This window comes from Vulpes vulpes, chromosome X, assembly GCF_048418805.1.
Source record: "Vulpes vulpes isolate BD-2025 chromosome X, VulVul3, whole genome shotgun sequence".
Lineage (NCBI taxonomy): Eukaryota > Metazoa > Chordata > Mammalia > Carnivora > Canidae > Vulpes > Vulpes vulpes.
In genome coordinates, this window is record NC_132796.1 from 88,818,186 (window position 1) to 89,394,901 (window position 576,716).

The 576,716-nt window shown below is 43.0% G+C and overlaps 12 protein-coding genes, 1 non-coding gene and 3 pseudogenes across 33 annotated transcripts; 9 read left to right on the forward strand and 7 right to left on the reverse strand.

The window, feature by feature from the left end:
• Window positions 1-9,522: 9,522 nt before the first annotated feature.
• Window positions 9,523-11,430, forward strand: LOC112910593 (S-adenosylmethionine decarboxylase proenzyme 1-like; annotated as a pseudogene).
• A 79,204-nt stretch (window positions 11,431-90,634) lies between these two features.
• LOC112910573 (uncharacterized) lies at window positions 90,635-113,392 on the forward strand. 5 transcript variants are annotated; one of them, XM_072744711.1, is made up of 5 exons: window positions 91,265-91,652; window positions 97,379-97,448; window positions 105,467-105,626; window positions 105,737-105,931; window positions 107,439-113,392. In XM_072744711.1, exon 5 carries the CDS (start codon window positions 110,699-110,701, stop codon window positions 111,434-111,436), a length of 738 nt encoding a protein of 245 aa, XP_072600812.1. In that variant the 5' UTR covers window positions 91,265-91,652; window positions 97,379-97,448; window positions 105,467-105,626; window positions 105,737-105,931; window positions 107,439-110,698; the 3' UTR covers window positions 111,437-113,392. The 5 variants fall into 5 exon arrangements, with proteins under 5 accessions (XP_072600809.1, XP_072600810.1, XP_072600812.1 ...); XM_072744708.1 differs by lacking the exon at window positions 91,265-91,652 and adding an exon at window positions 90,635-90,918 and having other exon boundaries at window positions 105,737-113,392; XM_072744709.1 differs by lacking the exon at window positions 91,265-91,652 and adding an exon at window positions 91,004-91,240 and having other exon boundaries at window positions 105,737-113,392.
• On the reverse strand, window positions 92,011-102,603 carry LOC140596265 (uncharacterized). The gene is made up of 3 exons (XM_072744707.1): window positions 101,955-102,603; window positions 99,462-99,507; window positions 92,011-92,528 (listed from the first exon to the last, which is right to left on the reverse strand). The coding sequence occupies exons 1-3, from the start codon at window positions 102,566-102,568 to the stop codon at window positions 92,214-92,216; spliced, it is 975 nt and encodes a 324-aa protein (XP_072600808.1). The 5' UTR covers window positions 102,569-102,603; the 3' UTR covers window positions 92,011-92,213.
• A 6,288-nt stretch (window positions 113,393-119,680) lies between the features above and the next one.
• On the reverse strand, window positions 119,681-131,676 carry LOC112910584 (uncharacterized). Of its 2 annotated transcripts, XR_003233272.2 has the most exons (4): window positions 129,849-131,676; window positions 123,312-123,357; window positions 120,792-120,930; window positions 119,681-119,937 (listed from the first exon to the last, which is right to left on the reverse strand). XR_003233272.2 is itself a non-coding variant. In XM_025986771.2 (3 exons), exons 1-3 carry the CDS (start codon window positions 130,679-130,681, stop codon window positions 119,821-119,823), a joined length of 996 nt encoding a protein of 331 aa, XP_025842556.2. In that variant the 5' UTR covers window positions 130,682-131,676; the 3' UTR covers window positions 119,681-119,820. The 2 variants fall into 2 exon arrangements, 1 of the variants encoding a protein (XP_025842556.2); XM_025986771.2 differs by lacking the exon at window positions 120,792-120,930.
• A 5,528-nt stretch (window positions 131,677-137,204) lies between these two features.
• Window positions 137,205-159,811, reverse strand: LOC140596214 (uncharacterized). 5 transcript variants are annotated; one of them, XM_072744186.1, is made up of 5 exons: window positions 158,978-159,113; window positions 153,155-153,224; window positions 144,986-145,145; window positions 144,681-144,875; window positions 137,205-143,173 (listed from the first exon to the last, which is right to left on the reverse strand). In XM_072744186.1, the coding sequence occupies exon 5, from the start codon at window positions 139,896-139,898 to the stop codon at window positions 139,161-139,163; it is 738 nt and encodes a 245-aa protein (XP_072600287.1). In that variant the 5' UTR covers window positions 139,899-143,173; window positions 144,681-144,875; window positions 144,986-145,145; window positions 153,155-153,224; window positions 158,978-159,113; the 3' UTR covers window positions 137,205-139,160. The 5 variants fall into 5 exon arrangements, with proteins under 5 accessions (XP_072600287.1, XP_072600284.1, XP_072600285.1 ...); XM_072744183.1 differs by lacking the exon at window positions 158,978-159,113 and adding an exon at window positions 159,712-159,811 and having other exon boundaries at window positions 137,205-144,875; XM_072744184.1 differs by lacking the exon at window positions 158,978-159,113 and adding an exon at window positions 159,390-159,471 and having other exon boundaries at window positions 137,205-144,875.
• On the forward strand, window positions 148,011-158,581 carry LOC140596213 (uncharacterized). Its single transcript, XM_072744182.1, has 3 exons — window positions 148,011-148,659; window positions 151,126-151,171; window positions 158,096-158,581. Exons 1-3 carry the CDS (start codon window positions 148,046-148,048, stop codon window positions 158,408-158,410), a joined length of 975 nt encoding a protein of 324 aa, XP_072600283.1. The 5' UTR covers window positions 148,011-148,045; the 3' UTR covers window positions 158,411-158,581.
• On the forward strand, window positions 158,487-243,001 carry LOC112934459 (uncharacterized). Its single transcript, XM_072743514.1, has 4 exons — window positions 158,487-159,874; window positions 224,360-224,418; window positions 225,869-225,954; window positions 232,637-243,001. Exon 1 carries the CDS (start codon window positions 158,487-158,489, stop codon window positions 159,612-159,614), a length of 1,128 nt encoding a protein of 375 aa, XP_072599615.1. The 3' UTR covers window positions 159,615-159,874; window positions 224,360-224,418; window positions 225,869-225,954; window positions 232,637-243,001.
• On the forward strand, window positions 189,378-189,499 carry LOC112934465 (small nucleolar RNA SNORA72; annotated as a pseudogene).
• A 7,741-nt stretch (window positions 243,002-250,742) lies between the features above and the next one.
• On the reverse strand, window positions 250,743-279,582 carry LOC112934440 (uncharacterized). The gene is made up of 5 exons (XM_072743515.1): window positions 279,552-279,582; window positions 278,510-278,891; window positions 263,692-263,762; window positions 263,152-263,285; window positions 250,743-255,056 (listed from the first exon to the last, which is right to left on the reverse strand). The coding sequence occupies exons 1-5, from the start codon at window positions 279,580-279,582 to the stop codon at window positions 254,967-254,969; spliced, it is 708 nt and encodes a 235-aa protein (XP_072599616.1). The 3' UTR covers window positions 250,743-254,966.
• A 2,961-nt stretch (window positions 279,583-282,543) lies between these two features.
• ZBTB33 (zinc finger and BTB domain containing 33) lies at window positions 282,544-291,106 on the forward strand. Of its 4 annotated transcripts, none has more exons than XM_026017911.2 (3): window positions 282,544-283,671; window positions 285,357-285,420; window positions 286,121-291,106. In XM_026017911.2, exon 3 carries the CDS (start codon window positions 286,123-286,125, stop codon window positions 288,139-288,141), a length of 2,019 nt encoding a protein of 672 aa, XP_025873696.1. In that variant the 5' UTR covers window positions 282,544-283,671; window positions 285,357-285,420; window positions 286,121-286,122; the 3' UTR covers window positions 288,142-291,106. The 4 variants fall into 4 exon arrangements, with proteins under 4 accessions (XP_025873696.1, XP_025873695.1, XP_025873698.1 ...); XM_026017913.2 differs by lacking the exon at window positions 282,544-283,671 and adding an exon at window positions 283,762-283,905; XM_026017912.2 differs by lacking the exon at window positions 282,544-283,671 and adding an exon at window positions 284,828-284,912.
• An 878-nt stretch (window positions 291,107-291,984) lies between these two features.
• On the reverse strand, window positions 291,985-344,482 carry TMEM255A (transmembrane protein 255A). Of its 2 annotated transcripts, XM_026017914.2 has the most exons (10): window positions 344,015-344,482; window positions 337,266-337,408; window positions 327,544-327,606; window positions 325,247-325,336; window positions 319,846-319,914; window positions 318,523-318,594; window positions 318,015-318,103; window positions 309,368-309,530; window positions 302,393-302,536; window positions 291,985-294,380 (listed from the first exon to the last, which is right to left on the reverse strand). In XM_026017914.2, the coding sequence occupies exons 1-10, from the start codon at window positions 344,070-344,072 to the stop codon at window positions 294,222-294,224; spliced, it is 1,050 nt and encodes a 349-aa protein (XP_025873699.1). In that variant the 5' UTR covers window positions 344,073-344,482; the 3' UTR covers window positions 291,985-294,221. The 2 variants fall into 2 exon arrangements, with proteins under 2 accessions (XP_025873699.1, XP_025873700.1); XM_026017915.2 differs by lacking the exon at window positions 318,523-318,594 and having other exon boundaries at window positions 344,015-344,339.
• A 46,511-nt stretch (window positions 344,483-390,993) lies between these two features.
• ATP1B4 (ATPase Na+/K+ transporting family member beta 4) lies at window positions 390,994-413,591 on the forward strand. 2 transcript variants are annotated; one of them, XM_026017920.2, is made up of 8 exons: window positions 390,994-391,171; window positions 395,277-395,559; window positions 400,022-400,150; window positions 400,413-400,517; window positions 403,828-404,024; window positions 404,668-404,724; window positions 407,169-407,264; window positions 408,003-413,591. In XM_026017920.2, the coding sequence occupies exons 1-8, from the start codon at window positions 391,109-391,111 to the stop codon at window positions 408,162-408,164; spliced, it is 1,092 nt and encodes a 363-aa protein (XP_025873705.1). In that variant the 5' UTR covers window positions 390,994-391,108; the 3' UTR covers window positions 408,165-413,591. The 2 variants fall into 2 exon arrangements, with proteins under 2 accessions (XP_025873705.1, XP_025873706.1); XM_026017921.2 differs by having other exon boundaries at window positions 395,277-395,547.
• A 34,546-nt stretch (window positions 413,592-448,137) lies between these two features.
• On the reverse strand, window positions 448,138-487,187 carry LAMP2 (lysosomal associated membrane protein 2). Of its 4 annotated transcripts, XR_011998088.1 has the most exons (10): window positions 486,863-487,131; window positions 476,018-476,136; window positions 475,153-475,366; window positions 470,826-470,984; window positions 469,286-469,473; window positions 467,992-468,114; window positions 463,881-463,944; window positions 463,200-463,364; window positions 449,553-450,892; window positions 448,138-449,463 (listed from the first exon to the last, which is right to left on the reverse strand). XR_011998088.1 is itself a non-coding variant. In XM_026017916.2 (9 exons), exons 1-9 carry the CDS (start codon window positions 486,924-486,926, stop codon window positions 450,750-450,752), a joined length of 1,239 nt encoding a protein of 412 aa, XP_025873701.1. In that variant the 5' UTR covers window positions 486,927-487,131; the 3' UTR covers window positions 448,138-450,749. The 4 variants fall into 4 exon arrangements, 3 of the variants coding, with proteins under 3 accessions (XP_025873701.1, XP_025873703.1, XP_025873702.1); XM_026017916.2 differs by having other exon boundaries at window positions 448,138-450,892; XM_026017918.2 differs by lacking the exons at window positions 448,138-449,463; window positions 449,553-450,892 and adding an exon at window positions 452,233-453,695 and having other exon boundaries at window positions 486,863-487,187.
• Window positions 487,188-526,627: 39,440 nt separating this feature from the next.
• CUL4B (cullin 4B) lies at window positions 526,628-564,650 on the reverse strand. Of its 4 annotated transcripts, none has more exons than XM_026017874.2 (21): window positions 564,428-564,650; window positions 563,133-563,675; window positions 560,869-560,984; window positions 551,159-551,262; window positions 550,591-550,660; window positions 549,724-549,797; window positions 548,751-548,913; window positions 548,523-548,612; window positions 548,145-548,227; window positions 546,745-546,812; window positions 545,592-545,710; window positions 544,641-544,833; window positions 539,724-539,828; window positions 539,131-539,241; window positions 538,601-538,686; window positions 537,417-537,524; window positions 536,419-536,532; window positions 535,486-535,591; window positions 533,986-534,158; window positions 532,276-532,428; window positions 526,628-530,562 (listed from the first exon to the last, which is right to left on the reverse strand). In XM_026017874.2, the coding sequence occupies exons 1-21, from the start codon at window positions 564,453-564,455 to the stop codon at window positions 530,467-530,469; spliced, it is 2,703 nt and encodes a 900-aa protein (XP_025873659.1). In that variant the 5' UTR covers window positions 564,456-564,650; the 3' UTR covers window positions 526,628-530,466. The 4 variants fall into 4 exon arrangements, with proteins under 4 accessions (XP_025873659.1, XP_025873658.1, XP_072600612.1 ...); XM_026017873.2 differs by having other exon boundaries at window positions 538,595-538,686; XM_072744511.1 differs by lacking the exons at window positions 563,133-563,675; window positions 564,428-564,650 and adding an exon at window positions 562,838-562,967.
• Window positions 542,331-542,433, forward strand: LOC112934469 (U6 spliceosomal RNA). The gene has a single exon (XR_003237951.1). It is a non-coding gene; the product is annotated as a U6 spliceosomal RNA (small nuclear RNA).
• Window positions 564,651-567,062: 2,412 nt separating the features above from the next.
• On the forward strand, window positions 567,063-568,313 carry LOC112934426 (small ribosomal subunit protein uS5 pseudogene; annotated as a pseudogene).
• The last annotated feature ends 8,403 nt before the right edge of the window (window positions 568,314-576,716 follow it).

Sequence of the window (576,716 nt, forward strand, 5' to 3'; positions counted from 1 at the left end):
CTCTCTGTGTCTCTCATGAGTAAATAAATAAAATTTTTTAAATCACTTAAAAAGAAACAACAAAATCCTAGAGGAGAACACAGGCAAAAAGGTTTGAACTTGGCCACAGCAACTTCTTGCACGATGCATCTATCAAGGCAAGGGAAACAAAAGCAAAAATGAATTATTGAGACTTAATCAAGATAAAAAAAACTTCTGCACAGCAAAAGAAACAGTCAACAAAACTAAAACAACCTAGAGAATGGGAGAAGATATTTGCAAATGACCTATCAGATGAAGGGCTAGTATCCAAGATCTATAAAGAACGTATTAAACTCAACACCCAAGAAACAAACAATCCAATCATGAAATGGGCAAAAGACATGAACAGAAATCTCACAGAGGAAGACATAGACATGGCCAACAAGCACATGAGAAAATGCTCCGCATCACTGGCCATCAGGGAAATACAAATCAAAACCACAATGAGATACCACCTCACACCAGTGAGAATGGGGAAAATTAACAAGACAGGAAACCACAAATGTTGGAGAGGATGTGGAGAAAAGGGAACCCTCTTGTACTGTTGGTGGGAATGTGAACTGGTGCAGCCACTCTGGACAACTGTGTGGAGGTTCCTCAAAGAGTTAAAAATAGACCTGCCCTATGACCCAACAATTGCACTGCTGGGGATTTACCCCAAAGATACAGATGCAGTGAAACACTGGGACACCTGCACCCTGATGTTTCTAGCAGCAATGTCCACAATAGCCAAACTGTGGAAGGAGCCTGGAGGGTATTATGCTGAGTGAAATAAGTCAATCGAAGAAGGACAAACATTATATGGTCTCATTCACTTGGGGAATATAAAAAAATAGTGAAAGGGAATAAACGGGAAAGGAAAGAAAATGAGTGAAAATATGAGTGAGGGTGACAAAACATGAGAGACACCTAACTCTGGAAAATGAACAAGGGGTAGTAGAAAGGGAGGTGGGCAGGAGGTTGGGGTGACTGGGTGATGGGCACTGAGGGGGGCACTTGCGGGATGAGCACTGGGTGTTATGCTATATGTTGGCAAATTAAATTTTTTAAATCTTACTGTCTCTGTCTTTTAATTGGCATATTTAGACTATTCACATTTAAAATTGTTGATATATTCAAATTAATATCTACCATTTTTTAAAGATTTTTATTTATTCATTCATGAGAGACAGAGAGAGAGAGAAAGAGAGAGAGAGGGGCAGAGACACAAGCAGAGGGACAAGCAGGCTCCATGCAGGAAGCCCGACGCTGGACTCGATCCTAGGACTCCAGGATCACGCCCCGGGCTGAAGGCAGGTGCTAAACCGCTGAGCCACCCAGGGAACCCCAGTATCTACCATTTTTAAAAAAGATTTTATTTATTCATGAGAGACACAGAGAGGCAGAGACACAGGCAGAGGGAGAAGCAGGGTTCTTGCGGGGAGCCTGATGTGGGACTCGATCCCCGGACCCTGGGATCACGACCTGGGCCAAAAGCAGACGCTCAACCACTGAGCCACCTGGGTGTCCCAGTATCTACCATTTTTATAATAATTTTCTATTCATTGTCATTTTTCTTAGTTTCTATTTTGTCTTCCACTCTTTCTCTGCCTTCTGTTTTTTTTAAGATTATTTATTTATTTATTCATTCATTCATTCATTTCTGAGGGACACAGAGAGAGGCAGAGACATAAACAGAGGGAGAAGCAGGCTCCCTATGGGGAACTTGGTGTGGGGCTCAATCCTAGGACCCTGAGATCACAACCTGAGCCAGAAGCAGACACTCAACCACTGAGCCTCCCAGGTGCCCCGTCTTCTCTGGTTTTATTTTATTTTTTTTTTCTTCTCTGGTTTTAATTGAACTTTTTATAATGATTATGATTCAGTTTTCTCTCTTAACATATCAGTGACACTTAGAAAATTTTTTTAGTGTTTTTCAATATACATCCACTTTCAAATGACACTAGGTAATTTCACTGGTAGCACAAGTGCCTTATACACAGTGTTCCCAATTCCTTTCTCCTGTCTTTTATAACACTGCTGTCATTCATTTCACCTATCTGTATACTATAATCACTGAATACATTTTTGCTATTATTATTTTGAACAAACTGTTATTTGTTAGATCAATTAAGAATATTATAAATAAGGGGCACCTGGGTGTTGCAGTCAGTTAAGCATCTGACCGTTGGCTTTGGCTCAGGTCATGATCTCAGGGTCCTGAGATTGAGCTCCATGTTGGGTTCTGTGCTCAGTGCAGTCTGCTTGAGATTCTCTGCCTCTCCCTCTCCATCTGCCCCTACCCCTGCTCTCTCTTTCTCTAAAATAAATAAATTTTGTAAATTAAAAAAAAAAGACTCAGGGTGCCTGGGTGGCTTAGTCAGTTAAGCATCCGACTCTTGGATTTAGCTCAGGTCATGATCCCAGAGTCCTGGGCTTAAGCCCCACTTCAGGCTCCCTGCTTAGTGCGGGGTCTGCTTCTCCCTCTCTCTCTGCCTCTCCCCCCAACTTGTGATTTGTCTCTCTCGAATAATGAATAAAATCTTTAAAAACAAAAAAAGACTCTCTCCCTCTGTCCCTCCCCTCTAAAAATAAATATTTTTAAAACATAATATTATGAATAAAATATTTCATCTCACCTTCACTTATTCTTTCTCTAACACTTTTCCTTTCATTATGCAAATCTGAGTTTCTAACCTACATTATTTTCCTTGTCTCTAAGTGCTTACAACATTTCTCGCAAAGCAAGTATACTGGTGACAAACTAAAATTTTTTATTTGAGAAAGTCTTAATTTCTCCACATGTTTGAGGGATAATTTTGATGGATACAGAATTCTAGATTAATGGTATTTTTCCTTGTCAAATGCTTTAAATATTTCACTTCACTCTCTTCCTGCTTGCATATTTTTCTGAAGAGAAGTGTAATGTGATTCTTACCCTTGCTCCTGTATAGGTATTTTTATTTTTCATCTGGCTTCTTTCAAGAATTTTTGAATATGTATTTTTTGTTATTCATCCTCCTTGATGATCTTTGAACTCCCTGGATCTGTTGTTTGGTGTCTGCCATTAGTTTGGAAAAATTCTCTGCCAGTATTACTCTTTTTTTTTTTTTTTTGGAAAGTTAAAAAAAATTTTTTTGGTATGGTTGACACACAATGTTTTATTAGTTTCAGGTGTAGAACATAGTGATTCAGTGTGGTCCCTATCAAAATACCAACAGCAGTGTGCCTGAGTATCTCAGTCAATTGAGTGTCCGTGCTTGATTTTGCCTCAGGTCATGATCTCAGAGTTGTGAGATCAAGGCCTAAGTCAGGCTCTGCCCTGGGCATAGAGTCTGCTTAATATTCTCTCTCTCTCTGCCTCTCCTGCTCATGCTCAGTCTCTCCTCCATGTCTCTCAAAAAAAAAAAAAAAGAAAGAAAGAAAGAAAAAGAAAAAGAAAAAAATACCAACAGCATTTAGAAAAAAACTAGAGCAAATAATACTGTAATTTGTATGGAACCACAGAAGACCCCTAATAGCCAAAGCAATCTTGAAGGAAGAACAAAACTGGAGGTATCACAATTCCAGATTTCAAGATGTACTACAGACCTATGGTAATCAGAACAGTATGATATTGGCATCAAAATAGATAGATGGAACAGAACAGAGAGCACAGAAATAAACCCATGCCTATAGGTCAATTAATCTATGCCAAAGGAGGGGCGCCTGGATGGCTCAGTTGGTTAAGTGCCGAACTCTTGATTTTGGCTCAGGTCATGACCTCACAGGTGTGAGATCTAGCCTCATGTCAGGCTCTATGCTGGAGTGTGGAGTCTACTTAGGATTCTCTCTCCCTCTCCCCCTCCTCACTCTCTCTCTCTCTCTCTAAAAAAAAAAATCTGTGCCAAAGGAGGCAAGAATATACAAAAGGAAAAAGACAGTCTCTTCAATAAATGGTGTAGGGAAAGCTGGACAACATAAGTAAGAATGATGGGTGTAGAGATTATATTACTTAAAATTTTTTTTAAAAGGCAATTTTCAGGGGAGCCTGGGTATCTCAGTTGATTAAGCTTCTGCCTTTGTCTCAGATAATGATCCCAGGGTCCTGGGATCGAGTCCCACGTCAGGCTCCCTGCTCAGCATGGAGTCTGCTTCTCCCTCTCTTTCTGCCACTCCCCTCCCGGACTCGTATTCTCTCTTCCTTGCTCCTCTCTCTCTCAAATAAAAAACCTTTTTAAGGGGATGCCTGGGTGGCTCAGTGGTTGAGCATCTGCCTTCAGCTCTGGGCATGATCCCGGGGTCCCGGGATTGAGTCCTGCTTTGGGTTCCTTGCATGGAGCCTGCTTCTCCCTCTGCCTATGTCTCTGCCTCTCTCTCTCTCTCTCTCTCTCTCTCTCTCTCTCGATCTCTCATGAATAAATAAATAATATCTTTTAAAAAAAACTTTTTAAAAAAGGCATTTTTCTGTTCTGTCACAGTGTTTTTGATTTCTAGTATTTCCTTTTGATTCTTTCTTAGTGCTTTTATCTCTTGGCTTACATTATTCATCTGTTCTTGCATGTTGTCCACATTTTTCGTGAGAGCCTTTAGTATATTACTCATAGTCATTTTAATTCCAGATCAAAAAATTCTAAGATTTCTCCCATATTTGAGTCTGCTTCTAATGGTTTGTCTCTCCAGCATATGTTTTTTTAAAAAGATTTATTTATTTATTCATGAGAGACACACAGAGAGAGGCAGAGACACAGGCAGAGGGAAAAGCAGGCTCCATGCAGGGAGCCCGATGTGGGACTTGATCCCAGACTCCAGGATCACGCCCTGAGCCGAAGGCAGACGCTCAACTGCTGAGCCACCCAGGCATCCCACTCTTAATACTCCTTTGGCATTTCAGGGCCCTTTGCACAATATTGAGTCTTTTACATCTTTTGTTTCCCCCAACATAGCTAGGTGGTAGTTTACATGTAACAACAACGAATAGGCAATATAACAGTTACAATTTTATAACAGGGCTTACTGTGTACCTGTACTGAGCTAAGCAACATGCACAAATTACCCTAAGCCTTTCCTGCAGACAAGGAAACTAACACAGGGAGAGGTTAAATAATAGGCTCAAGATCACACAACTGACTAGTGGCTACAATGAAATTCATTGAATTAAATATTCAATTCACAATAAATTCTTGAAATTGGAGAGAAAAATGTACTAGCGCATGTTTTCACATTTCTCTTCAATAGAAAAGATGGAAAGAAATTAAAAAATGTAAATTGTGTGTTTATTCTCAGTTCGTCGTAACATTTCATTAACCAAAATAATCCCATATAATCCAATAATTCATTAATCCCAATAAAATCACTGAATTAAGGATTTGCATTAATATATCTATATGTAGCATTTCTAGATTAACAGTAAGATGATTAGGGACACCTGGGTGGCTCAGCGGTTGAGCATCTGCCTTCAGCCCGGGCTGTGATCCTGGAGTCCTGGGATCGAGTCCCGCGTCAGGCTCCCTGAATGGAGCATGCTTCTCCCTCTACCTGTGTCTCTGCCTCTTTCTGAGTGTCTCTCATGAATAAATAAATAAATAAAATAAAATCTTTTTAAAAAAAGAGTAAGCATTAGGTACAAACCAAGTATTTCTCATTTCTTCTTGTACTTGCACCACTTAAATGGATTATCTTTTTTATGCTTTAAACTACCTTTTCTATTATTCATTCATTCATCTATCCATTTATTCTTTGTTAGGATTTAAGGCAATATATAAGATGCATACAATACAATAAGAAGAAAAAGGAAAAGTTGTTTAAAAAAAAACTGGATTGGGGCATCTGTGTGGTTCAGTGGTTGAGCATCCACCTTCGGCTCAGGGCATGATCCCAAGATCTGGGATTGAGTCCTGCATCGGGCTCCTTGGAGGGAGCCTGTTTCTCCCTCTGCCTGTGTCTCTGCCTGTGTGTGTGTGTGTGTGTGTGTGTGATGAATAAATAAAAAATTTTAAAAAAGGATTATTAAGAGTTATTCAAAATATCACTTGTAGGGGGTGCCTGGGTGGCTCAGTTGGTTGAGCATGTGACTCTTGGTTTTAGCTCAAGTGATGGTCTCAGAGTCTTGGGATCCAACCCCATGTCAGGCTCTGTGCTCAGTGGGGAGTCTGCTTGGAATTCTCTCTCTCTCTTCCTCCATCCCTCCCTCTGCTCACACATTCACATGCTCTCTCTCTCTCTTTTAAATAAATTATATATATATATATATATATATATATATATATATATATATATATATACCATTTGTCTATTGCCCAGGGGTTAAGGTCTTCACTTGGTTCTCAGGGGAAGGAATGGTGAGAAGAAGCAAGGTGAGGCTAATGGACCTCATCTCTGGCCTTGAATTTGGTTGCTACTTAGCTACCGCATAACTCTGAGCTCTCTTTCCTCATCTTTTCACACCCCCACCTCCACCAGGATGGTGGTCAGCTTTCTTGTTTCTTGCTTGGAATGAATGGACTGAACACTCTTTTAAGCTGAAGGTTAAGTGGAGTTTTGAAAACTATAGAATGTGTTTATCTAACAGGAGGACTGGTTTGGTTGTGGAGACCCCTTGGGTCTAAATCTCTCTCTATTTTTTTTAAGATTTTATTATTTATTCATGAGAGACACACAGAGAGAGGCAGAGATATAAGCAGAGGGAGAAGCATTGAGCCACCCAGGTGTCCCCTAAATCTCTGTGTTAAATAGATATCCGAAGAACCAATTTAACACCTTGAATTTTTTTAATTTTTAAATTTATTTTAGAGAAAGAGTGCATGCACGTGAGTGAACACTAGTGAGAGGAGGGGCAGATGGAGAGGGAGAGGCAGAGAATCTCAGACTCTGTGCCAAGCATGGAGCCTGGTGCTCATTTGATCTCACCCCCTTGAGACCATGACCTGAGCTGAAACCAAGAGTTGGACACTTACAGACATTTAATTGACTGAGCCACTGAGGCTCCTTGCCTTGAAATATTGTTGTCTGATTGCCTGTTGGAAAAGAGATTTTGATGTGATGGGTAGGCCTACAAAATTCATTGAATATTCTTGGAAATTTCTTCTGCATAAAATGAAAGAAATAGGACCCTTTTGGATTTTTCTTAGGGTGTTGGAGTTAGGAACCTGTGCCAGGGTCAATCCCATTGTGAGCCCCCCTCCCCCGCTCCCTGTTTTGACTTTTCCTCCTTCTTTATGAATATTTCAATACTGATGAAATTCCTTAAGGTGACGATTTGAGTTAAAAAGAGGGCAAGCTAGTGAGAAAAAGATCTGTTGCTTGACTTTATGGTGGTGGCTATGAAAGGAGATGTAAGGAACTCATTTGCATATGAACCTGAGTTCTGTTTTTCCTTTCTTTTGTATGCCCAGCTGGTCAGAGCCATCTCCTTGTGCCTGCCCCCGCGCCCCCCGCCCCCCCGCCCCCCCCCCCACATACACACCTCCCAGAGGAAGTGCAGAGCTGCCAGGCCCCCTCACCACCTAGCTCCAGAAACCTGATCTGGGCCCAACTGTTGACCTTGATTTCTTACCCCTCTAGGTCTCCACAGTCTCCTTTTCCATTTCCTAATTTTTTAAAAAGATTTTATTTATTTGAGAGAGAGACAGAGAGACAGAGAGCACAAGCAGGGGGAGGAGCAGAGGGAGAAGGAGAAGCAGGCTCACTACTGAGCAGGGAGCCTGATGCAGGACTGGATCCCAGGAGCACGGGATCATGACCTGAGCTGAAGGCAGATGCTTAACTGACTGAGCCACCCAGGCGCCCTCCCACTTCCTATTTAAAAACAACTTTTGTGGGGTGCTGGGTGTGGCTCAGCGGTTGAGTGTCTGCCTTTGGGTCACGCGATCCAGGATCCAGGATTGAGTCCCTCATAGGGCTCCCTGTGGGAGGCCTGCTTCTCCCTCTGCCTATGTCTCTGCTTCTTTCTCACTGTGTCTCTCATGAATAAATAAATCTTTTTAAAAAACCTTTGTTTCATCTTTTGCCTTCCTTGTTCCAGGGAGAAGTGGACAGAGACTCTCCCTTGCCTCCATCTTTCCCCCCCTAAACCAAGATCCTTGGGCCTGGAATAAGAGAATGTTGTGCTTCAAATCTGCAATTCACATAGTGGCTCTAATTTTGTCTGGGTGCTGTGCTTAGGATGGGTCTAGGCATCCTTTTTTGTAAGATTTATTTATTTATTTGAAAGAAAGTGAGCGAGAGAGCAAGTGAGCACACAGAGGGAGAGGGAGAAGCAGACTCCCTGCTGAGCAGGGAGCCCTGTGTGGGGCTCGATCCCAGGACCCCTGGATCATGACCTGGGCCAAAGGCAAACATCTAATCCACTGAGCCACCCAGGTGCCCCTGGGTCTAAGCATCTTGATTTCAAGGTCATGAGTTAAAGCCCCACATTGAGTATGGAGCCTACTTAAAAAAAAAAAAAGAAAAGAAAAAAAAAGAAGGGACGCCTGGGTGGTTCAGCAGTTGAGCCCCTGCCTTCAGCCCATGGTGTGATCCTGGAGTCCTGGCATCGAGTCCCGCATCGGGCTCCCTGCATGGAGCCTGCTTCTCTCTCTGCCTATGACTCTGCCTCTCTGTGTCTTTCATGAATAAATAAATACAATCTTTAAAAAAGAAAGAAAGAAAAGAAAAGAAGCGTCTAGGCATAACAATTATGTACCTATGCCTGAATGCCACCACTATCAATCTTTTGTGTCCCTTGATTTTAAAAGCAAGAGTGTGTGTAGAAGCCCGTTTTGTATTTCTAGAGTCTAAAATACTAGCATGTAAATGTTGGGAATTCAAATGTTCCCCTTAAGACCTACCCTTTGTGTATGTGTGGCAGGGATGGAGGTGGAGTACAGCTCATTGCATTCAAAAATTGTATTTATACCACTGCACCCAGGGTCCCTTCCCCAGAGCTGCATGATGATATCCGAGAAGGATCAAGCGTCACATTGATGAAAACAAACCATAAAGGATCAATTTCAAAGTGAAAATTAATTTCTTAATGACAGTTTTCAAACTATTAGCCTCCTTCCCAAAAAAGTTCATTCAATACACATGCAAAGCTGGCTTTTGCTCATGGGTTGTGTCATAGGTTGGTAAACTTGGCTTTGAAAGGAAATTGGGGGAAATAAGGGCGGTTGTAATGGAAGCACACTCCAACCTTTTGTGAAAAGGGTACAAACTGCATCGCTTTCTCAAGGCGATGAAATTGTCAACCCCAGGAGACTGAATGCCTGCAGGAGAGGTTGATTACTTTTCCTGAGAGGTAAAATGACTCAGTGAGAGGTAAAATGACTCAGGCTTTGGTGGGAGCTTCGAGTCTTCGGCCCTTTGAAGAGCAGAGTTGTAGGCAGGGTGGAGGTAGTAGGCGCTTAGGTACTGAACCTGAGCCAATGTGTGCTGTGTAGAGCTGGATGGTCCCCATCTTAGGGGAGCACGTGGCCCCTGAGAGCCTGATCTCCAGGATGAACTCTGCATGGCTTCTTGGGCTGGCCACTCCCCCACTCTGGGCCTACATCCCAAATCTGTAAAATGAAGGAAGTGGACTGGATGACCTTGAAAGCCCCTTCCAGTGCAGATGATACTGAGATTTTGTCCCTTAAAATGGATACAGAAGAGAAAGGTGCTTGGCTTGGAAGAGCCACATGACACAATTGGGACTGGTTCTCTGTGGATGCCAGCCTTTCACTGCATGAACATGAACATTTGTCTCTCTTGCCAAATTGAGAAATTTCGTGAGGGATGCCTGGGTGCGCAGCAGTTGATCGTCTGCCTTCGGCTCAGGGCGTGATTCTGGGGTCTTGGGATGGAGTTCCTAATTGGGATCCCCACAGAGAGCCTGCTTCTCCCTCTGCCTGTGTCTCTGCCTCTCCCTCTCTCTCTCATGAATAAATAAATAAAGTCTTAAAAAAAAAAAAAAAGAAATCTCGTGTCAGAGTTCCACAAAGGAAAATGAGAATATGCTTGCTAAGAAAGATGATCTGGCTGAGGCAAGGATTGGCTCTCACTGGAACACTTTACTGCTTTGGCTTAATGGGAGGAGGGAATGTTAGGAAAGTCTTAAATGAATTCCCAAATAAAAGTAATGGCACGCAGCATTCCTAGGATGAGGGGTATTTTTGTTTTGTTTTGCTTTTAAAGATTTTATTTATTTATTCATGAGACACGCAGAGAGAGAAAGGCAGAGACAGGCAGAGGGAGAAGCAGGCCCCATGCAGAGAGCCCAATGCAGGACTCGATCCCAGGACCTCAGGATCACGCCCTGGGCCGAAGGCAGGCACCAAACCACTGAGCCACCCAGGAATCCCCTTTTTACTTTTTACTTTTATTTCACTTCCAGGATTCCAACATTTCCTAGAGGTGTCATATCAGCACCAAATGACTGCATGGTAGGTCAGTACATGCCTCCGGGTGCTCAGAGCATGCCCAGTGAAAAGCACAGCACCCCACAATCAGAACTCTGGCAAATGGGGGCACCTGGGTGACTCAGTTGGTTAAGCTCTGACTCTTGATTTCAGCTCAGGTCGTGATTCAGGGTCGTGGGAACGAGCCCCACGTCAGGCTCCACACTCAGCACAGAATCTGCTGGAGATCTCTCTCCCTTTTCTTCTGCCCCTACCCAATCTCTCTCTCAAAAATAAATCTTTAAAAAAAACCCTGGAAAATAAAATATTTCTGTCCTTTTTTTTAAAAAAAGATTTTATTTATTTACTTATGAGAGAGAGGCAGAGACATAGGCAGAGGGAGAAGCAGGCCTCCTCCGGGAGCCTGAGGCAAGACTCGATCCCAGGACCCCGGGATCACAACCTGAGCCAAAGGCAGACACTCAACCACTGAGCCACCCAGGTGCCCCAAGAAATAGAATTTCTTAATGCAATTTTCCCAAATGAAGCAACATATTGTATGGGACGTATGAACTCTGACTGTTGGTACTTGTACACCTTGGATTTCCCAGAGACTTGGGTAATCAGTCAGCCAGATCAAACCCTGGAAATTCTGGTGAGTGAGCTTTTATGGACCAGTTCTACATGAAAGATGATGTTACTGCAAAGGATGTCACTCATGGGAGTGGAATTCGTGACGTGATACCAGGTTCTGTCATTGACGCCACATTGTTCAATCCTTGTGGGTATTTATTGAATGGAATGAAATTGGATGGAACTTACTGGACTCTTCACATCAATCTAGAACCAGAATTTTCTTATGTTAGCTTTGAAACAAATTTAAGTCAGGCCTCCTATGATGATCAGGAAAGTTGTGGAAGTCTTCAAGCTAGGAAAATTTGTGACCAACCAGTTTGTAAATCAGAGTTCTAAATGTCTCACAGTGCTTTCTTCACCTCAGAAGATTGAAGGCTTTAAATGTCTTGATTGCCAGAGCACTATGTTCAATGATTACAATTTTGTTTTTACCAGTTTTGCTAAGAAGCAGCAACAATAGCAGAGTTGATTAATAAAAATGAAGAAAAATGCAAAAAAAGAGAACACACATAGAAGGAGGGGGTGGCTGCTTATTAGATGTTAGTATCAGGGGCCATGCTCTCCATGACCACCACCTTGTAGCTGCAGAAAGCCCTAGATGTAATGATAGTGTAATCATTTTGAATTGTATGCATGATTCAAAAGTCAAGGAGTTGCTCTCTTCTGTGTTTAGGTATCCTATGCCACTCTTGCTGTGAAACTGAAGTGCATGTAGAAAAAACCTTTCACTATATGAAACTTTACAACACTTGTGAAAACAAGTCACTTTGGTTTACCCACAGTGTAATATTTCTCCAGGTAGCATCCAAAATTCCCCACAGACAAGGCTTTCGTCCTCATTAGGTGTTGGCTTCAGCCTAATCACCTAGGACTGTTCTCTTAAATTGCTGCCAGGATTTTACATCCAGCTATTACCTCTACTTTCTAGCACATATTCTCTACTACTATTACTGAAACCAGTTTCTACTTCATACAGATGTTTTTTGCAACAGCAATAGAAGTTTATCTTCCACAAGTCAAGTCCTCTCAAGAAAATGATTGCAGGGACACCTGGGTGGCTCAGCGATTGAGCATCTGCCTTGGGCTCAGGGTGTGATCCTGGGGTCCCAGGGTCGAGTCCCACATTGGGCTCCCTGCATAGAGCCTGCTTCTCCCTCTGTCTCTCTCTGTGTCTCTCATGAATAAATAAATAAAATCTTTATTTTTTAATGTTTTTTTAAAGATTTTATTTATTTTTATTATTGAGAGACACAGAGTAGAGAGAGAGAGAGAGAAAGAGAGACAGACAGAGGGAGAAGCAGGCTCCACACAGGGAGCCCGACGTGGGACTCGATCCACGAGTTTCCAGGATCAGGCCCTGTGTTGAAGGCGGCGCTAAACCGCTGAGCCACCCGGGCTGCCCTAAATAAAATCTTTCGAAAAAATCTTTTAAAAAAATGATTGCAGTTATCCATTTTATGTATTACTATTTTAACATTATTGCTTCCTGTACCTCTACTTCCTTTCATTGATTTTATTCCTCACCATGATGTCTTGCCTCCCAACTCCCCTCCCCAATGAAGCAATACGCTGTTAACCTTGTGGGTTTATACTAATCTTATACCCGGAAGGGGGAAGGGAGAGTGGACCCCGGGCTTAATTTTCTTTTAAGGTCAAGGGAGTTTGGCCTCTTTTTATATTGACATGGGTTCTTTGGGGAGACAGTGACAAAAATAAGCCTGTTGTTGATTAGCAAGGAAGACCCATAAATTTACATTAGGGTATAGTGGCAAAACTATTCCAAAAACCATGCCATTGTGTGTGTTCCCATTAAATGAGATTAGCTTCTCATGAGTACCGTGCCTTTAGTAACTTGCTAAGTAGTTGTATAAAAGAATTTTTAAAAGATTTTATTTATTTATTCATGAGAGACACACACAGAGAGGCAGAGACAGAGGCAGAGGGAGAAGCAGGCTCCATACTGGGAGCCTGATGTGGGACTGGATCCCAGGTCTCCAGGATCACGCCCTGGGCTGAAGGCGGCGCCAAACCCCTGAGCCACCCGGGCTGCCCTGTTATAAAATAATTTTTATCACTAAGTTTGTTAGCAAGGAAATTAAAGGTTGTAGTTACAGGATTTAATAAGTCAGCTCAGATGATTCACCTTTTATTTTAGCAGCTATCTCCAATCATTTTCGTTCCTAATATGCCATAAATTTTGGATGAAAATGGAGTCTGTCTTTGCCATCTTGTGACTTAAAGTTTTTTGATTTTGTGATGCATTATGATAGTGATCTGACTTTAACTCTTTTTCTTCCTGGTGTTCTTTTAACCATGATTTCATAGCATCAAGTGAAACTTTGCAGAATGTGAACTGTTTAGGTTATTCAGACATACACAATGAAACAAAATGCTATCCATAAGACATAAAATTCCAAACTGGTCAGTGGGAAATGACTAGAAATACAGGCTTTGAGGAGTTGGGATCTTTTAGCTTTATTTGCAAATACTGAGATTTAAGCAGCTGAGAAAACAGAAAAGTTGACTAAATTTTTTGTATTCTTGTCCTCACAAAATTTTTTTGGTTCTTTCTGGATTGATGCAGTGATGTTTTTGTTCCTTCTGTATTTGTAAATGAAACACGTTTTTAGTGTTTCTATTTTTTTAATATTTTATTTATTCATGAGAGATACATAGAAAGATGCAGAGACATAAGCAGAGAGAGAAGCAGGCTCTCTCTGGGGAGCCAGATGCAGGACTTGAGCCCAGGACCCCAGGATCACACCCGGAGCCCAAGGCAAACGGTCAACCACTGAGCCACTCAGGCATGCCATTGTTTCTTTTTCTTTTTTAATATTTTATTTATTTATTCATGAGAGACATAGAGAAAGAGGCAGAGACATAGGCAGAGGGAGAAGCAGACTCTCCATGAGGAGCCCGATGCGGAACTCGATCCTGGACCCCGGGATCAGGACCTGAGCCGAAGGCAGACGCTAAACCGCTGAGCCATCCAGGCGTCCCATCCCATTGTTTCCAAACATAAAATCTATTTGGTTTGAAATCAAGTGGTTGGAACGCAAATTTTGACTTTTATTTTAAGCATGTTGATTTGAAGTTTCACTGAAGAAACTTTCAGTCAAATGGATCAGTTTGATTCTGTAATTAGTACACAGTACCTAATGTTTCAGTACTATTTTGAGGACCAATGCGCAAAGTGGATTTTGTTCTTTTTAAAAATTTTTTATTTATTTATGACAGACACAGAGAGAAAGGCAGAGACACAGGCAGAGGGAGAAGCAGGCTCCATGCAGGGAGCCTGAGGTGGGACTCGATCCCAGGATTGAGGGAGGGACTACAAAATGACTGCTGCTGCTGAGGACCCATTCCAGGCCAAATGAGGCCAGGCCAAAGGGAAGCCAGGGCAGAAGAGGAACAGACAGCGTAGGCTGCCCAGGCGACAGTGGCTCCAGAAAAACCCATTTCCAACTGGGCTCCAGAACAAGGATGGCATATAGAGTCCATCCAAGATTATGCTCACAAGGTGGCCCAGGGTGATGGGGGCTATATTTGTATATACTAATACCCTCTGACATCTCCTCCACTTGACCCTCCTATTCTTAAACCAAACCTTCAATCAGAGGGGGAAAAGGAGACTGGTTTAGTATATTAAGCAATTAATTTCATAATAAAAAAAACCCTGGGGTGCCTGCCTGGCTCAGTCAGAGGAGCATGTAACTCCACTTCTTTGGGGCTTCTTCGGGGTCGGGGATCATGAGTTAGAGCCCTACATTGGGTGTAGAAATTACTGAAAAGATAAACAAACAAACAAAAAACTCCACAGGGGCACCTGGGTGGCTCAGTCAGTTAAGCATCTGCCTTCAGCTCAGGTCCTGAGATGGATCCCCACATTCCTGAGCAGGGAGCCTGCTTCTCCCTCTGCCCCCACCCCCTCATGCAAGCATGCACATGCTCTAATAAATAAATTCCTTTTAAAAAAAAGAAAAACCACCCCACAACATATGGCTCTTTATACCATTGAGATATCAAACTCCATCGGGAGAAGCTGTTTTTTATTAGTAAAATATTTTAAGGGGAAGCCCGAGTGGCTCAGTGGTTTAACGCTGCCTTCAGCCAAGGGCCTGATCCTGGAGACCTGGTATCCAGTCCCATGTTGGGCTCCCTGCATGGAGCCCGCTTCTCCCTCTGCCTGTGTCTCTGACTCTCTCTCTCTCTCTCTCTCTCTCTCTCTGAGTCTCTCATGAATAAATAAATAAAATCTTTTTAAAAAATAAAATATTTGGGATCCCTGGGTGGCGCAGCGGTTTGGCGCCTGCCTTTGGCCCAGGGCGCGATCCTGGAGACCCGGGATCGAATCCCACGTCGGGCTCCCGGTGCATGGAGCCTGCTTCTCCCTCTGCCTATGTCTCTGCCTCTCTCTCTGTATGACTATCATAAATAAATAATAAAAAAAAAAATTAAAAAAAAAATAAAATAAAATATTTTAGGAAATTACCACTGTAGCCCCTTCCCCTCGATTCACCCTGTGTGCTAAGCTTTCGACTAGACTTCCTGCTTTGTCTCTCTCCTCTCACCTTTAATATTTTTTAATGGTTTTTCCAGCTCTTGGTTGCGGGTCTAGCTGATGAACTGCATCCAGTAACCTGTTCCTGCTGCTAAGCCTGGTAACAAGATGAAGAAATGTCAGGATCTTGACAGCAGATCATCAGTGTCCAGCTGCCTCTGCCCCCGACCCCTCTAGGGACAGTGTTGCCCTGGTTGTGGGGGAAGCTAAGCATGGTGAAAGCTCCTGCAATTTAAAGTAAATATTCAATAGGAGCAGGTTGGATTTTAAAACAGGTTTCCCTCAGTTATCTAAGGGGTTAGTCACGCTCTGAAACCTCTTGAGAGTTAAAAAGATGATCTGACAAAGAAGGCCTGGTTATAGAGGGCCCTGGGGCATTGTGCTTTTTTTTTTTTTTTTTTTTTTTTTTTTTTGCACTGTGGCTTTTTAAGTGGAACAGAAGTGTTGCTGATGCCCTGACTACTACCTTGGCATTTTAGCTTGTAGAGGTTTTTTTTTTTGTTTTTGTTTTTGTTTTTTAGCTTGTAGAGTTAAGGAAAATTTAGAAGAACAGTCTAAATTCACTACAATTCAGTACTGCGAGATCTACATCCCATTTCCATGACTGCACTCACATATACATACCATGGAACAAAGCTAACAAACTCATCCTGCATTTTGGTTTTAATCAATACTCTCTTAATATAACTTACGATTTTCTCTGGTCTCAAATGGTAATCTTTTGACCTACAAATGAGACATCACTGCCTGAACAAATGAAAAAGTATTTCAAATCAAGAGAGGTAAGAATCTGGTCTAAATTGAAAGCTTCTCCACCAACACCAAATTCTGTAAAACCCGTCTCTTCAAAATAGTGCCATCAATAAAACGTATCCTTAGATGTTAGAAATTCCTTGAGAATATTCATTCGTAAAGTTCAGTTTGTGCTGTATCTGCAAGATTTATGTTTGTATGCAATTCTTCTCTAACCTCTTCCTCCTTCTTAGCTTGGTGAAACCTGCTTCAAAAATATTCTTACTGGGGCACCTGGGTTGTACAGTTGATTAAGCATCTGCCTTCGGCTCAGGTCATGATCCCAGGACCCTGGGATTCAGCCCTTGTCAGAGGCTCCTTGCTCAGCGGGGAGTCTGCTTTTCCCTCTCCCCTTGCCCATCCCCCTGCCTGTGTTCTCTGTCAAATAAATAAAATCTTAAAAAAAAAAAACCCATAAAATTGTTATTTCCCAGGTTTTAGCACCAAAAGAAAATTGTTCTCGTTTGCTTCAATTTTTAGACGAATGGCCAGTCTCCTCCAAGCCTCCACTACAATGTATTTTAAGCAATGTTTTTGGGACACCCAGGATGCTCAGCGGTTGAGTGGCTGCCTTCGGACTGGGGCATGATCCTGGGGTCCTGGGATCGAGTCCCACATCAGGCTCCCTGCATGGAGCCTGCTTCTCCCTCTGCCTATGTCTCTGCCTCTCTCTGTGTGTCTCTCATGAATAAATAAATAAAATCTTTTTTTTAAAAAAGCAATGTTTTCAGGCTGACACATGAAAGTATTTCAGAAAATTAAAAGGTAGAGCTGCCACTTTCTACAGTGCTTTACTACAGACTAAAACAGGAGAACTAGGCATTTGGACTTTAAAAGCTATCTCCCCGGGAAGCCCAGGGGGGCTCAGCAGTTTAGTGCCATCTTCCGCCCAGGGCCTGATCCTGGAGACCCTGGATCAAGTCCCACGTCGGGCTCCCTGCATGGAGCCTGCTTTTCCCTCTGCCTGTGTCTCTGCCTCTCTCTCTCTGTGTCTCTCATGAATGAATAAAATTTAAAAAATAATGAATTAATTAAATTAAATTTAAAAAAAGCTATCTCCCTATGGGGCCCCTGGGTGGCTCAGTGGGTTTAATGTCTGCCTTCAGCTCAGGACATGATCCCAGGGGCCTGGGATATCCAATCCTCAGGCTCCTCCTCCCTGTGCTCATGTTCCCTTTAATCCTCCCTTCCCCTCTCAAATAATTAAAATCTTAAAAAAAAAAAAAAGAGTCTGATGCTTGGTTGACTCTTGGTTTCCAGTCAGGTCATGATCTCAGGGTTGTGAGATGGAGCCCTGTGTTGGGCTCTGAACAGGGAGTCTGCTTATGATTCTCTCTCTCTCCCTCTGCCCTTTTCCCCCCTCAGATGCTCTCCCAAATAAAGTCTTAAAAAAATAAGAAATAAAAGCTATCTCCCTGCATCAGTCTCAGTGTAACTAAACAGATATTATTCATATAGTATGTTCTCTATTAATAATTCCCTTACCCCAAGGCCTGAATATTTATAAATCTACTATTTTGTGGATTTAGCTAAGAACTTGTGTCTAGTTTTAAATATTTAAAGTAACAATACAGGGGTGCCTGGTTGGCTCAGTCGGTTAAGCATCTGACTTCAGCTCTGGTCATGATCTCAGCATCCTGGGGCCAAGCCCCGTATCAGGCTCTGAATTCAGTGGGGAGTCTGCTTCTCCATTTCCCTCTCCCTCTGCCTCGCCCCCTGTTTGAGCCCTCTCAAATCCTCTCATAACCTAGGTCTTCCCTAATGTGCATACTTCCCAGATTTGACCCAGCCCCAACATGACTCCACACAGAAATACTCCTTGAATATGTTATAAAGAGTAAAACTTTATTTGTATTTAATTTTGCACAGGAAATAGGAGCAGGTTCTCTTTTATCGTTTTCCTTTAAGAAATCAAAATCCTGGTAATGGGCAATTTCCATAAAGTAGGGTTTACTTATCCCATTTTCCACTCACCAAAGCCCTAAACTTCAAAACTTATTTTCCAAACATGGAAAAGATAACCAAAACAACTTGGGAATGTGCAGAACAGAAGCATCAGACGTGAAGCAGGTTTTACGATTGCTCCCCAGGCAAATTGCTTTTTTCAGGTTTACTGGTTTCTGACACATCCACGCATATTGTAAGATCCTTTCTGAGGGAAGAAAATTGCAAATATTTAGTATCTGAAGTTGTGGATGAAATGAGATATACAATGTACATTTTGTGCTTGTTTTTAAATTCATATTTTCCACCATTCCCCAGCACACGTTTCTGTAACACCCAAGTCCGGGCTTGCTTTAGGGACAATTTTCCTTTGTGTGCAAAATTTAAGGGTACCTTGAAAAACTCAGAACTCAAAATTAAAAATTACAATGTATTTAAAAGACTAATGCACAATAAATTCCAGGACGACCAAGTTATCAAAATTTTAAATAAAGGCAAGATCCACTCCCCACGCTCGCACAACCGTGCCTGACTCTTATCCTGCTGTCACTCCTAATCCTGGTCTCAATCTGATCCAACAGAATATTATTTACAAAAACAGGGGCGTGGCCCGAGTTTCCTGACGACTCATTTCTATACTGCATGAAAAGATTTCCCTTGCTGCCCACTAGGCATCGCCCCCACCTTGGACGCAGCCCGAGCCCCCTAGGTAGCTCTGGCTCTGGAGGGAAGGGAGACCTGGGAGAGAGCCAACAGCGCCCCCGGCCGGCCGAGCCGAGCGTCCTAGAGAGCCGGGCGCCTGCGGAGCGAGCCGCTCACCGCGCGAACACGTCGGGGTATTGAGCGCGTTGGAAAACGCTCTCCAGCTCCTTCAGCTCCAACCGGGTGAACAAGCCGCGGTGGAGGCGCTGCTGCGGGTCCTGGGGCCGCGGCCCCTCGGCGGCTGCGGAGGCCTCGTCCTGCTGCTGCGGGGGCTCCTCCTCCTCCTCCTCCTCCTCGTCGCCGCCGCCGCCGCCGCCGCCCCTCTGGTTTTCGTCGTCCACGGGGCCGGGAGCTCCCGCGGCACCGTGGCTTTCTTCGGCGGCTGCCTCTGCCCCCAGCTCAGGTTCGGTCTCGAGATCCTTCTCTTCGTCTCCTGCGGTTACTGAGATCACCACAGGCTTCGTATCTGAAAAAAAAAAAAAAGAGAGAGGGATCTGGGCACTGGAGCCCAGGGTGCCTCCGACGACGGCGACCCGAGTCGCGACTTCGGCTGCGCAGCTGCGGCGTCACGTCCCCTGGCCACCCGCAGGGAAAGGACGTTTCCTAGACTTCGCCAAACCGACGTCCCGGTTCGGAGGCACTCACCAGGCCGTTCTCCTCGGAGCTCCTCGACGCCTAGGCCGCGGTAAGCGGCGCCTTCTTGGCTGCTCGCGGGCGGAGGCTCCATGTCCAGAGCGCTGTCGACGCCGCCGTGGGCCTCCACAAGCCCGCGGCGACCGACGAGTCCCGGCCTCTTTCCGCGCGGCGACCGGCTTACGGGGCGTCTGCCTCACTTTCGTCCGCGCGCTCCGGCTTAGATGCCAGAGACCCTCCAACAGCGCGGCGTGCGGTGGGCGGGGCTTGGCGGGCGAGCACGCGGCCGGGGCGTGGCCACGGTGTGGGCGGGGCGTCGGCCGGCAGGGCGCTGCCGGCAGGGGGCGCGCGCGGGTCGGGTGTCCTAACTCGCCGCTCAGCGGGCGGCTCCAGATTCCCGCGGGGCACCGCCCGGGGAAGGGGCTTTGGAGGGTGGTGCGAGCCCGCCGCGGGCGGGGAAGCGGGAGAACGGGACTTCCCACCACGGCCCCGGGCCCTGGGAGACGCTTCGGAAAATGGCTCAGCGCTCGGCGGCCTCGCGGGACGCAGGTCGGTGCAGGGCTGTCGCCCCGAGCTCCTCCAGGGCGAGGGACTCAGAGGTAGGGCTGGACAAGGCGCGGGGCCCCCGGCAGCCAAGCGACGGTAGTCCCGCTCGCCGTGTGGGCTCCGAGCACGACTCTTCCGTTCCGACCGGTGGACGACTAATGGGTGGGACTCCGGGTGGGGGTCCGTTCGCACCCAGAGTCCGCGAACCCCGCTAGTGATTCGGACGGAGCGATTAACGTGGGGGCTGCTTGCTTCCAGTCTTTGCAATAATGAGCTGAAAGGGAGCTTGGGCTCCCTGGGCGCTCAGGAGCGAGAGCTTGAGGCTGAGTTTGCAGAGCATTAGTGGGTGCTCAGATGCACGGTGTAGGAAACCCAACCCCTAGGACGCCTGGGTGGCTCAGCGGTTTAGTGCTGCCTTCGGCCCAGGCCGTGATCCTCGAGTCCCGGGATCCAGGCCCGCATGGGGCTCCCTGCGTGGAGCCTGCTTCTCCCTCTGCCTATGTCTCTGCCCTTTTTTCTGTGTCTCTTATGAATAAATAAAGTCTTAAAAAAAAAAAAAAGAAACCCAACCCCTCCCTTGTGAAAGGAACAAATACTTACATGTAGTAAGGAACTCACATCAATGGTACAAGTGTAGAACCCTGCCCACCGTTTTGCGCATCCAAGAATGCTTACGCAGCACAGGCCCTTCCTTTGGTCAAGGACGCGACCCTGGGGCTTACAACCTCTGTATGCTAAACTCCGCTACCCCGCCTCTGGCTGCAGGTCCTCTGCAAAAGCGCACATGTTTCTGTGCTGGGTGGGTGCTGGGGACTTGGGTTAGTTTCCACTTTTTTATTCACCTCCCCCGCCGTCCTCCTCTTCCTCCATCTCCCTTTGTCTAGAACTATCTTCCAGAGCTCTTGCTGAGCTGACAAATGTCAAATTAAGAAGATTGAGGGCAGACTGAGGGCTCTGTTTCTCCCTTCAAAAAATGTTTTACATAGTGTTGAATACCGCTTAATGACAGCCCATGCTCGCCCCTCTTCCCTCTGGCTACAGTTAGAAAAAATATATATGTATATGTAGCCAGTGCCCAATAACTTGCTGGACGTGATGCAAAGGAAAGCTAACTTACACTCTGATGCCGGTGATTACTCTGATCAGCAGTCACGCAGTGATCGGGTATCAGACGTCAGCATCTGATTCTCTCAAGGAACATATTAACTATTCAGTGCTGTCCTCTTGGATGACAAGATCCAGAGCCATCAACTTCTCATAAACACCTTCCACTCATACAATCCAATTTTTAAGAAGTCAAATTATTTTGATGGTTTTCAATTTTACCTATTTCTCAAGGATGGGTAATGAATTCATAGAATTTCATGAATGATAAAAAAAAAAAAGTCATGTTTTTAATTGTGTCCCTATGCTTTCTCTTTACTTTCATCAAGCCCCAGCAATCAGAGCTCTGGTCTCTAGAATTAAGCATCTATTAATAAATTCAATTTAGATTACCCCCTTGCCCCTCCCGCCCACCACAAAGGATGTTTTGCAGGTGGGAATGTGTTAGTATCTTGAGTATCGAGAATAGCTTCTAATAATGGGCCCCACGTTTGACAATGCACATGATTTATCCTACTTTTACTTTCTCAAGCACCATTGTCATCAGACCCATTTTTTATTTTTTTTTTTTAAAGATTTATTTATTTGATAGAGAGAGAAAGAGAGAGAGACAGAGACACAGGAGGAGGGAGAAACAGGCTCCATGCCAGGAGCCCGACGTGGGACTCGATCCGGGGACTCCAGGATTGCGCCCTGGGCCAAAGGCTGGCGCTAAACCGCTGAGCCACCCAGGGATCCCCTTTCAGACCCATTTTTTTAAAAAGATTTTATTTATTCGTTCATGAGAGACACAGAGAGAAGACAGAGACACAGGCAGAGGGAGAAGCAGGCTCCACACAGGGAGCCCAATGTGGGACTTGATCCCGGGTCTCCAGGATCAGGCCCTGGGCTGAAGACGGTGCTAAACCGCTGAGCCACCAGGGCTGCCCATCAGACCCATTTAATAAAATAAATGAAACCATTTTCATAGGCCCCTAAAAGTATGGGGGGCCTATTCACCTCACATTATTATAATTAATAATAATTATCATCTACTGTGCATGACAAATCGGGATACTTTCTCAGTGCCTCTTGTTCCCGCAGCGTGAGTAGAAAACCAGTTACTTGGCAATAGCAAGTGGTTGAATTCACTGTGAAAAATCTGTCAAGCGATTTCATTCCCACAACCGCTCCCTAACTAATCAAGCCTCCTCAGGCTGGCTCTTGCTGGGTTCCGCAGACCTCCTCCTCGCCTGGCTAGGTAGCCTGTGATCAGTTTTGGCTTGGGATCAATTATAGCATGAGAGAGCTACAGCGGTTAGGATCCTGGTGTGCATTAGCTTGCTAGAACATCCATTACAGTTCGGGTGGTATGCTCTCACATTTGAGATTTCCATGATTTACTCCAGTGCTTTCTGAACCAGTCATTTCTGTACCCCTTTGGTGAGCATTGCCTGTCAAGACATCAGGCAATGTAGTATTTATTTAAAAGTTTCAGTTGAGTTGATTCACTTCCTTAAAATCTTACATACCTGATTGAGCCTCATCTAAGTAAAAATAGGTAGGAATTGTGGGTTTGCTGTACCAAATTTATGAGGGCAGAGACCCTTGGAGTCAGACTGCTGGCATCTGTATACCAGCTTTGCTTTTCTGTTGCTAGCTAGCTAATCTGATGAGTTGCTTTTTCTTCTTATGCCTCAGTTTCCTCCTGAGGAATAAAATTGAATAATTATGGGGTTGCTGTGAGGACTATGTGAGCTAACAGAAACGCACACTTAGCTGGTTCTGACTGTGTTCCAGGTAATGTTCTAAGTGATTGATTTGCATTAACACATTTAATTCTCTTAACCTATAGACTTAGAGCTGCTATTATCTTCACTTTACAGGTGATGTTACTGGGTCACAGAGATATTAAATAACCTGCTTAAAGTCACTCACTTGGGAAATGTCCTAGCCTCCAAGTACCATCCCTCACACAGAGGATGTGTTCGGTAACATTTGCTATTATTGTACTTTTGTAGTTAATGGGAGATAGATAGAGATAAGATCATCTTTCAACTCAAAATTCTCTTTACTTGTTAAACTAATGAATTGGTACCATGGATGTCTAGTGGTACCTCAGTCATTCGTAACCGAGGGTTAAATGATGATATCCAGAATAAGTTGAAACCACGATGCCGAAGAAAAGTGGTTGAATTCAGGAAGCTAGATAACCCTCCTCAATACTACATTCTTGTCTATTGTTGATACCCAGGAAACGAGCTAGTTGGAGATAACTAGAGATCTGTTGGTGAAGCCAGAGACTGGAGAACACATTCTTCTCAGAACTCACTTTTTTAAAAAGATTTATTTATTTGAGAGAGAGAGAGAGAGAGAGAGAGAGAACATGCAAGCAGTAGGGGAAGGGGCAGAGGGAGAGGGAGAGAATCTCAAGCAGACTCCCCACTGAGTGTGGGGCTTACTGGACAAGACAGGATATGGGACTCGATGTCACAACCCTGAGATCATAATCTGAGCCAAAATCAAGAGTCAGATGCTTAAAGCTATGCTACCCAGGCACCCCAGAACTAACGTTTATATCTTGTTAGCATAATAAATTAGTTCTCTATAACTAAAAGTATCTAGGTAACTACTGAACCAAAAACAACTGGAGATAACTAAAACAAAACAAAAACAGAGAAGACCAGAAGCTGAAAAGCTCATCTTTCACAAATCCAAGTTCTTATTTATTGTTCAAATAATGAATTTGTAATATAGACATTAAGTGGTATCTAGGTCCATAGTAAGTAGAGTTAGCATGAAATAACCAGGAAAATAAATATTTGAAGCTATGAGATTTAAAAATCATTCATTCGGTAGAGCATACAACTCCTTTTTATTAAAGATTTTATTTATTGGGATGCCTGGGTGCCTCAGTGGTTAAGTGTCTGCCTTCAGCTCAGGGTCCTTGGATGGAGTCCCACATCAGGCTTTCCTGCATGGAGCCTGCTTCTCCCTCTCCCTTTCTCTCTTTCTCTATGTCTCTCATGAATAAATAAATAACATCTTTTTTAAAGATGTTATTTATTTATGGGGAGCCTGGGTGGCTCAGTCAGTTAAGCGTCTGCCTTTAGCTTAGGCCATGATCCTTGGGGGGTTTTATTTATTTATTTGAGAGAGAAAGAGCACAAGCAGGAAGAGGGGCAGAAGGAGAGGGACAAGCAGACTCCCCACTGAGTGTGGAGCCCAACACAGGGCTCAATCCCAGGACCCCAAGATCATTGCCTGAGCCAAAGTCAGATGCTTAACCAACTAAGCCACCTAGGTGCCCCAAGCACACAAGGTCGTGAATTCAAGCCCCACGTTGGGTTTAGAACTTACTTAATTAAAAAAAAAAATCAGGGTGCCTGCGTGGCTCAGTTGGTTAAGCATCTGCCTTCAGCTCAGGTCATGATCCCGGGGGCCTGGGTAGAACCTGCTTCTCCCTCTCCCTCTGCCTACCACACTCCCTCTGCTTCTGCTCTCTCTCTCCCTAAAAAATAAAATAAAATAAAATCTTAAAAAAAATCATTCTTCACCGCTCTAATTTCTTATTTCTTCTTCTAAAAATGAGTTAGTAGCATATCTCTCCAGTGATACCTGTTTCATTAAAATAAACATGAGGTAATTAGAACAAATATTTGAAACCTGCAAGCTAAAAACCAGTCTTGTAATACTGGGTTTTTATTCCTTGTTGGATTTTTGCCTTAAAACTCTAGATAAGTGCTGATATATAAAATAACTAGCTATCTAGAGAAAATTTAGTATATTGACTATCATAAGCCAGGAAGCCAAAACTTGTTCTTCTGAACTTTGAAATCATATTTCTTGATAGCATAATGAGTTAATATCATAGATAATTCGAGATTCCTAAGGAATGAGTAAACTAAAGATGACTATAGTAAGTAGAATAATTAGTTGAATCCAGGAAGCTGAAAACCATATTCTTCTCACCTCTGCCTTATTTCTTGTTGAAACAAACAGGTAATACTACAGTTAACTAAGTGTCCCTAGGGCACTAGATACCTAGAAATAAACAGAGATGAGTAAGAAAGACTTGTAGACATCCAGAACCTGGAAAATACATTTTGGAAAAAGTCTAAATTCAAATTACTGAAGCACCTGGCTGGCTCAGTTGGAGGAGTGACTCTTGATCTTGGGGTTGTCAGTTCAAGCCCCATGTTGGGTGTAGAGATTACTTAAACAGACTTAAATTTTTTTTAAAATTCAAATTACTTGTGGAAAAATTAGGGAATGGTATGGTTATTTAGTGGAACCTGGGTAATTAGTTAAATGAAAACAACTTGCAATAACTGGAATAAATACTTGAGACAAGAGTGTTGAGAAAAATATGATTCTCAAATGTTACTTTTATTTCTTGTAGTGATAATGAGTAATAATGAATAATGACCCAAAATTCTTATTTCTCATTGAAATGATGCATCAGTAATATAGATAACTAATAGTACCAAGTAACCAGTTTACCAGTTATCTTAGAACAGTTTGAATCTAGGCCACTGGAAAACATACTCTTCTCAATTCTTATTTTTTGAAAGTTGGTGGAGCATGTGACTCTTGATCTTGAGATTGTGAGTCTGAGCCCTGTGTGGGGGGTAGAGTTTACTGTTAAAAAATGAGTTAGTGGCACACCTGGGTGGCTCAGTTGGTTGAGCATCTGCCTTTGGCTCAGGTTATGATCCCAGGGTTCTGGGATCAAGGCCCACATTGGGCTCCCTGCTCAGCAAACCCTGCTTCTTTCTCTCCTTCTGCAGCTTGCCCTGCTTGTGCACTTTCTCCATCAAAAAATGAATAAAAATTTTAAAAATAATCAGTTAGTATTATCTATAAGTAGTGGCATTTATTTATTGATGGATTGATTGATAAGTAGATATTCCTTAAAAAAAATACTTTGAAGCCATGAAGCTGAAAATCCATTGTCACAACACTAAATATTAATTCTTGTTGCAGTAATAAGTTAGATTATAAATAACTTTTGATGCCTAGGTAATTTGTTTACTATGAAAAATAAATTTACTAGGAAAATGAGGAACTTGTATAAATAGTTGTAGTCAGAATGTGGAAACCAGGGCAGGCCGGGTAGCTCAGCGGTTTAGAGCCGCCTTTGGCCCAGGGCGTGATCCTGGAGACCTGAGATCGAGTCCCACATCGGGCTCTCTGCATGAGCCTGCTTCTCCCTCTGCTTATGTCTCTGTCTCTCATGAATAAATAAATAAAATCTTTTAAAAAAAGAATGTGGAAACCACAATCTTCTGAATGCAAAATTCTTATTTCTCATTGAAATGATGGATCAATAATATAGATAACTAGTAGTACCAGGTAACCAGTTTACCAGTTATCTTAGAACAGTTTGAATCTAGGATGCTGGAAAACACACTCTTTTCAATTCTTATTTTTTGAATATTCAGTGAGTAATGTAGATAATGACAGTTACATGGAGAGATTTAATAGAGTTAACCATATAAAAGCAGGATAAATATTTGAAGCCAGAGGGTAAGAACATATTTTTCTTATATACTTGTCTTAATCAAAATCATAATGAGGGGTGCCTGGGTGGCTCAGTGGGTTGAACATCTGACCCTTGGTTTCAGCTCAGGTTGTAATTTCAGAGTCATGTGATCAAGCCCCCTGTCAGGCTCAGGCTCAGTGTGGAGTCTGCTTGTCCCTCTCCCTCCCTCTGCTTGCATTCTCTCTCTCTCTCTCTCTCTGAGATAAATACATAAAATCTTTTTTAAAAACCACAATGAGATACCATTTCGCACCCAGCAGGATGTCTATTATCAACGAAACAGAAAATAAAAAGTGTTGGTAAGGATGTAGAGAAATTGGATCCCTGTGTGTTACTGGTGGGGATGTAAATGGTGTAGTCACTGTAGAAAATGGTATGGCGATTCCTCAAAAACTTAGAATTACCATATGATCAGAGCACCTGGGTTGCTCAGTGGTTGAGCATCTGCCTTTGGCTCAGGGCATGATCCCAGGGTCCAGGGATTGAGTCCTGCATCAGACTCCCCGCAGGGAGCCTGCTTCTCCCCCTGCCTATGTCTCTGTCTCTTTCTCTATGTCTCTCATTAATAAATAAATAAAATCTTTAAAAAAGTTACCATATGATCTAGCAAACCCACTTCTGGATCTACAACCCAAATAAAGGACAGCAGATACTTGAACAGATATGTGGGGGGTTTTTTGGTTTTTTTTTTAAAGATTTTATTTATTTATTCATGAGACACACACACACACACACAGAGAGAGAGAGAGAGAGAGAGTGCGCAAGGCAGAGGGAGAAGCAGCCTCCACGCAGGGAGCCTGACATGGGACTCCATCTCGGGTCTCCAGGATCATGCCCTGGGCTGAACGTGGCGCTAAACCGCTGAGCCACCCGGGCTGCCCTTGAACAGATATTTGGATACACATGTTCAGAGCAGCATTATTCACAATAGCTAAAAGATGGAAATAACCCAAATGTCCATTGGTGGATTAATGGGTAAATAAAATGTGGTATATACATATAATATAATACCATTCAGCCTTAAAAAGGAATGAATATTAGTTGACCATAAAGTTGAGGGTCCACTTTTAGATTCTCTATTCTGTTCCATTGATCTATGTGTCTGTTTTTGTGCCAGTACCACACTGTCTTGATGACCACAGCTTTGTATACAACCTGAAATCTGGCACTGTGATGCCCCCAGCTATGGTTTTCTTTTTTAAACATTTTTTTTTAATTTTTATTTATTTATGATAGTCACAGAGAGAGAGAGAGAGGCAGAGACATAGGCAGAGGGAGAAGCAGGCTCCATGCACCGGGAGCCCGACGTGGGATTCGATCCCGGGTCTCCAGGATCGCGCCCTGGGCCAAAGGCAGGCGCCAAACCACTGCGCCACCCAGGGATCCCAGGTTTTCTTTTTTAAAATTCCCCTGGCTATTTGGGGTCTTTTCTGATTCCACACAAATCTTAAAATAATTTGTTCTAACTCTCTGAAGAAAGTCCATGGTATTTTGATAGGGATTGCATTAAACGTGTAAATTGCCCTGGGTAACATTGACATTTTCACAATATTAATTCTTCCAATCGATAAGCATGGAATATTTTTCCATCTCTTTGTGTCTTCCTCAGTTTCTTTCAGAAGCGTTCTGTAGTTTTTAGGGTATAGATCCTTTACCTCTTTGGTTAGCTTTATTCCTGGGTATCTTATCCTTTTGGGTACAATTGTAAATGGGATTGACTCCTTAATTTCTCTTTCTTCAGTCTCATTGTTAGTGTATAGAAATGCAACTGACTTCTGGGCATTGATTTTGTATCCTGCCACACTGCCAAATTGCTGTCTGAGTTCTAGCAATCTTGGGGTGGAGTCTTTTGGGTTTTCTATGTAGAGTATCATGTCATTGGCGAAGAGGGAGAGTTTGACTTTTTCTTTGCCAATTTGAATGCCTTTTATTTCTTTTTGTTGTCTGATTGCAGAGGCTATATTCGACAAAGCGGGAAAGACTATCCACTGGAAAAAAGACAGTCTCTTCAGTAAATGGTGCTGGGAAAATTGGACAGCCACATGCAGAAGAATGAAACTAGACCACTCTCTTGCACCATACACAAAGATAAACTCAAAATGGATGAAAGATCTAAATGTGAGACAAGATTCCATCAAAATCCTAGAGGAGAACACAGGCAACACCCTTTTTGAACTTGGCCACAGTAACTTCTTGCAAGGTACATCCATGAAGGCAAGGGAAACAAAAGCAAAAATGAACTATTGGGACTTCATCAAGATAAGAAGCTTTTGCACAGCAAAAGAAACAGTCGACAAAACTACAAGACAACCTACAGAATGGGAGAAGATATTTGCAAATGACCTATCAGATAAAGGGCTAGTTTCCAAGATCTATAAAGAACTTATTAAACTCAACACCAAAGAAACAAACAATCCAATCATGAAATGGGCAAAAGACATGAACAGAAATCTCACAGAGGAAGACATAGACATGGCCAACAAGCACATGAGAAAATGCTCCGCATCACTGGCCATCAGGGAAATACAAATCAAAACCACAATGAAAAAAAATGAAAAAAAAAAAACACAATGAGATACCACCTCACACCAGTGAGAATGTCGAAAATTAACAAGGCAGGAAACCACAAATGTTGGAGAGGATGTGGAGAAAGGGGAACCCTCCTGCACTGTTGGTGGGAATGTGAAATGGTGCAGCCACTCTGGAAAACTGTGTGGAGGTTCCTCAAAGAGTTAAAAATAGAACTGCCCTATGACCCAGCAATTGCATTGCTGGGGATTTATCCCAAAGATACAGATGCAGTGAAACACCGGGACACCTGCACCCCGATGTTTCTAGCAGCAATGTCCACAATAGCCAAACTGTGGAAGGAGCCTCGGTGTTCATCGAAAGATGAATGGATAAAGAAGATGTGGTTTATGTATACAATGGAATATTACTCAGCCATTAGAAATGACAAATACCCACCATTTGCTTCGACATGGATGGACCTGGAGGGTATTATGCTGAGTGAAGTAAGTCAATCGGGGAAGGACAAACATTATATGGTCTCATTCATTTGGGGAATATAAAAAATAGTGACAGGGAATAAAGGGGAAAGGAGAAAAAATGAGTGGGAAATATCAGAAAGGGAGACAGAACATGAGAGACTCCTAACTCTGGGAAACGAACTAGGGGTGGTGGAAGGGGAGGAGGGCGGGGGGTGGGGGTGACTGGGTGACGGGCACTGAGGGGGGCACTTGATGGGATGAGCACTGGGTGTTATTCTATATGTTGGCAAATTAAACACCAATAAAAAATAAATTTAAAAAAAAGGATGAAATTCTGGGGCGCCTGGGTGGCTCAGTGGTTGAGCATCGGCCTTCCGCTCAGGTCGTAATACCAGGGTCCTGGGATTGAGTCCCGCATCAGGCTCCCCACAGGGAGCCTGCTTCTCCCTCTGCCTGTGTCTCTTCCTCTCTCTCTGTGTCTTTCATGAATGGATAAATAAGTAAAATAGGGGATCCCTGGGTGGCTCAGCAGTTTGGCGCCTGCCTTTGGCCCAGGGAGTGATCCTGGAGACCCAGGATCGAGTCCCACATCAGGCTCCCTGCATGGAGCCTGCTTCTCCCTCTGCCTGTGTCTCTGCCTCTCTCTCTCTCTCTCTCTCTCTCTCTCTCTCTCTGTCTCTCATGAATAAATAAATAAAATATTTAAAAATAAATAAATAAAATATTTTTAAAAAGGAATGAAATTCTGACACATACTACAACATGGATGAACCTTGAAGGAATCCAGCTAAGTGAAATAAGCCAGACACAAAAAAACAAATATTGTATGATTCCATTTATCTGTGATACCTGGAGTAGTTCAATTTATAGAAACAGAAAGTAGAATGGTAAAGGCACCTGGCTGGCTCAGCTGGTGAAGCGGTGGAGTGTGCATTTCTTGATCTTGGGGTTGTGAGTTTAAGCCCCATGTTGTGTGTAGAGATTACTTAAAAATCTTCAAAAAAGAAAGAAAGAAAATAGAATGGTAGTTCCCAGGGACTGGGAGAAGTGGTACTAAGCAGCTATTGTTTAATGGGTATGGAGTTTCAGTTTGGGAAGGTGAAAAAGTACTGGAGATGGATAGTGGTGATGGTTGGACAACAATGTGAATGCACTTAATGTTGCCGAACTGTACCCTTAAAAATGGTTAAGATGGTAATTTTTCTTTATCTGTATTTTATAACAATAAAATAATATTAGTCTTGGCAAATTGAATTTAAATTTAAAAAAATTTTAAATATTAGTCTTAATTCTTTTAAAAATATTTTATTTATTTATTTGACACAGAGTGAGAGCATGCACAAGCTGGAGAAGAGGCAGGGGGAGAAGCAGACTCCCCACTGAGCAAGGAACCTGATGTGGGGCTCAATCCCAGGTCTCTGGGATCATGACCTGAGCTGAAGGCAGATGCTTAACCAACTGAGCCACCCAGGTGCCCCTATTAGTCTTAATTCTTGTTGGAATAATGATTCTGTACTATGGATACTGGCACTAGCTGTCTAGTTTCTTAGAGATAGGTAGAGATATCTCAAACAAGTAGTTGAAGTTAGGAGCTTAAATGTAGATTCTTCTGGACTTTAAAATTCCTTTTTTCTGGGATGCCTGGGTGGCTCAGCAGTTGAGTGGCTGCCTTCAGCTCTGGGTGTGATCCCAGGATCTGAGATCGAGTCCCACATCAGGCCCCCTGAGAGGAACCTGATGCTCCCTCTGCCTGTGTTTCTGTGTCTCTCATGAATAAATAAATAAAACCTTTAAAAAATATTTTTTTCTCGTGGTGGATTAATGAGTTACTAATGAAGATGCATAATGGTACTTAGGTAACTAATTACCTAAATATTAGTATAAGGAGTTAAAGTCTTGAATTGGAAAATATTTCCTTCTTACTCTAACTTTATATTTCTTATTTTTCTAACTTTATGTTTCATGTTGAAAGAACTCAAATCTGAGATGAATAGTGGTTCATAGGTAACTAGTTTACAGGAGATATCTAGAAATTGCTAGTAGTACTCAATGTCAGGAAGCTAAAAAAGACATTCTTTTCAAATCTAAATTCTTATTTTCTTTTAGAATAATGAGTTAGTACCACAGATATGTAGGGGGACCTAGATTATTAGTTAACAATAGATAGCTCATGATAACTAGAATAATCGGTCAAAACCACAATCATTTCATGTTTTTTAAAAAATTTTTATTTATTTGAGAGAGAGAGAGAGAGAGAGAGAGAGAGCAGGAGCAGGGGGAGAGGGAGAAGCAGACTTCCCACTGAGCAGGGAACCCGATGCAGGGCTCAATTCCAGGACTCTGGGATCATGAGCAAAGCCAAAGGCAGACTCTCAACTGACTGAGCCACCCAGGTGCTCCTCATTTCATGTTTAAAAACTACAATAATTTCATGTCCCAATTCGTTTTTTTTTAAAGTAGGCTCCACAAAACCAATGTGTGGGGCTTGAACTCAAGACCCTGGGATCAAGAGTCAGATGCTCCACTGACTGAGTCAGTCGGGTGCCCCTCATGTCTAAATTCTTATTCCTCATTCTAAAAATGAGTTAATTGGGGGCACCTATCTGGCACAGTCAGCAGAGCATGAGACTATTGATCTCAGAGTTGTGAGTTGGAGCCCCACATTGGGTGTAGAGATTACTAAAAAAAAAAAAAAAAAAAAGAAAAAAAAAAACCTTAAAAAAATTAAAATGAGTTAATTAGAGCAGTCCCGGTGGCTCAGCGGTTTGGCGCTGCCTTGAGTCCCGGGCGTGATCCTGGAGTCCTGGAATCGAGTCCCGCGTCGGGCTCCCTGCATGGAGCCTGCTTCTCCCTCTGCCTGTGTCTCTGCCTCTCTTTCTCTGTGTCTCTCATGAATAATTTTTTATTTATTCATGAGAGACACACACACAGAGGTGCAGAGGATTAAGTTTTATTTATTTTTTAAGAATATTTTAAATAAAATCTTTATTCGAGAGAAAGAGAGAGGCAGAGACACAGGCAGAGGGAAAAGCAGGCTCCATGCAGGGAGCCCGACGCGGGACTCGATCCTGGGTCTCCAGGATCACAGCCTGGGCCGAAAGTGGCGCTAAACCGCTGAGCCACCGGGGCTGCCCATAAATAAAATCTTTTAAAAATAAAATGAGTTAATTATGTAGCATCCAGTTGGATCTAGGTAAACCAGGAAAAATGAGTTGTAAATGTTCCAGAGATTTCTGGGCTGACGAAAAAAAAACAATATGACCACAAGATGGCAGTAGGATACACAAGATTTATTGTGTAAATCTGACAGTTGTGGCTTTGGCAGTTTTGTGCTTGGGCGGGACCTGTGTCTGAGGCTGAGGCTCTTGGTTGCCATCATTTGGAAGAGGGCTGCGAGGGGGCAGGCAAGTTACCTCCTGCTGGAGAAGGGAATCAGCAGAGAGGGACTTAGAAGTCTGGATGATGTTATGTAACAGCATGTTGGAGAGTATCTGGTTCAAAAAGCACCAAAGGGGGATCCCTGGGTGGCGCAGCGGTTTGGCGCCTGCCTTTGGCCCAGGGCGCGATCCTGGAGACCCGGGATCGAATCCCACATCAGGCTCCCGGTGCATGGAGCCTGCTTCTTCCTCCGCCTGCGTCTCTGCCTCTCTCTCTCTTTCTGTGACTATCATAAATAAATAAAAGTTAAAAAAAAAAAAAAAAAAAAAGCACCAAAGGGCAGCAGTGGCTTGTGGTCTTTATGGCCCAGGGCTTATTTTATCTAAATGTTGGACCCAATTTCATGGAATCTGTAAAGCAGCTGGGTTTTAAACGGCTAAAAATGTGGTTATGGGGGGTTGCCTGGCTGGCTCAGTGAGTAGAGCAAGTGACTTTTGATATCAGGGTAATAAGTTTGAGCCCCACATTGGGTATAGAGTTTTTTTTTTTTTAATTTTATTTATTTACTCATGAGAGACAGAGAGAGAGGCAGGCTCCCTGCAGGGGAGCCTGATGTGGGACTCGATCCCATGACCCCGGGATCACGTCCTGAGCCAAAGGCAGATGCTCAACCAGGTATCCCTCTAGCAGGGTTTCAAGGAAATGGGTCTCAGCAGTAAAGAAATAAAATAACCGGGGGGCAAATAGACTGAGGCTATTTTTGGCTCATCTGTATAACATAAATTGAAGTCACCAAGTTGGAAAAATATAATCTTCTGAACCCACATTCGTATTTCCTGTTGGAATAAAATATGAGTACTGGAAATAACTAGTAATACTTAAGCAACTGCTTTACTAGTGTTAACTAGAGGTGACTAAGAAAATTGGTGAATCCAGGAAATTGTAAGATCACTCATCTCAACACTAGCCTCTTATCTCATTTAAATAATGAGTTAATACAAGAGATAGTTAATGGGGGGCAGCCCGGATGGCTCAGCAGTTTAGCACCGCCTTCAGCCCAGGGCATGATCCTGGAGACCTGGGATCGAGTCCCACATCAGACTCCCTGCATGGGGCCTGCTTCTCCCTCTGCCTGTGTCTCTGCCTCTCTCTCATGAGTCTCTCATGTGTCTCTCTTCTCCCTCTCATGTGTCTCTCATGAATAAATAAATAAAATCTTTAAAAAAAGAGATAGTTAATGGTATCTAGTTAACAAGTTAAGCAGAGAAATAAAGTGATCATGGCATGAGACCAGGAAATGGAAAACAAATTATATTCACATCTAAATTCTTCTATGTTGTTGAATTAGTGTATTAGTCCAATAGGAAATTAATCCTACCTAGGTATCTATTTTATCAGTGGTATCTAGATATAACAAGATGCACTGCTATGTTGTTGGTGTTGAAAAAAAATTCTCACATACAAATTTTCATGTATTTTTAGAATGTGAAAGTAGTACTATAACTAGCTAGATTTATCATGTTTGGTTTATTTTTTAAAAGATATATTATTTATTATTTGACAGAGAGATCCAGAGAACACAAGCAGGAGGATTGGCAGAGGGAGAAGGAGAAGCAGACTCCTCACTGAGCAGGGACCCTGACATGGGGCTGAGATCATGACCTGAGCAGAAGGCAGATGCTTAACTGTCTGGGCCACCCGGGTGCCCCCTGTGTTTGGTTTATATTGAGAATTATATACTATCTGAATGACTAGGTAAAGGCAGGAAGCTGAAAAACATATTTCTCAATTTCTCTTTTCTCATTGAAATGCAACAGTAATATAATTAGTGGTAAATGGGTAACTTTAAAGACAACTGGAAAAAAACTAGAAAAATAATTGAAATCAGGATGCTGAAAAGTAGACTCTTCTGAAGTGTAACTCATTTCTTCTTGAAATAAGATATTGGAAAGATAGGTAAATAGTAAGTAAGGCATGGAATGGTAGATAAAATTTAACTAGAGATAACTAGATATAGTTGGAAAACTTCTTGAAGCCCCAATGCTGAAAAACACATACATCTCATCTTTAAAATCTTTTTTAAAGGAAGAATGAATTATTGGGGGGATCCCTAGGTGGCTCAGCAGTTTAGCGCCTGCCTTTGGCCCAGGGCGTGATTCTGGAGGCCCGGGATCAAGTCCGGCGTCGGACTCCCGGCATGGAGCCTGCTTCTCCCTCTGCCTGTCTCTCTGCCTCTCTCTCTCTTTCTGTGTCTATCATGAATAAATAAATAAATCTTAAAAAAAATAATGAGTTATTGCTAGTAATAATTAGTGGAATATAACCATATAGTGTAAACTCTGGCTATCTAGAGATAAGAATAACTAGTTAAGGGGTACCTGGGTGGCTCAGCAGGGAGTCCACTTGAGGATTCTCTCTCCCTCTCTCTCTGCCTGTACCCTCTGCTCATGCTTACTCCCTCACAAGAGGCACACAGAGAGAGGCAGAGACATAGGCAGAGGGAGAAGTAGGCTCCTTGTGGTGAGGAGCTTGATGCAGTACTCAATCCCAGGACCCCGGGATCATGCCATGAGCCAAAGGCTCAACCACTGAGCCACCCAGGTGCCCCAATAAATAAATCTTAAAACAAATAACTAGTTAAACCTGTGGATGTGAAAAACACAACCTTACCAACTACAAATTCTCATCTCTTCTTGGAAAAATGAATTACTTCTGCAGATTTTCATTGTACTTTTGTAAATACTTAACTAGAGACAAAAAGATATAATAAGAATGACAAATTGAAGACAGGAAGCTAAAAATCAAATTCTTTGCAATTCTAAATTCTCTTTACATGTTAGTGCTACATATATCTAGTGGTACCTTAGTCTTTTGTAACCTAGGGATAAATAATGATATTCAGAATAATGAGTCAAAACCAGGATACTGAAGAAAAAATGGTTGAATCCAAGAATTTGATAATAGTTCTTTTCAACACTACGTTCTTATCTAGAGTGTGAATAGTGAGTGAGTACTACGGATAACTCCTTGTACCCAGGAAACTAGTTAATTGAAGATAACTACAGAAATATGTAGGTGAAGCCAATGAGTGAAAACACATTCTTTTTATAACTAACTTCTTTTGGGGCACCTGGGTGGTTCAGTAGTTGAGCATCTGCCTTTGGTTCAGGTCGTGATCCCGGGGTCTTAGGTTGTGACCGAGGGTCCTGGGGTTGAGTCGTCCCGTCTCCCCCCCCCCACCCCCCCCACCCCCCCACCCCCCACCCCCCCACCCCCCCACCCCCCCCCCCCCCCCCCCCCCCCGCATTGGGCTCACCACAGGGAGCCTGCTCCTTCCTCTGCCTATGTCTCTTCTTTCACTCTGTCTCTCATAAATAAATAAAAATCTTAAAAAAAATAACTTCTTCTATCTTGTTAGCATAAGCAGTTAGTTCTATGTCACTAGTTGTACTTGATAACTAGCGAACTGGAGACAACTAAAGATAACAAAAAAACAAACAAACAAAAAAAAACAACTGAGAGAAGCCCAGAAGCTGGAAAACACATCCTTCACAAGAATTCTAGATCCCTACTTTTAAAAAAATTTTTAAAAAATGACTGTATACTATAGATCAGATCTCTATAGTGGTACCTAGATGAGTGATAAAATAAATTGGAAATTACCAGAGGAAATATTTAAAACCAGAAATTGGGGGCATCTGGCAGTAGTTGGTAGAGCATGTGATTCTTGATCTTGGGGTCATGAGTTCAAGCCCTACATTGAGGGTTGAGTGTACTTTTTAAAAATTATATTAAAATAAATGAGAAATTGAAAATGCATGACTCACTACTCTAAGTTTTTATCCTTTGGTATAATCATGAGTTAGTACTATAGATAGCTGGTGTACTTTTCTCATCAGTTAACTAGAGATAACTGGATATAATTAGAACAAGTATTTGAAGCCTGAAAGCTGAAAAAGACAGCCTTGCAATACTTCGTTCTAATTCCTTGCTGGAACATCGCCTTAGAGCTATAGAACCTAGAACTGATACTATAGAACTAACACCTAAAAAATTAGATATCTAGGGGATAACTGGAGATAACTAGAATGACTATAGAGTAAGCCAGGAAGGAAAAAAGTATGCTTCTCAACTCTAATCATATTTCCGGTTGGGATAATGCGTTAGTACTTTGATAATTCATGACACCTAGGGAAACTACAGTTTGTGATAATTAAAGTAATTAGTTGAATCCAGCAAGTTGAAAACATATTCTACTCAACTGTTTCTTCTTATTTCTCTTTGGGATAATGAGTTATTACTACAGATAACCAGCTTATCAAGGGAACTAGTTAACAAGAAATAAGTGGAGATAAGTAGAAAAAATGGTAGAAGCCAATAACCTAGAACACTATTTCTTCAAATACACATTTTTATTACCAGTGGAATAATGAATAAGTAAGTAGTATGGTTATCTAGTGGTACCTAGGTAATTAGTTAACTAGAGATAAATAAAAATAACCATAATAAATATTTGAGATCAGAAAGTTAATCAAGACATTATCTCCAAATCCAACTTTTATTTCTTTGGATGATACTGAGTTAGTATTATTGATGATAGAAGAAACTATTTACTAAGAGGTAGCTAGATATACTGAGAAGAATAATTGAAGCAGGAAGTTTAAAAACCATTCTTATCACTAGTATATATTAATTCTTACTATTTTTTTAAAGATTGATTTGGGACACCTGGGTGGCTCAGTGGTTGAGCATATGCCTTTTTGTTTTGTTTTGTTTGTTTGTTTTGAGCATCTGCCTTTGGCTCAGGACGTGATCCTGGAGTCCTAGGATCGAGTCCCACATCAGGCTCTCCTTGAGTTGCCTGCTTCTCCCTCTACCTATGTCTCTGCCTCTCTCTCTCTGTATCTCTTATGAATTAAATAAATAAAATCTTTTTTTAAAAAAAAGATTGGTTTATTTTAGAGAGAGAGAGCATGAGCGAGAAGGGCAGAGGGAGAGAGAGTCTCAGACCCCACAACAAGTTCAGAACCCAATGTGGGGCTGGATCTCAGCACTCTGAGATCATGACTTGAGCAGAAACCAAGAGTTGGTTGCCCGACTGTGCCACCCAAGCACCCCAATTCTTACTATTTTATTTATATTTATCTATTCATCTAGTCATTTATTACTGTTATTTATTTATTCTTGCCATTATTTATTTATTTAGCACTCTAAATAGCTATTGTACCTAGGTAACTAATTTATTAGGGATAGCTAAAGATACCAGGAAATTTGTTTGAAAAACCATTTCTCACAATCCTGATTCTTATCTCTTATGGTCATAGATTTAGAACTATAGATTATTTAGCACTGGGCAACTAGTTAAACTAGAACTACAGATAAATAGTTGAAGGTATAATGTAGAAACTGCCATATACTCAGCCAAAAATTCTTATTTACTATTGAAATAATACCAGTTCCTCAATTTTCCAAGACTGAGTAGGAAAAGCCATCAGGTAGCTGGATTCTTCAGCCTTCTTTTTTTTTTTTTTTTTTTTTTTTTTTTATTCTTCAGCCTTCTATTGCAAAAAATTCTTTACTTTTGCTATCAAGCTATTCAGCAAGCCATAACGTTAGGGGTTTTTAAAAAGATTTTATTTATTTATTTGAGAAGGAGACAGAGGGAGCACAAGCAGGGGGAGTGGCAGAGGCTCCCCACCAAGCAGGGAGCCCAGTGCAGGGCTGGATTCCAGGATATGACCTGAGCCGAAGGCAGACACTTAATTGAGCCACCGAGGTGCCCCATAAGCCATAAGATTAAAAAGAAATAAAAACCAAGAAGTAAGGATCTAGCTATGAACCCAAAATAGTTCCCTGCATGACCGTATAGCAAGAGGGCAATAAGCACAATTTCTATGAAACATTACAAAATGCCTTAAGAAGCACATAAAATTAGGTTTGGAACTAAATGCAAATATGAATTGTGCTATGTCCAAGTATGTACTAACACAGAAAAGAGAGGTGGAATTAGTTACAAAGGACAGTTTATTTTAAAGAATTCTGGGGGATCCCTGGGTGGCTCAGTGGTTTAGCGCCTGCCTTCAGCCCAGGGCATGATCCTGGAGTCCTGGGATCAAGTCCCACATCGGGCACCCTGCATGGAGCCTGCTTCTTCCTCTGCCTGTGTCTCTGCCTCTCTCTCTTTCTGTGTCTCTCATGAATAAATAAATAAAATCTTTAAAAAAAATTCTAGTTCAGCATGGGAGGCATTAAGCTTTCTTCCATTTCAGCAGAATTCCTCCATCAACCTAGGGTGCTGGAGTTTACATTAAAATTGTCCTTACTCGATGAAAGTAGGACTAGATAAAGTACTAGCTGGGTGATAGGGCAGTAGCAAAGAAACGTCACCTTGAAATGTAAACTAGATCACTTAGGAAAATGACAAGGGCTTCTGTGCCATTCTCCTGAGCCTATACATCCATCTGGATGCTATATTCGGCTCAAAATCAATGGACTCTGTTATTGATACACATCAGGTGACCCACAAAGCATTCATGGTATTAAAATTAGCAATATAAGTGTGAACCTGAGAAAACAAAGTATGTGCAAAGCAGAAGCTCAACATGTCCTGGTCCTTCTAATCAGCCAGAGTAAAACCATGTCTCTAAGGGAATTAGGCAGAAATTAAAAATGGAAGGAATGTGATTAATATGGAGGCAATGGAATCTGGTCTTGAGAGAAAAGAATAAAACAATTCATAGCACAATTTTAATAAGGCTTCCACCTTCCCATTCTGATTGTAAAGAGTACTCCCAGAAGATTCAACAGAGATAGGGTTTTTTTTTAAAGATTTTATTTATTTATTTATTTGAGAGAGAGAAAGCACATGCGGAGGGGGGGCAAGGAGGAGCATAGGGGGAGGGACAAGCTAAGTAGGGAGCTTGACACTGGGCTCCATCCCAGGACCTGGAGATCATGACCTGAGCCCAAATCAGACACTCAACTGACTGAACCACCCAGACATCCCCCAACAGAGATGATTTTGATATGATATCTTGAAATGTGGTGTTGCTTGAAGATAGAAAGGACTATAAGTTTAACCCTAGACCCCCTGCTTGGGTAAGACTTGGAAGGAAAAAACAAATATTGAGTATTTGACTTTTAGAGTCTGGAGTATGTTACAATAATTAATATTCTCTTGTGTTCAGTTCCTAAATCTTACAATTTGTTCAATTTATATTATATCAGAATATGTACAAAAATGTCTTAAGAATGGGCACCTGAAAAAAAAAAAGAATGGGCACCTGAGTGGCTCAATTGTTAAGTGTCTGCCTTCGGCCCAGGTCATGATTTTCCCTCTCCCCACCGCTTGTGCTCTCTCTTGCTACCTCTCTCTCAAATAAGTAAATGAAATATTTTTTAAAATGTCTTAAGCAGTAGGACTGAGTGAAAATATAAACCACATTCTTATACCTTCTTTATGGAAAGAGTGAGAAGATAGTGCTTTTAACTTTCAGGAAGTTTACACTTCGTGTACTCCACAAAAGAGGGAAAACCATTTTATTTGCATATCTTGAGCAGCCAGAGTTAACTCAATTTTAATATAATCTTCCCAAATGCTGTCAAGAACATGGGTACCTATGTAGAACAACCAGGAAGATCATACAACATGGTACATTTTTTTTTACACCTGGACAAAATAGAGAATGTTAAGTTCTTCCTCTAAAGTCTCTCCTTTCCTGATGACTCCTCTGCTTAGCTTTGTTTCTTCTCCACTCTACTACAGAGATGTGAATCCAGCTTTGTTGTGAGTAAGCTTGCCTGAAAGTTTTTAAGAACAGCTCTTGGGGCAGCCTGGGTGGCTCAGTGGTTTAGCGCCGCCTTCAGCCCAGGGCCTGATCCTGGAGACCCGGGATGGAGTCCCATATCGGGCTCCCTGCATGGAGCCTGCTTCTCCTTCTGCCTATGTCTCTGCCTCTCTCTGTGTGTGTCTCTCATGAATAAATAAATTTAAAATTTAAAAAGAACAGCTCTTCTCAGATCCCAGCAACTCCTCTGGCTGGAGGAGGAAAGATTACAATGAGTGCAACATCACACAAATGATACCTGGTGTACACAGTATGTGCAGTGACAGGTCAGGGATATTAGTTTAGGAGAGGATAAATTCTCTCAAACCACCATAACCCTATTAAGTGCCCATTTCTCCTATTCTTTGTATTATCTGTCTGTTCTTTTTTTTTTTTAAGATTTTACTTGCTTATTTGATAGAGAGAGTGCATGCACACAAGCACCTGGGGGAGTGACAGAGGCAGAGGGAGAAGCAGGGGCTTCATCCCAGGACCCTGAGATCAGGGTCACAACTTGAAGGGAAGGCAGATGCCACCAACTGAGCCACCCAGGCATCCCTGTCTCAGTCAGCAGTTCTGGAACTCTCCTTTTGTAGAATATTACTTTGAAGTTACAGAAACACCGTCTTCCTTTTATACTACCTAAAATGTATGCTGTCTCCCACACTGGACTTCAGTACTTCATGTGTAGGGCTTGTTCGCTCAAACTGTCTTGTATTGTCCCATCCCCTAAGAGGTAATATTGTAGAGGCTCTATACACACACCTGTTAATTTATCCAGTGTCACCACAGCATGGCGGTTTAGAGCAGGGACTTGATGTCAGACAGACATAAGGTGAAGATTGAGCTCTGTCACTTGCAGGCACAGGGACCTTGGGCAAATCATTTCCCTTCTCTAACTCTCAGTTTTGTCATCTGTAGGCTGGGAATGATTACAGTAATATAGATAAGACATTTAAGGAACAAGATATGGTGTCCTGTCCTCACTTATCTGACCCAGGAATGAGATGTAACACGGGCCAAATCATATTCTTGCCAAAATAAGCTACATACAGAAAGCTTATAAAATTATTTTAAGCTATTTTCTCCAGATATCAGCCTTAAAATGGGAGCTGACTATAAATTAAAAAACAGGATTCATGATATCTAGTACCTTCAAGATCTGCCACATGCCACATATATTACGTATTTTATTTATTTCAGCTACTCTAAATTATAGATTTAGAGCACATGATCGAGGAAGCAAAAAGCTGGAGTAAATGAAGAATAATTATGTTACAACTGCGATGCCGTAGGGGGCGCTGTCTGATTTGGTTTCATAATCTATATCTTTAAAAAGAAATGCTGGGGCACCAGCCTGCCTGCCTAAGTAGAAAGAGCATGCAACTCTTGATCTGGGGATTGTGAGTTTTAGCCCCACATGGAGTATAGAGATTAAAAATAAACTTAAAAGAATAAATATGAGTACTGACATGTTCTAAAATAATTTATTTCTGCCATTATCTTTGTTTTATTTATTTTTATTTTTATTTTTTAAAGATCTTTGTTTTAAGATACGATTTCTTGTTAAGAAATCAGAGGTGGGCAGCCTGGGTGTCTCAGCAGTTTAGCGCTGCCTTCAGCCCAGGGCCTGATCCTGGAGTCCCAGGATGGAGTCCCACATCAGGCTCTCTGCATGGGGCCTGCTTCTCCCTCTGCCTGTGTCTCTGCCTATGTCTCTGCCTCTCTCTCTCTCTCTCTCTGTCTCTCATGAATAAATAAATAAAATCTTTTTAAAAAGAAAGAAAGAAATCAGAGTTCCGGTATCCCTGGGTGGTTCAGAGGTTTGGTGCCTGCCTTCCGCCCGGGGTGTGATCCTGGAGTCCTGGGATCGAGTTCCACGTGGGGCTCCCTACATGGGGTCTGCTTCTCCCTCTGCCTGTGTCTCTGCCTCTCTCTCTCTCTCTCTCTCTCTCTATGTGTGTGTGTGTGTGTGTATGTGTCTCTCATGAATAAATGAATAAAATCTTAAAAAAAAAAAAAAAGAAATCAGAGTTCCTTGGTAAAATGGCTGATCTTAGGTCTGGGGCAGGAAAAGTAAGAGTTGCTCAGGAAGTCTTTGTTCCAGAAAACAAATACATGCTCAAAGACCAATAAGGCCATGCCAGAAGGGATCACAAGAAGTTTAAAGGAATTTATATTATAGCAAGTGTGGGACAACTTGACCATTAAAGAGAATAATCAAAATAAAGACTGAAAAATAATGGGGGCATTTGGGTAGTTCAGTCGATTAAGCATCTGATTCTTGATTTCAGCTCAGGTCATATCTCAGGGTCATGAGATTGAACCCCCTGTTGAGCTCTGTGCTGAGCACAGAATCTGGTTGAGATTCTCTTTCCCTCTCCCTCTGACCCTTCCCCTCTTTACACTCTCGAAAAAAAAAAAAAAGAGAGAGACAGACACCTGAGTGGCTCAGTGGTTGAGCGCCTGCCTTTGGCTCAGGGCATGATCCTGGAGTCCCAGGATCGAGTCCCATATCAGGCTCCCTGCATGGAGCCTGCTTCTCCTTCTGCCTGTGTCTCTGCCTCTGTGTGTGTGTGTGTGTGTGTGTGTGTGTGTGTCTCACATGAATAAATAAAGAAAATCTTTAAAAATAAATAAATAAAATGTCAAAGTCTTAAAAATTAATAAAAAATAATGAGAAAATAATCCACTGGCTTTTGAAACATACGAGTCCATAATTAGAGAGAGAGGGAAGACAAGACAGAGTGTTAGAGGGAAGGAGAGTGAGAGAGATGAGAGGGCCAGGGATAAAAAGAAAGATTTCCTTTTAAAAGAATACCACCTCAGGGGCTCAGTTGAGCATCTAATTCTTGGTTTCAGCTCAGGTCATGCTCTCAAGGTTATGAGATCCAGCCCCACATTGGGCTCCACACTCAGTGCAGAGTCTGCTTGAGATTCTCTCTCCCTCTCCTACTGCCCCTCCTTCCCATGCTCTCTCTCTCTCTCTCAAATAAATAAATAAATTCTTTTTTAAAAAGGTTATATTAATTTATTCATGAGAGACCCAGAGAGAAGGCAAAGACAGGGAAGAGGGAGCAGCAGGCCCCCTTCAGGAAGCCTGATGTGGGACTCGATCCCAGAACCCTGGGATCATGCCCGGAGCCAAAGGCAGATGCTCAACTGCTGAGCCACCAGGAGTCCCTAAATAAATAAATCTTAAAAAAATAATTTAAAAACATGACAATACCAACTCACTTATCATGGTGAGCATTGTATAATGTATAGAATTGTGGAATCATTATGTTGTACACCTGAAACTAATATAGCATTGTTTGTCAAGTACACTTAATTTTAAAAAAAATGGATACCCTGGGAGCACCTGGGTTGCTCAGTCAGTTAAATATCTGCCTTTGGCCCAGGTGGTGATCCCGACCCCACATTGGGCTCCCTGCTCAGCTGGGAGTCTGCTTCTCCCTCTACCCCTCACCCTACTCGTGCTTGCTCACTCTCACTCACTCTGCCTCTCAAATAAAATCTTTTAAAAAATGGATACCCTGGGATAAAATTACATTATCCTTAATAAATTCTAGCTAGGCATTGTTGACTGTCACAGTCTCTAATGTTCAAAAAATTTAAAAAGATATAAATATAAAAACTACCAGCCTATAAAGGGGGAAACAACATTAACATTTATGAAGTCTTGTCAAAATGCTTAGCCTGAACTGATTCAATTATGTTGCGTGATCTACCCTTCAGTTGATTGGAAATATAGGAACACATTAAATGACACTATAATAAAAGAGTAATCCAGAAGGTGCAACAATCTACAAGATAACTTTTCAAAAAGCCAATGTCATAAGGGAAAAAGGTGGGAAATAGATGTGTTGTAGATTAAAAGAATATGAAGAGACATAATATCTAGATACAACATAAGTGCAATGCACGATACTTATTCTAAAAACTATAAAAGACATTTGGGACAATTGGGGAGATATGAATATAGACTAGATGTATAATGCTATTATGACATTTTCTAAAAGTTTTTATTTATGTGAGAGAAAGAACACAAGCCAGGGGGAGGGGCAGAGGGAGAGGAAGAAGCAGATTCCCACCGAGCAGGGAGCCCAACTCAGGGTTTGATCCTGGGATCCAGGTCAGGATCATGACCTGAACAGAAGGCAGATGCTTAACAAACTGAGCCACTCAGGCACCCCTATTATGACATTATTGGTTTTTTTTTGTTGTTGTTGTTGTTTTAAAGATTTTATCCATTCATTCATGAGAGAGAGAGAGAGAGGCAGAGACACAGGCAGAGGGAGAAGCAGACTCCCTGGGGGAGCCCGATGTGGGACTCCATCCCAGGTCTCCAGGATCACGCCCTGGGCTAAAGGCGGCGCTAAACCGCTGAGCCATCTGGGCTGCCCTATGATATTATTGTTAATTGTTTTTATTTTTTTATTTTTTTTTAATTTTTATTTATTTATGATAGTCACACACAGAGAGAGAGAGAGGCAGAGACACAGGCAGAGGGAGAAGCAGGCTCCATGCACCGGGAGCCTGACGTGGGATTCGATCCCGGGTCTCCAAGATCGCGCCCTGGGCCAAAGGCAGGCGCCAAACCGCTGCGCCACCCAGGGATCCCTGTTAATTGTTTTTAGATGTGGCAATAACATTGCGGTTATGAAGGAACATTTCCTTTTTGAAGGAGATGTCTGATGAAAATAGAGTTATAAGTGTCATGACAACTAATTTTCACAAGGTTCAGGAGACAGAGAAAACAAATATGACAACATCTAATTTTTTAAAAATATAGGTGAAAAAAATATATAGGTGAAAGATGTAAGAAGACCATTATCCTAGTATTCCTTCACTTTTCCTGAGTATGTGAAGTGATTTGATAATAAAAAGAAATGGTTAAGGAAAGGATATAAAAACAACTATTTCCAGACATGGTATATGTTCACATCATGAAATTCATTTTCAAGGAAATTATATAAAATGTCACTAATACTTGTAATACATTTAAGAGGATTTCTAAATAAATTTGAGGACTTTGTTAAGCACCAGATTTATGTTCTGCAAATTATACACCCCAACAAAGTTATTCTTGTGCCTGGGGAAGTCTGTATACGATACTGGTTAAAACAGGTAGAGGCTTGGGACGCCTGGGTGGCTCAGTGGTTGATCATCTATCTGCCTTCAGCTCAGGTTATGATCCTGGGTCTGGGGATTGAGTCCCCGCATTGGGCTCCCTGCAGGGAGCCTGCTTTTCCCTCTCTCTGTGTCTCTGCCTCTGTGTCTCTCATGAATAAATAAAAATCATTAAAAAACAAACAACAAAAAACCAGGTAGAGGCAAGATCACTAAAATCCTTTTAAGGATTTCCTCTCTCTGTGTCTCTGCCTGTGTCTCTCATGAATAAATAAAAATCATTAAAAAACAAACAACAAAAAACCAGGTAGAGGCAAGATCACTAAAATCCTTTTAAGGATTTGCTCTCAACAGAAAACTCAAGCATATCCAGCAGAAATATTGTATATAGCTAGTACATGTTATCTCCTCTTGTTATACCCATCAAATTTCTGGAGAGAAGGATGGAAATGAAAAACATTGGGACTATAAAACCAAAGAGAAACTCACTTCAAAAAGATCCAGTACAACTATTCCCTAATCTTCCCCTTTCCCTTCATGAAGGGTTGAGATAGGCAGGAAACATGACAAACACCTTTTATTTCATGCTTACTACTTAGTGTGGCTCATAAAACAAAAATACTTAGCAAGTGTCCTTCAGCTAAATAATTAGCAAACCTCCTGATAAGCAATAGGTACAAACCAAACACGGATGCTCGAAGTATAGTAGTTACATGTTCATGCTAGAACTGAAAATTGCTTATATTTGAAATGTGCAATTTAAAATGCTAAATGAGGGCAGACCTGGTGGTTCAGCGGTTTAGCACCGCCTTCAGCCTGGGGCGTGATCCTGGAGTACCAGGATCGAGTCCCACGTCGGGCTCCCTGCACGGAGCCTGCTTCTCCCTCTGCCTGTGTCTCTGCCTCTCTCTCTGTGTGTCTCTCATGAATAAATAAATAAAATCTTTTAAAAAATAAAATGTTAAATGATTTTTTAAAAATCCCAATCAACACCTGGTGCCAAACCCTGCACTCTATCACAAGGTCTGAGGTATGTCATGAAATGATTAAATATAATGAGAATTTCTTTTTTTGCATATTTTTTATTGGAGTTCGATTTGCCAACATATAGTATAACACTCAGTGCTCATCCTGTCACGTGCCCCCCTCAGGGCCCGTCACCCAGTCACCCCATCCCCCTGCCCACCTCCCCTTCCACTACCCTTGTTCGTTTCCCAGAGAGGATTTCCTCAGTTAGGTGATTATGGACTTATCACTGGGTTCCATTTAGTCACAAACACAAGGGACAAAATCTAAAGCAAACATTATTATATCTCTATTGAAATCGTTGAAATTCTTCTTTTATTCAGCAAAAGATTTACCTACTCAGGTTAACACAAAATGTCTACATTACTAGAGCCCCCCATCAGGGGTGCTGTATCCCAGGATAAGCAGGTCTGAGAACAAAATTAGAAGTGTGTGTGTTGGGCCTCGTAAGCCATCTAACTTTGAGTGTAATGTTCAGAACAATCAATGTGAAATTCACAGTTATGAAAGCACTTTGAAAAGTCATGCCCTCACACACTTTGGGCACAAGAATTTTACTTAGTGGCAATTTTCATTTTCCAAGTCTTTTTTTTAAAGATTTTATTTATTTATTCATGAGACACACACACACACACACAGAGAGAGAGAGAGAGAGAGAGAGAGGCAGAGACACAGGCAGAGGGAGAAGCAGGCTCCATGCAGGAAGCCCAGTGTGAGACCCGATCCCGGGACTCCAGGATCAAGCCCTGGGCTGAAGATGGCGCTAAACCGCTGAGCCACCAGGGCTGCCCAAATAAAATCTTAAAAAAGGGGGGGTGGGCAGCCCAGGTGGCTCAGCGGTTTAGTGCTGCCTTTGGCCCAGGGTGTGATCCTGGGTACCCAGGATCAAGTCCACAGGGAGCCCGCTTCTCCCTCTGCCTGTGTCTCTGCCTCTCATGAATAAATAAATAAAATCTTAAAAAAAAAAAAAGGAATAATTCACCAGAGATGTCCATGCCCAAATCCCCATATCTTGTGACTATGTTATTTTAAGTACCAAAAAAGGGCTTGGCTGGGGCACCTGGGTGGGCCAGTCAGTTAAGGGGCTGATTTCAGCTCAGGTTGTGATTTTGGGGTCATGGGATCAAGCCCTGAGTTGGGCTCTGTGGTCAGTGGGGAGTATGCTTGAGATTCTCTCTCCCTCTCCCTCTGCCCCTCCACCCACCCCCCTGACTAGTGCTTGCTTGCTCTCTCTCTCTCTCTCTCTCAAATAAATAAATAAATAAAATCTTTTAAAAAGGAGTTGGCAGATATAATTAAGGTTATAGACCTTAACATACGGAGATTATCCTAGCAGGGTGGGGCCAATCTAAGCACATGAGCATCTTAAAAGCAGAGAACTTGGGGTGCCTGGGTGGCTCAAACAGTTAAGTGTCTGCCTTAGGCTTAGGTCACGATACTGGAGTCCTGGGATCAAGCCCCACATGGAGCTCCCTGTTCAGCAGGGAGTCTGCCTCTCTTTCTCCCTCTGCCTGCCATTCCCCTGCTTGTGTGCTCTCTCTCTGTCAAATATATAAATAAAATCTTTTTAAAAAAGCAGAGAACTTCACCTGGCTGGAGGCAATAGAGGTGAGGCAGAAGGAGCAGTTGGAGAGATGCAGATGGTGAGAGGGACTCCGCCCTCAGCTGTGGCTGAAGGAAGGCCACACGAAAAGCATGAGAAGGAATGAGGGCAGTTTCTGGAAGCAAAAACTGCCTCCCAGCTGACATACAACAAGAAAATGAGGTCCTCAGCCCCCAAAATGCAAGAAACTAAGTTTAGCTAAAAACATGAATCAGCTTGGTAGTGAATTCATCCCCAAAGTCTCTAGAAAGAACAGCCCTGCTGACTCCTTGATTTCAGCCCCGCCACAGTGTGAACAGAAGATCTAGCAGAGCTAATTACCTAGACTGCTGACCTACAGAACCAGGAGATAAGGAATTTGCGTTAAGTGACTAAGTCTGTAGTAATTTGTAATGGCAGCAATGGCAAATTCATACATGCTGTGTTGGGGAGGAGGATTCTGAGCCTAGATCTGGGGACTGTGGGAAAATGCTTATTGACTGATCAAAGATATGTGCCATGGAAACAACAAAGACATGGCTTATATGGGTCTTCATTTGTCACCCACGATCTACATGCTGTGCTCAGGAGTAGCAATTACCTAGCTATTCCTTCCGCCTGGACAGCCCTGCCCCCAGATATCTGTAAAGGCTTCTCATTTTCTTCTGTCCTACACTCAAGACCAATTCACCATGGGTCTTTACTGCCCACCCTCACTAAAATTTCATCTCTTGGGGCACCTGGGTAGCTAGGTGGTTGAGCACCTGCCTTTGGCTCAGGTCGTGATCCTGGGGTCCTGGGATCGAGTTCCGCATCAGGCTCCCTGGAGCCTGCTTCTCCCTCTGCCTCTACCTCTGCCTCTCTGTGTGTCTCTCATGAATAAATAAATAAAAATCTTTTTAAAATTTTATCTCTTGACCTTCTGGAAACATTCTACTCCATTTCCCTGCTCCATTTTCCCCCTTTAGCTCTTCTCATCCCATCATATCCTTATTTACTTGGCTTACTACTTGTGTCCCCACCAGAAGAAAGTAAGCCCCATGCAATCAGAGGTTTTTGTGTCTTTTGTTTGACAGTTTATTCCCAGAACCTAGAACAGTGCCTAGAGCATAAATATCTGTTGAAATTGGCACCAAGATGAGGAGACCCTTTTTTTTTCTGGATTGTCAAGTGCACACATCCCAGCCTACCACAGTCATCTTATACGGAGGGACCCTCAAGGAGGCCGGTTGGCGCAGAGTACAGAAGGCATAACCTTCATAACAGTGACCACACATTCCCATGGTGGAGCTCTGCTCTTCCATCACAGCTGGCAGCATGGACGGGAGCAAGTCACCACACCCTCTTCAGGTCTAGGGAGGACTGGAGGAGAACGTGGTTATGATACACAAATGATCCTTGTTGCGCTAGTTCTTTCACCTGGAAGGAAGTGAACCACATGACAAAGTTGGCTGTCTTCCCATCCAGCTCTGCCCCCAATGCTGTAACACAGGGAAGCCCTTAGGATTCTGTGCCACTGCTGGTGCTCCGACATGTAAGATCTTCTCACTTCAAGTTGCAACCAAGTATGGCTATCTTTTGATTAAATGTTAAAATAACCAAATTAACTCAACTGAGGGATGTGGGCCGCAGACACCAAGCTCACAAAAAGAAAGGCTGGAGCATTCCCAAGGATGATGGGATTTCATCAGGTTTACAAAGTCAGTGGCCAGCATTACAAAATAACATTTGCCCCACCGAAGACTGTTGATTTCAGGGTGGATTTGCTTAAACCAAATGTGAGACACAAGCAGCCCTCTTGCTGGATAGAGAGCAGATTGAGGCCTGGCTCCAGGCCTGGGAATGTCCTGGTGAGCCCCTTAAATGAAGTTCTCCAGAAGCACGTTCCCATGGGGAAATGGGATTGGAAAGTGAGTTTTCAGATGGGTAAGCAGTTACCTGACTCCAGGTGGCCACTAAAGGGCACTTTGGTTTGGGGCAGTTGAGGCACTGAACTTGGTCCTACATGATCTGGCAACCGAAGTAGTCTTTTCAACAGTCCCTGCACATACGTGCTTATAGGTCAAGAACCACCTGCATTCACTGCCGAGCTTGAACCAGAAATGCAATGACATGGGTACACTTTTCTGATAAAGCACTTTTGCGTCTGATTTTGATCAAAATCGGAGACTATGTGGATCAGATTCAACAATCATACCATATCCTGCACAACTCTGTCATGTGCATCTTCTTTTGGACTTCTTCAGAGCCAGTTGCTCCTCTACTATATGTTCCCTTTTGGGAGGGGCTAAGGCTGTCCTCTGCATGTTTCTCTGAGCACTGTATTGACCTCAAAGGGGGAGATAATTAATGTTCAGATATTCAGGGGTCCCTTCCTTTTTTTAAAAAAAAGATTTTATTTATTCATGAGAGACAAACACGGAGAGAGCAAGGTAGAGACACAGGCAGAGGGAGAAGCAGGCTCCTTGCAGGGAGCCCGACATGGGACTCGATCCCAGGACTCAAGGACCACGCCTTGGGCCAAAGGCAGGTGCTAAACCACTGAGCTACCCAGGGATCTCTACAGGGGTCCCTTCCTTAAGAAATTACATACATGGGCAGCCTGGGCGGCTCAGCGGTTTAGTGCCGCCTTTGGCCCAGGGCGTGATCCTGGAGACCCAGGATCGAGTCCCAGGTCAGGCTCCCTGTGTGGAGCCTGCTTCTCCCTCTGCCTGTGTCTCTGCCTCTCTCTCTCTCTCTCTCTCTCTCTCTCTCTCTCTGTGTGTGTGTGTGTCTCACATGAATAAATAAATATTTTAAATTAAAAAAAAAGAAATTGCATACAGGCAGACAGGACTCCCATAGACATGTACATTCTTTTTTTTATTATTAAGATTTAAAAAAAAGATTTTATTTACTTATTTGACAGAGGGCACAAGCAGGGGGAGCAGCAAGCAGAGGGAGAGGGAGAAGCAGGCATGGGGTTTGATCCCAGGACCCCAGAATCATGACCTGAGCCGAAGGCAGATGCTCAACCAACTAAGCCAACCAGGCACCTCAGACATGTACATTCTTTCTATAGATTTCCTAAGTGCTTGCAGACAGCAATTAGCTGTGAGAAATTTGGGAAATTTGGAAAAGAAAGAATATGTTGCTTTCAATGCCTGTCTTATAACTTTAAAAAAATCATTGGTTATTCCTGAAACTCTTTTATTTTTTAAAAAAGATTTTATTTAGTTTATTCATGAGAAACACAGAAAAAGGCAGAGAAATAGGCAGAAGGAGAAGCAGGCCTCCCCCACTGAGATAGCCTGATGCGGGACTCAATCCCAGAACCCCAGGATCATGACCTGAGCCAAAGACAGATGCTCAATCACTGAACCACCCAGGCACCACCCTGAAACTCTTTTAAAATTCACTTTGTTACTTCTCCTTTTTTAAAAAAAGATTTTACTTATTTATTCATGAGAGACACAGAGAGAGAAGTAGAGACACAGGCAGAGGGAGAAGCAGGCTCCCTGCAGGGAGCCTGATGTGGGACTCAAATCCACAACTCAATCCCACAATCACAGCCTGGGTCAAAGGTAGACGCTCAACTGCTGAGCCACCCAGGCGTCCCAAAACTTTGTCAATTCTGTGAAATACTGTGCTGCAGAAGGAACTAATCATTACCTCTGCTTAGAAATGTCTGCCTGAATAGAACATCATCAAATGATACAAGAAAGAAACATCATAAATACACGAAATGTGGTTGAAAGACTCTACAAGTGCAGATTGAGGACAGTTTAGATAAGAACTATAGTGATGAGGGATTTTTATTTATTTCTCTGCATTATTTTATTTTTTAAAAGATATTATTTATTTACTTCAGAGAGAGAGCATGCGCAGGAAAGCTTGAGCTGCCAGAGGGGCAGAGAGAGAAGCAGACTCCCGCTGAGCAGGAAGCTAGACACAGGGCTCCATCCCATAACCAACTGAGCCACTCAGGCACTCCTCTCAGCTTTATTTTATTTTTTTATTTTTTAAAGATTTTATTTATTTATTCATGAGACACACAAACACACACACACACACACACACACACACACACACACAAAGAGGCAGAGACACAGGCAGAGGGAGAAGCAGGCTCCATGCAGGGAGCCCAATGTGAGACTCGATCCTGGGACTCCAGGATCACACCCTGGGCCAAAGGCAGGCTCTAAACCACTGAGCCACCCAGGGATCCCCTCAGCTTTATGTTAAGATGCATTTTAGGGATTGCATTAAATGTGTAAATTGCCCTGGGTAGCATTGACATTTTCACAATATTAATTCTTCCAATCCATGAGCGTGGACTATTTTTCCATCTCTTTGTGTCCTCCTCCATTTCTTTCAGAAGTGTTCTGTAGTTTTTAGGGTATAGATCCTTTACCTCTTTGGTTAGGTGTATTCCTAGGTATCTTATGCTTTTGGTGCAATTGTAAATGGGATTGACTCCTTAATTTCTCTTTCTTCAGTCTCATTGTTAGTGTATAGAAATGCCACTGATTTCTGGGCATAGATTTTGCATCCTGCCACACTGCTGAATTGCTGTATGAGTTCTAGCAATCTTGGGGTGGAATCTTTTGGGCTTTCTATGTACAGTATCATGTCATCTGCAAAGAGGGAGAGTTTGACTTCTTTGCCGTTTGAATGCCTTTTATTTCTTTTTGTTGCCTGATTGCTGAGGCTAGGACCTCTAGTACTATGTTGAATAGCAGTGGTGAGTGGACATCCTTGTCGTGTTCCTGATCTTAGGGGAAAGGCTCCCAGTGTTTCCCCATTGAGAATGATATTTGCTGTGGGCTTTTCGTAGATGGCTTTTAAGATGCTGAGGAATGTTCCCTCTATCCCTACACTTTGAAGAGTTTTGATGAGGAATGGATGCTGTATTTTGTCAAATGCTTTCTCTGCATCTATTGAGAGGATCATATGGTTCTTGCTTTTTCTCTTGTTGATATGATCTATCACATTGATTGCTTTATGAGTGTTGAACCAGCCTTGTGTCCCGGGGATAAATCCCAGTTGGTCATGGTGAATAATCTTCTTAATGTACTATTGGATCCTATTGGCTAGTATCTTGTTGAGAATTTTTGCATCTGTGTTCATCAGGGATATTGGTCTCTAATTCTCCTATTTGGTGGGGTCTTTGTCTGGTTTTGGAATTAAGGTGATGCTGGCCTTATAGAATGAGTTTGGAAGTATTCCATCTCTTTCTATTTTTCTGAACAGCTTTAGTAGAATAGGTATTGTTTCTTCTTTAAACGTTTGATAGAATTCCCCTGGGAAGCCATCTGGCCCTGGACTTTTGTGTCTTGGGAGGCTTTTGATGATGCTTCAATTTAATGCAATCCCTATCAAAATACCATGGACTTTCTTCAGAGAATTGGAACAAATCATCTTAAGATTTGTGTGGAACCAAAAAAAAAAAAAAAAGATTTGTGTGGAATCAGAAAAGACCCCAGATAGCCAGGGGAATATTGAAAAAGAAAACCTGCGCCAGGGGCATCACAATGCTGGATTTCAGTTGTACTGCAAAGCTGTGGTCATCTAGTCAGTGTGGTACTGGCACAAAAACAGACACGTAGATCAATAGAACAGAATAGAGAATCCAGAAATGGGCTCTCAACTCTATAGTCAGCTAATACTCAACAAAGCAGGAAAGACTATCCACTGGAAAAAAGACAGTCTCTTCAATAAATGGTGCTGGGAAAATTGGACAGCCACGTGCAGAAGAATGAAACTAGACCATTCTCTTACCCCATACACAAAGATAAACTCAAAATGGACGAAAGGTCTAAATATGACACAAGAATCCATCAAAATCCTAGAGGAGAACACAGGCAACACCCTTTTTGAACTCGGCCACAGTAACTTCTTGCAAGATACATCCACGAAGGCAAGAGAAACAAAAGCAAAAATGAACTATTGGGACTTCATCAAGATAAGAAGCTTTTGCACAGCAAAGGATACAGTCAACAAAACTACAAGACAACCTACAGAATGGGAGAAGATATTTGCAAATGACGTATCAGATAAAGGGCTAGTATCCAAGATCTATAAAGAACTAATCAAACTCAACAGCAAAGAAACAAACAATCCAATCATGAAATGGGCAAAAGACATGAACAGAAATCTCACAGAGGAAGACATAGATATGGCCAACAAGCACATGAGAAAATGCTCCGCATCACTGGCCATCAGGGAAATACAAATCAAAGCCACATACCACCTCACACCAGTGAGAATGGGGAAAATTAACAAGACAGGAAACAAAAATTGTTGGAGAGGATATGGAGAAAGGGGAACCCTCTTGTACTGTTGGTGGGAATGTGAACTGGTGCAGCCACTCTGGACAACTGTGTGGAGGTTCCTCAAAGAGTTAAAAATAGATCTGCCCTACGACCCAGCAATTGCACTGCTGGGGATTTACCTCAAAGATACAGATGCAGTGAAACACCGGGACACCTGCACCCCGATGTTTCTAGCAGCAATGTCCACAATAGCCAAACTGTGGAAGGAGCCTCGGTGTCCATTGAAAGATGAATGGATAAAGAAGATGTGGTCTATGTATACAATGGAATATTACTCAGCCATTAGAAACAATGAATCCCCACCATTTGCTTCAACATGGATGGGACTGGAGGGTATTATGCTGAGTGAAATAAGTCAGTCGGAGAAGGACAAACATTATATGGTCTCTTTCATTTGGGGAATATAAAAAATAGTGAAAGGGAATAAAAGGGAAAGGAGAGAAATTGAGTGGGAAATATCAGTGAGGGTAACAAAACATGAGAGTATGGGAAACAAACAAGGGGTGGTGGAAGGGGAGGTGGGCGGGGGGTTCGGGTGACTGGGTGACAGGCACTGAGGGGGGCACTTGATGGGATGAGCACTGGGTGATATGCTATATGTTGGCAAATTGAAATCCAATAAAAAATAATTAAAATTAAAAAATTAAATGCTTCTTAGCGGGGCAGCCTGGGTGGCCCAGTGGTTTAGCACCACCCTCAGCCCAGGGCGAGATCCTGGAGATCCCGGATCTAGTCCCACATTAGGCTCCCTGCATGGAGCCTGCTTCTCCCTCTGCCTATATCTCTGCCTCTCTCTGTGTATCTCTCACAAATACATAAAATCTTTAAAAATAAAATAAAATGTATTATGGGGCATTTGGGTAGCTCAGTGGGTTAAGCATCTGACTCTTGATCTCAGCTGAGGTTTTGATCCCAGGGTCATGAGTTTAAGCCCCATATTGGGCTCAACACTGGGTGTGGAGCCTACTTTAAAAACTTAATTAATTAAAAAAATAATGGAATGCATCTTAGGGAGGAAAAAGAACTGGATTGGTATTAGAGTGTTTCTGATTCTCTGCAAGCCTGTCTATCTAGATACTCTACAATAATTATCAGAAACAGAAAGGTAAAAAATACTGCTATCATGCTTACATTCATTACAAGCCCCCCAAAGAGTTTAACTTCCAGAGGGAAAGCTCACATTTCTCAAGTTTAAGCAATCAAAGTATAAAGCATTGGATCCTTTCTTACTTAAAAGTGGTTTGATCAATTTAATTTGGAAAGGAAATATGGAGGTTTTTCCATTGGAGATTTAAAATGTTTTTCAGGGGTGCTGGGTGGCTCAGCTGGTTAAGTGTCTGCCTTCAGATCTGGTCATAATCCCAGGGTCCTGGGATTGAGCCCCATATCATGATAGCTCCCTGCTCAGTGGGGGGCCTGCTTCTCCCTCTCCCTCTGCCTGCTACTCCCCCTACTTGTGCACACTCTCTCTCTTTCAAATACATAAATAAAATCTTAAAAAAAAAGATATGAGCCAGGAGTCCAACTGTGCCCGATCCTGTGGAGACAGAGACAAGAGTTTTCAACCCAAGTTAGGGGCTCTGGACAAGCCATCAAGATTCCCAGGGAAAAGGGCACCTGGGTGGCTCAGCGGTTGGGCGTCTGCCTTTGGCTCAGGACGTGATCCTGTGGCTGGGATCAAATCCCACGCAGGCCCCTTGCTGAGAGCCTGTTTCTCTCACTGTCTGTGTGTCTCTCTCCCTCTGTGTCTATCATGAATAAATGAATAAACTCTTAAAAAAAAGACCAATAAAAAAAAGATTCCCAGGGAAACCACAAAAAGGCCACATTTTAGGGTGAAAGAGTGTATGCCTGGACCAAGAGATTCTCCCTAAAAGAACAGGAAAACTGAAACAGACATGCTAAAAAAGGATAAATTTGTCAATAATATAACTACTTGCTAAAACAAACCACAACATAGTTTAGGGGAAAATAATAGAAAATCCAGACTATCGGAGCACCTGGGTGGCTCAGTGGATTGAGTGGCTGCCTTTGGCTCACGTCATGATCCCAGGGTCCCGGGATTGAGTCCCGTGTCCAGCTCCCTGTCAGTGGGAGGACTGCTTCTCCCTCTCCACCGCTTCTGCTCTTTCACTCTCTCTCTCTCTCAAATAAATAAATAAATAAAATCTTTAAAAAGAAAATCCAGACTATGAAACACATAATTTCCACAATGGTAAGGGAATGAATGAATGAATAAATGAATAACTAATGAAAGTAAAACAGTAACCCCAAATTCCCCTAAATTAGTCTGTATATTTATTTATTTTAAAGATTGTATTTATTTACTCATAAGAGACACACACAGAGAGAGGCAGAAATATAGGAAGAAGGAGAAGCAGGCTCCCTGCAGGGAGCCTGATACAGGATTCCAGGGACTCCATCCCAAGACCCTGGGATCATGCCCTAAGCCAAAGGCAAACACCCAAACGCTGAGCCACCCAGGCGCCCCTAATCTGTGTATTTAATGCAAATCCTGTAAAAATCCCAGCAATGTTTGTTGTAGACACAGGCTAGCACGTTCTAAAATTTATATGCAAAGATCTAGAAGACCTAAAATAATGTGTTTTTAAGTGGGCTCCATGCCCAACGAGGGGCTTGAACTCACGACCTCGAGATCAAGAGTTGCACGCTCTACTGACTGGGCCAGCCAGGTGCTCCAGAGCCAAAGGAAATTTTTTAAATTTTATTTATTCATGAGATACACAGAAAGAGAGAGAGAGAGAGAGAGAGAGAGAGACAGAGACAGAGGGATGAGCAGGCTCCCTGCAGGGAGTCCGACACTGGACTCGATCCTGGGTCCCCAGGATCATTCCCTGGGCTGAAAGCGGCGCTAAACCGCTGAGCCACCTGGGCTGCCCTCAAAAGAATTTTGGAGGGGATCCCTGGGTGGGTCAGCGGTTTAGCGCCTGCCTTTGGCCCAGGGCGTGATCCTGGAGTCCCGGGAACCAGTCCCGGGATCCAGTCCAACATTGGGCTCCCTGCATGGTGGAAATGTTAGGTGAGAATTATGCATTGGGGATATCACACACATTCAAAATTCTTTAACTACCAAGTGCCTTAGTCAATGTTCTGTTGAGATATTTCTTGCACCTCTGATTTTTATCTTCCTTTTTGTGGTCCTATTATGAAGACGCGATATGGAATTTGTCACTAGTGGGGGCTGATTATTAGCTCAGGCTGGATTTTTACATGAGTTAATTTGAGATACTTTTTCATTGGCTCAGTCAGTAATGGCTCATTTGTGGTTCAATAACATCAAGGGGTGATTGTCTGAGATTAGAAAAAAAGCTTAAATTGTCTCAAAGGATAATTTGAAAATAACAAAACAAAACAAAAAAAAGAATAAGAAAAGAGACACCTGGGTGGCTCAGTCACTTAAATGACCAACTCTTGATTTTGGCTCAGGTCATGATCTCAGGGTCCTGGGATGGAGCCCCACTCAGTGGGGAGTTGGATTGAGATTCTCTCTCTCTCTCTCTCTGTCCTCCTTCATGACCACACCCCCGACCAGCCCCGCACCCATACTCTCTCTCTGGCTCTCTAATACATAAATAAACATTTTTAATAAGGTGTTTTTTTTTTAATTTTTATTTTTTTTTATGATAGTCACACACACAGAGAGAGAGAGAGAGAGAGAGGCAGAGACATAGGCAGAGGGAGAAGCAGGCTCCATGCACCGGGAGCCCGACGTGGGATTCGATCCCAGATCTCCAGGATCGCGCCCTGGGCCAAAGGCAGGGGCTAAACCGCTGCGCCACCCAGAGATCCCATAAATAAACATTTTAAAAAAAGAATAAGAAAAAGAGGAAAAGAAAACTCAGGATAGGTTTGCTAGCTCTGCTGCATGCACAGTGTATTTTGTGATGGAAAGGGGCTGCAAAGTGCACATGGAGAGGCCATACAGGCAGCCCAACAAAGCGGGCCCCTGAGACCAGGGCTCCCAGGAGGTGTGGCCAGGGCTAGGGAGGCCCCTCTGCTCTGTCAAGAAGGCAAAGCAAACTCAGAGGAAAAGATACTCTTAGTGTGGGTGGGTTGATTTTTCCCTCCATGGGCTTGCATAGTGCTCCCTCAGTGAGGTTCTGAAAGGCAAAGGAGCCACAAGAAACAAATGAGGAAAAACACCTAATGTTCTCATCCATTTCCAAACTCTACAGCATGAATTTTTGAAGAAAAATTTCCCCACTTTTATTAAGATATAATTGACATGCAGCCCTGTATAAGTTTAGCAAGTAAGCATAATAATCTGATGTACATATACTGTGAAATGATTAGCAAGGTAAGTTTAGTTACCATCCATCATGTCCTAGAGATGCGAAGAGAAAAAGAAAACAATGTTTGTGAGAACAACCTTTAGGATTGAACCTCTTACTAATTTCCATATATGCCCTACAGCAGTAGAGCCTATAGACATGCATTGTTCGTTCATTGCATCCCCACTATTTATTTATCTTAAAGTGCAAGTTTGTACCTTTTTAAAATATTTTATTTATTTATTCATGAGAGACAGAGAGAGAGAGAGAGAGGCAGAGGGAGAGGCAGGCTCCATGCAGGGAGCCCAATGTGGGACTCTATCCCGGTACCCCAGGATCATGACCTGAGCCAAAGGCAGATGCTCAACCGCTGAGCCACCCAGGTGCCCCAAGTTTGTACCTTTTGACCACCTTCACCCAATTCCGCCTCCCAACCTCCTCTGGTAACCACAAATCTGATCTCCTTTTCTATGAGATTGGGGGGGGGTTGTTTTTGTTTCACATTCCACATATAACAGATGGTAACATGTTACTATAAAGAAAATGTTGATGGATCCCTCCCTCTAGCCCTCTAGTTGGCAAACACGGTAAGAGTTTTTTTTTTTTAAGAGTTGTTTTATGAAACCAGTATTGGAAATATAGAACTAGTGTGAGCCTGTACCTCAGTTGGCCTGCTTTGTGCTTTAGTTATTTATGCACATTTGACCCCCAGAAACTTAGGTCCCCCAAAATGAGCTCCAAGACACTGACTTTTTTAGCCAACATGCTCATGCAGCAGAAGGACCAAATAGGAAGACAGGAGAGGGGAAATGAATGAGGCAACAGACAGGGAGAGGCTTCAGCTTAGATACTCCATTGAGTCAGCCTAGGTCAGCATGAGGTCTCCTTTCAGTTGGGCAGCCCTCCACACCCAAACATCCATGTCACCAAGGCCAATATGAATCAGGGTAAAACCTCCTCTGGGGGTAATTCCTGCCTCCCACACTAAGTGTGAGGGGTCCTTTTTGTTTTTTGCACTATGGCTGCCAATTGTTTCATTTTAGCCCATTAAGTGGAGCTTCCTCCCTAGCAGAACATTGCAGGTAGCCAGGCAGCCTCCTTTTCCTTGGCTCCAGGGTTAGGTCCTTAGGGAAAGACAGCCTGGGCCTGGGCCTGGGCCTGGGCCTGGGTGTGTGTGTGTGTGTGTGTGTGTGTGTGTGTGTGTTGGGAGGGAATAGGGAGCCCCCCCTTGGCACTCCCATTTGACCTTTTCTGTCTTTATCACTGTGTGGGTGGTTACCAGCAAAGCCAGGGGTAAGTTGTCCTCCTGTCAGGGTGATATTGTGCTGCCTTCCCCTAGAGCACACCAGTCCTCCTCCTCATTGTGATCCCCTTTGAAAATACCCAATGCAATTGATAAACTTTAGGCAGACTCATTAAAAAGAGAGAGGACAGAAGTCAGAAATGAAAGAGGAGAAATAACTGACACCACAGAAATACAAGAATTATAAGAGAATATTATGAAAAACTATATGCCAACAAATTGAACAACCTAGAAGAAATGGATAGATTCCTAGAAACATAAAACCTTCCAAAACTGAGTCAGGAAGAAATAGAAAATTTATTTTTTAAGATTGTATTTATTTATTTATTTATTTGACAGAGAGAGAAAGAGAGAGAAGAAGCAGGCAGACTGACAGGGAGAGGGAAATGCAGGCTCCCCACTGAGCAGAGAGCCCCATGTGGGGTTTGTGGGACTGGATCCTAGTATTCTGGGATCATGATCTGAGCTGAAGGCAGAAGCTTAACCGACTGAGCCAGCCAGGTGCTCCAGAAATGGAAAATTTAAATAGACCAATTACCAGCAACGAAATTAAATTACTATTCAAAAAACTGCCAACAAGCAAAAGTCCAGGACCAGACAGCTTCACAAGTGAATACTATCAAACATTTATTTTTATTTATTCTTAATTTTTTCCCTAAAGATTGTATTTATTTATTCATGAGAGACACAGAAAGGCAGAGACATAGGCAGAGGGGGAAGCAGGCTCCCCACAGGAAGCCTGATGCTGGACTCCATCTCAGGAGCCCAGGATCACGCCCTGAGCCAAAGGCAGATGCTCAACCACTGAGCCACCCAGGTGCCCACTATCAAACATTTAAAGAAGACTTAATACCTATTCTTGGGACACCTGGGTGGCTCAGCCGTTGGGCATCTGCCTTTGGCTCAGGGTGTGATCCTGGAGACCTGGGATTGAGTCCCGCATCAGGTTCCCTGCATGGCGCCTGCTTCTCCCTCTGCCTGTGTCTCTGCCTCTCTCTGTGTGTCTCTCATGAGTAAATAAATAAAATTTTTTCAAAAAACACTTATTCTTGAACTTTTCCAAAAAAAAAAAAAAAAAAAAGAAGGAAGGCTTCCATTTTCATTCTAAGAGGCCAGCATTACCCTGATACCAAAACCAGATAAAGACACTCCAGAAAAAAGAGAACTACAGGCCAATATCTCTGATGAGCATAGATACAAAATCTCAACAAAATACTGGCAAAACACATCCAACATTACATTAAAAAAATCATTCATCATAATCAAGTGGTATTTATGCCCAGGATGCAAGAGTGGTACAGTATTCACAAACCAATCAACATGATACATCACATCAATAAGAGAAAAGATAAAAACATCATGATCATTTCAATAGCCACAAAAAAGTATGGGACAGAGTACAACATCTATTCATGACAAAAACCCTCAACAAAGTAGGTTTAGAGGGAACATACCTTAACATTATAAAGGCCTTATACGAAAAACCCAGAGTTAACACAATACTCAATGGTGAAAACCTGAGAGCTTTCCCCTAAGATCAGGAACAAGACAAGGATGTCCACTCCCTCCACTTTTTTTTTCTTTTTGGAGAGAAAGTACACAGGAGGGGCAGAGGGGGAGAGAGAGAGAGAAAGAGAGAGAATTTTATGCAGACTCGAAGCCCAGGATGGAACCGAGGTCAGATGCCAAACCCACTGGGCCCCGCAGGTGCCCCAACTCTCAGTGATTGAGCATCTGCCTTCATCTCAGGGTGTGATCCCTGGGTCCCAGCATCAAGTCCTGCATCGGGCTCCCAACAGGCAGCCTGCTTCTCCCTCTGCCTGTGTCTCTGCCTCTCTCTCTGTGTCTCTCATAAATAAATAAAATCTTTTTTAAAAGGCTCCCCCCAAAACTGCTAAAACTGAGAAATGAATTCAATAAGGTCGCAGGATACCAAATCAATATATAGGAATCTGTTGCATTTCTATATAGTAATAATGAAATAGCAGAAAGAAATGAAAAAAAAATCCCATTTACAATTGCACTAAAAATAATAAAATACCTATGAATAAACGTAATCAAGGAGGTGAAAGACCTGTATTCTGAAAACTATAAAACACTGATGAAGAAATTGAAGATGACAAAAACAAATGGAAAGAGAGTCCATTCTCCTGGATTGGAAGAACAAATGTTGTTAAAATATGCATACTACCCAAAGCAATCTACAGATTTAATACAATCCCTATAAAAATACCAACAGCATTTTTCACAGAACTAGAACAAACAATCCTAAAGTTTGTAGGGAACCACAAAACTTTTGAGTAGTCAAAGCAATTTTGAAAAAGAAGAACAAAACTGTAAGTATCCCCCAAAATACAAAAACAGTAATTCAAAGGGATACGTGCACTCCTATGTTTATTTTTTTAGTTTTTTAGAAGATTTTATTTATTTATTTGAGAGAGAGGGAGTATGTTCAAGCAAGCAAGTGGGGGAGGGAGAGGGTGGAGGGTTGGAGAGGGCAGAGGGACAAGCAGATTCCCTGCTGAGTGAGGAGCCTGAGGAGGGGCTCAATCCCAGGACCCTGAGATCATGACCTGAGCCAAAGCCAGACACTTAACCAACTGAGCAACCCAGGTATCCCTGCACCCCTATAATTATAGCTGCATTATTTACAATAACCAAATTAGGGAAGCAGCCCAAGTGCCGATTGATAGATGAATGGATAGAGAAGATATAGGGTGTATGTGTCTATGTGTGTGTGTGTATATATATATATATACATATACGAGTATTACTCAGCCATAAAAAAGAATGAAATCTTGCCATTTGCAATAACATGTATGGAGCTAGAGAGTATTATGCTAAGTGAAATAAGTTAGTCAGACAAAGACAAATACAATATGATTTCACTCATGTATGGAATTTAAAAAATATTTTTTGAAGATTATTTAATTAAAATCTTAAAAAGGGGGGGGATCCCTGGGTGCTTCAGAGGTTTGGTGCCTGCCTTCTGCCCAGGGCTTGATCCTGGGTTCCCGGGTCAGGCTCCCTGCATGGGGCCTGCTTCTCCCTCTGCCTGTGTCTCTGCCTCTCTCTCTCTGTGTGTCTCTCATGAATAAATAAACAAATAAAATATTTTAAAAAATATATAGACATAGAGAAGCAGAGACACAGCCTTGACTCTGGGATCACGCCCTGAGCCAAAGGCAGATGCTCAACCGCTGAGCCAACCAGGAGTCCCTCATGTTTGGAATTTGACAAACAATAGGAACAAACAAAGAAGAGATAAACCAAAAAACACTCAACTATAGAGAACAAACTGATGGTTACTGGGGAAGGGGGTGGGGGATGGAGAAACAGGGGATGACGAATAAGAGTACACTCATCTTGGTGAGCACTGAGTAAGGTGTAGAATTGTTGAATCACCATGCTGTACACCCGAAACTAATATCACACTCTATGTTAACCATACTGGAATTAAAATTTTTTTAAGTGCAGGCATAAGTTTTGACTCCTCCCAAATTTACCTACCTCTTGTTTACTGGAAGTCTTACTGATTAACAGGCGATTAATGCATATTTTGTATATATATGAATGTATCACACCCTGTGTTCTTACAGTACAGTAAGCCAGAGAAAAAACGTTATTAAGAACATCATAAGGAAAAAAAAAAGAACATCATAAGGAAGAGAAGATACTTTACCGTACTGAATGTATATTTACTGAGAACAATCTGTATGTAGGCGGGCCTGGCGGCCAGGCCGGGAGGCAAGGGGCGGGCGGGGGGGCGGGGGTGCTGGCGCGCTGTCCCGGTGGTGATGCTCTGCAGCCCGGGAGCTCTTGCAGCTGCCCTACCAGCCTGTCGCCCGGCGGCTGCAGCCCCACAGGAGCGCACTCGGGCTCTGGGATGCCGTGGGCCCTGGCGCCCTTGGCGCCCTCGTGGGGAAGGGTCTGAGCCCCGCCCAGAGCGTGGGGAGGTGCCCTGCAACCTGCTGCAGCCCGCAGCCTGCTGCATTCCGCAGCCAGCCGGGGGGCCTCCAGCGGCAGGGGGCCTGGGGGGCCCAGGGGCTCCCTGCCAGCGCTACCATTGACCTCCCGGGGTGTTCATCTCCTTCAGTCCAGGCTCCTGGCTGCCAGCCTCTGACGCTGGCCCCGACGAAGCAGTCAGCACTCGCGGGTCCTGCAGCCCTGCCTGCCCTGGGCGCCCCAGGACTGCAGCTGGCCCTGGTGGCCCCCCTCCCCCCACCCGTGCTCGGAGCGCAGCAGGTATGATGTCTGGCCCGACCTTACACTCAGTCCCTGGAGACCACTGGGCGGTTGTGAATAAATGGCTTGTGGTTTTTGCTATCAACTCTTTAAACAAATAAACAAAACGCATAGGAGTGGACCCACACAGCTAAAACTCTGTGTTTCCCTCATTTTGCCTGTCTTCGGAATCTCTCCTGTTTATGTGGATTCCCTATAGGTGTGCGATGCCAGCCAGAAAAAATTCTGAGAGGTAGAGAAAAATTTTTCTTCCACAAGAGCTGAGCACGACCCCAGCCGCTCTCCAGGTAATAGAAGATTAATGGGAGAAAAACAGAAATTTAATAAGATGTGAGCCTCCTCTATACATTTCAGAGAACCCCCAAAACTAAGTAACTCCCCCAGAATGGTGCCAGCCACACCTTACATTACCGTCTTCAACTTAAGACAAAAGATTATATTGGGGAATTGGGGAAACCAGTATTGTGAAGTTTTCCAGGTAAGTGCTGTGACTAGGATACACTTGTTATGCAGATTTAAATTGTACCTTCTCTGGCTGATTAGTTTCTAGTACCTGAGACACCCCCTCCTTCGAGCTTCTGCGAGGGAGCCATCCTTCAAATCTCCAAATGGAGATTTTTTTTTTAAATTAATTTTTATTGGTGTTCAATTTACCAACATACAGAGAAACACCCAGTGCTCATCCTGTCAAGTGTCCCCCTCAGTGCCCGTCACCCATTCCCCTCCACCCCCCGCCCTCCTCCCCTTCCACCACCCCTAGTTCGTTTCCCAGAGTTAGGAGTCTTTATGTTCTGTCTCCCTTCCTGATATTTCCCAACATTTCTTTTCCCTTCCTTTATATTCCCTTTCACTATTTTTTATATTCCCCAAGTGAATGAGAACATACACTGTTTGTCCTTCTCCGATTGACTTATTTCACTCAGCATAATACCCTCCAGTTTCATCCACGTTGAAGCAAATGGTGGGTATTTGTCGTTTCTAATGGCTGAGTAATATTCCATTGTATACATAAACCACATCTTCATTATCCATTCATCTTCCAAATGGAGATTTTAAACCTCTCTTATGAAAAAGCGGCTTCTGCTCAGGTTTCAGATTTTTTTTTTTTCCTGTGCCTGCAGTTTCTGAAAAATAATCATCCTAAAATAATCCTTATGCCAAACAGGCATATTTTGGGGTGGCAAATTCTGCTCCCCTTTAGTACTCAGAATCACCAGCTTAGCCATAGGAAGCTCCCCTGATGTAGTCCATTATCCAGTCGGTGGGGGTCAGCCCACCCGCAGGGCAAGGTCCACAGGTCTCCTCCGTCTAGCAGGGGCCTAGAGGGGGACAAGCCAGGAAGGCTGCCCTCCTTCAACAGGCAGCCTTGGGCCTGCATTCGCTCAGCTCAGGCACTACGCGTTGCCAGGTGACTGGGACATGGGATGAGACCACGACAAAAACACACTAGAATACAAGGCAGAGAAATGCGACGCCGAACTGAGATGGAGGCATTTACAATTAAAATTTTTTTTAATTTATTATATTTATTTTTTTTTGGCACTTCCAATTTAGACTCCTGACCTAGATCGTTTATTTTGCCAGTCGGCTAGCCTAATGACTGGGTGGGTTGATCCCTTATCAATTTCGGGATCATGGGGCAGCCTGGGTGGCTCAGCGGTTTAGCGCTGCCTTCAGCCCAGGGCGTGATCCTGGAGATCCGGATCTAGTCCCACATTAGGCTCCCTGCATGGAGCCTGCTTCTCCCTCTGCCTGTGTCTCTGCCTCTCTCTGTGTCTCTCATGAACAAATAAATAAAATATTAAAAACAATTCGGGATCACTTCCCAAATCCTTCCCTTTCCTCATGACCATTTGGTAGTAAGTTAGAGGAATCTGAGGACTGAGCAAGGAAAAGCGAGGACTGAAGAAGCAGAAGCACAGGGGAACTTCATTTGGGCAATGACTTGACAGGTGGACAGGCAGGGCAAGTTCCTTCTAGTTTGAGGCCTCCCAAAGGCTAATGTGGGGGGGGGGGGGCGACACCACCCCCAGAAGTGGAGGAACATGAGGGAAATCCCAGAGGAGAGACAGATGGCAGAGGGGACTTGTAAGTCTAGGTGACATCACTGCAACACAGTGCATGGAGGTTCTGAGTTTCAGAGCTCTGAAGGGCAGCAGCAACTTGGGGCTTTTTATAATTAAAACGTTTTTCTTGCTTGGGGTGCTTGAGTGACTCAGCCAATTAAGAGTCTGCCTTGGGCTCAGGTCTCCATCTCCAGGTCCTGGGATGGAGCCCTGAGTTGGGCTCCCTGTTCTGCAGAGTCTGCTTCTCCCTCTCCCATGATCTCTCTCTCTATCTCTCTCTCTAATAAATTTTAAAAAATTAATAATAAAAATAAAATATTTAGGGACGCCTGGGTGGCTCAGCAGTTGAGCATCTGCTTTTGGCTCAGGGCGTGATCCCAGTTCTGGGATTGAGTCCCACATCAGCCTCCTGTGAGGAGCCTGCTTCTCCCTCTGCCCGTGTCTCTGCCTCTCTCTGTGTCTCCATGAGTAAATAAATAAAATCCTTAAAAAAATAAATACGGGGGAATCCCTGGGTGGCTCAGCGGTTTGGCACCTGCCTTAGGCCCAGGGGATGATCCTGAAGTCCCAGGATGGAGTCCTGATTCAGGCTCCCTGCATGGAGCCTGCTTCTCCTTCTGCCTGTGTCTCTGCCTCTCTCTGTGTGTGTCTCTCATGAATAAATAAATAAAATCTTTAAAAATAAATAAATAAAAATAAAATATTTAACTTATGTATGGCTAGCAGAAGTTGAGTGCAGTTTCTTGGGATATGCAAAGCAGGGAGGCTCTACATGGTTAATGGTCTGCTTATTTGGGCTGTATTTACAACAACTGGACAGGTACTGTGAGCTAACAGGTCCTGGCTGGCTATGAAGGAGTGAATAATAAACTCCCAATATACAGAGGCCATCTTTGACTCACTTAAAGAATCCTGTAACATGTAAGTAGATGATGGGTAATTAGAAGAAATGACAATGACAGCATTCTGGGCAGGGCACCCCAGAGCGTACCATCCTATTTTGTGTTGAAGACAATCCCAGCCCAGGGAGCACAAGTGGAGCTTTTTGTCTCTCCCTGCCTCCTGGGTGGCTCAGTGGTTGAGCGTCTGCCTTTGGCCCGGGGCGTGATCCGGGGTGTGGGGATCGAGTCCTGGCATCAGGCTCCCTGCAAGGAGCCTACTTCTCCCTCTGCCTGTGTCTCTGCCTCTCTCTCTCTCTCTCTCTGTGGGTGTCTCATGAATAAATAAATAAAATCTTTTAAAAAAAACTAGATGTGGTAGACAAGGAGGAATTTAGCAAAATCTTTCTTTCTTAAAATTTCTGTCACGCGGGCACTGAGGTGGACACTTGACGAGATGAGCACTGGGTGTTTTTCTGTATGTTGGTAAATTGAACACCAATAAAAATTAATTAAAAAAAAAAGAAAAAAAAATTTCTGTCACGTATTTTCTGTGTGGCCCAGCAAACATTTCCTTACCAAATGTTTATAATTTTTCATATTTCTTTTTTAAATTATTTATTTATTTATTTATTTATTTATTTATTTATTTGAGAGAAAGAGGGAACACAGGCTGGGGTTGTAGGAGGAATAGATGGAGAAGCAGACTCCCTGCTGAACAGGAGCCTGATGCCTGATGTTGGGCTTTATCCCAGCATCCTGGGATCATGACCTTAGCCAAAGGCAAATTGGCTGACCCAGCCACCCAGGCACTCCTTTTTGCATCTTTCTTGAATGGTTTTCTTTACCTTTGAAGTCCCAGCCACCTACCCTCACCTCCTTAGAGCCAAATGACATATACCTCATTTGCCTATCTTTAGAATCTCTTATGTTTATGTAGCTTCTCTGTAAGTACGAATTATACTTGATTTCTTCCTGCCTCATGTCACTTTAATTCTTTTTTTTTTTTTTTTTTTTTTTGTCAATTCAATGCTAAAACCAGCCAGGTGAACCTTGAATCTGGGTAAAGGAAAGAAAGTAAAAGAACAATTTCCAAGAAAGTGTCCCTTTAACAAAGGGGTAGTGTTAGGTGAGAATATGCCTTGGGGATATCACTCAAATTCAAAATTTTAATTCATTGGTGAATATTGTATTGAGGAATATTGTATTGAGGAATAGTAAGTTGTGAGTTTTGTTGGAATTTGGGAGAGGGGTTTGAAATATGGGGGGTTTGAAACATTTGAAATATGTCAATAATAGGGATGCCTAGGTGGCTCGGCGGTTGAGCGCCTGCCTTTGGCTTGGGGTGTGATCCCAGAGTTGCGGGATCGAGTCCAGCATAGGCTGGGCTCCATGCATGGAACATGTTTCTTCTCCCTCTGCCTGTGTCTCTGCCTCACTCTCCCTGTCTCTCATGAATAAATAAATAGGATCTTTTAAAAAAAGAAAGAAATATGTCAATAATACAAAACAGTTAAAGAACTATTTTTACAATTTTTGAAAAATATTTATTTATTCATGAGAGACAGAGAAAGAGAGAAAGGCAGAGACAGAGGCAGAGGAGAAGCAGGCTCCATGCAGGGAGCCCGATGTGGGACTTGATCCCAGGACTCCAGGATCATGACTTGAGCTGAAGGCAGATGCTCAACCACTAAGCCACCCCCAGGCGTTCGTATTTTTAAATTTTTTAAAAAAGTAATCTCTACACCCAATATAGGCCTCCAGCTCACAATCCTGAGATCAAGAGACACATGCTCTATCAACTGAGCCAGCCCAGTGCCCCTAAAGCAACTATTTCAAACAAAGTTCCACCCATCTAACAACTGTGAAAGTGTTAGGTGAGAATAATGCCTTGGGAACATGGCTCAAATGAAAATTAAGCATCTGCCAAATGCATTAGTAAATATTCTATTGAGGAATTTCTAAAACCCCAGATATTTGTCTTCCTGATTGTGATTCTAGTATGAAGACATTGTATGGAATTTATCACTAGGAAAGGGATGACTTTAACCTCAGGCTGGATTCTTACATGTGGTAATTCCAAATACTTTCTCATTGGCTCAGTCAGTGATGGCTCATTTGTGGCTCAAAGGATCAAGGGATGATGGTTTGAAACCAAAGCAAACCCTAAATTGTGTCAAAGGATAATTTTGGGGGAAAAAAACACAAATAAGAAGAAACCAAAGAGGAAAAGAAAACTCAGGGTGGGCTTGTTAGCTCTGCCGCACGCACAGGGTCTACTTCTGTGAAGGAAAGGGGCTGCAGAAGTGGACACGGGGAGGCCACCCAGGCAGCCCAGCAAAGCAGGCCCCGGAGAGCAAGGGGCCGGGCTGCGGCGAAGCAGGCGTGGCCAGGGCTGGAGGCCCACCTCTGCTCTGTCAAGCGGGCCAAGCAAGCTCAGAGGAGAAGACGGACACCCTTAAGTGTGGGTGGGTTGATTTTCCCCTCCAGGGGCTTGCATAATGCTCTCTCAGCAGGGTTCTGAAGGGCAAAGGAGCCAAAGTTTAATTATCATCCATCATGTCCTAGAGATACAAAAAAGAAAAGAAAAAGGAAAAATGCTTTTTTCATTGTGATGACAAGTTTGAGGACTGACCCTCTTAACAGCTTCCATATATACCCTACAGCATGGGGCCTATAGGCATGTTGTATATTATATCCTCAGTACTTAGTTATTTTTAAGTGCAAATTTGTGCCTTTTGACCACCTTCATTCAATTCCCCATCCCTACCTCTGTCAGGTAACCATAAATATTATCACTTTTTCTATGAGGTTGATTTTTTTTCAATATTCCACATATAATTGAGACTGTAACTTGTGTGAAGAAAATATTAATGTAGGGGCGCCTGGGTGGCTCATTCAGTTAAGCATCTGCCTTGGTTTAGGTCATGAATCCAGAGTCCTGGGATGGAGCCACACATCTGGCTCCTGGCTCAGTAGCCATCGGGCTTCCTGCTCTTAGGGAGCCTGTTTTTCCCTCTCCCTCTGCTTGCGCTCTCTCTCTCTCTCTCAAATAAATAAGTAAAACTTTTAAAAAAGAGAAAATGTTAATGGAGCCCTCTCTCTAGTTTGCAAACACAGTAATGTGGAGGCTGAGAAAAATTAAGGCCATTCCACCTCAAGTTTGGCATTAGCACAAGTACAGCCATCTTAGGCCCCTGGGAATAAGAGCTGAACTTTACAGGAAAAACTGCAGAATGTCCTGGGTAGGGAATCCTGTATAGGAAAAACAATAAAGCTCAGAATGCCCTCGGCAGAGAATCCCATATCAGATCTTAAGAAACTCCCCCACCCCTTCCCCCATGTTGGAATGGAAAAAATTCCTCCACCCCTTCTGAAAATCCCTTAGACCAGCCCATAAAAAACCCAGCTGTGGGCAGCTCCTGGTGGCGCAGCAGTTTAGCGCTGCCTGCAGCCTGGGGTGTGATCTGGAGACCTGGCATCAAATCCCACATCAGGCTGATCAAGTCCCATATCGGGCTCCCTGCATGGAGCCTGCTTCTCCCTCTGCCTCTCTCTCTCTCTCTCTCTCTCTCTCTCTGAATAGATAAATAAAATCTTAAAAAAAACCCAGCTGTAACCCACTTCAGGGTCCAAGCCCCTGCTCTGCTGTGTGAAGTATACTTGGACCCAAGCTCGAGCTTGTAAATAAACCCTCGTGTACTTGCATCAGTGTCGGCTCCTTGGTGGTTTCTCGGATTTGCAATCTTGGGCACAACAGGTAAGAGTTGTTTTATGAAACCAGTATTGGAAATATAGAACTAGTGTGAGCCTGTACCTCAGTTGGCCTGCTTTGTGCTTTAGTTATTTATGCACATTTGACCCCCAGAAACTTAGGTCCCCCAAAATGAGCTCCAAGACACTGACTTTTTTAGCCAACATGCTCATGCAGCAGAAGGACCAAATAGGAAGACAGGAGAGGGGAAATGAATGAGGCAACAGACAGGGAGAGGCTTCAGCTTAGATACTCCATTGAGTCAGCCTAGGTCAGCATGAGGTCTCCTTTCAGTTGGGCAGCCCTCCACACCCAAACATCCATGTCACCAAGGCCAATATGAATCAGGGTAAAACCTCCTCTGGGGGTAATTCCTGCCTCCCACACTAAGTGTGAGGGGTCCTTTTTGTTTTTTGCACTATGGCTGCCAATTGTTTCATTTTAGCCCATTAAGTGGAGCTTCCTCCCTAGCAGAACATTGCAGGTAGCCAGGCAGCCTCCTTTTCCTTGGCTCCAGGGTTAGGTCCTTAGGGAAAGACAGCCTGGGCCTGGGCCTGGGCCTGGGCCTGGGTGTGTGTGTGTGTGTGTGTGTGTGTGTGTGTGTGTGTGTTGGGAGGGAATAGGGAGCCCCCCCTTGGCACTCCCATTTGACCTTTTCTGTCTTTATCACTGTGTGGATGGTTACCAGCAAAGCCAAGGGTAAGTTGTCCTCACTGCCTTCTAGAGCACACCAGTCCTCCTCCTCAGGTAATCCTCTGTGATTCATCTCCCCCAGCAGTTGAAGCTTCTACTTCTTCCCAGGCAGTGTCCTCACCAGGTGTCTGCCTGGCCAGAAGCAGCCAGGGGCAAAGCCCAGTGAGTCTGGTGGTTTGAAGCATCTGTTCAGTAGGATGGCAACATCCTTCCTGGGAGAGACAGGAATATCAGCTTCTCTGCCTGTAGTCACCTCAAGTAACACCAGCCAGCTCAGCCCAAGGGTTGAGGGTCTCCATCTCCCTCTGGGGAGAGGCTAGGATGATGTCTTCAATAGCAGACCCAGGGGTGCCTGGGTGGCCCAGTGGTTGAGTGTCTACCTTCAGCTCAGGGCATGATCCCGGGATCTGGGAATCGAGTCCCACATCAGGCTCCCTGTGAGGACCCTGCTTCTCCCTCTACTTATGTCTCTCTCTGTGTGTGTCTGTCATGAATAAATAAATACATCTTAAAAAAAATAGCAGATCCAAGTGTGGCAGTGGCAGATGCAGGCTGGCTATTTACTAAGGTGATTGCTCCAAGGGCTTAGGATTCTGGCATCAGCAGCCATCTCTGCCCTGCAGGCTCCTTTACCTGCCACCGAGGTCCCCAGGGAAAAGGAGGTCCTCTTGACTCAGAGTACTGTAGTGGAGGAAGGAGAACTTTCCCTTTACTCTTCTAGGTTTGGATGTGTAGGGGAACAAATTCTACCCCTCCTCCCAATATGTTTCATTGGTTGTGAATGATTTTAGGTAGTTATTTTTAAGAACCAGAAGACTTTTTTTAAAACAAAGATTTTATTTATTTATGAGAGACACACAGAGAGAGGCAGAGACACAGGTAGAAGGAGAAGCAGGCTCCCTGGGGGAGCCCAGTGTGGGACTCAATCCCAGGTCTCCAGGATCATGCCCTGGGATGAAGGCGGCGCCAAACTGCTGAGCCACCCAGGCTGCCCAATAAGTTTTTCTTTTTTGCCTTCCTGCTAACTGCCTAAAAGAATTTTATTTTACTTTATTTTATTTTATTATTTTATTTTATTGCCTAAAAGAATTTAGATGGAGGATCTGTTCCAGGAAGGGAGCCATTACCATACATTAATATAATATAATATAATATAATATAATATAATATATAATATGAACTGGGTATAGTAGACAAGGAAAAACCTAGCAAGGTGTGTTTCATTGTTTCTTGATAGCCCAGCAAACATTTTGTTTAGCAAACATTTACTCTTCCATTCTTTTTTTTGCCTCTTCCTTTCTTTCTGTGACTTGCCTTCCTTCCCTTGAAAACCCCAGACCCTGACCCCTTTCTACTTAGTCTGACATGACTTACATACCTCATTTTGCCTGTCTTTGGAATTGCTCATGTTTATGCGGCTTCCCTATATGTACATAATTAAATTTCATTTTCTTCTGTTAATCTCTCTGATGTCAATTTAATTCTTAGTCCAACCAGAAAGACCTTCCAAGATAGAGAAAAATGTTTTCCTTCCTAACACAGTATATGATATAAATGCAGTGTTATAGATTGCTAAATTTTTTTAGATTGCTAAATCTTTAAAAATTTAAAATGAGGGGTACCTGGCTGCCTCAGCCAGTAAAACATGGATTCTTGATCTCGGGGTTGTGAGTTCGAGCCCCACATTGGACATAGAGACTTATTTTAATAGTATTACACAAGACCCTCTCCCCCCAAAAAGCAACCAATGTATCCTTATCATTTAAAAAAACCTATAACACAAATGAAGCTTGTAAAATTATAGATATAATGTATTTCAAGCACCCATCACTGTGCTCAATGCTTAATACTTCCTAAAAGTTAGATCATTGAGGGATACAGGAAAAGCAAGAAGTATTATTGCTTTCTAGTTACTTTTCTGTGTGCAACCCATAATGTTTATGTTTTCAGTTAGGAATCTTTTAAAACTGAGATTGAACCTCTGGCTTTCATGCATTCTGTGTGGTATCTAACACAGAATACAAGCTTAAACATTGATGTTTTTAGAATAGGAATGACCACAATCATAAAACAACCACAGGCACAACCAAAAACCATTTTTAAATGTTTATTAAAAGGAGATTGTGGTTAATTCAAATAAAGTGTTTCATGTCCAACCTTAAATAGATTTACACATAGATTATGTGTAAAAGTGAAACTCTTCCATATGTATACATCAACATCACAGGTGACATCGGTATCTGTGAGAAAACAAAATCGTGTAGCATGATCTTTTATGCAGTCTAACTTTTGACCTGATAATGACCTTAAAAACATCTGCACTTTGTGATTTGCACTGAAAAATGGTTTGTGGGGCAGCTGGATGGCTCAGTCAGTTAAGCATCTGCCTTCATCTCAAGTCATGATCCTGGGGTCCTGGGATAGAGCCCTATGTTGCATGCTGGTGTCTTCACTTGGCAGGGAGTCTGCTTCTCCATCTCCCTCTGACCCTCCCCCTGCTCATGCTCTCTCTCTCTCTCTCAAATAAATAAATAAATAAATAAATAAATAAATAAAAAAAATACTTTTAAAAAGGGGGAAAAAATGGGCAGCCCAGGTGACTCAGTGGTTTAGCGTCGCCTTCAGCCCTAGGTGTGATCCTGGAGAACTGGGATCAAGTCCCACGTCAGGCTCAGCTCGCATGGAGCCTGCTTCTCCTTCTGCCTGTGTCTCTGCCTCTCTCTTTCTCTGTGTGTCTCTCATGAATAAATAAATAAAATATTTTTAAAAAGGGAAAAAAATAAAAATGGTTTGTATAACAACAAAGAGTTTCTTTGTATGAAGAGTCCTGTATCCTAATTGAGGTGATGGTTACATGCATTTTCACATGTGATAAAACTTCTTTTTTTTGTGATAAAATTTCATAGAGCAATACAGCACAAACAAGAAACAAGAACCAAACAAACAAACAAAACCCCCAAACAATTAAAAAGTACCTGTGAAGGGTGCCAGGGTGGTTCAGTTGGTTAGGTGTCTACCTTTGGCTCAGGTCATGATTGGCAGGGTTTGAGATTTTTGAAATTATTCATTGGCAGGAGTATAGGAGGTTGATAGCGACTCCTATTATTAAGAGCATGGAGGCAGTGGCTTGTGTGAGGAAATATTTTGTGGATGCTTCTATGGCTCGCAGGTTAAATTTTTTTATGAGAATGGGAATGATGGCTAATATGTTTACTTCAAATCCGATTCAGATTAATAATCAGTGTGAGCTTAATATTACAATTATAGTTCCGGTTATAATGGTTGTTAAGATGGCAATGAGAATGGGGGGTTTTATTAGTACGGGAAGGATATGAACCAACATTTTTGGGGTATGGGCCTGAGAGCTTAATTTAGCTGACCTTACTGTAGAATATGGTGTAAGTTTGGTAGCACGAAGATCTTTGAATTCTTAGGATTAGGTTCAAAACCTATTATTCTAAAAATAAGAGGGCTTAAACCTCTATTATTTACTCTATCAAAGTAACTCTTTTGTCAGACATATTTCTTATGTTTGGGGTGGAATGATTGCAGTGATAATAGGTAGGGTAACATGTCATATGTACAAGGCTAGTGTTAAGGGTAGGAATTTATTTATTTATTTATTTTTTAATTTTTATTTTTATTTATGATAGCCACAGAGAGAGAGAGAGAGAGAGAGAGAGGCAGAGACATAGGCAGAGGGAGAAGCAGACTCCATGCACCGGGAGTCTGACGTGGGATTCGATCCCGGGTCTCCAGGATCGCGCCCTGGGCCAAAGGCAGGCACTAAACCACTGTGCCACCCAGGGATCCCTAGGAAATTTTTTCTTAAAAGATGTATTAGTTGATCGTAGCGGAATCGAGGGTATGATGCTCAAATTCATAGGAAAGAAAAGGTCAGGAGAAGGGTTTTGATAGTGAAATTAATGGTGTAGAGTTCTGGTATGAATGGGTTATGAAATGCACCAAAGAATAAAATTGTTGTGAGAATATTTATTATAATAATATTAGCGTATTCTGCTAGGAAGAATAGGGCAAATGGGCCTGCTGCATATTCTACGTTAAATCCTGAGACTAGTACAGACTCTCCTTCGGTTAGGTCGAAGGGGGCTCGATTAGTTTCTGCTAGGGAAGAGGTAAATCATATTATGGCTAAGGGGTCAGGCAGGAAAGATTAGCCATATATGTTCTTGAGTAATAAGTGTGGATAATGTAAAAGATCCGTTTATTAGTAGGACAGAGAGGAGAATAATTGCTAGTGTAACTTCATATGAGATTGTCTGAGCAACAGCTTGAAGGGCTCCAATTAGGGCGTATTTGGAGTTTGAAGCTCATCCGGATCAGAGAATAGAGTACATGGCGAGGCTTGATATTGCCAGCATAAATAGTACCCCTAAATTTATGTTAATGAGGGGGTAAGGTATGGGGAGGGGAATTCACATAGTCAGGGCCAGCGATAGGGCTAGGATGGGTGCCAGGATAAATATTGATATAGAGGATGTGAGGGGTCGTAGAGGTTCTTTTGTGAAAAGTTTTACTACATCTGCAATAGGTTGTAGAAGGCCATATGGACCTACGATGTTAGGGCCTTTTTGGAGTTGTATGTAGCCTAGGACTTTTTGTTCTATGAGGATTAGAAAAGCTATGGCAAGGAGGATTGGGACAATTAATGAGATAATATTGATAAAGAATATTATGTTAAGGAGAGGAGTTGAACCTCTGGGGATAAAGGTTTAAGTTTTACCCCATTACCGGGCTCTGCCACCCTAACAAAACCTTCTTTCTTGGGCTTATGGGGAGATAAACTGGTTAGATTGAGCTTATTCCATGAATTAGTTCTAAGGCGCTTTTGTGAGGTGGGCCTTATTTCTCTTGTCCTTTCGTGCTGGGAGAAATTATTAAATAGATAGAAACCGACCTGGATTACTCCGGTCTGAACTCAGATCACGTAGGACTTTAATCGTTGAACAAATGAACCCTTAATAGCTGCTGCACCATTAGGATGTCCTGATCCAGTATCGAGGTCGTAAACCCTATTGTCGATATGGACTCTTGAATAGGATTGCGCTGTTATCCCTAGGGTAACTTGTTCCATTGATCAAAGATTATTGGATCAATAAATGATATAATATTTTGACTGGTAAGTCTAAATTTTAATCACTCGGAAGTTTTTTTTATATTCCGAGGTCACCCCAACCTAAATTGTTAACCCATAAAAATGGTAGTGTGTTATACCTGATAGGTTAATAAGATCCATGAATTTGGGTTAATTAATTAAAGATCCATAGGGTCTTCTCGTCTTATTGTATTATTCCCGCCTCTTCACGGGAAGGTCAATTTCACTGATTGGAAGTAAGAGACAGTTAAACCCTCCTGTAGCCATTCATACAAGTCCTTATTTAGAGAACAAATGATTATGCTACCTTTGCACGGTCAGGATACCGCGGCCATTGAATAGATGTCACTGGGCAGGCAGTGCCTCCAATACTGGGGATGCTGGAGGTGATGTTTTTGGTAGACAGGCGGAGTTTATGTTTGCCGAGTTCCTTTTACTTCTTTTAATCTTTCCTTGGGTGCATACCTGTGTTGATTAACAATGGGGTTGATAAGTATTTTATTTTGGGATTAATTTTATCATATTGTTAACTATCAGTGGTCTATCCGTTTCAGATATAAGCTTATGCAGGGAGAAATAATTCTTGTTACTCATACTAGCATTGTTGCTTCTATATTTAAATAGATTAACCCAGAGTAATATTAGGAGTTAATTTAATATAGTTGGAATTAAGTCATATTAATTGTTGAGTTTGAACGCTTTCTCAATTGATGGCTGCTTTTAGGCCAACTATGGTAGTATTAATATATACTCTCTAAGAAAGGTTGCATCCTTTTCTAAAAAGCTGTACCTTTTTAAATTATATTTTAAATTCACATTAAAATTTTAATTTTTTAAGGTAAATTTAAAGTTGAACTAAAATTCTGGTTTTGGGTAACCAGCTATCAACCAAGCTCGTTAGGCTTTTCACCACTACCTATAAATCTTCTCACTATTTTGCGACATAGATGAGTTGATCCTTGTAGATTGTTCATAGGTAGCTCGTCTGGTTTTGGGGGCTTAGCTTAAGTTCTCTTTGTTAAGTTATTTCTGGCTAATTCATTATGTAAAAGATAAAAGGGGTAATCTTTGCTGTTTTGTACTTTTAAAATATCTTTCATCATTCCCTTACAGTACTATCTCTATAGCTCCAATTAAAATTTCTATCTCCTATACTTTTATGGTTTAACTAAATGTTTTGTTTTATAATATTGTAGTACTTTAGATTGAGGTTTAGTTGGGCTAGCTTTTGTTCAAAGTGGTCATAATGTATGAAATCTGGGTGTAAGCCAGATGCTTTGGTTAAGCTACACTTTGGTTAATCCAAGCACACCTTCCGGTATGCTTACCTTGTTACGACTTATCTCCTCTCGTGTTTTGGTATAGTTAATATGATTATGTGTGAAGTTTTTACTTGAGGAGGGTGACGGGTGGTGTGTGCGTGCCTCATGGCCCTATTCAATTAAGCTCTCTATTCTTAATTTACTACTAAATCCTCCGGTTTTTAATTTCACAGAAACTTTCATAAGATGTTCTTAAAGTAGAAAATGTAGCCCATTTCTCCCCATCTCATGAGTTACACCTTGACCTAACTCTTTTTTGTGACATGATTGTGCTTACTACTCTTCCTTTTAAGGGTTTGCTGAAGATGGTGGTATATAGACTGCATTAGCAAGAGATGGTGAGGTTTATCGGGTTTTTTTAATCGATTATAGAACAGGCTCCTCTAGAGGGGTATAAAGCACCGCCAAGTCCTTTGAGTTTTAAGCTGTTGCTAGTAGTTCTCTGGCGAATTATTTTGTTATAGAATAGCTTATGTTTAGGGCTAAGCATAGTGGGGTATCTAATCCCAGTTTGGATCTTAGCTATCGTGTAGTCAGAAGTTTTAAAGTCACTTTCGTAGTATATTTTACGGTAACTGTAGCTTTTTACGGCTTAGTTAAGTTTTAACTTTAGTACGGTATTATCTTAACCACGCTTTATGCCGTGGGCCTATTTGGGTTAATCGTATGACCGCGGTGGCTGGCACGAAATTTACCAACCCTCTTTAGTATAGCTTAGTCGAACTTTCGTTCATGGCCTAGTTTTTATCACTGCTGTATCCCGTGGGGGTGTGGCTTAGCAAGGTGGTGTGAGCTACTTTAGAGTGTGCTTGATACCTGCGCCTTTAAATCCTTAGTGATTTTGAGGGCATTCTCACTGGGCCGTGGAGGCTTGCATGTGTAAGCTTACTAAGGACTAGTAGGAAGGGTAGGACCAAACCTTTGTGTTTATGGAGTCTTATGACTCATCTTGGCATTTTCAGTGCCTTGCTTTATTTATTAAGCTACATTAACAGGTGTTTTATGGTGTTATGTATTATGTTGTGAGAATATGGGTTTGGATTTTTTGTGAATTGAATGGAGGGGGTGGAGTCAAGGAAGTCCTATAGATAGATTAGATAGATTGCAGATTTAGGCGTATGAAATTATTTTGTTAAATTAACTAGAGTTATGATATAATCGTATGAAATTTAGACATGGCTTATGAGTGTTACATTTACTTAGTCCTGTTTTTGGGGTTTGGCGGGACACAAATAGGTATATTGTAAATAATATAAGTTTATGGGGGGTAAAGAGGGTTTGGTTTAGTTAATTTAATGTCTTGTGTATACGTGCATACGTGTGTACATGTGTATGTGTGTACGTGTGTACGTGTATACACATCCTGGGTCCTGGGATTGAGCCCTGTGTTGGGCTACCTGCTTGCTCATTGTGGAGTCTGCTTCTCCCTCTGCTCTTCCCCCATTCCTCCCCTTGCTCGTGCTTGCTTTGTCTCCCATGCTCTGTTTCTCAAATAAATTAAGTCTTTTTAAAAAAATGAAAACAGGTTAAATCCAAATATGTTTGGAATTAGAGTTAATATAGTGGATCTCAATCTGGAATGAGTTTTCACCTGAGTCACATTAGTAAATGTCTGGAGCAACTTTTATTTATCACCACTGAGGGAGGGTATAGAAACTACACCTTGAAGAAAATTTTTCTGAGAAGTTAAAAAGAGAGATGTTGGGGAATTGCCAGAAAGAGGATGCAATGTCAAGAGGAATTTTGTTTAGCATTAAAGAAATTTAAATATATTCATATACAGAGGGTAAAGAGACCATAAAGGAGAGGTTGAAGTTATAATACAATGGAAAACAGTGGAATAGAGAACCTCAGGGCTCCATCTTTCCCCGAAAGCAACTGAGATGGCAAAAGCTATCAAGATCAATTTTTGGTGAACATTAGAATTCAGCTAAAAACTCACAACAATCAGATGAGGCTTGGTATAAAAAGAATCTGCTACTTTGTGGTGTTGGGGCTCAAGGTGGGCCACCCTAAGTTAATCCACTGTGGCATATTGATTATTTTGACTTCAAGTTAATAAACACCCAGTGAAGGAACAACTCTCTGATCCACCTTTGTCTCCAGAAAGTAGGGAATAAATCTCCCATGTGAAAGTCACCCTATCTGCACCAGGAGACAGACAAACATTTTTAACATCTGAGACAGGGAATTCAGGGCCCAAGGAGCCTATATAAACAGACCTTGTAACTTTTACTAACTTACTGCCTCCACCCAAATTTTGCTTAGAATTCCTTACTTTTTAAAAAAGATGTTATTTATTTATTTATTTATTTATTTATTTATTTATTTATTTATTTATTTGAGAGAGAGAGAGCATGAGGAACAGGAAGAGGTAGAGGGAGAAGCAGACGCCCAGCTGAGCAGGGAGCCCGATGTGGGACTCGATTCCGGGACTCCAGGATCAGGCTCTGGGCTGAAGGCGCCGCTAAACCACTGAGCTGCCCGGGCTGCCCTGGCCAAAGCGTTTAAAGGCACAAGTACTGGCCACAGCATCTTGGGGCAAGAGACAACAGTCAGGACAAGCAATAGACAACTGAAAGGGTGGAAAACACACGACTGAGAAAAGAGGTATGTGGAAGAATAAAGGCTTGTAAAAAAAAAAGCCTTATGTATATCGAGGAGTCAAGAAGGCCATGTGTAGACACATGCTCAGAAAATAGCTGAGAATACCACAAGCTTTCACTTCTGGATGGTTCTCAAGCTTTGTGGAAGCAGCAAGTAAAAGAAAAGGTAGAGTTGTCAATGGTCTGGCTAAACATCGAAGGAGAAATAAATAAATAAATAAATAAAAAATAAAAATAAAATAAAAACATCGAAGGAGTGCCAAATATGGAGATAATCTCCAAACCTTGGGAGAGTATTATGTCTTCTTTTTCTTTTTTCATCTTGTTTTTTGAAGTATAGTTGACAGACAATGTTATATTAGTTTCAGATATGCAATACAGTGATTCAACATTATATACATTATGAAATGTTTACTACTCTAAGTGTAGTTATCATCTGTCACCATACAAAATTACTACGATATCATTGCCTGTATCCCCTATGCCATACTTTTCGTCACCCTGAATTACTTGTTTTATAAGTGGAAGTTTGTACCTTTTAATCCCCTTTGCCTATTTTGTCCATCTTCCCATCTTCCTCCCCTCTGGCAACCACCAGTTTGTTCTGTTTCTATTTTTTTTGTGTGCATGTGTTGTTTGTTTTGTTTTGTTTTGTTTTGTTTTTAAGATTCCACATATAAGTGAAGTCATACAGTAATTGTCTTTCTTTTTTTTTTTTTTTTTTTTTTTTTTATTTATTTATGATAGTCACAGAGAGAGAGAGAGAGAGGCAGAGACACAGGCGGAGGGAGAAGCAGGCTCCATGCGCCGGGAGCCTGATGTGGGATTCGATCCCGGGTCTCCAGGATCGCGCCCTGGGCCAAAGGCAGGCGCCAAACCGCTGCGCCACCCAGGGATCCCCAGTAATTGTCTTTCTATATCTGACATATTTAATAACATAATACTCTCTAGGTCCATCCATATTATTGCAAATGGCAAGATTTCATTCCTTTTATGGCTGAGTGATATTCCATTGTGTGTGTGTGTGTGTGTGTGTGTGTGTCATATCTTCTTTATTCATCTATTTTTAAAAAAGATTTTATTTAGGGGATCCCTGGGTGGCGCACCGGTTTGGCGCCTGCCTTTGGCCCAGGGCGCGATCCAGGAGACCCGGGATCGAATCCCATGTCGGGCTCCTGGTGCATGGAGCCTGCTTCTCCCTCTGCCTATGTCTCTGCCTCTCTCTCTCTCTCTCTCTCTCTCTCTCTCTGTGTGACTATCATAAATAAATAAAAAAATTAAAAAAAATATATATATATAAAAAGATTTTATTTATTTATTTGACAGAGAGACAGTGAGCACAAACAGGGGAGCAGAAGAGGGAGTAGGAGAAGCAGGCTCCCCACTGAGCAGGAAGCCCAATGTGGGCTTGATCCTCAGGACCCCAATATCATGACCTGAGCTGAAGGCATATGTTTACATGACTGAGCTACCCAGGCAGGCGTCCCTCCATTCATCTATTGATGGGCACTTAGGTTACTTCCATATCTTAGTATTATAAATAATGCTACAATAAATATGGGAAGGCATATGTCATATCTCTTACAATAAACATAGGGGTGGGGCACCTGGGTGGCTCAGTCAGTCAAGCATCTGCCTTCAGCTTAGGTCATGATCTTGGGATCCTATGATCAAGCCTCACATAGGGCTCCCTGCTTGGTGGGGAGTTTGCTTCTCCCTCTCCCTCTGCCTGCTTATGTGTGCTCTCTCTCTCAAATAAATAATAAATAAAATCTTAAAAAAATAAAGTGAAATATTAAAAATCACAAAAACCAAAAACATGGGGTTGCATACATCTTTCAAAATTAGTGTTTTTGTTTTCTTTTTTTAATTTTTATTTATTTTTTGTTTTCTTTTTTTTTTTTTTTTTAAGATTTTGTTTATTTAGGGATCCCTGGGTGGCTCAGCAGTTTAGCGCCTGCCTTCAGCCTGGGGCGTGGTCCCGGAGTCCTGGGATCAAGTCCCACATCGGGCTCCCTGCATGGAGCCTGCTTCTCCCTCTGCCTGTGTCTCTGCCTCCCTCATGAGTGAATAAATAAAATCTTTAAAAAAATTTATTTATTTATTTATTTGACAAGCAAGGGGAGTGGCAGACATAGAAAGAGGGAGAAGCAGACTCTGTTGAGCAGGGAGCCTAATAGAGGACTCAATCCCAGGACCCTGGGATCATGAGCTGAGCTGAGGGCAGACACTTAACCAACTGAGCCACACAGGTGCCCCAATGTTTTTGTTTTCTTCAGCTAAATATCCATTAGTGGAATTACTGGATTATATGGTATTTCTATTTTTAATTTTTGGAAGAAACTCCACACTGTTTCCCATAGTGGCTGTACCAGTTTACATTCCCACCAACAATGTTCAAGGATTCTCTTTTCTCTACATCTTCACCAACACTTCTTATTTCTTATCTTTTGAATACTAACCATTCTGACTGCTATGAGGTGATATTGTGGTTTTGATTTGCATTTCCCTGATGATTAGTGATGTCTTGTTTGGAAAAGTGTCTAAGTAGGTCCTATATGTCTTCTTTGGAAAAGTGTCTAATAAGCTCTCTGCTCATTTATTAATTTGACTGTTTTTTTTTGGTGTTGAGTTGTATGAGTTACTTATAAATTTTGGATATTAACCCCTTATCAAATATGTGATTTGCAAGTATCTTTCTCCCATACAGTAGGTTGCCTTTTTGTTTTGTTGATCTTTATTCATTTTTGAATCCAGGAATTGATTTAAATCAATTTTTTTTCACGTTCATCTCTGTTTATTGTTTTCAAAACAAAACTAAAAATCACCACTCAAAATGTTTGAGAAGAGTGCTCAGCTCCATCACAGTTAAAAGCTTTATGTAATTTGCAGCCAGAGCATCGAGGACTGGTGGTCACCAACGGGAGCTTCCGGTGTGGCCCGGACAGGGCCTGGGGCCTGGGGCGGCCGCTCCCACCCCGGGAGCCCCAGCTCGGTCCTCTGCACGCGCCATCCAGGGGCACCCACAGAGGACAAGGACAGCTCAGCCCCCACCGGGCTTGCCAGTTGCCCATCCGGCACCTCCCTCTCCCTCCAGAGGTCCCAAAACGTCCACAAAGGCGGCAGGCAGGTGGAAGCCCAGGTGCTAGTGCTGTCAGGCTGAAGGCCAAACCGCAGCTGGGCCGCCTGCGTGTTCTGGAAGGGGGAGCTCCCGGCTCCGGGCTCAGAGGCGGAGGAAGAGATCTGGTGCCATCATCGCTCGTGCTTAATGTTGGCTTCGCTTCGCTCCAAGGTGACCCCGTTGCCGTTTCGAGGGCCTTCCTTCTTGCTCCAATCCTTTTCAGTGTAAAACTCAGCTAGCACGGGGCAGTGCTCAGAAGCCACTCCGCCCCAGGACCACTTATCTGGTATTTCTTTCTTTCTTTCTTTCTTTCTTTCTTTCTTTCTTTCTTTCTTTTTTTTTATGGTAAGTATTTCAAAACACTAACTGGCCACTATGCTAATAGAACACAGACTTCAGTGGCTATATATGACAAAGAGTGCAGATGTTATGGAAAACAGTATGAAGGTTCCTCAAAAAATTAAAAATAGGAATATCATACAACCAGTAATTCCACTACTGGGTATTTACCCAATGAAAATGAAACACTAATTTGAAAATATATATGTATTTCTATATTTATTTATTTATTTAAAAGATTTTATTTATTTATTCATCAGAGACACAGAGAGAGAGGCAGAGACATAGGCAGAGGGAGAAGCAGGCTCCCTGCAAGGAGCCCGATGTGGGACTCGATCCCAGGACTCCAGGATCATGATCCGAGCCAAAGGCAGACACTCAACTGGTGAGCCACCCAGGCATCCCTGTATTTCTATATTTAATGCAGCACTATTTACAATATCCAAGATATGTGCTCGCTTCGGCAGCACATACACAATATCCAAGATATGGAAGCAATTTCAGTGTCCACCAATAAATGGTAAAGAAGATGTGGTGTACACACACACACACACACACACACACACACTAGAATATTATTTAACCATAAAAAAAGAATGCAATTGTGCCATTTGCAACAACATGCAAAGACCTAGAGGGTATTATGTTAAGTGGAAAACATCAGACAGAAAGACAAGTGCCATGTGATTTTACTTATATGTGGAATAAAAAAAACCCCACAAATTAACAAACCTGAAACAGACTCATAAATACAGAGAAAAATTAGTGTTTGCCTGAGGGGAAAAGGGCAGGGGCATGGGCAAAATAGGTGAATGGGGATTAAGAGCTAGAACTTTCCAGTTATAAAATAAATGAGTCAGGGCACTTAGCTGGCTCAGTTGGTGGAGCATATGACTCTTGAACTTAGTAGGGTCATGGGTTCAAGCCCCACATTGGGGGTTGAGTTTACCTAAAAATAAATAAATAAAATAAATGAGTCATGGAGATGAAAAGTACAACATAGGGGATATAGTCAATCATATTATAATAACTTTGTAGAGTGACAGATGATAACTACACTTACTGTGATAAGCATTTCATACTGTATATAATTGTGAAATCACTATGTTGAATGCCTGAAACTAATATAATATTGTATGTCAACTATATTGAAATTTTATTCTTTTATATATTTTTTCATTTTTATACTTAAGTTTTAAAAAATGAATACAGATATTACAAAAATAGCTTAGAAAGTCACTAAATATGGGTGCCTGAGGGCTTAGTCAGTTAAGCATCTACCTTTGGCTCAGGTCATGATTCCAGTGTCCTGGATCCAGCTTCCTGCTGAGCAGGGAGTCTGCTTCTCCCTTCCCTTCGCCCCCCTCATGCACTCTCTTTTCCTCTCTCTCAGGCTCACTCTCTCTCTCAAATAAATAAATAAAATATATTTTTAAAGATTTATTTATTCATGAGAGACACAGAGAGAGAGAGGCAGAGACATAGGCAGAGGGAGAAGCAGGCTCTATGCAGGGAGCCTGATGTGGGACTCAATCCCAGGACCCCGGGACCATGCCCCAGGCTGAAGGCAGGCGATAAACCACTGAACCACCCAGGGATCCCCAATAAATAAAATCTTACAAAGAAAAAAAGCAAGTCACAGGGCACCTGGGTGCCTCAGTCAGTTAAGCGTCTGTCTTAGGCTCAAGTCATGATCCCAGGATCTCAGAATCCTGGGATAGAGCCCCATGTCAGGGCCTTACTCAGTGGGGAGCCTGCTTCTCCCTTCCCCAGTCTGCTGCTCCGCCTACTTGTGCTCTCAATCTCTCTCTGTTAAATAAATAAATAAAATCTTTAAAAAAAGTCACTAAATAGGCAAACCTGGATTGTATGGTATTTCTATTCTGTTCAACCAAACAGGAACAACAAACCTAGGAGAGGGGAGAAAATGTGATTTCCAAAGTTGTTACTTTGTTTTCAACAAAAAACACAAGGAAAAGGAATTCTAAAATCATATGGAATTATAATGGAATCTAAATAGCCAAAACAATCTTTAAAAAGAAAATAAAAGGGAACCCTGGGTGGCGCAGTGGTTTGGCGCCTGCCTTTGGCCCAGGGCGCGATCCTGGAGACCTGGGATCGAATCCCACGTCGGGCTCCCGGTGCATGGAGCCTGCTTCTCCCTCTGCCTGTGTCTCTGCCTCTCTCTCTCTCTCTCTGTGTGACTGTCATAAATAAATAAAAATTTAAAAAAAAAGATATCTTTAAAAAAAAAAAAAAGAAAAGTTGTACGACCCAGATTTCTAAATTTCAAAACTTACTACAAAGCTATTGTAATCCAAACAGTATCATACTGGCATAAGGATAGACATAGAGATCAACAGAATAGAAGTCAGAAACTAGAAATAAACCCATACATCTGTGGTCAGTTGATTTTGGATAAGGGCGCCAAGCCCATTCAATTGGGAAATAATTGTCTCTTCAGGAAATGATGGACCACTAGATATCTATATGCAAAAGAATTATTTTTTATTTTTTATGCAAAAGAATTAAGTTGGAAATATACCTCACATTATATACAAAAAAATTAACTCAAAATGAAAAAAAAACTAAATATAAGAATTAGGATTATAAAACTCCCATTTAGGGATCCCCGGGTGGCTCAGTGGTTTAGCGCCTGCCTTTGGCCTGGGGCGTGATCCTGGAGTCCCGGGATCAAGTCCCACATCGGGCACCCTGTGTGGAGCCGGCTTCTCCCTCTGCCTGTGTCTCTGCCTCTCTCTCTCTCTGTGTGTCTCTCATGAATAAATAAATAAAATCTTAAAAAAAATAAAACTCCCATTTATATATAGTTATATAAAACTCATATACTGAGAGAGAGAGAGAGAGAGAGAGAGAGAGAGAGAATTATAAAACTATAAAATCCCTTCTCTTCAGGAGAGAACAGGGAAAAACTCATGATCTTGGTGTTGGCAATGGATTCTTCAATTTGACACCAAAGCATAAGCAACAAAAGAACAATTACATAAACTGGACTTCATCAAAATCAAAATCAAGGGACATCTGGGTGGGTCAGTGGTTTAGTGCCTGCCTTCAGCCCAGGGCATGATCCTAGAGGCCTGGGATTGAGTTCCACATTGGGCTCTCTGCATAAAGCCTGCTTCCCCCTCTCCCTTCCCCCCACCCCCGTCTCTGTGTCTTTCATGAATAAATAAATAAAATCTTTTAAAAAATTTACACAGAGAATTACCCTATGACTCAGGAAGTTCGCTTCTATGTATATAGCGGAAAGAACTGAAAACAGGTATTCAAACAAATAATTGTACATAAATGTATATAGTAGCACTATTCGCAACAGCCAAAAGGTGGAAATAACTCAAATTTCCATCAACTGAGAAATGCATAAACAAAAAGTGGCATATTCATATTACAGAATATTATTCAACTCAAAAATGGAATGAAATACTAATGGTTGTTACAAAGTGGATGAACCTCGAAAACATTATGCTAAGTTAAAGAAGCCAGACACCAAAGGTCACGTATTGTATGATTCCATAAATATTAAATATCCAGAAGGCAAATCCATAGAAACAGAAAGCACATTAGTGGTTGCCAATGGCTGCAGGAGGGAGGGATGGACAGTTACTGCCAAATGAGTAAGGGGTTTCATTTTGGGGAGATGAATATGCTTTGAAAGTAGATGGTGGTGATGGTGGAGAACACTGAATGTATTAAATGCCACTGAATTGTATACTTTAAAATAGGTGATTTTATGTTACTTAAATTTTACCACAATTTTCAAAAATAACATAAGGGAAAAAATCATTATGGAAAGATTGTGATAAAGGGCACAAGTGGAATAAGATGTGGGACAATGCATCAGTTTGAATGTCCTAAGCCTCTTCTATGTACTGCATTCCCCCAATCCAATCCCACTTTCGTTAAATCTAGATTGTTGTCTGTTTGAGTACATATTGATGAAACTGCCAAAATGGAATAAATACTGAGAAGAAAAGCCTTAAGGTAAAAAAAGGCCTAAAGGTATAAAGGAGCTAAATCTAAAATTTGTAATTCATCCTTTTATATTTTTCATTCTTCTTGAATTTTGTCTCAATTTTTTTTTGTTTTTTTTTTAATTTTTTATTTATTTATGATAGTCACACAGAGAAAGAGAGAGAGAGACAGAGGCAGAGACACAGGCAGAGAGAGAAGCAGGCTCCATGCACTGGGAGCCCGACGTGGGATTCGATCCCAGGTCTCCAGGATCGCGCCCTGAGCCAAAGGCAGGTGCTAAACCGCTGCGCCACCCAGGGATCCCTTGTCTCAAATTTTGAATTGTGGAAGGCTTAATATCTTTTTACCTGTGGAAAAATAAGATTTACTATTCAGATTTCAACATCAAGTAGAGCCTAAAAACATATGCTACGTTAGGCCTTACACTTTTTATACTGAAATTAATGCAGATAATGCAAGTAAGACTTTTTTTTTAAGATTTTATTTATTGGGATCCCTGAGTGGCGCAGCGATTTGGCGCCTGCCTTTGGCCCAGGGCGCGATCCTGGAGACCCGGGATCGAATCCCACATCAGGCTCCCGGTGCATGGAGCCTGCTTCTCCCTCTGCCTGTGTCTCTGCCTCTCTCTCTCTCTCTCTCTGTGACTATCATAAATAAATAAAAAAAAAATTAAAAAAAAAAAAGATTTTATTTATTTATGAGAGAGAGAGAGAGAGAGAGGCAGAGACTCAGGCAAAAGGAGAAGCAGGCTCCATGCAGGGAGACTGATGTGGGACTTGATCCAGGGACTCCAGGATCATGCCCTGGGTGGAAGGCAGGCACTAAACCGCTGAGCCACCCAGGGATACCCATAAGACTTTTTTAAAAAAGATTTTATTCATTTATTCATGAGAGACACAGAGAGAGGCAGAGAGACACAGGCTGAGGGAGAAGTAGGCTCCATGCAGGGAGCCCGATGTGGGACTCCATCCCAGGACTCCAGGATTACGTTCTGAGCTAAAGGCAGATGCTCAAGGGCTGAGCCACCCAGGCGTCCCGCAAGTAGGACTTTAAATGAGCAGTAAAAACATGACCTGTAGTAAGTCACCATTCCATCTGAGGTCTCCTGATAGTTACATCCGTTAGGATAGTGATGAGACAATTAAAGCCAGAGGACTGATGAATCCAGATAATTACCATTAAAAACAGCCAGATTCTCTGCACAGAATATACAATTATCGAATTACTATATTGTACAACTTAAACTAATATATCATTGTATATCAACTATATTTTGAGAATAAATTTTTAAAAAATAAAATAAAATTTAAAATAGCCAGTTTAACTCTAGCATATGAAACTATTAAAATACGCAAAGAAAAAGAATACTTTAATCTCAATCAAGGAACATAACAGGAAGTAGTTTCAAAAACTACTATTTAGGCTGCAGATCTAGACAATAGCCTAGTGTGTCTGAAACACTCCTCTTGAGAAGTTGGCTAATCTTCCGCAGGAACGCAATGATTATGCGGGAACTTTAGCAAGGCAGGCTGGAGAGGTGGTTCTTGAAGATCTAAAAAATGAAATGAATGTTTTGGTTGAAACGTTTCCATTCATTTGCTAACTGAAACTGATCAAAAAGGAGAAAGAAACAAATGCCTGTTTCTTATCAAAGTCCATATTTAATTTCATAACCACTGGACTATATTATATATTCAGGTTCTAAGTAGTCCTTGTCATTGGCTTATGAAGCTCAAAAACAAAATTGTTCTGGTTTAAGATATTAAAAAATATTAATTTGCTGCTTGCCTGTCCCTTGGCTTGTGAACGGATTATTATGTTTCATTATACTCTCACGTGAGCCTTGTATTTAATGGCAAGAAAGGTGAATCTAAAATGTTCGAGATAGGGGGTTATTTTATTGTAGTGTATGTTTAATATATTAAATATATACAATAAGACATTCGACTATTTTAATTACTGATCTGTACTACTGGTCACGTGTAGCAAAAATATTTCATACTGTTAAAAGAAATAGCTATTTCCACGCAAGGATCGTGTAGTCATAGGTGAAGATGGTGCCCCACTGGTCCTGAGAACACACCTCGAGAGGGAGATGCAGGATTGGGGCGAGGGCCCCACAGCTAAGGGCTGAGGCCAACCAGGTCTCTGCAGCGAGGAAGGAGGTGAGTCACGGCGCCGGCTACGCAGAAAGCCGGCGGCTTGGCCCGGCGGGGGGCGGGGGGGCGGAGGGGCGGGGGGCGGGGGTGCCTCGAAGGAAGGCTATGCTTCTCCCCTCCCGAGGCGAGACCCTGGAACCACGAGCGAGCGCAGGAGGGGGCCGCCCGGTCTCGGATCCGGGAGCTCCCGGACGCCTGGGCTCACAGAACCCGCGGCGGCACCACAGCCCAAACCTGGGGGACCGGGGGAGACATTTTGGGTGCACCGGCAAAACTCGTCCCCAGGGCTGGGGTCGTCCTGGCAACCAGAAGGGTGGTGTGTGCCAGTGTAAGTAACCCGGTCGGGCAACAGGTACACGGCCTGGGTTCCGCAGGAACCCCTCTCGCTCCCCAAGTCCGAGTGCACAAAAACCCGGGTCCTTTCTCCGCCGCGGGCTCGGAAGGACCGCCCGCAAGGACGACGGGCCGCGGCACCGATCTCGCGGAAAGCCGCCGGGCAGCCGGGAGCTGGCGACCGAGCGCCGCCGGGCCCCCCGCCCCCGGGGAGTGGGGGCGAGGGAGTGCGCAGGGCCCGGCGCTGGCCTTGACGGGGGGCTCGGCTCGCGTTCCCTTCGCGGACGCAGGCACCGCCCGCCCGCCGCCCGGAGGCTGGCGCCGCGTGTCCTGCACCGAGGGCGGGCACCGGCCGCCGCTCGCAGAGCACCGGCCGCGCGCGGGGCTGCCGCTTCTCCGAGAGCCCAGTGAGTAGCCCCTCAGAAGCTTCCCTTTCCCGCCCCCGGGGGGGCCTCGGCTCCTCACCGCGCCTGGGGCTCAGCCCCGCCGGGAAGCCCACCGCTCCCTCCCTGGAGGCCGCCGCCACCCGGGCTTGCAGGGCGCTGTGGTCCGGCTGCGGCGCGGCGGGGAGGAGGGGGAGCCGGGGCCCCGGGTGGGTCTTCGGGAGCCTGCGGGCGGGCCGTGGGCGCTTGGGGAACCTCACAGGTGGGCCCGGCCTCCAGGGACGCGGCCGCACGGACGCAGACCCCCTTGCCTTTCTGGATGAACGGCACCGGCCATCACACGGACTGACCCGGTCCCACACGCGAAATAAATACGCAGACAACTCATTCACAACTTTATTGAAGAGACAGAAAGAGACAGGGTCAGTGAATGTGCACTTCTCTTGAATACACCGAGCAGGCGGCAGGTAGCGCGCTGCTCTCCGTGGTGAGCTACACAGAATCCGCATGCGCTGCAAAGCGCATTTCCCGTGGGGAAAAAGCGGTCACGGAGGCCCTTTTCGGGGCAGAGGGCTTACAGCAGAACTAGGGATGGTAGGAAAGCCGGACCGGCCACGGGAGGGCCACGGGAGGGTAGCCGCACAGAGGGAGAGGTGGAGGAAGCCAGGGCAGAGGAGGCAAGAAGACCACAGGAAAGGATGGCACGAGCGGCTGAGGTGGCCCCAGCAGCAGTGGCTCCTGAAGAACCCATATGCGATTCGGCTCCTGAATGAGGATGCTATGGTAGGGTCCACCCAAGTTAATGATGATGGGGGGGGCCAGGGCCACGGGGGGCATGGTTCTGAACCTCACTGCCCTCTGGTGTCTCCTCCACTTGGCCCTCCTGTTCTTGAACCAAACCTAAAATCAGAGGGGGGGGGGGGGAAGGATGGGTTTAGTACATTGAGCACTGAATGTCATACGGCACAGCAGCCCACTCTCTCTCTGCCCTGCACGGTGGAACCTGCACCGGGGAAGCTATTTCCTTCTCGCTAAAACATCCTAGGGAAGTTAGGGACACGGGCCTCCCTGCAGCTCACCCTGACACAGCAGCACCCACCACGCGCCAGGCCCTGGCTCAGCTCACTGCTCTGACTCTGCCCTCCCACCCTGCATGTTGCTCTTGCCCCCTGTTCTCAGCAGCAGGTGTAGCGGGGGAACCGCGCCCCGTGCCTGCTGCCGCTGTTCCACCTGGGATGTCTGTGCCCTCACAGCTGACCACCAGCTGTCCAAGTCACCCCTAGTCACCAGGCAGGTGTCACGCCGCTTGTGGGGGAAGCTCAGGGCCATTCAAAAGTCCTGCTGAGGGGAACAACGCCCACCTTCCACGTACAGAAAATCATCGATAGGGACGCGTTGGATCTTTCCACGACAGCTTTCCTTTAAGGATGGATGGCTAAAGGTTTCATCTCCCGAAACCTCTCCCTAGCTTGGAAAGACGGTGTTGTGAGCGAGGCTTGGGCACGGAGGGCCCAGGAGCCCGTGGCCTGTCTTGCTGGGACAGAAGGGAGCCGAGGCGCTGGACGCGACCTGAGTATTTTAGACGTTGGGGGCAGTGAATGTTTAGACTAACTAGGACCGGATTTAGTGAAATCCTTAAAATCGTTGCCCAGCCAACGGGCTGAGGGAGAAGAGGCACACCACTGTCGCTGCTGTCAGTTCTGCAGCCTGCAGCCCGGACGTACCCTGCTCCAGGCTCTCCTGGGCTCAGCACCCGGTCAGCTCACTCTGCTCTGGCTACAGTTCCAGCACCCTGGACAGGACCCCTGCTGCCTCGACCCCCTCGACTCAGCCGGGAGGGCCCCTTCCCACCCCTTATTCTTGTTTCTGTTTTTCGCTGAAGGATAATTGACATACAATATTGTATTCATCTCGGGTGTGCGACATACTGATTCCACAGTTCTCTACGTCACAAGATGGCTCGCCGCCATAAGTGGAGTCACCACCCTTCAAAGCCATACAAAAATGATTACAGTGTTACTGACTATATTCCTTACGTCATACTCTTCATCCCCGGGACTGACTTATTTTTTTAGCTGACCTTGGTACCTCCTAATCCACCTCACTTATTTTGCTTGTCCCCCCCACCCTCACCCCTCCTCTCTGGCAACCTCGATTTTGTCCTCTGTATTTGAGCCGGTATCTGCTTTGTTTGTTCATTTCTTTTGTTCTGATGATTCCACGTATAAGTGCAATCACATGGTATTCCTGGGGTTCCTCGGTGGCAGTTGAGCGTCTGCCTTCGGCTCAGGTCACGATCTCAGGGTCCTGGAGTGGAGCCCTGTGTAGGGCTCCCTGCTCACAGGGAACCTGCTTCTCCCTCTCCTCCCTGCTCATGCTCTCTCTCACTACTTATTATTTCTCTCTAATAAATAAATAAAATCCTTTAGAAAAGATCATACGGTATTCTTAAGACAAGAAGGTGACACTGACATTTTAGGAAGACCGTCAACCACCGTGTCGGTGAGGAGTCACAAAATGGCTCCTCTCTGACACCTGCCAACTGTGAACCCTACAAATGAAACCTGTGCTTTGGAGGCCACTGTCCTCTCTGCATCCTACTTAACAGAATTTCTTTGTATTTCATATTAGACATTCCCAATTTGCAAATGTCACTTGAGACCAGGGGCCTCTACTCTCTCCGTTGACTCATTTTCCCTCTGCCATCTTCCTGGTTGGCCTGCATGAAAATGCAGTCTAACAACACCAGTGCTGTGAACCTCATCTTGGGGGATCCAAGTTCACCGGAGGCCAAATCTACATAAATGCAAAGTAGCCTACGTGACATAGTCACCGATACTAGTTCCATATTTCTAATACTGGATTCAGAAAACAACTCTCACTGCAGGTGGGGGACATCCGTTAAAATCGTCTTCACACAGGGACGCCTGGGTGGCTCAGCGGTTGAGTGTCTGTCTTTGGCTCAGGGCGTGATCCCAGAGTTCCGGGATCGAGTCCCGCATCGGGCTCCCTGTGAGGCGCCTGCTTCTCCCTTTGCCTGTGTCTCTGCCTCTCTCTCTCTCTCTCTCTCAATGTTTAAAAAAAAATCGTCTTCACACAAACACACTCTATGATCTCAGTTGTATGTGGAATCTAAAAATGAAAAACCCAACCACTTCATAGAAAATCAGATCAGATTTGTGACCACTAGAAGGGGTGGGTGCAGAAACTGCCTTGAAGGTGGTCAAAAGGTAAAAACTTGTAGTTTTAAGAGAAATAAGGACTAGGACTAGGAAGTAACATGATGACTATACTGAGCCCCGCCTTATGGGATATAGGACAGTTTAGAGATTCAATTTCAAGACTTCTAGTCACAAAGAACAAACTGTTTGCTTTCCTTTTTTCTCTTTTTCCTTTTTAAATCTCTCTCTCTAGGACATGATGGATGGTAACTAAACTTACCATGGTAATCATTTCACAATATACGTAAGGCAGATCATTATGCTATACACCTCAAATTTATACAAGGCTGTATGTAACGTGTCTTAATAAAACTGGGGAAAATTGGGCAGCCCCGGTGGCACAGCAGTTTAGTGCTACCCTCAGCCCGGGGTGTGATCCTGGAGACCTGGGATGGACTCCCACGTCGGGCTCCCTGCATGGAGCCTGCTTCTCCTTCTGCCTGTGTCTCTGTCTCTGTCTCTGTCTCTCTCTCTCTCTGTGTCTGTCGTGAATAAATAAATAAATAATCTTAAAAAAAAAAAAACTGGGGAAAACTTGTGCGAAAATCCATGCTGTAGAGTTTGCAAAGGGAAGAGGACATTAGGTGTTTTTCCTCATTTGTTTCTTGTGGGTCCTTTGCCCTTCAGAACCCCACTGAGAGAGCATTATGCAAGCCCATGGAGGGGAAAATCAACCCACCCCCACTTTTTTTAAATAAGATTTTATTTATTTACTAGTGAGAGACACACACACACACACAGAGAGGCAGAGACATAGGCAGAGGGAGAAGCAGGCTCCATGCAGGGAACCTGATTTGGGACTCGATCCCGTGACTCAGGATCACGCCCTGGGCCAAAGGCAGACGCTCAACCACTGAGCCACCCAGGCGTCCCCAACCCACCCACACTCAAGGGTGTCTGTCTTCTCTGAGCTTGCTTGGCCCGCTTGACAGAGCAGAGGGGCCTGGGCCTCCCCAGCCCTGGCCACGCCTGCTTCGCCGCAGCCCGGCCCCTTGCTCTCCGGGGCCTGCTTTGCTGGGCTGCCTGGGTGGCCTCCCCGTGTCCACTTCTGCAGCCCCTTTCCTTCACAGAAGTAGACCCTGTGCACGCGGCAGAGCTAACAAGCCCACCCTGAGTTTTCTTTTCCATTCTTTCCCTCTTATTGCTCTTTTTTCCCCCAAATTATCCTTTGATTCCACTTAGGCTTTCTGTGGTTTCAATCACCCCTTGATCCATCGAGCCACAAGTGAGCCGTCCCTGACTGAGCCAAGGACAAAGTCTTTCCAGTTGCCCCCGGCAGAACCCAGCCTGAGCTAAGAGCCAGTCCCCACTAGTGACCAATTCCACACAATCTCTTCCTAAAAGGACAAGCAAAGGACGATAAAAATCACAGGTGTCAGACATTCCCAAACGGAATCTTCACCAGTGCATTTGGTAGTTTCAGAAATTGGAACGTGAGTCACATCCAAGAGGCACAGGTCACGCCTTATGCTTCCACCTGTGTTAGGATGGCTTCCACCTGGTTAGACTGGCCTCCACCTTTGTTAGGTTGGTGGAACCCTGTTTGAAATAGTTGTTTCCGTTTCTTTTGTCTTTTAGACAGATTTCAAAGGTTGCACCGGGGCATCTCCACCATAATGCACAACCTACTGTCTAGCAGTGTTTTCAGGCTGACGCATCCAGGAGTTCCAGAAAATGAAGAAGTAGCCCTGCCACTCTCCACACCTCTTTACCAAACCCTTCAAAGCAATAGCTCTAAAACTAAGTAAATGAAATTTAAAAGCTTTTAAATGCAATCTTCTTTCTTTCTTTCTTTCTTTCTTTTTTTGAATTAAAAAGTGAAATTCCTGGGCAGCCCCGGTGGCTCAGTGGTTTAGCGCCGCCTTCGGCCCAGGGCGTGATCCTGGAGACCCAGGATCGAGTCCCACGTCAGGCTCCCTGCATGGAGCCTGCTTCTCCCTCTCTGCCTGTGTGTCTGTGCCCCTCTCTCTCTGTCTGTCAGGAATAAATCAATAAAATCTCTTTTAAAAAAAGTGAAATTCCCTTTACCTGAATCCTAGAGCAAGAAATCATACATATAAAACCACCACCACCACCACCACCACAACAACCAAATACAGCAGGAGTTCCGGGCACTTGCACAAAAAGCCTAAAAGCAGTAATAGTAAAAATAAATACATTTCTGAACTTTTAAAATAAAATGAAAAATAAAAGTAAGATTAAAACTAAATTACAGTAATTTTATAATTGAAAGATAACATTGCTTTCGTGTGACTCCTAGAACAAAAATATCATATATTAAAAGTGAACACCAATAGCAGGAGGCCTAGGCAGTTAGTTGTACTTTATGCTACACCCTCCCCATAAGTCTCAGCTTAACTGGACGTAAGGTTCTTGCTTCTCTGCTGTGTCATAGGTGTGACATCTTCCCCGAAGCCAATGCCCAAATATTTGTCAATTCACTCCTTATGCAAAGAGCTTATGCTTGTTTTCAGTAGATTAGTCTAATTAAACTCCTTGGTGCATTAATGTGAACGATTTCTACTTCAGACTCCATCTGGATGTGTCCCGACAATGAAGTGTCGCCTAAATGATAACCCGTTCAGAAGATGCGCTCTGTGTGAGTATGTGTGCTTTTGGGCATTGATTTCTTTATAGTTCTATAAAATACATATGTTTAAGTATATAGTATTATAAAATGTGCTCTATCTAAATATATTATCTATAGGGACACCTGGGTGGCTCAGTGGTTGAGCGTTTGTGCCTTCCGCTCAGGGCGTGACCCTGGACTCCTGGGGTGGAGTCTCGCATCGGGCTCCCTGCGAGGAGCCTGCTTCTCTCTCTGCCTGCGTCTCTGCCTTCTTTTAAAATATATATTTACATATATATGTATATGTAAAATTATGTACAATATCTACTGGTGTCTCCAAGTTACCTGTAAGTAATTTATACATAAATATATATATGAACTCCATAAATATGCCACCATATTATACTGATCAAATAATACACGATGACTATATTCTAGAGAACCATTAATACCACATAATGATCTTACGATATCAACATATTGATGTGCTAATGAATAACATCAATTCATAGTACATGACCATTGATTCGTATTTTTTTTTAAGATTTTATTTATTTATTCATTCATGAGAGACACAGAGAGAGGCAGAGACATAGGCAGAGGGAGAAGCAGGCTCCATGCAGGGAGCCCGATGTGGGACTCGATCCCGGGTCTCCAAGATCACGGCCTGGGCCAAAGGCAGGCGCCAAACCGCCAAGCCACCCAGGGATCCCATTGATCCGTATGTGATCCGTAATTAATACAGTAAGGAACACGCTATTGGCTATATTATTATACAAGGATTATACGGCAATTCTATGTTACAGATGACTATCAATACGGGTGATAATTATATGAATTGTATATGACTTCTATAAATGTATTTTATGTTGGCTATAGCAATGATGCCCTATGGATATCTATGGTATTTGTCTGCTATAGGAGATACTCAGGAACTCCAATAAAAAAATATACGGGGAACAAAAAAAAAAAAGGAGATACTTAGGAAAAGAAAAGAATATGCTTTTGGTATCCTGCATATTTTTTACATGTACACTTAACATATCAAATACATATCCTGGAGTCCCGGGATCGAGTCCCGCGTAGGGCTCCCGGCATAGAGCCTGCTTCTCCTTCCTCCTGTGTCTATGCCTCTCTCTCTCTCTCTCTCTCTCTCTCTCTGTGTCTGTCATAAATAAATAAATAAATAAATAAATAAATAAATAAATACATACATAAATCTTTTAAAAAAATACATATTCTGTATTAGATAAATATATAGGCATACGTTCTACAAATTAAATGTATTTTACGTATTCTATAATTTATGTTACTACATTCCATATTTATAATATATATAAAGTATATGTTAGTATATAGATCTATATTGCTTACAAAAACAGCACATATACTGTATATGATCTATACTTGTGATTATCTTTCTATTTCTATTTATTTATTTATTTAGTTTTTAAAGATGCTCTTTATTTATTCGTGAGAGACGCACAGAGAGAGAGGCAGAGACACAGGCACAGGGATAAGCAGGCTCCATTCCGGGAGCCCCATGTGGGACTCGATCCGAGGACTCTGGGATCACACGCCCTGAGCCACAGGCAGACAGACGCTCAACCGCTGAGCCACCCAGGCGTCCCTATTTATACTACATTTAAAAATCTATATAAATATGTGTATTATTCGTCTAATTCAGTGACATCTAAAAGGATACATAGGTACAGTTAATACAAACGTATATGTAGATTTGTATATAAGCGATCCCCTACTATACTAATTTTTTCATTCCTTTTAGGATATGACATTCCCTCTGGAAGTGGGCAATTTCCAAAACCTAGGCTTTAGGTATCCCATGTTCCCCCCGCCCTCCGCCTTCCCCCAATCCCCCCCCGCCCGCCCCAGACCCAAAAGTTCAACACTCCGTTCCCAAATCTAGAAAAGGCAACAAAAACCCAGGAAGGTGAGAAGCTCTCTCTAGGACAACGGTGCCCAAGTCCTGATGCCGGTTTTAGAATGCCTCCCAGCCACCTTGTTTTTTTGAGGTTTACTGACCTGCACTCTGGCTTCAGACACATCCATGAATCTTGCAAGCTCCTGGCTGAGGGGAGAAAATCACAAGTATTCAGTATGTGGAGTTGGGGGTGGTTTAAATAAAATACAGTGTATTTTGTTCCTCTCTTTAAAAAGTTTTTTTTTTTTTTCGGGGAAATGTCAGTGGCATTTTTCTGAACCAGTCTCTACACTGGGAAAAGTCACACCATTTCAGGATTTACAGCGAGATTCAGTTGACAGAGAATTTCAGGAAAGCCAAGTCTCGCGGGTAAAGGAGGCACAGTCCCCAAGAACACACGATACTCTGATGCAGTGTCTTTTAGTGTTACCAACTTGAAAATGAATAAAAATGCCTGAGGAACTACCTCTATGGACTTTCAGTCGTTGCTCTTACCCATTTTATGGGATTAGAGCCCTAAAACGAGGTGCCGCCCATCCATCTCCCTCTCTCTCTCTCTCTCTCTCTCTCTCTCTCCCTCCCTCTCTCAGCGATGATCAAGTTGGAGTACATTGCTGCTGGGTGCTAAGGGATGGCGCAAACCGCTGTTTTTCTTTGGTTGTGTTTAAAGTGTGGGTATCGGGATCCCTGGGTGGCGCAGCGGCTTGGCACCTGCCTTTGGCCCAGGGCACGATCCTGAAGACCCGGGATCGAATCCCATGTCAGGCTCCCGGTGCATGGAGCCTGCTTCTCCCTCTGCCTCTGTCTCTGCCTCTCTCTCTGTGTGTGTGTGTGTGTGTGACTATCATAAATAAATAACAAAAAAAAAACACATTTAAAGTGTGGGTATCACTAAATCCCCCCCTCGCCTGTCCCCGAGGACGGCCGCAGAAACTATACCCCCCCCCCCACAAACTGTTCTGTAATGGCTAGCTTGAGGCTTCCTTTTCCTTTTTTTTATATATATATATATTTTTAAAATTTTATTTATGATAGTCACAGAGCGAGAGAGAGAGGCAGAGACACAGGCAGAGGGAGAAGCAGGCTCCATGCACCGGGAGCCCGATGTGGGATTCGATCCCGGGTCTCCAGGATCGCGCCCTGGGCCAAAGGCAGGCGCCAAACCGCTGCGCCACCCAGAGATCCCCGAGGCTTCCTTTTCTGGGGCACTTTTCACTCAAGCAAAATTTAATTTCTATTTAGATTTAATTTTTATTTTTTTTCAAAGATTTTACGTATTTATTTGAGAGACAGTGAGAGAGAGAGAGAGAGAGAGCAAGTGCACAGGAGCAGGGGCAGAGGAGAGGGAGAAGCAGACTCCCTGCCGAGCAGGGAGCCAGCCCCACTTGGGGTTCAATCCCAGGACTCTGGGATCCTGACCTCAGATGAAGAAGGCAGAAGCCTAACCCACGGAGCCACCCAGGCGCCCTCAGATTTTATTTTCAAAGAATCTCTACAGCCGGCGTGGAGCTCCAACTTCCCACCCCAAATCAAGAGTGACATTCTCTACTGACTGAGCCAGCCAGGCGCCCCCTTTTTCTTTTCTTTTCTTTCTTTCTTTCTTTTTTTTTTTTTAAATTTTAAGATTTTCAAAGACCCTTGAGCAAAATTTCAGGGCATGCAGAATATTCACTCATCCAGATAGTTTTTCAGCTGCAGTGTTTAAAAATGTACAACGCGGGCAGCCCGGGTGTGTCAGCGGTTTAGCGCCTGCCTTCAGCCCAGGCTGTGATCCTGGAGACCGAGGATAGAGTCCCACGTCAGGCTTCCTGCGTGGAGCCTGCTTCTCCTTCTGCCTCTCTCTCTCTTTGTGTCTCTCATGAATAAATAAATAAAAAATCTTTTTAAAATATGACATAGCTACTTAAAAAAATGTACAAGGCGGTGCAGGGGCCCTACGATGGGCGTAGAGATTCCTTCAACCAAATGAGATTTTAGAAATCATCGCAGAAATATTTGAGGACGAGAGGACTGATCAGGATTTTATTTATTTATTTATTCATTCATTCATTCGAGACACACACACACACACACACACACAGAGAGAGAGAGAGAGAGGGGGGTGGGCAGAGACACAGGCAGAGGGAGAAGCAGGCTCCATGCGGGGAGCCCACGTGGGACTCCATGCCGGGTCTCCAGGATCGTGCCCTGGGCGGAAGGCGGCGCCAAACCTCTGAGCCACCCGGGCTGCCCCATCAGGATTTTAAACCACCTTAGTAGGATCCTAAGCCGGTTGCGCCCTCCCCCCCTCGCCTCTCGCCCACGGTGTTCCGCGGGACTTGTTTATGTTACCAGCTGGTGGACGCGCTGGCGGGAGCACATGGGCTTAACTTCCGCCCTCGCCGCCCTGGCCCCGCCCACAGAGCCCTGGGCTCCCGACAACCGCCCAAGGCCGAGCCCAAGAGCCCAAGGCCGAGCCCGGAGCCCCGAGTGCCCAGCTGGCCCCCCGCCGCCTCGAGGCCGGTAGCTTAGACTTCAGCCTCGAGGAGAGAGACGGGTGATAACCGGTCCCAGGCCCTCCCCCTCCCCGGCGCCCCGCGGGGCAGCCGGCTTACCGCGTAGGCGCGCTGGGGTACTGGGTGCGCTGGAACACGCTCTCCAGCTCATGCAGCTGCACGCGGCTGAACACGATGCGCTGGCCCGCCTGCTGCCCGTTGCCCGGCAGGGGACACGCGACGGTGGCCTGGGGCGGCTGCCCTGGCACTGGGCCCTGGTCGCCGTGCCCCTGGGGGGTCCCGTCGCCCGCCGGCAGTGGAGATCCCGCGGCCTCGTCACCCATTGCCTCCTCGCCGTCGCGCTGGCCTTCACCGTCACCGTCGCGCTGGCCCTGACCGTCGTCACCGTCGCGCTGGCCCTGACCGTCGTCACCGTCGCGCTGGCCCTGACCGTCTTCACCGTCGCGCTGGCCCTGACCGTCACCGTCGCGCTGGCCCTGACCGTCACCCTCGCCGTCGCCGTCACCCTCGCCGTCACCGTCACCCTCGCCGTCAGCTTCCTCCATGACCTGGTCTGCTCCCCCGCCGTGGTCAGGTGTGAACTCGGCCGCCGCTCCCTCCTGGGTCAGCGACACGGCCACAGGCTGGGTTTCTGCAAAGGAGGAAATCCACACGGAGAGATCAGGGCATCGGAGCCTGGGCTGTGGGAGGCGGGAGGCAAGGGGCAGCAGCATCTGCGGGGCGTCGGGCCTGCTCCCCTCGCCCAGGGAACCTTCGTTTCTGGGGCTTGATGGGGGCACGTGTCCCAACCGGCACCGACCCTGCGGCTCTTCCCCGCCCTCGTCGACTCCCGGGCCGAGGAAGCCCATGACTTCGTCCCTGCGTCGGCTCAGAGGCTCCATAGCCCTCGCGCTGTTCCCTGCAGATCCCGCGCTGGGTCCTCCTGGATCCGTGGGTCGGGCGCAGAGAGGTGCCGTGCCGCCAGGCTCCCACGGAGCGGTCCTCGCGTTGTCAGGCTCCCCCGCTTCTGAGCAGAGGGCCTCTCTCTATCTATATACACCCCCTCCGGAGGGGGGCGGGGTGGGCTCGCCGAGGTGCGCATGCGGCTGGGCTTGGCACCCCCCGGGCGGTGCACTTGCAGGGAGAGCTCCGGTGGGGAGCACTTTCTTTGCCCAGTGCATCCGTCGGTCAATGCCTAGCGAGAGTCTTCTTGTAGCCTAGGACCGAGAGTCCTAGGTTGAGTCTTCTTCAAGTCCCAGCTTGGCTCATGCGCCCCAAATCTGGGTCGGCTGAGAGGCAGACCTCCCCCTAGCTCTGGAGCCCTTGCAGAAGAAGCGTTGGGAGAATGTCTCTTGGGCCGGCCCTGCGTATCCAGCGGCGGCGACTAGGCAGGGAATAGGCATCCGACGAATGTCACGGGCTCCGAGGTGCCACTTGGAGGTTTTTCTGTGAGGCGCCTCAAGTCAGAGCCCGCCAGACTCCCCCCCCCCCCCCCCCCCCCGCCCAGACTCCCGGGTACCCGAGAACAGAAGCTTGGACTCGGGTCTTCTGAGCGTGCCTGGTGCTCAGACGGGCACTATGCACAGAAAACCGAGCTTGCGCCTTGAGAATGTCCGGCGCCTCTAGAATTTGAGTAATGAAGCCCCGTCTCAGTACAGGGCTCCGAACCCGCACAGCGCTCAGGGCGTTCCTGGTCTGCTGGAACTGTACGAGCTCCGGCTTGGTTGCGTTTTTCCCAGGCCTTTGGCTCAAACCTTTGTTGCTCTCATTGCAACCATGGATCCTGAATCCCGTTTGGGCTCAGCATCTATGCCTCTGCCCAGATGCTCTAGACAAGCATGCATGTATGCCCCTTAGGGTGGGACCCTTGGGATCGGGGTGATGACCCACCCACTCTCTTGCCGCCATTTCTCCCCCACCCCTTTCCCTCCTCCCCTTAGTTTTTCTTCGTGTGTGTGTTTCAAAGATGTTATTTATATATTCATGAGAGACACAGAGAGAGAGGAGGCAGAGACACAGGCAGAGGGAGAAGCAGGCTCCGTGCAGGGAGCCCGACGTGGGACTCGATTCCGGGACCCCAGGATCGCGCCCCGGGGCCGTTGGCGGCGCTAAACCACTGAGCCACCGGGGCTGCCCCCAGAGCTGTTTTACAGATGCCCCAGCACTTTTGTTAATATCCTGAATTTTGAACATAGCTCCTAACAACGGGTCCTGTGCGGGACAACGGACTTGACTTACCCTACGTTTACCGCACAGCCTCACTCCTCCAACTCCATTTGAACTCCATCAGAAGCTGGGTGGCTCAGCGGTTTAGCGGCGCCTTCGGCCCAGGGCGTGATCCTGGAGACCCGGGATCGAGTCCCACATCGGGCTCCCTGCATGGAGTCTGCTTCTCCCTCTGCCTGTGTCTCTGCCTCTCTCTCTCCTCTCTGTGTTTATATTAAATAAATAAAAAATCTTTGAAAAAAAATTGAAATCAGAAGCTGCCTCATTTCTGTGGGCTCCTAAAACGCATCTCGGGCCCTAGGTGCCTCACTAACTGTGCCTAAGGGGATGGAAGCGCGCCCCTTGCCCCGTGCTCCTGCAGGAGGGGCAAGAAACTAACGACACAAGGTCTGTGGACCGATTCATTTTCAAAGAGGTGGTAAGGGATGGCAGTAGGACTGCCTCCTCCTGGCTCGCACCCAATGTTTCCTCCCCAGGTTGGCCCCTTGTTGGGTGCCACAGGCGCCCACCCCACCCCACGCCCCCTTGGCCCGACTGGACCCAAGGCACAGCTGTGGACTTGAGATCAGTTACTGCGTGAGAGACCTACAAGGGTTTTCCTCCTCTTTGTGTTCGACTACCTACGATATCCGTGGCAGGTTCTTTCCTGTCTCAGGGCGCCACGGAGTGTTCACTCCTGGGTGCTCTCCTTCAGGCACTCACGTGAGCCTTGCCATACATCGCCCTACCTGGGCATCGGTTGTGGGTAGCGTTTACTTATTAAAATGTTTGCTTAACCTTCTTCACACGTCGCACATTTTAAAACCGGAATGGAGCATCATCCTCAGCAAAAACAGCCACGAGTCATGGTTCCGTGGGCCGGCGTCATGGGAGGGGGCTCTGGAGCCATTCGGCTGCAACCTGCACCCCGGCTCGCTCACCCCTTGTTAGCTGGCTGACCTGTGGAGTTGCTTATTCTCACTTTACCCTGGTTTCCCCATCTGTAAAAGGATAGCAGCAACAACTACCTCACCAGGGTGTGGCCGAACTCACCGAGACGACAAAAATCACATATTCCCGGTGGCCATACCTTGCCGTCACACATTTCCGATTTCAGTCCATTTGTGTTTATTCATTAACGAGGGTCCGTGAGAGCAGCGAGGTGATGGTCACTCACTGGCAGATGGCAATGAGGACAGCACGCTATCCTGTGACTATCAGGTCTGTCTTTGCCCTACCTGTCTTTGGGGGTGGGGGGGAGACTTTCTGTTTTTCTGCTTTTTTTCAAGTCCTCTCCACACCCAGTGTGGGGCTGGGGCCCGTGACTCCAAGACCAAGAGTCGCCCGCTCCACCCGCTGAGCCACCAGGTCTCATTGTACCTCCGTAGGCTTCAGTCCATAAACCTCTTTGGCTGCTGTGTTTACAGGGCCCTCTGCCAGGCAGCGTGGGGAGCGTCTCTGGTCCAGACTCCTCCGCTGTGCATCGTGCCCCTCCCAGGCTGGGGAGAGACATCAGCCCACGTGAGAGAAAGAAGCAGAGACTGATGGGAGTCCCACCACCTCTAACTGGCTCTGTCTGTGCCCCAGGTAAATGAATCAGCTGACATCTCTATGCGTCCCATGCCGCCCCTCTGTAGCATGGGGCTCATGCTGGCCCCTGCTCTCCTGAGCTGTGCCATTTCCATTGATTCACACAGGGCCCACGGGGAGTGCTCAGACACCTGGAGCTGATGCTGGAGCTAAGAAGGGGTCAGGACCGTGTGGGGTCAGGCTGTACCTGGGCCCTCACCGTGATCGGAGGTGCGGGACGTGGAGCCTCGCCCCTGCTCCTGAGCAGCTGTGAGAGCCTGTGGAGCCAACCTAGCTGTGCTTGCTCATGCTGGTGACCTCCTGTGAGTGCCCACTGTGCCCCAGGGCCTGGCTCTCAATCCTACCACTGTCCCGAGGAGGGAAGGGGGTTTGGGTGGCTGGGGGCGGTGGAGGCCTCACTTTTTTCCTTAACCAAGGCAGCGAAGGCCTAGAGAGTGTCCGTGACTTTGACAAGGTGCAGAGCTTGGTGGAGGTGGGGCAGGATACAAACTTCTGAAGAGACTGTTCCTCGCAGCCACGGGTAGAAGCACATTGGGCTTTTGGGGAGCAGTGGGGGTTTCCCTTACACCTCAGAGGGAGTCCAAGTTCCGCAAATGCTAAGCAGGCCGTGCATGGAACCTCAGTGCAAGGGCGTAGTAGGAGCAGCCCCAGGAGGGAAGAAGCATACAGCTCATCTCAGGGGACCCAGACACAGCCAGGGTGGCTCTGGAGTGTGGCCTGGAGAGGAAGCTAGAGAGGTGTCTGCAGAGAACTCTGTAATACTGAGGGGCACGTAGAGTTTACATGTTAGGGGTGTGTGTGTGTGTGTGTGTGTGTGTGTGTGGGTGGGTGAATTCAAGGAGGGCGTTGGAACGTGTGTGTCTGGGATGATGGTTAAAGTGAGAGAGTTTTGGGCCCGGGGGAGCCCTGGCGGAAGCAGTGTTTTAGGATGAGTTTCTATCTTGCGATTCTCTCAGCTGGTTCTTGGTTCAGTTCCTTGCGGTTAGTGGGGGTGGGCTCCCAGGTCCAGAGCCAGAGTCCCTGCTTGGAGGCCACCGCTGTCCACCAGGTACATCGGAGGTCCCCTTGAGTTGGAATGTAAAATTCTGTGTGTGTAGTGGCATCTATCTAAGTCACGTGTGCACTTGCATGGGCTCGAGTGGAGACGGTGCCCCTCACCACCCGCTCCCACCTCAAGAAATCTTCTAGGGAAGACCAGGGAATTGAGGAAAGTAAGCAGGCTCTGGACTTGGAGCGCTTGCATCTGGTTTCAGGGCACAGTTTCACTCCTTCCGCTTTCCTGCTATCCGCTCACTGTGTGACACTGGCAGGCCTGACTGTCTCTCGCCGCCTTTTCCCCAACCGAAAATAGGGCAACTATTCCTACTACTACCGGTGTTCACTAAAATAATGATAATCACCTCACAGAATTCTTAGGAAGTATGGAAAGGTGGTTTCCCTTTCTCTCTCCTTTCTTCTCTCTTTTCTCTCTCCCCCTTCCCCTTCCTCCCTCCTTTCTTCCTTCCTCCATCATCTACTCCTGTCTTCTCCGTCCCTCCCTCCATTCTTTCCTTTTATCTTCCTCTCCTCTGCCCATACTTCTCTTCTGGCTGTGATCATTTAAAAGAAACTCAAGGGCAGGGCACCTGGCTGCCTCAGGCAGTTGGAGCATGGGACTCTCCATCTCCAGGTTGTGTGTTTGAGGCCCCTGTTGGCTGTCGAGATTACTTAACAGACAAAAGCAAAAACCAACCAAACAAACAAAAACAACCTTTAAAGAAATGAATGAAACTCAAGACAGTATGTCTTTTCATCTCTACACCTTTATAGTATGGAGTTTCCAAAAAACTTAGACACTTCGCCTCCATAACCACAGCGCAATCCGAGCCTCGAAATAGCAGCAACAATCTGTTGGAGGGATGCCTGGGTGGCTCAGCGGTTGAGCGTCTGCCTTTGGCCCAGGGCGTGATCCCGGGGTTCCGGGTTCGATCCCACGTCGGGCTTTCTGCATGGAGCCTGCCTCTGCCTCTGTCTGTGTCTCTGCCTCTCTCTCTCTCTCTCTCTCCTGTGTCTCTCACGAATATATAAATAAAATCTTTAAAAACAACAACAATCTGTTGGAATCATGGCCCAGGCGCCTACATTTAGAGTTTTCTGGTGGCCTAAAAAATAACTTTTTACGGGCGGTATTTTTAGAATTTAAGAGGCACCTGGGTGGCTCAGTCGGATAAGCGTCTGCCTTTGGCTCAAGTCATGATCTTGGGGTCCTATGGAACCAGTGGAGCTCCCCGCTCAGCAGGGAGCCTGCGTCTACCTCTCCCTCTGCAGCTCCCCCTGCTTATGCTTTCTCCCTCTCCTCTCCTCTCCTCTCCTCTCCTCTCCTCTCCTCTCCTCTCCTCTCCTGTCTCTCTGTCAAATAAATAAAATCTTTTTAAACATTTCTAGAACTGAAGCTTTATTGTGTCTGCATTGATAAAATACAGAAGTCTTGGGAGGCATCTGCACGTAGAATTCTAGCCTTCAGAGGGTGAGGGTGAAATCAGAGATAGCCCCAATTTAACTATTACTGCTGAGGATTGCAAGTGGTAATAAAGCACTGCAGATTTTGTGTTCCCTGCCCTATCTCAGGGCACCATGGACCCTTCAGGTTTGTTCCAGGGAGCTGTATCATTTGGCTGCTGAATCCCAGTCTGGAGGAGCCTGGTACTGCAGGTTCCTCTGCTATACTGCAGTGTTAAGAGTAAAATTCCATGGACTTTTTTCTTTAAATTATGTCTGTTACATTAGTGCATTATGACAAAATCACCACGGTTAGTGGCTCCATGTGGTGAATATATATATATACACACATACTTAAATATGTGTATGTATGTATGTATCTATCTATCTATAATGGAATATCATTTGGGCTTTAAAAATTAGGAAATGCCATTTATAAAAACTTGGATGAACCTGGAGGAAGTTATTTTGAATTATTAAATAAGCCAGACACAGAAAGACAACCTGCATGATCCCATTTATATGTAAAATCTAAAAGAATCCAACTCCTGGGGACCCCTGGGTGGCTCAGCGGTTGGGCGCCTGCCTTCGGCTCCGGGCGCGATCCTGGGGTCCCAGGATCAAGTCCCACGTCGGGCTCCCTGCGTGGAGCCTGCTTTTCACTCTGCCTGTGTCTCTGCCTCTCTCTCTCTCTCTCTCTCTCTCTCTCTGTGTGTGTGTGTGTGTCATTCATGAATAAGGAAATAAAATATTTAAAGAAAAATAAATAAAAGAATTCAACTCCTAGAAGCAGAGCGCGGAATGGTGGTTTTAGGAGTTGGGGTTTAGGGAAAACGTGGAGATGTTGGACCAAGGGCACCAAATTTCAATTATGCAACATTAATACGCTCTGGAGATTGAATGTACAGCATGGTGATTTCGTTAATAACATGGTCTTGATACTTGAGATTCACTAAGAGAGTGGATCTTAAGTGTTGTTACCAGAAATAAAAGGCAACCAGGGAGGTGATAGATATGTTAATTCCCTTTATTTTGGCAATCTTTTCACCATGTATACATACATCAAAATATCAAGTTGTAACCTTAAATATTTGAAATTTTAATTTTTCTTTTATACCTCAATAAAGCTGAAAAAATTTTTTTTCTTTTTCTTTTTAAGATTTCATTTATTTATTCATGACAGACACAGAGAGAGAGAGAGAGGCAGAGACACATGCAGAGGGAGAAGCAGACTCCATGCAGGGAGCCCGATGTGGGACTCAATCCCGGAACTCCAGGATCACACCCTGGGCTGAAGGCAGGAGCTAAACCGCTGAGCCACCCAGGGATCCCCTGAAAAAAATTAAAATAGACCCAAATAGAGGAGAGGGGAGGAGCTGATAAATAACACCAGGTGAAGGAGGACATTTAAAAGAACATCGAGGGCGCCTGGGTGGCTCAGTGGTTGAGCTTCTTGGGATCCAGTCCACCTTGGCCTCCACCCCCACCCCCACCACCCCCACCACCCCCACCACCCCTCCCCAGTCTGCTTTTCCCTCTGCCTATGTCTCTACCTCTCTCCGTGTGTGTGTGTGTGTGTGTGTGTCCTGAATAAAATCGTTTTGAACATAAAAGAACACCTACAGCAATAATAATAGGAAAAATAGCTAACCATCATTAGAGGAACAATAGCTAAGTTTATAGAGCGCTTAGGAAGGTCTTTTGTTCTACTCTGCTGCTTTAACTCTCCACCCTCCCCAACTCACAACAAAGAATTCGCATTCACAAATCGTGTTATTATCTCAAGCCAGAGATGTTTGTTCATCATCCCATAAGCAGTGGTCGAGTGCCTCCTTAGTGCCAGGCACTTGGAGTTCTGTGATGAATAAAACAGAGCTCCTAGAGTACACATGTCATGATGGGCAACTGAATCATGTATAGAATTGTTGAATCACTATATCCTACACTTGAAACTAATAGAACATTGTATGTTAACTATACTGGAATTAAAATAAAAAACTTTTAAAAAATAGGACTCCTTAAAGCTCCATGAGCTTTAATCTAGTGGCAAAAAATAATTATATATATAATTATATATGTGTGTGTATCACACACATACTCTGGAAAGATAACATAGAACAAGTAAATTCCTAATGTGGAGGGGATCTGGCTGCAGCATCTGTCACCCCACTGATCACCAGGGTTGATTTGCCTGATCTGGCTGGAAAAAAAAAAGGAAGGAAGGAAGGAAGGAAGGAAGGAAGAGAGAGAGAGAGGGAAAGAAAGAAAGAAAGAAAGAAAGAAAGAAAGAAAGAAAGAAAAAGAAAGAAAGAAAGAGAAAGAAAGAAAGAAAGAAAGAAAGAAAGAAAGAAAGAAGGAAAGAAAGAAAGAAAATTAAAATTAGAATAAGTAAATTCTAGTAGGTGGGAGCTGCCTGGCCGTGTCTGCTCCAATTCCGGAGGTGGCAGGTCCCTTACGAAGGGACTTGAGTAAGAGTGAGGATCTAAGGATCTAGGGATTTATAAGGGCTTGTCCTAGATGGATTGAAGACGAGGAGGAAACTGAGTGCAAGGCAGGCAGAAAACGCCCAAATAGGATCATTCCAGAGCGGGATGAATGGTGAAGGGGCCTCTGAAGGCAGGCGGGCTCTTCCGGGCCACGATGCCTGCCCTCTCTCCTCGCCCCCGAGGCCAGGCCCTGCCGTCGCCCCCAACTCGCAGGCGCGCGCGGGTACCGGGGCCCGGCCGAGGCGAGGGCGTGCCCCGCGGTGCGCAGGGCGGGCCCTGGAGAGCGAGGCCGCGGACGGATCGGCAGGACCGGTGTGGGGAGCCTGGGGCGAGGCCGCCCCACCGACGGCTCAGCTGCGCGGGGGACAGCAGCGGGCCCGCGGGGACCCGGCGGACCCGCTGCGCTCCGCGCTCTTAGAGCAAATGCGACGCTGCCGCTCGGAGTCCCGAGTCCGGAGTCCGAAGCCTCGGGCTCGGGGCGGTGAAAAGCGGCCACTGGAGCCGCTGTTGCCGCGAGCGGTGCCCTGGCTTCCAGGCTTCGATGCCACGGATCTGCCCACCGCAGAGACTTGGGACCAGCGCCGCAAAGTCCACAGGCCCTTAGGGCGGGCCCCTGCCCTGACGGGAGCCGCTGTGTGCATCCCCGCAAATGCGCCACGGAGCCAACGAGATCCCTGCATCCCTCCGGATGCTCAGGAGCCTCTTGGAGTCTACGCTGAACAGGACACCGCGTCTTTTCTCAGCCAGCTGCCCGAAATGACGGAAGGGAAGGGCGATGGGCCACAAGACACTTCACAGAGAGCCAGTTGGACAGGACAGTCAATTCATCAGCTTTTGCATTAAGGTGTGTGCGTGCGTGTATCACATGTTCCATAATATAGGGTGCGTGCTCCGTCGTGTATAGATGCGTGTGTGTGTGTGTATATATATGTATATACGCATGTAATATACGAATGGCTCAAGTTGAAGTCCAAGTTTTTTTTAAAAGGTTTATTATTATTATTATTATTATTATTATTATTATTACTAATTAACGAGCGACACACACACAGAGGCAGAGACACAGGCAGAGGAGGAGCAGGCTCCGTGCAGGGAGCCCCACATGGGACTCCATCCCGGGTGTCCGGGATCACGCCCCGGGCTGCAGGCGGCGCTAAACCGCTGAGCCACCGGGGCTGCCCGCAAGTTTCTTAATCTCTTCTGAATTCAAAGAAAACTCTCTCGGGGCGCCTGGGTGGCTCACTGGTTGAGCATCTATCTGCCTGTGGCTCCGGACATGATCCCCAGTTCTGGGGATCGAGTCCGCATCGGGTTCCCTGTGGGGAGCCTGCTTCTCCCTCTGCCTGTGTCTCTGCCTCTCTCTGTGTGTGCCTTTCATGAATGAATGAATAAAATCTTTAAAAAAAAGAAAAAAGAAAAATCTGAACGGAATGGGGAAAAATTACCAAGTATTGAAAATATTTTCTATGGAAATGGCAGTATGTTTACATTACAGTTGCATTATTTAGTAGAAAAATACAGGAGGCTGAATTACATTTTTTAAAATATTGTATTTATTTACCTGACAGAGACTATGAGAGAGAGAGAGAGAGACAGAGAGAGCATAAGCGTGGGAGTGGCAGAGAGAGGGAGAGGGAGAAGCAGGCTCCCTGCTGATCAGAGAGCCCAATGTGGCAATCCATCCCAGGACCCCAGGATCATGACCTGAGTGGAGGGCAGATGCTTAACCGCCTGAGGCACTCAGGCGCCCTGAATTGCAGCTTCGAAAAGATTTTATTTATTTACTTGAGAGACAGAGTGCACAAGCCGGGGGCAGAGGGGCAGAGGGAGAGGGAGAAGCGGGCTCCCCACTGAGCAGGGAGCCCAATGTGGGGCTCCATCCCAGGCCCCTGAGATTATTTGACCCAAACCAAAGGCAGGCAATCAACCAGTTGAGCCTCCCAGGTGGTCCTTTTTTTTTAAGATACTTGAGAACATCTTAATTACAGATAAACAACAATATATTTTTCAATAAGAATGTCCCATGCAGAGGATCCCTGGGTGGCTCAGCAGTTAGGCGCCTGCCTTGGGCCCAGGGGGTGATCCTAGAGTCCCGGGATCGAGTCCCATGTCAGGCTCCTTGCATGGGGCCTGCCTTCTGCCTGTGTCTCTGCCTCTCCCCCACTCTCTCTCTCTGTGCATCTCTCATGAATAAATGAACAAAATCTTTAAAAAAAAAAAAAAAAGAATGTTCTATGCAATTTTTGGGATATACTTCTATGAAAAGATTATTTGTTGCTTATTTGAAATTCACATATAAGGGAACGTTCTGCACCTTATCTGCGAATGGAAGTTTACTTCTGGATCTTGAAAATCAACAAGATTAAAATATTGAGGGCAGCCCAGGTGGCTCAGCGGTTTAGCGCCATCCTGGCCCCAGGGCGTGATCCTGGAGACCCGGGATCGAGTCCCACGTCGGGCTTCCTGCGTGGAGCCTGCTTCTCTCTCTATGCTTGTGTCTCTGCCCCCCCCCCCCTCTCTCTCTCTCTGTGTCTCTCATGAATATATAAATAAAATATTTTTTGATTAAAATATTGATGCATTTAGGGGCACCTGGGTGGCTCAGTGGGTTAACCGTCTGCCTTTGGCTCAGGTTATGATCTCAGAGTCCTGAGACTGAGCTCCACGTTGGGCTCTGTGCTTGGCGGGATGTCACCTCCCTCTCCCTCTGTGTGCACATGCGCGCTCTCTCTGTCTCTCTCTCTCTCTCTCAAATAAATAAGAAATCTTCTTAAAAATAAAATATTGATACATTTAAAATCTTTTGAATTTCTGTTCTTTCATTCTTTCATATAATACCTTTAGTCATAAATGATAATTGGCATTATGAAATTTCAGGGAATTCATAGAGGTCCAAAGCGGAAAGATCAAATCTACTCACAGCTCAGGAAGAAAAAATACTCTTGGTATTGGTGATATTCAATCTTGCTTGATATCCTCAAGGCTATTCCTACACACACAAGGATAAAGAAGAGGGGTGAATGGATGCACGTATGTATAGAGAGAATCTAATAAGGCTGGAATCATGCTGTATGTGCTTTAAAAAATAAAAAAGTATTACAGTTAAATTTTACTGCACTTAGTAGAAGAAAAAGAAACCTAGGAGACTGAAAAAACTGCTGAACTTCAGGAAATTGTTTCCTGACCAACAAGAGATATTAGTTTCCTAAAATCCCCCTTTTCTTCTCCAGAGAAAGCTGAACTTCCCAATCTGTTACCTTGTCTCCGAGGCATAATATTTTCTTAAGACTCTCCCCAAGATGCCCACTTATCATTAAGAACAGCTACAAAATGTTCCAGCAAGTATGATCAGGTCCTGTGGGGTCTGATTCATCACCAGAGGGCCTCCTGTCCTGGACACTCAGATGTCTTCGTCCTCAGTGCTCAGAAATTTGAGATCAAAACTAGGTGAGTGAAAAATAAATAATAAAATTAAAAAAAAAAAAAAAGAACGAGGCAAGTGGCGTGAGAACCAAAGAAACTCAGAGAGAGGGACGCCTGGGTGGCTCAGCGGTTGAGCATCTATCTGCCTCCGGCTCAGGGCGTCATCCCCCGGGTCTGGGATTGAGTCTCGCATCGGGGTCCTTGGGGGGAGCCTGCTTCTCCCTCTGCCTGTGTCTCTGCCCCCCCCCCTCTCTCTCTCTCTCTCTGTGTCTCATGAATAAATTAATAAATAAAATCTTTAAAGAAAATAAAGAAACTCACAGAGGGGGACACAGAAGGGAGAGAACAAAGCATGTACGAGAGCAGGGCTTATAAACAGAAGTAGGAGGGTAGAATAATGGTATCCTAGGATGGTTAGTTTTCGGAGGTTCTTTTTTTTTTCTTTTTAAGATTTTTATTTATTTACTGTATTTATTTTTTTTATCCCTTAAAGATTTTATTTATTTATGAAAGGCACGGAGAGAGAGAGAGAGAGAGAGAGAGAGAGAAAGAGAGAGAGAGAGAGAGAGAGAGAGGCAGAGGGAGAAGCAGGCTCCGTGCAGGGAGTCCGACGTGGGGCTCGATCCCGGGGTCCCCAGGATCAGGCCCTGGGCTGAAGACAGGCGCTAAACCGCTGAGCCACCCAAGGTGCCCTTTTTATTTACTTTAAAGAGAGCAAGAGCACAAGCGGAGGGAGCGGCAGAGGGAGAGGGAGAGAGAGAATTTCAAGCAGACTCTGCTGATTAAAGAGCCTGACTTGGGGCTCCATCTCATGACCCCGAGATCCTGACCTGAGCCAAAACCAAGAGTCAGATGTAACCGACTGAGCCACCCGGGCACCCCAGGTGTTGGTTGGTTGGTTGGTTGGTTGGTTTCTTTCTTTCTTTCTGACTTTCTTGATGACGTTCTTCTGCTCCAGACAATGAAAATTGTTTAAGGTTAGCTTATCCTGCAAAGGTTGCAACCTGGCAGCTGCAGCCTGAATCTAGTCCACAGACCTCTTTTAGATAGCTGGCACACTTTTCAATAAGACCTATTTCAGTTAGTTACAACAGTTAAAGAAATGGAAGGTTTCATATAGACGTTTGGAGTTGGGGCCAATCTTGAAAAAAACCCGGAAAATCTGGCCGTCTTGGCCCAACATTCCCCTGCAGCACAGTGAGCTGGGACTGAGTACAGGCCGTCCCCTTTGAAAGAGATGTGTTCTTCCTCAGTTTGCCCGTCTCCACTCTCCTTGCTGTTATGTTACCTGCCTTCATCGGCATTTGAGTTGGTAACTCCAGCCATTAAAGAACATGTTGTTTAGAGGCGCCTGGGTGGCTCAGTTGAACTGTCGAGCATCCGACTCTTGGTTTTGGCTCCGGTCATGATCTCAGGATCGTGAGATTGGGCTCGGAGCTCAGCGCACAGTCTGCTTGGGATTTTCTCTCTCCCTCTCCTCTGCCCCTCCTTCCACTCATGTTCTCTTTCTCTCGCTCTCTCTCTCTCTCTCTCTCAAATGAATAAATAAATCTTTGAAAATTTTAAAAACAAAACAGAACATGTTTTTTTAGGGGTGCCTGGCTGGCTCAGTCAGAAAAGCATGGGACTCTTTGATATCAGGGTTGTGAGTTCAAGCCCCACGTTGGCTGGAGAGAACACTTAAGTAAATAAAACTTAAAAAAAAAAAAAAAAAAAAAAACAGCCCCAAAGCATGTTTTTCATTACGTGAAATGTCAGGCATACATAAAAGCAGAGAGAATCCCAACCTTATGTATTCATCTCTCAGTTTCAACAATTATTCAGAACCAGCCTTGTTTCATCAATACCCTCACCAATTCAACACACTTGCATATGCCCCTGGATTATTTTGATGCAAATCAAGACATCACATAGTTTTCATCTGGAGATTTTCCAGTGTCTCTAAAAGAACGAGAATGTGTAATTTCTAATCATGCCTCTTTCCGTTATGCCACGTATGCCATAGGTTATACTGTGGTGAGAGGATATTTTATGCAATAATAGTAGTGAATTCTTTTGAAGATTTTTATTTATTGGGACGCCTGGGTGGCTCAGCGGTTAGGTGTCTGCCTTCATGCTCAGGCCGTGATCCCGGAGTCCTGGGATCGAGTCCCGCATCGGGCTCCCTGCATGGAGTCTGCTTCTCCCTCTGCCTCGCTTTCTGTGTCTCTCGTGCATAAATAAATAAATGAGAGAGAGGCAGAGACATAGGCAGAGGGAGAAGCAGACAACCTGCGGGGAGCCAGATGTGGGAATTGATTCCAGGTCCCCAGGACCACGACCTGAGCTAAAGGCAGATGCTCAACCACTGAGCCACCCAGGTGCTCCTAAAAATAAAATCTTAAAAAAAAAAAAAAAGAAAAAAGTTATTTTCCAAACATGGCTAATTATTTCTCACCAAATAGGTTTTTTTTTTTTTTTTCAGATAGATTAGCCTGGGTGCTGTCTTCAGTCACTTGCATGCATCTTGCAAGCTCCTTTCTGAGGTTGAGCAACCCACAAATATTCAGTATTTGGAGCTAGAGGAAATGAAATTCATCATCTTCAGTTCATGCATGCTTTTCAATACCTATTCCCAGTGGGGTACCTGGGTGGCTCAGTCAGTTGAGCCTCTGACTCCTGATTTCAGCTCAGGTCATGATCTCAGGGTTGTGACATCAAGCCCTGCATCCGGCTCAGGGTGGAGTCCGCTTGAGATTCTTTTCATTTGTCCCTCCCTCTGCTCTCTCGCTCTCTGGCTCTCTCACTCTCTCTCAAATAAATAAATAAATCTTTAAAATAAATAAATAAATGATTACCTATTCCAGGGGCACCTAGCTGGCTGTCGGTAGAGCATGTGACTCTCGATCTCGGGGTTGGTGAGCTTGAGCTCCGTGTTGTGGGGTTGAGTTTACTTTACTTTTAAATACATACGTACAGGGCAGCCCCGGTGGCTTAGCGCAGCCTTCTGCCCAGGGCCTGATCCTGAGGTCACGGGATCGAGTCCCACATCGGGCTCCCTGCGTGGAGTCGGCTTTTCTCCCTCTGCCTGTGTCTCTGCCTCTCTCTCTGTCTCTGTGTCTCTCATGAATAAATAAATAAAATCTTAAAAAAAAAAAAGGAGGAAAACCCTTTAAAAAAATACAGACAGAGAGACTTACCTATTCCACCACACTCTCTCCCGGTACATTGTTTTATAATATTCAGACTGAGGCCTTGCTTTAGGGATGGTTTTTTTCTCCACACTAAGGGTTTTTTAAAATATTTTATTCATTTATTAATGAGAGGCAGAGACACGGGCAGAGGGAGAAGCAGGCTCCCTGCAGGGAGCCCGATGTGGGACTCGATCTCGGGTCTCCAGGATCATGCCCTGAGCCAAAGGCAGACCCTTAACCGCTGAGCCACCCATGCATCCCAAAACCTCAGGATTCCTGCTAAATGATACCTTTTGCACAATTTTTTAAAACAAAAATCAATTATTATGAACAAACTATCAAAAAATTTTTATTTTTATTATTTTAAAAGATTTTGTTTATTTATTCATGAGACACACACACAGAGAGAGAGAGAGAGAGGCAGAGACTTAGTATGAGGGAGAAGCAGGCTCCCCCCAAGGAGCCTGATGTGGGACTCGATCCCAGGACCCCGGGATTATGACCTGAACCAAAGGTGGATGCTCAACCACTGAGCCACCCAGGGGTCCAAATTATCAAAATTTTAAAGAGAGACGGAATCTGATCCTTCACTTACACAACTGGCCACTCCTTACTCTTCTCACCATGATTTTAGTCAAACACTGTTTACAAAAACCTAGGTAGCATCAGGCTAGCATTTCCCTGCTTGATTTTTTTAAAAAGAATTATAAATAAATAAATAAATAAATAAATAAATAAATAAATAAATAATTTTTAGGGGCAGCCCTGGTGGCGCAGTAGTTTAGCGGCGCCTGCAGCCCCGGGTGTGATCCTGGGGACCCGGGATCGAGTCCCACGTCGGGCTCCCTGCATGGAGCCTGCTTCTCCTTCTGCCTTTGTCTCTGCCTCTCTCTCTCTCTCTCTCTGAATAAATAAAATCTTTTAAAAAATAATTTTTTTAGGTTTAATTTTTTAAGGGCAGCCTGGGTGGCTCAGCGGTTTGGCGCCTGCCTTAGGCTTGTGTCTGATCCTGGAGTCCTGATATCAAGTCCCACATCGGGCTCCCTTAGTGGAGCCTACTTCTCCCTCTGCCTGCGTCTCTGCCTTTCTGTGTCTCTCATGAATAAATGAATTAAAATCTTTAAAAATAAATAAATAAATAAAAAGAGAGATAGACCCACTGAGTTTATAGCCCCGCAACAAGGTCAGTACTGGAGACCATGGTCTTGGTGGTGATTCTGAACATGGAAATGCCCTTAGCCCTTCACAGCCTCTAGGAAATCCACAGGGCAGGACTCCAGTCACTTGCATCTTGTGTCTTTTGACCTGGTCTTGAAAGAGACTTAACCACTATCCTGATTTGGGCTTTATCATCCTTCCTTTTTCTTTTTTTTTTTTTTTTTTAAGATTTTATTTATTTATTCATGAGAGACACACACAGAGAGAGAGGCAGAGACACAGGCAGAGGTAGAAGCAGGCTCCACGCAGGGACCCCGATGCGAGACTCAATCCCGGGACTCCAGGATCACGCCCTGTGCTGAAGGTGGCGCTGAGCCACCCAGGGATTCCCCTCTTGCTTTGAACAGTAGTAAAAAAAAAAAAAAAAAAAAAAAAAAAGAACAGTAGTAAACCAATAGGTCCCTTTTCAGTGTTTAACAACAGGAATCAGGCAGGGTCCTCTCAAGGATGTGGAAGGTGACAAAATACTTAGGAAGGTATGATAGCTTCTCACCTGGGGAAAGATTGATAATATGCTTCTTTCCTTGGCTGGTGGGGGTGGGAGAAAGAAAGGGAGAAGAGCCTCTTTCTGGCCTTGATGGAATCTCTTATTTTTCTTTTTATTATTATTATTAGTTTTTAAAGGTTTTATTTATTTATTCATGAGAAACATACACAGAAAGAGAGGCAGAGACATAGGCAGAGTAAGAAGCAGGCTCTATGCAGGGAGCGCAATGTGGGACTCGATCCTGGGACTCCAGGATCACGCCCTGGGCCGAAGGCAGACACTCAACCGCTGAGCCACCTAGGTGTCCCTGCCAGAATGGCTTCTATTCCTCAATCTCCTCCACAAAAAGAATAGGTAGTTAACAGAATTTGAAACATACTGGATGAATGTTTGGTGGCCACCCTCCCATAAATCCCTGGGTAGCCTCTTAGGTTTTCCCTAGATTCCAGTGTTCAACTTGAACATGTCAGCATGAGTGCAGCTCCTTTCCCGAAACAACACTATTCTTTCACTAGGACTCATCACACCTCATCTTGCACATATTTGTGGTCCCGAAGGGGTAAGGTGGGGATGAAGATGGGGTGAGGAATGGAAGAGAAGATATATGGGTCAGTGCAAGCTTATCATGGGTACTTGGGGAGCTTCTGTGACATGCAGGGCCTATATAGTGATTCAGGGATGTCGCCACATAAAAGGAAGCCTCCTTGTCATTCTGTTTCGATGGCATTTCCTTAACAATTTACGTACATACCCTATTTGCCCCCATTTGGTACACAAAGACAAACGCATGGTGAATTCACTTCTTTATTGACAACGCAACAAACTATTAGAGGAGATATGGGTGGAAGGGGCAGCATAGGTGGCCCGAGTGTCAGTGACACCAAAAGAACCCATCTCCAAACTGGTTTCTGAACAAGGATGGCATTCTAGGGCCCATCCAACATGAGGATGAAAAGGTGGTCCAGGTTGGTAGGTGGTGTGTTTCTGAGCTTTGATGCCCTCTCATCTCTCCTATACTTGGCTCTCCTGTTCTTAAACCAAACCTACAAGCAGAGAGAAAAAGGGCGCAATTTAGCATATTGAACACTCAATGTCATAACAGAAAAAAAACCTACATGCAACCGTATATGCCTTCGAGATTTTTCGTGCAGCACCAAGAGAAGCTGTTTACTCAGGAAAGCTAACACCACATCCCCTCCCTTTAGCTCATCCTCAGTGAGCACCAGCTACGTGCCAGGTTCTGGAATACGCTTATTGCTTTGTCTCTCTTCTCCTAATTTTAATATTCAAATTTTTTTCAGGTATTGCATGCAGGTCTAGCTTATGAGTTGCACCGGGTCCTTGCTGTTGATCCAATGCCTGGTAACAGGACAAAGAAAGGTCTGTATCCTGACAGCTGATCATTAGCTCTCCAGTTAGCTTCTGCCCCTCCTCACTGGAGAGAATGTCACCTTGTTTTGGGGACAATCTGGGCATTGCAAATAGTGGGCCCTATTTAAAGACATATTGAGGGGAATGGCTCCCTACTTGAAAAGCCTATCATCAGGATGAAGTAAATAATTAACAGGAGGAAATGCATTGGGTTTTTAGACAGATTTCCTTTAAGGATGTCTAAAAGATCATTTGTCCTATGAAACCTCTTGAGAGTTAAAAAGTAGTCTGGCAAGGAAGGCCTAGTCATGGGGTCCCGTGGAATTTGTGGCTTGTCTAGCTGGGACATGAGAGCTGCTGAAGCCATGAACATTGCCTTGATTTTAGCCTGCAGTGTTAAGGAAAGTGGAGACCAACTTGACCCAAATTAACTAAAATGCTCACTGAGCTCACCGAAGCTCACTGAGCTTCATTCATTGTCGCTGTTGTCAATTTGGCATGCTCCAACCTGCCCCACCCTACAAACCTTCCTGGGCTCAGGACCAGGTCAGCTCACTCTGCTCTGGCTACAGTTCCAGGATCCTGGAGGAGCCGCTGTTGTCCAGCAGGGCAGGTTATCCTAGGCGTTGCTACTCAACCAGGAGGTCCCAATCCCATCCCTTATTCTTCCGGCAAGAAGGTGGAACAGGCATTTTAGGAAGATAGTCAACAATAGTGAGGGTAAGGGGTCATAAAATGGCTCCTTTCTACATATCTGCCAACTACTTTTGCAAACAAACACACAAACAAAACTGTCACACTTTACCATCTTTTTAAAAAAAAATTTTACTTATTTATTCATGAGAGACACAGAGAGAGAGAGAGAGAGAAGCACAGACACAGGCAGAAGGAGAAGCAGGCTCCATGCCATGCAGGGAGCCTGACACAGGACTCGATCCAAGTGTATCAGTGGTCAGATCTCCATAGACATCAGGTAAGTAAAGCCCATAGCTAGCTGTCGTATGGGGCCGTACCCTCAATATTGGTTTCACAGAACAGTTCTATTTGCAAAACAAAGGAGGAAAATCATGTATTAAGTGTCTTGGGGAAAATTCACGCTGTATGGTTTGGAAATATATGAGAACACTTAGTTTTCTCCCTGATTTATTTCTTGTGGCTTATGTTCCTTTCAGAATGCCGTGGAGAGAACACTACATAAACCCAGAAAGGAGAAAAAGCTAGTCACCAAACCTTGCATTTTTCTTTTCCTCTGCACATGCCTTATCAGCCTGAACAAGTGCTCCCAACCTCTTTCCAGTTTTTCCAATCTGAGCTAAGCCTGGGGCCCCAGTCTCTGGGGTTGGGATGCCATTACTCAACGGTCAGCTTTGTTGGGCTGCTTTTTAGATATTCCCACCACCAGAGCAGCAACTCCCCTTTTTTAAATATATTTTTAAGTTTATTTTTTTTAGTAATCGCTAAGCCCAGTGTGGGGCTCAAACCCACGACCCTGAAATCAAGAGTCGCACGTTCCTCCAACTGAGCCAGCCAGGCACCCCTGTAGCAACTCACATGCACTCTGTAGCAAAGCCAATACATCCATCCTGATTTCCTTTCCTTTCTTTTTTGGGCAAATATCACTTTGAAATAACTTAAATGGGTTTTGGGGGTCACCTTTTTATCCCATGACCCACAAATTAGTCAACAATGCCCAAGGGAATAAAAGTATTTAAAATTAGCACTGTGAATCTATTCCAAAATAAGGGACACCTAAACCTTAAACAAATTCCACAAAACTCAATTCTTTAAAACAGTATCACCAAAATGAAAAAAAATCCTTAAATGTTAGAAATCCTCAAGAGAATATTCACTTACACATTTAGCAGATTTGTAACACTGAATTTGTGTAGCATCTATAAGGCCTATTTTAGCTATATGCAATTCTTCTCTAACCTTTTTTGCCCTTCTTAGGTCAATTAATAATCATTCGATATTGGATATTTTTTGCTTGTTTCATTCTTTTTTTTAATTTTAATTTTTTTTGTTTCATTCTTTAGACAAATTTCCAAAGCTTGCAAACTCTCTCCCCATTCTCACCATAACAGGACTGTTCTAGCAGTGTTTTCAGGTTGATACATCGAAGTATTCCAGAAAATTAAACTGTAGAGCTGCCATTCCACACTGCTTTATCAAACACTTAAACATAACAGCAGGACGACCAGGTACTCGGACTTTGAAGCTGTCTCACCTCATCAGTTTCAGCACCAATAAACAGACGTTAGTTACTTATATAGTGTGTTCTGAGGATACATTTCTCCCTCACCCCACTGTTTGGAATCCACCCGCTTAGCTAAGAAGTTATGTTTGGCTTTAATATAGTACAATGGAACCCTCTCGCAACTTGCTCCTCTGTGCATTAATTTGAAAATTTCTACAGCCAGCCTCAGCCCCAATATAACTCCACACAGAAGTATTCTCTAAAGAAGATGTTAGAAGGAGTTAAACTTTACTGAAAACACACATATACATATATATATGTACTATATAGGTATATGGATATACCTATCTATATGCTTGCTATATAGATACACACACATATATATTTAATTTGTATACAGAATAGGAGAAGCAACTCATTTCTTCTTTCCCTGTAAGAAATCATTTTCTGGGGCACCTGGGTGGCTCAGTGGTTGAGCATCTGCCTTTGGCTCAGGTCATGATCCCAGGGTCCTGGGATCAAGTCCCACATCGGGCTCCCTATGGGGAGCCTGCTTCTCCCTCTGCCTATGTTTCTGCCTTTCTCTCTGTGTCTCATGAATAAATAAATAAAATATTTAAAAAAAGAGAAAAAAAAAAGAAATCATGTTCCCGCTGGTAATGGGAAATATCCATAAGCTAGAGTTCATATATCCCATTTTCTACCCACAAAGACCCCCTACAGTCAACTTATTTGCCAATGTTAAAAAAGACAACCGAAACACACCAACTTGAGAATGTCTAGGACAAAAGTGCCCAAGTCCTAAAGCCAGTTTTAGAATTGGCTGCCCTGCCATCTAGGTTTACTGACCTGCACTCTGATTTCAGTCACATCCATGCGTCTTGCAAGTTCCTGTCTGAGGAGAAAAAAACCACAAATGTTCAGTATTTGGAGTTGTGGATAAAAGGAAATGTATCGATATACATTTTATGCTTGTTTAAAAATATGTACCCTCCCCCCTATACCCCCCCCCCCCCACCAAGGGTGCCTGGGTGGCTCAGTGGGTTAAGCGTCTGCCTACGGCTCAGGTGATGATCCCAGGATTCTGGAATCAAGTCCCTCGGCAGGCTCCCTGCTCAGCGGGGAGTCTGCTTCTCTCTCTGCCCTTCCCCCCACTCATGTGTGCTCATGCTCTCTCTCACTCTGTGTCTAATAAATAAATAAAATCTTACAAAAAAAGACCCCCTTCAAGTAAACTTTTCTGTCATTCTCAGCTCCAGCCTTGCTTTATAGATAGTTTCCCCTCAAAATTTAAGGTGTCATCAACAACTCGGTACTCAAGATAAACCATTTTAAAGCACTATTTAAAAAATAATAATTAATGCAAAAAATCTATGATGAACAAATTATCACAATTTTATTTATTTATTATTATTATTTATTATTTTTTAAGTAAGCTCTATGACCAACATGGTGCCCCTCCCTCTAAATTTTACTTATTTATTTATCTATATATTTATTTATTTATTTTTAAAGTAGGCTCTATGCCCTATGTGGGGCTTGAAGGCTTGAACTCAAAACCCCAAGATCAGGAATCACATGCTCTTTGGACCGAGCCAGCCAGGTACCTCCCCCCTCGAGATTTTATTTTTTTTTATTTTTTTAAATTTTTATTTATTTATGATAGTCACACAGAGAGAGAGAGAGAGAGAGAGGCAGAGACACAGGCAGAGGGAGAAGCAGGCTCCATGCACCGGGAGCCCGACATGGGATTCGATCCCGGGTCTCCAGGATCGCGCCCTGGGCCAAAGGCAGGCGCTAAACCGCTGCGCCACCCAGGGTTCCCCCCCCTCGAGATTTTAAATGAAAGGATCTAGCATTGCAGTTGCAGGAGAGTACCTTATTCTCCTTACCCTTATTCCAATAAAATTTTATTTACAAAAAGCCACCAACACAGACAATAACTGAAAAAATGTATAAATTAGACTACATCAAAATAAAAAACTTTTGTAGATCAAAGTACAAAATCAATAGAGTGAAAAGGCAACCCATGCAATGGGAAAAAATATTTGCAAATCATATATCTGATAAGGAATTAATATCCAGTGTATATTAAGGACTACAACTCAATAAATAAACATCATCCAGATTAAAAAATAGGCAAAGGACTTGGATAGATGTTTCTCCAAAGATGATATACAAATGGGTGTGAAAGACGCTCAACATCAGTAATGAACGTGCATATCAAAACCAGACTACTACCACCTCATACTATTAGAATGAGTACTATCAAAAAAACAAAATAACAAGTGTTGGTGAGGATTTAGAGAAATTAAAACCCTTGTGCACTGTTGGTAGGAATATAAAATAGTATAGCTGCTAAGGAAAACAGTAGAATAGTTGCTCAAAATTAAACACAGAATTGCCATATGATCCAACAATTCCATTTCTGAGTATATACTGAAAAGAATTAAAAACAGGGTCTTGGGAAGATATTTTCATACGTATGGTCATAGCAGTATAATCACAATAGCCAAAAGGAGCAACCCAAGTGCTCAATAATGAAAAATGGGTAAATAAAATATGGTATATACATGCAATGGAATATTATTCAGTCTTAACAAGGAAGGAAATTGTAGCATATGCTTCCACACAGAAGAACATTAAAGACTGTATGCTTGGGGAATAGGAGGATGGGCAAAATAGGTGAAGGGGAGAAGATACAGACTTCCAGCTATGAAATAAATAAGTCACAGGAATTAAAGACACAGCTCAGAAAATGTAGTCAGTGATATTGCAATAGGATCATATGATGACAGATGGTAGCTATACCTGTAGTGCACATAGCACAACATATAGAGAAGTTGATTTACTATGTGGTATATTTGTTGTTGTTTTTTTTTTAAAGATTTTTTTTATTTATTCATGAGAGACACAGAGAGAGAGGCAGAGACACGGGTAGAGGGAGAAGCAGGCTTCATGCAGGGAGCCCGATGTGGGACTGATCCCGGTCTCCAGGATCACACCCTGGGCTGAAGGCGGCGCTAAACCTCTGAGCCACTGGGGCTGCCCCTATGTGGTATATTTGAAACTAATGTAATATTGTTTGGCAACTATACTCAAATAAAAAAATTAGTATTTTATTTATTTGAGAGAGGAGGGGGTGGGGAGAGGGACAAGCCAACTCCATGCTGAGTGCAGAGCCTGATGTGGGGCTTGTTGGAAGCTCAAGTGATTGAGCTACCCAGGGCCCCTAATTTAAAAAAAAAAAAAAAAGATGATACACGGGTGCCTGGGTGGCTCAGTTGGTTGAGTATCTGCCTTCGGCTCAGGTTATGATGGCAGGGTCCTGAGATAGAGCCCCGGGTCGGGCTCCCTGATCAGCAGGGGAGTCTGCTTCTCCTTCTTCCTCTTCCTCTGCCCCTGCTGGTGTTTGCTCTCTCTCACTTACTCTCTCAAATAAATAAAATATTATAAAAACAAAAAAATTCTAGTTATAAAATAAATAAGTCATGGAAATGAAAATACAACATAGGGAATATAGTCAATAATACTGGAATAACGTTCTATGGTGATACACGGTGACTACGCTTATCAGGGTGAGCACTGAGTAACGTATAAAATTGTCGAATCATTATGTTGTACACTTGAAACTAATACAACACTGTATGCTAATTATACTTCAATAAAAAACCAAAAGCCTTATAAAAAATTAAAAGACTGTAGGCCGTGTAAAATAAACCAGTGACAAAAAGGCAAATACTGCCTAATTCAACTAGTATGAGGTGCTTAGTGTAGTCAAAATCATAGCCAGAAAGTAGAATAGTGGCTACCCAGGACTGAGGGGTGAGGTGGGAATGGGTGTCACTGTGTAATGGTAATAGTTTCAGGTTTGCAATATAAAAAGATTTCTGGAAATAGATGGTGGTGATAGTTGCATGATAAGAAGTACTTTATACCACCGAACTGTACACTTTAAAATGGTAAAGACATTACATTTTATGTTAAATGTATTTTACCAAAATAGATAAATCAGGAAAAAATTAATAAATTAGTCTTAATAAAGAATAAAATGGGTCAGACTTGAATATGCACATTATGCTCAACAGCCCTGCAGCCTGAGTGGCTCAGTGGTTTAGTGCCTGCTTTCAGCCCTGGGTGTGATCCTGGAGACCCGGGATCAAGTCCCATATCAGGCTCCCTGCATGGAGCCTGCTTCTCCCTCTGCCTGTGTCTTTGCCTCTCTCTCTCTCTCTCTCTCACTGTGTCTCTCATGAATAAATAAACAAACAAATAAATAAAATCTTTCAAAAAAAGAAAAATGCAAATCAAAACCATAATGAGATACCACTTTTCACATCCTTTGAGATGGCTAACAAAAAATGGGCACCTCACTGGCTCAGTCAGTGGGGCATGAAACTTTTTTTTTTCCCCTGGGAGAGAGCACCAGCAGGGGGAAGGGGAAAGGGAGAGGGAGAGCGAAAATCTTTTTCTTTTTTAAAAGATTTTATTTATTTATTCATGAGATACACAGGAAGAGAGGCAGAGACACAGGCAGAGGGAGAAGAAGCAGGCTCCATGTAAGGAGCCCGATGCAGGACTTGATCCTAGGGAATCCTGGATCACGCACTGAGCCAAAGGCAGTCGCCCAATCACTGAGCCACCCAGGCATCCCAAGAGAGAAAATCTTTTTTTTTTTCCAAGAGAGAAAATCTTAAGTAGGTCCATACTCAGCATCCCAGCCACTCAGGCACCCCAAGCATGCAACTCTTGATCTCGGGGTTGTGAGTTCAAGCCCCACCTTGGATCTAGAGAAAACTTAAGAATAAAACATTAAAACAGCCAGAAAATAATAAGTGTTGGGGTGCCTGCATGGCTCAGTCAGTTTAGCATTCCAACTGTTGATTTTGGCTCAGGTCATGATCTCAGGGTCAGGAGATGGAGGCACGCATCAGGCTCCTGGAGACTGTGAAGCCTGCTTAAGATTCTCTCTCCTTCCTTCTGCCTCTCCCACTGTTTGTGCACCCACACTCTCTCTCACACACACAAAAGAAGAAAAAAGAAAAAGCAAATAACAAGTGTTAACAAGAATGTGAAGAAATTAAAATAAATCCTTGTGGACTGCTAGTTAGAATGCAAAATGGTGCAGCCACTATGGAACACAGTAGAACAGCTACACAAAAAATTAAAAACAGGATTACCATATGATCCAGTAACTCCACTTCTGGGTATATACCCAAAATAATTGAAAACAGTGATTCTAACTGCTATTAGCACACCCAAGTTCATAGCAGTATTGTTCACAATAACCAAACTGAAGTGCCCAATAATAAATGAATAAACAAAATATGGTATTTACAAACAATGGAAAATTACTCAGCCCTAAAAAGGAAGGAAATTCTGAGACATGCTACATCATGGATGAACGCTGGGAACATCATACTAAGTGAAATATACCAGACATAAAAAGAAAAGCGCTGTGTAATTCTTAAATTACTTAAATGAGGCACTTACAATAGTCAAATTCATTAAAACACAAAGTAAAAAAGGCGACTGCCAGGGGCAGGGGGAAATGGGGGAATAGTGAGTTGTTCACTGTGCAATCCTTTCAGTTTTGCAAGGTCAAAGGAGTTCTGGAGATTAGTTGTACAAAAATATAAATGTACTTAATACTACTGAACTGTACACTTAAAAATGGTTAAGATCACAAATTTAATCTTTATATTTTACCACAATTTATTGTTTTTAAAACTTTTTTTTTTTATAATCTAAGCCAAAAGTAGGGCTCAAACTCACAACTCCAAGACCAAGAGCTGCACGTTCCTCTGGCTGAGCAAGGCAGGCACCTCTATTTTACTTGTTTTTTTAAGGCTTTTTATTTTTTTAAAGATTTTATTTTGGGCAGCGGGGTGGCTTAGCTGTTTAGTGTGGCCTCCAGGGCCTGATCCTGGAGGCCTGGGATCGGGTCCCGCATCGGGCTCCCTGCACGGAAGCTGCTTCTCCCTCTCTCTCTCTACTCTCTGTGCCTCTCATGAATAAATATTTGGGTTTTTTTTTGAGATTTTATTTATTTATTCACGAGAGACACAGGCAGAGGGAGAAGCAGGCTCCAGGGAGCCCGACATCAGACTTGATCCAGAGCTGCAGGATCACGCCCCGAGCCAAAGGCAGATGCCCAACCGCTGAGCTACTCAGGTGTTCCTTATTTATTTATTTATTTATTTATTTATTTATTTATTTATTTATTTATTTAATAGAGAGAGCACGGGAGAGGGGCAGGCAGAGGGAGAGGGAGAAGCAGGCTCCCTGTTGAGCAGAAAGCCCTGCAAGCCAGCTCAGGGCTCTATCCCAGCCCCCAACCCACCCCCCACAAGGCAGCTGCTTAACCATCTGAGCCACCCAGATGCCCCAAAAGTCTTTAAGTTTATTTATTTAAGTAATCTCTGTACCCAAGTGGGGCTCAAACTCACGACCCCATAGATCAAGAGCTGCACCCTCCTCTGACTGAGCCAGTCAGGCACCATAGTTTACCACAAAATTTCTTTAAAAAAAAAAAAAAAAGACACACACAGAGAGAGGCAGAGACATGGGCAGAGGGAGAAGCAGGTTCCCGTGGGACTTGGTTCCCGAACCGGGATCACACCCCAGCGAAAGGCAGACAGATGCTCAACCATGGAGCCACCCAGGTGTCGCTATGACACATTTTTAAAGTTTATTACGTTTATTTTTTTTAAAGATTTTATTTATTTATTCATGAGAGACACAGAGAGAGAGGCATAGACACAGGCAGAGGGAGAAGCAGGCTCCATGCAGGGAGCCCAATGCGGGACGCGATCCCGGGACCCCGGGATCACTCCCTGGGCTGAAGGCGGCGCTAAACCGCTGAGTCACCCGGGCTGCCCCTTTACGTTTATTTATTTAAAGAATCTCTACAGACAAGTGAGGCTCAAACTCACGACCCGGCCCCACACCGCAGATCAAGAGCTACACGCTCCTCTAGCTGAGCCAACCAGGCGCCTCTATTTTACCACAAGTTTTTTTTTTTTAAGTCTTTTTTTTTTTTTTAAAGCTTATTTAAGTAATCTCTGCTCGAACTCATGACCACCGCCAACGATCAAGAGTCCGGGCTCTCTCAACTGAGCCAGCCCCGGTGCCCCTACCACAATTTAAAAAACAAAAACAAAAACAAAAAGACTACCCACCACAGTTTCCAGACTTGTTTCACGTAATTACTGTATAAAAATATTTCCCTTGATGCACAGAAGGCATTCTCCTTCCCTCAACCCTTGGCCCTTTTGGTTTCGACAGGAAAGAAGGAGGCTGAGGGGTGGGGGGAGAACCAAAGACACCTAGACATGAGCCCACGGTCCCGGGAGAACTGGGCACCTCCTGGAACAAGCCTCTTACCTTGTGAGCACATCTGGATATTGAGTGTGCTGGAAGGCACTTTCCAGCTCCTGAACTTGCACCTGCGTGAACTTATTGCGCTGGGCTCGCCGTCTCCTTCGGGGCTGGGGAGCCCCAGCAGCCACCGCCTGGGGTAGCTCTTCAGGCGCCAGCTGCCCCAGCTCCTGGACGCCACCGCCGACCTCGTGGATCCCTTCACCTTCATGGTTCACGATGCCCTCGCGGTTGAAGTCGCCTTCGCGGTTGAAGTTGCCTTCGCGGTTGAAGTCGCCTTCGAGGTTGATGTCGCCTTCGCGGTTGATGTCGCCTTCGAGGTTGAAGTCGCCTTCGCGGTTGATGTCGCCTTCGTGGTTGATGTCGCCTTCGCGGTTGATGTCGCCTTGGCGGTTGATGTTGCCTTCGAGGCTGAAGTTGCCTTCGCGGTTGATGTCGCCTTCGAGGTTGAAGTTGTCTTCGAGGTTGAAGTCGTCTTCGAGGTTGAAGTTGTCTTCGAGGTTGAAGTTGTCTTCGAGGTTGAAGTTGTCTTCGAGGTTGAAGTTGTCTTCAAGGTTGAAGTTGTCTTCGAAGTTGATGTCTAGGTTCATATCGCCATGGAAGAAGTTGATGGCACCTTCCAGGTTGATGTCCCCTTCGAGGTTGCCACCATCGCCGTGGTACATGAATTTGTCCACAAGGCCTGGATTTCCTTCATCAATGTGGCCGCCTTCAGCTTCTGGTGCTGAACCCTGCACAGATTCAGATCTTACTTGCACTTGATTCATTCCCAGCCAGTAGTTGCTGGGGTCATAGTAGTCACCGGGGTCATAGTAACTACCTCTGGGCAGAGGCTCCATGGCTGTGGCACTGTGGAAGACCAGCGCTTCCACAAACCCTCTGTGGTTGAGAACAGAGGTGCAGTCTGAGGCGGAAGCTCCTCCTCTTTGGCGCCAGGGGGTTTGCGGCAAGTTCTACCACCACGCACACCCCCTTAGACGATTGCTACTGGCTGTCCTTTTCCCGCCAATAGCAGTGGGTGGGGCTTGCTTACGCATGCAAGTGGCTGGGGTGTGGCTAAAAAATAGAGGCATGATGGGAAAGGTGGGGGCTGGTGGGGGGCTTGGCTGTGTGGAGAAGGGGAGGATCTGATTTACAGTTCAGTTTGCCACGCCCCACTTGACCACAGTGCATATTCTGTGGAAAAGGCTATACTGGATTCAAACTGATGTGGGGGCAATGGCTGGGGTAGAGGTTTGCGGGAAGAGATGAGGGCTATAGACTTCACACTATCTACCGAGCGCTTCTGGAAAAGTTTGGAGAAAGGCTCACGGTTCAGCCCTTTATGTTTGGCAGGCGGTGCACACCACATTCTAGTAATAAAATCGTTAACTGAGTTTCTGCAAGGATATAGAAAGCACACCCCACCGTGTTCCCAAGGGTACCCAGGGTGGGATCCTGGAGCTGGGTTTGTAGAGCTTTCTGGGTAAGATACACTCCACAAGAAATCCGAGGTGCCCCTTGAAAAAGTTCAAGTACTCCAGATTTTTAGTGATGAAACCACACCAGAGTGCAAGTGTAAACCCCCCAGTGCTTAGTGCACCCAAAAACTGTTGCATTTTACTAGCGCTGCACACCACAGATTATGTATCTTCTGTAGCGTTCCACTCCAGCATCTGTGGTCCCCGATACAACCTCAGCCGACTCCTGTGCTGGGCTCGGGGCATGAACCCAGGTGAATTTCGGCCTTTCCCCCTATGGCTCCCTCTACCCCTCTCTCCTCTCCACTTCCTTTCCGAAAATTATCAACCTGATCTTTTGAACAGGAAAAAATAAAATTCTACTTATTGTCAAATGAAAGAGATGCAGGACGGTGCAGGGTAGGAAAAATTCTGCCCTCTAACTTTCAAAGTCTTCTAGCTAGTCTAAGAATTAAATTGAGGGCAACCCTCATGGCTCACCGGTTTAGCGCCGCCTTCAGCCCAGGGCGTGATTCCGAAGCCCTGGAATCGAGTCCCGAATCAGGCTCCCTGCATGGAGCCTGCTTCTCCCTCTGCCTGTGTCTCTGCCTCTCTATATCTCTCTCTGAGTCTCTCATGAATAAGTAAATAAAATCTTTAAAATAAAAGATTTTTTAAAAAGAAAAAAAAAAGATTTTATTTGGGGCACCTGGGTGGCTCAGTGGTTGAGTGTCTCCCTTTGGCTCAGGACCTAGGATAGAGTCCTGCATCTGGCTCCTTAAAGGGAGCCTGCTTCTCCCTCTGCCTATGTCTCTGCTTCTCATGAAAAAATAAATAAAATCTTTTAAAAAATAAAAAAAGATTTTATTTATTTGAAAGAGTCAGCACAAGCAAGGGGAAGGGCAACATGGGGCTCATCCTCGGACCCCAAAATTATGACCTGAGAAGAAAGCAGACGCCAAACCGCTGAGCCACCCAGGCTGCCCTTAAAAAATTAAACCTAAAAAAATTATTTTTTAAAAGATTTTATTTATTCAGAGAGAGAGAGAGAGAGAGGCAGAGACAAAGGCAGAAGGAGAAGCAGGCTCCATGCAGGGAGCCCGACGTGGGACTCGATCCCGGGTCCCCAGGATCACACCCGGGGCTGCAGGCGCCGCTAAACTACTGCGCTACCAGGGCTGCCCCTAAAAATTATTTATTTATTTATTTATTTATTTATTTATTTATTTATTTATAATTCTTTTTAAAAAAATCAAGCAGGGAAATGCTAGCCTGATGCTACCTAGGTTTTTGTAAACAGTGTTTGACTAAAATCATGGTGAGAAGAGTAAGGAGTGGTCAGTTGTGTAAGTGAAGGATCAGATTCCGTCTCTCTTTAAAATTTTGATAATTTGGACCCCTGGGTGGCTCAGTGGTTGAGCATCCACCTTTGGTTCAGGTCATAATCCCGGGGTCCTGGGATCGAGTCCCACATCAGGCTCCTTGGGGGGAGCCTGCTTCTCCCTCATACTAAGTCTCTGCCTCTCTCTCTCTGTGTGTGTGTGTCTCATGAATAAATAAACAAAATCTTTAAAAATAATACAAATAAAAATTTTTTGATAGTTTGTTCATAATAATTGATTTTTGTTTTAAAAAATTGTGCAAAAGGTATCATTTACCAGGAATCCTGAGGTTTTGGGATGCATGGGTGGCTCAGCGGTTAAGGGTCTGCCTTTGGCTCAGGGCATGATCCTGGAGACCCGAGATCGAGTCCCACATCGGGCTCCCTGCAGGGAGCCTGCTTCTCCCTCTGCCCGTGTCTCTGCCTCTCATTAATAAATGAATAAAATATTTTAAAAAACCCTTAGTGTGGAGAAAAAAACCATCCCTAAAGCAAGGCCTCAGTCTGAATATTATAAAACAATGTACCGGGAGAGAGTGTGGTGGAATAGGTAAGTCTCTCTGTACTTTTTAAATTTTTTTTTAATTTTTATTTATTTATGATAGTCAAAGAGAGAGAGAGAGAGGCAGAAACACAGGCAGAGGGAGAAGCAGGCTCCGTGCACCGGGAGCCCAATGTGGGATTCGATCCCGGGTCTCCAGGATCGCGCCCTAGGCCAAAGGCAGGCACCAAACCGCTGCGCCACCCAGGGATCCCCTCTGTATTTTTTTAAAGGGTTTTCCTTCTTTTTTTTTTTTTTTAGATTTTATTTATTTATTCATGAGAGACACAGAGACAGAGAGAGAGGCAGAGACACAGGCAGAAGGAGAAAAGCCGACTCCACGCAGGGAGCCCGATGTGCGACTCGATCCCGTGACCTCAGGATCAGGCCCTGGGCAGAAGGCTGCGCTAAGCCACCGGGGCTGCCCTGTACATATGTATTTAAAAGTAAACTCAACCCCACAACACGGAGCTCAAGCTCACCAACCCCGAGATCGAGAGTCACATGCTCTACCGACAGCCAGCTAGGTGCCCCTGGAATAGGTAATCATTTATTTATTTATTTTAAAGATTTATTTATTTATTTGAGAGAGAGTGAGAGAGCCAGAGAGCGAGAGAGCAGAGGGAGGGACAAATGAAAAGAATCTCAAGCGGACTCCACCCTGAGCCGGATGCAGGGCTTGATGTCACAACCCTGAGATCATGACCTGAGCTGAAATCAGGAGTCAGAGGCTCAACTGACTGAGCCACCCAGGTACCCCACTGGGAATAGGTATTGAAAAGCATGCATGAACTGAAGATGATGAATTTCATTTCCTCTAGCTCCAAATACTGAATATTTGTGGGTTGCTCAACCTCAGAAAGGAGCTTGCAAGATGCATGCAAGTGACTGAAGACAGCACCCAGGCTAATCTATCTGAAAAAAAAAAAAAAAACCTATTTGGTGAGAAATAATTAGCCATGTTTGGAAAATAACTTTTTTCTTTTTTTTTTTTTTTAAGATTTTATTTTTAGGAGCACCTGGGTGGCTCAGTGGTTGAGCATCTGCCTTTAGCTCAGGTCGTGGTCCTGGGGACCTGGAATCAATTCCCACATCTGGCTCCCCGCAGGTTGTCTGCTTCTCCCTCTGCCTATGTCTCTGCCTCTCTCTCATTTATTTATTTATGCACGAGAGACACAGAAAGCGAGGCAGAGGGAGAAGCAGACTCCATGCAGGGAGCCCGATGCGGGACTCGATCCCAGGACTCCGGGATCACGGCCTGAGCATGAAGGCAGACACCTAACCGCTGAGCCACCCAGGCGTCCCAATAAATAAAAATCTTCAAAAGAATTCACTACTATTATTGCATAAAATATCCTCTCACCACAGTATAACCTATGGCATACGTGGCATAACGGAAAGAGGCATGATTAGAAATTACACATTCTCGTTCTTTTAGAGACACTGGAAAATCTCCAGATGAAAACTATGTGATGTCTTGATTTGCATCAAAATAATCCAGGGGCATATGCAAGTGTGTTGAATTGGTGAGGGTATTGATGAAACAAGGCTGGTTCTGAATAATTGTTGAAACTGAGAGATGAATACATAAGGTTGGGATTCTCTCTGCTTTTATGTATGCCTGACATTTCACGTAATGAAAAACATGCTTTGGGGCTGTTTTTTTTTTTTTTTTTTTTTTAAGTTTTATTTACTTAAGTGTTCTCTCCAGCCAACGTGGGGCTTGAACTCACAACCCTGATATCAAAGAGTCCCATGCTTTTCTGACTGAGCCAGCCAGGCACCCCTAAAAAAACATGTTCTGTTTTGTTTTTAAAATTTTCAAAGATTTATTTATTCATTTGAGAGAGAGAGAGAGAGAGAGCGAGAGAAAGAGAACATGAGTGGAAGGAGGGGCAGAGGAGAGGGAGAGAGAAAATCCCAAGCAGACTGTGCGCTGAGCTCCGAGCCCAATCTCACGATCCTGAGATCATGACCGGAGCCAAAACCAAGAGTCGGATGCTCGACAGTTCAACTGAGCCACCCAGGCGCCTCTAAACAACATGTTCTTTAATGGCTGGAGTTACCAACTCAAATGCCGATGAAGGCAGGTAACATAACAGCAAGGAGAGTGGAGACGGGCAAACTGAGGAAGAACACATCTCTTTCAAAGGGGACGGCCTGTACTCAGTCCCAGCTCACTGTGCTGCAGGGGAATGTTGGGCCAAGACGGCCAGATTTTCCGGGTTTTTTTCAAGATTGGCCCCAACTCCAAACGTCTATATGAAACCTTCCATTTCTTTAACTGTTGTAACTAACTGAAATAGGTCTTATTGAAAAGTGTGCCAGCTATCTAAAAGAGGTCTGTGGACTAGATTCAGGCTGCAGCTGCCAGGTTGCAACCTTTGCAGGATAAGCTAACCTTAAACAATTTTCATTGTCTGGAGCAGAAGAACGTCATCAAGAAAGTCAGAAAGAAAGAAAGAAACCAACCAACCAACCAACCAACCAACACCTGGGGTGCCCGGGTGGCTCAGTCGGTTACATCTGACTCTTGGTTTTGGCTCAGGTCAGGATCTCGGGGTCATGAGATGGAGCCCCAAGTCAGGCTCTTTAATCAGCAGAGTCTGCTTGAAATTCTCTCTCTCCCTCTCCCTCTGCCGCTCCCTCCGCTTGTGCTCTTGCTCTCTTTAAAGTAAATAAAAAGGGCACCTTGGGTGGCTCAGCGGTTTAGCGCCTGTCTTCAGCCCAGGGCCTGATCCTGGGGACCCCGGGATCGAGCCCCACGTCGGACTCCCTGCACGGAGCCTGCTTCTCCCTCTGCCTCTCTCTCTCTCTCTCTCTCTCTCTCTTTCTCTCTCTCTCTCTCTCTCTCTCTCTCTCCGTGCCTTTCATAAATAAATAAAATCTTTAAGGGATAAAAAAAATAAATACAGTAAATAAATAAAAATCTTAAAAAGAAAAAAAAAAGAACCTCCGAAAACTAACCATCCTAGGATACCATTATTCTACCCTCCTACTTCTGTTTATAAGCCCTGCTCTCGTACATGCTTTGTTCTCTCCCTTCTGTGTCCCCCTCTGTGAGTTTCTTTATTTTCTTTAAAGATTTTATTTATTAATTTATTCATGAGACACAGAGAGAGAGAGAGGGGGGGGGGGCAGAGACACAGGCAGAGGGAGAAGCAGGCTCCCCCCAAGGACCCCGATGCGAGACTCAATCCCAGACCCGGGGGATGACGCCCTGAGCCGGAGGCAGATAGATGCTCAACCGCTGAGCCACCCAGGCGTCCCTCTCTCTGAGTTTCTTTGGTTCTCACGCCACTTGCCTCGTTCTTTTTTTTTTTTTTTAATTTTATTATTTATTTTTCACTCACCTAGTTTTGATCTCAAATTTCTGAGCACTGAGGACGAAGACATCTGAGTGTCCAGGACAGGAGGCCCTCTGGTGATGAATCAGACCCCACAGGACCTGATCATACTTGCTGGAACATTTTGTAGCTGTTCTTAATGATAAGTGGGCATCTTGGGGAGAGTCTTAAGAAAATATTATGCCTCGGAGACAAGGTAACAGATTGGGAAGTTCAGCTTTCTCTGGAGAAGAAAAGGGGGATTTTAGGAAACTAATATCTCTTGTTGGTCAGGAAACAATTTCCTGAAGTTCAGCAGTTTTTTCAGTCTCCTAGGTTTCTTTTTCTTCTACTAAGTGCAGTAAAATTTAACTGTAATACTTTTTTATTTTTTAAAGCACATACAGCATGATTCCAGCCTTATTAGATTCTCTCTATACATACATGCATCCATTCACCCCTCTTCTTTATCCTTGTGTGTGTAGGAATAGCCTTGAGGATATCAAGCAAGATTGAATATCACCAATACCAAGAGTATTTTTTCTTCCTGAGCTGTGAGTAGATTTGATCTTTCCGCTTTGGACCTCTATGAATTCCCTGAAATTTCATAATGCCAATTATCATTTATGACTAAAGGTATTATATGAAAGAATGAAAGAACAGAAATTCAAAAGATTTTAAATGTATCAATATTTTATTTTTAAGAAGATTTCTTATTTATTTGAGAGAGAGAGAGAGAGACAGAGAGAGCGCGCATGTGCACACAGAGGGAGAGGGAGGTGACATCCCGCCAAGCACAGAGCCCAACGTGGAGCTCAGTCTCAGGACTCTGAGATCATAACCTGAGCCAAAGGCAGACGGTTAACCCACTGAGCCACCCAGGTGCCCCTAAATGCATCAATATTTTAATCAAAAAATATTTTATTTATATATTCATGAGAGACACAGAGAGAGAGAGAGAGGGGGGGGGGCAGAGACACAAGCATAGAGAGAGAAGCAGGCTCCACGCAGGAAGCCCGACGTGGGACTCGATCCCGGGTCTCCAGGATCACGCCCTGGGGCCAGGATGGCGCTAAACCGCTGAGCCACCTGGGCTGCCCTCAATATTTTAATCTTGTTGATTTTCAAGATCCAGAAGTAAACTTCCATTCGCAGATAAGGTGCAGAACGTTCCCTTATATGTGAATTTCAAATAAGCAACAAATAATCTTTTCATAGAAGTATATCCCAAAAATTGCATAGAACATTCTTTTTTTTTTTTTTTTAAAGATTTTGTTCATTTATTCATGAGAGATGCACAGAGAGAGAGAGTGGGGGAGAGGCAGAGACACAGGCAGAAGGCAGGCCCCATGCAAGGAGCCTGACATGGGACTCGATCCCGGGACTCTAGGATCACCCCCTGGGCCCAAGGCAGGCGCCTAACTGCTGAGCCACCCAGGGATCCTCTGCATGGGACATTCTTATTGAAAAATATATTGTTGTTTATCTGTAATTAAGATGTTCTCAAGTATCTTAAAAAAAAAGGACCACCTGGGAGGCTCAACTGGTTGATTGCCTGCCTTTGGTTTGGGTCAAATAATCTCAGGGGCCTGGGATGGAGCCCCACATTGGGCTCCCTGCTCAGTGGGGAGCCCGCTTCTCCCTCTCCCTCTGCCCCTCTGCCCCCGGCTTGTGCACTCTGTCTCTCAAGTAAATAAATAAAATCTTTTCGAAGCTGCAATTCAGGGCGCCTGAGTGCCTCAGGCGGTTAAGCATCTGCCCTCCACTCAGGTCATGATCCTGGGGTCCTGGGATGGATTGCCACATTGGGCTCTCTGATCAGCAGGGAGCCTGCTTCTCCCTCTCCCTCTCTCTGCCACTCCCACGCTTATGCTCTCTCTGTCTCTCTCTCTCTCTCTCATAGTCTCTGTCAAGTAAATAAATACAATATTTTAAAAAATGTAATTCAGCCTCCTGTATTTTTCTACTAAATAATGCAACTGTAATGTAAACATACTGCCATTTCCATAGAAAATATTTTCAATACTTGGTAATTTTTCCCCATTCCGTTCAGATTTTTCTTTTTTCTTTTTTTTAAAGATTTTATTCATTCATTCATGAAAGGCACACACAGAGAGAGGCAGAGACACAGGCAGAGGGAGAAGCAGGCTCCCCACAGGGAACCCGATGCGGACTCGATCCCCAGAACTGGGGATCATGTCCGGAGCCACAGGCAGATAGATGCTCAACCAGTGAGCCACCCAGGCGCCCCGAGAGAGTTTTCTTTGAATTCAGAAGAGATTAAGAAACTTGCGGGCAGCCCCGGTGGCTCAGCGGTTTAGCGCCGCCTGCAGCCCGGGGCGTGATCCCGGACACCCGGGATGGAGTCCCATGTGGGGCTCCCTGCACGGAGCCTGCTCCTCCTCTGCCTGTGTCTCTGCCTCTGTGTGTGTGTCGCTCGTTAATTAGTAATAATAATAATAATAATAATAATAATAATAATAAACCTTTTAAAAAAAACTTGGACTTCAACTTGAGCCATTCGTATATTACATGCGTATATACATATATATACACACACACACACGCATCTATACACGACGGAGCACGCACCCTATATTATGGAACATGTGATACACGCACGCACACACCTTAATGCAAAAGCTGATGAATTGACTGTCCTGTCCAACTGGCTCTCTGTGAAGTGTCTTGTGGCCCATCGCCCTTCCCTTCCGTCATTTCGGGCAGCTGGCTGAGAAAAGACGCGGTGTCCTGTTCAGCGTAGACTCCAAGAGGCTCCTGAGCATCCGGAGGGATGCAGGGATCTCGTTGGCTCCGTGGCGCATTTGCGGGGATGCACACAGCGGCTCCCGTCAGGGCAGGGGCCCGCCCTAAGGGCCTGTGGACTTTGCGGCGCTGGTCCCAAGTCTCTGCGGTGGGCAGATCCGTGGCATCGAAGCCTGGAAGCCAGGGCACCGCTCGCGGCAACAGCGGCTCCAGTGGCCGCTTTTCACCGCCCCGAGCCCGAGGCTTCGGACTCCGGACTCGGGACTCCGAGCGGCAGCGTCGCATTTGCTCTAAGAGCGCGGAGCGCAGCGGGTCCGCCGGGTCCCCGCGGGCCCGCTGCTGTCCCCCGCGCAGCTGAGCCGTCGGTGGGGCGGCCTCGCCCCAGGCTCCCCACACCGGTCCTGCCGATCCGTCCGCGGCCTCGCTCTCCAGGGCCCGCCCTGCGCACCGCGGGGCACGCCCTCGCCTCGGCCGGGCCCCGGTACCCGCGCGCGCCTGCGAGTTGGGGGCGACGGCAGGGCCTGGCCTCGGGGGCGAGGAGAGAGGGCAGGCATCGTGGCCCGGAAGAGCCCGCCTGCCTTCAGAGGCCCCTTCACCATTCATCCCGCTCTGGAATGATCCTATTTGGGCGTTTTCTGCCTGCCTTGCACTCAGTTTCCTCCTCGTCTTCAATCCATCTAGGACAAGCCCTTATAAATCCCTAGATCCTTAGATCCTCACTCTTACTCAAGTCCCTTCGTAAGGGACCTGCCACCTCCGGAATTGGAGCAGACACGGCCAGGCAGCTCCCACCTACTAGAATTTACTTATTCTAATTTTAATTTTCTTTCTTTCTTTCCTTCTTTCTTTCTTTCTTTCTTTCTTTCTTTCTTTCTTTCTTTCTCTTCTTTCTTTCTTTTTCTTTCTTTCTTTCTTTCTTTCTTTCTTTCTTTCTTTCTTTCTTTCTTTCTTTCCCTCTCTCTCTCTCTTCCTTCCTTCCTTCCTTCCTTCCTTCCTTTTTTTTTTCCAGCCAGATCAGGCAAATCAACCCTGGTGATCAGTGGGGTGACAGATGCTGCAGCCAGATCCCCTCCACATTAGGAATTTACTTGTTCTATGTTATCTTTCCAGAGTATGTGTGTGATACACACACATATATAATTATATATATAATTATTTTTTGCCACTAGATTAAAGCTCATGGAGCTTTAAGGAGTCCTATTTTTTAAAAGTTTTTTATTTTAATTCCAGTATAGTTAACATACAATGTTCTATTAGTTTCAAGTGTAGGATATAGTGATTCAACAATTCTATACATGATTCAGTTGCCCATCATGACATGTGTACTCTAGGAGCTCTGTTTTATTCATCACAGAACTCCAAGTGCCTGGCACTAAGGAGGCACTCGACCACTGCTTATGGGATGATGAACAAACATCTCTGGCTTGAGATAATAACACGATTTGTGAATGCGAATTCTTTGTTGTGAGTTGGGGAGGGTGGAGAGTTAAAGCAGCAGAGTAGAACAAAAGACCTTCCTAAGCGCTCTATAAACTTAGCTATTGTTCCTCTAATGATGGTTAGCTATTTTTCCTATTATTATTGCTGTAGGTGTTCTTTTATGTTCAAAACGATTTTATTCAGGACACACACACACACACACACACACGGAGAGAGGTAGAGACATAGGCAGAGGGAAAAGCAGACTGGGGAGGGGTGGTGGGGGTGGTGGGGGTGGTGGGGGTGGGGGTGGAGGCCAAGGTGGACTGGATCCCAAGAAGCTCAACCACTGAGCCACCCAGGCGCCCTCGATGTTCTTTTAAATGTCCTCCTTCACCTGGTGTTATTTATCAGCTCCTCCCCTCTCCTCTATTTGGGTCTATTTTAATTTTTTTCAGGGGATCCCTGGGTGGCTCAGCGGTTTAGCTCCTGCCTTCAGCCCAGGGTGTGATCCTGGAGTTCCGGGATTGAGTCCCACATCGGGCTCCCTGCATGGAGTCTGCTTCTCCCTCTGCATGTGTCTCTGCCTCTCTCTCTCTCTCTGTGTCTGTCATGAATAAATAAATGAAATCTTAAAAAGAAAAAGAAAAAAAATTTTTTCAGCTTTATTGAGGTATAAAAGAAAAATTAAAATTTCAAATATTTAAGGTTACAACTTGATATTTTGATGTATGTATACATGGTGAAAAGATTGCCAAAATAAAGGGAATTAACATATCTATCACCTCCCTGGTTGCCTTTTATTTCTGGTAACAACACTTAAGATCCACTCTCTTAGTGAATCTCAAGTATCAAGACCATGTTATTAACGAAATCACCATGCTGTACATTCAATCTCCAGAGCGTATTAATGTTGCATAATTGAAATTTGGTGCCCTTGGTCCAACATCTCCACGTTTTCCCTAAACCCCAACTCCTAAAACCACCATTCCGCGCTCTGCTTCTAGGAGTTGAATTCTTTTATTTATTTTTCTTTAAATATTTTATTTCCTTATTCATGAATGACACACACACACACACAGAGAGAGAGAGAGAGAGAGAGAGAGAGAGGCAGAGACACAGGCAGAGTGAAAAGCAGGCTCCACGCAGGGAGCCCGACGTGGGACTTGATCCTGGGACCCCAGGATCGCGCCCGGAGCCGAAGGCAGGCGCCCAACCGCTGAGCCACCCAGGGGTCCCCAGGAGTTGGATTCTTTTAGATTTTACATATAAATGGGATCATGCAGGTTGTCTTTCTGTGTCTGGCTTATTTAATAATTCAAAATAACTTCCTCCAGGTTCATCCAAGTTTTTATAAATGGCATTTCCTAATTTTTAAAGCCCAAATGATATTCCATTATAGATAGATAGATACATACATACATACACATATTTAAGTATGTGTGTATATATATATATTCACCACATGGAGCCACTAACCGTGGTGATTTTGTCATAATGCACTAATGTAACAGACATAATTTAAAGAAAAAAGTCCATGGAATTTTACTCTTAACACTGCAGTATAGCAGAGGAACCTGCAGTACCAGGCTCCTCCAGACTGGGATTCAGCAGCCAAATGATACAGCTCCCTGGAACAAACCTGAAGGGTCCATGGTGCCCTGAGATAGGGCAGGGAACACAAAATCTGCAGTGCTTTATTACCACTTGCAATCCTCAGCAGTAATAGTTAAATTGGGGCTATCTCTGATTTCACCCTCACCCTCTGAAGGCTAGAATTCTACGTGCAGATGCCTCCCAAGACTTCTGTATTTTATCAATGCAGACACAATAAAGCTTCAGTTCTAGAAATGTTTAAAAAGATTTTATTTATTTGACAGAGAGACAGGAGAGGAGAGGAGAGGAGAGGAGAGGAGAGGAGAGGAGAGGAGAGGAGAGGGAGAAAGCATAAGCAGGGGGAGCTGCAGAGGGAGAGGTAGACGCAGGCTCCCTGCTGAGCGGGGAGCTCCACTGGTTCCATAGGACCCCAAGATCATGACTTGAGCCAAAGGCAGACGCTTATCCGACTGAGCCACCCAGGTGCCTCTTAAATTCTAAAAATACCGCCCGTAAAAAGTTATTTTTTAGGCCACCAGAAAACTCTAAATGTAGGCGCCTGGGCCATGATTCCAACAGATTGTTGTTGTTTTTAAAGATTTTATTTATATATTCGTGAGAGACACAGGAGAGAGAGAGAGAGAGAGAGGCAGAGACACAGACAGAGGCAGAGGCAGGCTCCATGCAGAAAGCCCGACGTGGGATCGAACCCGGAACCCCGGGATCACGCCCTGGGCCAAAGGCAGACGCTCAACCGCTGAGCCACCCAGGCATCCCTCCAACAGATTGTTGCTGCTATTTCGAGGCTCGGATTGCGCTGTGGTTATGGAGGCGAAGTGTCTAAGTTTTTTGGAAACTCCATACTATAAAGGTGTAGAGATGAAAAGACATACTGTCTTGAGTTTCATTCATTTCTTTAAAGGTTGTTTTTGTTTGTTTGGTTGGTTTTTGCTTTTGTCTGTTAAGTAATCTCGACAGCCAACAGGGGCCTCAAACACACAACCTGGAGATGGAGAGTCCCATGCTCCAACTGCCTGAGGCAGCCAGGTGCCCTGCCCTTGAGTTTCTTTTAAATGATCACAGCCAGAAGAGAAGTATGGGCAGAGGAGAGGAAGATAAAAGGAAAGAATGGAGGGAGGGACGGAGAAGACAGGAGTAGATGATGGAGGAAGGAAGAAAGGAGGGAGGAAGGGGAAGGGGGAGAGAGAAAAGAGAGAAGAAAGGAGAGAGAAAGGGAAACCACCTTTCCATACTTCCTAAGAATTCTGTGAGGTGATTATCATTATTTTAGTGAACACCGGTAGTAGTAGGAATAGTTGCCCTATTTTCGGTTGGGGAAAAGGCGGCGAGAGACAGTCAGGCCTGCCAGTGTCACACAGTGAGCGGATAGCAGGAAAGCGGAAGGAGTGAAACTGTGCCCTGAAACCAGATGCAAGCGCTCCAAGTCCAGAGCCTGCTTACTTTCCTCAATTCCCTGGTCTTCCCTAGAAGATTTCTTGAGGTGGGAGCGGGTGGTGAGGGGCACCGTCTCCACTCGAGCCCATGCAAGTGCACACGTGACTTAGATAGATGCCACTACACACACAGAATTTTACATTCCAACTCAAGGGGACCTCCGATGTACCTGGTGGACAGCGGTGGCCTCCAAGCAGGGACTCTGGCTCTGGACCTGGGAGCCCACCCCCACTAACCGCAAGGAACTGAACCAAGAACCAGCTGAGAGAATCGCAAGATAGAAACTCATCCTAAAACACTGCTTCCGCCAGGGCTCCCCCGGGCCCAAAACTCTCTCACTTTAACCATCATCCCAGACACACACGTTCCAACGCCCTCCTTGAATTCACCCACCCACACACACACACACACACACACACACACACCCCTAACATGTAAACTCTACGTGCCCCTCAGTATTACAGAGTTCTCTGCAGACACCTCTCTAGCTTCCTCTCCAGGCCACACTCCAGAGCCACCCTGGCTGTGTCTGGGTCCCCTGAGATGAGCTGTATGCTTCTTCCCTCCTGGGGCTGCTCCTACTACGCCCTTGCACTGAGGTTCCATGCACGGCCTGCTTAGCATTTGCGGAACTTGGACTCCCTCTGAGGTGTAAGGGAAACCCCCACTGCTCCCCAAAAGCCCAATGTGCTTCTACCCGTGGCTGCGAGGAACAGTCTCTTCAGAAGTTTGTATCCTGCCCCACCTCCACCAAGCTCTGCACCTTGTCAAAGTCACGGACACTCTCTAGGCCTTCGCTGCCTTGGTTAAGGAAAAAAGTGAGGCCTCCACCGCCCCCAGCCACCCAAACCCCCTTCCCTCCTCGGGACAGTGGTAGGATTGAGAGCCAGGCCCTGGGGCACAGTGGGCACTCACAGGAGGTCACCAGCATGAGCAAGCACAGCTAGGTTGGCTCCACAGGCTCTCACAGCTGCTCAGGAGCAGGGGCGAGGCTCCACGTCCCGCACCTCCGATCACGGTGAGGGCCCAGGTACAGCCTGACCCCACACGGTCCTGACCCCTTCTTAGCTCCAGCATCAGCTCCAGGTGTCTGAGCACTCCCCGTGGGCCCTGTGTGAATCAATGGAAATGGCACAGCTCAGGAGAGCAGGGGCCAGCATGAGCCCCATGCTACAGAGGGGCGGCATGGGACGCATAGAGATGTCAGCTGATTCATTTACCTGGGGCACAGACAGAGCCAGTTAGAGGTGGTGGGACTCCCATCAGTCTCTGCTTCTTTCTCTCACGTGGGCTGATGTCTCTCCCCAGCCTGGGAGGGGCACGATGCACAGCGGAGGAGTCTGGACCAGAGACGCTCCCCACGCTGCCTGGCAGAGGGCCCTGTAAACACAGCAGCCAAAGAGGTTTATGGACTGAAGCCTACGGAGGTACAATGAGACCTGGTGGCTCAGCGGGTGGAGCGGGCGACTCTTGGTCTTGGAGTCACGGGCCCCAGCCCCACACTGGGTGTGGAGAGGACTTGAAAAAAAGCAGAAAAACAGAAAGTCTCCCCCCCACCCCCAAAGACAGGTAGGGCAAAGACAGACCTGATAGTCACAGGATAGCGTGCTGTCCTCATTGCCATCTGCCAGTGAGTGACCATCACCTCGCTGCTCTCACGGACCCTCGTTAATGAATAAACACAAATGGACTGAAATCGGAAATGTGTGACGGCAAGGTATGGCCACCGGGAATATGTGATTTTTGTCGTCTCGGTGAGTTCGGCCACACCCTGGTGAGGTAGTTGTTGCTGCTATCCTTTTACAGATGGGGAAACCAGGGTAAAGTGAGAATAAGCAACTCCACAGGTCAGCCAGCTAACAAGGGGTGAGCGAGCCGGGGTGCAGGTTGCAGCCGAATGGCTCCAGAGCCCCCTCCCATGACGCCGGCCCACGGAACCATGACTCGTGGCTGTTTTTGCTGAGGATGATGCTCCATTCCGGTTTTAAAATGTGCGACGTGTGAAGAAGGTTAAGCAAACATTTTAATAAGTAAACGCTACCCACAACCGATGCCCAGGTAGGGCGATGTATGGCAAGGCTCACGTGAGTGCCTGAAGGAGAGCACCCAGGAGTGAACACTCCGTGGCGCCCTGAGACAGGAAAGAACCTGCCACGGATATCGTAGGTAGTCGAACACAAAGAGGAGGAAAACCCTTGTAGGTCTCTCACGCAGTAACTGATCTCAAGTCCACAGCTGTGCCTTGGGTCCAGTCGGGCCAAGGGGGCGTGGGGTGGGGTGGGCGCCTGTGGCACCCAACAAGGGGCCAACCTGGGGAGGAAACATTGGGTGCGAGCCAGGAGGAGGCAGTCCTACTGCCATCCCTTACCACCTCTTTGAAAATGAATCGGTCCACAGACCTTGTGTCGTTAGTTTCTTGCCCCTCCTGCAGGAGCACGGGGCAAGGGGCGCGCTTCCATCCCCTTAGGCACAGTTAGTGAGGCACCTAGGGCCCGAGATGCGTTTTAGGAGCCCACAGAAATGAGGCAGCTTCTGATTTCAATTTTTTTTCAAAGATTTTTTATTTATTTAATATAAACACAGAGAGGAGAGAGAGAGGCAGAGACACAGGCAGAGGGAGAAGCAGACTCCATGCAGGGAGCCCGATGTGGGACTCGATCCCGGGTCTCCAGGATCACGCCCTGGGCCGAAGGCGCCGCTAAACCGCTGAGCCACCCAGCTTCTGATGGAGTTCAAATGGAGTTGGAGGAGTGAGGCTGTGCGGTAAACGTAGGGTAAGTCAAGTCCGTTGTCCCGCACAGGACCCGTTGTTAGGAGCTATGTTCAAAATTCAGGATATTAACAAAAGTGCTGGGGCATCTGTAAAACAGCTCTGGGGGCAGCCCCGGTGGCTCAGTGGTTTAGCGCCGCCAACGGCCCCGGGGCGCGATCCTGGGGTCCCGGAATCGAGTCCCACGTCGGGCTCCCTGCACGGAGCCTGCTTCTCCCTCTGCCTGTGTCTCTGCCTCCTCTCTCTCTGTGTCTCTCATGAATATATAAATAACATCTTTGAAACACACACACGAAGAAAAACTAAGGGGAGGAGGGAAAGGGGTGGGGGAGAAATGGCGGCAAGAGAGTGGGTGGGTCATCACCCCGATCCCAAGGGTCCCACCCTAAGGGGCATACATGCATGCTTGTCTAGAGCATCTGGGCAGAGGCATAGATGCTGAGCCCAAACGGGATTCAGGATCCATGGTTGCAATGAGAGCAACAAAGGTTTGAGCCAAAGGCCTGGGAAAAACGCAACCAAGCCGGAGCTCGTACAGTTCCAGCAGACCAGGAACGCCCTGAGCGCTGTGCGGGTTCGGAGCCCTGTACTGAGACGGGGCTTCATTACTCAAATTCTAGAGGCGCCGGACATTCTCAAGGCGCAAGCTCGGTTTTCTGTGCATAGTGCCCGTCTGAGCACCAGGCACGCTCAGAAGACCCGAGTCCAAGCTTCTGTTCTCGGGTACCCGGGAGTCTGGGCGGGGGGGGGGGGGGGGGGGGGGGAGTCTGGCGGGCTCTGACTTGAGGCGCCTCACAGAAAAACCTCCAAGTGGCACCTCGGAGCCCGTGACATTCGTCGGATGCCTATTCCCTGCCTAGTCGCCGCCGCTGGATACGCAGGGCCGGCCCAAGAGACATTCTCCCAACGCTTCTTCTGCAAGGGCTCCAGAGCTAGGGGGAGGTCTGCCTCTCAGCCGACCCAGATTTGGGGCGCATGAGCCAAGCTGGGACTTGAAGAAGACTCAACCTAGGACTCTCGGTCCTAGGCTACAAGAAGACTCTCGCTAGGCATTGACCGACGGATGCACTGGGCAAAGAAAGTGCTCCCCACCGGAGCTCTCCCTGCAAGTGCACCGCCCGGGGGGTGCCAAGCCCAGCCGCATGCGCACCTCGGCGAGCCCACCCCGCCCCCCTCCGGAGGGGGTGTATATAGATAGAGAGAGGCCCTCTGCTCAGAAGCGGGGGAGCCTGACAACGCGAGGACCGCTCCGTGGGAGCCTGGCGGCACGGCACCTCTCTGCGCCCGACCCACGGATCCAGGAGGACCCAGCGCGGGATCTGCAGGGAACAGCGCGAGGGCTATGGAGCCTCTGAGCCGACGCAGGGACGAAGTCATGGGCTTCCTCGGCCCGGGAGTCGACGAGGGCGGGGAAGAGCCGCAGGGTCGGTGCCGGTTGGGACACGTGCCCCCATCAAGCCCCAGAAACGAAGGTTCCCTGGGCGAGGGGAGCAGGCCCGACGCCCCGCAGATGCTGCTGCCCCTTGCCTCCCGCCTCCCACAGCCCAGGCTCCGATGCCCTGATCTCTCCGTGTGGATTTCCTCCTTTGCAGAAACCCAGCCTGTGGCCGTGTCGCTGACCCAGGAGGGAGCGGCGGCCGAGTTCACACCTGACCACGGCGGGGGAGCAGACCAGGTCATGGAGGAAGCTGACGGCGAGGGTGACGGTGACGGCGAGGGTGACGGCGACGGCGAGGGTGACGGTCAGGGCCAGCGCGACGGTGACGGTCAGGGCCAGCGCGACGGTGAAGACGGTCAGGGCCAGCGCGACGGTGACGACGGTCAGGGCCAGCGCGACGGTGACGACGGTCAGGGCCAGCGCGACGGTGACGGTGAAGGCCAGCGCGACGGCGAGGAGGCAATGGGTGACGAGGCCGCGGGATCTCCACTGCCGGCGGGCGACGGGACCCCCCAGGGGCACGGCGACCAGGGCCCAGTGCCAGGGCAGCCGCCCCAGGCCACCGTCGCGTGTCCCCTGCCGGGCAACGGGCAGCAGGCGGGCCAGCGCATCGTGTTCAGCCGCGTGCAGCTGCATGAGCTGGAGAGCGTGTTCCAGCGCACCCAGTACCCCAGCGCGCCTACGCGGTAAGCCGGCTGCCCCGCGGGGCGCCGGGGAGGGGGAGGGCCTGGGACCGGTTATCACCCGTCTCTCTCCTCGAGGCTGAAGTCTAAGCTACCGGCCTCGAGGCGGCGGGGGGCCAGCTGGGCACTCGGGGCTCCGGGCTCGGCCTTGGGCTCTTGGGCTCGGCCTTGGGCGGTTGTCGGGAGCCCAGGGCTCTGTGGGCGGGGCCAGGGCGGCGAGGGCGGAAGTTAAGCCCATGTGCTCCCGCCAGCGCGTCCACCAGCTGGTAACATAAACAAGTCCCGCGGAACACCGTGGGCGAGAGGCGAGGGGGGGAGGGCGCAACCGGCTTAGGATCCTACTAAGGTGGTTTAAAATCCTGATGGGGCAGCCCGGGTGGCTCAGAGGTTTGGCGCCGCCTTCCGCCCAGGGCACGATCCTGGAGACCCGGCATGGAGTCCCACGTGGGCTCCCCGCATGGAGCCTGCTTCTCCCTCTGCCTGTGTCTCTGCCCCCCCCCCTGTGTGTGTGTGTGTGTGTGTGTGTGTGTGTGTCTCGAATGAATGAATGAATAAATAAATAAATAAAATCCTGATCAGTCCTCTCGTCCTCAAATATTTCTGCGCTGATTTCTAAAATCTTATTTGGTTGAAGGAATCCCTACGCCCACCGTAGGGCCCCTGCACCGCCTTGTACATTTTTTTAAGTAGCTATGTCATATTTTAAAAAGATTTTTATTTATTTATTCATGAGAGACACAAAGAGAGAGAGAGGCAGAGGGAGAAGCAGGCTCCACGCAGGAAGCCTGACGTGGGACTCTATCCTCGGTCTCCAGGATCACAGCCTGGGCTGAAGGCAGGCGCTAAACCGGTGACACACCCGGGCTGCCCGCGTTGTACATTTTTAAACACTGCAGCTGAAAAACTATCTGGATGAGTGAATATTCTGCATGCCCTGAAATTTTGCTCAAGGGTCTTTGAAAATCTTAAAATTAAAAAAAAAAAAAAGAAAGAAAGAAAGAAAAGAAAAGAAAAAGGGGGCGCCTGGCTGGCTCAGTCAGTAGAGAATGTGACTCTTGATTTGGGGTGGGAAGTTGGAGCTCCACGCCGGCTGTAGAGATTCTTTGAAAATAAAATCTGAGGGCGCCTGGGTGGCTCCGTGGGTTAGGCTTCTGCCTTCTTCATCTGAGGTCAGGATCCCAGAGTCCTGGGATTGAACCCCAAGTGGGGCTGGCTCCCTGCTCGGCAGGGAGTCTGCTTCTCCCTCTCCTCTGCCCCTGCTCCTGTGCACTTGCTCTCTCTCTCTCTCTCTCTCACTGTCTCTCAAATAAATACGTAAAATCTTTGAAAAAAAATAAAAATTAAATCTAAATAGAAATTAAATTTTGCTTGAGGGAAAAGTGCCCCAGAAATGGAAGCCTCGGGGATCTCTGGGTGGCGCAGCGGTTTGGCGCCTGCCTTTGGCCCAGGGCGCGATCCTGGAGATCCGGGATCGAATCCCATGTCAGGCTCCCGGTGCATGGAGCCTGCTTCTCCCTCTGCCTGTGTCTCTGCCTCTCTCTGTGTGTGTGTGTGTGTGTGTGTGACTATCATAAATAAATAACAAATTAAAAAAAAACATTTAAAGTGTGGGTATCACTAAATCCCCCCCTCGCCTGTCCCCGAGGACGGCCGCAGAAACCATACCCCCCCCCCACACACTGTTCTGTAATGGCTAGCTTGAGGCTTCCTTTTCCTTTTTTTTTTTATATATATATTTTTAATTTTTATTTATGATAGTCACAGAGAGAGAGAGAGAGAGAGAGAGAGAGGCAGAGACACAGGCAGAGGGAGAAGCAGGCTCCATGCACCGGGAGCCTGACATGGGATTCGATCCCGGGTCTTCAGGATCGTGCCCTGGGCCAAAGGCAGGTGCCAAGCCGCTGCGCCACCCAGGGATCCCGATACCCACACTTTAAACACAACCAAAGAATGAACAGCGGTTTGCGCCATCCCTTAGCACCCAGCAGCAATGTACTCCAACTTGATCATCGCTGAGAGAGGGAGGGAGGGAGAGAGAGAGAGAGAGAGAGAGAGAGAGAGAGAGGGAGATGGATGGGCGGCACCTTGTTTTAGGGCTCTAATTTAATCCCATAAAATGGGTAAGAGCAACGATTGAAAGTCCATAGAGGTAGTTCCTCAGGCATTTTTATTCATTTTCAAGTTGGTAACACTAAAAGACACTGCATCAGAGTATCGTGTGTTCTTGGGGACTGTGCCTCCTTTACCCGCGAGACTTGGCTTTCCTGAAATTCTCTGTCAACTGAATCTCGCTGTAAATCCTGAAATGGTGTGACTTTTCCCAGTGTAGAGACTGGTTCAGAAAAATGCCACTGACATTTCCCGAAAAAAAAAAAAATTTTTTTTAAAGAGAGGAACAAAATACACTGTATTTTATTTAAACCACCCCCAACTCCACATACTGAATACTTGTGATTTTTCTCCCCTCAGCCAGGAGCTTGCAAGATTCATGGATGTGTCTGAAGCCAGAGTGCAGGTCAGTAAACCTCAAAAAAACAAGGTGGCTGGGAGGCATTCTAAAACCGGCATCAGGACTTGGGCACCGTTGTCCTAGAGAGAGCTTCTCACCTTCCTGGGTTTTTGTTGCCTTTTCTAGATTTGGGAAGGGAGTGTTGAACTTTTGGGTCTGGGGCGGGAGGGGGGGGATTGGGGGAAGGCGGAGGGCGGGGGGAACATGGGATACCTAAAGCCCAGGTTTTGGAAATTGCCCACTTCCAGAGGGAATGTCATATCCTAAAAGGAATGAAAAAATTAGTATAGTAGGGGATCGCTTATATACAAATCTACATATACGTTTGTATTAACTGTACCTATGTATCCTTTTAGATGTCACTGAATTAGACGAATAATACACATATTTATATAGATTTTTAAATGTAGTATAAATAGGGACGCCTGGGTGGCTCAGCGGTTGAGCGTCTGTCTGCCTGTGGCTCAGGGCGTGTGATCCCAGAGTCCTCGGATCGAGTCCCACATGGGGCTCCCGGAATGGAGCCTGCTTCTCCCTGTGCCTGTGTCTCTGCCTCTCTCTCTGTGCGTCTCTCACGAATAAATAAACAGCATCTTTAAAAACTAACTAAATAAATAAATAGAAATAGAAAGATAATCACAAGTATAGATCATATACAGTATATGTGCTGTTTTTGTAAGCAATATAGATCTATATACTAACATATACTTTATATATATTATAAATATGGAATGTAGTAACATAAATTATAGAATACATAAAATACATTTAATTTGTAGAACGTATGCCTATATATTTATCTAATACAGAATATGTATTTTTAAAAAGATTTATTTATTTATTTATTTATTTATTTATGACAGACACAGAGAGAGAGAGAGAGAGAGGCATAGACACAGGAGGAAGGAGAAGCAGGCTCTATGCCGGGAGCCCTACGCGGGACTCGATCCCGGGACTCCAGGATATGTATTTGATATGTTAAGTGTACATGTAAAAAATATGCAGGATACCAAAAGCATATTCTTTTCTTTTCCTAAGTATCTCCTTTTTTTTTTTTGTTCCCCGTATATTTTTTTATTGGAGTTCCTGAGTGTCTCCTATAGCAGACAAATACCATAGATATCCATAGGGCATCATTGCTATAGCCAACATAAAATACATTTATAGAAGTCATATACAATTCATATAATTATCACCCGTATTGATAGTCATCTGTAACATAGAATTGCCGTATAATCCTTGTATAATAATATAGCCAATAGCGTGTTCCTTACTGTATTAATTACGGATCACATACGGATCAATGGGATCCCTGGGTGGCTTGGCGGTTTGGCGCCTGCCTTTGGCCCAGGCCGTGATCCTGGAGACCCGGGATCGAGTCCCACATCGGGCTCCCTGCATGGAGCCTGCTTCTCCCTCTGCCTATGTCTCTGCCTCTCTCTGTGTCTCTCATGAATGAATAAATAAATAAAATCTTAAAAAAAAATACGAATCAATGGTCATGTACTATGAATTGATGTTATTCATTAGCACATCAATATGTTGATATCGTAAGATCATTATGTGGTATTAATGGTTCTCTAGAATATAGTCATCGTGTATTATTTGATCAGTATAATATGGTGGCATATTTATGGAGTTCATATATATATTTATGTATAAATTACTTACAGGTAACTTGGAGACACCAGTAGATATTGTACATAATTTTACATATACATATATATGTAAATATATATTTTAAAAGAAGGCAGAGACGCAGGCAGAGAGAGAAGCAGGCTCCTCGCAGGGAGCCCGATGCGGGACTCCACCCCGGGGAGTCCAGGGTCACGCCCTGAGCGGAAGGCACAAACGCTCAACCACTGAGCCACCCAGGTGTCCCTATAGATAATATATTTAGATAGAGCACATTTTATAATACTATATACTTAAACATATGTATTTTATAGAACTATAAAGAAATCAATGCCCAAAAGCACACATACTCACACAGAGCGCATCTTCTGAACGGGTTATCATTTAGGCGACACTTCATTGTCGGGACACATCCAGATGGAGTCTGAAGTAGAAATCGTTCACATTAATGCACCAAGGAGTTTAATTAGACTAATCTACTGAAAACAAGCATAAGCTCTTTGCATAAGGAGTGAATTGACAAATATTTGGGCATTGGCTTCGGGGAAGATGTCACACCTATGACACAGCAGAGAAGCAAGAACCTTACGTCCAGTTAAGCTGAGACTTATGGGGAGGGTGTAGCATAAAGTACAACTGCCTAGGCCTCCTGCTATTGGTGTTCACTTTTAATATATGATATTTTTGTTCTAGGAGTCACACGAAAGCAATGTTATCTTTCAATTATAAAATTACTGTAATTTAGTTTTAATCTTACTTTTATTTTTCATTTTATTTTAAAAGTTCAGAAATGTATTTATTTTTACTATTACTGCTTTTAGGCTTTTTGTGCAAGTGCCCGGAACTCCTGCTGTATTTGGTTGTTGTGGTGGTGGTGGTGGTGGTGGTTTTATATGTATGATTTCTTGCTCTAGGATTCAGGTAAAGGGAATTTCACTTTTTTTAAAAGAGATTTTATTGATTTATTCCTGACAGACAGAGAGAGAGGGGCACAGACACACAGGCAGAGAGGGAGAAGCAGGCTCCATGCAGGGAGCCTGACGTGGGACTCGATCCTGGGTCTCCAGGATCACGCCCTGGGCCGAAGGCGGCGCTAAACCACTGAGCCACTGGGGCTGCCCAGGAATTTCACTTTTTAATTCAAAAAAAAAAGAAAGAAAGAAAGAAAGAAAGAAAGAAAGAAAGAAAGAAGATTGCATTTAAAAGCTTTTAAATTTCATTTACTTAGTTTTAGAGCTATTGCTTTGAAGGGTTTGGTAAAGTGGTGTGGAGAGTGGCAGGGCTACTTCTTCATTTTCTGGAACTCCTGGATGCGTCAGCCTGAAAACACTGCTAGACAGTAGGTTGTGCATTATGGTGGAGATGCCCCGGTGCAACCTTTGAAATCTGTCTAAAAGACAAAAGAAACGGAAACAACTATTTCAAACAGGGTTCCACCAACCTAACAAAGGTGGAGGCCAGTCTAACCAGGTGGAAGCCATCCTAACACAGGTGGAAGCATAAGGCGTGACCTGTGCCTCTTGGATGTGACTCACGTTCCAATTTCTGAAACTACCAAATGCACTGGTGAAGATTCCGTTTGGGAATGTCTGACACCTGTGATTTTTATCGTCCTTTGCTTGTCCTTTTAGGAAGAGATTGTGTGGAATTGGTCACTAGTGGGGACTGGCTCTTAGCTCAGGCTGGGTTCTGCCGGGGGCAACTGGAAAGACTTTGTCCTTGGCTCAGTCAGGGACGGCTCACTTGTGGCTCGATGGATCAAGGGGTGATTGAAACCACAGAAAGCCTAAGTGGAATCAAAGGATAATTTGGGGGAAAAAAGAGCAATAAGAGGGAAAGAATGGAAAAGAAAACTCAGGGTGGGCTTGTTAGCTCTGCCGCGTGCACAGGGTCTACTTCTGTGAAGGAAAGGGGCTGCAGAAGTGGACACGGGGAGGCCACCCAGGCAGCCCAGCAAAGCAGGCCCCGGAGAGCAAGGGGCCGGGCTGCGGCGAAGCAGGCGTGGCCAGGGCTGGGGAGGCCCAGGCCCCTCTGCTCTGTCAAGCGGGCCAAGCAAGCTCAGAGAAGACAGACACCCTTGAGTGTGGGTGGGTTGGGGACGCCTGGGTGGCTCAGTGGTTGAGCGTCTGCCTTTGGCCCAGGGCGTGATCCTGAGTCACGGGATCGAGTCCCAAATCAGGTTCCCTGCATGGAGCCTGCTTCTCCCTCTGCCTATGTCTCTGCCTCTCTGTGTGTGTGTGTGTGTCTCTCACTAGTAAATAAATAAAATCTTATTTAAAAAAAGTGGGGGTGGGTTGATTTTCCCCTCCATGGGCTTGCATAATGCTCTCTCAGTGGGGTTCTGAAGGGCAAAGGACCCACAAGAAACAAATGAGGAAAAACACCTAATGTCCTCTTCCCTTTGCAAACTCTACAGCATGGATTTTCGCACAAGTTTTCCCCAGTTTTTTTTTTTTTAAGATTATTTATTTATTTATTCACGACAGACACAGAGAGAGAGAGAGACAGAGACAGAGACAGAGACACAGGCAGAAGGAGAAGCAGGCTCCATGCAGGGAACCCGACGTGGGAGTCCATCCCAGGTCTCCAGGATCACACCCCGGGCTGAGGGTAGCACTAAACTGCTGTGCCACCGGGGCTGCCCAATTTTCCCCAGTTTTATTAAGACACGTTACATACAGCCTTGTATAAATTTGAGGTGTACAGCATAATGATCTGCCTTACGTATATTGTGAAATGATTACCATGGTAAGTTTAGTTACCATCCATCATGTCCTAGAGAGAGAGATTTAAAAAGGAAAAAGAGAAAAAAGGAAAGCAAACAGTTTGTTCTTTGTGACTAGAAGTCTTGAAATTGAATCTCTAAACTGTCCTATATCCCATAAGGCAGGGCTCAGTATAGTCATCATGTTACTTCCTAGTCCTAGTCCTTATTTCTCTTAAAACTACAAGTTTTTACCTTTTGACCACCTTCAAGGCAGTTTCTGCACCCACCCCTTCTAGTGGTCACAAATCTGATCTGATTTTCTATGAAGTGGTTGGGTTTTTCATTTTTAGATTCCACATACAACTGAGATCATAGAGTGTGTTTGTGTGAAGACGATTTTTTTTTAAACATTGAGAGAGAGAGAGAGAGAGAGGCAGAGACACAGGCAGAGGGAGAAGCAGGCGCCTCACAGGGAGCCCGATGCGGGACTCGATCCCGGAACTCTGGGATGATGCCCTGAGCCAAAGACAGACACTCAACCGCTGAGCCACCCAGGCGTCCCTGTGTGAAGACGATTTTAACGGATGTCCCCCACCTGCAGTGAGAGTTGTTTTCTGAATCCAGTATTAGAAATATGGAACTAGTATCGGTGACTATGTCACATAGGCTACTTTGCATTTATGTAGATTTGGCCTCCGGTGAACTTGGATCCCCCAAGATGAGGTTCACAGCACTGGTGTTGTTAGACTACATTTTCATGCAGCAGGAAGACCAACCAGGAAGATGGCAGAGGGAAAATGAGTCAACGGAGAGAGTAGAGGCCCCTGGTCTCAAGTGACATTTGCAAATTGGGAATGTCTAATATGAAATACAAAGAAATTCTGTTAAGTAGGATGCAGAGAGGACAGTGGCCTCCAAAGCACAGGTTTCATTTGTAGGGTTCACAGTTGGCAGGTGTCAGAGAGGAGCCATTTTGTGACTCCTCACCGACACGGTGGTTGACGGTCTTCCTAAAATGTCAGTGTCACCTTCTTGTCTTAAGAATACCGTATGATCTTTTCTAAAGGATTTTATTTATTTATTAGAGAGAAATAATAAGTAGTGAGAGAGAGCATGAGCAGGGAGGAGAGGGAGAAGCAGGTTCCCTGTGAGCAGGGAGCCCTACACAGGGCTCCACTCCAGGACCCTGAGATCGTGACCTGAGCCGAAGGCAGACGCTCAACTGCCACCGAGGAACCCCAGGAATACCATGTGATTGCACTTATACGTGGAATCATCAGAACAAAAGAAATGAACAAACAAAGCAGATACCGGCTCAAATACAGAGGACAAAATCGAGGTTGCCAGAGAGGAGGGCTGAGGGTGGGGGGGACAAGCAAAATAAGTGAGGCGGATTAGGAGGTACCAAGGTCAGCTAAAAAAATAAGTCAGTCCCGGGGATGAAGAGTATGACGTAAGGAATATAGTCAGTAACACTGTAATCATTTTTGTATGGCTTTGAAGGGTGGTGACTCCACTTATGGCGGCGAGCCATCTTGTGACATAGAGAACTGTGGAATCAGTATGTCGCACACCCGAGATGAATACAATATTGTATGTCAATTATCCTTCAGCGAAAAACAGAAACAAGAATAAGGGGTGGGAAGGGGCCCTCCCGGCTGAGTCGAGGGGGTCGAGGCAGCAGGGGTCCTGTCCAGGGTGCTGGAACTGTAGCCAGAGCAGAGTGAGCTGACCGGGTGCTGAGCCCAGGAGAGCCTGGAGCAGGGTACGTCCGGGCTGCAGGCTGCAGAACTGACAGCAGCGACAGTGGTGTGCCTCTTCTCCCTCAGCCCGTTGGCTGGGCAACGATTTTAAGGATTTCACTAAATCCGGTCCTAGTTAGTCTAAACATTCACTGCCCCCAACGTCTAAAATACTCAGGTCGCGTCCAGCGCCTCGGCTCCCTTCTGTCCCAGCAAGACAGGCCACGGGCTCCTGGGCCCTCCGTGCCCAAGCCTCGCTCACAACACCGTCTTTCCAAGCTAGGGAGAGGTTTCGGGAGATGAAACCTTTAGCCATCCATCCTTAAAGGAAAGCTGTCGTGGAAAGATCCAACGCGTCCCTATCGATGATTTTCTGTACGTGGAAGGTGGGCGTTGTTCCCCTCAGCAGGACTTTTGAATGGCCCTGAGCTTCCCCCACAAGCGGCGTGACACCTGCCTGGTGACTAGGGGTGACTCGGACAGCTGGTGGTCAGCTGTGAGGGCACAGACATCCCAGGTGGAACAGCGGCAGCAGGCACGGGGCGCGGTTCCCCCGCTACACCTGCTGCTGAGAACAGGGGGCAAGAGCAACATGCAGGGTGGGAGGGCAGAGTCAGAGCAGTGAGCTGAGCCAGGGCCTGGCGCGTGGTGGGTGCTGCTGTGTCAGGGTGAGCTGCAGGGAGGCCCGTGTCCCTAACTTCCCTAGGATGTTTTAGCGAGAAGGAAATAGCTTCCCCGGTGCAGGTTCCACCGTGCAGGGCAGAGAGAGAGTGGGCTGCTGTGCCGTATGACATTCAGTGCTCAATGTACTAAACCCATCCTTCCCCCCCCCCCCTCTGATTTTAGGTTTGGTTCAAGAACAGGAGGGCCAAGTGGAGGAGACACCAGAGGGCAGTGAGGTTCAGAACCATGCCCCCCGTGGCCCTGGCCCCCCCCATCATCATTAACTTGGGTGGACCCTACCATAGCATCCTCATTCAGGAGCCGAATCGCATATGGGTTCTTCAGGAGCCACTGCTGCTGGGGCCACCTCAGCCGCTCGTGCCATCCTTTCCTGTGGTCTTCTTGCCTCCTCTGCCCTGGCTTCCTCCACCTCTCCCTCTGTGCGGCTACCCTCCCGTGGCCCTCCCGTGGCCGGTCCGGCTTTCCTACCATCCCTAGTTCTGCTGTAAGCCCTCTGCCCCGAAAAGGGCCTCCGTGACCGCTTTTTCCCCACGGGAAATGCGCTTTGCAGCGCATGCGGATTCTGTGTAGCTCACCACCGAGAGCAGCGCGCTACCTGCCGCCTGCTCGGTGTATTCAAGAGAAGTGCACATTCACTGACCCTGTCTCTTTCTGTCTCTTCAATAAAGTTGTGAATGAGTTGTCTGCGTATTTATTTCGCGTGTGGGACCGGGTCAGTCCGTGTGATGGCCGGTGCCGTTCATCCAGAAAGGCAAGGGGGTCTGCGTCCGTGCGGCCGCGTCCCTGGAGGCCGGGCCCACCTGTGAGGTTCCCCAAGCGCCCACGGCCCGCCCGCAGGCTCCCGAAGACCCACCCGGGGCCCCGGCTCCCCCTCCTCCCCGCCGCGCCGCAGCCGGACCACAGCGCCCGCGCCCTGCAAGCCCGGGTGGCGGCGGCCTCCAGGGAGGGAGCGGTGGGCTTCCCGGCGGGGCTGAGCCCCAGGCGCGGTGAGGAGCCGAGGCCCCCCCGGGGGCGGGAAAGGGAAGCTTCTGAGGGGCTACTCACTGGGCTCTCGGAGAAGCGGCAGCCCCGCGCGCGGCCGGTGCTCTGCGAGCGGCGGCCGGTGCCCGCCCTCGGTGCAGGACACGCGGCGCCAGCCTCCGGGCGGCGGGCGGGCGGTGCCTGCGTCCGCGAAGGGAACGCGAGCCGAGCCCCCCGTCAAGGCCAGCGCCGCGCTCTGCGCACTCCCTCGCCCCCACTCCCCGGGGGCGGGGGGCCCGGCGGCGCTCGGTCGCCAGCTCCCGGCTGCCCGGCGGCTTTCCGCGAGATCGGTGCCGCGGCCCGTCGTCCTTGCGGGCGGTCCTTCCGAGCCCGCGGCGGAGAAAGGACCCGGGTTTTTGTGCACTCGGACTTGGGGAGCGAGAGGGGTTCCTGCGGAACCCAGGCCGTGTACCTGTTGCCCGACCGGGTTACTTACACTGGCACACACCACCCTTCTGGTTGCCAGGACGACCCCAGCCCTGGGGACGAGTTTTGCCGGTGCACCCAAAATGTCTCCCCCGGTCCCCCAGGTTTGGGCTGTGGTGCCGCCGCGGGTTCTGTGAGCCCAGGCGTCCGGGAGCTCCCGGATCCGAGACCGGGCGGCCCCCTCCTGCGCTCGCTCGTGGTTCCAGGGTCTCGCCTCGGGAGGGGAGAAGCATAGCCTTCCTTCGAGGCACCCCCGCCCCCCGCCCCTCCGCCCCCCCGCCCCCCGCCGGGCCAAGCCGCCGGCTTTCTGCGTAGCCGGCGCCGTGACTCACCTCCTTCCTCGCTGCAGAGACCTGGTTGGCCTCAGCCCTTAGCTGTGGGGCCCTCGCCCCAATCCTGCATCTCCCTCTCGAGGTGTGTTCTCAGGACCAGTGGGGCACCACCTATGACTACACGATCCTTGCGTGGAAATAGCAATTTTTGAAACCACTTCTGGTATGTATCTTGATTGATCTCGTGCTTTTTCTTCTATTTGTGCAATTTAAGTGTCAGATTATAGAGGGAAACCTGTTTTTTTTTATTTTATCATTTATTTTTTATAATTTTAGAGTTAATTTTGATTTTTGTTTATTTTACTTCGTTATATCGTGTATTTTCCCCATTATTTATGTTTATTATTTTCTACTTTTACAATGTATTTTCCATTGTATCATTGTTTTTATGTAATTTGTTATTTTATTTTAATTTATATGTATTATGTTCTTTGTTTTTATCTATAAAAATTTAATTGAAATTTACTTGACTTAAAATAGTATATTAATAATTTCAGATGTACGACGTAGTGATTCGACAATTATATGTATTTGGAATTGCTCACCATGGACGTGTAGTTAACCATCTGTTAACATAGACTGTCATTATTTTTTCATTAATTATATTCCCTGTGCAATACTTTGCATTTGGGAGATGTATTTATTTTCTACTTGAATTTTGCACTGTTTAATTCTCTTCAGCTATTTTGCCCATCCCCCCCTCCCTTTTGGCAACCTCGTTTGTTCTCTACATTTTTGATTATCTTTCTGGTTTTCTTTTGTTGCTTTGTTGTTTAGATTCCACTTATTAGTAAAATCATGTATTATTTATTTCTCTGACATCGCATAGCATAGTACCTCCTGGGTCTATCTTCGTTACCGGTAACGGTAAGGTTTCATTCTTCAGTATGGCTGAGTAAAATATTCCATTGTGTCTATATACCACATCTTTTTGATCCAGTCTTCCTTGGGTGGATGTGTAGGTTGATTCTATATCTTTGCTATTGTAGATAATGCTGGAATAAACATAAGGGTAAATACATCTTTTCGATATTCGTGTTTTTGTTTTTGTTTGGATACTCAGAAGTAGAATTACTGTATTGCATGATACATGTGTTTTTAGTTTTTTGAGGATTGTCCACATTGTTTCCCACAGCAGCTGCATCCGTTTATGTTTCCATTAACATTGCAGAAGGGTTCCCTTTTCTAAGCATCCTGTGCAACACTTACTTTTTTTCTTCTGGACCCTGGGCATTCTGACTGGTGTTAGGTGATATTGTGTTTTTTTTTTTTCTAAGATTTTACTTATTCATTCATGAGAGAGACACAGAGAGAGGCAGAGACACAGGCAGAGGGAGAAGCAGGTTCCCTGCAGGGAGCTCTACCTGGGACTGGATCCCAGGACTCTAGGATCACATCCTGAGCCAAAGGCAGAGGCTTTAACTGCGGAGCCACCCAGGCATCCTGGATATTGTGGTTTTGATGTGCATTTCCCTGATAACTTAATGACGTTGAACTTATTTTCTTGTGTCAATTGGCTGTATGTAGTTTTTTTTTTTTTTTTTTTTTTTACGAAAAATGTCTGTTTAGGTACTCTGCCCTGTTTTGATTGGATTTTTGTTTTGGTGGTGATTTCCATGCATTTATTATACATTTTGATTATTAACTCCTTACCAGATATATAATTTGTAAATATTTTTTCAATTCTAGAGGTCATCTTTTTGTTTTGTCGATTATTTCCATTGATGTGCAAAAGCTTTTTAGTTTGATATAGCCCCATTTAATTATTTTTGCTTTTATTTCCCATGTCCGAGGAGACATATCCAGAAAATTATCGCTATGGCTGATGTTTGTAAATTTACTGTCTGTGTTTTCTTTTAGGAGTTTTATGCTTTCAGAGATTACACCTTGGACTTTATTGTTATTTTATTGTTATTATTTAAGATTTTATTTATTTATTTGACAGAGTGAGTGTGGGAGCACCAGTGGTGGTGGGGGCACTGCAGAGGAAGAGGGAAAAGCAGGCTTCCTCTGAGCGGGGAGACAGATGCAGGTCTTGTTCCTAGGACCCTGGGATCTTGACCTGAGCCAAATTCTTAACCAACTGAGACACCCAGGCACCCCTTTATTATTATTATTTTTTGAGTAGCCTCCATACCCAGCTTAGAGCCCAACACAGCGCCTGGAACTCTTAGGATACAGATCAAGACCTGAGATGAGAGTTAGATGCTTAATGGACTGTAGCACCAGGCACTCCTCATTTTGGTCTATATTTTCAGTTTATTTTCGTGTGTTGTGCAAGAAACTGATCCAGTTTCATTCATTTGCATGTGGTTGTTTGTTTTCCTAGCACTATTTATTGAAGAGACTGTTTTTTCCCCATTGTAAATTCCTGTCTCCTTTGTCATAGATTAATTGACCGTATAAGCTTCAGTTTATTTCTGGGGTGTTATGTTCTCTTGATTTATTGTGTTTTTGCCAGTACCATTCTGTGTTGATTACTGTTGCTTTGTGGTGCAGTTTGAAATTTTGGATTGTGAGACCTCCAGATTTGTTCTTAAGGTTACTTTGGCTATTCTGGTTCTTTTGTAGTCCAAGGAAGTTTTAGGTTTATTCTAATTCTGTGAATCCTTTGCAACAACATGGATGGTGCTAGGGATTATAATGCTATATACTCATATGTGGAATTTAAGAAGCAAAACAAATGAGCAAAGGGAAAAAGAGAGAGAGAGAGAGAATCCAAGAAACAGACTCTTAACTATATAGAACAAATTGATGGTTACCAGAGGGTGGGTGGATGGATGGATGGATGAAGATGAAGTAGGTGATGGGGATTAAGGAGTGCATTTGTCTTGATGAGCTCTGGGTGATTATATGGAATTGTTGAGTTATAGTGTACACCTGAAACTAATATAACACTGTATGTTACTACACTGGAATTAAAATAAAGCTTAACAGAAAAACAAAAAAAAAAACCCCACTATAGGTATTTTCATAGAGATGACATTTAAAAAAAAGGTTTTATTTATTTATTCATGAGAGACACAGAGAGATAGGCAGAGACATAGGCAGAGGGAGAAGCAGGCTCCCCGAGGGGAGCCCAACATGGGACTGGATCCAGAGACTTCAGTACCACGCCCCGAGCTGAAGGCAGCTGCTCTACCACTGAGCCACCCAGGGGTCGCAGGGATGGAATTAAACCTGTGAGTTGGAGCAGTCCCGGTGGCTTAGCGGTTTAGCGCCGCCTTCAGCTCAGGACCTGATCCTGGAGACCTGAGATCAAGTCCCGCGTTGGGCTCCCTGCATGGAGCCTGCTTCTCCTTCTGCCTGTGTCTCTGCCTCTCTCTGTGTCTCTCATGAAAAAATAAATAAAATCTTAAAAAAAAAACCAACCTGTGAGTTGCTTTGTGTATTTTAGAAGTTTTAATAATATTCATTCTTTCGATCTATAATCATAGTATATATATCTTTTAATTTGTTTCATCTTCAGTTTTTTTCATTAAATTTTTTTTTTTTTACGTTTTGCTTATTGAAATAGCTGACATAGAGGATTCCTGGGTGACTCAGCGGTTTAGCGCCTGCCTTTGGCCCAGGGCGCGATCCTGGAGTCTCAGGATCGAGTCCCACGTAGGGCTCCCCGCATGGAGCCTGCTTCTCCCTCTGCCTGTGTCTCTGCCTCTCTCTCTCTCTCTCATAAATAAATAAATAAATAAATAAATAAATAAATAAATAAATCTTTAAAAAGAGAATATGAAATAGCTGGCAAAGAATATTACTAGTTTCAAGTATACAATTTAGTGATTGGAGAATTCTCTACATAATGCATTATGCAATGCTCATGTGCATAGTTACTGTCACCATTCAAAAATATAATATTATTGAGTATATTTTGTATGCTATACCTTTCCTCTCTGATATTTATTTTTTTGAGAGAGGGAGAGTGATGGGGGGAGGGGCAGAGGAAGAAAATCTTTAGGCAAATTCCCTGCTGGATGCAGAGCCCAATGTATGGTTCAGGGCTGGTTCAGGCCTCCAACTCACAACCTGCACTGAAATCAAAAGTCCAGCTGCTTAACCCACTGAGCCAACCAGGCGCCCCTGTGACATTTATTTTATAACTGGTAGTTTTTTTTAATTTTTAATTTTAATTTTATTTTTTTTTAAGATTTTATTTATTTATTCATGAGAGACACAGGCAGAGAGAAGCAGGCCCCATGCAGGGAGCCTGATGTGGGACTTGATCCCGGGACTCCAGGATCACGCCCTGAACCAAAGTCAGATGCTTAACCACTGAGCCACTCAGGCGTCCTTTTTTTTTTTTTTTTTTAAGATTTTATTTATTTATTCATGAGAGACACACAGAGAGAGGGACAGAGACACAGGCAGAGAGAAGCAGGCTCCATGCAGGGAGCCTGATGCGGGACTCAATCCTGGGACTCCAGGATCATGCCCTGTGCCAAAAGCATACGCTCAACTGCTGAGCCACCCAGGCGTCCCATAACTGGTAGTTTGTTCATCTTCATTCCCTTCACCTATTTTGCCTATTCTATCTCTTCCTCCCTTTCCTCTGGTGGAAGGAGTATTTAGGAGTTCTCTGTATTTAGGAATCTGTTTCTGTTTTTTATATGTTTGTTCTCTGTATTTAGGAGTATTTCTCTGTATTTAACAGTCTGTTTCTGTTTTTTATTTGTTTTTGACTTTGTTTTGTTTTTTAGAATCCATGTACAGGTGATATCATATGGTATTTGTCTTTCTCTGTCTGATTTACCTTATGCAGCATAATACCCTCTAGGTCCATCCTAGAGGGAAGGAAAGATTTTTTCTTTTTTATGGCTGAATGATATTCCATTGAATGTATATTCCACATCTTTTTTTAAAAAAAAATCATCTATCAATGCACACAGGTTGCTTCAATATATTGAGTTTGTAAATAATCCTGCAGTAGGGGATCCCTGGGTGGTGCAGCGGCTTAGCGCCTGCCTTTGGCCCAGGGCGTGATCCTGGAGACCCGGATCGAATCCCACATCGGGCTCCCGGTGCATGGAGCCTGCTTCTCTCTCTGCCTCTCTCTCTCTCTCTGTGACTATCATAAATAAATAAAAATTAAAAAAAAATCCTGCAGTAAACATAGGGGTACATATATCTTCTTGAATTATTGTATTTGTATTCTTTGGGTGCATACATGGTAATGGAATTACTGGATCACATGGTATTTTTATTTTTAATTTTTAAAAATTAAAATAAATTTAAATTTTATGTATATGTTTGAGAGAGAGAGAAAGAATACAAGCATGGGGAGTGTGGCAGAGGGAGAGGGAGAAGCAGGCTCCCTGCTCAGCGGGGAGCCTGCTGTGGGGCTCGATTCTAGGACCCTGGTATCATGACCTGAGCCAAATACAGTTGCTTAACTAACTGAGCCACCCAGGTACCCCTCTATTTTTAACTTTTTGAGGAATTTTCATAGTGTTTTCCACAATGGTTACGCCAATTTACATTTCCACAAACAGTGCACGAGTTTCCTTTTTTTTCTCTACATCTTCAGCAATAGTTATTATTTTTTGACTTTGATTTTAGCTATTTTGACTGGTGTGAGGTGATACCTCAAGTTGTTTTGATTTCCATTTCCCTGATAACTAGTGATGTTGGGCATCTTTTAATGTGTATTGACCATCTTTATGTATTTTTTGGACAAATGTACTGTTGATTTTATAACATTGTAGTATAATCTGGGACTGTGATACTTGCAGCTTTGTTCTTCTTTCTCAAGGATTGCTTTGGCTATTGAAGTCTTTCATAGTTCCATACACATTTTAGGATCAGATCATTTGTTCTAATTCTGTGAAAAACACTGTTGGTATTCTGATAGGCACTGCTTTGAATCTGTAGATTGATTTGGATAGTATGGACATTTTAAGAATATTAATTCTTATAATCGATTTTTTAATGTGTTCAGTTTTTAAAAAGATTTTATTTATTTATTTATGAAAGACACAGAGACACTGGCAGAGCCATAGGTAGAGGGAGAAGCAGGCTCCCTGTGGGGAGCCTGATACAACACATGATCCCAGGACCCTGGGATCACCACCTGAGCCCAAGACAGATGCCCAACCACTGAGCCACCCAGGCACCCTCAATTTTTTTTTTGTATCAGTGTTTTATTGTTTTCAGACTACAAGTCTTTCACCTCCTTGGTTAAATTTATTCCTAAGCAATTTTTCTAATGCAATTGTAAATGGGATTGTTTTCTTAGTTTTCTTTCTGATATTTTGTCATTGTGTAGAAATACAACAGATTTGTTTATTGATTTTGTATCTTACATGTTTACTTAATTTATTAATTCTAGTAGGTTTTTTTAGGGTTGTTTTTTTTTTTAAAGATTTCATTCATTCATTCATGAGAGACACAGAGAGAGGCAGAGACATAGGCAGAGGGAGAAGCAGGCTCCATGTAAGGAGCTCGACGTGGGACTCGATCCCGGGACTCCAGGATCACACCCTGGGCCAAAGGCAGGTGTCCAACCGCTGAGCCACCCAGGGTTCCCCTAATTCTAGTAGTTTTTTGGTGGTCTTTAGGGTTTTTTATATATAGTATACTATATAATATATAGTATTATATCATCTGCAAATAGTGACGGTTTTTTTTTAAAGATTTATTTATTTATTCATTCAGAGAGAGCGAGAGAAAGGCAGAGACACAGGCAAAGGGAGAAGCAGGCTCCAAGCAGGAAGCCCGATGCGGGACTCGATCCCGCCTCTGGAGGATCACACCCTGGGCCGCAGGCGGCGCCAAACCGCTGCGCCACCAGGGCTGCCCAATAGTGACGGTCTTACTTCTTCTTTACCCATTTGGATGCCATTTATGTATTCTTCTTGTCACATTTCTGTGGTTAGTACTTCCAGCAATGTATTACATAAAAAGAATCCTTGCCTTCCTGATCTTAAAAAAAACCTCAGATTTTGACATTAGTACGATGGTGGTTGTTTGTTATGTATGGCCTTTATTGTGTTGAGGTGTTCCTTCTATATCTACTTTGTTGAGAGTGCTTCTCATTAATGGATGCTGAATTTGATGAAATGTTTTTTCTGCTTCCGTTGAGATGATCACATGATTTTTTCTCTTTCATTTCTTGATGTGGTGTATCTCAGTGATTGATTTGCAGAATCATTGATTGCATCCCTGGAATAAATATCACTGGATCGTAGTGAATGGTCCTTTTTAATGTAATGCTGAATTCATTTTGCAAATACTTTGTTGGGGATTTTTGCCTGTATGCTCATTAAGGATATTGACTCGTAATTTTCTTTCACAGAAGTGTCTTTCTCTGATTTTGGTATCAGGGTAATGCTAGCCTTGTAAAATGAATTTGGAGGCATTTTTTTCCTCTTCTATATTTTTGGAATAGTTCAAGAAGAGTAGGTATTAATTCTTCTTAAAGTGACCCTGGGTGGCTCAGTCAGTTAAGAGCCTGCCTTCAGCTCAGTTCATGATCTCAGGGTCCTGGGTTGGAGCCCTGTGTTGGGTTCCTTGCTCAGCAGGGAGTCTGCTTTGTGTTTTTCCCTTCTCTGCCCCTTTCCTCCACTCATGTTCTTTGTCTCTGTATCAAATAAATAAAAAAAATATTTTTTAAAATTCTTCTTTAAATGTTTGGTAGAATTCACCTGTGAAGCTGGTCCTGGATTTATGGGGGTTTATTATTAATTAGTTAATTAGACTATTTATTATTGTAAGTAGGCTCCACACCCAACATGGGGATTGAACTCACTACCCCAACATCAGGAGTTGCAAGCTGCAGTGACTGAACGGTTAACCAGATACCCCTGGTCCTGGATTTATGTTTGTCGGGAGTTTTTTGATTACGTATTCAATTCCATTATACTAATTGTTATGTTAAGATTTTCTATTTCTTCCTGGTTGTTCTTGGGAATATTGTCTATCTCTAGGAATTTATGCATTTCTCCCTAATTTGTCCTATTTACTGACAATTTTTCATAGTATTCTCATAATCTTTTGTATTTCTGTGGTATTAATTGTAACCCCCTTCTTCATTTCTGATTTTATGTATTTGAGCCCTCTCCTTTTTTTGTCTTAATTAGACTGACTAAAGGTTTATCAATTTTGTTTATCTTTTCAAAGCATAAGTTCCTAATTCCCTTGATCTTTAATATCATGTTTTTGTTCTATAATTTTATTTGTTTCCATTCGTTATTATTACATTGATTCTGCTAAATTTGGGCTTCATTTTCTCTTCTTTACTAGCTCCTTTAGGTATGTTTATGTTAGACTGAGATTTTTCCTGTTTCTTGAGGTAAGCCTGTATTGCCATAATCTTCCCTCTTAGAACCACTTTGCTGCATCCCATAGATTTTGAATTGTTTTCAGTTTCATTTGTCTCCAGTTGTTTTTTATATTTCCTCTTTGATTTCTTCATTGACCCATATGTTGTTTAGTAGCATGTTGTTTAGCTTTTAGTTTTCTAGCACATTTAGTAGCATGTCTGTTTTGTTTTTCTAGTTCTTTTTTTATAATTGATTTTTAGTTTCATAATGTTGTGGGCAGAGAAGATGCTTCTTATGACTTCAGTCTTCTAAAACTTATTGAAATTGTTTTGTGGCCTAATGAGATCTATCCTGGAGAATATTCCATGTGCACTTGAAAAGAATGTGAATTCTTCTGTTTTTGAGTGGATTGTTCTGTATATCTCTGTTAAGTCCATCTTGCCTTGTGTATTATTGAAAGGTGCTGTTTCATTATCAATTTTCTGTCTCAGTCATCTGTCCATTGGTAAGTCTTCCATTATTGTTGGATGTCTATTTCTCCCTTTATGTCTGTTAATATTTGCTTTATATAATTAGGTGCTCCTATATTAGGTGTATAGATATTTATAAATGTTATATCTTTCTGTTAGATTTATGCTTTTATCATATGTAATGCCCTTCTTACTTATTACAGTCTTTGATTGATTGATTGATTTAAATTCCAGTATAGTTTCAGGTGTATAATATAGAGATTCAACAATTGTATACATTGCTCAATGCTCTTCATGGTAAGTGTACTCTTAATTCCCTTCACTTGTTTTACCTATCTCCCCCACCTACTTCCCCTCTGATAACCATTAGTTTGTTCTCTATAGGGGAGAGTGTGTTTTCTTGGTTTGTCTCTATTTTTCATTTTTGGCTTGTTTTGTTTCTTAAATTCCACATATGAATGAAATCATAGGATATTTGTCTTCCTCTTCCTTTTTTTTTTTTTAAATTATTTATTTATTCATGAGAGACACAGAGAGAGAGAGCCGGAGACACAGGTAGAGGGAGAAGCAGGCTCCATGCAGGGAGCTGATAGGGGACTTGATCCCCAGACCCCAGGATCACGCCCCTAGTGGAAGGCAGGCGCTCAACCACTGAGCCACCCAGGCATCCCTGTATTCCTCTTCCTGACTTAGTTCATTTAGCGTTACATCCTCTAGATCCATCCATATTGTTTTTTTTTAAAAAAAAGATTTTATTTATTTATTCATGAGGGACACAGAGAGACAGGCAGAGACATAGGCAGAGGGAGAAGCAGGCACCCTGTGGGAAGCCTAATGTGGGAGTCCTTGATCCCAGGACCCCAGGATCAGGACTTGAGCTATAAAGGCAGATGCTCAACCATTTAGCCACCCAGGTGCCCTTGTATTTTTTTTTTGTATTTTTTTAAAGAGTTTTACTTATTTATTTGACAGAGAGAGCACAAGTTGGGGAAGTGGGAGAGGGAGAAGCAGACTCCCCACTGAGGAGGGAGCCTGTTACAGGGCTTGATAACATGACCCTGGGATCACGACCCAAGATGAAGTCAGATGCTTAACCAATTGAGACACCTAGATACCCCTAGATCCATCAATACTATTGCAAAATGATAAGATTTTATTCTTTTTCATGGCTGAGTAATATTACATGTGCGTATGTTTGTGTGCATATGTTTATATATATATACACCACTTACATATATAAAAATGTATATTTTAATATGTGTATTAAAATAAAAATATGTATAAAATATGTATATTTTTATATATGTGTGTGTATATATATGTATTTTAAAGACTCTCTATGCCTAGTGTGGGACTTGAACTCATGAGATAGAGATCAAGAGTCACATGCTGTACTGACTGAGCCAGCCAAGCACTTGGATACCACTTCTTAATCCATTCATTCATTGATGGACACTTGGACTGCTTTCATAATTTGACTACTGTAAATAATAGTGTAATAAACAAAGAGGTGCCTATATCTTTTCAAATTAGCATTTTTGTATTCTTTGGGTAAATACCTGGTAGTGGAATTACTGGATCATATGGTAATTGTATTTTTAGTTTTTTGAGGAAACTTCCTACTGTTTTCCACAGTAGCTGCACCAGTTTGCATTCCCATCAACAGTGCATAGGGCTTCCTTTATCTCCACATTCTTGCCAACACCTGTTTCTTTTGTTTTTCATTTAAGCCATTCTGACAGGTGTAAGTTGATATCTGATTGTGGTTTTGATTTGCATTTCCTTGATATTTACTGATATTGAGCTATAGTCTTTAATATCTAATTTGTCTGATACAATCATTGCTACTCAGAGTTTCTTTTTTCTTTTTTAGCTTCCATTTGCATGGAATATCTTTTTCCATTCTTTTCCTTTCAGTTTGTATGTGTCTTGAGGTCTGCAGTGAGTCTCTTGTAGACAGCATATAGATGGGTCATGGTTTTTCTTTTTTATCAGTTCTGCCACCCTGTCTTTTTTTTCACCATATGCCTTTTGATTGGAGCATTTAACTTCATTTACATTAGGAGTAATTTTTTTTTTTTTAGTTTTTAAAAATTTATTTATTCATGAGAGACACAGAGAAGGGCAGAGAAAGAAGCAGGCTCCTTGCAGGGCGCCCAATGCAGGACTTGATCCTCGACCCTGGGATCATGCCCTGAGCCAAAGGCAGATGCTCAACCACTGAGCCACCCAGGTGTCCCTAGAGTAATTATTATTATTATTATTTTTAAAGATTTTTAAAATTTATTTATGAGAGACACAGAGAGAGTCAGAGACATAGGCAGAGTGAGAAGCAGGCTCCTTGCAGGGAGCCCGATGTGGGACTCGATCCCTAGACCCTGGGATCACACCGTGAGCCAAAGGCAGATGCTCGGCCATTGAGCCACCCAGGCGTCCCCCTAGAGTAATTATTGATACGTATATATTTATTGCTATTTTGCTCATTGTTTTCTGGTTGTTTTTATAGTTGGCTTTTCTTTCTGTTCTTGCACTGTTCCCTTGATATTTAATTACTTTCTTTAGGGTTATGCTTGGATTCCTTTGTCTTTATTTATTGAGTATCCCAGGGTTTTGGTTTGTGATTACCATGATGTTCATTTATAACTTACTATATAGCAGTATATATTAAATTGGTGGTCACTTAAGTTTGAGCACATTTCAAAAGCACTACATTTGTTCTCCCCCTTGCATTTTTTTAAAAGACTTTAATTATTTGAGAGCAAGAGAGAAGCAGGTTCCCTGTAGAGCAGGGAGCCCGATGCAGAGCGGATCCCAGGACCCTGGGACCATGACCTGGGCCACAGGCAGACACTTAACAGAACGTTTGGCCTAAACCACCCAGGCCACTGCCCTCCCCCCCTTGCATGTTTTATGTGAATGATGTCATATTTTATGTTTTTATTTTATGTATTCCTTGACTAAGTTTTTAGATATAATTGATTTTATTACTTTTGGGTTTTTTTATCCTTTATACTACCTAAATACATATTTAGGTATGGAACTCATATCTTTATTATATGTTTGCTTTTACCAGTGAAATTTTTCCTTTCGAAATTTTCTTACTTTGGGATGCCTGGGTAGCTCAGCGGTTAAGCCCATTTGCGTTTGGCTCAGGGCCTGATCCTGGAGTACCAGGATCGAGTCCCACATCAGTCTCCCCTGCATGGAGCCTGCTTCTTCCTCTGCCTGTGTCTCTGCCTTTCTGTCTGTGTCTCTCATGAGTAAATAAATAAAACTAAAAAACAAAACAAAAAAATAAAATTTTCTTACTTCTAATTATGGCCTTGTGTTTTCTCCTTAAATAGGTCCATTTAAGATTTCTTGTATAGTTGGTTTAGTGGTGATGAACTGTTTTATGTTTTGTTTGATTATGAGACTCTTTCTCCTTTAATTCTGAATGATAACCTTGCCAGTAGAGCATTTCTGGCTGTAGATTTTTTTCCTTTGCACTTTGAATATATCATCCCATTCTCTTCTGGCCTCCACAGTTTTTATTGAAAAGTCAGCTGAAAAAAGAAAAGACAGCTGATAGCCTTACTGTTTTCCCCTTGCATGGAACTGCTTTCTTTTGCTGCTTTGAGGTTTTCTTTGTATCCTTAATTTTGGACATTTTAATAATTGCATGTCTTGAGATGCCTGGGTGGCTCAGTGGTTGAGCGTTTGCCTTTGGCTCAGGATGTGATCCCCGGGTCAGGGATCAAATCTCGCATCGGGCTCCCTGTGAGGAACCTGCTTTTCCCTCTGCCTATGTTTCTGCCTGTCTCTCTGTGTCTCTCATGAATGAATAAATAAAAAAACTTTAAAAAATTGTGTACCTTGTTGTGGACCACCGTGAGTTCATCTTATTTGGGGCTGTCTGTGCTTCCTGGACCTTATGTATCTTTTCTTCCCCAGATTAAGGAAGTTTTCAGGTATTATTTCTTCAAGTTATTTTTCTGCCTTTTCCTCTTTTCTCCTTCTGGGACTTCCATTATGCAAGTGCTATTATGCTTCATGTTATCACAAAGGTACCTTAATCTATACTCATATTTAAAAATTCTATTTTCCTTTTGCTACTCCTCATGGTTGCTTTCTGTTACGCAGTCTTCCAGCTCGCTGATTGTTCTTCTGCATTCTCTAATTTGCTGCTTATTCCGTCTGTAGTATATTTTTCACTTAAGTTAATGCATTCATCAGCCCTGAATGGTTCTTTTATGTATTTTCTATCTCTTTGTTATATTTCTCACGGAATTCACCCATTGTTCTCTTAAATCCAGTGAGTGACTTTATGACCATTACTTTGAACCCTTTGTCAGGTAAATTGCTTTCCTTTGTTTCACTTAGGTCTTTTTCTTGTTCTTTCTTTCAGAACATATTCCTCTGTCCTCTCATTTTCTCTTACTCTTTGTGTTTCTATGTATTAAGTGAGTCAGCTATGTGTGTCTCCTGCTCTTAGAAGTAGTGGCCTTATGTGGAAGGCATCCTGTGGTGCCCTTTAGAGATCAGGAGGGATCCTGGTCACCAGAATCAATATACTCCAGGGATGTCCCCTGTGTGGGTTGTGTGCACCTTCCTGTTGTGGCTGAGCCACATTGCTGCATTTGGGTTGGGGGGTCAGGCTGGCCCTCAGCTTCGCTGGCTGCAATTATTGTAGTCTAACTTTTATAAACTATTCAGTTCTTTCTTGCACTGGAAGTCTTCTTAAAGGTAAGATTTTTTGTTGAAGGGGAGAATAACCCACCTCAGAATGTGTCACTTTGGCTTGTGGATCATTTGGAGCTGAAGACTTGGAGACTGCCAGACAAAGGAAGAGCTTTCTTGCCTAAAAGAATTTAAATATGGGGCCTGTAAGAAGAGGACTTCTATTAATAGAGATGGCTTTTAATATCAGAAAGCCTTATCTGCATGGTATGGTAAACATTTATTTATTAAACATTTGTCTTTCTCATCTTCCTGTGAGTTGTCTTTTTCACACTTGAAGCCCTAGGCCCCTACCCCCTTCTCCTTAGTCTGTTATGATACACAAGCCTCAAATACCTCACTCCTGGTGATTCTCATATTTTTGTTTATTTGTTTTTCTTCTGTTAATCTGCCTTCTATCAATTTAATTATTAAAGCAGCTGAAAAACCTAAAAGGGAAAGGTTTTTTGCCCGTACAATACTTAGCCAAAAGTATGTTCATTTTTAATGTGTAATTCAAATTTAACTCAGGTCATGTATTTCATTTTTTTCTTTTTAAAAATCTGTTATGGAGGTACAGTTGACATACAATGTTATATTAGTTTCAGGTGTACCACATCATGATTTGACAATTCTATATATTATTCAGTGCTCACTTCGATAAGTATAGTCACCATTTGTCACCATGTATTATTACGGTATGATTGACTGTATTCCCCATGGTATACTTTTCATCTCCATGACTGATTTATTTTATAACTGGAAGTTGGTAATTTTTAATCCCTTTCATGTATTTTGACTATCCCCTCACCTTCCCCTCTGGCAACCATCTGTTTGTTCTTTTTATTTATGAGTTTATTCCTTTCATTTGTTCATTTTTTTTTAATATTCCCACATATAATACAATCCCATGATATTTGGGTGGTTTTCATTTCTTGGCTATTATAAATAATGCTACAATACATATAGGGGTACATATATTTTTTGTTAGTGTTTTTGTTTTCTTTGGGTAAATACCCACTAGTGGAATTATTGGATCATATGGTATTTGTATATTTTTTAAAGATTTTATTTATTTATTCATGGAGACACAGAGAGAGGCAGAGACACTGGCAGAGAGAGGAGCAGGCTCCATGCAGGGAGCCTGATGCGGGACTCGATCCCAGGACTCCAGGATCAGGCCCTGGGCTGAAGGCGGCGCTAAACTGCTGAGCCACCAAGGCGTCCCTGGTATTTGTATTTTTAATATTTTGAGGAATCTTCATATTGTTTTTCACAGTTGTTGCATCAATTTATATTCCCATGAACAAAACATGAGGGTTTCATTTTCTCTACATCCTCACAAGCACTTGTTATTTCCTAGATTAGTTGGACTATATATTTCTGTTTGCTTGATCTTGTAAATATAAGGATTCAAAGTTTGCCACCCTAAAATGAGTCTTTCTGTGAATTGTTTTAGTATGATTATTTTTATGAAATATAAAGCTCAGGAAGAACTTTTGACCTTCTTTTTAATTGCCTAAAAGAATTTAGGTAGAGGACCTGTTCCAAGACAAGAATATCAGCATAGATAACTACAGTATAATATGAACTAAGTATGATAGGGAGGAACCTAGCAAGACCTGTTTGTTTAAAGTCATATCATGTCCCATTGTTCTTATATGGACCAGCAAGCATTAGTTTCACAAATATTTACTCTTTTTCATCCGCCTGTGAATTGCTTTTTTTTTCCTTTGACATTCTTAACCCATATCTGTTTCTCTTTAGTATAGAATGAAATATACACTTTGTTTTGCCTGACTGTGTTTGGATACTCTATTTATGTGGATTCCTTGTAGGTACATAGTTTTGATTTTCTTCTCTTGATCTGTCTCATGTTAGTTTAATTCTTAGACCAGCAAGAAGAATCTTGAAAGGTGGAAGAAATTTTTATTCTCCAACAGTTGTCGTAGATGGCAGGATAAATTTTAACTGGATGGACATTGCTCTCCCTAGGACTGCTGAAGCTCTGAGGTTCTGGGACTTCTGACAAGTTGGCATAAGTTATCAGTTCTTACAACTTTAATCTGCTTGGTCTCTGCCTGAAGGCATATTGAATCAAGAGTGGTACGTCTTTTTCTTTATCTAAATTTAGATTAGCAAGAAAAAGTCTGTGGAACTAGTTCCCTGAGTATAGGGACTTTGGTAATACTTTGTTTTGGAAAGCGAATTAATATTTGGAGACTGAGTTTGTCTTTGCTAACAACTTAGTTAGAAGAGGTTTTCTGGGCAGCCTGGGTGGCTCAGCGGTTTAGCACCACCTTCGGCCCAGGGCCTGATCCTGGAGGCCTGGGATCGAGTCCCACATCGGGCTCCCTGCATGGAGCCTGCTTCTCTCTCTGTGTGTGTCTCTCATTAATAATAAACAAATAAAATCTTTAAAAAAAAGAGGTTTTCTGTGAGAATTTTACATTGCTAACAATTTATTTAGAAGAGGTTTGCTGTGAGAATTTTACAAGCCAATAGCATGCAGGATAATGTTTCTTTCATAAGCCAGTAGAGAAATAACATACTCTAAATTTATGATAGATTAATCACACTATTGTTCTATGAAAGGAATAAAGTCCGAACATAGTTGAGGTGTACCTTTATAGGAGTTGTACTCAGGAGAGACTGCTTAGTCAACTGAAAGCTGAGGCCCATCCACCAGTGCAAAAGTAAAGGCCCTCTGTTAGAGTGTTTTGCTGGGGATTGATGGCACCATTGTGATTGGCAAGAGGATTTTTTTCTCAAAGCTGTGGCTTTTGCTACTGCTTGTAGAAGATTCACTTTTACCAGGAACAGGAGCTAATTGCCACAAGGTTGTCAGAGAGCTATTTTAGATTAGCGGAATGTTGCTTCTCTAAGACCAAACACTTGGACTGTCCTCATAAATGCAGTATTTACTGTCAAATGTCCCCTTGTTATAGTTGCTTCCTTATATGTTTTTACCGATATGCCCCCAGCAGGGTCCCACAGCAGCTGAGCTGTTGAGTTCTTAACAGTGGGAACAGGTGAGAGGACAACATCCTAACCTGACTTACTTCATTCTTATATCAAAACAATGTTATTTCTAAAAACTTTGTGTTTATCATAAACAAGTGGACTTGAAATCACATGATAACAATACATAGCAGTCCAACTTGTGATTTCAAATCAACACACTAATTAATCCTAAAGGTCTAATGCCCTGTACAAAGCTAAATTCACAAAGATATCAATTTACCTTCTGATTCTGTATCACTTACAACCTTAATCACATGGCAATCATTTTTGGGGAGTGTTTTTCCTTTGCTGCACATTCTTTTTTTTTAAGATTTATTTATTTATGGTAGACAGAGAGAGAGGCAGAGACACAGGAGGAGGGAGAAGCAGGCTCCATGCCAGGAGCCCGACTCTGGACTCGATCCTGGGACTCCAGGATCACGCCCTGGGCCAAAGGCAGGCGCCAAACCACTGAGCCACCCAGGGATCCCCACGCACATTCTTTTACATCATTGTTTAATGACCAGTTTAAGCAACCATATTCCTTTTTTTTTTTAAAGATTTTATTTATTTATTCATGAGAGACACAGAGAGAGGCAGAGACAGGAGAAGCAGGCTCCATGCAAGGAGCCCGATGCGGGACTTGATCCAGGGACTCTGGGATCACGCTCTGAGCAGAAGGTGGATGCTTAACCACTGAGCCACCCAGATGTCCCAATCATATTCCTAATATTAGGGACAAAAGCATAACAATAAATAACTCTTTAATACACTACCATATCCAATTGCCAAATGACAACAAATTAAGCTTTTTTTTTAAAAAAAGATTTTATTTATTTATCCAAGAGGGAAGCATGAGCAGAGAGAGGGAGCCCAGTGCAGGGCTTGATCCCAGGACCGTGAGATCATGACTCAAGCTGAAGGCACACCCTTAACCAACTGAGTCATCCAGGTGCCCCACAAATTAAACTTTTTAACCATTCGGTTAAATTTCCTTGAGAATTGTATTTCCATCTATAAGCCATTTTTATAAGGTTCCAGAGGGTATAAGCACATACAGTATATACAATATCAATATACAATATAAGACACAGGTAAGATTGACATACTCTCAGAATTCAAGGCTGTCATAAGTTTGGGGATATAATTTTTTTGTTCTCTTTTCAATTCCTGCTAAATTATTTAGCTTTATTAGTCTTATCTACCATGTTTGTTTATTTTAGTTTTTGTTGTATAATTTAAATTGACTAAATTTATTTTAAGAGTTTCAGTGTGAAATATTTCTCTGGTTATTTTACCTTTTTATTTTATTAAAGTTTTTATTTTACTTCCAGTTAGTTAACATACAGTGTTATATTAATTTCAGATATACAATATAGTGATTCAGCAATCCCATACATCACCCAGTGCTCATCATGACAAGTGTTACTCCTCAACCTTATCACCTATTTAACCTATTCTTCCTCCCCCCACCTCCCCTCTGGTAGCCATCAGTTTGTTCTTTATAGTTAAGAATCTGTTTCTTGGTTTGTCTCTTTTTTCCCCTTTGCTCATTTGTTTTGTTTCTTAAATTTCATGTGACTGAAATCACATGGTAGTTGTTTTTCTCTGACTGACTTATTTTGCTTAGTATTATATTCTAGCTCTATGCAAGATTTAATTCTTTTTATGGCTGAATAATATTGCATTTTGTATATTATATATATATATATATATATATATATATATATATATATATATATATATCTACACCACATCTTCTTTATCCATTCATCAGTTGATGGACATTTGGGTTTCTTCCATTATTTGGCTATTGCAAATAATGCTGCTATAAACATAGGGGTCCATGTATCCCTTTGAATTAGTGTTTTTGCATTCTTTGTGTAAGTGCTCAGTAGTGTGATTGCTGGGTTGTAGGGCAGTTCTATTTTTAATTTTTGAGGAACCTTTATACTGTTTTCCACAGTGGCTACACAAGTTTGCATTCTCACCTATAGTACACAAGGATTTCTTTTTCTCCACATCCTTACCAATACCTGTTGTTTCTTGTGTTGTTGATTTTAGCCATTCTGATAGGTATGAGGTGATATCTCATTGTAGTTTTGATTTGCGTTTCCCTATTAATGAGTGATGTTGAGCATCTTTTCATGTGCTCTTTGACTGTATGTCTCCTTCGGGGGAAAAAGGTCTGTTTATGTCTTCTGCCCATTTTTTAATGGATTATTTCTTTTGGGTTGTTGAGTTGTATCAGTTCTATATATTTTGGATACTAACTCTTTATCAAGTCATTTGCAAATATCTTCTCCCATTTTGTACATTTTCTTTTAGTTTTGTTGATTGTCTCCTTTGCTGTAGAGAATCTTTGTATTTTGATATAGTCCCAATAGTTTAGTTTTGCTTTTGTTTCCTGTGCCTCAGGAGACATACCTGGGAAAAAAGGTGCTGTTGCTGATGTCAGAGAAGTTACTACCTATGTTCTCTTCTAGGATTTTTATGGTTTCAGATATCATATTTATGTATTTAGTGCATTTTGAATTTATTTTTGTGCGTGGTAAAAGGCAGTGGTCCAATTTCATTCTTTTGCATGTTGTCCTGTTTTCCCAACACCACTTCATGAAAAAATTTTCTTTTTTTAAAATTTTTTTTTTATTTATGATAGTTACAGAGAGAGAGAGAGAGAGAGAGGCAGAGACACAGGCAGAGGGAGAAGCAGGCTCCATGCACCGGGAGCCCGACATGGGATTCGATCCCGGGTCTCCAGAATCGCGCCCTGGGCCAAAGACAGGCGCTAAACTGCTGCACCACCCAGGGATCCCAAAAAAGTTTTCTTTTTCCCATTACATATCCTTGCTTACTTTGTCATAGATTAATTGCTGATAAAAGTATGGGTTTATTTCTGGGTTTTCTGTTCTGTTCCATTGATCTTTGTGTCTGTTTTTGTGCCAGTACTATACTGTTTTGATTACTATAACTTTATTTTTTTGATTACTGTAACTTTATAATTTGAAATCTGAAATTGTGATGCCTCTAGTTTTGCTTTTCTTTTCTTTCTTATTTTCTTTTTCAGAGGGGAGGGGGGAAAAGGGAGAGGGAGCAGAAGGATCTTAAGCATATTCCGTGCCCAGCATGGAACCTGACACAGGGCTTAATCTCCCAACTCCAAGATCATGACCTGAGCCAAAGTCAAGAGTCAGACATTTAACTGATTGAGCCACCCAAGTGTCCCAAGATTTTATATATTTTTTCAGTAGTCTCTACACCCAGCATGGGGCTTGAACTCACAACCCCAAGATCAAGAGTCACATGTTCTATCGACTAAGGCAGCCAGGCACCCCTTTTCTTTTCTTTTCTTTTCTTTTCTTTTCTTTTCTTTTCTTTTCTTTTCTTTTCGATTTTATATACTTATTTGACAGAGAGAGAGCACAAGCAGGGGGAACAACAGAGAGAGAGGGAAAAGTAGGCTCCCAAGTAGGGAGTCTGCTGTGTGGCACTTGATCCCAGGACTCTGGGATCATGACTTAAGCCAAAGGCAGATGCTTAACTGACTGAGCCACCCAGGCACCCTGATATTTTCATTTTTAAGTAGATTCTATGCCCAATGTGGGGCTTGAACTCAAGACCCTAAGATCAGGGGTCACATGCTCTACTGACTGAGCCAGCTAAGCACCCTGTAGTGTAGACATTTTAACAATATTTGTTCTTCCAATCCATGAACATCGAATGTCTTTCCATTTCTTTGTATTGTCTTGAATTTTTTTTTTTGCCTTGAATTTCTTTTGTCAGTGTTGTATAGTTTTTGGAGATTGGATCTTTCACCTCTTTGGTTAGGTTTATTACTGGGTGTCTTATTTTTGGTGCAATTATAAATGGGATTGTTTTCTATTTTTTAAGGTTTTATTTATTTATTCAAAAGAGACATAAAGAGAAAGGCAGAGATACAGGCACAGGGAAAAGGAGACTCCCTGTAGGGAGCCTGATGTGGGACTCGATTCCAGGACCCTGGGATCATGCCCTGAGCCAAAGGCAGACACTCAACCACTGAGCCACCCAGGTGCCACTAGGATTTCTTTCTTTCTTTCTTTCTTTCTTTCTTTCTTTCTTTCTTTCTTTTTCTTTCTTTCTTTTTAAAATTTTATTTACTCATGAGAGACACACAGAGAGAGGCACAGAGACACAGGGAGAAGCAGACTCCATGCCGGGAGCCCGATGCGGGACTCGATCCCGGGACTCCAGGATCATGCCCTGGGCTGAAGGCAGGTGCTAAACCGCTGAGCCACCTGGGGATCCCCATATTTTCTTAATATCTCTTTCTGCTGCTTCATTATTGATGTATAAAAATGCAACAGGTTTCTTTACATTGATTTTTGTATCCTTTGACTTTACTGAATTTATCATTTCTAGCTGTTTCTTGGTGGAGTCTTTTGGATTTTCTATATATAGTATCATTGTCTCTAAATAGTGAAAGCTTTACTTCTTTCTTACTAATTTGGATGCCTTTTATTTATTTTCTTGTCTGCTGTCACTAGGACTTCTAGTACTTTGTTGAATAAAAGTGGTGAAAGTGGACATGCTTGTCTTGTTCTTGACCTTAGATGAAAAGCTCTCTGGTTTTCTTATTAAGGATGATATTAGTGGTGGATTTTTCATATATGGCCTTTATTTTATTAAGGTATGTTTCCCATAAACCTACTCTGTTGAGGGTTGTGATCATGAATGTATGCTGTATTTTGTCTAGTGCTTTTTCTGTGTATTCAAATGAACATATGGTTCATATGCTTTTTTAAATTGATGTATCATGACTAATTTGCGTATATTGAACTACCCTTACAACCACGGGATAAATCCCACTGTATCATAGTGAATGATTGTTTTAAAGTATTTTTGGCTTTGGTTTGGTAGTATTTTGTTGAGAGTTTTTGTGTCTGTCTTTATCAGAGGTATTGGCTTGTAGTTCTCTTTTTTGTGGTATCTTTATCTTGTTTTGGTATCAGGGTAATACTGGCCTCATAGAAGGAATTTGGAAATTTTCTTTCCTTCCCTAATTTTTGGACTAGTTTAATAGTAGATATTAACTCTTTAAATGTTTGGTAAAATTAGCATGTGAAGGCCTCTGGTCCTGGAATTTTGTTTGTTGGGAGTTTTTTTTTTAAGATTTTATTTATTTATTCATGAGAGAGAGAGAGAGGCAGAGACACAGGCAGAGGGAGAAGCAGGCTCCACGCAGAGAGCCCGACATGGGATTCGATCCGGGTCTCCAAGATCACGCCCTGGGCTGAAAGCGGCACTAAACCGCTGAGCCACCCGGGCTGCCCAAGTTTTTTTTTTTTTTTTTTTTCGTTTTTTTAATAAAGATTTTATTTTATTTATTCATGAGAGACACAGAGAGGCAGAGACGCAGGCAGAGGGAGAAGCAGGCTCCATGGAGGAAGCCTGATGTGGGACTTGATCTCGGGACTCCAGGATCAGGCCCTGGGCCGAAGGCAGGCGCTAAACCACTGAGCCACCCAGGGATCCCCATGTTGGGAGTTTTTGGATTAGTGATTCAATTTCTTTGCTGGTTATTGGTATGTTCATATTTTCTGTTTTAGTTTTGGTATTTTTTTATTTTTATTTATTTTTTTAAAGATTTTATTTATTCATGAGACAGAAAGAGAGAGAGAGAGAAAGAGAGAGAGGCAGAGACGCAGGCAGAGAGAGAAGCAGGTTCCATGCAGGAAGCCTGATGTGGGACTCGATCCTGGGTCTCTAGGATCATGCCCTGGGCTGAAGGTGGTGCTAAACCACTGAGCCACCTGGGCTGCCCCAGTTTTGGTAATTTATATGTTTCTACATATTTATCCATTTCTTCTAGGTTGTCCAAAATGTTGGCATATAGTTTTCCATAATATTCTCTTCAATGCTTTGTATTTCTGTGGTGTCAGTTGTTATTTCTCCTTTCTCTTTTGTGATTTTAATTATTTGGATCCCTTTTTTCCTTGATAATTCTGGCTAGTGGTTTATCAATTTTATTGATTATTTTTTTTGTTTCAAAGAACCAGCTCTTGGGAGTTCCTGAATGGCTCATTTGACTAAGCATCTGACTCTTGGTTTTGGCTCATGTCATTATCTCATGGGTTCTGAGTTCAAAGCCCTGAGTCCGGCTCCACACTCAGTAGGGAGTCTGCTTTAAGATTGTCTCCTCTGCCCCTCCTGCTAGTCGGATTTGCACATGTGCTCTCTCTTTCTCAAATAAATAAATAAATACTTTTTAAAAAAAGAAAAGAAAACAAACCAGCTTCTGGTTTTGTTGACCTTTTTTATTTTTCTTAAAGTTTCATTTATTTCTGCCCAGTGTTTATTACTTACTTCCTTCTGCTGGTTTTAGGTTTTGTTTGTTGTTCTTTTCTAGCTTCTTTAGGTTTAAGGTTAGGTTGTTTGAGATTTTTCTTGTTGTTTAAAAAAAATACATATTTATAACAATTTATTTATTCATTTTAGAAAGAGAGAAAGAGCAAGAGAGAGGTGTGGAGTGCACAAGAGCCAAGGAAGGGGTAGAGGGAAAGAATCTCAAGTAGACTCTCCACTGAATGCAGAACCTGCTGCAGAGCTCTATCCCACAACTCTGAGATTGTGACATGAGCTGAAATCAAGAGTTGGATGCTTAACTGACTCAGCCACCCAGGTGCCCCTTTTCTTGCTTCTTTTTTTTCAGATTTTTAAATTTACTTATTTATGAGAGAGATTGAGAGAGAGGCAGAGACATAGAGGGAGAAGCAGGCTCCCTGGGAGTCTGATGCAGGACTCGATCCTAGGACCCTGGGATCACGCCCCGAGCCAAAGGCAGACACTCAACCAGTGAGCCACCCAGTTGCTGCCCTTTTCTTGCTTCTTGATGTAAGTCTTTATTATTATAAATGTCTGTCTTAAAACTGCTTTTGCTGCATCCTCAAGATTTTGGACTGTTGTGTTTTCATTTTATTTGTTTCCATGTACTTTTTAATTTTCTTCCTTTATTTCCTACTTGACCCATTCATTGTTTAGTATCATGTTATTTTTTTGTGTGTATTTATTTAAGTAATCTCCCTACCCAATGTGGTTCTTGAACTCACGACCCTGGGATCAAGAGTCATATGCTCTTCCAACTGAGCCAGCCAAGTTCCTCAGAAGCATGTTATTAAACCTCAGTGTATTTGTGAGCTTTCCAGATTTTTTTGGTTGACTTTTAATTTTATAGCATGGTGGTCAGAAAAGGTATATGGTATAATTTTGATCTTGAATTTGTTGAAGTTTGTTTTGTGGCTTATATGTGATCTATTCTGGCGAACATTATACATGCATTTGAAAAGAATGTGTATTCTACTGTTGTAGGATGGAATATTTTGAATATATCTATTAAATCCATCTGGTCCAGTGTGTCACTCAAAGTCATTGTTTTCTTGTTGATGTTATATTTAGATGATCTGTCCACTGATGTAAGTGGGGTGCTAAAATCCCCTATTATTATTATTATATTACTACCAGGTTCCTTTATGTTTATTATTAACAGTTTTATATATTTGTGTGCTCCTATGTTGGGTGCACAGATATTTATAATTGTTATATCTTCTTGTTGGATTGTCCCCTTTATGATATATAGTACCTTTCTTTGTCTTTTGTCAGTCTTTGTTTTAGAGTGTATTTTGTTTTGAGATTTTATTTATTCATTCATGAGAGACACAGAGAGGCAGAGAAGCAGGCTCCATGCAGGGAGCCTGATGTGGGACTTGATCCCCGGACTCCAGGATCACACCCTGGGCCGAAGGCAGGTGCTCAACCACTCGAGCCACCCAGGCATCCCTAGAGTGTATTTTGTTTGATATAAGTATTGCTACTCTAGTTTTCTTTTCACATCTGTTTGCTTGATAGATGTTTCTCCATCTCCTCACTTTCAGTCTTCAGGTGTCTGTAGGTCTATAGTGACTCTTTTGTAAGCAGCATATAGGTGGGTCTGATTTTTGTTTTTGTTTTTACTTTGATGTGGCCTCCTCTCCCTTTAGTTTTGGTGTTTGTTCTGTCAATCTTCAGGTCGATTTCTAGGGCATTTAGGATGATTTGATAGTTATCTTGTGTTCGTGGGATGAGGCAACCTTAGGGTCCTCCTACTCTGCTACCATCTTCTTTTCTCTTCCTCATGTTGCTTAATAAGGCTCTATCCTAGAAGCGTCATGCTTTTTGTTTCTTGGGGTTTTTAAAAGATTTTATTTATTTATTGGGGAGAGAGCAAGAGTGTGAGCAGGGGTAGAGGCAGAGGGAGAGGGAGAATATCAAGCAGACTCTGTGCTGAGCTCAGAGCCTGATGTGGGGCTTGATCTTACAATCTTGAGATCATGAGCTGAGCCAAACCAAGAGTCAAATGCCTAACCAAGGGAGCCATCCAGGCACCCCTGGTTCATGTTTTTTTATTCATTCTGTCATCCTATGTCTTGAGTGGAGCATTTAGTCTCTTTTTACATTTAAAGTAAGTATTGATAGTTAAGTATACTTATTATCATTTTATTACTTGTTTTGTGGTTATTTCTGAAGATTTTCTCTAATCCTTTCTTGTCTTTTTCATGGTTTGCTGCTTTTCTTTTTGTGATATATTTTAATTTTTTTCTCTTTATTCTTTGCATATTTATTAGTGGTTTTTGATTTGTGATTACCATTATGTTTATATATATCTTCTGCATATAGAAGTGTATATTAAGTTGATGGTTGTTTGATTTTCAACCCATTCTTTACTCCTTTCCTCCATGTTTTAGGTATATGGTGTCACATTTTAAATCCTTTTGTGAGTTCCTTGACTGATATTTACACAGAAATATTCATTTTTACTGCTTTCATGTTTCCTACCTTCATGGTGTCATTTTTTTTTTTTTTGGTCTTTCCTTTCCACTGAGAGAGTTCTCTTTAATATTTCTTGAAAGGCTGATTTAGTGGTCCTGAAGTCCTTTAGTTTTTGTTTGTCTGGGAAAGTATCTCTTTCTATTCTGAATGATTGTCTTGCTGGATAGTGTATTCTTGGATGCAGATTTTTCCCATTCAGCATCTTGCATATATCATTCAACTCCATTTTGGGTTGGAAAGTTTTTGCTGAAAAATCCCAATCGCCTTATGGAGTTTTCCTTGTGTGTTATTGTTTTCTTTGTCTTGCTCCTTTTAACATTTTTTTCTTTATCACTGTATTTTGCCAATTCAATTACAGTGTCTTGGTATGTATCTGCTATTGTTGGTTTTGTTGGGAGTTCTTTGTATCTCTTGGATTTGAATACCTGTTTCCTTTCTCAGATTGGGGGAAGTTTGCAGCTATTATTTCTTTAAATAAATTCTCTGCCCCTTTCTCTTTCTCTCTCTCTCTCTTTAAAGATTTTATTTTATTTTTTAAGTAATCTCAATACCCAGTGTGGGGCTCAGACTTAGAACTGCAAGATCAAGAGTCTCTTGTTCCACTGACTGGGCCAGCCAGGTGCTCCATGCTCCCCTTTCTCTTTCTTCCTCATCTGGGGCTCCTATATGAAAGTTAGTACATTTGATGGAGTCGCTGAGTTTCCTAAGTATGTTCTTGTTTTGCATAATTATTTTTTCTCTTTTTTATTCAGTTTGATTACTTTCCATTATTCTGTCTTGAGTCATTAATTTGTTCTTCCCCCTTCAGCCTGCTGTTCATTGTATCAAGCATGTTTCTTATCTTGTTTATTGCACTCTTCATCTTTGGGGGTCTTTTTATGTCTGTGTTAAAGGTCTCACTGATGTCTTCTACTCTTTTCAAGTCTGGTCAATATCCTTATTATCATTGCTTTCAATACTCTATTGGCCATGTTTCACCTTACTTCTATTTCATCTAGATGTCCAGCTATGGCCTTGTCCTGTTCTTTGATTTGGGACATATTTCTCTGTCTTCTAATTTTGTCTGTGTCTGTGCCTGTTTCTATATTAGGAACGTCAGCTCCATCTCCTGTTTTTGAGGATAATGACCTTAATGAAGAAGAGGTAGTGCCTTGCTATGTAGTATCCCCTGTTGCCCAGGGCCTGGGGCTTCTGGAAATGTCCCAGTGTGTGTGTGTGTGTGTGTGTGTGTGCGCGCGCGCGCGCGCGCGCGCGCGCTCTACTATTTTACCTGGCTGCCTTATCTCAGGCCAATCATCTGAAGAAGCTCTTTGCTTCTTGTGGGCAATGTTTGGTCCCTGGCCTGAATATAGTGTTTTTTAATGAGGTATGCTCAGGTCTGCTTGTGAAATGAGATCTGTCACCACTGCTACTGGAACTGAAGCTCTGCAGTATTCCTAGGTCAGGAGACATGACAGTGGCAGGAGTTTGGGTCAGTCTTTGAGCAACAGGGTCCCACTGCCCTGGCACTGAGGAAATGTGTTTGGGAAGGGTGATTCTACCATAGTGTGGGGTGGGGAACTTGGTGTAAGGCAGTCACTTAGCAAGTGGTAGCACTGTGCTGGTTCCCACAGGGGAGGGAAATGGCACCTATCACTTCCTTTGTTCCTGGACCCGTTCCTTGTTCTCTCCATGAATGCTGCTTCTCTGGGACATGCCTCAAGATGAGTAAATAACCTCTCCGCTGTGTGCCCCCAGGAGCTCTTCAGATTGCTGTTTCCATGCTATATGTGTACGGGCTCTTTACCCTGTCTTCTCTCTGAGAGCAGCACAATGCCCTGTTCTCTATATGAGCCACGCCTTCTGACCTTTAAAAGTTGAGGCTTTAAGTGCCTCTGGTCCCAAGAACTTAAGAAATCCAACCCCTTTTGCTTGCCAAGCCAGTTGCTATGGGGATTCGTTTTCCCTGTGTATTCCCTTGTGTACTAGTCTATTACCCTTCTCTGTGACCCTGGCTTTTGCCCTACCACAGTGGCCATGATCCGTGGTGCTCCCAGACCACATCTCTGTGCTTCCTACCATCGTCAGTGTGTCTTCTTTTCTGCCTTTAGTTGTGGAGTTTTTTCTGCCAGTCTTCCAAGTCAATTTCTGGGGTATTTAGGATGATTATCTAGTTGTATTTGCAGCAAGAGGTGAGCCTAGGGTCCACCTATTTGCTGTCATTTTCTTTCTGGTTATTTAATTTTTTAAAAAAGATTTATTTATTTAGTTTTTTTTTAAAAGATTTTATTCATTTATTCATGAGAGACACACAGAGAGAGGCAGAGACACAGGCAGAGGGAGAAGCAGGCTCCTCGCAGGGGCGCCCGATGTGGGACTCGACCCCAGGACCTTGGGATCATGCCCTGAGCCAAAGGCAGACACTCAACCACTGAGCCACTCGGGTGTCCTAATTTCTGGTTATTTTAATAGTTCATCTATCATGTATTGACCTTAAATAATATCTTGAATAATATTTTTTTCCTTTTATTGTCACATTGATTATCTGTTTTATTTTTACATATCCCATTGTGTTCCTTATTTTTTTCTTGATGCAATAAGGTTAAGGTATAGTTTGGGTTAAACCATAGTATCATAGTCCTATTTCCCATATTACGTATAACTGGTTGAGGAAGCATCAAGGCCATAGTCATGGGTACTCATACCATAGGTTCATGCAGATGTCTAGCAGTAATAGATGTAATTTGGGTACATTCTACTAGCATATCCTTAAGAACATGCTTTTCTTTTATCATAAGGGAGCTCTCTGTGGTCTATGGGCTCCACTCGCTTTTGATATTGGGAACTGCAAAAGTATGGTAACCCAACATCATGTTCTTTTTAAAGTGCCAATTTATTAAAAGTTCTGACAGCATTTTTCAAATAAGTCAAGGCTACCTCTTGAGTCTCTCTGTTCATCTAACTTCCCTATTCTTTCTAGTTATTTAACAGATAGTGGGACTTGATCCCCTGTCTCCAGGATCACACTCTGGGCTGAAGGCGGCGCTAAACCGCTGTGCCACTGGGGCTGCCCTCAATTCCTATTTTGACCTTAATCTATTCTTCCACAGTATTACCATAACTAAAGATGTCCTATTAATACAGGAAATAATGGTTTATTTATGTGTTGTATTTTCCTGAAAGGCCTGGATGTCTTGTGTTAGAAGGTTGTGGGTTTTCACTGGTTTTTAAAGGTATCCTTGTAGTAGTAATACAGTAAACTGATATTGTCAGTCTTCCCATGTGAATGTAGTCATGAGTTGGTTTTCCTCATTGATTAAAATAGCAAAGAAAATGTCAGAGGCAGAGACATACTGGTAGAGAGAGAAGTAGGCTCCTCTCAGGGAGCCTGATGTGAGACTCAATCCCCAGAACCCGGGATCATGCCCTGTTCTGGTGCTGTTGTTTATGATCATGCCTATGTTTGGGAATGTTCCCTCAATTTTGGGAGAATGTCTGTTTAAATTCCTGTAATTTACTGTAAACCTATATGATCCATCTAGCTTCTTAACAGGCAAGATTGGGTAAAAATATTAGGAACAATAATTTGTTCCTATACTAGTTCGTGAGTATTGTCAACATGAATATGACCTCCCTTTAGATTATATTGGGGTGTATTTGTTATTTTAAATGGGGTGGGCAGTTTAATTGTAGTACATTTTGGTATAGCTAAGGTATTCTATGGGATCATTATATCTTTTTTGTTTACATCTTGTATTATTATATCTATTTTAAGAATGTTTTCTAAATTGGGACCTACAGGGCATTTATCCTTAATGGGTGGTATATCATCAGTTAAGAGTGTATGCACCCATGTCTATGGGACTAATTTTCCTCCTGATCCTTCAGTTAGTCTCTTTTATTGTTAAAGTTTTCTAAATTAGCAGGATATCCTTGTATCGTTGTTAGGGACCCTGTGTCTAACAGCATACTAGTGTATGTAATATTTTTATTTACAAAAGGAGTTTCTATAGATGTGGGCACTGTAACATGGGTAATTGTCTCTCAGTTGAGCAAAGAGATGGAGTCCCTGTAGGGGGGAAGTTCCTGGTGCTTTCTGTCTTTCACCTATCAGTGGCATGTCTATTTATGGGATTAGGTTTTATAATGGGGCAGTATTTAAAATAATTGGGTTAGTGGATCTACATGTGGGTTTATTTTCTATTGGCTTATTTCCTCTAAAAAATTTGGTGTTTCCATCTCTCTGCCACTGTAAATAGTTTCTGGGGTTCTTATTTGGATTAAAGGGTGGTAGTCTAAATGGTCTAGATGGTCTAGGCCAAGAAGACCTTGTGGGTTTTATTGTGTTAGGTCTATTTATATTAGGTGTGGGCATGTTTTGTCTGTTACAGTAGTGTGAAAACTATAGCTTTTATCTTCACGAATGTCCTTGCTGTTCTGACTTTCTAATAATCAGGGCAAGCTAAACATTTGCTATGGTAATACCATGCATGATTGATTCTTTCCCTGGGTCTGGTTTTATCAATGCTGGTGATAAACTTTATATGATGCATGTTATGTGCGAAATGTCTGTGGCTCTAGGTATCTGATCATTCTTAAGAAATGACAGCACAATCTTAAAAAAAAAAAAAGAAAGATTACAGTTGCTAATTCAGTGATTACCAGTTGCCATTAAATGAATTGTAATACTATTATGTTTATTTTCTAGGAGAAAAATAACTAGCTTTTGTCATGACTTAGTTCCTCAGCTGTTCTTAGCAAGGCTGCGAGGTCATCTGTATTTCTGGCACCTTCAATACTGTACGTAGTGCTATTCTAGCCTGTGGAGGTGCAGCTGTTAGAATGACCTTTTAAATTAATTCTGTTGGGCAGCCCCGGTGGCGCAGCGGTTTAGTGCCGCCTGCAGCCTGGGGCGTGATCCTGGAGACCCTGGATCGAGTCCCACGTCGGGCTCTCTGCGTGGAGCCTACTTCTCCTTCTGCCTGTGTCTCTGCCTCTTATTCTCTCTCTGTGTCTCTATGAATAAATAAATAAAATCTTTAAAAAAATTAAATAAATAAATAAATTAATTAATTCTGTTGCTACTGTGTATAGTAGTGAGAGTGTCTGTCCCCTATCATAAATCGTAATTAATAATACTAATCTCATTGCATTAGTAGTTTCCCATGCCGTTTTTCATTGAGATGTTTTAAGGCATAATGTATTAGGTATAGGCTATATTAATCTCCAGGTTGCTGCTGTCCAAAGATCTTTGTATATTAACATATTTTTTTCCCAAATGCTCTAGGGTGTTCATTAAATTTAGTATCAGTGGTAATGAGTCTGAGTTTCATAATTTCTGCTCTTGTGAGGATCAGGTTATGTCCTTTTTTGGACTATAAATGTAATAGCCACTGGGTTTCTGTGTTGAAATCAGCTTGTTGGAATTCCATTCTAATTTGTATCATTTCTTGTCTAGTATAAGCTCTCTCATCAGTGATTCTGATTGGTTTCATATTATCATTTGTTGTAGTTTTGTCTACCTTCATGGGTCTAGCTTCTAGTGAGTTAAAATTTACCAGGGTCAAAAGGGTTAAGTCATCATCATTTTTGAGGTGTGGATTGGTGCTATTAGGAACAAAAAGGTCTAGGTTTTTTCCTACTCTGGAGATTACATACTCATACTTTTCCTCCTAGTCTGTCAGTATCTTGGTTATTTAATATTTCTAATAAGAGTGATGGAATTTCTTCCTTATGTGCTTTTTTTTAAAGGAAAGCAATTATTTTATAAATCATAATAAATACATATTGTTCATGCTTATTAAAAGACAGATTGACAGATTATGATTCATTTATTTTATTTTATTTTTTGGACAGAGATTAGAATTTAAAATGTCCAGTAATATGCTGGGTTTTGTTGATGTTTTGGCTTTTTCATTGTTTTTGGGGGTTTTTTGGATACAGAATAATTATATTAGTTTCAGGCCTATAACCTAGTGATTCAACAATTATATACATTACTAAGTGCTCACCCATAGTAGTATAGTTACCTACCATCTATTACTGTATAAAGTTATTATAATATTATTGCCTATATTCCCCAAGCTGTACCTTTATTTATTTTTTTTTTTAATTTTTATTTATTTATGATAGTCACAGAGAGAGAGAGAGAAACGCAGAGACACAGGCAGAGGGAGAAGCAGGCTCCGTGCACCGGGAGCCCGATGTGGGACTCGATCCCGGGTCTCCAGGATCACGTCCTGGGCCAAAGGCAGGCACCAAACCGCTGCGCCACCCAGGGATCCCCAAGCTGTACCTTTAAACCTTGTGACTTATCTATTTTACAAGTAGAAACTTATACCTTTTAATCCTGCTCAAACATTTTGCTCAGCCTCTAAGCCCCCTTCTTATGTGCTCTTTTATTTTACTTTTAAAAATACTGTTTTATTTATATTTATATGTGAAAAAAACAACTGTACTATCATGTTTACATACATACTGATATTGGAAACAGAATTCAATAATGAATCACTTCTAAATTTTTTAAAAGACATACAAACATTAAAATGCTGATTGAGGGATGCCTGGGTGGCTCAGTGGTTGAGCATCTGCCTTCAGCTCAGGGCATGATCCCGGGTTCTAGGGATTGAGTTTCACATCGGACTCCCTGCGAGGAGCCTACTTCTCTCTCTACCAGTATGTCTCTGCCTCTCTCTCTCTGTCTCTCATGAATAAATAAACAAAATCTTAAAAAAAAATAAAACACTGATTGATTATAGAAAATAGAATGGAGAAAAAAAAACCATTAGCTATCATTTTCATTAAAGAGCAGCACTCCGAGAAGAATCAAATCAATTAGTAATATTCGTCCATATTGCAAAATAATATATACATGGAAAAGTTAGTGATTGTACTGATTTTATTACTTTTTTAAAAAAGATTTTATTTATTCATGAGAGACACACAGAGAGAGGCAGAGACACAGGCAGAGGGAGAAGCAGGCTCCATGCAGGAAGCCCAGTGTGAGACCCGATCCTGGGACTCCAGGATCACGCTCTGGGCCTAAGGCAGATGCTCAACCACTGAGCCACCCAAGCACCCCTGATTTTATTACTTTTTCTAAGCCGTTTTATCTTCCTCACATTCAATGCAAAGAAATAAAACGATTAAAAGAGAAATATGTCCTTGTTATTATTCACAATAAAGAAAATCTACTTCATTCCACAGGCCTGGACATATTGTATAATGTGGAACACATTGGCTCAAGTGGATCAAAGTACCATTTTGATTCTGACTCACCAAAAAAGAATTTCATGCATATTTGGTGACTGGACTAGATCCATGGGAGCTATAATGTATTAAAGCATTTCTTTGGTATCCCCAGATCTCACACTAAATAAGAAAGACTGTACTCAAGAAAAGATAACAATCAGTCTGTCCATAAATTATATCCATAGGCTTCATTTATTTATTTGTTTGTTTATTTATAGCATGTGAGTGGAGAGAGGGGCAGAGAAAGAGGGAGAGGGAGAGAATCCTCAAACAGCCTTTGTGCTAAGCATGGAGCCTGACTCTGGGTTTGATCCCAGGATCCTGAGATCATGACTTGAGCCGAAATCAAGAGTCAGTGACTTAGCCAACTGAGCCACCAGGCGCCCAGGCTCTTTCTTTAGTGTAAGATGGAAAAAGGGGCCCTTTCTTGAGTACATGGTACAAATACTGTTGTGGTCTAAAGATTGCTAGATTCATACTGTGTCTGCTATAAGGAAAATAAGGTATACATCAAAACCACTGCCAGATTACGAAACTTCTACAATGTGTCTCAATTTTTCAAATAATTGAGCAAGTTCCTTTCCTAGGCTGATAGTCTGGTATTGGCATTGCTGCTGGCTATGAAACTCATCGCCAGAGATAAACGATTCAATTGAATCATCTGGTAGGTGTTATGGTAACAGATGATACTTAAAAGGATTTATTTTAATTTTTAATTTTTTAAAATAGATTTTATCTGTTTATTCGAGAGAGAGCACGCACACACAAGCAAGGGTAGTGGCAGGCAAAGGGAGCAGGAGAAGCAGGCTCCCTGTAAAGTAGGAAGCCTAATGTTGGACTCAGTTTCAGGATCCTGTGATCATGACTTAAGCCAAGGGAAGACGCTTAGCTGACTGAGCCACCCATGCACCCTAGTTTTTAATTTTTTTTTTGAGAGAGAGAGTGGGAGCAGGGGCGGGCAGAGGGAGAGAGAGAGAATCTTAAGCAGTCTGCACACTCAGCATAGAGCCTGATGTGGGGCTCGATCTCAGGACCCCTGAGATCATGACTGGAGTCGAAATCAAGACTCAGTCACTTAACTGACTAAGTCATCCAGGTGCCCCGTTAACAGATAATACTTTTATTTTTTGAAAAGTCCAAGTTCACTCTCTTGGTCTATTGCAAGGACAAAGTAGGTAAGAAACTGAGTATCAAAGAATGCTTTGAAGCATTATTATTGGCTGCGTCAATAACAAGTACTCCATTTCTAACTGACACAGCAGTAATAGCATGGGGCCCTTCAACATGTAGTGATTTTTCAAAGGGTTTAATTTCAATTCCAGTATAGTTGACATACAGTGTTATATTAGTTTCAGATATACAATATAGTGATTCAACAATCCCATACATCACCCAGTGCTCATCAGGACAAATGCACTCATTAATCCCCATCATCTATTTCACCCATCACACCTCTGACTTCCCCTCTAGTAACCATCAGTCTGTTCTCTGTAGCTGAGTCTCTTTCTTGGTTTGTCTTTCTCTCTTTTTTTTTCCTTCCCTTATTTGTTTTGTTTCTTAAATTCTACATATGATTGAAATTATATGATATACTTTTTTAAAGATTTTATTTATTTATTTATTCATGAGAGATAGGCAGAGACATAGACAGAAGGAGAAGCAGGCTCCCTGCAGGGAGCCCGATGTGGGACTGGATCCTGGGGCCGCAGGATCACACTGAGCCGAAGGCAGACAGACACTCAACCCCTGAGCTACCCAGCTTCCCAAAATTATATGATATTTGTATTCTTCTGGCTGACTTATTTACTTAGCATTATACTCTTTAGCTCCATCCTTATTGTTGTGAATGGCAAGATTTCATTCTTTTATATGAATGAGTAATATTCCATTGTGTATATATACCACATTTTTTCTCCATTCATCTGTCAATGAACACTTGAGCTACTTCCATAATTTGGCAATTGTAAATAATACTGCTATAAACATAGGGGTGCATGTATCCCTTTGGATTAGTGTTTTTGTATTTTGGGGGTAAATACCCAGTAGTGCAACTGCTGGATCATAGGGTAGTTATTTCTATTTTAAATTTTTTGAGGAAGCTCCATACTGTTTTGCATAGCGGCTGCACCAGTTTGCATTCCCACCAACAGTGCAAGAGGCTTCCTACATCCTTGCCCAATGCCTGTTGTTTCTTGTGTTTTTGATTTTAGCCATTCTGACAGGTATGAGGTGATACCTCATTGTGGTTTTGATTTGCATTTCCCTGGTGATTAGTGATGTTGAGCATCTTTTCTTTTCTTTTTTTAAAAGATTTTATTTATCTATTCATGAGACACACACACACACAGAGAGAGAGAGAGAGAGAGAGAGGGAGAAGCAGGCCCCCCACAGGGGCCAATGTGAGACTTGAACCCGGAACTCTGGGATCATGCCCTGAGCCAAAGGTAGACGCCCAACTGCTGAGCCACCCAGTTGTCCCCCTTATTTTGTTTTGTTTTGTTTTGTTGAGCGTCTTTTCATGTGTTTGTTGCTATCTCTATGTTTTCCTGGCAGAAATGTCTGTTCATGTCTTCTGCCCCTGTATATTAGATTATTTTTTTTGAAAAAAAAATTATTTTTTGGGGGGTGTTGAGTTGTATAATTTCTTTTTTAAAAAAGATTTTATTTTTTATTTATTCATGAGAGATGCAGAGAGAGGCAGACTCATAGCCAGAGAGGGAAACAGGCTCCCTGTGGAGCCCGATGCAGGACTTGATCCCAGGACCCCAGGATCACCACCTGAGCCAAAGTCAAATGTTCAACCACTGAGCCACTCAGGTGCCCTGAGTTGTATAATTTCTTAATATATTTTAGATACTAACCCTTTATTGGACATATCATTTGCAAATATCTTCTCCCATTCCATAGGTTGCCTTTTAGTTTTGTTGGTTGTTTTCTTCATTGTGGAGAAAATTTTTATTTTAATGTAGTCCCAGTAGACTATTTTTGCTTTTATTTCCCTTGCCTTAGGGGATTATCTAGAAAAATATTACTTCAGCTGATGTCATTGAGATTACTGCTTATGTTATCTTGAAGGATTTTTGCGGTTTTAGGTCTCACATATAGGTCTTTAAACCATTTTGAGTTCATTATTGTGCATTGTGTAAGAAAGTGGTCCAGTTTCTTTTTTTTTTGCCTGTACCTGACCAGTTTTTGCAACACTATTTATTGAAGAGATTGTCTTTTTCCCATTGGATATTCTTTTCCTGCTTTGTCCAAGGTTAATTGACCATAAAAGTGTGGGTTTATTTCTGGATCTTTTATTATGTTCCATTGATCTATGTGTCTGTTTTTGTGCCAGTACCATACTGTTTTGATTATTACAGCTTTGTAACATCTTGAAGTCTGGAATTGTGATACTTCCAGCTTTGCTTTGCTTGCTTGCTTGCTGTTTTTCCTTCTTTCTTTCCTTCTTTTCTTTATTCTTTCTTTTGAAGATCGAAGTTTATTGAAAGGGATCCCTGGGCAGGACAACAAAGGAGAGACCATCTGCTAGGAGGCAGTGGTGGGCAGTTACAGTTAAGGGGGAGGAGTGAGGAGGTATGGGAATATATGGAATTTTCCTTTGTTGGTACCTATACCCAGTTGTAAGCACCCCATTGGGCAACTAGGGCCTATGGATTTTGAGGTGGGTCACCTAATGAGCCTGTGCATTTAGCCTGGTGGTCACCGTGGGCCCTTTTATCTTACTCAGGTTTTCATTGCTCAAACCAATTGCTTAAAAGCAGCCTCTGGATCCCTCCATTATAGATCAACAATGACAAATATTTGGTATTTTGGTGGAGGTCTCATCTTCAGTAGCTGCTTCATGCTGGACAGGGAGTGTGTGTGCTGTCCCTACCTAAACTTGTTGGTCCATCAGGGATTCTGTGAGATTATAGACCAGAGCATGGTATTATATTAAAATTTTATTTATTGGGGCACCTGGGTGGCTCAGTGGTTGAGTGTCTGCCTTTGGTTCAGGTTGTGATCCTGGCATCCTGGAATTAAGTCTCTCATTGGGCTCCATGTGGGGAGCCTGCTTCTCCCTCTGCCTATGTCTCTGCCTCTCTCTCCCTCTCTGTGTCTCTCATGAATAAATAAAAAAAATCTAAAATATAAAAAATTTAAAAATATAATTTTATTTATTTATTTTAGAGAACTGGAGTGTGAGCACAAGTGGGGGAAGGGGCAGAAGGAGAGAATATTTCAAGTAGACTCCCTGCTGAGTGCATAGCCCAACACAAGGCTCCATTCCCCGACCTATGAGATCATGACCTGAGCTGAAACCAAGAGTCGGACACTTAACTGACTGAGCCACCCAGGCAACCCAAATAAGGTATTATATTAATGTGCTGATAGGAAATTTGAGTGAAATTCCCTGTGGCCAGATCCATAGGAATTAGGTGGAAGGTATGTTCTGATAGTGTGGGCTTGAATTCGTGTTGAGTTACCATTCCTATACTGAATTGTTGGATTCACTCAGACATGTAGGAATGTATTTTGCCTGTAGATCAAGATGGCAGCTAGATCTGTGAGAATAAAGGAAAAAAGCAGGGACCTAAAAGAAGCAACGTGTCTGGGCACCAGAGTGCCTCTCAGTTGGTTAAGCATCTGCCTTCAGATCTGGTTGTGATCCCAAAGTTGTGGGATTGAGTCCCACATTGGGCTCCCTGCTCTACAGGGAGCCTGCTTCTCCTTCTGCCTTTCTCTCTTTCTGTCTCTGTCTCTCTGCCTCTCTGTCTTTCATGAATAAATAAGTAAAATCTTTGGAAAAAAAAGAAGCAATGTGGCTGATAGTTAGCCAGTGTCAGGGAAGGGCCACAACTGAGTACAAAATGTTCGCAGATTCACTCTGGACAAGCATCTGATGCCAGTTTTACCATATGTCAGGAATGAAGACCTCAGGGGTTTGAAGTGCGAAAGGAAAGGAAAGAGGTCCTTTGCCCTCATGGGTACAGACGGTTCAACATGTTCAACTTCAGACCTTCAGACCAGATCAGGGAGCCACCCTGCCCAGAGATGTTCAGTTGTCTGAGGAGTACTAGGGTTAGACTGCCAAAGGGACAAAAAGAGAAAGGAGAGGGAGGGAGGGATCCCTCTGAAGGGGAAGAGGGGAAATCCCTCACTCTTTCAGTCAAGGGTGGTCCAGCAAGTTTCCCCTAGGGCTTTGGATGCCCAATAAGAAGTAACCTTAGCTGGAATTCATCAGTTGCATAAGGAGTATTAGAATCAGTCCACCAAGGGAAAGTCCTGAGAAATCATTGGAGAATGCAGGCCCATCTAATGTGGTGCAGCTTAATTAGGGAAAGGCTGGTGGTGCATGAACAGTGAAAAAATTCATCCAAGGCAGAACAAAGGAAATAGATATTTATTGAATACATTGCAAGGGCAGCAGCCAGGACAGCAAAGAAGAGACTGTATGTCCAGCTTTGCTTTTCTTTTTTAAGATTGCTTTGGCTAGGGGTGCCTGGGTGGCTCAGTTGGTTAAGCGTTTGCCTTTGGCTCAGGTCATGATCTTAGGGTCCTCAGATTGAGCCCTGCATCAGACTCCCTGCTCAGTGGGGAGTCTGCTTCTCCTTCTCCCTCTGCCCCTCTCCCCCCTCCCCGCTTGTGCTCTCTCTCTCTCAAATAAATAAAATATTTTAAAAAGATTACTTCATGGGATCCCTGGGTGGCGCAGCGGTTTAGCACATGCCTTTGGCCCAGGGCGCGATCCTGGAGACCCGGGATCGAATCCCACGTCGGGCTCCCGGTGCATGGAGCCTGCTTCTCCCTCTGCCTATGTCTCTGCCTCTTTCTCTCTCTCTCTGTGTGACTATCATAAATAAATAAAAATTTAAGAAAAGATTACTTCAGTTATTTGGGGTCTTCTGTGGTTCTATACAAATTTAGGATTATTTCTTCTTGTTATGTGAAAAATGCTGTTGGTATTTTGATAGCATTAAATCTGTAGATTGTTTTAGCTAGTATAGATATTTTAACAATTTTTGTTCTTCCAACCCCTGAGTATGGAATGGCATTCCATTTCTTTATTTTTTTTTTAATTTTTTCATCCATGGTTTATAGTTTTCAGATTACAGGTCTTTCACCTCTTCAGTTATGTTTATTCCTTGATATTTTTTTGGTGCAATTATAAATGGAATTGTTTTCTTAATTTCACTTTATGCTGCTTCATTATTAGTGTGTAGGAATGCAACAGATTTCTGTACATTGATTTTGTATCCTGCACTTTACTCATTTATCAGCTCTAGTAGTTTTTTTGGTGGAGTCTTTGGGGTTTTTTAATATATAGTATTAAGTCATCTGTAAATAGTGAAAGTTTTACTTCTTCCTTACCAATATGGATGCTTTTATTTCTTTTTCTTGTCTAATTGATGTGGGTAGGTTTTCCAGTACTGTGTTGAATAAAAGCAGGGAGAGTGGACATGCTTGTCTTGCTCTTGACCTTAGGCAAAAAGCTCTGTTTTTTACCATTGAGTATGATGTTAGGCATGGATTTTTCATATAAGGCCTTTATTATGTTGAGGTATGTTCCTTATAAACTTACTCTCTTAAGGGTTTTTTAAAATCATGAATGGATGTTGTACTTTGTCCAATTCTTTTTCTGCATCTGTTGAGATGGTCATATGGTATTTATCCTTTGTCTTCTTGATGTGATGTATCACATTGATTTATTTGCAATCATTGAACCACCCTTGCATCCTGGCAATAAATCCCACTTGATCGTGGTAAATGATTTTTTAATGTACTGTTGGTTTCAGTTTGCTAGTATTTCGTTTAGTATTTTTACATCCATGTTTTTTTAGCACTTTTGGCCTGTAGTTCTCTTTTTTTGTGGTGTATTTATCTAGTTTTGGTATCAGGGTGATACTGGCCTCATAGAATGATTTTGGAAGTTGTCCTCTTCTGTTTTTTTGGAGTAGTTTGAGAAGAATGGGTATTAACTCTTCTATTTTAAAAATTCTTTATTTTAGGGATGCCTGAGTGGCTCAGTGGTTGAGTGTCTACCTTCAGCTCATGGTGTGATCCCGGGGTGCCTGGATCAAGTCCTGCATCGGGCTCCCTATAGGGGCCTGCTTCTCCCCCGCCTATGTCTCTGCCTCTCTCTGTTTCCCTCATGAATAACTAAATAATATCTTTTTAAAAATTATTTATTTTAGAGGGGGTGGGAAGGGCAGAGGGAGAGGGAATCTCAAGTGGACTCCACAATGAGTACAGAGCCTGACATGGAGCTTGATCCCACAACCCTGGGATCACTACCTAAGCCAAACCCAAGAGTTAAACACTCAACTGAATATACCACCCAAGCACCCAAGGTACGAACTCTTCTTTAAATATCTGGCAGAGGGCAGCCCTGGTGGCCCAGTGGTTTAGTGCTGCCTTTGGCCTGGGGTGTGATCCTGGAGATCTAGAATCGAGTCCCGCGTCAGGCTCCCTGCATGGAGCCTGCTTATCCCTCTGCCTGTGTCTCTGCCTCTCTCTGTGTGTCTCTCATGAGTAAATAAATAAAATCTTTAAAAAAAATCTGGTAGAATTTGCCTATGAAGCTGTCTAGACCTGGACTATTGTTTGTTGGGAGTTTTTTGATTACTGATTAAATTTCATTGCTAGCAATCACTTTGTTTAAATTTTCTAATTCTTCCTGCTTCAATTCTGCTAGTTTATGTGTTTCTAGGGATTTATCCACTTCTTTTAGGTTGTCCAATTTATTTTTTTAAAGATTTTACTTATTTATTCATAGACAGAGAGAGAGGCAGAGACACAGGTAGAGGGAGAAGCAGGCTCCACACAGGGAGCCTGATGTGGGACTCGATCTGGCTCTCCATGATCAGGCCCTGGGCTGACAGCGGCGCCACACTGCTGCGCCACCCGGGTTGCCCATAGGTTGTCCAATTTATTTGGCATATAATTTTTCATAGCATTTTCTTGTAATCCTTCGCATTTCTGTGGTGTCAGTTGTTATTTTTCCTTTTTATTTTCTGATTTTAAAATTTCAGTCTTTTTTCCCCCCTAAATATTATATTTATTTATCTGATAGAGAAAGAGAGGGAAAACAAGCAGGGGAGTGACAGGCAGAGGGAGAAGCAGGCTCCCCAAGGAGCTGGGAGCCTGATATGGGGCTTGATCCAGGACTCTGGGAACAGGACCTGAGTTGAAGACAGGTGCTTAACCAACTGAGCTACCCAGGCACCCCGGGTCCTTTTTATTTAAATGAATCTGGCTAGAAGTTTATAAATTTATTGATCCTTCAAGAAGTAGCTCCTGGCTTCATTGATCTGTTTTATTTTCTTGTTAATTTCGATTATAATTTATTTCTGTTCTAATCTTTATTATTTCTTTCCTTCTGCTGGTTTTAGGTTTTGTTTGTTCCTCCTTAGCTCCTTTAGGTATATGGTTATGTTGTTTAATTGAGATTTTTCTTGCTTCTTGAGGTAGGCCTGTTTTGGTATAAAGTTCCTTCTTAGAACTGCTTTTGCTGCATCCCAAAGACTTTTGGCTGTTGTGTTTTCATTTTCATTTTCATTTATTTCCGTATAATTTTTTTATTTCAAATTTGATTTGTTGGTTGACCCATTCACTGTTTAGTAGTACATTATTTAACCTCTATGTATTTGTGCTCTTTCCAGATTTTTTTCTTGTGGTTGATTTTTAGTTTAATAGCATGATGGTCAGAAAAGATGCACGGTATGACTCCGATCTTCTGAATTTGTTGACACTTGTTCTGTGGCCTAATATGTGATCTGTTCTGAGGAATTTTCTGTGTGTATTTGAAAAGAATGTGTAGGGGCACCTTGGTGGCATAGTTGATTGAGTGTCCAACTCTTGGTTTCAGCGCAGATCCTGATTTCATGGGTCCTGAGATGGAGCCTTGTTTCTGGCTCCCTGCTCAGCAGGGAGTCTGCTTGAAGATTCTCTCCCTCTGCTCCTCACCCCCACTTGTGCCTGTGCGTGCACTCTCTAAAAAAAATAAATAATTTTCAAAAAGTAGGCAATACTGTTTAAAAACATTGTTTTAATAGAGAAAAACCAAATCATAATTTTGTACCAGCATACTTTTGATATTAAAACTTACTTTAAGGGAGCTGGGTACATCAGTTGGTTAAGCATCTGCTTTTGGCTCAAGTCATGATCACAGGATCCTAGGATCAAGCCCTACATCAGGCAGCAGCCGGGAGCCTGCTTCTCTTTTTCCCTCTGCCATTCCCTCTTCTTGTGCTCTCTGGCTCTCTCTATCTCTGTCAAATAAATAAATAAAATATTTTTTAAAACCTCATTTATTCCAATTTTAGCTAGTCCTGATCATGGATAAAATTACTTTCCAAAGATTCCTTTTTTTTTTTTTTTAAGTAGGCTACACACCAAGCATGGAGCCCAACATGGGGCTTGAACCCATGACTCTGAGATCAGGACCCAAGCCAAGACCAAGAGTTGGGACACTCAACTGATTGAGCCACCCAGGTGTTCCCCCTACCCTTTTAAACATTGATCTATTTTCTTTAGTAATCTCTATATCCAATGTGGGACTCAAACTCATAACCCTGAGATCAAGAGTTGTATGTTCTTCCAACTGAGCCAGCCAAGTGACCCTCAAAGAATCCTTTTCATGAGCAAGAGGAGGGGCAGAGGGAGAAAGAGAATATCAAGGACTCTGTGCTGAGTGCAGAGCTGACATAGGGCTTGATCTCACAACACTGAGCTGAAATTGAGAGTCTGACGCTCAACCAACTGAGCCACCCAGGCACCCTTACAACTTTCTTTTTTGCATTGAGATTTTGTGTTATGTTTTCCCTCTTCCCCAGCCTCTCTTTAGGAAAAATTTACTTTATTTTCAATCAGTAAAAATTCATCTCCATTTCTCATACTTTCTTTTTATTTTCCAAGAGAATATATTAAATTGCTTATTGATTACACATGATAATGGACGATACACAAGCTTTAATCCCATCTATAATTTTATCTGATACCATAATTCAATTTAGATATATTACATAGGATGTGCCAACAATCATAATAACCAAATAAACTCCAGGACTTTGCTTGGGTGACCCTTTTAACGGTGAACTCCAGGTCACAACTCATTAACTGTCAGTTCAACCATACCAAGGTTTGTGGAAACAATGGCTTCTGTGCCCAAGGAGGTTGCAAATAAATTTCGAATGGAACCTGGCATCATCACCCTGAAGGAATTCTAACATCACACTGTTGGAGTAGTTTACCAAGATGGCTTCAGAGTAGACTAACTTTACAGAGCACATTTTTAAAAAGACAGATTTATTCAGCGTCATGATCAGACTACTACATTTAGCAATCAACAGCATGGGTGGAAAAAAACAATCTACATTAAAACCCTTTGTTGGAATGCTTTACACTTTCCACAGAACAAACTAAAATAATCTGTTACAATTAGTCACAAATACGGTCCTCGAGTTTTTTGCCAGTACACATGAGTATTGTCTAAAACATGTCTTCTTTGTAGCACCTAGGCCCTGCCACCACTGTGCTTGGCTGAGTTCACAAATTTGTTGTAACCTATAGCTTCCCTGTCATTTCTCTGGCTCTCCTCTCCTGTAAGCTTTGTTTCCTGGCAGTAATTAAAACCTTCTGCCACTGCCATAACTGCTGCTGCTGCTGCCTCCAAAATTTCCTCCTTTCATGGGTCCAAAATTTGAGGATTGATTGTTGTAATTGCCAAAATCGTTATAGATTTCGCCACCTCCAAAGTTGCCTCCATCATTACCAAATCCGTTATAGCCATCCCCACTGCCACCGTATCCACCACCACCTCGACTGCCACTGAAGCCACCTTGACCACTGAAGTTCCCTCCATGACCAAAGTTGTCATTCCCACCAAAACCACCTCCACGACCACCACCAGAGTTTCCAGAACCACTTCGGCCTCTGACTGGATGAAGCACTAGCCATCTCTTGCTTCGATAGGGCTTTCCTTACTTCACAGTTGTGGCCATTCACAGTATGGTATTTTTGAATGACAATCTTGTCTTGTCATGGTCATCTTGTCATGGTCATCAAATGTCACAGAAGTAAAACCCCTCTTTTTGCCACTGCCTCGGTCAGTCATGATCTCAATCACTTCAATTTTCCCATATTTAAAATAATCTCTTAGATGATGTTCTTCAGTGTCTTCTCTAATGCCACCAACAAAAATCTTTCTCACAGTTAAGTGGGCACCAGGTCTTTGAGAATCTTCTCTTGAGACAGCCCTCTTTGGTTCCACAACTCTTCCATCCACCTTGTGTGACCTTGGATTCATGGCTGCATCCACCTCCTCCACGGTGGCATACGTGACAAACCCAAAGCCTCTGGAGTGCTTGGTGTTTGGATCTCTCATTACCACGCAACGCAGTCCCTAAGCATTCCCCATTGCTCAAAATGGCTCCTCAGACTCTCATTGGTTGTTTCAAAGCTCAAACCTCCAATGAAGAGCTTCCGCAGCTGCTCAGGCTCTATGGGAGACTCTGACTTAGACATGATGGCAGTGGGAAGGGAGACTTTACCGATGCTTACTCAGCCGGCCGCGTCCAGGGGCAGAAAAGAGCTCTCATACTTTCTTTTACTGAGAACATACATCTTAGTTTTTTTTTCATACAGAGTTGTTTTTCTTATTATTTTTAGTAGCTTTAACCACATATGTTAATTGGAATTCTTAACCCTTGGAAACCTTTATTCCTAGTGAAAATAAAGTAGTAAGCAAATGTGAACTGTTATAGCAGTATTCTTTAGATTGGCAAATTTATGAATTTCTAGAAACATAGCTTCTTCATAATACAACCTTTCAGTAAAGCATGAAGAATATTTACTAACAGACCCAAATTTATCTTTAGTTTCTCTTTAATTGGAAAGACAAAAGTAGATAAACCTATGCTCAGTAATTAATGTTTTACTTTATTTTGTTTATTTATTTTATCTTATTTGGAAATGACGTCGATATTTAATGAATTTAACTTAACACCTCACTTAACCTAACAGCAAAAGTTTAAGGTTTCAGGTTACCAAAATGATCTGAGCAAACATTTAAAAAGTTTACCTACCAACCTTTTTTTTTATTTACACCTTTTTCAATTTACTTGTTCTTAACCCTTATGTTTTGATTACCCACTAAATCTTCATTAGACATCAGACAAAGTCAACCATTATTTTTTGCTGAGAAATTTTGTAACAGAGGTATCATGGATTAATTTGATTTTAAGTAAACCCAGGCAGAATAAAAAGTTTTATATTTAATACTAATAACTCTAAATGATGCAGGAAATGGTTTGCAGCTGATGGCCAAGAAAGAATTCTTGAGACTTCTTCGGTGCAAAAAAGTGGTTTTATTAAAGGACGGGGACAGGACCTGTGGGTAGAAAGAGGTGCACTGGGGTTATGAGAAGTGGCTGATTATATACTTTCAAGTTGGTAGGGGCGTAGGCATAGCTTGAGTCTCTAAGGAATTTTGGAAGCAAGGTTTCCAGGACCTTGAAGGGATTAGCTATTGTTAAGAAAGGTCTAGTAAAACCCTAGTCATGAGACTCTTCAGATATATCGCGTCGGTGGGTCATGTGTTTGGGGGGTGATTGCCAACGTATATCTTGGGGGGTAGAGATAAAGGAAGTTTCCAAAGGAATTTTTGTATGTTAAAGTAGACTCACAGGATCCTGGGGAGTGGGCTAAGATTTCCTTTTGCCCTTAAGAAATTATCAACATTGAGGCAATTGAGTTCCTAGAGGAAGGTCTGCCTGTTTCAATGACAAGTCAATAGGCTACAGGAATTAAGGAAATTTAATTATTTTCTATTCCCTTTGCTTCCCACATTATAAAGACATGTCAATTGTCATTAAACCAACAATATTAAATTAGCTTTAATACTGAATATTTTCCAAGATCACATGAACCTGAAATTTGTTTGGAGTATACCTTCATTTTATTGTTGTGAATTTTTATGAATACCAAATTTATATAAGTGTGTAATCTTCTAGAAGCCAATTGAACAAAGTTCTTTTACAAATTAACTTTAGCAATACCATTGGGAGGTAGAAAGATATCTCACATTTACAGTGTGTGTGTGTGTGTGTGTGTGTGTGTGTGTGTGTAGACAAACAACATAAACAGACAAATACAAAGATATTATAGCTTTTGTTTGTACTAGTATCTTTGGAGAGGACATTATAGGCCCAGTTTCTAAATATCTTTCTATTTCTGCTGAAAAACTTCTCCTTTAAGTTTGCATTTGAAGGAATGGTTATTAGGTCTTAAGAAAATGGGGGGGAGAAAATTTACACCACAAAGGCACAGAGAAAGTACCTGTGTTTTCTGCAAGGTAGTGTTTCTTGGGGAGCTTATTTGCCTGTTATCAGAGGTACTAGAATGTGGGCACCAGAGCCTTTTTTAGCAGTTTTAATTTTTAGGAGGCCTCTCCCTCCCCTCTAGTTTTCAGTCTCAGGTGATTCTAGGCTGTGTTTACATTTCAAAATCATAAGATTTATAATTTCAAGGTAAAGAGAAAGAATGCAGATTATTTTCTGAGAGTTCAAAGTAATTGCTATTTAATATTTTTTTCTGTTTTCTTAAGTACTGAACAATTTGGTCTAATATTCTAATATATCTTTATAATATCTACAAGCATTTTGAGAGGAATAGGCGAGTTTTGAGGGTTGTTAAAGATAGGTGGGTTTTGAATTGTTTCTAGAGTTGCATTTCTGGGGATCCCTGGATGGCGCAGCGGTTTGGCGCCTGCCTTTGGCCCAGGGAGCGATCCTGGAGACCCGGGATCGAATCCCACATCGGGCTCCGGGTGCATGGAGCCTGCTTCTCCCTCTGCCTATGTCTCCGCCCCCCCCCCTCTCTCTGTGACTATCATAAATAAAAAAAAATTAGAGTTGCATTTCTGGTTTTGTATAGATTTGCAAGATAAAGGCAGTTATTTCTAATTCCCCCCAAAAACTGGATTACAGCCTATTTGGAGATTGACCTGCTTCTTTAACTAAACTTGCTTCCATCAGGGAGATTTGTGACCAAAATGGAAATTAAAAGACTTCATGCTTTTGTAATGTCTGATTAAAACGTTTTAACAAAAACCTTCTTTCTCAGTATGCAATTCAACTTCAGCTTCTGTTAGTTAGCCCCTGAATATTGGCCTTTACCTGATCACTTGTAGGATGTTTCTCTGTGATGAGGGTGGGGCAAGTGGTTGTGAATTTAATTTAACTAACCTCTCTAAATTTGGTGAAATCTTCTCAAAGGAGAGGTTAAAGGGCTTTATAATTTAAAAGATCTGCTGCTATCCAGAGGACATGGAATTTTTTTTGGCGGGGGCCTAGGATGCATCTGCAAAGGATGTTGTATAGGAATGCCTGAAACTGGCAGAACCTGATTACAAGCAAAATGAGCCTTACTTCCATTTTCAGGGGCTTCTGTTCAATTCATTTCCTGGCGTTTAGCATTTACATGAGCAACTTTGGGTCTCAACATTAGGCTGGTGGCCTTGTGAATTTTGCAGGGGAGAGGAGCTGGATTGTAAGAAGGGGATTTACATTGGATATAGACATTAATTTTTATTTTAAGTCTAATTTCTATCCTGTTAATGGGGTTCCTAAGGCCAGCTGGTATACTAATAAGACAGTTGAGAGTTCTCTTTAATTTTTTTCCTTTCAAATATAACAATTTTTTTTTTCAAATATAACCAAATTAAAGGATCCATTGTCTGGCTATTGACAAGTAGGATCTATTAAGCTAAATAGTGAGTTAAACCAATAAGCCTTTTTTTAAGGCTTAACTGTGGACATAAGAGGCATACCTAAAGACAGTGTAAAAAATTAAAAATGCAGCCCAAACAAGATGCAGAAAGTTCTCTTCTCAAAGTTGGTCTAAGAAAACAAAGGCCTTTCTTGTAGGTAGTAAGGATCCTGTAGTGAAACAGCATTTCTGGTCTTCCACGGCAATGTGAGATGCTTGCAGTCACAGGCCTGCTAATCTGTGACACTGGACAGGTGCTAATGGAATGGGAGTTTTCCAGCACTAACAAGCAACAAAAGTTTAAATGACAAAGGTTTCTTATGGGCTGGGATCTCTTATGACAAACTCCCCTGAGATTTGGCACAATTGGGCAAGAACTATAAGGCATCGTATCTTTTAAATTGAATTTAAATTTTTTAATGAAAAAAATTTATTTTTATTTTAGTATAGTTAACATGCAGTATTATATTTCTTTCAAGTGTACAACATGGTGACTCAACAATTCTATATATTATTCAGTGCTCATCAAGGTGAGTGCACTTTTTTTTTTAAGGTTTTATTTATTTATTCATGAGAGACACACACAGAGAGGCAGAGACACAGGCAGAGGGAGAAGCAGGTTCCATGCAGGGAGCCTGACGTGGGACTTGATCCCTCCTTCAGGACCAGGCCCTGGGCTGAAGGCAGTGCTAAACCACTGAGTCACCCAGGCTGCTCCAATACAAGACTCTTTAAAGAAAGGGAATATCTATTGCTGATTGTGAAAATTTTTGTTTTAATTTTATACATAGAAAAAGACTGGAAAGATATATGTTAACTGTTGAAGAAAACAGTGATTTCAAAATGACAGGATCATTAATGACCTCTTTACTGAGTTCCGAGGCCCTAGGAACTAGTTCCACAAATATTTTTTCCTGCTAATATATATATATATATGTGTGTGTGTGTGCTATATATATATGTGTGTGTGTGTGTGTGTGTGTATATATATATATATACATACATACATATTTTATAAATATCACTCTTGCTTCACTGGACTCAACAGACAAGAGATTCCAGGAGACTGACATGGTAAGAAATCTTACCTTCTCCTAGCTGAACGTCAGATGCCCAAAGATTTGCAGGATTTTTGGAGCAAATATCCAGTGGAAGTTTATCCTGCCAAGTATGGCAACTGTTGGGGAAGAAAAAATTCACTTTACTCTTCAGTGGTCTTCTAGCTGGTCTAACAATTAAATTGATATGAGACATATTAACAGGACAAAATCAAATTTAACCCCAAATGTACAGGGAATCCACACAGACATGGTGGGCAAAATGAGGTAAATACGTCATCTAGAACTAAGGAGAAGGGAATGCGGTCTGGTACTTCAAAGTGTGCTGGAGTCCTACTCCAGCTGGGGTGGGTCTCTTGAAGGAAAGGACGGCATAGGTGAAAGAGGAGACGCAAACACCACAGAGTCAGGGTGCATACATCTCCTCCTGATCATTTCGGAGGGGCTTTATTTATATCATTTTACATTGCCTTGTTTTCCCAGTTTCTTTTTTAGTAGATAATTACATTTTACATTTTATCACAAGCATCTTAGATCATTCTAAAGATTAAGAAACAGCTTTTATCATAAATATTTTTCCTTTCAGTTTAACATAACCTTTATTGATTTCCTGAGAAAGCAATGATCGTGACACAAAGACAAAGGTGCTAAACAGAGCATGACCTACTCTAGTGGAAGAACAAGTCTATGGTACTATGGTTACATGAAATGGGTTATTATATTCTAAAGGTTACAGCAGAAATGTTTAACTTTCTTTTGTCAGTTTACAATACCTACAACCTACCTACAACCTATTTTATCAAAATATTTGTTCCATTGGTTAATTGTCGTCTTTCTGTCTTATGCAAAAGACACCATGGAGGTCCAGACCTCTTGATTCTTTCCCACAGAGACACAGAACTAGCTAAAACCTTTTCTCCATTATTCTTAAACCATTTTATTCATATTCCACTTCTTTGATGATAGCTTTAATTGGGCTAGGTTCCCAGATTTCTTTTACCCTTAAATGATCAAAAAACTCAGCATTACTCATATTAGAGGAATTACAGAGTGGGGGGCATTGGGTTTTATTCTAAGAAACATGTTAGAGATTTTGATTATTTTTAGACTCCATATTTATTTTATGACAATTCCCCTTTGATATTATCATGATGCTGAAGATAGCCAAAAACAAAGTGAAAGGAATCAGTGGGAGCCAGCTGTGGCTTCTCCTGATTTTTCAGGATTAACCCTCATGCCTGGACTTTGTCAAACAGCATGAGTAGCTTGGCTCTTATCAAAAGTGAAGGAAAAGCAATTCACAGGAAGATGAAAAAGAATAAATGGTAAGTAAATGTTTGCTAAGCCATCTAGAAATAATGGATCACAGAGAGAACTTCAATCAAAGAGGTCTTGCTAGGTTCTTCCCTATCTACCAAATCATATTATAATGTAGTTCTTTATATTGATTACTCTCTTCCTGGAAGAAGTCCTCTATATTCTTTCAGGCAGTTAAGGGGAAGGTCAAATTTTCTTACGGAGTACTTTAGGCATTGATTATTTTGAGCTCAAAATAATCTTCCTGCCAAAGTGGCATATCTTGGGGTGGCTTACGCTTGGCCCCAACATGTGGAAAATAAAAAACACATACTTAAGCAAATAATGGGTCAAATAAGAAAAATACAAAGTTAAGTATTTTGATACAAATGAAAAAGTAAACACAACAGACTGAAAATATGAACTGCAGTGAAAGCAGTGTGGAGATAAATTTACACTTGTAGGGATACCTGGGTAGCTTAGCGGTTGAGTGTCTGCCTTTGGCTCAGGGCATGATCCCGGAGTCCTGGGATAGAGTCCCACGTCAGGCTCCCTGCATGGAGCCTGCTTCTCCCTCTGCTTGTGTCTCTGCCTCTGTCTGTCTGTCTGTCTCCGTGTTTCTCATGAATAAATAAACTCTTTTTTAAAAAATTGCACTTGTAAATAGTTTATTTTTAAAATTTTTATTACTTTTTATTTTTAGAGAGGGAGAGAGAGGAGGAGGAGAGGAGTAGAGGGAGAGGGAGAGAGAAAATTGCAAGCAGTCTCCACACCCAGTGCAGAACCTGTTATGGGGCTCAGTCTCACAACTCTGAGATCATGACCTGAGCTGAAATCAAGAGCTGGACGCTTAACTGCCTGAGCCAGCCAAGTGCCCCATCATTCTCTTTTATTTCTAACAGGTCTTTCCAGATAGTCTATTTCTTTTTGAGTCAGTTTCACTAATTTGTGTCATTCTAGGAATTTGTTCATTTCATCTCAGTTATCTATTTTGTTGACATACTTTGTTGGCATACTCTTATAATTCTTTTTTGTTTTTATAAGATTATTAGTAATCTCTCATTATTTACTTCTGATCTTAGTAACTTATGTTCTCTCTCTCTCTCTCTCTCTCTTTTCTTTTTTGGTCAGTCTAGTTAAATGTCAATTTTGTTGATATTTTCAAAGAACCAACTTTGAGTTTCATTGGTTTTCTCTATTTTTAAATTTTCTATTCATTAATTTCTGCTCTAACCCTTATTTCCTTTTCTGCTTTCTTTGGGTTGAGTTTTCTCTTATTCTCATATCTTAAGATTGTTGATTTGATATCTTTCTTTTTTAATGTAAACATTTACAGCTGTAAATTCCCCTCTAAATACTGCATTCAATGTTTTCATATGTTTTATTGTCATTTTCATTCATCGCAAAGTGCCTTCTAATTTCCATTGTGATTTTTTTCTTTGATCTATTGTTTATGCTGTTCTTTAATTTTCACATATTTTTGCATTGCCCAAATTTCTTTCTGTTTTTAATTTCCATTTCCATGCCATTATGATCTTCGACATACTTTGTAAAATGATTTTAATTCTTTAAAATATTCTGAGGCGGGGATCACTGCATGGCTCAGTGGTTTAGCACCTGCCTTTGGCCCAGGGCGTGATCCTGGGGTCCCGGGGATCGGGGATCGAGTCCTACATCCGGATCCCTGCATGGAGTCTGCTTCTCCCTCTGCCTATGCCTCTACCTATGTCTCTGCCTCTCTGTGTCTTTCATGAATAAATAAATCTTTAAAAAAAGGTCAGAAATTAAAGGGGTGCCTGGGTTGCAAGAAGTAATCAAAAATAAAGATAAAGAGATAATCTTAAAAGCAGACAAAGGAAAACAAGAGAATACCCATAAGACTTTTAGCTGATTTTTTTTAGCAGAAACTTTGCAGGCCAGAAGGGAATGGTATGATATATTCCAAGTGGTTAAAGGAAAAACCTACAACCAAGAATACTCTTCCCAGCATGGTTATCATTCAGAATTGAAGGAGAATCCTAGACGAAGTAAAGCTGAAAGAATTTATCACCACTAAACCAGCCTTACAAGAAATGTTAAAAGAACTTGTTTAAGTAGAAAAGAAAAGGCCATAACTAGAAGTAAGAAAATTATGAAAGGAGAAGATTGCAGTGGTGAAAACAAACACACAGTAAGACAGTAAAGGTAATAGATCAGTCATTTATAAAGCTAATATGAAGGTTAAGCACAAAAGTAGTGAAATCAATTACACCTACAAATATAAGGAGAAATAGGAGTCATGGCTTTAGAAGTTATTCCCCATGATCTCCTTATTGACTACAAATAAATTTACAGAAAAACTAGTTAAGGGATACTCAAAATGATATAGACCATGACATCATTTACATACAATATGGAGAGGGGATAAAAATACAGTGCTTTTAGAATGTGTTTAAACCAAAAACCTATAACATACACAAAAAAAGAGAAAGGAATCCAAGCAAAGCAGTAAACAAAATCATCACACCACAAGGGAAGGGAGCAAGAGAAGAACTCTTCCCACAAGGGAAGAGAAGAGAAGAACTGCAAAATAACCCAAAAACAATAAAAAAAAATCACAGTAAGTACATACTTATCAATAATTACTTAAAAAAATAATTACTTTAAATGTAAATAGATTACATGTTCCAATCAAAAGACATAGGGTGGCCAAATGGGTAGAAAAAACAATGCCCAGCTATATGCTGCCTACAAGTGACTCACTTCAGACCTAAAGACATGTACAGAATAAAAGCAAAGGGATGTAAAAGGCATTTCATGAAAATGGAAACAAAAAAGCTATGGTAGCAATACTTATATCAGACAAAATAGGCTTCAAATGGAGTGTATTAAAAGATAAATGTATTACATAACGACAAAGGGATCAGTTCCACAAGAGGATGTAAGAGTTGTAAACCTCCCAACGTAGGAGTACCTAAATATATAAAGCAAAAATGAACAGACGTAAAGGGAGAATTGACAATAATAATAGGGGACTTTAATGCCCCTCTTACATCAGTAGATAGATAATCCAGACAGGAAATCACTAAGGAAACAGTGGCTTCAAATGACACATTAGGCCAGGCAGACTAATAGATACATACAGAACATTCCATCCAAAAGCAGTGGAATACACATTCTTTTCAAGTACACCTGGAACATTTCCCAGCATAGGTCACATTTTAGAGTACAAAACAAGTTTCATTAAATTTAAAAACAGAAACAGACTCATAAATACTGAGAAAAAACTGGTGGTTGCTAGAGAGGAGGTTGTGGGGAGATGGGCAGAATGGGTAGAGGGTAATTAAGAGGGACAAAATTCCATTATAAATGTCATGGGGATGGAAAGTACAGCATTGGGAATATAGTTAATTATATTAATAACTTTGGTAAATAAACGTATCGTGGTAGACATTGTGTAATGTTTATAAATGTCAAATCACTATGTTGTACATCTGAAGCTAATATAAAAGCTTGAGTAAGGTGTTTTTGGCTGTACAATATTAAGTAGTGAAGTTCATTTTGTGCCCAGAGTCCATATGCCCCATACGCTTGACTTTTCCAGGATCTGTTTGCTGAGATCCCTCTGACTGGAAGTAGATCTGCCTTATAAAGCTCTTACTGTGTGCTTCCGGCCTGGTGTTTAGTTGGCCCCCTCCATAAGGATGGCTGCTGGGGAGGAAATTAAACATCTGAGTCCTCTGCGACTGCATTTCTCATCCTGGGATGCCAGGCTGGGTGCTCCCTGGGTCTGGATTCCTTTCTATACCACACAGTGCCCCCTGGTTTGTCCTAGTCTCATATCCCAGCTGCCAAGCACCCAGGCCTCCTTTACTTCTCCATCGATAGAGGCTGTGAAGCCAGGCTGCAGACTGAACACATGGTGACTCTATCTCTCCACTGTTTTTCCTCCTCCACCTCTGCCTCCACTCGGTGCTCTCCTCCGCCAAGCCAACACCTCACCTTGTAGGCAGAGAGGGTCATTCGCTGAATAGGGACAAAAATGAAAGCCAGTGGGTTGGACTGGAAGGTGACTGCTAGGGACCTTTTGGGCCTGAAGAATCTGATGGGACAGGACAGAGTGAGAGTGGCCAGTCACTGCAGGAGACAAGAGCCTAGGTTGGGACTATTGTGCTCCCCTTCCAGGGGTTGCTACCTGCCCAGCCTGGCAGATAGAGGGTTCCTGGTACCGTGTTCCTTCAGCTGCCAGAGTCAGGGGCTGTGGTTGGAGCATGATGCTCATCTGAGCATATAGGTTTTCTTCACAGGAATGAAAGTAGAAGGAAAAGAAAAGGGGGGAATGGAAAGAGTTGGGTATATGGAGCACTTCCTGGCAGGCCCTCTTTAGTGGTCCAAGCTTGTGGGATACCGGTGGCTACTGACTGGGCTCTACACATTTAAGCACACATGTGTTTCCATTATGCCTGGAGGAAGTAATCTGGATGCTTTCCTGGTGGTCCATGGGGAAGAGGAATGAGCCAGTTTCAAAGAAGGCCTTCTCCATGACAGCCATCCCATAAAGGGAGGGTTCTGACTTCAGAAGATTACTATTCAACAGGCATTGCAGGGCATCAGAGAGGTAGTGAAATTGAAGCCCAGTTAGGGAAATATACTTGGCCAAGGTCAAACAATGAGTTAAGGACACAGCTAGATACATTCATTCACACATTCATCCATTTATTTACTCATCAGGCACTGTTTACATATCTGTTGTATTCCAGGTACTGTGATAGACACGGGGGGTATAGCAATGCTGAGACCAGCCGGGCCCTACCCTCCTGGATTCCCTAGTCCTGAGTACTGAAAAGTGAATGAACTAATTACCATTTATATTTCTGGGATTGGAGATCAAGGATCATATAAATCTCTATAGACCAATTCTGCCTATACTTCAGCCTTTTTTCCTCCTCTCCCTTCTTAGTCCCTGGGTTCTAGTCATTTGGGCCTTCAAAACACACCAACCTCATTGCCACCTTGAGTCCTTTGCACTCACTGTTCTCTTTGTCTGGAATACTCTCTCTACAGGTCTTTGTATGGTTGCCTCCTTCATAGCATTCATGACTGCTTGGATGCCACCTCCTCAGAAGCCTTTTCTGAGCCCCTGAGCTAAAAGCCACCCCCCCCCCTCAGGGTTTGGTTATTTGCTTTCTTGTTTCATCTCTGTCTCCTTCCTAGAGGACAGCACTCAGTACTTAATCTGTGCCTGGCACATAGTAAGTACTCAGTTAATATCTTCCAGTGGTCATAGAAAAGGCTCACAGACTCCTCTTCTTCCCATAAGGCCTCTGAGCACTTTGGGTTCGAAATCTTTGTAGAGGACAGACACTCTCAATTTACAAAGAGTAAATTGAGTTCCAGAGAGAGGCAGTAACTGCCTGAAGATTCATAAAGTTCCAATAATCTCTTACCTCACCCTTATGCTCCCCCAGTCTTGGGGACATCAGAGCCAGTTCGTTTTTTTTTCTCAAGATTTTATTTATTTAAGAGAGAATGAGTGAGCAAGAGAGAGAGCACAAGCTAGGGGAAATGCAGTGGGAGAGGGAGAAACAGACTCCCCGCTGAGCAGGGACCCTGATGAGAGAGGCTCTATCCCAGGATCCTGGGATCATGACTGGAGCTGAAGGCAGTCGCCTAACTGACTGAGCCACCCAGGTGCCCCCGAGCCAGTTCTTCAGACATTTCTTCTCATTGCAGGGAGAGGTGCACTGAGACCCTAAGAGACTGTTATATCCCAAGGACACTCCATCCGAAATCAACAAATTCTCTCTGTTTTTGTGTAACTGGGAGCATCTTTGCCTTGATTTCTGAAAGATAGCTTTGCTGGTTGTAGAGTTCTTGGTTGACAGCTTGTGGTTTTTGAGCCCTTTGAATGCTATCCAGCTTCATCAGAAATGCACATTTACACACCAACTGCCCATGGTTATTGGTCCGTGGCTGTCCCTGAGAGCATTGATTCCCCAGCATTTCCAGCCTTCCATGCACAGGTAGAGGGGCTTCAGTCCACAGAGGAAATGGGGCAGGTGGATGTTGGGCCCAGCACATATGGCTGAGGAGTTGTGGTAGGACATTCACATCACCTGCTATAGCTGACTTGCCAAGGTAACACAGCAGCAAGGCCACGATTTGAGCTCAAGGTCATGTGACAGCAAAGTCCTATTCTTAGCTGCTACTTGATTTGGTGAATGGAGAGGTTGGAAAAGAGTAGCAGATGTTTGCTTAGAAGGTCTGTGAAGATTGCTTACCTGGACTGCTTCTCACGTCCATATTCCACAGATTGGCAGACACACCTGCTCTGTGCCCATCCTCTGGCTGGCCTTTCAGGTCACAAAGAGTAACCAGGGATGTTTCATGCCCTCAAGGTAAATATGTCTGCTGGGAGATGGTCATCTTAGGGGATAAACCCACACTTTGTTCCCCATCCCATCTCTGTTGACTAGGGAGTCCTTCCTGGAGGAAGTGTTGCCCAAGCACTGCCGAGGACTTTTGGGGGTTATCAAGCCTATTCCTTTCACTTTACAGATGAGGGAACACAGGACTATAGCAGAAAAATGGCCTGCAAAAGAGGGCACAAGGGGGCATTCTGGAGGCCAGCCTCTGAGTGGCCGTGCCCTCCCTTGGGTTCTAGTACCATATTCAGACACTGTACACACTGCCAGATGCAACTGCTCACTGCCTAACCCTTCCATCTCACCCAGAGCTCTTTCCCTCAAAGGGCTGCAGACTCAAGGCTCTGCTCTACGCCTCAGCACTGGGCCATTTTACCTTTAAACGATGTAAACAGCCTCAGCCTCTCCTGAGAGAATTTAGTATAGTGGTGTGGGAGAAGGTGTGTGTGCACACCTTAGGCTGAGAGTGTGAGAGAGTATCTTAAGATTTGGTAAGTTGCTTTTTCTCCTTTGGATTTACATTGTCCTCAGTTGAGTCCTGGAGGGGAAATGAGCCATAGGGGAAAAAGGTAAAAAATAATTATACTTACAAACTTAATAGCATAAATTTCTCAAAGAAACTTTTAACAGATGCTTTCCGTTCCCCCCTTTCCCACAGCTTTTGAAAATATAATGTCTGTTTTATGGAGATATGGACCTAATAATGACCTATAACACAACCCATTTTGGATATTTGGCCAGCGGTACATCCGAATTCCCCTGAAATGAGTTGTTACAGTGACCTAGTCTACTGTATACGGCACTGCAGGGGGCCTTCACAGTCATCAGGTCCATTTTCTTCCTTCCTCAGATAAGGAATGCAGGCCCAGAGCAGTGGAGGGGCCTACTCAAAAGAGCCCTGAGAGCTCTACCTAGGGAGGGCCAGCTTCTGGGTGGCCTTGTCCTCCTTCCTGTGTGTTGAGGTCAATCAGTTTGGGCAACACACCCAGGTTCACAGCCAGATTCCTATCCTAAGCACTTACCACACTGTCCTGCCCAGAACTCTTTCACCTAAAGGGCTGAAGAGTCAAGGCCCCTCCCCAAGCCATGGTACTGGACCTTTTTGCCTCTCAGAAACTTAAACAACCTTCCCTGAAGGCATGCATTATCCACCTTGGAGTTAGTTTTTGCAGGCCTTAAGAGAGCCTTGCAATTTGTACTCTTCTTAAAAGGCCAAATGTGATTCCACAACTCTAAATTTCCCCCAATCTTACAAAGATGTGCCTGCCAATTGGCAGTACAATGCTTAAGGAACAACCAGCTGTGGACTTATGTTGAATTAACTCTCTTAGAAAAGCAGGCCAATAGCTTGGAAACTGTTCTACTGATATTTTAGAATCCAGGAAAACAAAAGACTCCTTCTGAAAGCATGTTCTGTCTTGTTACATAAAGAGACAGAAGAGATTTTAGATTCAGGCATGGATGGCATAATTGGTATCCCTGTCCTCCAAAGCACAGCCCCCAGACAAAACTAGGGCTCTTATGAGAACTGCAGAGTTGGATCATAATTTTCTATTTCAAGGCCAAGAATATTGGTTTAGGAAAAATAATGGAGATAAGACAGAGAATAAGGAGGAGTCTCTGTCTGGTACCCCTTGAATTAGGGAGACCAAAACAAAACAAAACAAAACAAAACCAAAAAAAACCAAAAAAACAAAAACAAAGGATGTTTTGAAATCAGAAGTAGAAAAGAAGGTTGTAGAGACCTAGAGGAGAAATAAATCTATGGCAGTGGCTGAACCCAGACCAGTTGGGGTGTGCGGACATTGGTGGTAAGTGAGGGCTGACCGGTGGGTACTGCCCCAGTGAAGAAGCCAATAGAGCACAAGGAGGTAGCTCTAAAACAGCTGGGCTTTACAAAAGAAAACCTATAAGGGAAACTGATTCATTTGTAAATCAGTCAATTCATATGTAGATTTAGATTAATATGTAAATTGGCCTCTAAGATCTCCTTCCAAGGTCTCCATCACTAGGCAAAGCAATTGGGTTTCCTTCCTTTAACTCCACTGGTCATCCTAAGAGGTTTCATTGGGATTAAAATGTTCATGAAAAATGAGGGAAAATCAGGACTAAGAGGAAGTTTTACAATGTGATTCACCCTGACCTAGGTCCCCAACTCTAACACCCCAAGAAACACAAAATCACATTTGGCCATAATCTTCACCTTAATCATAAGAAATTTCCAAGGATGTCTCATGAATTACATGGACCCACATCAAAATCTGAACTCCAGTAGGGAGTCAGAAATATTTCAAGGTGTTAAATCAGTTCTGATATTTAATTAATATGAAACCTTGGACTTTGGAATCTCACCATGGCCAAATTTGCTAGGTGAATAGATTTTTTTTTTAAGATTTTTATTTATTTATTCATGAGAGACGAGAGAGAGAGAGAGAGAGAGAGAGAGAGAGAGAGAGAGAGAGAGAGGCAGAGACACAGGCAGAGGGAGAAGCAGGCTCCATGCAAGGAGCCCGATGTGGAACCCGATCCCTGTCTCCAGGATCAGGCCCTGGGCTGAAGGCGGCGCCAACCCGCCAACCCGCTGAGCCACCTGGGCTGCCTGAATAGATTTTGTAGTGTTAAAACATTGCTTAACTCTCCACTCAAGTGAGTGTTCAGTGTTTATTTGTTCTGAACTGGAAGCAAGGAAGTTAGTTACTAGCTATGAATTCTGACCAACATGTGGGATGTGAAGAGATGAGGAAGTCATCTTCATAGTCATTGAATTGCTTTTCAAGAGCAGCAACCACAGCCAAGGCCATAAATCAGGTCCATTCACCTCACTGTACTCTTCCTCCCTTTGGAAACATGGGAAAGATTCAATCCACAGGCAAAATAAAAATGATGTTTTGAATAACTCCGTTAACACCCTCCTGTGCACCATGCACAAATTGGCTTATTCTCTCTCATAACTGGTAGCCTTGTCGTATTGTACATAGATATATCAATTAAATAGAATTACATGGATGCCTGGATGGCTTAGTTAGATAAGCGTCTGACTCTTGATTTCAGCTCAGGTCATGATTTCATGGTTGTAGGATTGAGCCCCACATTGGGCTCCATGCTGGGAGTGGACCCTCCTTTAGGTTTTCTCCCTTTCCCTCTACATTTGTCCCCCCTCACCCCCCAGTCTCTCTCTTAAAAAAAAAGAATCACACTAGAAGAGAACTTCAGTTCATCAGGATCATACATGTATTGCAGGAAAAGGCAAATATCCAAATCTTTTTGTTCTTTAAACTGTAGTATGCATTGTGTTTTGTTTTATATACTCTTTAAAGGAAATCCCAGGAGTGAGCATGCATTCAGTCTAAGAGCCTTCATCTTTTCCAGCTACAGTCATGACAATGAAGTTTGATCTCTGGACTGATGTCTGTTAGATACTACAACCTCACAGCAGTTCCTCAGAACATGCTTACTCCTTTCTGACCCTCCATCTTTGCTTGTGCTGTTCCCATTCCAAACCCTTCCTCATCTAGCTCAGTCATTTGGGTCTTGCCTTTTTTCCTCTCAGATTTTCTGCCTCCTTTCACTCACCTCCTTCCTCTTCTTTCCCTGTCTCAACCTACCTATACCGTGATATCTCCCCTCCCTGAACCATAGAGGAGGCCCGAAGTATGGATCACACATTAAGAGACAACAGCTGTAACCCATGGCCTCCCACCGAAAACTGTTTTGTGGGTGTCATTCTTATGTTCCCTACCTGCACAGTCAGCACTTGAATTGTCCGACTGGGTGACCTACTGTTTTGTTTCCACACTTGAAGCTTTGGGTGTGCTTTACACGTAGTAAAAAATGAGCAATGATTATAGTAACAGCTGAAACTTTTGGCAGGCTTACTGTGTGCCAAGTACTATGCTGAGCAATATGCATGAATTAGGATCATTGCTATTTTATAGATGAGAAAATAAAGACAGGGAGAGAGTGATTATTTGCCTGGATCACAGAGCTGACAAGTGGTACAGTGGAATTTATTCATCATATATTCCATTCGGTTCACTAACTAGACTCTCAGTTTGAGAAGAAAATGGTTACATGCATATTTTCACATATCTTTTGGTTTTTACAATTTATTTATTTATTTTAGGTGTGGTGCACGCAAGTGTGTGTCGGGTGGGATAGAGGGAGAGGGAGAGAGAATCTCCAGCAGACTCCCCACTGAGTGCAGAACCAACTTGGGACTTGATCCCATGACCCTCAGATCATGACTTGAGCTGAAATCAAGAGTTGGATGCTTAGCTGACTAAGCCACTCAGGTGATCCCCAAATTGGTTGTTTTTTAAAAAAGAGAGAAAAAGCCATCACCCTTTCCTAAGTGAATGGTAGTCAGTCTGTGGACATATAATATCATTGCAGTTTGTAAGCCTTACATGTTAAAAAGCAAGAAAAGGGGCACCTGGGTGGCTCAGTGGTTGAGCATCTGCCTTTGGCTCAGGTTGTGATCCCGGGGTCCTGGGATCAAGTCCCTCATCAGGCTCCGCTCAGGGAGCCTGCTTCTCCCTCTGTCTGTGTTTCTGCCTCTCTCTCTGTGTGTCTCTCATGAATCAATAAATAAAATATTTAAATATATATTTAATTTAAAAATAAAAAGCGAGACAAGATCAAAGCTTGGATATGGCCAATATCTCTGCTCATTTGAATTTAATATTTTCAAGAGATGCCTATTTTGGTGAATCTTCCAGTTTATTGGTATGGTTTAACTAAAGATATCCGTATTCAGAAGTCTAGTTCTTTCTTTTTTGAAGTAAAGGGAGCAAAAAGCATTTTCCCCATTAAATGCAAACTGCCGCAGCCACTGTGGAAGACAGTATGGAGATTCCTCAAAAAGTTAAAAATAGAACTACCTTATGATCCAGTAATTGCGCTACTGGGTATTTACCCAAAGAATACAAAAACACTATTTGAAAGGATATACTATTTACCTTTACCCAAAGAATACAAAAACACTATTTGAAAGCACCCCTGTGTTTATTGCAGCATTATTTACAATAGCCAAATTATAGAAGCAACTCAAGTGTCCATCAGTGATGAATAGATAACGAAGATGTGGTGTATATATTCAGCCATAAAAGATAGTGAAATCTTGCCATCTGTGACAACATGGATGGAACCAGAGGGTATTATGTTAAGTGAAATAAGTCGGGCGCCCAGGTGGCTCAGAGGTTTAGCGCTGCTTTTGGCCCAGGGCATGATCCTGGAGACCCGGGATCAAGTCCCACATCAGGCTCCCTGCATGGAGCCTGCTTTTCCCTCTGCCTGTGTCTCTGCCTCTCTCTCTGTGTCTCTCATGAATAAATAAAATCTTAAAAAAAAAAAGATAAGTCATTTGGAGAAAGACAAATACCATAGAATTTCATTCATATGTGGAATTTAAGAAACAAAACAAATGAAGGGGAAAAACAGAGACAACCAAAAAACAGATTCTTACCTATAGAGAACAAACAGATGGTTACAAGAGAGGAGGTGGGTGGGTGGAGGGTGAAAGGGGATTAAGAATATACTTACCACCATTTGCTTCAACGTGGATGGAACTGGAGGGTATTATGCTGAGTGAAGTCAATCGGAGGACAAACATTATATGTTCTCATTCATTTGGGGAATATAAATAATAATGAAAGGGAATATAAGGGAAGGGAGAAGAAGTGTGTGGGAAATATCAGAAAGGGAGACAGAACATAAAGACTCCTAACTCTGGGAAACGAACTAGGGGTGGTGGAAGGGGAGGAGGGGGGGGGGGGTGAATGGGTGACGGGCACTGAGGGGGGCACTTGACAGGATGAGCAGTGGGTGTGTTGGCAAATTGAACACCAATAAAAAATAAATTTATTATAAAAAAAATAATTCATAGATTAGGGCAGCCCGGGTGGCTCAGGGTTTTAGCGCCACCTTCAGCCCAGGGCCTGATCCTGGAGACCCGGGATGGAGTCCCACATCAGGCTCCCTGCATGGAGCCTGCTTCTCCCTCTGCCTGTGTTTCTGCCTCTCTCTCTCTCTGTGTCTCTCATGAATAAATAGATAAAATCTTTTTAAAAAAATTTCATAGATTAATGTGGAAACCAGTAAGATATTAAATCTGATTCAAATGAGAAAAAAAAAAGAATATATTTACCATGATGAGCGCTGAGTAATGTATAGAATTGTTGAATCACTATGTTTTACACCTGAAACGAATATAACACTATGTGATAACTATACTGGAATAAATTTTTTTTAATAATTAAAAAGCAAAAAACAGGGCAGCCTGGGTGGCTCAGTGCCACCTTTGGCCCAGGGCATGATCCTGGAGACCCGGGATCGAGTCCCACGTCGGGCTCCCTGCATGGGGCCTGCTTGCTTCTCCCTCTGCCTGTGTCTCTGCCTCTCTTTCTCTCTGTGTGTCTCATGAATAAATAAATAAAATATTTTTTAAAAAAGCAAAAAAACATTTTTTCTACATCATCTTTTAAGAATTTTTATTTTTATTTTTTATTTTATTTATGATAGTCACACAGAGAGAGAGAGGCAGAGACACAGGCAGAGGGAGGAGAAGCAGGCTCCATGCACCGGGAGCCCGACGTGGGTTTCGATCCCGGGTCTCCAGGATCGCGCCCTGGGCCAAAGGCAGGCGCCAAACCGCTGCGCCACCCAGGGATCCCTTTTCTACATCATCTTATGATACATTTTGGCATTTGTTAATGTCATATATGCCAGTCACTACTCCAGTATATCCCCTCTGTTTCACTGATAAGTATTACCCTTTGGAGCCAACATTAGTCTTAATGTTTCGTAGTTTGTTCTAATAAATATGTGGTCATTTGAATCTCTTATGTACTTTTTAGACTGTTCTTTTGTTTTCCTGCTTATTTTTTCATTTTAATTAAAATTGTGTTAAAATTAGAAAATCAAAAAAAAAATTAGAAAATCACTTGGAGCAAATGGTCATATGTACACATATGCTGTCTTCCCATCCAAGAGAATATCTATAGTGAATCATTTTGCAAATAATATCTAAATCTTACGTATTCTGTCAGCATTGCTTATGTCAGAATTCTGGCCATCTATCAGTGGCCCCTAATCTCTCTTTAGCAAGAGGGTCGAATTCTCTTTGTAACCTTCAGTAGCTAAGTATAAGTTGCACAGAAGCTCTTTACACAGACCTAGTTTTGCTTGAGCCTTAACCTTCTTTCTCTGAGGCCAATAATATCTAGGAGGCCTGATCTTTGCCCTTTTCTTTCTGACATCCAGAACATTCTGGAAATAATTGCTATCCATTCCATAGAGTCTGTACCACCCCATTTACTCCTACTCACCTGTTTTTGTCCTTCTATCAGCATCTGTAAAACACTTGGGGATCAGGAGATATTCGGAAAAGGTAAAAAACGGGGCTCCTGGGTGGCTCAGTTAGTTAAGCATCTGACTTTGGTTTAGGTCATGATCTCAGGGTCCTGAGATCAAGTTCCACATCAGGCACCCTGCTCAGTGGGGAGTCTGCTTTTCCCTCTCCCTTTGCCCCTCTCCCTGCTCATGCTCTCTCTATCCCTAAATAAATAAATAAAATTTTTAAATATAAAAACACGGGGTGCGTGGGTGGCTCAGCGGTTGAGCGTCTGCCTTCAGGTCAGGGCGTGGTCCTGGGATCCAGTCCCACATCAGGCTCCCTGCCTGGAGCCTGCTTCTCCCTCTGCCTCTGTCTCTCTCTCTCTCTCTCTTTGTGTCTCTCATGAATAAATAAAATCTTAAAAAAAAAAAGAAAAAACCCAACATTTTGATGTTATCATAGGTGTATGCATACGTCCAAACTCATCAAAATGTATATGTTAAATATGTGCATTTTTATGATTACATATACCTCAATGAAGCTGAAAGAAAGAAAACAAAGTTTTTGCTAAATTGGTAAATTTGGTAAGCTTTGGGGAATTAGTCATATGGTAACTTGATCCTTCAAAGAATGGCTTGTTTACTTGGTCAATTATGTGACTTGGCTTTTGGTAAAATGGCTCTTGATTAACTGACTTAGTGCCAAATCCGTGACTTCTAATACCAAGCAAATGAGGCAGAATTTTTATCCACAGATAGATCCTCTTTAGAACTTCCCCATGGAAACCGGTGCTTTGTCATGAGAAGGAAAATTCTGGGATTTTATCCCACATAACCATGGGAACAAATCTCTCTTGACTTTCCTTTTCAGTGGCCATTTCTAGTTCCTTTCTCCCTTTACTTTCTGGATGACAGGCTAGATGGGCAGAAGGGATGGGAAGTGTCAGGGGTCTAGTAAAGTTTAGAGTCTGGGTGGTCAACGGGGAGAACCACTGTAGGGTCTTTGTGTGTAGGACCCGCTCCTCGCAATCCTTGATATTTGTTGAGAGCAGCAGCTACTGGAGAAGCCCCAGAAGTCTTTCAGCATGTGTTCCCCAGAGTTCCCAGAAGGGAAATGTATGACTGCTGCTATGGCAACCATTTCAACCAATGGGATCTAAAGCTGAAGCATTTCTGCCTGCTTCAGTTCTGGCAAGGAGGAGGAAATGGGAGACAGTGGAGAGAAGGAGAGTATAGTCAGGCCTAGTAATTATCTGACCTCAAGAAGAGGACCAGTCTATAGTATTCATACTGTTTCTTTCCAGCAGAAGATGAGCGTGCTAGGCTGTGCCAGGATGAAGAATAATGACAAGCCTCGCCTGTGGTATGTATTGGGGGTCCTTATTTGCTAGTCATTGGGTTAAGGGCCCAGTATGTGTTAGGCCATTTCTTCTCACAATAGGTATTAATATTTTCATGTTAGATTTCAGAAAACAGAGACAAAGAGCATTAATTTGCCCAAGGCTCAAACCCAGAGCTTCTGTGCTTTTTCCTTGGTTATTCCCAGATTCTGAGATCAGGGCCTCTGTTGTATGCTTGTTGGTTTCCTCTCTTTTTAAAAAATATTTTTATTTCTTTTAAAGATTTTATTTATTTATTCATGAGAGACACAGAGAGAAGGCAAAGACATAGGCAGAGAGAGAAGCAGGCGCCATACAGGGAGCCCAATGTGGGACTCGATCCTGGAACTCCAGGATCATGCCCTGAGCCAAAGGCAAACGCTCAACTGCTGAGCCATCCAGGCGTCCCTTTTTAAAAATATTTTTGAATTTATTTATTTGACAGAGAGAGAGAGAGCGAGAGAGAGCGAGCACAAGCAGAGGGAGAGAGAGAATCAGGCTCTTCACTGAGCAGGGAGTCCGCTGATGCGGGACTTGGTCCCAGGACCCTGGGATCATGACCTGAGCCAAAGGCAGATGCTTAAGTGACTGAGCCCTCAGGCGCCCCTTGATGTTTTCCTTTAAAGGTATTTTTTTTTTTTATCAGGGCACCAGGCTGGCTCAGTCCATTGAGCATGCAGCTCTTGATCTTGGGGTCATGAATTCAAACTCTGTGTTGGGCGAGGAGCCTACTTAAAAAAAAGTCTAGGGACACCTGGGTGGCTGAGCGGTTGAGCGCCTGCTTTCGGCCCAAGGTGTGATCCTGGAGTCCCAGGATTGAGTCTTGCATCGGGCTCCCTGCATGGAACCTGCTTCTCCCTCTCTGCCTATGTCTCTGCCTCTCTCATGAATAAATAAATAAATATTTTTTTTAAAAAAAGTCTAAAAACAAACCTAAGGAAAATAAGGATATCTTTTATGAAACACAGATGATAGAGAGTATACTATAATGGTTATCAGCATAGAATCAGGAGCAATTTACATAGTGCTTTTTTTTTCTTCAAATTTTCTTGCTTACAAAATGGGGGGAAAAGTGTTGCCTATTGAATAAGATTTTTATGAGGATTAAATCAAATAATTCATCGAAAGATTAAGAACACTACCTGGCACATTATAGCCTTTTTTCTTAAGGTTTACATATTATTCCTGTAATTTGTAGTAGGAGGAGTATAAATATTCTTTTAAATGGTCTTAATTGGTGATATGAAAAGACCATGCATGATCTGTGTCAGAACCCAGTTTTTTCATTTAGTCCATGAAATCTCCAAGGCTGGGAACCCCTGCCCTTAATCAATGTGCTTTGTATATGGAGTGGTTGATTTCCCATGTTGAAGCAACTGGTCTCCCTCCCAACAAACAAAGGAAAGTACTTTGCTAAGTGTTCTCTCTTTTCAGGAAGAGATGCTGAGCTCGCTGCCTGGAAAACACCAGACACGTTCAGGACTGCCACACAGAGATTGTGCTGCTGAGGTGGCATAGAGGTAAGAGCATGGGAGTGGGGAGGAAGGAATGGGGTAGGTAGTGTGGCCTCATGAGAAGAAGATGAACCGTGGACTCACAGGGTTGCAAACCACAGATCTGCCACATACTGGCTTCATGACTTCAGGTGGGTTGTTTCAGCTGTCTGAGCCTCATCTGAACAATAGGATTATAATAGGAATTGACAGGGCTAAAAAGAAGGTGAAATGAAGGAATTCCTATAGAGCACCCAGAACATGGCCAGGCTTGCTGTAGGTCTTCAAGTAAACATTAGCTTCCCCTTTAATGATGATGAAGAGACTGGTCACAATAGACAGAATAAAAAAATGGGGCATTGGAAAGAGCCTACATCATCCCTGAAGCTGAGAAAGTTTTCTCAGATTCTAGGAACAGGTGTGGCTTGAGCTATCACTGTTAGAGTCAATGCCCAGTTGCCAGGGCATGAGCGGGATTTGTATGGGCACTTATAGCTGAGCATGCAGGTTCCAGAGCTGAGAATACTGTCGGTGATGGTTACCAGCCTCCATTTTGCTCCCTTGTCCAGATCCTGTAAAGCCCATCAGACCAGCTGCTGTGGATGTTGTAGTGCCATGGCAGGCCCCGAACGGTAGCCCTGCCCTCATCCTGTGTGCCCTGTGTTTGTGTGTGGTAGAGGGGGCATGCGGTACCTCTAGAATGGGAGCCGGAAACACCCAACCCCACAGCAAGGGCTTTCCTAAGGGGCAGAGCTCTGACTTCCTTTGTGTCCTGCTTTTGGGACAAGGACAATAAGACCTCTCATAGGAAGTGCTGGGATCATGGGAGAGAGTAAATAGTCTGGCTCCTGGCCAAAAACTTTTGTGTGGTCTTTCAGGCAGTTACAAAGGTTTGTTTGGCAGGTGTCATGGAAGGAGGCTGGTTTCTCCACATCACACTTGCTGCACAGCCAAGATCCTGCATTCTCTGAAGGGAGTAGCAGTCTTGGACTCAGGACCCCTGGTCAACGACACTCTTATATGCATTAGCTGCATTCTTAGCCCAGTTGCCTCTGTTTGGAGGCTGCTTTCTCAGGGGCCTATGGCAGAGGCCTTCCTCAGGCACTTCTGCTAAAGCCTCTTCATGTGGGGCAGTGGAGCACCTAAAGACACATTTTCTCTACTCAGTACTCAGGACTTTTCCACTCCTCACCCTTCGTCCTCCCCTCCTCCTGCCTCTCGGTCCATGAGATGTCAAGAGCCTTCTGGTCAGGGCTTCCTCCGTGGTGCGACAGTTCCTGAATTCCCATGCCAATCCATGTGACCCTTGCTGGAGCTGTTTCGTGGGACAAAATGGAACAGTGGGGTAGTCTGCACCTTCTCTGCTTCACCCCCTGGTCATACTATGCATGGAAGTGTTTACAGGCTCAACTCTTAGTTTTATTTTGACTTTTTGTTTTAACCGGTTACTCTGAAATCTGGCAATTCAACTCTCTATCTCAGCTCAGCTCTTGAAAAAGAGGTTCAGCAAGCAGAGTAGTTGATCAAGCACAATGTTGTTTTCAAAGAGCCCAAAGCCTTAAAATCTCATGGGGCACTTCACCAATAGGGTATTAGCAGAGCGTGCTAGCAAGTCAGCTGCAAGAATCAGAGGGTCTCACAAGGCACTTCACCAATGGGTGTCAGGAAGTGGCAGCAGAGGCCGCCGTGGGGCATTCTTAGGGGATAATAGCAAATTGTTTTTTTTCTTTCTTTCTTTTAAGATTTATTTATTTATTTGAGAAAGAGAAAGAGAACATGAGTTGGAGGGGTAGAGGGAGAGAGAATCTCCAGCAGATTCTGTGCTGAATGCAGAGCCCAACACGGGGCTTGATCTCAAACTCTGAGATCATGACCCGAGTCAAAATGAAGAGTCAGTTGCTCAACCTACTGAGCCATCCAGACACTCCTCAAATTGTTTATATAAGCTTTTTGGTTCCAAGGTGGACCACTGGTCCTTCTCCTTTGCTCCCAGCACCCTGGCTGAAATCGTTGGGTGGATCAAATTAGAAATCCAACAGTGAGGGACTATAAGAAAGCCAGGGAAGCAATTCCCTCACTACTGTTTCCTGTTCTCTGATGACAGGACCAGAAGTTGTCAGAGACTCTGTAAACTGAGTTGCATCCAATGACTGTTCTTAGATCTAAGCAGATCTCTGGTGCCAATAGACAGCCTGCTCTGTGCTTTGTGTTATTGAGACTCATGCTTGTAATAAAAAAATTGCAGAGCTCTTTGAGATTGCTATGTCCAGTGTGCTCTGAGGAGACCTTAGGAACTTGACTAGTTTGCCTCCATGAAGAAAGAGGTAATCTCATTAAACTTCATGAAGGACAGTGACTCCTAGTGATGTGCATCACTGTACACACCCTCCTCCAGAGTGCCTGACAGTAGCCACTTTGCCTAAGGAGGAAGAAGAATCTCCAGAGGTCAGAGGGTAGGATTACCAGAGACCCTCTTCTTCCTCAGCTAGGTACTCTTTGGGCTCTGACAGATTTGGCATGATGAGTCAATAAAAAACTTGTCTGGAGCAACCTTACAGAAGCTGCGGAGGCCCTGTGCCCAGCCTGGTAGTCTTTTGGGCCTGCAGGGAGGGAGTGGGAACAGTGGATGATGAGATGGTTCACCAAAGATTTTGAGGTTTGTTCATGCTGCTCCTGCTGGTTATTGAGCCCAATTAAGCTTCAGAATGAGGTTAGGTCAGTTGCTCAGCAACACAAGCTGGATCTTCACTGAGAAATTTCTTGGAACTGAAAAAGTGACGACTGCAAAAATATCAAATTTGACTGACCAAAGCAATGTCAAAATGGTGATCAAGAGCCCCCTTGTGGACTTTCTGGGCAAGAGGTTTTTCCAAATACAACTCTGGACCCGGTCACCCAGTAACAGGTCTCAAAGGAGGGGATTGAATTGCTCCCCACTAAGGAACTCTGGGCCCGTACCAGGTCATGGGGAACTTGATAGATGGTCCTACCAGGGTCTGCATGATGATGGCCCTCTGCCTCTCCTGGTGAATCAGGCAGGAGTTGAATCAAAGAGCCCCAGTGTCATAGTGTCTTAGCTCAGGGCAGAGTTATTGGCCTGCTGTTGGGCTTTGGTGGATACTGGGCACATGCTCAATGGCTGTGAAATAATCCTAAAACCAGAAATCCCAGTCTTGTCACGGATCCAAGCATATGTCTCAAATCAACTGGTGGAGGTGGTTCAAGAGTCCTCTGTACTAAAATATAAATGGTACATACAGGAATGAACAAAACTCAGCCCAAGTGAGGTCTTATAACTCCAAGAAAAGATCTTAGGAGTGTCCTTCTGGCTCCCTGGCATATTTCCCAAGGAGGTACTGCCTCCACCAGCCCAGTGAGGTCCCAGATATAAAGGCTTCCTGGACTACAAACGGGCCTGTTCACTGTCTGCCCCTCCTGGTTAACTACTAACAAGCAGGAATGGGGTGCAGCTGCCATCCACATTGAGAGAGACTTTTCCCCTACTGAGTGTGGTAAGGGATGCTTAGTGTAACAGGTGGAGCTTCACAAAGGATGAATGGCTGGCTGTCCCTGCCATGTCAACAAAGGAGGCTTGCTATATTTTTCATTGACTGACTTATGTACTGTGGCTAATGGCCTAGACATTTTGGGGGGCCTCTGGCAAGACTCAGATTGGCGTGTAGAACAAGCCTCCCTGTGGGGACTAGCCACTTGGGTAAAAATCAATTCTGCTTCTAATAAGCTTCTTCTGTTACTCACATGGATGCTCACCAAGAAACATTCCTGCACCGACATAGGGGGACATTGCATTGACTGACTGCTCGTCAGTCACGCGTCCTTTACCCCAGAGTGTCCTTTACCCCAGAGCAAGTGGATATGCCTCTTGGATCCACAGAAGATGGCCATCAGGAATTCGTGTAGGGAAGGGAAAATTCTTTCTCTCCCCTTCAGGGTCTTCTAGCTGGACTAAATTAAATTGACGTGAGACAGATTAATGGGAGAAAAAAACAGTGTCATTATGTGGGCACGGAGGCCCAGTAATGAAATGACCACGGCAGGCAGTTTTTATACTTTTTAGACAAAGAGACAATAAACTTGCAAGAAATTGATGGGATAAAGGAAATAGGTGCTAGGGAGCTTTAATTAGTAGGGAATTCTAAGTGGAATTGAGGCTGAGGTAGTAGATTAGGAAAAAAACAACCTGCACGAGGTTTGTTTCTACAGTTTTCTTGGCTTTAAAGTCTTAATCTCTGGTCATAAGGATGTTTTTTTCACTTTTTAGTACAAGGAGGGTATTTTTCACAGGGGATATTTGTTTCCTGCTTTCTTGGGGACAGGAAAGTCTGAGCATCCTTACATTGACTGTTTCTTAACTTTTCTTTAAAATTATGAGTATGCCAAAGTGGCAGATTTGGTGGTGGCTTGCCCATGGCCCCACATCAGAAACCATCCTAGACTGGATCTACATGCATGGGCATGCATGGGCTGCCACTGTTGTCAGAAGAAAACAGAGGGAAAAAGCTCTCTGATGTTGGTTCTGACAGTGATGTCTTGGATGTGACACAGAAAGCACATGCACCAAAGCAGATATAAACAAGTGGGACCACATTAGACTAAAAAGCCTTTGCACAGCAAAGGAAACAATCAACAGAAAGAAGAGGAGAAAATATTTGCAGGCCATATATCCAATAAGAGGTTAATATCTAAAATATAGAAGGAACTCATATAATTCAATAGGTAGAAAACAACTAATGGCCTAAAAAATGGGCAAAGGGCCTGGGTGGACAGTTTTTCAGAGAAGCCACACACATGGCTAACAGGTAGGTGCATGAGCAGGTTCTCAGCATCATTCCCCATCAGGGAAATGCACGTCAAAACCATGTTGAGGGGGCGCCTGGGTGGTTCAGTGGTTGAGTGTCTGCATTTGGCTCAAGTCGTGATCCCAGAGTCCTGGGATTGAGTGCTGCATCGGGCTCCCCGCAGGGAGTCTGCTTCTCCCTCTGCCTATGTCTCTGCCTCTCTGTGCATCTCTCATGAGTAAATAAATAAATAAAAAATCTTTAAAAAAAAAAAAAACCACGTTGAGTTATCACCTTTTGGGAGAGCAAAATTTGCCACCCCAAAATGTATCTCTTTAGCATGAGGATTAATTTAGGCTGATTATTTTTAAGAAACCTCTTCCTTTTTACCTTTACCACTGCCTAAAAGAATTTAGAGAAGAGGACCTCTTCTGGGAAAAGAGCTACCATCCTAGATAATTACAGTAAAGTGTGATGTAGGTGTGGTAGACAGGGATAAGCCCAGCAAAGTCTGTTTGTTAAAATTCCTCTGCATCTTGTTGTGTCTTTCTGGCCCAGCAAATATTCATTTACCAAACATTTATTCTTTTTCATCTTCCTGTGAGTGGCTTTCCTACCCTTTGAAGTCTCAGGGCCCTACCCACTTCTCCTTAGTTCAGGATGGCATCCATCCTTCATTTTGCCTATCTTTGGAATGTCTTAGGTTTATGTGGATTCCCCATAGGTATATGATTAAATCTGTTTTTCTCCTATTATTCTATCTTGTGTCATTTTAATTATTCAGCCAACCAGCCAAAAGAACTAAGAGGGGAAGGGGGAAATTGTCCCTTCAACAACAACCTCACACCTGTTGGGGTGGCTACTATCTAAAAGACTGGAGATAACAGGCATTGGCCAGGAAGTGGGGTAAAGGGAACCCGGTGCACTGTTGGTGGGTGGTGCAGCCACTATGGAGAACAGTGTGGAGGTTCCTCAAAACATTAAAAATTGAATTACTGGGCAGCTCCGGTGGCGCAGCAGTTTGGCACTGCCTGCACCCTGGGGTGTGATCCTGGAGACCCAGGATCGAGTCCCATGTCAGGCTTCCTGTACGGAGCCTGCTTCTCCCTCTGCCTGTGTCTCTGCTCCTCTCTCTCTGTCTCTACGAATAAATACAATCTTTAAAAAAATAATAAATAAAGATTGAATTACTATATGATCTAACGATCCCACTTTTGGGTATATATCTGAAGGAAATGAAGTCAGTCCCCCCCCCCTCTTTTTTAAGATTTTATCTTATTTATTCATGAGAGACACAGAGAGAGAGAGGCAGAGGGAGAAGCAGGCTCCCTGTAGGGAGCCCGATGCGGGACTGGATCCCAGGTCTCCAGGATCAGGCCCTGGGCTGAAGGCGGCACTAAACTCCTGAGCCACCCAGGCTACCCTGAAGTCAGTTTCTTGAAGAGAAACTCCCATGCACTCCCATGTTCATTGCTGTATTATTCAAATATTCACAGTAGCCAAAACATGGAAATAACCTAAATGTCTGTAGATGGATGAATAAAGAAATATATATAAAATATGAGAGAGACATATAATGTGAGATCTAAATATCTGCTGTCATTTGTGACAACATGGATAAAGCTGGAGGGCATTTTGTTATGTGAAATAAGCCAGACAGAGAAAGCTAGATACTGTATGATCTCGTTAATATGTGGAATTTAAAAAAAAATTAAGTCAAACTCATAGAAACATAGAGTTGAATGGTGGTTACCAGAGGCTTAGGCCTGGGGGGCATGAGATGCTGGTCAAAAGAGAAATAAAGTCTGGGGATCTAATGTTTGGTGTGGTGGCCACAGTTAGTAATACTGTACTGTATACTTGACATTTGCTAAGAGAGTCTATCTTTGTTTCTTTTTTTTTTTTCCAAGTTTCAGATATTTATTAATGATTTCCTGCATTGAGAGGGGAAATACTTCCTAGGTAAGTGGAAAATTGTGCCTACAGCTTCTGGAAGACCTTCTTCATTCTAAGCAGCTTTATTGTGAAACATTTCACTTAGAAGTCTGGACCTTCTTTCTTCAGTTTGCTGGAATCTACGTTTGCTGTGTAGAATTCGTATCAATTATTCGGACCCAGTTTGTTCCAGGGTTCTGGATTGAACAAATACCAGGCGCAAGACATACAGTCCAGCTCCAGTACTTCTGGCTCCACTAAATACGAAGAGAGGTATCAAGCTTGGATGCTTCTTGGAACATCTTGGAAGATTTGGCAGAACGTTGTGGTGACAGGAGCCTAGAGTCCAAGAGAGAAGAACAGATCTGCAAGGCGTGGGTGCTGAGAAAATAGATCTTAAGCCTTCTTTCTATACACAGAAGAGGTAACTGTGTGAGATGAGGAATGTGTTAAAATTACCTTAATTGTGGTCATTTCACAACGTATGCATATATCAAATTGTATGGCACACTTTAAGAATATACAATTTTGTCAGTTAAAATTAAAGCTGGGAAAAAATTAAAACATCAGTTAGATCCACTGATTGATGGTTCTGTTTAGTTCAACTGTATCCTTACTGATTTTCTGCCTACTGGATCTTTCAGTTACTAATAGAGGCAGTGTTGAAATCTCTCTCGTTAGTAGTGGATTATCTATTGTTCTCTGCGTTACTGGTTTTTGCCTCTCGTATTGTGACACTTTGTTGTAAAGTGCATATGTTTCAAAGATTATTGTGTTTTCTCAGAGAATTGACCCCCCCCCCCCCTTATTATGTAATACCCTCTTTGTTCTTGGTAAATTTCCTTGTTCTAATGCCTTTTTTGTCTGAAATTAATATTGCTACTCCAGCTTTTGTTTGATTTAGTGCCAGTGTGGTACACCTTTCCCCACTCTTTTACTCTTAATATATGTGTGTTTCTGTATTTAAATTAGGTTTCTTATAGACAGCATATAGTCTGGTCTTGTTTTTCATCTACCCTTCCCCTCTCTTCTTTTAATTGACGTATTTAGACCGCTCCCATTTAAAGTGATTATTGCTACCGTTGGATTTCTATCTACCATGTTTGTCAAAATTTTGTATTTGCTGCACTTGTTCTTTGTTTTTTTTTTAATCTTCCTGTTTCTGCCTTCTCTTTTAATTGAGCATTTTTTATTATTCCATTTTCTCTTCTCTCTCAGCGTATCAGTTATATTTCTTTTTAACTTTTTAGTAGTTTCCCTCGACTTAGACTGCGCAACATAAATTTACAACTAATCCAAGTCCACCTTCAAATAACACCGCACCACTTTATGGACAGTGTGGGTATCCCCAGCTCCCCACTCCCATCCGTCAGTAATGCTGCTACCATTTATCGCACTGACCTATGTGCTGTAATCATCCTCACATTGTGGCTGTTATTCCTTTGAACAGTCGTCCTTTAGATTAAATAAGAGAAGTAAAATATTCTATTTTAATCTTCATTTATTCCTTCTCTAACACCTTTCCTTTCTTTGTGTAAGTCCAAATTTCCAACCAGTACCACATTCCTTCTCTCTGAAGAACATCTTTTAACATTGACTGGTAACAAAAATTCTCTCAGTTCTGTTAGTCTGAGTGCTATGGACTGAATTTTGTCCCCTTCCAAAATTCATATATCAAAGCCCTAACTCCCAACATGACTGTATTTGGAGACAGGGCCTTTAGAAAGGTCATTAATGTGATATGTGGTTATAAGGGTGGGGCCCTGATGCAATATGACTGGGTCCTTGTAGGAAGAGGAAGAGACACCAGGGATGCGTGCACTCATGCACACACATACACACAGAGAGGTAAGGCCGTGTGAGGAGATGGCTGTCTCCAAGCCAAGCAGAGAGGCCTCCAAAAAGGCAACACTAAAGCACCTTGATCTTTGACTTTCAGACTCCAGAACTGTGAGAAAATAATTTTTGTGTTGTTTAAGTCACCTAGATTGTGGTATTTTGTTAGGGCAGCCCTAGCAAACTACTACAACCAAGAGAATCATTACTTTCCCTTACTTCTGAAGGATGATTTTCCTGGATATAGACTCCTCGGTTGGGGAGTTTTTTCTTTCAACACTTCAAATATTTCATTGTACTCTCTTCTTGTTTGCATGATTTTTGAAGCAAGTCTGATGTAATTCTTATCTTTGTTCCTCTCTAGGTAAGGTGTTTTTCTTTTCTGACTTTTTAAAAGATTTTTTTCTTTGTCTTTGGCTTTATGCAGTTTCAGTATATGCTTAGGGGTTTGTGTGTGTGTGTGTGCACATGTGCGTGTGCGTATAGAGATATATATATATGTATATTGAAATTTACCCTGCTCTGTGTTCTCTGAGATTTCTAGATTTGTGGTGTGGTTTCTCTCATTACTTTTAGAAAAATCCCAGCCATTATTATGTCAGATAGTTCCTGTTTCTTTCTCTTTTCCTTTGCTTTTGATAGTGTCATTATACATATGCTGTACATTTTGTCTTTGCCCCACAGTTATTAGATATTCTGTTCCAATTTTTTTTCTCTTTACAGTTCAGTTTGGAAGTTTCTATTGACGTATGTTTAAGTGCTCTGATTCTATCTCTAGCCCTTTCCAATCATGTGATGGGTTCATCAGATGAGGTATATACTTCATTTCTGTTTCTCATCTTTCCTTTAGATTCTTTCTTAGAGTTTCTATTTCTGTTTACATTATGTCTCTAATTGCATGTTGTCCACCTTTCCCACTAAAGCCCTCAGTATTTTAACCATACTTATTTTTAATTTCCCTTTCTGGTGATTTCAGAATCTCTGCCATATCTGAATATGGTTCTGACACCTGCTTTGTCTCTTCAGATTGTTTCTTCTTTCCTTTTATCATGTAGGGTTTTTTTTGTTGAAAGTCAGTTGGGAATTATCAGGTATTAGGAAGTAAATAGGCCTTTGGTATGATGTCTATTTTTAGCTAGCTAGGAGATAGGCTGTATTTACTGTTTCCTGTGTCTATAGTATCAGAGGATTCAGTTTCTACTGGTGTCTTTCTTATTGTGCCCCAGCATCTTTCATTTCCCTAGAAAACACTTTGTATGTAGAATTTGAGCCTTGTGGTTCTTTTTGGCTATAATGCACTGTTACTAGCCAGGAGCACTGTTGATGTTTGGTCAGGTCTGGACCGAGGACAGGCATTCTGTAATCCCAGGCCTAGGTCTCAGTCTTTGAATGTACCTGAGTCATCCCCTTCCTCCCCCAGCTGAGACCCTCCAAGGTGTTTCTCTGCTTTCTTTCCCCACCTCATATGAAGAAGGAAGGCTCAGGGGGCCTGGGGCCAGAAGGTAGCTAATTTCCCTTACCCCAGTCCAGTCAGGCTTCTCCCTTGTTGGGTAAACCTTTGTAGTGGAGAATGCTCTTGGCTGCTTTCAAAATAGTTCTTTCTGGTCTCTCCCTGGCCCAACAGGAGGCAAGTTTGTTCTGATCATTATCAAGAAAACTTTTTGTGGATTCTAGGGGTAAGCACCACGATTGTGGAGGGGTTAAGCTAACTTAGGTGGGGCCCCCCCAGGAGTTTTTGTCTCTCAGGCTTGTCCACACTTGGCTACCCGTAGCTCACTGAAGCTCCCCAAGTCCTGGTTGAAGTTCTGGTTGCGGATGCCAGCAGTTCCTGCCTCAGATGTGCGGAGTTGTATTCCCTGTAATCTGTCATGTCTGTCATCACTGGTTCCTCTGGGTTTGGGGTGCACTTTGTCCCATGACCTCAGTTCTCTGATGCATCCAGAAAGAGTCATGGATTTTTAATCTGTTCATGTTGTTTCTTGTTATGAAGATGGGAGTGAAGACTTGCAAGCCCTTTACGTGTTGGAGTAGAATCTTTCTTTAGATTTCAGACATTGTTTTTTTTTTTTTTTTGGCTTTTTGGACATATTAGAATATCTGATGAAAGTCTTTTTCTAGGAATTCCAATGCCTATGCTTCTTTGGAAACAGTTCTATTGATTGCTCTCTCCCCAATACATGGGCCATACTTTCTTAATTCTTCGTGTGCCTCGTAAAATCTTATTAAAAACTGGACATTTTGAATATCATAATGTAGCCACTCTGGAAATTAGATTCCCCTCCTGACAGGAATGTTGCTGCTGCCTGTTGTAGTTAGTGTCTATATAGGACTTTTCTGAATTGATTCTGCAAAGACTCTATTCGTTTTTGTATATAGACACTGCAGTCTTGGCTCATTTAGCTCAGTGGTCGGCTAGTGGTGGACAAATATTCCTTAAATGCTGGAAAAAATAAATCTCCCCGTCATTTCTGAGAGGCTGTATGTGTGTATTGCTTTCATCAATCAATCAGGCAGTTTACAACTCTGTATTAACCTTCACTAGCCTCAAGGTCAGCCAGAGTTGAGAAGTATAGGGCCTTCTCACACTTTCTTGAGCATGTACAGTGCCCTAAGCATGTACTTGGCCTTCTAGATTCCCAGAAATATGTCAGAACTTTTCAAAGTTCCTGTGGAGATGTAGTTGCCCAGCCGATTCCTTTAAACTTCTTGGTTAGTCTGTTATTTCCCTCAAGTGTTATCTATTGCCTTAGGCATCCCCCCCCAAAAAAAAACCACTTTCCAGTGAATGGTTTTGGCCAATGCCCTCAAGAAGAGATTTTTCTTTTCTTTTTTTTTTTAAGCACTAGGCGAGCTTCTCGTCAGTTCAAATAAAGATGAGTCTTTGGAGGAGGGTCTTCCAGTGATCCATTAGGTTAAATAATGAAGATTTGGGGGAATGAGGCCTTAAAAGAGGACCACTCTGCACCCTCCTGGTACTGAAAATGTGGGCTGTTGTTTTTCAAGGCTACCACAGAGCTGTGGAGTGGTAGATGAAACTAGGGTAATTTAAAATACCATAAAATCGGCTGTTTTTGTTGAGATTCAGCTCTTTTGTTGAGTAAACACTCCTAGGTTGGGAGTGTAAAGTAGGACAGATGTTTTGGAAACTGTTTTTCTGGTAACTCAAACAATTAGGTACAGAGTTACCATATGACCCAGCAATTCAACGCTTGGGTGTATTTCCCAAGAGCATCAAAACCATATGTTTACACAAAAATTTTGTGAATATACTAAAACCCACTGAATTATGCACTTTAAAATATGTGAACTATCTCAATATAAATAAGAATTGAAGTTCTGATACATGGGCGAACCTTGGAAATATGATGCTAGGTAGCCACAAGAGAAGACCATAGATTTAATGATTTCATTTGTTAGGAAGGTCCAGAATATTGCAGTTCATCAACAGAAATTAGATTAGTGGTTGCCAGCGGCTGGGGAATGCGGAAATGGTGAGTGACTACTAATGGGTATAAAGTTTTTTGGGGGGTTGAGGAAAATGTTCTAGAATTAGGATTGAGGCACAAATTTGCAAATATACTAAAAACCACTGAATTGTACATTTTAACAAGGCAAACATCATGTTACGTGATTTCTATCAATAAAAATGTTATTTTACAAAGGAAAAAAGAATGCTATAAAGAGGATAGATGCACTTATGTATTCAAAAACTATCTATGGAGTATCTGCTGCTTACCTGACATGTCTAGGGACTAGGGACCAGGAATTGAACAAAAGTCCTTCCCCTCATATGCCTGGCTGGCTCAGTCTGAAGAGCGTGTGACTCTTGATCTCGGGTTCGTGAGTCCGAGCCCCACGTTGGGCGTAGAGGTTAGTTAAAAATAAATAAAAGAAAAATCCTTCCCCTCATGGACCATATATTCTGGTATTAGGGGAAAAAAAAGAAAATACATAATTAAAACCTAGGATCCTAAGTGGTGCAAAGGAACAAATAAACCAGGGAAGGAAGAGTGGTATAATTAGATTTAAGGGAGTCATGAACCACCTTAAGAAGCAGGTGGCATTTTAGCAAAGTTCTAAAGGGCAGTAAAAAGGCGAGCCATGAGAATGTCTCGGGAGAGTGTTCCAAACAGAGGGAACAGCAAATGCCAAAGCCCTGATGTGGTGATGGGCCTGACAGTTGAGGAATAGCAAGGAAATGAGTATGGCTGGAGTGAGAAGGTAGGTGGAGTCGGAGGCATAATGGGGTCACTGAAGGGGAAGGAGCTCAGCTTACATTGGGTCTTGCAGGCCATTGTCAGGACTGACCTTTGTCCTATACTCAGAGTGACCAGTGGGCTTTCTAGGGACAAAATTCTCTTGTTTGCTCCATTCCAGTCTGATTCAGGAACCTTGGGTGCACCTGGTAGGGTCTGTTGTCCAGCCCCAAATGGAGACATGCTCCAGACAGGAAAGCCCAAGAGTACCAGATAATTTGCACCATCCATCCTCGCTCTGCTCTAGATACCCTCCAAGTGGGAGCAGTGAGCTGTGCCCGCTGGATCACAAATGGGAGAGTGCGGAGCCAGAAATCCCTGAGCTTTCCTTGTTTCCACCTGACTGGGCCTTCCTAGGTAGGGCTGAGGAAACTGCCCTTAGGGCCGAAGGCTTTGCCAGGCTGGCCTGAGGAATAGAAACAGCAGGAAGCTTCTCCCAGCGATGAGGAAGTCTGACTCCCCCAATTTCAAGTGAGTAAGGATTGCAAGCCATTCTTCCTTCACACCTGGCAGTTATGCAGAGCAACCAAGCTGCCAGGATGAGACATAAGACAGGAAGGGGTCAGAGGCAGGCACAGGAGGAGAAATAAAAGGAATTCATGGGCATATACCTCTGACCAGACAGTGAACACATGGCAAAACTAAGTCAAAATGATTTTTGGTCCATTTTTATCCTGTTAATATGAGCATTCTAGAGTTGATGCCAGAAGATTCCTTTTTTTGAAAGAGCCTCTCTCCCTCCATAGGCTACTAGGCCCCACATTTAATGCCAGCACGAGCAATATGTTTAACTGAGAATATATTTCTAGGGACATGGACAGTTATGATAATACAGACACTGGAAAATACGATTGTGCTTTTCATCTTCGAAGACTTACCACAGTTTGACTTTGGGAGTCAGCTGGGGGCATTGTTTCCTTATTCTAGACATTGATAGCATCTCTTAGGGTTTCTGTACTTCAGGCTTATGATCAAGCTAGAGACATTTTGTTCTTTACCCTCCTTTACCAAGCTGGAACAGTAAGCTCACTGACCTGAGCTCCTCGGTTTGCTGTTCCAGGGTGTATTTACCCTATGCAACCCACTTTATCTTTCCACTGGGTCTGAATTTCCTTCTGGGGGTGAAGAAAATGTTCTAGAAATAGTGAAGATTGATGTGCAAATTTGCAAATATACCAGAAACCACAGAGCCGTACATTTTAACAGGGTGAACATCAGGGTATGTGCATTGTATCTCAATGACAATGTTACTTTACAAAAGAAAAAATAATGCTGTAGAGAACATAAATCCCTCCATGCATTTAAAAAATCCCAGTGGAGTGTCCACCATTTACCTGACATTTCAAGGGACTAGGGACCGGGAATCAAACAAAAAATTCTTTTCCCTTGTAGGCCATATATTCTGGTATTAGAAGAAAAGCAGTAAGATAGCTTTTCTTAATAGTATCTCTTAATAATATCTTAAGAAGATCACTTCTTCAAATGTCTCTTAAATATACTCGAGAGTATCAAATAATTTGTTTTCTGGTTTCTTGATTGCCCTTCAGGTATGATTTAGTTTGTTGTTTCTGCTCATTAGGGTCCCAAAAGGCATTAAGTAAACTTTTCTCAAAACAAATTCCATGATGAAGCTTTACTCAGAGTTGCCAAAACTTTGAAGGAACCAAGATGTCCTTTAGTAGGTGAATGGATGAATAAGCTGTGGTGCTTCCAGACAGTGAAATATTATTTAGCATTAAAAAGAAATAAGCTATCAAACTATGAAAAGACACGGAAGAACTTTAAATGCATTTTTACTAAGTAAAAGAAGCCAATTTGAAAAGGCTCCATACTGTAGGATTCCAACCGTAGGACATTCTGGAAAAGGCAAAACTGCGGAGACGTAAAAAGATCAGTGGTTGCCAAGGGTTAGGTGTCATGGGGAGGATGAGTATGTGGAGCACAGGATTTTCAGGACAGTGCAACTACTCTGTATGATACCATAATGGTGGATGCATGTCCGTGTACATGTGTTCACATCCACAGAATACCTAACATCGAGGGTCCCCTGGTTAGTTCTCCAAACTTCTGTGGGGTCTCTCTCCTCCACTCCCGGTAGCCAGCCACATGGCCTCTTTTCAAAAATACAAAATCCTCGCAACTCAGGATCTTTGCCCAGAACGTTTCATCTGGCTTATTCATACTTATCTTTCAGGCTCATCTTTCACATCCCTCTCTTGGAGTAGCCTTTCTTGAGCTCACAGCCTGGATCTGAATCCATTGTATTCTCTCCTGTACCATGTTCCTTATGTGGACACACTTACTTACCACCATCTGTGTATTAGTTTATTGTCTGGGCCCCCAACTGGGTGGCACATTTCATGAGTGTAAGGAAGGCGTTCACCTTGTTCACTGATGTATTCCCACCACATAGCCCAGGGCCCACCTGGAATCGGTGCTCAGTTGACCTATTGACTGCGTGAATAAATGAATGGACTCTGTGAGGTTGATGTTATTAGCTCGGAGTACTTTCGTGATTTACCTGCTGCCACATAGCTAGCAGGTGGACATGAATGGAGGAGACCTCAGAATGATAGTTCCTAGGTGGATATACCACCTGGGAAAGTATTTGCTAAGAAAGTAGGGGGGGGGGAGGGTGGAGTAGGGAGCCTGGATCAGGCAGGTGAGAAGATTCCAGACCAGTGACTCTCAGGGAGATGATCCCAGGTATGGGGGAAGGGGGCGAGAATGTGCAAGATGCATATTCAGTATGTTACATTTGTTGAAGAATATCTTCTGTTTTCATAAAACAGACTGCTGAGACTATCCCTTCCCTGGCTGGGAAGGAAAATAGGAAATAGGGCACTTTTCCTCTAAAAGGGCAGATTTTTCGGGTTTCCGGAAGGAAGCAGGTTTCAAAGGCGATGCAAGGGCTTTCTTGCATTTCCCTAAGCAGAGCAGCAGGCAGTGGGTGCAGGAGATGGGGGGGGGGCTCACAGAGGTGGAAGCGGGTCTTGGTGACACAGCACCCCACAAGCTGCACATTCCCACCATCTCACAGACTGCCCTTCACATGCTCCAGTCTGCCCACCACTTGGACACCACACGCCCCTCCACACACAGCACCCCCCCAAGCTCCATTTTACCCCATGTCACCACCTTGGGTTTCACATCATCCCGCCACCTGGACTAGTCACCTTGTCATCCTCTCTGCTGGGCAGTGAGTGCCTGCACTTCTCTGTGAGAACAGTTTCAGTGGCCCCATGGCTATCCGTGAAGAAAGGCTAGTTATTCTCATTAAATGGAGGGGGAGAGTGTGATCTGAAGGGAGAAGCCAACACTGGAATAGGGACTGACGGCAGTGGAGAGTGTGTCTGGGTGTGAATGGCTTTCATTACTCTGTTGGCTTGGATTGTGGGGTGTGTTGTTGGGGCATGTTGTGGGTTTGTTTTGTTTTGTCTGTCAATATATAGGTTAAAAATAGTCTTTCTGGGGAAAGACCCTTATTTTTCTAGAGTGCTTTGACACATTTTTGGTGAAATGCATTACCATTCCCTTTTCAAAAGACTGATGGGAAGCAAAGAATGGGAACAACTTCATATGCCAAAGAAACCGGATAAGGTGTGAAGAGACTGTTGATCAACATTTAAATCCCCTCATGCCGGTTTTGTTTTTGTTTTTAAGAACTTTGCTAGGAATGAAATTAGCTAAGTCAAAGAATGTTAGAGCTGGGAGGAGCTTTCGAAATGAAACCAGCTTCTTGTTGTTACATATATGTAACAAGAAGCCCAGAGAGGGTAAGTGACTAGTCCAAAGTCTTAGAGCACTTGAGTGCGGTTCGGGGCTGATTTCTAGTCTGGAGCTCAAGTGGGAAGCAGTATCTCTCAGTGAAAGGACAGTAGTGTGATTTTTAAAGATTTTATCCTATTTTTTGTTATATGGTTATAATAAGAGAAGTTGGGAGAACTTAATGTTTTAATTTACCTGGAGTCCTACCACTTCCCAAATGATCGTTGTTAGTATTTTTGCTGCATAATTTTCCAGACCTCTTAATGTATATGTATCCTGGCAAAAATGCTATATTTATTAAAATTGGATCACACTGTGCATACTTCTCTGCAATGTAATTCGTAACAGATGCTTAACTATTGTATTAAGTGGATGTACTCTTACAATTTAATCAGTTCCTTATGATAGACATAAAAGCTTTTTCAATTGTTAAGCTCCTACAAAAGATGCTGCATTAAAGATTCTTGTTTGTACATCTTCTGCTGAAGTACTGTCTACTTATTGACTGGTGGGAATTTTTGTAGGAATGTAGTGCCACGGTGTAGGCTGGGTGTGAACTCTGGCTCTGGAACTGTGTCTTTACACAAATCACAACCTTTCTAGGCTCCAGTTTCTTCATCATCAGGTGGTAGTGATCCTACTACGGCTTGCCTGGAGGTGCTGGGAGGATTAAATGAAATAATACGTGTAAAATCATTAGTACCTAGCACATAGTAAGTCCTAAATTTATATTAGCTATTACTACTACCACAAGAGGATTAGTTTGTCAACAAAACCCCTTCAGTCTTCTATTACTCTGTAAAAAAAAAGTAACCAGAACTTCTCTTCATAAGGAGGTTTTTATTTTTTATTTTATTTTATTTTTTATTTATGATAGTCGCACAGAGAGAGAGAGGCAGAGACACAGGCAGAGGGAGAAGCAGGCTCCATGCACCGGGAGCCTGACGTGGGATTCGATCCTGGGTCTCCAGGATCGTGCCCTGGGCCAAAGGCAGGTGCTAAACCGCTGCGCCACCCAGGGATCCCCATAAGGAGGTTTTTAGATGTAAAACTTAAACAGCTAAATTAATATTCCTATTTCTAACTTAATTTCAACAGAAATCTTAGCTCAGGTCTTTTCTTTTTTAAAGATTTTATTATTTATTCATGAGAGACACACAGAGAGAGGCAGAGACACAGGCAGAGGGAGAAGCAGGCTCCACGCGGGGAGCCCGATGCAGGACTCGATCCCGGGACTCCGGGGTCACACCCTGAGCCGAAGGCAGACGCTCAACCACTGAGCCACCCTGGCGTCCCTAATTTCTCCAGAGAATAAATAATAAATTTCAGTGAACTGTGGGCTGCTGAGGTACTTCCCACGCTCTGGTTCCATAGCTTAATGCCAGTCAAAACGGAAAAGTATGGCCTTTCATTGAAGGCTCTTGAGTAAAAATCAGCTGTTGGGTGATAAAGCCGCCTCTGACTCTGTCCTTTGGAAAGTGCTCAAAGTACAGCCGTCCCGTAAAACCAGGGGGTTTTCTCTGCGAACACCTGGAAAGTTCCCTCGGCCTCAGAGGACCGGGGCAGGTTGGGGAGGCAAAAGCGAAGTAGTAACAGCCATCGTGTCCTGAAGTTTGGTGTGAGGCCAGGCGCTGGTGGCGCTGGACCTCGGCCACCCCCCACCCTGGGCTGGTGCAGGCCGGCAGTGGCCGCAGGCAAGTCGCGCTTCCACAGGATCTCTCCCACTGTCCTCCGCCTCGCTGGGCCCGCTTGCGGCTCCTTCTCCCGGCTGGAGGCAGGAAGAGGCAGAGCGAGGCCCTTGTGGGTTTGAGGGAATCCTTGGCGGGTTCCAGTTTGTCCTTGGTACAGAATGACGCCCCCGCCCCTGCTGACTCCTTAACTGCAGGACCAGCTGCTGGCGGAGTGCTCACCGCGGGTCTGTACTACAGGCCGCTCACAGCGGGCGGGTGCGGGCAGGTACCATTCCGCGGATGTGGGGGGCACGCGGGGTGGTCAGCCCACTTGCCTCGGGTCACACAGGGAGTGGAGAGCGGGGCGGGGCGGGCGGTCGCCTCTCCAGCCCGTAGGAACCCACAGCACAGGGCAGCCCGGGGGGCTCAGCGGTTTGGCGCCGCCTTCGGCCCAGGGCCTCATCCTGGGGTCCCGGGGTCGAGCCCCACGTCGGGCTCCCTACATGGGGCCTGCTTCTCCCGCTGCCTGTGTCTCTGCCTCTCTCTCTCTCTCTGTGTATCTCTCATGAATAAATAAATAAAATCTTAAATAAAAAAAAAGAACCCACAGCACAGTGGCTGGCCCGGGCATCGTGACGCAGCCTGGCACACGGCCCTCTTCACCCAGCAGCTAGCAGAGGCTTATTGACCGAAGGTCACAGGTGCAGAAGGCTACACGAGGGACCTTATTTTCACAAGAAGACGTCCTGTCCTTGTTGCAGACCACCGGAGGATAACAATCTCCCTCCCTCTGCTCCCATGGACCCTCATAAATAAATAGAAAGTGGCTGAAATAGTAAATATAAAGCAATGTGGGGCAGCCCTGGTGGCGCAGCGGTTTAGCGCCGCCTGCAGCCCAAGGCGTGATCCTGGAGAATCGGGATCAAGTCCCACGTCGGGCTCTCTGTATGATGCCTGCTTCTCCCTCTGCCTGTGTCTCTGCCTCTCTCTGTGTGTCTCTATGAATAAATAAATAAAATATTTAAAAAAAAATATATATATATAAAGCAATGTGGTGTGATCATCTGCAAATAACTGCTACTCTCAAAGACTTCCAAAGACCACATTAAGGATGTGTGCACAAATCTTACACTACCCCCTCTCCATCACACCAGCACTAAAGTGTGATTAAGAGTGAGAAATTTAGGGGCGCCTGGGTGGCTCAGCGGTTGAGCGTCTGCCTTAGGCTCAGGGCATGATCCTGGGGTCCTGGGATGGAGTCCTGTATTGGGCTCCCCATGGGGAACCTGCTTCTCCCTCTGCCTGTGTCTCTGCCTCTCTCTGTGTCTCTCATGAATAAATAAATAAGATATAAAAGAATAAGAAATTTAAGAGGTACCTAGTGGCTCAGTCGGTTGAGCCTCTGACTCTTGGGTTTTGCTTCCGGTCATGGTCCTCAGATCAAGCCCCCACCCCCATGGGCTCCGCACTCAGTAGAGCGCCGGCTTGAGATTCTCTCTCCCCCACCGGCCTTTCCCCCTGCTTACTCTACAATAAAAAAGAAATGAAAAATTTAAAAGCATTGATACGTGGAATTAACTAATGACCAAAAATGATAAACTGATGCCTCCAGGATAAAGGTACTACGGAGCTGTTGAATCGAATTCCCATGTCCCCTCAATGGCGGGGTTGCTGACACAGCAGGCTCAGCCTCCCTCTCCTGCCCTTATTTTTCTCTTCCAACTCGCTAGAAGAAAGGCCACATCTGCAAGTCACGTGAGCAGAACCCTTTCCTTCATCAAGGCAGGGCGTGGCTTGGCTATGGTGAGGTAGAGCCATCCCACCCTGGCCAAATTTCTTGTAAAAAGGGGACGATGATAAAGGTGGTTGTACAGGTTTTTACCAGGTACAGTTGTCCAGCATGGGCCCCTTCTCAATATTTAGGATATTAACACGTCCCAGGGTACCTGTAACTACATCTTAACCATAAAGGGGGACGCCTGGGTGGCTCAGCGGTTGAGCGTCTGCCTTTGGCTCAGGGCCTGATCCTGGGATCTCGGAATCGAGTCCCACATCAGGCTCCCTGCATGGAGTCTGCTTTTCTCCCTCTGCCTGTGTCTCTGCCTCTCTCTCTCTCTGTGTGTCTCTCATGAATAAATAAATAAAATCTAAAAAAAAAAAAAAAAGCCACCAGTCTGGCCTGGCTCTTAGTTGACATTTTTCAGTGGGGAACAAGAATTCAGGAAGATAGTTGGGGTGGAGGGGACTATGGAAACTCTCCCTGGTCCACAACACAGGCCCAGTAAAGGGCAAACTTGCACTGCTGTGAGGCACCTGCAGCCACCGAGCGGAGCCCAGCGGACTCCACCGCTGTGTCCAAAGTCAAAGGATGGGCCCCTTGTACTGCCAGGGTTCTTGAATACACTAAGCACTGGGCAGGGGGGGCACTTGCACCCAGACGTGGGTTTACTACTAAAAAACGTGGAGTACTTAGGACTTTCTCAAGGGGCATGTGGGGTTTCTTGTAGGGTGCATCTGAGCACCCAGAGGGCTCCTCTTTCAGCTCGTTATTGCAAAGACTGGAAGCAAGCAGCCCCCACGTTAATCGCTCCGTCCGAATCACTAGCGGGGTTCGCGGACTCTGGGTGCGAACGGACCCCCACCCGGAGTCCCACCCATTAGTCGTCCACCGGTCGGAACGGAAGAGTCGTGCTCGGAGCCCACACGGCGAGCGGGACTACCGTCGCTTGGCTGCCGGGGGCCCCGCGCCTTGTCCAGCCCTACCTCTGAGTCCCTCGCCCTGGAGGAGCTCGGGGCGACAGCCCTGCACCGACCTGCGTCCCGCGAGGCCGCCGAGCGCTGAGCCATTTTCCGAAGCGTCTCCCAGGGCCCGGGGCCGTGGTGGGAAGTCCCGTTCTCCCGCTTCCCCGCCCGCGGCGGGCTCGCACCACCCTCCAAAGCCCCTTCCCCGGGCGGTGCCCCGCGGGAATCTGGAGCCGCCCGCTGAGCGGCGAGTTAGGACACCCGACCCGCGCGCGCCCCCTGCCGGCAGCGCCCTGCCGGCCGACGCCCCGCCCACACCGTGGCCACGCCCCGGCCGCGTGCTCGCCCGCCAAGCCCCGCCCACCGCGGCTGTAACTCGGGCCACACCCGGGGTCAGAGCCCGGAATGAGACCAGCGCCTCGGCTGACTTCGGGGGGCCGTGTTCCCCTGGGAACCTGCTCTCAGCTCTCGCCCTTCCTCGCGCTCTCCCCTCTCTGCCTCCCGACCCCCCCGCCCCGGTAGCAGGAGACGAGAACGAAATCCGGCCGAAGTGGGGCCGGGGCGGACGCGCGTGGGGAGGACGAGGAGGGGCGGCGGCCTGGGGACAGGCAGCAGCGTCCCTGCCTCACCCCGCTCCCCACTGGCAGCTGCGACGGCAGCACTTTACACCACGTGTCCTCGTCCTGTGCGGCTGCTTCTGGAGCTGCTAGTTCTCCAGGCCTCGGCTCTCTCTGGATTTCTTCCGGGGCTCCTGCCCCCCCGCCCCCCCCCCCCGCGCGTCTTCAGGGCCAAAAGCCACCTAGCGGGCCGAAGGCCACCAGGGACCCCACCCAAGACTCCGGGTTGGGGGCAAACCCACTGGCCATCAAGGCAAATATTTTCATGCAGTGTTTTTTTCTTAAGATTTTATTTATTTATTCATGAGAGACAGAGGCAGAGACACAGGCAGAGGGAGAAGCAGGCTCCACGCAGGGAGCCCCACGTGGGACTCGATGATCAGGCCCTGGGCTGAAGGCGGCGCTAAGCCGCTGAGCCACCGAGGCTGCCCATCATGCAGGGTTTAAATGCAAGTAGGGGGATCCCTGGATGGCACAGCGGTTTGGCGCCTGCCTTTGGCCCAGGGCACGATACTGGAGTCCCGGAATCGAGTCCTACGTCGGGCTCCCGGCACGGAGCCTGCTTCTTTCTCCTCCTGTGTCTCTGCCTCTCTCTATCACTGTCTTTCATAAATAAATAAAAAATAAATAAATCTTTAAAAAAATGCAAGTAGGGAAATATCGGCCAGAAGCCTGTTTTGTAAATAACGTTTTATTGGGGCTGTGCATGACACACGGTGGAGCAAGTACAGGATCAGGTCCTACCTATATTTAAATTTTGATAATTTTTATATCATAAGTTATTTTTGCAATGACTTTAATGTTCACCTTAAGTACCGCACTAAACGGCGTACCTTGGGGACACCTGGGTGGCTCAGTGGTTAAGCATCTGCCTGCTGCTCAGGTCATGATCCCACGGTCCTGGGTTTGAGTCCCGATTGGGCTCCCTGCAGGCAGTCTGCTTCTCCCTCTGCCAGTGTCTCTGCCTGTGTCTCTCATGAATAAATAAAATCATTTTTTAAAAAAAGTGTACCTTGATTACTGATTACTGATTTCTTTAGCCCTACATTATATTTTGCATGGGAGGCAAAACCATCCCCTAAAGCAAACCTCAAACTGAGTATTACAGAAGCGTCCTGGGAGGAGGGGCATGAAGGGGATAGAAATTTTAAAACAAGCCTGAAATAATCTCCGTGTATTTAATGTCATCCACATCTCCAAATACCAGGCATTGGTGATTTTCTCCTCTCAGAAAAGAGCTTGCAGTAAGCATCGGTGTAAATGAAACCACAGTGCAGGTGAGTCAACCTGTGAAAAGCAATTGGGCCAGGCAGCCATTCTAAAACATGCTTCAGGACTTTTGTCCTGGACATTTTCATGTTGATTTTGATTGTTTTCCATGATCAGAAAACAAGTTTTGAATTTGGGGGCTTTAAGGGATAGAAAAATCGGATAAATTCCAGATTATGGAAATTGCCCATTACCAATGGAAATGTTAATTCCTAAAGGAAAAGAAAGTAGAACCATTTTTCCTACACCTGTGCTATACATATGCAATTTTTAAAAGAAGGATTTTATTTATTCATGAGAGGCACAGGGGGAGAGAGAGAGGCAGAGACACAAGTAGAGGGAGAAGCAGGCTCCATGCAGGGAACCCAACGTGGGACTCAATCCCCGGTCTCCAGGATCACGCCCTGGGCTGAAGCCAGTGCTAAACTGCCAGCAATTTTTTTTTTTTTTGCAATAAAGCTCAACTCATTAACAGAAATCCTTTAGGGTGGATATGATAGCCCTCCGTAAACTAGTATCTGTTTCTTGTGTAGTCATGCTGGAACATTAATGCACCAAGAAGCGGCTGCATGTAAGAGAGTTCAACTACTCAATTATTTAAAATATTAAAAAGCAAGCAGAAGCTCTGAGCTAAAATGAGTGATTTTCTAAGTATGTTGGCACTAGTACAAGGGAGCTATTTGTCCACAAAACACAGAATAGGAGTGCCTAATGTCTGCTTAGTCATGTTGAGGCTGATGGAGGAAGAGAGTTTCCAGTCCAAGTCCTCCTGTTGTTTTTAAGCATTTGGTAAAGCAACGTAGGGAGTGGCATCCCTAAATTTGTCTAAAAACCAAAGCAAAAAACCACAACAATGGATAAACTTCCACTGCTAAAAAAGGGTGAAAATGGGAATTCTGACACAGGGATTGCAGATGCCACACAAGTTCAATGTTATGAAGCTCTTACCAAAGGTATAAGTAAGTATTCTCTTGAGGATTTTCTAATGTCTAAGGGACATCCCCCCCCCACCCCCCGCTTTTGGCAGTACAATTACAAACAGGTGGGTTTTCTGGAATTTGTTTGATGGGTAAGGGAAGGCTGTCAATTCTAGGTAGATTTGTACCTATGTTAATTTGAAGTACTTTTCCATTTTCTCAAGCAGTGATGATTTATTTGTGCGTCATGGGATCAAACGGTGATAACTTGAGATGACAGGGAAATTTTATCAAAGTATTGCAGGTGGAAAATTAGGATGAGCTCATTATTAGCTTTGCTGCAGAGCGTGTGTGAATGCATTGTTGGAAACAGGATGTGGCTCTAGCGGTGGGTGTCTGAAAAGCAGCTCAACAAAGCAGCCCCCTGAGTGCTGCAACCTGGACTCACCAGGCAGATGTGGCCAGGACTTGGGAGGCTCAGGCCTCTTCTTTCTCAAACAGGCAAAGCAAACTCAGAGGAAAAGAAAAAGTTTGGTGACTTGCTTTCGCTGGGTTTATGTAGTGGTCCCTTGATGGAGTTCTGAAAAGAGAGAAAATGTTCTCATCTACTTTCAAACTCTACAGCCTGAATTCCAAGAAACTCTTAATATATGCTTTTCTTTATCTCTTGCAAATATAATAGACCTGTTTTACGAAGTATTGGGAACAGGGACCTAATATTGGCCAGGATGACAGCCCACTGTGGGCTCTGACTGTTTGTGGAGGTTTAACTACTGGTGCATGTGGATCCTTCTTTACATGTGAATCTTTCTTTACAATTACATACTCATGCAGGGGAAGGGCCTTAGATCCTGAATCTGAGAGAAAAAGCGAAGAGTCTGGCAGGGAGAGGAGGCCCACAGTGTCACAATTTAGAATTTGAAAACTTCCAGACGGATTAAATACAATGTAAATTCCGTTAATTAGGATAATGGATGACGAGTGGACAGTGAGGTCAACTGAAATGTCTTTTTAAAAAAATAATTTTATTGAGGCATAACCAACATACATTAGATTCAGGTGTACAACATAATGAAATGTTATAATGGTCTGTATACAATGCAAAATGATCATTTAAGTCTAGTTAACATGTCATCAGTTACAATTTTTTTCTTGTGCTGAGAACTTTAAGATCTACCCTCTTAGCAACTTTAAAAATATGCAGTACAGTATTATTAACTAGTCATCATGCTGTACATTATATCTCATGACTTATAACTAAAAGTTTGTACCTTTTGACCCTCTTCACCTATATCTCCCACCTCTAGCAAATGCCAATCTGTTCTCTATAAGCTTGGTTTCTTGTTTCATGGGTTTTTTTAAAAAAAAGATTTATTTATTTGAGAGAGAGAGCGAGCAAGAGCATGTGTAAACATGAATGAAGGGACGGGCAGAGGGAGAGGGAGAGAGAATCCTCAAGTAGTCTCCCCACTGAGTGCAGAGCACAACTCAGAGCTCGATCCCAGGAGCCTGAGCCAAAATCAAGAGTCGGCTGCTTAACTGAGCCACCCAGGCTCCCCTTGGATTTTTTTAGATTCCACACGTAAGGGGCACCTGGGTGGCTGAGATGGTTGAGCATCTGTCTTCTGCTCAGGTCATGGTCTCCAGATCCTGGGTTCGAGCCCCACATTGGGCTTCTGGCTCAGCAGGGAGCCTGCTTCTCCCTCTCCCTCTCTCCCTGACTTGTGCGCATTCTCTCAGATGAATAAATAAAATCCCTAAAAAAAAATAGATTCCACATGTAAGATTATACCATATTTGTCTTTGACTGACTTAATTTAGCACCATGCCCTGGAGGTCCATCCAAGACATGCAGGGCTAGGAAGGGAGACATGGGTAGGAGCTGCATGACTAGGCTCACAGAAATCCGAGATGGGGAGAAATGCTGAGGCATACAAAACCAGAGATAGGGGTTACTGTTGGGGGTTGTGGAGGCTGAGAAAAATTAAGGCCGTTCCACCTCAAGTTTAGCATTAGCACAAGTACAGCCATCTTGGGCCCCTGGGAATAAGAGCTGAACTTTACAGGAAAAACTGCAGAATGTCCTCGGCAGAAAATCCCATATCAGATCTTAAGAAACTCCCCGACCCTTTCCCCATATTGGAAAGAAAAAAAAATTCCTCCACCTCTTCTGAAAATCCCCTAGACCAGCCCATAAAAAACCCAGCTGTAACCCACTTCGGGGTCCAAGCCCCTGCTCTGCTGTGTGGAGTATACTTGGACCCAAGCTCGAGCTTGTAAATAAACCCTCCTGTACTTGCATCAGTGTCGGCTCCTTGGTGGTTTCTCGGATTCACAATCTTGGGCACAACAGGGGTAAGTTAAGACTACAGAGGAATAGGGGACCCTAAGTGTGTCTGGTCCCTGGAATTCAGCTATATGGTTATCAAATCACCTGAATACCTGCAAAATCGATTAGAGATCTGAGATAAGAAATGCTGCAATTCTAAAAATTAGAAAAGTGACTACTTTTTGGAAGGTATGAGGTGCCAAAATGTGAATCTGAGGTGATATAGTGATATACTGGAGGCTAGGTGGAGGGGAAGGAGCCTACTTAAGAAGGCTACTACAAAGTATTAGAAGTAGCCAAGCACAAAATCAGAATGTTTAGAAGTCTGCTCTGGTGGGGGACGTCCCTGGCCTAAAAGTGTTCAGGTGGTGAAGTGGGGGCGGAATCCCAGGTGGGACAGTGTGGTCTCAGGATCCCCAGGGCCACAAGAACAGTGGTGCCTGAGTGCAGCAGGGTTCCCAGGCATCAGAGTGGGGAAGCTGGCTGCAAAGAGCAGGCCTAGGCGGCGACTTTGCTTGCTGTTGCCATAAACAGAGAACTGCTGCCCACTTGCAGGACTACTCTCCCGGGCAGGAGCCGGGCAAAAGGCAGAAGCGCCCAGAGACCCCTGCCCTCCCCTGAGAGGAATGGTGTGGGTCTGTGCCATAGGAGTCTGTGAAGTTTGGAGATTCGACACTGGGTCACATGCCTAAGATAAAAATGCTTGGTCACAGGCTGGGTGAACACAGAGTGTGGGCAGAAACCAGGGAGACAAGAGTGCCTGCTTTTCCGTGAGGGCTCACTGAAGAGTGGGGGGTGCGAACTTTCAGCTCGGGGGCTAGAGATGGGGGCCCTGCCATATTCATCCCCCACATCAGTGCTGAAAGCCAGCAAAGAGCAAAACAGCACCACATAGTGCAATCTGGAGCCGCTTACACTGAGCTGGGCCCCCTGGCAAGGAAGGTGCAGTTCCGCCCAGGGAAGGACAACTGAGAATCAGTGCAACAAACCCCACCCCCAGACACCAGCAGGAGCTTCCGGCTAATACCAAGGTTACTGATCATACAGGACTGTAGAACTTCAGCGATCAGGGAAAACAGTATACAGCATTCATGGTCTTTTATTATCCTTTAGTCTTTCAGTTTTGTTTTTTTTCCTTTTTAGCTATTATTTTTTCAAAAAAAATTTTTAATGATTTTATTTATTTATTCATGAAAGACAGAGAGAGAGGCAGAGACACAGGCAGAGGGAGAAGCAGACTCCCTGCAGGGAGCCCGATGTGGGACTCAATCCCGGATCCCGGGATCACGACCTGAGCCGAAGGCAGACGTTGCTCAACCCCTGAGCCACCCACGTGCCCCTTACGTTTTCAATTGTTAAATTATTTTTAATTTTTATATAAAAGCGTTCATATATATGTATATATATACACACACACGTATATGTATATATATTTGGTTCCCTTTCATTATATTTTATTTTTGAACATATATAAGTTTTTCTTTCTTTCCTATTTTGGGATCTAGTTCATTGTTTTGTTCTGTTTTACTTCTTGTTTGATTTTTCTTATTTTGTATTGTTTGTGTTTTCTTCTGGTTTGTTTCTTTTTCAGGTGGTGGTGGTGTTATTTTTGTCTTTTTCTTCTATTCTTTTCTGGACATAAGGACAAGGCAGAGAAACTCACCCCAAAAGAAAGAATGGAAGGATATACTCACTGCCAGGAATTTAATCAATATGGATATAAGTAAGAAGTCAGAACTAGAATTCAAAATGATTATAAAGATACTATCTGGGCTTGAAAATAGCATGAAAGACACTAGAGAATCCGTTATGATAGAAATAAAAGAACTAAGATCTAATCAGGCCAAAATTAAAAATGGTATTATAGAGATGCAGTCTAAAAGGGAAGCTCTAACAGTAAGGGTAAAGGAGGCAGGAGAGAGAGTCTATGATGTAGAAGACAAAATGATGGAAAATAGCTGAGGGGCACCTGGGTGGCTCAGTCAGTTGGCCAACTGCCTTTGGCTCAGGTCATGATCCTGGGCACTTGGGATCTAGCCCCGCTAGATCTAGCCCCCGGCTCCCTGCTCAGTGAGGAGTCAGCTTCTTCCTCTCCCTGCTGCTCCCTCCACTCAGGTAAGTAAAAATAAGGAAAAAGGAAAGGAAAAGGAAAAGGAAAAGGACAAGGAAAAGGAAAAGGAAAAGGAAAGAAAAGAAAAGAAAAGAGTAGCTGAGCAAAAGAGAGAAAAACAACTACTAAATCACAAGGGAGACTTTGAGAAATCAGTGATACCATAAAGCAAAATAGTATCTGGATAATAGGGGTCCCAGAAAAGGAAGGGAGGGCCAGAAGGTTTATTTGAACAAATTATAGCTGAGAACTTCCCTAATCTGATGAAGGAAATAGGCATTCAAGTCCAGGAGGCACAGAGAAACCCCTCTCAAAAATCAATAAAAATAGGTCAACACCACAACATATATTAGTGAAGCTTGCAAATTTCAGAGATAAAAGAGAAAATCCTGAATGCAGCTCAGGACAAGAGGTCCTTAACGTACAAGGATACAAACATTAGACTGGCAGCAGACCTGTCCACAGAGACCTGGCAAGCCAGAAAGAACTGGCATGATATATTCAGTGTGCTAAATGGGAAAAATATGCAGCCAAGAATTTTTTATCCAGCAAAGCTCTCATTAAGAATAGAAGGAACAGACAATTTACAGAAACAGTGACTTTACAGGTAATACAATGGCACTAAATTCATATCTTTCAACAATTACTCTGAATGTAAATGGGCTAAATGCTCTAATCAAGAGACATAGGGTATCAGATTAGATTAAAAAAACAAAATCTAGGGGTACCTGGGTGGCTCAGTCGGTTAAGCAGCTGCCTTTGGCTCAGGTCAGGATCTCTGGGTCCTGGGATCAAGCCCCACATAGGGCTCCACGCTCAACAGTGAGTCTGCTTCTCCTTCTTCCTCTGTTGTTCCCCCTGCTTGTGCTCTCTCTCTCTCTCTGCAAATAAATATTTTTAAAAACCAAGATTCATCACAATATGCAGTCTACAAAAGACTCATCTTAGATGTAAAGATACCTCTAGATTCAAAGTGAGGAGGTGGAGAACCATTAATCATGCTAAAGGACATCAAAAGAAAGCTGAAATAGCCATCCTTATTATCAGACAAACTAGATTTTAAACCAAAGACTGGAATAAGAGATAAAGAGGGACACTATATCATAATAAAAGAGTATCGAACAAGAAGATTTAACAATTGTAAATATTTATGCCCCTGATTTGGGAGCAGCCAAATATATAAACCAATTAACAACAAAATTAAAGGAACATTGATAATAATACAATAATAGTAGGGGATTTTGACACCCCAGTCACAGCAATGGACAGATAATCTAAGCAGAAGATCAACAAGGAAACAAGGGCTTTGAATGACACACTGCACCAGGTGGCCTTCATGGATTTTTTTAAAAGATTTTTTTATTTATTCATTCATGAAAGACACACAGAGAGAGGCAGAGACATAGGCAGAGGGAGAAGCAGGCCCCATGCAGGAAGCCTGATGTGGAACTTGATCCCGGCACTCCGGGATCATGCTCCGAGCCAAAGGCAGACGCTCAACTGCTGAGCCATGCAGGCGTCCCCTTCACAGATTTTTCAGAGCATTTCATCCTAAAGCAACAGAATGCACACAGATCATTCTCCAGAATAAATCACATACTGGGTCACAAATCAGACTGGGTCACAAAAAAGACTGAGATTATACCATGCATATTTTCTGACCACGATACTTTAAAACTTGAGCTCAATCACAAGAGAAAATTTGGAAGGAACATAAATAAATGCAGATTAAAGAGCATCCTACTTAAGAATGAATGGGTCAACCAGGGAATTAAAGAAAAATTTTAAAAATACATGAAACAAATGAAAACAAAAACATGACAGTTCAGGGCAGCCCCGGTGGACCAGCAGTTTAGCGCTGCCTTCGGCCCAGGGCATGATCCTGGAGACCCGGGATCGAGTCCCACATCAGGCTCTCTGCCTGGAGCCTGCTTCTCCCTCTGCCTGTGTCTGTATCTCTCTCTCTCTCTCTCTCTCTCTCTCTCTCTCTCTCTCATGAATAAATAAATAAATAAATCTTAAAAAAAAAAAAAAACGCGACAGTTCAGAACCTTTGGGATACAGCAAAGGCAGACCTAAGAGCAATATAAGCCTTTCTCAAGAAAGAAGAAAGTCTCAAACACACAAACTACACAAACTAATCTTACACCTAAAGGAGCTGGAGAAAGAACAGCAAATGAGGCCTAAATCCAGCAGGAGAAGCGAAATAATAAAGATTAGAGCAGAAATCAATGATATAGAAAAAAAAAAAAGAACAGATCAATGAAACTAAAAGCTGGTTCTTTGAAAGAATAAGATCGATAAACCCCTAGCCAGACTAATCAAAAAGAGAAAGGACCCAAATAAATAAAATCATGAATGGAAGAGGAGAGATAATAACAAACACCTAAGAAATACAAATATAGGGCAATATTAAGAGCAATTATATGCTAACAAACTAGGCAATCTGGAAGAAATGGATGCATTCCTAGAAACTTATGCACTACCAAAACTAAAACAGGAAGAAATAGAAAACCTAAACACACCCATAACCAACAAAGAAATTGAATCAGTAATCAAAAATCTCCCAACAGGGGCACCTGGGTGGCTCAGTGGCTGAGCGCCTGCCTTTGGCTCAGGTCATGATCCTGGGGTCTTGGGATCGAGTCCTGCATCAGGCTCCCCGCAGGAAGTCTGCTTCTCCCTCTGCCTGTCTCTGCCTCTTTCTCTGTATCTCTCATGAATGAATGAATGAATGAATGAATGAATGAATGAATGAATAAATAAATAAATAAATAAATTTTTGAAAAAAAAATCTCCCAACAAACAATAGTCCAGGGCCAGATGGACTCCCAGTGGAATTCTACCAAACATTTAAAGATGAATTAATGCCTACTCTTCTGAAGCTGTTTCAAAAATAGAAATGGGGGACGCCTGGGTGGTTCAGTGGTTGAGCATCTGCCTTTGGCTCAGGGCGTGGTCCGGGGTCCTGAGATCGAGTCCTGCATCAGGCTCCCTGTGGGAAGCCTGCTTCTCCCTCTGCCTGTGTGTCTGTCTCTGTCTCTCTCTGTGCCACTCATGAATAAATAAATAAAATCTTTAAAAAAACAGAAATGGAAGGAAAACTTTCAAACTCATTCTATAAGGCCAGCATTACCTTGATCCCAAGACCAAAGACTCCACTAAAAAGAATTATAGACCAATATCCCTGATGAACATGGATGCCAAAATTCTCACCAAGTTACTAGCCAATAGGATCCAACAGTATATGAAAAGGATTATTCACCATGACCAAGTGGGATTTATGCCTAGGCTACAAGACTGGTTCAACATCTACAAATTAATCAACATGATGCACTACGTTAATTAAAGAAAGGACAAGAACCATATGATCCTCTCAATAGAAGCAGAAAAAGCATTTGACAAAATACAGCATCCTTTTTTTAAAAAGATTTTTTTAATTTATTTATTCATGAGAGACAGAGAGAGAGAGAAGCAGAGACACAGGCAGAGGGAGAAGCATGATCCCTGCAAGGAGCCTGATGTGGGACTTCATCCCGGATCCTGGGATCACGCCCTGAACTGAAGGCAGACGCTCAACCACTGAGCCACCCAGATATCCCAACAGCATCCTTTCCTAATAAAAACTCTCTGCAGTATAGGGATAGAGGGAGCATATCTCAATATCATAAAAGCCATATATGAAGAACCCATAGTGAATTTCATCCTAAATGGAGGAAAACTGAGAGCTTTTTCCCTAAGGTCAGAACATGGCAGGGATGTCCACTCTCGTCACTGCTGTTCAACATAGTACTGAAGTCCTAGCCTCAGCCATCAGACCAAAAAAAGAAATAAAAGGCATTTAAATTGGCAAAGAAGTTAAACTTTCACTCTTCACAGATGACATGATGGGTCATGTAGAAAACCCAAAAGAGGAAGGGTGCCTGGGTGGCTCAGTCAGTTAAGAGTTTGCCTTCCACTTAGGTCATGATCCCAGGGTCCCGGGACAGAGCCCCACATCGGGCTCCCTGCTTAGTGGAGAGCCTGCTTCTCCCTCTCCCTCTGTTGCTCCCCCTGCTTGTGCATGCTCTATCAAATAAATAAATAAAAATCTTTAAAAAAAAACCCCAAAAGATTCCACCCCAAAATTGTTAGAACTGATACATGAATTCAGCAAAGTCACAGGATATAAAATCAATGTACAGAAATCTGTTGCATTTCTATACACTAATAATGAAGCAGCACAAAGAGAAATCAAGGAATTGATGGCATTTACAATTGCATCAAAAACCATAAGATACCTAGGAATAAACCTAACCAAAGTAGTAAAGGATCTGTACTCTGAAAACTATAGAACACTTATGAAAGAAATTGATAAAGACACAAAGATATAGAAAAACATTCTATGCTTATGGATTGGAAAAACAATTATTGGGGTGCCCGGATGGCTCAGTGGTTGAGTGTCAGCCTTTGGCTCAGGTCCTGATCCTGAGCCAAAGGATCAATGCTACCCAAAACAATCTACACATTCAATGCAATCCCTATCAAAATACCATCAGCATTTTTCAGAGCTGGAACAAACAATCCTTAAATTTATATGGACCAGAAACGAACCCTGAAAAACCAAAGGAATGTTGAAAAAGAAAAACAAAGCTGGAAGCATCAGAATTACAGACTTCAAACTGTACTATGAAGCTGTGATCATCAAGACAGTGTGGTACTGGCACAAAACAGACACATAGATCAATGGAACAGAACAACAATCCCAGAAGTGGACCCTCAACTTGATGGTCAAATCGTCTTCGACAAAGCAGGAAAGACTATCCACTGGAAAAAGGACAGTCTCTTCAACAAATGGTGCTGGGAAAATTGGACAGCCATGTGCAAAGAATGAAACTGGACCATTCTCTTATACCACACACAAAAATAAACTCAAAATGGATGAAAGACTTAAATGTGAGACAGGAATCCATCAAAATCCGAGAAAAGAACACAGGCAGCAACCTCTGTGACCTCAGCTGCAGCAACTTCTTGCTAGATACATCTCCAGTGGCAAGGGAAACAAAAGCAAAAGTGAACTACTGGGACTTCATGAAGATAAAAAGATTCTGCACAGCAAAGGAAACTGTCAACAAAACTAAAAGGGAACCTACAGAATGGGAGAAGATATCTGCAAATGTCTTATCAGATAAAGAACTATAGGGCAGCCCCAGTGGCTCAGCGGTTTAGCGCCACCTTCAGCCCAGGGCCTGATCCTGGAGTCCCGGGATCAAGTCCCACAGCAGGCTTCCTGCATGGAGCCTGCTTCTCCCTCTGCCTGTGTCTCTGCCCCCCTCTCTCTCTGTATGTCTCATGAATAAATAAATAATCTTTAAAAAAAGATAAAGAACTATAATCTTTATATTCTATAAAGAAATTATCAAACTCATCATCCAAAAAACAACAAATTCAGTCAAGAAGTGGGCAGAAGACATGAACATTTCTCCAAGACATACAAATGGCCAACAGACATATAAAAAATGCTCAACATCACTGGGCATCAGGAAAATACTAATCAAAACCACAATGAGATAACATCTCACACTGGTTAGAATGGCTAAAATTAACAACTCAGGAAATAACAGTTGTTGGTTAGGATGCAGAGAAAGGGGAACCCTCATACACTGTTGGTGGGAATGCAAACTGGTGCAGCCACTATGAAAAACAGTATGGAGGTTCCTCAGAAAGTTAAAAATAGAACTACTCTACGACCCAGCAATTATATCACTAGGTATTTATCCAAAGGACACAAATATAGTGATTTGAAGGGGCACCTACATCCCAATGTTTATAGCAGCAGTGGCCACAATAGCCACAATAGCCCAGATATCCATTCATCTGTCAATGGACATCTGGGCTATTATATATGTATACACACACACACACACACACACACATACACACGGAGGAATATTATGCAGCCATCATGAAGAATGAAATCTTGAAGTGCCTTGGTGGCTCAGTCAGTTAAGTAGCTGCCTTCCACTTGGGTCATGATCCTAGAGTCCTGGGATTGAGCCCTGCATGGGGCTCCATGCTCAGCAGAGTCTGCTTCTCCCTCTGTCCCCTTTCCTGCCTCCCTGCCCACCCCCACACCCTGCTCATGTTCTCTTTCTCTCCCCTGCCCTCAAACAAAATCTTTAAAAAAAAAAAAGAAGAATGATACCTTGCCATTTGCAATGACAAGGATGGAACTAGAGGGTATTATGTTAAGCGAAATAAGTCAACCAGAGAAAGACAAATACTATATGATTTCACCCATATGTGGAATTTAAGAAACAAAACAGATGAACATAGACGGGCAGGAAAAATAAAATAAGATGCGAACAGAAAGGGAGACAAACCATAAGAGACTCTTAACTAAAACAAAAAGAAGACTAGGAGGGCCAAGTGTTGGAGACATCAGAAAGTTTTTTTTTTTTAGTGTTTTGTTTTAAAGATTTTATTTATTTATTCATGAGAGACACAGAGAGAGAGGTAGAAACATAGGCAGAGGGAGAAGCAGGCTCCCTGTGAGGAGCCCAATGCAGGACTTGATCTGGGAACCCTGATCATACCCTGAGCTGAAGGCAGATGCTCAACCACTGAGCCACCCAGGCGTCCCCATCAGAAAGTTTTAATTCTCAAAAATATGTCCCCTGTTGCCAAGGGTCATGTTGCCATCATAATCTTAGATGGACCCTATAATGCCATTTTTGTTCTGGAGCTCAAATGGAGATGGATATTCTGGTGACCCTGGGGCCCAGAACACCCAGGGCTAATCTACTGGGTGAGATAATGGTACTGTGGTTAAGTAGGAAAATGTCTTCTTTTAAATAAAAGAGCTGCAAACAGAGATATTTAGCATCAAAGTATGATATTTGTAATCTACCTTGGATACCTCAGCAAAAATCCCTTATTTGGTGGTGCCTGGGTGGCTCAATTGGTAAAGCATCTGCCTTCAGCTCAGGTCATGATCCTGGGATTCGGGATCAAGCCCCACATCAGGCTCCCTGCTCAGAAGGGGAGTCTGCTTCTCTCTCTCCTTCTGCCCCTGCTCGTATGCGTGCTCTCTCTCTTGCTCATTCAAATAAATAAATAAAATATTTGAAAAAGGAAAAAGAAGAAAAAATCCCATATCTGAAAAAACAATGTCAAAATGCTAACAAACGGGATGCCTGGGTGGCTCAGCAGTTGAGCATCTGCCTTCAGCTCAGGGTGTGATCCCACAGTCCTGGGATTGAGTCCCATATCGGACTCCCTGCAGGGAGCCTGCTTCTCCCTCTGCCTGTGTCTCTGCCTCTCTCTCTCTGTCTCTCATGAATAAATAAATAAAATCTTTTAAAAAATGCTAACAAATACTAAATCCTAGTGGTATTAATTATACTATTCCCTTTGCTTTCCTGAATATTTTCATGATGAAAAGGGGAAAAAAACCTATGTCTTTGGGGTGGGGGGCATGCTTTCCAAGAGCTCAGTCTAATGGAGGAGACAGACGTAATTAAAATCAGTTTTAATGGGGCAGCCAGGGTGGCTCAGCGGTTTAGCACCGCCTTTGGCCCAGGGCCTGATCCTGGAGACCTGGGATCGAGTCCCACGTTGGGCTCCCTGCGTGGAGCCTGCTTCTCCCTCTGCCTATGTATCTGCCTTTCTCTCTCTCTCTCTCTCTCTCTCTCTCTCTCTCTGTGTCTCTCATGAATGAATAAATGGGATCTTTAAAAAAATCAGTTTTATTACAAAGTACTGCATGACCATTGTTGAAGTGAGTTAAGCCAAGCCATATGCAGGGAGAGACTGGCACTGTACTCAGATGGACACTCTGTATCAGTGCCAGAAGCAAGAGAAAGAACATGAAATACTGAGGAGACAGAAGGTAGTCTCAGGTTACAGAGGATGCTGCAAGAGTGATAGGGCATGTGTGATTAGAGAAGGATCAATCGGGGTCTGAACTTTACCCTGAAAGCTACAGAGTACTGAAGGATTTTAAGTAGGGGACAGACGTACTCACATTTGTGCTTTAAGAAAGTTCACTCAGGGGCACCTGGGCAGTTCAGTTGGTTAACTATCTGACTCTGTTTCAGCTCAGGTCATGATCTAATGGGTTGTGGGATCAAGCCCTGTGTGTAGGCTCCATGCTCAGTGAGGAGTTTGCTTGAGATTCTCTCCCTCTGCCTCACCCTCCCCATTTGCACACATGTGCACTTTTTTTTACATGTGCACTTTCTCTCTCTAAAATAAATAAATAAATAAATAAATAAATAAATAAATAAATAAATAAATAAAATAAATCTTTTTTTTTTTAAAGTTCATTCTTCCAACAGTGAGAAAGAAAAGGAGCAACAGGAGCCAGGAAACCCAGGTGACATCAGAGGAAAAGACACCTTTACGTAATGTGTCCCCAGAGGCGGCACCCTCTATCAATCACCAGCCAGAAGGCACAAAAAGGTGACTTTCTGTGAGGCACCACCCCACAGGGAGTGTCTTCCATAAATCACCTGCCAGCCTGAGGGGGTCCTTTGTGGTGTGCCTTTTTGAAAATGGCCCAGAGGTGCCCAATGAGTGTGAGAATGACACAAGAGAGCTGCTCCATGGGCTGATGGAGCCCTGTATGGCTTGCTTTGCTGCCACATAGTCTCACAGCCCAAATCTGCCTTGGTTTGCTGCCACATGCCTTACACAGCCAGACACAACCCATGTGGAGTCACATTGCTCAGGGGTGAATCTCAGCTGTGTGAGCCTGAGTGCGGTACTTGCAACCTGCTGTGCCCCATTTCCCCAACTCTGAGATGTGTTCTGCAGTTACTATGTGGAATAAACAGCACTAATGGACACCAAGCACTTAGGGTGCCAGGCATAAAGTCAGTGAGTGCTCAACAATTCTCGGCTACTGTTTTTGTGTTTAACCTTCCTCTGAAATAAGTTTTACCAAGCAAAACGAGTTTGGAAGCCAGGCTTGCAAAGTGATGCTGGCCTTCTTACCCCTGGAGTCTGTGTCAAGTCAGAGTCACTGTCGCTGTCATTGGAATACTTCTTGTGTTTTCTTCTAGAGGATTTTTTCTTTCTCCTTTTCTTGGACTTTTCTTTCGAATGACCAGACTTCTTCTTCTTTTCTTCTACACAAGGTACAAATATAAAATTAACTTCTAAGCAAGTATTACAATGATCAGTTTTATTGTATTTGAAATACTGGAAAAGAACAAGTGACAGGCAACCTGAGTAAAAGTAAAGTGTATTGTTCAACTATGTATAAACATTTTTTTTCAACTTCTCAATAAAGAAGCTCTGTAGTATTTTAAAAAATACCTTCTGTGCAGCCCAGGTGGCTCAGTGGTTTAGTGCGGCCTTCAGCCCAGGGCCCGATCCTGGAGACCTGGGATCAAGTCCTGTATCAGGCTCCCTGCATGGAGCCTGCTTCTCCCTCTGCCTGTGTCTCTGCCTCCCCCCGCCCCCCTCTCTCTCATGGATTAATAAAACCTTTAAAATAAATAAAAAATAAAAATAAAAAAAAATAAAAAATACCTTCTGAAGTAGAAGCTGAAGTGCTGCTTTTCTTTGGCTCATCATATTCTCCTGGTGTGTGCTCATCAATGCTGAATTTAAAGAAGATAGTTGTAAGAATCAGAAAAGTGATAAAATGTGAACCATGGAGTATAAAAATATGGAATAAAAATATTTCAGTAATGATATCGATTGTCCAAGGACCATTAAAAGCTAATACTGGAATAACTTTATTCGAGGGTCTATCATCTTCATGATAATGTAATAATCACTTATGTTTGCATAAAGCTTTAGAGTTTACAAAGTCCTATTCAAACTAAAATCAACATGTATTTTTTTAAAGATTTATTTTTTTATTATTTGAGAGAGAATCGGGGGGCAAAGGCAGAGGGAAAGGGAGAGAGAGAATTCCAAGCAAACTTCCCACTTAATGCAGAGCCCAATGCAGGGCTTGATCCCACAACCCCCAGATCATGACTTGAGCCAAAACCAAGAGTTGGACACATAACCATCTGGGCCACCCAGGTGCTCTGTATTTTCAATGCTTCCTACAAGATACTCACTTCAGACCTAACAGCATGCACACTGAAAGTGAAGGGATACAAAAACCTTTATCGTGGAAATACAAGTGGAAAGAAAGCTGGGGTAACAATACTTATATCAGACAAAACAGACTTTATTTAAAAATTTTTTTTTAATTCTTAGTAATCTATATGCCCAACATGGGGCTTGAACTCATCACTCTGAGATCAAGAGTTGCACACCCTACTGATCGAGCCAGCCACGGGCCCCAGACAAAATAGACTTTAAAACAACTAGGAGTGCCTGGGTGGCTCAGTCAGTTGAGCGTCTGCCTTCAGCTCAGGTCATGATCCTGGAATCCTGGAATCCAGCCCCGGGCCAGGCTCCCTGCTATGCGAGGAGTCTGCTTCTCCCTCTCCCTCTGCCCCACCCCACTTGTGTTTACTCTCTCTCTCAAATAAATAAATAAAATCTTTTAAAAAACAACAACAGGGGTGCCTGGCTGGCTCAGTTGGTAAGGTGTGTGACTCTTGATCTTGGGGCTATGAGTCTGAGCCCCACTTTGAGCATACAGATTACTTTAAAAAAAGACAAGACACAATGAAGGATACTACATAATGATAAAGGTAATAATCCAATAAGAGGATATAAAACTGTAAATATTTATGCACTCAACACGGAAGCACCGAATACTAAATACTATGCTATCTAAAGCAACTATTAACAGACATAAGGGAAAAAACTGACAGTAATACAGTAATAGTAGGGGACTTTAACACCTTACTTACATCAATGGCTAGATAATCCAGACATAAAATCAACAAGGAAACAGTGGCTTAGAAGGACAGATGGACCAGTGGACCCAACAGATAAATTCAGAACATTCTATGCAAAAACAGTAAAATATATATTCTTTTTAAGTGCACACAGAATGTTCTCCAGAATAGATCACGTTAGGCCACAACACAAGTCTCAATAAATTCAAAAAGACTGAAATCATATCATGCACCTTTTCTAACCACAACAGTATAAAACTAAAAATCAATCAAGAAAAATCTGGGAAGAACACAAATACAATGGAGGCTAACTAATATGCTACTAAACAATGAGTGATTTAAAAAAAAAAAAAAAAAAAACAATGAGTGAGTCAACCAAGAAATCAGAGGAAATAAAAAAATACATGGACACAAATGAAAAATGAAAACACAATGGTCCAAAATCTTAGGATGCAGCAAAGGCTGTTCTAAGACGGGAAATTATTATAGCAATACAGGCCTACCTCAAGAAGTAATGAAAAATCTCAAAAAACCACCTAACCATACACCTAAAGGACTTGGGGGGAAAAAAACAACAAATGAAGCCTAAAGCCAGCAGAAGGAAGGAAATAATAAAGATTAGAGCAGAAATAAATGATACAGAAACTTAAAAAACCCAAAAGAACAGATCAATGAAACCAGAAGCTGGTTCTTGGAAAAGTCAACAAAATTGATAAACCTTTAGCCAGGTTCATGAAAAAAAAAAAAAAAAGGGAGAGAGGGAGAGAGGGGGAGGGAGGAAGAGAGGGAAAGAGAGAGGGAGAGAGAGAAGACTCAAAATTAGAAATGAAGGGGAACAAAAAGAAATGAAGGAGGAGAAATAACAACCAGTATCACAGGAATACAGAGGATTGTAGAATATTATGAAAAACTATATGCTAACAAGTTGGACAACCTAGAGAAATGGATAAATTCCTAGAAATACATGACTTTCCAAAACAAATCAGGAATAGAAAATTTGAACTAGGGGATCCCTGGATGGCTCAGTGGTTTAGCACCTGCCTTCAGCCCAGGGTGTGATCCTAGAGTCCCGGGATCGAGTCCCACGTCGGGCTCCCTGCATGGAGCTTGCTTCTCCCTCTGCCTGTGTCTCTGCCTCTCTCACTGTGTGTGTGTCTCATGAAAAAATAAATAAAATCTTAAAAAATTTTTGAACTAGTATTGAAATTGAATCAGTAATCAAAAACTCCCAATAAACAAATGTCCAGAACCAGATGACTTCAGAGGTGAATTCTACCAAACATTTAAAGAATTAATTCCTTTTTTTTAATAAATTAATTTTTATTGGTGTTCAATTTACCAACATACAGAATAACACCCAGTGCTCATCCCGTCAAGTGTCCCCCTCAGTGCCCGTCACCCATTCACCCCCACCCCCCGCCCTAAAGAATTAATTCCAAAAAACAGAAAGGAAAGCTTCCAAATTCATTTATGAGGCCAGTATTACCCTGATACTAAAATCAGATAAAGATACTACAAAAAAGAGAACTATATTCTAATATTTTTTATGAAATATGCAAAAATCCTCAACAAAACATTAGCAAACTGAATTCAACAATACATTAAAAAAGTCATTTACCAGGGCACCCAAGTAGCTAAGTCAGTTAAATATCCTACTCCTGATTTCAGCTTAGGTCACGATCTCGGGGTTGTTGGAGGAGTCTCACGTCCAGCTCTGTGCTCAGTGCGGAGTATGCTTGAGAGATTCTCTCTCTCTCTCCCCCTGTCCCTCTCTCCCTCCTCTGTGCACACTGTCTCTCTCTCTCTCCCTAAAATAAATAAATAAAAAATTTTTTTAAGTCATTTACCACGATCGAATGGGATTTATTTCAGGGATGCAAAGGTGGTTCCAAATTTGCAAATCAGAGGTGCCTGGGTGGCTCAGTTGGTTAAGCATGTGACTCTTGATTTCAGCACAGGTCATGATCTCAGGGTCCAGGGATCAAGCCCCAAGTCCAGCTCCCTGCTTAGTGGGGAATCTGCTTGTCTCCCTCTTCCTCTGCCCCTCCCTCTGCTCATGCACTCTCTCTCTAAAATAAATAAATCTTTTAAAAAATTTGCAAACCAATGGGATGCATCACATTAACAAGAGAGGAATAAAACCATATGATCATTTTGAGAGATGGAGAGAGAAAGCACTGGACAAAGTACACCACCCATTCATGATAAAAAAAAAACCCTCAACTTGGGGTACCTGAGTGGTTTAGTAGTTTGGGTGCCTGCCTTTGGCTCAGGTCATGGTCCCAGGGTCGGGGATCAAGCCCCATATCCGGTTCTCTACTGGGTGGAGAGCCTGCTTCTCCTTCTCCCTCTGCCTGCTGTTCTTCCTGCTTGTGCTCTGTCAAATAAATAAATAAATAAGATCTTTAAAAAATTTTTTAAATAAAAAAATGGGCACCTGGGTAGCTTAGCAGTTGAGCATCTCCCTTTGGCCCAGGTCATGATCCCAGGGTCCTGGGATTAAGTCCCACATCAGGCTCCCTGGAGGGAGCCTACTTCTCCCTCTGCCTAGGTCTCTGCCTCTCTCTCTGTGTCTTCTATGAATAAATAAAATCTTTTTTAAAAATTAATTAAAAAATTAAAAAATTAAAACCCCCAATAAAGTAGGTTTTGAGGGAACATACCTCAACATAATAAAGGCCATATGTGGAAAAACCCACAGCTAGGGGTGCCTGGGTGGCTCAGTCAGTTGGATGTCTGCCTTTGGCTCAGGTCATGGTCCTGGGGTCCTGGAATCAAGTCCCATGTCATGCTTCCTGCTAATGGGGAGTCTGCTTCTCCCTCTGCCCCTCCCTCCCGCTAGTGCTCTCTCACTCTCTCCAAAAAGAAAATCTTAAAAAAAAAACAAAAACCCACAGCTAACGTCATCCTCAATAGGGAAAAACAGAGAACTTCCTCTAAGATCAAGAATGAGACAAAGATGTCCACTCTCACCACTTTTATTCAACATAGTACTGGAAGTCCTAGTGACAGCAATCAGACAACAAAAAAATAAAAGGTATCCAGATTGGAAGGAAGTGGGCAGCCCGGGTGGCTCAGCGGTTTGGCGCTGCCTTCAGCCCAGGGCGTGATCCTGGAGACCTGGGATCAAGTCCTGCGTCGGGCTCCCTGCATGGGGCCTGCTTCTTCCTCTGCCTGTGTCTCTGCCTCTCTCTCTCTCTCTCTCTCTCTTTCTTATGAATAAATAAATAAAATCTTTACAAAAAAAAAACAAAACAAATTGGTAAGGAAGAAGTAAAACTTGCACTATTTGCAGATGACACGATACTATATAAAGAACACCTTAAAGACTCCAACCCAAAACGGCTAAAACTGATAAATGAATTCATTAAGGTCACAGGATACAAAATCAATATACAGGAATCCATTGCATTACTATACAGTAATAATGAAGTAGCAGAGAGAAATGAAGAATATAATCCCACTTACAATTGCGCTAAAAATAATATAAAATACCTAGGAATAAACTTAACCAAGGAGGTGAAAGACCTGTACTCTGAAAATTATAAAATTTTGAGAAGAAATTGAATATGACACTAACAAATGAAAAGATAGTTCATACTCATGGATTGGAAGAACAAATATTCACAAATATGCACAAAAAATGTACATACTATTAAAATACCAATAGCATTTTTCACAGAACTAGAATAGATAATCCTAAAATTTGTAGGGAACCACAAAAAAACCCAAACAGCCAAAGCAATCTTGAAAAAGAACAAAGCTGGAGGTGTTACAATCCCAGATTTCAAGATACACTACAAAGCTATAGTAATCAAAACAGTATGGTACTGGCACAAAACCAGACGCATGGATCTACAGAACAGAATATAGAGCCCAGACATAAACCCACACTTTTTTTTTTTTAACCCACACTTTTATGGTCAACTAATCTATGACAAAATAGGCAAGAATATACAATGGAGAAATGACAGTCTCTTCGACAAATGATCTTGGGGGACATCTAGGTAGCTCAGGGTGTGATCCCGGGGTCCTGGGATCGAGTCCTACATCGGGCTCCCTGCGGAGAGCCTGCTTCTCTCTCTGCCTAGGTCTCTGCCTCTCTCTCTGTGTCTCTCATAAATAAATAAAATAAAATCTTTAAAAAAAATAATGGGCAGAGGATCTGAAGAGACATTTTTCCAAACAAGACATCCAGATGGCTAACAGACACATGAAAAAATGTCAACATCACTAATCATCAGGGAAGTGCAAATTAAAACCACAATGAGAGATCAATTTATACCTGTCAGATGGCTAGAATAAAAAACACAAGAAATAACTTTTGGTGAGGATGTGGAGAAAAAGGAACTATAATGCACTGTTGGTAGGAATATAAATTGAGGTACTCACTATGGAAAACAGTATGGAGGTTCACAAAAAATTAAAAATAGAGGGGCGACTGAGTGGCTCAGTCAGTTAAGCATCTGACTCTTGGTCTCAGCTCAGGTCTTGATATCAGGGTCGTGAGTTCAAGCCGTACATTGGGCTCCACTCTGGGCATGGAGTCTACTTAAAAAACAATTAAAAAATAGAATTACCATATGATCAAGTAATTCTACCATTTTTACTCAGAGAAAACAAAAACACTAACTTGAAAACATACATGCACCTCTATCTTTATTGCACCATTATTTCCAATAGTCAAGATATGGAAGCAACCCAGGTATCCACTGATAAGACAAATGGATAAAGATGTGAGATATATATATATATATATATGATGGAATATTAGCCATAAAAGAGGATGAAATCTTGCCATTTGTAACATGGATAGACCCAGAAGGTATAATGCTAAGTGAAACTAAGTCAGAGAAAAACAGGGGCACCTGGGTGGCTCAGTGGTTGAGTCTGCCTTTGGCTCAGGTCATGGTCCTGGAGTCCTGGGATTGAGTCTTGCATTGGGCTCCCTGTAGGGAGCCTGCTTCTCCCTCTGCCTGTGTGTCTGCCTCTCTCTGTATGTCTCTCATGAATAAATAAACAAAATCTTTAAAAAAAGTTAGGGAGATGCCTAACTTTGCTCAGTGGTTGAGCAACCGCCTTTCACTCAGGGAGTGATCCCAGGGTCCAGGATCGAGCCCCGCATCGGGCTCCTTGCAAGGAGCCTGCTTCTCCCTCTGCCTGTGTGTCTCTGCCTCTCTCTCTCTCTCTCTGTGACTCTCATGAATAAATAAAATAAAAGTCAGAGAAAGGGATCCCTGGGTGGTGCAGCGGTTTAGTGCCTGCCTTTGGCCCAGGGCGTGATCCTGGAGACCCTGGATTGAATCCCATGTCGGGCTCCCGGTGCATGGAGCCTGCTTCTCCCTCTGCCTAAGTCTCTGCCTCTCTCTCTCTCTGTGACTATCATAAATAAATAAAAAATTTTAAAAAGAAATTTTAAAAAAGTCAGAGAAAATCAAATACCATATGATTTCACTCATATGTGGAATTTAAGAAATTAAACAAAGTGAACAAAGAATAAAAGAGACAGACAAAAAAAACAGAGTCTTAAATACAGAGAACAGAAGCTCCTGACTGGCTCAGCATGCAACCTTAATTTCAGGGCTGTAAGTTTGAACTCCATGTTGGGTGTAGAGGTTACTTAAAAATCAAATCTTAAGGAGCGCCTGGGTGGCTCAGTCAGTTGGACAGTCTTTGCCTTAGGTCATGATCTCAGGGTCCTGCTTCTCCCTCTTCTCCCCACTCATGCTCTCTATTGCTATCTCTGTCTCTTTCTCTCAAATAAATAAAATCTTTTAAAAAAAAGTTTTGCACAGAGAGCAGCCCTCTTGTCTGCCAATGGGGGAAATAGCCATGGTGCTCATCACAAGACAGAGCTTGTGAGCAAAAGCAAGCACAAACTAGCTCTCTATGTTGTACTGGGACACATAGGAGAGACACAATCATTTGGGAGGACATTTGATCATATCTATTGAAGTTTTAGGGTCACCTGGGTGGCTCAGCGGTTGAGCATTTGCCTTCAGTTCAGGGCATGATCCGGGGCTCTGGAGATCAAGTCTGGCATCCGGCTCCCTGCAGGGAGCCTGCTTCTCCCTCTGCCTGTCTCTCTCTCTCTCTGTTTCTCATGAATAAACAGAAACTTAAAAAAAAAAAAACAAAGTTTTACATATATATGCCCACTGACCAACTGTTCCTAATTTAGAAATTTGTCCTACCAACACACACCCATAGAAGGATGTTCCCTGTGTTTTATAGCTTTGGCTCCAGGCAAGGTATTTTGGCTTTCTCTGTCTCTCTCGCTCTCTCAAATAAATGAATAATATCTTTTAAAAAATAAATAAATAAAAATAAAATATTTAAAAAATACAGAGAACAAACTGGTAGTTGCCAGATGGAAGGTGGGTGGGGGAGTGGATGAAATAAAGGGGATTAAGAGTACACTACTGAGCTCAGCAATGAGTAAAATTGCTGAATCATCATACGGTACACCTGAAACTAATATAATACCATACGTTAATTATACTTGAATAAAAAAAATACATGGGAGGAATCTTGGATGCACATGGTAAGTAAAAGAAGCCGATCTGAAAAGGCTATGTACTATATGGTTCCAACCATATGGCATTCTATTAAAGGCAAAACTAAGAAAACAGTAAAAAGACCAGTGGTGGGCAGCCCAAGTGGCTCAGCAGTTTAGCGCCGCCTTCAGCCCAGGGCCTGATCCTGGAGACCTGGGATCGAGTCCCTCGTCGGGCTCCCTGCATGGAGCCTGCTTCTCCCTCTGCCTGTATCTCTGCCTCTCTCTCTCTCTCTATGTGTCTCTCATGAATAAATAAATAAAATCTTTAAGAAAAAAAAGATCAGTGGTTGGAGGGGAGGGAGAGATAAATAGGCAGAGCAGAGGATTTTTTTAAGGCAGTGAAACTCTTGTGCATGATAGTATAATGGTGAGTATATGTCATTATACATCTGCTCCAAACCTACAGAATATACAATACCAAGAGTGAATCCTAATGTAAACTATGGACTTTGGATGATTATGATGTGTTGGTGTGGGTTCTAACAAAAGTACCACTCTGGTGAGGGATGTTGATAGCTAAGGAGGCTGTGCATGTTTAGGGAAGGGGGTAATGGGATTTCTCTGTATTTTGTGCTCAATTTTGCTGTAACCTAAGCTGCTCAAGAAAATAAAGTGATTTACTTTTTCTGAATGAAGCCACAGGGTAAATGTAGGAAACTACAAGGAAAGATGAAAAATTATTAGAGACAAGAAGGCTGAGGGAAGACTTCATGATTTTATTCTGAGTGTAAAAAGCACATAGGGCAGAGCAGCAACCATTCTGTCCCCAGAGAAAGAACCTAACACACTACAGGAAAAGATTTCATTCTATGGTAGAGAATTCTGAAAAGAGTATTAAAATTCTATAACTGTTAAAAAGGGAATTTCCATATCATATAATATTTTCCTTGGGGTATCTGGGTGGCTCAGTCAGTTAAGCATCTGCCTTTGGCTCAGGTCATGGTCCCAGGGTCCTGGGATAGAGACCTGCATTGGGCTCCTTGCTCAGTGGGAAGCCTCCAACTCCCGCTGCTTGTGTTCTGTCAAATAAATAAATGTTTTTTTTTTAAATTTCATAGAATCTTTTCCTCTGAGATCACATCTGTAACAATTTAAGTATTGCCTAGAACGTTATTTTTAGGGTTCCTTCCAACTCGAATTCTATTTCAGGTTCTTAAAAGCATTTCTTTTAAAAACAAGTTTTTTTGGCGGGAGGGCACCTGGGTGGCTCAGTGGTTGAGCATCTGCCTTTGGCTCCAGTTGTGATCCTGGGGTCCTGGGATGGAATCCTGCATTGGGCTCCCCACAGAAAGCCTGCTTCTCCCTCTGCCAGTGTCTCTGTCTTTCTGTGTCTCTCATAAATAAATACATTTAAAAAAAACAAGACTTTTATTTGTTTTTAAATGATTTTATTTTTAAGTAAGCTCTATGCCCAACATGGGGCTCGAACTCACAATCCTGAGAACAAGTGTTGCATGCTCTACCAACTGAGCCAGCCAGGTGCCCCTTGAGAACAAATTTCTGAATGCTTTCTCACCCTGTCACAAATCACAAATTTTACCCATCAAAGCACATTGTCTCAACTCAACCTCAAGTAGACACAGAAATAGATGAGAGGTGGCATACCTGGTGAGCTCAGTTGGTTGAACATACAATCCTTGCTCTCAGGGTTGTGAGTTCAAGCACCATGTTAGGAACAAAGATCACAGTGGTGTGGGGGGGGTAGAAATAAAGGAGAATAAAGAAAATGCTTATGAATAGCAGCAAAGAGGAAAGAAATAAGGAAAAAGAAGCCATCAGAGATTACTGACTTTAGGAAAATTAACTAAACCAAACCATACTGATAAATTCATTTAAAAAATCCCTTTGTTGGGACTCCTGGGTGGCTCAGTGGTTGGGCATCTGCCTTCGGCTTGGGTCGTGATCCTGGAGTCCCAGGATCGAGTCCCACATCGGGCTCCCTGCATGGAGCCTGCTTCTCCCTCTGCCTATGTCTCTGCCTCTCTCTCTCTCTGTCTCTCATGAATAAATAAAATCTTTAAAAATAAACAAAAATCCCTTTGTAATGCTAAAATCTGGCAAGCAATCTGCTGTTGGGTTAGCTAAGAAAATAAATTCAAAATAATATAAATGTATCATTAACACTGAACCCTTCTATGAAGAAGAAATTAGCACCCCATGAATTATAATTTAAAGAGAACACTTAGGGGCAGCCCCGGTGGCTCAGCGGTTTAATGCCGCCTTCAGCCCAGGGCGTGATCCTGGAGACCCAGGATCGAGTTCCACGTCGGGCTCCCTGCATGGAGCCGGCTTCTCCCTCTGCCTGTGTCTCTGCCTCTCTCATGAATAAATAAATAAAATCTTAAAAAAAAAAGAGAGAACACTTAGCAGGGTGACTGGGTAGCTCAGTAGGTTAAGTGCCTTTGGCTCACATCATGATCCCAGGGTCCTGGGATCGAGTCCCACATTGGGCTCCCTATTCAGTGGGGAGCCTGCTTCGCCCTATCCCCCTGCCACTCCCCCTGCTTGTGCTCTCTAATAAATAAATTAAATCTTAAAAGAAAGAGTACACTTAGTATCCTAAAATCCACCAGCAACATGTTTGAATTCTTAGATATATACCATGTTTTTATTTTTTTAAACAATTTTTTTTGTTTTGTAAAGTAAAAGAATACCATAACAAAATATACTGGGTGGCTTGAACAACAGAAATTTATTTTCTCGCCATTCTGGAGGTTAGGAGACCAAGATCAAGGTACCATCAGGACTGATTTCTGGTAGGCCTCTCTTCCTCACCTGTAGACTGGCGACTTCTTCCTGTGTCCTTACATGGCCTTTCCTCTGTGTACACAGGGGAAGGTGGTGGGGAGATATCTGGTATCACTTCCTGTTCTAAGGATACCAGTCCTACTGAATTCAAGCTCCAGCCTTATGACCTCATTTAACCTAAATTACTTCTCTAAAGGCTTTATTTTTTTAAGATTATTTATTTGAGAGAGAGAGAGAGCACGCATGAGCATGAATTGGGGGGGGGAGGGTGCAGAGGGAAAAGAAAACTCCCTACTGAGCAGGAACCTGGAAACAGGGCATGATCCCAGGACCCCAGGATCATAACCTGAACAGATGGCAGAAAGAAGCTTAACCCAAGACTAAAACAACCAGGTGCCCCTAAAGGCTATATTGCTAAATACAGTCACTTTGAAAATTAGGATTCAACATTTGAATGGGGGTGGGGGTGACACACAATTCAGTCCATAACAAGGATTCTCTGTAGACAATATACATATTTCAGGAGCTCCTAAATCTTCAATCATCTCCCACTTTAATCTCCTAGAAGATACAGGCATCCAAATTATAACTCAGTGGCTAAATTGTGGGGTGTATGGGGTGTGTGTGTGTGTGTGTGCGCCTATTTATCTGGAGATAAATAGGTCCAATTCAATAGGTCCAGTTAAGTCCTATTTTCCTTTTACATTTTAAACTTTAAATTAATAAAAACTCAGCATAAATGTAAATTCAACACTTAAGATTGATGTTATAATGCAAATGGTACAGACTGCAGCCAGCCTGAGCAGCCATGCTAGAAATGCAGCCTGGGAGGCTGTCAAGTGCATCTCTTCTGCCTCCTGCATGACATAGTTCCTGATTGCTCATTTGTCTTCTGTAATATGTGACACAATTTTACATTTGGAAACAAGTTTCATTTGTTTGTACATATTTATGAAAAGAGAAAGAAATCTATTTGAATCTGGTTAAAGCTTTGGTTTTCAGAAACCCGAGAATTAGTAAAGACAATTTTAAAAAATGAAATATTAGAAGTAGAGGACAGTACAGGGAGCTCTGAAAAGAAAAGTTCCAGGTCACAAAAGTTGTATTCATTGAGATTCAGAGTTTGTTCCCACTCTATGCTTCCCCTTTAGCTTCTTTTTGGAAAAGGAGTACACTGTCGCTCTTTGGAGGACACTAAAATAATTTTTAAAGTTCTTACTCTATTTGTCATTTTCTGTTATAACTTTTGTTATGTGCAAACTGAAAAGAAAAAAATGGGCACAATTCTGCAAAATCTAGCTGCTTTTGTGTCTGTTTGGTTTTTCAAAAAAATCCTTACAAAATAAACATATTTGGGATGCCTGAGTGGCTCAGCAGTTGAGCGGCTGCCTTTCGTTCAGGGTGTGATCCTGGGATCCAGGATCAAATCCCACATCAGGCTCCCTGCATGGAGCCTGCTTCTCCCTTTGCCTATGTCTCTTCCTCTCTTTCTGTGTCTCTCGTGAATAAATAAATAAATAAATAATCTTAAAAAAATAAACATATTTGGTTTCATTGTTTAAATAAATTGTTATTTATTCAGGGGGAAAGGTATCAATCAGAACAATGCAGAGTTAGATTGAGAGGGTCTCCCACTTCAAGAAGCAATCTAAAAATAAACATACAAATAACAGTTCTTGGAAAATTTGAGGACTCTAGGGACCAATGATGCTTGCCAGGCTGCAAAGGCACACAGGTCTTGTGGTGTAAGGCGTAAAATTAAGGCCTATTATTATGTACTGCCTTGACATCTGGGAGAACCAATGGCCTAACTGCAGATTCTTCTCCCCACTCTGCTCCTGTAGATAAGATCCCCTAGCCAAAAAAAAAAAACCTCTTTATTATAAGGAATGGGCCCAGTTCCAGATTTTATCCCTGAGTAGTAGGTTTCTGTACTCTGCCAGCCTATGGATCTCATCTGTCCAGTGTCAGGTGTCCTGTGTTCAGCCTCCCCATTAACCCCAGGAGGGAAACCCCTCCCTCACCCACAAGGTAAACAGGACACCATTAAAATAGTCTCTACTGCTGCCTGGTTTCATCTGTACTAGTAAGATAAATTATTTATGTGCCACATGCACAAATGCAAGTCGTTCTTTCATCTTTTAGTTAGAATTCTAAAATAAGAAGCTGTTTGGTTTGATTGGCACAGACTGGGGGCATCGTTCTGAAACATTTAACTCGGATGTAGGTCTTCAGTGAACAAACTCAGAACTGCTTTTACTCTTTCTGCTCCCAGGCATGAAACCCTAGTAGCTAACAGGAATGTATATTCTGTTCCAGGCACTAACTCATTACAACAACCCTAAAAATATCAGCACTATTTTTATTCCCTTTCTACAGGTGAATAAATGAAACTAGGGAGGTTAAATAACTTGCCCAATGCTCTTTGTTCAATTAACATTTGTTAGGTAGAACACAGGGTGCAGGATGGTGAGCCAAAGTTCACCAGACCACAAGAGAAACTAAAATAGAGCAGTTAATTACTCACAAGACCTGGAAGAAGTACAGGGAATGCCTCCAAAGGCCACACAAGGAGGTCAGGGCAGAGTACAGATAGAGGCTAAGGACCTGGGGCAAGTGCCTTTACTAGGGTCTCTGGACGTAGTGCTTTGGAGTTCCCAGGTTAGGGCCAGATCCATCAATTTAAACCAAAAGAGTGGAGTTTTGGTAAGCTCCACAGGGATCTTATCTAAGGGACCTATAGAGCAAACAGGCACTGGGAGGCAGGGGAACAGTTGATCACAAGGGCTATTGGGGAAGTCATATCAGGAACTTAACATTTGCTTGTGATTCTGAGGGCTGCTATCTAGGGCATGTGCTTGCATGAGGCAGGGCTAGTGTAAGTTTAAGGTCCCTGCAGGCCACTTGGTGAAACCAAATGGATGCCCAGACAACAGTACCATGGAGTAGCTTTGCTAAACTCTTGACACTCAAGGCCACACAGGTAATAACTGGCAAAGCAGAGCTTCAAACTCTGGCAGTCCAAATCCAGAGACTCGCCTCCTCTCTATGCTTTATTACCTCCCACTGCTAGGAAGAAAAGGAATAATCAAGACATGGCCCAACTGTTGTAATTTCAACCTAACTCTCAATGCCTGTAATGATTTTTAAATTTCTAATTTTTTAAAACACATTCAAGGCCCTCAGTATGGGTTATCTGATGTTCAATAAACAGTAGACATAACACTCACACAGCAATAATTAAAACTATTTTCCTTCTCCTTCTTAAACTACCTTTCCACTCCAATACTCACTTTCATTAGAGGAAAACTGATCTCACCCTCCTCCTTTCTTGGGTCAAGAGTGAGACCTCCCTTTTCTTTCTGAGTGAAAGAGAGAGAGAGAGAGAGAGAGGCAGAGACACAGGCAGAGGGAGAAGCAAGCTCCCTGCGGGGAGCCAGATGTGGGACTCCAATCCCGGAACTCTGGGATCACAGCCTGAGCCACCCAGGCGCCCAAGAGTGAGACCCCTTTTAACAAAACCTTTGTAGGTAGCCTCAAATCCAGTAGAGCACATCACTTTTTCTACATTCATCCAATCACCTCTTGGAGAAAGGTTCTACTTTCTAATTTAAACCTGTTTCCAGGCGCCTGGCTGGCACAGTCGGTAGAGCGTGCAACTCTTGATCTTGGGGTTGTCAACTGGAGCCCCACACTGGGCACAGCGATCATCAAAAAAAACAAAAAAAAAAAACAAAAAAAAAAACAAAAACCAACAACCACAATCGTAACCTCGACCCTTCCAAATTCCCTACATATTTCCACTTACATATCCTGTTATCTCAGGATCCAACACGCAATGGATGCGCTAGACGCTGTGAATTCTGTAATGAATAAAATCCTCCTTTCCACGAACTCAGTCCAGCGGAGAATAAAAACATGCTCATGAATGGCAACTTAACGCGAATATAAATGCTTTACATAAATTTGCGACCCTTGGCCATGTCCACTAGAGGATGGGAGGCGGCGGGAGACCAGGGCACTGGAGGCGCGCGCCCGAGGACAGAAGAGCGTTAAGGGAGCCAAGGGGCGAATATGCGGCCACCGCGAGCGGGCTGAAGAACAAGATGAAAACGGGCGCAAGGCAGGAAGAAGGGTTCAGAGAAGTGCGAACACTAAGCAGCGGGATGAAGGATGGAGGCGACTCTGAAGGCCGGCGGGCTCCTCAGGGCGCAGGTGCGTCCGTCTCACTCACCTCCCCTCTCTCCTCGTCCTGGAGGCCAGGCCCCGCCGTCGCCAACTCGCAGGCGCGCGCGGGCACCGCGGCCGGGGCCGAGGCGAGGGCGTGCCCCGCGGTGCGCAGGGCGGGCCCTGGAGAGCGAGGCCGCGGACGGATCGGCAGGACCGGTGTGGGGAGCCTGGGGCGAGGCCGCCCCACCGACGGCTCAGCTGCGCGGGGGACAGCAGCGGGCCCGCGGGGACTGGGCGGACCCGCTGCGCTCCGCGCTCTTCCGGAAAGAACTGCAACGCTTCCCCACCCCCGAACCCGAGGCCTCTGTCTCCGGACTGCAGACCGGGACAGGGGGGGCCATCGCTGCCGCAGAAGCAGGGAACACGCTCACGAGCCTGGGAAAAATCTCAGTTGCCTTGGCTCCCAGAAGCCCGCTGCGCAACCTCCCTAAAGCTGAGAAAAACGTGGAAACCGTTCCGGGTACGTCGGCAAAATCCTTCCCCAGGGCTACGTGGCGTCCAGCCCATGTGAAAGGGGTGGCGTATCCGTGTAAATAAGCCGCCGCTGCCAGCGGCTCGGAGCGCTCATTCTTCCAGTTCCGTAGGGGGCTCGGCAGGTCTCATTTAGATTGGAAACCGTGTCTTTCTCAGCCTTACACTTGAAATAACCGCAAGGGACGGATGACGGACCACGGGATACATTTCACAGAATGGCCATATCAACAACACAGTCGATTCTGCTTGTGTTTCAGGTCCTTTCTGTGCTTGTGTGTATGTAGCATATTACATAATATTGGGCGCTTAGTGTGTCTCATGTGTATGCGTGTATATGTATGTTTGCATAATATATGCATAGATATGTGTGTACGTGTACATATATATCAAAATGGCTCGAGTCGAGTTACATGTTTTTTTCTGAACCTATCCTGAATTAAAAGAAAAGTCTAAATGGGAGACGGGAAGAAAAAAAACAAAGTATTCAAAGTATTTCTACGCAGCTGACTGTGTTTATTTTAGTGTTGTCATATTTAGCAAAAAAAAAAAAAAAATAGAGTAGACCCACCTACATTTGAATTTCAGATAAACAACGAGCAACATTTTAGTATAAGTATGTCCCATATGTATGACAATAATAATGCAGTATTAAATGACTTTTTGTTGTTGTTGTTGTTAAAGATGAGAAGGCCACTAATGTGCCTCCTCCAAGCTGTTCACTTGCTGTTTGAGAAGCAGGAGGCAGCCCCTGATATCTGGCAGGTAGCAGAGCACGCAGGCCATGTTCTTCTGTTGAACATAAACTCACACAACATTAACCTAAGACAAAGTCAGTAGGAGACTGATGAAGTGAGGCAAAACAAAACCAATTTATAATTTTGTCTAATCATAGCTTTTAAGACAGGTCACTGTGTCACTCAGAAAACACCAAAATGGGTGACTGCTATTTTATCAATTATAGCTTTATTCCCACTCTCCTCTGCCCTCCCTATAGATAAGATTTATTGAGATGCCCGATCATAAAATTGCTCCTGCTTTCTGACAGCATCTGATCTAGAGTGAACTCCCCTCTCCTTAGATCATTCCCTAAATAGCCCAAATACTACAATAGGTTCTTTTTAACATCCTTTTACTGAAACACCCCACAGTTCCCTATGGTATGCGTTCTCCCTCCCTGTAAAGAATAATAAACCCAATTGTGGGTGTATTCCTGGTGATCTTTGTTTGAAGGTCATTGGCATGTTCCATTGCCTAGAATGTTCTTGCCTAGATATTTGCATAGCTCTTTCCCTTAGTTTATTGTGTTCTTTGCTCATACATCATCTATTCAGAGAGGTCTTTCCCGACCACACTATTTACAATGGCACCCTCATCGTTCTCTGTTCCTTTACACTGTTTTTCTTCACAGCATTCATTACTATCTGATATTATACATTTAGATAACATATGCACATATGTTTATCATATGTCTCTCCCATTAAAATCTAAGTTTCATGAAGACTGGGACTTCATCTTTTTGACTGTATCCACACTGCCTACAATATTGCCAGGCACAGAGTAGGTATTAAATGATAGGTATTTAGTGAACATATGAACACATGGATTTTTATCGTGTCAGGATTTTTTTTAAGATTTAGGGTTTTTGGGATCCCTGGGTGGCGCAGCGGTTTGGCGCCTGCCTTTGGCCCAGGGCGCGATCCTGGAGACCCGGGATCGAATCCCACGTCGGGCTCCCGGTGCATGGAGCCCGCTTCTTCCTCTGCCTGTGTCTCTGCCTCTCTCTCTGTATGACTATCATAAAAAAAAAAAAAAAAGATTTAGGGTTTTTTTTTTTTTTTTTTTTTTTTTTTTTGATTTAGGGTTTTTTAAAAGATTTTATTTATTTATTCATGAGAGACACACAGAGAGAGGCAGAGACATAGGCAGAGGGGGAAGCAGACTCCCTGCCGGGAGCCCAATGCAACACTCGATCCCAGGATCCCAAGACTATGACCTGAGCCAAACGCAGACACTCAACCATTGAGCCAGCCAGGTACCCCTGAATGTCATGTTAAAAAAATTTTATCATCATCAATTGAATATATATTAAGCACTCACAAGATTCTTGGCACTTTAACACAGAGGAGGACAGTTGCTGCCCTCAAGGAATTCATTGGTTCAAACAAGTCAAGCAAACACTGACAGTAGGGTTCTAAAACCTAACTGATTCTGGGCACCTGGGTGACTCAAAGAGTCTGCCTTCGGAGTCCTGGGATCAAGTCCCACATGAGGCTGCCCCCAGGGGGCCTGCTCTTCCCTCTGCCTGTCTCTCTCATGAATAAATAAATAAAATCTTAAAAAAAATAAAGCCTAAAAAATAAAAATAAATAAATTTTAAAAATAAATAAAGCCCTTTCAGGAAAAGAAAAAAGGCAAGGCAATTCTCTTGGTGACCCTGATGCTGGCAATGCTGGCACAAAAGAAATGGTATTACATCTTCCAGTTTACTAAGAGGTAATCAACAAACCTTTGATATCAAGCATGCAGCTACTACCACTGTGATCCGTATTTCAAAAATATGTCTTATTTTAGTTTTAGCCAACTAAGCTACTGAAAGGTAAATAGATCCTAAATTTTCAAGCAGTACTTCATCCTGTTTCCTAAAAACATTTTTTCCTCCTAAATTTTGCGCGAGGTTGACTCAGGAAAACGGTCATTAATCTGGTAACTAGTTTGGTTAAATCTGCTAACTCAGTTCCAGGATAATACTACTATCTGCTTTAGTTTATAACAGTGTACTCCTGTCTCCTGTGAAATGTCTTTTATTCTTTAAAGATTTTATATATTTATTCATGAGAGACACACAGAGAGAAAGGCAGAGACACAGGCAGAGGGAGAAGCAGGCTCCATGCAGGGAGCCGGATGTCGGACTGGATCCTGGGTCTCCAGGATCACGCCCTGAGCCCAAGGCAGATGCTCAACCGCTGAGCCACCCGGGCTGCTGGAAATGTCTTTATATTAAACAATGAAACTCATAATTTTAAGTCCTAATTGAAAAAAACCCAATAATGCAATAATTCTCACATTGTTTTCTCACAATACAAAATCTTGCAGTGCCTGAGGAATTTCGTGTGTATTTCTTATTTCCATGTGAAAATACAACTACTGTGGTATTTTTCTATGTGGCTTTACTTTATTGAGGAGAATGTAAAATAGATTAGGAATGGTTCGATGGTGACATTCTTGTCTGATTTCATGTTGAAGGACATTAGATATAGTGATTTTTTCATTCTGGAATATCCTGACGGACATTTTCAGCAAGATTTTTGTAGGAAGGAAGCACGGGATTCTGGCTGAAAGGTAAACAGATGCAAATTCACGTTTGGGGGAATGGATGCAATATTATCCTATACTTTTTTTTTTTTTAAGAAAATGAAGGTAGTGGATGGCCTTAATTGTTGACGAAAAAAAGCTAATATTTTGGCTCCGTAGTTGGATGCGATAAATAACCAGCCCGAAGGGAGAGATTTTGCTCTCCAAACACCCATTCTGTTGCTTCATTTATCGTGGTACTCAGGCAGAAGTGTATTAGCAGAAGGTTTTAAAAAATTACCACGGCTCACTCATTTATTCATTCATTAAACAATTATTGAACACCGACTATGTGTCAGATGCTAAAACCCCCTGGGGAGGAAATGTTACGTAAAAAATAAAAATAATAAATCAACAGTGCAAGTGTTCATTTATTCCTCTTTCAGGATACAGCTCAGATGGGGACATTTAGTTTTCTCTTTCCTTCTCTGTGTTCTACGCCTTGCACAAAAATACTTTGGTCGACGTTTGTGTACCCATCTAATGAGCTCTTTGGGAAGGGAGAGACCTGGTTTACTCTTTTTTGTGTTCCACGGCACCTAGCCGGAGATTTGGTATAGCTCAGACACGTGGTCAGTAAATGCTGGTCGAAGCGAAGGAATGAAGATAGTACCGCATCGCTTAGTATTCAATTAAGAAAACTGTCTAGTGTCCTAGATTTATTTCTTAAAAATAGTATCTGTAATGTCGTTTAACTTGTCATCGTCTAACTTGAATCATCCAGAGTCGATCAGTTCGACCCGATTATATTTATTCCGGTTATATTTCAAGGTGGCTCAGCGTCTAAGATCCGGGCTAATCGGGCAGTTTCAAACTTGCAAAAGTAGTGAAACTCATATGGTCTCGAAAAGTTTTTCCGCCCTAGCAGCTTGCGCCCAATTTCGGTGAAGGCGACTCGCTTCCCTCCCGTCCCCGCCGCCTGCGACGGACCGCATTACCCCATCTTTCCCTTCCCTTTTTCCCACCCTTTCGCCCTCCGGAAAGGGCCGAAAGGCTCCCAGAGCTTCCCAGTCTCTCTCCGCCCCCTGCGGAAGGAGCCGAAGGCAGAGCAGGGCGCCGAAACGGGGGCGGCTAGGAGCTCGGGCCCTTCCGGAAAGACCCGAACTGCGCTCGGAGGAGGAGGGCGCCTTCGACTTCAGCGCTGCGTCCCCGTGCTGTGCCCTCTGTCGGCGGCGCGGGGCAGCTGTAGCAGCGGTGGCGGCAGCCGCGTCGACGTCGACCAAGACTGGAGCGACGTTTAAAGAAGGAGCCGAATCGCCGCGGAGTCTGGCTTCTGGTTGTTGGAGGGCTCCCACCCGTCCGCGCGGCCCGACGAGGAGAAGCGGCGGCGCCGGGAAGCAGGTGAGGACCCGGCCCTGCGCCGGGAGGGGCGAGGGAGCGCGCCCGCTGCCTCCGTCGCTGGGCCGCGCCTGCGTTTGCATTCTCCTCACTTGAACCAGGAAGCGGCGGAGTCGGAGGCTCCGCTCCTCCGGCCCTTCCTTTGTGTGGGCCCGGGAGCGAAGGAGGGGACGAGCCCGGAGGGCCGCGCCGCCGTCCCCTCCGCCGTCAGGGGCCGAGGGGCAGCCGGTGCCCCGGGTAGGCCCGGCGCGTGGGGAGCCCACCGCGGGGACCCACTTGGCTTTTTCCTAGCCCTCCGCCTGCCTTTTTGTGCCTCCTTTTCTCCTCGTAGCCCCTACTTTGATTTAGAGCTTTTCTGCCCGGCCCATCCTCCCCTCCCGTCCCCTTCCCAGGGCACAACAATGCCGCCTGCTTGGCCTCATCCCCTCCCAGCACCCCACCCTCCCGTTCGCCACCTTCTACTTTCCCCGGCTTGCCCGAGGACCCCCGCCCTCGCGGTGTCGTTCGTACCTCCATCTGGATTTGCAGGAAGCTGCCTTTTCGCGTGAATTGGGGTGAAAAAAAAGCCCTCGGCTGCAGCCGGCTGGGTGCAAATGGGGAAGAGGGGGTGGAGTAAGGAAGATGGGGTTCAGCTGCCGCAGGGAGCCGCGTGTCGGTTCGCTTCGGTCGCGGATGGCGTTTCTCTCTTTTCCACCTTCACCTGCCCTCAGTCAAGGGTTTGTCTCACAGGGATGCGGAATGGCTTTTCCGTAGGCAGGGCGCAGATCTCAGGGGTGGGTGCAGAGCGCTTCGTGGCGTTCCTGGGCCCACCCTGACGGGGAGACGCGGGAGGGATCTCAACAAAATGAAACCAATTCCCAGTGTCACCTGGACGCGTCCGTTTTATTGCATTACCCCGTTCCGAGAGTCCATTTGCAAACGACAAAAATTGCATTAAAAAAAAAAACCTATCTACCTACTTAAAAGCGACATCTGTCGAAATCCCCGTATTTCGGAAGCCCTGGTTGCTGGCTCGCCGTCCAAAGGTCACCCTTTCTGATGAATGCCTTGATGGTAACCTGGAATTCCTTGGTACTGTTAAACGAGCAACGCCTTCTAAGGGATGTTTCAAATCGTCATTTCTAGACTTTTTGCCTACTTTTTTGTTTTTAAGCTGCAGTTTTGAAAATTTCGAAGATGCTTGGGACGCCCCGCCTTCCACGTGTATATAACTTAAGCACTGTGACGACAGTGCCACTATTTTGGTAACTTTAAAGGGAAAGAATGTTGGCAATTAAAGTGTTTCTCTACTTAAAGTATTTATCAGCTAGTTGTTTATGTAAAAAAATATGAAAGTCAAATATATAAAAATTAAGTATATATTTAATATATGTATATATTTTCAACGACTCAGCGGCCTTGTTACTGGGAATATATTCTGTGACTTCCAAAAATAGAATGTTCTGGGGGTGGTACATTGCATTGCTCTTTACTGACATCCCCATCCCTTTTTCTAGAGTAACTGTCTGTTCTCTTCCAATAAGTTTATGTTTTCATTTTCACTAACACATCTGGTATAAAAAAGTTCTCCTACCAGTGCACATAATTCTTTACTTAATTCTTTACCAACAAATTGAAATGTTTCATGTTTTCGTGCAAATAAGCATTAAGAAATGGTGACCTTTCCTTTGTCTTATTTTTTTTCACAGTACCATCTGTTGACTTCGCTTGGCACTCTAACATTTCACCTCTGGAGATTGTAAGAGTAGAGAGGTGAGGGGAAGGGGCAAGGAGATGATGAAAGGGGAGAGGGTAAAAAAGGTGTTTCAGAGTTTATCTAGATGAGGCACCCCAATTTAAATAAGAACAGAAAACTGACAGTCTAAAGGTAATAATTGGCAGCGTTTATAAACACTAATTCAGTCATTGGCTGCAGGGAGTAGCTTTTGAATGTATTTTTAAAGACCAGATAAAATTTAGGAAGAGTATAGGATGGATATTGCATTCAACAAGCTTTTCTGAACTTAAATCATTCATTTACAGGTGAAATAACTTCTGTGTGTTCATGATGAAGAGTTTTCTTAAAGTTTTAAGACCGTTAAAACTGAACTCTCAAGTCTTCTTGAGGACAGAACCCAAAAGTGGAACTAAGAAAATTAATTCTAATCTTAAAAAAACTGCTCAGTGGTGACGCATGTATCTGAGATTCAGAGGAAGAGATTACCATTCAGATCTGTAGATCAATTAAAAACTCGCTTGTCTCTTCTCAGGGGGAAGTCATGAGATTTGATGCATGGTCCAAAAACCAGCCTGTATGAACAATTGACATACAAGTCAAAAAGTTATGCCAAACTTCAGTTAAAACTTGAATACACTATTTAATGTTGCCGCAGCTTACATTCTGAATGATAGAGTACTTCTTGTTTTTCTTTTTTCTAATCTTCTACTCCTTCCTCCTCCCTTTCTCTTACAGGCATGGAGAGTAGAAAACTGATTTCTGCTACAGACATTCAGTACTCTGGCAGTCTACTGAACTCCTTGAATGAGCAACGTGGCCATGGACTCTTCTGTGATGTTACCGTTATCGTGGAAGACCGAAAATTCCGAGCCCACAGGAATATTCTTTCAGCTTCTAGTACTTACTTCCATCAGCTCTTCTCAGTTGCCGGGCAAGTTGTTGAACTGAGCTTTATAAGAGCAGAGATCTTTGCTGAAATTCTCAATTATATCTATAGTTCTAAAATTGTTCGTGTTAGATCAGATTTACTTGATGAGTTGATTAAATCGGGGCAGCTGTTAGGGGTTAAATTTATAGCAGAGCTTGGTGTCCCATTGTCACAGGTTAAAAGCATCTCAGGTACATCTCAGGACGGTAATGCAGAAACCTTACCTCCTGGTTCTAGTGACAAGAACCTTGAAATACAAAAATCAAAAGATGAAGCCCAAGATAACGGGGCCACTATAATGCCTATTATAACAGAGTCTTTTTCCTTATCTGCTGAAGATTACGAGACAAAAAAGATTATTGTTACAGATTCAGATGATGATGACGATGACGTCATTTTCTGCTCTGAAATTCTGCCTGCAAAGGATACTTTGCCGAGTACCAATGCAGTGGCTCAGGTCCAGCCTAGCCCGGGTTCCGTTGCCATTTCAGATGTTGCACCTTGTACTAGTAATAACTCTCCCCCTTTGCCAAATCTCACACCTACTCAGAAACTTCCTACTTCTGTGAATCAGGCAACTCTGAGCCAGACGCAAGGAAGTGAAAAATTGCTGGTATCTTCAGCCCCGACACATCTGACTCCCAACATTATTTTGCTAAATCAGACACCACTTACTACACCACCAAATGTTACTTCCTCACTTCCAAATCATATGTCTCCTTCAATCAATTTGCTTGTGCAGAATCAGCAGACACCAAACAGTGCTGTTTTAACGGGAAACAAGGCCAATGAAGAGGAGGAGGAGGAAATTATAGATGATGATGATGACACTATTAGCTCCAGTCCAGATTCGGCGGTCAGTAATACATCTTTGGTCCCCCAGGCCGATATCCCCCAAAATGCCACTTTTGATGGATCGTTGGTACAGAAGATGCAGATTCCTACACTTCTGCAAGAACCACTTTCCAATTCTCTAAAAATTTCAGATATAATTACTAGAAACACTAATGATGCAGGCTTAGGATCAAAACATCTAATGGAGGGTCAGAAGATCATTACTTTAGATACAGCTACTGAGATTGAAGGCTTGTCGACGGGTTGCAAGGTTTATGCAAATATCGGTGAAGATACTTATGACATAGTGATCCCTGTCAAGGATGACCCTGACGAAGGGGAGGCCAGACTTGAGAATGAGATACCAAAAACCTCTAGTGGTGAGCCTGCAAACAAGCGTATGAAAGTAAAACATGATGACCACTATGAGTTAATAGTAGATGGGAGGGTCTATTATATCTGTATTGTGTGCAAAAGGTCATATGTCTGTCTGACAAGCTTGCGGAGACATTTTAACATACATTCTTGGGAGAAGAAGTATCCTTGCCGTTACTGTGAGAAGGTATTTCCTCTTGCAGAATATCGCACAAAACATGAAATTCATCACACAGGGGAGCGAAGGTACCAGTGTTTGGCCTGTGGCAAATCTTTCATCAACTATCAGTTTATGTCTTCACACATAAAATCAGTTCATAGTCAAGATCCTTCTGGAGACTCAAAGCTTTACCGTTTACATCCATGCAGGTCTTTACAGATTAGACAATATGCATATCTTTCTGATAGGTCAGGTGCTATGCCTGTAATGAAGGATGATGCTATTGGGTATAAGGTTGATGCTGGAAAAGAACCTGCAGTAGGGACCACATCTACTCCTCAGAACAAGCCAATGACCTGGGAAGATATTTTTATTCAGCAGGAAAATGATTCAATTTTTAAACAGAATGTAACAGATGGCAGTACTGAGTTTGAATTTATAATACCAGAATCTTATTGAACTTTGAAATCTCAGAAAGTTTGGTTTGCGTTCAGGGGCAGGGGTTTCAAAAGACCTGTAAAACAAGGTGAAAATGAGTTCCTTTGATCTGCTGTGTCATCTAAAGGCAGTCTAGTTGGATTATTTGTTGATAATTTTTAGAAGCAAATTATTCTGAAAGTTTTGAGTAGAGATTGAAAAGTCCCCCTCCCCCCACGAGTATCTGTTTATATAGTTAGCTTTCAGCTCGTTTTAAAGAGGCAAAGAGAAAAGAAGCTTGGAGAGATAGTTTCCTGAATAGAATTTGAAGCAGTCTGAATGTTCTTTGAAAATAACTGGAGTTATTAGCATACCCTAGTTTATCTTATAACTTTCCCCTTCCATGTTAGCACTTTACTGCTAAATTCTCAATTATCTTAATATTGAGACTATAAATGTGTGTTGTGTTTTGGATGTGGCATAAAAAGTAAACAAGAACTTCTAAAGTTGTTCTGGAAAATTTCAGAATAAGTCTCTGCTTGATTGTGTATTCTGCTAGTCCAAATGGATAGCAACCTCCTGCCTCCCTCCTGCCATGAAAATGGCCGTGCAGACAAGTGTCTCATCTGAAGAAAGAGTTTTAGCTAATTAGAGTTAAGTTTTGCTTTTATTGCCATCGTCTGGAAAAGACTTTGGTGGCTGGACTACTGTATATATACCTTTGCAGTGTGGTCTCTGTGGGCAAACATGTTAATGGAAAACAAATCTCTGTATTGCAGACAGGAGGAGAGGAAAAGTTCTGTTGTATTTGTTTTGAATTCTGTGTTCTTAACGATAGAGAGTGGAAGTGAATGGAGAGTTCCTTTTTTGTTTGTATGGTTAAAAATATTCCCTTGAGAAATTTCAAAGTTTGAATCTGAAAGCCACCAAATAAATCTTTCATTATGTATAAATCTTTATAAATGATAGATTCCATAAATGAGACTCCTACATATTTTAGGCGGGAGGCTACTGGTATATATTTTTAAATGTTCATATTACTTAGAATTTCTAATAGGAAAAGTTTTCATTTGAAATAGTTGAATCCGTGATCTAGTATTTTCCTTTCACAAGACGTTTTATGTTTTTACCCCTTCTAAAGTAAGTTCCATTCCATCTGCAAAGTGCTGCAATATTATAGCAATCAGAAACTATATATGGAAATGTTATATAGGCTTGTTGATTCCTGTTTATCTTGAGAACAATAAGTGTACCTTTTTTCCGTTTAAAAGGACACCTATTTAAACACTTCGAAAATAAAGTCGAAACTCCTTCAAGTGCTAATACTAAAAGGAAGCAGGTTGGAACAAATATATAGCCTAGCCTTTATAACAGGATTAATGTGTTGAACTTCTGTAAATTACTTTTTGCAAAGGAAAAAAAATTAATAGATACTGAAAAAGATTGTTGTGCATAGTTGCTAGTCCTTTGTAACCTTGCTTAAATATTTCTTAATTCAACATGTTTTCTTTCTCTGTGTATTTTTAAGAATAGTCTATTTCTTGACTTTGAACTTAAAGCTTTAATCACATTTTCTCATGTATACATCATTCTTCTGACGGTAAGCTAGATTTGAAAATAACGGTTTCAGTGTTTCAGTTGATAGGTGAGGTTATCAGGCCTCAGTATTTGCAATAATATGAGAAGGAGGAAAAATATTCCAATCTTTGGCTTACCGAGGGCTAGAATGATGTGCATCTGTCTGTTTTCTGTTCTGTGAGTCTGGACGTTCAAACCATTTTGTGAACTAATCCTTGGAAAAGTTTAAGTTACCTTATAACTTAAGACTCTGATCTCTGGAATCACAATATCTGTTTCCTTTCTGGGTAGATAGTAACAACATTACTCTTTGACTATAAGGTGCACTCAAATATTTTCAGTGGAAATTTGTTCGAGTTTCATTAATGCTGTCTCACCAGTTAGACATAAGGACTTCTGCAAGTGTGGATGATACTGATGGCCAGCAGAGCTTCCAGACCTTTCAAACTTAATTGCTAGGGAAATTAGTTGATCATAATAAAACCTGAGAGTTTCTACCAGGCTATTTTGACAAACCAGGAATTGAGTCTGTAATAGAAAACTCTCCATTCTGAATAATATGGATGTAATTATTTGCTGCTGCTGTGCAAATTCTGAGTATAAAACTTAAACTCTGTGCCCAATGAAGGTATCTTCTAGAGTTTTTTGGGAGAAGGAAAACTGGAATATTAACTTGTATTTTTGCCAGAAGACTCTTCTTGCATGTATGTCAGGGTCTTCAGTTTTTTCAGAAGTTTCTATATCCAAAGTTCAGAATTCTTGTGAACTACTCCTTTGGGGCTGAAACCATTCACTCCCACTGTTTATTGGGTTGGAAATCTGTAGCAAGATTCTGTTTAAAACTTACCGTGGTGTTTTCCTATTTCATACTTAGCTTTCTAGCTATTAAATTCCTTCTTTTTTTCTTTCAAGTTGGCTGCAAATTTGCTCCTGTGCTAAATTACCTGTAAACCTTCTGGATTGGAACTGTTTGAAATAGCAATTTGTTGAAAGAGATGACAGAAAGTGAAAATGCTAAACTAGGCAAAGATTTTAAAATGCCATAGCAATCTTGCAAAATTTACTTTAAAATATATCTTAAATGATCATTATCATCTCGGTAGTACTGATCCCCCTCATGCAACTACTATGAGGAATCCGTGTTGTCTTTTTTCCATTGTACCAAAAAGATAAATGGTTAAAAATGGTCAAGGTATTTTGTATTGTCAAGGCATGCCTATTCCGAAGGATCCAATGTGAATTCAATAGCACTGGCTTCCTCGCCTCTGTCAATCATACGAAACCTTGTTCATTTCCACCCAATACTGTAATGTTCATACTTGTACAATCTTTCCTGTCATATGACTTTAAGTTCTACTTTTCATTAACCATTTACCTGGTATTAGTTCGTAGAGCTTCTTATGGCAAAAATAAAATGTTATAATTCTGATTTTCGAGTGTATTTTTTACAAGATTATCTTTCAGAAATTATACAGACCTGGAGCACCTGGCTGGCTCAGTTGGTAGAGCATGCCGGTGAGTTTAGACCCCACATTGGCCATAGAGCTTACTTAAAAAAAAGAAAAAAGAAAAAAAGAAAAGAAAAGAAATTACACAGACTTCACTATTGTGTTGCTTTTCAGTTTTTGTGGTAGGAGACTGGGGCTATTTCTGATGACTACAAAATGAAATTTCCTACTAGTTTTGTAGGAGTGCTAATGATACTGACTCCATCTTTGGCTCTCCATCTTGTTCATGTCTGTGCAATGACCTCCCTTGGGGCTACATGTTCCAGGCTGCTTGGAGGTTAACGTATGCCCTGACCAGACACAAGGAGGCTTGTTTTGATCTTTCCTAAAGTTGTTTAAACAACGATACTAGAGTTAACAATTTCTTCCCCTCCCCTCTGGTATAGCAACACTTTAGATAACTACACTTTGACTTCACCACAATGCTCTATAAAATCTGTGGATTAAGGTCCGGACTTTGTGGAGAATAGCGGTGTAGTGCCTGGATTGTGGTCTGCTCCATTCCCCGTCACCCCCCCCCCCCCCAACAATAAGTTACCCAGAGTAAAACTCTGTAAGCCACGTGGAGTGGCATGGAATGGCTTGCTTCGCTTGCTTCCTTGTTGGGTCTCAAAATGCCTTCTCAGTTTGTAGGATACTTTACTGTCCCTCTTCTATCTTCTGACAGGTTTTATATGTTGGTTAATCGCATCCCCATTGTACCTTGAGCTCATAGTCAAAAGTGAGTGGGCTTTTCTGTCCGTTGCTTCGGGATGTCTGTAATACTTATGTAGGTTCCATGAAGATGCACATACGTGGATAAGGAGGATGATAGTTTTATTAATTTGAAACATCACAAAAGCAGTCTGGGTTTCCAACATGGCAGTGATACAGATTTTAAGCAACATCCAGTTTATACAGGTTCTGTTCTGGATTAATATTTTAATGTTTCATGCCCAGTTCAATACTGTAAAGCAGAATTAGGAATAAAGCAGTAAATATTACAAAATGCAGTCAAGGTACATATTGGAAATACAAATTCCTTCATTACAGCAAATGTTTTGCAAAAGAGTAAAGCAGCAAATATTAATTTTTCTAAGGTAACATGCACTTTATATAATTCAATGTAATAAAAAAAGAAGCTGCTCAAATTAAGTGTTACAAAATCTATTCTGTTTCAAGTTATTTTGTAAAGTAAGAAAAATACATAGAAATGAGTCAGAGTCTTAACACTTTAAGAAATGTGATAAATGTAGGATATACTGTGTAATGGTGCCTTTTAAAAAATTAAATACTCCTACATGTTCACTAAAGCAAAAGGTACAGTGTAAATGACAAAAAAATTTCATCGAGTATTACAAGTTGGTATTTGTATAGTAAGTCAATTGGTTATTAGTCCCTTTTTGAAATCCAATAGAATTTAATATGCTCAGAACTGTAGAAAATAAGAGTTAATTTTATATGACACAAAGAGATTGTAGTTTGTCCGATTTGAACTCTGGATGAGGCATCAATTATGATGCTGGAAGTTAAACTGAATGCTTTGCAGACATTTACTGTGAACAATGAGTGCACTTGTTGTGCCTTGATAATTCTTGATGGCTGGGTGTCTACAAGGTAGATGGGAGCACCAGCATTTGCCTGCTACCTCTACTCCATCAAGTGGGGAGGTAGCGAAATTGGCTGGAAAAATTTCCAGTATGTGTTCTGTGTGTTTGCAGAACTGTCAAATTAGGTACCCTCCTGTAGCCCCTGTATTTTTTACATTATACAAGTGTAGGATTATCAGTCTTCCTTTAAATCAATCATTTCTCAGGTTAACATAAGATTGCAGTGAAAGTGTTCATTCTGAAGTGAAGGCATGGGTGCCAAAGTGTTAAATTCGTCAGGTGGATGGTTTAAAGCTATGCATAATTAAAAGAACCGAACAAACACCTACCACAATGTGCCAGATGGATTTTTAAATCTACGGTAACACTTAAGATTTGTCAAGTTAGCTACTTTTGAGGTTTTGCAGACTTAAAGCGGCATTGCAACACTTTGATAATCTTGAACACTGTCATGATTGGTCTCAACAAAAAAAAGGACCAATAAGAGCAGTGGTGTTAAAATACAGATGATTCTTTTGGGGTGGGGTGCAGGATACGTGCGGTTTGCTGGGATTGAAGCACAATATTTGAAGATTAAATAGTCACAAAGATTAGTAACAATTCGTATCACCACCCAGGAACCTAATCTAGCATTTTTAACTCCGAATTTTAACTGTAAGATTTCTATCTCCCATAGCGAATGTCTTTTGTAATACTGCACCACCACTGTCTCCTAAGTTACGGATGTGTAACAGATCAACTCAAAACACCTCACACGTTGCTCTTTGTATTTCAGTGCATCCTAAACAATCGATCCTGTTCCCCACGACTCGAGGGAATATTGCACTTTTCCCTTTGGGAGGTACTGATAACGAAAGCTGAGCTGAATGATCACAACAGCCATTTTTACAATACTCACAGAGAAGAAAGGAGTACAAGATACAGGCAGCGTTTTTCGACATCCAGACACAAGCAAACAAAATCTTAGCCAGAACTCTCTGTATTGGAACCACTGGGTAGCTCCATCTGGGAAATTTTCCTTAGGGACTGACTTTAGTGGTAGGGAAAGATAGGGCCTATATATAAGCCAGGTGCTTCACCCAAGGTGCTAGGGTGGCAATCTGCCAAGGGTCTGAAGACAAAGTGAAAGAGGTGGCAACCACGCTGCCACTGAATACAGAGGTGGTGCCATAGGGAAACAATGCAGGTCCAAACGGGGACAAGCTTCTTGTGGGAATGGCTCCCCAGTCTTAGTGCGCACTGCCCTTGGAAGTGCTGGGTTCAGCCTCGCCACCCCTGTTCTGCACCGATAAGGAATAAGCTTCATCCCTATCTTTCCCTAGCTTGGCAGGCCTTCGTAAAACTTTATGCATTAAGAATCACACTTTAAATTTTGTACCCTACACACTTCCACTAAAGCAGAAATACAAAAGCCACAGTAATCTCAACAGCCAGCAGGTATTCCTCTTTAGGGGCTGTAAGGTGGTGGTTTTTCAAAAGGCGGGTAGTAGGGTGGAGAGTAGCGGGGTGGTGCGCTCGAGGACCACATGTAGCTGGGCGAAGGCGAGGCCGACTGGGGCTCATCAGAAAGTCCAGAGGGAGGGGAGGATGGGAAGACACCGGAATGCTGTGTAATAAAAACAAAATGTCAGCTTAGGCGGGCCGGGTTGCAATTCCTCCACGGCCCATCGTTATTTAAAAATGAACATGGACCAAGTTTGCTTCTGTTTGGAACAATAGAATGCTCCTAAACTTCACGAAGTTCATGAGGAGCATGAGCCGGTTGGTCCCACTATCTATCCCCCAGCCACTCCAACTGCACAGCTCCCATGCAGATAGCATGGAATCCTCCTCCCCGTTCCCTCGAGCCCTGCATCCAGTTCTCGATTCTTGTTGCTCCTACTTCTGCGTTATCTCTTCAATCCACAACTCCCTTTTCCACGTTTACAGCCCAAGCTTCCAATACCTCTCCCTCGAGCTATGTCAACAGCATCCCAGCTAGTCTTTGGATGGGTTATTTGGACTTTAAGAGCATCTGAGGTTAAGCCAGTAACATCTGGGAAAGGCTTTGCTACCCAGAATATGTCATCTCATCTCACAGACCAAAACACAAGACAAAAACTAAGGTCAGAGAGGTGAAGTGGGCTTTCTTGGACCTAGGCTCTTCCAAGTCCGACAATTTCTATTTCACCGTAACCGTAGCCCACCACCCCCAAGTGTGGGGCAGGTGTGGGGGCAGAGAGGCACACCGGCTTGGAGGGGAGAATACCAATGTTAAGGACAAGGAACAATTTGTCAGGTTGCAGAGACACTGAGGATTCAATTTTACTCTGTATTGTCTAACTTTGGTCATCTTTGAAAAGAGAGGAGATAGATTTTAAAAAACCAAACAATGAATTGACATATCACAAGTCATTTGCTACTTCTCTTTCTCTGGCTCATTTATACCCTTGACCCTAAGGATTTTCCTGCTCAAGGATAGTTGACTTGTTTCTGTTTTGTTCATTGCCATAGCCCTCAGAGCTCAGAACAGTGCTTGACACGTATTAGGTGCTCAATTAATGTTGAATGAGTGACCCTAACCTCAGGAGTATGTAAGATGGACTTGGCATGTTTTTATTTTTTATTTTTATTTTTTTTAAGATTTTATTTATTTATTCATGAGAGACACTGAGAGAGAGAGGCAGAGACACAGGCAGAGGGAGAAGCAGGCTCCATGCAGGGAGCCTGATGTGGGACTCGATCCCGGGACTCCAGGGTCATGCCCTGGGTCAAAGGCAGGCACTAAACCGCTGAGCCACCCAGGGATCCCCGGCATGTTTTTTAAAAGTAAAATCTATTTTCTTAAAAAAATGTTTTTAAGATTTCATTCATTCATGAGAGACAGAGAGGCAGAGGCAAAAGCAGGCTCCCTGGACCCTCCTCTGCAGGGAGCCCGATGCGGGGCTTGATCCCAGGGATGGCAGGAGGCCAGAGGCCAGTTTTAGGCTCTCAGGAAGGGTGAACACAATAAAGCCAACAAATAGGGCTGGAGAACTGCACATTTCTGGTGTGTCTTAGCTTTAGGAGGAACCGATATATTAAAAGAAAAACAAAAAGGGACCCTAGGTGGCTCAGTCAGTTAAGTGTTGACTCTTGGTTTTGGCTCAGGTCATGATCTTGGGGTCCTGGAATCGAGAGCCCACTGTAGCGCTCTGCACTCAGTGGGGAGTCTGCTTCTCCCTCTCCCTCTGCCCCTCCCCCTGCCCGTGCTCTTAAATAAATAAATAAATAATCTTTAAAATGTGGCTTTTAGAAAGAAAAACAACAAGACTCACACCAATATTTCTCAAGAGATCAAGTGCTGTTTGGAGGAGGTCATGCCTTTACTTTGTTCAGCTGGCCAGAGTCTGAGTAGAACATGTCATTTTTCCAGGCCTGGGGCAATCGAGAGTCAGGCTTGACATGAGCTTTCTGGAGCCTGAGACCATTTGGCTGAGTCTCCTTATCCCCAGTCCTCACCCCTGCACTTGTTAGAAACGGCCGTCCAGATTTCTAGGTCTTGCCCGAGACACTGAAATATCTGTCCACATAATGTTGGGACCTACGAGGGATGTCACTGCCATCATTCCCTCCACCCCTCCTTCCATTATTTCGCCCCAAGTGCAGGAATGACAGGGTCACAGAACCTGCAGAGCCTTGAAAGACAAAACAGCTTGAGTCAGTGGACTGGAGACAAAGCCTGGTTCCCTCCTAAAATCTCAATTTCCCAGCCCCCTCTGGGAAGATACGCTTCCTTAAGACTTGCTAGTCACTATACAAACGTCCCCAGTGGGGTCAAGAGTCTCTGTGTCCTGGGGACGTGGGAGTCTGCCCATCTCAATGCCACTACAGGATAGTGAGAATCAGGAGGCTGCTGTGAGGTGCTCCCAGCCACGGACGGGAGGTGCTCCCATTCACAGACAGGAGGCGCAAGTTTCCAGCAGCACAGCAAGAGGCAGTTCTGTCCCGGAGGTGCTGAAAGGCTTCTGTGGGCAGCACTGCTGTGGGTGGCAGTTGTACACTTTGATAGTAAAAGGGGGTGGCACAACGGCCTTTGGTTCTCACTTCTTGCTTTCAAGTTTGGGAATTATTCAAGCGGAGGGTGGGGGTGGGATGATTCTCACTTCCCTTTGAGGATACTGGAGTCTTAAGGATAAAACTGAAGGGCTCCTGGCAGAGCTAGGAAGCGAACTGGCTGCAGTCCACACACCCTTGGGGCCAGCGGGGGGGTGGAGGGGTGGGGGTGGGTACAAGACCCACAGTACCAGCACGTAGTTTCCTAGCAACAGGCAGGCACCTTGGGAAGGATTTGGCTTTGTTGCGACTGGGGAGCTGGCCTGGTGCGTTTTGGTTCCTAAGAGTCGACTTTACTAATGGGACAGGCAGCTCAGAAGAACAGAGCTTTGAATCCTTGCACACCACAAAGCATGAAAAGCATCTAAATAGCCTACTGCTGGGCCTCCTGTCAGCTGGAGCTTCCTGAGTTGCTTCTTCCAGGCTGAGGCGAGAAGGGGGACAAGTGCAGGAGGCCGATGGTACTATCAGAGGAGGACCACCCTCTCAGGACACACAAAGCTCTCATCTGTCGCCCTCACCTGCCCCCTCTCTGCTAGATTGCTGACCCACACGCCTTTGGGATCAACCAGGTGATAGAAGTTACAGCAAAAGATGCTGTGTCCCCAGGGTAAGATCCAGGCTTTCTTGGTTCTTTGCGTTCCCCCTCTGTTTCTTTGCTTTTGAAAGCAAAGCAAGGGGTGATGGAGAGAAGAGTGGATCAAAGGAAGGCAGAGGAAGAAAATGGGGGATCAGAAATGAGAGAGAAGAAAGGACAAGAAAGAAAAGAAGGGATAAACTTGGTAGGTGAGGGAAAATGCAGAGAAACAGCTGAGTTGGAGCAGCCACAGCCTTCTGAGGTTCTCCGCCACCCATGCCATACACCGCCCCCCACCCAGGACTAAAGCAACTCTTTCATTAAATGGGCCCACTTTTGGGACCCCTGGCTGGCTCAGTGGTTGAGCATCTGCCTTCGGCTCCGGTCGTGATCTTGGGGTCCTGGGATCCAGTCCTGTATCAGGCTCCCCGCAGGGAGCCTGCTTCTCCCTCTACCTATGTCTCCCCGTCTCTCATGAATAAATAAGGGAAATCTTTTTTAAAGAAATAAATTAAAAAAAAAATAAAAAAAATTAAAAAAAAATTAAAATAAATAAATAAATAAATAAATAAATAAAAATAAAATAAATAAATAAATAAATAAATGGGTCCACTTTCTAGTGGGTCATTTTTGGTGGCTAAAGTGAAACCTCATCTACCCTCATGTGCATTAGTAAACAGCATAAACAGAGGCGTTTGCATTTTGCATAGGCTGAGACTGGTGTTTTAAGCTAAACGTGGCAATTCACCAGGTGGACAGGGAAGGTTTACATAAAACTACCCTGGGTTGAATTTCCCAGCGGAAGTAGAAACTGATGCTTTTCACTGTACGGAATTTGGACTACTTGGCTAAAACTGAAGTACAGGTGGGAGGGAAGTGAACGTGGAGGCAACAGAAGTGAGTGGGGAGGTTAGCGAGCAGCAAAGATCTTCTCAATTTCTATCCTTCCTGCCTGGGGGGATGGCGAGCTTGTGAAGCAAGGATGCCCTGGAATCCAGTGTTTGCATGATTCTTGTTTCTCCAAGCTCAGCACTTACAACATCCTCGCTCATGGACTTCGCTCATGTCTGACCACAAGGAATGTTTCCCAAGCTTCCTAACTGGACAGCTACCCAGTAAGGGCACGACTTGGAGGGGTTAAAACAAAACCCTATCCATTTCTTTCCTCTCCCTTCTATCAACCTCGGGGGAAAAAGGAGCAGTAGTCTTCAAGTGCAAAGTCACATATATAGTCCTATTTGGAAATGATTCGAATGGGGAAGTCATTCAGAAGAAAGTCTAGAAAGGTCATTTGTAATGTGGGCCCTGTTCCAATCTGAGAAGATCATAAGGGAACTCTGGCTTTTTTGGTGACGGGGGTGGGTGGTCTGTGGTCCTGGAGGTTTTATCCTCAGAGTTGGTGTGTGTTTTGCTGATTGCCTTCTATTTATCTGGGAACACAAGCAGGTGTTCCCTCATCCTCTTGGCTTTCCTGGGTAAACATTGGTATTTCCTCCTATGAAACTATAAGGGAATGAAAGTATGTGAACAAAAGAAAGTGCAATTCAAACACACCATTTAAGTTCTGGGAGGAAACAAATAATTTAAGACTGCATCACTTAGGGCGCCTGGGTGGGTTAGTCGGTTGAGCATCTAATTCTCGGTTTTGGCTCAGGTCCTGATCTCGGGATCGTAGGATCGAGCCCCAGGTTGGGCTCTGCTTTCAGTGTGAAGTCTGCTAGAGATGATCTCCCTCTTCTTCTCCCCCGCCCCCGCTCCTCCCCCTGCTCGTGTGCTGCTCTCTCTTTCTCTAAGATAAATAAATAAAAACTTAGAAAATTTTGAAAAACCCACATTACTCAAAACCCACACCACACAACTCTAAAGTCTCTAAAAAGGAAACACAAAGACAGCTCAAACCTAGAAAAAGAACCGGGAGAGGGATGAGAAATGTCCCAGCAGCCCCTGGAGTGGGGATTAATTTAATAATTAATTGGAGAGAGTTTACTCCCTAGAGACCCCTTCTGAGTCATGGTTAGGAAGTCAATAATTTAAATCAGTAAAAAATATAAATATCCTAAACTTAACTGGGGAAAAGATCTATGCTGTGCTCAGATTTATAGCTTCTCCAAAAAATTCTTCAAGCCAATTCTAGAGTCAGACAGACTCCAATGACAAGAGACTGGCAATGACAAGATATTTCCCTCAAAGGATTAAATTGGATGATATATGTGAAGCACTCAGCACCATGCTTGGTGCATAGCAAGGGCTCAATGAATAGGAGCTGTTACTAACAAGTAAAGGCTTTCACAAATCCCTGACGTGCTGTAAACCTACAGTGTAGGTTTCGGTTAGGCAGCTAGATTTGGATGCCTTCCTTGGGTTAGGGACCCTGTTTCTGGGTTTCCACAGCACTCTGGGTAAGAGTCTGTTGATGTTTTTGTCTCCACTGCTGTCCTCTGACCACCCCCTACCCAAGTCCCTAGACTGATCTCTCAATGCAATCAATCTTTACACCCACAGCTCCTAGCACAGTGCCTGACACATGGGAACACAGATGTAACAGTGACTGAACCGAAGCCAACAGCCTGAGTCACTGCTGGCTTTGTCAGTCTTGTTTTCATCCCGGGCGTAGTGTTTGAATGAGGAAGGATGGACAGAGAAACATCTCCATGCCCTCAAGAGAGGCTTCCTGTCTTAGAGTGTGCAAGGACCATCACCAGGGAGATTACTGTTTCTACTCTGCAGATTTGTTATAAAGTGAAAATTCCTAAAATCGATATAACTGGCATAATTGGCTTTGATAAAAACTAAATGGAGGCAGGGTACCTGGGTGGCTCAGTGGTAAGTTAAATCTTTTTTTTTTTTAAGATTTTACTTATTTATTCATGAGAGACAGAGAAAGAGAGAGAGAGAGGGGGGCAGAGACGCAGGCAGAGGGAGAAGCAGGCTGCATGCAGGGAGCCCGACGTGGGACCTGACCCCGGGTCTGCAGGATCAGGCCCTGGACTGAAGGCAGTGCTAAACTGCTGAGCCACCCGGGCTGCCTGGTAAATTAAATCTTAAAAAAAAAAAAATGGAGGCAGCCTCTTGGGCTGGTTGACTTTTTTTTTTTTTAAGTAAGCTCTACACCCAATGTGGGGCTTGAACTCACAAGCCTGAGATCAAGTCGCGCGTTCCACTGACTGAGCCAGCCAGGTGCCCCCAAGATGACTTTTTATTCCTGTGTTAATTTCAACGTGCCCGTATTTTCTCTCTCTCTCTCTCTTTTTAAAAAGATTTTATTTATTTGAGAGAGTGTGTGGGAGAGAGCATGAAGGGGGTGTAGAGGGAGAGGGAGAAGCACACCCCTCGCTGAGGAGGGAACCCAATGCAGGACTGGATCCCAGGACCCCAGGATCATGACCTGAGCCAAAGGAAGATGCTTAATTGACTGAGCCACCCAAATGCCCCATCCTGCATTCTCTTAAAGGACTCCTTTTGCCTCTGTCACTGCTGAAATTATCTACACCATTTTTGTTTTTTTATTTATTTTAATTTATTTTATTATTTTTAAAAATATTTTATTAATTTATTCATGAAAGACACACACAGAGAGAGGCAGAGACAGGCAGAGGGAGAAGCAGGCTCCATGCAGGGAGCCCGATGTGGGACTCGATCCTGGGACCCTGGGATCATGTCCTGAGCCAAAGACAGACGCTCAACCGCTGAGCCACCCAGGCGTCCCATCTACACCCTTTTTGAACAGATTTGTGTTTCCCAGTCTGTAGCACCTATTTGGATAATGAGTTTCCTCAGTTGTCTGTCAATACTATAGAACAAGTTCTAGCATTATTTTTTCCCAAGCTTGGATGGACACCTCCTTGTTCTGATACTGTATTTTATAAGAGTGAACAAGTCCGTGTTCACAGGATGTATATTACTATTGCAATATACAGTCCTAGACCTCTGCACGCGGTATCTAAACCAAACAAAAGTATGCTGTCTTCAGCAAAATGGGGTTTTCCGGGTTCAATTATTTTGTTAATCTAAAGCTGAAATTAGGTTGCCCAAGGGCTTTGTATTTGTAAACTGGCTGGCTAATTGGAACCACCCCCAAACAGTCATGCCTTTATGTCCCCCTGGTCAGTAGAAGCAAATTCATTATGGGCACCTCTCCTTTTAAAGGTATTTCCTTTGGTCCTCAACTTTTCAATTAACCAGATTTCAGTGTAATCCCACTCTTCTATGGCCAAGGGTTTACGAGCACCGTAAATGTTGAAAAGACCATTTTGCTTGTTTTCCTGAAGTGCCTAGCCCCGTGCTCGGCACACAATGAATCCCTTTTAATTAGGGGCCTTTCTTCATTCTGTTTCTCTGTGCTTAGTCTCAGCTCAAAAGGAAAAGGGGAGAGTGCAAATTCGGTAACTCTATTTCTGACCCACGTGATAACAAGGCAGAAAAGGGGAGAGGGCTGTTATTAAAAAAAAAAAACAAAACAAAAACGCTTCTCTTGTTTTGTTTCCTAGTTAAGGAAGTCTGGAGAAAAACAAGGGACTTCTTCCTCATTGCAGATTTCATTCAGTCCCTTGTGTGGCCAGAGTCCCTTGTGCTAAGGAGCAGGATAGGCCTCTTTTTGTGGCAGAAGAATGGGAAAAGCCACAGTTGGACAGGGGTCCCTACCAATGTACTAGAGGAGTATGTCTTCTCCTAGGTGCTGGTCAAGGCAATTTGGGACACCTCGACCCTTGCTCCTTCTCTCCCCTTTCCTTCCAGCTCTCCGTTCCCTGTGTCCTTCCCACCCTCCCCATCTCTCCCTTGTTGCATTGCCAGAGTCTTTAAGCTAGGCGCTGGCCCTGGGATCAAGTCCCACATCGGCTGCTGAAGGCCATCAGGGTTAGAGCCTGGCTACTCTGTATGTAGTTGGGAGGTTCCATAGTCAGCGAGAGAACAAGACAGCATGAACAGCAGCAAGAGTGAGAGAGAGTTCTTTTTCTCTCAAAACATACCTGAAAGTCATAAGCAGAATATGGCGGCAGGTGGGGAGGGCTATGGTAGTAGGTATTGTACGATGCCACTTGAGGACGAGCATAGTAAGAAACAGTGGGGTGGGCGTTTTCAACAGAACAGTTCAGTGCTGGCAGAGTTGGGTTCTGTAAAAGAACACAAATCAGAAACACCATCAACGTTCCTCATCAGGAGAACGATTCAACAAACCGGCACGTCCATGCTGTGGAATACCATGCAGCTATTGATGGGCCCTGATGTGGACCTGTGTCTAGTGCCAGGGAAGGTTGTCCAGCGGACATCGCTAAGTAATGAGCCACTGGCAACACTAAGGAGACAATAAAGAGATCGGGGTTGCTCGGGGTTGTGGCTGGGGGCAGGGAGGAAGAGGCAGGGCCCAGAGGATTGTTAGGCCAGTGAAGCCGCTCTGTAGAATAGCAGCACGGTGGACGCATGTCGTCATACATTTGTCCAGACCCACAGAATCACCACCAAGAGTGAGCCCTGAGGTAAACTATGGACTTTGGGTGATAATGCCTTGTCATTGGAGGTTCATCCTTGACAATAAGTGCACCACTCTGCTGGGGATGTAGTTAATGGGGGAGGCTATGTATGGAGTGGGAGCTGCGAGGGCATGGGAAATCTCTCTACTCGCCTTTTCATTTTGCTGTGAACCTAAAACTGCTCTAAAAAATATAGTCTTAAAATTTTTTTTTTAATTAAAAATATAGTCTTAAAAAAACTAGACTGGCAGCCCCAGTGGCTCAGCGGTTTAGCGCCGCCTTCGGCCGGGGGTGTGATCCTGGAGCCCTGGGATCAAGTCCCACATCGGGTTTCCTGCATGAGGCCTGCTTCTCCCTCTGCCTGTGTCTGTGCCTCTCTCTCTCTCTCTCTCTCTCTCTCTCTCTGTCTCTGTGTGTGTGTGTGTGTTTGTCATGAATAAATAAATAATATCTTTTAAAAAACAAAACCAAAAAAAAAACCTCCACTCTGTTATATAGCATGATTCCCGACTTACATAAAAACAAAGACCTGAACAACTATGTGTGTGTGTGTGTGTGTGTGTGTGTGTGTATTTGTAAATGACAACAGATCATCAACTGTGGTTATCTCTGGGGAGGGGAGTAGTATCAGGAGGTAAATGGTGACCCTTTCTTTTCTTTTATGTATTTATTATTTTATTTATTTATTTTTATTTATTTATGATAGTCACACAGAGAGAAGGAGAGAGGCAGAGACACAGGCAGAGGGAGAAGCAGGCTCCATGCACCGGGAGCCCGACGTGGGATTCGATCCCGGGTCTCCAGGATCGCGCCCTGGGCCAAAGGCAGGCACCAAACTGCTGCGCCACCCAGGGATCCCTGTATTTATTATTTTAAATAGGCTCCACAATGGGCATGGAGCCCAACGGGGGACTTGAACTCATGATACTGAAATCAAGACATGAGCTGAGGGGCACCTGGGTGGCTCAGTGGTTGAGCGTCTGCGTTTGGCTCAGGGCATGATCCCGGGGTCCCCGGATTGAGTCCTGCATCGGGCTTCCCACAGGGAGCCTGCTTCTCCTTCAGCCTGTGTCTCTGCCTCTCTCTCTGTGTGTCTCTCATGAATAAATGAAATCTTTAAAGAAAGAGACCTGAGCTGATATCCAGAGTCAGACCCTTAGTTGACTAAGCCATGCGGGCAGCCCTCTTTTTTTTTTTTTTTAATCATTTGAATTAGTTGTGTGATTTTCCGATTTTGTATTTTGAAAAATTCAAACCTAGAGAAAAGTTGAAATCGGTCATTTATGTGGTTTCGTAGAACCAAAAAGACAGTAAAGAATAAGACCCAAAATACAAAATGTCACATAGACAAGGCTGAACAGGCCACTGCGCTTGCCGTGACTGAAATGCAATGAATCGAAAGGGTTTGTAAATGTCATGAGGATTCCTGCGGATTCCAACCTTGCTAAGGAGCTCCTCTGCACCGCCAAAGGTATTTATTTCTCGCCGGCCCTGCGGGGGGGGGGGGGGGGGGGGGGGCAAACCCCAGCAGTGCACAGAAACCATGAAAGATGAGGTCAAGTATATTGATCCCCCTTGGGGTGCACACAAAACAACGCAGGAAGAATTTGATGTCATTTTTATAACATGATTTAGGTGTGTGTAGCCCTCCAAGGGTCAAAGCTGATCTTGCTGTGATGGGGAGTCCTGCTCTCAACTGGGCCAAAGCACTGCTAAGGGAAGTCACCACTGCTCACTGGTTCCCAAACACGACTGTCCCCAGCAGGACCTTGTGAGTGCCATATGGGTCAAAGTGCAGGGTAAATGTTTTTCCCCTTTTCCATGTCATTGACACCGCTGCCATTTGTGTGGATAACCAAGAACGGTCTGCAAAATCAATGCATCTTGATTCGGGTCTGTATCTACACATTAGCGGACAGCAGAAGCTTCCTCTGGAGTGATGAAAATGTGTGGGCAGGCTTTGGCAGTGGCTACAGGCAGCCAAGCCGGGATGTTGGCAGAGGAATCCTCCTCCTAACAAGTTTCAACACAGTTCTGCTGCTCTCTTCCTGGGAGTGGGCTACTGTTTACATCTCTGGGAGGTTTGAAGAGCTACAAATCTCAGGCATCACAATGCAGCTCCCAGACAAGCAGGGAAATGTTTGTCAGCTCCTCCCACGTTGGGGAGAGGGCTGAGATTCTTGACCATTCCAAGGACTGGATTGCTTTACAGAAGAGAAAGTGCTAGGAAACGCCCTTACCTCCCTACCCGAATTCTAAGAAGGAACCTCATCCCAGAGGAAATCCCAGAAAGCATGTTCCCTTGGCCTTCTGTCAATTAAAAACACGCCCTCCAGCTCTTGCAAAATGAAACCAGTCCTTCTATGCAAATAAACTAAGCCTACCCAGGGAGAAACAATCAGGCAATGTAAACTCAATCTATAAAAATTTTTGTGTGTTCAGCGAGGCCAGGGGCCCAGGGTAATCTTTGAAAGGAAGTTGACTATTACAGAAAGAGCAACACAAGAGGAAGATTGAATGAGCACAGGAAAGCCACAGAAGAGAGGAGAGTCAAGGGTAGAGGGTATAGACAGAACGGACAGGGCAAGAGGGGTCGAGGGAACAAAGAGGTAAATGGGTGGGCAAGGAGGGAACAAAAGAGATGGCTCCAGGGACACCTGGGTGGCTCAGCGGTTGAGCCTCTGCCTTTGGCTCAGGGCGTGATCCCAGGGTCCTGGGATCAAGTCCCACATCGGGCTCCCTGCATGGAGCCTGCTTCTCCCTCTGCCTATGTCTCTGCCTCTCTCTCTGTGTCTCTCATGAATAAATAATCTTTAAAAAAAGAGATGGTTCCAAATACATGTCTGGTGAGGTCTTAAGCTGATAACTCTGACTTTACAGCAAATTTGGGCTCTGTGTCTGTTCGTGCATGCATACAGTTGCGTGTGTACTTCTGTTAAAACTCTGGGGTGCCAAAGTTCTGAGGCTCCTGTTACTGATCAGTAGCACTCTGAGCTCCGGGGAACAAGAGGTTCCTTGGTGGCCCAGGAAACGGTGAACGCAATCTTGCCTGGTCAAAACAGAGTCTATTCTTAGATGATGATTGCGGACTTTGAAAAGACTGCCTCTTTTACTCCTCCCCATTTTACTCCAAACCAGGGACCCCGATGAGGAGCAAATGGTAAGATATGGTCACCTTTCATTTATTTTTAAAAGATTTTATTTGTTTATTCATGAGAGAGACAGAGAGAGAGAGGCAGACCTAAGCAGAGGGAGAAGCAGGCTCTCCCTGAAGGGAGCCTGATGCGGGACTCGATCCCAGGACCCCAGGATCACAACCTGAGCCAATGGCAGACGGGCAACCACTGAGCCACCCAGGCATCCCACCGTGTCTCATTTTAATAAATTGATCAAAGTAATGGCTCCCTTTTGGCACCCCATTTTCCATTCCCACTCGCTCTCCCATCTCATGAACTGGATGCCTTGCCCCTGATCTTTGCTCTCATCTTTCCTTTTCCCCACTGGCCTTTGACCGAGTTCCCAGGCCCGGCATTTGTACTTCCCTGGCCCTCCTCCTCCTTTCCTCCTAAGGAAGCTCTGGACGGTTGGAAACAACTCGCTTTTACTTGTTCTAAATTAAAGCAACTAAACAAAGGAGGTAATGTGTGTTGAAGCACTTGTAGAACCGGAAAGGGCTATCCAAACGTTGGTCCAGGCAACTGGGATGCAGTAGAAAGAGCAAAGGCTCTGGCATCTGACAAACCTGGGCTCCAGTCCCAGCTCTGCTGCTTAGTTCTGGGCAAGTCACTTGACCTCTGTTGGCTGTTTCCTCATCTGTTTAATGGGGGCAGTAATGCTTAGCTCATCAGGTAGTAATAGTGGTGAGCAGTGAAGAAAGTAATTGTGTGGAGCGCCTGGGTGGCTCAGTGGTTGAGCATCTGCCTTTGGCTCAGGTCATGATCCCGGGGTCCTGGGATTGAGTCCCGCACAGGTTCCCTGTAAGGAGCTTGCTTGTCCCTCTGCCTATGTCTCTGCCTCTCTCTGTGTGTCTCTCATGAATAAATAAAATCCTAAAAAAAGAAAGTAATTGTGCAAAAGCCCTTTGTATAAAGCGCCATCACTGCTACCTCTAAAGACAGATCCTCAACAAACCCCCTCCCCACCAAAGATCAAAAGTCACAGTGAAGAGCCCAGAAATAAACCTGTACAGGGTCAACAGATTCCTTGCAGGAATTCCATGGAGCCTACCGAGTAGCCACTGCCCACTAATTTCTGCCTCAGGCTAGCTTGGCCGCCCAGGTCTGAAAGCACTAGGAATGTTCCAGAGAACCCTTAACACCCTTCCTGATGTCCCATGTCCTCAACTCACCAACCCCAGAGCTTCTCTTCCAGCCAAAGTGGCTCACATTCTATGCAGTGCCTCGGCTTTCACCTGTCCCCTGGGGAAAGTCTCCAAGAACACAGGGCACTCTTTGTTCAACCCAGAAACAGCTTTTCTGAAGCCTCCTCACCCCTAAGCTCCCTCAGGCCCAAACCTACAGGGCCTCCTCCCTCCAATGGTCCTACTGATGCTGGTGTGCCCCCCACTCATGAATGCTTCGGCTTGTCCCGGTTCAGTTCCGGGAGAGGCGCGGGAATGAGAAATGTGCATATGGGCAGCCCCAGTGGCCCAGCGGTTTAGCGCCGCCTTCAGCCCAGGGTGGGATCCTGGAGTCCCAGGTTGGAGTCCCATGTCAGGCTCCCTGCATGGAGCCTGCTTCTTCCTCTGCCTGTGTCTCTGCCTCTCTCTCTCTCTGTGCCTGTCATGAATATGTAAATAAAATCTTTTTAAAAATTTTTAAAAAGGAAATGTGCATATGAGGGGTGTCGGGTGGCTCAGTGGGCTGACTGACTCTGGGTTTCAGCTCAGGTCGTGATCTCAGGATCATGAGATCAAGCCCCACATGGGGCTCTGCACTGGGCATGCAGCCTGCTTGAGATTCTATCTCTCCTGCTCCCTCTGCACCCACCTCCCATCCACTCTTACTCTCTCTCTCTCTCTCTAAAATAAATAAATAAATAAATAAATAAATAAATAAATAAATAAATAAATAAATAAGTTTAAAAAAAAAAGAAAGCATGTATGAGAGGAAGAGAAAAAAGACAGACAGACTGGCCTTGAGCGGGGAAGGAAATCTCTTGACTTGGAGTCACTGGCAGGAACACTCAATGACTTCCTCTCCACCTGCTCCTGCTGTGTTGAGTGTTTTCTTTTTCCTTGTTTTACCCCACCTTTCACTTGCCATTGCTTAGCCTTTTGACAGTCCGAGGTCAAATTACAAACTGCTTCTCCGGTTCCTGTTCCTCAGGGACCCAAAAATGGGACAGAAGCAGCCTGGGGCTTAGGGGCTACCTGCCTTGTTTCTGGGGCCAAAGGAAAACCCCTTTTAGGCACAAAATAATTCCCTAAACACATGTGGGTCGCTTCCCTAAAGCCGAGGTACTCAATTCTGGCTGCAGAGCAGAACCCCCCCCCCCCCCCCCCCCCCCGGGAACTTTTAAAACTATTGATGCCCGGGCTTCAATTTAGAACAATTAAATTAGAATCTCTGGAGGAGGGGACCAGGCAGCTGGGCTTTTTAAGCTCCTCAGGTGATTCTATTCTAATAGGAAGCCAGGCTGACATCCATAGCTCTAAGGCTATTATCTTCACAATTAGAGATCAAGGTTTTTGTTAAATAAGCAAATACTTTCCCAAATAAACAAAATCTTTAAAAAAAAAAACAAATAAATGCTTAGAAATGCTTTAAAAGCAAAGGAAGAAGCCCACTATTATAGAGCACTTACTGGGTGCTGAGTCCCCTGTGCTTTTGTGCATGCGTGCATGCACACAAATATGGCAAGGAGTGGAGAGGGTGGATAGGGAACTTGGGGAGGCCAAGGTTGAGGACAAAACCCCACAAGCAGCTTAGCCCAGGGCTGGCCCGTCAAATGGAGAAAGAGAAGAGCTCAGATGGTCTTTCTGGAGAAACTCCAGGATGAAATTTCTGGGGAGGGGGAGACTAGCATTACCCTTACCTGAGCTAAAACAAAACAAAACAAACAAACAAACAAACAAAACCTCTTTTCTTCCATCTCTCCCAAATCTGTCAAGGGAAAAACTATCCAGAAAGGTTTCTACTAAAAGTGTGCGTTTGTGTGTGGGGTGGGGGGCAGGGGTGCATGAAAGGCTATGTTTACATAACTAGCATGAACGGGAAAATTGAGGACACCAGCTCCTCATCCCTACCTGCAGAATGTGCCTCAAGAACACACGCAACTCATGTTAACAAAGTTTTGCGCACTGATGATACTGCCTGGCTCCTTCAACTTGAGATGTATGAAGGCAGCTACATTCTTAAAGCAATTGTTTCTGATTCCTCAGAAAACATGGGTCCCCATTTGCCTCCAACCTCCCAGCCTCTACCCTGGCCCCTGACAGGGGCCTCTGGAATGGGAAGGCACTTCCTTCCTTACCATGTCCTTAAAGCCTCCAAGGACAGCGGCAGTGATGATGCCCAGGAACAGACCGACGATGTTGAGGATGGTGGCAGACCAGAGCAGGTGGTAGAGGTGAATGATGTCCTGGCAGCTGCTGACGTCAATGTATTCGTAGTACCCGCCGGTGATCTCCACGCGGCTGGACAGGGAGAAGCACACACCAGTCAGTCCCCATGGAGCAGGCTGTCCCCCTAGGGCTTTGGCTAGCTTGCAGCTCAGCGAAAAGACAGGTGAGCAGGTGGGGAGCTATGGTAAGGGACACCATAGCCATGAATGCACTGAGGGAGCGAGGCACTATCTATAGTGCCTATACTAAATCAAAGTGTGATTGCTGTTTACCCAAAAAATAAATTTAAAAAACCACCTCCTACCTACCAGAGAAACACTTGTCACCATCACTAACAGAATATGTATACCTATCCATCTATCATCATAGATGTAGATCAAATCTACGATTTGATAATATGAAAAATAATACCTGTATAATAGTAAAAAGTGCTCTAGTCCTTACTACTAGATAGCATATATTGACACTTGCTCCATGCCAGGCACGGTGCTAACTAAGCATTTTACCTATGTGAATTCATGAAATCTGCGCTGTCGAATATGGTAGCTACTAATCATGCGACTGCTTAATTACAATGAAGTAAAACAAAAAATTCAGTTCTTCAGGCTCACCATCCACACTTCAGGTGCTCAACAGCCACACTTGTAAGAGCCACCCCAGTGGCTGGCTACTGCGCTGGACAGAGCAGATTACATTCTCATCATTGCCAAAAGTTCTATTGGACAGCACCACAAATCCTTACGATATTCTATGAGGTAGGTACTATCACCATTCCCATTTGCCAGATGAAGAAACTGAAGCACAAAGTGCTTAGGAACTTGCCCAGGTCATAAGTGGTGAAGCTGGGCTCTGAATTCAGGCTTCAAAGATTTCAGCATTTCCTCTTTCAAAACAAAACAGCAACAAACAAAGAAACAAAACACAACGTCCCAGTAAAGAACTAAAGCCAAGCTGCTGCATAACACCCGAATCTCACCTCCTTGGAGAGGCTGACCCTGGCCACTCTGTCCAAAGACACCCTCACCCCCACCCCACCCGGCCGCCACCGTCTACCATATTACTTTCTATGGACTGAATTGCATCCCCCTCTAAAATTCATAAATTGAAGCCCTAACTCCCAACATGATTGCATTCTGACACAGGACTTTTAAGAGCTAATTAAGGTTGAATGAGGTTAGAAGGGCAGAGCCCTAATCTGATAGGATTGATGGCTTTATAGAAAGAGGAAGAGAGAGATCTCGCTCCATCTGCACGCACTGAAGAAAGGCCAGGTGAGGACACAGGGAGAAGGTGGTGGTCTGCAAGCCAGGAAGAGAGCCCTCCCCAGAACCCGGCCATCCTGGCACCCTCCGGTACTAGGAGAAAATGAATGTCCAGTTGTTGAAACCACCCAGTCTATGGTATTTTATCATGGCAGCCTGAGCTGACTAATACATCGTCCTCCTTGAATCGCTCTCTAGCACTTATTCGTTACTGTCTGTCCCTCAGACTTGAATGTAAGCTCTACGGCAGGGACTCAGTTCGTTTTGTTCACTGCTGTCCCTATCACCTAGCTGGTGCTACATAAACACCTGTTGAACTGATTAAATGAAAGTTCCTGTCTTCTTGGATGTTGCAAACTAGTTTACAACTTGGCCACTGGAATCGCTAATGAATCTCCAACACTGTGGTCCTTAAAATTAAAGTCACGACCAAACACCTTGGCATCGGATGGTTATTACATGTGACTCCCCTCTTATAAGAACACTGGCAGTGAAAAAGGACAAAAAAAAAAAATTAAAGGTTAACCTCCAAAGAGAATCGAGGAGGGATTGTTCACACAAGAAAAGACTTTTAAACCTCACAGATGATTTTATCTTAGGATTCTTTAAAACCAGTGCTTTCAATGTTTTTCTGAGGAATTGCAATCAGTGTGGTTATGGGACAGACTGCGTCAGAACCATCTGTGTTTGTGTGCATGTGTGCCTGCCTGTGTGTGTCAGTGCGTTGTGTGTGTGTGCATAGGTCTTTGAGAAAGAGATGCTTAAACATGCAGATTCCCAGGCCCAGCCCCAGTCCCACAGAATCTGGCAAAATCTCTGAGGGTGAGGCATGGGAAACTGTTAACGAGTTCACTGATATTTGAAACCCACTGTTCTATTCATTAATTTATTATTTTTTAAGTAAACTCTGCCTCCAACTTGGGGCTCTGACTCTTGACCTTGAGATCAAGAGTCACATACTCCACCTGACTGGGCCAGCCAGGCGCCCTGAAACCCACTGTTTTGTTTTATTTAAATTTTTTATTTTTATTTGAGATTTTATTTATTTATTCATGAGAGAGAGGCAGAGACAAAGGCAGAGAGAGAAGCAGGCTCCCAGTGGGGAGCCTGATGCAGGACTCCATCCCAGGCCCCGGGGACCACGACCTGAGCCAAAGGCAGATGCTCAACTACTGAGCCACCCAGGTGCCCCCAAACCCACTGTTTTAAATAGTAAGCTTCCATAGTGAAATTATAAAGGTGTCTTAATTCAGCAGAATTTGAACTGGATTTCAGTATTTCAAGGGCATAGCTGCAGACCACCCATAAGTAGGAGGGATACACAGAAAGCTTACTGCCCAGTGGCTTTCTGCATACATCAACAAACAATAAGTCCTAAGTAATCATTACTCGTGACAGGGAAAATGTTTTCTTTTTGATAATATTAACTAAGAATATGTATATCTATCATCATAGATGTCAATCAAATCTACAATTTTGAAAACTAATACAGTTATAATAGCAAAAAGTGCTACAGTACTTACTATTACCTGGTACTATCTTAAGCAGTTTGCAAACTCTTTATAATAACCCTATATGGTAGAGGCTATTTTTATTCCTGTTACATCCAGACGAGAAAATCAAGGCAGAGAAAGAAACTAATTAAGTATATATGATGGCTAATTGAATTTAAATTTAAAAAAAAAAAGGGAAAAAAATTCATTAAGTAGCAGAGGTGAGATCTGAACTCAGACCCTCTGACTGTGAGTTTATACTTAAACATGACATTTTGCTGCCTCTCTAAATCAAAACTGAGCGCCACTGACAAATCATTGTCGAATTCTGTTCCCTATCATTATCAATTATGATCAAACAAATCAGATTTATATTGCATGCTACATTTTTTTTCATATTACTTGCACATATCTTTTATTCTTCACTGAACTTAGTAGAAAACCATGAGCCATAACATCAGCTCCATAGCACCCAGGATATCAGATACTGGATGGAGAAATGATCCATTAAAGAGGGATTTAAAAAGAAGACATATTTCATTCTCCTTTTCAAGAATTAAAAAACATTTTTTCCTTTTCAAAAATTCTTGTTTCTGATATAAAATATGAACATATCCCGTGTTTATTGGGATGTTAAGGCATTAAAATCTGTGAGGTTTAAAAGTCTCTTCCTGTGTGAACAATCCCTCCTCAATTCACTTTGGAGGTTAACCTTTAATTTTTTTTTTGTCCTTTTTCACTGCCAGTGTTCTTATAAGATGGGAGTCACATGTAATAACCACTCTCAAGAGTATCACTTATTAATAAAGAGATTTATGCAGTGAAATGGAAGATAGCTTACTGCCACGAAGTGGCACAGACAGGACTGTCCAAAGGCAGGCTCCATGGGTGAGGGTGGGTATGGGGTTGTAGGGGCGCAAGAGAGGCTGGAGAGTCAGCTTCTGACTTCCCCCAAATTATCTTTGTTTACTTCCCAACACACTGAGGGCAGGCTGGGAGTACCCACGGACAGGCAGTAGAGTACAGCCGACTTTTGAGTCGGACTGCATTTGGATCCCAGCCGTGTCACTTATTTGTTATCTGACTCCGAGCAACTTTCTTAACTTCTCCAAGCCTGGGGGATTTAATAAGAGAATGCATGAAAGCAGCATTCCACCACAGAGTAAGAGCCCCCCAGCATAACATGTAGCTATTTTTTTTCCCCTTCTAAGAGCCAGCCTCTGGCAATGAACCTTTGAATCTTGTTCTTGAAGCGTTGACACTTTAAAGGCACAGACCACACACCACCACGATAGGTTAGTGGTTTGTTTAAAAATATTCAACAATTTTAGATACGATATGTTCGCTTCTAGTTTGAGCAGGTTCAGCAGCTATATTCAGTAGCTGAATATATATCATATATATATATATATATATATATATTTTTTTTTTTTTTTTTTTTTTTACTTAACCATGAAGCAAAAGAACATTGGTACTGAGATCTGGTTCAGGGTTTAGCAGAGTAATGCGGTGTGTTTCTGTTTGAGATTCACAATTCCACTTGGTTCCGTCTGCATGAATGCAAGGCCCTCCTACCAGACCCCACCACTGCCCACCTAAGTTTCCTCAAACATTTTTGAAACTAAATCATCCATTTATTCAAAATCCTTCTATGGCTCCCTATTACCTTCCGGAAAAAGGGTCCGGAATTTCCTCAGTCTGCCATAATCCAACTCCAAAATGGTATCCACGTTCCAGCTAGGCTGGAATCATCAGAAACCCCAAAACTGGCCATGCTGGGTACTTCTTCCACACCTAGGCTCAGATTTCTCTCCCTGCATGGAAGGCACTGCCTTTTGTTCCCTGCCTCTCCTAAACCTCTCCTGCTGCTCGAAGCTTCCATACCCATCCCTCTAGTGTCTTCTTCAAGGAATCCAGTGCCCATTCATTGGCTTTTTCCCGGGGCTCCCACAGCCTCAGACAGTCTGTTCCTCTTAGTTTGGCCCTTTGCAATTGTCATTCACTCAGTCATTTAACCCGATGTTTAGCGAGAGCCCACTCAGTGCTGAGTACCGTGCTGGGTGCTGAGGCTATGAGCAAGGTGGACATAACGTCTGGCCTCAACTGTAACCTCTTGAGGGTGAGGGTCATCTCTTACATTTCTTTTGTGTCTCCCTCACCGCCTAGCACAGTGGTAGAAACATTATAAGTCATCAATAAGTACCTGGTGAATGGGTAACTGAGTTCAAAGGCGGATTGTGGCATTGATCATGAGATTGATTACCCAATATGGGCTTTCACTCTCTGGCTCTCAACTTGCTGGGTTTGCCTGGAGAAATGGATACCCTCTCTGTGTTTCAGTCCCCATTTAACAAAGCAGGAGGCGACAGATCTTGGATGAGACACAAGGCCATCGTCCTGCTCATCCCCCATAGGGGCCTGAACCATGGGAATCTGTGTATGGGTCTAAGCTATCATTCCCACACACCCCTCCCCCCCAGTAAAATGAGTTCCTTAAGGGTACGATTATGCTTTCTCCATACCTGTTCTTCTCGAACAGTCCCTGGCACACATTTTTGGAGCTCCATAAAAGTTTGTTAAAGGGAAGAATGACTGAAAGTAAGCTACCTTCTACCAGTTGAAGCAGTCCGCAAACCACCCCATATCCTTCCATTTCCTTGAGGAGACCCACTGGAAGCCGGGGATATTGACTTGACCTCTCCAGAGCTGAGTGAAGTACTCTGAGAGGCAGTTGCCGAGGAGCTGTGTCCTAGAGAAAGCCACCGTCCTGCACAAGGGTAAATGGAAGAATCTATGTTTGGTATTAAAACCTCACTGCCTTGACGTCAAAGAAAGTCTGTGGGTTTGAGGGGACAGTAGGAACTCTGTTTCCATAGCACTGTACAAATGACTGCCTGATGTTTTTCTTCCCACTTTTTTTTCTCTTGGCCTCCTTTCCAGGAAATGGACTGGAGGAGCTGGCAATTGATTAAAAATAGGTTTCGTGTGAGGAAAACAAATACACGCTCGGCAAAATTAAAGTCCCCGCATCTCTCAGAGTGCTTGTTGCTAGCTATATTTAGGCTTGGAGTTCAGGTCTCTTTGGTGCTGGCTGGAAAAAGCCTCAGGTCAAGGGAAAGCTTTTCCCTCTATTGTAGGATTATTGCCTCTTAGTCTCAGGGCCTTGGTTTAGGACCCCAGTGGGGCTGTTCCCTGATGGAAAGTTCAGAGACTCTTTCCCAGTGGCTTGGCCTTTGGCAACTTAGCACTACAGGCAGGGTCTCAACTGATCCCCGGGGCTGGTATCGAAGGCATCAGGTAGGTGAAAACCATTGCCGAGCTTGAAAGATCTTTAGGGACAATGTCCCCATGACCCCTCTTAGTTGCCTAGTGCAATATTTTAATATTTTATCTTCGTGGTAAAAAGGGCGTCCTTCCTCTTGGGACTTGCCAACAAATATAGCTCCTGTTTCATTAGGTCTTTCCCCATGCCCGGTCCTGTGCCTGGGCCTGGGGCTGTGGATAAGACAGAGTCATGTTCCCTGCCTCTAGGGAGCCCAGAGTTTAGCACCACTCCTCATACAATTCCTTTAGAGCTTTGAAGACCATGCTGGCCTAACTTGCTTGAAGAAAGTAAGAAAGTCAGTTACGATCAAGTTCAGATTGACAGGAAGATAAGCTGGGCTCGAGTCTCCACGTTGGGAAAAGAAATTCACCTAAGGACTCGGCTAAATGGAATTTAAAGTAGAATTACTGTATTCAAACCTCTTCCAGAAACACACCAAATTGCAGAGAGAAAGGTGTGTCTGCAAGGAATCACTTCGCAGCCCTCCCGGCGGGGGCCTCCCCTCTTCTCCATCTCAGGCCAGGCTGGTGCTGGCCAGCTCCCAGACCCCCCCCCCTCCCCACCAGGCCAGGATGTGGGAAAAGAGGGAGAGCAGGCCAGAGGAGGGCGGGGAGAGCAGTGAGCGGGTGAGGGAGGGCGGAGTGGTGGGAAGGAAGGAGAAGGACAGCGGCAGGGAAGGCAGGGGAAGGGGAGGCAAAAGCAAAGATAGCAAAATAACCCAATTCCCCTAGGACCTATTTTACATTCCTTTGATCATTTTTGGAAGGATGAGCTCAGGAAGTACAATTATAGCCAGCTCTCCATCACCGCTGCTAAGGAGGGAAGTCCTTTACAAGTGTTAGTTATTATTACAACATGAATAATTGAACCTCCTAGATCATCCCCAAACCTCATTTGAGGCTTTAAATTTCTCTTCCACCGCCGCCAAACCTTTTAACGAAATGAGGCTGGTGCTAGGGAAGAAGGTAAAGGGCTGGTGCGAGTCCCCCCACCTCTCCTCCCTGCCTCCAGTCTGGTGGATCTTGATCCTCAAACCAGAGAAACGCCCCCCCCCCCCAATACCAAGAGTAGGGGGTGGGAGTGAGGACCCTTCTGGATCGAGTTCCATCCAGGCCCACTCTGCCAACAACTTCCTCTCTTCCTCCTTCCTTCTCCAGGCTCTCAGTGCCCTCATCTTCCATGTTATACAATTCAGTGGCTTATGGGGTCAAATCCAAATTGCTTACAGGGTCAAGTACAAAGTCATTCCTGTGGCCTGTGAGTCTTCCATGATCTGGCCCCTGACTACAGCTCAGCCCTCACCTCCTACCCCCTGTAGAACTGCCTCCACCTCACAACTGCTGGGAATATCCTTTCCACCTCTACCTCCCTTTTGGTTTGTTTCCTAAATCCCTATTTACCCTTTATTTATTTTTATTTTTTATTTTTTTCCTATTTACCCTTTAAATTTCACCTCCCACATCACGTCCTCCTTGACACTGTTCCCCCAGCAACTCTGACCTTCAGTCACTTGGGTAGCCGGGGTGCCCAGTATATCCATTGATCCCCACTGTACTTCTCACTCTCTGTCATATGTAATCAATTATTCACATGTCTGTCTTGCCTACTAGTCTGTGAGCTCCTCAGCGGTAGACTCTATATTCCTACCACCTAAATATATTTTAAAAGAAAGAATAAGTGATGTTTTCACAATTAGAAGGCAGAGAGCCAGAGTGGTTTTGACACGACCAGCACCAACCCTGCTCCTGCTTCAGGGCCTTTGTACTTGCTCTTCCCACGGCTTGAAACACTCTTTCCCCAGATATCTACTTGGGTTGCCTTCTGGCTTCGTTCAGGTCTCGGCACAAATGTTACCTCCTCAAACAGACCTTCCCTGGCTACTGTCTCACATAGCGTGCACATTCCTCACCTTGTCACTATCTATCTACAAGTCCTGGCTCATTTTTTCCTCAGACCTCTGATCAACACTTGGCATATTATATATTCATGTGCTATCGACTGTTTTCCCAAATAAGATATAAGCTTCATGAGGCCAAAGACTTATTTTGTTTGCTGCTGACAGCAGTGTCCAGAACAGGGCCAGGCCCAGAAGAAGTGCTCAGTAACTATTTGTTGAGTGTTGTTGAACTTGGCCTTAAATCGAACTGCGTTTGGACCCTACCTCTACCATTTCAAGTTCCGCGTGACTTTGGGCCAAGTGTCTGTTTCCTCTGAGCCTCATTCTCAACATCTGTGAAATGGAGATGTGTAAATGGAAATAACCCTACGTACATCAGAGGTACGAAGTCAAGGAGATCCAATATCCCCAAGCACTTACTTAGCACGGCGCCCAGCACAGAGAAAGCATGTCATGCTTATTAGCTGAAATCTGTTGACAGACCAATGTCTTGCATTTCTCCGATCCCTACCGTGTGCCCTCGCACCCCGCCCTCCCGGTGCCCACTGAAGGGTCAGAGCCTGGGTGCTCGGCACGTACTTGCCACAGTTGTAGAGGTCACAGCAGAAGCAGGTGTTGCCCCGGATGCGAGGCGTGCAGAATCCAGGGCTGAGGTGAGGGCAGTTCACCTGAGGGCACAGAACAGTGAGGAGATGGGCTGGCAGTGGATGGGAGGCAGGACCCTCTGGGACTGGAAATATGAGTTCGTGACTGATGGAGACGGTGAGGACGGTAAGGACGGCTGTCCGATGAACACAGCAAGGCGGGAAAGGGATGGGGCCAGGCCCTGGGCTGGCTGAACTTGTGCCTGAGACGAGGTACCGTGGAGCCGGGGTCCGTCCAGCCTCGGCCACAGCCCTCGGTGCCCCATCCCTGAAGGGCGGGGATGCAGAGGCAGAAGGATGGATGGAGGACAGATGGAAGAACGAATGACAGTAGGAAAGGAGGACAGGAGGACAGGTGGGGGAGGGGACTCAGAGGGTGGGGGGGAATCAGAGGGGGAGGAAGACAGAGGGGCCGTCACATGCACTCTGAAGTACGATAGTACCTCTCTAGCTGCCTGGGTAAGGTTCCTCATAACCCTCGCGGAAGGAGAATTTTTGGTTGAGGAACTTATGACCTTTTATAGGAAAAATAGGGTTAGGGGGACCAGGGTTACAAGTGAACCTATGGAAGTCATTATTAATATTTTTACAGTCACCAAGTTAACACAAGAAAGCGATCACCACGAAATCAAGAGAACAGCAATGACATTTTATACATCTCGAGTTTGCAAACAATTGAGACCATCGATTTTCCCATTTACCTGTCTTTTACGTTTAAGAACTTTTCCAGATTTCCTTCCCCATGTGGATGCAATGAAGTGCTTGTGACTGTGTTTCACTGTGTTATAGACAATTCATAGCAAATGGGCACTATCTTTCTGATAAGCTGTTCGCACACGCACCTTTCTACTCCTCCTTTCAGACCAGAGTATAATTAGAAAAACAGTAAATTTGCGATCGAGGGGAAGGGGGGGGCAGGTGACAGGCAGAGCCATAATAGAAGTATCCGCCCTGGTGCCTTGGGAGCAGGGCCATCACTTTGCCGAACTCCAGGGGCACCATTCTCATTGTATTTTATGTCAAATGGTAGTTTCATATTCAAGGGGCCTCTGGGTTGGGGTGCAGACAGTGGGTTGAGTTGCTTTCTGAAAATGACCCAGAGCCATGCTTCACCTCATTGCCCACTGCCTGTAGTTCCGTGTGAGGTGGCACAGAACGCAAGGACAGCTGTGTGGGGCGAGAGAGACAAATTGTCATGCTTCCGCAGCCTGGCCTATTGGGGGCATCATGAGAGGGGCCAGGCCGACAGTCCAGGCCTCCCCAGAGCCTTAAAGTGGACCAGGTTTCTCAATTACGCTCATGTGGCTTCCTGACTCCTCTTGTGGGCGGGGGGGGGGTGGGGGGAGACCCAGACTCTGCCTCCCTAGTCCAAGCCCAGTGCTTTGCTGGGGTTCCTGCTTTTCTTCCAGCTGAGCACCGAGTCCAGGCAACGAAACCATCATCTGCAGGGCTGGAGGAGGGGCTTGCCCTGTGGCCTCTGTGCTCATCTGTCCCCCTTGGGATCGAAACCACACACTGCGAGGCTGCCTGCTGGGGTCAGAGGGGCAGCCTGTGGCCACAGAGCAAAGTAAATCTGATTAGGTCTCATGAGGCTCCAACCTATGACCATGGCCTCATTAGCACTTGTGCTCTGACCCACTGAACAAATCAACTCCAGACACCTAGCAGCAAGCCTTAGGCCCACGAAAAGGAGTAAAAGAAAGGGGGTTTCAGGCAGAACAGAAGACTTTCCCAAAAGGTAAGGCACACAGCCTCACCCAGCTCACCTCCTCAGCTTCCTTCTGGGATGTCTTGGGGACGTAGTGGCACCGGTTAGCATAGAGAGGTTTCAGATCCTGGAAAGGGAAACAGCAAACCAAAGGAATTTGGGTTTTGGAAAACAAAGCAGCAAGTACTCTGATGGGTAATAAAAGATTTGAAAACACACACATGCACACACGCACACACACATGTGCACGTGTGCACATGCACACATGAGCAGGCAGTGGATTGGGTTAATTTCTGAAAACTGCCCATCTATGGAGCCTGAGAATCTGAGGATTAGATACAAATGTCCTCACAACTGCTTTCTACTGGGCCACTTGGTTAATGAGAAATTAGGAAATTGTTTGAGAAATGGGCTTCTTGACATTTCCTCTCTGCTTTCATTTCTAGTCTTCATCTTCCTCCCAAGAGGCCCCAGGGAACAAGATGCAGAACTCTTGCAACATAGTCCCAGAAGGAGGGAGCCCAGATCCAACGACGAGGTCTCGTTATCACCTGAGGACAGGACTCAGGCTGGCTGACATGTGCTCCCTTCTGTCACTGCCACAGCTTTTCCAGAAGAAAGAGCTCAGGAAGCCAGCCCCAGGGGGATGAACAGCGACTGAGCCTGTTGTAGATTTTAACTCAGCTGAACTATATTTCACTCAGCTACACAGATTAGATAAGGACCATGAACTCCAAAAATACTGCTAAAACACAGAAAACTAACATGGAGTTCAAGGACAGTTGACTTACCCTCCTGGCTTGGCAGCTTCCTGGTGAGGGAGCTCTCAGGCATGGGGTTTAGGGTAGAACAGACACAATCCAGGGCTGCCCAGACACTTGCATCAGGGGATGTTGTTCCCTTTTGGGGTGACGCCAAACATGAGTGGTAAGGGGCTCTGGCCAAAAGCAGGTGAGGATGGGACAAGCAGTCTGCAGCCAAAGCCCCCTTCCTCCTGCCTCCACTTTTCTCACCATTTGCAATAATCCCAGTGGCTGCCGTTCCCCACACATGATTTAACATCTCCCGTTCCTGGCACCTGAGTGCCTCCAGCCTCCCAGCCTGTAGCCCCGTCAAGGACCGAGGACTTTCCATCAGCTGCTCCTACATGAACCTCCTGTCTGTACGATGCTCTGAAAGTACATTGCCCTGTTGGCCGAGGCTGGAGTCTGGCAGGAAAGGAATGAAGGTTCTCGTGTTTGTTCACAGCAGGGTTTATTTTCCGTGTTTGGGGACTAGCAGAGGCCCTCACTGTCCTGTGGAAGGGGAGGCTTGATGTGCTGCTCGCAGCCCTCCCAAGCTCCCGCTTCTGCAAAAAGCAATCAGCCTCCAACGGCCCAAACGAAGACAGACATGTTCACACGTGGGGGCTGCCCATGTGCTGCCTCTGGCTGCTATTCTGCATTGAGATCCTCGAGGAGGAACAAGCCCTAAGCCCTGGCGGTTGGGAGGTGGGAAAAAGTCACTCAGCTCCGGTTCGGCAACCTTTTTAATCTGGAAGGGAGACCAACTCTGGAGCAAAGAGTTGGAAATGAAAACTGCTTTATGGCAAGCACGTACTCTGTGCCCAGCCCCCTTAGGGCAGTTGCCACCCATTATCTCATACGGGCCGCAGACTAAGCCTGGGAGGCAGGGTACTGTGCCATCCAGCTGAGGAGGAGGCAACGGTGACACAGGAAGGTAAAGTGACTTTCCCAGCTGGCTGGTGGCCACGTTAGTGGAAGGGCAAGGGAAGGGAAGAAGAGACAAGAAAGAGAAGGAATGAGACACATTTGGAGGGATGTGTAAGAAGGGTAGATCTTGAGAGGAACCTCACATGCCCCCAGGCCAAAGGACAGGGCAAGATGGTTCAGAAGAGCTCCAACAACAGAAAAGGCTGGCTTTAGGGGCACCTGGCTGGCTCAGCAGGTAGAGCGTGAGACTCTTGATCTCAGGGTTGTGAGTTCAAGCCCCCACATTGGATATGGAGATTATGTAAAAGAAAAACCTTTAAAATTTATATATATATATTTTTATTTATAAAAAAGAACAAGAGAAAGAGAAAAGGTTGGCTTTAGCTCACCAAAGTGGTGCGAGGGCCCCAAAATGCCTTTCATTAGACAGGCCAACAGAGATGGCCATACCTTAATAAAGCCTTCTTCCTCAAAACGCTCTGGGTGTGAGGACTGGCAGATGTCATAGGATAGGCACAGGGTAAGCAGAAAGGTTTTTCTTAAAGATTCATCCAGCGTGACTCTAAGTCCCTGAATCAAATGCTCTACTGCAGGCCACTAACTGTAGGAAGTACAAAGGGTCTGGAGGCAGAGACAGGTAGGTGATCATTACAGGACACTCCCAGTAAATATAACTGGATTTTTCCCCATTGCCTCTGGCTGAGGCCAGTGATCAAAGACATGAGGAGTATCAAGGAAATGCGAATCAAAACCACGATGAGGTACCACTTCGTTCTCACTCGGATGGCTAGAATTAAAAAGTAAAATAATAAGAATTGGAGAGGATGCGCTGAAATTGGAACTCTTATACATACACTTCTGGTGGGAATGCAAAATGGTGCGCCTATTTTGGAAAAGTGTCTGGTAGGTCCTCAAAAAGGGTAAACATTAAAAAAAAAAGCGTAAACGTAGTTACCCTATGACCCAGCAATTCCACTTCTAGGTATACACCCCAGGAAAATGAAAACATGCGGCCACACGATACATGAATGTTCACAGCAGCATTATTAATAAAAGCTACAAGTTGAAAACAAGCCAAACGTCCATCACCCGGTGAATGGACAACCAAAATCTGGTCTATCCATATGATGGAATATTCAGGCCATAAAAAGAAATTAAGAGCTGTTACATGTTACAGCATGGATGAGCCCTGAGAAAAGAAGTCAAGTCGCAGAAGACTATAATGTTATATGATTCAGTTAATGTGAAATGTTAATTAATACAGGGAAATCTGTAAGAAAGAAAAGTAGCCTAGTGGTTGCTTAGGGCTGAGGGGAATGGGGTATAGAGAGGTGAGAGTCCAGAATATGGGGTTTCTTTTGGGGGATGATGAAAATCTAAAATTGATGTGGTGATGGTTTGCATGTAACAGTGAAGATACCAAAACCTGCTGAATTGTTCACTTTAAGTGGGCAAAAATTTTATGGGATGTGAACTACATCTCAATGAAGCTGTTTTTTAAAAAATACACATTAGGAGTGGGAGGAGGAGGGCAAAGGAGGAAGCCATTTTAGCTCATGATGCCATCAAAATCTACTGCAGGCTTCTTGGCCACTAGGCCTCTGTTACCATGGAGACTGCCTCAGAGTGAATACTCCTTGTCAAATGGGGATTATAATGCCTGCCCTACATATCTCACAGGATTGCTGGGGACCTCGAAAGAGATAATAGATGGGAAGGCACACTGAAAAGCTAAATGCGCTACATAAAAACAAGGCATTATTGTTATTAAGATGGCTCCTGTTGAATACAAAATAGCACGCATGCTATGATTGGCTGTAACCACACTACACAAATAGGTGTGTACTCGGAGACTAATATGCAGAAATGCTCACATTTGCTATGCTAGGGTGGTAGGCTTATGGATGTCACAAATTCCTGATGTGTCATTGGCCTTTTTAAGAAGAAAAAGATGAAGGAGACGGCTGGCCTCGGCTAAAATCAGAAGGGATGGCTCTGACATGGGGGCCTACATTTAAATTCTTGGCCCTGAAAAGAAAATTGGGCAAAGAGCCTCTCTCTCCCTCCCCTGACTCTGCCCCCTGCCCAGAAATGATCTCCTGAGACACCAAGTCAGAGACTTCTGGTGGGGCAGCACTGACCACATGAGTTCTTATCATGGCAAATGAGGGACTGACTCTTATGCCCGAGAGGGGGGTCCAAGAGGTAGCTGGAATTGAAATAATGATGATACAGATCCTCCTTCTGCAGATCCAATCATACTCATGCCATTCCCTCAGGATGACTTGCACTATTAGCCAATGTCATTGATCCGCAGAAGATTCTGATGATATAATTTTGCTCCAAATCAACTGTTTTGGAAAACAAAACATTTCCAGTTAGCTCATGAGATGTTCTCATTTTCCTTGTTGATTCAGTACGAATAAAAGGAGTACTTGTGTTTATTGTAGGGGCCCAGTAAGTTGCAGTGGCTCACTTTGGATTTTGATTTGTGGGCCAGATTAGGGCTATGTTATGACCTCCCTGGGACCTAGGCACTTTTGCTTTTGTGGGTCTCTGAATTTAAAAAAAAATGAAAATTATATTTTCTTTATCTTAATTATATTCAATGACTGCATTGGTCTAAAGTCAAATATATTTATAGGCGAAAACTTTTCCTTGACCTAAAAGCTCATCACTTTTCTACTCATCTGAAAGGAAATGATACTGTTTTTATGAAACCCTGAAAGTCCTATGGGTCATAGGCACTGTGCCTATTGTGCCTAATGGAGAAGTCAGCCCTAGCAGAATTGTCTGGAATAGAATGAAATGGAAAAGTGCTAAAAGAAGGACGAGGGGGGGATCCCTGGGTGGTGCAGCGGTTTAGCGCCTGCCTTTGGCCCAGGGCGCGATCCTGGAGAGCCGGGATTGAATCCCACATCGGGCTCCTGGTACACGGAGCCTGCTTCTCCCTCTCCCTCTGACTCCCTCTCTCTCTCTCTCTCTCTCTCTGACTATCATAAATAAAAAAAATTAAAAAATAAAATAAAAAATAAAAATAAATAAAAAATAAAAGAAGGGCGAGGGCTCCCGTAGGGAGCCACATAGGAATGCCCGGAATCCTAGGCTTTCTCAGAGCAGAGCACAAGTTTGGGTTTCAGGAGTAAAATGGCCTTTCTCAAGGTGCAGCTTTGCAGATTTGGCACCTAAACTCCAGGACTGGGCTCTGAGTGGAAGTTTCTAGCACTAGGGTTTTCTCTGGATCCCAATGACATCACTAAACGCCAACTCCTGCTATAGGGACAGAAAAGTTCAGGAATCTGAGAAAAGGTGATTCCGTCCTCATGGTCTGCTCTTGTTGCTGTTGAAACTCCCAAGGCTCCCAGAACTCATCCACTTTCCTGCTCCTCCCTACCTCCTCGCTCTCAACGTCACTTCCGTTCCCCTGGCCCCAGTGCCCTTGCCTCTGCCTTTCCAAATCTCACTCAGATGTCAAAGGCTCAGTGCTCGCCACCACCGGGAAGCCTGCCCTGGCCACTGGAGTCCAAGATAAAGCACTTTGACACTTAAGAGTTTACACCCGCAGGCATCTCTAGATGACTGTGTGTCCAGCGGTATCCTTATCTTGATTATCAGCAGCTTGAGACAGGGATCCTGTTTTCTCCCTTTTCTGTCCCCATTGCAGCGCTTAGCACACATCCTGGCACACACTCAATGAAACCTTGCTGTGTTGCACATTCTCTTTAATCCAGGGCTGAAAGTACTCACAATGTGTCTGGCAGCAAAGACCCCGTCGACTATGGCACAACAAAAGGCTGCAATCACACCAAAGCTGATAAAGACGATAGAAGCCACCAGCTGCAGGGGTGAGGGGTGAGGGGGACAGAACAAAAGTGTTAGCCTTCCACTCTTGCTGCTCCCGGAGACTAGATGATCCCCAAGAGAATGCCCACCAAAGCCCAACTCTGGCCTGCCACTCAACGGGGTGCTTTTTTTCAATCATGCAGGATGAGGGCAGCCCTGGGTAGCTCAGCGGTTTAGCACCGCCTTCAGCCCAGGGCCTGATCCTGGAGACCCGGGATCGAGTCCCACGTCGGGCTCCCTGCATGGAGCCGGCTTCTCCCTCTGCCTGTGTCTCTGCCTCTGTGTGTGTGTGTCTCATGAGTAAATAAATAAAAATCTTTAAAAAATTTTTTTAAATCATGCAGGATGAGTGGGAGCTGGGGGAAGCAGGGAAGAGGCCACTGAAGGCATTTTTTTCCATTTTCAGGGCAAGCCAAGAAATTCACTCAGTGAGTCTGTGAGCACCAAATCGAGGGGAGGCTTGCTGATAACGAGCATACTGTCGGTGAAGGAATTTGACTTGTGTGGCTCCTCCATTCTCAGAAAGATGTTGGACCTTTGATATCATGTAGCCCAACCCCCTACTTTATTTACTGTGGGAGTGGAGGCTCAAAGAGGGGAAGTTGGTGTGCCCAGGGTCACCATCCAGTCTACAGAAGAGCCTGGTGCCCACCATCTCCCAGTCCAGTGTTGTTCTCAGTCCCTCACAGTGGGCAGTGATGAAGACAGGGATGATTCGGAGGCCCCACACAACCCTACGTGGCCTTCTGCGTGGTTGCAGAAAGAACATTCAACCTATTAAGATTTAAATATCAAAGACATTTCACAAGGCCGTGGAAGCCTCTGGAACTGATCAGCGCTGTGTAGTACATACAAAAATTTTTAAGTCAGAAAAATGTTTGCTTGAACCAGACTGCCCTATACTCTGATCATGTTGAATAATACATTTTCCTCATAATTTGTCTTCCATTACAAAGGTGATGCTACAAGCCGGTGTGGGGGAAGGTGCTCGTAGGGGCAGGGGCAGGTGCTGCCTAAGCAAGCCCACCATCTGCCCCAGGGTCAACCCTCAGAACTAGACGGAATCAGTCCTTTTGTTCCTTGAGATGTCTGGGGTAAAGAGCATGGCATCAAGCTGCTCTCCAGGGCCAAATCAAATCCAATTCAAGGCCACCCTAAGGTTCTCCTTCAGCAGGCTAGGAGGAAATATTTCTCTCCTTCAGGAGTTGTTCAGAAGCCTCTCCCCATAAATCTCACTTCACAGCACTACAGAGAATTGGTAAATAATGGATGAACGATGTCATGAAATTGGCATTATTAGCTATGCTTTGATCAGCTCTACAATCAAAACTCCCCCATTATTTTGAATAATGTAAGCCCAAAGTGCAAACACAACTGGCAGGGGAGGCAGGGAGTCCAGGTGAAATGGAAGAAGAGAACTCTGAGCGCTCCCCTGAGGGTGATTCCCCACATTGCTGGGGGAGAACATATGGTTAGAGTTCTCTGTCCCTGGAGCTATTACGTTATCTGATTAAACTTGCTGTTAAATAGGCCCCATTATCAAAGTCTAGATGCCACAGAAGCTTGTACTGGGGGAGCCTAATCAGTCCACCATCTGACCACTCACCAGGCATCTTGATTTACAAGCCTCTAAAGCTGCAATGTGCTTGCAATTCTGTAGGTACCAGGAAATCCAGCAGCTTGCCCTCATGGGACCCCCATTAGGACACAGAACTTTCTAAGTTTTACCTCGAGTTATACGCTCATTCTTCCGTCAAAACTTACAACACACTTAGCTTTGAACTCTGGGTAATGGAAATGCTTTAGGTTGGTCTCATCATTTTATTTTGTCTTCCGCGGGCCCCAAGTGTATTTGTTCTCTTCATCGAAGTCTCTTAGATTGTAATATCCTAAAAGGCAGGAACCCTCTGCAAAAACCTCAGAGAGGGAGGAGGAAAGCAAAGGGCAAGATCCAGAATATTCTATCCCTTTGACTTAAGGACACTAACTAGGGTGCTGAGGGAGCATCAGGCAAGATGGGGACAAGTCCCATACCACAGGTTCACTTCAGAACAAGTTCCCTAGAGCCCGAGGAGAAAAGGCAAAGGAGCAGTTTCTTTTATGGCTCTGATCTGGGAAACCTTAAGAAGTGTGTTACTTATCCATATAAATACTGAGCTCTGTCAGAGGAAGAGTGTGATTCTATAGTGATGCAAACTTACCATCTGCCGTTTGTTTTCAACGAGGTTTGATCCGATGATTCCAAGGAATGATCCAAAGCCGAGCTGCAAAACAACATGGCAAACATAGCATGTGGGAAGGTGATCAGCCTGACTATGCAATCATTCCAGCTCCTGGATACGATTCAGGACAATCCCCAATCCTGGGGATACAGATGCTAAAGCCACATGCAGTTGTTACACAGGTATGACCTGTTCAATAAAAGTATTTCTCCCACCATTTGTCAATTTTTCCTTGCGGAAATGAGTCAGACTTAAAAAGAAACTCATATGCCCAAAAACTAAAAGTAAAGGTCAACCAGAGCTTTGCAGAGCCTGCCTATTTCAATGTCAATATCCATTACCTAGCGCATGACTGGTGAGTCAGTAAGAGGCATATAACGGTGAAAAGCACGCATTATATTCTGATCTTTATCTTTTTTTGTTTTTTTTTGAAAGGAGACCATCTACTCTCTGGTACGTGGATTACAAAGTAAAAATTTGAAATAGCAATTTCTGATGCATCTGGCACACTAATCAAACCCAGGAAGTACTTTAGAAATCAGCAAGCACCTTAACCTAGACTTAAAAAAAAAAACCCTATTTTTTGAAAGCCTGTATTTGTGGCTGACCCACTGCAATTTACGTTAGCACTTGTTCACCTCTTCTTCCATCTCTGCTTCATTTATGGACAGAAAGCATTCATTAGAGGGTGAAGAGAAATGGCCGTGTAAAACCCTGAAAAAACAATCTCCCTGTCTAAGTGGCTGGGATGATGGCTCGATGTAGCAGGTCCCATTTTCCTCTCACTTCTGCCATTAGTGGACTGAGTGGGCCAGGCTCGTCTGAACACGATCAGTAGCCAACGGCTGTTGGTGGGGGTAAAAATGCAAGAAGTAAAAAGTGGTGAACCCGGACCAATAAATCTTAACACAAGCTCGCTGATGTAGTTACATGTCTCTTTGGCCTCACTAATGGGCCAGGTTTCCATCTGCAGCCTTACCTTGGCTAACAGGGGCATCTATTTCCATCTGAGGCCCCCAAGCCTTCCAGCTGAACTTGGAAATCTAATGGACCCGAGGGCCTGGCAGGAATGTGGTAGGGCAGTGGAGGGGCACTGGGTGGTTGGCTCAGAAACCCAAGAAGGAAAGGGAATGGAAGGGAAGGAATGAATGCAAATTTGCAAGGACTCATTCTGCAGGGCCACTCGGCCAGCCACTCCTCTTGAGAAAATAGAAGCTGAAGTGCACAAGGAAGGGTATGTCCCTTGCCCTCCAGGACTCTACTGAGAACATCCTCACTCAGCAGTTAAACTATGCCCATCTCCCGTCTGCTCGTATTTTAAATGTAATTGAAATGTGTTGTCATAGAGTGTACTGATTAAAACCTGGTTCTCTCACTAGCCTGGCTTTTTACCCCAGCTTACTTCCACCTCTGTCTATGGAAGAGCTCTTGAACAGACTGATTGGCCTCTCTAAACCTCAGTTTCCTGATTTGGGAAATGGGGAATCTAGCAGCAGCTATCTCATAGGGCTTTTGCAAGCATAAACCAGGATGGTACATCCAAAGGACTTAGCACAGTGCCTGGCACACAGTAAGTACTCAGTAAATATTACCGTTCTGGGGGTTATTACTATTTTTGAAGACATTTCACTTTTGAGCAGTTCTAACCTAATTTGAGCTGGAAAATTCTATCATTGTTTGCTTGAGTTCATAAGAGGCCTTCATGTTTTCTCTTAGCTTTGCCTCCAATATATTCCAAAGCTTTTATTATTCAGGAAGAATTCTACTTATAGTCTGTGTTTATGGCACCCTAGTACCCTGGACCACTTGGGGAGATGGAGAGAAAGTCGGAGGCAGCTTCTGACACGAAACAGAAGTCCTTTGACTGAGCAGTGTATCAGTTTCCACAGATATTCACTTGATGTCTCCTGAACCCCCAAAGCAGTCTTGGCCTTCAGACCAGAAGCGAAGACTTTGGTTATTCCTAGCAGTCTCAAATGACTCCCTGATGGTAGTGGCCAGAAGAGGTGGGCTGAAGCCTCATGGAATTGACTGGAAAGACAAGGCACTCGGGACTAGAAGTCCCAGGTTAGCCAGTTACTTCATCCAGTTCCCTCCCTTTCTTTCTATCCCATTCTAATCCAGTCTGATTCATTTGGCTTTCTAATAGTCACTAAGTACTTGTGTCAGATAATAAGATTTGGCCCCTGCCCTCTAGGAGTTTATAGTTCAGTGAAGGAGAGACAAGACTGTGGGTTAAGGACCATAGGCAAGGAAGAAACACAGTGCTATCGGAGAAGAGAATCATTCATTTTGTATTACATCTCTGGCCCCACTACCTGTAAACTGTGTGACCTTGGGCTAGTCCCTCAACCACTCTGTGCTTGTGATTCCCCACCTATAAAATGGGAATCACAATGGTAACTACCACACAGGGCTGCCGTGAGCATGAAATGAGATAAAGTATGCAATGTGACTTCTACTGCGTATTTACCGCCCCCAAAATGAAAACATGAATTCAAAAAGATATCTGCATCCCTATGTTTATTGCAGCATTATTTATAATAGCCCAGGTATGGAGGCAATCTAGGTGTCCGCTGACTGACAACAGTAAGGAAGATGTGGTATATATATGCGATGGAATATTACTCCGTCAGAAAAGGATGAGCTCTTGCCATTTGTGACAGCGTGGATGCACCTAGAGGGTATGAGGCTGGGTCAGATAATTCAGGCTGAGAAAGACAAATACTGTATGGTCTCACTCATATGTAAAATCTGGAAAACAATACAAATGAATAAACAAACAAAAAGAAGGATCAGACCTATAAACACAGAGAACTGACGGTTGTGTCAGGGGGGCAGTAGCGGATAGCAAAATGGGTGAAGGGGAGTGGGGGATAGAGTCTTCCAATAATGGAATGAATAAATCATGGGAATAAAATGCACAGCATAGGGAATACAGACAATGGTACTGTAATAGTGTTGTATGGTGACGGATGGTAGCTACACTTGTGGTGGGAAGAGCATAATGTATAGAGGCTGAGTCACTGTGTTGTACACCTGAAGCTAATGTAGCATTGTGTGTCAACTACACTCAGATTTTTAAAAATTTAAATAGAGTATGTGGTGTGACTTGCATAAGGTAGGATGCTAAATAAATGGTAGTTCTAAGATTTCACATAGAAGGAGACATTTTAACATGGGGTCAAAGGCAGGTAGAGTTCATCAGGCAGGGAAGTAATATCTTTTTTGAGTCATGGCTGAAAGAATTCACTCACCTGGATGACAGGTTGGTGAACTCACTAGTGTTGCTGAAACCACCGTACATTTGAAAAGCATTTTAATTTAAAGAACAAGGGGGGGCACCTGGGTGGCTCAGTGGTTGAGCGTCTGACTTCAGCTCAGGTCGTGGTCCCGGGGTCCCGGGATCGAGTCCCACATCGGGCTCCCTGCAGGAGCCTGCTTCTCCCTCTGCCTGTGTCTCTGCCTCTATCTCTGTCTCTCATGAATAAATAAATAAACTTAAAAAAAGAACAAGGGGTAGTGGAAGGGGAGGTGGGCGGGGGGTTGGGGTGACTGGGTGACGGGCACTGAGAGGGGCACTTGACGAGATGAGCGCTGGGTGTTATGCTATATGTTGGCAAGTCAAAGTCCAGTAAAAAATATATATACAAAAAAAGAAAAGCATGTGCCTTCCATTTTGGTCACAGTAATACTATGGAGTTTAATGGAGCTGATACCATTCCATTTGATAGACAGGAAAGTGGTGGCCTCAAGAATTGTATGGAGTTATCCCCACTTAAAGCAAGTTAATGACAGGGACAGGACTAGTTCACAGGTCCCCTGACCAACAGCTGGTGCTCTTTCAGCCACTCTGCTGCATTTGTGGTGTGTTAATAGAATAATGACCTTCATCACTGCGCCTCCCTCTCCAGGAAAGAAATTCCTGGCAAGGATGGAGTGAGAAGTCCTATTTGAAGAAGAGCTGAGAGGTCGAAAATTTTTTAAAAAAAAGGACAGATCAACAGAATTTCCTGAAAGTGGGCAGCTGCTTCTAATCAACTGTTTACTCTCCTGAGGCCTCAGAGAGGTAAGCTCTGTGGTCATCCCTCGAGAACTGCATGGAATCATGGGAAGTGCAGACCTTTGGACCTCCATCTTGATTCCCCATTACCTGAATAAATAACCAATTTACTTTGTTTTGGCTGCCCTCCATCCGTTGAAGAAAAAGTCAAATAGTTAGAAATCCAAGTCAGATTTAAGGGCTCTTTTTGGCCTGGGCCCTGTAACTTCTGCCGATTCCCATTCACTGCTGCAGACGCCCAGCTGACGGTCAGATGGATTCGTCATTCAATACATGTTCGTTGGACATCTAGTCTGCGGCAGGCGCTGCGCTAGACCTGAGATTTGGAGGCCAGAGGTTGGGGGTGGGGTATGATACCACGACCAATGAGACTCAAGGAGCTATAATTAGGTAAACTGGTCCACAATTCGTTCCCATAATCCTGAAATCCACAAAGCTGTTTTTGTTTTTTTTTTCTTTGTACCTAACTTGGTGGCAAAACCTTGAACTGATGTGAGATTATTTTATAATCTTTATCCTCTTAGTATAAAAATTCAGTTTATTAGAGAAATATAAGGGGCTGATGATGGGGTTTTTCTCAAGACCCCACTGGGATGTTAGATAATATAAGATATGCACTGTATTATCTTTCCAAAATAGAAAAAAAAGCCTAAACTCGCAAACACATCTGATCCAAAGATTCAGATAAGGGATGGTGGACCTGCATAAACAAAGCCAAAGAATATGGCCCAACAGACGCCACAAAGGAGGATGTAAGTATTTTCCAGGAACCATGAGTAGGAGAAGTCTATGGTAGACCCCACTTGTGGAACCCCGCAGTTGAAAAACATCCCAGCCGTGTCTTTAAGTTGAGATAGAACAGAGCATTTGGATCAACAGAGAGAGAGAGAGAGCAGGGATGACATTCCAGACCAGGGTGAACAATGAAAGTCAGAGCAGCAAGGCAGGAAACCCCAAGGTGTGTTCAGGGCCAGGAACTGGCAATTTTGGCAAAAAAGGAGGAATGGGAGACCAGAACAAGGGCATCTTCAGAGATCCCCCCGAGTGACAAAGCTAAGAAGGCAACAGGGAGCCAATGAAAGTTAGAACTTTATGGCACGAGAAGTCTTATTTAGCAAACTTGGATTTGATTCTCATCCTTGAAATGTACTTCCGAAGGTAAGAACTGTATTTTATTTTATTTTTTTAGAACTTTATTTTAGAATGATCTTATATTTTAGAAAGATTTTCAACAAGGGGGAACAAAATTTCTGCCTAATTCACAATAAACCACAAAATCCTACTATCCAGAGCTCCGTCTGTTTCCTTAGCAGTCAATTCTTTAATGTAAACTTGTTGGGTTTATCAAAAGTCTTCACATGTAAAGCGGAAGCCACACTTGCCTAAAGAAAATTTCTGTGCTATTGCCTCAAATGATTCCTGTTGTCTCAGTCTCCTACCATCCCACTGTACCTCTGATATAGTTTTTCCATTAACTCACATACACACCCCCACCTCGGAGATGGGGCTGAAACTCTTTTTTTTTTTTTCCTTGAAAGAAAATCCAGGCTAGTATGGGCCTTAGCTGGAGAGAAGGTGCGAGAATGAAAGGATTTCCATGCTGATCAGGTGGCCAACCCCATCTTGTGGGTTGCTGGGGAAACACATTTAAAGGCCTCATTCTTCTGGATCTAAGGTTAAAGTGTTTACTGGGGAGGAGCAGGCTCGGTCTCCTGCCCTTTATACAACAACCGAGCCTCTTGTTTTTTAGGCCTCCTGTGCAGAAAGCTCACCAAAAACTCTTCTGTAAAAATCCCCAGCCAGGTTGTCTTTCTTTATTGGTTTTCATTTTTTAAAAATTGCACAGTTCAGCTTTTACAGATGACCACATCTTTAAAGATGCATGTGTGCTTATGTGTCTTAGAATGGTGGTACCACATTCCAGCTCGGATAGAGTAGCTTATGCTCTATTATAATGCACCTCACCATACAAGGGCATCTTGCTTGGCAAAATAAATACGCCCCAGAAAAGTTTCATGCGAGTTTGAGCTGTGCAAATATAATTATATTTTAAAATCCCTGAGATCTCAATATTTAAATGGATTGTGTATATGATAATTCTTTTTTTAATCTAATAACTCCTCCCTAATTTGTCTGTTCTGAAATTTTAAATTCTCACATACTGTTAACATATTTAACCAGCAGAGTTAATGCCCAAACAGCAGAGTTCCAAGTAGCCTGAAGTTTTTCACATTTCTATACAAGGATCATTTATATTCGGAGTGACCAATTTGCCAGTGTGGAATCTGAAAATGCCACCTATGCTCATTGTGGCTTTATCACAGAGCATATTTTATATATTGGGTTTTAGTTCTCCACGTGGTTGCTGGTTCACCTGAATTCGGTTCCCCTCGGGGTATTTATTAAAATGCAGATTCAATTTGTATTACTTTTTCAATCAAAATTAGTTCATCAAAGGGAAATTCGGGTTCCTGGGCCCTATGTGAACCTGCTGAGTCAGAATCTCTGGGGATAGGGAGTCTGGGGTCTGCATCCTCCCCCACCCCCTGCCCCGCGCTCCCCCACCAGTCATTGGTGTGCACACCAAGGTGGAGAAACCACTGGCTTAGAGCTTATATGGTACCTACCTCTCTAATAAGAAAATGATTCAATTAGTGAAAGCGCCTCATTCCCGGGGAAATCTGGATTCTCAGGCATGGGTCGTTACTCTATTTGTTACAACACAATCTGACCTCTAAGCTCAAATGGATTTTCCTCCTTTTCAATCTGCAATCTTCCCCATTTGCTTTTGATAATTAAAATGCATTTTAAAGAAACAATCTACAGGAACTCTAAGAGCACATTTTTAAAGGTTTAAGCATGGGGCACACTGTCCTTTAGGGATGGTTGTCCTCTTAACATTTCCAGATTAGCTTTTAGTGAAGCACACACACACAGACACACGCCCCCACTGCTTCAACTTCCCCGGCTGGCTGAACATCAGGTACCCGAATAACAACAATCGCGAGCCCTCCATCCTTTGTTCGTGTATTCCAACCTAGCCACCCACAGGCCCATATTCTACAGAGAGGGTTCATAGCCACGGTTCCAGAAGAGGAGTTCCTACTCTGAAATGACGTGGAAAATACCTTTTCCTCATCCATGGGGAGTCTGAATCTTGGCTTGAGCCTTTGCTTATCCGTCAGAAATATTTTACAAAATGCAGCTACCTGAAGCACGCAAAGTCATACAGACCCTATAAATTGCCTTTCCAAGCCACCAAAGTGCAATCTTACCTTCCCTTTATCTCCTCACCACCCCCACCCCCCTTGCTTGTGTTTAAAAATAAAACCCAATTCTGCTGACAACTGGTTTTCTTGCCTCACCACAGGAAGTGGACTGGGTGAGTTCTCATGTCACATGGTTAACAGAGGGCACCGCACAGTGTGTGTGGGACACCTGCTTTTGGCGGCAGGAGGGAGCCCTGCGGGCCCAAGAGCTGCGAAGGAACTTCCCCGGGGCGCTGCAGCCTTGGGCTCCTGGGAGGTGGGAGGCCCTGCAGTGCGAGCTCCAGGGCTCCCTAGGGCTATTGAGGAGGCCTGCGGTGGACCCGGTGGCCTAGGCAACCTGCGTCAGGCTTGGTCACTCACAGCGTCAGGCTTGGTCACTCACAGCGCCAGGCTTGTGAAAGGCATTCATCTTTAATCCCTTCCTGTCCCTTGACTTCTCTCTCCAACCCCACCTTTCAAAAAAAAAAAAAAAAAAAACCAAAAACACAAAAACACACCAAACCAACAACATAAATACATCTGCCCTCTTTGCTCTACTAAAAAGGAAAAAGGAAAAGAACCAAAAAAGAACTGTCCTAAACTTCCTTCCTGCTCTCTACAATTAATTACAAATTAGAACTGGGAAATCATGCAAATGATAGTGAAATATGATGAAAATGAAATATGATATGAGCCAACCTCTAGAGTTAGGCTTTGGGTTCAACAGCAGTGCGTGTAGATCCAGATGAGGTTTGTGTTTGTTTTTGTTTTTCTTTTCTTTTCTTTTTTCCCAGACTTATCGAGGTATAAATGACAAATAAAATTGTGTATGTTTAAAGTACTCAACGCAACAATTTGATGTAAAATGAGGTTTTGTATGTCAAGAGTTCCGTGGTTTTCATGCACCCTGGGGATGTGAAAAGCAATCCACTGACCTCTGGAAGAAAACTTGTTTCCTATTTATTGTTTATCTAAAGTAGTAATAAAGAAATTGAGCATTACAAATATTCAGTAAACAGACTGTCACTGGTGCCCTCCCCAGGTCGTGAATGTCAGATGACAAGGTGGGCTGTCTGGATGGAAGGAAGGCGAGATCCAAGCAGCAACAGGTTGATGTTGATGGTGGGTCATTTTACGTGTGTCTGGACTGTGTTACCTAGTTTTAACTAAACTAGTCCCTATAAAATGGACAAGTGGTTAGGAAAGGCTCCTGTTGAGAAGCCACAAATTGATGATGCCCCTAATAATGTAAGCAGAAGCCAGCCACAAGAAAATGGCAGAGTTGACACTTGTCTTGGGATGAGCTTTCTGTCAGCTACATTGTGGGATCAACATTAAAAAACAATGATGCCACGTTGTATGGTGACAGATGGCAGCTACACTTGTGGTGAGCATAGCATAATGTATAGAGATGTTGAATCACTATGTTGTACACCTGGAAGTAACATAATATTGTGTGTCAACTGTACTCAAAAACGTTTTTAAAATGATGCCAATGATCATCTGATCATCTCTGATAAGTCAGGCAAAAATACTCAAAATTATCTAGTGGGCTATTTGAAATAAGGATGTATAGCCACTACCTTTTTTTTTTTTTTACTTTTTTTTAATTTTTTATTTATTTATGATAGTCACAGAGAGAGAGAGGCAGAGACACAGGCAGAGAGAGAAGCAGGCTCCATGCACCGGGAGCCTGATGTGGGATTCGATCCCGGGTCTCCAGGATCAGGCCCTAGGCCAAAGGCAGGCCCTAAACCGCTGCGCCACCCAGGGATCCCTAGCCACTACCTTTAATGTCAGACTTCAAGTGAAGTGCGAATCGTTCTTTGAAATTTTAGTGTTAGTATGAGGGTATTACAAATTATTGTTTATTTTTAATCTAATATTTGAATTTCCATTTATGTATGTTTTATGAACGTGTAGAAAACTTCTAAGTGAATAAATACACACATTTTAGAAGCAAATATTCCACATATCTTTCCCGATAGGAATGCATGACTACTTTGGAGATCAGTACTGTCCGTCACAGAGTGTTGAGCTGTGGTCAGATTTCGGGTCAGATCAGACCCCCATTATATATAGGAAAGCAGATGCCCAGAGAGAAAAGGACCTTAACTTAGGGTTAGCACTGCTAGTTAGTACTATCCCCTCAACCAGAAAATCAAGGTCCTAGAGAATGAGGTGACTTGCTCAGGATCATACTGCTAATTAGGGACAGAGCCGGGATTCTTCTGATTTTCAGAAGTTGCCCCTCTATACACACACACATAGGGAAACGCGAAAACTGAGCAAACACTAGAAACTCCCGCAGAACTAAAAACCATCAGAGTAGAACCCGAAAGATGGTAGGCAAAAAGCCATTGGGACCTACCTATGCCCATTATACTTACAATAACTCCTGGGTAATAACCTCCGACAGTCACATTCTGGGTCCTAGTGGTTGCGGCAAGGCCCACGGTGAGAATTAACACAGACACGATAAGCAAAGTCACGGTGACATAGATGGAGTTTCGTTTCCTTCGATTGAAGGCTCCTGAAAGCACACAGAGAAACTGAAGCTGCTCATTGTGGCCAGAGAAGGAATGGGCTTACAGGAGAAATTAGGAAGGTCTTCCTTTCCTACTCCAACTGGTACCTGGGGTTATCTGGGGAGTGGGATTATGGGGAAGGGATGGGGCTTCGTTTTTTTTTTTTTTGCAGTCATCAGGTGCCATGTTTACAATAAAAAAAACATATTTCTAGTTTGAAAATGAACAACAGAAGAAATCTTACCAGTTACATAAAAACGGAAAACAAATTTTTGTGCTCTCCGCATTCTATAAAAGATGTGTCATATCCACTTAGTAGAGTGTTTTTTTAGGCCAAATTATAAGGCATATGATAAATGGGAAGTGTACGTGTGGAGGTATTAAATGAAAATATTTTAAAGCCATTAAGCGACCAAGAAGGGTTTTTTCATAAGCTGGAGATAGGAAATTTCATTTTCAGTGTAAATATCACAACCAAGCCAGGTACTGGGATTTTTTTTTCATTTATTTCTGACATTTGCCACCTTATGTATAAACTTTAAAATGGTGTGTTGGCAAGATTTCTCACATAACAAATGTGTGTAATAAAGTAAGTGTTTGGAGGCCATTAGTCCACAAAGATATGTATCGAGGGAGGTAGATGGGAAAGATTATAACTTATACACATTTGGGCTTATGTGAGGGTGACATAAATATAAATGACAAGAAACCCGTTCTCCTACTCAGTGCTTATCAGACATGATAGCGCAAACCAATATTTTTTTCGGAAACAGGCTTATTAAGTCAGATAGAAAAATGGCATCTAGGCTCGCTTTTGAATTTAATTTTTTTTTAAAGGAATCAAGCACCGCTCCACACTCTGCCTGCATTTCTCTGGCGAGGGGAAGGGGCTCTCAGCAGGAAATAGCAGGGATGAGTTCCCACCTAGGAGTTCGGTAAACACAAGCAATGGGGGAGGGAGTAAGAGAGTCCAGTTCTCCAGTGAGAAGGATGAAGCAGCAGGGAGCCTTATGATGGGGTCGCCCACCCAGGCGGCTTGAGTGGCATTTATGGGCCTAAAGAGGCCACTAGAATCTGCTCCCAGGACCCCATCATTCTGGGAGGCCTCTCTGCAGCCTCCAGGCAGCAGCCGCCTTTGAAGCCGCCCAGACTGCACCACTGGGAGGGAGGGGGGGAGAGGGGACGAAGGAAGGGGGAGGGAGACGAGACAACTGGGGAGACCCGGGGGCCAGGTGTGCGGAGGGGAGGGCTGTGCCTTCCACTGTGGACGCAGAGAGCCAGGAGTGCCACCCTGGGTTCGCTCCACCACCCATCTTGTCTTGCCCAGTGCGGGCCCTGCCGAGGGCTCCCAGGGAGGTGGGAGGGGCTGGCGGTCTCCCCTGACGTCAGCCTGCAAAGTGAGGGACATGACTCATCAGGGTCATTTCTAATGCGATCCCGTTCTAAGACTATTTCACATTGAAATGTACAAGGGGCCGCAGCGGTGACAGGGACCCATGGCCTAAAGCGCCAGACCTCGCCCTGGGAGGAGAGGTAGGGAGAGTTGGGAGATGAGGCTCCTCTCCAGTGGGGCCTGAGTCCAGCCTCCTCGGGAAAGGGGCATAAAGGAACTCTAGTGACATCTGTGACATCAGGGCCCTCCGTGAGAGAGGGCTATTTGGGATGCAGATGGCAAGCAGACTGGCGGAAACACCGCGAGCAGGGCTGGGAGAGGCGGCCCAGGGTGGGGAGGGGAGAAGGGGGGCAGGATTTATTTCCTGTTCACCTGAAGGTTAGTTTATCCTTTGGTGGCATCTCCAGAGGCCCTAAATGAGTGTCTGAACCGGGGTCCCTGCGCCTATTTGATGACAGACACTTCGCAGTGAATCTTCGAGTTGGTTCCACTGAGGGGCTCTAACAGAAACCTACCATCATGATCGCCTTCCATTCCACCTGCCTTCTCCGATGTCACTCGCCCCATATAAGCCTTCCCCTGCCTCAGATTAGCAAAAGACAGTGAGGGAACATCTGGAGACACCACGGGTATCTTTGTGACACTGAAAAGTGTCTCAACGCCTCACATGGAAAACGTAGAACTTTAGAGACTAAATTGGGGGAGTGTGCATGTGGTCTTCCTCATTTTTTTCCGCTCTCACTTGCCTGCTCCTTTCCTGCCAAGTGGCTTTAAATCCTATTCACAGCTCTTGGGTCTCCTTTGCAAATATCACTCTAGCTCTTAAAAGCATAGGAGCCAGGTCAGAAAAGTGACTCAGCAAACCACATGGTGTCATTTGAAAAATCTATTTTTTCCCCCCTGCTTTAGAACCTGAACTGAAAATCCAGTCAGTTGAGAAGCCCAGGCAAAGAGCCTACACACTTACCAGGGCCTTTCCTCCAGATAGGATTTGCTTTGAAAATTCCCAAGTAAACTCTGCAATCAGTAGGTTGAATATCTACTCTGTCCCCCTCACACCTTCCCCCAAGTCACTCCCTACTTTACACTATAAGGACTATAATTGTGTAAGTTGAAATTATTTCTAGTTGCACTTGGGAAGTTGACCATCATAAGGAACCTCAGGGTGAATGCTTTTGAAAAGTGAAGAATCACGTCTCCATTTCCCTTTAGTGTCAATTCCACTTAAAAGTCTCATCTACTAAGAGCAAGACACACCTGCTCTCTGAATGCGTGGTCCAGGCTACTAAATAAAAGGTAGCTCATTTTGTCTGGGACATTTTCCTGGTGGTTGTTTCATTGCAGAAGGGAGCCCTGTTCTTATTAGGGTATAATGTGGGGCCTGCCTTAGATGTTCTCATGAACCCAGGAACATCTGATTCTGATTTTGTTCAATCAATCCATCGAAAACCTCCATCTGATACCATGAGGTACTTAAATAAAGCAGGAGGTTCTTGAAAACAGTGCCTATCGCAGTGTTTGACATCTAGAGTGCAGTCAATACTTGTTGAATAAACAAGAGGCAACATATCGGAATTGCTTCCCTTCTAAGCAAAAAGGCGTGTGCGTGCGGGGGAATTGTGTGAATAAATATAAGCTGGGTTCATAGACTGGATTTTTAAAAATAGGGCACACCTGAGGGGTCCCCAGAACTAAAATCCTTCTGTTCAACTAGTGTCACACAACCCCGATGTCTCTCAGTAGCCTGTCAACTTGGCACCCAGTATATTTCTGTTTAAACAACCACCACCACCCCTGCAACCAACAGCAGTGGGAGAGTCTGAAATCCAGTCATGGGCTTCCCTGCTCCCCTTCCGCCCCCAGCAGCTTCCCTGCAGAACTACTGCAGACCTCTCTCTCTCTCTCTCTCTCTCTCTCTCTCTCTGCAGTGCCCCACCTCCACCCCAGATTCGTGAGGACCAGGATGCTCAGCTCTAGAAGCGCCCAATTATTTGCTGTCTCCACCCTTCCAGATACAGCCTGGTTCCCCCCCCCAACTCCCTGGTCAGAGCCCCCACCTGCACTGCGGTCTTTGAATCTGAGTCCCTCCCTCCCTCGAAAACCTGCTCAAAACTCACCTCCTCCAAAAGTTTTCCTTACCAAACTTACTCTCCTCTAATTGCTCATTATCTCGTGTCCCAGAGTTCCTATATATACCTTACTCAATACACATATTAATTGTAACTGCTACGATCACCATTGTAATTGTGGGTCTGGTACACAACCCATATGATAACTCCAGTTCGGGGATTATGTATCTGACAGGAATGCAGGTGTGGGTTGCCAGGAGGTGGGATGATTGTCTCTGCTTACTGATGTTTCACCTTGTGCATGTTCTTGGTCACCCCCTTAATAATAGGGTGCAGTAATCGCTGTCAGAGGGCAGCAAGGACCAGGGCCCAGTATCCTGTCCTGTACACTATGTTGTCGATGACTGGCTAACGGGGGTGGGGGGCGGTGCTCATCTTTTCAACGGATTAGGATTTGCTTACCTGAGTGAGCTTTGCCACACAGGGAGGGTCCCAGGAAGTCCCAGCCTCACGTAGGTGGAAACAGGTGGCTGCCCACAAAAGACCCTCAAGGCTCTGCCAATCTCCCAAACATTTCCTTAAAGGTGCTGATATCCGGTGTCCTGACCCCCCTCCTTTTGCAGTTCTTTGACCAAAGACCTCCAAGGCCACTGGTGAATTACAAATGTGTTACTTGGGAGGGAAGGGGGGTCCCCCGCTGTAGTAGAGATGCCTTAGCGCCTGGGGGCGGTGTTGCCAAAAGGGAAAAGGGGGTTGCTGGGAGTTGGGATGCAGGGGCGCTGGAGTCCAATTACCATCTTCATATTGCCCAGCGCCGCTAGGACCGTCCCTCTCCAGGCAGCCAGCAAGCGTAGCGCGCAGGCACCTTGGTGCAATGTGTGTCTGTGTGTTTTAAATTTTATTGTCGGGGCTGCAGTTGTGTCTTGCCGGTGGAGGAAATCCCCTCTGAAATGCTGCCCCTTGGGGGCTGTAACACTACCCCCACCTCCACTCTCCTCCCCCGCCATGCAAGGGAAGGTGGTGTTGCCAAAGCTGAGTTAAGTGGGAGTAGCTCCTAAATAGCCTAGACGCTGATTCAGGCCTTGGTTGTGCGGGACCCGAGCCAGGGAACTCCGGGGAGACTCCCCTGTCCAAACTGTGGAAACCCAGGGTTACCACTCGACTCAGGAATTCGCTAGTGCCCTCGGTCTGCGGACTTTACAAAGCGGGATGCGTGGAGCTGGCTCGCGCGTCTATAAGGGATCTACAATTCTTTGCCTGCAGTGTGGAGTCTGGGCTGGGCAAAACCCACTCAGCTTCTTGTTGCGCAGACCTTTCTAGAAACGTAAGATTGGCCGAGGGCCCCCAGGAGCCCAAGAAAGAACTCTCTTCATCGTGTTCCCCCACCCACAGAGCCGTGTGCCTAGTAGCGACAGTTAAGGCCCTGGCCCCCTAACCTGCGCACTCCCCCGCAGGCAGGGGGCCCGGCGCGGGAGGCCGGCTTTGCGGGTGGCTGTGGCCCGCTGCGGGAACGTGCGCTGCGGGCCCTCGCGCTCTTCCCCTCCCAGCCCTCCCTGGCGCAACAGTCTGGCGTCGGGGAGCCAGGGGCTGCGCTGGCGCCACAGCTGGCCAAGGTGAGGAGTGCATTCTGTGTGCAAGTGTGCGCGTGCGTGCGTGCGTGTTTGTGTGTGTGTGTACGCGCGCGCTTGTGCTAGACAGCTGGGGAGAGTCTGGTACTGCTGGGTTCTGGATTCGGACCCAAGTCCTTGGCCTTATTTGGACCACACTCAAAAATAAAAAAGATCAAGTTCTTATACTGAATATGCAGAACCATTGAAAATACGGATCTTCCCACCATCTAGGAGATGACACTTTCAGGGGCCCCTCCGGTGAACGAATTCTGTTGAGACTCGGTCTTATGCAGGCTGATATAGGGGGTTCAACCCTCTCCCCGCCCCCTCCTCTAGAGATGTTCCCACGAATTCATTACAGAAGACCTGAGCAGATTGGATGGCAGGAATTCGGGACGGAGGAAATTTGCAGAATGTAAAGTATGTTGGCAAGACATAATTTGATTTGGTTCGAGTGTATCCGAGGCGAATTTTAAGATTAGGTGGGATCATGGTTTGACAATCCCCTCCCGCTCTCCTGGGCTCCAAATTAATTTCTCCGCCCAGTGAAATCATAGGGCTTGGGAAGGTGCCTAACAGCTGAGGGGGACTGGGTTTGTGTTCTGTTTGTAACTACCAAAAAGCAGCTTCAAGGGACAGCCAAGTTGGTGTCTAGAGGTAGCTGTGCCCCAGATGTGATGAGGAAAAGTGTTGAACCTAATCAGGCTGGTGGGTCCCCCTCCCCCTCCATTACACCCCGAGAGAGAAAGCGCGACTTCGGAAGGTGCGCGGGCTCGCGCTCGCTCTTTCTTTCTCGCGCTCTCACTCGTCGTCCCCCCCACACACACACTTTTTTTTTTTCACACTCACGCACATTCCTTGCATTTGGAACAGAATAGGAATCAAATTCAAGGAATGTGGATCCTGACGCTGCACACGGCAGGGATGGGCTGTCTTGAGTGATTCCTTAGGAATTCCCCTCCCGCCAACCCCCCTCCTTTCTACTCCCCCCGCCCATCCCCCAGGGTTGCGCAACACCCCCCCCCCATCAGCGAGGTGCAAGTCTGCCCCCCCCCCCCACTGCAGCTCTGAATTTCTGGGCAGCTTCGACAGAGTTGGGAGGGGGCGAGGACTCTGTTCTCCTAATTGTCGTTAGTCGTGAGCTCTTAGAAGTGACGGGGACTTTGCAAACAGGGAGCGTCGAATGGAAAGCGAAGGCGCAGGTTGCAGGGAAGTGTTTTGATCCCCAGACAGCTGGAATTTACCACCGGCTGCAAGTCTGTCGGCACACGCACAAGAACACGCACACGCCCGCACTCCGGGGCGCCGGTACTCCGACGCAAGCTTGGCGCTCCCGTCTCCGCGCGTCGCCCCGGCCCCCCCCCCCGGGCCGCTCCCCTGGGGCTCCGGTCGGCCACCCAGACGCTGGGGCGCGCGGACCCCCTACCTAGCCCCGCTTCCCGCTCCATGGCTCCCGGGGCGGCCGGGGCGCTCGTGGTCCAGAGGGCAGCGCACTCACCCCTAGCTGCCGCCGCCCGGAGGAAGGGCGGCTGGACTTACCCATGGAATCGGGCAGGGACATATCGCTGGACCGCTGCTGAGTCAGGGACTGATGCATGGTGAAAGCTGCCCTGTGGCCCCGGCCCCCGAAGCTGCTTCACGCGCCCCCGGCTCAGGGCGCCCCGCAGAGCATCCTACTCCGCGGCTGCCGCTCCTGTCCCTCCGAGAGCTGAGAGAGACTGCCTCTGGTTGCGAGCTGCAGCCCAAGTGTCGCCTCCCCCTCCCTTCCCCTCTTCTCCCTCCCTCCTCTTCTGCCTCCCTCTGCTCCGGGAGGCAGCAGCATTGGCGGTCCGATCAGCAGCGTGCGCTTGCGCAAGACCCCCCCTCCCTCCCCCTCGGCCCCCCCATCCTAGTTATCCACCTCCCAGCCTCCCAAGCCAGACAGGGAGCCGTTTTCGCCCCTTGGGGCCAGGGCTGCGCAGAGAAAGAGGGGGAGGCTACAGCCTGGGGCCTGTCGGCCTTCTCTGTACTTTGGAGAGAGGGTCTTGGGCAAGCATCCTGTTCTAGGATGTATAATTGGGGAGGGGGCACAGTCAGAGGTTCAGAGCTTATGAACACATACACACACACACACACAGGCACGCAAGCGCGCATGCACACACACACACACACACACACATTTGTGCAGGTTGGTCTTAGTGCTTCCAGAATGACATAATGGAGCTGGAGATGATCCAGAGAAGGGCCACTCTATAATCAAGGGGATGGGGGAGGGTAGAGGGGCTGCCATATGAAGATAGATTAAACAAACGCAGACTCTTTAGTCTAGAAAGATGAAGGCTGGGAAGGGATGTGACCAGAGTGTATAAAATTATGCAGAGATGGAGAGAGGGAACACAGCCTTATTCACCAGGTCTGAGAATTCTAGAACCAACGGCCCCCTAAGAGCTAGAAGGAGATTCAGCTAAAGCAAACATGACTCTGCATCAGCACCATCCCAGTTTGGGCTTTGGTCAAGATGCTTTTATGTCAAGGATCTTATCTTCTCATCACAGCAGCCGTGCAAGGCAGGAAGAGGAAGTATCCATAATCCCATTTTACAGATGAGGAAACTGTATCTCAGAGAAGGCACGAAAATTTCCTGTAGCCACTCAGCCAGTAAGTGACAGAGGTGGGATTTGAACCTAGATCTGTTGGACCCTCAGGTTGGTGCTCTTGCTGCCATGGCAGCTGAAAAGACATATTACTCTATATGGTGTATTGAAAACCTAAGGAATTCATTAGCCCCAAGAGGTGCAACAGGATGTAAACACAAGTAGCTTTGGAAAGAATGAAATAGCTGTGGCCGCCAGAATCTGCTGTGGATTGCTAAGGGAAGGGTAGAGGGGAAACGTCCTTGATCTTGGAGGACAGCAAAGTCCCTCCTAACTGATCCTTCCAGTACCCATTAGGATATTGGGCTGGAATCACTACCTTGTCAGCCCAGAAGGTGGTTTTGAGTCCTCAAAACAGTAGCAGAGCAGAATGAGGTGGAAGGCGAGGAAGAGGATAACAGTGGGCTGCAGTTCCCTCGGCAACCCAGCCCTGAGGGCTCCGCATCCCATGGAATTTACCTGTTTGAAGGCATCCATTCTGCCCAGTGAGAGCTCCCAGGTTCTTATTGCCAGGTCTCCTTCCAACCACATCCCCTGATGGTAGTGGCAACCCTATTTCCGTGTTTTCCCGCCGAAAAAAAAAATCAAGTATAAAATTCACCTAAGAGTCTATGGGATGAAGAAGAGAACTTGGTTCTTTCCAGCTCTGGCTTGCTCATCTACTGTGAGGCTTTGTTTCATTATCCATGAAATGGAACCAAGGGCCCTTGCCCTTTCCCATCTCCCAAAGGAAGAAAAAGATGCTTCCTGAAGGTTAAAAAGGAAGCCCTTTGTAAAGAACTTGAGCACCCCAGGGGCCTGGCTGAATGCCGTGTCAGGTATTATTAGCAGCTTTACACTATAGATGTGGTTTAGAAATCTGTGATATATGTCCTAGATAGAGACAAGATGCCCACGGGTGTAGAGGTGTGTGTCTTAAGCATGCTTGGCTCATGTGTCGATCTCCAGTAAGCTCCACAAAGGCAGGGAGCAGTCCTGTACTTATACTTTTGCCATGTTTGTCTTCAATTCTGGTTACTTATCCCCACCCCTTTCACTCTAAATATCTCATATATTTAATGTGAAGACCTCCTGCAACCAGTATTAATTTTTCAGGAGTTCTTCATAACTAACTGATTTTGTTTCTGTGAAAGTAACCTTGGAGAAAAGGGGGTTTATACAGGCTGGAAAAGATGCCTTTCTACATTCTTTAGAGATTTTGGCTCCCCTCTAGCAACCAGAGAGCTCGCAATCCCTAAAGAAGCCAAATAGAAACTTGTTACCATGTTGGTGTCGATGGACAGACAGAGATGCATTACCCATCAATTGATACAGAGGGCCTATGTAATTTGACCTTTACAAGCAAAGCCATAAACGAGTGAGGGAGGGCTTGCTTTATGCAACATCTGTATTTCCAAATCCTGCGTGAAAATTAAAAGCATTTCGAAAAAGTATGAGAGGAGCTGGCCATTTAGAAGAACTGCATACTGTATATTTCCTTCATATGTCTCTTGGGGGTACCTTATGGGACTTGGAACACAGCAGGCTCTCAGTCAAGTTAAAAATGACTTTGAGACCAGGAGCAATGACCATAGCAGCAGCTGCAGCAGCTCAGTGAGTAGTAGCAGGCTTCTCCCCAGAGATGGTGTGCTTATTTGGCCAGAGGATCTGGGATAAGGGGAGGGACTAGGATGGGAGCTTGGAAAAGAAAAAAATAAAAAAGAAAGAAAGCAACCCACATTTCAAACAAGACTGGCACAAAGACCCCTTTTCCTACCCCTCCCAAAAGAAAAAAAAGAAAGAAAAAACAGTGTATTTTACTCTGAATGAGCTGGACAATTAAAAAGCAAGAGGCAGTTTTTTTCATGGGCTCTATCCTGATTTTTTTTAATGTCAAAATGCATGTAGATTTTATACAGTAATAGGCTCGTAGTAAAATTTACCAATAGAAAAGCCACCTAAATGAAGGAACAGGTCTTTCATGCCAGCGAAGGCTACTATAAAACTGCTTGGTTAGCTTTGGATAAAAAATAAATTATTAAAATGGCTTAAAATAAATCCTTTTCATTGCAAGCTTAATCAAGCATACAGTGTTGCTCTAGGTTGCAAACTGTTTTATAGCACGAGGAAACATTTGCCAATGGGGCTCTGCAGCCTGCTTCTCTCCATCTTCTTCAAACCAATGATGAGAGTGCTCCCTAGAAGGCTTCGGACCACTAGAAAAATGCCAGATGGTGTTCTGTCTCTAACACATTCACCCTGGGAATAGCCAGAGCACTCCATCACCTTCTTATTTTGATGATCAATTTGACGAAATTATTGTAGAGCCTCCCTGATTCCACATTTGAGAAATGTAGGCTGGCGGAGTCATGTCCACGTGGATACATACACATAAAGGCATTCATGCATATTTGGAATGGTGGCCACACAAGTATTCACAAAAGCACACACACATACACACACGCACACATCCCAGCCATTCTCTGTCCACCGGGTTATCACCACCTACCTCTCTCTCAGCTCCTACACTTGAGTTGACTAAAGATAGAAAGGAGCTTCAGAATAATGGAGAACCTCAAAGTGTCCAAACATCCCTAATTGAGGTTGGGGTTGCATTTTCCAAACTACCTTAGGTCAATGCCTAATACCCAGTACCTGCGCCACAAACAGCTGAATCTTCACTGTGGAGAACCATGTTTGATGGTGTGATTTCGCCCAAGGAGCTTGACTGGTTCCCATTGTCGACTGGTCATTTTCTTTGGGTACCAGGAAAAAGCATCTCAGCACCAGAAAACAATGCTTGGTACTTATCTTTACTTTGTCACTTTTTTTTTCCTATCCTAGTGACCGAACACTGTAAGTACCAAACATTGTGTTTTTCAATACCAGTAAGGAAATTTTGGTAACATGATTTTAAAGGAACGGAACATCATTTAATCACCAATCCCTGTTATTGGATACTTCAGAGGTTTCCAGTTTTTCAACATTTATAAATAACACAATGAACTAAATATTAGCATCTTTATTATCATAGGATATAATGTTATAGTGGAACCATCGGTTCAAAAGTTTCACATATATATTTTCTAACAAAACATTTTTATCACCATACGTATGGTAAGGTGCACAGGTCTTAAGTATACATATCAATAAATTTTTATATATACACCCCTGTAGCCATCACCCAGATCAAGATGTTGAACCTTTCCAACATCCCAGATGGCTCCCTTGAACCCCCTTTCTGGCCAGTAACCCCCCCAGAAGTAACCACTATCCTGATTTCTATCAAGTCTGAATATTTTTTAAAAGATTTTATTTATTTATTTATTTATTTATTTATTTATTTATTTATTTATTCATTTATTTATTCGAGAGAGAGAGAGAGAGAGAGAGAGAGAGAGAGAGTGTGTGAGCAGAGGGAGGCCAGAGGGAGAAGCAGACAGACTCCTTGCTGAGCAGACCCAGGGGTCGATCCCAGGACCCTGGAATCATGACATGAGCCAAAGGCAGACACTTAACGGATTGAGCCACCCAGGCATCCCCAAGTCCGAATATTTTTGAGGCTTTTTTTTTAGGCTTTTAATGCATATTGCCAAATTGTCCTCCAAAATACTTGAGGCAAAGTTCCTTCCCACCATCAACATGTCCAGCATGTGTGTGGATCCTCACACTCTCTTGGCTTTACCTTGCAAAGGAGATGTTTCAGCACTTAAGACACACACCTAGTTACAGCCAGAAACAGGAAGGGCCAGTCAGGAAGCTGGATCGGGGTTCAGCTGGGTACTAGGCACCTGGTGGGAACCACAGATCTAGGAGCCAGGAGGGAGACAACACAGTGTCACCGTCCATGAGAACCTTAGAAACCTCCAGCTGCTTAGTTGTTCTCATTATTGTATTCATCATTGTTCTCTGTTGCATGTACCCAAAGTCTCCTTTTTACATAGCTTTCAAAATGTCCATAACGATCCCTTAGTTATGCCTGGTCCATAGTAGGGACTTAAATAACTGTTGAATATATGGCACTTTTAATCTATTGCTTTTTTTCTGCTTACTGGAATAAAACATGACACTGTAAAAATTCTCCAAACTGCAGAGATACATGATGCAGCAAATTACTGTCTCCCCCACAATTCTACTCCCCAGAGATAACAATTTATGGGTTGAAATACATTTTCCTGATTTTTTTCTCCAGGCATACTTTTGTTGGTTGGTTTGTTTTGAGAATGAAATGCTCCTTTTTAAAAATAAACTTCTCAATAATAAAACACATTTTTTGTTAAACTATGTAAGTTGTATTTAATAGCTTTCAAATACACCTCATCAAAATCCATCTTCAGTCAATCAAATATTCTTACACAATAAAACTCCCTTTGACTTATGTTATGATATCTATTTAGCTCTTAGGGGCAAGGAATGGAAATTACAACTCATTTTTGATCACTAATGTGTGATGAAGAGCATCAGGAGAATTCTATGACAATGAATAGAAAGAAATGATTCAGATTTCAAAGCACATTGCTTCGAAACATTAACAAAAACATCGAAATGCTACAGGTATACATGCTTCCAGTAAATTCTTGATAGGGTAGTTCAGAAAAACATCTGTTTCTTGCTACAGAAGGGAGGGTTTCCTTTTAAGATAAAAGTCTGTTTTTTTTTTTTCACAGAATTTCACACGTTCCTAATTTGAAGGGATAAAACAGCAACAGAGAATAATAATGCATGCATCAATGAATACACTAGGGAAATCTTGATATTCAAAAAGGCTAAATGATGCTTTTGTGAATTGTAGAATAAATTTAACAGAGGTTAATATTCACCAAATGTTAAGGTTAGAGAGAGACGGGTCAATGGGTAGACATAATTAACATATTTTATACAGTAAACTTTATTGAAGGAAAATCCATACAGAAAAATTCACCATACATATGACTTTTTAATCAGGGGGAAAAAGGGCAGAGGATGAGAGTGAGTGGTCTTAAGGCCACAGGACTGGGTTGGGGGATCAGTCGGTGGGTCTCACAGTTTGGATATTCTGGTTCACCTGCCAGAGACGGCGGTTGGTGGCGATAGCGGAATAGCATTCATTTAAGCTGTAACTGCCCTGTTTCCTTCCTTTAATTAATTACAGAGCTGAGTACATCCTTTCCCTGTATCCCCATCAAACACATTCATTAAACACCTAATTAGATGTGGCATTGTCACAGGCGCAGGGTTGGGGGAGAGGTGCATCCCACTGCTTGGTTCAGGTTTGAACTGGAGAGGATTTCTGTGTTCAGTAGATTCTGGGAATCAATAGATTTGCTCCCAGTTCAAACTGCTCCACAGAGTCTTTAAAAATGTTTACACTCTGTGACCCAGTAATTCTACTTCTGGGAATCTGTACTAAGGAAAGAGAAATCTAGACCAAGATTTATGTGCAAGGATGTTCGTGGCAATGTTCTTTGTAATAAGGGAAAAATTGGGGGAAAAACCCTGAAATGCCCCCAAATTAGGGACATAATTAACTAGATAACACAGCCATATGGTGCATATGTTATGTAGCTGTTAAGATTGTGTTTTCAAATATTAAGGACAAAGGAATATCCATAATAATGAGTGAAAAAGCAGGCTGTATAGTTTGATCTCAATTTTGTTTATATTTTAAAAGATTTTATTTATTCATGAGAGACACACAGAAAGAGGCAGAGACATAGGCAGAGGGAGAAGCAGGCTCCCTGCAGGGAACCTGATGTGGGACTCGATCCCAGGACCCCAGGATCATGACCTGAGCCAAAGGCAGACGCTCTACCACTGAGCCACCCAGGTACCCCCATCTCAATTTTGTTTAAAACTGTATATATGCACAGAGAAAAATGACGAGAAGCGAAGCCATAAAGATACTTACTGTAGTTAATTCTGGGTAATGGAATTACAGATGACTACCTTCTTTTTTATACTTTTCTGAGTCTTTCAAATGTTCAGTGAGCATGTATTCTTAAAATTAGCCCCCTAAACCTTCCAAATTCTATTTTGTAAGCAGATTAAATAAACCTGTGAATGTTTCATAACTTGCACTCTGTCCTCCCTGCAGTGTGGGCAGTGTGGGCTGCTCGGGACCCACCTGCTTTGATTCCCTGTCTCTCTGTCCCTCTTTCTTTGTCTCTGTCTCTGTCTCTCTCTCTCACACATACACACACACTCGACTCTGCTTTCAATCTTCCTTGCCCGAGTGCAAGTTTCAGGCAATGTGTCACCTCTTTCAAGGAAATTTGTACTTCTCTTTCATTGTGTGATTAGTAAAGCTTGGTGGTGCTGGCAGGTGGGCAAGTACTTTTTCTGGTCCAGCTCTTTCAATGCCCCTGAAAGTACGCCGGTAGGGGGCTGTCTACTCTGTGGATTGCCTGAAAGGAAACCGCTTTTCTGAGTGACTGACCTGCCTGGGAAGATGAAAGGAACTCTGCCTGGGTTGGGGTGGGTGGGTGGAATTTGAGGGAGAGGCAAAAGAGAGAGAGGGAGAAAATGAGCACCTTTGTTTATTAGCGAGGACTCCTCTGGTAAGGTTGCAATTTAGTGTCCTCCTGTTTAGAAGAAACACAGCTTTGCAGTTCAGTTGGAGCCGTAAGAAGTTCTGTTGAAGATGAAATGCACCTAACTCCAGACCAGCCTCTCGGCTTTGACCAGGAACCCAGAATCCTGCTATAACGAGGAGAGGTTGCCTAAGAAAGCCTGCTTCCCTTTAGCAAACAGCCGGCAGTTGCAGAAGTGAAATAGGCACCTCAAGCTCAAACAACACAGAAGTGTGTATAGACTAAAAAGTGAAAGTCTTTCCTTTCCCAGTCTCACTTAAAAAAAATGTTTTAAATATTTTATTTAAATTTAATTTGCCAACATACAGTATAATAACACCCAGTGCTCATCTCCTCACGTGCCCTCCTTAATGCCGGTCACCCAGTCCTCCTCCCCTTCTGCAACCCTTTGTTCGTTTCCGGAGCTAGGAGTCTCACGGTTTGTCGTCCTCTCTAATTTTTCCCCACTCAGCTTCCCCCCAGTCTCACTTTTAAGAGATAACCTCTATTAGAAGTCTGGGGTGTCTTTTCCCTGTGCATATGCAAGTATATGTCTGTTTTTCCTGTGCATATGCAAGTATACACGTGTACACACACACACATTACACACATAGGTAGCAAACAAAAATGGAACCAAATCATAACTCTTATTCTACAACTTACTTTAAAAAAAAAACAATTCTATTTCATGGGCAGATAAGCATGTCTGTATATACAGATTTACCTCATTCCCGCCCCCCCCCCCCCAGCAGCTGCCTAACATTCCATCTTGTGAACGTCTCAGACTTATTTAACCAACCCCCCATGGTTGGACATTTAATTTAGTTCCAGTTTTTCATAGTTACAAGCAGTACTGCAGTAAACATCCCTGTACATATACCATGGAATCAATTTAAGGGGAAATCTTCTTTCCATCAGCTGTGCATTACCTAACCATTTGCAATTAGTTTCCTGGGCTCTGGAGAACAGTTTTTAATGGCTATGCCAAATGTTCTGTAGCGTCCCGAACGGTCCAAGGCATCCTTTCCAATTAAGTTGCAGTCTGCTACCCTCTGCATTTTAAACGACATTATGCGCTAAGGACAGGGCACTGTCTTACATTACTGATACAGTGGTACGATGCTCTAGCTTAATACGAATGCTCTGCACTTGAACAGGCACCGCCTGACCAGAGTGGGCGGCCAGAGGCTGGGGGGACCCAGCACCATCACCCAGGGCAGCCCCACCCAGGAACCAAGATATGTGACCTTCCCTCCTCTGCTTACTTCCCAGCCTCTCTCCACCACTTCTGGCGGGAAGGCCCAACTAGAGAGTAAGGCACTTTATGTGCCATCTATGGGCTCGAGGGAAAGAAAAAGGGAAGCACAAATGCCAACATCCGAATTGAGGGGCATCAGGTGGCTTTCTGCCCCTTTCACCCCCGTCCCCCAAGTGCCCCCTCTTGTCCAGGTACTCCTTGTCTCCGCTGCTGTGCCTTCTGGAGGCGTGAAAGGCTTTTTCTTTGAAGCCTTATTTGGAGAGGATCTCAGTCATTGCCTGCACCACCATCAAAGCCCGTCTGTTCTTCGAACTCCCAGTTGCCAGGATTCGTTTGTGTTAGTGGGACAGACAGACAGTGCTTAAGGCTCGGCCTCAGGAGACCCTTTCTAGCCCTGGGCCTTGGACCACACTGATCACTCAGAGCCTCCATTTTGACATCTGCAAAATGGGGACGATAAGAGCACCTACCCCATGGGGCCCATGTGTCATGAGATGAGATCGTACATGGCAAAGCGCATCGAAAGCAGGGGAAAGTGCAATGTGATCGCAAAAGGTGCCATGATGATTTATGAATGCTTCCTCCAGACAAGCCCGTTTTGATTTGTTTCTGTTGAAACCGGGGATTTCTGGAGACTACGGTGCTTTAACTGGGAGGAGTGCTTATTCCAGCAAAAATGTCCAGGCCGTGGGGCAGGCCAGTGGGGAGGCTATTTTGAGAGGGGGAAACCCTTCCAGACTTCCAAATCCACATATGCAGGGGGTTGCTGGCACCACCAAGGAAGAAGACTGGCAGAGGCCCCCAGGCAGAAATGTCGAGAAAGTCTCCCTTACTCCTTTCTGTCTCCAGCTGAGAGGAAGATGGGTTGGAGGGGGGGGGGCAGCGAGGACAGCATGGATTTCTGAGGGCTGGCCTGAGGACCTGTCCTCCCCAGGGAGATGTGTTCTAGCAACTGTTTGGTGTATTTTTAAAGGTCAGAGAGGCTTTGGCTCTATAGGATGGAGTGGCTGTGACACCTGATTAATGTCTGTGCAGTACTTTCCAGAATGAAATTTAATCAGCAGAATGATTGCAGCAAGCAGCTGCCTGGAGGAAAATGATCCTGTTCTAATGGTGGCTTGTTTGATGTGTTGGCATTGTAGTGGGGCACGTACATTATTAGTCCAGCCCAGGGGGCCCCAACCAGGATACTGGATCAACTAGTAAGGAAATGCAGTGAACACCAGCAAGCCCCTCTCTGGCTCCTATGCGAGGCCATCACTGTCAGATTGCCAGCTCCTCCCTGCTCCCAGGACCTTTGCTGTCAGCCTCCTTCATATCCCCAGGGTCTTTCCTGTCTGCTCCTTCAAGTCCCTCCTCGCCTTGTTACCCATTCCTGGAGTCCCTCTGATCCATCACTCACAGCGCCCCCTCCCCAGCCTCCAGGCCTTCCCTGACAGCCTCCTCCAACACACTCACAGGTATGCATGTTCGTCCATCCCTCTCCTCCCCACCAGAAGTGCTCTCCAGGCTTCAATGGAATGAAAAACGCCTCTCCTCACCAAATGACTGGAGTCCCCTGGTCTAATTAACCCTTGTTGGCCTACTTTTCCATCAGAAGCACAGAGGTTATTATGCTGATGTGGCGATTCTGTCGTCCGTCTTACATTCTCTAACAGGTAGGAATCCAGCAGGGACTGAGGTGACCGCCATGTCCCATCATCCAAATGACACAGTGTGCTTTACATCTAGGCTGACGATATTGGGCCTTCCTCAGCAGAATCTGTGGTATGAGATGCTTCCCCAGTGGCAGAGAGAGGTTGAATGAGCCAGGCACAATTTCTTGCTGATCTTTGTTCCCTGGTTTGAAAAATGTCCACACAACCCCTCTAGAGCATACTCTACCATCACCATGGGGATCTGACCCAGGATGAGGGCAGTGCTGGGAATTGTTAAGGCCCTGGCTTATACTGGAAAGGGTAACCTTTGTGTCGGGGGAGTGCCTGGGTGGCTCAGTTGGTGAAGCGCTTGCCTTTGGCTCATGTCATGATCCCCAGGGTCCTGGGTTTGAGTTCAGCATCTGGCTCTCTGCTCAGCAGGGAGCCTGCTTCTCTCTCTACCTCTGCGTGCTCTCTTTCTCTCTCTCAAATAAATAAATAAAATCTTAAAAAAAAAAAAAACAGGAAAGGGTAGCCTTTCAGGACCAAGAGGATCAAAATGGATAGTGTCCCCCAAAGCCCTCTCTAAGCTCAAAGAAAGAGTTGAGCAGTCTCTTCCCCATGCGTAGTTGAGAGTACCTCATGACTCCCAGGCCTTGACAGAGGAGCGAGAAACAGAAGAGGTCAAGAGAGAAGCAGCAGGAAAAATTCAGCCACCGTCAGCGCCACCTCCCCGCCACCATGTATGGGGTAAAAAGCTGCCCTCACTGGAGATGGATGCAGCTGCCATCCTGTCTCTTACTTCTCTTGGCCCTGGGGAAGGATTTCCCAGATGAGACAATGTGCAGGGTGGGCAGTGGAAATCCCCACTGTGCCCGTGATTAAAGGAGAGAGGGACAGAGAGACAGTTATCTCGAGGAAAAGAAGGGGAAGGCCAAAGAATAAAACAAGGATTTCCCCCACTAAAATAAAAAACAAGAAACACTCCTAGACTTTGTCTGAGGCACCACCCTGGGGCCCTATGTATGAAAGGAATCTGGAATCCAGGGAAAAAAAAAACAACTGACTAGTGTTCCTAACCACATTAAGTTGTACATGTGTTTGGGGATGTCTGGAGGTGAAGTTGGACCACGGGGGCAGAGATGGCATCCAAAGTTAGAAAGCACTATGACTAGCACACAACAAACCATCGTTGAATACTTGCTATGTGCCAGATACTGGAAAGAAGTAAGATTCAGATCTTGCTCTCAAGGAGTTCACAATTTCACAATTAAGTAGGGGAGAGAGATTTGTTAAAAAAAAAAAAAAAAAGATAATTTCGGCACAGAAAACTAAATGCAGTGGTAAAGGTGTAAGCTGAATATTGAGAAAGGACTGAGATGGTGTTCCTCACCCAGGCAGGAGAGATGGGGGAAGTGGTGCCCGATTTAAGTATTAAAAGATTGACTCATTCATCCATTCATTAGGATTTAAGCCCCATAAGGTCAGGGACTTGTTTTGTTCACTGTTGTAAGTCTTTTTTTTTTTTTTAAGATTTATTTATTTATTTATGAGAGATACAGAGAGAGTCAGAGACATAGGCAGAGGGAGAAGCAGAAGCAGGCTCCCTGCAGAGATCCCAATGTGGGACTTGATCCCAGGACCCCGGGATCATGCCCTGAGCTGAAGGCAGACGCTCAATCACTGAGCCACCCAGGTGTCCCATTCCTGCAATTCTGATAGTGTTTGCCTCACGTATATGGAGGTGGGCTTTTAGGTGTGTATATATTTATCATTGTTGTATCTCCCTGAATTATTGATATTATTATTATTATAAAATCTTCTTCGCCTCTACTAACAACTTTTGTCTTAAAGCCTATTTTGCCTGATATTACAATCTCCACTCTAATTCTCTTTTGGTTGCTGTTTTCACTACTTCTTTTCCATCCTTTTACTCTGAACTTAATTGTGTCTGTGAATCCAAAGCACGTCTCCTGTAGACAGCATATAATTGAATCATGCTTTTTTATCCATTCTTCCAATCTCTGCCCTTTGGTAGTTGTGTTTAATCTGTTTGGATTTAATGTAATTATCAAAAAGGTGAAATTAATGTCTGCTCTTTTGCTATTTGTTTTTTCTATTTCATGTCTTTTGTGTTCATCAATCCCCCCATTACTGCCTAATTTTGTGTTAAATGGATTATTTTCTGGTCTGCCATTTTGATTACATTATTGTTTCTTTTACTATATATTCTATTATTTTCTTAGTGGCCTCCCTGGAGACTGTAATGAACATATTAACCTATAAAAATCAAGTTGAAATTAATGCCAATATTATTTAAGAACTTTGCTCCAAGAGAGCTCCATTCCCTCCTCCCTCCTTTGTGCTGATTGTCGTACCAGTTACCTCTTTAGACACCATATGTCCATCAACACAGGTTTATCATGATTGCTTTGTACAGTTGTATTTTAAGTCAAAAAGGGAAAAAAGGAATGTGTCACACAGTCTAAAATTAATATTACAAGTTGCTTTGACATCTGGGAAACTTGGGAATGCCTCCACTGGCCAAACTGCAAATTTCCTTCCCTCCTCTGCTTCCACAGATAAGGTCCTCTGACCAAACAACCCTCCTTATCACAGACACCAGACATGGTGCCTACTTATCCCTGAGTAGTGGGCTTTCGTTCCCTGCCAGCCCATAGAATTATTTCAACTAGCCCATCACGTCTTCCCATGGGAACCAGGGATCATCCCTTCCTCTTGATACTACCAAGCCTGCTTCCCACAATGCTTGGTTGTTCACTCTGATCCCAAGTGCAAACCCCCTGTGGCTCTATGTGACATGCAGTACCCTCCTCCTTCAGGCTCTAAGTATATATGGTTAATAAACTGCCATCAGTCTCCTGTGTCCAGCTTTGGGTGTTGTATGTTCAATCATCTCCACAATTCTAGGGAAGAATCCCTCCCTCATCAATGGAGTGCAGAAGAGATCAAAACAATTGGCATCATGAAGAGGATAGACCAACCATGACAAGGACACCTGGCTTGTTTTAATTAAGCGCTCACGGCTAAATAACTGATTCCACGATATGGCAAATGCTGTCTGGGACAGAGTTACCAATTGCTGATGGATTGCACTTTGGCTTGTGGGGCACTCTGTGGTCTTTGCCAGGTATTGGTGGTGGCTCTTTTCTCTCTAAATGCTCTAATCCTCATGACAAGCATTGTTGCTAATTGGCTATACCCTAGCATGACATACCGTTGGGTTTGGCCTGGATTTGGCAGGTGGTCTCTGAGGCCTCTAACTGTGAAAGCAGCACACACAGTATCCTAATCACTTGGCACTTTAGTCCCAACTACCAAAGATGGGCTGTAGCTCTGTGGTTACTGTGTCTAGCCTGCTTATTATCACTGGCTACTTGAGTGGCCATGCAAACCTTGTTTGTGCACTGCCAGGATGGGCCTAGAGACAGCTCTTGGTGAGGTTTGAGGAAAGGAAGGGAACCACCATCCTAGAAAGAATTAAGCATGGCATCCCAGTTGCCTAATAGTCGTCATTGTCCAAACAAGGGTAGCATCTTTGCTTCTGTAATGTGCTGCTACTTCCCTTGCTACTGTCACCTATGATCTCCTGACCCTCTAAAGATATTGAGGTACACATCCATGGTAACCCATGGCCCAGGTACTGATTTTTAAAAATGGTAAGTGGTAGGACACCTGGATGGCTCGGCTGGGTAAGCACCTGCCTTTGGCTTAGGTCATGATCCCAGAATCCTGGGATCAAGCCCCACGTCAGGCTCCCTGCTCACCAGGGAGTCTGCTTCTCCTTTTCCCTCTGCTCTCCACTCATGCTTGTTCTTTCTCTCTCTAGTGCTCTCTCTCTCTCTCAAACACATTTTATTTTATTATTTTTTAATTTTATTAATTTTATTATTTTTTAAAGATTTTATTTATTTATTCATGACAGACACAGAGAGAGGCAGAGACATAGGCAGAGGGAGAAGCAGGCTCCATGCAGGGAGCCTGTTGTGGAACTCGATCCTGGGACTCCAGGATCACGCCCTGGGCCAAAGGCAGGCACCAAACCGCTGAGCCACCCAGGCGCCCCTCAAATAAATTTTAAAAATCTTTTAAAAAATTAAAATGGGAAGAAATATTTTGTACTTAATTGCTTTCCCAATACATAATCCCTGGCCAGGGTGCCTGGGCTTTGCATAGCACTGCTGCTCACCAGCATGCCAAAGGGCTAATTTTATGATCATAGGACTTGATGGATCTCATTCAGGCCATAGACAAAATGATTTTGCTGGATGCAGACCTCAACCCTGGGAAGATTGACATTCCCTGGAGGAAGAGACAGCTGCCAATAAGGCAGGCCCCAGAACTCCTGAACCTTTCCTCATAACCACCGAGAGATCCATCACAGGTGACTGGGCAGAAACAGAAACTAAAAGTTGAGGCTTTACTTGCCTAGAAATCTAAATTATTATAAGAGAATTTTTACAGATAGAAAAATAGGGGGAATAAAGGGAGGCCCCTGTGGGGAAGAGAGTAGAGCCATAGCGAAATTGTGGACACAATGCTCTTCTGCAATGCCATTCTGCTGTTTATGCCCTGATTACAACAAAGAGCTCACTCCTCAGGGTTGCAAGGAAAAAAAAATTGAAATAAAGGTACACGATATGATACAATTGGAAATATAAAATTTACTAAAAGAATTTATATAGCAAAAAGACAAAAAGGCAATGATTGACTTTTGTGCCTCTACAACATAGGCTCCGAATTAGCATCAACATTTGTTGAAATGCACCAATTGGCAAACCTACGTGGACTTGATCAATACTAGGACTCAAATTACAGTTTTACCTAGGGACCCATTAAATTTAAACAAGGTACTCTCTAGAATCTTCAGGGAGTTACTGAAGATACAATAAAGGACAAGTAGGTATGCCTCACCTTAATGATCAGAATTGTTATTTTGCCTAAATTCCCCATGGCCATAGCACCCATTACCATAAAATATCCTCTAGTAGGCCCAGACATTCTGACCCAGGTGAGTAATAAATTAAAATCGTATAAAGTCTTCGACTTTTATCAACTGGCTTGGCTAAATGAGATGCCATGGACTGCCCAGTTTATTTTTTAAAAGATTTTATTTATTCATGAGAGACACAGAGAAAGAGAGGCAGAGATAGGTAGAGAGAGAAGCAGGCTCCATGCAGGGAGCCTGATGTGGGATTCGATCCTGGTATTCCAGGATCACACCCCGGGCCGAAGCCAGGTGCTCAACCGCTGAGCCACGCAGGCATCCTGATTGCCCAGTTAAAAAAGTTAAGATGGCCTGATGTGATTTAAAACAGGGCCCTAAGGGATTAAAAGTGATTATAGAAGACCTAATTAGTGAAGGGGTGATTATCGCCATTGCTTCTCCATTTAACATCCCAATTTGGCCTGTTCTAGAACCTGGAAGGAATGAATGGTGCCTCATAGTAAGTAACTGCACATCAGTGCTCTGGCTCCATCCATTAGGATCCCATATCCAATACTGACTATTGGAATTACTGACTTCATCCACTCAGCAACTTGGAACTATTTTGCTATTATAGCTTTGAATAATATGTTTTGTTCAGTGTCTATTTCAACTGTCTCTTAACTGCTGTTTGCCTTCACTTCTGAAAGGACACAATATGCCTTTGCCAGGCTACCCATGGGGTACCTCGGCAGCCTTGTCATTACACACAGTCTTTGCCAGCCAGATCATAACTGCACCCACCTTTCTCTAGAAACACAGACATGACATGACATTGATGACATCCTCCTCCAAGGAGATTCATTTGACACATTTATTAACAACATACAAATACTCATAAAGGAACTCACAAAAAGGGGACAGATCATTGCCACCCATAGTGCAAGGCCCCTCCATCTCTGTTACATTACTGAAAATTCATTGGCAGACTGAGGGCTATTCCATCTCTGACAATTAAGAACATACCTGTTGACCCTTCAGCACTCACAAGGTTAATACAAGTCCAATATTTCCTAGGATTTTTTTTCTCTTGGTTCTGGGGATACCATGTTTTTCATTTACAAATTTTACTTAATCTCATTGATGTTACTCACAAATTTTCCCACCTTGGATGGGTCTCCAACAAAAAGCTCCAGAATCTGTCCAAATTGAGATCAACAAGTACTGCTATTAGTGTCTTCAGAGACTCCTTCAGGCTTCCTTTCATGGCTCCTAGAATCTCTAGAGAACCTATGATAACCATAAGTGGTCCATAGGCTTCTAAAATAAGTTGCTCTTCATAGTCCTGTACTATACTATTAAGGCAGTAATTTGCTGGCCACATACTAAGATCTCCTGAAACTCAAGGCCCTCACAGTCCCGTAGCCTATAACCCTCTACAACCAGCTGCCCATTATGCTTTGGGTCATGAAAACAGCACTCCACAAGCACATCACAGCTACTGAGACCTCCTTGCTCCCAGGATGGAGCCTAACGTGGCCCGTCTAGTAGATCCCACCTACAGGAGGCTGGCCTTCTCTATCCTCACTCACTTGCCAGATGCCATGATGCTATCGAGGAGGTCAACCTCTCTCAGACCCTTGGCTACCTAGGGATCCTTGTAGGATCAACCAAGTGACCAATAATGGGAGTTCATACACTTTGTGGATGGCATTGCACCGTCATGCACGATGGAGTTCAGTAGAATATTGATGGTTTTTCCTCCCTTAACCAGAATGTCCCTGAAAAGGATGGCACCCAAGAGTCATTACAACTGGCCATACTTCAGGTAGTCGTTTTAGCATTGGATGCCTGGCCAACAAATAGTATCATTTGCATATTTTAAAAAAATTTATTTATTTATTTATTTATTTATTTATTTATTTATTTGAGAGAGAGAGAGAGCACATAAATTGTGGGGGATGGGTAGAGGGAGAGAGAGAAGCAGGCTCCTTAGTGATCAGGGAGTCCAACACGGGACTCAATCCCAGGACCCCGGGATCATGACATGAGCTGAAGGCAGAGGCTTAACTGACTGAGCCACTCAGATGCCCATCATTTGCAGGGCCTCTGCTTAAGAGTTGCCCCTTTAGAAGTAAAGAACTCTGGGAATCTCTTCCCTCACAGATATCCAAAATATAAATGAAAGTCACATGTCTTTACATATGCTAAGGCCACAAACAATACAAGGCTTTCCCAGGATATTCCTTATCCCTTTTGGAGTTACATTGCCATTAGTGACAAGGGCACTCATTTCATTTCTGAGTACACCATGCTGGCTCTTAAAGAAGGCATTCAGTGGAGTTTTCCCTATAGGACCCAGGAAGTTGGTTTAATCAAAAGGCATAACGGGCTCCTCAGATAACTCTTATTTAAGTTACAGAGTGGCAAATGGACCCCCCCACTGGGTGTCACTATTGCCACAGGCATTGATTTGTCTAAATTCATGGCCTCTGGGGACATGCACTCCTTGCACCAATGCCACATGGGTCCCTCAAATGCCTTTTTTGGACATAAAGGGGGATACCTCTGAAGTTCCTGTTTTTTGACCATCATTTCACCATATGGTCCTCTTCCTCCTGGTCAAGTACTTACTTCCCTTCCTAGGGAGGCACTTTTACTACCTAAAAATCTCATTCATAACCAGGATTGAAATTGATAAGACATTCAAGGGGTCAGGTGTGATGTCAGTCCTAAAATTAATATTCTGTGCTGCTGTGACAGCTGGTAAAAATCAGGAGAGCCTCAAATAGACTAACCACAAGTTTACCTCCCCACTCTGCTCCCATGGATAAGGTCCCCTAGCCAAACAAAACAAAACAAAACAAAAACTTCCTTTCATGGGGACCTGGCACAGTTATTGCTTGCTGATCCCTGAGTACCAGACCTCAGTTCCCTGCCAGCCTGTGGAATTATTCAAACAAGCCAATCACATCCATTATGGGAACCAAGGGTCACCTCTTGATACAGACTTGAAAGTCTGCATCCCACTGACCCTGTTCCTTCGTTCTGTTCTCAAGTGCATGGCAGGTGGTGTCCTCCTCCCTTGGACTGTGAGTACACGTGACTAATAAATTATAGTCAGCCTTTCAGATATCATGTGTTAAGCCATCCCCATAATTATACACTGGGGAATCCATTCTTCACCAATGGGGTGAAGAAGAGGTGATTAAAACAAGGACTTATAAAGAAAAAAACCCCCACTTATATTGTCTTTTATATTTACCTAGGTCATGAGGTTATCAGTTTTTTAAATGTGAATTCAAGTTACTATCTAGTGTTCTTTCACTTAAGCCTGAGAGTCTCCCTTTAGTATCTCTTGTAGGTCAGGGCTGCCAGCAATAAATTCCCTTAGTTTTTCTTTATCTGGGAATGTCTTGGTTTTTCCCTTATTTTTCAAGAAAACGTTTGCTGGATATAGAATTCTTAGTTGACAGTCTTTTTTCTTTCAGCACTTTTAAGGAGTCATCTTATTTCCTTCTGGCACCTATGGTTTCTGATGAGAAATTAGCTGTTAATCTTTTTGAGTAACTTTGCATCTAATGAGTCACTTCTCTCTTGTTGCTTTCAAGATGATTTCTTTTTCTTTGTTTTTTGACAGTTTGATATGATGTGTCTAAGGTATGGATCTTTCTGAGTTTTTCTTACTTGGAAAATCTACTTTGTTTAGTTTCTTGGCTGAGTAGATTCATTGTTTGTTTTTTTTTTAGTGAAATTTGGGAACTTTTCTGACATTATTTCTTCAAATATACTTTTTGCTCCATTCTCTCTTTCCTCTTTTTCATTATGCATACACTTGGTTATGTCCAACAGGTCTCTGAGGCTCTGTTCATTTTTCTCTCTGCCCCTCAGATTAAAAAATCCCAATTGACCTCTTTTCAAAGTCATGGATTATTTCTTCTCTCTGCTCTGTTCTATTGTCAAGTCCTTTTATTGAATTTTTAATTTTCTTATTGTACTTTTTACCTTTGTACCTTCTATTCCATTCATGTTATAATCTCTGTTTCTTTATTGATAATTGCTACTTCATGAGACATCATTTTCAGACTTTGCTTTAGTTCTGTAGACTTAAGTTCCCTTATTTTAGCATATTTAAAACATCTCATTTAAAGTGTTTATCTGGGGTGTCTGACTGGCTCAGTTGGTAGAACATGCAATTCTTAATCTTGAGGTCATGAGTTCAAGCCCCACATTTTGGAGCTACTTAAAAATAATAATGAAGTGCAGATGCCTGGGTGGCTTAGTGGTTGAGTGTCTGCCTTTGGCTCAGGGCCTGATTCCAGGGTCCTGGGATCGAGTCCCACTTCGTGCTCCCCACAGAGAGCCTGCTTCTCCCCTGCCTCTCTGTGTCTCTCATGAATAAATAAAATCTATAAAAAAAAAATAAAGTGTTTCGCTAGGAACTCCAATATTTGGGCTTTCTCAGGGACAGCTCCTATTGACTGCCTTATTTCCCCTTGTATGAGTCAATCTTTCTTTTTTCTTTGCGTGTCTCTGTGCAGGGCAGAAACCCAAAATGGAGTATAAACAGAAACAAATGAATATAACATTTCAAATAAATAGCATAACAACTTTAGGGATTCGGGTGGAGGGAGAACTAACCCAAGAAACTTTTGAAGGCAATTTTTTTTTTTTACTATGTACCATCAAACAAAATAATTGTAAACAAATACTATACTCTAGTTAGTAGGGGTTTTTTTAAGGTTAAAAATTCTGAAGCTACAACATGGAAAAGAAGAAAGCTAGGATGAAATTTGTAGTGTTGAATTTCAATCAGAGCTATCAGTATGAATTCATGGTTAATAATATATTTTACTTGTATATTTTCTGGTTCTGTCAACTGAGAAGGCCAAGTAGTAATAATGCCCTAATAACAATGAATACGTCTAATTCCCAGAGCCTGGTATCTAAGTACTCTTCCTTAGTAAAAGGGATCAGGGCTACTTGGAGAAATGGCTGATTCCAAGGCTGGGACACAGAAACAGCTTGTGGTGCCAGAAAATAGGGAGGTATTCAAAGAATGAAGCTAGCTTGAAATGACTTCCAATAGCCCAATATGGGATAATTTTATGAACAAAATAATGATAGTAGTGAAATGTAACCCATAGAATAAAATAAACATTGATGGGTCTATACTGATATAAACAAACAGAAATTCTTTCTTTTAAAAATTATTTATTTATTTATTCATGAGAGACACACACAGAGAGAGAGGCAGAGACGTAGGCAGAGGTAGAGGCAGGCTCCCTGTGGGGAGCCCGATGTGGGACTCGGTCCCAGGACCTGGGATCATGACCCGAGCCAAAGACAGACGCTCAGCCACTGAGCCACCCAGGTGCCCGAAATTCTACTTTCAGTAGAATTCCAATTAATAAATGTAAAAGGAATGGTGGAACTAGAAAATTACCATTTGGCAGCCACCATAACAATACTTGTTTCAGGCAAGAATCATCAATGGATGCCAAAACCAGTGAATGAGAATCTAATCAGAAAAAGGATATCTACATAATATTGAAGCATCTTTCCATAAGATATATACTAATTACCAAGTGTAAAACGTAACTTTACAATGGAAAAGCCTGCTAGGGACCACCTTAGCCAAATGGTTACAGTTAATAAACATTATGAGCAACAGCACAAAGCAATATCATGTATCTCTAATGTGATGCATTGTAAAAGACACATCACTCTTTGGTATTCCTGCCAAAAATGTATAACCTAAATCTAATAATGAGGGAATCATCAGAAAAATCCAAATTGGGGGATATTATATAAGGTAACTGGCCTGTACTCTCTAAAAAGTCAAGGTCAAGACAAAGAATGAGGAATTATGCAAGATTAAAAAAAGGTCGGGCTGCCCAGGTGGCTCAGCGGTTTAGTGCCGCCTTCAGCCCAGGGCCTGCTGCTGGAGACCTGGGATCAAGTCCCTCGTCGGGCTCCCTGCATGGAACCTGCTTCTCCCTCTGACTGTGTGTCTCTGCCTTTCTCTCTCTGTATGTCTCAAACGAATAAATAAAATCTTAAAAAAAAGAGTGTAAAGTGTGACAATTGGTGAAATTTAAATTTAAGACTAGTATATTTGATAATAGTATGATATCAATGTTAAGTTTCGGTTTTGATCATTGTTCTGTAGTTATGTATGAGAAGTTCTATTTATAAGAAATACATGTATAGAGGTAAAGGAACATCAAGACTGCAACTTAATTTTAAGTGTTTCAGTAAATATATGGGGGAAGAGAAAGTGAATGTTGTAAATTGTTAACATTTGGGCAATCTGTGTATGTGAAGGGTATAGAGTACACTCTTGCAACTTTTCTGTAAGTCTGATATTATTTCAAAATGAAAAGTTTTAAAAATCCCTAGGAGGGGCAGCCCAGGTGGCTCAGCGGTTTAGCGCCACCTTCAGCCCAGAACCTGATCCTGGAGACCCGGAATCGAGTCCCACGTCAGGCTCCCTGCATGGAGCCTGCTTCTCCCTCTGCCTGTGTCTCTGCCATTCTCTCTCTCTCTCTCTCTCTCTCTCTCTCTCTCAAATAAATAGATAGATAGAAAAAGATAAAATCTTTTTTAAAGTCCTGGGAATAAACCTAATAAAATGTATGTAAGACCTCTGTATGGAAAACTATAATGCTTTACTGAGAGACATTGAAGATCTATATAAAACAGATATACATTATTCATAAATTAGAAGACTAATATTGTAAAGATGTCAATTCCTTCAAATATAGATTCAATTAAATTGCAATCACTGCCCCCTGTGTTTTTTGTGTGTGTGTGTGAGAGACAGAGAGAGAGAGAGACTTAAAAGCTGAATTTTACATGTATATAAAAATACAAGAGGTATTATAGACACTTTTTAAAAAGGATTTTATTTATTTATTCATGAGAGAGAGAGAGAGAGAGAGAGAGAGAGAAGCAGACACAGAGGGAGAAGCAGACTCTGCGCAGGAAGCCCAGTGTGGGACTTGATTCCAGGACCCAGGATCACGACTTTAGCCGAAGTCAGACATTCAACCACTGAGCCACCCAGGTGCACTTTGGGGACAAGTTTTTGTAGTTTTCCCATAGGCCTCTCTTCCTGAGTGAAATTTATAAGAGGGAAGTTAATGGGAAAAAAATCTAGAGCCCCTATCGCTGCAGTTGGTCCCAGAACTAGAACTGGAATGCGTGGTCTCCTCCTCACTATCCCTCCTAAATTCCTCTCCCCATCAGCTATTGCCTGTGCTAATCCCGGTGGCTTACTTGGTGAAGTGAGTAAAACCCTCATTACTGAGAGATCGGAGCCCCAGTAACCATACACACTTCAGTTTGGGGTTCTGCACTCGCCTATTCGCAATCAAAATGGAGCAAGGCAAAGAAGTACCAAGAGTTGTCCAAACGGATTACCTAAGCTCCATTCCTATTTCTTTTTTTTTATGATGACTTAAAAGTTATTTTTTAAATAATAAATTTATTTTTTATTGGTGTTCAATTTTCCAACATACAGAATAACACCCAGTGCTCATCCCGTCAAGTGCCCCCCTCAGTGCCCATCACCCATTCACCCCCACCCCCCGCCTTCCTCCCCTTCCACCACCCCTAGTTCGTTTCCCAGAGTTAGGAGTCTTTATGTTCTGTCTCCCTTTCAGATATTTCCCACATATTTCTTCTCCCTTCCCTTATATTCCCTTTCACTATTATTTATATTCCCCAAATGAATGAGAACATATAATGTTTGTCCTTCTCCGATTGACTTATTTCACTCAGCATAATACCCTCCAGTTCCATCCACGTCGAAGCAAATGGTGGGTATTTGTCGTTTCTAATGGTTGAGTAATATTCCATTGTATACATAGACCACATCTTCTGTATCCATTCATCTTTCAATAGACACCGAGGCTCCTTCCACAGTTTGGCTATTGTTCCATTCCTATTTCACCCTGTCCCCATTTTATAACGGCAGCCCACTGGGACTTGCCAGAAACTCTACAATGCATGTCTTCTCACACCTTACTCTTCCACGCCAAAGGGTCTGCTAGATCATATGAGTTAAGCAGCCAGGCTGCTTTTACCACCCAGAGTTCCTGCTCTGTGACTTACTCCAAAGTGGTGGACCTCAATGTCTCTGGGTATATGGAATAGATAGGTATTCCCAGGTATGGGGTGACTTGCTGTAAGAGTCAAATGGTCCTTCCTGGTGCTGTGCTTTTTTATCTTTGTGGTAGGGATTATAAGATGCCACAGTTTGTCTTTTACTTTGGCAGGGATTTCCCTGCATGCTCCTGACCACTGGATTCTTTAAAACGTCATTAAATCTTTATAGGCTTTATCTCCTACAATCTGGAGCACAGGTGTCTTACCACGGCCTCCAGAGAGCTAGTCATGTCTTGCTCATCCTGCTCAATCAGCACAGTGAGGTCATCAATGTAATGGATCAATGTGATGTTCTGTGGATGTCCGGAGAGACCAGATTTCTTTGAACTATGTTATGACAGAAGGCAGGAAAAATAACACATCCCTGGGCAAAACTCTAGATAAATATTGTGATACATTCCATATGAATGTGAGCGCTTTCTGATTCTCTCTCAATTGAAATAGTAAAGAACACATTTGCCCAATCAAAGGCCATCTATCATGTACCTGAAGCCAAATTAATTTGCTCTAGCAAAGGTACACTGACTTGCACAGAAGCTGTGATTGGCTTCTACCCTCTTGAGCTTGCAGTCATCTCCAGTCTTCTTTCAAGTCCTATTCAGTTTCTGCAGGGTCTATCCCAGTGTATCAAATAGGGAACACCATTCTTTCATCATTGAGATCCTTAAGGGTGACACAATCTATGTCATACCCCAATCCCGGGCAGAGGATGGAGTATTGATTTTGATTTACTATCTCAGCCGTGGGCTACATTTTCAGAGCTTTTGACTTGGCTTTTCTACTACTGTAGCTCTTATGCCACAGGACAAAGACTTAATGCAAAGGTTACTCCAGCTGCTAAGAATGTCAATCCTAATGAAGACTCAGTGGCCAGGGAAATGACCACCTGGTAGGTCTACAGGCTCAGTGGACGTAGGTATTAATGTCCAGTAGTCTTCTAAATGTCTCCCCTTTCCCCAGTGTACAGTCACCCACATAAATGGCCATACGTCCCGTTAGGGAAGAATTGGAACTAGTATTATGATATATAATTGTCATGGTGATTTAGAGTCCTTCCTTCTGGGGACCCAGCCATCTCTCCAGTGGTTCAGAAAATTAACTCAGATCCAGCGACTCAACAAGGGATCATAGTTTGCCCAGACTCCTGTATACTATATATATATATATATATATATATATATATATATATATATATATACCCTTGTTGGCTGTCTATCTATTTTGCCCTCAGGACCAGACTGTATTAATCCTCTTGACTCCTTGAACTGGGGAAGGATGGGGCCCTTGTGTAGGTTCTAAGGGTGCAGAGGCAGAGGGCTTGAGGTTGGGGTAGAGATAATAAGAGGGATGCCCAATTAAATTAGAATTTCAGATAAATGAATTTTTAGTATAAGTATGTCCCATGAGACATTGTTTTATTTGTAATTTTTACTTGCTAAATCTGGCAGTGCTGGTTTGGAAAGCTGATATGGTCTGAATCGTTATGTGCCCCCAGCCCCAGATTCATATATTGAAATCCTAATGCCCAATGTCATGATATTAGAAGGTGGGGCCTTTGGTAGGTGATTAGGTCATGAGAGTGGAGCCCTCATGACAGGGTTGGTACTTTTATTAAAGAGACCTCACAGAGCTCCCTAGCCCCTTCCTCCATGTGAAGACACATCTAGAAGTCTGCTGCCTGCAACAAGGCCCTCTACCTGACCATGCCATCAGCCTCGTCTCAAAATTCTAGCTTCCAGAACTCTGTGAGCAGTAAATTTCTGTTTTTTATAAGCCACCCAATCTGTGGTATTTTGTTATAGTAGCATGAACAGGTTGATAGGAGCCAAAATGTTCAGTGTCATTCACCCATGTGTCCCCAGTCTTCCCAACCAAGGCTCTGATTTCAGCATAACTGACCTGTCTCTACTGAGCATTCAATCATCCTTGAAGCTCCTCCATTCTTTAACATCCCGAGTCTGGTCTTCATGTTTTTTTCTGCTCCTTTACTGCACAAGATGAGAACTTTGGTGTAAGCTACCAAAAAGGCACACTGGATTTGGCAGTTAGATTTCAACTGTTCCTTCATGACCCTCACCTTTTCATTATCCTTCTATAGGGCATCAATGCAACCAAAGAATAGCTGGCCAACTCCACTATCTTTGTATGATTCCCTCCCCCTCCCCATTTCCCCAAACCCTGAATCGTTGCACTGACCACAGCGTTGCCCCCCAGTGAAATTTTCCTCGAGACACCAACTATGAAAGTTTTAGCCAGGGTGCCCCCTCTTGTGTCTGGGACAGTCCATACCCCACATACCACTGGGGATGGGGGCCACACTGACAGCCTGGTGGTGGGCAATGCCCATTTTCAAACTCCTATCTGACTGCCCGATGGATCAGATGCTACATCTCCTTGTGTGTATGCTTAGGTGCACTGCTGAGGGGATCTTGAGAGGGGGTTGTAAGGACAAGAGGCTTCTTAGAAGATAATCTCTGTGAAAGATAAAGAGAACGGAGGACCTCAGACTAGGTTTCGGCATCTGGGATGCCGAATCGCTCCCGGGGCCACAGGGATGGGGCCTGAGTCCACCTGCTGTGCCCAGTCAGGGGCCAGGGGCTGCCCGGGGAGAGCCTGGCTTCTGCTCAAATGCTTCAGCAGATCTGCGAGCTGCAGCAGCTTGGGGCCCATCGCCGACTGCACTCTTGGGCAGCTGGATGGCAAGTTCTTCAAAGAACAGCCAAGCGGCACAGATGGTTCTTTTCAAAAATGGTGCTGGGATGATTGGGTGCCCACATGGAAAAACTGAAAGAAATTGGGCCCTTACTGCAATGAATACACCCAAATGAGTTACAAGTAGATTATACGTCTAAATTTAAAAGGCCAAATGATGCTTTTAAAATGTACATGATGATGTTCATAACTTTGGGATAGTGATGAACCTCTGAAACAGTACACAAGACTCTTAGCTGTAAAGGGAAACAATTGATGACTTTGACCGCAATAAAATTAAGCGGTTTATGGAAAGACACCATGAAGAGAATGAAAAACTGAGCCATATAGTAGCAAAAGATATTTGTAATATATATATGCCAACTAAAGTTCTAGGACCCAGGACATATACAGAATTGTTGGAAAGTGATAAGGAAATAAGAAAAATGGGCTAAAAGTCATAAACAATTACTCCACAGAAGTGAAAAGCCAAATGACCAATAAACATACAAAAATGTTCTCAATTTTATCAGAGAAATGCAAATTAAAACCATTGTGCAATATCACCACATATTCACTAGATTGGCTAAATTTTATTTATTTTTTATTTTTAGTTTTTTAAAAGATTTTACTTATTTATTAGAGAGAAAGCACAAGCAGGGGGAGCAGCAGGCAGAGGGAGAGGCGGAAGCAGGCTCCCCGCTGAGCAGGAAGCCCAACGTGGGGCTGGATCCCAGGACCCCAGGATCATGACCTAAGTGGACGGCAGATACTTAACCAACTGAGGCACCCAGGTGCCCTAAATTTTATTATTTTTTAGAGATTTTATTTCTTTTTTAAAAGATTTTATTTATTTGTTCATGAGAGACAGGAGAGAGAGAGATTGAGGCAAAGACACAGGCAGAGGGAGAAGCAGGCTCCATGCAGGGAGCCCAATATGGGACTTGATCCCGGGACTCCAGTCACGTCCTGGGCTGAAGGCAGGTGCTTAACCGCTGAGCTACCCAGGCGTCTCTAAAGATTTTATTTCTTTTTTTGAGAGACAGAGTGAGAAAGTGTGAGTGAGAGAGAGCTGGAGTGGAGGGACAGAGGGAGAGGGAGAAACAGGCTTCCTTTTGAGCAGAGAGTCCAACGCGGGACTTGATCCATGGACCTTGGGATCATGACCTGAGCTGAAGGCAGACACTTAACTGACTGAGCCACCCAGGGGCCTCTAGAATGGCTAAATTAAAAAAAAAAAATTCTTATAATACCAACACTTGGCAGGGCTGTAGAGCAACAGGAACTCTGACACACTGCTGGCTGATTGAACCACTTTGAAAAAGTTTGCCATTATCCTGTAGATTTGAAGCTAATGCACTTTGTGACTCAGTGATTTCACTCCTAGGTGTACACCCAACAGAAATGTTTCCGTATGTTTATCAAAAAACCACATACGAAGTGTTTTTAGCAGCATTGTTTTAATAGCCTTTACACTTGAATCACCCAAAATGTTGATCAGCAGACAGTTGATAAGGAAAAAAAAGTGTAATACATCCATACGATGGAACACTTCAGCAACGAAAATTAGTGAACTACAGTTACATTCAACAACATGAACAAACCTTACAGACCTAATAATGATGCAAAGGAGCCAATAACAAATACAACTGACCTCTGAATAACATGTTTCAACTGCGCAGGTCCACTTATATGCAGATTCTTTTTCAATAAATACAACACAGGACTGTAAATGTATTTTCTCTTCCTTATGATTTTCTTAATAACATTTTCTTTTCTCTAGCTTACTTTATTTTAAGAATACGGCATATTGGGGTGCCCGAGTGGCTCAGTTGGTTAAACGTCTGCCTTTGGCTCGAGTCGTGATCCAGGGGTCACAGGATCGAGCCCCGCATTGGGCTCCCTCCTCAGTGGGGAGTCTGCTTCTCCCTCTCCCTCTGCCTGCCACTCTGCCTACTTGTGTCTCTAATAAATAAAAATCTTCAAAAAAAAAAAAAAGAATACGGCATATCATACATATAGCATACAAAATATGTGTTTTGGTGAATGATAAGGCTTCCAGTCAACACTAGACTTAGTAGTTAGGTTTTGGGGGAGTCTGTGCAGTGGGTCGGCGCCCCTAATCCTGTGTTAAGGATCATCTATATTATGTACTATATGACTCCATGTATATAAGGTTGAAAAACAGGAAAAACTAAACTGCACTGTTTAAGGACTCAAACGTAGGTGGTAGCACTCTAAAGAAAAGCAAGGACTGGGGCAGCCCGGGTGGCTCAGCGGGTGTGATCCTGGAGACCTGGGATCGAGTCCCACGTCGGGCTCCCTGCATGGAGCCTGCTTCTCCCTCTGCCTGTGTCTCTGCCTCTCTCTCTCTCTCTTTCTCTCTCTCTGTGTCTCTCATGAATAAACAAATAAAATCTTTTTTATTTATTTATTTATTTATTTATTTATTTATTTATGATAGTCACAGAGAGAGAGAGAGAGGCAGAGACACAGGCGGAGGGAGAAGCAGGCTCCATGCACCGGGAGCCTGATGTGGGATTCGATCCCAGGTCTCCAGGATCGCGCCCTGGGCCAAAGGCAGGCGCCAAACCGCTGCGCCACCCAGGGATCCCAAATAAAATCTTAAAAAGAAAAGCAAGGACATGATTAATCCAAAAGTTAGGATATTGGTTACTTCTTGGAAGAAGAAAGGTGGGAGTGATCAGGAAGGCACACATGGGGGCTTTTTCTACTTTTTCCAATTTTTTATTATGGATATTTTTACAGATATAGGAAAAATGGAAAAGATAATACAGTTAATACTCATGTACCCTCCAGTTAGATGTAACAGTAACATTTTGGCATTTTATTTTCTCTTCCTCCATGTATACATACTTATGTTTTTAACACCTTTATTGAGATATAATTAACCTCCCACTACAATTTACCCATTTTTAGTGTACAACTGGTGAGTTTTAGTATGGTCGCTGATACACACAGCCATCTCCACATTCAATTTTAGAACGTTTTCATCACCTCAGAAATAAATTCCATACTTTTAGCTATTAACTCCTTATCCCTCCAACCTCCCAGCCCTATGCGAGCACTAATACACTTTCTGTCTCTGCCGCTTTGCCTATTTTGGACATTTCATATAAATGGAATCATATAGGGGATCCCGGGGTGGCTCAGCGGTTTAGCGCCTGCCTTGGGCCCAGGGTATGATCCTGCAGTCCCGGGATCGAGTCCCACATCAGGCTCCCTGCATGGAGCCTGCTTCTCCCTCTGCCTGCGTCTCTGCCTCTCTGTGTGTGTGTCTCTCATGAATAAATAAAAAATCTTTAAAAAAATAAATGGAATCATATAATATGTAGTTTTTTGCAATTAGCTTCTTTCAGCTAGAACATTTTCAAGTTCATGTATCTTGTCACATGCGTCAGTCCTTGCCTTAGTCCGCTGTACCATAACACAACATGACACACCGGGTGGCTTAAACAGCACACGTTTGTTTTTTCACAGTTCTGAAGACTGGAAGTCCAAGAGCAAGGTGCCAACAGGGTTGGTTTCTGGTGAGGCCTCTCTCCTTAGCTTGCAGATGGCCATGTTTCCACTCGGTCCTCACATGGCCTTTTCTCCGTGTACTTGCAGAGAGAGAGAGCAGTATCTCTGGTATCTCCTCCTCTTCTTATAAGGATGCTAGTCCTATCAGATGGACACCCCACCTGTATGACCCCGTTTGATCTTAATGATCTCTTTAAAGGCTCTGTGTTCAAATATAGTCACATTGGAGGTCAGGGCTTCAACATATAAACTTGGGGAGGGGAACAAGTTCAGTCTGTGACAGTACTGCATTCCTATTTACTACTGAATAATATTCCATTGTATAGCTATATCACACTGAGTTTCTCCATTCATCAGTTGATAGACATTTGGGTTATTTTCACCTTTTATCTATTATGAATACCGCTGCTATAAACAGGTACAAGTTTTTGTTTAGATATGTGTGTTCATTTCTCTTGGGTTATACACCTGGGAGTTCAATGGCTGGGTCATGTGGTGACTCTATGTTTAACCATTGAGGAACTGCCAGCCTGTTTTCTGAAGTGGCTGCACTGTCGTACATTCCCACCAGCTACGTATGTGTGTTCCAACTTCACCAACTCTTTGACAAAAGCTGTTGCGATTGGACTTTTTATTACAGTCATCTTCACGTTTGTGAGGGGCATCTCATTGTGGTTTTGATTTGTATTTCTTTGATCACTCATGATGTAAAGCATCTTTTTTACCGTGCTTGTTGGCTATTTGCATTTCTTCTTTGGAGAAATATTTATTCAAATCCTTTGCCTAATTTTTAATTGGGTTATTTGTTTTTGTATTATTGAATTCTAAGAGTTCCTTATATATTCCTTGTTTTGTACTTCTTTTGTTTCCTGCTCTGGTCTCATTTTGTGTTTCCTCAGTTTATTGAGCTTTTGAGAAGCATAAACGAATGTTTTTCAATAAATCTGTGAAGTTTTCAGCCATTATTTCTTCAAGTAGTTTTTCTGCTCCTTCCTCTCTTACTTCTGCTTCTACTACCCCCGCTGCATGTAGGTTGGTGATCTCTGCATTTTTGATCATTCTTTTTTTTTCTCTGTTCTTTGGATTGGATAAACTATTGTTCTATCTTTAAGTTCACTAATATTTTCTTCTGCCAGTTCCGATCCACTGTTGAGTCCCTTTAGTGAAATTCTTGCTTCAGTTATTGTGCTTTTCAACTTCAGAATTTATATTTCATTCTTTTTTTTAAAAAAGATTTTCTTTTTAAGTAGGGCTCGAACTCACAGCCCTGAGATGGAACGGTGCATGCTCCACTGACTGAACCAGCTGGGTGTCCCTATTTCATTCTTATAATTTCTACTTCTTTACTGATGTCCTCTATTTGATGTGATGTCACCATACCTTACTTTTTCTCCCTTAATCATGATTTCCTTTAGTTCTTTGAACCATTCTGGGTTTTTTTAAGATTTTGTTTATTTATTCATGAGAGACATAGAGAGAGAGGCAGAGACACAGGCAGAAGGAGAAGCAGGGTCCACACAAGGAAGCCCGATGTGGGACTTGGACCCAGGAATCCGGGATCATACTCTGAGCCAAAGGCAGACACTCAACTGCTGAGCCACCCAGGTATCCCTGAATCATTCTTCGAATGATTACCTTGCAGTCTTTGCTCAATCCATCATCTGGTCACACTATCTGTCTTAGCTTAGGCTAAGGCTAACAAAATACCATAGATGGAGTGGCTTCAACAATATAGGAATTTATTTCTCATGGTTCTGGAGGCTGGAAGCCTGAGTTCAGGGTGCCAGCTGGTCAGGTTCTGGTGAGAGCCCTCTTTCTGACTTACAGATGGCCACCTTTTCACTGTGTCCTCACATGGTGTGGTAGGGGTAGGGGTAAGGGGAGAATAGTTATGCGAACACTAATTGCATGATGATGGCCCCACTCCCATGACCTTTTCTAAAACCAATTACCTTCTAAAGGCCATACCTCCAAATACCATCACATTGGGGGTTAGGGCTTCAACCTATGAATTTGGGGTGGGGGACACAAACGTTCAGTCCCCAACACTGTCACAAGAGTTTAGATCATATATTATAGTACTGGTTTCCCCTCTAGGGCTTGTTATTTGAATGTATTTATTTGTTTGTTTTGTGACCATCTAGGTTAGTTAAGTGAAGACTGTCCCCCACCCACCACTACCACAGTGTGAAGGCTCTGACGTTGCTCCTCAGAGAAGTGCAGTTTTGGGTATCCCAACAGTCACCCTGGGATGACAGTGGTTTTCACAGGGTTCTCCTTATGTCTTTCCCTAACCACATCTAGCTGTTGAGTTCTAATAATTGTCAGCTGACTGCTCTACTGTTTTCAACAATGCCCAGCGCCAGAAACTTCTCCAGAGACCGATCCAATCAAAATCAGAAAGGACGATTCCCATGGGAAGTGTTTTGAAATTTGTTCTGACACCAGAAGCACTCCTCCCAGCTGTATCTTTCTTAGGTTCTCTCCACTATAGTTAGCCCATATAGCTTCAATAAATTTACCAGTCTCCTACCAATTCCTTTTCTCCATGACCTCCATGATTTTTGAGAGCTCCTTTCAACTAGAACTCCTCAGAGCACCTGGGGGGCTCAGTCAGTGAAGCGTCTGCCTTCAGCTCAAGTCATGATCTCAGGATCCTGGGATTGAGCCCCACCTTGGGCTTCCTGCTCAGTAGGGAGTCTGCTTCTCCCTCTCCCTCTGCCCTTCCCCCCTGCTCATGAGTGCATGTGTGTTCTCTTTTTCAAATAAATAAATAAAATATTTTTAAAATTTAAAAAATAAACTAGAACTTCTCTACACTCTGTTGCAAATGAAATCAGTTCCTTTGGAAAGAAATCCAGGAAACCTCTGTTTATGGCCTGCTTCTCCCCCCAAGCAAAGTGTCTGAGTTGTGGCTCTGGATCTGAGGGTGAAGATAATGGTGCACTTCTCTCTGAGTGGCACTCCCACTCTAGAAGCTTAGTGCTCAGTGGAACAGGGAACAGTAGCCTCAAGTTCTCAAGTTTTCTAGGCTTGCTTCTCTCAACACAGAATCACCACCTTACAAGCCAGGGAAAGGGTGTTTGGGATTCCCACATCCTCAGTGGTGCCATGCCCAAGGTAGAGGCCTCCCTCCACGGTGGTGGCTAGATAAAGGAAGGAAGCCTGCACCTTTTCTCACTCACTGGATCTTAGACTCAGCAACTTGTAGCTAAGGGCCACATGAGAAATGCTCATCTCCTGCCCCTCCTGAGAAAATAGCCCTCCAACTGGGAGCTAGGAGAAGGTAGAGCCTTATGTTCTTGGCTGCACGAATCTGGGGTGGAGTTTCCTCCTCACAGAGCTAAGAAAGGGAGAGGGACAAAATGGGTCTTGGTTCAAATACCATAGATACTCCCATGTTCTCACCAAATTTTAGTAGACTTTCTCGAATAGATGTTTCTTAATTTGCTGAATGTCCTTAGGATCATTTCTAGAGACTTTTTAAAAAAGATTTTATTTATTCATGAGAGACACACAGAGAGAGGCAGAGACATAAGCAGAAGGAGAAGCAGGCTTCCCGCAAGGAGCCCGATGTGAGACTCGATCCCAGACCTCAGGATCACGCCTGAGCCGAGGGCAGATGCTCAACCGCTGAGCCACCCAGGTGTCCCATTTCTAGAGACTTTTAATGATTGTATGTATTTTTCCATAATTTTCACCAGTTTCATCAGAGGCTGGTTTACAGAGCTCCTCACATTGTCATGCTGGAAGTGGAATTCCTATATATATATATATATTTGTTGTTGAGCTGTCCCAAAATAAATTGCAGACATCAGGAAATTTTATCCCTTCAGCATGCATCTTCCCGAAATAAAGACATTTTCCCACATATTGACTATACTATTATCATTCTTGAATAAATTCTATAGTATCATCTAATAAACATTCCATATTCAAATTTCTCTAAGAAAGTCTTCTATTAACCTTTTTGTGGGGGGAGGGCAGGGACAATAACAAAACAAGGTTCACATATAGCATTTTGTTGCTTTGTCTTTTTAGATTTCTTTAATTTAAAACAAACCTTCCAACTCTTCTTTTGTTACTGATATTTTGAAGAGTCCAGACTAGTTGTCTTTTAGAAGTTCACATGGGAAGAAGGTTATTTCTTGAGTGCCATCAATCTTCTACTTCTTGACCTGGGTAGTAGTTTCTCTATGGTGTTAGCTTTAGCTTTTTAAAAATTTTTCATTAGGCTGTACAATAATATTTTGTGTGTCAAATTTGTTTATCAGGACTAAAAAGAAATGAGCTCTCAAGCCATGGAAAGACATGGAGGAATCTTAAATGAATGTACTTAGTGAGAGAAACCGATCTGAAAAGGTTATATACTGCATGATTCCAAAACATTCTAGAAAATATAAAACTATGGAAACAGTGAAAAGGTCAGTGGTTGCCAAGGGTTAGGGAGAGGGTATAAAGAGATGGAGCACAGAGGATTTTTAGGACAATTAAATTATTCTGCATGATACTGTAATGCGTAGATGCACATTATTATACCCTTGCCAAAATGCACAGAAAGGCCGACACCAAAAGCGAACCCTAATGTAAACTATGGACTCTGGGTGATAACAATATGTCAGTGTAGGTTCACCGATTGTAACGAATGTACCACTGTGGTGTGGGATGTTGATAGTGAAGGAGTGGGCAGGGGATATATGGGAACTCTCTGTATCTTCCATTCAATGTTTCTGCGAACCTAAAAATGACTTAAAAAAATAAAGTCTATTTAAATATCTGTAAGTATATGTCACAATTTTTAAAAATGGAGAAGTATCCAGAAAGAAGTGATTACAGCTCCAGTGCTCTAAGTTTCTCACCGTCTTTAGGAGTTATGTCAGGTATGTCAATAGGTTAATTTTAGACTTACTTAAGCACACTGGACTGTCAAAGTCCAAATTCTACTTTTCCCATTATACCATCCTTTCTCTCCAGAATCAAGAGTTATTGACCCTTCTTGGGAAAGTCTCCTCGCTGCCACGTTTGAAAGTTCCCTCCAATCTCACTCTCTCCAAAGAGTTGCTCTGTTCCTGGGCTGCCATGTTGCAATAGCTGAGAGGTAATGACCTCCTGCCCTCCCTTGAAGTTAATCGCCATTTGCCCCCTGCCCCAGGGAGGAACGGGGACAGAAGACTTGGCACACCACTCGGAAAGGTCTCTGACTCATGATCAAGGGGATTAGATGAAGAAAGAGGCCGAGCTAATGATTAAAATGAGAGTTAGGGATAATGTTTCCTTGCTTCTATTCCTAGCAGTACTGCACTAGCACGGGATTGGTTCAAATTGACACCTGACTCTCTATCTGGGAAACTGGGGAGACCAATTTAAGCTCACAAAATACTTGGGGAAAAATATTTTTGTTGATAGCCTACGACTGACTGACCAGAGAAGTCTGAGAATTTTATAAATAAAATAACCATGAATCTGCTTGTAAACACCATGCCATTCCATGCTATCATTCATATATATATATATATATGTATATATATATAATTTTTATTTATTTATAGAACAGATTGTGTCATCTGTTCAGATGCAGGCTTTGCTGGGAAGGGAAGGAGTGGAGGCGAGTTCTGCCTTCAGGGTTCTTACAATCCTAGTGGAGCAAAAAACTGTTCAGCTAGGATGAGGAAGGATGGTAGCAAACCGTATGAAGTATCTCACTGGTTTGGAGTGCATGATTATTTCTTTACCTGCCAGAGGTGAGGCTGACCTTTGAAGAGAGGGAGGGAGGTTCTGGAGTTAATTAATCGTGAAAAATGAGGGCACTCTGTAGTTCCTTAAGAGTGAAGGCTAACAGATTATTAGCTAACAAACGTTCCTTTGGCAGGTGTGTTTCTTCTTAAAGAATGGTTCTGCTAATGTCAATGGAGATCTGTTCTTTCTCAAGTCCTCAGCAGATTCTAGAGGCCTCATTTCCCTGACCCTCCTTCCTTTCTCTCATCAGTGTCTCTGCCTGTCTTGGAAAGTAATAGGACTCCACTCCTTGGACCGTGTTCTACATCCTAGCTGGTCCACAAGTTTAGATTGACCTTTCACCTAGTTAGGGCCCAGAAGTGAAGTGTGACTCCATCAAGGAAAAGTGGTAAGAGATACGATCCTATGTGGACAGTGTCTCTCAATGAGGCAGTACAATCAAGAGGGAAATGGGGATGATCCTCTCTTCCATACATTATGTTCCCCTGGTGACCAATAATGTTTTTTTTGCTTAAGGTCCATCTCCCCAGCTGAGGGGCAAACTATATGAAGGTGGTGACCATGTCTTTTTCATTCTCTGCTGTTTCCTTAGTCCCTAGCATGGTCTCTGACACACAGTACGTGTCCTATAGATATTTGTCAAATGAATGAAGAATGAGTTAATGAACTGAGTGGGACTTAAAGCCTGACAGGATGTGGATGGAAACTAGCAGATGAGTGAGAAAAGGTGGTGAGAAGGAAACTGAGGTCCCCACCAGCAGCCATGGAATGGCTGCAGGAACAGGACAGGAAGTGTGAAACAGCAGGGCCTTCCAGCAGTCGGGGTGGCAGAGTGAAACTATCATCTGCTGAGCATCTTCTGGGTGTCTGGTGCTTTAACATGTACGAACTCATCTACCCTTCACTGCAAGGAGTGGGTACTATTGCGATCTACATTTTACAAATGAAAACAAACAAGACGCAGAGAGGTTAGAACTTGCTCGTGATCACTGGTGTGAGACCATGCCCCGTGGACCCCTCATGTTTCTGCGCATCTCCTGAGCTGACACCATTCCGGAGTATTTTTTTCAATGATATTTGTGTAGTGAACAGGTTTGGAAGAGACAGTGTCTCCCTCTGGATCGAAGGAAAGGCATACTTACTGCCCATTATAAAAGATTTGGCTTCAGGAAGCTCAATGTCACTCTCCTGCAACACAACCCACATCAGGTAGAGGTGTCACCTGGCCCCTTTCAAGTAAGCTCCTGGGATATCTGGAGACAAGGGGAAGTGACACAAGGAAATCTTTATGCTCTGGCTACTAGTATCGCTGTGAGAAATCAAGCCCCTGATCTCTGACCCAGGAGCCAGGCTTCGGTCCGGCAGATTCCTATCAACGGACAGGAATTCCTAGAGGGCATGACAACAAGAGCACCTAGATACTTCATAAATCACCAGCTAGTTTTAGCTCTTTGGGGGATCCTTGAGAGCTCTGTATCAAAGGCACCTAGGTGGCAGCTCAGGAGGTGTACAGTGGTGAGATCCCAGTATCACATTCTTTAGAATTCTAACCCTCCCTTTCCATAAAGTGGTGTCAGTAAGGATTTCTAATCTCAGGAGTGTGCAGTCTCCCTTTTGTTTATACGGGTCTTTGTTCTCATTATTTACAAACTCTTTTTATCTTCAGCAACATGGGGATGTTAGACAATCACTCTCTCTGTTCGCTGAGGCTACAACAACGGCTGCCAGCACCAGGCGTGAAGAGGAGGAGCAGGAGGCTGTGGAGGAGCGAGGCCTTTCCCACTTGCCACATCCCCAGGGGGCTGCTGTCCCAGAAGGCATGATGATGTGTCTAGCACCTTTCACCAAAGTGATTACATGCTGTCCTCATAATAGCCCTTCAAGAAAGCTGAGGGCGTGAGTGTCCATTCCAACACCATACTGTGCATTGATAGTGGGTCTGGGGCTAGAACTCATCTCCCTGCCCTGGAACCTTAGTGAGTTCAGAGCACAGTGCCCTGGTTTCAAGAGGAAGAGGAGCAGGAACATCAGCGTGAGGATGCTTCCTTTTGACAACTTCTGGTCATCCTGCCTGGAAGACAGAACCTCAGGAGACAAAGGGCGGGCAAAGTCAATGCCAAGCCATGCCACGCTTCCTTCCACAAAGGCAGGGTGGAAGAGTGGCAGAAGGAAGGACCAGTGTACAGCAAAGAGCTGGGGACTGCCAGTCTCAGGGTCTGACCCGATCATGATTTTGTCTCTCATCTCCCTGCATCCAAAATGTATGGTGTAGGTGTCTTCAGGCCTGAGATGGTTAGTCCTTCCCTCCCAGAGTCCAGCCAGATGGCTGGTCCCCCTGGCTGAATGGCCCACTGGCAGAGTTTCGAGTGGTGGAAATAACCTCCCCACAGCCTTCAGCTATCCCTCCCCCAGCCCCCTCCAGCAGCTGTTGCTCTTGTCTGAATAGAGGATGATTGTTTCACTTCTTGACTTCTGGGCACAGATTTACCAAGCTGAGCCCCACTTGTGCTGGAGCCAGAGGTGGCGGGAAGAAAGCAATTCATTAAAGGCCTACACAAGTTGGGGTTGCCACCATCCCGAACCATGTGAGGAGGACTAGGGATAGGCAAGGGAGACCTCTGGGACACAGGCATCCATAAGATAGAAAGGATCATAGGAAAGTGGGCTCACGGTTTCTTTTCTTGACACGGGTGTTGGCTTGAAGAGACAAGAGACAAGGAAATGGTTGGCTTATTTCTGTCTTGCCCGCTCCTCAGGTGAGCAGCAAGACACCCTAAAGATGCTTTCTTTCTTTCTTTCTTTTTTTTTTTTTTTTAGTGTAGGCATCAGACATTCTCTAAGAACTGGGAACCTCATAGATGGTGCATGAATTTCACCCTTTTGTCAGAAATGGTGTCGATCCACTCAGGATACCTCAAGGGAAGGAAGATTATGGTGAGGGTACACGTAGCCTGGGAAACAACTAGATTCCAAAGCAGCTACAGTCATCAGCATCTTGTTCTCCTCCTCTTTTGTAGTGTCCCTGCTTGACACTGGAAGTCGGCTCTATTCTTCTCTTACCACTAACTGGAAAATTCTCTCCAGAATCTATAGGAACAGTTCCATGGGTTGCTGGTCTGATCGCTTATTACCCTCAATCCTATTAGGCAGAGCCCTTTGTCCCTGGCTACCTTATCTGTCACCAAACTGTGGGCCTCATTGCTGGCACAGTTAGGGTCACCTCCATGCCACAGCTAGCTGGTTGCCTTCCTGAGTGGGAGGAGGTGAGAAGGGTATTGGATATGGGCCCACCGTGACTAGTGGGTCTGGTACAGAGGGCTTTCCTCTGAAGGTTTATCTCAGCGTTGGTGACAATTCACCTGTGACAGATTCAGTGACCAGGAGAGAGACAGGGCCAGTTTTCTGTGTGAGTGAAATAGGCAACTGCTCCTGTCAGCGTTTCCCAAGTCATGTTCTTCAAACCCTGGCATCAGAGTAATCTTCATACTTTCCAAGCCTCCTAATTCCTGGCCTGCTTCAGACCTACAGAATCAGAATTTTGGAGTTGGGATCAGAGGATCTGCACAGTGAATAAGCTCCTCACATAACTCTGTGGACACTAAACTTGAGGACCTCTGCTCTATGTTCTTCAAGTTTCACTTGAGTTGTAGCCTCTTTCTGGAAAGTTCTTTCTGCTATCTTTGCTTAGCAAAATCCTTTCCCACCCCTGGAGGCCAAGTTCAGATGTAGCTGCCTTCATGAAGTTTTCCTTGATTTCACAACTCCTTAACTCCCACTATCTCCTGTTGTTATGAAAGAGGGCAAAAAAAAAAAAAAAAGAAAAGAAAAGAAAAGAAAAGAAAGAAAGAAAGAAAGAAAGAAAGAAAGAAAGAAAGAGAAGGCATATTAGGTGTATAAGAATTAAGGTACAGGGAGGTGTTGGGGAGGAAGGCACATCTGGGATGGAGCTCTAGGAAGTGATTTATGTTTTACCCCCAACTTTTTATTTGGAATAATTTGAAAGTAAACTATGATGAATCGTAGTATAGCCTTCACTTAGAAATTGTTAATGTTTTAGATTTGCACATATGTCCCCTCTTCGTATACATATATGTAATACACATCTGTACGTATTTGGAGACATATTTGAAATTAAATTGCAGGCATCCTGCCACTTTATACCTAAATGCCACTTTAGCATGTAGCTCCTAAGAATAAGAGCATTCTCTCATTCTCTTGCATAATCATAATACCATTATCACATTCAAGAATTGTTATATTGATAGAGTATCCAGTATCAAACCCATATTGAAAATTTTCAAAAGCCCTCCAAAACATCCTAGATGTTTGTGTTTACACAGGATTCCATTAAGAATCATGGATTTCGGGGTGCCTGGATGACTCAGTCAATTAAGCATCTGCCCTAGGCTCAGGTCATGATCTCGGGGTCCCGGGATCAAGCTGCGAATCCGGCGTTGGGTTCTCTGCTCAGCGAGGAGTCTACTTCTCCCTCTCCCTTTGCCCCTACCCCTGCTCGTGCTCTCTCCAATTAAAAAAAAAAAAGAATCATGGATTTAACTTGTGTCTTTTTTTTTTTTTTAGTCTCCTTTAATCTAGGTTCTAGAATAGTACCTTTGGCTATTTTCCCTAAACATATCAATGTTTTTGAAGAGTCTAGGTCAGTCGTTTTATTTGTAATCTGGATTTGTCTGATTGTTTCTTCATGATTAGATTCATATTCAACATCTTTGGCAAGAAAACTCTAGAAGGAATATTGCTTACTTCCCAGTGCATCACATCGGGAGGTCCACGAACCGTTGCCCTGTAATTGGTGATGCTAAACTTGATCACTTATATAAGGGGTGTCTTCTAGAACTCTTCATTGTATTTTTAAATTTTTTAAAGATTTTATTTATTTATTTGACATAGAGAGAGCACGAGCAGGGGGAGAGGCAGAGGGAGAGGGAGAGGGAGAAGCAGACTCCCTGCTGAGCAGCAAGCCCGATGTGGAGCTCGATCCCGATCCCGGGGACCCTGGGATCACGACCTGAGCCAAAGGCAGCTGCTTAACAGACTTAGCCACCCAGGTGCCCTTAGAATTCTTCATTGTAAAGGTACATTTTTCCTTTGAAATGAGTAAGTGATCCGTGGAGTAATTAGGAATGTGCATATTTAACAAGCTCCTAGGGGTTTTGAGTGCCCTAAAGTTTGAACCACTGTTTTGCATGTCATGATGTGAAGGAAGGTCCTCAAAGGCCTTGTCCACCTCCCAAATACAGATTAGGCCTGAGCTGAGCGTGTCTTCACTGGTCACCTCCCACTCCACCTCCAAGTGGCCCCTCCCTCTTGCCTGGCCCCAAATCCCTAGCACAAGAGACACTAGTAGGCCAGATGGGGACATCTCCTTCAACGTGAGGGAGCTTGCTCCCTTTACCAGTGAGGTCATTGGCTTTGTGAAGAAGAGCCCTTAGAAAGGGTCCTTATATCAATTCAATGATTGTACAGATGGGAAATTGAGGTTCAGAGAGGTGAAGTAACTCCCCCAAGGTTGCACAGCTATTCGGGGAGGAACTGGATTTGAATCTGATTTCAGCTGTAGAGCCCACACTTTTAAGCACTATGCTATACTCCCTAATGAGCGCTCATTCCACCTGACTTCAGAATTCCCTCACCATTTTCTTCTGAAGCCTTCTGGGCCCTCAGCATTCCTGAGAGTAAGGAAGCAGGGCACCGGACTTATTCTCTTTCGAGGTGGAGAGGCGATGCGACACAGAAATCAATTGGCATTCCTGTGGTCTTACAGCAAGCGAGTAGCTGCACAGGGCCGCTGATGGAGAGACTGTACGCTCTTGCTTATGAATTTGATTTTGATTTAAGAGGCAGCTGAGAGCCACTGTGATTTCTGACTGGTGCTTGCTGAATTCAGAGTAGGTTCGGGTTGGATTAATATCACTGTCCTTTGTGCGGGGAAATGCTGCTGCTTGATCATAAACAGGTTTGCAGGGTTTGGTGGAAAAGACCAATGTTGCCTAACAGCCCCTCTGTGCTTGGCACATGTGATTGACCGCCTTTAGGCTTCCGGCTCTCTGTCCAGCCTGTCATGGGGGAAAATGCAACCTCTTTGACTCTAGTTAGCTCCAGAAAACCTCTCACCCCTGCCCTCTGCCCTCCGCCTTCCATTCCCAATAAATAGAAAACGAGCCTTGCGGAGGCGCTCCACATTTGTGTAGCCCACACTTTTCCCTAGTCTCTCAATTCTTCCCTGAGAATGCCCAGTCAGGGGTGCCTGGGGGAGTTCAATCAGTTAAGCATCTGCCTTGGGCTCAGATCATGATCCCAGGGTCCCAGGATCAAGCTCTGCATAGGCTTCTCAGCTCAGAGGGGAGCCTGCTTCTCCCTCTGCCCACCCTCTACTTGTTCTCTCTCTCTCTCTCTCTCTCTCTCTCTCTCTCTCAAATAAATAAATACATTCTTAAAAAAAAAGAGAGAGAGAATTCCTGGTCAAATGCTGCAGTGAAATGAAAACGACACGACAAACAAACCCACAAAAAAACAAGACCGTCTCCTACAAGCCACTTGTAATTTGGGGGTTTATTGCACAGTTTCATCTTTAGTTTCAGGTTGCCCATTTTCTAGCGGCAGAGATATCGGAATAACATTGCTGCACCTGTTGTGAAGTCTCAGCTACGGCTGGAGATAGACACAGACAAACACATATAGAGTATCATCCCAATTTTAGCATATGTGCTATTGAAGTGAGCACATGTACATATAAAGTATCATCCAAATTTAGTGTGTCCTGATAAGTTAAAACAGCGTCATATATAGACACAGAATATTTCAAAGTGGGAGGACTCCAAAGAGGTCACCCGGCAAAGCCCTCCATCCTACTCGTCACCCCCTGGCCAAGAGACCAAAGTTCGGGCAGCTCCAGTGACAAAGTTGCTCACCTGACTTTCAGAGGCAGCTGGCCTCTGTGACCAGCTTCTATTCAACAAGGGTCTTTTATAAAACAAGGGGAAATCCGCCCTCCTGGTACCTGCTAGCCACTGGGGGCTACTTCCTTCCTCAGAGCAAGGGCTCTCCTTTGCCACCTGGGCCCCAGCCCTGACCCTAGAGGGACTGAAACTTCTAGCACTACAGCCTCGAGCCAGAACCCTGTCTGAGCCTCTGCTGCACCTCTGACTGCTCCCTTCGAGGGCATGCATCCCTGAGCTTCGTTCTCTGGTTGGTCGGGGCTGCCCCACTATATTGCTCCGCTCCCCCCCTGCCCACCCAGCAAGTACAAAGCTCCTGGGAAGCTGGGCCTCCGCGGGTCCACTGCAGTACCATCACTCTGCTTGCCAAAAGCCATTTGATGCAGCAGGTAAGCAGGCAGTTAGAGAAGGTGCATTGGGTTTCTGAGAGGCACCAGTCTAGCTAAAGCAGAAATAGGCTCTAACTTAATAATCTGCTCATCACACACAGTAAGAGACACCCTGACTTATTCAAAGACACCGTGGGCGGTGCAGGGGATGAATAAGCATGATTCACTGCCACTCTGGCACCCGGGGCACGAGGAATAATAAAACCCAAAGAATTGTAGCCGCCTGAGTAGTAAATTAAGAGATCCGGGGCTCAGCTAGACTCTAGACATCAATGTTACCATGGCGATAAAGGGCCCCAGCGTTCAGCAGCTATTATAGAGCAGGCATCTAATAGGCTAGTCTATGTCACAGCCAAAGCCCAAGGGGCTAGCAAAGAAGACCAATTAGCATATCCATTCATTAGGGGCCTCTGCACACTTCTTCTCTTAATTCCAATTAGTTGTTTGTTTGAACCAACGTCTCCTGCCTGCATTATGCTCATTAGTGCCTTTTAGCCACTGGAAATAGGCTTGAATCTCCACAAGGACCTCACAATTTCCTGAGCCTTCATTTTTACCCCCTAGGGGTCTAGGCTTATAGAGTCACAAACCCATGGCCCTCAGTCCCTCGAAATGAAAGCATCTCTCACTGTACAACTGTACTCGACAGATGGAAACTCTGCTCAGGAATGTGATGCGCTAAGGGTTCTTCCTGGAACCCAGCGAAGTAGGGATCTGGGGCCATTATCTGGACCATTCAGGTCAAGGAAAGCCTCTGGCCTTAGCCAGTGAGCCCGTTGGCTATGCCTGCTGGCCACTACTCAGAGGCTAGCTGTTCGGGAGGGGGAGCCTTGGGCACCCAGGACCATACTGGCATCAGCAAAGTCGGGCAGTAGCTGTTCCAGCCTGAAGGACTGCCCTTCGAGGTCCAACCTGCGCCCTGCCTATTCCGGGAAGCCTTCTCTGATCTCTGCAGCCCCAAATAAGTTCCCCCTCCTCTCCATACACTTTGAAGATGACACCCTACACTGGGCAGCATTCATGGGCAGCCTCAGGCCCTCGGCTGGCCTGGAGTTTCGGCACCCAGGATTCCAGAGTCCACAGGTCCCTAATGCCGGAAGGGTCTGGGGTTCTTGAGGGTGCCCAGCACTGCCTGAGTGACTCCAGGGGCAAAAAACTCTTAAGCCCCACTGCACGTGACCTCCCAGAGACTCCATGAACATTTAGCGAATCCCTAGGTAAGGAAAGCACACAGCTGCCCTTTGATGGCTCTGGGACACCCTCCCTCTCCGCACCCCACCTCCCGCCGCACATACACACCACTGCGGAAGTGACCCACCAGAACAGATGTCAGACACTAGCCCATCTTCGTGGTGGAGGCAAAGATTCTCTGAAGAATGCTACCATCACTTCCCTCCTTTGGGAACAGGAAGACCCAGTCCATAGTTTTATAGTGCCCATCAGCACCCCAGTAACCGTGTGGTTTTACCAGTGAAGGCAATCAGGAGAGGAGGCTTAATAGAAGCAGCTGCTCACACCTGCACCCAAGGACTGGGCACAGTTTGAGAGACTGGAGTCATTTGTCGTTGAATCTGCTGTCAACGCCTCTCCTTGCCTCCATAGCCCCGTTCATTTGCCGATCTGCTGGCCACTTCTGGCTCCAGCCTGCTGCACTGTTTAGCAGATTGCTTTCCACACCCCCTAGAATTGGCAGGAATGGTTTCTCCTGTAGCTAGAGTCTTTTGAGTATGAATTCATACAGATTTCTGTCTTTGAGGTCCTATGGGATTTTGTTATTTTACCCCATCCAACAGCTGGCATTCCAGAAGGCAGCCTGAGTTATAGTCAAAATACATTGCAACTATACTAAGTGAATAGCAAGACCCCAAGTTATCCAGAAGGCTCGGGCGTGGGAGATTCTGGAGAAAGGAATATTTTGTTACCTGAGATCACTTTACTCCAAATCTCCTTTCGTCTTCCCCCTATTGGGGTTTCCCCTTTAGCTTTATTGGGATATATTAACATATAACATTGTCCAAGTTTAGGTGTACAAGGTGATTTGTTTCACTTCTACACTGCAAAATGATGATCACCATAGTGTTAGCTAACAAAACTATCACGTCACATATGTGCCATTTCCTTTTTATGGTAAGAGCACTTAAAATCAACTCTCTTAGCAACTTTCAAGTGTCTAAGGCAGGACTGTTAACTATAGTCACCATGCTGTACATTAGCTCTCCCAGAAATTATTCTTCTTACACCTGGAAGTTTATACCCTTTGACCAACATCTCCCCAATTCCCCACTGCCCAGCCCCTGGCAATCACCATGCTACTCTGTTTCTATGAATTTGGCTTTTTTAGAGTCCACATAAGTGAGAGCATACAGTATTTGTCTTTTGCTGTCCGACTTACTTCACTTGGCATAACGCCCTCTAGGTTCATCCATGTTGTCGATAATGGCAGGATTTCCTTCTTTCTCATGGCTAAATGATATTCCTGTGTGTGTGTGTGTGTGTGCGTGTGTGTGTGTGTGTGTCTCACACTTTCCTTATCCGTTCATCTACTGACAGACACTTTGGTTGCTTCCAGACCTTGCCCATTGTGAATAATGCTATTCCCCCTTCTTGTTTTTTGAAATCTTGCTTACATGACTGTGCTCTTTTCTACTTTAGGGAGATAAGACCAGTTAATCTATCATCTGGTTTTTGAGGCTTGCAAAGGGCCTCGGGATTCTCATATTTAACATTAGGAGTCACACAAAAGACTTAATTGGAGAAAGAGAGAGCTCAATATCTACTGAGATCAGGTTAACCCCTGGAATGTATTTTGCTTTTATTAAAATCTGAAAAGAGGAATGAGCTTTCTCTCTCTCTCTCTCTCTCTCTCTCTCTCTCTCTCTCTCTTTCTCTCTTTTATCAGTGGCCTCTTTCTCTTCAAATAAGGGTATGGTGAGGGGGAGGGACTCTGTTAGGGAACAGGCCTAATTAGTAACGTTCTAGTAAATGGAGTCTTTATTTTAAATTAACCACTATTGAAGCTGTCTTCATCAGAATAGCCTAGGCTTGGAATTATGAATAAGTCAATCTATCTAAGCTATTGTGCTGGTTTTCTTGGTTATGTATATGCCCAGAATCTCATTATTTGCAACATTCTCAGCCACCTGGGTATAATGGTAGTGGTGGTGGGGTGATTTGTTCACAAATTCCACTCAAGCTTTTTAGCCACCCAGGCTCTGGTGGGGTGGGCCGAACAGACCGAAAATGCTATATGCTGTTTTGGCTCTTTCTACTAATTTTTCTTTTGTTGGATCCCACTTTGACTTCAGGAGTTATATATGCCTGGGAAACTGACACTGCAAAGTTCTGGCCTGTTCCCTGCCCTGATGCTAAGGGATAAATATAGATCTCAACCACTACAGAAATGTGGCCAGGATTCCAAGGGGTGTGTGCGTGAGGGGCAGTGACTGATGGAGCCATTCTGTCATGTGGGCTAGAAAAAGGCTTCTTTATGTCTAAGACCCTCTTTGGGAAGGGGAGGGGTAAAGTGCGAGCCTGGCCTCTAAAATCAGAATGCATAATCCACATTTCAAGGGGCTCCTACATTGACACAAATAAGGAATATTGTAGGTGGCTCGGTGTGTGTGTGTGGGGGGAGAGCAAAGGGAATCTTTCCTGACACCCTAGATCCTTTTGCATGAGATCAGTCTTATGAAAAAAGAAAGTTATTCCCAGCCATGTCCCCTCACCCCCAACGCCCACCCACACCCCACCTCCTGCACATGCTGACACTCAGCTCTCAATGGAGAAGAACACGACCTAAGATTTCCATTGGGCCCATAGTACCTCGGGTGCTAGAGGAGGGCAGAGGGCGGGTGGAGACATGAGGTGAGGGGGGTGGTGAGTCGCTCACCCTCGTGACCCAGAATATCTCCCCCCTCCCTCTAATGATGAGCTTGCTTTTCCATAAGGGCTTTCCTTTGATTCAGGGAATGGGCCAACCAATGAGAAAGGGGCATGTTAGATTATTTTGGGGAAGGGCTCATGCCAGGAGGGTTCACTTTTACTAGGCGCCAAGTGTCCCCAGCAACCAGTGTCTCCTGTACCAGCAGAAGCTCCAGAACTCTCACCCCTCGCCTGCTGCCAAGGCTTGCCCACTGAACAGCCATGAGAAGGCAGCTCCGGTCCAGAAGGGCTCCGGCCTCTCCTTACGGTTATCGCTACAGACTTGTGAGTCCCGGGGAGCAGACTATCCTGCTGCCCCTTTTGAGTGGGGTGGGTCGGGGGTTGCATAGGTCTTGGCTGATGGCCGCTTCTCCTTAGCCTGGGCAGGAACAGCGAGGTTAAAGGAAGCCTATCATTTCAAGATCGAGCAGTGGCTCCTGGCACCCTCATTGGACCCCAAACTGCTGCACTGAAGGAGGAAGCCCCTTTTCCCAGGGAACAAAGATAGGAAAGGGGAAGATGCCAAAGAACCCGCGCCTTCTAAAATTTGGGGGATGAGGGCGGGGGGGCGGTGTCTGGAATCTCAACAAACAGACCTTTTGGAGTCTGGGAGTAGAGGTTTCAGTCGGATAGCAGGAGATTTTGCCAGGAGCCAGGGGAAGGGGAAGAAGAAGAGAAAGACGCTGCCCACCCAGCTGTCTCAGTCCCTTGGGGTGGGAGCGTCTTTGGAACCCAGCTGCTCTTTTTCTAAAGCAGAAATTCCAAACTATGGCGAAAATCATAGAATCATAGAAGCTGGGAGGAATCTTAGGCATCATCTCTCCAGAAGCCCTCATTATGTAAAGGAGGCGGCTGGGGCTCAGAGCGCAGGAGTGACTTGCAAGTTAGTAAAGAGCCACAGCGAGAACGCCAAGTTTCCTCACTTCTAATCCTGTGCTCTTTCTATTATATGTGCAGTAGGCAACTCCCTAGCCCTCTGATCCTCCACCACCCGTTGCCAGCCCGCCCGCCACCCCACCCTGCCCCCCCCACATGTACACGGGCACACACACGCCTGCACGCGTGCACACACACGCCCCTCTGCTGTCGCCATGTATCTCCAAGGTGCATTACAGATTTCTCTGAACCCACAGTTTCTTTGCATTTACTTTGCTCTAAATCGTTAATATATGCCACATGCAGTCCTGTTGTGGGGTGGGGGAGGGAGTGTAGTCTGAAATCTCCCCCAGAGAGGGCTGTGATCTGAGCCCCAGGAGGAAACAAAGCTTAATCCACTCTTCTCTGGAAATGGCTGCTTATATAACCAGGGAGTTAAGTAGAGACTGTCAACAGCCAGCAGAGGAAAACACAATCCTTCTAACCCCACATCAACCTACAGTGGGCTTCCCTTAACTTAGCCACACCGTGTAGAGTCTTTTTTTTTTTCTCCCCACATTCCCAGAGTCCCTCCCAGCTTTCGGAGCAGTCACAACCTGTAGGGCACATAGAACTATTCCTTCCTTGGCTTCTTTTCTTTGTAATGTTGCTAAAGCGTTGTGTTCCATTTAAGTTATTTGTCAAGTGCATCAGAGGAGCTTGCCCTTTATGGGAAATACTTGATTTTAAACGCATGGGGGGTGATCTTGCCCTTTATAGGGAATACGTGATCAAATTTAAAAATATTATGTAATGCAGTGATTAATTGTATGCTAATTTCTCTTTTAAAATTAACCAACCATTCAAATGTTTACAGAGCGTTATTCAATGCAGGGCACAAATTTATCCTTTGGGTCATACTGTTTGTTTATATGTTTATATGTTTGTATATTTAGAGTGCTCAAAATGGAGCCACCCTCTGCCCTTCAGACTCTTCCCTTTTAGGGCAACATGATGGCCCCAGCACACACCCACTACTATATTCCAGCACATTCACACACGCTATCACATGAGGGCACTGCCACTTTAGGAAACGGGCAAAAACAGACCCTCTCATTACCAGAGGATTCCCTACAGGATTCTGTTAAATAGTTGCACAAAAGTGCCTCTCTTGTACAATATGACGTTCTCCTATCTCTGGAATCAGAGGAGAGGGGAAAAGAATATTTGAGGTTCCTGAAGCTCAGGCAGTGTGAGAGCCATGGGGAAATTAGCTCGGAGAAGGTTAATTCTTCCCGGGAGGGTAAGGCTTTAATGACAAGCCATCTTTAATGGGATTATCATGAAAGCTCATATCTACAAATAAGATCAGGCTGAGGCCGAGGCCAGCTGCCTCCCCTGTGGAGCAGAGGTGCAGGGCAGGCACGCAGGCAACAGGGAGAGAAAAGGAAGTTGTCCAGAAGATATAAAAGGACTATAAAACCATTCCACCTCAAATTCTCCGAGCACCCCAGTTGCAGTAGATTGTTTGGGGGCCGTGAAGATTACCCACCACAGTGCACAAGACTGCTGGAGTTAGGGCGCCGAGCTTTGTGAGAGCAATTTCCCTGGTGCCCGGGTTCAGGTTTTAAGTTTGGCAGTTATCACCAGGGCTTGTTCAGTCTCCGCTGGTTAGCTAGCTGTGGGTCCCATGCTGGGGGGTTAGGGAAGATCAGCTCTGCACCCTGGGTGCTCAGAGTGCAGCCTGGGAGGTCAAATGTGTACCTGTGTTCACACATGAGTGAAAGAGATTGAAGAGCATTTATTAGTCCATTCAACACTGAGTGATGCAGGTTATCCTCTTGAGCCTGGTACCATGAGTCCACGTCAGAGTCAGAAATCCTTGATTATGAACATCTGCAATCTCTCAGGAACACAGAATGGAACAGTGTTGTGCTCCATAAATCTGTTAACCACCTCGAGGCACTTGCGCTCAGTGTGACAGAGGAGAAATATCACGGTCCGGGGTAACAAGACACACAGGTTCTGAGGCTGTCAACTTGATCACAAACCTGCGGCGGGGCTGTAGTTACGGCCTATCCGCTCTCTGGGTCTCAGATGGACAAGGGAATCTTCAAGGTTCCTGTCAGTTCTAATATGGTGTGTGATAGACAGCCATACACTGAGGGGCTCCCGGGTGGTTCAGTCAGTGAGGCGTCTGCCTTTGGTTCAGGTCATGGTCCTGGGGTCCTGGGATGGAGCCCTGCATCAGGGTGGGGCTGAGCAAGGAGCTGGGAGCCCGCTTCTCTCTCTCTTGCTCCCCCTGCTTATGCTCTTTCTCTGCCAAATAAATAAATAAAGTCTTTAAAAAAGAGAAAGATGTACATTGAAACAAATTTGAGAGCAATTCAAGAGTGCTGATGATCCAGAGCGAGAGAGTGCTGGGCAGACTGAACGCTGAGAGCAGAGCCTTGTCATTCTGTGTCACTTTTACTGATCCTGAACAATCCAATTTTCTGAGCACCCCCTCCTCGATTAATGGCAGCATTTTTAGCTGAGTGTCCTCTAAACGGCCTTTGAGGAATCAGGCAGGGAGGGGGCAGCATGGAGCCCCTGGCCTCTGGCACTGGACACATCCAACCCCAACAGGTGCATAGGCCCCGCCACTCTTCACATTTGGACAGCAGAGAGAAGGGAGGGTGGCCTCATTTTCTGCTGCTGCAGTGAGCCTTGGCAGACCCACAAAGAGCAATGCTCCAGCTCTCCTGCCTGGGGCTAGGAGGCATTTGAAATACATCGGTGAAGTCTGGGTTTCTCTTTTTTTGCTTAATTTTCTTAGAACCACTCAGAGAAGATTACTGTTTCAGATCTCAAGGGCTGCAATCAGTCAATCAACAAATATGTGCTGAGCACTCACTGCGTGCCTGGATTTTTGCCTAGGGTATAGGGTGGGGGTGGGGGTGGGGGAGACTCAAGGAGTATCAGTTGAGGTTCCAGACCCCTATGATTTTCTTCTGCTAGGAAAAGAGTCTAAGTTTTGAGGAGGGGTACAGCCTCTGGCCTCTCCTTCTGCTGTCCGTCCCAGGCTACTTTTGGCTACAACTTGGGATAGTCAGGTTGAGCTCCTGCAAGTAAACAGGACAGACGAAAGAGCTGGCTAGGACTCAGAATTTGCCACGGTGGACTCGAGTCTGAAACAACCCCATCCTCCCTGCTGGGCTCAGCTCCGCCCCAAAGTTAAGCAGGAGGTGGAGGCCCCAGGATGGAGTGGCAACATAGGCAGTCCTAGGGGAAGAGCCCAAAGGCCTGCAGCTGAGAATAAAACTTACACCTCTGTGGAAAGAGTATTGGGTCAAAATGGGTCCTAGAGAGGCTATTTCCTCCAAAAGAGTGGAAAGAAAGAAAATGTGCTTCTTGTAACAATGGGTGTGTGTACAGGGAAGCGGAAATTTGAAGCATCTCCGAATATTGAGTCGTTTTCCATTGATTTTCGCTGGTGGGATGTGCCATTGGAAATTTTTCTCAAAAGGGGGACTGTGTTTTGTCACCATTCCAGGACGATCAAGATGAAGTGAACCAGAACTACTTAGCAGATGAAGAGGAAGAAGCTGAAGAAGAGGCTCGGGTGATGGTGGTACCCGATTTGGAGGAGGAGGAGGAGGAGGAGGAGGAAGAGGAGGAGGAGGAGGAAGAGGAGATAGAAGAGGAGGAAAAGGAGGAGGAAAAGGGTCAGGGTCGGCCAACAGGCAATGCCTGGTGGCAGAAATGGCAGATCGTGAACGAATACCTGTGGGACCCGGAGAAAAGGATGTCTCTGGCCCGAACAGGTCAGAGTTGGAGTAAGTCCCAGTTGTCCCAATGCCCCAGTCGGGTGTCCTTTGCTTTTGGCTTGGTGTCCAGGACTCCTTTACCATACGTTGGATGGGCTTGTCTGCAAACTTCTCTTAGATTTCACGTGAAGGGCTCAGTGCCTCGGGAAATGCCTGGACTGCGGGCAGATCCCTTTGGAAGAAACTCCAAAATAGGTAAACAAACTGGATTATGGAGCTGAAAGCCACTGGGCTCAACTTCATTTGTGATGCAGAGAGACAGTAAGAATGAGTTGAAAGAGCACAGGGTTTTTTTTTTGTTTTGTTTTGTTTTGTTTCGTTGTTTATTTATTTATTTTTGGTGTTTTAAATCCCACCCCCGTCACTTTCTATCTGTGTGACCTTGGGCTCATCATTGACCCTCTCTGAGCCTCGGTTTTCCTCACCTGCCAAATGAGGGCAACAATCCCTACCTTGTCTCTCCCCACATGATCAGCCTGAGGCCCCCATCAGATGCTCCAATTGTCAAGTTGAAAGCACAGTTGACCCTTGAACGACGCAGGTTTGAATGGCACTGTTCCACACAGGCGGTTGGTTTGTTTGTTCTCTTCCTACAAACACAGCGTAGTGCTGTAAATATATTTTCTCTTCCACAAGATTTCCTTTTCTGTAGCTTACTTAATTGTAAGAAGACCATATATCATGCATGCAACGTACCAAATACGAGTTAATTGACTATTTCTGTAACCGGGAAGGCTTCTGGTCAATAGTTCGCTATTACTAGTTAAGTTTGGAGGAGTCAAGAATTAGACACAGATTTTCGACTGCATGGGGATTAGCACTCCTAAGCCCCGCACTGTTCCAGGGTCAACTGTACTATGCAAGAGACTATTTCTAGGATGTGAGACCCCAGTCCCTGCTAACTTGACTGGGGGTAGGGGGTGGGGCTTATAAAATCTCATCGTTTCACCCAGTAATGTCAGAAAAGGAAAGCCAGGAGGCCTGCCCTTGGCCCTGGCTGGCTTGTGTGTGCTTTAGGCTCCCACGGTGTACACAGAGAAATTAGGTTTAAAGGGGTCGTTTGTGATTACGGCTGAGCCCCCCATAGTGCTCGATCAATGGCAGAATGGCACCCCTAGCTTTGCCACCTGGTACCACACACTGCCACCACTTCAACTTCACCACTTCCCCAGCATCCCACTCCCTGGTTCCTACTCACCTCCTGAACTATGAATGCTGAGCCTTCTCCTCAGGAGATTTAGCCTGTGGTAAAATTCACACTTGCCACACTCTACGAGGCCCAGAAAAGGAGCAGCTGCTGGTTTGGCATTCAGTTAGCCCACAGGAGAAGGACAAAATAGATAACTCTATGGATGAAATAAGAGTCCTCTAGTGTCCACGGTTTAGGCTGCTAAAGTTGATGGTCATGCCTTCCAAAGGCCCCTTTGGCTGAGAATTCTCTCCCTCCTAGTTTATGTTTCTAATTCAGCTCCATCAGGGTGAAACAGCCAGCCCTCCCTTCCTGGAATTAGGAATAGCAGGTGTGGGACTCTGAGCAACACCCACCTCCCTTCACCCCTCCCCAGTTCCCAGCCCCACCCCTGCCTATCCTTCAAGCTCTCAACTGGAACAAATGTACCATTCAAGGAACATTCCAACGTTCTGGAAGCTGCAAATGCCGGACACTCACTGAGGCTCCAAAGGGGGGCACAGCTGTTTCTCCCTTGCCTAAAGAAGACTGAGAAAACAGGCCTTGTGAAATGCAAGTGTGATTCTGGGAGAGAGAGAGAGCTATACTTTAACTCCTAAATAGCCAGCCATTAGAACTTCACCAGATGAGCTGATCCACATTGTCCCTGTGGAGAATCATCTATAGGCCAATAGAGAGTGATGCGGGAGAAAGGTTCAAGTGCCCGGGGAAGATATGACAGTGGGGACACTGCATGGTAGGCCATATCCAGGCCTCTGGATGGCAGGTCTCAGGAGAGTCTAGGAACTCAGGCTTCTGCTATTGGGCTATGCCTGGGCAAGTGTCACGTGGTGATGTTAATGCCTAGGCCACCAAGCATATGCTTTGCTGCCCTCTTGCTTGAAAACTAGGTGCCCACTTGAGCATTTACTAACCCTATCCCAGCCTGCACATAAACATGACCAACATATTCACCCAGCCTATGATTCTATTCTGGGTTTTTCCTTTGGTAGCTGGGCAACTTCTATTTTTAGGAACTATCTGTTATTTTATTGGATACTGACAAGAACCATATGAGGTAGTAATATTATTATCCCCATTTTACAGATGCAGAAACTGAGGCTTAGAGAGGGTAAGTAACTTATCTAAAGTCACACAGTTATTAAGTGGCAGCACTGGGATTCAAGCCCAGGTCAGATGAACACCGGGATTCGTTCTCTTGCCAGACCACACTGTCTTCGTGAACCGTAGTGATGAGCGAGGCCCTGATGGGTAGCGTCTCAGGACCTGATGGGATGTTTCGGTGGGAGGAATAAAGAATGTGGATTGTGGGTACCTACCATAGCTAAGATACCCTGGTCTATCCAAGCTTGGGTAAAGTATTCAGGAGAGACCCCTGGATTACCTAGAGGAGTGGCCCAAGTAAAACCTGGACATCCAGAGCAGAAAAAGTTGGAGGGATCAATGGGTTCCGACAGGTATGGTGCTTGATCTTTCTTGGTGGGGATGGGGGGCGGGAAGCTGTGTTTGTTAGCCTATCACAGACTTCAGGGCACAGATTCCTGGGTAAGGCTCAGGGTCCTCCCTGCTAGTGCCATTCTCTCCTCTATACTTCCTAGCCACGCATCCTAGGCAAGACGGAAGATATCCCCAAGGGAATGTACCTGTATTCTATTGCTTTCCTTTCATCCCTGAAACTGAGTCTTCTAGTCCCCCAGGATGGGCTCCAGCCATTGACCTGTCCCCAGGAATAGGGATGGGGGTTTAGGAAGGAGGAGGAGGCCCAGAACACGGCACATTGGGGCAGCTGGTGGGCAGTAGCCAAGTATCGCAGGCACACAGGTGCTGTTTCTTCTCCAGGGATTCCAGCTGAGTCCATGTGCCCGTGTCCCAGTTCTGCCTCAGTTCACCTTATAAAACATCAAGGCTCCATTTTCAGTTGGATGCCTGAGGATCTTTTTTCTCCCTTCCTCCATCCCTCCTCTCCCCTCCCCCGTTTTGGTTAATTTTATTTGGTTCATGGTTCGATTTAAAAATTAATATTTGGATTCAGTTTTGGGTACAGCAAAGTTATGTGGTTTGTTCCGGTTTTTGGTTCATGATGCAGTTCAAATCTGTCGTTCCGACATCATGTTAGTGCTGTAAGTGGAGCCAGATATTGTTGCCTGAGAGGGCCCCAAGGAGGACTTGAAAAGTCCTCAGCAGCTGCCTCGTGCTCATTCACCTCACTCAGCACTGCCTCATCTTGGGGCAAACGTGATTCCAATACAGCCCACAGAGGAGGGATTCACATCGCTGTGCTTCTGGTCCCACAGCAATAATCATATTAATAAGAACAGTGGTGAGGTCCTGCCATTTAAAGAGCACTTGGTATCTGCCAGGCTCTGTGCTATGCTATTTAGATGCACCGTCCAACGCTTAGAAGGAAGTCCTATTGTCGTCCTCATTTTACAGATGAGGAAACTGAGGCCTAGAGAGGCAAGCAGCATGTCCAAGATGAAACAGCAAGGCAATGGTAAGGTCAGGATAGGATGCAAGCAGAAGCGGAATTTCAGATATTGTTAGGGATGTAGATCAGTGTTATGAGGTTAAGTGCTAGACTTGTTCCCCTTTTGCCTGTGAGGACTTGGCGGGGTACAGAGAAGTTCTGGAACTGGCCCAAGCTCACAGGCAGAGCTCACAGGTAGCAAGCACCAATAATGAAGTACACTTTCTTCCTCCTTCCTTCCCTGTCGTGTGTTCTTTTTGGAAAGCATGAGCCACTCAAACTTTTGCTAAAGATGAATATGACTTGAAATAAGTAGGGTGAAGACTCACTTTGCCTTGACTAGAGTAGAGGCAAGTCCAGCGGAAATTAATCAAAAGTTTGAATTATAAGCTATGCGAAAAGAAATGCTGTTTTCATCACGGCAAACACATATAATCACTGGAGCCAAGCCGCTAGGACTCTTCAGGGCACCTGCTTTAATGAGGACTCCCAAGCAATGTGCCCTCTGCAGTACGTTCAACTCCACTCCATGGTAATCTTGCTCATGGCCATCATCTGTTCCACAAGCCCTTCCATCGGAGATGCTGTAAAGGTACACTGCAATCAGACCTCCGACACGAAAATTCTCACGAATTCCAAATTGGTGAAATCAGAACAAGCAAGGACATACTGAATCTGGGGAGTGTGAAAAAAACAAAAACAAAATAAAAGCTGTCTCATGTGTTGGGGTGGGTTCTGGTTCATGAGTTCGAGTGAGGAGGCAGGCAGAGCTTGTCGGCAAGCACTGACCACTCTCATCTCTGATTATTCTGCAGGCCTGATCTTAGTCATTTACTTCTTCTTCTATGCCTCCCTGGCCGCTGTGATTACCCTCTGCATGTACACGCTCTTTCTGACCATCAGTCCTTACATGCCGCCCTTCACCGAGAGGGTGAAGCCTCCTGGTGAGTGCCCAAGTGCCCTGTGCTGCCCAAACTTGCTGGAGAGAAATCTGCTTGCACCGCATGTTCAGCCTCAATTAACTTTGGCTCTTCCCAGTAATGACTTAGGGATTCAATTATTAAGAGTAAAAGTAAAATGGTATTTGGCAAATTATGGTCCTTTTTATTTTGATTGCCTGGGGCGGGTAGTGATTTCATGGGAATCAAGACAAAAAAATTATCCCAAGAATGGGTTAATATATCCAACACTTGTTTCCATTGCCAGGAGTTATGATTAGACCCTTCGCCCATAGCCTTAACTTCAACTTCAACGTTTCTGAACCTGACACTTGGCAGCATTATGTCATTAGCCTAAATGGCTTTCTCCAGGGTAAGTAAGTGCTTCTGAGTAGGGGAAGGCTCTTTGGAAAGGTGATGGGGTGGGCGCACGGGTTGGGATGGGAGGGATCAAAATTCACAGTTCACCGGAAATCCCACTCTTACTAACCCCAGCCCATCCTGGTCTTTCCCTACTCTGCATCCCTCTCAGCACCTGTATACACAATCAAAACTGTTCTAGCTTGTGATCGTATGTTGTCTTGAAAGCACATAAGCCAACTCTCCATTAAGATGCTTAGTTCATCAGGGCAGAGAACTTGTTTCCTTTTCTTAAACATTCTCAGGCACCTAGTTATGTCCCGGGCACATCCAGATGGCTCAATGATGATCAATTATAAAAGATTATTCCAGGGGGGTGGGTAGTGATGAGAAAAGAAGAGTGTTCTCCAGCATGGGAAGATTCCTGCCTCCTATACTCTTTCAAGGTAAGAGAATTCCTTTCTCCTTTCTTGGAGATAGGCCATCTTGATGGAAGAGAACAGGGGTCTTGATTTAATAGCATCCCGGCAGGGAGTTAGAGGAAGAATCTCTGGGTGACAGTCACTCCAACATTTTGATAACAAATGTTTGCAAGATGCCTTGCATCTTGTCTGAGAGCGTCATCAGACACACTCTTGGGGCAAATGAGTGGTTTTTGAGAAGCCCTTCCACAGGCTGAAAACTAGGGAGCAGTTTGGTTAAGGTTCGACACAGAGCACACACGCTCTGTATCGATCCAGCTATCAGAGAGGAGCCCCAGTGGATTTACATTGCTGCACCAATTATTTGTGGAAAAAAGCCAGTTGGATTGGTTTGGTTGTCCCTTCCTGGCTAAATTGGTGGGGTGTTCGGGGGGGGGGGAGTGGTGGAGGGGCATGGGGGCAGTAGAATGTGCACTGAATTAAGAGAAAAACAATCTCTTATGTGATGGGAAGCGCCATGTAAATGCATAAATTTTGTCTTTTTTAAAAAAAGATTTTATTTATTCATGAGAGACAGAGAGAGGCAGAGACATAGGCAGAGGGAGAAGCAGGCTCCATGCAGGAAGCCCAATACGAGACTCGATCCCGAGACTCCGGGATCACGCCCTGAGCTGAAGGCAAATGCTCAACCACCGAGCCACCCAGGCGTCCCTTGTCATTTTATGCATAGAAAAATCTACCATCAGGGCGCCTGGGTGGCTCAGTCGGTTAAGTGTCTCACCCCTGATCTCAGCTCAGGTCTCCATCCTGGGGTTGTGAATTCAAGCCCCGCGTTGGACTCCACACTGGGTGTGGAGCCTACATAAAAAAAATCTACCATCTCCATTCTACAAACGGGGCGACTGAGGCTCAGAAAGGGGAAGTAACATGATAAAAGTCTCCCAGCAGCCGAACCAGTGTTTAAACCCACATCCATGGTTTTGACACCCTTGCTACTGGAAGTGTGGTCCAGGATCTGCAGCAACAGCATCCCCTGGGAGTTTATTAAAAAGGCAGGCTCTCAGGCCCCACCCCAAGGCCTGTGAAATTAGGACTGGCACTTGAACAACAACCACAGGTGATCTGTATAAACTTTAAAGCTTGAGAAATACACTGCTTTTTGTAATTGCTTGCTGCCCTATGACCAGGAGTTAGAAACTCAGCTTTATTTATTTTTATTTTTTTTTTTGAAACTCAGCTTTATTATCAGTCATGCTCAGTGTCCTTTTGGGTAAGTCTGAGTTTCAGATTCCTAACCTGTGAAATGAGGGGAGCTGGGTCCTTTCTGAGTCCATGTAGTTCCTTTTTGAGCTCAAAAAATGTTTGGGGCATCATAGCCAGCACAATATCTTCTTTTCTTTCAAACTGTGAACTTTTACAAGCATGTTGCCAGAATCTCTGTGGAGGAAATCCGTCTGAGAAGCTAGTAGATAGAGAAATACCAATTCTGACCTAATGACAGAGATGGAAAACATTAGGGAAAACAGTGGGTTTTTAGTTGCTACGTGTAGATAGCATGCCCTATTTAAAAGGAACACATCTCTGAAATAGCATCCCAGAGTATCAATTTCATTCCCAGGAGGACTGGGATTTTGCAATAAGGGTCATGCCCATGTCACATTATTTTTAATGGAACTACCTCAAGAGAAACAATGAACACGTGATTAGAGCTTCTATTTAGAAACTTATTTGAACATAGTTCTTGTGCTAAAAAAAAAAAAAGATTAAAACAAAGCCTTGAATCAAATGTAGCTTTGTTGAAGGAAAAATAAAGACTTAACCATAATCAGAATAGATTTAAAATTCCCAGTTGCTTCTTGATAATATTAAACTGCAGTCACAACCTGTCTAGATGCAGACCCAGTAGTACATTTGGAGTTTCACCACTGGTAAATCATATAGGTACACAATCTCCTCTGATAAACTAAGCGGCTAAGAACATGAGTGCAGGAGGGCTGGACCTAACAGGACTAACTGGACTCCATCATTTAACACCAGATTGGAAATAATGTAGTAATTTCCAAAGCCCAGTTCCATGGCATCTGGTAGTCCAAAGAGTGAGCTCACAGTCCCCTTCAACTCTCTTTCCTGATGTGTATACCTTGGACACATGTGACGTGAACTCTGAGTGCCTCGGGTCTCGACAGACAAGATCTCACCTTCTCACCTTCTTGGGGGAGACCCTACATCTTGTCGTTGGTTTCTGTCTCTCAACCTAAGCTTCTATTTTGCGGTGCTAACTTCCCTCTGTAAAGGACCAGAAGCTGGTTTTTCTCCTCTTTCTCCCTCTTTCTCTTCCTCTCCCTTCCTCCTGCCCTACAGCACACACTTCTCATTTTCTTGCATCAGGTGTCTCTCGCGGACCTCACAGGAGATGTGCCCTAGACTGACCTTAAAGAGATTTCACCCAAGAGCTTCGCTTCCTTATATAAGCTCCACTGTGACACGATTCAGTCCCTCTTCCAAAATCTGTCTGCTACGTGCCTATTCCTCTTCCAAGAGTAGAAGGAGCAGCCCTCCAAGCTTACGATGTGCCATAGCTGAAAAGAAATAAGGGAAAATGGCAGTTATAAAGTGACCAGCATATGACCTGGCAATAGATATTCCCAAGTGCGGAGGGAAGGAGAAGCAATCAAAGTGGGCCGAGGGGATGAGCCCAAAAGGTTTCCAGGAGAGAGGCTGATTGATGGAGGGCCTTGGGCACCGATCCGGGTCACAGAGCCTAGGCCAGGCCGAGTGGGCTTTCAGAGGAGTACAAGCAAGCTGCAGACAGGAAACTAGGGAGGAGGACTACTGGAAACGTGGCCTTCCTCTGTAGCACCTGTCTAACATACCCCTTTGCCACCCACATGCTCACCTTAGGTTACAATGACAGTCTTCAAGAGGAGATGAATGTAGATTGTCCCCCGGGGCAGTACTTCATCCAAGATGGCGATGAGGATGAAGACAAGAAGGCCTGCCAGTTTAAGCGCTCCTTCCTCAAGAACTGCTCTGGCTTGGAGGACCCTACTTTTGGCTACTCTACGGGACAGCCCTGCATCCTTCTAAAGATGAACCGGGTATACTGGCCTTTGATACTCCAGTGATAATAGGTGGATGAGCTGGGTAGGAGGGCTCTGGCCACTCCATTTCTCTTGGGCTCTGTCTCCACACACTGCAAGTGTGGTCACTTTTACTGACAGCATCAGTAATACAAACAATGGGACAAACCTATCAAACAATAATACCTTTTTCTCCCTGAGTACTTCCTATGTCCACTCTTCTCCCCCATCCCCAACCAGCCCTTGATGCCCTCTGTCAGCAATGAGGTCCTGAGCTGTTTGCAACAAGGGACTGACATGGTGGCAGTAGAGAGGAGCAATTCTTATAAGAAATACATTTTCTTCCTCTCTTGCCATGCCTGAGGTGTGGTAGAGCCTTCCCAAGTACATCCCTCTTCAAACCAGAAAGTTCTTTACATCTTCAGGGTTCTCTGTATGAACATCAGGTAACAGTGCAATGAGTAAGCTGAGCTGCGCAACTCTGAAGATATTTTGCATTTTTTGCTTTTTGTGATATTCCTATGAGGGCAAAATAGATTACGTTTATGCCTAAGGAAGTGGTGGCTTCAGGGGGATTTAGAAAAGTCCCATTTTCACTGTCCAATCCGTTTTGTTTTATGATGTGAAAACAGTAACAACAATGCTGGTTTTCTTTTGCTAGATTGTAGGCTTTCGTCCTGAGCTTGGGGATCCTGTGAAAGTGTCCTGCAAAGTTCAGGTAAGGTGCCTTTTTGAGTGAGTATGGCTAGCACATTGGTTTTATGCAAAATGGTGGTTCATCCCTTTCAAGGGCTTCACTATGGATGACTGACTGGCTATGGGTTAGGGAAAGGGTTCATTTTTTCATAACTACAACTCCCTTTAGTACCTTCAGGCCTCCTTCTTGCCAGAAAGCATTCAATTCATGTGTGTGTGTAGTGTGGATGTGTGTGTGTATGTGTGCGCGCGCGCGTGCCAGTTTATACCTGTGAAAGCCAAACAATGAACCTGCTAGGGGCCACAGCAGGGGATGATAATGTGCCACGTCATTAATTGGGATTCTGTTTACACTTTTGCTTTTAGCTCTAATTACTTGTTTCTTTGAACTAAACAAGCAGATTTCATTAGAGTCATTAGTCCCTGCTTTTAAAACAGAATTTCACTTTTTGCAGCAATGACCAGTGGCACTGCGTGTTGCAATAACAAATGACTACAAGGGAAGTATAAACAGAACTCCATTAATATGCTAATTAACTGCCCTTCAAGGGGCCATTAACTCCTATCTCATCTGCACCAATTAGCTCCTTTGTAGGAAGAAGCCCTAGATCTTGGGTTTGCTTCTCAAACTGGAAGTGGTAGCTCCCTCCTGTTTCATAACATCCACTGTACCCCCAGCCCTGGACAGTTGTCTCACTAATGTGTGAAGCCAGGTAATCCCATTCTTAGTTCTAGAAATACAGCTCAAAACTCCAGTCTTGATGGTGCTAGATCAGAAAGCAGCAAGAAGCAACATTCATTCAGCAAGCATTTATTGATCACTTATGATATACCAGGTACTTTGCTAGGTGTTGGGGGTGCCAAGATAAACACGACTCTGTCTCTGAAATCAGGGCAATCAAATATTACAGATGCTATGAAAAGTGCAGTGGGGACACTGAGGAGGGAAAGGTTAGTTCCACATGGGAGGTGCTGACGCTGAAGGTGAATGTTGAAAGGTCAGGATATGGTTTGCCCTGTGAACAAGATCAAAGGACATTCATTCTGTTCACATGTACATGAGTATGTGTAAATATACACACATGTGAGGTGTGACTACAAACTAGTGGAACTGATTCCATGGATTATTCACAAACATGAACTGCATGGCTTTCTAGAAGAATGTGTAAGTAAATCATAAAGACCAACACAATCTTAAACTAGTATATTAATTAGCTTGAGTCCTGCTTATAGTTCTCTAGTAGAAGCCATTCATTTTTCAGCTGACATAGAACCTTGCTGAGAACTGTCCTTTAAAACGAAAACAAGAAATATTAAGAGTCTTTATACATTCTATAATAATCAACTGGTCAAAATCCACACCCACTTGTGGAAATAAAGCAGGATAAGGTAATCACTAGGATAAATTAAGGAGAGCTCTAATTATACTAGGAACGATTACACTGTGTTGAAAGAAGTAATCACATGACCCCAGTGAGTGATTTGCTAGTAGTGATGCACTGTCTGTCCCTTATCAGCCCCCAGACCTCCGCCATATAGGGCAAGCCTAATTCATAGGCAGAAAGGTCCATCCCCTACCTGACATGATATGATGAAGCTAGACTTATTTATTTCATCTTTCCAGCCCTGGTTCCCTCTTGCTCATCCCCCTGATTGCCTCTATAGTAATTAAGCACTATAGAGAACATGGTCAGAGACATGAGTTTTGGTGGGCCAAACTTATGGGATGTGTCCCTATGCATCAGATTCCTGTGCACCCGGTCTGACTTCCAACAGAATTGAGCCCACAATGTGCAGGTTGTTGTGGCGTGGAATTTACTAAACATGTTCTTTTTCTTAAGATTTTATATATTTATTTGAGAGAAGGAGTGCGTGTGTGCACAAGCAGGGGTTGTGGAGGGGCAGAGGGAGAGGGGGAAGCAGACTTCCCAATGGGCAGGGAGCCCATTGTGAGGCTCCATCCCAGGACTCTGGGATCACCATCTAAGCCGAAGGCAGGCACTTAATCAACTGAGCCACTCAGGCACCCCTACTAAACATGTTCTAACTTATACCTGCCTCAAAGTCCAAGACTAGGTGCCAGCCCCAGGATGATTTTCTTGGAGAGGGGCTGGCATGGTAGGCCCTCTTGCTAGAGCAGCACCAGCTACTGCAAGCCCTCTGGAGCCCTTCTGTCTAGGTCCCCTAGGAGCCAGTACAGAACTATATTGAGCACGTTTGGCCTCCTCAGTCTAGGCCTTCCATTCAATATTCTTGGAACTGAAAACCAAGGCACAATCTCCCTCTGGAAATGCTCTGGGGATATAGGTGTGGGGTAAGCTATGCCCCATTCTGCTTTCATGGGTCTTCCTGGGACAGTTGGTTGTGGGTCACATGCTGAGTTCACCTGGGGCACAGGCCCCTTGAGCTCAGGCTTCAACCCATGGAGGGACCCAGCATCCCACATACACCTGCTTTTACTTACAGAGAGGTGATGAAAATGACATCCGATCCATCAATTACTACCCAGAGTCGGCTTCTTTTGACCTTCGCTACTACCCTTACTATGGCAAACTGACTCACGTAAGCCTGTATCCTTTTCAGTCTTTGCTGTCAGAAAGGGCTCAGAGACAGAGGAAGGGCTGTCTGGAATCTCTGGGAATTAGGGAGCAGCATTAGACAGCAGGATGAATAGCAGCTGGCCAAGACCAGGTGCTACCTCTACCAATTCCTAGTTTAAACGCTACTTTCATATCTGAAGAAATCCCAGATATGGTCTGGTCTCACTCCTTCAGTTTACAGACGGAGATTTTAGGCTTCAGAGAAAGTGACTTGCCCAAAACACATAGCTAATTAGCGGCAGAGCCAGGAGCAGACAAATCACTGTCATTGCACTCCATTACACCCAAATAATCACACCTGCCTGTTTCTCCCAGGTGAAGCCTTGGGGCAGTGGTGGTGGGTCATAGAGTGAGGCTTCATCTTTAGCAGAGACATTTGAAAGATACTAGTTCTGGTTTCATTCATGGTCTGATATCCAGAAAATCATATCACATAGACTTAGAACTGGTTTTCCCCAGAGGACAATCAGACATCTGACAGTGACTTACAGGAGAAACATGCCATTTCCCCACTGTCCCAGAGCAGAGAGAGAGCATGTCAGTGGCTTTAGCCATTTGCGACTTGGCCTCATGGGACTCGCTCAGTTCCCTGTGTGAGGATTATCCCATCTTGCACTGAATATCTGATCGCTTCTATCCTGTTACCCACTCCACCCCCTCCCCTCTTCCCACTTAGGATTCATTGTTCTTCCACCTACAGGTTAACTACACCTCCCCGCTGGTGGCAATGCACTTTACAGACGTGGTGAAGAACCAAGCAGTGCCTGTACAGTGCCAGCTGAAGGGCAAAGGCATCATAAATGATGTCATCAATGATCGTTTTGTGGGGAGGGTGATCTTTACTCTGAACATAGAAACCTAAGAACTGTGCGGGGCACTCCTGCTTGTTCTGTTTCTGTTTATTTCATGTACCCCTGGTAGTACCTGGATTCTTTTTCTTCGATCAGGACACAGCCAGATGGACACCTAAGACAGCAGATCATCTTTCCTTGCCTTTGACATATGTATAAAATGATACTGTGGGATTGATTTTTCAAAGGTAGTCTCTCCTGATGACAAATAGATGATAATTTCCTTTCCCCGCGACTTAAAACTAAAACCCATTCTTGCTGCTAGAAGTCTCACCATAGTGTAAACATAGTATCTGATAAAATTCACAAGAGCCATGAAGGAGAATTGCTATGATAATTTTAAACTCATCGTGTTTTGTAAAATTTTGTTGTTTTTAGAGGTGAGAGTCCTCCCAATCAGGCCGATAACTTTTTTTTCTTTTCTCAACCTGCCTGGCAAGTTCTTCCCTGGGAACCACCAATCATACCAACTTGGAATACACTCAGGGCTACCATACCTAGAGAACTCTATATCTAAGGGTGCTTGAGGAACTGGCTGCCTCAAATGGGCAACTAAATAATACTGATTTGAAGACTAGGTTATCTTCAACTGGGCCAGAAAGCAGTGCTAACTGGATATCGTTCTGGAATAGAAATGAAGACCTTTCCTATGACTTTTCTGGGAGATGGGGTCCGCAGCAATTGGGGAGAATACCTACCATGTGGATGTGATTGGCATTTGATTCCTTGCTCTGAGGTGTGGTCATCCGAAGGCAAACATTCCTGCACACAGGTTTCTTTCAACTTCAGGCAAAGGAGAAAGCAAGGAAGATCTTCACCCGTTAATTATTCTTGGGCTATTTGCTTGACAGCAGTATAATCTTCTTTGAGACCATCAGGGATGGGCATGTTGGTCCCCAGCTACAGTTCTGGGGATTGAAATCTCAGTCTCTTCCTACTGATCCATCATAAGACAGAAAGCTCCTGCCAGGCCACCCAAAATCCAAGGCCCACTGCCGGCGTTTCATTTGCCTAGAAAACGATAGGAGGCAGATGTTTATCCAGGTTGTGGATCAGCCAGGCTGCTTTGTCTGGTCTTTGGCCATGCAACCATTCCACTGCTTCTTAACACCTCCACCAGGGGGAGGGCTGGGACAAGGAGAAAAAGTGAGCATTAGAGCATTGCATAGCGTCTCAGGGTTCAAAGTAAGCTTAAATGCCACCTAGAAGCATCCAGAGTCTGAATCTCCTCTACAATGTTTATCTTCTCCCAAAACAGGGAACTGGCAGTCTGGTAGTGAAGACAAACAAGGAAAGAAGTAACTATGAACTAGTATGACAAGTTATAAAACTAGTATGTGGTAATGCCATGGGAACATGAGGAAAAGTAACTTGAGCTGAGAAAGTAGCAGAGGAAATTTCACATGCAAAGTCACAAACACGAAATAACATGGTGTGTTTGGGTAACTGGGAGCAGTTCATATAACTGGAGTGTAAGGGGCTCAAAGGAATGGCCAGGAGTGGCAGGGGATTGAGCTAGAAAGGTGTACAGGTACTGAAAGAGGACTTTGAGTTTAATCCAATAGGTGAAAAGGTGTCATCAAGGTATTTTAAGCAGGGAAGCTCTGTGATCATATTTGCACTTTAGAAAGAGCACTTTGGCAGCCAAAATGTGAAAAATGGGTTGAAGAGGGCAAGACTGGGGAATGGGCAATGAGGGAGAAGGAGGAGTCAAGAATGGCTCCAAGGTTTTGAACTTGGCTAGAACCAGTGTGATGGTGATATTGTTGATCAAGACTGGGAATACAAGAGAGAAGCAAGATTGGAGAGCAAGATGTGATCAATTTAAAGCTTGTGATTCCTATTGGTCAGACACCCATGTGGAGATGTAAACATAAGTGGAGTTGGGGAGAAGGAAATCTGAGAACAAAAGCAACATTTGCTTAAGTGAACTCTCTTAAGAAATTCTAAGCTATTTGATCTCGGGAATTTGAGCCAGTTATGTAAACACACCACACCAATCTAGTCTCTCAGATAGTGTTTTTCTCTTCACTTGTGGCAGAAAGCACTGTGGCTGCTCTTTGGAATCTCCTTCCCACTTTCCAACTCTTGTCAACAGAGTAGAGGGGAGCTGACCTCTATTAACAGTGATAAAATATTCAACAGCAGATATGTGAAAAATACAAACAACAACAACAACAAAACTGTCTCCTCCCAACCCCTGTCCTTATCAAATTCCATTTTCAAAACTAATCTTGAAAAAGAAAGAACAAAATACCTGAAGATGATAACTTTAAAACCATTTCAAGATTACTTCAAGTAATCAAACTCTCAAGATTCAGTAGTAAAAGATAATAGAACATTAGATCTGGAAAGGATATTAGAGTGTTTAGAGAAAACAACCTGCATTGCATCTGACTCCAGGTCCAGTGCTCTTTCTACTCTGAGCTGCTGCTTACCAGGAAGTACCATCTTTTTAAAAATCAATGGATGATATCCCAAACATTTTGAAACATATGTCAAATTTGGGTTAGAATAGTTAACATTTCACAGGAATTCAATTACTGGTGCTATATTTTATACATAATACATTATCCTGTTAAATGCGTTGACTATTACACAGACAAGGAATTATGAATCTTTTGTCATACAGTATTTCTCATTCAGTGGAATCCATTGTATCCACAGTTTCCAAGCAGTATTGAATAGTACTAGGATGGTTTGGGTTGTCAGCTGGGACATGAAAAAAAATAGCTTTATCACACAGAACTGGATATTATAATATATACTCACTAAAATGGAATTCTAACAGTTCAATAAACTTCCAGTGGATTAATTAAAATCATCCCCCATACTGTATCATACCAGGATTTGATTTGCATACCATCTGTTGCAATGCACTTGGTTTTACTTTATTGTCAATGAGAATTACTACTTCCAAATGCCTTCGTGGTTTTGTCCATGCTAGACTTATGATTTCACACCCCCTCCAAAATCATTATCCTAAAGTAACTTTCCTTAGGCATCTATTTGCTGGGAATCTTCATGTAGAAAACATTATTATTGTATTGAGGAATTGTTGACAACAATAAATTGAAATAAAAAAGAAGTGTATGGTTTCCTCTCTCTAGACAGTACCACTGATTTTCCCACAGGAATACTGGGCAGCCATGTGGGTGGAAAATTTGACAACTGACAGCCTATTAGTTTAAAACTTTTTTTCTTCTTCTTCCCCCTATTTTTTTTTTTGACTCTTGGGGTTTAACCACAGAAGGATGAAACTAAAAGTTGTTTCATTTCTGAGCATTTTTCCTTTTGTAGTCTCTATGCTCTGGTTTCTCGGAAGACTACTTTGTCAGAGCAAACTTCCTTTCTTTATCGAGTCCTCGTGTAAATTGTTCCATTTGTTTGTGTAGAAAAGGAACACCAAGAGAAACTTTGAGGTGGAGAGAAGGAACCAATATCCAAAGAGAAGCTGCAATTGCTTGATGAAAGCCTGGCTAAGTGATTTTAAGGCACATCTGGCCACAAATGGTCTCCCAGAGCAAATCTCTAATGGTAACTGCAATTAAAGACAGAAATATTTCCACTCCCTTGTCTGACTCAGAAACTAAGCTGCTATAGGAATCCCTTCTTTCTTTGGAAGCTGCCCTGGCCTAAGGTCTACTAGGCTTATATGGTTTGATTGAGGCAAGGTCTGTGATCCCAATACTTTTCCCCAATCTAGGTTCTTGGTTAGAGTCATTTTCCTTACTGATTTCCTCTTAAAGTATTCAAACATGATAAAGGAATTTAGCCAAATCAAACAGAAACATGATTTCCACTGTGATTTTATCTAGGCAGAAAACAGAGGTTTGGATGTGTGGTGATGGGGAGGAAGAACAGGATGGATGGAGGCAAAGAGTGAGAGAAAGGAGTTGAAAGGCTGAATAGCCCTGCTTACTTCACAAAGTTCTTTAGTTGCAAGCTAGAAGGGAAGAAACACTGATAGGAGGATCTAAAAGGCTTAAGAAAGATATGATAGGCTCTCAGTCTGGCAGTTTAGTCTCCAGGATATACTTCTGTGCAGGCTCCTGCATGGCCATAACATCAATCAGGGTTCTAACAATAGATAGCACACTTGACAAAATGGAGTAATCGGCAGGGGGGCATTATTTACAAAGAAATTACTTATAAATGTGTAGATGCAGGGAACCACAGAGAATAGCACAATAACCCAGACTAGTATAAGCCGAACTCTTACCTTCCCTAGACCCCAAGGGACAGGCATAGGAAGTGGCTCCCACAACCCAGAGGGGCCAAGTCATGTACAGCTAACTGCCCTGAGAAGAGTGGTGACCTTGTTGAAGGCCTAAGCTAGCCCAAGGTGATCTTGTAGGGAGGTAATCATACATCTATTCATGGTTGTATCTGAACTTTAAAAAAATTTTAAATTAAGATCTCCAAAGAACAGTCCTTTCAGTCTACCCTAGCATTTTGTTGACATCTTTCACTTGAAAGAAAGAGAGGGTGAAGAGAGAAACAAGCCATCTTGATTTATTCTGCTTTATCTTTACCAAAAAACATTCTATAATTCAACTCTGCATTAAATGAAATGTCTGGCTTGTATAAAACATTTTCTTTCCAGAACAGAATGATACAACCTTCATAATACAGTTAACTTGAATCAGAAAAGTATTTGTCTTCCATTAAGGACAAACCTGTTCATAAATGAGAATCAGGATAATGGTGACATCCTTTCCCTCTCCAATCCCCCAGCTGATGATATCATCTTGTATATAGAAAATTACAGCTAATAAACAAGTTCACCAACATTGTAAGATAAAAGGTCAGTGTACAAAAATTGGTTGTCTTTCTATACACTAGTAGTGAGCAATTTAAAAAAAGAAATTAACAAAACAATTCCATTTACAATTGCATAAAAAATAAAATACTTAGGAAAAGAGTAACAAAAAGAAATGCAAGACTTGTGCACTGAAAACTACATAGCATTGTTGAAATAAAAGAGCTACATAAATGGAAAGACACCCATGTTCATGGATTAGAAGATTAATATAGCTTAAAATGGCAATACTTTCCAAATTGGTCTACATATTCAATACAATCCTTTCAAAATCCAACTTCCTTTTTTTCACCCCCAGAAACTGATATGGCAATCCAAAAATTCATATAGAAATGTAAGGGACCCAGGAAAAGCCAAAATAATTTCAAAAAAGAACAAATCTGGAAGACTCATACATTCCAATTTCAAAACATCTATAACATTAGAGTAATTAGGGCAGCCCCAGTGGCTCAGCAGTTTAGTGCCGCCTTCAGCTCGGGGCGTGATCCTGGAGACCCGGGATTGAGTCCCATGTCAGGCTCCCTGCATGGAGCCTACTTCTCCCTCTGCCTGTATCTCTGCCTCTGTGTGTGTGTGTGTCTCTCATGAATAAATAAATAAAAATCTTTTAAAAAAATAACATTAGAGTAATAAAAACAGTGTGGTACTGCCATAAGGATAGACATATAGAACAATGGAATAGAATTGAGAGTCCAGAAATAAACCCATACTTCTATGGCCAGTTGATTTTTGAAAACAGTGCTACATCCATTCAATAGTCAAAGAATAGTCTCTTCAACAAATGGTTCTAGGATAATCTGCATACAAAAAAATTAATTTGGACCCTTACCTCATACCATATACAAAAGTTAACCCTAAACGGATCAAAGATCTAAATGTAAGAGCTAAAATTATAAAACTCTTAGAAGAAATATCGACATAAATCTTTGTTTCTTAAACAATGGTTTCTTAAACACACAACTTCAGTGCAGAGTCTAAAGAGATATTTCTCCAAAAGAGATATACAAATGAATAATAAGCATATGAAAAGGTGTTAAACACTATTAGACATTAGGAAAATGCAAATCAAAAGCACAATAAGACACCATTTCACATCCACTACAAAGGCTATTAAAAGAAAGGACAATAACAAGCATTGAGGATGTGGAAAAATTAAAACCCTCATAAGCTGCAGGAGAGAATGCAAAATGGTGAGCCACTTTGGAAAAACAGTTTGGCAGTTCTTCAAAAGATTAATCACAGAGTTTACCATATGGCCCAGAAATTCCACTCCTAGATACACACCAAAGATCATTGAAAACATAAGTCTTCCCAAAAGCGTGTACTCGAATGTTCATAGCAGCATTATTCATAATAACCAAAAAGTGGAAATAACCCAATATCCCTCAACTGATGAATGAATAAACAAAATGTGGCATAACCATATAATGGAATATTATTCAGCTATAAAAGCTATGAAATATGGATCCATGCTATAGGATGGATGAACCTCAAAACATTATGTTAAGTGAAAGAAGCCAGAAACAAAAAGGCCACATCTATGATTCCATTTCTATGACATGTCATAGAAATAGGTAAATCCATAAAGACACAAAACAGATCAGTGGTTGCCAGGGAGGGGCTGGAGGAAAGTGGAAAAGAGAGTGACTACTAATGGGAATGAGACTATCTATCTATCTATCTATCTATCTATCTATCTATCTATCTATCCATCCATCCATCTAACTATCTGTCTATCCACCTATCTATCTGTCTATCTATAGACAGAGGGAAGGAGAGAAATTTCTGGGTCATATGGCAACTTCTTGTTTAACTTTTAGTGGAACTGATAGACTGTTTTCCAAAGCAGCTGCACCATTTTACAGTCCCACTAGCAATATATGAGGGCTCTAATCTCTCTATATCCTTGCCTACACTTGTTACTGTCCATTTTTTAAATTACAGTCATCTCACCAAGTGGGATGTGGCATCTAATTGTGGTTTTGATTTGAATTTTGTATTTTCCTGATGACTGATGATGTTGAGCATTTTCATTCATGTGCTCATTGACCATTTGTATATTTTCTTTGGAGAGATATCTATTCAGATTCTGTGCTCATTTTTAGTTCAGTTGTCTTTTTTACTATTTTTGTTAGAGCTATTTATGGATTCTGGATAGTAGACCTTTATCAAGTATAATGTTTACATAACTTTTCTCCCATTTTATGGGTTGTCTTTTCAAACTCTTGATAGAATAATTTATTTATTTTTTTAAATATTTTATTTATTTATTCATGAGAGACACAGAGAGAGGCAGAGACACGGGCAGAGGGAGAAGCAGGCTCCACCCAGGAGGCCCAACGCAGAACTTGATTCCGGGTCCCCAGGATCACACTCTGGGCCGAAGGCAGCACTAAACCACTGAGCCACCCGGGCTGCCTGATAGAATACTTTTAAGTAAAGAAGTTTTTAATTTGGGTGTGTTCTAATTTATATTTTTTTCTTTTGTTGCTTGTGCTTTTGGTCTCATATCTAAGAAGTTCTTTCCAAACTCAGGGTCATAAAGTTTGCTTCTACATTTTTTCCTAAGTGTTTTTAGAGCTTTTGCTGGTACATTTAGATCTATGACCATTTTGAGTTACCACAGTCTTTTAATTACTATAGCTTTGTAGCAAGTTGTGATTGGAAAGTATGAATCTTCCAATTTTGTTCTTCTTTTTAAAGACCTTTTTAAGGTTGCATCCTTTCAACCTCTATTTAAATTTTTGGATCTGCTTGTTAATTTCTGCAAGAAGTTCTATTTCAATGGTTGCTTTAGGGTTTATAGCAGGTTTTTCTTCAACCTCAGCATTGTTGACATTTGGGGCCAGGCAATTGTTTTGGGGACTGTTAAATGCATTTTGCAGCATCCCTGGCCTCTATCCAATAAATACGTTTTGGAAACCAAACATGTCTCCAGACATTGTTGAATGTCCTCCAGGGGTCAAAAATCACCCCAGACTGAGAACCACTGTTTGTTTTTTTTTAAGTTTTTATTTACTTATTCATAGGCACAGAGAGGGGCAGAGACAGACAGAGGGATAAGCAAGCTCTATGCAGGGAGCCCGATGTGGGACTCGATCCCAGGTCTCCAGGATCACACCCCAGGCTGCAGGCGGCGCCAAACCCCTGCGCCACCGGGGCTGCCTGAACCACTGGTTTAGAGTTTATCTCTTTAACATCACAACCTACCTTCAAGTCATACCATTTCAAGTATTATATATAAACCTTACCATAATATACTTCCATTTTTCCCATCCAGACCTTTTGGCTACTGTTATTTTATATTTTACTTACTCATACGTTATAAGCCCCACAACACGTTATTTTTATTTAAACAATTAATTGTTGGGACGCCTGCATGGCTCAGTGGTTGAGCATCTGCCTTCAGCTTGGGTCATGATACCGACGGCATTGAGTCCCATATCAGGCTCCCTGTGGAGAGCCTGCTTCTCCCTCTGCCTATGTCTCTGCCTCTGTGTTTCTCATGAATAAATAAATAAAATCTTTTTTAAAATAAACAATTAATTGTTTTTAAAAGATTTAAATAATGAGAAAGAGAATCTTATATATTTAATCATGTAGTTACCATTTCCAAGGCTCTTTATCCCTTTGTGTAGATCCAAGTTTCCAAATAGCATCATTTTCATTCTGCTTGAAAAATGTCCCTTAACTTGTTCAGTGATGCAGAACTGCTGGTGATGGTTTTTTTTCAGCTTTTGTATGCCTGAAAGTTTTCATTTTTGCCTTTGTTTTTGAAAAATATGTTAACGAGTATGTATTTCTTGATTAGGAGGGGCGTCTGGGTGGTTCAGTTGGGTAAGCATCCAACTATTGATCTCAGCTCAGGTCTTAATCTCAGAGTTGTGAGTTCAAGGCCCATATTGGGCTCCACACTGGGTATGGAACCTACTCTAAAAAAAAATTCTTCATTGAGAGTGTTTTCTTTCACTACTTCAAAGATGTTGCTTCATTCTCTTCTGGCTTGTTTCTCCAAGAAATCTGATGTTAACCTTTGTACATATGTTTTTTTTCCCCTTACTGTTTGTAAGATTTTCTCTTTATCACTATTTCTAAGCAATTTGATATTATGCGCTTGGCACAGTTTTCATGCTCCTTGTGCTGGGAGTTCATTGATCTTCTTGGATCTGTGGGCTTATAGTTTTCCTAAAATCTGGAAATAGCTCAGACATTATTTCTTCTTCAAATATTCTTTTGGCCGCAACTCCCACCTATATCTGTATATAGGATTGCTTGAAATTTTCCCATAATTCACTGATACACTGATCTTTTTTTTCATTTTCTATCTGCATTTCATTTCAACTATTTTCTATTGTTACATCTTCAGATACACTAATATTTTCCTCACAACTGGTAATCTATCATTAATCCAGTACAGTGCTTTTTCATCTCAGATATTGTGGTTTTCATTTCCACAAGTTTGATTTGGGTCCTTTTTATATTTCCCATGTCTCTACTTATTATGTTCAGTCTTTCTGTAGTTTATTGAGGATATTAAATACATTTATAATGACCTTTTAAAATGTTTATTTATTTGAGAGAGAGAGCAAGAGGGGCCAAGGAGGGAGGAGGGGCCAAGGGAGAGGGAGAGAGAGAATCTCAAGCAGATTCTGTGCTGAGCCCAGAACCCAACATGGGGCTTGATCTCACGACCCAGATATCATGACCTGAGCCAAGACCAAGAGTCAGACACTCAACTGACTGAGCCACCCAGGTGACCCAATGAGTTTGGTTTTTTTTTTTTTTTTTAAAGATTAGGTGATCACAGGTTTATGGGCAGTGGTACATGACCTGGTCCACTGATTGGGAACCTGGAAGGAAAATGACTGGGAGATTTCAAGCAAAAGAGTTCAGGATGTGGATCAACATACGGCAATGCTTACGAAGTGTGAAGATCTTTATATCACTTGTTAATGCTCACCAAACAGTGTCTACCATGGAAGAGGTACTAGAAAACCAAGTAAACAAATTACTTAGTCAGTTGACTTCAGTGCTAGCATTTTGAGCACATTTAGGTGGCCTTAATGGCAGAGGTGGAGACTAAACATGGGCCCAACAGCATGGATTCATACTTACCAAGACTAGTCTAGCTATTGCTACCTCTGACTTTCTAACCTGCCAGCAAAATAGGCCAATAGGGATCATCTGGTATGGCATCATCACTTTATGTGTCCAACCGACCTTTGGTGACAAGTTGACTACAATGATCGGCTTCACTCCTGGATGTACCACCAGTTTGTTATCATGGCAATAGATGTATATTCCTGGTATGGGTTTGCCTTTCTTAATCACAAGGTCCCAGTCAACACTGCTATCTGAGATCTTATAGAGTATTTGATCAATCGGTATGTGATATTACATAACATTGCACTAAACTAGGAGATGCATTTTACAGCAATGGAGATGCAAGAATGGGCCTATGATGATGGAATCTACTGGCTCCATGACATATGATACCCTCCAGAAAGCTGATATCCTGACAAAGTAATGGAATTGCCTGCTGAAAACAGCTGAAGCGCCAACTCAAAGTAAATATTTTGTGAGGACAGAATGCTATTCTCCAGAATACATTAAATTCATTGAGTCAAACATTTTTACATGGTGCATATCTTCGATTAGAAGGATATATGGGTTCAGGAGCCAGGGAGTGGAAGCAGGAATAGCCACACTTAGCATCACTTCCAATGACACATTTGGGCGACTTTGTGTTTGCGATCCCCACAATTATGAACTTTCTTTCTTCCTTCTTTTCTTTCTTTCTTTCTTTCTTTCTTTCTTTCTTTCTTTCTTTCTTTCTTTTTTTATTGGAGTTCGATTTGCCAACATATAGCATAACACCCAGTGCTCATCCCGTCAAGTGCCCCCCTCAGTACCCGTCACCCAGTCACCCCATCCCCCCGCCCACTGCCTTTCTACCATCCCTTGTTCGTTTCCCAGAGTTAGGAGTCCCTCATGTTCTGTCACCCTCTCTGAAATTTCCCACTCATTTTCTCTCCTTTCCCCTTTAATCCCTTTCACTATTTTTTATATTCCCTGAATGAATGAAACCATATGATGTTTGTCCTTCTCCGATTGACTGACTTCACTCAGCATTACACCCTCCAGTTCTATCTCCGTCAAAGCAAATGGTGGGTATTCTGAACTTTCTAAGGTTAGAGGTGCTAGCCCTGAAGGGAGCTCACTCTAACCCGGGGTTTTTCAACCTTGCCACCAATGACATTTGGGGCCAGATAATTCATTGTAGGGGCTGTCTTGTACATTATAGGATATTTAACAGCATCCCTGGCTAGACATCAGAAGCACACTCTTCCCAGCTGTGATGAAAAAAAAATGTCTCCAGATATTTCCAAATGTTCCCTGGGAGACTGAAGTGCCCCAAGTTGAGAATCACTGCTCTATCCAAAGGAGAAAAAAAGATTCACATTGAACTATAATTTGTGGCTGCCACCTGGGCATTTTGATCTCCTCATGTCCACGGTCCAGCAGGCAAGAAGAGGAGTCACCATCCTAACTTGATCAATTGACCCTGGCTATCAGGAGATAGGGCTACTGTTATAAATGGGAACAGGAAGGAATGACTGGATGATCAAGTAGTCTCTAAGCAGAAGCAGCTGCTAGATTGGACTACTATTCTGTCAGAGATCTGTCCAGTAAGGAGAAAAGCCCAAATAGATATACATGCTTTGTTACTCTCATGGATAGCATAAGCAAGATCAGCACAGCGTCAGCTCCCCACATCCCTATTCTCACAGGATGACACCTGAATCACAGGGGTAAGATAATAGACTGATAGATCACTCTGTTGTGGAGAAACCAATTCTAGACTGCAGCTAAGAAGTATTAGATCCCTTATCTATACACTAAGGAAGCCAAGGTAGATAGTCCATGCCTCACTGGAAGCAGGGAGGTAGTCAAAAACCAGATTTGTGGCATCCTCCTGCAAGATAGGGAAGCTTATGAGAAATACCCTTGTGACAGCTCGTCACAAGATTGCTATCTTGCCGTGTTCCTGGGAGGATCACCAGGGTGTTCTGCTAAGACTTAGGTCAAACCAATTAAGCCTTGCCTATGTGGCCTACACAGACATATGAAGGTTGCCAGGGTGCCATGCTTGACCCATTTCCCTACAGGTATGTGTGTGGAACTCAGGTGATCCACTTGAATATTTTCTAGGTACAACCTTTCCCAGTTATGACTATAAATGGACAGGTACAGCAACCTTGGACTGAGAAGGATGTGGTGAGGAGATTGAGGCCGCTCAAGGACAAAGGTCTGAGTCATACCATTTGGTGTGCCATTGAGACAACAGAGGTAGTAACTGGGGATGAAAGGAATTTAAAATGGATAGTAGAGGAAGGAGATGATGACTATCGATTGTGAACCCAAGACCAATGTCTGTAGTGTTGCTTGTAGTTTGTAACACTGACCTCCTTCTTCTAAGTTTCCCCTCAGGAGGAAAGACCTTATAGAGTCCTGCAGAATCTCCCCCCCCTCCAAATATTCCAAAAGAAATGTATCCCAGTGGCATGAGTGGTATATTGTGGTAGACAAAGACATATACTACCTAGCTGCCTTTTGGGGAAGAACTTACTGCTTGGCTCTTGGGAAGGGCAGTCAGCAGACCCTAGGTAGCTATCAGTGTTTTCAGGGCCTGCCTCAGCTGCAGTCTCTCTTTGGGCAAGTTACACCCTTCCTGTGGCAGCCCACATCTAGGAATTGAGTGAGTCTAACATGGGGCCACACTGATTGGCAATATTCATTCCAAAGCTCTTTGCTGGGTCACCGAAGACTTTGTTTGGCCTGTATCACATTTCAGCTTCTCCACTGGCCCAATCCTACTTCATCCGCCTGTCGTGGGTGTTGATCCCTGACAAACATCTGTCATCCTAACTCCATTTCAGCATCTGTTTCTGAAGAACCCAAATTGGAGCACCAATGACAATGTTCAGATCCAGATTTAGAGGAAGTAATATATCTTGATATGTCAAAATATACTCTGCATTGGCATTTTTGTGGCATAAAGTTGTTCATAATATTCTCTTATAATTTTTTAATGCCTGTATGAATCTGCAGTGATGTACTGTCTCTCATTCCTTATTAGTAATTTGTGTCTTCACTTTCTTTTCCCTAATGAGTCTGCCTGGAGGTTTATCAATTTCATTGATTTTCTTAAAGACCAGCTTTAGATTTCACTGATTTTCCTCTATTGTTTTACTGTTTTCTACCTCGTTGATTTCTGTTTTGATTTTTTAAAATTATTTTGCACTTAATTAGCTCTTATATTTTTGGTTTCTTAAAGTAGAAACTCCATCATTGAATTGGACCTTTTTTCTTTTCTAATGTAAGCATTTAGTTCTATAAATTTCCAAGTATGTTTAAATTTAAACATAACACATTTAAACATGTTTAAATTTTCCTCGAAGTAAGCTTATGCTTTACACCTCAATCATTCTGGTATATTGTGCTTTTATTTTAATTCCCTCCAAAACACTTTCTAGTTTCCTGTTTGATTTCTTAACTCATGAAATATTTGGAAGTAGTAGTATTTAGTTTCTAAATATTTGGGGATTTATGATATCTTTCTGTTATTGATTTCTGATTTAATTCCATTGTGGTGAGACAATATACTTCATATTATCTAAATGATTTTAAATATATTGAATTGTTTTATAACTCTGAATATTGTTTATCTTGGCAAATGATCACCTGAAATATGTATTCTGATGTTTGTGGGTATAGTGTTCTATAAATATCAATTAAGGCAAGTTGATTAATCATACTTTTTTTTATTAATCACAGTTTTCAAGTCTTTGTGTTTGCTGCTCTGCTACCTACTTTATTTGAAATTAAAGCCACCATTTCAGCTTTATTTTGATTAGTGTTAGGAGGATGTATTTTTGGGCAGCCCGGTGGCTTAGTGGTTTAGCACCACCTTCGGCACAGGGGCTTATCCTGGAGACCCAGGATCGAATCCCATGTCAGGCTCCCTGAATGGAGCCTGCTTCTCCCTCTGCCTGTGTCTCTGCCTCTCTCTCTCTCTCTCTCATGAATAAATACATAAAATATTTCTTTTAAAAAGGAGGATGTATTTTTTTCTCTTCTTATACTTTAGCCTATTTGTGTCTTTAGATCTAGGGTGGGTTTATTATAGACTACACATGATTGGGTCTTGCATTTTTTTCTTATCCTGACAATCTCTACCATTTACTTGAGTCGTTCACACCATTTATAAATAGTGTGATTATTTATATGGGCTGTATTTAAATCTACCATCTTGCTATTTGTTTTCTGTTGGTCTTGTTTGTTCATTGTTCCCCTTCCTCCTTTTTCTGCTTTCTAATTGAACTGAGTTTTAAAAATGATTCCATTTTATCCTCTTTATTGATTTATTAGCTATATTGCTTGGTTTATTTGTTTGGGTTCTTTTTTTTAGATATTGCTTTAGGGTTCATAGTAGATATTTTTAACATATCACTGTCTACCTTGAAATCATATTATACTACTTCTCATATACTATAGGAAATTTACAATATACTTCCATTTTTATCTTTGTGCTATCATACAACTTTCTTCTACATATGTTATAAACACCACACTACATCGCTATTGTTTGCCTTAATTACCTCTTTTTTTTTGCAACATGACTTTTAATAACTAAATAGTATTATGTACTATTCAGAGTATGGACACATCAAAATGTATTTAGCCAATTCCAAATTGTGCATTAAGGTTGTTACCTTTTTTTTTTTTTGGTTGATAATACAAATTATATAGAAATCAACATTCTTGTGCAAAAAATCTCTTTGTACATTTCTTTTTTTAAAAAGTTGTTTTAAGATTGTATTTATTTATTCATGAGAGACACACACAAGGAGAGAGAGAGAGAGAGAGAGAGAGAGAGAGAGAGAGGCAGAGACATAGGCAGAGAAGCAGGCTCCACCCAGGAAGCCTGATGTGGGACTTGATCCCAGGAATCCAGGATCATGCCCTGGGCCGAAGGTAGGAGCTAAACCACTGAGCACCCAGGTGTCCCTCTTTGTACATTTCTGATTATTTCTTTAGAATAGTTTTCTGTGTGGTAAAAAAAAATACACACAACATAAAATTTAACATCCTAACCATTTTTTAAATTCATTTATTCATAAGAGACAGAATGAGAGAGAGAGAGAGGCAGAGACACAGGCAGAGGGAGAAGCAGGCTCCATGCAAGGAGCCTGACGTGGGACTGGATCCCGGTTCTCCAGGATCACACCCTGGGCCAAAGACGGCGCTAAACTGCTGAACCAACCCGGACTGCCCATCCTAACCATTTTTAAGTTTATAGTTAATAATGTTCAGTATCTTTACATTGTTGTGAAACAGATCTCCAGAACTTTTCATCTGAAACTTTATACCCATTAAACAAATCTTCTTTTCCTCCCTCCCCCTGTCCCTGGCAACAACCATTCTACTTTCTGTTTCTGTGAATTTAGGTATTTCACATAAGTGGAACCATATGGTATTTGTCTTTTTGTGGCTGGCTTATTTCACTTAGTATAATGACCTCAAGTTTCATCCATGTTGTAGTATGTGACAGGATTTGCTTTATTCGTTTCTTTGGATGCCTTTTCTTCTGAATGTGTCATTTGGGATAATTTCTATTGCTACATATTCAAGTTTACTATTTTTTCTTTTTTTATAATAAATTTATTTTTTATTGGTGTTCAATTTACCAACATACAGAATAACACCCAGTGCTCATCCCGTCAAGTGTCCCCCTCAGTGCCCATCACCCATTCACCCCCACCCCCCCGCCCTCCTCCCCTTCCACCACCCCTAGTTCATTTCCCAGAGTTAGGAGTCTTTATGTTCTGTCTCCCTTTCTGATATTTCCCACACATTTCTTCTCCCTTCCCTTATATTCCCTTTCACTATTATTTATATTCCCCAAATGAATGAGAACATATAATGTTTGTCCTTCTCCGATTGACTTATTTCACTCAGCATAATACCCTCCAGTTCCATCCACGATGAAGCAAATGGTGGGTATTTGTCGTTTCTAACGACTGAGTAATATTCCATTGGATACATACACCACATCTTTTTTATCCTTCATCTTTTGATGGACACCGAGGCTCCTTCCACAGTTTGGCTATTGTGGACATTGCTGCTAGAAACATTGGGGTGCAGGTGTCCCGGCGTTTCACTGCATCTGAATCTTTGGGGTAAATCCCCAACAGTGCAATTGCTGGGTCCTAGGGCAGGTCTATTTTTAATTCTTTGAGGAACCTCCACACAATTTTCCAGAGTGGCTGCACCAGTTCACATTCCCACCAACAGGGTAAGAGGGTTCCCTTTTCTCCACATCTTCTCCAACATTTGTGGTTTCCTGCCTTGTTAATTTTCCCCATTCTCACTGGTGTGAGGTGGTATCTCATTGTGGTTTTGATTTGTATTTCCCTGATGGCAAGTGATGCAGAGCATTGTCTCATGTGCTTGTTGGCCATGTCTATGTCTTCCTCTGTGAGATTTCTCTTCATGTCTTTTGCCCATTTCATGATTGGATTGTTTGTTTCTTTGGTGTTGAGTTCAATAAGTTCTTTATAGATCTTGGAAACTAGCCCTTTATCTGATACTTCATTTGCAAATATCTTCTCCCATTCTGTAGGTTGCATTTAGTTTTGTTGACTGTATCCTTTGCTGTGCAAAAGTATTTTTTCTTCTGCAATATCTAATTTGTTGTTAATTCCATCCAGTACATTTTTATTTCAAATTGTATAGTTCTTATCTCTAGAGATTTGATTTCTGTCTTTTATATTATCCATGGCTTTATTTAATTTTGTGAACATATGGAATCTAGTTATAATAACTGTTTTAATGTCCCTATTTCCAACAACTGTGTTACTTTGGGGTTGCTTTTGGTTGCTTGATTTTTTTCATTTCATTATGAGTTATATTTTCCTCCTTCTTTCATGCTTCATAATTTTTTACTGGATGCCCAAGATTATAAACTTTAACTTGTTGGGTATTGGTTGTTTTTTTGTTATCCCACAAATATTATTGAGCATTTTCAGACACAAGTTACATGGAAACAGTTGGATCCTTTAGGATATGGCTTTTATGATATTTTAGATGGATTGAGAGCAGTGTTCAGTCTGAGTCTATCCTTCACTACTAAGACAAGAACCTCAATACTCTACCCAATGTTCCATGAATTATGAAGTTTTACTCGTCTAAGGGACCAGGCACTATTTCCAGCTCTGTTTGTGTTCTGATCCTTTTGTCTGGTTAATTCCTTGGCCTTGGTAGTTTCCTCAGATGTATGTGCACATTAGTACTTGGAGGGGGGACCCTCTGCAGGTCTGTGGAGTCCTCTCTATATATACATCTCTCCTATTTAGTACTTTGTCTTGCAAATACTAGCCACCATAGTCTCCCCAGATTCTCCACTCATGTCAGTTTTTCAGGTTCCCCCTGGGTTCCCTCTCCTCAGGACCTCCAGGTCATGCCAGACAGTATGGTACACAAACATGGGGTTCACCTCATTTCTCAGAGATCACTGTCCTTCATTACTTAATATTAAATGACTTTAAAACTGTTATTTCATATCTTTTGTCCATTTTTAAAGTTTGTAAGTCCAGTGCCTATTATATCATCTTGACCAGTAGTGAAAATCTACCTCCTTTTTTGTTTAAATTTTACTTCAAAGTGTGTCAGTCAGGCTTCAATCAAAGTAGTAGAACTGGGGATCCCTGGGTGGCGCAGTGGTTTGGCGCCTGCCTTTGGCCCAGGGCGCGATCCTGGAGACCGGGATCGAATCCCACGTCGGGCTCCCGGTGCATGGAGCCTGCTTCTCCCTCTGCCTGTGTCTCTGCCTGCCTCTCTCTCTCTCTCTCTCTCTGTATGACTACATAAATAAATGATTAAAAAAAATTTTTTTTTAAATCATTAAAAAAAAAACAAAGTAGTAGAACTACTGTGTGTGTGTGTGTGTGTGTGTGTGTGTGTGTATGCATGTAATTTATAAGGGATTTGCTACAGAGATTTTCTCTTATACAATTCTGGGAACTGGTTAAGGAGTCTTTTAAGGCTGTTATCTTCACATCTAATGCTGAAACCTGAAGTCCACAGTACAGGTAATCAGGAAGGCAAGATGGACATAAATGTAAAATGGGAGAGAACAAAAACAAACGAACCCACAAGCATGAGCTGGCACCCCCAAGCGTGAACTGAAACCTTTGTCAGTTCTTATTTCATCTGACCTTGATGGAATGGGTATCCTGCAGAGAGGCCAAGGCACTTCATCACAGAACTAAATTCACACACCTGGCCCAGGAGTCAGAGGAGCCAAAGGAAGATCCAGCAGAAGGTGGAGTAGTTCCAAACCCAGCTGCTGTCTTGTCATTAAGGTGAATTAACAGAAAAGCTATAATGTGGGGTGCCCGGGTGGCTCAGTCAGTTAAGCATCTGCCTTCGGCTCAGTTCCTGATCTCAGGGTCCTGGGATCGAGCCCCACATTGGGCTCCCTGCTCAGCGAGGAGTCTGCTTCTCCCTCACTGCCCTCGCCTGTGCGCCCATGCTTGCTCTCTCATGGCTACTACTTCACTTTTTCCTCCAAATCTCCCACAATAAACTCTCTTGTGTCCCACCCTAACTGGAAACAATGGAAAGAGAGTTCCCCTAGTGTTTATAGCAGCGATCTCGACAATAGTCAAAATATGGAAAGAGCCCAGATATCCACTGACAAATGAATGGATAAAGATGTGATACACACACACACACACACACACACACACACACTGGAATATTACTCACTAATCAAAAAGAATGAAATCTTGGGATGCCTGGGTGGCTCAGTGGCTGAGGGTCTGCCTTTGGCTCAGGGCGTGATCCCAGAGTCTTTGGATTGAATTCTGAGTTGGGCTCCCCATGGGGAGCCTGCTTCTCCTTCTGCCTATGTCTCTGCCTCTCTCTGTGTGTCTCTCATGAATAAATAAATGAAATCTTAAAAAATAAAAAAAAAGAATGAAATCTTGCCATTTACAACTACGTGGATGGAACTAAAGGGTATTATGCTAAGTGAAATAAGTCAGTCAGAGAAAGACAAACATTATATGATTCCACTCATATGTGGAATTTAAGAAACAAAACAGATGAACATAGGGGAATGGAAGGAAAAATAAAATAAGATGAAATAAGAGAGGAAGACAAACCATAAGAGACTCTTAACTATAGGAAACAAACTGAAGGTTCCTGGAGAGAAGGTGGATGGAGGGTAACTGGGTGATGGGCATTAAGGAGGACACTTGATGTAATGAGCACCGAATGTTATGTCCAACTGATGAGTCATTACTAACTCTACCTCTGAAACTAATAATACACTATACGGTCATTAAATTGAATTTTAAATTAAAAAATTTTAAGTTCTGGGAAATGTAGTTGAAAAGAAGTCAAGCAGAAAACTAGGAAGGGAGGGAGGGAGGAAGGAAGGAAGGAAGGAAGGAAGGAAGGAAGGAAGGAAGGAAGGAAGGAAGGAAAGGAAAGGAGAGAGGGAAGGAGAAATCTGGATACAAGGGAGGAAAGAAAATAATGAAACAGGTCCACAGGGGCACCTGGGTGGCTCAGTGGTTGAGCGTCTGTCTTTGGCTCAGGGTGTGATCCTGCAGTCCCGGGATTGAGTCCCACATTGGGCTCCCAGCATGAAGCCTGCTTCTTCCTCTGCCTGTGTCTGCTTCTCTCTGTGTGTCTCTCATGGATAAATAAATAAAATCTTTAAAAAGAAAAGAAACAGGCCCATAGTTTGACCCAATTGAAGATCCAAAATTTATCAAAAGAATTTATAAAACAAAAAGACAAAAGTGTGCTGATTTGCTTTTGGACCTCTAACAACATAGCTTATGAATTAACTTTATTTTTTTAAATATTTTATTTATTTATTCATGAGAGACAGAGAAAGAGAGGCAGAGACATAGGAAGAGGGATAACCAGGCTCCACTCAGGGAGCCCGAATGTGGGACTTGATCCCGGGACTCCAGGATCACGACCTGAGCCAAAGGCAGATGCGTGTAACCGCTGAGCCACCCAGACATTCCCTGAATTAACTTTAATTTCTGCTGAAATGCATCAACTGGCAAAACTTGAGGGCCTTAATCAATACTTGTGCTCAGGGATCCCTGGGTGGCTCAGCGGTTTAGCGCCTGCCTTTGGCCCAGGGCGCGGTCCTGGAGACCCAGGATCGAATCCCACGTCGAGCTCCCGGTGCATGGAGCCTGCTTCTCCCTCTGCCTCTCTCTGTATGGCTATCATAAATAAATAAAAATAAAAAAAAAATACTTGTGCTCAAATTATAGTGATACCTGAGGATCTTTCTAAATTTGAACAACACAACCCCTATAGTCTTAGGGAGGTTATTGTAACACAAAATAGAGGACAGTTATGCCTCATCTTTTTTTTTTTTAAGATTTTATTTATTCATGAGACAGAGAGAGAGAGAGAGAGAGAGAGAGAGAGAATGAGGCAGAGACACAGGCAGAGGGAGAAGCAGGCTCCATGCAAGGAGCCCGACATGGGTTTCGATCCCAGGACTGCAGGATCACGCCCTGGGCTGAAGGCAGACACTTAACTGCTGAGCCACCCGGGCTGCCCAGTTATGCCTTGTCTTAACTATCCGGACAATAGCCTTGCCTAAATTCCCTGTGATGGTAGCACCCATTGCCCTAAAATATCCCATAATAAGGACACGGACACTCCAACACAGTAGGCAATAAATTAAAATTAAATCTTTGGAACTTACAAATTGGCTTTTAAAAATGAGACCATGTGGACCTTCTCCCCACCATATATCTGTTAAAAAAGCTAATAAGGTCCAGTGTAAATTTAAATAGAACCTTTAAGGATTGAAACCCATTATATAAGACCTATTTAGAAAAAAAAGAGTGATTGTTAACCACTACTGTTCCATTTAACAACCCAATTTTACCAAGTTCTTTTTTTTCAAGATTTTATTTATTTACTCATGAGAGACACACACACAGAAAGGCAGAGACACAGGCAGAGGGAGAAGCAGGCTCCATGCAGGGAGCCCAATGTGGGACTCGATCCCCAGTCTCCAGGATCACGCCCTGGGCCAAAGGCAGACAGTCAACCACTGAGCCACCCAGGCGCCCCTGACCAAGTTCTTAAACTTTAAATGAACGGTGGTGCCTCACAGTAGATTACTGCAGCCTCAACACTGTGGTCCCATTCATTAAGGCTCCCATATTCAAAATTATTGAAATTGCTGACTCTATCCGATCAGCAACTGATAAATATTTTTCCATAATAGATTTGGCTCATATGTTTTGTTTGTGTCTATTCTACCAGAAGTTTTCCTTTACCTCCTAATGGACATGATGCACCTTTACCTGGCTATCTATGGAGTACCACTTTAGCCTGGCCATTGCACATAGTCGTCGCAGACATGATCTTAGCTGCATCTAGTTTTTTCCTGGGGCACACGTATAGCATTATATTCATGACATACTCCCCCGAGGATATTCATTTGGTACACTGATTCAGGACAGACAAGTACTCACAGGCAGCTCAGCAAAGGGGATGGACCATTGCCTCACACATAGTGCAAGGCCCTGTCATCTCTGTAAATTACTAAAAATTATTTGGCAAACCAAGGGCCCCTCCATACCTAACATTGTCAAGAAACAGCTATTGGCCCTCTCAACTCCCACAATATTAAAACAAGCCCAATATCTTTTAGGCCTTTTGGGTTCTGTAGGCAACATATTCCTCATTTACAAATTTCCCTTATGCCCATTTCGGCATTATTTGTAGATCAGTCCACTTTGAATGGAGCACCTTCCAACAAGAGGCTCTAGATTCTGTCAAAATTGCATTGTAACAGCCACTCTCATTAACATCCCTCCATCAGACTCTTTTTAAGGTAGAAGTTTTAGCAACCTCCTCTCATGCCTCCTAAGTCTCTGGACCACTCACCCTGGCCATGAATTACCTATGGGCTTCGGTGCAAAAAACTGTCCTCTTCGGCCCTGTGTTGTACGCTGTAGGAGCAGCAGTTGCTGGCCACATACTGGACTTCCCTGGAAACAGAAGTCCCACAGGCTCTGAGACCATGATACTCCATATCCAGCCACCTACTATGGGTTGGGTCATGGGAGTAGCACCCATAAGTTTGCCATGACCACAAAGGCCTCCTTTGCTATAGGACAGAACCAAACCTAGGCCCGCGGGCATATCCCATCTGCAGGAGGGGTAGCTTCTCCTGTCCTCAGTTCTTTGCCAGATGGCATGGTGCTGGGAGAAGCCATCCCTCTGCCAGACCCCTTGGCTACCTGGGGAGCCCCTTGAGATCAACTTAGTAAGCAGTAATGTGAGTTTATACATTTTACAGATGATAATGTCACCATCGTATGTGACAGAAGTTCACTGGAGAGGTACTATTTTCGTCCTTTAACCAGGACATTCCTGATAAAGGATAAGCCACAAAGGTCAACACAATTGGCCAAATTTCAAGCATGCATCTCAGAACTATTTTCCCTGGCCAAGAATCAGCCCCATCTGCACCGTTTTACAGACTTGTAGACTGTTGCCAGTGGTCTGGCTCTCTGGTCCAGCCAATGGCAGCAACAATAATTCCTTGTCTGAGGTTTCCTCTTTGGGGTAACGAACTCTTACCTCAGTGATACCCCACATAAAATCAAGGTCATATATGCATGTGTATATACTGAAACCACAAAATATGGCCTTACCAAGACACTCTTTTATCCCCTTTGGATTTCCAAACATTACTGGTAGTGAACAAGGCACTTTTTTTTCCCCAGAATATAAAACACTGGGCTCTTGAATAAGATATTCAGTGAAACTTTCACTTTTCTTATAGGCTACAGGCTTCAAGCCTCATAGAGTGTGCCATGTGGCTTATTCAAACAAGTTCAAATTCAATTAAATGAAGCATGGTACATTTTTGTCATCACTCAAACATCCGGGGTGAATTATAATGAAAAGCCCGACTCCATTTTTTAATGTTTGACTGCTGACAGCTTTTATGTTTCAACCCTCACTCTTTCCCTGTGTTCTACATCTGGGAAAGTTAATAAGAAAGCCTGAGTCCTTCCTCCTTTGGTATTGACAGGAGTTTCAAACCACACAAGCCCCTACCCCATCTAGGAACTGTCACCCCAGCCCTAACCCTAACACCATTAAAATCCCAAACCAGGGATGCCTGGGTGGCTCAGCAGTTTAGCGCCTGCCTTCAGCCTAGGGCGTGATCCTGGAGTCCCGGGATCGAGTCACACATCGGGGTCTCCGCATGGAGCCTGCTTCATCCTCTGCCTGTGTCTCTGCCTCTCTCTCTCTCTCTCTCTCTCTCTCTCTCTCTCTCTCTCTCTCTCTTTGTGTGTGTGTGTGTGTGTGTGTGTGTATGTCTCTCATGAATAAATAAAATCTTAAAAAAAAATCCCAATCTCCTTTCCTTACTGTCTTAAACCATTTGTGGAGGCCTGGCTGCTCTCCCAGGAGTCCCATTGGGTAAGTAATAAACATGTTCATACCCTCTTAGTGTGTATGTGGTGACATCAGTCTAGACACCTATACCAAATTTTGGGTGAGGATTCACCTGTTTCTTCATGATGATCACAACATATGTCTGCCACCTATCTCTTCATGGTCTCAAGCTCTAAACAACAATACATTCTCATACCAGCATCCCAAGGATGAGGGCTTGTGGTAAGGTTTTCATTTTATTGATCCTTTATTACAAAGGAGTATTTTTCACTGAAACCACCAGCAAATCTTCTGTCTCACTGACCAGCACAGGATAACACACCCACCTATAAACCAATCACTGACAAAAAGAAACAAGATTGGCTGAAACCAATTATGAGACACTGCCCATATCTTAACACATCCCTGTCTAAGCAATGTAGAGGTTCTTTTAGCACATAAGAGAGTATGGCTTGTTGTTGATTATTAATCAGCAATATCTGCCACAGGAATGTTGATACAGTCCTTTTTCAGATATTTAATGTAGAATTTTACAGATAGGCCAGTATATTTTATACTATATTAGTTTCTACACTACTTTATCTGATTGGCTATTAAATTTTATTGGCTTCACAGAACGAACTAGGGAGCTGTCCATCTTTTTCTGTGATGTGGAATACACATCTTTAACTTATAACATACATCTTTAGCTTATCATAATATACCTTTAAGAGTTATTATACTCCATATATTATGCAAGAATCTCGAAACAAGGAATTGCTCCTGGATATTAACCAAAAGCAACATAGAAATGTTGGTACAATCTCTTTGCAGCTATATTTATAAGTGAGATGTGTCAATAGCATTCTTTTTGAGGTTATATATTTTTCTCATTGGATATTGTATTATAATGGCCATACAAAATGATCTAGGGAATTTTAATATTTTTCTATGGCTGAGATGGCATATGTCATAATCATCTGATTTTAAAGGCTAAATAGGAATTAGCATGGAATAATGTTTTGTGCTTTTAATAACTGATGACACTCAAACCACGCTTCTATAGGTTGGAATGTTCCAGGACTCAGTCCTCTGTTTTCTACTCAACTCTTTCCCTAGGGGATCTCATTCAAGTCCATGGTTGTTAAATACCATCAGCTCACTGGGTTTTCCCCCCAAATTTATATATCCAATATAATTTCTCCTCTCTGCTCCAGATCTGTATACCCCAGAAGGTCTACTTGATATCTCAACCCAGGTCACTAAGAGACATCACAAACCACATCTCTGAAAGAATATTCCTTTCTTTCCCTGTTCATCTCCATCTTGGAAGTGGTACCATCATCCACCTACTTGCTCAAGCCTAAAAACTAGGGGTCACTGTTATCTTCTTTCTTTGTCTCAATCTTTACAACCCTCATACAATCTAAAATACCTATCAATTTTACTTTCAAAATACATTCTGAATCTCTCCCGTTGTACATATCCTCTAACACCACTTTAGACTAAGCCAAATCATGATCATTTCTTGCTTAATCCACTGCAACAGCTTCCAAACGGTTGTCCCTGTTTATATAATTTCATATAATGTCTATTCCATAACATCCAGAGTGAAACTTTTTAGACCTGACAACACTACCACAGGAAATACTACAACGTTGCCCCTTCATACCTAGAATGAAATTCAATATTCTTTTTTAAAAGATTTTTATTTTTTTATTTTTGAGAGAGATAGCACGAGTGGGGAGGGGGCAGAGGCAGAGGGAGAGGAAGAAGCTCACTGGGTGGCTCAGTAAGTTAAGTAAGCATCTGCCTTAGGCTGACGTCATGATCCAGGATCCCATGATCCTGGGATCCAGCCCCACCTGAGGCTCCCCCTGAACAGGAAGTTGGCTTCTCCCTCTGCCCCTCAGCCTGCTTCTGCGCTTGCACACGTTCTCGCTCTCATAAATAAATAAATAAATAAATAAATAAATAAATAAATAAATAAAATGTTTTTTAAAAACCCCAACTTTCAAAGTATCCCCTTGATTTTGTGCTGAGGTAGGGACTGCTGGTGATTTTTTTAAAGATTGTATTTATTAACAACAACAACAACAAAGATTGTATTTATTTATTCATGAGAGACACACAGAGAGAGAGAAAGAGAGGCAGAGACACAGGCAGAGGGAGAAGCAGGCTCCATGTAAGAAGCCCGACGTGGGACTCGATCCTAGGTCTCTAGGATCACACCCCAGGCTGAAAGCGGCGCTAAACCGCTGAGCCACCTGGGCTGCCCCGCTGGTGATCTTAATAAAGAACTTTCACTGAGATTTTGGAAGGTGAGGACCAGTGTGCAGCCGGCTGAATGGTGACGGCAGCACGATGCCGTGGGCAGAGTGCAGACTGTTCTCTAATGGGAAGGACATAGGGTAGAGGGGGGCAAGTATTCTAAGCACAGAGGGACCTTGAACAGGTTTACTGTATGGGAGTAAAATATCCAGTAGCATGGGGGGGGGGGGGGTGGAGACGGAGCGAAAAACGGGGTGGGTGTGTAGATAAGATGTATTGAAGTGGCTGAGGAAATGGAATAGGAGGACCTAGGGTCTGGGGCATGGACAGAGGGTTTGGCAAGGAAAGCTGAGGGACTTCAAAACTCACTCACTTGATTTTCTCGACGGGAGGAACTCCCACGGTCTCCTGCTTAGGATGAGGAGGGAAGACGAGCCGACAGCTTGAGACTATGGAGAGTTTGATAAAGCACCTGCGATTTACGGCAGGGGGAGCTGAACCAAAAAGAGCCCCCCAAGCACGCACTCACCCGACCCTCAGGTCCGAAATTAATTCCGCGCGCCGGGGTGCCGTCCTTCAGAAGCTCTTGGGAACCCGAGGCCATCTCTGGGCTCCCTGCAGTCTCCATCGCAGTCGCCCACCCGAGCCGCCCTGTAGGAGGCCTTGAGCCAAGGAAAGGGGGCAGAGCCCCGTGCAGCCGCCAACCTGCCTGCCAAGGAGGCGGCTCTACCCAGGGAGGCCGGTCCCATCAGGCCTTGCCGCCGTGACTCGGATCCCGCATGTCTGACGCGCTACTCTGTCGTCCGGAACGAGGTTGGTGTGGCGGGTCGGTTTCACGCTTCGTTAGGAGAACGAGTGGGTGAGAGAGGAAGCAGGCGGGGGGCGGGGGGTCAGGACTGTGCAAGGACTCAAGGACCGAGCCAGGGGCTGAGGCGCGGATCCGTAAGGCGCCGTCGTTTCCAGCGGCAGACGCTGCCGGCCCGGCTGAGTAGGCCGCGAAGGCCATGGCCGTGGATTTCGGGGACCCCGGGGCGTTCCCGCCACAACGAGGTGGTCGTGTTCATCAACGAAGAGGTGCTCGGTAATGGCGGCGGGCCAGACTTCTACCTGACCTTCTGCTCGAAGCCCTGGAACGAGATAGAGCACGAGCTGCCGCCCCGGCGCCCGACCCACAGGTGCCGCGCGCCACCAACAGGGCCTATTCCTGGAGCGCGCTGGCCTCGAGCGTGCGCGCAGGCGCACCAGGTCAGGCGGCTGCGGGAGCAGCTGGGGGAGTGCGAGGCCACCACTTGGGCTCTGGCCTCCCCGCGGCCGCGGCTGCGCCAGGAGCGTGAGCAGGTGGCCTTGCACTTGCGCTCCACGCAACAGAAGCTGCAGCAGGCGCTGGATGACCGCGAAGCGCTGCGTGCGCAGCTGCACCAGGCCCAGACGCTGCCCCAGCAGGTCGAGTCTCGAGTGCAGCAGCTGGCGACCGACGTGTGGCCCCTGAATGCGGTGGAGCGCAATGAGGTGCTGGTCGCAGCACGGTTGCAAGCGTGAGCAGGATTCGGAGACGCAGAAGGAGGAGGCCCGGATGGCCCCGATGGCCCGGATGGCCCTGACGACAAAAGGTGTGCTTTACATGCCGGGACCACTGCCGCCGAGTCTCCAGGTTCAACCCCCTCTGCCAATGTCGTTTCCCAAGCCGTTCCCGGTAGTGTTCTCCTTCCCACCAGCTCCCCAACCCAGAGTAGTCTCAGAAGCGGCAGCAGGAGCAGCATTCCCACCCCAGATGCCTGCTGGAGTGATCTACCCACCTGCCACGTGGCCTGCCTTCGGGCCCCAGCGGGAGATAGTCCTGCGGTGGGACCAGAGGAACCAAGGCCAACAGGAAGGTTCTGTGATGCCTCACTTCGTAGTAAACCCTTCAGGGCACGACTGGAGCCAAGGAGATGGAGTGAAGCAACAACCGCAGGAAGCGATGCTGGAGCTACCAAGTGGTAAGAAAGCCTTTGAATCCCAGCAAAAGGAGAAACCTGTCTCAGACCTGGGGAGGAAGGTTTGGGATCGCCTGTGGTGGAGGACGTGATTACTTTCCTGTGGCTGGTGATAAATGCAAGAAAATCTAGATACTAACTTTGACCCCCAAACAAGCTCCTCCGTGAATTTAGGCATGTGGAAAAGAACTGATACAGATTCTGAAAAGAAATCAATTTCTGGAGGCCCCCTTCTGATAAAAGACACATCATAGGAAAATTGAAAATGTCCCAAATTTCCAGTATCCTACCATCAAGCAATAACCATTTTTAACACATTAATATCACTATTTCCACAGTTGGATCTCTTTCCACAGTTTTGTATTACACGTGTATGTGTGTGTGTAATGTGTACTGCTTTGTTTTATTTTATATTTTATGTGTACTGCTTTATTTTTTCGTATATTTTTTTATTGGAGTTCAATTTGCCAACATATAGCATAACACCCAGTGCTCATCCCATCAAGTGCCCCCCCTCAGTGCTGGTCACTGAGTCACCCCGACCCCGCCCCCGTCCACCTCCCTTTCCACTACCCCTTGTTCATTTCCCAGAGTTAGGAGTCTCTCATGCTCTGTCACCCTATCTGATATTTCCCACTCATTTTCTCTCCTTTCCCCTTTATTCCCTTTCACTATTTTTTATATTCCCCAAATGAATGAGACCATAGAATGTTTGTCCTCTGATTGACTTACTTCACTCATCATAATACCCTCCAGGTCTATCCACATGGAAGCAAATGGTGGGTATTTGTCATTTCTAATGGCTGAGTAATATTCCATTGTATACATAGACCACATCTTCTTTATCCATTCATCTGGTGATGGACACCGAGGCTCCTTCTGCATGTGTACTGCTTTAAAAAAAAAAAGGTAAGATTCAGGCAGCCGGGTGGCTCAGGGGTTTAGAGATGCCTTCGGCCCAGGGCGTGGTCCTGGAGACTCAGGATCGAGTCCCACATCAGACTCCCTGCATGGAGCCTGCTTCTCCCTCTGCCTGTGTTTCTGCCTCTCTCTCTCTCTCTCTCTCTCTCTCTCTCATGAATAAATAGACAAAAATCTTTAAAAAAAAAAAGAAAAAAGAAAAAAAAAAGAAAGATGAGATTCTAGTGAATATGTTAATGAATCCTTTAAAGGAAAATTCTTGCAACTGCATTTAAGTTCACAGGTGGTGGACTCCGGATGGCTGCTACCAATTGGCTGACACCCTGGAGAGGCTGACATGATGACACATTCTTTTTCTTTTCTGTATTCTCATTAACTGCCTCTCTCACACAGTAGCAGGTCTTTGGCTAAGAATAATCATGCTTTTAGAACACATACACATTATATCCTGGGAACACCGCACCACTTTTCCTTGAGAATGCTATCGTTGTGCTGTCAACTACAGCAGTGTTCATACTTGTTTCTTGATTTATTTTTACAACATTCATATCCAAGGGCCTATTCTTTGTGTCTCTAAGCTCCAGGAACTTTGTATGAAGCTGAAGAAACTTAAGCTCCCGGTGTGTGAATGAATCCTTATGAAATACCCTCTGGCTCTCAGCAGGCTTCACCTCAGTGAGACTTCAACTGGTTGGAGCTAGTAGGAATGTGAAGAAATCAGGGGAAGGGAGACATTCTGGCCACATCTTGGAATAGGGGAAAGCAGATAGATTTTGTTAGAATTTGATCCTTCTGTTATGGAAAAGGGATTGACAGCAGATTTCAAAGAGGGGCTGGGAGGGTAGTATTAAATGTTAGAGGTTATAGCACGTTTGTTGAATTTTGTTCATTAATTCATTGAACAAACAGTTATTGGTTGCCCGGTATGTGTTAGGAACTACAATTATATGTTATTATCTGGTGCACACATTATAACCCAATTGGAGGAGTTCGGTTAGATGACAGAAGAGCCTAATTTGGGATTCAGTAACACCAGGGGTGTCTTCTTTGCCTAGCATATAATGTGGCATTTGGGTGAACCCAATTGAAATAACATCAAGATCCATTTCTGTGATTCTGGAGGCAACGTCAAAGGCACTTTTGTGGAAGGACTTGAATGACTGAACTGCTCAGCACACAATCCCAACTCAGACAAACAGGCAGTGGTAAAGATGGGGGGAGGGAAGTAGCCTCACAAAAGTACAGGCGGGACTTTTCTGAGACTCCTGCTGATTTACTCCCTTGAAAAGGACTGCTAGTTTCCTGGTTGTCTGAAAGGCCACCAGGTTGTCTTGAAGAAGGAGAGTGTTGGCTACACACTTGAGCCCTCAGCCTCAGGCTTTGGCTATGCCAAGCTCCTTTCTGTTTTAGATGGATGAAGAACAAAATGGATTCCAAGGGCGGACATCATACTATGGATGGTTCTTCTGTTGGGAAGACTAATTGGATTAAAAATAGAACGGGACTGGGATGAGAACTTTGGAGAATGCCGCCGGGCCCCTTCTCTTCCACTTGGTGTGTTCTCTGCAGGCTCTCCACCACCCCCAAGGCAGGTGGAGTCCAGGGGGTGGAAAGTTAGATGGTCTCCAGTCTGAACAAAAGTTGTTCTTGAGTTCCCCCGTGAAATCCCAGCTCACCAAGCTCAGCATCTGTCACAGGTTCCTGATTCTAATGATAAAGCGAGTGCACTTGCCTGCTGTGTCTTCTGTGTGGTGTGCATCTCGGGGCAGGTTTGCCCTGAGGCGGTTTAAACACACACCTTCCCACCATCTCTCTCTCTCTTTTAAGATTTTATTTATTCATGAGAGACCCACAGAGAGAGGGGCACAGACAGAGGCAGAGGGAGGAGCAGGCTCCATGCAGGGAGCCCAACGCGGGACTCCATCCCGGGTCTCCAGGGTCACACCCCGGGCCCAAGGTGACGCTAAACCGCTCAGCACAACCCCCACCCGGGGCTGCCCATCCTTCCCAGCATCCCACCGAAGTGAAGGAAAGTTCTCTCATTCACTATTCGAGGGCCTCTCCTCTTCCAGCGAGCTCCCCAAGAAGGGCAGGGGGAGGAGCTTCTATGGAATCTTCGCCCCATTGTGATTGTCCCTGCGCCCCTCAATGTCCTGCTGCTCCTGGACCCACGGGGCAGGAGAGGTGGGGGGGCAGGGGGCTTCTGTCTAGGCTGGGAGCCCGACCGCCCGGTGTCCAGCCCCCCTCTGTGCACCAAGAAGCCATTTCCCAGAGGCCCTGTCTCCCAGAGGTCCAGTGAGCAGGAATGTCCCTCCGGCATTTCTGCCCCACAATGCACACTCCCCTCCTTCCTATACAGAACCCCATCACGGGGCTCAGGATTCTGGAAAACAGCCAGGTTTATTATTTATTTTATTTTTAAAAAATAGCAACTGTTTTTTCTTCCTGTGGGCAGTTGCTATGTATTTTTTTAAGGATTTTATTTATTTATTCATGAGAGAGAGAGAGAGGCAGAGACATCGGCAGGGGGAGAAGCAGGCTCCCTGTGGGAAGCAGGATGCAGGACCTGATCCTGGACCCCAGGATCACGCCCTGGGCCGAAGGGAGGCACTCAACCACCAGTCTGGCAACAGCCAGGTTTAGATGGCCTGCTAATAAGACAAATGTTCCCCTAGGCAACAGGGGGTGGAGCCTGGCTGCCTGCTGTATGGGACAAGGGATGGGGCAGGGAACTGACCCTGCCTCGCCAGCTTCCTCCCTCAGGCCTGGTAACCGGGAGGCCTTGCTTACCAGAAAGGAGCTCTGGGGAGGAAGAGGACCATCCGGGACATCAACCTAAAGCTAAGTTTTCTGGGCTAGGGGCTGGTTTTGTGATACTCTCGTGAGTGCTGATAGCTCCCTGGAATTTTGGGAGGATGGGGCACAGATGTAACTCGGGAATGTTATAGTAGGTTTTTATCTGGAGGTTCTCAGTGTGTGGTTTCTGGACCAGCAGCATCGGGATCACCTGGGAACTTATTACAAATGCAAATTCTCAAGCACCATTCCAGACCTGACTCCAGGAAGTCCCGGCAGTGGAGCCTAACAGGTGTTTCTGATGCCCGCTGAAGTTCAAGAGCCTTTGTAATCCATAGTGTAGTGTGAACAAATCACCCTTGATTTCATTATGGTTCATTTAGGGCTTCACAACTCACTCCGATGTCTACTAGAATGTCTTTAGATCTATATGAAAATAGACTCATCCCTGGGCATAGCTCTTCCATAGCTCAGTGTGATTACCCATTATTTCAGGGCTGACTTTTTTCATAAAAACCTTCATAAGGGGACGCCTGGGTGGCTCAACGGTTGGGCGCCTGCCTTCAGCTCAGGTCATGATCCTGGGATCCAAGATCGAGTCCCACATCAGGCTCCCTGTGAGGAGCCTGCTTCTCCCTCTGCCTATGTCTCTGCGTCTCTCTCAGTCTGTGTCTCTCAGGAATAAATAAATCTTAAAAAAAAAAAAAAAACCTTCATAAGTCTTTGGCCAGAATTATTAAGGTTGGCTCTTAATTATCCCTTCATTCTGGGTGGGCACATGCATGTAAAGCCAGTAAGTTTAGTCTAAGGGAAGAGCCTGGGCTTTGGAGCCAGAGAGACCTGGGTTCACGTACTTACTCTGCCATTCACTAGCTGTGTGACCTGGAACAAACTACTGAATTTCTCAGATCCCCAAAAAGTGTTGGCTTCCTTTTCCATTATCCCACTGGTGACTGCCACAGCTCTGTGAAGTATAATAGATTCCACTATTAATAGTTCTCCAAGGAGGATATCTTACTCCCATTTTACAGATGTGGCAACTCCATAACCTACCCAAAATCATTCAGCGGGGAGTTGGTGAAGCCTGGGTTCTAGCCCCAATCTGCCTGGCACCCAATTCCATGCCCTACTATACTACATCAAACTTATACCCTTCCCAGTGACTAGCAGTTAACAGGGTCTGTCAATGCCTTGCCTGATAGAATTGACTATAATGAAAGGACTCTAAATCATAGAGGCAGTCCGTTGGAGAGGGAAGTGGGTGGAAATGGCAAGAGTCAGGCTTTGGTGGCTGGGGAGTCTTGGTGATAGAAAATAAGGTACTGGAAGAAGAGGATATTGTAGGGGATCCCTGGGTGGCTCAGAGGTTTAGGCCCGCCATCGGCCTGGGGCGTGATCCTGGAGTCCCTAATCGAGTCCCACATTGGGCTCCCTGCGTGGAGCCTGCTTCTGTGTGTCTGTGTGTGTGTGTGTGTGTGTGTGTGTCTCATAAATAAATAAAATCTTTTTTAAAAAAGAAGAGGATTGTGGACCTATCTCCTAGGGCAACAGCTGCGTGAAACCTGCAGCTAGAGGTACAGAAGATGGAGCGGCATGCAGTGGTTGACATGTTCCCAGGCCCACCTGCACACAGCCCCTGGCCAACAACACTTAAACTCCCATTCGCCTCGGCTGCAGAAGGAATGGTGCCAATCCAACCCTTCCTGGGGGGGGCTTCTGTAGGCAGCAAGTGGAAGGGTGTAGAGATGGGAAGAAGCATGGTCACCAGAGGCAACAACAGGCCAATGAGAAATATGCCTCTGCATCGCTTTAGGGGTGGCAGAGCTGTGCATGAAGCATGGTAAAGGCCCGGTGCCTAGACTAAGGAACAGTGTAAAATAAATGCATTTTTCTTTGAATGAAATATGCGTCAAATGAGGGGAAAGCCCTGATATCTGGTAGGAGTGGAGGCTCTGTCCTCTCACGAGCCAGCTGTCATCTGAGCAGAATGCTAGAGAGAACCAAGGAGATTCCAGACCCACTCTCCTGGGAAATTATCTTCCTGAGGCCCTTCTGGGTATCAAAGCAAACTGGATTGATCAAAACAGAAATATAGGGCAGCCCGGGTGGCTTAATGGTTTAGGCCTGCCTTCGGCCCAGGGCGTGATCCTGGAGACCCGGGATCGAGTCCCACATCCGGCTCCCCGCATGGAGCCTGCTTCTCCCTCTGCCTGTGACTCTGCCTCTCTCTCTCTCTCTCTCTCTGTGTCTCTCATGAATAAATAAATAAAATCTTTTTAAAAAACCCAGAAAAAAAAAAACCAGTTTAACCCAGTTAAAACCGCCCATGATCCCAAAACCTGGAGGTGACTGCTTGTTTAGACTTTAATGTATTTGTTTTATTTCCATACAGGCATATGTAAATGTCTGCACATACATGTCTACCAAACAGGATATGCTACATGCTTTTTTTGTAGCCTCCTCAACTGCTGAAGTAGTGATTCCAATGTGGACCCCTCTTGCAGTGGATGCGTAGGGGCAGGGGGAAGAAAAGGGTGAAGCTCCTCTTGGGTGGCAGAAGGGCAGTGGTTGATACAGATACATAGATATAAATTGATTTACCAGAACAAAATAATGATACATATTTCTTTTCGACATTTTTCACCTAACAACAGTAAGACACAAGGAGTCTCATATTCATATTGAGAATGTGATTTTATTTATTTATTTTAAGATTTATTTATTTATTCATGAGAGACACAGAGAGAGGCAGAGAGAGAGGCAGGCTCCTTGCAGGGAGCCCGACGTCGGACTCCATCCTGGATGCCGGGATCACACCCTGAGCCGAAGGCAGGCGCCCAACCGCTGAGCCACCCTGGCGACCGGAGGATGTGATTTTGAATGGCCGCATAACATTCTTTCACGTCAATATTTCAATTTACTTAACTAGTTCTACCTTATTGGGCATTTAGATTGTTTTCAAATTTTTATTTTCACACTCAACAGTATGTTGGTATGCACAATTTTCTGTACCAGGGCCAAGAGTGAATGTCACCATTAAAAGTATCCTAACTGAAAATTAAAAAAAAAAAAATAGGGATCCCTGGGTGGCGCAGCGGTTTAGCGCCTGCCTTTGGCCCAGGGCGCGATCCTGGAGACCCGGGATCGAATCCCACATCGGGCTCCCGGTGCATGGAGCCTGCGTCTCCCTCTGCCTGTGTCTCTGCCTCTCTCTCTCTCTCTCTCTCTCTCTCTCATGAATAAATAAATAAAATCTTTAAAAAAAAAATCTTGCTGGTCTATTCTTATTCCCATCTAACATTTGATTCTGGCTTTCAAACACATTCTAATAATGCAGTGCAAGTTATCGCTCATTCATCTTTTTCTGAACTTCCCAGGGCGTCATCATCTGTGTATGCTCTCAGTTGACGCTTTATAATTTAACTCTCTGTTCCTCTGAGTCCCAGATGTACTCCCTTGATTTGGATTCTGTGAGACTTACCCTGTAACTTCATAATTCACTCCTCTTTTTCTTTTAAACCTAGTTTGAGTGAATTTCCATTCCTAAGGTTTTATCTCAGCCCTAATCTCTTTATTTCCTGTGTCTGTGATCTTGTCTAAACATTCGACATCTATCATCTTTGGAAAGAATGCTCTTCTCTGTATCATTAAAAAAGCCCACGCTGATTGCCTTCTGATGTATTTGGTGGCCTCAAGCTATTTAGTTCTCTTTAAAACCCTACAATATGGGTAACAGTATCATCTCCATTTTACAGATGGAGAAACCTTGGCTTAGAAGTGAAATCCAAGGTCATACCGCCACTGTGTGGTAAGGGCCAGGATTCAAATCCTGTTCTCACACATCTGCCATGCTCTACTATGTAGCATTTTAAAGAAAAGAAAGTGAATGCTAAATATTATTTGCTTTAAAAGTGAAAATTATAGCAACCAGAGGTAGAGACTTCTGTTTTGGGAACTGAGAATGACACAAGAACCAGTAGGTCGTACCAAAGGGAGGCTGTCGTGGCCGAGAACTGAGAGGCTCTGGCTCCGACCGCTTGGGTCTGAAGCCCAGATGCAGTCGATGGATGAAAGGTAGATGGCATAATCCACATCCAGCACTCTCTACAGTGCCTGGCACATATCAATTCTCAGATGTATATTTGTTCATTTTTATACCTTCGAAACCAATGGCACAACCGTTTAATTGGCATATCTATCTTACAGTTGCTGGCATCTTAGAACTGATGAAAGGAAGTATTAAGCCCCTAATAAATGTTTAGCTATGGCACAAGATGACCACTCGTACATTCAAGAAATCTTTATTCAGTGTGAACTCTGTGCCAGGCATCATTCTAGGGACTGGGACAGAGTAGTAGATACAGCAAAAATTCCTGCTCTCATGAAGTTTACCTTCTAGGGGGAGCCATGCCTGAAACACAGGTTCACACGTAAAATGTGTGGTATGTCAGATGGTGACAGATAAGCGGTAAGTGAAGCAGAGTAAGGGGAATGAAAAGCGGGGGTTGGGAGTGGGGAGTGCTATTTTAAATAGGGTGGTCAGGGAATGCTTCACTGACTGTATGACGTTTGGAAAGAGAACTGAGTAGGATGACGGAGTGAGCCTTGAGGATAGCTAGAGGAAGACTGTTTCAGGTTAAGTCAGAGCAGGTGCAGGGGCCCTCAGGGGCCTTGAGGAATAAATAGCAGGAGGGCTGGTCTAGCTGGAGTGGAGTGAGTACGGAAGAGCAGTGGATGAGGTAAGAAGGGGGAGCACTGCAGACAGGGCTGGAAATTTTAAGTATGTGGGTATAGATTTCTTGAAATCCTCTCAAAAACGCCCTAGATCTGAGAGGAGGAACCACATAACGGAGCTCAGGAGCACGTAGCAAGGACTGCTGGGTGTCATGGCTACACTGCACTTAAGGCTGGGAGTTGGCTGGGGCGGGGAGGGACGGCATTAATTTAGGCAAAGTGAAGAGAGAGACAGTTCCATTTAGTCTCTTAAACACACTAATGCACAGTTAAAATGATTCACGGTGCAGAACAGTTTGAGGGCAGGATGATGATACGTGATCAGAATAACTAGATGAGGCTCCTCTGGAAAAAAAAAGTGACATTCAGGGCTTACCATTACTGATGAGGCACAGCACAAACTGGCCTTGGCTTGATCTTTTGAAAGGCGTGTTGCCACAGCATCCGTCTGCCCCTCGAGTGGGCTGGACAAAACTCAAGTTATTTTAAGAGTATTGAAGAACATTTATAGGATGACCGCAAACAGGATGGAAGAGTACAGAAGACAGATTTCCCTACCCATTTAATATAAGGCATATATTTTTAAATCTATTGTTCCTTAGAAAGCAGAATGCATAGTGGTTAAGAGCATGATCCCTGAAGAAAGTCCATGGTATTTTGATAGGGATTGCATTAAACGTGTAAATTGCCCTGGGTAACATTGACATTTTCACAATATTAATTCTTCCAATTCATGAGCATGGAATATTTTTCCATCTCTTTGTGTCTTCCTCAATTTCTTTCAGAAGTGTTCTGTAGTTTTTAGGGTATAGATCCTTTACCTCTTTGGTTAGGTTTATTCCTAGGTATCTTATGCTTTTGGGTGCAATTGTAAATGGGATTGACTCCGTAATTTCTCTTTCTTCAGTCTCATTGTTAGTGTATAGAAATGCCACTGACTCCTGGGCATTGATTTTGTATCCTGCCACACTGCTGAATTGTTGTATGAGTTCTAGCAATCTTGGGGTGGAGTCTTTTGGGTTTTCTATATACAGTATCATGTCATCTGCAAAGAGGGAGAGTTTGACTTCTTCTTTGCCAATTTGAATGCCTTTTATTTCTTCCTGTTGCCTGATTGCTGAGGCTAGGACTTCTGGAACTATGTTGAAGAGCAGTGGTGAGAGTGGACATCCCTGTCGTGTTCCTGATCTTAGGGGAAAGGCTCCCAGTGTTTCCCCATTGAGAATGATATTTGCTGTGGGCTTTTCGTAGATGGCTTTTAAGATGCTATGGAATGTTCCCTCTATCCCTACACTCTGAAGAGTTTTGATCAGGAATGGATGCTGTATTTTGTCAAATGCTTTCTCTGCATGTATTGAGAGGATCATATGGTTCTTGTTTTTTCTCTTGTTGATATGATCTATCACATTGATTGCTTTATGAGTGTTGAACCAGCCTTGCATCCCGGGGATAAATCCCAGTTGGTCATGGTGAATAATCTTCTTAATGTACTATTGGATCCTATTGGCTAGTATCTTGTTGAGAATTTTTGCATCTGTGTTCACTAGGGATATTGGTCATCTTAAGATTTGTGTGGAATCAGAAAAGACCCCGAATAGCCAGGGGAATTTTAAAAAAGAAAACCAGAGCCGGGTGCATCACAATGCCAGATTTCAGGTTGTACTACAAAGCTGTGGTCATCTAGTCAGTGTGGTACTGGCACAAAAAGAGACACATAGATCAATGGAACAGAATAGAGAATCCAGAAGTGGACCCTCAACTCTATGGTCAACTAATATTCGACAAAGCAGGAAAGACTATCCACTGGAAAAAAGACAGTCTCTTCAATAAATGGTGCTGAGAAAGTTGGACAGCCACGTGCAGAGGAATGAAACTAGACCATTCTCTACACCATACACAAAGATAAACTCAAAATGGATGAAGGATCTAAATGTGAGACAAGAATCCATCAAAATCCTAGAGGAGAACACAGGCAACACCTTTTTTGAACTTGGCCACAGCAACTTCTTGCAAGATACATCCATGAAGGCAAGAGAAACAAAAGCAAAAATGAATTATTGGGACTTCATCAAGATAAAAAGCTTCTGCACAGCAAAAGAAACAGTCAACAAAACTAAAAGACAATCTACAGAATAGGAAAAGATATTTGCAAATGACCTATCAGATAAAGGGCTAGTATCCAAGATCTATAAAGAACTTATTAAACTCAATAGCAAAGAAACAAACAATCCAATCATGAAATGGGCAAAAGACATGAACAGAAATCTCACAGAGGAAGACATGGACATGGTCAACAAGCACATGAGAAAATGCTCCGCATCACTGGCCATCAGGGAAATACAAATCAAAACCACAGTGAGAAACCACCTCACACCAGTGAGAATGGGGAAAATTAACAAGACAGGAAACAACAAATGTTCAAAGGATGTGGAGAAAGGGGAACCCTCTTGTACTGTTGGTGGGAATGTGAACTGGTGCGCCACTCTGGAAAACTGTGTGGAGGTTCCTCAAAGAATTAAAAATAGACCTGCCCTAGGACCCAGCAATTGCACTCTTGGGGATTTACCCCAAAGATACAGATGCAGTGAAACACCGCAACACCTGTACACCAATGTTTCTAGCAGCAATATCCACAATAGCCAAACTGTGGAAGGAGCCTCAGTGTCCATCGAAAGATGAATGGATAAAGAAGATGTGGTCTATGTATACAATGGAATATTCCTCAGCCATTAGAAATGACGAATACCCACCATTTGCTTCGACGTGGATGGAACTGGAGGGTATTATGCTGAGTGAAGTAAGTCAATCAGAGAAAGACAAACATTATATGGTCTCATTCATTTGGGGAATGTAAAAAATAGTGAAAGGCATTAAAGGGAAAAGGAGAGAAAATGAGTAAAAATATCAGTGAGGGTGACAAAACATGAGAGACACCTAACTCTGGGAAACAAACAAGGGGTAGTGGAAAGGGAGGTGGGTGGGGGGGTTGGGGTGACTGGGTGATGGGCACTGAGGGGGGCACTTGGTGGGATGAGCACTGGGTGTTATGCTATATGTCCGCAAATTGAACTCCAATAAATAAATATTATTTATATTATTATAAATATTATATATATACATATAAAGAGCATGATCTCTGAAGGCAGACAGAGATGAGCTCAAATGTCAGTTTTGTCACTTACTTCCTGTGCAACTTTGGTTAAGTAGCCAACCTAGTCACGTCATCTGTGAACTGGGAACCATACCACGCAACCTTAGAGAGGGGCTATGAAAATTAAGTAAAATGATGTGTGTAAAGTGCACAGCTCTGTAACTGCTCACTGCAACTCTAGCTGCTTTTTCATACTAAAAATGCATCGTATTCCAAGATGTCTCCTGTTTCTTATGCATATCTCTTGAAACAAAGGGACTCAAGTTTACACTGCCATCAAAATACATACAGAGAATAAAAGCAAAGAGAAAATAAAATATTTCCTCTCACAGTTCTAAAGAACCACTCTTGTCGCTGCCAATAATCTCCAAGTGCTTCTTTTCCAGGCCCGGTGAGGTACAGAATTGTGAAGTACAGTCAGCAAAGAAGCTAAGAAAGATGGGTTCTACCACAAACCCCCTTGCCAGTCCCTCAAATGCAAGTAAGGCCTTTAAAAAAAAACTTAATATCCATTAAATGTCCAACAATCAGAAAATGAAGCCCTATTACTCAGGAGCTATAGAGAGAACCAATGTTCAATTCCCTCTGCCACCCACAATGCGCCCTATGTAAAAAGAAGTGTGTTGTTATTTCATCCAATGATAGAACATTTGAGCATTAGACTGGGTTATAAAGAATCTAAAGAAATTTGCAGAAAATGGGTAGCTCCGCATCCACCCCTGCCATATTCTCAAGGTCTATCTTGCTCAAAATGGAATGAACTTCAACAATGAGTACAGTTCATCAAGGAAAAACAGACATATGCTGAAAGTACATTTATTAAGAAGCTCTTACATTCGTTAGATTTCCATATTTTATTTTCAATGTTTTCTTGGAATTTTCACGACCACATAGGCTCCCGTATTTGAAGTGTCTGTACTAAAGGTTCCTAATGCCTTCTTCCCGATGGTGCTTGGTTAATTTGCAGACCTATGAAATCATACGATTCCTACTGACAATTCAAAAGACTAGAATTTGAGGAACTTAGATTATACAAATCAATCCAAGCTCTTAAGGCTGAGCACATGGAATAAAAATGAAGTTATCCATAGTGATATGGATTATATAATCTTTATTATCTTTGAATCCACTGGTCTAAAAATCACACATATCAGATTAAACAGAAATAACACAGTATGCTTTATTTTGCAGGTATTGATTAGTTCACTAAATTGATATATCCAAAACTTTAGGTAGCAGCAAGTATCAGTTCTTCCAAAGAAGCTTAGGTGAAAAACTATCCTTTATACCCATGAGTTCAAAGTCCTGTTGTCTGGTTCACTGTTGTACTGACAGAAAAATGAACTCAGTGAGCAAAGCTAACAGAATCCTCAGTTCATAGATTTGGAGCTTCCCATATTTTATTGGAATTAAAGCCACTCTTGTTTTCACCCTCTATCAATATTTTGTATTTTAATCTTTATTCTCAAACGAGAATTAAGCACATTTGCTAATTATCTAAGATAAAGCCATGACACCTAATGAAGAAGTAGTGCTATTAGTCTCCAACCCAGAAGGCAGAAAACTTTTAAGCAAAACCTCTATTTTGAATCCATCTGAATTTCCAGTTCATATACTTCACAAGGTCACAAGCTGAGTTTACACAATCTGGCTTTCCAGACAATCATCTCAAAAATATTTGTTGAAATGAAGCCCCTATTCTTTATGGTGCCATCATTTTGACCAAATAACAAATAAGCAATTGTTTTCAGAGGAGAACATTTTAAAAGAAAACTTTCTTTCTATATTTAGCAAATAGAGGAGAGCCTGAATCTGCAAGTCAGAGCAAGAGAGTTCTAAGGAAGATGCAATTGAGCGATCTGACTCTATGCCATGTTGGAATAGATGCTTTCAAGATGAACATATAGGTAAGACAGTAAAGAAAGATGTTGATGAAGTTTCTTCCTTGTAATAAAATTTTCTAATTCCAGTTATTGGCAAAGAGTTCTGGCATCAGTTAACGGCGGCAACACAGTGGTGAGCATCTGCATTGTGCTGAGAGGTAGATTGGAACTTAATCCTTGGATTTCATAGCAAACTAACTTTATTTAAAGTTTAGGCTCCATTTTTTAATCCATGGGACATTTCTGAAGCAAAGGCAGATCTTTGGAGACTTTTGTTTTTAGTTAGAGACAAAACAGCCTGGTAAAATAAACATCTGCCTTATGCTAATAACAGGTATGCAAAGTAGCCATTTGGGCCCTAGAGAAATAAAACACTGTGCTTCCAAATCAAAGGGCAATTCAACAGCCTAGCCAACCAAGCAGGCCCTGGGATGAATGGTCTCTAGTACCTTACTCCAGAAGCCAGAGCCATTAGAGGTCCCTACAGGGATGTTTCAATTAAGATCAACAAATTTATAGTATAATCCCAGTCTAGCTTTGGCTAGGCAGCCATCTGACTGATGACACTTAGGAACCCACTAGCCTCTAGAGTTAGCACTTGCTGCTGCAAGAAAGAAGAAATCAATACATTGAAAAATGTCAATTAGAATTTATTCATATAGGGAATGGGAGAGTGCAGGAGGCACACAAAGTATAGAAGCATTTTTTTTTTTGGTGGATGAATTCACTTTCTAGACAAGTTAAGGCTCTAAGGAAAAACATTCTAAATCATAACCCTAAAAAAAAATAATCAATCCTATATCAACACTTTAAAAAAAAGCTGAAGATCTTAATTCATCCTTCAGCATAAATATCAAGTCTGAGATAATCAATATATTCCAAACTCCAGAAGGCAAAAAATAAATAAATAAAATGAGAGACATCCTTATTAAAATATAGTTGCCACTAACAGTAATGAAAAAAACAGGCAGACTTTTGCTATTAAGCACAATATTGAGAAGCCATTTCTTTCTCTTTTAAACAGATTTAAACAATTCTGATCAGGAGGTGAGGAAAGGAAGTCTTATTATGAACCAAATTTTATGCTTGCCACCAGTGAAAAGGAATTCAGTATGTTTTTGAATTTATTTCCCCAAGCAAGTTAAATTCTCTAACAGCTTTGATTTTGCAAATACCGTCAAATAAAGTAGCAAAATACAAGTAGCAGCAACAGAAAATTATTCTTCAGTAGAAATGCTTTCATAATTGAATCCAGAGGCTTAAAATCATTTTTCACTCAAAAACATAGTCTAAGCCACAATTTTTCTTCCAATTACACTTTAACAAAGGAAGAAAAAATAGAAAAAAAAAAGAAATTGGTCCTAATACATTTTTGTCTTAAATAAGCGCTACTCATGCCCAAGTTAGCTAGCAATTCACTGAGGTCAGTCTGCATAGCTTAAACAATCCATCGCATAGCATTTCCTGGCATCTAGCCAATGGAAATATAACTTCTGATGGCAAAAAAAAAAAGCACTAGGTTTAATTGATTACACAGATTGATAACCAGTACGACTTTTCCTCCTTCCAATCATATAGGAGATAAAGACAACAATTATAAGGAAGCCCAAGGCCACACCCACTGCAACAGGAATAAGAAAGTTGAGGTCAGAGTCAGCAGAACATTCTTCAGCTGTTAGAAAAGAACAGACAGAGAGCAAGGAAGTTAGTAAAGAATGCAATTAAGCAGAAACAAGCCAACAAGAAACAAGCATTTTGAAAATGAACACAGATTAGTCTTTAATAGCATTACCTCCATGTCCCTATTTTCTCCATATCCACCCAAATACATGTACGGAACCCATCCTCCTCTATCTCTCATTATCATGTAATCTCAAATCACACCTAATTCCTCAGTACAAAAGGCAGAAGTTAATGGACGAACCAGGAAACATGTGGGCTTGCCTAACATGGGAAGATTTTATGTTTAATTGTCTAATGGCACCAGGGAAAAGAGGTATCATCTACCCTTAACACACCACCTGTGTATTTTCCCACTCCCTTTCTCCCTTGCCATCACTATCATCACTATATAAATGAGAATTTGGTATGAGTAATAAAATTTAAGCTAAAAAGGACTTAGGATCAAGAAAATGCAGTATAATTTTTTTCTCCCTAAGGGCATTAGGTAGTTGTCAGGTTATATACGATTATTTGTAGCTGAGCAGTGGCCTGGAAGAATAATAAAATCCAACACGTCGTAGTCCATTCTGGGACCACTAAGAAGGCAGTCTGCATGTAGATTTTGAGCTTTGGACTCAGATCGAACCGAGCTGGGATCTTGGCTACTTCCATAACCAGCTAAAGGACCTTCATCAAGTGATTTAAACCGGGCCTCACTTTCTTTATCTGTAAAAGGGGGATAATGATACCTGGACTTAAGCTATTTGAGGATTAAATACAATTATATTTCTAAAGCATCTGACACACAGCAGGTGGCCAACAAGTGTTAATTCCTTCCTCCTTTCCCCCCAGGTCTGTGATCCCATCCAGGGTTTAGGTTTTAAAGAAGCAGAGATCAAAAGCCAATATTCAGGACTTTCAAAAAATACTTTAAGTTGACATCAGGTGTTAGGTACTGAAAGTAGTTAGTACAGAATCTCAAAGTACCCCCTTATGATCTCATAGTTGCATGTTTAAACTATTTTGACTAGTGAGTAGATTTCCTTGGGACAACTGTTACCAAAATGCTAATAATGGTTTTGTGGCCCACCAGATATATAACCTCAGTGAAGTCACCCCCTTTTCTGTGAAATTACAGGGTTAGAGTTGATAATCTTTAACACTCTTTCCAAGTATAAGCCCTAATGCAATTAACAAGATGTGATAGTTGGTCTGATTTATGATTGAGTGATAACTTTGCACTTTCTCCTCTAATTTTATCTTTTGCTCCTTTTGCACTTTAGTCATTCATTAAAAACACAAAACAAAACGAAAAACAAAAAACAGTTGCTGAGGTTCCGAGTATAGGAATTTCAGTAATAACCATAGTCTTTATTGGAAGGATTCAGTGCATTTCACAGAAAGCCTTCAGAGACAGATAGCTGGGTACTAAGATGCTGTAATCAGTGAGTTACAGAAATTCTGAACAAGTCAATATATTCACAAAATGAATTAATAAAATAATCACTTCAGTGTGAAAGTCTGCCCCAGTCCACTGATGAAGGAGCTTCTTCTTATTTGTCTATACATTCAATATCTGAACTGCACTTAGGACAAGGGGTATGTTTCAATAGGAGCTGATTATCTAGCTCATTTTAATGCCAACAGCTTCTCTCTACTCCGCCCCCCCATCTATACTCTGCCCCACGGGGGCCTTCTTGAAGAAGCAAGAGCCTACTTGCTATGCTTCACTGCCTCCCTTCTGAGATTGCTGTTAGCTTACATTTCATAAGTACCAGTCTGATGACAACACTAAATAGATTTTAATGCTCTAGAGATCAACAAGATGAGGTAGAGAAACACAACACAATCTGTCCTAATTAGTTCATAGAATATTTCTATCTTTCAATGCTAATCAGGCATCCAAAGAAGAGAAAAACACAAGGAAAAAAAAAAGGCAAGTGGTTAAATATGCTGGAGTCTTTTCAGTCTCTATTGCTGAAAAAGAAACAATTTTTCTAAAACTCTAATTCTGAAGCCAGTTTAAGTTCTGTTGTGGCCTCTTGGGTCTGTTTTTTACCTAGGGAAAAAAATCACAAGCGTGAGACAGTGAGTCCATCCTTAAATTGAAAAAGAAAGCAGCAAAAGTCACATAACCTCAAAAAATGTTGATGGTCCTGAGGACATTCAACTGAAAACCAAGTTTGAGCGTATCTGATGGGCATTTATGTCACATCGATATTTATTTAATGAACTATATGCGAAAGTACTGTGATGAGTTGAAATCAAGATAGTTCTTATACATTAAAACAGAACACTGGTAGTGAAACAAAATTTATTAATTCCATTAAGAGGCAACTACATATTTTTTTCTTATAATGGCCACATTAATAAGCTTAAGGCATCTCAGGTTAGGATCAAAATTTGGCTGAGGCTTCTTAGGCTAGACCTTAACACACCACACACCGATTATTTTAACCAGTCTGTCTTCAGGACCAGTGAATACAGTATTTAATTTTAAGCTGATAAAAGAGAACGGTTTTTATTAATAGAGACTTAATATCAAAATGCTGGGACTGATTTAAGAATTAAAGTTTCAACATATCAATCTTAAAGAGCAACGTGTTTCAAAATTGAGAGGCAAGAAAAATCTTATGTGCATGTATTTCTTTATAATTGATTGGACTGCAGGTCCTAAAATTGCTCATATCCAGCGTGATGGCGCTTGAGACCGATAAAGTAAGCCAGCAACACTAGAATAAGTACTCCTGCCAAGGCCGCTCCCACCGCTATGGGCACGAGGAAGTTGTCGTCATCGGCACTGCAGTCTTGAGCTAGACGTGGAGAAAGGACAATTGAGAACAGAAAACAATGACAAAATGTCAAAGCCGCAAATGTTAAGTTAAAATGGCACCACTCCCTAACACACGTTTGTCTTTTACACCAAGGGAACGCATCACTGGCATTCCTTATCAGCAAAGGAGAGGTTCCACCAAAGTCATCCTCCAAATAACCAAGTCATATGCTTGCTTTCAGGGACTTCCCTCCCCCCGCCCCCCCCCCCAAATATAGGCATTTTGGATGAGAGACATATAAACTGATCTCCTACTTCCCAGATTTCCTAAACAGAAGGATAAATATCATTAATCTTTCCATGATGCTCAGGCTGTGAGCTTCTAGGGGCAAACTGCTATCAAGTGGCAGCAGCACCACGCCTGGAAGCCTGCGCATTGTGAGGCACTATTGAAATGAAGCACGTGAACAACGATACAAAGCAGACAGGCAAACTCCAGGCGCGGCAAGCCGGGGTCCGGTAGTGGAAAGAAGAGAGAGGGGGGCCCTTGACGGCATAACTGTTTGCATCCAGTGAGTCAGATGAGAAAAGCAGGGGTCAGAATTTCGAAATGTGCCGTAACGGGGTGCAGGCAACACACCGAGCATCACAGCAGTATTCCAGGGGCACACCCAACTCAGCCTTGTTACACAAGACACACATCCGTTTAAAGTGGTGACACTGGAGCTGAGCTGTGAAGGCCGAGTAGGAATTAACCACGCAGGTAATGGGGGAAGGGCATTGAGGGTCTCGGAAACAGCAGGGACAGATGTATGGGGGCCAACGGGACAAGGCAGCACCCCAGGGGAAATGCGGGCAGGCTGGCAGAGCTAGGGTGGCTCGACAGACACTCCTGGCTGGAAAAGAGGGGGAAAAAGGGTACTAGGGCCCCTCACAGAGGCACTGTCTGCTCTAGGTAGTTGCGCCTTATCCTGATGGAAGGAAACATGAGGACGGTGGGACTTTTGGCAGGGTATCTGTTTTAGAAGTTATGGCAAATGGAAGACTGGAAGTGAGGAGGCGTCTCTATTGCTAGAGGCCAAAAGACCAACAGCAGGGTCCCGAACTGGGTGAACAAGGTGCGGATGCAGAAAGGGACAGACTGGAGAGCCAATGAGAAGGCAGGACTGACCGAATGGGTATGGGGGTGTGGCAGGAAGTAATAAAAAGGCTTCCAATTCCCCACTTGGATCAGGTGACACAGGTGCCATTCCCATCATGATAGGGAAGACGGGAGAAAAGACACCTGCATTCAGTTTTGGTTTGTAGTTATTTTCGCGTGTTGGGGCGGGGGAAGGGTGGGGAGGGATATGTGGGAGGAGACATGCAGTTTTGGGCCTTCTGGGCTTCAGATGCCTGTGTCCCAACCAAGTGGTTGAGGAACCTAAGTGGTAGTGAAAACCAGGGACACATTTATTTCTCAGCAAGGGCAAACAATTTTAAAAGGATCAGAGCCAAAACCCTTGGGAACACTCAGATTTGAGGAATAAAGGAGCAAGAAAAAGAAAAAGGAAAGGCAGGTAGACAATGGTGCCACAGAAGCCAAGGAAGGAAACAGTTTCGATCAGAACAGAGAACAGTAAATATTACAGAAGCCTATCGGATCTAGCGACTAGAGGGTACGGCTGTGAGTCAAATTGCTGCCGGTTTAGGAACGATGGAAAGTGATCGGTTAGGAGATCAAGAACGTGAGATGGGGAACATTCAGTAGTGATTCCGAGAAGTTTAGAAGACACAAGGGAGGGAGTTAGAAGACGAACAACATGGTCAAGAAATGGTATCTTTGGAGTGGAAGAGACTTAAATGCATTGGTGGAATGAAGGCAAGAGCCTCAAACAACGACTGTAGATAACGTACAAGGTGTCCCAGGAGGCTGGTGAAATGGGATTTCAGAAGCATGGACTGGGAAAAGCCACCTCACTGAGAGTGGAGAGGAGGGAAGGGGTGGTGCGTGCAAACGAGGTATATCTGCAGAGGGAAGGCAGCCGGGATGTTGAACCACCACTTGTTTCCCATTTCCTTGCCTCTTGTTGCACTAGTTCTCCTCCTAGCTTGCAGTCTACTGGGGATTGATAAATCAGATAATTGCGGTTATTAGAATTGTGTCAAAATAAAGAATGAATAGGCTGCTAGGCAATTTTGATTGTGCCCACATTTAAGAAATGTGCCAGGTTTTAGCTAGCCTCTGGGGCAATAACTGGGAACAAGATGCAATCCTGAAGTTTATGGACTTTATGATACCGGCTTTGGCTACCAGCTCAATGATCTTTTTTACTTGTTTCTTGGTTTTGTTAGAAATCCAGATAGCTGAGATTGCCAGAAATGACTTGGGAATACACGGTGTGAAGAGCACCCAGTTAGCGACTCCTCCCCTTCAATTTCTCAATTACCACCTGGCATATAAACTATTAGGTGACACGAACCATAAAGTATTATGCCTTGGATTTAATATAACTTGGTTTTTAAAAAATTCATTAGTAGATTAATTTCTTATTCTGGCAACGGATTCATACTCCTCTCTTCCCTAAATTGGGTATTTGACCTAGTACTGAAACGACTTTCATAAATACTGCCAATAAGGCTTTCATGTAAGACAAATATTCCCAGAGTAGATCAAAAAGGCAATTCCACTAATACAAAGATCTTTCTAGATGCTGTCACTTACTTAAAATGCTCTCAATTAGTATGTGAAGTATTAATTTATAATAACTATTGATTTTATGAATTCAACCTTTAAAAGTTCTTTAGATAATGGAAAGAAATTTTGGAAAACAGTGATTTTAATAGGAACACATCCTGAAGAAAAGAAAAATCTCATTCTATAGAAGTCATTTCGACCTGATTTATTTGCATAATATACACTTGAGACCATACTGAAAATATTTCTGGGGAAAAGAACAGTGTATTTGTGGAAGAGCTTAATAGTTAATTACAGAAGCATGAAGATTTTTAAAGATAAAGTTTTGTGGCCACTGAAATTTCAATGAAAAGTTTCACGTAGATTAAAAATACTATTAATCCTCAATTATCTGTTAGCTCAAACTTTTCAAATACAATTTTCAGTGTGAGTTGGAAAGCTGAGATATACATTTGTAATGAAATATAAAACGAACTCATCCTAAAAACCAATTGTGTCAAAATTTCTCTTTGGAACAATCAGTATGAAGAATCATATTCTTATGTGACATCTTATTATATACCTTTTAGATCTACAAACTGTTTGAAGTATATCACATGAATCTGAAGATACCTGAAGCTATTCAGTATTACCCAAACATGTCTATACTAGTTTCAAAAACAAGATGTGGTAATTATTGATGCCGAAAGTTAGTGACCCAGAGTAAAAGAGATGGGTGGGGAGAGAATGAGCCTACGACAATATAACCTTATCTACTTAAAGAAATTAAGATGAAATGCTATTATCTTAAAAATATCTGAGTCTTCTAAGAATTCCTTGTGAAAAGTGCAAGAAACTTCAAATGGCACATTTTACGCTGTATATAAAGTATGTCCTTGATTATAACTAGTAACTTCTTATCAGATTCCTTCTAAAAATACTCAATTTTCATTGAAACATTTGGAAACTATCACTTACAGAAATTAAGAGGAATAGGATTTTAAAGCCCTCAGCTCCCAGGTGAAGAAACTGGGACCCCAGAAGTTATGCAGCTTGGCCAAAATCACATAGCAGCTAGCAGCAGAGTTGGGAGTTGTGATGATTAACTGGCAGTCACATAGCTTAAGTGGGTAATCCAGAGGAAAGTTACTAGCCAGGTTGCCAAGTTTTTGTGGGTGGGAAGCTATGTGAAAACTGAAAGGTTCAAGTATTTTAGGGTGATCTGAGAGAGTGACTACACACAATCCTATTTCGGTTCAGACCAACCAATAGCTGGGTTTGTATGGCTGTAATGCACAGCTGCTGTGTATACACATTAAATATCAGCCTCAACTTAGTGGTTGAGAAAAGTGAAGAGAAACTCTAAAGCATTTCCTATCACATAAATATTCTAGATCACTGGTTCCCTGATTGGCTACCCACTGGATCCCACTGGGGAGCTGACACACCCACCCACACACCCACACCCCGCCCCCATACACACGTGCACACACACACATGCCCAGACCTGCTAAGTGAAATCCTCTAGGAATGGAGCCTGGCATGTGAATTTTTCTATCAAGCTTCCTAGGTCATCTTATTCTGTCACCAGCCCAGGATCAGTACAGACCTATCTATGTATGGGACCACTCTTCCAGATGGTAATACACAGAATATTTTGGAAATAATTTAGTTCCACTTCTAAGCTTTTCTGATGTTTTCCCTTTTGGAAGAAATTGTCATCATGTAGTTATACAAAATTTTTACTTTGACCAACGGGAAAAAATGTGAGCAAATTTCCTTAAGAAATAAAAGAATCTTTATTGTTTGTTTTAGAAGCAATATGTTGAGCAAATGGACAGGCAAATATCTAAAGAGAAACACCATACATCAACTAGTGGTTTAAACATTTGAGAAAAAAACATGAAAAGCATTTACATGGACCAGTTTCTTTATACAAATGCTAGAACATGAAAAACACCCAGAACCAAATAGCATGTCAAACCATCAGGTATAAACCCCAGTAAAACAAACAAAACTACAAAAGGTACAAAGAACATGTGGCTATAGGAAATAATAGTGTAAATAAGAGAGTATATGAACTGGCCCATGTAAAATACAAAAATATTCGATGAAGTCAGATTTTCTATAAAACAGTGCTAATTAGAGGTATTTTAATATGAATTAGGCATATAACCTAAATATAAAAACTTTTAGAAACATTAACAGCATTAAGCTAGTGCCACTGTGCTTCCAATTTAGGTTTAAAAAAAAAAGGTTGCTTTGTTTTGATTCATAAGTATCTGATGCCCATTTTCTCATAAGCATTATCCATTCATATAAGGTTAACAATTCTACACTAGAACATTATTTAAGTAAAAATATGTTTTAAAAGTCAGATTTATATTTAGTCCTTAAAAAGTGCCTTAAGCTGGCAATGCAGCTCAGTGTAGCTGTAAGGGAGGGACTGGTCAAGAATCTGATTCTGAGCCAGTAAGGGTTTCAGGCTACTCTAAGCAGAGAGCAAATTTAAGTGGGAGAAAATATTTACCACTCTAATATAACTTGAAAGATACTTGTACAGACATACACATGCTAACATGCAATTGCCTCTGTGTGTGTGCTGCATAGAGCTAGACAACTAAATTAATTCAACATCAATAATTGTTTGGGACACAGATATCCCATTTTCTAGTGTATATGGGGGCATATAATCTCCCACTCCCAAAACATAAGAACTTCCTATATATGGCTGCATATTAACAACTTTTTAATATTTACTCAGCCATTCCAATACAAAAAACAAAAAACAAAAAAAAAATAATAACAACAACAAAAACACCTCCTGGAAGCAGTGAGAAATACTTGATGTGTTAACTATCAAGCTGAAATGTGTTGCTTTATCATATAAACATTAGGTGGTGCATGGTAAATGTGTCCACTGGTGTATCTCCCCAGAGCACAAAATACATAAATTAATAATGATTCTACCATAATGAACAATAATAACGTTAAGTTTTGATTAGCATAGAACCATTGAAATGTGAAAGCCAAATTAGTAAATGTTGACGCAATCAATGCAAGCTGGAAACAAAGGATGACTTTTTAATGGACTAAGAGAAGACCAAGACTTTTGGGTTAGGTGCAAATTAATGGCTAAGTGTAAGTGCACTTCTTTATCTGGGTTCTAGGACATCCTGGCATTTCTTCTTTAAGAAAGAAAGGGAAAGGAGAGGAAAGGAAGAGAAAGGAAAGGAAAGAAAAAGAAAACAAGAAAAGAATACAACATACTACCACCAAAAAGGATACTGCAAAGCTAAAGAGAAACTACATTCATTTTTAGCAGTGCATGTAGAGGCCAATTTACAGGTACAAAGGACTAACACCCCAAATTGGCACAGCCTAGCAATTATCTCTAAAGCACCTAGAAAATGGATTGAAATGCCCAGTTGGAATAGTCTTGTGTCTTGCCATTTAAAAGACTGAAAAATCCAGGTTTTTTTCAAAAAGGGATTAAACAAGAAGATTAACACCTATTCCAAAATGTATACAGCTTTTGTACCTCTTGTCATTACAGCCACATTAAATACAAGTATATTCAAAAGGCATTAGCAAAGCATTCATTGCTAAGAACATAATACTAGACTGTTCAAATCTACTGGCATATCTCTCATAGGTCAAATATGCAGCAATGCCAAAGTAGCTAAGTTAACCTGCAAACAAAATCACTCACACACACACACACACACACACACACACACAAATACAAAAGGAGCAAGTACAAATTCACTGTAGAATGTGCGGTCCCAGTTTTAACTATATGCAGGAAAAAATCTTTTTGCAAATTGAGTTTCCTATACTGTGTATTTCTGGTCAGAATACATAAAGTGAAAACATGGACATTACTAACTCAAGACAATAGAACAGAACCAATCATCCAGGTTATTTTGCACATGCTTTTTGCTGTAGAAATAACAGTTTTAAATTCCTTGGCTGGGGAAACCAAAATCATGTGGCTAATTTGTAGTTTATAGTTTTTAGGGTGTTTTTATTTATTTGAGTTTGAAATCCCCCACACCACCCATTCTAAGATCAGAACTGCAACTAGATATACCTCAAATTGAACAGTACTGCATATTGGAACTTGTACTTGCTTTATTATTTTGTAACAGAGATTACAGATAGATTAGTATTACAGAGTCTGATATCCGGCATAGCTTTTTCTTCTGCCAATTAGGTAAGCAATCACTATAACGATAATCAAGCCTGAAAGACCAGCACCAACTATAATTGGTATTAGAATGGTGTCATCATCCAGCGAACACTCCTGGGCTGTAGGTGAGAAAAAGTGTGTAACAAATAATGAGTATAATAAAAAATGAATGTCCAAAAGTAAAAGATGTTGATTCAAAAGTCAGAAATGCTCTTACAAAGTCAACTTTAATTAAGACAGGTATATTTTAATGATAAAGCTATAGAAAATTATGGATTGTTTTAGAATTAAAATTTACTTGTCTTTTTTTCTATGTTATATATGTTATATATGTATAGATAATTCATGTGTATGAATAAAAGAACATTATATCTTTTATGTCTATGAGTAAACACATACACATGTGTATGTGTTTCATAGTCCAAGTCCTTTCCAAAATAGAGGAGTGAAGAGGGGCTTAGTTGGTTAAGCATCCAACTCTTGGTTTTGGCTCAGGTCATGATCTCAGGGTCCTGAGATTAAGACCTGCATCAGGCTTCACGCTCGGGGCAGAGTGTGCTTGAAATTCTCTCTCCCTCCCTCTCCACCCCTCCCCCAGGTCACGTGTGCATGCTCTCAAATAAATAAATCTTAAAAAAAAAAAAAAGAAAGAAATGAAGAGAGCTAATTCTAATCCATTTATACATAGCCAGGTTAGCCTCTTAGTTCTAGAGTGATGTCTTTTGGGAAACTGAGAACAGATGAGAAAGGTTTAATCATGGGATTAGAACCATGCTGGCTCTGGAATCTTTTAGAGCAGAAAACAAACTATAGCTTGGAGGCCAAATCTGGCCCAAGAGCTAAAAGTGGTTTTTCCACATTTTTAAATGGCCAAAAAAACCCACAAAAAAGGAAGAGATTTTTGTGACACATGAGCATTGTATGAAATTCAAATTTCAGCATCCATAAATAAAGTTCTATTGGAACCCAGCCACACTCATTTACTTATTGCCTCTGGCTATTTACATGCTACAACAGGAGGCTGAAGAGTGGTGTCAGAGCCCATGTGGTCTCCAAACCTAAAACACTTACTGTCCATGCCTTCCAAATACACTCTGTGGATCCTTGACCTAGAGTATGTGATCTTAGCAGCTACAGAAGTCAAGAAACTGGGACCTCTTAACTAATTTGCATATGTTTACTACATTTATCAACCTGGTCAGGGCTGGCAGCCCACAAGGGGCGAGCTTTTCTATTTCAGAGAGTAGTCCGATCCAGTAAAATCCATTCAACACTCTTTTCCCTTACTACAAGTCTACTCCCTCCTCCCTGTACAGTCAAATACTAGCGGTATGTTGAATCTGTAGGTACCCACGGTCAAGAACCTAGCTCCACAAATAGATGACATGTTCATTACCAGTATTAAATGTTGTATACTCCTTTGGGTACCATTTTGAATTCAAAATACATAAAAAGCAAAGTTTCAAATTCGAGAAAGAATGCAGCTCGTCTCTATTTCAGCTGACTAGATAAACAGACTCGAGCTGGTATCACGCTGCAAATGATTTTCAATTCTAAACACAAATCTGGACCTAAAATTAGGGTAATAATGTAGGGGAGCTTGATAAAGACTCAAAAATAAAACTATGAGAGGATCAAAATAATTATAGTACATAAGCAAAACTAACAAAAGGGAAAATGAATTCCTGAAAAAAAATTTCTAAGTGTGATTAACCTCTCTAGTCACAAGAATGGTAGGGAGAAGATCCCAACTTATTTTGGCCTAACCCAAGTCAGGCCAGGGATCCAGCACCACTGCAAAAGTGGTTGAGTGGCTCATGGCATACTGACTTTTAAACACAGCTACCACATTTCCTTCCAAACCACAGAATTAATTGTTAAAAAGGATGTGGATGGTTTGAATAGCTCTGCTCAGCAGAGCTGTGATCCACAAACCCCCAATTTTAAGTCATCAGTTTCAAAGGACAAGTCAATTAAGGAATTTTATGTACTTTTTTACCTATGTGCAGATTTTAATCTCATAATGCCAAATTGAACAGTACTGATCAGAATCTGATTCTGAGCCAGTAAGGGAAATACATCTTTCATATTTGTATAAACAATGAGCCCTCCACAAAAGGTTTCACTAAAAATCTGACAAATACCGCCATTAGCCCTGAGTCGATCTTCCAGAAAGCCTCTCACCTTGGCATATGCTTTTAAAACTCTCCAAATCATTTTGGAGGCCAAAACACTGTTCATGGTATTTGAGGCTTTGCTAACCGTAATCTTTTGTCTTAACAAAATAAGACCAAACTGCTTTCATTCGCGTATGAAAATATTTCCAATAAGAAGATGGCCCCAAGAAAATAGATCCTAGCTGCTCAAAGATCCTTCCCACAAACTAAAAACTGGCAGAGAGTGTCTCTACCTTAAGTAAGGCTTGCTGACAGCTTCCATCAATTTTTAGTTTTAAGAACTTGGCTGCAAATGGGTTTCAGGTCCACACACAAAAAAAATCTACTTTGAGCAAAATGATGAGCCAAATACGGAGTTTACAGAACTTGCTCAAGGCCATGCGAACTCTCCAACAGAGTCACAAGAGGTGAATTCATATTTCTCTATTTCACTGCTTAAATTTCCATGAGTCAAAGGAAAAGCCACCTATTAGTCAACATAAGAACATAAATTATTAATAAAACTTGCTCAGTTCTTACCTGTAGAATATTTTCCTTCCATCACATTGAAAGGCTGAACCCTTAGATCAAAGGTATTTATCTGAAATGCTCCAGACACTGAAACAGTCTGCTCTTTGTTGCACATATAAGAACTTCCCAGGGGGGCATCCCAGTAGCTCAGATTGTTGTTTGCAATGCTGAAAACTTTAAAGAAAACAAAGATGTTAGGAACTTCTTTCTTTTTTTTTTTTTTTAAGTAGGCCCTACACGCAAGGTGGGGCTCAAGCCCTTGACCCAGAGACCAAGGGTTCCATGCTCTACCACTTGAACCAGTCAGGTGCCTGTTAGCAACTTTATTCTATGAACATAAGAAATGGGACAGTCCTCAGAATTTTTCAGTGAAGTATGGAAGCTTGGGGTACAGAGTCTACCAAAAAAAGCAATTCTTACGATCACTAGGTTTCCTATCTTTCTATAGATGTTTCTGTAGTCTAAAAATCAGTCACATCCTTAATTATCCACCCTATTTGAAAACGAGGGAGACTAAAAAGATAAAACACTATAGTTCTCAGTTATTGATTTTCAATTGTGGTCAAAGCACAATTTTCACACAGACTCCTCTGTTCCATTAAATAAGGCACTATTTGGTAACAAAACAACTATGGTTTCTATTCCTTCAGTGTAACCCACTCTTTTCCCCAAGGCCGATGCTTTGCTTACCAGAGCCATTAACCAAGTACATGCTGACATTCACTTCCTTCAGATAGAATCGATTTTCATTTTTCTGTTAGAAAAAGAGCTTCCAGTTAATCAACACATCACAACTGTCTACAGGTCTAGTTAATATCTACAGATGAAAGGCAATCTAATACTATTACTCAGAAGATAAAACCACGGATGAGACCCGGACCAGCTAGGTAAAATGTAACAGAATCCTTTTCCCTTTGCGTTTTGTTTCCAATTTTTGGACCCAGGGGTAGTCACGGGTTCTTCGACACTCAACGATCCATCCCCTCATCCATCCCCTCGTTTTAGGTCTCCTGCCACTTGCTGAGCCCCCGCCTCCTCCCGCCTGGATCATGACTAGTCTCCTAACTGGACTCCATCCCTGCCTTTCAGCCTTTCCAGCTGGGAGCTTCCCTTTGCCACTATGCTCTCTGTGAAGCACGCATCTGGTCAGCCAGTCATTCTAATGATGTTAGTGCTTAGCATGGACAAGGCAACATATCTGCATGCTCCAGGGAGCTAGCCGAGTGAACCAGATGTGGATCCTGCTCCCACCATGTTTGCAATCTGCCACGGAAGATAAGATAACTACACAAAGAAATAACCATATTGCGGGGATCCCTGGGGGCCTCAGCGGTTTGGCGCCTGCCATTGGCTCGGGGCTTGATCAAGTCCCGCATCAGGCCCCCAGCATGGAGCCTGCTTCTCTCTCTGCCTGTGTCTCTGCCTCTCTCTCCCTCTCTCTCTCTCTCTCTCTCTCTCTCTGTGTCTCTCATGAATAAATAAATAAAATCTTTTTAAAAAAAGAAATAACCATATTGCAAAAACAGACGGCGATAGATTATAAAAATTAAAAGGAGATAGGTGGACTTCCAAGTAGGGGAGAAGGCAAGTGATATGAGCTTAGGGATGCACCATTTTTTTAATCTAAAGATTTTATTTATCTATTAATGAAAGAGAGAGAGAGAGGCAGAGACACAGGCAGAGGGAGAAGCAGGTTCCACGCAGAGAGCCTGACGCGGGACTCGATCCCGGGTCTCCAGGATCACGCCCTGAGCTGAGGGTGGCGCTAAACTGCTGAGCCACCGGGGCTGCCCAGGATGCACCATTTGAACTGGGCAGAATTCAATTAGGAAACCAGCAAAAGAGGGTATCTGGGAAGGCAAGGGCACGAGTGAAGGTAGCCAGAAAGGAAGCACCATCGCAAGCATGCTAGCATTTGAAAATGTACTCAGAGCTAAGCGATGTTCTTAAAACTTTACATGTGGGGCCTCATCGAATAATTGTAACACCCCATTCTGCGACACGGTGATCGAAGTAGGGTGACATGGAGTGATTTTCCCCAAGGCCATATGGTTAGTGTCAGGGAAGTGGGATTTGAACCCCAGAAGTCTGGCTGAAGAACCTGTACACTGGCTGCTACTATGCTCTCCTACCTCACTGAAAGGGCACAGGGTAAGGGAAGCATGGGATGCATGGAAAGAGAAAGAAGTAAACATAACGCCAGATACGCAAGTTCCGCTGCGTGGGGGGAGGCAGTGGGGGAGGGGGGACTTAAAACACCCTGCCGTGAAATTTAGATGTTGGTGAAACAGAACTGCTAAAACTTTCTGAGGAGGAGTCGTGCTTCAGGAAGATTAAACGGATGCAGAAGAACGTTGTGGGTGGGGGGGAGAGTTGAGGGAGGAGAAGAGGAGGAAGAACCAATGTGGGAGGCTGAACAATCCAGGTAAGAGGTCACGCAGGCTGGACTCAGGGCAAAGGCAGTGAGGAATGAAATTGGAGGGGATAGGGCGCCTGGGTGACTTCATCGGTTAAGTCCCAGAGTCCTGGGATCAAGCCCACATTGAACTCCCTGCTCAGTGGGGAGTCTTCTTCTCCCTCTCCCTCTGCCTGCTGCTCCCCCTGCTTGTGCTCACGCCCTCTCAAATAAAACCTTTGAAAAAAAAAGGAAAGAAAATGGAGAGGGGGACAGATGCAGAGAGAACTATCAGGAAGAAGCACAAAGGAAGACTTGACCACTTCATCACATCTCTCTGTCCCTGAGGCCATGTCTTGGCTCAGCATTCAAGGCTCCCCACAATTTATCCCAACTGCTTTTCCATAACCTCTTTTTTGCTAAACATGCCACATGCCTCATTCTCCTAGCTGGTCTTGACTGTGTTCCTTTGTCCAGAAATAACCTGTCCTTTTCCGCTTACTCCCCTTAGCTCCATGGGTACAAATCTGACCCATCCTTGAAAGTCCAGTTCAAATGTCATCTCTTCCGTTAAACCTTCCTGACTCTCCTCCACCCAGAATTAACCACTGCCTCTTCTATACTCCCACAGACTTTGTGTTTTCTTCTGGTCTATCACTCATCCAACCTAGAATGCAACTTCCACAGCACTCTAATTGCCCACAGGATCCGGCTCAAAAGCCTTAGCATAGCATTCAAGGCCTTCCCCAAAATGGCCATTAATTGTGTATTTCTATCTTTACCACTAAACCGTGGGCTCCTTATTAAAACAGGCCTTCTTCTTTGAATCCCACCATTGTATCCTGTACATGGCACACTGAAATTCAATAAATTCTCCTTAAAAGGGTCTATTGGGACAGGGTTAAAGATAGGCCGCAGTGAAGTCTGGTGGTATTACAAGGGTTTCTTGACTCTTCAAAGTGCCTGTAGTGCAGTTAAAATGTCACTGTTTTTTTTTTTTTTAATGTCACTGTTTTGAACTGCATTCTAAAATAGTCTGTTGGGGAAATTAAATATTGTAATTATTAAATATTTCCCAATAAGAGTCAGAAGAAATCATGTTTCCTTTAGGACCTGACCACAGCTAGAAAGATCAAACTCAATCATTCCAAAGAGAAGGAATCTAGAATCTTCCTTTCTTCATTCTTATTTATAGTACAATCCCGATGAGATGACTTTAAAAGAGAATATGTCTGGGGAGGCCTGCTCCTACCACATTGAAGAGGACGAGCCTGAGCAGACATTTTTAATACTCATCCTCTGGTCATATATGTACTGTAACAGAGGAATGATTTCCACACTGGTGAAGGGAAGACTCTTACAAACCTTTCTGAAATATAATTGCCCAATATAACCCTCAATTTCACCACATATATTCCATAGAGAAAAAAGGCTTTAGACTGAAGATACCAAGTTCAGAATTGAAACAAATACCACATACCTAAATTTTTATGTATCAGATGTGGAGAGTGTTTCCCCATCCCTAGTAGAGTCATCTGATTTAAAAGCAGAACTATTTGTTAATCAATCTACCTAAACAATCAGTCTTAGTTGGAGAACTGCTGACAGTTTAAGATTTTCCCTCACTCACACCTGTGCCCTCTTTCCCACACACCCCCCTCAAAAATTGTGAGGGTACTAACTGCTTCTGAAAAGGTAGAAATAAAAGTCCTCAGGGATGAATTTATGCTAGCAAGAAGTAGAGCACGTATGCTAAGCCTTCTGTTTAGGGTTCAGCCCCTGATACAAACATGAACAAAAACTCGAATGCTGCCATTATAAACTATCCTGATTTAATTAACTTATGCATGTTAAGTACTTACACAGAGCCTTATAGATGGCATGTACTCAATAAATGTTAACTATTATTATTACTGATGCTAAGACAAACAGCATAGCCTCCAAAAAAACCTCAGATATTAGAATACACAAACACAAGTTTCCTAACCAATAACAGAGAAAAATATTCTGGAAATTACTTTTTATCTTTTATAATATACATAAATATTTCTACTTTATTATTAAATATTTCTATATGGGATACATGAGAGAGGGTTTTTTTTTTTTTTTTTTTTTTGGTGTGGGCTAATTCTTGCTCCTACCCTGAAGTCTATATAATGGAAGAATAGTGACTTTTGATGATCATGAACATGAATACAAAAGTCTACCTCACAGACCACTGAGGTGACTCTGAGGGATTAAGTGGGATCGATGGACTACACTTTATAATTAAGTAGTGCTGAAATGGAAAATAGGGCTAAACATGCTCTACAGACACTCCCCCCCACACCCCCCCCCCAGAGCCATTTAGACTTTCAGATGTTTCAAAGCAAAATGGACCTAATCTTAAAGAAATCTGTTACTCACCACAGCAAAGACAAAGTCAAGGTACTTTATGTTGCTGCTGTTCAGTCTAAGCAGGGCAGTCTGTGGCTGGCAGCTCCCAGTGAAGTCAGTTGTATTGGGGTTGATGTTAATAACCGAAGCTACCTTTAGCGGAGAAGAGGGAGAAAGGTACAGCTCAACCATACAAGTCCATGGCAAAACCTTTATACCCTAATAAGCAGCCTCAGTGTAGCAAAAGAAATCCTGTTGTCTGAATACTTTATGGTGTCTTACTTTCAAACGAAGTTGGCCCAGGCCATCAAGCTATGACTCCAACAACTTAAAAAAAAAGAAAGAAAAGAAAAACAAGATAGAAGCTTCCTCGATAATGAGTCAAATGAAAAGACACATTTTTATGGAGCACAAGAGCCATCTATCTAGCTTGTTTAAGTCGCAAGACTCTGGAAATGGGATTTGTTGGTCAGCACGCCCCCTATAGCCTCCGTGGAACACTGCAACCAGAAGTGCCCTCCCCTACTTGAGCATTTCTACCATCTGAGTCATCGTGGAGTTGGAGAAACAGCTGCGCTTTCCCAGCACATCAACCTACACTGTGTTTCAGATACAAATGAGGAGTTATATTTTAAACTGACTAGAATTAAAAATCGACTGTACACCGATCTATTGATGGTAAATTGAATCTAAACCCCAAAGAATCCTTGAAAGGGCTAGGTTTCCTGCTGGCCAAGACAACACCTTGACAGTGACATTAACTCTTTGTGGTTACAGTAACTCCAAATTAATCAGACCTCAACAAGTCAACATCAAACCTCCATTTAAAACAGAATCAGGGGACACCTGGGTGGCTCAGCAGATAAGTGTCTGCCTTGGACTCAGGTCGTGATCCCAGGATCAAGTCTTGCATTGGGCTCCCCAGAGGGAGCCTGCTTCTCCCTCTGCCTATGTCTCTGCCTCTCTCTGTCTCTCATGAATAAATAAAATCTTTAAAATAATAAATACATACATACATAATCAGTCTAGGGGTGCCTAGGTGGCTCAGTTGGTTAAGCATCTGCCTTCAGCTCAGGTCATGAGGGTCCTAGGATTGAGGCCCCGTGTTGGGCTCTGGCTCAGCAAGGAGTCTGCTTCTCTGCCCTTCCCCCTGCTCATGCACACATGCTCCCTCTCTCCCTCTCTCTCTCTCTAATAAATAAATTTCAAAAAATCTTTAAGGCAGAATCAGTCTAATAACACTACTCTTGGGCCAGAGGTAGGATATACCATATGTGAAAGGAGATATGAGAAGAACTCATCAATTAAAAACAGACAACTATACCTTATCGTGAGTGATGTTCAGCTGCAGCCCCATGGTAGCCAGAAGACAAGTACCATTGCTATTATTAACCGAGTAGGATCCCACCTCTGGTTTTTCCTTTGGAGTGGGTGTTGTAGTAGGGGATGGTGTGGTGGTGGAGATCGTGGGCACCACAGTGGTTGAAGTTTTATCTTTTTCACACAGAAACTCTAAAGAAACAAACGAAAGACAAAATAAACTAACTGGCCTTTTTCTTAATCCATAATGCCAGGAAAGAGCAAACTATTTCTTACAATAGAAGTCCAAAAGGTTTTATTAGGGGAATGAGGCAGAAGTTCATTCCCAAACTGCAGCTTCAGATGCCAACAATCTGTAAGAGTTATGACACACCAGACACTGCATACAAACGCTTTATCTACTTTATACTTTATTTACCACACACTCATTTCTTCAGACCCCAAGGTCCCTTTATGCCCAAAGAATAAAGAATGTCACCTGCCTCTGATGTGAAAATAAGAAATTTAAGTATGAAAACATTTCACCCCTACCTAGGCCTGCCCTCTTCTTTCACACACACAACCACTATAAGGATAGAGAGGATTTATGAGAAAAAAGTTTAAAAATCATTAAAGGGGGGGCAGCCCAGGTGGCACAGTGGTTTAGCGCCGCCTGAAGCCTGGGGTGTGATCCTGGAGGCTCGAGATCCGGTCCCACGTCAGGCTCCCTGCATGAAGCCTGCTTCTCCCTCTGTCTGTGTCTCTGCAACTCTCTTTCTGTGTGTCTCTATGAATAAATAAAATCTTAAAAAAAAATCATTAAAGGGGGCAGCCACGGTGGCTCAGCGGTTTAGCGCCACCTTCAGCCCAGGGCGTGACTGGAGTTCTGGGATCAAGTCCCATGTAGGGCCCCCTGCATGGAGCCTGATTCTCCCTCTGCCTGTGTCTGTGCCTCTCTCTGTGTCTCTCATGAATAAATAAAATCCTTAAAAAAATCACTAAAGGGTGTGAATACAAATGAACCTTTTATTTGTATCACCCCTACAACAAATCAGAGGCATTTCAACCTCTTCTTAGGAAGCGTTGGTCGTTTTTCAGAGCTGGTAAATGAGAATTATGATACTTCAATAAAGTCACATAGAAGTGATAAAAACAGTTTATACAATTCAAGATTTGAACACAAAAACTTCATTCCTGAGCCAAGGTCTTGGATCGTCAAAATCTAAAGTGCTGATGATCAAGCTATTTGAGGATTTATTCAAAGATTAGGTTTAATCAGCTGAAAACACTACAGGTCCAGCATTTGTAAAAAAAAAAAAAAAACACAAAACAAACAAACAAAAAAACAAAACCACCCATCGCACAACATGCACATCATCAACTTATAATTGCAAGTTCTGCAAGAACAAGAACTGTTGTTATTTACAAAAATGTTATAGTCCAGTGTAAGCTACAAACAAGTCTTAGTATAGAAATGCTTTCGGATAACAATTTCAATCAAAGCCGGCTAAGTATATACTCTAATCTTAAATTCAGATCCAAATATATATACTTTAAGTACTCACCTTTAGTGCTCACTGTACCATTCTGGACAAAAGCTTGTACGTGAACATCCCAATAGTACTGGACAACACCATTCTTTTCTAAAGTTGATAAACTATTGCATCTAAAGATGTTGTTCAAAGGAATTCTGAATCCCACGAGGTCATGGACAGTCAAAATTCCTATAAAACAAGATTAACACTAGCTGTTTCCAAGGTAGGAGAAAAGCGATCACATAACTCTATTTGTAGATCTTCTTCTCGTCCTGCCTGCCTGCCTCACCTCGTCCTTAAGTGATAATGGACATGGCATGTTCAGGAAATGACAAATTCACTGGGGCCGAAACACAAGGAGAAAGAGGAAAGATGTGACGGGGGTCAGGAAGGAAAGACGAGCTGCAGGTGGCCACATGTTGAAGCAAACTGGAGGAGCTGAGGGCAGGTCAGGTTTTATTTTGTTAGTCGTGAAAAGTTAGCTTCAGTTTTTAAAGCTGGAAATAAATAACACACATATAATTTATTCTAAGGGAGATGGCAAAATTGTAGGGGCCAGGCAGGGGAAAGGACTCTAAAGGAAAGTCATTTAAGATGGGAAGTAAAAAACTTAAAAAATTAAAAAGACAGGAAGTAGTTAGAAGGCTGCTGCTCTGGTTAAGGTAAAAGGTGAGGGGTTTGCCTAAATTAAGGTAATACAGAGCAAAGAGGCCACACTGAAAACATAGCTAAGGTCCAATCAACAGGACTTTGTGACCAAAGGAGGAAGAAAGATGGATTCATCAGGGACTTCATAGTAAATTCTTATTTTTGTGCTACTATCTCAGAGGCAGTTACAATTACTATAAGGAGCTTTTAGAACTCCTTCCTGGATAGCATTTAAAGACTGTTCCATTTCAGGAAATCTTCAGAATATGAAAGTGTGAAAGGAATAAGTTACAGCCATCCCATACGGAGTTTTATTATAATGCCTGTGGGGATGCTTCAAGACTAGGCTCACAATTATCCACCCAAATGGCTTAGTTTCTTTTGAAGAAGCAACAAGGAAGAAAGGTATGCAAGGTCCTTAATAGAGGCTGCCTTCAGGGCCTCTCCATCATGCAGCAAGGCAGCCAATTAACGCTGTCTTGGCACCCCCTAATGGCCAAAGGAAAAATACAATTTTTAAACCAACACACTAGAACATTTTTCCCCAAAACTGTTTCTGTTAACATTAAGCGAATGGGTATCTGAACTGTCTTATATAGACAGACCTCAAAAACAATCTATAGACATACTGGAGTTATACTATGAAATGATAATTTTTTAAACAATGTATTATTCATGAACATGTACATATTAGTCAAAGGTAAACAGGTGGATAGGAAATTCCTATGAGTGGCTGCCTCTAGGGAGGCACAGAGGAAGATGGCTCCGGGGAGTGAGTACAAAGGAAACCTCAAATGTATCTTAAGCTTTTACTTCTCTAAATAAATAAAAAGATGAGGCAAATATGAAAAAATGGCATTTATAAACTCTGGGTAACTGATACAGGTATATCTATCATATTCTTCTCTGTACTTTTCTGTATTTTAATCATGAAAAAATTTTAAGAAAACAGCAACTTCAAAGTTGCTTCAATTCTCAGATGCCTAAAAATAAAACACTAAATTATTTCAAAAACAACAGTCCATTTAAGGAGACCATGTTAAATTCCAAATAGCTTCACATATCTTATTACATAGATGCTAGTAATAAAAAAAATTGCATCCTCCCCTTGTTTAAAATAAAAAGGAGGGAAGCTAACTGTTAAGAGTCCATAGTTTTTCCATTCAAATCTGTCAGATTTGTCCTTTTACTACCACCCCCTTGATCTAGGCACTCAATTACATCATCCCTTGGTTACTAGAACAGCCTCTTAAAGCTGGCATCTCTGCCTGCAGTCTCCTCACTTCCAAATTAATCCTCCAGAACATCCTTTACAAACTACTGTCTCTGCTTTTGTTAGGTCATGCTCCTACTGAAAAATCTAAAATGGTTCCCCAGTGCCTACCCCATCAAGTTAAATGCCTCTCCCTGGCTTCCAAGGCTCCCTATAATTTAGACCCACCAGGCCCAGCCAACTTGATTTTCCTTCTGCTACATGCACAGCCTCTATCTGAATCAGGCAGCTCTCCAGCTACTGCTGCGGTACTATGCTTCCCCCTGCTGGAAATCCTCTGCTCCAATTCTCCGCTTGACTCAAATTAGACCATTAGCTGAGCTTCAACATCTTTCTCGACAACAAGATCTCTCACTCCTTCCACACACACTGACCTCTTCCTTCTCTCTGCTGCTAAGCAGACCACTTGGGAGGACACATTTGTATCAGGTTCAAACAGATGGGCTCAGGAAATATACAGCATCTGCAAAATTGACTCTCAACCCTGAGGGGGGGGCGGTGTCTACGGCCTCTCTCATGTTGCCACTCCCCAAACAAAACCACAAACAAATCACACTGCTCTCAATGCTTTCTACTTTGGCATCTCACCTAGAAAGCCAAATTTGCTTTGTCTCCCAAACTAGTTTTAAAACTCCTCACTTGAAGGTGAGGGAGCAAATCCTATACTAATTATAGAAGACAATGCAGGGCACAAGGCTAAATATAGAAAGCAACCCATAACGGACTTGCTTTAGTTATCCTCTCAAACTAAGAGGTTAGGAAAGAGAAAGCTAGGATTGATTTCCAAGTCTGAGTCCACATTACCCCCCAAGTTTTACATGAGCTCATTCACTTCTGGGTCCTGGACATACATATCATCTTTGGATATCCATACATCCAAATGAGTCATTTATCCCAGGTCTTACAACCGAAGCCAATCTGCCTGTGTTTCTGGGGTCAGAATGAAATACTATCTACCTGTGAAAAATGCTAAGCTACTACAAACCCCATGTTAACCCAAATCACAAGAGAAGGGAAAGGAGAATTATATCCTGGATAAAATTGAAATCTCCACTATCTGTGCACCTTCAAAATTTTAGTACTAAAAAAAAAATCTAGTACATGTTTCAGCTCTAAGATGGACAAGAACACCTTATTGCTGATGCTTTTCCAAGTTTGATTTGACGTGAAATTGTCTCAAAATAGCAACAAATGTTGACTTCAGTCATTTTGCCTTTAATCATTTACTCTTCAGTCCAAATCCTATCTAAATGGTAAAAAGAGGTACGCATGGGTGGCTCAGTGGTTGAGCATCTGCCTTTGGCTTAGGGCATGATCCCAGAGTCCCAGGATTGAGCCCTTTGCATGGAGCCTGCTTCTCCTCCCTCTGCCTATGTCTCTGCCTCTCTCTCTGTGTCTCTCATGAATAAATAAAATAAAATATAAATAAATAAATAAATAAATAAATAAATAAATAAATAGTAAAAAGATTGAAGATGAAGTGTTTCTGCTGATGTACGGTTACTGAACATGTACAGACTTAATTTTTTTAAAGATTTTATTTATTTATTCCTGAGAGACACACAGAGAGAGAAAGAGAGAGAGAGAGGCAGAGACACAGGCAGAGGGAGAAGCAGGCTCCATGCAGGGAGCCTAATGTGGGACTCGATCCCGGGACTCCAGGATCACGCCCCTGGGCTGAAGGCAGGTGCTCAACCGCTGAGCCACCCAGGGATCCTCCGTGTACAGGCTTAAAATAGCTATCAGTAAAGGATTTTCTCATTCATTCAACATTTGTTGATACCCACTACTGGATGAAATAAATAATAATAGTGAAGTGCACGAACTCTGTAGCTTAACAGACTTTTTAGTTCAAACACCAGCTCGCCCACTTGCTGGCTATGTGACCTCTAGGAAAGTCATTTAATTTCATCAAGCCTCATTCCCTTTACCTGTAAAGTAGAAATAATATCTACCTCCCAAGCTTGCTGTTATGGACTAAGATGCAGCTAGACACACACTTTGGGTACTCCATAGTACAAAGTAAAGCACTCAAACAATGACAGCAAGTATCATCACTGTGTTGAACACTGCTATACATGGGGTAGGGGTGGGAAATACAAAGACATGAACTTTCCATTCTAGTTAGACAGCCATGCATACAGATGATATTTAAATTACCTACATTTTTATTATTAACATAGAACAAGAGAGGGGCACCTGGGTGGCATGGCTGGTTGAGTATCTGACTCTTGGTTTCAGCTCCGGTCATGATCTCAGGTCATGATATTGAGCCCCATGTTGGGCTCCATGCTCAGCGGGGAGTCTGCTTGGGTCTTCTTCTCTCTCCCTCTGCCCTTTCCCTCTGTCCTCTCACTCTCTCTCTCTCTCAAATAAATAAATTAAATCTTTTTTTAAAAAAGAGCATGAGAACATAAATTTAATTCTTAAATTTACCTTTTTCTTTAGCATCAGGAAATGTTGCATTATCACTGAGGTTGTAGGAAAATGAGATGTTGTCAATTAAGTAAGCCGACTCCTTCTTCGTAAACTTCACAGTCCAGGAAAAACCAGATCCGAATTGTACCACTATTTTGGGATTGTTCTGGTCATTCCCACAAACGCTTCCATTATAGGTTGCAGTGCTAAAGTCTGAAATGGTTGCAGTTTTCTAAAACAAAAAGAAGTTTGGGGTAAATAACACACAGTAATGAGCACCAAACATTTATACAGGATGTGCCAATTTAGTCTCCATCACATGAGCCCCCATGGCCAGGTTGCCCTTTGCCTGGCCTGTTGTGTAAACCAGTCCCAGATTTTTCACCTATATACCAGTCCTCTGGACAAATTCATCTATGTCTAAAAGGAAAAGGGAAAGTGGCCTGAACTTCTGTTCTTGATTGGTTTTTAAATCAGGTTATAAGCAGGCAGGACCTTAAATAAAAGAAAATAAGAAGGCAATAGGATTGAGAGGACACCCCCTCTCAAAAAGGAGATTTTAACAGCAAACTATTAAAAATGGGAAAGCTCTGACATTAGTACATGTTAAAGCATTTACAGATGTAGTTAGACCTGAACGCCACAGTCTTCGGATCACTTGCCCTTAATCAACTGCAAGAACTCCAAAGAACCTATGAAATAAAATATTCCTTCCAACACTAAACAGAATACCTTCAAGTATATATGTTTTTTAAAAACCCACGGAATTTAAGTGTTAAGCAAGTCAGTTAACATGAAATCTCATTTACATAAATGTATACAAAGGATAAAGGGTAGAACTGAGTTCCTACTATAAAACTCAAAGGAAAAGGAAAACACTTACAAAATTTTTGCTTGTAGTGTTATACTGTATTGTGAAATTCATCTGCCATTTTGCATAAAGGCAAGTGGCTTTTTCTGAGTCTGTCACATTAACTTCCAATGCATAAGATGAGACAGCTCCTAGATTAAAAAGAATAAGACTGTAAAATTGTACCACAAAAACATATCTAAAATAAAAACAAACTCTATCCAACACTGAAGTTTAACCAGCTTTAAAATGAAACAAAATACTTTGAATATATATGGTATCTTGGTGATGGTTTTTCTTTGTCTTTTGAGTAGAATCCTATTGATAAAGTTAGCATTACTCCTTCCAGAAGGAATGGCCACCTGACCTAGGATGCTTATGCAATGGCACAGACCAGTGACATTTGCCTTTTGCCTCCTAATAGTCATATCCACATTCGTCTGCACCTTGCCAGTTTTGTCTTAGGAAATTATAGTTTGCTGTTGGGACTTTTGTTTTTAAGGTAAATGGGTTTAAGGGGGAGCTTGGGAGAGGTGTTAAACTGTCTCTCTCATTTGCAATAAGGATGGAACTAGAAGGTATTATGCTGAGTGAAATAAGTCAGTCAGAGAAAGACAATCATATGATTTCACTCATATGTGGAATTTAAGAAACAAAACAGATGAACATAGGGGAAGGGAGAGAGAAAAAAAATAAGACAAAATCAGAGAGGGAGACAAACCATAAGAGACTTATAACTGTAGGAAACAGGCAGCATCTCCCTTCAGCTCATGTGGTGATCCCTGGGCCCTGGGATCGAGTCCTACATCAGACTCCCCACGGGGAAATGCTTCTCCCTCTGCCTGTGTCTCTGCTTCTCTGTGTCTCTCATGAATAAATAAATAAAATCTTAAAAAGAAATAACTGTAGGAAACAAACTGAGGGCTGCTGGAGGGGAGTGGGATGGGATATGGGGTAACTGGGTGATGGAATGAGCACTGGGTGTGAAAGGCAACTGATGAATCACTAAATTCTACCCCTGAAACTAATAATACCCAATATGTTAATTGATTTTAAATAAATTTCTTTAAAAATCAAAACTAAAAACCAAAAAAACAAACCTCTCTCAAACCAGCCAGTGGAACTTCCTCTGCCAAAATAATGATAGATCACGTGTTCTATGGTCTTGTTGCTTTCAATCCTGCCACAAGCTACGTGACCTATGACACACGGATGTCTTGGCAAACTATTTTATTCTGAGGTGAAGATGTGGGATCGCTCTTTGTAAGCATCTGTACCACGTGACCAAAAGAACAGAGTTTCATTTCAAAGGTTGTTAGGTCCATAAGCAAAAGGTTAATTTTTTATAGATGTGACATTCATCACTTTGTTTTACTTTAAAATCCAACTGATTAGGAAGGCTGATGAACCTTTTGACATGGACTCAAAGTCAACTTCCTCTGTTCTCAACCTGCTACCTCTTCAGGGGCAGAGAAACCTTATGGGGACAGAAAAGCCTTGGGACTTTTGAGCTAACTTGGCTCTGATCTACACTAGGCTAAACACAGGGACACTGCCATTATACCGAAGAGCCCAAGGACTCAAAGTACTATGTGCCAGCAAACACAGCAGCAGCATAAATGACAGGCAACCATTTAAGGATTTTCTTCACTGTCTCACACATTACCCAAGGGGCAAGGTGTTTCCTGTTAAGACAGATGTATATCCTTTAATGATATCTGAGCAATCCAGCACCATCTACAAGTAAGGACATGCTGTGGACCATAGAGCATAAAGTCCTAAGAGGAATACCAAGAAGGCGTCCCTCAGCAACAGCTTTCAAGTTGTACACAAAAGCCGATCGTTGTGATGCTCCAGAGACCAGGCTGCCTCTCAAGCCTGAGTATTATGCTAAAGCTTGTGGTTACTGAGTGCCTAAACATACTGGTTAAGACTTGACCTCGTGAGGCTTAAGTAGGTTTCATAGCCGGTCTTTGCTCAGTACACTATGGAAGGGAGGAGCTGTCACCCCTGACCCAAGGCTACCCTTGCTGTAGGACTGAGAACTCTGGCTCCTAATTTTTCCAATCAATTGGAGGCCTGTTTTTTTTTTTAAGATTTTATTTATTTATTCATGAGCGAGACAGAGAGAGAGGCAGAGACACAGGCAGAGGGAGAAGCCTCAGGTCGTGATCCTCTGCCTCAGGATCATGACCTGAGTGAGTCAAAGGCAGACGCTCAGCCACTGAGCCACTCAGGCGTCCCTGGAGGCCTGCTTTTTATATATTCTCTCTCTGTCTCATTTAAAGTCCCTAGCTTTAACATATCCTCCTTGTAGCCAAAGGATTCAAAACTGCTAGAAATAACCGAGAAAAGCCTTGCGAGTGTTATTCATTTACTTGCCAAAGACACTGATGCAACAGAAAGAAAATGGTGTAAAGCGGTAATAGCAGCAGCATGTACCTGCGTGGGAGACCTCAAACCCCACGAAGCAGAAGGCACAAGTTGCAGTTCAAATTCACCACTACATTAAATTCAAGATTGGCCAGCTACCAACCTAAAAAATGAGAACTGAGAAGTGCCCTGAGGGCTCCAGCACTTTCAATTCCAGTGCCTTCCCAGCCTTTCTCCCGGTGAGAGCTATTCCTTTCACAGAGCTTCCTTCTCTCCACCTCTCCCCACGGCCCAGGGACCACTTTCACTCAGTCTCTATCACCTCAAACTCAACAACTGCAACACTAAAATTCACTCGTCTACTTCCTCTACATCAGTCCTCTTCTTGGCATCTCTAAGCTCTAAAGGAAAGGCAGGACCAAGTAGAGTCAGTCAGGCTCAAAAGTTTGGGAATGAAGCTTCCACTCCATTCCCTTCATGAAGTCCTATTGATTTTTTTCCTCTTCGAGGCCTCTCTTAAACCTTTGCCTTTGCCTTTTATTTCCATTCCCAACCTACCACCCTACCCCTAAATTACTACAGACGCCTCCTAGCTGTCCCTAGAAATGCTCCCTGATTAATGGTCCTTAAATATCTCTTCCTATCAGGACACTTGTTCAGATACTTTTATTAGCTCCCCAACTCCCATATTAAATTTAAACTCTACCACCTGACTTTCAAAGCAATCCTTCATCTCATCCCACCCTATTCCTTCAACTTCTCTCAAACCATTTTCCCAGAACACACCCTTTAATCTGGTTAAACTTGTTCCACTGGACCCAAATGCCATGCTCTACTCAACCTCTACCCTTAGGCGTCTACTGTCCCTAACATTTGAAATTTACTTTTTTTCTACTGACCTAAATGTTCACTTCAGGAAGGACTTCCTTCTCTTTTTGGCTGCCCCCAAATCTGAAACACCAACATCCTCTGCCCCACGCCACTGACCCTGCCTTTCCCTAATAATTTCTGGCAGATCAGGGTAAAAGCTGAAAATGTCAGCTACTCGCTTTCCCAACCTTCCTTGCAGCAAGGATGGGCACCTGTGCTAGGCTTCGCCTAACAGAGGCATCCACCCCAGATTTTAGATAGGAGGGCAGCGGAATGGAGCCAGGAATGGAACTGTCACCCTCAGGTGGAAGTCACCACAGTGGGATCAAGGACTCGGGCCACAAGGCCAGCCAGCAGGCTGGTGGCAGTGGCCAGTAGTGCTTGAACTGCAGTTTAATGCTTGGTGGTGTTAGTGTGGTTCAGTGGCGTGACTGGGGAAACTGGGACCAGGCTTTGAGATACACCAGCCCGGAGCTCTGGTAATTGTGTTACCTGATAACACATTTTTTCATACAGTACGGAAAAGTATACACTAACACATGGAAGGGAAAAGTGCATCTGACCTTAAGCATACAGATCAAAGAGTTTTCACAAGCTAAATCTACTCTACTGATCTATGGGAGATCATATATGGCATGTGGATAGTTTCCAGTGTGGTCCTATTACAAACGGGCACATTGGCGAACACATGTGGATGTGTCTCCATTGGGAGTATATCTAGGAGCGGAATGGTGGGAAGCCTATGCATAAGCTCTGATACCTTTCTAGCAAGTTCCCCTTTTCTGCTTAAAAATCAATCAGATTTTATCTCTGGTGCTTACAATTAAGAACCTGGACTGATAAGCTAACTCATTTTTCAGCAGCCAATTTCTCCACCGAGATTTCCTTACCTGTAAAAGCCTCAAGGAGCAAAAAAAAAAAAAAAAAAAAAAAAGCCTCAAGGAGCAATCATACATGTGCATACCCCCCACCCTTCTGTGTATTTTATACTATCTGAAATTATTCAGCTATTTTATGCCTGTTGTGCCTGTAAATCCTGACTCCTGTATCGTCACAAGCTCTAAAACAGCAGTTTTCAACTGTAACTTCACAACAAACTGCTGTGTCATGGTAAATTATGGTATACAGCTGATAATTCGTTAGCTAATAAAAAAAAGGAACCGAGTCTGTGAATGATTGATATATATGGATTCAAGATTCCCTTTTGATAATGTCCGCCACTCATCTGAATTCCAAAATTCTCCCTTACCAACAGATGATCTTATCTATGCCACAGCCCCAAGGAGTGTGCCTTTTATATGAATGTCATCCATCAGGGGTGCCATGGTTGGGGAGACTGCATCTATTACTTGTCTTCCATCTCCTATCATTCCTAATCTTGCAGAGTACATCTTAGTCTCTCAATAAGTACTGACTGAGCCTATCAAGGTAAAAATATCCTGCAGGAAGGACCTGAAATATAGCTTATGCTAATTACAAAAAGCCAATGTTTTAGCTCCTCCAAATCATGAATCTAACCTATTGGTCTTCTGGATACACCCTCAACCCCCAAGTCAGTTTTCGCCTCAATAAATTTTGAGATGAATTTCAAGCTAGGAAAGATCTATTTCCCCATAAAGCATGTTGACAGCTAAAACGTCTACACTTATTATATGCTAAAAAGTCTCCAGCAAACCATTTCCATCCTTATTGCTGTATTTGATTTTAGCATAGCTAAACTGTTTTTGTTTAAAGGTCTCTATGACATTAAAAAAAGAAAAATAGGGATTCTTGGGTGGCTCAGCGGTTTCGCGCCTGCCTTTGGCCCAGGGCGTGATCCTGGAGTCCCAGGATCGAGTCCCACATCGGGCTCCTGGCATGGAGCCTGCTTCTCCCTCTGTCTGTGTCTCTGCCTCTCTCTCTCTCTCTCTCTCTGTCATGAATAAATAAATAAAATATTTTTAAAAAGTTAAAAAAAACACAGCTGTGTCAACTATACTCAAATAAAAAAATAATTACATTTAATTAAATGTTTAAAAAAAACCCACACAGCTGAACATATCCTAGAAGTGTATAATTATAGAGCTGAGCGTTTATTCTCCAAAGAAAAAAAGGCATGCCTCAAAAATCAACTTTCTCAAATTTAATTATCCTCTCAATATTATTTCCAAAAAATTCGTTTATACGTTCTTTTAGAATTCACAATTTAGTTCTCCAAGTAGGAGATGCGGCAAAAAGTGGGTAGGTTTTTACAAGTCTATCTGACTGGAAGTGTACTTGAAAGATTTGCAAACATTTGCAAACGAAAGGGGGGTGGGGTGGGAACATAATACTAGTGGTAAAACAAAACCAATGAGAAACAATGATCTAAGAAGCAATATAATGAGGCGATTAAGAGGCCCATCCCTGGCAGTGAAAAGCTAGAATTCAAATCAAGTCAGTCCAATTTACTAGCTGTGAGACTCTAGGCAAGTTATCCTGGCTAAGAATTGGAGTATTTCTCGAACAAGTTCTTCGAAAGCATGCAAGACCTTCACAGCTAAGATAACTTTGTCAAGCAAGTTAGATATCCCAGCTTACAAGCTTCCCTCCTAGTAAATATAGCACCTAAAGGAATCCTTCCCAAATTTTAGTGGTATGTTTGTTTACTTTCATCATATTAAACTATGAACTCCTAAACTCAAACTCATCAGTTCAGAATGATGTTGGGCAAAGCATTAAAAAACAACAACAACAACAACAACAACAACATGGGGTGCCTGGGTGGTTCAGTGGTTAAGCCTCTGCCTTTGGCTCCAGTGCATGATCCCAGGATCCTGGGATCCAGTCCCGCATGGGGCTCCCCGTGGGGAGCCTGTGTCTCTGCCTGTCTCTCTCGTGAATAAATAAATAAAATCTTTAAATAAATAAATAAAGTTTTTTTTAAAGCACATGACATAGGCATACAAGTACCTATTTATTCTTTCTTTTCTGTTCGTAGGTTTAATAAATCAGATAAACTGTTCCTCATTTACAAGTCCTCATTTATGCTTCCTAATATAGGTACAACCACCCCGTTCAGTTGCTGATACTCTCAATTTCTGGTAAATCTCTTTTAAAAAGAAAAGTAATGAAATGATTCTAAGCTACAAAATAATTTATTTTTAAGACCAGAGAGTGGGTAAGGAAGTAAGATTCAACACTATTCAACTAATGGAAAATGCTTATTGCTGAGTGAGTGGTGTTTGGCAGACCTCCAGATTCTTTTGCAATGCACAGCAAGATACCAACAAGTACTTATAAAGTACACTTTTGGATCTGAGGCGATCTCTGATCACTTTAATATGAAATTATGATGGGAATGCTTTTGTCACTACAGGAGGAAGAGAAGTCTTCCTGTACCAAGGATCACTTAAGTCAGCTACAGTGCTGTGAAATAATTGTTGATCACAAATTCCACTCAAGGAGATAGGGGAAGAAAGCTGCACTCCTGGGAAATATCTGAAGATCTAAAATCCTATCAGATGTGATAACCAAAGACTAATGGACAAATAATAAGCCTATCCTTTCAAGTATCTCTATTACAGCTAAAAATAATTTTAGCAGAACCTTGAAAAGAAGTTACCCGTTTAAGGAAAGGTTACAGAAAGATCTCATGCTTACTTTCTCTTTTAGATCACCTCCAAAAGGAGAGAGATTGGTTTTTATGAAACTCTTACTCTCTTTCTCACCAAGGACTTCCTAGTTCTCCATGCTAACCTACCCTACTGTGGAGGTGTATCTGAAGGGGTACGAGTAAGATACTAGCATTATTATATGGGATTATACATCAGTTAATTGGCTTATAATTATCTGTACAGCTTAGCACCGATCTTGAAGTCCTCAATCCAAAGACACAAAAAATTTCTTGCAAAACGTAATTTAAGGTTCACAGAAGACAAAGGAGACCAAGCGGGTCTAATTTACAGTCATATCCCCAGTGCCCACCAATGAATACCCTCAACAAAAATGTACTGAGGGTTGATCGTTGTACCAGGTGCTGTGCTAAGTGGGCAATGGGAAATAACAGTGCATAAGATAGTCTTTGCTCTCAGACACTAGTGCCATAGGGGAGTCTTAACTGGCAATAGAATTTTTTAAAAGAGTTGAAAACAGGCTAGCCTAATAACCCAAGAGTTTGGGAACAAGATTTACTCCTATTCTCCAGATGGTCACCTGGCTGGCCCTCCTTGCAATGCTCGGGTCTCTGCTCACCAGGCAATCGATAAACATCTGCGGGAGGGAGAGCTTCCTACCAGTAAAGTACATACTCAGGATATTTATAGGAGGTTTCTCCCACCCAGAAAGGCATCAACCCAGGGACGACTCGGTGGCTCAGCGGTTGAGCATCTGCCTTCAGCTCAGGGCGTGATCCCGGAATCCAGATCGGGTCTCCCATATCAGGTTCCCCGCGGGGAGCCTGCCTCTCCCTCTGCCTGTGTCTCTGCCTCTCTCTGTGTGTCTCTCATGAATAAATAAATAAATCTTAAAAAAAAAAAGAAAAGCATCAACCCTATAAAAACCAGAAGTCAAACTAGTTGTAAAAATCAATAGCCACAGAATTCTGAAATCTATGATGTCACAAAGAAAAAAACACTTAGACGATGATGCTAGGAAATGGTTTTTATCCACTACTCTCTTTATAATGCATCTGTAGAGCTTTGGAAAATTCGTATCGCTTTTCTTCAGAAAGTTCTCTAGTCAGTTATAATTCATTCAAATGAGGAGCATGACTTCATCTCTGTGAAAAGGACCAATACATAACTCCTAAGAACTCTTTCCTATACTTGCCCTAAAGTAGCTATTTTTAAAAAATTTCCGTGGAGCTAGGATAGTTATAAAGTTACAAAGTGAAACTGGCACAGCTTGAGCACTCAAGCTAATAAGACTATAAATCCAGGACAGATCCCTCTTCACTGGTACCCAGAACAGCAGCACAAGATTCACAACAGGTACTTTACAAATATTTATTGAGTTTTTAAAAACCTATTCTTGGTATTTTGATATATGAAAAGTAACGTGCCAACCCCACCAGGCAACTGAAGACCAGCTGGATTCTTAAGAGAGAAAACCACATGGAAGGAGCCTGAGTTCCACACTGAACTAACAACTGTCAGGAAAAGCAGCCCTGGAGAAGAGAAGATTTCTATTTCACTGATACCTTCTAAAAATCTAATCTAGGTACATTATGAACTTTTACTCCCCCCAAACCCTGTTCTAAACCTGGAAGTGGAGGAAATCGATCTTGGAACTCTTCCAAGAAGATGAATCTAGTTAGTCCAGATCAATAAATGGCAAACTAGCAGATGAGCTGACGGGTTCTTTCATGTGCTTCTTTCTGCCTGTTTATTTTCTGCAATGAGCAAGCATAGCTTTTGTAAAAACAAAACAAAAAAGCTTTCATAAAAAAAGAAACAACAAAAAAATCTAATGACACGAAAGCCAACAAGTAGGACAACTATTATTTTTTTTCACTTTCTCTAAACAATAACCGGGTTGTGTTTGTGCAGATTCAATTGGCAGTGAACTACTGATTAACAGATGTGTTGGTCAGATGAGTTCTAGCCACTGATAAGGTGCTTTTCGTTGTAAACAATCCTCTCTTAGGGTCGCTGGCCCCTCAGTAAGTGCCTGGCAGCAGTGTTAACAACAGCTTCGAACTGTGTTTGAGCAAAGTCTCCATGGCTTCCTTTCAGAAGGGCTACAGGGGTGTCTCCTGCCCTATGTGCACAGCTGCACTAGATTGAGGAGTCTGAAACATCTGGTGTCAGGACCCTTTACTCTCTTATTCACATTGGTTTACGTGCGTTATATCTGTCGGTATTTGCCATATTCGAAATAAAAAAATGAGAAATGACTAAAATACAACATCAGAGCCATCAGAGTGGTGGTGATGTCATCACACATTGTGTAGCCTCTGGAAAACTCCACTGTACACTGGTGAGAGTGTGAGTGAAACAAATAACTTCTTAGTATTATTTTAGAAATAAGTTTTTATCTGACAGGTACCTCCTCAAAAAGATCCTTGAGAAGCACTAGATTAGATCATCAAGAACCCACCCTTCCAGCACTATCACTCTGGGACAAGATTGCTCAACTCTAGCACTCCTGACATTTCGAGGTGTAAAATTCTTTGTTGGGGGATGGGGGCACTATGCTATGCCCTGTAGGATGTTTAGCAGCATCCCCAGCCTCTACCCGCTAGATGCCAAAAGCAATCCCCTGTTGCGACAACCAAAAATGTCTCCAGATAGTGCCAAATGTTCCCTGTTTGAGAATCCACTATTTTAGGGTGCTGATTTTATTCTACTGAAATGAGAATTACAGACTGTGTACCTCTCACTGCCCTTTCGGACCCTTAATAAGGCTACTCCCTCCCTCCACCACCACCCCCACCACCTGGGTTTGTTCCCCCTTTCTTTTATTTGGTCACAAACAGCAAGCTGGTGGATAGCAACAAGCACAGGATGAATCAGGTCAGGAAGAGACACTCTGGTCAAAGTTCACCTTTCAGGCATTACAGCCCTCAGGGACCCAGTGATCTTTGGGGGAGGGGGATAATACAATCAGCCAACATTCATCCAGTCATTCTTATGACTTGGTAACAACCCAGTCTTTGGCAAGTCACCTATCCTCCTCCTCCAAAAAAGAAGTAAAAGGCCAGTTGTGTCACTGAGAAGAAAACGAGCTTCTGAAGGCAAAGAGGCAGTATACACGACTCAATACTCCACCCCCAAAACCGCACATCTGGGAGGCCCTCCCAGCTGAAATACCCGGTTTTTTTTTTTTTAAGGCTTTAAGTTGGTTTGCCTGTCTGTTCTTAATCAGTATCTGGCTGGGAGGAAGTAGCAAAACTGGTAGAAAAGCGACATCTTCAACACCTCCAAGTCAGATCACTCCCCGCCAAAATTCCCCCTCATCCCTTTAGTCTCCAGAGGTTAGGTCCAAGTTTTCTCGCCTGGAAATTGCCCCGGGGTCACCTTAGGTCCCTACCCCTCAAAACTCCCAACCACCACTCAAATCCGGCAGCGTTCCTCATCTCTCTCATCACCCTTCCTACACGGCCTCAAATTTCCACCCACACAACGCCCCCCGGCCCTCTCACTGTCCCCCAGACTCTACGGTCATAAGCGCCCCTAACTCCCCACCATTCCCCCAAGGCTCTGCGCGCAGGCGAAGGCGGTTCCCTTCCCTCCCCAATTTTCGCTCCCACCCCATAGTTTTCCACCATCTTCAAAACTCTACCCTGATCCTAAGAAACCAGGAGTCTCCCAATGGTCTCTGCCACCCCAGAATCGCCCGTACCTCCCTCCTAGACTCACTCCTTAGTCTCTTCCCCAAGTTACTCTTCCTCCCCAGGGCTGCTCCACTCCCCACTCTTCCCCCACCTACTCCCTGGGCGCCCACCCGTCTGGCTTGCCCCGTCCCCCTCTCACGGGCCCTTCTTCCCAGCCATCTCTCGATCAGGCCTTCCGTAGGTCACGGCTCGCCTCCCCGGGCCAAGCGCCGCCGCCCAGGGTGAGCCGCGCGGCCTCCCCCACGCTCCCTTCCCCCGGACCAGGCTTGCGGCCTGTGGCCTTCGCACTGGGCTCCCCGGGCCCAGGCTGACGGACGGAGCAGGAGGGCCCGACAACTCACCCAGGACAAGGCAGAGCAGAACGAGCCCCGAGCCCGGAGCCGGGGACAGGCGGAAGCACACCATGATTCCGCCAAGCGGGGGGGCGGCGGCGGGGCGGGAGGGGGCGGTGGCAACAGCACAGCAACACCCGGGAAGGGGCTCGCCGAAACCGGGCGGGAGGACCGCGGACCACCGAGCGCGGCACTGCAAACGCCAGGACGCGCGGCTTCGGTGCGGGTCATAAGACTAGGGGCGGGGCCCTTTCTTGCGCTTAGCCAATCGCCTCGCTGGAAAGCGGCGAGAGGGGAGGTGATGTAGGAGTCGGTGGGCGGGGCGACCACGCCCTGGCTTTTTGGTTCACAGTCCTTCTGCGCCCAAGAGATATGTGCGGACGGCTCTTTCTAAGGCTTAATAAGAGAGAGGATTAACTTTTCGGGGGGTGTAGGTAGTAGAGTTTATTTCAGTTCCAACTCATTGAGGAAGAAGAGAATAATTTTGCTGGATTAAAAAGATTAAATAAATAAAATCTTTAAAAAAAAAAAAAAAGGGATCCCTGGGTGGCGCAGCGGTTTGGCGCCTGCCTTTGGCCCAGGGCGCGATCCTGGAGACCCGGGATCGAATTCCACGTCAGGCTCCCGGTGCATGGAGCCTGCTTCTCCCTCTGCCTGTGTCTCTGCCTCTCTCTCTCTCTCTCTCTATCATGAATAAATAAATAAAATCTTTAAAAAAAAATAAAATAAATAAAAAAATAAAAAGATTGCTAAGCATCATAACGTAATATGAATACAAATAACACGGAATTATTCTACGAATGCTGTAGTTGTATCGCCTGTTCCATAAGACGTGTTTCATATGCCCCTGCAGTTCATGTGATTAAATGGACAAGGGAGCTGGTGGGTAGCATGGTGTCGCGGACAGCCAGAGCAGTACGGCCTTGAGGTTCGCCTAATTGCAATACCCTATTTTTCAGATGGAGGAATTGAACTCAGAAGGAGGAAGAATCTTCTTTAAACACAGAAAGAAAATCTATCCTTCCACTTGTTTTTCCTGTGCATATCCACATGTGAATATGCTTTAATGAATTCATACTAAACATACTATTTGGTATACTTGACAGGTGAATAGATGAAACCTCAAATAGTCAACAAATGAAAGCATTCAAAAACTATAAAAATCTCAAGTTGGGGTAAAGCACTAATTCTCAAATGTTAGTGTCCAAAAGAATCATCTAGGGAGTTTTAATATCTTTTTTTAAAGATTTTATTTATTCATGAAAGACACAGAGAGAGAGAGACAGAGAAAGGCAGAGACAAAGGCAGAGAGAGAAGCAGGATCCAGGCAGGGAGCCCGATGTGGGACTCGATCCTGAGACTCCAGGATCACGCCCTGAGCCAGGGGCAGGTGCTCAACCGCTGAGCCACTCAGGCATCCCCAGAGTTTTAATATCATACGGACTCCTATACTTCATTCCACAGAGATTCGGAAACGATAGGTCTATGGCTGTCCTTGGAAATTGTTTTTTGAACAAACCCCCCTGGTAATTCTGATTTCTCTGGTTCCTGGACTACACTTTGAAAAACACTAAAAACAGAGCTCCAAAAGCATCTAATCCAGGAGATCTTAATATGATGTCAATGGATGAATTTGAGGGGGGGTGCAGTTGGGGAGTAGGGGGCAGTCTGTGAATCTCCAGAAATTACACACAACATTTATGTATGTGTATTTTTCAGCGGGGGGAGAGGAGTTATAGCTTTTATTAGTTCTCAAATGGGACCTGTTAGTTCTCTCCAACACCCACCCCAAATATTAAGACTCACCGATATACCATGTCATTTACTTTAATGTGATTAATTCCTGAAAGTGAGAACACTTATTTATGAATGTCTTCATGGGTGCAACTGAGTCATGAGCAGCTGACTTGCTCTATGAGGAACTAAATATACACTACAGTATTAGGCACTGCTTTCAGCAAAAGGTCATTTGACTGTCCTCCCACCAGGCTGACTTGACGGAAACCATGTTCTGGAGAATCCTTGATTGCATTGAGTCCTTAAAAGTTTCCCCACCCACGCTTTCTGATGGACCCTGTCCCTTCTCCCTCAACTGTAAACCACCTAACTATGATGTTCAGCAAAACCCTAAATTCCAGAAGACACAAAAGAGCATAGTGGAAAGATCACTGGCTGGGCTGTCAGGGAAGTTAGGGGTAAGATACCACTTACTAGCACTGTGGCCTTGGGCAAATCACTTTGTCTCTTCACATATATGCTGCCAAAGTGAGCACAAGTCACTTCATCTCTTCAACTTCTGTATTGTGAGACTACAGCTGTTTCTCAGTCCTGGCTGCATTAGAATAACTTGTGGGATTTTAAAACCAGTGTTGCCCCTTGATCCTATCTCTGGAGACTCTGATTCAGTTGGTATGATGTGGGACCTGGGCATTGGATTTTTCTCAAAACTCTCCAAGGCAATGTTCATGGGCCACAGACAATCTCTAAGGTGGTTCTAGCTAAGATTCTCTAAAAATAAATGCTCATTTATTTCAATGATAAGGAAACTGTCGCAATTAGTCAAACATCCAGTTTACTCAATTGTTGCCCTTAACATTCTGCAGATGTCATCAAATTAAAAAAATGGAACACAGTGAGACATAAACAGCCTGATAAGCTAAACCTCCTCATCACAACCTTTTCCCCTGACCAAAAACAAACACAGATTCCCTGACTGGGACTCCTGAGACAGAGTGATGTTTTTGAAGTGGTAAATCAATTGGTGAGTATCTTGTTAGAATGAATAGATTAAACATTCGCGAGTCTTTGGTCTGAGCTTCCACACTCACAATTGTTTTGTGTGAAATACTGAGAATGACTCCCTTCTGTAGGCAGCATCCCAGGACCCCAGCCCAGCTGAAGGAGCTTACCCCAAACTCTTCTGTATTGAAGACAGATCTGGATGGGGGACTAGCATCCATGTTTGAGAAACTCTGTGAGGTCCCCTCCCCTCTGAGCTTCACATCCGGTGACTTGACTTGCTACTGCTGCATCCAGAGTACTTTTATGTGCACTTCCTCTCCTGCCATCCTGCATACCTCCCCCATGTGCAAAAATCCTCAGCTCACCCATTCCCCACCCTCTACCCCCATAGGTAGTTTATGACTCTTCTTAAAAAGTTTTTACTGGGGATCCCTGGGTGGCTCAGCGGTTTAGCGCCTGCCTTTGGCCCAGGGCGTGACCCTGGAGTCCCAGGATCGAGTCCCGGGATCGAGTCCCGGGATCGAGTCCCACGTCGGGCTCCCAGCATGGAGCCTGCTTCTCCCTCTGCCTCTCTCTCTGTCTCTCTCTGTCTCTCATGATGAATAAATAAATAAAAATAAAAAGGTTTTATTTATTATTCCATTAAGTGATCTTTACATCCAACATGGGGCTTGAACTCACGACCCTGACTCTCGACTGAGCCAGCCTGTTTATGACTCCTTTTTTTTAAGATGATTTTATTTATTTATTTATTTATTTATGAGAGAGAGTGCGCACGCGTGCAAGCAAGCAGGTGCAGAGGGAGAAGAAGAAAGCAGACTCCTCTGCTGAGCAGGGAACCTGACGTGGGGCTCGATCCCAGGACCCTGAAATCATGTCCTGAGCCGAATGCAGACACTTAGCAGACTGAGCCACCCAGGCACCCCATGACTTTTTTTTTAAAGATTCTACTTTGGGGATCCCTGGGTGGCTCAGCGGTTTGGCGCCTGCCTTCGGCCCAGGGCGTGATCCTGGAGTCCCGGGTTCGAGTCCCATGTTGTGTTCCCTGCATGGAGCCTGCTTCTCCCTCTGCCTGTGTCTCTGTGTCTCTCTCTGTGTGTCTCTCATTAATGAATAAATAAAATCCTTAAAAAAATAAATAAAAGATTTTATTTTTAAGTAATCTCTACGTCCAATGTGGAGCTCAAACGCACAACTCTGAGATCAGGAGTCACACGCTCCTCGGACTGAGCCAGCCAGGTGTCCCTATGACTTATTTGAACAGCTTTGAGAGCTCATGACTTTTTGGCCAAGGAGCAGGGAATCGCTAGCAAACACATCCCTACGTGTGAACACTGAATGGTGTGAGAAATAATGGTCCTGTCAGATTTGATAGATGATAGATAATGAAATGTGCAGGTCAGAGGAAGGAAATGGATATAAAGATATAGAGATTTAGAATGGGAAAGTGATAAGCATTTATGAAATATAGGGGAGGGGCACCTGGGTGGCTCAGAGGTTGAAGGTCTGCCTCCAGCTCAGGGTGTGATCCCGGAGTCCTAGGATCGGGTCCCACAAGGGGCTCTCTGCAGGAAACCTGCTTCTCCCTTGGTCTATGTCTGTGTCCATCATGAATAAATACATAAAATCTTTTTTAAAAAAGATATTTATTAAAAGCCATACAGCTTTACCTCATACTTTCAAGTGGCTGCTTAATATTTGTGTAGCTATATGGTAATTCATAAAATACAAACATGCTTAAACCTCTCCTTTCAAACAAATCCCTAGATCTGTCTGCAGCATCACCTTGTGGTTCACCTAGGAATTGCATCACAGAACAACATCAATATAAGGGAATTTTCTTTTTTAATATTTTATTTATTCATTCATGAGAGACACAGAGACAGGCAGGACCCTGGGATCACACCCTGAACCGAAGGCAGACGCGCAACCACCAGACGAACCACCCAGGCGTCCCAAGGGAATTTTAATAAACCATTTAGACTGAAGTCGCTGTTTTGAAAATCGGAAACTTAGCACAAGGTAAATATTGCTGGTATGGCCAGAGCAAAGTGGAGTCCAGCAGTTGTGATGCTGATGTGGTTTTTTGGAACCCATCCACTCATTACATTGTCATGCAACCTTCAGACAATCACTTCTTGCTTTGCGCACCTGTTACCCCTCTCCACGCCCAAATGAAGCATCTCCCCTGTGCCCCTCTCCCCGACTTACAGGAGACAAGAACACAGTCAGCTGATGGCAAGAAGTTGCTTCTTAGAAGAGGGTGAGGTTAGAACACTAGCTGATCCCCTGTGTGTATCGCTTTACTCTGTTAGAGAAGCGCGGCAAAGCCTAGTTGGTGATGATGAAGCGGGGCTCTGGCCTTTGGACTGCCTCTGATTCCCGCTTCTCCCACCTCCCAGTCATGTGACTTCTGGGTCTCAGTTTCCTCATCCATAAAAAGGGGGTGATAACAGTAGTATCTATCACATAGAATCATTGTAAGGACTAAGTGAGGTACGTGGGAAACGCTCATATATAGAAAGGAACTAACAAATATTTCCAATACCAGGATTAGTAGTGGTCATTATTGTGTTCCCTTCCCTCCCTGTCAGGCTGTCACAGACCTAAGGAAGTTCTCACTGGTGCTTTCTGATTGAGGGAGGGCCATTGCTATCCTTCAAATCCTAAAATCCCTTTTATATAAATATATGTCCAGTAATGAATATCTGTACAACACTGCTAAGCATGAAGAAAAACATTTAGAAAGCCTATAGTCCTCCTTCTGCCGAGAACGTTCCTTCTCTTCCCACTTCCTCCAACATCAGGCTGGCTTCTGCTTCTCCTTCAGGTGACATGACTTTCTCCAAAGAAACCTTCTTTTAATCAGCCACGGCTGAATTGGCGGGGGGGTGGGGGGTCACCAACGTGCTCCCCCAATACCCTGGACTTCCTTCACCACACTGCAATTGCCACACAGTGGCTGTGAGCTTCCTGAGGGCAAAGACCAGGTCATGTTTTCCATCAATCTCTTCTCATAGTAAGTGCTCGGAAAATGTATATTGAATTAATGAATGAATGACAGATCTAAGAATAGGTTTCGGCTTTTGGAGACTATGTGATCTAAGTGCTGAGCTTGAGGAATGGTCTCCTCGGCAGAATATTTCCCCAGGTTTTTCCATCTGAGTCACATCAGAGAAAGTGGCAGGCTGTGTGCCTTCTTTCCCCTAGACTAACCTGCTGACCATTGGCAAACGTCTGGCTTCCACTTCCACCACTTTCTCCTTGTCTCTTTGTCTCTCTCTCTCTCTCTCTCTCTCACACACACACACACACACACACACACACGTATGTCAGCCTTACTTCTGTCTCTCCCGTGATCTCCACATTCTCTTTCAACCAACAGATCACGCAGGCCAGTAGTCCCAGGACAGAACAACCCAAAAAACTGTGAAATGATGTATCACTTAGCAGATCATGTCACATTTCCCTTCCTTTGCAGGAGGGGTTTGGAGGAGGTGCTTCACATTCAGAAATCCTTAACCCCACTTTGTGTCTCCGTGATGTTGATAGCCTGACTCTGCCCGTATAGCTGGGAAGGCCACGGCCAGCTCTTCTGCAAAGAGGACGGCCTCTTGCTGCAGACTCCTGCTTTGGAACGATGGATGTTTTCAAATCAAAGAGCCCTTGTCCGCTTCAACCTTTTCATTTTGCCCAGGGAGCTCAAGTTACTTGCCCAAGTCTGCAGCCAAACAGGCACCAGAGCTCTCACCTCTGTTCTTCTTGTCTGGGGCTCTATTCTCGGTTAGCTCCCACCCTGTGCTCTTAAAGGCCCCATTCACGAAAGTGTCCTGACAGTGAGAGAGGCCAGGAACACACGGAGGGCGCCGGTCAGTGCGGCTACGGAATTAATCAGATGGAGCTTAGCACTCTTAGGGTCTGACTGTGTGTGTTTCCCAGCAACAGCACTCTTCCAGATGTTACCTACTCCCTTTTCCAGCTGACTGTCCACCTAAGCACTGGCTGGCTTTACGGTGGGCTTTAAGGAAGACAGTCCATTGGCCAGCCCCTTCATTAGGGCTCTAACAGAAGCCGAGAATAATAATGCGTGTCACTTGATTCCATCCCTTTCTTTCCATCTGCATTTCTCCATCCTTTCTTCCCAGACACAGTGGTTCCTGTGAGCCAGGGTGGCTTCCTGGGGTAGACGCGTCTACCTGAAGACCTGTAGAGCAGGAGGAAGACGCCAGCCCTCCAGATAAAGCCTAAATGATGGGCTTCAGCCCCCGCTGAGGTTTAACCATAATGTCACAGCTGGCCCCCTGCTCACACCGAAACTTCGCTCACTCTGCTCAGCATACAAACCAGGAAAGCTGGTTTCTGATCCCAGTTTGGCCACTACTCACTCTGTGGCCTTTTGGGCCACTTAATTTCTGTGGCCACTTAATCACACTTTACTGAGTGTTTAAACTACGTCAGTGTTTCTCAGAGTGTGTTCCATGGAGTCCTTGGGTTCAGGGGAAGGATCTCAGAGTGAGTAGGGAAGACAATGGCTTCGTTTTTCTTTGTTTTAGAGCATAAATTTTTGTGGCTCGGTGGCTACAAAATTACAAGAAACATTGGACGAGAAAATCGTCATGTTCACGTTCAGTTGTAATAGTATAAAATCCTAGGTTCTTTCTCAGTTTCCAAAATGGGCCTGTCGTATAATGAAAGATTCTGGTGGGTTTTGTTCTAAACATAGAAGCTCAAATGAGAACACTCAAAGAGCACACCCATGGCACTCCTCTAGAATCATCTCTAAGCTGGTGACACCCAAAGGAATAATAGCTGGCCCATCCTGTATGCCAGGGACTGTTGTGATGTACTAACATGTGTGATACATTTACTGTCTGGTGTTGTTCTCATGACAACTCGATAGAGTAAGCACTGTTATCTCTGTTTTACAGACGAGGAAACTGAAGCACAGAAAGTTTAAATAACTTGCACATCTTTGTCAGTTTGAATTGCTATACTGAGTTATCATAAGTTTTCATTCATTTAGTACAAATGTTCATTATGTCTATGGCAGACTCGGCTTGCTGCCTACCAAAGAGTCATTCTCCCTACTTCCTTAGTGACAACCCTGATTACATTACAGGTGACAGTGTGTCCAGCTGTAAGAGATGAATCACAATTGCTTTATGCCAGCCATGCAAGCCTTTGCTAGTGATGGATATAAAGGTGGCCAAGTGACCTAGTTCTGACTAACGACACATGAGGAGGACCCTCAAGGAACTTCTGAAAGAGATTTTTCCTCTCTGAAAAAGAGACGCATATGAGAAAGGCCTGCACCAACCTATTCCTTGAGGTACAAGGGTTAGGAAGCAATGAATGGTGCAGTGGCAGCCATCTCGGAACCATGAGGGAAGACATTCTTGTACTGTGGATGTCAGAGCAAAAAAGACAAAAATGTTTTTTTTAAGATTTTATTTATTTATTCATGAGAGACACACACAGAGAGAGGCAGAGACATAGGCAGACGTTGAAGCAGGATCTCCACAAGGAGACTGATGCAGGACTTGATCCCAAATTCTGGGATGACACCCTGAGCCGAAGGCAGACACTCAACCACTGAGCCACCCAGGTATTCCAAGAGAAAAATATTTTTAATATCGTTGAGTTGCTACACAATCCCCTCTGGGACTGCCCTCCTCCCAACTTCTTGTTAAGTGGGATAATAAATGTCCATATAAGCTTAAGTCACTCTTAGTTGGGGAATTTAATTGCTTGACTTGAAGTCATCTAAATTAGTATCCTTCATCCAAGAAACTGTCCATCTGTTTCACCATCAATCCAGGTCTTGAAATGTTCTCAAGATGTAGCTCAAACCCTATCTGCAGACCTCATCAACCTCTTTCTGTTGAGGTTCTGAATTAGTGTTTACCATGTGTCCTACAGTTCAGCATTTCATTATGATGAGGTTTTGTGAAACTTTTCACTCCAGTTTCTCTCAGGTTCATTTTGACTCCCCAACTAGACTAAGTTCCTTGGGGAATGTGCCTTCTGCTAGCTTATTTATCACCAGCACTGCCAGCAGTACCTAACACTGTGCTGTACATATGGTAGTCATCAAACTTCCTTGTCTGAATAAAAATGATGGCAATAATTATCGAAATTTTTAGCACTAAGAGGCACCTCGTGTCTCTCCTCACGATAAGTTCACTTTTACTCTAGGATGAGTAACTCAAAGTCCAAAGTAAACGGGTGACATTTTATGAGCTCAGGGCATTTTGCATTTTCTTTTTTTTTTAATTTTTATTTATTTATGATAATCACACACAGAGAGAGAGAGAGAGAGGCAGATGGCTGTAGATGGCTGTGTTGAAGTCCTAAAGCAGGGTGCTTAAACTCTAGTGTCCATAAGAATGACCTCTGGTTTAATGCCAAATGAGGATTCCTGAGCCTCACAACTGGAGAATCTGAGTCTGAGTTGGGCCCAGGGGTCTGCATTTGGAGAAAATAGCCAGGTGAGTCAGACGTATGTGGTCTGTGGGCTACATTTTTTAAAAAATTTTGTTTATGATAGTCAGAGAGAGAGAGAGAGAGGCAGAGACATAGGCAGAGGGAGAAGCAGGCTCCATGCACCAGGAGCCCGACGTGGGATTCGATCCCGGGTCTCCAGGATCGTGCCCTGGGCCAAAGGCAGGCGCTAAACCGCTGCGCCACCCAGGGATCCCCCAACATACATTTGTAGGGAAACCTCAAACGACTCCCAGACTTCAACAAAATCTCAAGCAGGTGCTGCACTCGGCATGGAGCCTGATGTGGGGCCCCATCTCACCCCCCTAGGATCACCACCTGATCGGAAATCAAGAGTTGGATGCTTAACCACCCGCACCGCCCGGGCGCTCCCAGAGATAACTTTTCATATCAGAAAGATGTACCTGCCTGGCATGGTAAATATTTATTTACCTAACATTTGCTCTTCTCATCTTCGAAGGACTTGCCCTCTTCCCCTTTGAAGCCCCAGACCGTTACCCTGTTCTCCTCAGCCCAGGATGACACGGAACCCTCTAGTATCTGATTGCCTGGGAGTCACATATTTTTATTTGTTTGTTTTTCTCCTGTTATTCTGTCTCATGTCAATTTGATTATTAAGCCAGCCAAAGAATCCGAGAAGTGCCAAAGGGAAAAGTGTTTCACTCCTACACTTGTAAAACCAGATTGGGTCTGAGAGTGGCAATTTGCATTTCAAAGGATGCTTCACTTCACGGAAAGAATTTACTGCAGGGTTATTTTAAAGGGTTTGCTCAATTGAAAATTTTGAGCCTGAATGTCACAAAATGGAGGATTAAGTGATGCATGTTACATTCCTACGGTGGACCATTAAACGGTTATTAAAAGCTGTGTCCCTAATATAATGGGTAATGTTGTAATGAGGGGGAGAGTTAGAAAGGAAATTGTATAATTATGTAGGGGAGGAATATTTGCCACCCTAAAATGTGTTTCTTTGGCATGCGGATTATTTTAAGCTGATTATATTTAAGAAATAGTAGACTCAAGTTTTTCTTTTCTGCCTCTTCTCTAACTGCCTAAAAGAATTTAGAATTGCGGGCTGTTTCAGGAAGGGAATAAACAGTCACCCTGGATATCTACATTATAATATGAACCAGGGCTGGTGGACAAGAAGGAAGTAAGCAAAATCTGTTAAAATTCCTCTCTATGTCCCATTGTTTCTATATGACCCAGCAAACGTTTGCTAAACATTGACTCTTTTTTCATCTTCCTAGGAATTGTCTTCTTCCTTTGGAAGATCCAGAACCCTAATCCCTTCTCCTTACCTCTAGACAGCATAGAAACTTCCAACTGCATAACTGCCTGGGAGCCTCATATTTTTGCGGAGCCCCCTCCTGCTAACCTGTCTCAGGTTAACCTGTCTGATGTCTCAGTTTTTCCTTTAAATCTGTCTCTTGTCAATTTAATTCTTAGACCAGCCAAAAGATCCTTGAATGGTAGAGAAAACCTGTACTTTTCAACAATTAAAATGCTCTTTTAAATTCCATAATAAAGAGACTGGAAAGACACCAAATTATTAACAGGAATTGTTCCCGAGCATTGAGATTGCAAATACTATCTTTTGTCTTTTGAATTGTTTGTCCACGTTTTCTATACTATCATTTTCATTATGAAGATTAAAATAAGGGGTGCCAGTCTGAGGAGCATGCAACTCTTCATCTCCGGGTTGTGAGTTCGAGCCCCACATTGGGTGTAGGGATGACTAAAATAAACTAAAAAAATAATAATAAAACGATACAGAAATAAAGATTAAAATAAACTTTTAAAAACAAAAATCCACCTTTGTATCCTAAAAATTCAGTTCGCACAAAACTTATCTGAATTGTCGTTATTGGGGGATGTGGGGGAGGGAGAAAAAGTTCTGGGACAACTGCTTATTAAATCTTTATCTAATTCTCCCATTTACTTAAGAATGGATCTGTAATATCCAGAACTAAGGCAGAAGAGTGGGGGGTAAAATGTCGACGATCCTTTTAAGAAAACGCGTGGCAGTTGCTTCCGTGGAGAATGAGGGGAATCACTTACGCGATTATTTCAAACCCCTGTCATTTTGCGGGCTGGAAAGGAATTGGTTCAATGGAGGTCACAGCTGATTTGTTCTTTGAATCGAACGGGCGAATTCCGCTTAAAGGTTCAAGACTGGTAGGTAGGGCTGTACGAGAAAAGGTGGAGGCGGTGATGACAAACCAATAAATTAAAGGAGGCCGTTTGGAGAAATCGCTGAGTCAAGAGTCGGGCAATCACGTGAAGTTTTTAATAAAAACGAAACTAAACCAAAAGTGGGGAGCTCCCCCCCACCCCCTCGTAGTATTGTTACAGGCGCGGGGAGCGTGGGTTTAATGCGTGCTGCGGCTCCTCCGCTGTCCCCCCGCGCCCCCCGCGGCCCGGAGCCCAAGGCGCGGTGGGAGGAGGGGCTCTGGGCCGGCAGGCGCGCCTGGGCGCTGGTGGGTGCACGTGTGGGGAGCCGCAGCGCGTCGATCCGACGAGACAGCGGCTTTGCGCGTCTCCGGCGTTGGGTCCGTTTGGGGACCTTGCTCGGCCGAGCGACTCTTGTACTTTGAGCGGGTGACCCCGGCGGCTCGGCCGCTTTCCAGGCACTTCTGCAGGAGCTCTCGCCCCCTGGAGGCCTAGCTTCTAAACGCAGTTTGTTTTTGCCGGGCGAGGCTGCTCTTATTCTTGGCTTTGGCGCCGAGTGGAGTGCGGTCCTTGCCGGTGAATTTTGGCCTCCGGGAGGAAAGAACAGTGAAGTGCGGTCCTTCGTGGCCAAGGGAGCCACTTCTGGGCTCAGTGCGGTGGGTGCTTTGAAGTCTTTTACTCAGCGCGCGCACTCACCGGGGAGCCTTCATGAGCGCAGGAACCGGCCCGACGCCCGACTGTGTCGCGCAAATACGCCTGTCAAAGCTCATCAGATTGTACACTTTAAATGCGTATAGTGGGGACGCCTGGGTGGCTCAGCCGTTGAGCGTCTGCCTTCGGCCCGGGGCGTGATCCTGGGGTCCTGGGATCGAGTCCCGCGTCGGGCTCCCTGCACGGAGCCTGCTTCTCCCTCTGCCTGTGTCTCTGCCTCTCTCTCTCTCTCTCATAAATGAACTCTTTAAAAATAAATAAATAAATAAATAATAAATAAATAAATGCGTATTTACTTACTTTGAATGGAGTGTATTGAATGTCAATAATACCTCAACAAAGCTTTCAAAAAGGAATACATTCAGAGAAGTAATCAATGGTAATCAAAATTGAGGGACTGATAAAATACAAAAAAATAGGGCGCCTGTGTGGCTCAGGTCATGATTTCAGGGTCCTGGGATCGAACCCCCCCCCAAAGCTCTCTGCTCAGCGGGGAGTCTGCTTCTCCCTCTCCTTCTGTGCGGCTCTCTCTCTCAAATAAAATCTTTAAAAAGTTAACAAAAATATATTTCTTTTATCTTTGTCACTGAGTAGTGAAAAAAATCATGATCGACTGCCTTTTCTTCGTGAGTTAACTTATTTTAAAGCTTTGAATTTCTGTAAATTTAGGCACACGGTTTTACCTGCGAAGTTTTTCCTAAATGAGGACATTTCATTAGTACTTTATTTACTATGGCTGTGACATCTAAGAAAACAATGCTATCAGACCTCAAAAACAGAACTGGGGCGCCTGGGTGGCTCAGTTGGTTAAGCCTGTGCTTTCAGCTCAGGTTGGGAGCTGAAAGCCAAGGGTCCCGCTCAGAAGGGAATCTGCTTCTTCCTCTTCCCTTGCCCTTCCCCTCTCACGGCTTGTACTTTCTTTTTCTCATAAATAAATAAATAAATAAATAAATAAATAAATAGGACCTAAAAAAAAATAACAAGAAAGAAACATCACTGCCCAGTAGAGGTAATACATCACCAATGTCAGGAAGCAGCCTAAGGAGTCAGGGCCGCCCAGGTCTGAACTCATACCCTTGACACTCAGCTGTAGGAGCAGAAGTAAGCCCCTTAGTTTTTTCTCTGAGCCTTAGCTTCCTCACAGGGTCCCGAGAGAATCAGGGTCCACAGAGGAGGAGCAGAAAGAGGGATCATCTGACCCCTATTCTAGGAGGGCCTCCAATCTGGGCTGCTGCATAGTAGTAAACTTGTGGAATTGCTGGTAGAATGGTTATCACAAATGTTAATCCTAAGCGAAGTCCATGGAACTCTGCTATTAAGGGTTGGGAGTTGGTGAATGTCTCCAAAATCTGAAAGCTTCCCAGGCCTTGGGGACCTTTAAGGAATAAGTGAGATAATAATGAGTGTGAAGGCTCTGAACAGTACAGTACCCTACACATAGTAAGTACTGCATTTGATCAATGGACTTATTTTTATTTTGTTATTGTTGGTGGTGGAACCACCTACCCCATAGTATCCTTGTGAGCAGAGCATTAATGAAATCAACAAGTCAAGTTCCTGGCAGACAGCCTGAGACATTAAGAGGTAAACTTAGTGGGTATTTGTTCTCTTCCCCCTTCTCTCTCCTTACTTTGAAATGCTCACCTCAAACTCAGCCCACTCCATGAAGCTTTCCCTATTTTGTGTCCCCTGGCCTAACATAGGGAGCCTTTCCTGTGGCTATGGGGCAGGATATAGGTGTTGGGGTGGTGGATTTTCCTCTAGTCTTCAGAGTTCTTCTGGCTAGCCTAAGAATTAAATTGACACCAGACAGGCTAAGAGGAGAAAATAAAATGTAATTAAGTAAGTATGGGGAGTCCACATAAACATGAGATTCCAAAGACAGGCAAAATGAGGCCTGTCCTCTTGAACTAAAGAAAAGCAGCGTAGCATTCTGGGACTACAAAGGAAAGGAAAGCAACTCACAGGAAGATGAAAAAGTAGGTGTTTGGTCAACAAATGTTTGCTGGGCCATCCAGAAACAATGGGACACAGAGAGGAATCTTCACAGACTTTTCTAAATTATTTTGTCTGTAGCCCCTAATTCATAATATAATGTAGTTATCTGTGGTGGTCACTCTCTTCCTGGAGCAGGTCCTCTATCCGAAGTCTTTTAGGCAATTAGGCAGAGAGGTCAAAGTTTATTCTTGAGTCTTAGGGGCCTTGTTTTCAGCTTGAAATAATCTGTGTGCCAAAGGAGCACATCTTGGGCAAGCACAGGGTGGGAAAGCTAGGTTGGGTCACCTGGCACGGAGGTCAGGATGAGCAGCATCTCAGTTTGCACCGAAGTGTTACCCTAAAATTTGTCAACTTAAGTTGCTATAAGGGCAAGAAGTGCGGTGTGACGGATTGGGTTTTCCAGAAGCAGCTGCTGAAGTGGAATTTTGGGTGCAAGATGTTTAGAGATCAATATCTGTAAAGGAAATGGGTGGGAAGCAGGATTGGGAAGAGGGAAAATGAACAGTGATGCCAGCCTAATAAAGCCTTGGCCAACTTCACAGAGAGGTCTGGAACAAGTATGGCCCATCAGAGTGTCCCACAACAGGCTAACAAGACCAGGCCTTTATCCCCCTCCGTCTTTCAATCATGAGATGTGGGCTGTCCCAGGAGGGGCATGACCTCATGACATGAAGTGGAGGCAGACCATGAAGTGGCTGACAGCTGGTGTCCGAGCACACATTCCAAGGTTGGGCAGCAGGTCCTTCCTCCGATAGTGATCAGGATGGTATATTCTCTGTGACTACCACACTGGGGGGTAAACCAACAAGTAGCAGTAACACATACCAAGGAGATGTGGTAAACAAAGGGCAATCCGAATGGGATCCTAAGTTACAGAAATAGTGTGGGTTTCCTCCTAGTCAGTGCCCGGAACTCCCTGACTCTAAGCCAGGAGTCCTTAACCTAGGTTCTATACATAGAGTTCAGAGGGGCTCATGAACTGGGATGGGAAAAAACATAGCGTCTTTATCTGAACCAGCCTTTTACTGAAATTGAGCATTTCCTTAAACCATGGATATAGAAACAACCCACAGTAAAATTAGCAATACTTTTGACTTTTGACTTAGTCACCAATAGAAACCTTGAATATGTTTTATATCACATCACTATTGTAGGTATCTTTACGTGTGGTTTATGCTCATCAGTATTTCAACATTGTTACTTTTTGCATCTCTAGATCTTGATATTTAATGTGTTAATAGAGAAGCACACACAGTTTTAACAGCTATTATTGAATATTTTGATATAATTGGTTTCCTTTGTAATTTTTATATATGTTATTTTATTACATTTATTTTTTAAAATTTTATTACATTTAAAAACATTATTCCATGTCAGGGTTCATAAGCTTCATCAAATTCCTAAAGAGGTGCATGGCACAAAACATATTAAGAAGACCTGTAGTAGAAAAGTCTACATAGCTAGTGGTCACTTACATTAGGTAGTTTACATGCAAGCCATCCCCCAACCCCGTACAAAACAACTACTCCCAACATTGCTCCCCATTATTTCCCAAATAAAACACATTAGAAAGAGAGAGAGACAGAAAACTCTGCTTCAGGACCTTTAAGTTGGGTCATGCAATTATTTTATTCACTCATTCATTCATTCATTCATTTATTCATTTACTTATTCATTCCAACAAGTATTTATTGAGCACCTATTATGAGCCAAGGACTAACTATGGTGGCTACTGAGGCTACAGTGACGCATAAGACAAATATTGTCTCTTTTCTCAAGTTTACATTCTAGTAGGGGAGACTAGTGAAGATCAAGACAAACTAATCTCAAATGTTATTGCTTCATGAAAAAAACAGAGGATAGAGATAATAACAGCCAGCATTTATTTTTTTAATATTTTATTTATTTATTCATGAGAGACACACAGAGAGAGAGGGGCACAGAGACACAGGCAGAGGGAGAAGCTGGCTCCATGCGGGGAACCCGATGTGGGACTCGATCCCGGGTCTCCAGGATCACGCCCTGGGCCGAAGGCGGTGCTAAACCGCTGAGCCACCTGCGCTGCCCACAGCCAGCATTTATTGAGTGGAATGTTTAGTATGTGCCAGATACTGTTCTAAGCTTTGCATTGACTAACACAACTCTACAAGATCCCCAGAGGTTTAATATCCCCATTTTAGAGATAAGGAACTTAAGCTACATAAAAACAACCAACAATACATAGCTAGTAAATTTCAGAGCTAAGATTCAAACCCTGGCAACAGTTCCTTTTTAGACATGTTAATTTTGAAATGTCTCTAAAACATTCAAATGGATATGTGTGGGGGGTGGGGGTGACTGGGTGACGGGCACTGAGGGGGGCACTTGATGGGATGACCACTGGGTGTTATGCTATATGTTGGCAAATTGAACTCTAGTTAAAAAAATATGTTAAAAAATAAATAAAAATAAAAATGAAAAAATAAATAGAAAAAATGGATATGTTGAAGAGGAGAGTGAGGATATGAGTCTGGGTTTAAGGGGAAACCCAAAGTTGTAGGTATAGATTCAGGATCCAGCAGCACAGAATTGTTTTTTTAAAGCCACGGACCTAGATGAAGATCCCCTGGGAAGAGAGGGCAGATAGAGAAGAGGGGTAGGCCCAGGAGCGAGCCCTGAAGCCCTCTAACATTTAGAGCTTGGGTGGAGAAAGAGGAACATCAGAATTCAGATGCAACTCCTCAGAAGCCACGAGAGAGAAGGACATTTTAAGGCTCGTGTAATCATGTAATCGACTGAGTTCAGCAGCAACAGCAGCATGATGTTATTACTCTAGGACCTGGATTAAGACCACGTGGAGTTACTAAAGGGGACCCAATTTAAGAAAGGATAATTCGCCGAGAAGTAGTTTAACCAGAATGACCACGCGTTCTCAGTTCGTCTGGGACGGTCTTAGTGTACACCCGTTGTCCTGCATCTCATCCAATTTAGCATTTGTCTCATACTTTAAAAAAATTCTTATTTTAAATTGAAGTATAGTTGACATACAATATTATATTAGTTTCAGGGATACAGCAGAGTTATTTGACAATTCTATACATGACAAAATGCTCAGCACAATAAGCATAGTTGCCCTGTCACCATACAAAGTTATTACAGTATTATTGACTATATCCCCTATGCTGTACTTTTCATCCCTGTGACTTATTTATTTTATAACTGGAACTTTGTACCTCCTAATCTCTTATCTATTTGCCCATCCACCTCTGGCAACCATCAGTTTGTTCTCTGTATTTATGTGTTCCTGATTTTTTGTTTGTCCATTTATCTTGTTTTCTGGTTTCCACATTTAAGAGAAATCATATGTATGGTATTTGTCTTTCTCTGTCTGATTTATTTATTTATTTATTTTTAAAGATTTTATTTATTCATGAGAGACACACAGAGAGAAGACAGAAACAGAGGCAGAGGGAGAAGCAGGCTCCATGCAGGGAACCCGATGTGGGACTCAATCCCGGGACCGTGGGATCAAGCCCTGAGCCGAAGGCAGACGTTCAACTGCTGAGCCACCCAGGCGTCCCTCGATGTCTGACTTATTTTACTTAGCATAATACCCTCTAGATCCACCCATGTTGTCAAGAATAGCAAGATTTCACTTTTTTTATGGCTGAGTAATAGTCCTGTGTGTGTGTGTGTGTGTGTGTGTGTGTGTGTCCCACATCTTTTTTATCCATGCATCTATTGATGGACACTTGGGTTGCTTCCATGCCTTGGCTACTATAAACAATGCTTCAATAAACATAGGGGTGCAGGACACCTGGCTGGTTCATTTGATGGAGCATGCAACTCTCAATCTCAGGGTTGTGGGTTCAAGCCCCATGTTGGATGTAGAGATTACTCTTAAATAAAATCTTAAAAAAAATAAAAACATCAGGGATGTCTGGATGGCTCAGCAGTTGAGCATCGCCTTCGGCTCAGGGCGTGATTCCGGGGTCCCGGGATCAAGTCCTGCATGGAGCCCACTTCTCCCTCTGCCTATGTCTCTTATGAATGAATAAAGTCTTAAAATAATAAAAACAAAAACTTAGGGGTGCATATGTCTTTTCCAATTTGTGTTTTCATTTTCTTCAAATACCCAGACGTGGGATTACTGGATCATATGGCATTTCTATTTTTAAGCTTTTGAGGAACCTCCATACTGTGTTCCACAGTAACTGCACCCGCTCACATTCCCACCCACAGGGCACAAGGCTTCTCTTTTCGCTACATCCTCGCCAACACTTGTTGTTTCTTGTCTATTTTATTCTAGCCATTCTGATGGGTGTGAGGTTTGTCTTACAGTTTTCATCTTTGATTTGGGTGTTATAATTAATAGCTGTGCACAAATAATTTGGTTTGGGTTTAATAGATTTCCCCTTTGAACTTCCAGTTTCTACAGAGTTCTTACTTTGGTTCTCACATGATTAAATTTGATAGACAACCAGTGATAATGCATTTCTTTCCTCACCATCTTTCTTAACATCCTCATCAGGAAAAGCAGGCAGGGAGCTCACTGATGAAAGAAAATGTGCCCGGGTAACAGCAGCTATGGACGCCTAACAAGCTCAGGTCTCAGAGAGTAGTGGAGGAAGTATTTGACACTGTCCAACTGCCTGCCACTTGGTATACTAGCCCGTTGTTCCTTGGCCTGTGAATCCCAGATGTCCTTCGCACAAGCTATTGGCTCACCAGGTAGCAGAGTCAATGGGAGATGTGGGAAATTACAGGTCAATTTTACATGAGATATGCGTAGGGAATCGAGGCTAAGCAGCCCAGCCATATAGCATATAGAGAGCAGTCTGAACATTCTTGCAACAATGGATGTGTAATTTAAGAATGCTATAAATCTACAACTATTTATTTTACTGATAATGCTTTTTCTATTTTGCAGTAAATCCTCTTGGCACTAATGAACACAAATAAATGAACATATGTGTTTATGAAAATTTAGGTACTGAACTTAATGATTTACATGTAACTCACATAAAATGTCTACTGATCTCTACCGCCCATGGGGGCCACAGTGATATAACTGATCACACAAAAACCAGAAGACATCTATCTGCTGACAAAATATCAGGATCTACCTCAGAAGTTGGTTAGTTCACAATGGAATATTATTCAGCCATTAAAAAGAATGAAATCTTGGGATCCCTGGGTGGCACAGCGGTTTGGCGCCTGCCTTTGGCCCAGGGCGCGATCCTGGAGACCCGGGATCGAATCCCACATCGGGCTCCGGGTGCATGGAGCCTGCTTCTCCCTCTGCCTGTGTCTCTGCCTCTCTCTCTCTCTCTCTCTGTGACTATCATAAATAAATAAAAATTAAAAAAAAAAGAATGAAATCTTGCCCCTTGCAATGACATGGATGGAGCTAGAGAGTACAATGCTAAGCAAAGTAAGTCAGTTGGACAGAGAAAGACAAATACCATATGATTTCACTCATTGTGGAATTTAAGAAACAAAAAAAAATGAGCAAAGGAAAAAAAATATATATAGAGAGAAAGACACAGACTATTAATTCTAGAAAGTAAACTGATGGTTACCGGAGGAGAGGTTAGTGGGGAAATGGAAGAAATAGGTATTGGGGATTAAGAGTACACTCATCTTGATGAGCACTAAGTAACCCTGTATAGAATTGTTGAATTACTACATTGTGCACCTGAAATTAACATAACACTATATGTTAACTATACTGGAATTTAAAATAAAAAAGGGATGCCTGGGTGGCTCAGTGGTTGAGCATCTGCCTTTGGCTCAGGATGTGATCCCAGGGTGTGTGTGTGGGGGGGGATTGGGATAGAGCCCTGCATCAGGCTCCTTGCGGGGAGCCTTCTTCTCCCCCTGCCTGTGTCTGCCTCTCTCTGTGTGTGTCTCTCATGAATAAATAAATTAAATCTTTAAAATTAAATTAAATTAAAAAAGAAGTTGGTAGTTATTTTAATAATGTGCTGAAGGATCACACATGCAGATACAGAAGGTTTACATATAATGATGTAAAGTATAACTTCTCATGTAGATCAAATGGTTGTTTTTCTAAATTCATTTTATTTTTTATTCTAAATTTCCTTGCGTGTATGAAAAATGAAGCAGTAGCTGTTAAAGTGTTGGCTGAATTTGGCAAATGGTTCCACAAAAACAAACAAACAAACAAATGATTCCACGATACCAACTTTACAACAATGTCTGGCTGCTTCAAATGCAAATCAAATTAATAATAGTTCAATTAGGATCCCTGGGTGGCTCAGCAGTTAAGCATCTGCCTTCGGCCCAGGGCTTGATCCTGGGTTCTTGGGATCAAGTCCCACGTCCGGGCTCCCTGCATGGAGTCTGCTTCTCCCTCTGCCTGTGTCTCTGCCTCTCTCTCTGTGTCTGTCATGAATAAATAAATAAAATCTTAAAAAAATAAAAAATTAAAAATCATGCTTTACAGATATAAGCTAATTGAAGGTGTGAACAATTTCAAACAACTTAGCCATAAAACACAAGTTTGAAAATTACTGCAATTTTATTTAAAAAAATTTTAAATAACAAAATATTGAAAAATACATACTTCACAAAAATACCAGTGATGCATTATAAAAGGCAAGAATAAGAAGCTGATCAGATCATTTGAATATGTACTAAAAATTATTACTCATGCTATTTTAAAATATTCAGATAATCAATATAAATAAAAAATAAATAAAAAATAATTTAAAAATCAATACAAATAATTTATATCTTGCTTTAGTATATACAGATAGATTTTATTTTCTTTTTTTAACAAAGGAGTTCACTTTTGATTGGTTTTTGCACACCACTAAAATTAATTTTGGTGAAAAAATAAATATCTCAAAAATTACGTAGTTATTTTTATTGTCCCCTTCACTCTCAATAGTGTTTCAGTTAGCATACCTGGCATATTAGCCTTGGCAGCAGCCAGCCAGGGCTTGGATACCAACTTTGCAGGGATTTAGTAGCTTTGTGACCTTAAGTAAGTTATTTAATCTTTCCCAAACTCAAGTAGTCTCATCTTTAAAATGGGGATGATAATGGTGACACCTGGCTGACTCAATCAGTAGAGCATGAGACTCAATCTCGGGATTAGATGTAGAGATTATTTGAAAATAAAATCTTAAAAAAAAATTTTTTTTAGGGGCACTCAGGTGGCTCAGTCAGTTGAGCATCTGACTCAGATTTCAGCTCAGGTCATGACCTAAGGGTCGTGAGATGGAGCCCCGAGTCAGGCTCCACAATGTTTAAGATTCTTTGCCCCTCTCCCTCCGTCCCTCCCCCCAGCTCGCTCTCTCTGTCTCTCAAAAAATAATAATAAATTCACTTTAAAATTTTTTAATAAGCATGATAATAATAGAAACACACTGGGCTATTGTAAGGATGAAATGAGGTAACACACATAATACTTAGCACAGTGTCTGGCATATAGAGCACTCAATAAACATGAAATATTATTATTATTGTTTTTGTTACTATTATTAAGAGACTATGTTCTTGATTGCTATCTGGTTATCTTTATTGCTGACTTGGTGTCCTAACATTAGCAGATTGGTTGCCTGACCTTGTCTCTATCCAGCAAAGGAATCCAGTGATCAGGAAGGTTCACCCAATTAAATCATAGTGTAGACCAGCATTTTCAAGTGTTTTCTTTACAATATTGGCACTGCAGAATGCTCTGCCAGCAAAAGTTCTGCGCAGTCAACTGCCTTTGGGAAGCTATAGCCATGTTCTTGCACATTCATAATATTGGGTTAGCACTGTAAAATCTGAGAAGGCTTGCAGTTAAGAAACACTTTTTGGTTAACCCTCATTTTCCCATTTTATTTGTAGTCTCTCCTCTCTTGTTTGTGTGTGATCCCTCAAAATTAACAGAGTATTCTACAAAACGTATTTCGTGAAACATGGATCTAGTCTTTTTCATTTTAAAAATGGAAGGCCTGAGGGGCACCTGCGTAGCTGTCAGTTAAGCATCTATCTTTGGCTCAGGTCATTATCCCGGAGTCCCAGGACTGAGCCCCAGTTGGGCTCCCTGCTCAGCCAGGAGTCCGCTTCTCCCTTTTCCTCGGCCCCTCCCCGCCTCATGCTCTCTCGTTCTCATTCTCTCAAGTAAACATCTTTAGGAAAAAATGGAAGGCCCAATTGAGGGGAACTTTCCAAGGCCACATAGTAATAGTAATAAGCGGTTCATAGGCCTTGATCCTAGGTCTCTAAATTCCTTTGACTTTTCTTCTAGGAAAGGCATTTTGTATGTTATAATCTTTGTGCCGTGGATATATTAACGTTAGCTATATATTAATTAGTAGCTGTACGATACCTTTGAAAAGACAAGGACAAGAACAAGCCAGAGGTTTCCTATCGTAAAATTTACAGTTTTAACAGCCTCCATGCTCTCTAGGACTAAGGGCTTCTGCTCACAGCAGGCAGGGACCTCAGGCCACAGTTAATGGAACATTGTCTTTTGAACTGACACAAGATGAAAACCAGAGGGCGCACTTTCCTAAGGATATCAATTTAGATGCACAGAGCCAGAAGGCCGAAAGGCAGCAAAAACACAGGAGGACAGAAGATACTATCACTGTGAAGGCATGACGATGTTTAAGATATTAAAGCCATGGAAGACTAATTAGAAAAGAAAAGGAATCCAAATAGCACTATATCAATGTATAAAACTTGTTTCATAATCAATAAAACTAAGGTAAAAAATGTAATGCGAAAAAATGTGTGTATATCGGTATATGCATATGCAATACTTAACATATATCCTGAACAAACCTATGACACCAAGTCTTCAACAGCCAAAATACAGGAACTTCATATTAGAAGGAATAATACAGAAACAATTGCTAGTGGAGCTTTTGGGTGGCTCAGTCGTTTGGCTGTCTGCCTTCAGCTTAGGTCGCCTGGGATCAAGCCCCAAATTGGGGGCTCAGTGGGGAGTCTGCTTCTCCCTCTCTCTTTGCCCTCCTCCTCTCCTCTCTCAAATAAAATCTTTTTAAAAAGAAATAGCTGCTAATATTAATTGAGCACATACTATATATTAGGTATCTTATGTGCATTATCTTATTAACACTTAAACACTTAACACTTAATCGGTAGATATTATTTGGGTATTATCCTCACCTTACACATGAGGAAACTGAGGCTTAAAATCTCAAGTAACTTGTCCAAGTTCCCACTACTAAGTAGAAGAGACAGCTGAGTCTCCAAGTGTCTCCCTCCAGAGCACCCAACAACTCATTCCCTCCCCATGGCTTACAGGGAGGGCCCTGTGTGGCCTGGATCTCACTTACCTCTCCAGCCTTCCTCAGCGCAATTTGTATCCAGCAAGACAGACGTACTTCAGTTCCCTGAACAGGCCACATTCCCTACGTAGGACACCTCTTCCCTTCATCTTTACCTGACTGAAACTTACTTATCCTTTTGGTCTCAGCTTAGACATCACTTCCTCCAGAAATCTCTGCTCTCCAAGTCTGGATTAGGTGACCTTCCTCTGTGCTTCTAGAGCTCCTCTCACTTTACCACACTGTATGACAATTGCCCATCTCCTGATCTGTCCCCTCTGCCAGACTGAGATTTTGAGAAAAGCAGAGACTAGGTATGTTTTGCTTCCCACTGCATTCCCAGCATTTAGTAAGTTCTATATCCACAGAAACTTCTCTACTTGAGACATTTCTCACAGAAACTTCTCTACTTGAGACATTTCTCAGAGTCACAAAGCTGTATGGAGAGAAAATGTCACCAACTCTGCCTGCCACTGGCAGTTGGTTATTGACCATCATTTTGGCCTCTGGCATTGGTGTTCATCAGGCATGTTTGCTGTGATTTTGCTTAGGTTTGAGCAGTTTAATGAACATTATTAACATATATCTGATACATACGAAAACAGTGGGAGTGTTGAAAGTCCCAATAAGAAGTCATGTAGGGTTACAACAGAAATGAAATTGAAATTAGAATATGAAAATTACCAGTGTTGCACAAAAATGTACATAAAGAGTAGTGAACATTCTTTTTTTAAAGCAGGATCCACGAGCCCAACATCGGGTTTGAACCCATGACTCTGAGATCAAGACCTGAGCCAAGATCAAGTTGGACAATCAACTGACTGAGCCCCCCAGATACCCCAAGTAGTGAACATTTGATGGGCAAATATGAGATCATGCAACATGTGAAGTATGCTGTGCTTATGAAGACCTCCCCCAAAATCAAGAAGAAGCATCTATCTCGACTGAGGAAATAAGTGTCCTAGGCTAATTCCTAGAGCACCTTATTTGGGAATATGGGTAGAGCTAGAGGTCTTCACCTACCTTCCAAAAGTCTTTTTTCAACCCTTTTATTACACACTACCATCCTAAGCTTCTCTGAAGACTATTATTGTGAAATCTTGAATTTAAAGATGTTATAGCAAAAAGCCAGGATAACCAATCTTTATAAAGAAGGGTAGCATTCTCTTTAAAAGGGGGGGGGGGGGGGGCAGTAGGGCAGCCCAGGTGGCTCAGCGGTTTAGCGCCACCTTCAGTCCAGGGCCTGATCCTGCAGACCCAGAATGGAGTCCCACATCAGGCTCCCTGCAAGGAGCCTGCTTCTCCCTCTGCCTGTGTCTCTGCCTCTCTCTCTGTTTCTCATGAATAAATAAATAAATAATATTTTAAAAAATTAAATAAATAAAATCTTTAAAAAGGGGGGGGCAGCAAATCCCTCCCATTGTGTATCCCCTTGCTCCATTTGTATATGATTTTATAAAGTATTATCTAGATTTTGTAATGTTTTACCATTTTTTGAGTGCTTATTAGGGGTCAGGCACTTTTTTTTAAAAGATTATATTAATTTATTTATTTGATAGAAAGACCATGAGCAGGGGGAGGAGCAGAGGGAGAGGGAGAAGCAGACTCCCCGCTGAGCAGGGAGCCTGATTTGGGGCTCCATCCCAGGACCCTGGGATCATGACCTGAGCCAAAGGCAGACACTTAACTGACTGAGCCACCCAGGTGCCCCTAGGTTAGGCACATTTCTTGACATCATCTCATTTAATCCTCACAATGTCTCTATGAGATATTATCTCTTAGATTAGGAAACTAGGACTCTGAAAGGTTAAGTAACTTCCCCAAAGTCACACAACTATGAAGTGTTTATTTTGGAATCGGAAGCATCATTTTGTTGGATACAGCATGCTCTTTACACTACACCAGCCTGCTTCCCCTATAATCTAAGTTCATCCTTACAACAATCATGTAAATGAAGGTAAGAATATCATTTCCCAATTTGAATGAAAACAGTGAAGCCCAGAAATGCTTAAGGTTCCACCACTAGGTAGTGCTATAGAAGTAAACTCAGATCACCATACTTTTACTTCGCTGGTTAAAGGCTAATGGTTAGAACCTCTACAAGGGTTGGACTTTTTTTTTTTAATTATTTATTTATTCATGAGAATACACAAAGAGGAGAGAGAGAGAAAGGCAGAGACACAGGCAGAAGGAGAAGCAGGCTGCATGCAGGGAGCCCGACGCCGGACTCGATCCCAGGTCTCCAGGATCACGCCCCGGGCTGAAGGCAGCGCTAAACCGCTGAGCCACCCGGGTTGGACTTTCTTAATGACCAAGGAGAATATGCTTGGGGAGAGGTGAGAGAGGGCTTCCTCTGTTGGTGGGATGAGGAAGAGAAACAGCAGCAGTGGCTCTAGCCCTCAGATTTTGTTCCCCAGCTGCTGGGCATTTCCCACTGCCCTGACCTTTTGGCGACATTCCTTTTTTTTCTTTCCTTTTATCTAAATTCAATTTGTTTGGCAACATTCCTAATCTGCTCAGTGGAAATTGCCTGTTGCTGACTTTTACTCTTCAAATCCAATCCTGGCCAGACTGTGTGGGCATGATAGGTTTTATGTGTCCTTTCAAAACACTATATTCTGGATTAGGCCCTTGAACAATTGGTTTGGACAAATTGGTCTTGTATAACTAATTGCATCTTGTCCCAGGAGTCTTTAGAGAGGTTGAACAGAATGACCCATTTGAGGATTAACCCAAGGCTGGCTGGAAGGGTTCAGGGTGCTTAGGACAGATATTAAAACCTGAGGACATGGAGCACCTGGGTTGTCCAGTAGGTTAAGCATCTGCCTTCTGTTCAGGTCATGATCCTGGGGTCCTGGGATGCAGCCCCGCATTGGGCTCCCTGCTCAGTGGGGAGTCTGCTTCTTCCTCTCACTACTGGTCCCCCAGCTTGTGCTCTTTACCAAATAAATAAAATATTTTTTTAAAAAAACACCTGAGGACACATTCCGATCAAATTTCCTGAAATAATTTCCCTGGGAGTTATAGGTTTTGAATTTTAATAAGATTGGATCCACTTTCTGATGTGTATGTGTCTATCCCTGTGGATTCCAAATATTACTATTGAATTTAGCTTGCCATTAATCTAATATTAAACTTTTTCTAATGTAGTCGCATAATACAGATGCCAAGTACACAATGATAAATGTATGAAAATGTAGATTACTTCTGCCTCCAGCTAAGAGGGAGTAAATAACTAAGAATGGATTTACCCTTTGCATTAAACAACCGAAAAAAAAAAGCCATAGAAAATTCATGAAATGGGGATGCCTGGGTGGCTCAGTGGTTGAGCATCTGCCTTGGACTCAGGTCGTGATCCCGGGGTCCTGGGATCGAGTCCTACATAGGGGTCCCTGCAGGAAGGCTGCTTCTCCCTCTGCCTGTGTCTCTGCCTCTCACTCTCTGTCTCTCATGAATAAATAAAATCTTCAAAAATCAATTCATGAAACAATAGTTTTCAAGACACATCAGGCAATGTAGGAAAAGTGATCCCTGGAAAATGGTTAAAAAGCAAGGTGAGCCCTCCAACCCAGTCTGCAACAAAATTCATGGGGCTCAGCACAAAATTAAAAAGTAGGGGCCCCAGGGCACCTGGGGTCCTGGGATCAAGTCCTGCATCAGGCTCCCTGCTTCTCCCTCTGCCGATGTCTCTGTGTCTCTCATGAATAAATAAATAAGATCTTTTTTAAAAGTAGAGGCCCTTATTCAAAAGGCAGGAAAAAAGTTTTCCTTTCTTCCAGTCTCTCAGCCTGTCATGGTGATTTTTACGTGCTATTTAATGTTTCATTCCTTCAGGCATGAAAACCTTTCAGGGCAAGTGCAGACCCTCAGAGGTGCCCAGAAGCTGTGCCCTGTGACAAGGCATGCACACACATGCTTTCGGCACACCAGCTGCTGGCTTCTCCCTCATGCCAGCTGTCGTAGCAATGCTCCTAGGAAGATGAGCAAGGAATCTGCACTTCCCACAAACCTGACACCCCAAAGCAGTGTGGATGAGCAGCCCCAAGGGGTATTGAAAACTCTGGGCCAAGATGATTAGGTACCTGGATAAAAGCAGGCAAGAGGTTCATCCCTGTTGAATCTTCTGCTGAATGTACGGCGGGGCTGCCAGCCACTGGACGGGGATGGTTACCACCAGGCCCCGCCCTGATATTCCACAAGGACAGACATCTAATTCTGACCTTCCCTGTGCCCAAGCCCAAGTCCCCACTGGAGACAAGAGGCTGGCATTAGTTGCCGGGTAAGGGAATAGAGGGGGAGGCTGAGGTGCCAGAAGGTGACGGAACCTATCCTAGAGAAGCAGTGAGACAGAGGCAAAAAGGGCCATGTGTGAACCCTGGTCCCAAGCCTTTAGTGCATGCTCTGCAGTCCCATGGGACTTCACTTACAAAACACAAATTCAAAGATAAAATTATTAGGAATTTCAAGATGGTGACCACAGAGTACTAAATACAAACAAGGGCCCTTTTGAGCTTGGGGTCTCGTGCTACATTGCATTGGCTACTAGTCCGTGAAGCTGTTCCTGTTTACCAGGGAAGAGGAATGAAGACAGCCTGGCAGCCTCCCTGAATTAAGGAGACATGGCTGAGCATGTAGAGACGCCAAGGCAGCTAGAGCACATAAGAAAGAATACCAGGGCAGCCCGGGTGGCTCAACGATTTAGCACCGCCTTCAGTCCAGGGCGTGATCCTGGAGACCCGGGATCGAGTCCCACGTCGGGCTCCCTACATGGAACCTGCTTCTCCCTCTGCCTGTGTCTCTGCCTCTCTCTCTCTGTGTCTCTCATGAATAAATAAATAAAATCTCTTAAAAATAAAAAGAAAGAATACCAGAGAGGACACAACTGTACAGAGAGAGAACTCCAAAGATCTACAGATGGTGCCCCTCAAGTATTCAGCAGAGTACAAGTGCATTCACATGAGAAAACTACTGAGACAGGAAAAGAACCTTCTGAAAGAATTAGAGAACACAATGCCTAGTGCACACATAAGGCCAGAAATAGTGCCTGATTCCCACCAGCCAGAATGGAAAACCTCATGACTTACAGGGCATTATGTAGAATACAGATAGGTCTTGCCTGAGTATTGCAGAATAATAGTAAGACAGACGCTCAAGAAGATGTATAGAAATACAAAAAGATCCAAGACCCAATATAATGAAATTGACAGTGCCTGGTATCCAATTAATATCACAAAAGAGGCAAGGAAATACGACCCATAATGAGAATAGTAAGTTTATCAAAAACAAAGCAGAAATGTTAGAATTAGCAGAGAAGAATATTAAAACAGTTATAACTGTATTCCATATGTTTAAAAAATTAAGTAGAGACAGGGAAGATATGCAAAGGCAAGAAAATAAAAGATAAGTGGGACTATATCAAAATAAAAAGCTCTGCACAGCAAAGGAAACCATCAACAAAATGAAAAGGCAACGTATAGAGTGGGAGAAAATATTTGCAAATCATACATCTAATAAGAGGTTAATAAATAAATCCAAAATATGTAAAAACTCATACAACTTGGGGCACCTACATGGCTCAGGCAGTTAATGTCTGCCTTCAGCTCAGGTCATGGTCTTGGAGTCCTGGGTTCAAGCCCAAGTCAGGCTCCCTGCTCAGTGGGGAGTCTGCTTCTCCCTCTGACCCTGCCCCTCCTCCCTCTCTCTCTCCTCCTCACTTTCTCTCTCAAATAAATAAAATCTTTTTTAAAAAACCTCATACAACTCAATTAGCTAAACCCAAAACTAAACAATGCAATTAAAAAATGAACAGAGGAATTGGATAGGCATTTTTCCAAAGACGACATACAGATGGCCAACAGGCACATGAAAAGGTGCTCAACATCACCAATCAGCAGGGGGGGAAATGCAAATCAAAACTACAATGAGATTATCACTGCATATTCATGAGAAGCACTACCATCAAAAAGACAAGTGATAACAAGTGTTGGTGATGGCGTGGAGAAAAGGAAATCCACAGGCATTGTTGGTGGGAATGTAAATTTGTGCAGCCAATAAAGAAAACAGTATGGAGGTTCCTCAAAAATTTAAAAACAGGACAGCCCGGGTGGCTCAGCGGTTTAGCGCCACCTTCAGTCCACGGCGTGATCCTGGAGACCCGTGATCGAGTCCCATGTCGGGCTCCCTGCATGGAGCCTGCTTCTCCCTCTGCCTCTCTCTTTCTCTGTGTCTCTCATGAATAAATAAATAAAATCTTTAAAAAAATTTAAAAAAAGAACTACAGGAGTCCTCACGCCTCAGATGAGTCAAGTAATCTGTAAACGAATAAAAATGAGGCTAAGAGTAAATTCTTTAGTGTAATAGAAGCAGGAAGAGAGTGTGATATCTTCCAAGAGTTGAGGAAAAAAAAAAAAAACAGGTAACCAAGAAATGTGTGGCTAGAAAAATATTTCTTTTTTAAGAAAAGATTTTATTTATTTATTCATAGAGACACGGGGTGGGGGGCAGAGGCACAGGCAGAGGGAGAAGCAGGCTCCATGCAGGGAGCTTGACGTGGGACTCGATCCAGGGTCCCCAGGATCACACCCCAGGCTGCATGCGGCGCTAAACCGCTGCGCCACCGGGGCTGCCCTAGAAAAATATTTCTTAAAAAAAAATTATTCATAAGACACACAGTCAAAGAGGCAGAGACATAGGCAGAGCGAGAAACAGGCTCTCCGTGAGGAGGGCGATGCAGGACTCACTCAATCCCTGGTGGGGGATCACGCCCTGAGCCAAAGGCAGATACTCAACTACTGAGCCACTCAGGCATCCCTAGAAAAATATTTCAAGGCAAAAACATCCTAGTTAAAGAAAAACAAACTTACATACAACCTACATCAAACAAGTTTGTGAAAGATGTACTTCAGAAGGAAAAGAATGAACAACTCTGAGATGCCGAAAGGAATGATAAAGAAAAAAATTGGAAAATACGTAAACTATACATTGTATAAAATAATTTGTTCATTTATTCAGCAAGTATTTTATCACCTACTGTAGTAGACTGAATAATGTCTACCCAAGATATCAGATCCCAACCCCTAGAACCTATAAAATGTCACCTTATTTGGAAAAAGGATTTTTGCCTGTATGATTAAAGATTTTAAAATGAGATTATTTTGAATTACCTGAGTGGTTCCAAAATGCCATCACAAGTGTCCCTATAGGACAGAGGCAGAGAGTTATTACAGAGTAGAGAAGAAAGCCATATAATAGAAGCACAGTCAGAGAAGATGCTATGCTGCTAGCTTTGAAGATGGAGGAAGGGGGACAAGAGCCAAGGAATGCAAGGAATGCAACTCTAGATATTGGAAAAGCCAAGGAAACTGACTTTCCCCTAGAGCCTCTAGGGGGTGTATCGCCTTGCCAACACTTTGATTTCAGCCCAGTGAAGCTGCCAACCTCTGGTCCCTATAACTCTGAGGGAATTAATTTCTGCGAATTTAAGTCACTAAATTTCTGGTGATTTGTTACAGCAGCCACAGGAAACAAATGCACCTATTACAGCTAGACACTGCTCTAAGTGTTTGAGATAATCAAGGAACAAACAAGGATACCTGGCTGGCTCAGCGGTTGGTCTGCCTTTGGCTCAGGATGTGATCCTGGAGTCCCCGGATGAGTCCTGCATCCAGGTCCCTGCATGGAGCCTGCTCCTCCCTCTGCCTGTGTCTTTGTCTCTCTCATGAATAAATAAAATCTTTTTTAAAAAATCAAGGAACAAACAAAAATCTTAAACTTTACTTAACTAGTGCTCACTTCGGCAGCACATATACTAAACTTGGAGCTTAAACTACTCTAGTGGAGTAAACAGACAACATACCATTAAACAGGTAAACTGCATACTGTACTAGAAGGTAACAAGTGACACGTGAAAAAGGAAAAAAAGAGCAGGGTAAGTGAGGAATCAGGAATGTGTGTTGTAGGGTTGGTAGGTAAGTGGATATTTTAAACACAGTGGCTATGGCAAGCCTTGTTGAAAAAGTGGTGTCTGAACAGACTTTTAATTTGTGGTGTTTATTTTTAAAAAGAAGACAAAACTAAAATACTGGATAATACCACATAAGCTGAGAAAGAGGTGATCAGTATCTAAAGTGTTCTAACGTTCATATCAATTTGGAATAATTGATATTAACTTGAGACTTTGTTAAGCATATATGCTAACATATCAAGGGTAATCAATAAAAGAACAGAAACAGAATATGTAATTTCCAAATTAAGTCATGATGGAAAATGGAATAAGAAAATAAACAAAATTCAATTTTTTAAGCTGAGAAAGGAGATAAAGCAAAGGAAATTAGCACAGATAGAGAGCAACCAGTAAGATGTTAGAAACAAATACAAATAAATGTGACCACAGAGATGCAAGTGGATGTAATTTGCCAGTTAAAAGTCAAGAGAAGATACCTGTAATTGCTAATCGGGGCTCTCTTCCTCCTCAGAGGCGGAGAGCCCGTTTGCGCAAACGTTCAATAAACCCTCTTGCTAATTGCAAAAAAATAAAATAAAATAAAATAAAAGTCAAGAGATTGTCAAAAAAGGGAAAATCCACCTAAAATGGAGAGACATCCCTAAAATACAAGAACACAGAAAGGCTGACAGTTAAGCAATGAAGAAATATACCAGGCAAATGCTAGCCAAAAGTCAGAGTGCTTACATTAATATAAGACAAAACAGAATTTAAAATGCATTGTTTGGGATTGAGAGGATCATTAGAGCAGGATAAAAGGTGGGATATTGTAATGCTCCTTTCTCAATTTTTGATAGGTTAAAACTGAAGACAAAAAATTAGTAACAATACAGAATATTCAAAGAACCTAGTTAACAAACTTGGCTGGAAACTATGAATATTTACGTATAAGTCTTCTCATGCGCATGAAGCATGATTCTCCAATGTGGAACCGCTTGATCATAGGGTTTGTACATTTTCATAAAACACTACAGATAGAATTCAAGTTCTGTGTACCCCTCTACCTTATTCTCTTTCATCCTCTCCCAAGAGATTAGCACTATCCTGGATGTGGTGTTTATCATTCCAAAGCAATTTAAAATTTTTACTAGTTCAAATGTTTGTGTACATGTGTCCTTCAACATTAAAACGGATTATTTATACTTTTAAATTTTAAAGAAGGAATTTTGGGCAGCCTGGGTGGCTCAGCGGTTTAGCGCCGCATTCAGCCCAGGATGTGATCCTGGAGACCCAGGATCGAGTCCCACGTCAGGCTCCTTGCAGGGAGCCTTCTTCTCCTTCTGCCTGTGTCTCTGCCTCTCTCTGTGTCTTCCATGAAAAAATAAAATCTTTTTTAAAAAAAAAAGGAATTTTAATTATTTACTTTTCATAAGTTATTTAAAATTTATATAAATGGGGGGCACCTGGCTGGCTCAGTCAGAAGAGCATGCCACTCTTGATCTCAGGGTTGTGAGTTTGAGCCCCACGCTGCTTGGAGAAATTACTTAAAAAAAAACTTAAAAAAATAAAACTTATGTAAGTGGTGTCATACTGGATGTGTACTCCACCTTGCATTTTTCACCACTGTTTTAGAGATTTATCTGTTGATGTAGTACTAATTCATTCAAATGTTATGTAACATTTATTATAAATTTTATAGATTTATATATAAATTTGAAATTTAACCATTATGTACTTTAAAATGTATCACAGTTTATCAGTTTATTGTGCTGCTGAACACAACGTCCCAATTTTTTTTACTAATTACAGATGATACAGATGATATAGAAATAAATATTCTTGTGTACTCCTTTGTCCACGATGTGAGAATTCCTCTAGAATATATATCTAGGATTAGAATTGTTCAGTCATAATATGTGAGCACCTTTTGACTTTACAGAACATCACCATATTGCTTTTTAAAGTAGTTGTGCCAATTTATATCACCACCATTGAGTTTACATTGCTGATCACAAATGTTGTTTAGTACTGAGACTTTTCCATCTTTGCCAATCTGATGCATGTGAAATTGTACCTGCTTTATTTTGCATCCCCACTATTAGATTGATATCATAAATTCGTTGGCCATTGGGGTTTCCTGTTCTGTGAATTGCCTTTTCATTCTTTGCTCACTTTTGAGTCACCTGTTTTTCTACTAAGCTTGTAATTTACACGAAGTAAAATTCACTTTGGGTACACTTCCGAGTTTTAACAAATACGAAGTGTAACTCCACAATTAATATACAAAACAGTTCCACTGCCTCTTGAGATACCTTCTTACTATCCCCTTGTGGGTCAAGCCTCTCTTCCCACACCAACCCATGCTAACCATTAATCTGTCTTCCACTCTGGTGGAACAAGACAGAAGGTCAATAAGGGAACAGGACTTGAACACAATGCACATTCTTGAGAATTTTTTTAAAGACTTTATTTATTTATTCAAGAGAGACACAGAAAGAGAGGCAGAGACATAGGCAGAGGGAGAAGCAAGCTCACTGAGGGGGGCTTGATGCAGGACTCAATCCCAGGATGCCGGCATCACACCCTGAGCCAAAGGCAGGCACTCAACCACTGAACCACCCCAGCATCCCTACAATGCACATTCTTAAGTCCAAATGGAATATTCATTCTCCTGGAAAAATCCTATGTTAGGCCACAAAACAAGTCTCAATAAATTAAAAAAAGACTTAATCATACACAGGGTCTCCTCTGACCACAATGAAAAGAACTAGAAATCAATAACAGAAAAGTGAACAGTTAACAATATGTAAAAATAACACAACACACTCTTAAATTACAAATATATCAAAAAAGGAAACCACAATGGAAATTAGAAAGTGAAAAAAAAAGAAATTAGAAAGTGCTGAGATGAGTGAAAATACTGTACTAAAACTCAACGAGATGCAGCAAAAATAGTGCCAACAGTGGAATGTATAACTGTAAATGCACTACAGTAAAAGTGCACTTGTGCATTCCACATCCAAAAGTGGAATGTATAGCTGTAAATGCACTACACTAAAAGAATTTCAACTCAATTAGCTAACTTTTATACCTTAAGGAACTATAAAAAGAACAAACTAAACTCAGAGCTATCAGAAGGAAGTAAATAATAAAGATTAGAGTGGAAATAACTGGAGAAGAGAAAAGCAACAAAGTCAAAAAGTTGGTTCTTTAAAAAGAACAACAAAATTGACAAGCCTTTAGCTAGACTAAGAAAAAGAGAGTAAACTCAAATTACTAAAATCAGAGATGAAGACAGGACATTACGATCAACCTTAAAGAAATGAAACGGATAAAAAAAAACCACTATGAACAACTGTACACCAATGAATTGGATAACCAAGAGGAAATCAACAAATTCTCAGAAACAAAATTCTAAAACTGACTCAAGAAGAAACAGAAAACCTGAACAGATCTATAAGCAAAGAGATTTAATGAATAATTAAAAATTTCCCCATAGAGAAAAGCTCAGGACCAGATGGCTCCACTGGTGAATTCTATTCAATATTTAACAATTAACACCTATCTTTCTCAAAGTCTTCCAAAAATAGAAGAGGAAGAAACACTTTGTAACTCCTTCTACTGAGAGAAAAGCCAAAGACGTAAGACTACTATAGACCAGTCAATATCCCTTATGAATATATAACACAAAAATCCTCATCATACTACTAGCAAACCAAATTGAGCAACATATTAAAAGGATTACACACCACGATCAAGTAAGATTTATTTCAGGAACACAAGGGTGGTTCAACATATGAAAACAAATAGACGGGGCGCCTGGGTGGCTCAGTTCCTTAAGCCTCTGCCTTTGGCTCAGGTCATGATCACAGGGCCCTGGGATCACATAGGGCTCCCTGCTCAGCAGGGAGTCTGATCCTCCCTCTGCCCTTCCCCCTGCTCACGCTTGCTCTCACTCTCTCTTTGAAATTAACAAACATTAAAAAACTTCTATTGGACGTTATATTGGAAGCTCCTGACAGAGAAATCAGGCAAGAAAAAGAAATAAAGCACATCCAAATTGCAAAGAGAAAAGTAAAACTATCTCTATTTGTAGGTAACAAAGATGCTATATATAGAAAATCCTTAAAAATCCACAAAAATATATTAGAGCTAGTAAACAAATTCAGCAAAGTTGGAGGGTATAAGATCAACACACAAAAACTATATATGGGGCAGCTGGCTGGCTCAGTCAGTAGAGCATGTGACTCTTGATCTCGGGGTTGTAGGTTCGGTTCCAAATTGGGTATAGGGAGTACTTAATAATATATGTGCTGCTTAAGCGATCACAAGAGAGTACTTAAAAATAAAATCTCTTTAAAAACTGTATATGCAAAAAAAAAAAACAAACTGTATATGCTAGGGGCACCTGGGTAGCTCAGTCGGTTAAGCATCTCCCTTCAGCTCAGGTCATGATCCCAAAGTTTCAGAATCCAGTCTCATGTCAGGCTCCCTGCTCAGCAGGGAATCCGCTTCTCCCTCTCCTTCTGCCCCTCCTCCTGACACTTCTCTCTCTTTTGCTCACTCTCTCTCTCAAATAAGATCTTTAAAAAAATTGTATTTGCTAGCAGTGAGCAATCTGAAAAGTAAATTAAGAAAACAATTCAATTTACAACAGCACCAGAAAGAACAAAATACATAGGAACACATTTAAACCAGGTGGCTCAGTTGGTTGGGAGTCCAACTCTTGGGTTTGGCTCAGGTCATGATCTCATAGGTCATGGGATCAAACCCTGCATGTGGTTCTGTGCTCAGTGTCAGTGGGGAGTTTTCTTGAAGATTCTCTCCCTCTGCCTCCCCCCGCCACTCATACATGTGAGTGCTTTCTTACTCTCTAAAATGCATGACCTTAAAAAAAATTTTCTTTCAGTAATATTTTGTACTTTTCACTGTACAAGTCTTTTATATCACCCTGGTTAAATGTGTTCCTACGTATTTTGTTCTTTTCTTAAAGACCTAAAACAAGTGGTTTAAAAATGTAAAGACACTGGGGTGCCTGGGTGGCTCAAACATCTGACTCTTGATTTCAGCTCAGGTCATGATCTCAGGGTTGTGAGATCAAGCCCTGCATTGGGCTCTGTGCTGGGTGCAGAGCCTGTTTGAGATTCTCTCTCTCAGGACGCCTGGGTGGCTCAGTGGTTGAGTGTCTGACTTCAGCTCAGGGCATGATCCTGGGTCCTGGAATCGAGTCCCACATTGGGTTCCCCGCAGGAGACTGCTTCTCCGTCTGTCTGTGTCTCTGCCTCTCTGTGTCTCTCATGAATAAAATCTTTAAAAAAATTCTCTCTCCCTCTCCCCCTTTCCCCTCACTTCCACTCACATGCTCACTCTAAAAAAAATGTAAAGACATTAAGATTTAATACTATTAAAAGATGGCAACACTCCAAAGAGATCTATACATTTAATGGAATCCCTATCAAAATCCCAACGGCCATTTTTTTTTTTTTAGAAATGGAAAAGTTGATCCTAAAATTCACATGCCATAGCAAGAGACCTGAATAACTAAATCTCGAAAAAGAAGTATAAGACACTTCCCGATTTCAACTATTAAAATGCTACAGTAATCAAAATAGTGCAGTATGGTATAATGACCCATATATGGATCAATGGAAGAGTCCAGAAATAAACCCACAGAGCTATGCTCAATTCATTTTCGAAAAGGATGACACAAGGGATGCCTGGGTGGCTCTGTGGTTGGGAGTCTGCCTTTGGCCTAGGGTGTGATCCTGAGATCGGGCATCAGGTCCTATATCAGGCTCATGGCAGGGAACCTGCTTCTCCTTTGGCCTGTGTCTCTGCCTCTCTGTGGGTCTCTCATGAAACAATGAAGAAAATCTTAAAAGAAAAAGGGTGACATGTGCTTCAATGGGGGAAAGAATAGTCTCTTCAACAAATGGTGCTGGGATAACTGGACAACCAAATGCAAAAGAATGAAGTTGAACCCTTACTTGATGTCACATACAATGATGAACTCAAATGAGATTAAAGGTAAAAGTATAAAACTCTAACAAGACAAAGGTAAATTATTATGAGCTTGGATTTAGTAATGGTTTTTCAGCCATGACAACATCAGAACAAGGGACACCTGGCTGGCTCAGCGGTTGAGCACCTGCCTTCTGCAGATTTTAAATACAATTTTTTTAAAAAAGACACTATTAAGCAAGTAAAAAGATAACCCATAGAATAGGAGAAAATATTAGCAAACCATTATATCTGATAAGGGTTTAGTATCCTTAGTATATAAAAAACTCCTGCAACTCAACAGGAAGACAAAACATTTTTTAAAAGATTTTATTTATTCATGAGAGACACACAGAGAGAGGCAGAGACACAGAGGGAGAAACAAGCCCCTCACAGGGAGCCTGATGCAGGATTCTCAATCCCTGGACCGGGATCATGCCCTAAGCCAAAGGCAGATGCTCAACCGCTGGGCCACCAGGCGGCCCGACAAACCATTTTAAAAATGGCCCAGGGCAGCCCCGGTGGCACAGCGATTTAGCACCGCCTGCAGCCCAGGGCGTGATCCTGGAGACCCGTGATCGAGTCCCACGTAGGGCTCCCTGCATGGAGCCTGCTTCTCCCTCTGCCTGTGTCTCTGCCTCTCGCTCTGTGTCTCTCATGAATAAATAAAATCTTCAAAAAATTAAATAAAAAAATAAAAATAAAATTGGTCCAAAGGAAGTGTGCCTAGGTGGCTCAGTTGGTAGAGCATGAGATTTCATCTTGGGGTTGTAAGTTCGAGTCCTGCATTGGGCATAGATTACTTTTTTTAAGATTTTATTTATTTATTCATGAGAGCCACAGAGAGGCAGAGACACAGGCAGAGGGAAAAGCAGGCTCCATGCAGGAGCCCAATGTGGGATTCGATCCTGGAACTCTGGGATCATGCCCTGAGCTGAAGGCAGATGCTCAACCGCTGAGCCACCCAGGCGTCCCCATAGATTACTTTTTAAAGAATCGCCATATAACCCAGCCATTCCACTCCTAAGTATATACCCAGATGATTTATAAACAGGGACATGAACAGGTATTTGTCCACAAATCTTCATAGTGTTTCTATGCCACGATTGCAGAAAACAACCCAAATGTACAAAATGCAGTATATACATACACTATTGCTCAACCATAAAATGTAATGAAGTTGAAAAGCATGAAGCTTGAAAGCATGTTAAATGAAAAGAGACACAACAGGTCACATATTGTATGCATGGATATGAAAGACCCAGGCTATGCAAATCCACAGAAATAGAAAGCAGACTAGTTTTTTCCAGAGGCTGGATGGAGAAGGAATGGGGATTGATTACTTAACAAGTGCAGGATTTCCTTTTGGGATGATAAAAAGGTTCTAAACTAGAGAATGGTGATAGTTGCACAAAAGAGCAAACATACCAAAAGTCACTGAATTGTACACTTTAAAACGTTAAAATGGAAAATTTTGTGCTTTATAAAATTTTTTAATTAAAGGTTTTGAGGTGCCTGGATGGCTCAGTCGGTTAAGTGTCTGCCTTCTCAGGTCATGATCTCAGAGTCCTGGGACTGAGTCCCTCATCAGGCTTCTTTTTCAGCGGGGAGTCTGCTTCTCCTTCTCCCCCCTGTCCCTTCCCTCTGCTCATACTGTCTCTTGCACATGTAAGTAAAATCTTTTTAAAAAGAAAAACTTTTAAAAGATTTTATTACAGTTAGAGGTTATGGGGCACCTGAGTGACTCAGTTGGTTAAGCATTAGACTCTTGATTTTGGCCCAGGCCATGATCTCAGGTTTGTGAGAGAGCCCTGTGTTGGTTCCACCCTGGGCATAGAGCCTGCTTAAGATTCTCTCACTCCCTCTCCCTCTGCATCCTCCCCCCACTCATGCTCTCTCTTGCTCAAAGAAAAAGATAGAGGTTATGAGGAAGAGGTGTTTATAGCTGCAGAAGCATAAAATCTTAATGTGTCTCTGCAGCATATTCTTATATTCTACATCAAATAAAAAAAGGTTTTACATGGGGCACCTTGGTGGCTCACTTGGTTAAGTGTCTGCCTTTGGCTCAGGTCGGGATCCCAGGGTCCTGAGATCGAGCCCCAACAAAGGGTTCCCTACAGGACCCTGCTTCTCCCTCTCCCTCTGCCCCTCCCTCTGGCTCCTCTCTCTCAAATAAGTAAAATTTTTTAAAAAAAGGTTCTACAAAATAAAAATTTGATTTCTTTTTACTATGCTAAACACAAATTCTAGGGATTGGAGGGTTTTTTGTAGCTTTTTTTTTTAATTCAAAAGTTGCACGCTCTACTGAGCAAGCAGGCATCCCTAGGGATTGTTAAATATAAAAGTATACTATGTGTCTATTCAAAAAAAGAAATACCTATATAATACTAAGGAAAATAATTGAACAAAATGTTGTATTTGAACAAATCTCTTCATTATTCAAATGTAAAGCATTATTCAAAACCACAATGAGATAACCACTTTATTCCAGTTAGAATGGCTAAAATTAACAAGATAGGAAACAAATGTTGGTGAGAATGTGGAGAAAGGGGAACACTCTTACATTGCTGGTGGGAATGCAAGCTGGTACAGCCACTCTGGAAAATAGTATGGAGGTTTCTCAAGAAATTAAAAATAGAGCTACCCTATGACCCAGCAATTGCACTACTGGGTTTTCACCCCAAAGATACAGATGTAGTGAGACAAAGGGGCACCTGCACCCCAATGTTCATAGCAGCAATGTCCACAATAGCTAAATTGTGGAAGGAGCTGAGATGTTCTTCGACAGATGGATAAAGAAGATGTGGTATATATATACAATGGAGTATTAGTCATCAGAAAGGATGAATATCTGCCATTTACACATCTATGTAGATGGAACTGGATGGTATTATGCTAAGTGAAATAAGTCAATTAGATAAAGACAATTATCACATAGTTTTACTCTTATGTAGAATATAAGAAATAGTGCAGAGGACTATAAGGGAAGGGAGGGAAACCTGAATGGGCAAAAAACCAGAGAGGGTGACAAACCATGAGAGATTCTTAACTCTGAGAAACAAACTGAGGGTTGCTGAAGGGGAGGTGGGTGAGGGGATGGTAAATGGGTGATGTGAACAGCACTGGGTGATATACACAACTGATGAATTGTTGAAAACTACATCTGAAATTAATGATGTACTATATGTTGGCTAATGGAATTTTAAAAATGTAAACAAATTTTTGTAGGAAACAATATTGATGGCATTAGCAAGGATACCATATAAAGCATAATTATGCAAATTCCCATTAGTACTGCTCTTTTCTTTTTAATGAAAAATATGTCTTGGCAATTTTATGTAGATGACAGAACAGAACATGTTTATAACACTTCCTGTCGTTCACAGCATTAAACAGAATGGTCATTAAAACAAAAAAATAGCTAATGTAAAAAAAGACTTATGGATACTAAGATTAAAAAAGAAGCTTCTAAAAATCTTGAGACCCGGATGCCTAAATGGAATAAACTGATTTCCTGAACTGTACACACAAGCAAAAGATAAGAATTTTCAAGAGTATGGCTAGACATCATGCTAATAAGACTGTTCCACAGACTCAGGAACTGGGTTCAAAAAAAACTTGATTTCTGGCTTGTTAAGGTCCTTGATGTGCACCTTACAGTGAGAGTACATATGGCCCAGAACTCATATTAATAGAAAAGGAAGATCAACTGCCATTACTAAAACAAAAGCATTTAATCTTTTATTCTTCCCTCAATGTAAATCTAGTTTCACATCGACTTTATGAAACTACTTGACTTTTGAGCATTTGAATCAGTGTTTATACTTGTACTTGATTTTTCTAAAATATGACATTTGAGAATACTCACCTTGAGAATTCCTGGGAATTCTATTCACCCTTTTACCAAAATCCTCCCACACATTCCTATAGCATTATCACCAAACCACCAAAATTGACAGATATGAATTCATTAAATCATAAGGAAGACTTAAAGTTCTGTGGTTTCATAACTTTCTCAAAATATTTGAAATTTTAAAGATCTTCTCCAGAAACTTTTTTTAAATAAAAGTTTTATTGGAGAAAAATAGAACCACCACGTACACAGGGAAAAGAGCACAAAAATTTAACTGATACAGAACAACTGAAAGTCACAATTATCCAATGTTGTTTGCAATTACTTTTCAATTTCTTAAACAGCTCTCCTCAACTTGTTTTTTTAGTATTCTTGCCAATTTTTCAGTTGAAACAGCATCAAGTTTTCAAAAAAATTAAGAGCCTCAGGGAAGGGACCAGCTTTCAAGATAACAAAAGTGACACCGAGAGTCTCCTCCTAACAGGGACCAATTCTATCTAAAAATTTCTTAAGAGTAACTATTGAGTCTTGTGGAATAGTCTATGTATCTCAGAGACCATCAGGGATGAATTAGAACACTGACATAAATGGTCCAGTATGGAGAGAGGACAAACAAAATAGCCGCATTTCCTTGTCAGATGAGCTCATGCAAGGAAACCAGGGAGAAGCTCAGAAAATATAGGCAATGGCTGCTCAAAAAGAATTAGGAAGGCATTCTAAATACCACATATTGTTAACAGTGTGCAAGTTAATGCAATCAGAGAGAGAAAACAGGCAGCTTTTTTTTTTAATAATAGCTGGTTACAGGTCTTGAGAATTCAAGAAAACAATCAATAGTAGACAAAGGAGCCAAAAGTCTCCTCAGTTGACGGTTAAGACCTAGATATTCTTCCTAATGGCTCCAAATAGTCAAGGAAATATACTGTGGCCAAAAGCATCAAAGCAATTCTGATTTTTAAAAATCCTGACAAAATTTTCTGCTTCTCCTCCAAGATCGATTACCTTTCAAGGAAAAACAAACCAGGAAGCAAAACAAAAACAAAAACAAAAAAGAACAAAAAACAAACCCAACCACCAAACCCACAGAAACAAACAACCCGCCCTGCACTGACACTAAAGAGAAGCCTTTTTTTTACTCACATTACCAATTAGAGTAACAATACTTTTGCTATTTTCTACGTATGAACAATCCTAGGACATGCCCCTGAAAAGTAGATGTCCAGTGGCTATGAGAACTCTTCAAGAGACTTTGAAAGGAATAAGATCAGCATAATACAGATTTTGAATTTCCCAACTAGAGGGTATATGGGAAAATAAAGGAGAACCTTTATATCTAGGTCTTTAGGAAGTCAGAAGGATGAAAGGTTTATTTAGCAAAATGCAGAGTTGGGGTGCTTCCCAAAACTTTGGTAGAAAAAAGAGGAATGCTAAATCCTAGGAAGCCTGTAACAATCTAGCAATTGGTCCAAGTTAAAGACAAAACTGTCCAAACAACATTAAAGTCTAAAGGAAGTTGAAAACTAGTTGATGAATTTTTGCCTTGTAAAAATTTACAAAACACGTGGGTTTTGGTCTCTTTTGCAATGTTCATATTGCATTCATTTTTAATATGAAGAGTTGGATTTTTCTCTCCTACCATGTTCTTCCAGTACGGTTGATCAGCAATTTTCTATTTCAGCTATTTTTATAAGTACCTGTTAATCAGAACAGTACACTCAGGGCTAAGCCATATACACACATCCTATGGTCATAAATAGAACATCTAAGGATGTGTATATACAAGAGATTACATAAGCAACTGTCCCTCTACTTGAAAACTTGTTTCCAAATAAGTTTTTTTTTTAAAACATCCCTTTCAGTGTAACAGAACATTACTTAGTAAAATATCAATAGCTATGACAACTTATTTTTCTTTTCAAGGGAAATCACAAAACAGGTGAACAACCAAGTCCAGGGTGGTTTTTCTATTTGATAAATACATCCAGAACTCTGTACAGTAAATAAAGTTTGCATGCAGTTTAAGTATCTTTAAATGACATTTTAAGCAAATAAACCTTTTGCTTCATAATTAATGGTGTATAAGAACCCCCCCTCCTTTTTTAATAGCCATAGGACCTCTTCCCCAGTTCCAAAGAGGAATCATGAAGACCAGGTACTTTCTTAAGAATTTTCTGCACATCATACTAAATAACATGCAAAGAGTTCAACAACATTCTTCTTAAAGGTTAAGTATTAACTCTTTATATGGGCATGTTAACCACTGAAAAAGTCGACTCAACTATTTCCATTACACTTCATTTGGTCATTGGTAGTATAAAAGAAGTCAAATAATATAGGATCAACAGGTTAGTTTATCCACTGGCTACTTGCATATGATACCAAATACTCGGAGGCCAAGGTTTTATGCAATATAATTGTATTGGTTTGGATTTTCTTTATCTCTTTCCATGTAATCCCGATCAATTAAGGATTCTATTCTCTTCTTAAGATCAGCAGGCTGTAAGAGAAGGCAAATTTTCAGTGCAAACCTTATAATCACTGGCTCAAGTCCGTGTACCAACACCCCATTAAAAAAAGAAGTTTTTGCATACTGATTGAATGTATTTAATCTCCTTATTTTTTAAAAAAAGGTATAATGAAAATAAAACCAGATTAAGAAATGTTTTTATACTATACATATACTGTCACATCTTATGACTTTTCTATCTTAGAGAGGTCTTTTGAGAATCAGCTATTCTCTGCAAAAATACAAAAGACTAACTTAGCATAACTTCACACGTGGAACATATTATAGTTCAGGAAAACAGAATGCTATTTAGTTTTGCCAAGAAAGTTTGAGAGGATAAGTAGACCCTAAATTGGGCAAAAGCTAGTTCTCAAAGTCAGTTGCATTCTTATAAATTAAGATAAAAAATATATTACAGAAAACACCAATTACAAGAATACTACAGCAAATGGTCTGATAAGTGTAGTGGCCCATAATTCAGATCTCTGTATTTCAGGTTTCATGTAGGATTTACCTGTTACCTACTATAAACAATTTGGATTTTTTAATCATACTTGTGGTTGAAAAAATTGAAAAAGCCTGTAGCTTGTTCTCATGATTGCATTCTTAGCTCTTGGATGACAAATTTTCAGTCTTTTGTATTTAGCCTATAAAAGAAAATATAATATCTTGCTAATAGTTTTTCAGATAGTGTAAAATGGCCACTTGATTTGAGAAGGGTAAAGAGCGAAAGCAGTTTGATAGGGCAGCCAAAAACCAATATTTATTATAGTGATCCTCTAACTGCCTTAGCATCAGTGATCTTTTTGGCTGGAGGTGAAACAGTTGTAAGGTAGAGAGCATCAAGGTAAGACTGTGGTAATGAGAAGGAAGTATTAGGTTTAGAGAAGAGAGAAAGCCTGCCTTATTTGCATTAATAGCTAATGAACACTTATTATGCCAGGCCCAGTGCTAAGTTTTATACATAGATTATCTCATTAAACCTCACAATAAACCTGTGAGGTAATGCAAGTACTATTATCATCCCCATTTTACTAAACAAGGTGAAGTGATTTAACCTAAGCCCAAAGCTCCTGAGAACCTCAAGAGCCAAGGGTCTATCCAAATTCTACAGTGTTTATCAAGGGGTTGGGAATCTTCTAAAAAACACCTTAGAAAACAGGCCAGTAAAACACATTGCCTAAGCCACTTTATTATTGGACATTTACACTGGAGCATGTCCATTTAATGACCAATTTCAGTCGTCAGAACAATTGCTAAACTTTTCCAGAAGATGCCTGATGGCTAATTATCTGTATAAAGTTTTTAATGGACACTTACATAAGCTAACTAAACAGAAGATTTAACTTAAAATAACCAAATCTGTCAAAAAACCAAGGTATTTCAAAAAGAAAAAAATAACAAAAATAACAAAGCTCAAAGGAAATATTGTGAATGAACCTGAAAATTTTATCCTCATTTAACAGCTAACTTTCAGGTATAAGAGCCCTTAGAGTTTTCCCCTTTGTCACAGCTACCCACATATGCTAAACAAAGGGTTTTTTGGGGTGGGGGAGCATCATATACATGAGCATGAGAAATGAAAATTTTTATCCCTCCTAATGGTCTTGAGGCTTTAATCTATATTTTTAAAATTCATGTCTGAAAATCTAATGTGTTCTTTTATATAGAACAAGCTCAACTAAAAAATACAAAAGTACCTACCTTTACTGGAAATTTCAGCTGGTTGTACACTTCTGAAACAAGGAGATTGTGGCTAAGCGTCTTTCTCATCTTCATAATTCGAACAATTGCAGCATCAATTTGATACTGTCTGTCTTGAAATACTCTTTCTGTAGTGCTCGCTTGTTCCTCAACCTAACAAAAAAGTTTTTAAACTTAGAAACTGTACCTGAAGTGAAACTTGGTTGCTTAACCAAACTACATTTTAGGGACATGATACACTATTAACGATTTAAATATACTGAATTAAAGAAACCTTATAAACACAGATGATGACAGAAAAAAACCTACAACAACTCCTTTCTGTCCTAATTATATTGTCCTGTAAAATGAAGTAATGTCAATATTAGTTAATAGAAAAATACCACTTAAAGGTGCCTTTTTATTTTTATTTATTTTTATTTTTTTTTAAAGGTGCCTTTTTAGAAGTAGATATGGCTGATGGAAAATTTACCATTTTCTTTTACTTTGTCTTCATAATCTTCTAAATGTGTCACAAGTGTTACTGACCAGATTTCTGCAAGACATTAGCTTATCTGCAAAATAGATGGACTCTATCTCTCACTTCAAGTATGGTACTAGCTAAGCTAACTAGAGTCAAACTTTTTAAAACTTAATTTTTATTTTATTAATACATAAATCAGAAATGCAGTGTTAGTGATTATATTTTTCAAGACTAACAGAAATTTAGGTGTTTAGGAGATAGTTTACCAATTTTAATGCTAAAGCAAAAATGTTCATCTTTAGCACTTACATTAAAAGCATAGTTTGGGCTTTTTGCAGTCAATTTCTTTCTGATACAGCATAAATGTTCTACAAGAACACAGTAATCTTCTAAGGGAATATCACACCTTTGATGTGAGTAAGACAGGAACTTGTTTGAGATACTGACCTCTATCCCATATTAATACTTTTCCTCATGTACTGCATGAAACCTTTGGAATCGAAACCAAATGGTTTCAGGAAATGCTGCAGTTGTTTTTCTGTAATAAAAGTCTCTTACAAACTCAAATGGCAAAAAACAAACAAAAACTTCACTGTTAATCAGAGATACTAACTAAATCATTCAGAGTTTTCACTCAGCAAATTGGCAAAGATTTAAAAAAGAAAATATAATCTTTAGTGCTGGCAAGGGCACCATTAAGACAGGCATTCTTACTGCTAGATGGAGTGTAAATTGGTCCAGTCTTTCTGGAACACAATATGAAATCATTTTTAAGACTCTTAAAATGCTCATATTCTTTAACCCCAAAGAAGTACTTTCATGAACTTATCATAAAGGAAGTCTCAGAGAGATTAAGATTTAGGTACAAAGATGTTTCTTGCAGTTTTTAAAATACTAAGAAATTAATCACCCAACAGGCATTGGTTAAATAAATTATAAAAGCCATGTAAAAGAACACTGTGGCCATCTGCCATTTTATGAAGATATTTAATGGCATGGAAAATTCTAAAGATTTAATGTCAAGCAAAAAAAGCAGGATATAAAACTATCTTGAGTCTCAGGCCCAACTGTGTGTACTCCTTTCTCCCCCGAAAATTTCAAGATCAAGTACCAAAATATACTGAACTAGATATAGGTACAGAAAATGTTAGTGGTAGTAGTACGGGCATAAAATCTTCTTTATAAATTTTTAATATGAATACATACAAATCCAGTGCATCAGAACAAGAAGAATGAAAAAGAGATACCGTTTCTTTCATCTGGATTTGATTGATTTTTATCCTGAAAAGTTTGTGTTTAAAATCATCATTACAAATGAACTTGTCACCATCTTCAATATCTTTGCCCTTTGGATTTTTTGCCAGAACTCTAGCTTTGCCACAGGCCAGTGACTGCAGTGTTCTCCTTAATTCTCCATCCTCTGAAGAAGAAATAGTGGATTAGTTGTTACCAGTTCATCAACACAAATCACTACATTCACCTCAATCTACTCCTACCCCATCACCCTATTAAAAGTTTCCTTTTTTCCCCAGGATCATCAACTACTTCCTCTTTGTCCTATTCAATGTCTCCCCACCCCCCGTGGTCCTCTAAAGGCTTCAGTTATTCCTTGTGGATAACTACCTAATAATCAGAAATGACATCTCATTTCCTTCTAATCCCACATTCAAAAGACACCTCTCCACCTGGTTGTTTTACTATCATCAACTCCAAAATGTCCAAAGTTTAATTCAGAATCTCCCCCATAAGACTGTGTCCTCTTTCCAATGGTTAGCCCTGAAACTACCAATCTACTCCGGTGAGAAACCCTGGAATCATCTTTTAACTGTTCCTTCCCCTTCATCCTTCATGTACCTAGTAGTTGCTTCCTTAGAGATGCCTCTTCTCCATTCTCATTGGCCTCATTCTAAAGTAAGCCCCTTATCATTTTATGACTGAATTAGCTGCTGGACTGGCATCTCTTCATCCTCCAAACTGCCCTATTGTCTACTGATTTCAGGAAAGTTGTCCAAATAAGCCACTTCCATTATGTCTCACACTTGAGACCCTACAATGTAGGTTTCATTTGCTAGATTTGCAAGACTCTCCATGATCAGGCTCTATTCATCTTACCTATCTAGCTTTGTATCTCACTATTTAATACTGCAGTTAAATACTTTATGACTCCTGCCCACACTGTGCTCATTCCTAAGCACCAAGCCTTTTCTCACACTATCTCCCCTGGCAGCTTATGCCATCTCCCTAACTAAAACTTTTTTTTTTTTAATATACTTTATTATTATTATTATTATTTTATTTATGATAGGCACACAGTAAGAGAGAGAGGCAGAGACACAGGCAGAGGGAGAAGCAGGCTCCATGCACCGGGAGCCCGACGTGGGATTCGATCCCGGGTCTCCAGGATCACGCCCTGGGCCAAAGGCAGGCGCCAAACCGCTGCGCCACCCAGGGATCCCTCCCTAACTAAAACTTGAAGACTCACCTCAAATATCACCTCCTTCATGAAGGATTTCCCAATTATGCCAGCCCACAACATCTCTTGCTTCACTGAACTCCTAATACACTCACAGCACCACAGACTGGTACTTCTAGGCTGTGAACTTATTACAAATGTCACTTCCCCCTTCTCCCATGATTATAAGTGCTGAGGAGAGGGATTATTCCTCTGTATCCCCCAAAGCTCTTAACCTAGTGGAATGCACATAGCAGACATTGAATAATGCTTGCTAATTGATTCAAACACAAACCTATTCCGGTAGCCTGTTTGATCTCTTCTAAACTGAACTCCTCTCCCTCATTAAACATTAGCAGCACCAGGGTTTGAAAAAGAGAGACCTGGAGTTCTTTTTTGCCCTGTTGGAGAAACAGCAGTATTTAGCCATCATTTTTTTAAAATACATGAAAATTAGTCAAATAATTAATCTTTAACAGGAAAAACATTTTTCAATTAGTGGATTCAGGAACACGGATTAACATTATCCAGAAAAGCAAGTATGTTTGGTGTACGGCTTAGGTGTGATCCTACCTAAAATAGGAAGAAGGACTGGGTGACCTTTCTACAGGTCTTTTTTTTAAGCCTTATAATTAAAAGAGAACAACAAAGTAATGAAAATTAATAACTCAGCCTTATGTGTCATTATAGATTATTTTTCACAAGCAGCAAGAAATCACTATTTCAAATGCATTTTCAACTTGTTAGATTCAAATTAGTCACAAAAGCTGTAGGGATTTTTGAAATTAGATATGGGAACTGTTCTCCTTTACGCCCACTCTATTCTCTAGCTCCCGGCAACAAGAAGTTTCCTGTCAAGAAGTGGCAACAGGAATTCTGCGTCCACAGGTGGGGAAATGGTGGCAGAAAAAGGGTTATTGGTTTTTGGTTTTGCAGCAGGGCCAATTCAACCAAGAAGGACCACATTCTTAAAATACACACAAAGCTGTGATAAGCAGTGACTGTGCCATGTATTATAAAACAACTTAAACCTTCAAGTTAAGAGAAATGACCTCTTGGTGAGCATATCATAATGTATAGCGAAGTTGAATCACTATGTTGCACACGTGAAACTAACATAACATTGTAGGTCAACTACACTCAAATAAAAAAAATTGTAAAGGGAAGAAAGGATGACCTCCACATCAAAGATGAAGATGAAAACTAAGTTTGAGGATCATCTACTTACCTCTTTAAATTCTGCCTTTAGCACACAGTGTCCTAGGGTTGACTGCCACTGAAGTTTCCTGCCACTATGTTTGCCTAGGTAAAATGTCTTGAAAATCTCCTGAAGTTTTACCATCTATAGTAAATAAAAAATACAGCTTTATTTAAGCTCTGTGCCCAGAATCACTTTCACCATTCTTTATATTTACTTCATGTATAATAATGTCTGGAAGTTTTTAATATCAGTTTTTTATATCCAGTAGCTTCAATGATTACTTTGATGTAAGGTAATGATCTCCCAACTACCAAATTTAATGGCATTTATCAGTTTTGATACTCTTTGATCTCTCTACAATATTTAAACATCCTCTCTTTTGAAACATTCACCTCCAGTGGCTTTTGTGCCTCTAAACCATACTGGTTCTTTATTTCACTATTGCTTCTTCATTGGTTTCCTTCACAAGTTCCTCTTCCTACCATCGGCCAAATGTGAACCTTTTCCAGAGTTCTGTCTCAGGCCTTTTCTTCCTATTTCCATATTCTTCCTCTTAATGAGTGAGAGCTCTACCCCTTGGCTTCCGTGGTCATCTCCACAAAGGATTTTCAATATCTATCTCTAGCCTTAACCTCCTTTCTAAGCTTCAGTCCTGAGTTTAAAGACATTTCCCTAAAAGTTAGGATGGATTTACTCAAGTCCATTCACTCAGCAATCTAACCTCCAAGTGATATATGAGTAAAAATTTCTGAGAGCTGGGCAGAATGATGGGTAAAATCTGGAGAACTAAAAAAGAAGAGTCAGGGAAATTGGCCCTGAATCCAGAAACTTGACATCATTAGCTATGCTCTAATGATACAAGAGTAATATAAAAAGAAGAGCAAAATATTAAAAGAGTTAGGATTTGGTGTTGGTGTGCTTACTGATGCAAACTTTTAGAAAGTATTTATTTTTCAAAGACAAACAAATTAGAAACTTTATGTATTTCTATGCTTATAACTCAAGTCCTGAACAGCAACTCTTACCTCTGGTGGTAAATGGACTTCCATAGGCACATATGTTGGCCAATAACCCATTGTCAAAATATTCACAGTTAATTCAATATTCCCAGGTACATTCTGGTTCTGCATATACTGTAATAAGATCAACACACACACTTAAGATTTTAAAAATAAAAGTGCATACATTTCATGTTATAACACAACCCATTCAAGAAGTTCCCCATTATAAAATTACATGCAAACACTGACTGTCTTTAAAATAAAAGGCAACTGTTATAAAAGGACTATAAATGAAGCCCGTATTAAATGTACCAGTTAACATTACAATGGCATACAAGGATCACATGACTTTGTTAGAGGCATTATTGACTTAGATCATTTCTCACTTATGGCTGGGCTGTTTTAAGTAGAATCTCATCTCCATTCTTTTCCCCCTACCACCTGCAGTCCCCATCTTTGAGCCCTATATGGCTTGGAACACCTTGTAGCAACCCCCATTCCTCACCCCACCAGTGAGCCCAAGTCTCCAATTCTTCATTTGCTCCACTGCCTGTTTGCAGGGGGTTACCCGAAGTGGGGAAGGAAGAAGAGGGGGAAAGGGCAAAGCAGATAAACTCTATTCTGTCACTACTATAGGACCATGACCCTACTGATCTTTCTCTTGTGTTATCCACTCTCAGTTCCTACCATGGCAATATAGTGGTAAAGAAGTCATTACTAAAACCCTGAGAGGAAAATCTAATTTGCTATCACTATTACCTATGCTCTTAAATATTTCAAAACCACCTTCTACCAATATCTGCAAACTATGGATCTAGCTTCTCACTCTCAATGTCCTCAAAGACCTTATACAATCATTCTACCACCTCTCCTCCCTCCCCACTGCCAGCTTTGAACATACAAATCACCAAGAGTGATTAGATACTAGAGAAAGCCCTGTTCTCACTATCTAGCTACAGTTTTTCTTGTCCTGACTTCAGTCAATACATTTGTTTCTTTTGTTACCTTGGGTATGCATACTGGGCATGAATTTTGAAATAGGTCAAATATACTTATATTTCTTTTTTTTCCTCTAATGAGTATCATCTAAGCTGCTATGATGTATTTACAACAAATATAAGTTTCTACTTATCTTCTTCAGTGCAAATCATAAGAAAATAACTAAATATACTTAAGTTTGAGAAATTAAGAGTTTAACTCACTTTTACCTGTTTGAACTGAATCATGATGTCTTTAGAAAGTTCCATGTCTTTAAACATTCCTTCAAGTTTGCTGGTGAAAGCAGCTCCACATTCTATTAAAGATGTTTATACATTTATAATATTTTAAAACGGTGAAAACAGAGAATTGAAAATTGAAAATGTGAAATGTAAAACTTGCTTTAGTATAAGATATGATCTGTAACTATTCATAAGAATGAAAAAATCCTTACCCCAAAGTGTATGCCCCACTAATTCAGTCATACTCTTTAATCCTGTAGTAACCTTAACTACTACTTAGGCATAAGATAAATGGAAAATATTTATACAAGTAATAAAAACAAAAACAATGCTTTATTTCTTAAAAAAAACTGCAAAAGCTCTGGTTATGTACAATAGGTTGGAAACCTCATGAGCTTACTCAATTTACATTTTCATCATATGAACAACAATTAATGAAAGAGGCAATTAAGTAGTAAAACTTAAGCTAATATTTTCCCTCAGAAATCAAAGAAGGATAGAAAAAATGACAATCATACCATGTTTAAGTTTGGACAGCATTGATTTTTCAGCATCTACAGATGCACTCTTCCCCACTAACAGGCGCTTGGCTAAATCTTTCTTATAGAAGGCCTCAAAAACATCCTTACCTATGTTAAATAATAAAATACAACTTATAAGTTTCTAATAAAAAGTTCTGACAAAATTGCTGTGAAGTGCTTAATAAATCAAACCTTTACTCCAAGTTATTTAAATTTATACATTTTACCCAAATTTGTTAAATGCAACAGACATTAGGAGTAGATATTTATGCTGGACATTTCACAAGTTCTTTGCTGTAAAGAATTAAGACTGCATTACCTTGTCTTTAAAAAACTTTAGTCAGCTGATGAGTTTAGCATCAACAGAAATTAAAACAAGTAGCAAAAAATCAAGCCTCTTAGTAAGTGGAAAAGTCAAAGCAGAAGGCAATTAAGTAATATTCCTTAAGTGCCCTAATGAATTAAATGCAACAAATATAATAGTTTTAAATATCTAACTCCCAAATATACTCCTTCCAGGTTAATTATACTTGATAGTTTCTCTGCTGAGTGCTGTTTTAAAAGAAGAATTTTAAAACAAAAACACTTACCATAGATAAATCTAAATATGATCATAATTTTATCCAACATTTTTTCAAGTTCTTCATCTGTAGCTTCTTTGTTGCCTGCACGAAGCTTTGAATCTACATACTTAGCTAAAGTGGGGGGGAAAGTTCATTGTTTAGTGATCAAATTTAGTGATCATGAGTATCCATAAGGTACTAGGCACTATATATACCAAAATAGGAGTATATACTGAGTTTTGCAATGCTTCAGAGATATCCATGCATTTTTAAAAGTCTCCAAAGTCAAGGATATCAAGTGACTTATTCAATGTCACAGAACTAATAAATACCAGAGCCTGAACTCAAACCCAAGTCTTCTGGTTCTCAGTCTAATGTATTTTTTACTTCCACTATCCTGATGCTTATTAAAATGTGGTATAGGTATCCTGGGGGAGGCAGTGTATACAGAACCATGCTAGAGTCATCAAAGCCACTGAAGATGGGAGGGAGGTCCAAGATGACAGCATAGGAAGAGCCTGAACTCACCTTCTCCCATAAACACACCCCAGCTACAGCTACATGGAACATTTCCCTCTGAAAAACATCTTAAAACTAGATGATCTGTTCTTCACAACAAAAGATAAAAGGATCACATCAGGATGGGTAAGAGGCAGAGACGACGACACAGATATAGCAACACACAAAAGGGAAAGATTTCACCAGACAGGTGCTTCTCTTCAACGAATAAGGGGTTAGTGCCTTACTTTAGGCACCCTGGCCCCAGTGATCTGCACCACAGATGAGCCCCTAGAACATCTGACTTAAATAACCAACAGAACTGATTTCCGGGGATCCCAAAGTGCTGTAGGAAATGAAGATTCCACTCCTGAGGCTCTTGCGGCCTGACTCACTCTAAGACGCAGTGAAAAAACAGCAGTTTGAAAAGCACCTAGGCTATATGTGAAAGATACACTTGCTGATCTCGGGGCATTATCAGCTGGAGGGGCAGGATATAGCTAATATGCTCCCTAGAGATTAAGGTGCTGGAGGGCACCATCACTGCAGTTTCCATATAGCCTGCTAGCATACACTGGGGAGTTTGGATGTGGTAATTGAATTCAACAATACATTAAAAGGATCATATACCATGATCCAGTGGGATTTATTCTGGGGATAAAAGAATGATTCAGCATCTACCAATCAACATGATACACTACATTAACAAAATAAAGATAAAAATCATATGATCATCAACAGATGTAGAAAAACCATTTGACAAGATTCAACATCCACTTAAGACAAAAACTTTCAACAAAGTGGGTATAGCAGAAACATACTTCAACAAAATAAAGGCCATAAATGACATACCCACAACTAATATACTCAACAATGAAAAGCTAAAAGCTTTTCCTCTAAGATCAGGAACAAGACAAGGATACCCACTATCCCCAATCTTTTTTTTAAGATTTTATTTATTCATGAGAGACACAGAGAGAGAGGCCGAGACAGGCAGAGGGACAAGCAGGCTCCATGCAGGAAGCCCATGTGGGACTCGATCCCAGGACGGCGGGATCATGCCCTGAGCCTTCAAGGCGTCCCAACTATCCCCAATCTTATTCAACATCATTACTGGAAGTCTAGTCACAGCAATTACATAAGGAAAAGAAATAAAAGGCATACAAGATAGAAAGGAAGAAGTAAAACTGTCACTGTTTGTACATGACATGACGCTATACATAGAAACCCTAAAGACTCCATGGAAGAACTATTAGAATAAATGAATTCAATAAAGTTGCAGAATACAAAATACATTATATACTAATAACGAACTATCAGAGAACCAAAAAAAATCCCATTTATGTCTGCATCAGACATAAATTTATGTCTGCATCAGACATACCAGGGCACCTGGGTGGCACAGTCGGTTAAGTGTCCAACTCTTGGTTTTGGCTCAGGACATGATCTCAGGGTCATAAGATCAAGTTCTGTGTTGGACTCTGCACTCAGCACAGAGTGAGTGTACTTGAGACTCTCTCTTTCTCCCCGTTCCCACTGCTCACTCTCTCAAATAAATAAATCTTAAAAAAATAAATAAAATACCTAAAAATAATTTTTTTTTTTTTTAAGAAAAGATTTTATCTATTTATTTGAGAGACAGAGCACAAGCGGGAGGAGGGGCAGAGGAGAGATAGAAGCATACTCCCCGCTGAGCAGGGAGCCAGATGTGGGGTTGTATCCTAGGACCCATGAGATCATGACCTGAGCCAAAGGCAGCTGCTTAGCTGACTGAGCTACCCAGGCGCCCCCTAAAAATAAATTTAACCAAGGAGGTAAAAGACCTGTACATGGAAAACTATAAGATACTGATGAAAAAAACTGAAGGTGGTACAAAAATAAATGGAAAAATATATTGTGCTCATGGATCGGAAGAATTGCTATTGTTAAAATGTCCATACTACCCAAAGTAATCTACAGATTCAATGTAATCCCTATCAAAATTCCAATGGCATTTTTCACAAAACTAGGACAAGTAATTTAAAAATACATATGGAACCACAAAAGATCCCGAATAGCTAGTCTTGAGAAAGACAAAAAAAGCCAGAGGTATCATGCTCCCTGATTTCAAACTATAATACAAAACTACAGTAATCAGTGCTCACTTCAGCAGCACATGTACTAAAATTGGAAGGATACAGAGATTAGCATGGCCCCTTGCAAGAATGACATGCAAATTTATGAAGCATTCCATATTTAAAAAAACCCTATAGTAATCAAAACAGTATAGTATTAACATAAAAACATACATATCTATCAATAGAACAGAATAGAGAGCGCAGAAATAAACTCATGCTTATGTGGTTAATTAATCTATGCCAAAAGAGGCAAGAATATACACTGGGAAAAAGGAGTCTCTTCAATAAATGGTATTGGAAAAACTGGACAACCACATGCAAAAGAATAAAACCACATGGAAAAAGAATAAAACTGGACCATGATCTTATATCATACAGAAAAATTAGCTCAAAATGGATTAGAGACTTGAATGTCTTTTAATGGATGTATGAAGACCTGAAACTATAAAACTCCTGGAAGAAAACATAGGGTGTAGGCTCCTGAACATAGGTCTTTGCAATGTTTTTTTTTTTCTGAATCTAACTCCAAATCCAAGAGCAACAAAAGCAAAAATAAACAAACAGGACAAGAAACTAAAAAGCTTCTGCACAAAAAAGGAAACCATCAAAATGAAAAGGCAACCTTTTTTGGGAAAAGACAGAATGAAGTTATTTGCAAATCATACATGCAATAAGGGGTTAATACCTAAAATAGATAAAGAACTCCTACAACTCAGTAACAAAAAATCCAATTAAAAAATTGGCAGACGATCTGAATAGACATTTTTCTAAAGACATACAGATGGCCAACGAGCACATGAAAAGATGCTCAATATCACTAATCAACAGGGAAATGGAAATCAAAATCATAATGGGATATCACTTCACATCTGTCAGAATAGCTAGTATTGAAAAGACAAAAAATGTGTTGGTGAGAATGTGGAGAAAAGAGAACTCTTGTGCACTGCTGGTGGGAATGCAAACTGGTGCAGCCACCATGGAAAACATTATGGAGGTTCCTCAAAAAAGTAACAGAGCTACCACATGATTCAACAATTACACTACAAAGATAATGCAAACACTAATTCAAAAACATATGCCCCCTATGTTCATTGCAGTATTATTTATAATATCTAAGATAGGGAAACAATCTAAGTGTCCATCAGTGGATGAATAAGGAAGGGTGTACGTGGGTGTGGGTGTAGTGGAATACTACTCAGTCATAAAGAATGAAATCTTGCCATCTGTGTTAACATAGATCCTAAGTGTTTTTACACTAAGTAAAATGCAGAAAAATAAGACAAATACTGTGTGATTTTACTTATATGTGGAACCTAAAAAACAAAACAAAACAAAATTCAGACTCAAATATAGAGAACTGATTGGTGGTTGCCAAGGGAAGGGGGTTTGGGGGTGCCAAAATGGGTGAAGGGGATAAAGAAGTACAAAGTCAGTTATAAAATAAGTAAATCATGGGGATGTAAAGTACAGCACAGGGAATATAGTCCATAAAAACCATAATAACTTTGTAAGGGAACAGATGGTAATTAGGCTTACTGCGGGGACCATTTCACAATGTATACAAATATTGAATCACTATGTTGCACATCTGAAACTAATATAATACTGTACTGTCAATTACACCTCAAAAAAGCCACTAAAATACCTGGCATGTATTCTGGAGTGTCCATTTTACACTTAATGTTCTGCAATCTTAAAAACTACTTATTAAAACAAACCAGATACATCACAGAGTAAAAGGCAAAATCTGCCAAAAAAATTTAAGGATAAGTAGTAGACCAATGAAATTCATCCTTTTGGCAGAAGACCCTAAACCTTCACCACAGGATACCTCTCCTTCTGACATTAAAGGGTAGTTTGGTGGGGAAATCTAAGAAACACTGCCATTTGTCAGAGCCTTACACTAAATGGGCCCAGATTATTAGGCTTATTTTTGTCCTGGACAGTTTTCCTTTCTCAGTAGGAACTCAGTAGCAACTGCTACCCTTTCTTGTAGCACTAAGTGTGGGCTTCTGGAAGTAGCAACCTGCCCCATCTCTAAATTGCTATAAGCTTAGAAAACAGGTATCAAACTTAGTATAAATAAAAGTAAATAGGGTTCAATGTATTATCTTACAAAGAAAGAACATTATGTTTGACATATAAACTTGAGATGTTCTTTACCTCAAAGGACTTATTCCTTATATCTAGGTTCTTAGAAACTACCACCTAATAAGCAACCCCAAATAAATGAGGTGTTAAACTACAACCTTGTCAAAATTTCAAACTGACTGAAATTTTATGAATAAAAGAACATTAAATAGATGGAAAAGAAAGACTGGAAAAATACCTATAAGTTCAGCAGGTTTGTTTGGTCTTTTGTTAATGAATGTTTCGAATGCTTCTTTCATGGCATTAATAAATTTTTCATTTTTCAGAAAACAAATATCAATTATATGGTCAACTTTATCTTTAAAATCCAGCAGTTCTTGAACCATGGTCTTATCTTTTTCAGGATTAATTACAATAGTGCTGCCAAATGCCTAAAAAACAAAAATGACCACTTTTGAGTAGAACTGAATTAACTCTGATGAAAACAATTCCCAAATCTTATTTTAAGTAGGTACGTATTTTTAAATCTCAAAATAATAAAACAAAGCTTTTTTTGAAATCAGGAAAAGAAAAATAAAGTGATAAAACATCCAGGCTGATAATCATTCATCTATAATCACAAAATAAGGAATGACTCACTAGGTATACAGTACCCTAATATTATGAGTCTCTAGGCTTTTGTCCCTACTTCTAAAGAAGTCAGGTTTGAAATTTTCTTATTTTTTTTAAAGATTTTATTTATTTGTTCATGAGAGACACAGAGAGAGAGAAAGGCGGAGACGCAGGGAGAGGGAGAAGCAGGCTCCATGTAGGAAGCCTGATGTGGGACTCGATCCCGGGACTCCAGGATCACACCCTGGGCCGAAGGCAGGCACTAAACCGCTGAGCCATCCAGGGATCCCTGATTTTTTCTTTTTAAATAGCCATTTGGCTTCAGTGTAAAACTGAAGAAAGGAAGGAGATTTGGAACCCAAAAAATGTCCCCCCCGCCCCACATAGAAATCACCTCAGTGAAATAACTTTTATTGCTGATCTGTTACATAGCTATCATTCTTAGTTTGACTGCCCTCAAAACTCTCATTACTTAAAAAAACCTGGATCTAACATGTAAGAAATGCTTGCTGATATGTACTGAGTGTATAGATTTATAAGACACAAGGAAAAAAACCCACAGGTTAATTGTCAATACCTTAATATACTCAATCCACTGTTGCAAGAGAACCTGAACTCCACCTCGAACTCTACTGAAGAGCTGATACAGGAGAGATAAATCTTGAATTCGGTTTTCATCAAGGAGGTTATTTAAACCTGAATTTTCAAACATTGAGGCATTAAAAATCGTGAACAAAAACGTCAGACATTTTAATGAAAATTAAGTTAAATTATTATTGTGATACCGCTATAAACTATTACTAGTCTATAAAATTTAATATAAAGATTTGTTTTCTATTAAATCCAAATAGATAAATGACCTTTCCAAATGAAAACTAAACATAGGGAGCTTTAAGCTTATATAAATACAAAAACAACTGTGTAATGGTTTGTGTCATTTAGCATGGCAGATCAGATATATAAACCAATTTATAAAAACTGATTTACTTAAATACACATTACAAATAACTCACTCATATATGCAAGTAGCCATATTACATTTGACACTAATTAGTATACATAACTGTATTTCAGAGTATTGGATATGGTCTATGGTATTTCAAAAACCATTCATTAATAGGCCAAGTTTGAATAAGAGTCTCAAGTATTTGATTTTCAAAATGAAATAATAGTGTAACTGTGTTAAAGTTCTAATATATCCATTTTATACAAAAGAAAAGATGGTTGGAGAAAGGTAAAACTTTTGTCTATTTCTGGCACTGTCAAAGTAAAATTCAGGGCTTACCCATTAGATCACTTGGGATTAGGGGAAACTGCTTGGTTTTATATGCTATGAATGAATACACTTTAGTGTAAAGAAAAATTCTTTTTTCTATCGTAGTCTTACATATTAAGTCAAGAATTCCCACATTCCCACTGTTTTGTTGTTTTTATTTATTTATTTTTTTACTGGTGTTAGTGGACTCCTCTCATTCTCAGTTACTGTATCTTTAAGTTAAGTCAATGAATATCTCCTCAAAGTTTACCATGATGAATAGGGAAAAAAGGGTTGGGTCCATTCTCAGAAAAGCAGCCACAAAGTATCAAGCTTCTTTTTTTAATTTTTATTTATTTATTTATTTTATTTAGTATCAAGCTTCTTAAAAGGGCAATCCTTAAGAATTATTTTTTCACTTGTTTGCAGCTACAATTTTAAAAGTGATCTCTTTATTTACAAATTGGTCAATTACCTTTCTGAAGAATTGCTGTTAAGTGTTCACCTAGAAGTTGTTTTTCTACAGTAGCAATTAATGACTTCCTACAAGGAAAAAAAGTTTAGAATTACTGACATTTGATTTTGTTGAAAAAAATTTTTTAAGATTTTATTTATTTTTTTAACAGAGAGAGCACAAGCAGGGGGAGCAGCAGGCAGGGGGAGAGGGAAAAGCAGGCTCCCTGATGAGCAAGAAGCCCGGATGTGGGACTCAATCCCAGGACCCTGGGCTCATAACCTGAGCCAAAGGCAGATGCTTAGCTGACTGAGCCATCCAGGCGCCTAAACTCTACTGAAAATTTAAAGCCTCTGGGCAGGGGGAATCAAATATCTTGCTTCTGCTGCTCTTTTTCTTTTTTTTTTACAGAGAGCAACAGGGCACCTGGGTGGCTCAGTTGGTTAGGTATCTGACTCTTGATTTCAGCTCAGGTCATGATCTTGGGCTCATAGGATCAAACCCTGCATCACGTTCCACATTCAGCAGGGAATCTGCTTGCAATTTGCTCTCTCCCTCTCCCCTCAGTTGTCTCTCTATAAAATGGATAATTAAATCTTAAAAAAATTTAAAAAGATGGAGGAGTCAGAGGGAGAGAAAGAATCCCAAGCAGGCTCCATACCCAGTGCCTGAGGCCAACTTGGGGTTCCATCTCACAACTCTAAAATCTTGCATAACCTGAGCCAAAATCAAGAGTTGGATGCCTAACCAACTGAGCCACCCAAGCACCCCTCAAACAGCTTGTTTCAAGTTAATTCCAATATTCCTATCCTATGTTTAAATGTATTGGTGCTCAGAGTTACTCTACTTACACCGTAAGAAGGAAAAGTGCATTATTTCAGAATTTGATTTACATCACTAAATAAGTATTTCTATGGTCTTGCTGTGGCTGGCTTTTTCAAAGTTTCTCTGCTTTAATTAGGAAGGTAGTTATCTATGCTACTTATAGGAACTCCTTGGTTGATAATATTTAGGAAAGCACAGAAACAGTTTCTCCTCCAAACATCTACTGAATTTTAATCAGCCTTAAGATTTCAAAGATCACATCAGCTTCTAGTACTATTTTTTTTTTTCATTTTAAAAAAAAGCAAGCTCTACACCCAGTATGGAGCTTGAACTCATGACCCTGAGATCAAGAGTCACGTGCTCTACCAACTAAACCGGCTAGGTGCCCCTCTAGTGCTATTTTTAAATTACATCCTAAACACATACAATCCTTGATTAAATCTAAGGAAAATGAAGTTCACATTAAGAAAACAATTGTTAAAAAATCTCAACTCACACCTGCAAATAGGTACTAACAGGTTTGAGGATGCTGAAAGTGCCTTAAGTGATTCAAAAACAATGGTTAAAGTATATTAGGCTGAGCATATAATACTTACTGGGTGGTCTGATCTAAGTAAGTAATAAGTCTGTCTGCTTCTTCTTCTAGACGTTTGTTAACATGATGAAGATATTCAGGAACCTACAAAGATAGTTTTTTATATTATTGTTTTCCTCCCCATGAATCTTTCAGAAAATGTCAAGTCCAAAAGATCCCGGGAGCAGCCCTGTCAACTGTGACAAGGCTGAATGATATGTAAAATTATAGGGAGTTTGTGATCCAGAATTCTGGCCTTTAAGAGAGAAAAGAAAGGAGTACCTAAGTGAGAGAAAAGTATCACAATGTTGGGAAGTTAAGTGCAAAGGGAAGCTTATGTTTTATAAAGTAAGGTCTACTGTGAGACACAATGGATGTATTAATCATGATTTTTCAATACCTCTCTTTCCTGCATTAATTTTTGGCCTTCAGCTGCGTAGAGCCGGTTAGTTTCTTCCAAAAATCGTTGTTCAAAAGAATCCTGATAAATCTGGGAGGAGGGATCAAAATAAAAAAGTTCATTTACTCAATAAATATTAAATGTCCTCTACATGAACTGCACTATGAATTTGGTTTTTAAACATCAAACTAGGAATAGTAATCAGCTTGTAAGTGAAGTTAAACTTACTTGCAAATCAGAGAGCATGCTTAAAAGGCTTCGGAGTAAACTTCTATCAATTGCTTCACCATTTCTCTCCCTCTCAATCAAGAGAAGAATGCCATCAATTGTCTTATTCTGGACTTTCTGATCACTTATAATATGAGCCCTAAATAACTCCAGTCCCATGTCCCTAAAACAAAAATACGTATAATTAAAATTAATTGACAACAATACCACTTCTAAAGAGGCCTGCTTAACTTCTCACCACATGTTAATTAGGGCTCCAGATTTGAAGCAGCAATTGCACAAAGATAAAATCCACACATTTAATTTTATATAACATTATTATAATTAAAGCATACAGGAAACTCATTTAGTCTTTAATGAGAACTGAAGCTAAATTCCTGTCTTCCTCCATAACTAAGTTTTCTTGTATTATTTCCTTTGGTGAATTTCTTCCTTGGTCAAATGAAGAGACAAAATTAGTTCAAAGATATAAAATGGTTTTCACTGTTCTGGTAACAAAGGCTTAATTGGTCATTTGTCATCTGGCTTCAGTTCTCAAAAATCAGTAAACTCTCTGATAATTACTGTAGGTAGATGCTAGGCATAAGGTGGGGAAAGAGCTCATTATACTATTCTATTTTTGTGTATATGTGGAATTTTCCACAGCCACGTTAACAGATAATAGCAAACTCTTGATAAGCAAAAAAATAATGCACACTCATAGACAATCCAGAGTAGACTTTAACCCCCTTGGTTAACAAAAAAACTTCTTCATTAAGTTATTACGTGCTCAGGGAATGTTAGTTATCTCCAATATTAGAATAGGCAAAACATAATTAAGAAGGTAAATCTGTTATATATACAAGTCTAAAAGCCAAATTTGAGTTTTTAGGAGAATATTCACAGTATCACTTACTCTCTTTCCATTAGTGTAATTAAGATTTGACTATGATTTGTAACAAATCTTTTCATAATTATTTTCTGGCATCCTTACCAAATGGAGGGTAGCATTGAATTCTGAAGAACGTAAGTTCTATCCAGAAATAAAAAAATGCTCCTGATCATGATCTGTCAATGAAAAAGAAATCAATTTTTACATTTTGTTAAGCTGATATATTTGCTCCTGATAAAATAATAAAATCACAGGATTCACTTTTAAATATACTAGACTACTACATACCAATAAAGAAATCTGCCTGAGAATGTGCCTATACCATTTTTATTAAACTATTCTATTCTCTTAATCCTTGCTGTCATTTTTAGAAAAGGGATATTTAAAATGGTTCTGTGACTTCTCTGCAACTTGAAAAGTAACTGAAAATAAAAACAGGGAATTAAGGGGACACACATACAATTCTTCCTCAGTAGCAGTGCTCATTCAGGGTGAAGCTGCCCTACATTGTACATGTATGGCTTTGGATAGAAGGATTTTAAGATTTTTACTTTGCAGAATATAAGATATAAAATTAATAGCAGATTAGGGAGAAAGGATAAGGTTGAATTCTAAATAAACTAAAATGCAGGACCATCAGGTACCTTCACAGGGCAATCAAGTAGGTGGGCGGGACATCCATCAAAACCAACACACAAAAATGTACCTTTTTTTCTAAAGGAGGTACTTGTTGGTTAAGTGTGACAAAAATAAAAATGATCCTAAGGTACAAGTCATTCTAAAATGGTGGTTTCCCTGTAACTCACAGTTTAAAAATAGAAAACTTAACCACAATTAGTTTTCAGTTCAGAACAAGAGCAGACATCAAGGCAATTCCCCCACACTGCAAAGCTTTTAAAACTAATATCCATGTATTTGAAGAAACTTATTTAACTACAATAAATAAATGCAATACTTTTTCCAGCTTACCATTTGTCTGCAATGATTTTGCCAGCATTTATCAATCTTCTTTAGAAAAAGAACACTATCCAATGAATCCATGAGGTATGTCAAGGATATTTTTAAGTGCTTAATACAAGTAATACAAGCAATGTAAGAGCTTATTTGTCTTAAACATGGAGTATTACACACTAATTAAACTAAACAGCACTTAACTATAGAACAAAATGCTATTTCTTAAACTGTAAAAAATTTTAGGTTCGACTAAATACTTTTTAGAACAAGTCTTACACATAAATGAGTATTATGCTGTTTATGATTTCCCTTAGAAGATGACTTTTCCCTAAATGGAAATTTGTTAGGACAAAAAGGCTAAAGACATAAGGATATGTTATATTCACTAACTCCACAATGTAGATATGGAACCTAATTAAGGTTGAAAAGTCAAAAACTCCTTTCTTCTTTCTCCAGAAAGGTAAGGAACAATATAACAAATCTACAAAACACAGGCATTCCATTTCAAGTTGGGTTAAATGGTGAGGGATAGGGAAGGAGGCAACAGATAAAAATACAGTATTTTGAGTTTTTAAAAGGATATTCTCTGAACTGATGAATTTGTGCTTTGATGTGATCTTCACAAATCTGTCTCAGCTGTTTGTACAAGTTTGCAGAAATCTTGTAAGAACAGAGATTTTCTACAGCCTGCAAGATTAAACATATACTTGCTTAAAGAGAAAATAGTCACTGATTATTTACATCAAATTCTTATTTTAATACTTTTATTAAAAAGGGTTATTTATCCATTTAAAACACAAACTAAAATAACAAAATATGAATGCAAGTGAACTTTTTCATAATAGATGTACCAAAAAAAAAAACCCCACCCCACTAATATAATGGCTATTCAGGTTAAGGATGGAGGGAATCGGGCAGCCCCGGTGGCACAGCGGTTTAGCGCCACCTGCAGCTCAGGGCGTGATCCTGGAGACCCTGGATCAAGTCCCACGTCAGGCTCTCTGCATGGAGCCTGCTTCTCCCTCTGCCTGTGTCTCTGCCTCTCATTCTCTCTCTGTGTCTCTATGAATAAATAAATTTAAAAAATCTAAAAAAAAAAAAAAGGATGGAGGGAATCAAGCCAAGTTCTACCCTGTGGAGACATCCAATTTACAACAACAACTACATGTAAATGTTGTCTTGTTCTTGAAAATGTTAATTATTTTTATAAGTAGAATCTCATTTTGAGTTTAAAAAAGTTTCACAATTGTTTATCAGATGGATTCACCATTGAATTAGAACTTATTTATACTTTCTTTGGTTTTCCTGAATAGAACAATGGATTATTGCTAGCAGTATTATATAATGAGTATGGTGCAGACACCAAGTATTTTTCTTATTTTTCTCCAATATTTCAGTTTATGAATATTTAAATCGAGGTTTTAAAATTTGCACAATTAAGCAAACATTAATTACAACAGAAATAACTATTTTTACTTCATTCTAATAGTTGAATTGGTCTTCTTTTATACTCAGATCCCGAAAGGACAGACTTTAGATTTCAATGAGTTTCCAGTTATGTGTATCAAAGACTTTCAAATTTAAAACAACAGGCATGGTAAAACTCTTTGGATGAACTCTGATATAATCTACAATTCCAATTAGTAATGACTTAAGTATAACACCAGGATTCCTTCCTCACCGCAAGAAAAGGCAGAAAATCCATTAAAATTGACTCTAAGGGAGCATCCAAGTTCCGTAGGTTGGAGTGGAATTTTATAAATATGTACTTGGAAGTCACATTCCCAGCATGCAGGTCCAGTAAATAAATTAGCAAATGAAAAAGCTCAAAGAAAACCACTTATATCATTGCAGGAAAGTCACTGCGCCTCACCAGGAAACAGCAGGCCAATTAGATCCAATAGCTAAGAGGAATAAGAAAGCTGAGTCTCCCTTGGCCACTTTCCATGGGGCCTTGGGTTAGACCCTAAAGGGTGTATTTATGCTTGTTTCATGAGCCCTTCTGTTCACATTGGATCTCTATGGACTCTCCCCCTTCCTTCTTTAGTATTCTTTTCATTGTATCTCATGTTCCTCTTGAATGACTCATTTTCTCAGCACTTCTCATTTCCCTGCTTAGATTCTGTCTTTGTACTTTATCTTATCCACATTTCCCACTTCCAGTACTTCTCCAAGTCCTATATCTCCCATTCCATTCTGCTGTGTTTCTCTTTATTTATCTTCTAGGACAAAATACCATATTCCCTTACTACTCAGGTAGGTCCCACCTCTTCCAATAAGCTTTTCTTAACTGTTTCAACAGGGCACTATCCACCAATCATAACACACTGATTTATCAGTCAGTGCTATATATCTTTTTTTAAAAAATTCTATATTTGTGCATATCCTATCCCCCAATTCTCTTTAATGAGAAAAAGAGACCATGTGCTCATGTATCCACATACTCTTTTAATGCTTTGGGGGCTTTGAATCAGGCAATATGCCAAATTTTCGAAAAAAAACATACTTAAAACTAGCATTGTGTCTTGTACATAGAAGGGGCTTATAGTGTAAGTAGAAAACTGGCCAGAAAACATAGAATTACAAAACACTGCGTTAGGTGCTATGATGACAATAAGCATAGAGGCAAAGGCCCTAAGCCAGGCTCTTTAACAGGAGCAAGTCAGGAAAGGCTTCCTGAACAGAGGCAAAAAGGTGGAATCCCAAAGACTAGAGGAAAATGGATGAAGAGCTAGTGGGAATAATGAGAAACAGAGAAGTAAGCTGGGCTTTATATGCATACAATCTCTCCCATGCTTAGTTGGAGAGTAATTTAAGCAAGAAAAGCAGGAAAGGGAGTCTTGAAAGTCAAAATGAAACAGAACACTGTTTCTCTAGTTAGCCTTTATGAGTCTTAACATATATAGACCAGATCTAGTAATTTCCCTTCCCTGACAACCTTTCATCAAGCTCCTTAAGTACTGTTATGGAGAAATCCCATAATAGGTATTAAAAAATACAAAGGACTGCACCTCACCAGGAAACAGCAGGCCTGGTGGTACCTGGCTGGCCCAGACACCTGGGTGGCTCAGTGGATGAGCATCCGACTCTGGCTCAGGTCGTGGTCCTGGGATCAAGTCCCCCATTAGGCTTTGCGTGGGGAGTCTGCTTCTCCCTTTCCCTATGTCTCTGCCTCTCTCATGAATAAATAAAATCTTATTAAAAAGTCCAGGGTCTCCCTCCTGCCTTACACAGGACTCGACCTCTTTAAAAAATTAATTAAATAAATAAAACACTGCTGGAAAAGATACTCCCCAAACTAATAATGTTTGTGGACAGAGGAACTAGCTGAGTGCAAAGAAGGGTAGAGGGAAGTAAAACTTTCACTACATGCTCTGTAATACTTTTTGGGCTTTTAATAGGATGAATATATTAAGTACTCAAAAAAAAATATTCACCTCATCCAATAAACCCTTTCTACCTTCCCCACCTTTCAGCATGGCATTCAAGGCTCAATCTTACTATTTTAGTCTGAGGTCTGTTTATAATCTTCCACACACACCTTGATCTAAACACTCTGCTTTCCTTACTTTTTAAAGCAAGGTTTGTTTGGAGCAGTCATATGTGCCTAAAACAGGGGCTTCCAAAGTTTTTTGACAAGCCACAGTAAAAAATGCACTTTATGTCACAAGCCATTATACATAGATTTATGTAATTGAAACAGAATCTTCAAGAAACTATACTTACTACTATGTGATATTCTCCAATTATTTTCTATTTTATCTCTTAAAAAATGTTGGTCATAAACTACTAATTTCATGAACCTAACTAGAATCTAAGCACCTTAGGGGCAAGGCCTAAGTGATCTCTATATGCCCATGGCATCTGTCCAGCTTTGCACATAGGAAGCAGTAACTGATTCAACAAGGACTGTTTACTAAATAGGTACTCTGTATAGGTGCTGGGATAGAAACATGAATAGGGAAGTGTTAAATCACTACTTAAAGTTTGGAATAAGCTCTATTTTTTTAAAGATTTTATTTATTTATTCGTGAAAGACACAGAGAAAGAGGCAGAGACATAGGCAGAGGGAGAAGCAGGCTCTCCGTGGGGAGCTCGATGTGGGACTATATCCCAGGACCCGGGGATCACACCTTGAGCCTAAGGCAAATGCTCAACCACTGAGCCACCCAGGTGCCCCCAGGATAAGCTCTATTTTATTCCACCTCTTTGAAATGCACTACCAGAAATGCATTAAGTATTAATTATTTTATATTTCACTTCACATGCAACTATTTGTATCATACTCTACATAGTTTTAGAAGTCTCTTAAATAAAAAACTCTTTTTACTCAAGCTCCCAATCATTACTGGTAAATATGCTGCCTTAAATCATTTTTGAAGGCAGTCAAATATAAAATAGAAACATTTTAAAAAAAAAGAAACATTCTAGCAAGATTCTAACCTTTATTCCTCTAAATCCTAGCCCCTACCCTCCAAAATCCACACGTCACATCAAAAAACATGTTTGTCCGAAAAAAGAGAAAAAAAGCATGTTTGGCCGATACAAACAAAACCACTCACTCCAAAGAAATGTAAACGTGTAGCAAATGAAATATAAAACTATAGTTCCTGAAATCTGATGCTTTGGGGAATAAAGGATTTAAGAAACAGCAAAGGCACAAAAGATTTCATCTGGAACAAGGGAACGGAAATAAGGGTGAGCAATAAGCCTAGAATAAAAAATGAAGAGGATTAAAATAAGAATAAAAAAATACAATGACTGCAAACATAATTAAACATAGTATAGGAGGAAATCTAGAAACTTTTCTGATTTAACAATAGACACCCAGAAAGGTATTAAACTCCCATTAGGGTGCTGAACTCTGGTCATTGGCCTAATGGGTTGGGTCTTATTTTTCAAACCCCATGTTTATTTTTTTTTTAATTTTTTTTTAAATTTATTTATGATAGTCACACACACACACACAGAGAGAGAGAGAGAGAGAGGCAGAGACACAGGCAGAGGGAGAAGCAGGCTCCATGCACCGGGAGCCCGATGTGGGATTCAATCCCGGGTCTCCAGGATCGCGCCCTGGGCCAAAGGCAGGCGCTAAACCGCTGCGCCACCCAGGGATCCCTCAAACCCTATGTTTAAAGAAAAAGGAAAGCACAGTTTTCAAGAACTAATACAGCAATAAAATCTAAATTACCTTTTTACATTTAGTAAAAGTGGCTGAAATAAGATACTTGAAATATAACAAAAACTAAGAACTTGCAGAGAGGAAGCCAGACATGAAACCTAATTTTTCTTTTTACATCTAGGAAAAAAGGTTTAAATAAGACTAAAATTACCAAGGATTAAGAATTTGTAGTTGCATACTTTTTAAATTGCAGGGATAATATTGTGTACTAACTCAATAAAGAAAGAAGCAATATATGTGACAGATTAAACTTAAAAACATCAAGAGTGACAACAATTAAATAACCTTACATAGAATGCAATCAGTTACTCATCAATATAGAATACAAAAGCTGGTCATCTCTGCTAAGAATCTAACTACTCTTCTATAACTTCTGACTGCTTAAACCACCAGATTTTACAATGGGTAATAACCTATACTGAGAAGGACACACTATTTGCTTTCAGTCTTACGGTCATCTACTTGATAAATGAAGCGTTACTAGAAAAGTTCATTATTTAAGATTTACTTCACAAAAAGCTAACCAGAGTTCCCATTATTAATAATAAATAAAACTATTTCCAGCAGAATTGAAGTATGGATTAGGCTTGTCTTCAAAGAAAACAGCTAGACATTTATATTAAGAATAAATGGGACGCCTGAGTGGCTCAGTGGTTGAGTGTCTGCCTTCAGCTCAGGGTGTGATCCCGGGATTCGGGATCGAGTCCCACATCAGGCTCCTTGCAGGGAGCCTGCTTCTCCCTCTGCCTGTATCTCTACCTCTGTGTCTCTCATAAATAAATAAAATCTTTTTTAAAAAAAGAATAAATGTTATACTTTCATATGTAAACAACCAGGCAGTTCCAAAAAAAAAATGTAGCTGATTTAAAAACACTCCACAGGGACGCCTGGGTGGCTCAGCGGTTGAGTGCCTGCCTTTGGCCCAGGGTGTGAGTCACGGATCGAGTCCCACATTGGGCTCCCTGCATGGAGCCTGCTTCTCCCTCTGCCTGTGTCTCTGCCTCTCTCTCTCTGTGTTTCTCATGAATAAATAAATAAAATCTTTAAAAATAAATAAAAATAAATAAAAAATAAAAACACTCCACAGCTACTTATACAAAGGCTGAGAACATGAGGAAAATAATCCCTTTATTTAAAATACCAAAAATTCCAACTACTATAAGATACCACATGTAAAAAACAAGACATATTCTTGAGATGTAAAGGACACTGTTCCTAGAGAGTGCCTCTCTTTTTCTATTATTTTTTTCAATTTGGCTAATGGTGTCTACTGACACATATTTGGAATGTAATCTATTTATCAGCCAGCTGTTCGGGCCCAATGTGGATTTAGGATTTTAAAACATGTGTGGCTTTAAAGCTGTATAATAAAGTATAATCTTAAAATAAAAATATCTTTTTAAAAGACTCTTACTATCATCAACATCACTGGTGACACCAATAAATAGCAGACATTGTAATAAGTAGTTTTTTGCAGTATTTTACAGCTAAACAGCCCTGCCATATAGGTAACATTAGTCTTCCCATTTTACAAATGGGGAAAACAAAGCTTAGATAAGTAACTTGCCCAAAGTTATTATGAGTGGCAGATCTCTAATCTAAGCAAGCTGATGAACTCAAAGATCAGTGCATTTAACCATACTATCTGTAGTAAATCAAAAACAAGCAAAAAAAAAAAATCTCCCAAAACCCAAACAACATTAACCACTGCCTCACACTTAACAGGATTTCACGGTTGTCCAGGAAAGATAATTTTTAAGCTCAAGTACAATTCTCATTTAAATCACTTTTAAAAGACATTTGTTTCTTGCAAATGCACTCAAAACTACATGTTCTCTTCTAGAAATTAAAATTTTAGGGAGGCAGTACATGCAATCCACACTAGGGACTTCCATGCTTAAGATTTAAAACTTAACGGTTTTACATGCACGGACAAAAGTTCTGCACAGACACATGTGAAATAAACATTTACTTCAGAGATAGAGGCTACAATGGGGGAGTGAGGGATTTGGTGAACTTTTGCTTGGTATACTACATACTTCTATTGTCTCAATTTTATGAGAATAGGTTTTTTTTTTTGTTTTTTTTTTTGCCATTTCTCCCCTTACCCCCTCTTTAGGAGTACTTTTTAGGGGCACCTGAGTGGCTCAGTCAGTTAAGTGTCTGTCTTCGGCTCAGGTCATGATCCCAGGTGATCTCAGGGTCCAGGGATGGAGCCCCAACATTGGGTTCCCTGCTGAGCAGGGAGCCTGCTTCTCCCTTCTCCCTCTGCCTGCTGCTCCCCTTGCTTGTACACATGCTCTCTGTGCAAGTAAATAAAATCTTTAAAAAAAAATAAAACATTAAAAAAAGGAAGAGTACTTTTAATTTACATTTCAGTCAAAATTAAACAAGCACCTGAAATCCAGATGGTACAAAACAATTTTACTCCCTTTATCTTTTTATCCTTTTTGAACTTGAAAATCTCAAAATAAACTGAGAATAATCCAAAGGGAACATTTATAAAATTAGGGTCAAAAATGACAAAAGAGCTAGAAACAAATACTTTTGAATTTACTTCAGCAAAAATAGTAAAGTACTGTAAAAAATATAGAGAGTAAACAGTTATAACACTGTTTTTAGGCTAAAGAAATACAACTGAACAATAGCAGGTGATAATTCTGAAGTAGATAAAATGAAAAACACAAAAATACAAGCTATGAGCTCTTGAAACAAAGGAAATTTCACAGAATTAATTTATCAGGAAAATATTTTTGAACCCCAAAAGTCTATAAAAATATTCAAGGTAAAGTAAATAGGGTTCATTAACAATCACAGCCAATATGCTATAAATATAAAATGTGTCCAAATAATCACCATATATATACATACACACACATATATGAAAAAATTTATTTGGTGACAGTTTTTTCACTAAAGTAAAACTATTTATTTGTCTCTTACACTACACTATAGAAGCATTTGAAGTGCTGTGGTGTATTATTGAAGCAACATAGTAGTGAATGTGCACTGGACTTGAAAATTGGCCATCTCAGTACACTGAAAAGATATAAAAGATAAACCTGATTTGTAGAGGGCCACCTGCACTATATGAAACCCTTTGTGAAGTAGAGTAGTTATTATTCCTCTATTGATGAGGAAATTGAGTCTGGATAGCTTCTGCCTTTCCAACTCTAATTCCATAATTCTACTTTTATTACTGTACAACTCAGAAGCCTCATGTAACATACCAACATAGTCAAATAAGGTGGGCTTATCCTTAATAGCTTTGTACTACTACTTGACACAGTATTATAATGATTATATTGTGTAACATTATTACTATGTGTTGGGCATGTTCTAAGTGTTTTGCATGCACTGACTCGTTGAGATTTTCACAGCAACAGAAACTGGTGATCTTAATTGACTTATTACAAGTAAAAAAAAAAAAAAACCACACTGTGACTTATGCAAGAGCTTTACTACATCATCTTATATTTCTAGAATATAGCATTTCAAAGTGTTTTTCACATCTTGACTCTAGAAGCAACCCTGTTGAGGTAGATAGGACAAGTATTCTTTCCCCTATTTCACAAAGGAAGAAACTGAAGTTGAAGGAGGTCTAGTTTCTTGCTCAAGATCACAAGGGTAATAGCCACCAAAACAAGATCCCAAATCTGTCTTCAGATTCCTAATACAGGGTTTAACCATTACCGTAATATCTCTGCAACTAAAATGAATAGATAAAAATTACAAATTCTGATAAATCATACCACTTAATATCTTACAAGGCACTTATCAATATGAAAAGAACAAGCAGGGCACCTCGGTGGCACAGTTGGTTAAACATCCTGAGTTTTTGGCTCAGGTCATGATCTTGGGTTCTGAAATCTCAGGACCCAGAATCAGGCTCCATGCTCAGCACAGAGACCGCTTGAGATTATCTCTCCCTCTGCTCCCTCCACTGCTCATTAGTGCACACACTTGCTCTCTAAAAAATACACAAGCTATTGGACTCTGAAGTATTTTTTTTACATGAAACTGTTTATGCTATAACGGAAAGTAACTTCTTGAAGTGGTTGCGTCAAAAATACGGTAGGGCAGGGGCCCCTGGATGGCTCAGTTGGTTAAGTGACTGCCTTCGGTTCAGGTCAAGATCTCAGGGTCCTGGGATTGAGCCCCATGTCGTGCTCCCACTCAGCGGAGAGTCTACTTTTCTCTCTCCCTGCGCCCCCTCAGCTTGTGCATGTGCACTCTAATAGATAAATAAAATCTTTAAAAAAAAATACAGTAGGGCAAAATCATGGTAGTAAGAAGTCTAAATCAGCAATTGCCCTTAATGGTATATTTAAACTGAACACTTCAAGTATAAACCCATTTATAAAGCAAAAGAAACAAACCTGAACCTCAGATCAAGTCACTGGACTACAATCTGCTGATTTTTTGGTAAAGACAATCTTGTAGCCCAGAAAATAAAACAAACATAAAGAACAAGAAGAAGAAATGGCAGGGACGCCTGGGTGGCTCAGCGGTTGAGTGTCTGCCTTTGGCTCAGGGCATGATCCCGGTCCCAGGAGTCCCACATTGGGCTCCCTGAGAGGAGCCTGTTTCTCCCTCTGCCTGTGTCTCTGCCTCTCTCTGTGTATCTCTCATGAATAAAGTATTTTTTAAAGGAAAAAGAAATGGCAAAAGGCTACTAATATGAATGAAGGAGGATAAAGCATATAGAGAATATCTACATTTCTTGAGGCCATTCCTATAGGTAATACCACTTAGGGATAAGTACCATAACAGAATGACTTGTCATCAGAAATCACCTTTGGGATCCAGGCTGTATGATTCCATTATAGGTAAACCCTTGATAATACCAAGGTATTCCTCACTGTAAATCCCAGTCAGAAGGGTCCAAGGTAAACCCAATATATACCAGTATGACTATACTCATAGCTTATGTCAGAATGTTAGAGTATGTCAGAATATGTGGTCTGATTATAAAGCAGAGTACATAAATCAAAACATTTTCATTAGAAGGAAACCAAAAGTCTACATAAGGAGTCATTTCAAAATAAAATCCATATACATACCACTTCAATTTATGCTTGTCAAATCTGCTTATCCACATTAATACATACCTGGTAGAGTTCTTCTAAATTGTACTTAATTGAAGTACTATTCTGGATAGCTTCCACCGCTTCTTTCAGCTTCTGCCATGTTTCATCTGTGTAGTTCTCTGGTAATTTAGGCTTATCTAGGTGATATGTACAAACAAGGTTGATATCAGAATATGTAGGAATATAGTAATGGAAGGATCCATTAAAGTACAGTAATAGTATTACTGCTTTTCGAGGGTAAATTAGTACAGTAATAGTATTACTGCTTTTCAAGGGTAAATTGTGATTTTTATAATCACTACATCCAAATATTAAAGTAATTACTGCTTTTTAGCCTTAGCATAAAGAATAAAATTTGAAATGCCAGAATACTGTAAGTCATTTTGACTCACCTATTAGAATTAAAGGTGAGAGGTTTTTTTTTTTCCAATGGACTGTATTGCTTTAAAAAATCAAAATTCAAAAATCACAGGTAAAAACTAACAGTCCCGATCTTATTCTATCACATGTAAATCCTAAGTCAGTCAACATGAATTTTGCACCTAAGATTTAAAATACTGAATATCTACTGTGCACACAGTACCTTACAAACATCTTAATCTCCCTAACAATGCTCTAAGGAAGGTATAATTTATCTCTATCTTGCAACCGAGAAAACTGAGGCTAGAAAATACTCATTTAGTAAGGCTTGCCCAAGGTCATTAAAGCTAATCAGTGGCAAAACTGGGATTCTAACCCAACTCTGTTTGACCCTCACATTTATGCACCATCTACAAATGAAGAGAAACATCTTAACTCAGATTTTAATTTAAACTACATCCATGAGCAGAGTAAAATTTAAAAAAAATTAAAACATCCAAATGACTCCAGAACCTATGTAGCATTTTCAGAATGGACAAGACTACCTTAAGCCAAGCTTTAAACTTCATTGACCAGCAATGAGTATTTTTTAAATTAAAATATCCTAATGCCTTAAGGATATGTTTTTAGTTTAAGAGGGAAAGAAAAAACCCAAACAAAATCTCAGAAACCAGTATGCAAATGAAATTAGGATCATAGCTCCTCTCTTTAAAAATCCTTGACTATTAAATTGATATACTTTGGAACAGTGAACATATTAGTCAATTACAATTCACATTTACTTCAGAAAGGTCTACTATAAAATCAGAAAGATTACAACACTCTTAAGAACCTGGGGATGGGAGAGGAGTGATAAGAAAAAAAAAGAGAAGGTTAAAAATAAACACTATAACCCTCTGCTCTAGACAAAATAGAGCATATTTCTGATTTCCACACTAATGTTGAAAACACAAGCACTGAGAATCTAATTTTCTCAATACTGATATTTAGCCACAAGACACTTATCTGGTAAATATTACTTCAGTTCATTCATTTACTTTTCTATTTAATAAACATCTTAGCATCTATTACCTGCCAGTTAAGAATGTCGAAAAACTAAGTCAGAAAAACAGAAACAGTCAACAGAAAAAAGTAATTCAGTTCAATTATGTTTTTTAAAATTGTTGACTTTATATGCATCAATGCATTCATAATACTTTTAATCACATATCTCAAACATGAAATGAACAAATTTTCCTAAAAGCTGCAGGTCAGTACTTTAAAGCCCATTTTAGTGAAAAAAAAAATAGATGTAGTAATTGTTCCTATCTTTAGACTAGTGGTACACAGAGTTACTACTTCTGTGTATACAGTATTTTTCACTTCCAAATCCTATCTTTGGAAAGATATGCAGAGATCATAAATATTTTTCTCCAAAACTGCTTCCACAAGGAGTTTCAAGAATATAGTATCCAACATTATAAATCTAACTATAAATCATCTTTGAGCATGAAAAGATCACCAATGCTACCTGCATTTCTAGGGACTAGAGAATGTGGCCTACTGAAGCATAAAAATAAAAATCCCAGCAGTGCCAAAGCTCACTATGCACCTGAAACAAATAAACCTCTTTAGAATATAAATTTCTCACCTGTATAATCCAGATCAATCATACCGACTGGCAATGTTACACTGAGTAACAGATTAAACTGAGCCAGACATCAAATACTGCACAGAAACACTCCGGTGTATGCTTCAGCACAAGAATACTAACCACCCCCGGAAAATGAACCCTCCACCCAAAAAAGGACCTCCCTCCACCTCATTGATTATGCATAAAACACTAGGCCACCTCTATACTGTTTAATATATTAACATAAATAGAGCACGTGACCGCTCAAGTGTCAAATCCTTAGTCGGTGATTATGGATTTTGGCCTTGGTTACCTTTAAAGTTCTTGATCACTAACTTCTTAGCAGAGCCAGGCTTGCTGTTAGCAAAGCTAGAAGTGGTGGTAGAAGATTTGGCTAGGCCGTTTGCGTGATGCACCGAAGCCACAGAAGAGATTAATATACTCTTATTTTTAAGTTGCTGCTGCTGAGATGTTGCAGCAGTTGGTGAAGATGAGGAGGAAGAGGAGGAGGATTCCTCAGCCATCTTCGCATCAAACCCTACAAACTCCAGGGTGTCTTCAAAACGCAGCTTCTTCTGTATCGGTACGTGGCTGGAAGTAGCCACTGAAACCCCCAGGCAGAAGGACGAGGTTGAAGGGGATGCCGAATCCCTGGGTTGTAAAGGAGGAGTGGATGAGGAGGAAGAGGTGGAATCAAAGTCTTCTCTCTCGTTACTACTGTTACTGCTGCTACTGCTGCTGCTGTTTAACTTTCTCTTCTTGGCAGAGGTGGGCGGAGTGGTGCTGGTATTACCATCAGTGGCAGATCTGACCTCCTGAGCAGCAGCAGCAGCTGAGGGATTGGGGGAAGAAAAACCTGTTGGAAACATGAAAATAGCGGGGTCAACAGGCAGAGGAGCATCAAAAACCTACGTTTATATGCCTGCGTGCGTGTAGGAGAGAAGGTGGCAATGCTAGAGGGGGGAAGGGAAGAAAGAGAGGAGAAACACAGAGGACGAGAAGGAAAGTGAAGGGGGGGGCTACACCGGGGGAATGGGAGGGTTTGGGAAGGCGGATAGGCTGACACCAGGAGTGAGCAGAACGAGGGGGGAGAGCGAATGAGGAGGCAGACAGGTAAACGGCCGTGCCGTCCCCCTCCCCTGCTTTTCGGTCTCTCTCCCCCTTTTCTGCAGGAGCGACTCAGTGAGTCTGTGAGGCTGCAGCTCCTCCTCCTTTTCTCCCTCTCTCTGGGAGGGGAGATGCCGTGGTTGGGGGGAGGGGGGAAGGGGGAGGGGGAGAGAACCAGGGCTTGTTATTGTCAATAGCACAAGAGGCTAAAGATGGCGCCACTTCCGGTCACGCGGCGGCGAGGGAGGGGCGGTGTCTGTCCCCGGGAGTGGGGGGTGGAGAGAAGCACTGCAGGCGCCCGGGGGGCGGGGGAGCTGGCTGGGAGGGAGGCGGCGGGAAAGCGGCGGCTAAGGCGCCCCAGACGGTCGTGCTCCTTCTCTCGCTCTCGCTGCCCGCCCCCCGCTCCCTCTCCCTGGCAGCACTCTTCTTCCCTGGCCCGCCAGTAACTGCCACCCCCTCCTTAACGGTCCCGCGGGGAGCTTTGCGCTGCAGCGCCCTTACCGGAAGTGACTGGGCAGACACTTTTCATAGCGCCCAGATCCCGAAGCCCCCAGGTCCGCAGGACTTGAGTGGGGGGGGATGGGGGAGGGAGAAAAGGGGGGGAAGAGAAGTGGAAAGGGAGGAGGGGGCGGGCTTTTGAGACACCTCCCGAGTTCCTGATTGGAGCTTTCTGAACGCGAGGCGGGAGGGGTGGGGGGAAGGTGGCGGGAGAAGCAGCGGGAAGGAGCCTGAAGAGGAGGGAAGGTGGTGACGGTGAGGGGCGGGGTGAGCTAGCTGGGAAAAAGGAGGAGGAGGAAGAGAAGAAGGGAGGGAATAAAAAGTTAGGGAGCGGAGAATGGAAACTTTGAAAGAGATAAAGGAATAAGGAGGGATTGCAAGGCAAGGGGAGTAACCCGAAATGGAGGAAAACATAATCATAGCATTATGCCTGCTGCCAAGCAGGAATGTCATGATGTTAAAATAGGAAAGGAAAAGAAAAAGATCTTAGAAAATGAGTTTTTGCTTCGATTGACCTATACATTGTTTATCTTATGTCAAGGACGCCCCTGACCCAATATGAATAGGGCCTGAATTTTGGTACCTTTCTGAGTAATGTAGCTACAAATCTTCTTACCTTCCTAACAGGAGCATTTTCTAAGATGGCTGGCCAGAGTTGAGGGTGCATTATAAGGCCCAAGAAACAGGAAGGTAACTAACACACACACACCCCCCACACACACAACACAGTTCCCAGGACCAAGCCCAACCCTGATCTCCTCCGTTGTCAATCCAGTAATTTACAGACTAAACATAGCTACTTTTACCAAATCTCAGCTCATACACTGTTTTAAAGAACACATTTTAGGAGAATGATGTTGACAAAAATCAATGGTTTCTAACAATGTATTCCACAAGCCCAAATTTCCAAATGGATTACTTGTAAGAACAAACCTCTAAATTTGGTTAAGTTAGCAACAATAAGCCTTGTAAATTTCCTGCTAGAAGTTTTTATTTAACCTGAGGGTATGGAGGGCAGCACAATGTGAAATAAAACAAGATCTGCCAACCTGTTTATCGTTCTAACTGCAGAAATATTCAGTAAGTATGTACTGAAAGACTTTATCCCACACACTATACCAGGGCCATGCCATTGAGAATCCAGTAGAGGAAGACATTTTCTTTTTTTTTAAGATTTATTTATTTATTTATTCATGATAGACACAGAGAGAGAGAGAGAGGCAGAGACACAGGCAAAGGGAGAAGCAGGCTCCATGCCGGGAGCCCTACATGGGACCCGATCCCGGGACTCCAGGATCACGCCCCGGGCCAAAGGCAAGCGCCAAACCGCTGAGCCACCCAGGGATTCCCCGAGGAAGACATTTTCAAAATGAATTTCCATAACAGTTCTATAACAAATGTATAAAGTGCTCTGGAAACAGGTGAACCAAGAGATTAGGAGGAATTTTGGAACAGTCAGTTTCACGAGGAATTGTTTATGCTGGGTCCCAAAGTGGGAACTGCCAAAAAGACAAGAGGGGAGAAGGTGAAAGGCATTCTGGGCAGTGGAAATGGGCTTAGCAGGCAGTTGTGAAAGGTCCTGGCCTGTTTATGGAACTATGGAAAGTACAGTGAAGTTAGTAAGATGTCTGGTTGGAAGTAAGGAAAATGAGACTCTGGAGGGCCTGGGTGGCTCAGCAGTTGAGCATCGGCCTTCAGCTCAGGGCATGATCCTGCAGTCCTGGGATTGAGTTCCACATCGGTCTGTGCATGGAGCCTGCTTCTCCCTCTGCCTGTGTCTCTGCCTCTCTGTGGCTCTCATGAATAAGTAAATTAAATATTTTTTTTTTAAAAATAAAGAAAATGAGGCTCAAAAGTGTCTGGGTAGGGTGCCAAAGGCAGGTTGCCCAAAATGTAACACAATGGCATACTGATTATTTTGAATTGAAGCTACTTGGGAAGCAACTGGTGAAAGGACATGCAGACCCACTGCTGTCCCTCTGAAAGCAGGAAACAAATCTCCTATAAGAAAAATATCCTCCCTGTACTAAGATATAAAAAGACATCCTTATTACCAGAGATAGAGACTTTAAAGCCAAGAAAGATGCAGAAACATTTTTCTAATCCACCTCAACTTAAATTCTGCTTCGAATTCCCTAATTAAAGCTCCCAAACACTTGTTTTCTTTATCCTGTCAATGCCTCACAAATTTATTGTTTCATTGTCTAAAATGTATAAAAACTGCCTGTCTTGTTCATTTCTTGAGGTCTCAATTTCATAATTGGGCCTCTGTGCCTACATAATAAAACTTTGGGTTTTTTTCTCCTATTAATCTGTCTCATGTAAATTTAATTCTTAATCCAGCAGGAAGACCTTGAAGGGTAGAAGGAGAATTTCTCCTTCCCTCCTCTGGTGCACAAAGCCAACGGTCTGGTCTACCTTGCAGCCTAGGGTAGACAGCAAGGAGAGGAGGGAGCAAGCTGGGCTTTTAAAAGCAGGGGAGTAACAAGATGATGGGTAGTGTAAAAGCAGTTTGTATTGAATAGTTTGAGATAGACAAATCAGAACTCTAAGAATAGATCCATTTTGTAGCTGCTTATACAAACCCACTTTTTGTTTATGTATTTATTTTTAAAATTTTAGATCTTCAAAAGTCTTTGGTTAAATAGCAAATCCACCTTGAGCAAATCCACCTTCTCCGAGAGACCACCAAATGGCGGATGACGCCGGTGCTGCGGGAGGCCCGGAAGGCCCGGAAGGCCCGGAAGGCCCGGAAGGCCCGGAATGGGAGGCCGCGGCGGCTTCCGGCTTCCGCAGAGGCTTCGCCAGCGGCATCCGGGGCCGCGGCCGTGGTCGGGGCCGGGCCGAGGTCGCGGAGCTCGCGGAGGCAAGGCGGAGGACTAGGAGTGGATCCCCGTCACCAAGCTGGGCCCGCCTAGTCAAGGACAGGAAGATCAAGTCCCTGGAGGAGATCTCTTTTCTCTGCCCATCAAGGAATCTGAGATCATTGACTTCTTTAGGGGGGCATCCCTCAAGGATGAGGTTTTGAAAATCATGCCCATGCAAAAGCAGACCTGTGCTGGCCAGCGGACCAGGTTCAAGGCATTTGTTGCCATCGGAGACTACAACGGACACTTCGGTCTGGGCGTCAAGTGCTCTAAGGAGGTAGCCCCTGCCATCCGTGAGGCCATCATCCTGGCCAAGCTTTCCATTGTCCCCCTGTGGTGAGGCTACTGGGGGAACAAGACCGGCAAGCCCAACACTGTCCCATGCAAGGTGACTGGTCACTGTGATTCTGTGCTGGTGTGTCTCATCCCTGCCCCCAGAGGCACTGGCATTGTCTCAGCCCCTGTGCCCAAGAAGCTACTGATGATGGCTGCTATTGACAACTGCTACACTTCGGCCAGGGACTGCACTGCCAGCCTGGGGAACTTTGCCAAGGCTACTTTTGATACGATCTCCAAGACCTACAGCTATCTCACCCCTGATCTCTGGAAAGAGACTGTGTTCACCAAGTCTCCCTATCAGGAATTCACTGACCATCTTGTAAAGACCCAATCCAGAGTCTCTGTGCAGAGGACCCAGACTCCAGCTGTGGCTACCACATAGTTTTATACAAGAAAAATAAAAGTGAATGTGCTATTTGATTACAATTGGCTAAGAGCAAGGCTCTAATGGAACTTAGGCCCTAGGGCCACAGAGAACTGTAAGAGAGGCTGAAAAGCGGGGAAGATGGACTCCTCTATTTTGAAAGTCCCATTTTGTTCCTGCTGCCTAAAATGAGACTGTAAACTCTTAAAGCCAAGGAAGGTATACTGAAACAGTAAACTTTCCTTTATGTGTCTCATACTTCACAGGATGCTGAGTAACTGTAAATGCAGAGTAAATACTGAATTGAATATCCTCATTTGAATGAGAATAAAATAATGCTGTGTCTTTACAGAAGAGGATTAACTGACTAATTTTCCAGATTTAATGAACAAGGTTTTTCTACTTTGTGTAGTTCTATTCCTTAGAAGGGTGTGTGGATGGGCCAGGTGATAATGGCTCGAATTGATACCTTTTCTAGAAGTATTTGCATTTTAACCAATGATTTTTCAAGACTGAAAAAATGGGGCTTGTTCTAATTCATGTAATTGTATTTCTTAAAGGGTATATGAAAGTGCTAGCTATTTTAAAAATTATAAATACTAGTACAACTGAAAGGGAATGGACATAAATGCAGAAAACTGCTTTTGCTATTCAAAGATAAACATTTAGACTAACATAAAGCATAGCTGAGTCTTGTTAATATTCAACTACATTCTAATAATAATAGCTCCCAATCTGACATGATTATCTAAGCCCTTCACTCTTCCAAGTTACATGTTAGCTCTAAAAGCATAATCCTTGGCTCTTGAGCACTAGTTCACTTTGAATGACCTAGTAGTCTAACTTACTATTTAAGTTTTCCATGAAATATCCTTAAAAGAGTTTTGTGGAAAAATATTTTTCTTTTTTATCTTGGTGACTAATTGTAATCTTCCTTTTGATATCGTAACAACCTTATTTTATTTTGTGCCAGGTCAATCCTCATATATTTAGTACATCTTAACATGGATATGTAATTTTAATAATGATATTTTTATTTTTTAATATTTACTTATTTGTGAGAGACAGAGAGAGGCAGAGACATAGGCAGAGGGAGAAGCAGCCCCCCCCCACACCGGGAGCCTGATGTGGGACCTGATCCCAGGACTCCAGGATTATGACCTGAGCCAAAGGCAGATGGTCAACCACTGAACCACCCAGGTGACCCAATAATGATCTTTTTATTTAACATTTAGATTTTGTGGCACAAACCAACTTAGATACTACTATATGATGTGTGAGGGCCAGAACTTTGTGTCTTCTTGGACCAATTTAAAAAGAAGAAAAATCTTCCATGTTTCTTTGTAAAATATCTTTCTTTTACATCAAGAATCAAATAAATGAGCTAATTAAGACATAACCATATATATTATATACATCCAAACATTTGCCAACCAACGTTAAACACATTTTCAACATTAAAATACATTTCTCAAGGTTGAACTCACTGAAACCACAATAGTCAAGACATGCAGTGTAGGGCACCATACAATTATGGCCATTATCAGACTAAACCAGATTGGGCACTTAACACATACATATTCCATATATAGTCTTTCATCTTGTGAGTTCAACTCATACCTTAGAAACATTAATTAAACTTTATAGTGCTGCCAGATGAAATATAGTTATTATTGGTATTCTTTTAATCAAGCAAATAAATCTGTAGCTACTTATACAGGTAAATATACGCATAAAGGAAGAAACACAAAGACAGGACTAGTTTTTCTAATGTCCATTCCCCTATTTCAGCAGTTATGTCTCTAAAAAAGAATATGACCTTTTTCCCTTTTTTGATCACGGGGATTCTCCAAGGTGCTTGGTTTTGAGTCATCTTCAGACATTTCAGAGCAGGGACTTGTCTGTGGACAGACACTCAGGCTCACAGAAGACTTGTCATCCACGGTGGGATTTTCCTTCAAAATAGGAGATACTGCTTGTTCAGAAGAATACGAAAAATGTTTCTGTGGCAAGCATTGTTTAGGAATGTGTCTAGAAAACACAACTGGTGGGTAAAAGGTAGTCCATGTTCCCTATCTGCCTTTCTGAAGGACCATCTTTGAAGCAGGGAAACGCAGAAGGCAAGCCAAGCTGTGGTGAAGTAGCCAACATTACATCATAGTAAGGGCTTTGTGATGCTATCAATAGCAAGGGGCTGCTAGGGATGACTGAGTTCAAAGCATAAGCAAAGATGATCCAACTATACAGTGTGAATTCACCCTCTGCCCACCCTAGAGTTTAAGGCAAGAAACTTGACAACAAATGCTAAACTTGGTGCTCAGTACAATGTAAATGAATAACACAGATCTCATATTTTACATAAAATCATTTATCCTCTACATAAAATTATCTCATCAACTGAAGGCTTACTGACTTGGGTACATCAAACATTTGAGGGCTCAGAGGTTTCACCTACAGTCATACCTGTGAACTATCTGGAAAGCAGATTTAAGGACTAAGAGTTAGGGCCAGGCCATTTTCCCTGGGGGTTTAGTTTGAGGGAATGGATCATCCACAGATTTCTTTCTTTGGTGCTGCCAAGCACTTGCTTATTGTGGAGTTGCTGGACCTATTTTTAACCTTCCCTTCACTTTATCAATGACTCTCACGGTCCCTCCCACCCTGCTTTAAGATTTGATCTTCCAATGGCATTCAGCTTTTCTTTTTCTCAAAAGCAAGGCCGTTTTAGGTTTAAATCAGTGGCTCCCAACTCCAAATAAACAACAGAATTACCTGGGGACTTAGAAAAAAAAAAGCCACCTTTGCCCAGGTTTCAAACTAGTCCAACTGAATTGGAATCTCTGTGAGTAGTGACTCCATTACCATTATTTCTAAGAAGCTCTCAGGGTGAATCTACTTACCTTCAAGATTGAGACCACAGCTGTAGGTGAACTAAGTACCATCAAGATTTGAATGAGGCTGATAAGCCCTTGTACTCTTTAAAGCCTGAAATTTCACAATTATTTATTCATTCCTTTTGATAAAAATAGTCTCCTTCTCTAGGAATCCTTTTTTCAAATGCAAATTAGCCAGGGAGACTCAGTTCCTGACCCTTTAAGGTGAATGCTTCTTGGGAACAAAGGATAATACAAAAGTCCTAAGTGCCTGGAGGTAAACAGAACTAGGACTAGGCATTGCAATGGGGGGTGTGGTAGGGGGGTAAAGTTACATCAAGGGAGGAAAGAGTTCTGAGAGTACCTCTTGCTGACTTCACAGTATTGCCTGGGGCCAATCCTACTTTGTGATGACTGCATATTTAAGATCTGGTTAACTTTATCTCAGCAGCCAAAAGCTTATTCAGAGAAATTTAAATATTTTTTATAAGCAAAACAAAGACCAGACATCAGGAATGTAGATTTGGGGCTATACATAAATGCCCAACTCTGAATTAGTCACCATATGGATGTTTCTATTGCCAAATGATCTGTTTTTCCTGATTCCATTAAATGTCCTTTATTCCCACCAATAGCATTATTTTTCTTGCCAATTCATTTGGTCACTCAACAAAAATGTATTGAGCAACTACTCTGGGCAAGGCATGGTGCTAGATGTCATAAGGGAATACAGAACTAATACAAAATTCCATTTGTGGTTGATTTTATAGTTTTTCAAAACACTTTCACACACAATCCTATTTTATCCTCAAAACCACACTATGAGATAGGTCAGGTGCCATCCCCATTTTACAGATGAGAAACAGGCTCAGGGAAGGTTAAAATGACTTGCCAAAGACATGAAGCCCACAGACGTAAACCAAACCCACTTTTTCTCTAAACCCAAATATGGTATTTCTCATAATTTCCAGTTTAAGCAGAAGACATGCCACAAAATTGTCTCAAGTAATAGATAAGTTAGGAAAAGACTTTCAGAGCCCCACTCACCAAGAGGAAAAAAAAAGGAATAAAAAAAACTACTCCTTTATTGTGATGAGCCAAATCATAGTGCCTAATAGGAGACCAAGCTTGGATTCAGTTCAGGCAGGACCCAGCAGCAAGCAATGCACATTCAAGGAGACAGCAATTTGGTTTTAGAGAATCCGAATTAGTCCATTCTTTGGCTGGACCCTCAATCAACGGCTGATCTTCACCAGAGGTAGAAACCAGCTCCCTCTCCTAGCCAAATCCTGACAAACACTGAACAAGCCTTGCCTGAGGACCTCTTATGATCCACTCACTGAGTATACAAAGACAACCCTTGCCCTCAAACAGTTCTCAATTGGCCTAGTGGGTGAGGCAGACAATTAGAGGACAGAGTGATAAAAGCTGCTGTAGGAACACAGAGAGACACCTGCACAGTTTAGGAAGGTGGGGTGGAGTAGAGAAAAGGCGGAGGTGGGGAGTTACAAAAAGCTTCCAGAAAAAATAATAGCTTCCAGAGAAAGTAATTCAATTTAAATCTGTGAGGGTAAGTGGGAATTAGCCAGGCAAGAAGGGGGGGGGGGCGGCAAGGGGTCCAAAGAAGGAAAACAGGGCGCAGGTTCAAATCCTGAAGGTGAGGAAGACTAAGACATACTTACTATCTTCAAGGAAACTCGTTCTCAGGGAATAGTTTGTCCTAACCAAAACCCCTAGAGTATTGAGGGAAATCAAGGCAGCATCTCTGTCTAAAATCTGGTACAGTAATTCCTAGGCCTCTTAGCACCAGGCCTTACTTACCCCTACTTGCTGTTGGAGTGGTAGCTACTGATAATTCTTACTTTGAGCCACTAGTTCAGGAACTGGGGAGTGGAGGGGTGGGTATGAGGAGAGATAAGCATGGGAAATAAGGTAATGAGAAAGAAATGAGATAATACTTGTGCACATGTGACCACAATACTGGACAATGCTACAGGAACCAGATAAACTAAAGCAGAGTTTGGGAAAGGGCAGTCAGTTGAATGAACCCAGCCAGCTGCCTAGTCTTATAAAGAAAGTTTTATTGGGGGGGGTGCCTGGGTGGCGCAGTTGTTCAGCGTCTGACTCTTGGTTTCAGTTTGGGTTTGATCTCAGGGTAGTGAGATAGGGCCCCATGTTGGGCTCCATGATCAGTGCAGTCTGCTTGAGTTTCCCTCTCCCTTTGCCCCTCCTCGCTGCACGTGTGCACTCTCTCACTGAAATAAATAAATCTTTTAAAAATAAGAAAGTTTTATTGGAATACTGCCATACTCGTTCATCTACATATTTTTTGTGGCTGCTTCTGTGCTAAAACAATAGAGTTCAATAGTTGGGACAGGCCATATGGCCAGCAAGAGCCTAAAATATTTCCTATGTAATCGTTTACAGAAAAAATAAATTTCTGACCTTTGCCCTTGAATATACTAAGTACTAATAATAGATATATGGAGACTGTTTAGTGGTGGCCTAAGGGGGGAAGTGATTCAAAACATGCTACAGATTTTCTGTTCCTAGTCTGTATCAACTTTGATATGGACCTCAAAACATGACAAGAGAATATTCTTTAATAGAATGACTAAATGGGAGTATATTTGCACAAAGAAATACTACACGACAGTGAAAAATTAATTACAGCTATATGCATAAATCACAAAATTAATGTTACATGAAAAAGGCAATAATTACAGAATATATGCAATTGATAATTTTTTTGTGAAGCTCAAAATTAAGGAAAACAATGGATAGAAAAAATAGAAGGGAAAAAAAAATAAAACAAAATCCAGGGTAGGGGATTGCTCTGGGGGAAGCAAAGGGGAGAATTTAGGTAGATTCAAAAGCATTGTTAAATGTTCCAGTTCTTAGTTTGGTGATGGATTCATGGGTGTTTGTTTTCTTACTATGCTCTATAAATTATATGTCACACATATTCTTCTGTATGTATTAAAATTGTATAATAGTTTTTAATTTTTATTGTTATTATTTTTTTTCTTTAAAGATTTTATTTATTTATTCATGAGAGACACAGAGACAGAGACAGAGACACAGGCAGAGGGAGAAGCAGGCTCCATACAGGGAATCTGATGTGGGATTCGATCGAGGTGTCCAGGATCATACCCTGGGCTGAAGGCTGCACTAAACCAGGCTGCCCCTATTGTTACTATTTTTTTAAGTAGGCTCCAAAACAGTGTGGAGCCTAATGTGGGGCTTGAACTCATAACTGTGAGATCAAGACCTGAGCTGAGATCAAGAGTTAGATACCACACCTCATTTGACTTTTACTAGTTTATTTACTCACCATTATCTTCTGAGATGGCTGCATCATCTCTTCCATTCCCTGATTCAGAGAGCTGTGACATGGTCCATCTTTGGAGGACTACATTAGAAAATAGAGAATTCAGGTTAAGAGCAGTTCTCTCCCATATCTCTAGTTTTCTGGATCCATTGACTCTGGCCTCTCAATCAATTGCATCCTATTTCATATCTTCAAGAAAATATTCACAATTTTGGCTGGCTCATCACACCCTTCCCAGTTATCCCTTATGGTTTCGGCTCTAATATTTAGTTTTCTTCTTTCATTTAATGCTAACTTGGGAGAAAAAGCACAATTGTTCAGACTAACGTCCTAAATTGGAAATCTGCCATGCCCTTTTAAATTACTATGGCTCGTGCCCCCCCCCACTCCCACACCTACCCCGGGGGGATTCAAAGCCAACAAACAGACCCTGGTCAAGGGGTCCTCCAGCTATTTCAGAGGGTCTCAAAGTCCAATCTCACTATAATCCAAACCAGGTCTCTATCTTCTATATTGGCCTCTTCATCAGACTACAGAGCCATGGTTGTTGGGGTCCCCCTTCCATGCCGTGGTCACCACCTGGCTGAGAATTTTCTCTGCAGGTAACTATGGCTCTGACATGCTTTTGCCTAACTTACCCATATCACCAGTGAGTAAAAGCTATAACTTCTGTAGCAACATACCTCTTTTAAACGTTTGAGAATAACGAAAAGAAGTATACCACAAAATAATTTAAAGTGGCCAGAGATGAGCCTTGGCTTAAAGTCTCTTGGCTCCAAGGCAGGCACACAGCCAGTAAACTCCTAAAGGATACCCTCCTCTTTCCATAATCTCTAAGGAGCTTTTAACGCACTGCCCCAAGACCAACAGGATTTGTTGTAGTTGCCAGCGTTCTGTTAACATCAGAAAACCAATGGCTAGGAATACGGACAACTGACCACCAACGACCGACGACCGTTAGGCATGCTAGCAATTCGTGGGCTTTTTCCCTAAGTAAGTCCGGCCCACTGAAGCTTGAGTTCTGGTGCTTTTAACGGTTTTCAAGGATGATTGATTGACAGCAGATCTGATCAATCCTTTCATGGGAAACCCCACTCGCCTGACAGGGGCCTGATTGGAACCAAAAGCAAAAACATAAAACTCAGTCATCTCTCCACCTCTCTTCTCTGTATTGCCTCATTCTCTAAGACTCCTTCACATGATAGAGACATGGCTACCAACTGCTTTGGGGTCACATCCTTACAGTTTAATGTCCAAGGAAAAGAGAAAGCTACTTCTTTACCTCTGATTTGGATTATTCCAAGGAAGGTCTTGTATCTCTGGCCTACCCTTTGGAGCTGCCATTGTGTCCAGCAGAGTTTGATATTATGATTAGCCCATCCTGGGTTAGATGCAGAGCTGGGTCTGTGGAGGGTGCAATGGGGCAAGTTACTATCATTACCTGTCCCACCAGTACTATATTGAAAGGACAGTGAAGGAGAAACAGCTCTCCAAACGAAGAGGAGTGCTACTACTAGAAGCAGGGAAGAAAGAATGCTGGGCAAACCAAAACAGCAGATGTCCACTATATAGCCTTCTCAGTTTTAATAGTGTTTAAATTGCATTTCTTGGATTCTCAATGCATATCATATCATCTGTAAATAATTATCCTTTTTTTCTTTTTTCCTTTTAGATTTATACAACTTATTTCATTTTCTTGGTTTATTACATTTTAGAACCTTCAAAAACACTATAGAGGACATCTGTACCTTATTCCTGAAATTGATGGGAGAGAACTTGATCATGATGCTGGCACATGGCTTTTGAAACTCTTTCCTATATTTAGAAAGTTGTCTTCTATTCTTTTGTACTTAGAACTTTTAAAAGATTTTATTTGAGAGAGACAGAGAGCCTGACCTGAACAGGGAAGAAGGGCAGAGGGAGAGGAAGAAGCAGGTTCCCTGCCGATGCAGGGCTCAATCCAGGAATACAACCTGAGCCAAAGGCAGATGCTTAATTGATTGAGCCATTCAGGTGCCCCTGTACTCAGAATTTTTATAAGGAATAGCTGCTGGTTTTTTTGTTTTTTTTTAGCTGCTGGTTTTTATCTGGTACCTTTTCACTATCCATTGACAGACAAGACTATATAAAAAATAAAAATTTTGTAAGGAGTGAAATACAGAAATAACCTGTAAACAATAAGGAAAATAAAAACAGAATGTAGACTCTACCTTCCATAAAACTAAGAGATAAATGTTACATGAAAGCATAACTTGTGAGAATGGAAAGCAGGTTGACAGGTAACTGAATGATGCTAGCTAGAACTAGCAAAAGCACTCACAATATACTATGGACTGTTCTAAGTTCCTCACATATGTTACCCCAGCAAAAAGGTTTATTATTTGTAAAAAATGAACCAGAGAGTGATCCAGATGCTTATGATATGGCCGGTTCTGCTTGTGAAAGTTCATTGAACTATATGCTTATCATTTGTGCATTTCTTTTTTATTTATTTATTTTTTTTAAAGGAAAGGTTTTT

Bases quoted from the DNA above. Each gene is read 5' to 3' on its own strand.
- LOC112910573 (XM_072744708.1), top strand. From the start codon at position 110,699: ATGAATGGTGAAGGGGCCTCTGAAGGCAGGCGGGCTCTTCCGGGCCAC.
- ZBTB33 (XM_026017911.2), top strand. From the start codon at position 286,123: ATGGAGAGTAGAAAACTGATTTCTGCTACAGACATTCAGTACTCTGGC.
- CUL4B (XM_026017873.2), bottom strand. From the start codon at position 564,455: ATGAAAAGTGTCTGCCCAGTCACTTCCG. The intron at 545,711-546,744 runs GTAATTGACCAA...TTGAAAATTCAG, and splicing joins AACAGCAATTCTTCAGAAAG to GTTTAAATAACCTCCTTGAT. The intron at 538,687-539,130 runs GTATGATTGTCA...CATCTTTAATAG, and splicing joins GCTGTCCAAACTTAAACATG to AATGTGGAGCTGCTTTCACC.
- LOC112934459 (XM_072743514.1), top strand. From the start codon at position 158,487: ATGCGGATTCTGTGTAGCTCACCACCGAGAGCAGCGCGCTACCTGCCG.
- TMEM255A (XM_026017914.2), bottom strand. From the start codon at position 344,072: ATGCATCAGTCCCTGACTCAGCAGCGGTCCAGCGATATGTCCCTGCCC. The intron at 327,607-337,265 runs GTAAGTATAATG...GTTGTTTTGCAG, and splicing joins GTTATTACCCAGGAGTTATT to CTCGGCTTTGGATCATTCCT. The intron at 294,381-302,392 runs GTATGTTTTGAG...TTTATTACACAG, and splicing joins ATTCTGCTTATGACTTTCAG to CATTCCGGTGTCTTCCCATC.
- LOC140596214 (XM_072744183.1), bottom strand. From the start codon at position 139,898: ATGAATGGTGAAGGGGCCTCTGAAGGCAGGCGGGCTCTTCCGGGCCAC.
- LOC112910584 (XM_025986771.2), bottom strand. From the start codon at position 130,681: ATGGAGCCTCTGCCCAGAGGTAGTTACTATGACCCCGGTGACTACTAT. The intron at 123,358-129,848 runs GTAAGAGGCTTG...TTTTCTCCTCAG, and splicing joins TATCCAGATGTGCTCACAAG to ACAGGAACTTGCAAGACGCA. The intron at 119,938-123,311 runs GTCAGTAAACCT...CTCTGCTTGTAG, and splicing joins TGACTGAAATCAGAGTGCAG to GTTTGGTTTAAGAACAGGAG.
- LAMP2 (XM_026017916.2), bottom strand. From the start codon at position 486,926: ATGGTGTGCTTCCGCCTGTCCCCGGCTCCGGGCTCGGGGCTCGTTCTG. The intron at 469,474-470,825 runs GTGAGTACTTAA...TTGTTTCTTTAG, and splicing joins TGGTACAGTGAGCACTAAAG to AGTTTCTGTGTGAAAAAGAT. The intron at 463,365-463,880 runs GTAAGCAAAGCA...TTTTCTTTAAAG, and splicing joins GTACTTGGTTAATGGCTCTG to TTTTCAGCATTGCAAACAAC.
- LOC112934440 (XM_072743515.1), bottom strand. From the start codon at position 279,582: ATGTTGCTCGTTGTTTATCTGAAATTCAAAT. The intron at 278,892-279,551 runs GTAGGTGGGTCT...AAGGCAACTGAG, and splicing joins TGTTTATCTGAAATTCAAAT to ATTTTTCCCAGGCTCGTGAG. The intron at 263,763-278,509 runs GTGAGTGAGACG...CTTTAAATTCAG, and splicing joins AGGACGAGGAGAGAGGGGAG to CATTGATGAGCACACACCAG.
- LOC140596213 (XM_072744182.1), top strand. From the start codon at position 148,046: ATGCTGCTGCCCCTTGCCTCCCGCCTCCCACAGCCCAGGCTCCGATGC. The intron at 148,660-151,125 runs GTAAGCCGGCTG...TTCTCCCCTCAG, and splicing joins TACCCCAGCGCGCCTACGCG to CCAGGAGCTTGCAAGATTCA. The intron at 151,172-158,095 runs GTCAGTAAACCT...CTCTGATTTTAG, and splicing joins TGTCTGAAGCCAGAGTGCAG to GTTTGGTTCAAGAACAGGAG.
- ATP1B4 (XM_026017920.2), top strand. From the start codon at position 391,109: ATGAGAAGGCAGCTCCGGTCCAGAAGGGCTCCGGCCTCTCCTTACGGT. The intron at 395,560-400,021 runs GTAAGTCCCAGT...ATTATTCTGCAG, and splicing joins CCGAACAGGTCAGAGTTGGA to GCCTGATCTTAGTCATTTAC. The intron at 404,025-404,667 runs GTATACTGGCCT...TTCTTTTGCTAG, and splicing joins TCCTTCTAAAGATGAACCGG to ATTGTAGGCTTTCGTCCTGA.
- LOC140596265 (XM_072744707.1), bottom strand. From the start codon at position 102,568: ATGCTGCTGCCCCTTGCCTCCCGCCTCCCACAGCCCAGGCTCCGATGC. The intron at 99,508-101,954 runs GTAAGCCGGCTG...TTCTCCCCTCAG, and splicing joins TACCCCAGCGCGCCTACGCG to CCAGGAGCTTGCAAGATTCA. The intron at 92,529-99,461 runs GTCAGTAAACCT...CTCTGATTTTAG, and splicing joins TGTCTGAAGCCAGAGTGCAG to GTTTGGTTCAAGAACAGGAG.